This window comes from Oryzias latipes, chromosome 16 (genome assembly GCF_053564925.1).
Source record: "Oryzias latipes strain Hd-rR chromosome 16, Olatipes_Hd-rR_3.1".
NCBI lineage: Eukaryota > Metazoa > Chordata > Actinopteri > Beloniformes > Adrianichthyidae > Oryzias > Oryzias latipes.
The window spans coordinates 12705513-13259317 of NC_136252.1; the positions used below are offsets into that span (position 1 = coordinate 12705513).

Genomic DNA, 553805 nt, shown 5'->3' on the forward strand with positions numbered 1-553805 from the left:
GACCACCGGGGACAGTCTACCAGCTGTCCCTAACTTACCCCCTTCCTCATATAACCTCATATTAGGGTGAGGGGGTGGGGGGCCTAGCCTGCGATGCACCTTAGGGGGGGGGCTACTTGGCAGTGGCCCCCCTCCTATGGTTGCCGTATGGAGTGGGCCCCCCCTCTTTCGGTTTTATTTGCACCTTAGACATGTAGGGTCCTTGGTAGGGGGGGTGCTTGGACATCACTGCAAGCAAGCAGCTGATGTCCTCCTGGCACCCTACCCGCCAATTTTAACCGCACCTTAGACATTTAGGGCCCCTTGGTGTGAAGGGTGAGGGGACATCACTGTGAGTAATCAGGAGATGTCCCTTTAGTGCCCTACTCGCCAATTTTAACTGCACCCCCTTTAGTACACACACCCCTCCCCCTTCAATATATACACTCAAACATAAACACACACACATGCACACAAACACCCTCTCAAACACCCATACACGCACACACATTTTACAAGGAAGGTGGGACCTGGGTCCATCTGTCCCCTACCCCTTCCCTGGTGGGGGGTGTGGGCCCCTTGGCGATGGCGGCCGTGTCCCTTGGGTGCCGGCTCCCTGGGCCCGGCGGTGCTCTCTCCGCGCGGTGGGGGGGTTCATATTACACCTGAGCCGGGGGTGTACGTGTCCCTGGGGGGTGGGTCCTGGTCCTTGCCCCTGGGCGCTGGGCCCCGCCAAACTTCCAACATGGCCGAGCCTGGTCGGGCCATATTTATAACACCCCTTGTGGGCCACCCTTTTTTCCCCGGAGTTCCCCCCTCCTGGGCGGGGGCGGCGGGCCCCTGCTTTGCTCCTACCTGGACCAACCGTGGGCCGGGTGGGTGGCTGCCTGGGGTGCGGAGCGGGTCTCCCTTGGGGGGTCCTGGCTCGTACCTGGGGTCGGGGCGGGGGGATGCCCGGAACTCCTGGGTGGTGGTGGGGTGCTCGTCTGGGGCTGTGGGCGTCCCTCTCCGGTGGGGCCCTGCGTTGGGCTCTTCCGGCGCGGCGGGGGGGCTGCTTTCCTGGCTGGGCTGGGGCGGCGCTCTCTTTCCCTCCGCGCCTCCCTGCTCTCTGGCTCTGGGGGCCTCGCGGCGGTCCTGCTGGCCCTGGCCTGGGTGGCGGTCTTGGTCGCCCGGGGGGCGGTTGTTCCCTGCCTGTTCCCGTGTGACGTTGGGGGAATTCCGGCTGCCGCTGCTGCTGCGGCGGGGGTCTGGGTGTGGGGGTGGCTGGGCGCTCCTCCTCCTTCTTTTCACATTCCACCATCCATTTCAGAAGAACATAAACACTCACTTGAGCACAGGTGTTAGCTCACCTTTGCACTAATAGTTTGCATGATTGAATGAATGAAAGATTTCACACTAGTTGGTTTTAAGGCATAGGTATGCGTTCGTGAACACTATCTGTTTTGTGTACATGTTGACATGTGGACATTTTTGCAGCTAGCAGGTGTGTTGATAATATTTGAGTGTGTGTGAACAGGCCCCGCCCTTTTTGTACTACATTTGAACCGTACCGTAATGATAAACAACCAGTAAACCTGTCTGCTCTATGCTGCTTCATGGTCTTACCCCCCTTCCCCTCCTATTATCACCCTCCTACCCCCCCCTCCCTCTAACGTCCCTCTCTCTTCTTCCCCTCTTTCCTTTTCCGTCCGGTCCAACACCAAAGATTTTCAAACATGATTGAAATTAATAAAGTTTGGCCTCAATTACAAAAGGGGTTTATTCAGACATACCTTTGGTTTGTCTGAAGATTAATAACCCCCCTTGTTAAAATAAAATATGTCCAACACAAGAGGCCCTCAGCTCTCATCTGTTTGCCCAGCTGTTGGACAGGACAAGTTTAAAAAAAAAAAAAAAGAAGAAGTACCATGGGCCAAATCCCGACTAGCCGTCAGCTGGGGGGGAGGTCTATGTAGCATTGCCACATATTTATTAGGATGGTTATTCTACTGTGGGAAAAACAGAAAATAAGGTATACCTTCTGTATGATAGCCCTTTAGTTTAATGGTCCAGTGTTTTGTGTTTGTTTACTTGATTGATTTAATGTTTGTGGGCGTGTGGAGGACTGCAGCATGTAAAGCTCATGGACTACAAATATGGTGGTCCCGTCACCTAGGTGACGGTTGATTGGGCTATCACAAAAGTTGTGGAATGATGGGAAAACGTGACTCGGCAAAAAAACACCAGACCGGGCAGGAGCTCGAGAGGAGGGCATGCTCAGAGCGAGTCAGCATCAGCCGCAACACGAGGATTTCGAGCCACACAACCGCGACTTCAGCCCAGCACGTCAACTTTCCATATCGGATTGTGTATCTTTGCTGTGGGAGTATTTCCGCCTTGGGGGTGAGGCCCAAGACATTCCGATTTACGGGGGACGATCGTGGGTCAACGGAGCCGGTAGGCGTATGATTTCTGACTTGCAGACGGAACATTCAAAAACCCCGCGCTAGTTGAGACTGCTTCCGCAGGTACGGGTGGAAGACGCCAACAGGAGGAGCGGAGGGAAATACGGAACACTCAGACTGGGGTGTATGTGTGTAGGGTGGTGAAGGGTTGGTGATCTTTGTATATATATATATATATAATTGTGAATAAGGCGAGTGGAATCCCATTCGGTCTGCCTGGATTCGTTTCTTTCATATACACTTAAAGAATCCACTATAATCAGCATTTAAGGAACTAACGGACCTGTGGGTTGTAAGGCTTTCAAATTTTGTTTGTAGAGTGTTACAAGCTACATGTTCACAACTATCCAATGTTCTTGGGATGAATGTCATTCAGAAGTCCTACAAGGGAATTAAGGATGGTACTCTTCTGATGTGCATAGACTACCACCCAATAAATGCCAAGTACAGAAAGGATGAATTCCCATTGCCCGTATTGAGGAATCCTTGGATTTGTTAATGGGGACCCATGGTGTTGTGATTACGATTCTGTTTACCTCAGTTCTGCTTCCTGTTTTATTTTGAAGGTTTCTTCCTGCCTGTCTTAGTTTGAGTTTGACTTCCCTTGTCCCAATCTCCCCTGATCGTTTTCAGCTGTGTCTCGTCGGTATATACTTATCACTGCCTTCCTCAGTGCTGGTCCACACTGTCTGCTTCCCCGTTTGTCTGTGTACCCCGTCAGTTGGTTTTCTGGTTACCCTGTACGGCAGCACATTTTGTATCTCATTAAACCCCTTGTTTATGGAACTACCTGCCTCCCGTCTCTGCAGTTGGGTCCTTCACCTAATGGTTGTGAACACGCTGGTTCACAACCATGGACTTGGCTAGTGACTAGAACCAGGTCCCAGTGGCAGAAGCTGACTGACACAAAATGGCCTTCTGCACCCCTTTTAGATTGTTTGAATGGAACTGAAAGCCATTTGGGCCATGTAATGTTTCCAGCACCTTTCAAAGACTAATGCAAATCATTTTTGTTGACCAACAGGGCCAGTCTTTGCTCCTCTACCTCGACGATATAATGTTATTTACTTCAACCATACCTCAACATCTGGGGAGGGTTGAAGGTTTGAAGGTGAAGCTATCAACATGTGCATTCTTCCAGTGAGAAGGGTGTCTGTACTGATCTAAGTTGGAAGCTTTAGCTAACTGGAAACCCCTAAGACAGCATTGGAGCTGCGTTCATTCTTGGGGTTTGCCAGTTACTATCAACAGTTTGTGGAGGGGTTTGCCAAGCTGGCTGCATCTACCTATTGGCTGGCAGCTGGACGGGGTGGAAGTTGCCCACTGGTGTCAAGCCTGGAAGAGATGTCAATTGGCAAAAGATACACGTCATGGTGCTCAAAGCCACATTGGACATTTATTGGCCTCATGGCATGATGAAATATTGGCAATTGACATCACCCTGCTGGAACCAGCTCATAATGGACTGAAAATTGTTTTTAGTAATGACAGATGTATTCAGTAACTACACTGTAGCAGTCCTAACCAGCAGGAGGCGTCCACTGTGGCACAGCTTTTGGTGTAAGAGTGGTTCTTTAAGTTTGGGTTTGCCGCTCGGATCCACTCAGATCAGGATCGCAGTTTTGAGGGTTTACTCATTGCCCATCTCTGTGGCCTTTATGGCATATAGACGTCCCGTACCATTCTCTACAACCCAGTTGTAATGGGCAGGTGGAGCAGCTTACCAGAACACTCCAATTATTTGCTGCTGACCCTGTGTGTGTCTAGATAAAGGGACTGGTATAATTGTTTCCCTCAGGTGCTGTATTACTATAACACCACTCCACATCAGTCCAAGGGTAAGTCTCCTTTTCTTCTCATGTTTGGACAGGCGCAGAGGCTCCCAGTTGAGTTCCTGGTAGGCAGAGTGGATGACTACTTTGGTAAGGGTGGCACCCATGAATGGGTCCAGGAGCACCCCGCCCAGTTACAAGTAGCGCATGAGGGGGCCCAGAAACATCTTCAAGCTTCTTCAGATCGCATAATCATGAACAGCATGTTTGGAACTCTTCCCTAAGCCATGGTCAACTGGTGTTAGTACAGGATTTTAGTGTGAGAGGGCGTCACAAAGCGTCACCATTGTCCCTGTGGATGAATCAACCTTAGCAAGATATTTTGTTGAGATCTACCCACATATTATTAATTTCAAATATGGGTTACTGATGCTAAGATGAGTTAAAGGAACAACACCATTTATATTGTGGCAATTTGTGCAATTGGGACAACAAGGTCACCGCACAGATTTCATTTGAGTGATTGAACACCAAGATAAGAAATTAATCCACAGGTCATGTCAGGCAGATTAACTTCTGAACCTTTTTTCACTCAGCATAGATTGAGTCCAGCTTCCCCGTGCAGGCAGGGTCCACGAATCAAATGTAGGTGCCTTGCTCAAAAGCTCCATGCAAGTGATGCAAAGAAGAACAGCTGTCATGGAAAAGATTTGTCCCATCAGTTACTATTTCCTAAATGGATTACACGGGTCTGTAAAAATGTGTGCCTTTAAATGTCAATCTTTGTTGATCCAAAGTGTTGTTGTTTTTTTTTTACCAAATCAAAGTGTTTGGATTGAGGCTATGGTGTCACAGTTTCACACAGATCTTTCTCTAGTTGCAGAAGGCCACATTTCACAAAGTGCTTCCAAATAAAAGGCCGCCAGTCATCAGCTTTGTTCTTCAGTCATTCACTGCTTTTAGAAGACTTGTTACTATAGTTACCTGCAGTAGAATGGCATGATGAAGGGGAATGGACTAAGATAATGCTTTCACGTTCTTTAACCCCCCACAAAAAATTAGACTTGGGTTAAATTTTTCTTTTTCAGGATTCTGTCCGACTTTTATGAGCACCAACCAAAAAATCTACAGTTTATATGTTTTTTTTTTTGTCAGAGGTGAACCCAGTGGTTCCTAATCTCCGTATTTGTGTGTTCATCTGCTTTCTGTGAGTTGTCTGCACGTGCGACCGTATTGTGCAGTGAGGTCCATCAATAAACATGTAGCCCTGCTGTGCAGCAGCACCACTGTTTATTACCTGGCTGCCCTATCCGGAGCTGAGGAGGACAAATCCCCCCTCCACCGAGTTGTGGAAAACAGCTTTTGTGTTTGGCTTCAGCATTTATTCAGACAATAAATCTGATTACAGTTACAGCTGGGTACACAGCTGCAGCGGGGCTAAGCTGAGCTCTAATAATCATTTTAATATTAGGACTTGTGAGCGAACACACAACCTGTTTTTGTATTTTGTTACCAGGGGCTAAGAGCTTTAGATGGTAAAAAAACATCCACAAACCACACTGAGTCATATTTTTAACCTTAAAAGTCAAATGAATATTTATGGTTTTCCTGCACTTTAAAACATTTCTACTGCTTTTTCCCCACCAAATCCCAAAAAGTTGCTTTTGTTTCTTAAAACCAAATGGACTCCAAAGTTTTAAAGTTTAGCCACATACTTCCATCCTCTGCATAAGAAGGGATTTCACTATTTCTATCCTGCAATAAACAGTTACAACAAGATGGCAAAGCCAGGTTCAACCCAGTTTAGATGATCGGTTTGGATTTGTCTAAAACTTTATACATCTGTGGGAGCTCTTTTAAACACACAGGTACATATAGGCATTGACCTTTCCCTGTATCCGCTCCCACTCCTCATAATATTGATAAAATATGATTCTGTCATGGCTAACAGAACTAAACAGACCCAGACGCTGGAACCCAGAGGAAGACGCAGGTGAATACTGTAATGGTTTGGAAAGGTTTAATATTCAGGACTTGATTAGAGGGTTTTCTTTAGTGAAGCGGCTGACTCCGGGGAGGACCCACGACGAAGATGGAGGGTTTACGTCCGCTCGTGACGTCACTGGTGGTTGTGACCGCCGCTCATGATGGGCTGAAGGCTCGGCAGAGGCTCGTGGTGGATTGAAGGAATGGCAGAGGCTCGAGGCTTGACAGGAGGCAATGACAAGGCTGTGTTCCGGAAAGGCTGCTGACGCAGGCGACCACTCGTGGCAATGAATTCCTGGAGACAGGTAAGAGTATGATCTTAGACACAGGCTTAAAACAAGGGCAAAGAACGTGACGATATTGTTAACCACCATCAGGGGCAACGGACTGGCGATGAATACTGGTCCAGGAGCTCCTTAAATAGGCAGGTGGAGAAGATGAGTAGAGTGGTCGCAGCTGGGCTGAATCAGGGAACCAAGCAGAGAGGGGAGGGGGAGGAGTCTGACAGAGGCACCATGACAGTACCCCCCCCTCAACGACCGCCTCCAGGCGGTCAAGGGCGGCGATCTGGGTGGCCGTGGTAGAAATCCTCAATGAGCGAGGGGTCCAAAATGAACGAGCGGGGAATCCAGGAGCGCTCCTCCGGACCGTAGCCCACCCAGTCAACCAGGAACTGGAATCCACGACCCCTACGACGGACATCCAGAATGCGGCTGACGTCATAGGCCGGAGCGCCGTCGATGACCCGGGCGGGTGGCGGGGAAGCGGACGGCGGGCACAGAGGACTGTCCTGAACTGGCTTGACCTGTGAGACATGGAAAGATGGATGTACCTTGAGAGCCTTGGGCAGACGGAGACGAACGCAGGAGGGGTTGATGACTTTCTCAATGACGTAAGGTCCAATGAATCGAGGAGCCAGTTTCTTGGAGGATGCTTGGATGGGGATGTTACGAGTAGAGAGCCAGACCCTTTGACCAGGTTGATAATCGGGTCCCACCACCCTGCGGCGATTGGCGAGGCGACAGTTGCTCTCCTTGGTGCGGAGGAGAGCAGCCTTAGTCTGATTCCACACGCGTTGACAACGCTGGAGATGATGTTGGACTGAAGGCACTGCCAAATCCAGTTCCTGCGACGGAAACAGAGGTGGTGAGTACCCGAGGGCGGCTTCAAAAGGAGAGATTCCGGTAGCTGAGGAGGGATGAGTATTATGAGCATACTCGATCCAGACTAGGAAGAGGGACCAGTCCTGTTGGTTCTGTGCCGCCAGACAGCGAAGAGCTGCCTCCAGTTCCTGGTTCGCTCTCTCTGCTTGGCCGTTGGACTGTGGATGATAACCGGAGGTGAGGCTGACCGTGGCCCCCAAGGCCGTACAAAACGCCTTCCAGACCTGGGAAATGAACTGGGGGCCACGGTCAGAAACAATGTCAGCAGGGATACCATGGTGACGGAAAACATGGTCAACCATGATGTTAGCAGTCTGAGTGGCTGTGGGTAGTTGAGGTAGTGGGATGAAGTGAGCCATCTTAGAGAAGCGGTCGATAACGGTGAGGATAACGGTATTACCTCTGGAGGGAGGCAAACCCGTGACGAAGTCTATGGCCAGGTGGGACCAAGGGCGATTGGGGGTAGAGAGCGGATGGAGCAAACCAGCAGGAGCAGAAGACGAAGTCTTGGAGCGGGCACAGGTAGTGCAGGCCGAGATGTATTCTCGGACATCTTTGTCCATGGATGGCCAGAAAAACCTCCTCCGGATGAGACTAAGAGTCCGGTGCACCCCACCATGGCACGCCACACGGGAGGAGTGTCCCCAGGAGATAACGTCGGAACGGAGGGAAGATGGGACGAACAGAGTACCCCTGGGAACTGGGGGATGGTCAGGCTCCTCACCTTGAGCTTGAAGAACTTTGGTTTCCACATCCCAAGTGAGGTTCCCTATGATGCAGGTGGACGGCAGAATGGTGGAGGTGGTTTGTTCAGTGGGACTGTATTTCCGAGAGAGAGCGTCTGGCTTGACATTACGAGAACCGGGTCTGTAGGTGATAGTGAACTGAAATCGATCAAAAAAGAGACACCAACGAGCTTGCCTGGAATTGAGTCTCTTGGCGGATCTGAGATATGCCAGGTTTTTATGGTCGGTCCAAACGATGAATGGCAGTTCGGCTCCCTCCAACCAGTGACGCCACTCCTCCAGAGCTAGTTTGATGGCAAGGAGCTCACGGTTGCCGACGTCATAATTCTGTTCCGCGGGTGAGAGCTTGCGGGAAAAGAAGGCACAGGGTTTTAATTTGCCAGTACTTTCCTCCTTCTGAGACAACACCGCTCCCACCCCTGAGTCTGAGGCGTCCACTTCAACAATGAATTGTCTTGATGGGTCCGGTTGGATCAGAATGGGTGCTGACACAAAAAGTCCCTTGAGTTTATCAAAAGCCTGTTGTGCTTCAGTGGTCCACGTAAAAGGATGATTGACGGATGTGAGACGTGTGAGTGGGGCGGCTATACTGCTGTAGTTTCGGATGAACCGTCTGTAGAAATTCGCAAAACCGAGAAATTGCTGAAGTTTCTTACGGTTTTCAGGCGGCTCCCAGTTGGTGACGGCCTCTATTTTGGAGGGATCAGGACGAATGCAACCAGCCTCTATGATATAACCTAGGAACTGCACAGTGGGGACGTGGAATTCACACTTTTCGTGTTTAACGTAGAGTTGGTTTTCTAACAGTCTTTCCAGGACTAAACGGACGTGGTGTTCGTGTTGGGCTTGGCTGTGAGAATAGATAAGAATGTCATCCAGATATACGAAGACAAAACGGTTTAAGAAATCTCGCAAAATGTCATTAACCATTCTCTGGAAAACCGCCGGGGCATTGGTTAGGCCGAACGGCATGACTAAATACTCGTAGTGACCCAAAGGAGTGTTAAACGCAGTTTTCCATTCATCGCCATCCTTTATGCGGACGAGATGATACGCGTTCCTAAGGTCAAGCTTAGTAAATATTCGGGCTTCCTGTACTGAGTCAAAAACAGATGAAATGAGAGGCAAAGAGTACTTATCTTTTATGGTAATTTGATTAAGTTCCCGGTAATCAATACAAGGCCGTAATGTTTTATCTTTCTTTTCAACAAAAAAGAATCCGGCTCCCACTGGGGAGGAGGATGGTCTGATATGACCCAGAGACAGGGCTTCTTGGACATAATTTTCCATGGCGACCTTCTCTGGACCAGATAAATTAAACAGTCGGCCTTTGGGCAGAGAGGCACCAGGTAATAAGTTGATAGCGCAGTCGTAGGGGCGATGAGATGGAAGTGCGCTGGCCTTGACTTTACTGAAAACTGATTTCAGATCATGGTAACATGAAGGTATCTTGGATAGATCAACATCACTAGTGTTGTCTGGGTTAGGAGCAGATACAGCGGGAATGGCAGATAATAAACAGTTGGCTAAGCAGTAGGGACTCCAGTTCGTGATAGTGCACTGAGACCAGTTGAACTGGGGGTTATGTTGTTTTAACCAAGAGAATCCCAAAACAACAGGGGTATGAGAGGACTGAGTGATGAGGAGTTGAATGGATTCTCTATGATTACCTGAAGAGATGAGCAGGATGGGTTTGGTTCGATGGGTTATGCGTGACAGATGTTGGCCACCCAGGCCCGAAGCTTCTATGGGGATTTCCAGAGGTTCTGTGGGTATGGAGAGTTTGTCAACTAACTGTTGGTCAATGAGGCTTTGTTCGGCACCAGAGTCTATAAGAGCACGTAATTCAAAAACTTGAGTCTTTAAACAGAGCTTTATAGGAATGAACAGAAACTCTTTAGAGTTCGCAGTAGATTGTTTCCCCCGCTGCCTGTCTTTTAGCGGGGGGTTCCTGGAGTTCAAACGGAGAGGGCATGTGGAGACTAGGTGGCCTTTGTCCCCACAATAAAAACAGGAACCTTCCTCTCTACGTTTGCGACGTTCATCTTCAGTTAATTTTGAATGCCCGATTTGCATCGGTTCCTTCAGAGATTTATTCGTGGCGGGACATCCAGTTCGGGGAGTAGTTCTACCGTAGAGATACTGGAGGAGTTAAACGTGGGCCGCTGGGGAGTCTGTTTACGTTCTTTTTGACGTTCCCGTAAACGTGTGTCGGAGCGGAGAGCTGCTGTAACTAGCTCTTCAAAGGAACGTGCTTCTGGTTGTGAGCAGAGGTGGTCTTTTATTTCTTCGTTTAATGATTGGTAGAAAATGCCTTTGAGCGCTAGGTCGGGCCAACCAGTTTCAACAGCCAAAATACGAAAATCTATGACATGGTCTTTGACTGAGCGGGTGCATTGTTTAAGACTGAGCAGACGCCGCGTAGCCTCCTCTTGTTTGCAAGGTTGATCAAAAATTAAGCGGAATTCGCTGATGAAACGGTCATAGGGAAGATGTGAAATGGGGTTTGCAGATACAAAAGCCTGGGCCCAATGAAGAGCTTTATTTCTTAGTGAATTTATGACCAGCGTGATTTTGCTAAGGTCTGTCTGGTAGTACCTGGGGGCTTGCTGGAAGATCAGCTGGCATTGTAATAGGAACCCACCGCAGGCTATGACGTCACCATGAAACGGTTCCGGTTGAAGTCGGAAGTTTTCCGGTGGTTCGGCTGAACCGGAAACGGAAGTAGCGATGTTGCCGGAAAATTGAGTGGATGATCCTGTAGCGGATTTAGCATGTAGTCCAGTTAGCTCAGTAATAGTTTGTGTGATACCTTTGATTCGTGATATCAGGTCCTCTTGAACGGCAGTGACACGAGTGATGGTACTGTAGAGAAGTTCCAGAAATAATCCTTGTTGGGAGACTGTCTGATGAAGATCCTCCGGGTCAGCTGGGTCGGTGTTTTGGCCAGTCCGTTCTGTCATGGCTAACAGAACTAAACAGACCCAGACGCTGGAACCCAGAGGAAGACGCAGGTGAATACTGTAATGGTTTGGAAAGGTTTAATATTCAGGACTTGATTAGAGGGTTTTCTTTAGTGAAGCGGCTGACTCCGGGGAGGACCCACGACGAAGATGGAGGGTTTACGTCCGCTCGTGACGTCACTGGTGGTTGTGACCGCCGCTCATGATGGGCTGAAGGCTCGGCAGAGGCTCGTGGTGGATTGAAGGAATGGCAGAGGCTCGAGGCTTGACAGGAGGCAATGACAAGGCTGTGTTCCGGAAAGGCTGCTGACGCAGGCGACCACTCGTGGCAATGAATTCCTGGAGACAGGTAAGAGTATGATCTTAGACACAGGCTTAAAACAAGGGCAAAGAACGTGACGATATTGTTAACCACCATCAGGGGCAACGGACTGGCGATGAATACTGGTCCAGGAGCTCCTTAAATAGGCAGGTGGAGAAGATGAGTAGAGTGGTCGCAGCTGGGCTGAATCAGGGAACCAAGCAGAGAGGGGAGGGGGAGGAGTCTGACAGAGGCACCATGACAGATTCAACAATGATATTGATGATGTTTTATTAAAAAGCAATCCAACAGTTTTCTTTGTGTTTGTTTGCATGGGGTGAAATAATACAAATGATGACAGTGAGCATTTTTTGCTGTAACAGAATCTATGCCTTCCCCCTGTTCTTTACCATTGAAGTTGGAAAAAAAAATGCAAACAACTATGACAAACATGAAAGATAAACTCTCAACAGCCAAAGAAGAGAACACACCGGAACTTGTGTGCGCTCCCACGACCAGGACACAAAGTCTGGTATCAGAGTGTTCCGAGTGAGGCTGGCTCTGAGCTTCGTCTGTCCTGTTTCCACCAGACACTACATAATGGGAACGGCTAAATGCGTTAGAAGTTGGAAGAGGCTTGGTGCAAAATGTCGAACCTATGCAAATGTTGCAAATCTTGCGCAAGGCTTTTTCTTTCACAGCTCCATTCCAATGAATGAAAGACTTGGTGTGATATAATTCCAGCCGGACAATTATTTATTTCTTCTTCTTGATCAATTTTCAAACGGTTGGCACTTCTGACAATTAAAAAGCACGCTATCCATAGGTCGCTACCAAACCCAAGTCCCTGATTAGTCCATGGTCAACTGGTTTAAATTTAAACAAGCGTTCAATGGCCATGTTTTGTAGGTTGAGCTTCCCAAACATCCTCTGTTTGGGAAGCGAAACTCAAGGGAGATCATCCCCCTGCAAAAACTAAATGAGATTTTAAGCAGCTTCCTCTTAGCGTGTGCATTAACAATCCCACTAAACTATTGACAGAATTAGATCATTGACCAGAAGCTAAATTGTGATGAATAATGCTGTTTCATCTTTGCAGGCTGGAAAACACGAATGCCACTTGGGTGAATCGTTTTCTTCTATTTCAATGGTATAATTTGCGCCAACAGACTGCCTCTTTATGTGTGATGTGAGTGGCAGCTGAAGGTAAGGGTGCCTTGGCCTCAATTTGCACCTGAAAGGCTTCTTCGTTTTGTCTCTGTTTAATTGTGACCGTGTATTTAACTGGAGCTTTTTGCATTAAAACAATTCCCCAGTTGTTTGGTTTTGTCTTTGCACATCTCTCTCGTGCTCAGGAGGACTCCCACACAGATATGCTCCGAATGGCGTTCTGGTGAACAGAAAAAGAAAATGTAAATGACTTTTGTGTTCATTAATTATGCTATAAAAATGTAAATTGCTTCGGTGACAAAAATGCAAATGGACTGAGATAAAAGTCTCTCCTCTGTTGAAAGAAAATGTATAAAAGATTCATTTTCTAAAAATGTCTCTTTATGCAGGAAACTGAAAGTAGAATCTGCAGCAGCCTTCATCACCTCTGCGCTGACGAATAAACCTGAAGCCTGACCCATCAACTCTTATACACAGCGCACTTAATTAGAAGTTGAGGATTCATGCATCCTCAGAGCTTCAGCATATATCTCCTTATTAGATCTGAACCATGTGAACTCGCCGTCTCCAAAGATCCTGGCTGAAGGCAATGAGGTGCCCCTCACTCCAAAGAGAAAGAAGGAACAAGCGGATCAAGTAGAAACCAGTCAATCAATGTTATTTTTTCATCACAGCATCCGCAGATATTCCTGGTCAGACTTTGCATTTATAGGAAAAATTTGGAAGCAGTGAAGAAATCTATGAAAAATGGAAAAAAAAAAAACAGCGATGACCCCAAAAAAAGTAGAGGGGGGAGGGTTATATTTACTTAAAGACCCACTCCAAAAAAATCGTGTTTTTGGTTTTAAACATGTTCTTGTGTCGTTTTACCACGATGAAGGACACATGGAAATTATGATTTAATTTCGACTGCTTCTGAGTATTTCTTTATTGAAATTGATGTGTATCAGAAACAGACAAAAAATGCCGTTGGAAAAAGCGTGTAGCAATGATGTAGCATAAGCTCCCTGCTCCGCTCCATTCTGATGCATCCACCTGCAAAAGACTAGAAGATCCATGAAAGTCTTTATTTTCCTCATCTGAGTTGGCATCTGGCTCAAAACTGTACGGCTGGATAGCTCTGATATTGTTCGCAATTCTTGATAAACTGCTAATGTTATCTTTCAGTTTTTAAGGGCTGTAAGATAGCAGGAAAGGGTGTAAACAAAGGGATGATGGGTAATGAGGACAGGCTTACTCTGCACCAAAGTCCCGCTCACAATTCAGAGGTGAATTTCTTTTTTTTTTATTTCTTTTTTTAACTTGTCCTGTCCAACAGCTGGGCAAACAGATGAGAGCTGAAGGCCTCTTGTGTTGGACATATTTTACTTCAACAACAGGGGTTATGAATCTTCAGACAAACCAGAGGTATGTCTGAATAAACCCCTTTTGTACTTGAGGCCAAACTTTATTCATTTTAATCATATTTGAAACTCTTTTGTGTTGAACTGAACGGAAAAGGAAAGGAGGGAAGAAGAGAAAGGGATGTTAGAGAGAGGGGATAGGAGGGTGATTATAGAGGGGGGGGGGTAAAACCATGAAGCAGCACAAAGCAACAAGTTGCTGGATGCTTATAATCATTACAGTGAGGTTCAAATGTACTACAAATTTAGAAGGGCCTGTCCACACACGCACACTCAAGCGTTATAAACATACCTGTTGGTTCCAAAAATGTTCACGTCAACATGTACAACACAAATATTGTTCACACACACACACCTACAACTCCACTGTGGGCAGCAGTGGCTCAGGCGGTTGAGCAGGTCGTCCAATGATCGAAGGGTCGGCGGTTTGATCCCCACTCCCCCCAGCCAACTGTCGCTGTGTCCTTGGGCAAAACACTTCACCCTCCTTGCCTCCAGTGTGGCTCCACTGGTGTGTGAATGTGTATGAATTCCCCCAGTGATGGTCAGAGGGGCCGTAGGCGCGAACTGGCAACCACGCCTCTGTCAGTCTGCCCCAGGGCAGCTGTGGCTACAACAGTAGTTTACCATCACCAACTATGAATGAAGAGTGAATGAATAATGGACACAATGTAAGCGCTTTGAGCGTCCGGAAAAGCGCAGATAAATCCAATCCATTAATATTATTATTAAACCAACTTGCGTGAAATATTTCATTCAATCACGCAGAATATTAGTGCAAAGGTGAGCTAACACCTGTGCTCCTGTGAGGGTCTATGTTATTCTAAAATGCATGATGGAATGTAAAAAGAAGGAGGGAGAGTGTCCAGTCATCCCCACACCAAGACCCCCGCCGTAGCAGTAGTAGCAGCTAGAACCCCCCCCAACACCCGCACGGTTGCAGATAGAGAACAACCGCCCCCCGGGTGATCACATCCGCCCACCCAGGCCAGGGCCAGCAGGACCGTCACGGGGGACCCAAAAGCCAGAGAGCAGGGAGGCACGGGGGGGCCGAGAGTGCAGCTCCAGCCCAACCAGGGGAGCAGGGAGGGCAATACGCGGGGCCACGCCCCAGAAGACGCCCATAGCCCCAGACGAGCACCTCACCACCACCCAGGAATTCTGGACATCCCCCCGCCCCAATCCCAGGTGCTAGCCTGGACCCCCCAAGGGAGACCCGCCCTTACATGTTGTCATATACTAAACACAGAGTTTAAAGATTATATTTGGTTTTCAGTATTTTGAAAAAAAAATGTTTTGCTCATTGGCAAAAATCCCCTCTGGCCACGAGCGGGAACTATCTCCAGAGGACTAGCACTTCCTGGTTCTCCATACTCCACTTCCCATCAGCCCCAGCTGTCCCTCCCAAGAGTCCCACAGCTGTTTGCCATCAGTTATCACTCCCAGCAGTATTTAGACTGGCCTGAAAACACAGTAAGTCAAAGGGCGTCAGTGGCTGTGGTGAACTCGTGGAGCTGATGCAACCAGCATGACGGCAAACCCTGCCAGGTTGGAGGAGCTATGCACTCCTACTGCTGGATCCATATCTTGGATCCAAGTCTTATCTAACAAGACTATGAGCCGGAGTCAGGAGGATCCATGTGCAGTACTTTATTCAGGACACATGGAGAGGTAGGCAGCTGACAGACGTGGGTCAAAGACAGATGAGAGTCGGGGATCAGCAGAGGCAGATGGTGGAAGAATGCTCGGAATTGTTGGGCAGAGACACAAACAAGACTTCGCACTGAGTGGAGTCTTGTTTGTGTCTTCCCATTGAGCTGAGCTCAGAAGAGCTGCAGAAGGAGCTGGTATGACATGACAAGAGCCTGGATATGGAATCACCCATCGCGTTAGCCATTTACGGTAATTGGATCACTTGATGTGTTCCCGGTCCCCGCGCTCCACTGCCTATAGTTACCCTCAATACACTCCACACCAATCCAGCCCTCCCAAACTGCACACCCTGAACCGATGCAACCTTCTTCACCAGGTCTTGCGGTACTATGGATTTCCTGAGAAACATTGTGTTGGACTTGGGTCCTCTATTCACGTTCCAAGTATGGAGAGCAATGTGCGAAGGCCTGAGCATCACCATCAGCCTAACGTCAGGTCAAAACCTAGAGTCCAACGGCCAAGCGGAACGTCTGAATCAGGAGGTCAAAAAAAAATTAGTAAGTAACAGCACTAAAAGATTAACTGACTTTTAACAGTTGATCTTTTTATACCCCCTCCCCGGACTTGCTAACTTAAATTGGTCATTTTTAGCTAGATTCAATTAACATATTGCTACCTAGGATGACTAAAAAAGTATATTTTGTGAATTAAATTATCTTTCTGTAACTTATTTAGGTTTGATGTAATTTTTGATTTAGAACTCAGACATTTCTGACATATTTTTGAAGAGAAACTGGAAACAAGTCATTTTTGCTTTTGGGATTTGTCACCAGTTGAAGCTAAAAGTTTTCTATCTAGAATAGACAACACAAATGAATTCACTGTTTCTCTAAAAGGGAATTCAATTTATTTATGAATTAAAGTCAGAAATGATTATTTATATAGCACCTCTCACTGATTTAAAAAAAAAAGAAAATCTGCAGCTCATCCAAAACTAATTGGAGATGCATTTTTACTAAAAAATTGACAAATCTCATTTGCAAATGCTATCCAAGTGTAATAGCGAGTAAGAGTTGTCATCACCCCCTTAGATCAGTTGTGAACAAACACAATGACCCTTCAGAAGACTGAGGAAAATGGCTGGTTGGGGGGGGTTGAATTCATGAAATTTAACAAAAACTTTACAATGGAAAAGACTTTCCATAGACCTTTTACTTTACTATGGAAAAGATCTAAAGAATATAAAGATGAAAGCACCAATATAAATAAATTATTAGTCAAATGGATTGAGAGGAAAGCTTTTTTCCATAATTGAGTTCTGAAGAGAAACTGTTGTTTTTTTGTGTGGATGAAACACAAATGAGAACAATTAAATCACTTCTCAGCACCTGTTGTGTAATATTTGAAGTAATGGTATTGAAAGGACAGTTTGAAATCTCAGTGTTCTTGTTTGACTCTCAGTTCTGCTTTATTCCTTGCATCAATATCAATCCTGCAGAAGGACTCACATCTTTACATCTGATGGTTTATGTATTATTAGTTGGTGGGGAGCCAGACATAAAGAAAACGGAAATGCATCATAGTTTGTGTGCAACAGAGGCATTTTATTTATCCCGCAGTTTGTATATCTAGATCCTAGTGGACTTGTCTGGTTCCTGCTGCAAAGTTCCTCGGCTTTACTAAAACAAAATGTTTTTCTAAATGGAGCCTCGCATGAGGCTGTCAATCTGAAATCAGTTCAGGATTCAAAATCACACTTATCAGGATTGCAGGAGCATGTTCATTCCTGCACAGAGAGCTGCCAGCGTCACAGACCTCCATCCACTGGAGCTGAGATGGTGTGAGATTGTGTTTCTGTGGATCTGCTGGCCACCTCTCATTAGGGCTGACTGTGAAACACTGTGGTAATAAAACATCAGCCTGGATAGGATGATACAAGTCAAGACAAAAAGCATTGCTGCTCCGGCATCTCTGTGATGTCATTTGTCATGTTTTTCTGCAGGTCAAATTCAATTGTTCTTGGAATCGAGGACAGACGAGGTGATTAACATGACATGTTTGTCATGACGGAAGAAAGAAGGTGGGGCAGGTGCGTGATGCAGAAGTGATTTGTGCAATAAAACAACACACGGCCTCCTCATATCCAAAATAAAAAGACATTTAAGTTTGCTGTTTAATTTCAAAACAAAGAATAAAATGAAACAGAAGTGCCAAAGTGATTGAACATTTTATATCAAATCAAAAAGGCTGAGGACAGATTGTATAGTCTCCACCTGCTCCCAGTGTAAGATACAAATACATTCCCTTTAAATGTAAAGTGGTCAGAAAATTATGTAATTTAGGAAAATAAGTTTCTAAAAAGCCTAATCTTAACAGCAGACAACTCAGTAATATTTTATTTATAACCAATTAAAGCCCATGAAACATTTAATCTGAAAAATAGGCAAATACTTAAAATATATAATCTATATAAATCTGAGTTGTGTCAATGTCTAAAACTATTGATTTTGGTGCTGCAGACTTTTTCTTGAAAGGATATAAATTAAAATGGTTTTTTTCATATCTGACCTATATTCTGACTTTTACTGTGACTTTTGATGTAATATTTGTTTAAATTTATAAAAAAAAACGGGATCTGCACATTGGTTTTTTGGTACTGTTGAGTGTTTTAGGAGAAAAAAAAACAGGTTTCACCTGTCTAGTTTGTGCATTTTTAAATGTTAGAAATGTTAGATTTACTAACTGAATGTTCAATTTAAAGTTGAACGTTATTTTTTTATAATCATACAAGCTAGCGTAGCAAAGCTAGCCTTTATAACTCGTAAACTGGGTCCAGCTACCTCTGGCTGAAACATCATGGCGGGGTTAGAACAAAAAAGTGACATATTTTTGGTTCCAAATCGACACGCTTCTAACAATGTGTGGAATGACAAAATAAATGTGTGTACCAGACCCTGCTATTTAGTAAAATTACACACAAAAACCCCAAACTTCGATAAGTCCATGAAAAATGCTTTGAATCACATCATAATTTAGGCTACATCACAGCAGCAAGCAGCACTGGCTGTGGCTCAGAACTGATTTGATGCATATGCAACTTACCTGAACAACTTATAAAATGAAATGTCATAAATAAAAGTGCCGTAAAGAAAGTGACGATTCACACGTTTTTTGAAATACTTTTCAATCATATTAAAAATATTTTTTAAATATTTGCTGCTAATAACAAAATCCAGCCCTGGATGGACTTAAAATACGTGCAGTAGTGCAGCAATGCATCTTCTCTTCTCCCACCTGAACTTTTGCTTGCTGGGCGGGGGCTGATCAGGGATCTTGTACAATGTGCATGTGCTCCTGGGTCCTTGTGACATTAGATCAGCTCATTAATTCAAACTGAGCCTCAGTTTAATTGACAGCGATTGGAAAAGGAGAAATACTCAGAAATGCAAAAATGAAAAAGTTTTTTTATTACATTTGTTCTCTTTCATAAGAAAAATGCCACAAGTACATGTCAAAAACTCAAGAAACGTGATTGTCATTGGAGGGGGACTTTAACGATAGTGATTAATGAACCAGACAGAAGCCTGTGGACCAAATCGGCACGGTTGTAGACTTTACAAAAGTGAACAGATCTCCAGAAATATTTTAAAAAGAAAAGTTCCATTCGAGGCGAGGGTGTCACGGGTGTTCCAGCAGAGAGGGGTGTACCAACAGGTCTCCAAATTGAAGCAATGCCCTAAGAAGACACCTATTTACAACAACAACAACAAAAAAATAGTTAAAATGGTTCGTCCGATGTTTTTTGCCAGCAGGTTGGACTTATTGTGAATCGGTATAGCACAAATACATGCACTGGCCACAAGATTTGCATATTAACTAAATATTTAGGTTGGAACTAAATATTTAGTTAAAAGCTAAATATTAAAATCTGTTCTTAATATCTAATTTCGACTTATATATTTATGTAACAAATAAATATTTAGCTATCGAACTTAAATGTTTAGATTGGAAAATAAATTTCTAAGTTAGATCTAAATATTTAATTCACAAACTAAATGTTTAATTTTATAAAAATGTAATTATACAAATTTATTTTAAATGTTTAGTCTGTAAACTAAACGTATGAATAAAAACAACATTTAACCTAACATTAAATATTTAGCTTGCTAACTAAATACTTAGTCTGGTTTCATCTTTGCAACCAAAAGAGCTGGAAAACAGACAGGTTTTTGCCTGTGGAGCAGTGAGAGCTGCTCTGATATTGCAGCCAGCTCAGAAACGAGACAAAAGGAGTAGACTTCCATGTTTGTTTGTGTCATTTTTGCTGTCATTGTGAGAGATGCTTCTTTTAGCAACCTCTGAAAAAAGTTCTTCATGTGATTCTGTGCTTCTGGTCTTCCTGTCAGATCAAAAGATGGAGTGGGACTTTCAGTGCTTGATTTTCAGTTCAGCCTCATCAGGTTATCTGCTTTTGTCACCTCTTTTGTTGCTCTTTTTGTACATGGTTTAGTCACAATTTAAATTTAATTATCAAAGTTTTAAGCTCAGTTTTTTATCCCAGTCTTATTTATTTTCGGATCCATCCATCTATCCATTTTTTGACCTGCTTAATCCGTTTCAGGGTCATGGGGTTGCTGGAGCCTGTCCCAGCTACTGTTGGATAAAGGTGGGGTACACCCTGGATAAGTTGCCAGTATGTTACTGGGCCTACTTTAAAATTTACTAAGAAATTGGAAAATATTTGATTTTGTTGAACCTGGCACAAACTAGGACCAAAAACCTAAACAAAATCTGCAAAATTACAAGAAATCCCTTCAACACAGAAAAAGAGGTTCACTTAGGAAAAATGTACAAGACATTTTTAAAAATAACCCAGAAAACAACAGATCTAAATAAAAAATTTTAAGATGCACAGAAAAGTTCACAAGCACGATGGAAATCATTGCAGTCATCTATCAGCTGACTCATAAAACGATTGAAGTGGAACACCATGATCAGCCGAGTCCAGCACAGCAGGGGAGAATGTACGAAGGCAAAATCCATTTCTGCATGAACCACTGCTGATCTTGAAGTGAATGACTATGATTTAAAGATTTTAGTATAAATCAGTTCTGGAACCATGCTGGCACACTGACTGTCAAACAACAGTTTTTAAATCAATGTTCAAGTATGCAATTGTGGCAGTTTTAGATTTTCACATGGTAAATGGTGTATACTTTACATGGTGTATGCTTTATGGCTGAAGGTATGGTCTCTTCCATCTCCTGGGGTCCAAACAAAGGCGGCTGATAACCATAAACCACCTGAAAGGGTCACAACCCTGTGGCAGAGGAAGGAAGGCTACCCAGACCACATTTCTGGCCCAAGATGATGGCCACAGAGCGGCTGCAAGGACATCTCCAGCTGCTGGTTAAGTCTCTCCGTCTGTTCATTAGTACCTGGCAGAATTTTTACCAGAGACAAGCCTTGAATTGCTGGCGGAGTCCATGGCAGAAGGGAGTTTGGGTAATGGAATAAAATGGACCATTTTGGAGAAGTTTGACAGTTAGTTCACAGTCCCCAATGTTGTAATTACTTTCTGCCGTAGAGACGTCGGGAGAAGAAGGCACTTGGATGGACCTTGTTGCCTATTTGGCAGCGTTGTGAGAGGATAGCCCCAACCCCTGACTCTGAGGCATCAACTTCAACAATAAATTGCCTAACGGGGTCTGGCACGACAACAGGGGAGGAGGTGAGTAACGTCTTGAAGCTAATCTATGCTTGGTCAGCAGCATCAGACCAACTGAACCTCACTTTACTAGACGTAAACACATGCAGAGGGGAGGCGACCTGACTGTAGTTTCTAATGAAACAACAATAAAAGTTAGCAAACCCTGAGAGTCTCCGCTGTGGGCCACTCTAATACCGCCTCAACTTTAACAGCATCCATGTGGATCTTACCTGCAGAAACCACCAACCCCAGAAATGTAGTGGACTTAACATGAAACTCACACTTCTTTGCTTTTCAATAAATAAGTTTTGCAACAGTCGTGTCGCAATACCTTAGACAAAATCTTTTTTATCATGGAAATAACTTAACAAGGAGATGCCCAACACATTCTACTGGGCTTTGATTTGTTTTTTGTCAAGTCATGAAAGAAAGTATTATTTAATGAGGATTTTAAAGAATTAACATTACTTTTGTATTTAAATATACTTTCCACTATGTTGTAGTGTGTTTTCCTCTACTGTCTGAAAATTAAAAGGATGAACAAATAGTGTTTTAAATAAACAGATTAAACGCACCACACGCTTGAGAGTGAAGGTCTTTTGTTTTTTTTAAACCTTAAACATTTGTGCTGACTCTAAAAAATGTAGATGTTCAGTGACAGTTGGAGAAGTAATCTTCATGTTCAGATGTGAATAAATATGCAGCTCACCAACCAACCAAACAACAACCAAATCCAAGCATACTCAGAAAATTGTAAGAGGTCCAAAAAAAAAAAATTCAAACAGAATATCAGGTTTTTAATGTTCAGCTGCAAGGACAAATTTCCACAGCATTCTATTTATTGAAAGGCTGGATTTGAAATACAGAGAAGTCACACAGACGTCAGCAGAGTCGGCAGCTGAAGAGGAAACAGTTCAGTGGTGCACAAGTCAGTATCACATTCGTCTGTGTGCCTGCAGGCTACTGATTGACTGTAAATGGAAAGTTAGCATCCGAACTGTGTCAGAAACCAGAAATCAGAACCCTTTTTCCCTCTCATTTCTTCTCAGAGGCAGCGTTCTGTTTAGCCCTGGGCACAGACGCCTGCTTCATTTTGATATATGGCAGCAAGTTTGAGCCCCATGTTTAGCTCACTGACGTCACAAGGTCCAACTTCCTTTATTCGTCGTGCTATTGATATCCCACCGTTCCTCTTCTCATCAGTAATCGTCTGACTTCGGGGCTTCTGCCTGCATGGCAGATCAAAGGTGAAAGCCAAAGGGACCATTTTAAGGAGACCGACTGATGAGATGCTCACTCCTCCTGTCCTCACACTCAGTGCCTTTTGATTTTTGCTTATGCCTGACCAATTAACTTTTACACACGGGTTACTTAAACAAAAGTTGAGGACTGGATTTCAACATCCATGTGAAAAAAAATTGTAATTTGTAATTACAAGAACATCAAAACTTTGTCCTCTACAAAAAGAATACGGGACTCTGGGTCAAAGGCACAAAACCAAAATAAGAAGAGCAAATTAGACCAATGAGGCAAGAAATAATCAAGTTACCACTTTATTTTTTCTGTGACAATCAAAAGAACAAGCAAATCTGCCATGGAAAACGCCTAGAAAAATCACATGATCTTAAACGCAACATATATATTATATATTGGACCATTTAAACTATATGCATGTTAAAGAAAAGAAAATGGCTGATCATCATTGATCATGCAGATAAAAACTGTAAATGAAGTGGATGATTTGTGATATGCTTCTGTCAGGCTGTGTCTGGACGCTCCTCTCACATTATCAGTCATTTGTTGTAAAATCAATCCACTGTTCTTATCATAATCAATTACAATTAAGAAAACAAAACAGTAATAATTACATAAAAGAAACGATTAAAGATTTTGCAATAAACTCTGTTGCATGAATTTATGTAACAGTAGCTTTAATTTATATGTAGGACTATCAAGGAACTCAAATTAAAACCGGGATGGTTGGTTCCAGTAGATCCTCATACTTTTTAACATGATCACTTTTAAAGACAGTTTGCACTATTATATTGTTTTTAACACAATTACCAACATGAATACATGAAATTCCACAGAAAGCATAGAACCAGCTTTGGTTGTTAAACTATTTCCTCATTAGGGGGTTAAATTTTAGCCCTTAACAACAAATGACAAAGTTGCCAACTTTGAAGATTTCAGGTTACAGACGTTACTGTGAGGGAGCAGCCCCATCCCTCTGTCTGAGCGAGCACACATGCACCTACATGGTGGTGCACGCATCAACATCATGAACAAACCCTTCTGCTGTGAATCAACAATTTTTTACAAATTACTCTTCATTTCTCAAAGTCAAGACCTTGGGTGCACACTTGGTCATCACTAGCTTTCAGCACACACACACATACAAAAGTTTACCAGCAGCAGGGCGTCTTAGCCACGCCCCCTCTCCTTCATGGACAGCCAACCTGAGGGATTTGTTTATCCTGTTTATACAATGTTGATGTCAGTCTTTGAGACTGCTGTTTCTAATTTAACTTGTTTGCTTTTTTATCTTTACTTTTCGCTGTATAGTTTAAGTGAATTAATTGTGTTTGAATTTAAATGTAAAATTAAATGAAGGGCTGAGGTGAAATGTTTTGATAAATGACATATTTCTGAGAATAATTGTTTCTTTTGAGTAAAATGTCTAATTAGGTGGTAGTGGCCAGAAGAGGTGGTACCTCACTCTGAGTGAGTAGAGTAGAGTAGAGTAGAGTAGAGTAGAGTAGAGTAGAGTAGAGTAGAGTAGAGTAGAGTAGAGTAGAGTAGAGTAGAGTAGAGTAGAGTAGAGTAGAGTAGGAACCCAAAACACAAAGGAGTTGATTTGTTCTAAAGTCAGACAAATATTCACATAAGAAACCTGTTGGACTTTCCTTTTTGGTGTGTTGTCGTCATTTTTCCCCTCATCCCTGCTTTATTTTTTTTTGTATGCCCCAAAGACTTTATTAAAAGAAAAAAAGCCCTATGAAATCTCTTATGGCTTGCTCACTTTGGATGTTTTTCCTGGACTTCCTTAGAGAACCCCACAACAGTTACAAAATGTTCCCTTTTCAGCAAATCCCTTCAGGGGTTGCCACAGGCGGTTTGACAGAAATCTATACACTGAATGCCCTTCCTGACCCAACCCTGTATTCAATCTGTGCTGGGGACCGGCACAGGGTGACTAGGCAGTTGTGTGAAGGGTCTTCCTTATGGACCTACACTGGATGAAGCTCATTGCACCCCCTGGGAAACAAACTCTGATTTCCCATGTGTCAGTTCTGCACAGGGCCAACTGAGCCATCCAGCTGTCAACAAATGTTACAAAAACTGGTGAAAAACAAAACGAAACACATTCAATGCTCAAAATTTGGTTACTTTGGAAACAAGCAGAGCTGCTTCTCATAGAAAATATACATTTTTATAGTAATTTCAAAAATAATATTTTTAGACTTTGTTTTTACCACAAGTTGTATGAAAAAGAAAAGTCATTACAGAAGTGAGCATGAGAGAAAAAGGTAATTTATAAAATATACCTGTAAGACAATTTACTTATTGAATTATATCCCATGTTCTGAAAAGAATAAGACACAGAAAGCAAACGACAACACTAAATACTCAGATAAATGGTTCCTAAAAGGCACCCCTGAGGGAACAGGATGGCAGAACAAGAAGAACAAGGAGAGATTATTTGACCCTTTAAAAATACATTTCAGTAGTTCCACAGCAACAACCCAAAAATGTATTTTGAATGAGTTTAAATATTGACATCGATATGATTATGTTTTTTTTATGTTTGACTGATTTTTTTTAACCACAATGGTCTTGTGCTATAACACGTGATGTTCCTATTTTACTGTTTTAAGATTAATTATTGCCGACATTTTTTTTATTACATCTTTTCACCTTTTTATTGTTGTTGTTTTGTCAGAATCTGTCACTCGTTACAGCATTGATTTTCTGGTTGTGTGACAGCTGCCTTGGGAGTTGACTAAAAACTTTAGTGAGGTTCTATAATAAAAAGAAGATAAGAAAGGCTTGTTTTAGTTGTAGCATTAACGTTGAAACCTGTTGCTTGTCCCTAAAGCTGCGCCCAGACAACGAACATGATTCGTGCGGCACAGGCGGCCAGTTTCAATGTGAAGGTGCGTTCATATCAGCCGCGTGTGGTGCGTTCAAAAACACGCTACACGCGTGTTTTTGAACTTCATGAACGCTCATTCAGCCGATGGTGTTCACACGCAGGGAGCGGCTGTTTACTAGCCCTCGTCCGCTACCAACAGTGGGATCAAACCTAATGAGAAAAGTCAAAGCGATGCAAATCTTGCTCCAGCCCTTTCGTTTACACAGCTCTGATCCTATAAATGTCCATCTTAGTGTCATATTAATCCAACCAAACAAAAAAAGTCTAAAATTAATTTGTCCTTCATGATTTTTTTGACAAAATTTAAAATTACACATTTTTTTCCATTTGGAACATTAAAATCTAAAACATAACGCAGTATAGCATCTTACAAATAGAAAACTAGAACAAATTTCAAGCAGCAAATGAAAAAAAAACATATCTATAGATTGTGCATGTCACAATGACAATAAAGCCAGTTCCTGTTCTAAATTAATCCTGAAATGCTCTCCATTTTTGTTAATAGAATTCTACCAAAATGTTTCCTTGTAACCAACAGTACAAAAATCTTTTTGTCTTTATCTATTATGGACTGAATATTAGTATGATATTCACTCTTATTATTCTTTTTAATCATTATTCCTAAATATGTAATTTGTTTTTTTAGGGGAATATTGAGAATTATTGTTTTGTACTTTGTGATCATGTTTACAACGGTTGGTACTCACGTTTTTTGAATAGGATGCTACATTCACATCACTATCAAATCTGAGACCTCAACTGGTGACAGTCCCATGTTGCCACGATTAAGAGTGAAAAAGTTAAACCGGTTGAACTTTCAGCACACGATCAATGAATGCCTGATTTGTGGAGGGCGGGTAATCGGACTTAAAAAGTTGTATAGCAACATGCGATCACGAGCGTTCTGGACCTGAAAACTCAAAATTCTGGTAAATTTACGCGTGTTTGCATAGACTTTACATTGAAAGTGGCCGCTTAAATGCAAGTCGCCGCTTCTGGTTTGTATGCACCTTCAGACCCGGGATTTTTGGAGACAGAACACAACTGAAAGATACAGTACGATATACTGTATATAATCTACTGTATGCTACTCTGCATTTAAAGTAAAAGCGTAGCACCATCAGCTCCACGGAGGAAGTGTGTGTTAGCTTAGGGGGTGGTGGCAGCGCAGACTCTTCCTGGAAGGGGCTGTTCTCAGCTGTTTATGTCCCCTCCGTGAGGACCTGCATGTTTTCGTGGGTTGGGAGGGGCTGGTGCTCAGAGTGTGGGTTTTTAGAGGAATACTCAGAAATGCATGAACGGATTAAAAATACAGCTTTTGGGTTGTTTATAGTGAGGAATGACCAAAAAAAAGTTGATTTTGCATGACATGATACATGCCCTTAAATACAGTTTTTGTTTGTTGAGTTACTTAAATGACTAGGTTAGTGTAGAAAAAAACAGTATTATAAACATGTACAAAAGCAGGTCTCTGGTTACTTTATTTTTATTTGTGGATTTGATATTTTACCATTGTGATCAACATTTCTTTTCTGAAATAAGAATCTTTCTTTATTGCTTTCTAAAGAAACAAAATAAATCATTTATTTTTTTCCTTTTAAAGATCCTAATGAAGACGATCAATAACACATCTACTACAGTCTTTCCAAAAAGTCCTGTAATGTGAGCAGATCCTGTAAGATAATGAACTTTCTCTGTTTGGTCTCCACAAAGGGAACAATTGGCATTCATGTCTCTTTTAAATTAAGTTATGTAGTGACTAGCAGAATAACACTTGTGTCTACTTTTAAATCAAACGTCCCCAACTTGTTTTGTTACTAGCAACCTTTAAGAAATTATGCAAATGCTTCGCCAATCTTTGTTTTTGACTTTAAACTCACATCAAATCAAGCCCCTAGTGACGTCACGCCCCCAAAAAAAAACATCCTACGAGAAATTTATTTTTGTTGTCATTGTTTTTTTATATGGAGGAAAAAAGTTAAAAGTTATTCAACGATAAGCGTAGATTTAATTTTTTTTAATAGCCTTAAGTTTTTGTTTATGTTTCTGTACTGTTTTCTAATAAAGGTTATTGAATTCAAACATGGCGGCGCCCTAGGAGAAGTTGCGATGCAGAAAGTGAGGTGGTTAAAACTGTTTTAATGCTAGCGTGTACGTCAGACAACATGTCTTTAATGTCATTTTATACTCGATGGAACTCAGCGTGGAAACGGAGAGGCTTTCCAACAACTCGTAAGTGGCTTTTCCAGCTTTGTTGTCTTATTTCCTTCGTTGAGTTCAGAAACGAGCGAAAAAGGTTCAAGTGATAAATAAAAAACGCCGTCTCGGTTTGTCGTCTTGTTGTGTTGGCTAATTGATAGATAATAGTTCAATTTCTTTTAGACTGCAGAGCAGAAAATCCACGCGAGAACCGGAACAGTTTTTCTGCAAACCAGGACAGCTGCTAGTCTAAAAACGGTTTTAGAACTGGAATAAGTGGAGGAAAGATGGGTTAATAATAATAATAATAATAATAATAATAATAATAAGCTCTGATGTCTGTCTCTGTCTGTGTTTCATGGCTTTTTTAAAAAATACAATCAATGTGTGTACGTAAGTTCCAGTCTTTTAAAAAAACACTCAAAACGGCAATTAAAACTCATTTCAGAATAAAATAATCAAAGATTATTTTAGAATTGGTTGCATAACATAATCAAACTAATAAATGTTTGTGTCATGATGAAAGATTGTTAATGATCTGGTTTAGCTCCAAAGGTCCGTTCGTTTTTCTTATGGTCTGTGTGTCTCTTTCAAGTGGACAGTTTGTTAAAAATAAAAGCACCCACGGGGGAATATTTTTAGTGGGGGAGATTTCCTCAACTGTCCAATATTTTGCTATCATGAGATTTTCACGCTTTAGGGACAAAAAACTTTCTTAAACCAAAAGATTTCCATAATAAATAGCTAGTACGATGGTATTAAATGCTACATATTTTGGCTTCTGTGCTTCTTTTTGGCAGAAGTAGTTAATACTGCTTGCCCTGACGTAATCTAACCAAATTAAATGCTGGAACGTTTTCAGCCGATTGTGTTCTGGTTGAGTGTTTCCAGAAGGAGTTCCTTATTGCATCAGATACATCTCTAAAGCACCTAAACATTTGTTCCATTTGAAATAACTTCACTGTTTGTGTGTGTTTGATTTTTTTTTTCCTCACAAAAATATCTTAAAGGATACAGTTTGGCCCCCGTCTTTCACCTTTATATTTCTGTGATGCCAGGCCTCCATTAATCAGTAGAGAATTCTAATTACATTGCCTCCAGCTCAATTTTGGAAGTGTAAAAAAAAGGCTAAGAAGCCTTGAAGACATTGTTGCCCCTACTGCCATGGTTTTGTGTGTGTGTGTGTGTTTGTGTTCTTGCTCATGTAATTTATTGAGCAAATGTTCGTCAGATCATGTGAGCACATTATGGGGAAAAGAGTTGTTCTGTAGCATCCATGTGTAGACGAATAAAAATAAAAGGAGACACGGCGGCAATGATTTAAGGGAAACCATTTTTTTTATGCCGTAAAGAGTTTAGTCTTTAATGAATTCCTGAAAATCTTTTTAGTTTGTTCACCATAATCCAGTAGTGACCAAAAAAAAAAAACCTCTGGAAGGTGTGCAGCCTTTTTAAGATGAGGCGGTTTTTATTTCCTGTTCAAATTTTTTGTGCCTCAGTAAAGTTTTTAAATGGTTGAAATTCTGGTTAATACACTAAAATAGCAACAGAAGCAAGGATTTGATCCAGCACTGATGGTACCTTTTGGTCCAAAGCAGAACTCCATTTGTGATATTAAATTTTACTAAAGCATCACTTTATCCCTGGACTACGGTGGCCTAGAGGTACCAGACACGCTTACATTTAAAATACAGCAACAACAACAATATTAAGGGTATTCCCTTTATGTTAAGCAGCCGGCCGGCAAGTGCAAAACACGACAGCAAAGAGCAAGGAAAAATGAACGTAGCTACCCAAAGGACGCTAACCTTACCTTGCTAAACATTTTTGTAATTTTATTGTAGTAATATAATTTAAAAAATGCTTTTGGGCTGTCTCATGTATTTTTAACGTTCACATAAAGAAAACAGTAAAAAATAACTTTAAAAAAATCATACAAACTTGGTTTTATATTATGTTCCTTTCTGTTAGAAGTCGTGTCTCGGCTTTCGTTGTTGTGTTTCAGTATTTGTTCATTTGTACCGAGATTGGTTGTTGTTGTCATCGTTGTCGTCTCTTAAATGTAAGCTCGTCTTGCACCTCTCGGCCACCGTACTGTGGACCATGAAACAGACATGCCAGAGCCAGAGGCTGCTTGCAGAAGTTTTTAGTCACTCATCGTGGAAAACTCCCAAATGGATGAAGCCAGTCGCCATAGAAACATTGCTCCATCTCGCCTCTGCCCACTCACTCACACTGTCAGAGAAGCAGCCAGGCTGGAGTGCTCGGCGCTCCCCGTCGCAGCCGGAGGGAGCGGCTCTGTCTGCTGCGATGCTCGGCTGTTACTCCAGAGAATCGGGTGGAAGCGAGTTAAAAAATAAATAAAAATAAAAATACAAGTCCCAATAGCAGGTGGGCGGAGGATGATAGCCAGGGCGAACTTTTGTTATACTCATCTGGTTGACAAAGCCACCCCCCCCCAGGCAGATCATACTTTCACTGTAAGATGAAGAAGCTGATTTTGCATCTAATTAAAGCTACAAGTCTTTAGAATCTTGATTTGCAAAGTTGATAGAAATCTGTTGTCAGCATGGATGAAGAGGTTTAGATGATGGATGTTGATTCATTTTCTTCCTATTTGTTCCTGTGCTTATCTTTACTGCTGTCAGTGTCTCGCTGTCTGAGACCAGCATGCATCACTGCTGCGATATTATTGTCTTGACAGCTCAGGTTAACAGCAGTTTTCCTCCTCTGCCGTGGATGCAGTGTACAGATTTATCAGGTTACCTTGGAAACCAGGGTTATGCACATCTTCAAGTGTTTTTGTAGTTGTTAAAAAGGTAATATTAGGTGAAATGTGTTTAGTGTTCTTGCAGTTGACTTTCTGACCAGATCCCTTCATTAATTCTTTCTCTATTGATTGTTTTTCTTTAGCTTTTTTTGTGGTTTGTGTCAAGTTGACTGAATTTACTACCAAATACTTTCTCTTGCCTCACAGTATCAGACAGAGACCGGGATGGTTAGAAAGTCTGTTTTTTGTTGGAGAAGTAGGTGATTTTTTTTTTTTTTTTGGCTGAAGCTCACTGGGCCGGGCCAGCTCCGTTCTGGCACCTCCATGCGTTCTGGGTTCTGTAAAGACGTGGACAGCCTCGTCTCAGAGAAATGAAGATAATTTATTTTAAAGATCTTGCTGTGTAAAGAATTGTGGGTAAATGTGACTATTGATATTTGCTTACATCCTTAAAAAAAACCTACTTAATGTGAGCTTTGTAATCCTGCTTGTAGTTAGATCTGCAGTCAGAACGCCGTGACTGTCCACCTGTACCTCCCACCTCACGCCGCTCTATTATTTTGCAGGAGACGCCATCATGCAGGCGCTACAGGCCAAGCTGCCACGGCCCATGCTGTGTGCAGCCCGGTTCAGCCACTGCACAACTCTTCAGTTGGGTCCGGTTCGGCGCCTGCGGACCCCCCACACCCGCACCTTATTCAGCGAGACAGGAGTGTGGGACACAGATTACCGAAGCGAGACCAGGTGCAGAGTGGAACGGTGGTGGCATCCACGTGTTATGGCGCAGTGGCAGAAGGATGCACTGGAAGAGGTAGGAGGGCTTTATGTTGAATCAGGAGGGGAGGGGCTGCATGGGAGCCCCCCCCCCCTCCCCTTTTTATACTATAAACCTTAATCTCAACATTTTTGAGTCATAAAAAAACCTAGAATGCATTCACTGAGGACTCTTATAAACTCACAACATGAGCTTGATGCTTCCTTCAGTTTTTTGTTTTGGTTTTGTTTTTTTGCTACCAAACCGACAAGAATAACGACAACTTTATTTGAACAGTTTGGCTTTTTTGTAGATTATTAAAAGCAATTTTTGTGCAGATGTAAAACTTGAAGACCCTTTGGTTCAGAAGTGAAAACCAACAACTTGAATTCAGATTCAAATAGGGAATTCAGTTTTTATCAAGCTGCTTGAGAGCTTTTTGTTGTAAAAATTCCAGATAGATCAAATTTAAGATATTAAAGTGAATCCATATCAATAAATGAGTGGCCGAAGTGACTGGTGTGCTATTAACAAAAACTAGATTTTACCCAAATTCTGACTCCCGCAGGTTGTCCTGCTCTCAGACTGTGACCTGTAGGCAGGCATGCTTTCGTACTAAGAAGCTACAGACCTAACATGAGAGAGAATCCTGTTAAGAGGCTTTAATCCTAAACTTTAAAAGCAAATCTTGTCCAGTACTGCCTGACTACTTTAATTTATTGATATGAAATGTCAAATGTTTGGATGCTTGTCTTTGTTTTCAAAGAGGTCACAAACAGGTAGGAGGTGGTGTAAACCATACAGCTAAGACCAAAGCTTAGAGTTCTTCTTTAGTTTGTTTGTAGATGGTTTGCATCGGATTTCATGTAATGGAATAAAAATGGTCAAAAAGACAAAGGACAAGGTCCATGTGGAGCAACAGTAACAATGTGGTCCTCCAGTACGAGTGAAGATGCTGGAGGACTCGGAAATACGACTTTAGACAGGCATGCACGCAAAACGTCCAGCCGAGATCGTTTTCTTCTCACAGTTTTGCTATGATGGAATGTTAGAATATAAGCCACAGCAAAAAAAAAAAAAAAAAAAGACAAACAGCAAAATTAGTAACACAGAGCCCAACACAGTAGGAAAGTGAAACCCTAGATCCAAGATGCACACAAGCCCAAAATACTTCACAAAAGTGGACCCACTTTGCTGATTTCTGACTGGTTTGTGACTTCATTTTTAGGCTTTTAGTCAGTGTTTTTATGAACAAAAACTTTGGTAAGATGGAATCCAGAATTTGGTCACTAAAGTCCAACCAGAACATTGGTGACCCCAGTGGAAGTCCAGGACAATTCAAATGTTTAAAAGACAACACTATTGCTTTTGGCTCTGTACCCCGGTCATATGGAGTCCTATACTGTTCATAATTAAATAAATAAATATTTAATTAAATAAATAAATATGACGTCATGCAAATACACAATAAACCAATAAATCTCTCATAAACATATAAAAAGATCATGAAATTGTGAAAAACCTGCACACTGATTTTAAATTAGCCATTTTATTATTCAATATATTTCATTTTGCTTTAAAAACCTGTTCATTATTTTAAAACAGCATTTTAAAATATTCATTTTTAATCATGTTGAATATTATTATAATTCTGTCTTTTTTCAGAAGCTCGTATTTCAAAATCAATATTTTCCAGAGTAGCTTTGTTTTTATTTCATGTTGCTGTTTTTTCACAATGGCGTATTTATTTCATGAAGAGCTTTTTCAGCAGAATGGGTCTTTCTGTCAATCAGTGAAAGTGGGCGGGATCTAAACGCTCATTGGCTCATCCATGGAAATCGACCTCGATACCCGCTCAGCGGTGTGCCAGTCAGAGAGATTATATGTTTCAGCGATATCCGCGCGGCTTTGGTTACATTAGAGATCAAATAGAGTCAAACAATCTGTCTGCTGCAGAAGATGCAAACATGTACGACTCTGTTTTTGTAGTTTGAGGGTTTGTGTGGACCAAACCACAGAGGAGCTCCGGTCATCCACGTCTCGAAGTCCCCGGTTGAAACACTCCTCATTCTTACGCCATTCACTTATAGCTCACATCGTGCCTGATGTCGGCTCGCGGGAGGTGAGCTGGCGGACCGACAGTCAGACCAAGCAGCTACGCAAAGCGGGACAAGCCTGCTCTGGCCTCCTGAACCTTATGATATTTTTCTATTTTCAATGAGACAATGATGATTATAATCAGGTCCTCTGATTTTATTTTTCCCTCTCAGGGAAAATGTTGAACCTTTCCTGTGATGACGTTTCTGACATCTTAACACTCTCCATGTACATTGTGCATCCATGCATTGTGACTGATATAAGCACAATCAACCGCTCCATGTGGCTATCAGGCTAAAAACATTAGCTTGTTGCCCCTCCCACACGCGGCATGGTGCATTCATGGCAACTCCAGTTCATAGAAGCTTAGTGGAACTCCAACAACCACCCAGCCTAACTTAGACCACTACTATACGTTCATGAGAAGATGAAAATTTCCGAACCGACCACAAAATCACCTGAATTATGCACACTCGCCCAAAGCCACTTTTATCCGCAAATTTAGAACCAAAACTGCCCAATTTCTGGTAACACTGTGGATGTGTTGAGGTGCATACTCCCCCTAGTGTTGAGGGGTGGGCATTGCGCCGTCACGTTTGCTGAAGCGTCTTCGATCGATGTAGTCAGGGTGCTGCTGCTCATGTCTGAGTAAAGGAGTAGCCAATCACAAAAGTGTCTCCACCTTGTCTAGTTTGATTGACAGATAGACCCATTCTCCTGAAAAAGCTCTTCATGAAATAAATACGCCATTGTGAAAACAGCCACATGAAATAAAAACAAAGCTACTTTGGAAAATATTGGTTTTGAAATCCGAGGTTCTGAAAAAAGACGTAAAATTATAATATATTCCACATGATTAAAATGAATATTTTTAAAATGCTGTTTTAAAATAATGAACAGGTTTTTAAAGCAAAATGAAATATATTGAATAATAAAATGGCTAATTTAAAATCGGTGTGCAGGTTTTTCACAATTTCATGATCTTTTTATATATTTATGAGAGATTTATTGGTTGATTGTGTTTTTGCATGAGGTCATATTTATTTATTTAATTAAATATTTATTTATTTAATTATGAACAGTATAGGACTCCATACGGTCAGGCTGAAACCAGAACACACCATGCTCCCCTTTGTCACAGATTCTGTGAACTGTTTGTTTCTGCAGATATTCCTGTTAAACTGAGTTCACAAACTGAGCTTTGCAGATCACTGGATAATGTCTAAGCTGCAGGAAAAGCTGTTGTAAACCGGCTGCATCCTTGCAGTGAGGACTCCTGCAGCTGAGGGATTGTGGGATTTTCCAGTATTTCTACCGGAGTGATAAAGCAGAAAAAAAAGGCCAAAGATTTTAGTGTCCTTAGTATTTTCGTCTCGGGCCACGCCGGACCTTTGTCTGTGATTTTTGGTGGTGTGTGTGTGTTTTCAGTCTGGGAGGGGGGGACAGTGATGAAGCGCGTTCATGACAGGACCGAGGTCCTAATTAATGTCCTGAAAAATTCATGACTCAGGTTTCCTGTTATCATCTGTCGCCGAGTGGAACTGGAACTTGCAGCGTTGCTGCGGCAACCGTATAGTGACTGTAAAACCCGTCATTATCTGTGCCACTGCCGCTTGTGTTTTGACATTCAGATAAGCCAACCGTGGAGCTTGAAATACTGATACACTGGATGTGAGTGAGCAGCGTTATCGCTCCTGACCTCACCAGTTAACCCTTTCCGCTCCATGATAGATCTTTCCAGCAGCTACGCTGCCTGTCTGGTCTCTGTCAGGTTCAAGCTTTCGGATCTTTACCTAACATTCTGTTAAAGCTGAACAGATGCTTTTATTTCATTATTGTGTGTTTTTTTTTTTTTAGAATTCCCAAAAGAAGAAGTTTTATGTCCTCTCCATGTTTCCGTACCCGTCGGGCCGGCTCCACATGGGCCATGTTCGAGTGTACACCATCAGTGACGCCATCGGGCACTTCCAGAGGATGAGAGGTCATGAGGTATGTTTATGTAAACTGAAGCATCGTAGCCTTCCAAAATAAAAGCTCGAGCAGATCACCAGGTCGGTGCTTCTGTTGCTCTCGGGATGCTCTGTGTTGCAGCCAGTAAGACCTCTCTAACTGAAAACATTGCTTCAACCTCATTTTCAGGGAGTGCTGCTTCTTGTACACTGGTTTCAACATTCAACTTTTCAGCAGAAATAAACATGTTTAGATTAGTCAGATTGTTCCTCGTAACTTTATAGCTGGAGAGATATTAGGATTTTGTCTGATCCTTAAAAGGAAAGCATGGGCTGCACGGTGGAGCAGTGGTTAGTGCTCTTGCGTCACAGCAAGAAGGCCCCGGTTCAAGTCCCGGCTGCGGGACCTGAAACAGAACGTCAATGGGGGACCTTTTTGTGTGGAGTTTGCATGTGTGTGTGGGTTTTCTCCGGCTTCCTCCCACCATCCAAAAACATGCTTTATAGGTCAATTGGTCAATCTAAATTGTCCCTAGGTGTGAGTGTGAGAGTGCATGGGTGTGTGATTGTGGACATTCTACCCTGTGACAGACTGGCGACCTGTCCAGGGTGTCCCCTGCCTTCGCCCACAAGTGGCCGGGACAGGCTCCAGCAGCCCCGTGACCCCAAAAGTGATAAAACGGATAAGATGAACTTAACAAGAAAGCAACCAAAGCAGGGGTCTGCAGCCTCCAATCATTTGGTTTGATTTCTTACCGACTACCACCCAACAGGAGCCTCAAAGTCTGACTTCACCTTTCAAAAAATAGAACACTGAGTTGTATTTCTGTTATACTTTGACATTTGTCAGCCAGATATTACCGGTAACTAAAATTACCGTAATTTCCGGACTACAAGCCGCTACTTTTTTCCTGCGCTTACAGCCCTGCGGCTTTTTCAGTGACGCGGCTAATTTATGGATTTAATTAGCGGCCGCCATGTACGTATTTTCGAACTCAGTGAATAGTTTGAATTCTTTATCTAACACCAAGCTCAAGGCATTTTTATTCAACACACCTCTTAGCAGCCAAACAGCATGCACTTGACTTCAGGTCTTAGACACTTCAGTCATGGTTCAACAAAACGAAACACGCATGCCCGGCCGCATCCCAGAATCCTTTGGGGCCATTAGACCCAACGTGCACGTGATCGCCGCTACAATATGATGAAGCTTTCAAGTTAAAAGCAATCGTTAAAAGCAGCGTAAAAAAGTCCACCGTCACCAACGGGTTTGGAAAAGCCGGTTTGCTGCGTGACGGAGAGAACAGCGCATGGAGTGAATTTACACTCCATTTACGGTTTCTAAGGAAACCATAAATGGAGACATCTTCTCCTGCTGCTCTTATAGAGCTGCGGGGCCGATGGCAGTCTGAAGGCTCCCACACGTAACAACGCATCCGCCCCTCATACACAAAACGTACAGTATTAAGTCCGATTGCTTTGCACAGAAACGATTTGCTCCATCCACCGGCGCAACGGGGACGAAGTGCTCCTCCTTGAAGCCGCCCTGGCCAGAACTGTCGGAGTAGATAGGAAGGGGAGACAAGGAGCACGCGGGGCGGGAGCGGAGCGCAGAGGCGTCCGCGGAGTGCAGAGGCTTCTGAATTCTGACGCACGCGCCGCACTGAGGCGCGCGTATCGCGCTGAGGCGCGCGCTTTTCAGTCGCCGCTGCTTTATTTTACCGTTGTGTTTTCTAACCAGTCCTGTTACTCCCATAACGCTGCTGCGACACAAGCGGAAGGAGAGCTTTACCCGTTCACCCCTCCATGCACTGCTGCTACTTGCTCATTCTTAAAGACGTACAACAGAATGGCGAGCCGGGCATTGGCCCCGCCTTTAGCCCCTAAGACTCATGGGAAATGTGGAATCGCGGAGGTAAATTTCCTCATCATAACTGAGGGATGTAATGTTGATTATATGGTTACTGTTTGTAATTTTATGTTAGATACCTAGATTGTCAATAAGTAAAAAAAAAAATGAAATAAAAACACCATAACTGAGGGACTTGTGAACAGAATAGAGGTCCATGCTGTTTGTCAGATGTCGATACACTCAAATACGTGAACCCGAGGCAAAATTGGCACCACCCACAATGTGCTAATGTATTGCACTCACTCTGGGATGCTGGGCGTGATCTGTCAGGATGACAATATCGGCTATCACGTGTGCGGCTTGTACTCTGACGCGGCTTGTATATGTATAAAAGCAGTCAAACACGTGAATATGGGTGGGTGCGGCTTGTAATCGGGTGCGCTTTGTAGTCCGGAATTTACGGTAATTCAGAGCTAAGTGACTTTTACAGGATTTTTTGAACCATAAGCTACACTTAAAATTTGGAGCCAATTTATACATTTGAATTGTAAATTTATTGTTATCGCGATATCAGGCTGTGCAATATGCATAGGACGGCAAAAATTGTGACAAATGGTAACCTTAAACGTGCCAAAAAACAGCTGCTTATCTCAGCTTGACGTGTGATTTAGTTTTGTGACGATACCTTTTAATTTAACATTTGAGTCCAAATACTATTTTTTGCAGTGATTTTTAAGGTTTAAAAAGTATTTGGATTTCATTGAACGGCGATTAAAAAGCAAAAATATTACACAATCACACAATTCACCAACCACTGAGTGTTACAGGAAGAAATTGTTTTTTCTAGTCATAAGTTCCCTTCCATCTGATAATATTTTCTTACCTTTCTTTTTATTCTGATTCAAATTTAATTTGAATTAATTCATAAATAACAGAAGTTGCAGTAGACTGCTGGAAAGTTTGAAAAAACCACATTCAAAGAGTTTGACCAACACTGAAACCTGTAGTTTCACTTTCTCTACTTCTTCATAAGATAAAACATTTGAATGTGTTTTTTCTGTCCAAATGACGACTGAATTTACTTTTAAAGAGCAACAAGGTGCAGTCAGAGGAATAAAACAAGCTTCAGGAACAATGCAAAGCCTTTACAAAGAGATGGAACATTATAAGAAGCCCAATTATCTGTTCCTAATGGAGGGGGGAAAAAAGAAGCGGGCGATTGAGTTAAGCAACATAAAAAGCTTGAAGAAGACGAGCAGAGCATATTTTCCTGGTGGAGAGAAATCCTTTATAGCATCCAGACAAATTAAAAACTCTCTCCTGGAAGAAAACATATCGTTATCCATCTGGATGGGGGCTACGAGGTGCGAGAGACCACTCTTCTGTTGTTCCTGCCAGGTGGGAAAAATGTGGGCCAGGGCTGCAGCTCCAGCAGCCAGCGGGAGTGTAGTTGAGCAGGGCATGCGAGCAGTCCCAGGGGCTCTCTGGGGTCTGCACCTGCAGCTGAGCGTGTCATCCTTCTGCCTTTGCTGTGTCTCTGATTAACTGCCTGCAAGTTCCATTTTAAATAAAGCATGGTTAGGAAAGTATGGCTCTTTTTTTCCTTCGGCAGAACAAATAGACTCGACCTAAGCAAACAAATCATTTGCCTGCGCAACACGAGAGCCAGATTTAACACCCACTTCTTCAAAGAATTGAATAAAAACCAGGTAGAGCAACTCAGAAACAGCAATCTATGGAAAGTTGAAAGTAAGACACACTTGGAATAGAAGCAGGAAACAGGAAAACATGTTGGTTTGAAGGAGGCCATCTGCCTGCTTCCTTCTGAAAGTTTCCTGAAGCCAACATTGCTCTGTCATCAATAAAATGCAACAGTCCTGTATTTAAAAAAATCTCTTATTTTTGTTTAAACAGCTCCTTCTGTGAGTGAGATTTTTTTTTTGGTGCTACCTTTACCCTATTGACTGCTTTTTAATATAAAACTGGGGTTGTGAGAAGTTAAACCTGTGATGGTAAATTTAAAAAAAAAAATCCCTACTCCTGATCTGAAGAGCTCTCCAGTCTCATAGATCAGTGTCGTTTCAAATCAAAGTGTTTTAATCTATACCACTCTGACACACCGTTTGATTCCACTATTGCTGTTGTTCACGCGGCTCCATCTCCAGCCTCTGAAACGTCCCACTTCTTTCCTCACTTCTGCTTTTGACCAGACAACAGCTCACTGGACGATCTTTGCTTTTCTCGTAGTTTTCCGTGTGGATTTGGCCCGTTTTAACTCTTTTTCTGTCGCGAGTCTCCCCAAACAAAAACTGGGTTTCACATGAACGCTTAAAGCGTTCTGCCTTAGACTTCATGTTCTCCTGGCATCTGTCGGAAAAGGAAGCTGTTCTGCCGTGTGCACACAGTGGAATGAAAAAGCTCTGCTTCTATTACCGCTTTGCCGTTTTACTTATTTCTCACAAGACAGGTTGTCCTCAAATCAGTTGGCTCTGACTCCCACGCCCATGGTCCTGTGCTGCATGTCGCTCATCATCAGAAAAACACTGTCATCACCAGAACAGTAACAAGACCATACGGGCTCTTTGGCGGACAGCAGGAATTTAGCCCCTTCACTCTTGTCTATTCAAACTAACGTGACAAACCTGCTGCCATTTCCGAATGGCTTTGTGTTTTCCTGATCTTTTTTTAATGTTATTTACACAGGCTATCCTAAGCAGAAGCGTTTTCCGTTTGTGTGCCTGAATTCCCCCTGAGCAGCAAGCTGAGCCTCTGTCAGCATAGTGCCATCCCTGCACTCGGCTTTACAAATGAGGCCCATGCAGTTACCAAGGATACCAATTTGTCTGAAACATCAGCCCCGTTAAATTCCACGCAATGATCCTCTCCAGTTCTCGCTTCATTGTCACTGTGCTGCTCCTCCACTTTACTCAGCCTGAGCTTTCATCTCATTTGTCCCTCAGGAGAGAAAACTCGGCCAAGGAGCTGGAGACCGGATAAAAGGGCTGTCTGGGGCGCAGTTGAGGAAGGAGGGGGGGTAAAATAGATGATCTAAAGCAGAGAGGCGCAGGGACAAACAAAACGAGAGTGTGTCGTTGTGTAATTTTGTTTGGGAAGATGATGCTAGTCAACACATTATGTTTAATGCCTTCCATTCCAACATTTTACCTGAGTTCTACCTGTTGTTAGCCTTTTCATAGCAACATTTGGCCCTATGCAGCAGCAGGCATCCTTTGTGCTTCTAGCCTGGAGTAACCTGCACACATGAAGCCAAACTTTGATCTTCTTCTTATCCTCTTAAAAAGTACTTTAGTAGGGATGTAAAAGATACAGATAAAAGAAAAGATCAGTCTAGTACTAGGAGTAGCAGCAGTATCAGTTAAAAAAGCACAGCTATGAACAAAAATATGTTTTTAAAAAGATCTCAAATTTATCAGGAAGTAAATAATTTTTTGTTGTTGTCAGTGTCTGTTTCTCTTGTGTCTTTACTGTCTTTGACTTTTTATGTACATGTGATGTAAGTAAAAAGACATCCGATCACAAACCTGTTTCTACCTATTCAGGTTCATAACAATTGGCTGAAGGTCTCTTGTGTTTGCTAGTCTTATGATAACATCCAGCTGGGCGGTACGGCCTAAAAGAAATTTTTTTTTCACACCAAAGTCAGATTTTAATAGATTTTTTTCTTCCTCCATTTACTTTTTAAACAAAAAATGATAAATGACAGAATATATTTAGCAAAAAACATCTCCTTTGGGAGTTGACCTGAATTCAAAGTGCAATAATAATCTATAAAAATATTTGTAAAACATTAAAAAAACATGTAAAAAATGCTGCGGCTAGCTTGCGCGGAGAGAGCAGCACTTTTCCTGCTCAACAGAGTGCCTCTGTTTTAGTCGTTTAAACTGATTTGTCGAATTCCCAATTGTGCTAACACCAGCTTTTAGACTAATTTTGCAGCGTGCAGTTTTTCTCAAAAAGAAATGTTAATAAATGGCAATTTGAATCAATCGATCAACTCGATTTATCACCCAGTCCACGATAACCCTTCCCCCCCCCACAGCACTGCAAACAATACCTGAATATAATAAAACAACGCTTTAACTACAAAGAACAAAACAGTCTAAAAAACCCTAAAGGCCAGGTTTTGACATTCAAAGCTGTCATGTCTTTTAGATAGTTAGTTTGTTTTTGCGGCCTAAAATAAAAAGTGTCAGTAATAAAAAAAAAAACTTTTATTTATAGTTTTCATTTATAGTTTTAAATGCCATTTATAAATTAAAATCTAGATTATAATGATTTAGGTAACAGGACTGAATCGTATCCACACAAAGTTAGTTGAATCTTCGATGTATTGATTTGTGGATCATGTATAAAGATGCATGTCCAGTCATGTGAGAGGAAAAGATACACATCCCTATACTTTAGCTATCAGAGAAGTATTAGTATTTTTACTTAATAGTGGCTGTTGATGATGAGTTGGATAACTGTTGATCTGTTGTGCTCATCGTCACCTCAGGTGTTAAATCCGATGGGTTGGGATGCGTTTGGGCTTCCCGCTGAGAATGCCGCCATAGAGAGAAATTTGGATCCAGAGGACTGGACTAAAAGGTAATAATAAAAAACAAAAACAGACTGAATCATGTGATTAGTTCCTGTTGTTGGCATGTACTGAGGCCTTGGGTCTTCACTTCAGTAATATCCAGTCCATGAGGGGGCAGCTGGACGACCTGGGGCTGTGCTTCAACTGGGACCGGGTGAGTGAGAACTGGAGCCCCGACCGTTGTTTGAAAAAGAAAAAGTCTTATTTTATTTATTATCTAAATAAATTATTTCAATTACGATTTTTTTCTACTTCATAAAATAAGAATCCTCGGTAAGACTATCATGAGGCCCCATCTCCCTCCAGTCTCAAAGGCAAAACACTTAAAGCAGGTTAAGTGATTTTATTTTGATTGAAACCATAAGAGCTAGAGTATTTACTTCAGAGTGAACCCAGGCCAAACAAAAATTGGCCTACCTACCAAGAATCCAAATCTTACCTGGGAAAACGACATAGACCAAAAGACAATAACTTACCTCCCTTACATAACAAAAACAAGAGAAAACATGTTTCAAAATGAATGGCAGTCCACTCCTACATCTCTAAACTCTATATAGCTGGTTTTGGAAGAGGTGGGAGATGTCAAACGAGCCTCCTTGGGTCTTCCTCCTGGTTCCTTTTACAGCAGGTGTGATTCCAGGTGGGACTTCCGGCAGCCAATCCACTCCTGGTGCTGGAGCACTGCGCCAATCGCAGCCCGGCACACTGGAACTAAAAAAAGAACCTGATTGGGGAATGGATTGAATTATTTAAAGACTTTTTTTTTTTTTTTAAGAATTTTTGTGTTATTTCTAGGGGGCTGTTTTTGCAGTGTGAGGACCAAAAGCATCAACTACTTTGTCGGACTGCTACTTGGAGTGTTCGTAACACTTTGTACTGCAGACTTGACTCTGGCTTTCTTGTGCAGGAAGTGACCACTTGTCTCCCAGACTACTACAAGTGGACACAGTATCTATTTATCAAGCTCTTTGAATCGGGGCTGGCATATCAGAAAGAGGTAGGAATGGCCCTCAGCTTTTCATGGTTGTCATGGTTTTTCTTTTAGAAGAACTGATGTGATTGCATGTGAGTTTTCTGGCAGTCACACAAAATGATGAAAGCTCTTCATCCTTTACTCTTTAAGGCAAATGAATGCGCTGAAAGAGCTGGTGGAAGTCTTTCTGTGGGCTTTAATAAAATGGAGCAGTTCTTGAAAATCAGCTTTTGGTTTGTTTGTTGAATTCAAACGTTTCCTTTTCCTCCTAAACTGTGCAAGTTTTGTGTTCCAGGCTGTTGTTAACTGGGACCCTGTTGACCGGACGGTGCTGGCAGACGAGCAGGTGGATGAAAGCGGCCGGTCCTGGAGGTCTGGTGCTCTGGTGGAGCAGAAGCTACTGACACAGTGGTTCATAAAGACGACCAACTATGCCAAGGTACGGCTGCAATCTATGTGGGAAGGGGAAGTTTCTCCAAACCACTAAAATTGGTTCATATTTTCCGATTTGACACAAATTAACCAAATGTTTCTCTAGATGGTCACTTTATCGTTTGGTGAATGTAACTTATGCTGCTGTATTTCTGAATTTTCCTTTTTGCTGCCGCAGATGAGTGAATTTCCCCATCGTGAGATAAATAAAGTTATCTAATCTAATCTAATTTTAACTACAACATGAGTTGTGTTTAGTTGTGACAACTATTTTCATGTAGTGATTTAAAACATGTAAAAAATGTAAATGCATTCATTAAAAACAAAAAGCTGTGGAAATATACAAGATATTGCTCCAAAACAGGATCAATTTAAGGATTTGATTAATTAATAGTGTATTTTATAAACAAAAATGCATTTTTTTAACTCTACCAGGCAGTGGAGTACCTGTTTATCTATGTGTGAATGTATGTGCACGTTTGATTTACAAAAAATAAGAAAGCAACTTTTTTCATAACAATCAGAGCTGACACTTGGATAGGAGCAGCTGCAGCCCTGCATCTGGTCCTGTAATCAGACCCCTGCAGACCGTCAGCTGTAGGCTGGCCTCTGTGTTCAGAAGGAAAGTATGCAGCAGACCTGAAATTAGTCTGACTGAGCTCGCTGATGAGCCTCAACCTTTTCCAGATAGGGTGACCATTGTTGCCCTGGGGTGAAGTTAACCCCTTCATACTGACACAAACACTGGAAGGATTATTTCTGCCGTACAACATCCAAACCATATTTTAGTGTTGAATTTAAATGTGTATGGAAAAAAAAATCCCTGCATTGTAATAACTGTTTAATGTAAAGGTGGGGACATTTCACCTGATTTATAATTGTTTAACCCTCTGTTGCAGTACAAACAAAAGATCATCAGAATGAAATCCAATAAGGTTGCAGCTTTATCTGACATTGTAGCCATTTTAGGCCCAAATCAACATCTGTAGGACACAAAGACAAACGTGAAATATTTAAAATGTTAAACATGAAAGCAGAATGAAATAAGTTCAAAGTGAGTTCAAAGAGTGTCCTATCAAGTGACTTTTTTCATTTCTTTTAGTATAATAAATGCAACAAATGAATTATGCAGGTTTGTCTAAAACCCTTACGATAATCATTATTATTCTTATTATCATTATTATTATTATTATTATTATTATTATTATTATCAGCAGTGTTATTAGAGGGTGCTGTGGTATAGACCTCTGTTTGGAGCATCGCAGGTTTGGTGCCCCCCCCCCCCCCCCCCCACCCCATGTATTGAAGTGTTCTTGGGCAAGACACTGATGTTGGCACCAACCAGTGTGCTTTGAGGCTTCAGACAAGGAAGACAACTGCTTAATATTTACCATTATGTTTCCTTGGACAGCGTTACATTTTTTCTTCTTTGAAAGATTTTTTCTAGAATACTATCCTAAACATTCTTGAGTCTTCAATGGCCTTGCTGATGAACGGGGGTTTTACTTAAAATCTGATGATACATGGCCCCATTCATTCTTTCCTTTAAACAAATTAGTCTTCCTGGTCCCTTTGGTGAAAAACAGCCCCAAAGCATGATGGTTCCACCCCCGTGCTTTACAGTAGGTAAATGTAGGGAGATTATCAGTGGTCTTGTTTGTCTTCTATTTCCTAATAATTGCTCCAACAGTTAATTTCTTCACACCAAGCTGCTTACTTATTGCAGATTCAGTCTTTTCAGTCTGGTGCAGGTCAACAATTGTGTTTCTGGTGTCCTTAGACAGCTCTTTGGTCTTGGACACAGTGGAGTTTGGAGTGTGACTGTTTGAGGTTGTGGACAGGTGTCATTTATATAGATAACCAGTTCAAACAGGAGCCATTAATACAGGTAACCAATGGAGGACAGAGGATCCTCTTACAGAGGAAGTTACAGGTTGCTTGTTACTTGCTTTTTTGTAGGTGACCAAATACTTGTTTTCTACCATAATTTACAAATACATTCTTTAAAAATCAGACAATGTGATTTTCTGGGTTTCTTTTCTCATCTTGTCACTAATAGTTGAGGTTTATCTATGATGAAAATGACAGGCCTCTCATCTTTTTAAGTGGGAGAACTTGTACAGTTGGTGACTGAATGAATACTTCTTTGCCCCTCTTTAGGACATCTTAATTGCCATTTTGGTTCTTTAAATATCACAGTAATACATAGTTAAAATTGTTGCTGATTACTGTGTTTTTCTTTCTGTTTGTGTCTCTTAATTTGGTGCATGCTCACCGTTGAGATTAAATTCTTGGTGATATCCAAATCAATCTCAGGCTAAGAAACCGTTTTTAGCAAAACGTATCATTTCAAGAAAGTACCGGTAAATCTAATGAATTCAATTGTTTATCATTCATTCATTCATTCATTTATTCATTCATTCATTCATTCATTCATTCATTCATTCATTCATTCATTCATTCATTCATTCATTCATTCATTCATTCATTCATTCATTCATTCATTCATTCATTCATTCATTCATCTTCTTGACCGTTTATTCCCTTTCGGGGTCACGGGGTTGCTGGAGCCTATCCCGGCCACTTGGGCGTAGGCAAGGGATACCCTGGACTGGTCGCCAGTCTGTCGCAGGGTAGAATATCCTCAATCACACATCCATTCACTCTCACTCTCACACCTATGGACAATTTAGAGTTGCCAATTAACCTATAAAGCATGTTTTTTGGACAGTGGGAGGAAGCCGGAGATCCCGGAGAAAACCCACGCATGCACGGGGAGAACATGCAAACTCCACACAGAAAGGTCCCCCCATTGATGTTGTGTTTTTCATGTCCCCCAGCCGGGACTTGAACCGGGGGCCTTCTTGCTGTGAGGCAAGAGCGCTAATTGCTGCGCCACCGTGCTGTTTATCATTTTTTTTTAAAATGTTTAAACTTTTTTAAACATGAACTGAAACTTATTACAAACTACAACGTGAGAGACACTAAAAATAAAGCAAAAAAAAATCAGTTTAATATGCAGTATTATTAAAAAAGTGGTTCAAATATATATTTTTCCTGCTTTTATAGTAATTAATGATTAACTGTGCTCCTAAAATCACGTCCATCCATTTCAGTGAATGTTGCCTGCTGTGACCATGTTTTTCTACATTTCTGATTTTTCCCTGATCAACAGATATTTTGGAGGGAAGCAAGAAGGTGTTAAGTGGAAACAGTGCGATGCACAGACGGAGGGAAAAAGAGAAAAGTGTCAAGCGGTGTGTCTGGGCTGTGATATCCTGCACGTGCGTGCTTCTCTGCTCGCCTCTGCACATGTTCCAGCCTGCTGTATAAAATTACCTCCGGAGAATATTTATTAAATTCGTCACACTGTTCAACTTTGCACAATGAGTGCGGATTAATCATCAAATTTTAATGCACAATCTTCAGGAGGCTGACTTGTGCCGTAAATGTTTTTAATTCCATGCATAATCATAATAATAGTCTCTAGATTTAAAGGATGTTTTATATCTTCTCACTACCTTGTAACCCTTGTGCTATCCTAGGCACTTTAACGTTGGGAGTTGGGTCAACTAGACCCACTAGACAGTGCTCTGAACCTTTTTTCTTCAATGATTTGTGATCTTCACTGGTGTCCATGGATTACATGAAATCTTTCCACCTTTATCCACCTTTGTCATGGTAGGGAGAACACGTCAATGTAAGGGTGGGGTCATCTAAGATAGCACAAGGGTTAAAGTGAGAAGTTCTGCAATGCTCAACAGGGTAATAATTTAGTCAGAGTTTTATTGGACATCTTGTTGGTTCTCACCAACAAAGGGACAATTTTCTTTGGTAATCAATTGTACTATAATTCCCCTCACCCCAGAAGTTTCTCCCAGTTGCCATGGAGACTCCTGTCCTTGCTGTACATGTTTCAGTTTCCTTTTTTCCTTCGGTGCCCATTCTCTGATTTGTAGACCTGCGAAGTCATTGTTATTTTTTTCTGAAAGTTGACTTGTCATTGTTCTGCTGGCAGACGCCTTCAGTCACACTGACACACATTCACTGCATTTATGGAACCAGACCCCCCCCCACACACACACACACACACACACACACACAAACACAGAGTCTTGGTTGAAGTGACGACTCCAGCCAGTGTTTATGTTTGTATCAAAAAGTCGTGGATGTGCTGCTGCGTGCTGAGCGGCGCTGTTAAAGGGATTGTGACGGACTGAATGGAAAGGGAGACTTGGAACAACTCTCTCCACAGACAGTGGTGACTTTTCGGCACTTCCCCTCAATAATCGTAGCCCTCTTTAATCATACTGAATGCGTTTTGTTGTGCTGGTGAACAAAAGGAAAGAGCAGACGCTCTGTATAGGTGATTTCTTTAGGATATTAAAAGTCTTAACGTGAGCAGAGGTCAGAATTTTTCGAAATCCCGTCTTTGTCTGTGTGTTTTGGATAAATTCCACACTCACTTGAGACCTGCCCTGTTATCCAAACACATACTCGAGAGTACGTTGACTGTTTGGTACAAGAATGAGGTCTTTCAAGGCGGTTTACGTCTTTCTCCTCTCACCAGCCTCTCTTGGATGCCCTGGAGGAGCTTCCAGAGTGGTACGGGGTCAAAGCCATGCAGGCAAACTGGATAGGAGAATGCACCGGCTGCTATTTTGATTACAGACTCAAGGTAAATCTCTACTTTGTCCTCTGTTCACTTTTGATCTTTCTTTTTTTTTTTTTCAGTTGTCGATAGTGTTTTCTAAATGCCCCATCTTTTTGTCCTGCTTTTGTTTACCCTTGTTTTTCTGAGACCGATTTCAACAACGCTCCAAAATCTCCCCTTTCTCTTTTGCTCTAAGTGCTTGAATCATCTACTCATAACAGTTCCTCCAAATGAATGATGTCACATTCAGTGCGATTGACTTCTCCGTACTTTGGGGGTCTCACTGGCAGCAAAAGGTCCACTGAGAATTTTGAATTTGAAGAATGAACCTTGAACCACAATATTTTAGGTTTTTGATTTTAAGGGGAAGTTAGATTGTTTTTTTCTAAATAATTCAAGTTAAATTTGTTGGTTGACTTCTAATTTTTACTCAATAGGCTCCATGTTGATGGATCCAATGAGCAGAGAAAATCTTTTTAAATTATTCATTTATAATATTTACAACTAATGATTAAATTTCTTACATTCAGATCTTAAATAATAAAAATGAGAATTGTGGATTTAGTGTTTAAAACTAACATGTAATGTGAATGATGCCCTGCTTTATGGTGTTGACTAAACTCAGGGTCTTGGTCTGTGTTTATAATTTAGACCAGTTCTTAAAATCACTTTGCACGTTCTAATGTACCAAACTTTACTCTGTTTTCACAATTTGCCATTTAAGAAGATAAATCGTTGTAAGTTGGGAGAGAATAAGTTTCAAAAATAAGTTGTACACTGTTTTTCTTTGTTTTTGTTGATAACTTTTAACGTGTTCTGCAGTATTTTGCAGAACCCTAGCAGGCACATTACACTAACCCTGCAATGGTGCTACCCCAGAGGTCTAGAGTAGGGGGGGTTTAATAAGGTTAAATGCAAATGAACAGTTTAATGAGCATGTTTATTGCAGTGGTATGTTCATTATAGAACACAAACGCATCTAAATACATTTGAAGCAAACTGACTGAATTCCACATTTGATGACTAGAAAAAAAAAATTAAGACCAGGGGGAAAAGAAGAGGAGGGAAGAAGAGAGAAGGGTTGGAAGGGGGGGGGGTTGAGGAAGTAAAAGGATTATTATAGAAAGGGGGGATAAAATTATAAAGCAATAAGAAACAAGTTGCAGGAAGTTTAAAATCATCACTGTCAGGTGTAAGTGTTAGTCTAAAAGGGGCGGGGCCAGTCCACACACAATCACATGATACCAGCATCCCTGTTGGCTCCAAAAACCATTAAAATCAGTGTTGCTCACTTGTAGCTCGCTTTTGTGGCGTCTTCATTTGACTTTGGTTCTTGTGAAAAACGCTGAGGAGCCGTAAAACACTTTCCAGTTGCTTCACGTTTTCGCCTTTGTCAAAGTTAGCGTGTCTCGTCTGGTAATGCCTCTTGATATTAAATTCCTTGAAAACAGCCACGATCTCTTGACATATTAGACAGACGGTTGTTTCCTGTTTCAATAAAAAAAGCCAATTTCCATTTGTCCTGGAAGTGCTGGCTCTCGTTTTCAGCCAATCACAATCAAGCAATTGTATACACTGTTGTTAGAAATCACTGGGGGATGTAAACTTTAGATGTTTATGACATGAGCTTGAGGGCCAATGAAAATAATTTTGTCCAGAGGTTCCAACATTTATGTAGATTTCTTCTAGGTGAATGGCAAAGAGACGGGGGAGACCTTGTCAGCTTACAGCTCTTCTCCAGAAGTGGTGTTCGGAGCAGCTTATGTGGCCATCCTGCCCTCCCACAGACTGCTGCACGGGAGCAGCTCCGTCCGGTTTGCTCTGCTGAAAAGCTTTCAGTCCGGCACAGGTAAACTTCTCTCCACTCTCTACCCAAGTCCCCCTCCGGTCATCTTTTGATCTTTTTTTGAAGCGTTCCCAGTGGTCTTTTAAATTATGCTTATGCCGTTGGTAGCCAAAATCAAAAGCTTTTACTGTTTTTTAGTACCCAGTTTCTGCTGAGCCCCAGCAGTGCAACAGAAATTTGTCTCTGAGTTGGGAGGACCGTTGGCACGGAGCAACCCCGCCTCCCCTTCCTGTCACCCATCACTGAGAGCTCTCTGTTTACACGCTTTCCTGCTAGCTTACTGGACTGAGTAACCTCGCATAGGAAGTACCCACTGGCTCCAAGAAGCCAACATCCCATAAACTTCTATAGAGAAATGAACAGCTATTACTCAGGCATTACATTTGTCAGAATGACCATTCTTGCTCTGCTACTTTTTTTTTTTACATGGTCTTACTAATCTACTTTATTTCATGATATTTTTTTCTTTATTGAAAGTTATTCAAGTTACAAACTGTCCAATCAGATGCCTCAGTAAAAGCATGTGGTGCCCGCTGGCCCCCAGCTCGAACATTTGAAATGTTTGATTGACAGATTCTCCTGATCCCGCCTTTAGTGGAAGTGATGTGGACTTCCAACAACTTCACTCCTAATTGGAGATAGTAGTTGCCATAGAAACGTCGATTCAGACCGACTCGGAGCAATCAGCGCTATCTAACCTCGTTCGGCTCGTAATGGCAACGTTTGTATCGCGGAAAAATGGCATAGTTAGTCATTTTCCACGGGTGACGCCACTCTCACTCAGTCCTGTTCTCATATACAGTCAGCTGACCATTTGCAATTTTTTTCAAGCTGCATTTTTTGTCTGCTCCTGATTCACAGCAATTTGAATAATGAAAGTCTGAGAAATGCAATTTTAAGCATAATTTTCTTTATATTTATCCTCCATCATGAGGAAAAATGCCACAAAAACATGTTTTAAAAAACACCAAAAACACAATTTTCTTCGGAGTGGGTCTTTAAAAAGATTTTTTTTTTAAATCTTCAATCTTATATAATGAATGAATATGTAATTATATTGTTTGTGTTTAAATAGAGTTCTATATTAACATGATTCTAAAGAACAGTTTTACAGGAACCCATCTGCTGATGTCAGCTGCAGATGTTTTCTCGAGTTGATGACAGAAATTAATGGATGTTGAAATTGTGTCTCCTCCGGGGGTGGCAGAGCTGTTGTTCTCCCATGTCACCCCCCACTGTCCTGCTTTGTTTCCCAGACTGTCTAACAGAGGTCACAGCTCTCAACCTGTTCACCGGCCGTGAGGTCCCTCTGCTCATCTCTCGAAAGAATATGTTTGATGGTTATCTGGACACTGTCATTGGTGAGTGCAGTATTGTGGATGTGATGTGAACCAGAGGACAAAGCAAAGGGGTGGGGGGGTCAAAGACATCACGTCGGGGTTTGGGGCGGGGCCTTTTCTTCCCCTGGGATCAGCTGTGTTTGTTGATGTGGTTTTTTTGTGTCACAGGTGTTCCTGAATGCAGCGAGGAGGATCTCTCTGTGGCAAAAGCACTGAATCTAAGTTGGACCACAGTGCTGGAAACTCATGAAAATGGAGCACAGACTCTGATCAACTCCGATAAGGTTCACACTGAGGATGATAGTATTTTTTATTTAACTCATGACTTTTATTTGCTCAACCTAAATTTAGGTGTAAATCCAGTTCCATGAGTTTAGTTAAACAACTTTTATCTTCCTTTTTGTGTCTTTATATAGTTTTCTGGTCTGACTAGAGAGCAAGCATTTGACTCCATTACCCAGAAGGCCAGAGAGCAGAAGGTTGGAGGCCACCTCACTAGTTCCAAGCTGAGGGACTGGTTAATTTCCAGGCAGAGATACTGGGGGACGCCCATCCCAGTGGTGCATTGTGAGTCTTGTGGTGCGGTTACGGTGCCGGAGGAGGAGTTACCGGTCGCACTGCCCAAAGTGCCATCTCTCACAGGAAAAGGGGCGTCGCCTTTGGAAGCCGCTCATGACTGGGTCAACTGCAAATGCCCCAAGTACGGAAATAGATATTCTGTTATCTCCTCTTTAGAACATTCACTTTTTATTATCTAATGATATTGCTAACACTTCTCCCCCCCTCGCATTCCAACTCTGTATGGGATCTTCAGACAGGTTTATAGATTAATCCCAGTCTAGACCATATTCATTTTAAACTCACATCATCATAAAAAATCTGAGCTCTAGGGAGAGAAATCACTGGCTCTCATTTAAACGCAGTTAGTCCGTCATTTAATCCGCTGGATTTTTTATTCATTTAAATCAAATCTGCGTAAATCAACAGGAGAATTGAGGAAATGATACTGTGTACGTGGATTAAAAAAACATAATCATGTTAATCCTCTGCAGCACTGGCCTATCTTCTGCATTTCCCGTGTTTTTTCAGAAGAACCGGCTTGAAAGAATCACACGAACCCAGACGTGCTCTCTGCTTTTCAGGAACCCAGAGCATTTAGAGGGCGCCTGCAAATGGTGTAATGATTAATTTTGTTAAGGCCAGGTTATGTAATGAGTGGCATCTGCAACAGAGGCAGCATAAGAAGGATGATGGAGTGGAGTTACATAAGGCAGCTGTGCCTGGAGAGAGACACAGACAGATGCATTCACCTTTGTACACAACTGTAATCACACACAAACACTCTACTTACTTAACATTTCCTCTCAGTAGATGTTTAAAAACGCAGGAGGACTACTCAGCCTGCGTCTCTGGAGGCCCATGCTGACATGGGAATTCCTCTCTGAATAAGACTAATCACCGTCATGGCTCCATGTTGATAAAAACAAAGGCCTACTCAGCCACAGATGGCACAAGTCATCAGATTATGTTCCCCCGCTTCCAACGCGCTACTATTGTTCAATCAGCAGCAGTGATTGACAGCAATCATCGGCAAAAACACAGTTTTCCGTCCTCTGCTCCAGACTCGCATGTCCATCAGGATTTGTTGAGCAAGTCCAATTAAAACTTCACAAGAACGCGAGACGTGCAAGGCCGTAAGAGGTGGGCTGCAGAAGTGGAGTTCTTATCAGCGCTGGACGGAGTCATTTCCTGTGTGCTCACCCCGTCTCCGGTCCTGCGCGGCGCAGCAAATTGGCCTGCCGACTGAACCCTGCTTGGCTTAGTTTGATTAGAAGGCTGTGCATGCAAGCGTGCGCTCCGTGTGTTCACTGGTACGTGAAGGGGGACGACAGTCGCGCCGGCGCACAGCAGATGGAGGGCTGCTTTCTTCTTGAAGACGACTTTACAGAGCAGGTGCTGACCTCCTTGTTGCGTCTGTTTGGGAGCCTTTCTCACTTTCTAGCTCACCCTCAGAAGACTCCAAAGCCTGGCGCTCTCAAGCATAAAAGTATCCTCAGATTTACTTGTTTGGCTTTGTAGGTGAGCTTCTTTCATGACCTAGATAATCTCCAGACGGAACACCTGTACGCTGGCTCTTCTTGAAATCTCAGCGGGATGTACCACTTCCTCTTGTCTGAACGGAGAACTTCCAGTTCTTTCTCAAGAGCCTTTTCTTTTGCACCAAACTATTCTTTCTTTTTTTTTGATTGACAGACTTAGTTACGTGGCTGAATTTTCAAATGTAACACCTGGCTTCCAAACATTAATCTTGCTAAACCTTAGCCTTGTTGCTAGGCAACCCCTCACATCTTACCTCATCACCACATTCTTATTACAGTCTTTTATGGTAGGTGGTCGAAGCTTCTCGGTGCGTTTGTTGATGAGTACATGATTAAAACATTCAACTGTGAGACGGAAAGACGGACAGATTCTCCCCATGAGGGCCAGGAAGTGATGCTGCCGCCGCTGCCGCCGTGTGCACTGGCTGAGCGGCTTCCATGCTTATCTTTCTGGAACACTGCTTTTAAATCTGCAGAGACTCATTATAGACTGTAAGGCAGATGCTGACACTGTTCCATTAAAATGCCTCAAACCTTGAAGAAAAGAAACCTTTTTTGAAAAAGTCACTTTGCCTCTCTATTTATTTATTCATTTATTTTGGAATTCCTCTTCCCCACTGTGAAAATGAGATTCCCATCATGCACCGGGAGGCTGTTTGGCTTGGATACAAAGGGCCAGAAGGTGGCATTTCCAATACAAACACTCACTCCAGGATTGAAGCCTGCCAGTTCGTCGTGTGTTAACACAGCCTGTGAGCCAGGACAGGAGAACACAGCTCCGGTATCAGTCTGCTTTCAGCTGTGCTTCTCCGTGGGGACGTGACCCACCTCACAACCAGATGGAGCCGCTTTTACTCCCGAACACGCTGGGATAAAATTGCTTTTTAAAAAAAAAATTCAAAAAATGTTTTACTGTCTTTTATCATGTTTGATTGTGAAGCACTTTGTGATTTTTATCTTGATAGGTGCCATACAAATAAAGTTTATTATTATTATTAATAATATTATTTATAATTATTATTAATATTATCATCTTTGGTCTGACGTGTCCTCAAAATAACTGTTGCATTTTGCTTTCTTTCTGTCTGTCAGGTGTAAAGGCCCAGCTAGAAGGGAGACGGACACCATGGATACATTTGTAGACTCAGCCTGGTATTACTTTAGATACACAGACCCCCATAACCCAGACAGGTAAAAGCCAGTAAATATAGATATTTTATGTGTTTTGCTTCTGTGTTGTATTTTTTTTTTCAGTGCAAATCTGATTTAAAAAAAAAAAGACTAAACAAAGTTTTCCAAGCATCTGTAGTGTCAGATTATTAAATGTTTTGTTTAAATATATCACTCTTTGTAAATATCTTGATTTTCTTCTCGTTTTCCCACAAAGACCTCATTCTAAAGGTTCCATTATGTTAGTCCTGCACTCGAACATGTAATTCAACCTCCTGTGTTTCAGCCACTCCTCCTCTGACTTCAGTGATTTAAAGATGGATGCTGTTGGTGCGCGCAGAAGTTCCTCAAAGTTTCCTTTTGTTTTGGCTCCTGCTGGGAAAGAGCGATACCCTGAGCTGTACAAAAGGGATTAATTTCTCAGTGCCCAGACCCAGCATTAAAGCTGATTTCAAAAAGTGGGGTGGGGGTGGGGGGGCTCTTTCTTTGCTGCTTTTAGAGTCGGACAGCCTATGGCACAACAGAAAAAGCAATTACACTATTTGTACATTTGGACTGGCCTGCTGAGCCTCATGTGCACTGGAGGAAAGGATGAAAATAACAAGTGGGAGATGTTGAAAGTGGCGAGGATGAGTGTATGTGTGTGTGTGTGGGGGGGGGGACGAGAAGCCACTGGGATTTGGGAGAACCTCTCCATAATGGCTCCGTATCAGCTAACAGGCTAAATGATTTTCCGCACTGAAAGGTAACAACTTGTCTGGTTTGATCATCGTGTAGAGATCCTAAAAGCGCCAGAAATGACGGACTTAATGTGAAAACTTGCAATCTATGTGTAGCTGTGTGGCATAAAAAAAAAGAAACCCTCTTAATGGATAAGACGTAAATCTATATTTTTCTTTCTCTGATGAAATAGAGGCTGCACTCTGCTTCTGTTCCTTATCCTTGGAATTTTGTGTGTCAGAATCAGCCTGCCCCCTACAGGAAAAGTGCATGCATGTCTATCAGGACGCATGACACAACCCAAAAATTATGTAATACCATCTTCTGAAATTGAAAATGGTTTAAATATGTATTTTGGACAATTTTTAAAAATAATATTTAACAGAATAAAAGCATGAAAAAAGATGTGCTGTAAAATTAGAAGGCTTATGGAGGGGACTAAACAGCAAGAAAACTTGCAACCTTTAATTCTCCTTTTCTAAGAACGACAGAAAGCTGATATGAAGTCTAGGCTTTGTTTGGCATAAAGCGAAGATGGATACAGAGTAAAGTACTGGCATTGATGGTTTAAAAAACAAATCAGGCAAGAACCTAATCGATAAAAAAGCCTCAAGAGGGAAGATAAATAAATGTTACACCTAAGCTCTTTTTACTGGCGCTGCATTTGATCAATGTTTGCTTTACTGAGGCTTTGAAGAGCTCCATATTTACCCAACTCATGAGAGTTTCTTCTGTTCAGGCCTTTCCGGCGTCACCTGGCAGATCACTGGCTGCCCGTAGATGTGTACATTGGAGGGAAGGAGCACGCCGTGATGCACTTGTACTACGCCCGCTTCCTCTCTCACTTCTGCAGGGACCAGGGTCTGGTAGCTCACAGGTGGGGTGCTCAGAGGTCTGTCATCTCCTGGCATGTTTGGTGTGTTCAGGTAAAAAAGAACCTCTTCTGCTTTCCAGGGAACCTTTTCGAAAACTTCTAGTGCAGGGCCTGATTAAGGGTCAGACATTTAAACTGGCTGACGGTGGGCAGTACTTGAGGAAAGAGGAGATAGACTTCACAGGTGAATCTCTTTCTGAATGTTGTTACTTTTTAGTTTTTTTTTTTTTTACTATTTCAAAACCAAAGACACCTTCACTTTTCTGCAAAACAATTATTACAGACCTTAAAGTCCCACTCCGATCATCTTTTGATCTATTGTAAAAAACTATCCCAGTGGCTTCTGCGTAAACAAATACGATCTTTTTCCAACAGCATTTCACCTGATTCACAAGGCTTGGAATAAAGAAATACTCAGGCAGGCAATTTTGAGGCACATTTTTTTAATATTTGTCCTCCGTGATCAGAAAAATGCTAGAAGAACATGTTAAAAACACTAAAAAGATCATTTTCATCTGAGTGGGTCTTTAATTAAGAAGTGATACAAGTATCTTTTGCATGAAGCTTCCTCAAGTGGATCATCTGCTCCCTCAGGTAAAGAGCCAGTGGCGCTGAGCGGTGGTCCCGTTGAAGTGACGTGGGAGAAGATGAGCAAATCGAAGCACAACGGTCTGGACCCTCAGGAAGTGGTGCAGCAGTATGGCGTGGACACAGTTCGGCTCTACATCCTTTACGCTGCTCCTCCTGAACAAGACATCCTCTGGAATGTGAAGAGTGAGTCTCACTGCAGCTGCATAGCGACTTTAAGTACAAACTCAGACTTGCTCTCCCCCCTAATAATTGATAGCAAGATCTAGATAACTGTTAATGTATGTACCCTCTCCAGCGGATGCTCTTCCTGGTGTTCTGCGATGGCAATCTCGCCTTTGGCAACTGGTGACAAAGCTAAGAGGAGCCCGAGAGCTTGGAGACGTCCCCAACCCGTCGCTGCTGAAGACAAAAGAGCTGGCAGAGGCTAAGAAGATCTGGGAAAACAAGAACTATGCAATACAGGAGGTAGCTGCTCTGAAGGACCTGCTGTCATCCTCTAATAACTGCTGAAGAGGTTTCATGGTGATCCTATTAAAAAAAAAAAAAAAAATCATCATCATAGTTCTTACCAGCAGGGGGCAAGTATGAGCCCTTCTTTACAAAAAAAAATACTAAAGACTTCTGTTCATTTTCAGTCATTTTAGGCTACTTTTATCCTAATTCATTTAGTTAAAATTGTCGATTTGATTTTTAAAATTTTTCTTTAATTTTGTTAGTGTTTGAAAGTGACAGGAAGCTGTTCTGTTTCTGAGGTGGAATATGAGGGTGCAAGTAATTTATCACACATTTCAAGGTTCAATGCGATCCATCCAGGCTGCTGTCCGGACATTTGTTGCAAACCGACACCCCCAGGGTAAAGAGCAACAGCAGAAGGGGAAAGAAATTGATTTTAAATCCACTTTGTGTCCTTTCACACTTTAAAAATAACCCCTATGGCTGCCAGGCTGGATGTTCATCCCCCTCTGCTCATCCGTCAGAGCTTTTAAAAGACCCGGGGCTGTTTGCTTTAAGGCTCCATGCCGACGCTGTCCTTTGATGTGTCTCACAGAAGAGCCACTCTGATCAACCTCCTCGTAAAGCCCGTCCCAAACCAATCTGTCCTCCCGTTCAGCTTAGCATGGGGATGCTGGCATTCTCAGCACTTATAGATGCTGGATCATAACAGCCTTCTTCTAAGTCTACAATTGTTTTTAATGGGAGATTCCATTCTGAGTCAGCAATTTCTTCCATTTCACAGTCAAAGGGTTTTAAATTGGATTAATGTCATTTGTTAATCATTTTTTGCTGGAGGAAGTGGCAGACGTTAGAGAAGTCTGGGCATCTTTGCTTAGACTTCTGCCCCCGCGACCCAAATGAGTGAATGAAGATGGAAGGATGGATAATCTTTTTTGTGTGTTTTATTGATGAATTTTGATTCCTTTGTGCTTCAGGGATGTAAAGCCTTTAATTTTCTTATATAAGCAATGATGTTTAAAGTGTGCTATTAATACAGAGGGGTGCTGAAAACCCACTCCAATCATCTTTTGATCAATGGTAAAAGCGTTCTTGGTGGTCTATTAGTTCATCCATCCATCCATCAATCTTCCTTATCCGGGAGCGGGTCGTGGGGACAGCAGATGCCCAAGGTTTTCCTCACCCGAGCGCTTCCTCCAGCTCCACTGGGGGGGGACCCCCGAAGAGTTCCCAGGCCAGCCGAGAGACGTAGTCTCTCCAGCGTGTTCTGGGTCTTCCCCAGGGCCTCCGTCCCCAGGGAGGCATCCAGGAGGGATCCGGACTAGATGCCGCGGTTCAACTCTCACCCTGTCTCTATGGGAGGGCCCAGCCACCCTGCGGAGGAAGCTCCTGTCAGTCGCTTGCATCTGGGACCTCGTTCTTTCGGTCATGACCCATAGCTCATGACCATAGATGAGTATTGGAACGAAGCTCGACCGGTAAATTGAGAGCTTTGCTTTTTGCCTCAGCTCCCCTACAGCCTCTAGATCCCAAGATATTTAAACTCCTCCACCTGGGGCAGGGACACTCCACCCACCCAGAGATGGCAAACTACCTTTCTCCAACAGGACAACATCATCTGCAAAGAGCAGAGAGGAAAACCTGTGATCCGCAAACGAGACCCCCTATGGCCCCTGGTAGCGCATAGAAATTCTGTCCATAAAAACTGAAGAGAACCGCTGATAAAAGGCAGGCGTGCTGGAGTCCAACGTGCACCGGGAACAGGTCTGACTTACTGCTAGCTATGCGAACAAAGCTCTTACCCTGGTCATACAGAGACCGGACAGCCCTCAGTAAGCCTCCCCAAACCCCATACTTCCAGAGCACCCTCCACAGGACACCACGGGGGACGCGGTATCCTGTGGATTAGTTTGAATATGCCATATATATTTGAGCCAAAACCAAAAAACTTATGTGGTTTTCTAGGACATAGTTTCGTAACAGCAGTTCATTAGAAATTCACCTCGGAGTTGTAGATAGAACTGTTAGCGCAGAGCAACCCCTCCCTCTCCCCTCCCCCTTACTGAGAGCTCTCTGTTTTTACATGCTTTCCCACCAGCTTACAACCTTTCACACCCCCAACTTAACATTACTGGTTCAAAAAAAATGGCGAACAACACTGGAGCGATCCAGCCGTACGGTTTTGAGCCAAATGGCAGCTCGGACGAGGAAAGCAAAGACGTTCATGGGTCTAGTCCTCTACAAGTGGATGCATCGGAATGGGGCGGAGCAGAAAACCTGTGGCCTGCCCGGTGTACTTTCAACATTACATTACAAATGCAATGTTTTTTGTCTTCTGCTCCTGATTCCAAACAATTAGAATTTGTTTCATACATGTCTTCCATCTTCAGAAAAATGCTACAAGAACACGTTAAAAACACCAAAAACATCATTTCCATCAGAGTGGGTCTTCAAAAATTTACATCTTTAACCTTTATTAATATTTTTCAGGTAACAGCTCATTTCACAGAGGATTTTCTATTTAACGCCGCCATCTCTCGTCTGATGGGACTCACCAACACGCTGACTGTAAGCTTTCCCTGCATCGCCTTTAAAGAAATATCCACCTACTTCAGTTGAAAACATATTTTTTCAACCCTCTGTGTTCAGAGCGCCCAGGTTGGAGTTTTGCAGCACAGCGTTGAGTTTGAGGAAGCTCTGGCTGCCCTGGTTTTGATGACTGCACCGATGGCTCCTCACCTGGCCTCTGAACTTTGGGCAGGTTGGTGGCTTTTTCTGGACCCCAGAAAACCGTCTAAAATCACAAAAGTTAAAGATCTTTTTTGAATTTGTGTAAATATTTAATATCTTATCTATTTAGATATCCACTTATTTATCAACAGTGAATCTAACGGGCAGTCTAACGCATTTCACACCAAACAGTATCTGTCCACCAACCTTTTGCAATCAAAAATGGGAGATGAAGTTCTAGTGTGACTGTTTATTCTGGTTTTCTGCTTTGGGAACTTCCCCTCACATTTCACTTGGAGGACTTCCCATTATTGTTGTGGACACATGAACTAAAAAACACAGAGCTGAGAGGAGAGGAACTCCAGACAAACGGTGCACCTTTGACACTCAGAGACAGGAAACCCTGACAGATGAAGGCAGTGAGGAAGTGTGTGTGCATGTGTTTATTTATTTCTTTTGTATTTAAAAACTGTATGCTAATTCATGAGTGCCCTACCCACCAATTTTAACTGTGACCCCACACAAGACAATTTTTTTTTCCCATTCGCCACAGTAGAACATAAACACTTACCTAAGCACAGGTGTCAGCGTGACAGAATGAAATGCTTTACATGTGTGTGTTTGTATGCATAAGCATCTGTATGTGAGCTGTAGTTTTATTGTGCATGTGTTGACATGTTTGTATGTGACATTTTTTGGAGCCAACATGTATGTTTGTACTATTTGTCTGTGTGTGGACAGGCCCCGCCCCTTTTGAGTAACATATACATCTGACAGTAATGATGATAAACCTACAGCAACTTGTTGCTTTCTGATACAACCCCCACCCCCCCACACTTCTTTAATTACCCTCCAACCTGTTTTCCTATTGTTTTATCCCCTTTTTATGGACAATTATCCCTGGTCTCTAAAATCACCCTCTTTTCTTCTTTTCTACGACAGTTTCAGGGCCAGTTTACAAACAAAAAAGTTTTTTTTTTTAATTACGACTGCTAAGTCGTAAATTTACGAGAATAAAATCAGAAATAAATAAGGAAAAACACTCAAGTTTTCTGTTTATCGAAGCCTAGCTTGAAGTTGAAAGATGTGAAGCATTTTGTGAAGCTTTATTTCCAGATACGTTTTAAAAACAGAGAAATTCTGAACCTTTTGGCGACTCAAAATCAACTTATTGTTAGTGTAGCCGGCTTTCCGGGGTTCGGTATCTGTAAAGCTGAGTTTTATACGTGTCATGTGACTGTCATGCGCACAAGAAACACCAAAGGGGAATGAAAATAGTGTTACATACGTCCCCTCCTCTAGATGAAACGTCCCGTTTCAACATAAAACAACAAAGATGAGAAAATTCTGTTATATTAGCATAAGAACGTTGAAAATGCTGAAAACTGGGCCTCCTCAGACGGAAGCATCACACAGACTTAGACATCTTGTCTTTGGTAGAGGAAGAAATGGATTGAAGCGGACATCTGTAGGGATACTGACGGCTTCATCAACGGGCTGCAGAGATCGTGCAAGCCGCCCAACAATAAATAAAACACGAATTAATCGTAAATCAAACAAATGAGCTTCCAAACATTTGTACCGGTAAAAATAAACATTTAGCGTATCCATTCAGGTAAATTTAGTCGGTCTGCACTGTTGCGGCGCGGCTTTCACGTTCTGCACTGAAAGCTCACTTCGACTTTAATCTCGTAAATTTACAAAAAAAAGTCGTAGGTTTACAAAAAGATGTTTTATTACATTTGTTGTCTTGCATAAGAAAATAGCGACACGTACACGTCAAAAACTCAAGAAACAGGATTTTCATTGAAGGGGGACTTTAACTGTTGCATCAGAGTTCATCTCACAAGAGGCAAAAGGGAAGGATGCCAACTTCCTCATCTCTGAGGTGTGTCTGCATACAGTGGCTTTGAGAGCAAAGGTCACATGTTCCCCATTTGTCCATTTTTCTTAGCATACAGTTTGTTTTAACCTGTCCTGTCCAACAGCTGAGCAAACAGATGACAGCTGAAGGCCTCTTGTGTTGGACAAATCTTACTGTTACAATAGGCGGTTATGAATCTGTTGACACACAGGTTGTATATTTGGATAAACCCCCTCTTGTATTTGAGGCTAAACTTTATTGTGTGAATGCTGTGGAGCGTTCAGACTATAGTGTTCCCGTTTTACTTCCGTACACTTTTTGGACGGTCGTAGCTCTTCAATCCCTTCATCTATTCAACTCATTCAACTATCAAATTGTACAGCTACATTCAGGAGATGAGCGTTCTAAGGTTTTAACTACATACCTCTTTAACTTTTTAACTATTCAACTAACTACCACTTTTTTTTAGTCATTATTATTACGGAATCTTCAGATGCCCCTTTTTCAACAAAAAACTTTTGGCTCTACTAAACAATAGAACTCATGAAGATTTTAAACTACAGAAACCATTCAACTTGTAAACTATTCAGCAGACTTTAGGTTCTTGAACCGGCATGGTGATCAGGATGGGTGTGCCCGCATTCGCTGTTGGGCGATTTGGTTCAGACGAGTACCAAATTGTGCGGCGCCGCAGAAATCTCTCTGCTGTCATACGTTTGTGCCGCACCTGACTCATATCGCACCTCTGACCTCAGATTATGTCTGTACCATCAACTCAACTTTGAAACTGGCCGCGTCTGCCGCAAATGTGGTCCGCAGCTTAACCCTAACCCGTAATCTTAAACATTACCTGTCCTCTGGGTCAGTGTGGCCAAGAAAAAGGGTTAGCGCTGGCCACACATATTTGTAAAATTACGTGTAATAGTCACTTTCTTTCTGGCATTTCATTTTATTTGGTGTTCAGTGTAATTCCACAATCTGCATCAGTTCTGAGCCTCAGCCAGTGCTGTTCGCTGCTGCAATTTAGCCTAAATTATAATGTCATTCAAATAATTTTCCATGGATTTATCAATGTTCTTTTTGGTGTGTGATTATACTAAACGGCAGGGTGTGGTTCACACATTTGTCTAGTCAGTCCGCACAATGTCAAATGTGTGTATTTACAACCCAAAATATGTCACTTTTCACTGTTTCTTAATCGCTAAAGAGAAACTTTTGAAAATTGAGACCATCAGTCGATGTTGTTTGTGCCCCCCCCCCCCATTGTGTCAAGCTCATCACGCATGCAAGACACAGCTATCATCAACAGACAAGGGGTCAAGGGCGGGGCTACTCAGCTTGGCACCAATGGCCACGCTCATATAGAGGAGACTTTGGAAACAGCTTCAGATAAACATGAAATATGGCTTTTGAAGACATTTAGGTTGTGGGTTTTTGGTTAAAATCTTCACAATCATAATTAAAGTACCACTGGGATTGTTTTTATAAAAAATAAAAGAAATAATCTTAAGTGGACTTTAAGACAAGAGCTAGAATGGTTCTTTGGTTGCGTTAAGAATTTTCAAATATTTCCTGTTTTCCAAACACTTTTCTTTTTAAAAACATTGTTTCAGACCTAATAACAGTTACTTTAAAGTGCTTACATTTATATGTGTTCACTCTAAACTGCACTTTATTAATGGAATGCCTATTTGTTGGAATGTGATTCTTCTTCAGGTCTGTGCCAGATCAAAAACCCCCTCAGTTCTGTACTCCTGCGGGGAGGCGAGGTCCTCCAGCAGTCCTGGCCCATTGTGGACCCCCAGTATCTGGAAGTTCCTGACTTTGTGGAGGTGTCTGTGCTGGTATGATGCAGTTAACACTTAAATACCTGTTGCAGGAATCTTCTCAGAAAAGAAAAAGGATCAATAATGATTGACACAAATGTTTTTTTTTCTTTCTAATGATAGTTTATGTTCTGGAGCAGCATTTCACTCTTTATTAGGAGGGATTAGTGTATGTTTTTCCCTCCATCTTGCAGCATTTTCACTCAGACTCCACTCTAATGATTACATTCATACCCTGTAATTTTCAGGAAAGCCTGTTATTACCCAGTGTATTCCATCCATATTTCCACTTGTATCCGTGTTTATGTGTCAGCACATAAAACAGTCTTTGAAAAACTGGATGGATACGTTGGGAAAATATTAAATCACGTTAACACTTTTACATTTAAAGTGTTCATACATAACAGTACATAATGGAAAAAGAGTTTAAAGTTATAGATTTCTTTTGTTTAAATCGCATTCAAGAACATTAATACAAGGAACAGAAACATTTCATTGGGTCAGAGGAAGTAAAAACAATTTATTTGCCCCTTTTCCTTTAATATTTATAGAATAAAAACATGCATTTACAATTTGAGTTAAATTGTAAAACAAGAATAGATTGAACGTCCATAAAAAGATTATCCGCACAAAAGTGTGTGTCTGTGTGTTCTTTTGTTTCAAAAACACAATTTCAAGAGAGTCTAAGGTAGCATCCAGGTGGGGGAAAGAGAAAACAAGCTTGGATGAAATCCATTTCTTCTTTGGCCATCTTGAAAAGTAATGCTCTTACATTAAGTAAAGAAATAATACATTAAAGAAATCTAAGTTAATGTGAAAATGCTACTCAATACTACTTTGTCTAGTCCTTTTTAAGGATACAAACGTTTTTTTTTTGACGGAAATATGTTTGCATTTTGGGGACTCATGTTATTTATTAATTGGATTTATATATATTTTTTTCATTCAATGACTGTTCCAAAATAATCATTAGATTTCACATTTCACTGATCATCTGGCTGCTGTGACCAGTGACCTTCTCACCTTGGAAGGATATGTCAAGACCTTGTTCTGTTCAGCAGAACATCTCGCTGTTTGTGTGCATTTGCTGTTTTATTTTAAACCCTTTGTTGTATGCATTGGTTAGAATATTTGGGCACAAGCCCTAAAAACAACTGCTGGTTATGTGATAAACAGGTCTTGTTGTTTAAAAGTAATGCTGACATTTTACCAAGAAGTCAATAGAGACGGACTTCACCAAGTAGCAAGTTTTTGCTTTTTTTGTTCCAAAAACTCGTGAAGCTAAGGTTCCCCTATTAATGACACCTGAACAAAAGAGACCATTTCTTAATAACCAACATCATCTAGTTTGTAAATCCTTTTTCCTCGCACCTCTCTGAACAATGACCCCTGACCCAGACTGGATTTGGACTTTGTCAGCTAGAAACCCAAACCCACCAGTTTGATCTTCTGTGAGAAGTCAATTCTTAACAAATACTCACCTCTGGATTTGGTCACATCTAAGATTTCATATGTTTTTCTTCAACACAAATGTTGATTTCATGGTATCACCTTAGCACCCATGCAAGGAAACATTTGCCGTCAAGGATGATGGGCCTCACTCCACCATTCACAGGCAGAATGCTGCCTAGCAGAACACAGAACATTTCATCCATGTGGGCTCAACAGAACTTAATGAAGTCAAGAAGAAAACCACTAGAAAGTAGTAAAATGATCTGTCCAGGCAACAAGTAATTTTTACTAAACAAGCCTTATATTATTATATCAAAATCTAGAAATAAGGAGTTCCACACAAGCATTCTAAAAAGGTCAAATAAGCTATAAAAGCTAACTGTTAGAATTCCTTCAAATTGAATGTTATACAGCCTAATAAATGTTCTTTTTTTGCTAGTTCTCAACAAATAGTTTTTATTTTTTAGTTTTCATGAACCTAATTGTAGTTCTCATGATTCCAGTGACATCATTTTAGTGTGTAATAAGTGAAAATGATTAGTTTTGGCACAAAATGGGAACAAAATGAGAATAAAATCTTATTACAAGTTGGCCCATCTTAATAAATCCTCATAAACTGCAAACACGGGCCCCTTACAAATAAGTCAAAAATTCTTAGCCCATTGGCAGATTTTCTTACAACATCGGCCAATGAGGTGAGGAAAATGGTCGTACAAAGAGCTCCTATTTTAACAAAAACATTCTAGTCACTACGACTTGACTCAAAATGAAATATTTTCCCTTTGAAAAACTTGCTTGATAAGATTATTTTTTCTTGCAAGACAGAAAATAAGACATTTTTTCTTAAAACAAGGGTCTTTTTAAATTAAGATTTGATTTTTGCATTGTAATATCTAAAAGTAGCACTTAGAACATAAATCTCTATTTCCGCCCCCCCAAAATAATGACAATGAATTCCAATCTAACTTGTCAACATTTATGAACTTTAAAATAACATCCTCAAAAATGTAACTGAATATTACAGAAAAATAAGAGGTTTTTTTTAGGTCTTCATTTAAGTTTTTCTATTATCAAGAGTATGGAGCAAATGGATTATGATTCATTTGAAAAATAATTTCCTTATTTTTAGATCCTGGCTCTCATTGAGACAAAAAAACTTAATAGATTAATTTTGAGAAAAGATTGGAAAGGTGTAGAGGAAAAAGAGGTTAAAACAACCTAAAACCTGGTCAAATATCTAGAATATCTAACAGTTTGCAGTGTTCTCCAGAGAATGGTTACAGGCTGCATTGTTGTTGTTATAGGAATGATAAAATAGTGCAGCTGCATATGAATCCCGCTCACTTATAACATAGCTCTGCTTATCGTCATTTGGTTCTGATAAATCCAAATGAGCCCTTTGGTTTTCAGTCAAGAAATGACTGGAAAAGAGCTTGATGTTGACCGTGGCCCAGGTCTTTACCATCAAATGTGCCTCTTAATGAGCGTGAGAAAGTCAACAAATGTCCTCACCTTCCTAGACTTTGCTCAAGTGTCTAGACTTCCAAGTGGTTTCCACAAAGGTAGTTGTACGAGGAAAATCACACAAAATACAGATGCTGGATGCTCAGTGATGATCACTTTGGTTTTCCTCTAGCCTGAGATTTGGTTTCTGGCCCTCATTGTGTCTAATCACATAGTTGGGTTTGCCCCAAAAAAGAAGGCTGGGGTTGAGTGGCCTCAGACATGGATACAAACCCGCACACCATTAATTTGCAACCACATCCACAGACCTGGGATCTCATTCAATGTGTGCACTTGCTTCTAAACATACAGGCCTGAGCGCTCTTCCAATAGCCACCACTAACTATGTGTTTTAAAGGGTGCAATTTATAAGTAGACAAAGAAGTGGAGTCATTTATTTATGGACTTGTGTGTAAAAATAAAAAAGGGTTTAGACTGAACTTGGTTTATTAGACGCAAAGAAGCAGCGTAAAACACATTTTCCACATTTGTCTTTCTCTGGAACATTTCAGATTAACAATAAGCCCTGCGGGAAAGTGGCGGTCCCTCTGCAAGTGTCCAAAGATGTCAGTCGGGTCCAGCACCTTGTGTTGGAGAGCGCCGTCGGGCAGAAACATCTGAGCGAGCGCAGCATCAAGCGAGCCATTCTGTCTCCAAGAACTGCCCTCATCAACTTCCTTGTTGAAGAATGACCTCTATGCTTCATTCCTTTCCCAGGACTGAAAACAAACACATAGCACACACTCAAGAGGTGGAATTTGTATTTTTTTTAGTGTCCTCAATTGTCATTCTGTTTGTGATGTTGTATTTATTTGCCTCAGATTTTATTAAAAACATCAAAAATGAACAGTTTCCAGTTTCTCTAAGTGTTGCTGTGAGCTTCAGCACGTCCAGATCCCGTCAAACGCAAACCCAAAGATGCTTAACGTTCATTCTCACACTCTCCTCTCACCTGTAGCACTATTTTGGCACAGCTGTCACGACACACACATTCCCAGCTCTTCCTCTGCTCTAATCCTCTTAGCATCTCCGAGTTTCATAATGATCTGCCTCAAATGATCTGCCTCATCAGTTTTTTCCCTCATCTGCTATTAGCAACAGGAGGAAAAGCTAAAAGGTGCATTTAAAAAAAAAAAAAATATCACACCTACCCACCATTCTCCATTAGTGCCTCTGCCTCACACCTCTGCCAGCCGGTCCACACTGGACCAGCATGACTCAGCTAGAAGAAGACCTTGTAACGTAACTGGCTATAAAGCCTGTCTGAGTACGCAGTCATCTGATTTGTGAACATGTTCGTCCTCTTTGACTTGACATAAAAGGTTTTTATTTTAGAGTCATATCTCAGGCGTCACCCTTGTGTCAGAATGTAAATGAGCTTGAAATCAGCTTCTGATTTGAAATCTCAAGAGCCATAGAAGTTTGTTTTTGGTGCGTCCGTGCTTAGTCAACATAAAAAGTGCATGTAGAAGGAAAACACAATGTTTTTTGTTTTGTTTTTTTTGCTGATCCCGATAGCCTTCCTTCCATATTTCTGTGATTTATCTCTTACAATCAGGTAACAGGAAAAGGCCCCTCACTAGAGACGGAATAACAGGATGCAAACCCAGGAATAGTGAGCTGAGGCCAAAACTCTGTTAGTCCTTTATGGTTTGAACTTGTATATTATAAACTTGTTACTGTCATAGCAAAATGGAAACTACACAGAGATGCCGAAGCATTTTCTACACACATGCACCTTTTGTGCTTTCAGCTCGACTGTGAATCCTCAGAAGTGAGCTTTTGCCCTTGACCTCTTGCTTTCCTGTTATTGCTTCAGTACTTTACACCTCCCTTTGATCCCCCAGCAGCAGCAGCAGCAGCAGCTACCATGCATGAATCTGAATTTGAACAGTAACATTAAGCTGCTGCTGCAAGAAGAAAGGTGCAATTGTTTGGAGACATCTCCAAGTTTGCAGGAGATGTTTCCTTGACTGACAGAAAGGCCTTAAGAAGAAGGTTTTTGTGGAGATGAGGTCTAAGCTGTCCTCCTGCATTTCCTCTGACAATTAATTTAGTCCCTGTCAGCCTCTGCCACCATTTATCATTTAACACATTTTCATCATCAGCTCTGTAGTTTCCATGACGACTATATTGCAGTTCAGATTTCCCTTTTGTGGTTGCGTGTCTTACGCAGCGGTTGTGCCACATGAAGTTTGCTTGTTGGGTTTAAGAAAACCAAACTGCCTTTTCCTCTTGAGAAACAACTGATGGGTGGAAAACTGTCGAGAACAACTGCACCACAGCTCCAGTCATGCCCCGAATTACACAGCTGTGATCCCCAAACTGCTTTGAACACTTTCACTGGATGGAGGCTGATTAAATCCCATGAGGTTGATCATTTCTGCGGATGCTCTGTGAGCTAAATGTGGGATCCGATTTACCCTGGTAAGTTAAAGATGCGGAGAGGAGAAAAAAAAATAATTTACTGAACACTTTAGCATTTGAAGTTAATTATTAATTAAAATTATTATTTTCTACAATCATTGTAAACCAGAATGTTTTTACATGTCTAAAACTGTCTACTCCCCGCCTTTACAATGCCAAAGGTAAATATTTTTAATGGGAGTAAACTTTGCTTTTGAACTTTGAACACATCTTGCATTAAAAAGACTTTATTGTTCATGTCTGGTGGATTTGATTTCCTTCTTGTTCCATTCACCTGCAGGCTGGGAACATTCTTCATTGCCCTGTAAGCAGCTGCTTGGGTTTGCAGCATAATAGTCCCACTGTTTTATATAAATATGTGTTTAAAGAAAAGAGGCTGATGGGCTTAGTGCAAGGGGAGCTGAACAAATGTCCCTGGGCCTAAATTCACAGATCGCAATTTCATTACACATGCTGATTCAATTGCATCGGTCATGGGAGCCAGAAACTCTTAAAATAATGTCTTTGTAGGATGTAAACATTTTACATACAAGAGGTTTCAAAATCTTATGGTTATGAGCCTTAACTGCATATATAGTGCACTTTATTTTGCAAATGATGAAGGCAATAAAGAGCAGTTTTAGACAAGAGGCAAAAAAACAAAAGCAGTGTGGATGTATTTCATTAGCAAAAGAGGAAAGTTACTTGTATTTAAGTATAATTTTGACATAGCCTTAGCTAAAAATGGTACACCCAAAATTAGTTTTATTAGGTATTCTTGAATATAAGTATAGCAAGTACTATAGACCTGGGATGTCCAAACTTGTTGACAAGAGGGCCAGATTTGGTGAGGTAGACATAAAAAAAAGAAAACAGCCTCAACAGGGCACAAACCAGTGTTTCCTCTTTGTGCCTGTCCCAAGCCCGGTAAATGCATAGGGTAGTGTCAGGAAGAACATAAAACATATAAGACATATTAAATTGTTCAAAGGAGAGGATAGATATATAGACAGATGAACGGATGTGATGATAGCATGGTTTTCTATACATTTTAGGGGCTTGAAGGGATATGACATCCCAAGCTCTCAGCACACCCAGATTTACCTCCCCCTCATATTCTATCTCCACCCCATAGTGGGGGCTGGCTAAATCTGGGACTGATGTGGGCTTCATTTGGTCCAGGGACCGGACTTTGGACATGCCAGCTCAGAACATGAAAGTGTAGTGGAGGAAGTACTGAGTACTTCTTCAGACTAACATTTTAGGTTTACAATATATAGATAGTATATAATAAGTAAACTTCCAAGTGTATCCCATCACTTTTAAGATAGATTAAGTATACTTGTAGTACACTGAAATGTAACTTGGCAAGTTACTTTTTATGGGGCCTATTTTCCACTTAATAGATTTTCTCCCCCAAAAATACTTTAGTAATGAAAATTAACAAGATGAAACTGTCGAACATTTAAGTATCCTGAGATAATTTAGAATTCATAATAATATTGGAGTAGTATTTGATGGCGGGCTTTCTCCTGCGTGTTGTATTTTATTGAGACTCTGTGCCTTTAACAAACTGGTCCCGGTCCGCAGTCCAAACCGTCCGCCGGTGGCCACGTATCGCCCCTCGGTCCTCCGGATGTTTTCCCACGACGCCGGACGCCTTTTATCGGGCTGTTTTCACGAAACTAACCGTAACACGTTAATTTCCACCAACTTGACGGACTTTTAGCTTGTTTGTTGAGCGGAGGAGAAAGTTTTGAATGAGCATTTCCCGCTGGGACGGCGGCGGGAGGAGGAGGGGTCGTCCCGGGGATCTGATCTGGGATCTGCCTCTGCTCTAAGATAGACTCTGGCTTCTCCGCCTCTGAGCTGCTCGGAAGGACAACTTTGACCGATTCAAACTTTAAATTGGTCTCCGAGGAGAGTTTACAAAAGGAGGGAAAAGGCGCCGCAGAGGTCGAAAGGAGCCTGAAAAAGTTCAGGACTGCTGTTGTCGGACAAAACCTTCTCTGAAAAAAAAACCTCTCTAATTCCGTTAAATTAATTTCTTCCGACCGGACGCGTTGAAGACGATTCTAAAATGGATAAATACGAAGATTTAGGGCTGGAAGCGAGTAAATTCATCGAGGATTTGAACATGTACGAGGCGTCCAGAGACGGGCTGTTCCGAATGAAGAGGGATGCTGGGAATAATCCCGACTTCGAGGAGACCCGGAGAGTGTTTGCCTCCAAGATGACGAAAATCCACATCCAGAAGCAGCAGGAGGAGATAGCCAAGAACAACCAGGCCATAAGGATGAACGGGGGCCACAATATGGCCCATTACACCAAAGACAGGCCCCCCATCAACAGCTCCAGACAGCCGGGGGAAGCGGCGGCCAAGCCGCCCATGCTGTCCGGCCCCGCTCCGGGGAGCCAGCAGCCTGACCCCCCACCCTCCACGACATGCGGCTACGAGCCAAATTCGTACCCGCACCCCAGCCCCCCTTCTCCTCCGCCCGCTGCACCCGTGCGTGCCCGACACCCCGGCAGCTCCGCGTGGACCCCTCCCGGAGAGCCCACGTCTTCGTTTCAGCGTCCACATCCCCCCTCCCCTGTCAGCAGCCCCCCAGCTCAGCACAACCAGGCTGGCACCTCTGGGCCTCCTGAGAAGTCTACAAGCTGGTCTGAAGGATCCCCGGATTCTGCTAGACTAGACCTGATCTCTCCTTTGCCCTTGAGTGCTTTCACAGGTGGAGATGACCTCCATCTGCAGCCACCCTCCACCGGGGGCCCCTTCAGGTCCTCCCCCCACAATGGCCCTGAAGCTGCTTCTGCACCCCCTGAAACACCTCAACCCAAAGGCCTGGTGTCATACGAATCCTTAAGTCCTGGCAGCGTCTCCAAAAGTACCAGTCACGGTGCAGGTCGAAGCCCGGTGCCCCCCACCGGACAGGCCAGCAGCTCCAAAGCTGAAGGCCTGTGCCCCCCTAAGCTGCCCGCTGAGACCCCCGATCAGGGGCTTTCAGCTGCTGAGATGAAGCTGGAAGCCATCACTAAGAGGCTGGAAAAAGAGATGGATGCCCAGCCCAAGGCGGACTACTTTGGTAAGACTTTGGATTACATCCACTGGCAAGGAGGACTTCTGTCAATGCTTTGAATGAGCTTAAATGATGGAAGCGCTCATCCACATTACAGAAGAAAGAAAAAATATACATAATGGTTTAGGTTCTTTAATACTTGTTCCAATTCCCGTCTTTTGCCTTGCGGGTTTATTTTTTCTCAGAAATGTGACTTTCAGATGTTCTAAGCTGGATAAGATTGTATATCTTTGGTAGCATTTACAACTGATAAAAAACCTTATTAGATAGAAACAAGGGGTGTAACTATGAATCGAGGAATTGATTTCTATTCCTACTATCCAACCAGAATTGAATTGACCAATACAGTTAAAAAAATCATTTCAAAATTAGATCCATCGACAATTGAATTGATATTGGAAAATACCATATAGATTGAGACATGGTAGGTTTATTTCACTGTAACATAAAAATAACCAAGTGCATCACAGCGGACAACACACGTGATGACAGCAGAAAATGATCAACCATCATTCCAGCCCAATGTGTGGAAACACTTAAAATTTAGCAAAGACATGTGACCATACAGTGTGCTAGAATGTTCTAATAATGTTCACTTTTGTATGTGGAAAAACAACAGTGGGCTCAACTTTATGAAACTGAAATGTGAAGGGATTAGACATTCATTCTTATTTACTTGTTTGTTTGTTGAATCTTTCGCTAAAAATGTCCTGGATCGATTTTAGGTCAGTGGGTCGGATCAAAATGAACCAACATCGAAAGTGAATCAAATATTCAACCACAAACATCAAATCAAAAGACCCAATCCGATGAAAATCCTGTTTTAATTTTTCTAAAATGCTCTTGTGGCATTTTTCTGATGATGGAGGACATGCAGAGACAATTAAGCTCCAATTTGAATTTCTGAGTACTTCTTTACTCAAAATGCTGTGAATTAGGGTCAGACGAAAATCACCATTTGAAATGATTGGATTTGTCACAGAAAATACAGTTGGTGGGCCACGAGCTCCCTGCTCTGCTCCATGCCGATGCATCCACTTGTAGATGACTACATCCATGTACGTCTTTATTTTCCTTGTCCGTGCTGGCTTCTGGATCAAAAGTGTAGGTTGGGGTTGGGAGGGGCTGTATGCTAGTGGGAGAGCATGTAAACAGAGAGCTTTCAGTAAGTGTTCCCTGTAACTGAAGGGAGAGGGGTTTGCTCTGCCCCAACAGTCCCGCCCACAACCAGGGAGGTGAATTTCTAAGGAAATCCTGCCGCTCTGCAGACATTATGTCCTAGAAAATGACATGAGATTTTGGATTTTGGAGAAAAAAACCCCGGCATAATCATAATGATAAGACCACCGGGAACGCTTTTAACCCTTGTGCTATCTTAGATGACCCCACCCTTACATTGACGTGTTCTCCCTACCATGACAAAGGTGGATAAAGTTGGAGAGATAATCCATGGACACCAGTGAAGATCACAAATCATTGAAGAAAAAAGGTTCAGCGCACTGTCTATTGGGTCTAGATGACCCCACTCCCAATGTTAAAGTGTCTAGGATAGCACAAGGGTTACAGCAGATCGAAATATGATCGGAATGGGTCTTTAATGTTTAAGGAATAATAAATTGTTGGAATTTTGTGTAAAAAGTGTTGAGAGGGAAAAATAGTTTTAGTGTTCAACCGGGCAGATCCACGGAACAAAACGTGCTTCACCTGTGACAGTGTTGTCGTCCCGTCCTGTCATGAACCCAACTGTTGGTTTCACACAGCTGTGGACAGAACTATGGAGACTTTAGTCATTTCTCTGAAAGGCGTTTTGCCGCACGTTATGCTGAGCGCTGTTATAAGTGGGGGGAAATAAGCAGTAACACCTGTGTAGCCACATGGGTAAGGCCTTTTGGGGGCATTTAAGGGAGTAGCAAGAATAACTTGCAGATGTGGGCAAGAGTGGAAAAAGAATGTCCATCATCAGCAGAAAATTCTGGTATCTGTTCCTCATATCATTCTGTTAAATATGAGGGCTCTGTTTTCACACATGTGAAAGTTGAAGGTCCTGTTTTTTTTGTTGTTGATTTTAACGTGTTCGCCATAAAGGATAGAAATTGGTGATGTTTTCGAAGATACCAGCTGTCTATCGCAAGTGTCACTTTGCTCGGAGAAGGATTTTCCCGCCAGGAATGGAGCCATTGTGATTCACGGCCTTCCTCGTCCTGGTGTGTAACGGAGATGTTCTGGCATGCATCACTGTCACGACTCATAAATAGCCTTGCCGTGTGAATATAATGGGCGGCAGACTGGCGTGTTCAGCCAGCAGCCCGTGTAATCCCCTCGCAGCAGTTTCCACTGATCGTTGGTCATTCTGAATCATGGCTTCAGGACAAGAAAACGTCATCTTTGGAAGTTGGAACTTTACACTAAAACCTGATCTAAATTTGTTTCAGTTCAGATTTAAAGACCCACTCAAATGAAAATGGTGTTTTTGGTAGTTTGTCTCATTTTCTTGTAGCATTTCTTTTCTGATGATGGAGGACATATGCAAAGAAAATTAAGCTTTCTGAGTATTTCTTTATTCAAATCATTGTGAATCAGGAGCAGGAGAAAAAAAGGCTGTTTGGAAAAGTGTGTATTTGTGACGTTTGAAAATACTTTGGGCGCGCCACAAGCTCCTCTCTCTGCTCCATTCTGATGCATCCACTTTTAGATAACTAGATCCATGTACGTCCTTGTTTATGCTGTCATGCAATTATTTTTTTCTGTGAGGAATTGATCATAACTTGAAATTGATTAATCTAATTAGTCAATTTTTAAAAAAACCTAATAATTGCTGTGAAAAGCCTTATTTTGAGGTATTTTTATTTAAATTTAGAACATTGTGGCGCAGTAAAAGATCAAAATGCAATTTAAAAAGTGGATGTATGACGTCTTTACTATTGTATCAGACCTCCGATCTTTACTTTTACACTACCAAGGAGTTCTATTTTCAATTTCAAACTTTCAGGAAAATAATCTGGTCCAGAGTACTTTAATTTAATACTTTTTATTAATCAAAGAATATTTTACGACAACCTTCTTAGTAATACCATGGTTCATATGTTAACATACTTTATTCCACAGTTTACCATCCAATGCAATCGGCACTCCGTGTACCCCATTAGTTTCGGATGACGAACACCTCATCGGGCTTCATGTCTCGCATAAAAGATGTGGCGTTAAGGCATTGTTTTGGATTAATTCTGTTACGAACTACAAAGTCGCACATTGATGATGTCACAGCAGTAATGAGTGGTTGCTGCGTACAGTGACACCACTGACAGCAAGAATGATGGACGGTGTGTTTTCAGCCAAGTTAAAAAACAAACAAACATTAACACGATTTAAAAAAAAACATGCTAATTTGTCTGTAGTTATTTAATTCTGCTTAATGCGATAATTTGACATTCCTAGCCTTTGTTAGTTAGCAGCTGAAACAAAAAGCCCCGATTATTGCTCGCCATTGTTGTTGCACTAGTAATGTATTGTTGGGGGAGTGAGGGGCTGTAAGCTAGCAGGAGAGTGTGCAAACAGAGGGCTCTCTGCAACGGGGAGGGGAAGGGGGGGGGGGTTGCCCCATGAGAGTACTACCACCCACAACTAAGAGGCAAATTTCTAATGAACTACTGCAGAAACAATGTCCTAGAAATTTACAGTTTTTTTTTTTTAAATTTTGGCTAAAAATGGCGTAATCATAGTCAAAACACCACTGGGAACGGTTTTAAAATGGATCATTGTTGTTGTCCTGTTTGTCAGTTTTCCATCTGTATGTTTAGGGTTTATGGTCTGGAGTTCTGGGAAACGTAGTTCATTGGCGAGTGGCTGCACCAGGGGAACACAGAGGAATGTCCTGAGGAATTTCAGAATCGGGGTGTTCAGATTTAAAAGGGATCTTGGAGGGGGGTGCTTGTTTATTTGGGGGGTGGGGGTGGCTGTGGGGAAGCTGAAGTGGACAGTCACAGAGGCTGTTTTTGCTGCCTTGCTTTTTGGCTGCACAAACCCTAGAAGATTCAGGATTTATGGACAAGTTCATCGTAGATGAGAGGACTGGCGGGACGTCCCGTCGTAGTAACCGAGTCTCATTCCTTTCACACAGACAAACCCGCTGGAGCGTTTATTTGTGTTCTCTCATGGTGGATAGCTTTTGTTGGTCATCTAGTTGAAAGCCTCGTGTCAACATTTCCTGCCTCCTGTTCTGATTTGCTTCGAGTCTGGTGTAAATTCGATGTCCCTTCTCATCGTATCTCATAACTTTGCCTTTTGAATAGAAAATCCAATTGAAGGAGACACAAAGAGGGTGTTTCTGGAGATGACAGGTCAGGGCTTTAAAGCAAAATGTGTTCAAAAGTCAAGTACAATTGCCGGTTAACTTGTTTGATGAGGCATTTTATTCAATAGAAAAATTCCATCTGATTGTCAGCTAATGCCCAACCAGATCAGAGAGATCTAGCCTTCTGATCGTGCCGTTTCTGCTGGATGTCAGATGTGGGAGCTTGAATAGAGGCGTCTTCTGCGGGAGACTGAGGAGGAGCAGAGTGACTCACCTCCTATAAAGTAGCTGCTGTGGCCATAACCATAAAGGCCTGAATGGAAACATTTGTCTTTTTGTTCTGAGTTGTTTTGGTATTTCCCTCAAAGTCGAATAAATGTTTTAATTGGATCATTAGGAAGTTGTTGAAAAGAAAAAAAAACAGTTGTTTCCCTGTCACTTCTGGACAAAAAAAAGCTAAATCCAGCTTTCAAAAAGGAAAAATCTAATGTGTAAAAATTTGATTCAACAGAACAATCATTACCTTGAATTTGTCCTTCGAGTTTCCTGACAAAGTTTGAAAAAAAAAGTTTGAAAAGCCCTGCTGGGAGACTGGCAGATTGAGCTGAAAAAGCAGAAATAGGATATACCGGTACCTTTCTTATGCAACACAAATGAGAGGGCTACTTTTTTGGACGTGAAAGCGAACAGAGCGGACGGAAATGTTGGCATTCTAAATTTGAGAACGCGGCTTGTTGGCCTTCGTGACATTATCAGCCGTGCAGAGAATTTTTACAGCTGGGAAAGGTGAAAGTGGAGAAGGATGGAGGTCTTCTGGGCTGAATGTTTTGTTTTCCTTCCTAAACCTGAAGCCAGTCAATTCTTTAAAATCGCTCTCCAATCATCTTGTGATGATTCCCATAATCAAAATTGTGATTATGCCATTTCTAGCGTAATGAAAAATGCCTGGTGTTGTTTTCTAGGACGGAGTTTTTGCAGAGGAGCAGAAGTTTGTTCGAAATTTGTGGGTGGAACTGTTTGTGCGGAATTAGCCCCAACCTCATTTCCCATCATTCCTTTTGTTTACACCAGTGTTTTTCAACCTTGTTTGAGCCACGGCACACTTTAACCTTGTCAAAAATCCAGCGGCACACCAGCATCTAAAAAAAATAAAAATAAATAAAGGAGAAACTCATAGTCTGTATTGATCTACAGCCCCTCCTCAATCTCACATGCATTTTAGTGATAATTGTGGCAGAAAAAGCTGGAAGCTGCAGCTGTTTTTTCTAAAAGATGTAACAAAAGTTAAGTTAGAAGATTTAAAAACTGTTTGATGTGTGTTCGTTGTGGTTTTAAGACGTTTAACAACGAAGACTCATTGTGCGCTGAGACGCTATCACTTTAACACAATGCATCATGGGAGATGTAGTGCAAAAAGCCGCAGAACGCAGACAGACTTGTTTCTCTGAGCTTCATGGTTTTGTTCACTTGTTCCATGGTCTGATACCGGATCCCGCAGAAAGCTACTCCGCTAAAGATGAGCTTTAGCTGGTATTTTTGTTAGACTTAAGCTACTTTATGAGCAGAATTGGAACAAGGAAGTGAAGACTTTAACCACTTCTGATTTGTCAGACTGATGACGTATGATTAAGCCTCCAAGAAGGATTGGTGGAGACAGTTAAAGGGGCAGGACTTTTCCAAAAACAGCTGAAGCTACGGCTAAATCGCGGTACCATCATTCTTATCAAAATGTCTTTAAAAGAATCAAATAAGAAGCAACAAAAATTTAGAGCAATATTTGAGCTATCCAGCCGTTCAGTTTTGAGCCAGATGGCAGTTCAGCGAGGAAAACGAAGACATGCATGGCTCTAGTAATCTACAACGCATCAGAATGGAGCAGAGCAGGAAGCTTGTGGCCGGCCGATTGCACCACCTACGCCACAGCTACAAGCTTTTTCCAACAGCAGTTTTTTGTCTGCTCCCGATTCACAACAGTTTGACTGATGAAACACTCAGAAATGGTATTTTAAGCACTAAAATTTTCATTTTCTAGGTCCTGCATCATGAGAAAAATGCCACAAGAACATGTTAAAAAAACACCATTTTCATTGGAGTGGATCTTTAAAGTATTTTTAGAAGAAAAAAAAGTGGAATTAAAAGGGATTTTTGCTGTTTCAGCAAAACAGATGTTTTATTTATTTATTATTCATACATAACAAAATCCAACAGTGTTAAATTTGAAAATACTTTTGTTGGTATTTAGCTGAGAAGTTTTTTTTTTTTACGACCACTAATTTAGTGTGTTTGTTTTTCTGCTTAAACTTGAAAGACCTAAATCATAAAAAAGCATGTGAAGGTTTAAAATGTAAACACACGTGTGCTTTTGAGAGAGCCCGGTGTGTGACGTGTGTTGGTTACAGTGGAAACAGGAGCTTCTTTGTTGAGCAGGTGAAGCAAATTTGTCCGTCTCCCATGAGTCGAGCTCCGATTCAGAGTCTCCAGATAGTTTTTCCATGAAAACACACCACTAACCTTGTGTCCATGCTCTCCGACTCTCACACTAAAAAGGAAACTTGATTTCTAGCATCTGTCCTCCATCATGTCTCTGTGTTTGGACTCCAGGCCAAGTGGGTGGATGGGCATAACATCTGCTTAAAAATGAGAACAAAAATGCCCTCCCCAAACACGCGCAAATATAAAACTCATGAATAGAAAAACAAACTTTATAAAGATTTTCTTTAATGTCTACCTTCAGAACTAACTAAATCCCTCTCAGGGTCTCAAGGTTGCTGGGGCCTATCCTGGCTACTGCCGGGTAGGGTACACCCAGAACAGGTTTCCATTCTGGTGCGGTATCACACACTCACAAATACACACACTTATAGGGGAACCTAGAAGTATAAATTGAGTTATGAAGCAGGCTTTTGTGCTGTGGGAAGAAGTGGGAGTGCCCAGAAAAACCCCACACATGTTTGAGGAGAACATGCAGACTCCACACAGAAACGTCCCAGCTGGGATTCAAACCGGGCCATTCTTGCTGTGAGACAAGAACACTAACCACCGCGCCGCTGTGCAACAAACACTGTGTTTTGATGTAAGATCAGATATTTTTCACGGGGAAGTCGATGAAAAATTGCTCCATTTTTGCAACAAGCTCCTAGTGGTCTTTTGAGGAGCTGCAGTATATATTTTTTTTGGAGGTTGTGAGATTCTAAATTTAAATTTGGATCGTTAAAAAAGAAATTCTTTTCATGTAGCTGCCGTCCAGCAAAGTCTGATGGCTTTTCACATGATTGTCTTGGCACTTTATCTGGCATGTAGAACCAGAAAGAAACAGTTTGGCTTATTTTTCCTCATCATGCACACTTTGGTCAAGTACACAGCGGTGCACCTATTAACAAACAACACAACCTGGTTGTGCTGTAAGAGGAGGCACGCTGTGATTTGTATCTAGCTCTTTATGAATGGAGCCCTGGCTCTCACAGCCAAGTCAAATAAGCAGACGGAGTTATATTTCCTCCTTCAGCCATGGAGCTTAATAAAGCAGCTTCCTGACTTTAGGCAAGTTATTTTTCTCCATCTAAATAAAGTAGCGATGGAATCTGAAATGTGGGGATGGCAGAGAAATGCTTTGTATTGTTGACTGGAACTGGCGTATGATAAGTTGTACATGTTGTCTAATTCCTCATGTGTCTGTTGTGCTTTAGGAGTCTGCGTCAGGTGTAACACGGCCGTTTATGGAGCCAGCCAGGCTTGCCAGGCCATGGGCAGCCTCTACCATGACAGCTGCTTCACCTGCACTGCTTGCAGTAAGTAAACCTTCAACCCCCCCCAGAAGCTGCTCTGCAGTTTCAGCTCCTCTTCTTGTCCTAAAGCTCATCGTCTTTATCAAGTCCACGTCCTGTAGCTCAAAGTGGCAACTTCCTAACCATTTCCTTCCTACACCAAAACACAGATTATTAGGGGATCAGTTGTCATGTATTCCTGGTGTTTGGTTTCTGGGTGTGAATCTCCTTCGCCGCCCACACAAAGCCAACCTTTTCAACTGCCTCTCAATGGAACGCTGAAGCAAGCAGGAGCTGTGAATTACCTGCTAGGAAGGTGATAATTACGTTGTGGCTCTTAAACGGGGAAAAAAACTGGCTTTCTTTCTTTTTTCTGTCTTAATTTAGTGGCTCACTGAGGTCCATCTATGTTGACCCCCTTCTTTAAAGTCCCACTCCGATTATTTTTCTTCCTCTATTGTCAAAGCGTTCCCAGTGGTCTTTTAATTTGGATTATGCCGCTTTTAGACAAAATCCAGAAAACCTGTGTGGACAAAGTTTCTGCAGAGCAGCAGGAGTTCAGTAGAAATTCACCTCTGAGTTGTGGGCGGGGCTTCTCCACAACCGCAACTTTTCCATGATCACTTCTCAAACGGTTGGCATCCATACATCACAACAAAAGTTCAACTGGTTTAACTTTCAACATGTGCGCTTTGTACGTAGAGCCCGAAACGGACCTTTAAAACTGCATAGTGATGCATGAAGGTGAAAGTTTTGAACACAGAAGCCTGAAAAATGCATATAAGTGTGTTTAAATAGACTTCTCATTGAAAGGGACAACACTTGCACATGCATTGCTGATGCTGTTATGAACATAGCCTTGCATTGCCGGTGCAACAAAAAGTGGCGAGCAGTTAGGGCTATCCGGACGTACAGTTTTAAGCCAAATGCCAGGAAAACTCGTCTGCCGACTCAGACGAGGTAAACAAAAGACGTAGATGGTTCTATTGTCTGTAAGTGGATCCATCATGATGGAGCGGAGCACGGAGCTTGTGGCCCCGCCCAGTGTAATTTTCACATCACACATGCAATCTTTTTCTAACGGCATTTTTTCCCTTTGTTCCTGATTTAAATAAATAAAGATTCAGAAATCCAATTTTAGTCCTTCATCAGAAAAATGCTACAAGAAGATGTTAAAAACTCCATTTTCATTGGAGTGGGTCTCTAAAAAGTGTCCACTGGTCCAGTGTGAACCCTCAGATTCACACTTCTGTCTTGTTGATGCACTCTTGAGTGGCACCTCTGTAAGGCATGCATTTATTTCAGTTTATACACTTATTGAAACGTTTTCCTGAGCATTCCTTGACGTTTGCTGTGTTTTTTAGCATCTGATGGCACAAACTGTAACCTGCCTCCTCTGTGCAACCAATTAAGAAATCTCTGCCCTAGTTGTCTGATTATGCGTGTTTGGTGGGTCTGTAGCGTCCCATTGTGCTGTGACACCCCCCCCCCCCCCCCACTGGCTGTCATTATTATCGTTGTCTCGCATATTTTGACTGTTTGAGAGACAATAAAGGGGCTCTGTTTTCCCCTCATCCTCTGTCCCGCATGTGTAAGAATAGAGGGGGCATTGCAGTCCAGAATAAAGCTGATGTCTGTTGAGGGTGGGTGGGGTGGGTGGGGTTTACCCGCGGCGTGCCTCTCATAGTTTACCCCGTGTGGCGCTTTGGGATGGAGGTCGCTGGGTAGCCACTGGCAAAACCACCTCATTTTGGAAGGAATGCATCAACAGGGGCCCTCGGAGGTGGAGCTGCAGGAGGACAGTAGGTGCCGTTATGCCCGCCGCGCGCTGCACGAGAATGTGAGAGACCCCTTCAATGGTTCCACGCCAACAACCGAACTTCATGCACACGTGTTTGTGTTTGTAGGAGGCAAACTTCAGTTGTATCTTTAGTTCTTTAGTATCTTTAGTAACGCATTCCTGCTTCGTCTGCACTGGAGCGGCACAGCGAGGATTCATGTGGGACTTCACTGCCATTCAAAGCATTACCTGGTTTAGGTTGAAGGTAAACTGGTCTAAGATAAGCTAAACATCTGAAATGTTGCAAAAAAGAATTATACAGACAGTAAGTGTCATTCCAAATAAAATGACAAGTTTTTGGAACCCCTTTTTCTTCCCTAAACTGTAGATTTTAGATGTAAAGATGAGTTTTCTGAGTTGGTTTCCTTTCTTCGTCTTTGTTGGTGCGTGTGTTTGAGGTTGACAGTCAGTATAACGAGGGTGGAAAAGCTTCTTTCAAAACAGCCTCTATAATGCTGGCGTGTTCATTTGGGTCTTTACAGCACATTCAAAATAAAATCTGGATTTTTTTTTTAGCATCCCAATACTTACGGTACATTTCAGAAAGAGTCAAATGTTAAACAACAACTCTGATCATCGCTTGATCTATTTTCAAAGCGTTCCCAATGGCCTTTTAATTATCATGAGGCTGTGTTTTTTTTTGCATAATCCATGTTAGGCCGGCACAATAAATCACAAATTTATCGTTATCGCAATATCAAGCAGTGCAATATGCACACCGCAAAAGACGGTGAAAATTGCAATGAATGGTAACCTTAAATGTGCTAAAAAAACTTTATGGTAGCTAATCAAATAAATCAAAGAATGCATTGGACCAGTCAGATGAAACCCCTTTTAGATGCTGGCCGCCCACGTAGACTAGTTTCATTTGGAGTTTAATTAAAGGTATGATGACTTCTATTTAAATTAAACTGCAGTGAAATGGAAATGATTTTTTTGGTTGTTTTGCTATTTGTTTATATATCGCAAGTTATATTGATCCCTAATATCGCATGTCGCGGGTTTTCCTCATATCGTGCAGCCCTAATCCATGTGGTTTTCTAGGACAGACTTTCTGCAGAGTAGCAGAAGTTCATTAGCCAATTAGCCAGCATTGGTGCTCATCAACACCCCAGGGAGCTTGTGGCCGCCCAGCATACTTTCTACGGCAATAATACCATCTTTTTTCAACTGCATTTTCACATCTGCTTCTGATTTACAACAATTGAAATACAGAAATAGTCAAGAAATGCAATTTGACGTTTAATTTTCTTTATATATGTCCTCTATCATAAGAACGTTTCATTGGAGTGGGTCTTTAAACTCAGAAGGAATAAATCAGAACAAAAGTGGTCACCTTTAAAAAAAAAAATAGTAATGTTGGGCTTTTTTTTTAAAAAAAAAAGAGAGCATTGTTGCATAAAAAGGTTTTCTGTTCTGCAGACTTGTGTAGTTCACCAGAGGTGAAGAGCAGGTAAAGGTCGAGGCCTGATAAGGAGGACATGGCCGGGTCGTCCTGAATTGCCTAGTTTTCTGAAAAGAATTGCACAATGGGGCTTCATGGACTGCTTTAATTAAAAAAGAGCTTTATGTTTCGTTCTGTCCCTTAGGTGTTTTACGTTTTTATGAAAGCCCAACAGTCACGCCCCCCCCCCCCCTCCCCCCCTCTGCTTTTTTAAGCCATCAGCCCCGACTCGTGACTTCAATTAAGCTCCCATCTTCTCACAAAGCTCCAAGCCTTTCTTCCCTGACTCCTTGGAAGGAAGACAAGAATGTGAGGAAAAGGAATGGCTCTTAACTCACTTTCATCTGCCTCTGCTCCTCCTGGGCTCTGGGTTCCAGGGGTGTCATCCTGTAATTGGCTAATGCCATTTTACAGTTTGGCGGTGACCAAAAATGACTCCTCTTTTCTTCTAACAGTGGCCAGACTTTGGCTACCACATGATCGTGGTTATTTCGTTAGAGGATGATCATGTTACCACTTCTAATCTGTATAAACCATTGCCTTTTGATTTGAATGGGTGATCTGTATTCATATAACACTTCACAACTCATTCCAAGTACTAACAGGCTTCACAATAAAAAAAAAAAAGACAGAAGAAAACAAAATCAAATATAAATTTATGTGTTCGATGAAGCTTAAAAGGGCTTTTATTTTGTAAACGCTTGTGGTGGGCTTTGTGGCCGGTCGACCTGATTCATAAATTCTAAACGTTGTGTACAAATAATCAGGTTAACGGAGGGTGGCTGATGTTTGGTGAGGTTGACCCCCTGCCCCCCCCTCCTCTAAAGTCTACACTTAGAAAATGTGAGGAATGTTCCCTCTTCCTGTGAGACCGTGTGTGTGTGTGTGTGTGTGTGGGTGTGTGTGGGGCCAGATCCAGACCAAGCACAGACAGACAGGAAGTGTAGTGAGTCTGTGCAAAGTAACAGCAGAACAGCAGCTTGTGGCCTGTTGTCACATGAAATCGAACCGGGTTTCATCCGTTCCACCTTTTCGGTTATTGGACGTAATCTGCATTTGACTGGGATGCTAAGACAGCAGCATGTCATCAATCATCCGTTTGGTACAATTTCCCAGGATTCAGCAGGATATGATGAATATTGCAAGAGAGCCCATTACCTTCTAATGGCTGCAATTCATCTGTAGAGCCATCATGTCGTCGAGCCGGGACTATTTTCTGAGACTGAGCTCATGACTCCTGGAGGAGTTTCCACCGTTACACTTCAACATTTAGTCACTGGTTTATTATTATTTCTTTATTTTTCTAAGCTGCTCATTTTTCAGTTTCTTTATTTGTTAAAAGTTTGTTTTCATCTGACAAGTTTCTGATTCTTTTTTTTTTTAGCCAAATACTTACCGATGTTTCATTTCTGCAGGTAGGCGGCTGAGGGGAAAGGCTTTCTATTATGTCGGAGGGAAGGTCTTCTGTGAGGAGGACTTCCTGGTGAGTGCCCCATGCATGATCAACACACAATCCAGCTCTAGGTTTAGGTTGGGACAGCATGAAGGCAAACTTCGGCTGTGACTCGTTTTCTGCATCACCACAGACAAAACAAACAGTTCATCCTGGTCAATAGAACTGCATCCAACGCTTTGCTCTGTAATGTTTGTGGACAAAATCAGCAGGAAGAACAAAACAGACTGGTGATATGGTGACGAGCACGTAAACTAAACGGATCATGTTTATGACACGGACACATTGGCTTTGTCAGAATTCCCACCCTAAGCCCTAGCCACTATAAATCTATATAGTGCGGGACTATCTAGTGCCCTGGATTTTAAAGGCAATTCTGACACCATGCTCACTATGCTCACGGCTGATATGTGACGTCATCAATGTCACAAAGTTCAAATCTAATTGATACGAGCGTTTTGCGACGCCAATTTATGAATCTACTGTGTTCTGAAGATGTAAATGTTGTTGGTTTATTAAAGAAATACATATAAATACATGTTTTGGCAAAAATTGTTTTGACGCAATGCATTTTGGTTTATATTCGCCGATCTGGTGAGCATCGATGCACTTTTTTGCATAGAATTCTGGGAGATTTCTAGGGCACTCAATTTTGAAATTGTAACTTCAGACAGCACTACAAAATGGCAAACGCACCAAGTAGTAAGTTGGGAAGGAATTCGGACACAACCATTGTGACTTTTCTACTTTAATTTGCAGATGATCTTCTAGTTTTCATGAGCGGATGAGGTTAGTCATTTGGTATTTCACTGGTTTATGAGAGTCGGGACAAAACATGTCCCACATGAAAAGGTCTTTTTATGGATAAAAATCATGAATTTAAAATGGATTGACTTACTCTACATGTTAGATGTAAAGGAATTGTGAATACTGGTGTTATGTTTTAGCATAGAAAATTATTTTTTTAAAGACTCTTTTGCTGAAATGTATGAGTAGTGATGAGGCGTCCTCTGGTATTTCTCTTGTCTTCAGCATGAGGTCACAAAAGTCACCAGCATTGAAAAATATTAAGTCCTTAACATTTATATCAAATTAAAGATGAGGGTTAAAAAATGTATTAAACAATAAATATCATGAAAATGAAACATTTTTGGAAGAGAAGATAGAACAAATTTCGTTTTTCTGAAGTTCTTTTGTCCCGACTCTCAAGAATCAGTAAGTTCCTACAAAAATTAGAACAAAAACCACGAAAAAAAATTACAAACAAAGATCATCTGTGTTTTTTTGTTAGTATTTTGTTTTAGTTTATTGAATGCGGTCCGCTTCCAGACGTCACTGCCGTTTCCTCCACACCAACAGAAACTGACGTTGATGCGGCCGCTGCATTTTAACTGTTTGGTTCCGGCAGACAAACTTGGATGCATCAATGTGTGTCTTGGTTTGATTTAGCGACATCACCTGCAAATGTGTTTATTTTGGAAATTCAGTAAAAGATTATGTAAAAAGCATTGCTTAAAAAAAGTGTACAAACCCTGAAAGGTGCTAATTCTGCACATATGACCCCTTTTCTGTTTAGTACTCTGGTTTCCAGCAATCAGCTGACAAGTGCAACGCATGCGGACATCTCATCATGGATATGGTACGTGCTGATGGAGCTCCAGAGGATCTCAGTAGACGCTTGGAATGGCTGTAGCCACACTAAGCTTTCTGCAAACTCAGAGATTGAGGTCTGGTTCCTCATTACTCACGTGTGATGAGGTGTTATAAGTGGAATGGAATGGAAACAAGTTTATTTCGAATATATGTTAAAAAAAACAAAACAAAACAAAAAGAAAGAACAGACATAAATAAAAAAAGAGAATATAAAGAAAACGTTCACGCTCAAGAACCGTTATAAACACAAACAGAATTTTTTTCTTTTTCTTTTTTCTTCCATATATGAACACAAATACTACAAACAATTAAACAATTATACATATTCGAAAAGGAGTGAGAAAAAGTATAAACTTATATAAACTCACCCCCTATTCCTCATCAATATTAATTACATTAGTAAGCAGCTTCTTTATTTATACACAATGTTTCATAAGGTATAATAATTTTCACAGAGTACTGTCCTAAATACTTAGCATGAATTATTATTGAAGAATACTATGCGCATATTAAGATAAGAATAATATACACATATATATTTTTACATATGTATACTTACATACATATATACATCTAATATCCATCCGATATATTTGAATATCGTTTTAAAATCATATTTTTATATCTTATTTTAAAGAGTTTTATGTTGGGACATTGCTTTATTTCATCTTCTCTACTGTTCCACAGTTTTGCTCCACAAATAGAAACACTGAAACATCTTCTATTTGTGCGTGCTTTGTGTATGTAAAAATTTTGTTTTCTTCCCAAACTGTACTCTCCCTCTCTTTTCATGAATAATTTTTGTATATTTGCTGGTAGTAAGCTGTATGTGGCTTTGAACATGAGTAATGCTGTGCGCAGCTCCACCAGATCTTTAAGTTTCAATAATTTTGATTGTAAGAATAATGCATGTGTATGATCCAGATAACCCACGTTATGTATGATTCGTATCGCCCTCTTTTGAAGAATTAACAGTGAATGTAATGATGTTTTATAATTGTTTCCCCATGAGTGCAGTACCATATTGTAGAAAACACGTCTCGTGCTCCTAAAATCCAGGTGGGATTACAAAATCAAGTCAAAAGATCAGACAATAACGTTTGTTGTTGTTTTCTATTTGTTGGCTAACCCAGATTAACAGATTATTTCCCATCTTCGTAGATCCTGCAGGCTCTTGGGAAGTCCTACCACCCCGGTTGCTTCCGCTGTGTCATCTGTAATGAGAGCCTGGATGGGGTGCCCTTCACCGTGGACACCGAGAACAAGATCTACTGCGTCAGAGACTACCACCGGTAACCCTCCACGGCTGAGTGTCGGTCTGCCACGTGCAGCGGACACACAAGAGGTTTATTTTGTCGTGGAAGTGCTGGGAGGGGAGGGGGGTCTAGTTGGAGGTGTGAGGAGGCACGTGTCTGCCTGCAGGAGCAAACATCTCTCTGGTTCTGTGTGGTTTGGTTCATGAGCCGCTCACAGGAACTGCTGACACCGGATTGATTTCCTCTCTGCTGCAGCTGCTGCTGCTGCTGCCTCAGCTGGGTCGACATGTACTTGCTCTCCTCTCACTGCCTGGCAGGCCCCCGCATGTTCCGATTCAATCAGACAAAGCTCACTGTGCATAGTCTGGATTTGACTGGTGCTCTGCACAATGTAATTCTTCCCAGACATCAAGGTGCCTGCCATGTGCTTAGAAACTCAGACTTTTGTTTATGGTTCCTTTTTCCTCAGCGCATGTATGATCGTATGTATGAAGGAACTAGAAAGCCTTTATTTTAATCCAGACAACTTACTTTGTGTTTTTTTTAGGGTCCTTGCCCCTAAATGTGCTGCCTGCAACCAGCCTATTTTACCTTCAGAGGTATGCTTTTCTTTACTTCTGTTCTTATTTACATTTCAAATCCAAAAAACAGAGAAATGGGAGTAAAATGTGTTGTTTTACTGTTTGTTGGTATTATTCCCAGCTTTTTTTTTGCAATACTTCTTAATACCTGTGCTTCAGAGCGTTCATTTCACCCTCGCCACATACTCCAAACTCACCCAAATTTGCACATACCGAGTTAAAATAATGAATTTTGGGCAGAGTGAACTATTCTTTCATAGCACTCATATTTGGCTCCAAAAAAGGTAAAAAAAAATAATTAAAAAAACGGTGGATGTTTATGATTTCAACTGGGGCTTGTGGGAGTTCATTGTCGTATTTGAAAAGGGGCACAGATTCTGTCTGGCTGCTGATCCAGCCTCTTTACAACACCGGCCTGTCGGCTTCCTTGCCGGCTGCTAAAGAATATTTTACAGCTGGTTCCACCGGTTCCTGAATCGCTGTAACCAAAGTTTGTGCCCCTGCATGGAGAAACGGCATCAGCTGAGTCAGAAGCAGACGGACAAAAAGTCCTGAAACGCTGAGGAAGATGATGGCGGAGAATAAATATCATCCGGATGAATGAGTGATGGATGAAACCAGCCTCCTCTGGAAGAAGTGACCCTCAAACACGCTGCAGGACCTTTGGCACGTAACTGATGAAGGATGAGGCACGGGTTCCAGGTTTTAAGGCACAGAGAGACACTCCTAATGTGTGTTATAAAGTACGCTACAAAACAGTCTATTGCCCTGAATATATATTTAAAAAAAACTGGATGCTGAGCAATGTTTTTTAATAAATGTTTTACAAAGCATCAAAAATGTTTCAGAAGGGTTTTTGATGAGTAGGGATCAGTGACGGACGTTCTCCGGCTGCGGGGGTGGAGGTGGTTCTCCGTAATCGCAGATTCTACGTATTCACGGGTGTCTCTGCTCCCTGAACCCCGCGAATAAAAAGGGCAATGCTGTACTCACTTGAGTTAAACAGGATTCCTTTAAATACGAATCGTAGGAGCTGACATCTGTGGATCTTATCCGTGGATCTGCTTTCAAAGCAGCTCACACCCTGAGGCTTCTGTGTGTGTTTTTCAGGACAACTCACCGTCTGCTTTCCTTTGCAGGGGTCTGACGAAACCATCCGCGTGGTTTCCATGGAGAAGGACTACCATGTGGAATGCTATCACTGCGAGGTGAGCAACGATGCACTAAGTCCTACATGCAAAAGTTCAAATCGAGCTGTGTGTGTGTGTGTGTGTGTTCTCATTAAGGGAAGTTCTAATGAGCAGATCCCTGATCTTAATTACAGCCTTGATAATTATGCAGAGCTGAGTGAAGCGGCTATAAAACTGCTCATTTATTTATTTATTTGTCTTTGTCAAATGTTGATTGGCAGCTTAACTGCTGAGACAAACTGACCTGTTGTTTCAGTCCTGTGCTTCTGTCTCAGCAACACAAAAAACCAAACAAACTGCTGACCAACCAGCAGATGAGTGAGTCTCCTTCCCGTCTGAATGAGTCAGCAGTCGCTCTCTCTCATCTTTGCTTCTTCACGTTCAGGACTGCAAGATGGAGCTAAACGACGAAGAGGGTCACCGCTGCTACCCTCTGAATGGCCATCTCCTCTGCCACTCCTGCCACTTGAAGCACATCCAGACAGGCGTCCCCGCTCCTCCTGCTGCTGCTGCTGCCTCCTCCTTCTAGCTGCAGCCGCAGGGAGACGACTGCTGGTCGCAAGGAGGAACTGTCAAACATGGCGCCTGTTCAATTCTTGTTGTAAAGGATTGATTACGGCATCACACCCTTCAGGAATGAACTCTGAAGACCGGCTATGACTCAGATATAAAGTATTGTGATTAACCAAAGTTGAATGCATATGATTATCCTATGAAGTTTTTCTCTTGTGTTTGTAAACGGAGTGCCTTCTCTTTCGTATTTGCACTTCAACAGCGATTCTTCACGTTCAGCTGGAGACACAGTCATCCTCCTTTCCGAGGCGTTAACTCGCACGTTACTGACATGAACCTCTGGAGCCTAACGGTTCAGGCTGAGATCAATCTGCTGGCCGTTGGATCTGAACCGTAAAAAGTACCGGTCACAACACAACAGGTTTTCAGACGGACAGATTGCAGTGCTGAGTGGTGAAAGGATAAACTCACACACGCTGATAAAAGCACTTAGACTGAAGTAATGGACTTTCCTATGCACATATATTCAGGGCCATCTATTAAATAGTTTTAAATATATATATATTTGTGGGTTTGCAGGTAAATATTTTTAAAGTATAGATGCAAGTACAGAGCGGATTTAGGGAACTTTGATCAAATGCTAACCATGGTTGCAGTGTGAGATGTTTTTCCCGCCAAACCTTTAATTACTCGAGTCTTCAGTTCATTATTTAAGCTTCACTCATTTGTGAAGGCCATTTCTCTGTTTATTAGAAAATGTAAAGCTAATGCTGTATTATTATTGCAAAGAAAGTGTTTCAATAAACATCAGCTGCTTTGAATTTATCCATTTTATTTTTATTAAAACTGGGATTTTAATACCAATCTGTAATGATGGAACCTTTACTTCACGTTTGTTCAGGAACTTTTTGTCACCTTTCAAAAAAACAAACAAAATCTAACTAACTTTATTTATTTTTTGATTTTTATTGGTGTTCTTATTTTACACGGTTTACTAATAAGCCTCACATCACTAAAAAACTCAAATGAATTGAAGCCGGGGGGAAAATGAGTCACCTGACTGCTCCATGCAAAATGTGACTTTTGGCGGGGAAGGATCATGGTATGCGGTTCTTCAGTAGAACTTTTGACTATGCAATACATACTTGGTAATGAAGCTCTGTTAAGTACATGCAAAAATTCAAAAATTGATTTTGTGCCAGTAGGAGGAATAAACTGACATACAGTGGGGCAAAAAAGTATTTAGTCAGCCACCATTTGCGCAATTCTCTCACTTGAAAAGATGAGAGAGGCCTGTCATTTTCATCATAGGTAGACCTTAACTATGAGAGACAAAATGAGGAATGTAATCCAGAAAATCACATTGTCTGATTTTATAGAATTTATTTGAAAAATAAGTATTTGATCATCTACAAACAAGCAATATTTCTGGCTCTCACAGACCTGTAACTTCTTCTGTAATATGATCTTCTGTCCTCCACTGGTTACCTGTATTAATGGCACCTGTTTGAACTGGTTATCTACCGTATTTTCCAGACTATAAGTCGCCCTTTTTTTCATAGTTTGGCAAGGGGTGCGACTTATACTCCGCAGCGACTTATATTAGAAATAAATTGAAATAAATACATTGTTAACCCTCCTGTTATGTTCATTTGTGAGGAACAGAGATGATGTTCCTGGGTCAATTTGATGTATGAGGTATGTTAAGTGTTAGGAGTATGTTAAGTGACTCAGAGAATCAGCAAACTTTTTTTTACAGTAAGATCTTGAAGGCTAAAAACATAATATTCTATTTTCCAATGATTTCATAGATTCAGAAATGCAATAAAAACGACAACTGTTTCTACAAATACAGGATGAAAACAGAGTATTAGTTGGCCAATGATGCTTCATGAAAGGAATAAATAAATAAGTTTGAGAAATAATTACTGTGAAATTATGAGATAAACAGTCTGCTATGATTGTGTCATATGAGGTTATGAAAGTTATTAGTTCTTGGTCCCAGATTTTGTCAAATAAATTTCCCGTCAAAATGCGACTTATAGTCCAGTGCGACTTATCTGTGCTTTTTTTCTACTTTATAATGCATTTTGGGCTGGTGCGACTTATACTCCGGAGCGACTTATAGTCCGGAAAATACGGGTATATAAAAGACACCTGTCCACAACCTCAAACAGTCACACTCCAAACTCCACTATGTCCAAGACCAAAGAGCTGTCTAAGGACACCAGAAACACAATTGTTGACCTGCACCAGGCTTTGAAAACAGTATCTGCAATAGGTAAGCAGCTTGCTGTGAAGAAATTAACTGTTGGACCAATGATTAGGAAATGGAAGACAAACAAGACCACTGATAATCTCCCTCCATCTGGGGCTCCCCGCAAGATTTCACCCCGATGGAGTCAAAATAAACAAAAGAACGGTGAGCAAACATCCCAGAACCACATGGGGGATCTAGTGAATGACCTGCAGAGAGCTGGGACCAAAGTAACAAAGGCTACCATCAGTAACAAAGTACATCTTCAGGACCATCTAAAGTTTGCTAGAGAGCATTTGGATGATCCAGAAGAGGATTGGGAGAATGTCCTATGGTCAGATGAAACCAAAATAGAACTTTTTGGTAAGAACTCTCCTCGTGTTTGGAGGAGAAAGAAAGCTGCATTTCATCCAAAGAACACCATGTTCTCTGTAAAGCACGGGGGTGGAAACATCATGGTTTGGGGCTGTTTTTCAGCAAAGGGACCAGAACGACTGATATAAAGTGTAAAGGAAAGAATGAATGGGGCCATGTTTTGTCAGATCTTGAGTGAAAACCGTGGTTTCAGCATGACAACGATCCCAAACTCACTGCCCGGGTAATGAAAGGGTAGTTTCATAAGACGCATTTCAAGGTCCTGGAGTGGACTAGCTAGTCTCCAGATCTCAACTCCATTGAAGATCTTAGGTGGGAGTTACAGTTTTTCTCAGTCGCTTTTGTACAATTCTCAGATCAGAATTGAAGTTTGCAAATACGTGTGTGCATTTCTCAAAACAATTTGTACAAACAGCAAAACACTATGGATTTCTTGCAAAAGCCTGTAACTTGCTCAAAATCTTTAGTTCATCTCTCAAAACTAAGTCTTTATGTCATTGAACATGTCAGTGCCATCAGAATGTCAAGTCCTTGTGTCATTGTCTACGAACAAGACAGTCAAATTACTTAGTCATGTTGTCAATATAACTGTGTACTTTAGAGGGAGGTTCTGATGTAAACTATGGCTAAAGTTTTGTTGACAATTATTGTAAAATGGAAGTTACACCTTTTTTGTTTGATTGCAAGAGACTGGACAAGATTCACATTTACACTTTTATTGTTCATATTGTAATTTGTTGACAGACCATGTCATACCAACATAGAAAAAACCCACTGAGAACAGTAACACAAAGGGGAAAAAAAGATAGGACAATATTCTGTCCAACAGTACAGGCAGTGCAGTAGGAATTGGTGTGGTCTTCCTACACCTCTTCTTGTATGTTAGTCCACAAATTCTCATCCACATCACAGCAAATATCCTCTCTTGCAATGCAGCAAAATATGTTTGTCACATTATGACAACTTGGTCAACCATTTTGCAGTTAATGACTTATACGATGAACTAATGACTAGGTGTTTTGAGGAGTAAGACTATTGCACAGTGAACTATATAATACATTTTGATCAACATGACATAAACAGTTGATAATGTAGCAAAGAGCAGAGAATTCTATATTATCATTTGCATGGATGTACCAAAGCAATTGCAACTTGTTCAAAGAAGTGAGAAACTGCTAATATGATGTGCACAAGTGACATCATGATGTGAAGATTGAACAAATAGTTTTGGGAATTTCATTCTGATCTGAGAATTGTACTAAAGTGACTGAGAAAAACTGTAAAAGTCTCTGTGTTTTAAGTGGGAGAATTTTCACAATTGGTGGCTGACTAAATGCTTTTTTGCCCCTCTGTAATCTCATGAAATGATTTTGACATTTTGTGTTTTAATAAGCAACATTTTAATTTTTGCTATTAGGATTAATGCTGCAATGACTCACCTAAAGCCCAATTAATTTTTTTTTTTTAATTTAGTTATAGTTTCTTGCAGAGGTTTCTTAGATCCACATGCAAAAAAGCAGAAATGAGCATTCTGAATTTTTGTCACATTTTTGCATCCAAGAAATGTTGCTTTTTAAATTTGAGTAATCCTGATGCTACTTGCAGATGTGCAGACCTGATATACTCCTATTGTTTAGTTACAAGTGTATGCAGGCTGAGGTGTCCGTCTTTGTTAAACAGACAGAAACATACCATGGTTTAAAAGGATTAGGATGAAAGCACATTGGAAACAAAAGACACTTGAATTCAGGAAGTTGGAAAAAGGGAACATTTATGTTATTTAATATTTTGGCTTTAAAATATAGTCTAAACATGAAATCAAAAGGCGAGTTAATGATTTCTACAATTTAATATTGGTGGGTGATCTTGTTTCAGATAAAATAGAAACAAAACTAAAAAGTTCAAATAGTGACAAGAGAGAAGAACCCCCAACCTCACATGAAGTTCCTGCATAATTCCTACAGGTTTGTGTGGAGATGATCATGACAGACAGAATCATGGAGCGATCATGAAAGGATCCGTTCATGGTCATATGTTACTAAAGTTCAGTGATCCATGAGTGCCTGTTGTCTGAAAAGCCTTTTTGTTCCAAACAAGCAGATCCTCTACCATAACAAGCTGCTGCAGTTACATGAAAACCAAAAAAAAATGCATTTTCTATTAACAAAAAAAGCATTTTCAGAAATGTCTTCCACCCAGAAAACACATTTTTTATTCAAAAGATTTTGATGAATTCTTTTTTTTTTATTGTTTGTCTCATTGTTTTTAGACTGCATGTTCATTAAGTGTGAAACCAAGTTATTATCAATGAAATGACATGCTTTCCAACATGTTGTGCCAAAAACTCTCAAAATAAATTCATTTTTGTCAAATAAAGCTTAAATTGCTTCTATCATGCAGATAGAATGTCAGACCTCCTTTTTCAATGACAGTAAAGTCTAATTTGTTCTTAAAGTCCTCACGCATTTTAAATGGTCAACATAAAGGAAGCTTGTTCCAAAAAACAAAGAAAAGTGCAAAGGATCTGGTTGCACAAGGTGTCCAGTTGGCTGCTTCTTTGGTCCACTAGGTGTCGCTCTAAACCAGATGCTTGTCTCTTCCAATGGACAATGGATGTGAACTGTTACGAAACCTAGTTTGTCTGAGCTTCCAATGCACTACCATGGCTCAGGATTTTAAGGTGGTGATTTCTTTTTTTTATAGCCAACCTCACATCCTAGAATAGACTGTGAGCTGCTACATTTTCCTTAGGAAAGAGCTGCAGGAAAATAATCCTGCTCTGACTCACCAAACAAGGAGAGGTTTGTTACCAGGGACGTGTTTGCATGTTGCAATGGAGAGGTCTTTCTTCGCTGCATTTTCATTACATTTGTGGAAATGTTGATGCTTTCTGCAAAGAAAAAAAGCGTCAGTAGCTTATGAAACAAATGATTTTTTTCAGCAAACATGAAAAAGATAAAATCCATTCTCTGAAATGTTGCTGTTCCTGACACAGCACAGACTACAGCTTCACACCTTTGACTTCAAATGTTCAGGAAATCCTGTTTGAAGACGAACATTGAAAATAATCAATAAAACTGACTGCAAAAGTGATATTATGAACGTGAAAAAAGGTGAGACAGAAACAAATCTAGATGCAGGCAAACAGGTCTGCACAGTGGTGTTGTGGTAGTGCCTCTTGTCTCACAGTGAGAATGCCATGGTTCGAATCCCAGCAGGATTCTTTCTGTGTGGAGTTTGCATCTTCTCCTTGTGCATGTGTGGGTTTTTCTTCTGGGCACTCTGGTCCAAAAACATGCTTCATAGGTTTGTTGTTGATTGGTAAATTACCCCTAAGTGTGTGACCAAGCTACAGACTGGCAACCTGTAGCTGCCAGTCTGTAGCTGGGTTGACTCCAGCCAGCATCCTCACCACCCCAAAAGGTATTCAGTGTGTTCAGAAAATGGATGGATAAAACACCTTACAAGGTAACTTTTTTTTTATTTTACTTTTTAGATTGAACACAATTTGAGCTAGAATGAAGCATCTCAACATCCTCCATGGAGGATGAAAAAGAGGGAATCTCAATTAAAAAGTAGTTCGAGCCATTTTAGCTCTACACACATTGGCCAACCATTCTCGTGGAACGAGTCTATTGACATTCCGGGTCTGGCTGCTCGGCTTGATCCGGAGGTATCACACGGTGACGTCCTCTGTGATCATGATTGGGTTGGTCTCTGACGTGGACATCGTCCTAAAATATTATTTCCCTTACATCAGCATCAAGCCAGATTTCTATTTCTATTTTGAGTTTTATTCATGTGTCATTTTTGTTGGGTGTGAGGGATCAGGAAATTCTTTTGTGTATTGTATAATTGTATTTTCACTTGTTTTAAACTATTTGTGTTACTGCTGTTTGTAAAGTGCTTTATAAGTACACTTTGAATTGAATTTTCTTGTATTCTCCAGAGGGTCTTTGCGGGCAGGAAGGTTCTGTGCGACATCAGACATAAAAGGCTTCTGGTCCATAAAGCATGCTCTGGGTTTTCAGGAAGAATCCATGTTTGGATTGTGTGAACAGAACCCGGAACAGAACTGTCCTGCTTGATCAATAAGCCTTCAAGCTCTATGTTTTTCTTTAAAACTATCATATTTGAATGTTTGTATTTTTCAGTGAGATTGTTTATTCCGTTCATGCCTGATCACCATTTTTTCTGCTTCCTGATTGGGCAACAGTAAGCATGCAGGATTATTTATAGGTTCTTGTTTGTGTGCTCTCCACAAACACACACAGACACACACACACACCCACCCACACATTATGCGGTGTTTTGTGATATTATTTTTCCACAGACTGACTCGTGCACATTCAATAAGTGGCCTGGAAACAGTCCATCTGCAGTTTTTCCATCTTTTTTAACCTTAACCTCCTCTCCTGTTCTGCACGCAGAGCCATTGTGGCCCCGCCCCGCGTCAACTCCCCCCGTGACGTCATCCGAGGCTGGCTGGCTCGCGCCCCGTCCGTCCGCAGCATGGAGGGGGAAACGTGAGCTCTCAGTGTCGGCTGACTGACTGCGGCGTCAACAAACAAAAGCGGGTCAGCGCCGGTCGTCAGTCACGGGAGCCCGCGGATATGTGCGGGAATGTCACGCATTCCGAAGCTTTTGATGACGGACATCTGCTGATGATGGAGCTCCAGGTCTGACCCACGCGGTCCCCCGATCTAGTTATTATTCCCCAACATCTCTAACGAACGTCTCGATGGTGCTGGAGAGGTGAGTGAAGGTCTGAGCTCATGCCTCATCGCCCTGCAGAGGCGGTCGCCGTCGGTTTTTCTGATGTCTGAGCTGCTGGTGTCTCTGCAGGGACGTGATGGACAGAATCGGGTCCACCATGCAGAAGAAGGCGGCCGAGCTGGAGAGGCTGGCTGAGGTTCTAGTCACCGGAGAACAGCTGAGGTGGGTTCGTCTTGTCCCTCCCTGCAGTGTAGTCCATCCATCTCCATCCAGCCAGAGGTCAAAGAAACGACTGCATGCTGAGTCCTGCATGTCCCTGATCTGTGAATCAGGAAGGTGGTGGAGGACATGACGGGACACGACACTCCACAGCTCCCACACCAGGGCTGAAAACTCACCTTTCCTGATCTGATCAGTCACTTGAACCTCAGCTGCAGTAGGCACAGACTCCTCCCCATCTACATTTTTGTGGTCATTTATCCCCATATTGGTGCGATTGTGTAACTTTTAGAACTAAGCCCAGCATTTGTTGTTGTGTTGATCCTACAGTGTGTGCCCTTTGAGCAGAACAAGATGAACCCACTAACCACTGTGGCTTTGTCACGCCCTGCCCACTCGTACTGTAGTAGGGAACTGTACCAATATCTTTGGCGGAGTTGTTGACACGTTGCACCCTTTGACCTGAGCTAGTGCATCGAAAGAGAAGCTCCAAAACTGTGGGGCTTCCTGACCTCCATGGGGAATAGAGCCTCAGGGAGGAAGCCGAGCTCCACGGCCTGACATTTCAGGAGGAGAAAGCGTGTTTCTCAACGACGTTCTGAGGAAAGTGTGGCTGAGATCATGCTAAGATGATGAAGAACCTGCGTGCAGATGCTGCCCTCGCTGAGATTCAAAGTGCAGCTCTTTGCTAATCATTCTTAGATGTGGGAGTCACAGCCACAGGCATTCTCGCTCCCCAGTCTCCTGTTTAAGGATACAAGTGAGAAGGAACAAAGCTCTGCTCCCTGGAGGTGTTTCTGTACTGTGTTGTATCATCATTCTTGTTGTTGGAGCGAGTGTGAACAAATGCTGACGTTAGCTTTAAAAAAACCCACGGCTCTGCTTCAACACAAGCTCGCATAGTTTGGCTGTTGTCCTAGTTTTGTTACAGAGCACACAGCAGGACAAGTGCAGAGCCGAGGACGTGAAATTAAATGAAAAAATATCATAAACTCTCACCTCAAATTAATCATTTGTGGCCACAAAGGTCTATTTTGTGCACACAAAGTTTTGACTGGTCACAAATTAGTATTTGAGGGCAAAAGTTTGCATTTTGTTGACACAAACTGGCATTTTGCTGACGGAGTTTAGCATTTTGTAGGCGCAATTTAGTATTTTGTTAACACAATTTAGCATTTTGTTGACAAAATTGACCATTTTGTAGGCACAAGAAAGTATTTTGTTGGCACAAATTGGCATTTTGTTGACGTAGTTTAGCTTTTTGTAGGCACAATTTAGTATTTTGTGGGCACAATTTAGTATTTTGTGGGCACAATTTAGCATTTTGTTGACAAAATTGACCATTTTGTAGGCTCAAATAAGTATTTTGTTGGCACAAATTGGCATTTTGTTGTCGTAGTTTAGCTTTTTGTAGGCGCAATTTAGTATTTTGTTAACACAATTTAGCATTTCGTTGACAAAATTGACCATTTTGTAGGCACAAAAAAGTGTTTTGTTGGCAAAAATTGGCATTTTGTTGACGTAGTTTAGCTTTTTGTAGGCACAATTTAGTATTTTGTTAACACAATTTAGCATTTTGTTAACAAAATTGACCATTTTGTAGGCACAAATAAGTATTTTGTTGACACAAACTGGCATTTTGTTGACGGAGTTTAGCTTTTGGTAGGCGCAATTTAGTATTTTGTTACCACAATTTAGCATTTTGTTGACAAAATTGACCGTTTAGTAGGCACAAAAAAGTATTTTGTTGGCACAAATTGGCATTTTGTTGACGGAGTTTAGCTTTTTGTAGGCACAATTTAGTATTTTGTGGGCACAATTGAGTATTTTGTGGGCACAATTGAGTATTTTGTGGGCACAATTTAGCATTTTGTTGACAAAATTGACCATTTTGTAGGCTCAAATAAGTATTTTGTTGGCACAAATTGGCATTTTGTTGACGTAGTTTAGCTTTTTGTAGGCGCAATTTAGTATTTTGTTAACACAATTTAGCATTTCGTTGACAAAATTGACCATTTTGTAGGCACAAAAAAGTATTTTGTTGGCACAAATCGGCATTTTGTTGACGTAGTTTAGCTTTTTGTAGGCACAATTTAGTATTTTGTTAACACAATTTAGCATTTTGTTGACAAAATTGACCATTTTGTAGGCACAAATAAGTATTTTGTTGACACAAACTGGCATTTTGTTGACGTAGTTTAGCTTTTGGTAGGCGCAATTTAGTATTTTGTTAACATAATTTAGCATTTTGTTGACAAAAATTGACCATTTTGTAGGCACAAACAAGCATTTCATAGGCACAATTTAATATTTTGTTGGCACAAATTGGCATTTTGTTGGCACAAACTGGCATTTTGTTGACAAATTTAACATTTTATAGTCAGAATTCAGCATTTTGTAGGCGGAAATAAGTATTTTGTGAGCACAAATGAGTGTTTTCAGGACACGAATCACCATTTTTTAGGTACAAATTAGAATTTTGTTAGCAGACATGAGCTTTTTATTACTTCCTACCACTAATCTGTGTGCAGGGTTCTGTAGGTTTGATAGCTAAACTATTTTAAAACGGAAGACAAAACTATCAAGTGTTTACACTTGGTACATGTTGCTACACCCTTGTTTGCTCATTTTATCAGGTGCTGTGAGCTCCTGACTGACAGCGGCACGCCTGGCTGTGCTGGAGCGGCTGAGTGTCATGGTGCTGGCTACTCCTATCCCTCTCAGAGAAAGGGCTGAGCGGACAGCTAACCGTCACGGCACACAGACACACACAGCTGTTGTTGTGGGTCTTGTGACCATTGTAGTTGTGAATGGACAGTTTGTTGTGTCAGACCAAAATGTGATGGGGGAAAAAACTGCGAGAAGCCTCAAGGATTTTTGTTTGATCTTGGTTCCTGCTTCTGTGCAGATGACGGATCAAGGAAAACAATCTTGGTTTAGTCTCAGGTTTGTTTGTCCGTTGAGAGAAGGCGACAGCAGAGCGAGGCTGTCTTGCCTAATAGGAATGAGGCCTGCCAGCTGCACAGATTGCACAGAGGGGAACTGGCTTTCTGCAGGGAGCCTGGCTGAAGCTGTTTCACAACACTTAGGTTCAGGTACAGGACACAGTGGGAGAATCAAAACAGCATCTTGTTCAAGTATGACACATTATTTCCCATATTGTACACCATATAAAGCACAGTGAAGGTCAGAAATAGTTTCCTAGTTCATCCAATTGTTTTTTTTTTGCCAGAATTATTCAAAATTGTCTATTAATCAGATGTTCTTTGACACTGCCTTGTTTACAGGCTGCGTCTGCATGAAGCAAAGGTGATCAAAGATCGAAGGCACCACCTCCGCACTTACCCAAACTGCTTTGTGGCCAAGGAGCTCATTGATTGGCTGCTTGAACATAAGGAGGCCTCTGACCGGGCCACTGCCATCAAGATCGTGCAGAAGCTTATGGACCAGAGCATCATTCACCACGGTAAGGCAGACCTGAATGCGTCTGTTTTGTGAGTGCGAGGGTTTCGTCTGACATCTTCTGGGATTAATGGATGATCCTCCGTAAATTGTTGCCAGTACGGCTCCAGCTCAGGATCTGACTATAATCTGCCTCACATGAGATCAGAGGAAGACTGAGGAAAGCTTCAGTGTTTGTCTGACACTGTATATGAGAACTGGACCAAGTGAGTGTGACATCACCCGTAGGAAATGACTTACTTCTGGTTCCAGCATAATTAAGTCAATTCAGTCGCCAAGTTTCCACGATATGGACGTCGCCATGTTGGAGCCGGACGTCAGTAAGCAGTGATTGGTCTGTGTCAACGTTTCTATAGCAACATCTCTCGCCAAACAGGAGAACCAACTTGATAGCAGGCTTGGGAGAATCTGTCAAACGTTTAACGTAGTTTTATTTAGCCAGTTTATAACTTGAATAACTTTCACTACTGAAAACATTTAGGATTAATAAGAACGTGTTAAAAAGGTAACAGAGCAAGAATGGTTATTCTGACAAATAGAACGACTAAGTAATATCTGTTTATTTCTCAATAAGTCTATAGGATTTTGGCTTTTTGGGACCAGCGGGTACTTCCTGTATAGAATGCAAGGGGGGGGGGGGGGGGGTTACTCAGTCCAGTTCTAATATACGGTCAATGGTTTAAATAGATTGCTTAACAAAAAAAAAACTGATTTCTGCCAAATTGAGAAGGTTTCGTAGTTTTATTTAGTTTTGCAAATTTCATACAACATGAACTGCGAGAGTCTACTTTCTGGAAACGCAGCGTCCCAGAGTTTTTTCTAAACGTTGTACTTTGTTTTTGTTCTGCATCGTTAAATGTTTTAACACTTGTGGATTTTTGTGCGAGCCATCTTAAGGAAATGTGTCAAGCTTCTAGTTCTGCATTTCTGGAACTGGTGTGCACCTCTTTCCACGCCATTTTTTGTATTTGCAGTGTGTGATGAGCACCGGGAGTTCAAAGACTTGAAGCTGTTTTACCGCTTCAGAAAGGATGATGGCACCTTCCCGCTGGACTGCGAGTCTAAGGTCTTCATGAGGGGTCAGCGGCTCTATGAAAAGTAGGAATGCTCAAACGCAAGTTGTTTTGTATCTAAACATGTAGATGAGATTCTTTTAGTGGATGCTATTCCATCATGTGCTGCTTTGCTTGAAAAAAGAAAAATCAAGTCAAAATAATTCAGCATCCGTTCTCCAGCTTTTTATATTTTTTTTAGAGTTTTGGCAAACCTTCCTGCTTCACCCAGCAACTCACTCCGACAATCACAAACCTGTTTTATTCTATGCTCCCTCCTCCACCATGCACACAGACACACTCGGAGCATTGTTGCATAATAGAAAGAAATGGTGCAGGAGATGTCCGTCATGTCAACGCTCAGACCTCTGATTATGTAATCACTATGGAGCAGCTGAGCGCTTGGTAACCACTCAGACACCCTAAGTATGTGTTTGCCAGCTTGTAAAGTAATTTTATTAACAGCTATATTTAGTGATGTGACACAAATATCCTGCACGTGGAACCCTCTCTTAGTGTCTTGTGTCCAGCTGTAAGTACTAAACTTTCCCACTCATGGAAAAGTTTTTTTCTTTCTTTCGTTTGTTTTTATGAAGTTAACAAAAAATGATTTATTTTTGGAGAAAGCAATTTGTGTGAAAGGGAAGCTAGTTATACCAGTTACAACTTTTATTTTGAATAAAAAATTTAAATTTCTGAAGCAGACAAATAAAATGCAAGAGATCACACCGTGCATTCCTTTGCCTAAATCTGTCTGTGACTCTGCTTAGTTACCATTTTGTGTTAAACTTCATATTTGTATAATTTGATTGTCACGGTAATAAAGAAAAGAGTCTAAGTCTAATAAAGAGTCTAATAATTATAAGTCTAAGCGACCTGCGGCCCGGACTGTTGCGGAGGCAAAAACTCGGTCTTGGAAGGAGTTTGGTGAGGCCAAAGGACTATTGGTTGGCCTACAAGAGATTCTGGCAAACCATCCAGCGCCTCAGAGGGGAAAGCAGTTCTCTACATGCACCGTTTTCAGTGCAGGTGTAGGGCTGTTGACTTTGACTGTGGACATTGTCGGGCGGTGGAAGGAACACTTCGAGGATCTCCTCAATCCCACTGACATGCCTCCTTTTGAAGAAGCAGAGAATGAGGACTTTGGGGTGAGGCTGTCTATCACCCAAGCTGAAGTGAGGTATTCAATGAGCTCCTCAAGGGCAAGTCTGCCCTGAGTACCTCAAGTCTCTGGATGCTGTGGGAGTGTCTTGGATAACACGTCTCTGCAGCATCGTGTGGCAGTCGGGAACTGTACCACTGGACTGGCAGACAGGGGTGGTGGTTCCCCTCTTTAAGAACGGGGACCGGAGTGTGTGTTTCAACTAGCGGGGAATCACACTCCTCAGCCTCCCTGGGAAAGTCTATGCCAGGTTACTGGAGAGGAGAGTCCATCTGACAGTCGAACCTCGGATCCAGGAACAACAGTGCGGTTTCCTCCCTAGTCATGAAACAGCGGACCAGCTCTACAGCCTCTTCAGGGTGCTGGAGGGTTCGTGGGAGTTCGCTCATCCAGTCCACGTGTGTTTCCTGGATTTGGAGAAGGCGTTTGATCGCGTTCCCATGGTATCTTACGGAGGGTGCTCTGGGAGTATGGTGTCCGTGGAGCTCTACAGACGACTGTCTGGAGCAAGAGCTTGGTTGGCATATCCAGCAGTAAGTCAGACCTGTTCCCGGTGCATGTTGGACTTCAGCAGGGCTGCCCTTTATCACTGGTTCTGTTCATAGTTTTTATGGACAGAATTTATATGCGCAGCCAGGGACCGGAGGGGGTCTGGTTTGGGGACCACAGGATTTCCTCTCAGCTCTTTGCGGATGATGTTGGCTTCATTGAGCCAGGAACTCGTGAATTGGGGTGGTTTGCGGCTGACTTGGAAGCAGCTGGGATGAGGGTCAGCACCGCTAAATCTGAGGCCATGGTTTTGACCGGAAAAAGGTGGTTTGCCATCTCTCGGTGGGTGGAATGTCCCTGCCCCAGGTGGAGGAGTTTAAATATCTTAGTACAGTAATAGCTGCAAAAAGTGGACCGACACCCTATTGAACTGTGAGGGTTTGAGTGAATCAGACGTAGCACTACTGAATGCCCAAGTGTGTAACGCACGGTCCGCCACCGGCATATGGATTGGTATGAGAACCATACAGACAAACGTCCAGAGCACGTCAAGAAATCAGCCACCCAGACGTATGTGTAGTGTGCGCTGTAGAATGTGTCCGTTTTGATAAATGGTATGCTGCTTGTATAGTAGAGGATTTTGCTTAGCTTCGGGAGTTGGTGCTGCTGGAGGACTTTAAATCTATCCTTCCCGAATAAATTGTTGTTTCTTTGAATGAGGAGAAAGTCGCATCTTTAACCAGTGTTACTGTACTTGCAGATGAGTTTGTGCTGACTCATCGCTGTGTGTTTTCCCCAACACATGCCGACAGTTCTCCAGCTGGACTTAAAAAAACAAAATCCTTCCCCAAAGGTATGCCACACACTGGAGCTGTGCTTCCTGACAGTCAGGAGTGTTTTTCTTGTCATGGAAAAGGACGTATTGTCTCTACCTGTCCCATACTTGCCAGGAAGGAACATAATAAAAGCCTAAAGACGCCAAAAAGCGTTGTGTTCAAGTTTTGTCCAGACCGATCCTGTGCTCTCATCAAACTTAACTGATCCCAAAGAAAAGACAGATTGGGGTTTGCAAGTTTTTATATTCTAAGGTACAGATTCCCTCACTGAATCAGAAAAGGATGTGGTTCCACTCACAATTTTGCGTGACACTAGAGCCAATCAGATGTTTCTACTTAGCAGTCTCGTTCTGTTTTCTACTGATTTTCTTGTGATTTTGACTCTTCGAGCACCTATGCACACAGCTTTTTTACGTCCTCCGCTGGTGTCGGGGCTAGCCAAGGTTGTGGTCTGTGACCGTTTCAATTGCAATTACATTTTGCTGATATGATTCTTGGGAAGGATTTGGCTTGTAAAAAAAGTTTTTCCTACTCTAGAAGTTTTTGATTCACTCATGATTTGTGCTCTTGATCCCACTCTTGTTACTGTCAGTAAGCCCTCTGTGTTTTTTAGCATGTGCTGTCATACGCGCACAGAAGCAAAAAATGAGCGATGTCATTAGCTCCTGTTACATGGACAAAAGTAATCAGAAAAGACACCTGATCAGAATAAAAAAACAAAATCCCTTCCAATTGAGATAGGTGGGTTATGCCGATTGTTCATGCATCTAAACAATTTATTCCGATTGTGGGTCATTACTGCTCTGGCTTTTACGTCATGTGTAGACGGTGTGGCGCTCCAGAAATGGCTTTGGAACGCAACAGGACCGGCTGCTCCGCACGAGCGAACCATGTCTCTGAGCAGAGCAGCTGGACTTGTAGCTTCGTGTTTGAGGGCGTAGGAGGGGGCTTTGTTACGCAGTTCGTCCGGCTGCTCTGCAGGAGTGAGCTGCTGGACTCAGGAGAGTCGTGTCTCCTGGTAGAACCCTGTCTCCCGGGAGAACCGTGTCTCCTAGCAGAGGACTGGCTTTGGGATGGTGTGTGAGCTGGCAGAGGCGCCATTTGAATGCAGAAATGCTGCTCCGCACAGTCCTGAGAAACCGTGTAAACAATCATGTGAATTTGTGTTACCAATCGTGTCCAGACAAAATGAAGGCTGACGTTATTGCAGCATATTTACGGTCAGCACTTTCAGACAAGACACACATTGCGGCATTGCCCGCACGGATTTTGAGTACATCCAAAGGTAAATGTTGTTAGCACGTATTAGCCTAATCCTAACCCTTCTTTCCAGTCCGTTCGGCCAAGAATAAAGCACTGGCCGCACAGATTAAAAACATTACGGGCGAACAGGCACTTAATAAAAATCCTACCAATAATAAACTCACGTTTAGAAGATCATCTCGCTCTATTCCGCAGCTTTGGTTGTTTACAACGGAACTCGTTTTTCGTCTTCTACGGCCGTTTCGGTATTTTAGATAGTTCTGCGCTTGTCAAAATGATATATTCCAATCGAAAGTGTAAACGTTTCTTATAATTGGATGAAGTTTTTCTGGGCCAATGTACACTGTTTAATTCTAATGCGTTCTTTGATCTGATCGAAGACGCTTTGCTCATGTAACCGCAGTTATTGATTTGTCTGAAACATTTCTGCGCAATGGTACTCCTTTTGACACTAGTAAAGCTGTAAAAATCCACCTAAGGAAAATGTTCTAGCATGTCTTTTTCTGGTGCTCTGCTCCACTTCGCTGTAGACATCTTAGCTCCCATTTTTCTCAGAATGACAATAGAAATTAAGGACAACAATTATCTACCTCCAAATATGAATTCTGCTAATATAATCTTACTTCTGAAACCTGGGAAAGATCCCACATCACCATCCAGCTATCGACCCATATCGCTGATTAATGCAGATCTTAAAATAATATGCAAAGCTTTGCTGGGAAGGCTGGAGAAGGTAGTTCCCTCTCTAATACATCCTGACCAAACTGGTTTTATAAAGGGTAGACATTCATCTACCAACATGCGCAGATTAATCAACCTCATAGATTATACAACCATCAACAACCGAGAAGCAACCATTTTGTCACTGGACGCAGAAAAGGCATTTGATCGGGTCAACTGGAAATTTTTAATAGCCACCCTGAACATATTTGGCTTTGGAAAATCATTTATTAACTGGATTAAAATATTATATGCCTCTCCTAATGCTCGTATCAGAACAAATGATCAAACATCTCCAAGCTTTAATTTACAAAGAGGAACCAGACAAGGCTGTCCACTATCTCTGTCTTTATTTGCACTACTTATTGAACCTCTAGCTGCTGCTATTAGGCAAAGTCGAGACATTGAAGGCATTCAAACCAAAAATTTAGAACACAAAATAAGTCTTTATGCAGATGATGTTTTACTATTTACTCCAAATTCACAATCTTCCATCTGCCAAATCATCTCCCTAATTAATAGATTTTCCTCAGTTTCAGAATACTCCATAAACTGGTCTAAAAGCACAATTCTACCAATTAATTGCAATTATCTAAATCCGTCATTTATTAAAATACAAACAGGCAACATAAAGTACTTAGGTATAAATATCTCCTCTAGGCTTTCTGATCTACTCAAGCTAAACCACACCCAACTACTTAAAACAACCGAGGCTGATCTCACTAGATGGAAAACTCTACCCATTTCTCTAATCGGGAGAGTTGCAGCCATAAAAATGATGATTCTCCCAAAAATTAACTACCTATTTTCAATGATTCCTTCCAAACCTCCAACTACTTGGTTCAAATCATTAGACTCATTCATTTCCCAATACCTCTGGGAAGGTAAACCCCCACGGATCACTTTAAAAACTATTAAAAAACCTAAAGATAGAGGAGGACTAGGCCTTCCAGACTTCCAGGACTACTACTCCGCGAACAGATTGTGTTATTTACAAAAATGGCTGAATCCTGGTGTGCTAGATGAATCCTGGCTAGACATTGAACAAAATCTCTGTGATAACCTAGATATTTCTAATTTACCTTTCTTCAGTTCTAAAATTAAACAACACAAATGCTTCAGAAGTTTAAACATCAGCTCATCCTTAACAGCCTGGTGGGATTTTCTTAAAAAAAACAACCTCACATTATTTCCATGTAAACTTACCCCCATTTGGAATAACCCTGACATTTTGATTAACAAAAACATGATTCATTTTGCTTCATGGAAGAACAAAGGAATCCAGCAGTTCAGGCATATAATTCAGAATAGAAAATTTATGTCCCTCTCAACGTTATCCTCAACCTATGGAATTAATATAAACAAATCTCTAGAATATCAGCAGCTTAAATCAGCTATAAGCACTAAATACTGCCTGACCCAAATAGACCTAGACCCTCCCCTTACAGTAACACATTTCATGGACCTTAAAAATCCCAAACTCACCTCCAAAATTTATAAGATGTTATCAGACATAGATGAAACCATTTACTTACCCATGACAAAATGGGAATCTGAGCTATCATTGAATTTTAGTGATCAATTTTGGCTACAGATCTGTTTGAATGCCTTTAATATGACCAAAAGCCCTAATCTGCAACTTATTCAATACAAGATTCTCCACAGAACTCACTTCACCGGACAGAGGTTATTTAAAATGGGTCTCAATCAGTCTGCTATATGCACACAGTGCATAGGTAACAACATAGACGACTATTTGCATGCCCTGTGGGTCTGTCCACCTGTCCAATCATTTTGGCGTAAGGTTTGTGAGGATTTATCAATCTGGTTTAATCACAAGATTCCTGCTTGCCCCAAATTCTGCTTATTAGGTGACCTGAATAACATCAACATGGAATCTAACAAGGCTTATATGGTTCTCACCGCTGTATGTATCGCAAAGAAAACTATCCTCCTAAAGTGGAAATCTAAAAATAATCTTAGCATCAACCACTACAGAAACCTCATGTCAGAGCATATTAGTTTAGAGATAATGTCCTCCACAAAAAACCTGTCGGCTTCAGACTCTCCCTGGCTCCAGCTGGTTAGTCACATCACCTAGTAGGGGTGGGATGGTGATAGGTTGAGCCGGGTCCTGGCTGGTTGGGTGGGCCGGGGTGGGTTTGGGGGGATGGGCTCTGCCGGGCCTGTCGTTCTCCCGGCTCGGGGCTCTGGTTGCCTGGGTGGGGTGGTGGTGGGGGCGCACACTCTGCCGGCAACTTGGCAGGGGTTCCTGGGCGGGTGCCTTCTGGGCGCAGGGTAGGCAGTGCGGCTGACCGGGAACGGCGGCCGGGTGCCGTGCTGGGTGGCTGGTCGCCGTGGCGGGGGCTGGGTGGGGGGCTTGGGGCTCTGGGGCCTGGGGTCGTCTGCCCATGGCCGGTGTTTCGCCCGTGGCCGGTAGTTGGCGCGTGGCCTGGCCCCCCGGGGGTCGACGCCGCAGTCACAGCAGGGGTTAATGGGTTCACTTGGGTGGGTTTATTTCATTATTATTATTATTATTATTATTATTATTATTGTTATTGTTATTGTTATTGTTATCGTTATTATTATTTTATTAATTATTATTATTTTATAAATTATTTTATTATTATTATTATTATTATTATTTTATTATTTATTTATTTCTTTGGGGGGGGGGCCTGGGGGGGCGGTGTGCTAGTCCTTAGGGAGGCCAGGGTATGAATGGTGGGGCTGGACCCCCTGCCCCTCCGTTCTGGCACCGGGACCCTTCCTTGCTGGCTGTTTCTCGGCGCCACGAGGCTCTGGCCTCCAACTGCGGCTGGCTTGCCGTTTCTGGCTGCCCGGCCGCTCTGGGAGGGGGGGCGTCTACCGCGGCCGGCTGGGGGGCCGGTCGCTCGGGGGAGCCTTCTCCCCCGGTTGTGCCCATCCGCCCGCTTCTCCCCGCTCTCACCCAAACAAATATTGCACACAGGCACATAGGGCCCCGGGATCTGGATGGGAGGGGTATGCTGGCGGGGCTCACTGGGGATGCCCCTCTCTGGGTTCTCGTTGGCACCCGCCCTCCTCCCCACTTTTTACTTGCATATTAGACACTCTGATTCATCTGGGGCCTTGTGGAGAGGGTCTGGTGGAGGGGGGCACGGTGAAACATCCGTGCTCACCTTTCGCTGGCCCCCCCCACAATTTTAACTTCCTCTGTAGACACACACACTGCATGCTAGCAGCACACACACAGCAAATACACACCACTCACAGAGGGACTCCGGAGTGGGGGGCTTTGCGGCTTGGCAGCGGTGGAGCCCCCCACACTGGTGACCTCCTATTTTACCTGCAGCACACACACAGCACTCCCACACCTCCATACATGGGTGGGGTCGGGGGGGGGCGGCCGGTCTTCACCCGCCTGGTCCTCTCAGGGCGGCCGGGCTTATGGGTATCCTGGCGGCTGCGGGAAGGGTCGGGCATACGGCGCTGGGGGTCGGCCGGCTGGGGGGGGGGTTACTGCGTGGCGGCGGGGGTAGGGAGGGTAACCAGATGATTGTGAGTATGTGTGTGTGAGTGCATGGGTAGGACGGACCTGGGGGCTGGCTCGCTGGGACCCTCTGGGGCTTTCCCTCCCCATCACAGAGAGGGGAGGGCACTGAGAGGGTTTGGGAGGGGGCTCAGATATTATGGCGGGGGGGGGGGGGGGGCGTTGTAGTGCGTAGGGTTTTAGGGTTATGGGGGGTGGGTGTGGGTGCGTGGCGATCCCTGGGTTGCTAAGGTCGCGTGCCTGGGCTGGCTTGCGGAGACGGGGCGCCGGTCGGGTGGTGGCCGGCTCATGGGTTCCGGGGGCCCTGGCTACGTCCCTGGCCTTTGTCTCGGTGTCCGGCGCCCGGTGGCCCCCATGGCTGCCGCCTGGTACGGCTAAGCGCTCCTGTCTTGTGGCCTGGGGGCCGGACACTGGGTTCGCTTGTGCCTCTGGGCATTGGGGGGGCCCCTTTAGGGGGGCCCTCTCTGTGCCTGGCTGGTGGGGTGGGCGGTCCCCTCCTCCTCCCCTCCCGGGCTGCCTGGGTCCGGATGCTGGGGGGGCTTCTGGCCTGGGGGGACTCCTCCCCTCTCCTGGTCTGGCTGGTCTGGCTGGGTAGGATCTGGCTCCCCTTATGAACACACGGTTCACGTCGGCAGCATGCATGTATCTCCACCCCCACGTGCACGTGCACACTGCCACACTGCTCCCTCATCCTTACCTACAGTGTATTGATGGACAGATTTTTTTCACTCATCTTAGTGTCAGATTTTCACCTTTTATGTAACATTCGTCTTTCCAGCAGATCTGGTATAATTGTTACAGCTTAAAATAATAACTTATTCAAATCAGTGCTTGTATCCCCCACCTTTTCACCTTTCTTCCTTTTACTCTCTTCCACCCTCCCCTCACATTCTTCCCCTCTCCCTCCCCACACACAATAAATGTAACAAATAAATAAAAAATAATACGACAAAAAGGGGTTTGTACAAATCTACACTCTAGTTTCTTGAAGCTATATAACCTCTTTTTGTGATAGTAAAACCTGTCCAACACAAAAAGCCTTCAGCTCTAATCTGTTTGCTCAGCTGTTGGACAGAACAAGTTAAAAAAAGGAAGAAAAAAAAAAAAAGAAGAAAAAAATGAGTTTATACAAGCACAAAAATCTGCGGGTTTCCTCAAAACCTGTGTATTTGCTGCAAACTCCTGTGGAGATAATTCGCCTTTTGACCTTGGTAATAGTGTTGTGGTGGTTCCCTTTAACACAGGGTGATTCAGAGTGGAATGTTGTTCAGCAAGTTGTGATCACATATTCTTAGTCTGGCATATGATGGCTCATCTGAATACTTAGAAAACAGCAAAAAATATAACCTTATCTTATCTTACGTCATTTCTTTTGTCCTGGTCGGAAATCTGATGTTACAGCTTTCTGTCATTCTTTTGGTCAAGTGAGTGGAAAATCGAATCAGGTTATCCCTCCTGCTCCATTGCATTCAATCCCAGTGATGGAGAACCATTTGAGAACCTGATAATTGATTGTGTTGGACCATTGCCTAGAGCTAAGTGTTCAACGGATCAAAAAAACACACGGTTCAGACCGTGTCATGGTTTTAGAGTCAGAGTTCGGATCATTTTTTGGATCAGTAAAATGAGAAAAAAAAAGCTTCAAAACATACATAGAAAAGATGCCCATAGAAACAAACATGCTTTGAGAAATTGCCCCTGGTTCCAGAGGAGCGGCGGCGTTCTCCTGCCACAGTGCAGGACGGCTGCCGCTCCTCACTGGGAGAGTCTCTGACTGATTTCTGAAGGATTTCATAGAGCAACGTTTTTTTACAGTTCTTCAAAAGAAATAAACCTAAACTCTCACCATCCACTTCGTCCGTGTTGATGTCGACAAAAGCTTTTGATGGAAGCTCCTCCCACACGTGAGCGTCCCGTTAACAATATTTTGGACAAACGTCAAGCAGTAACTTGGATGCATGTTAAAACAAAGATGGAGGACAGGAATTTGACGCACGATCCGCGGGACATGTATGTGCCGAACCGTGGCTAGTGATCCGTACAGATTGCACCCCTTACTTGGAACCGAATCAGGCTATCAGTATTTCTTGACATTGATGTGTGCAGCAGTACGCTATCCTTGGGCACCCTTGCGCACACTCAGAACTAAGGGTATCATTAAAGCCCTTGTTACTTTTTTCCCCCCTTCATTTGGGTTACCAAAGACCATTCAGTCAGACCAAGGTTGTAATTTTACATCCCAGTTGTTCCGTCAGCATGTTGTTTATGAAATTCCAATAGAACTGAAGGACACAGTTTGGAGAAGACGCACTTCTTATCCTGACTTGTAGAATTCTACTTTTTTCTACTTGAATGAGGCGCGTCAGAGGGACAATCGAAAAGGATCAAGTGGCCTTATTCAGGATGCTGTTTGAACCCCCGAACACTCCGGGCATTTGTTTAGCTCATGGTGTTTACACAGGACAAACAGGGAGAGGCTTTTCCTTTTTCCTTTTCCACTGTTTGCTGACACATGTCTGCCACCTACAGTTGGAAGAGGCTTGGTGCAAAATGTCGCAAATCTTGCTCCAGGCTTTTTCTTTCACAGATCTATTCCGATATCTTGGCGTTTATAATTCTGCCCGGGCACCAACCGCATTTTTTAATTTCTCCTCCATGATCAATTTCTAAACAGTTGGCACTGCCGTGAATTAAAAATGGATGTCATCCATACATCCCTACCAAGATCAATTCATGATTGATCAAAGTTCGACCTGGTTTAGTTTTTAACATGCGTTCAGTGGCTGCTCGTTAGTATATAGAGCCCGAAAAGAGTCGTAGCAACTTGTGTAGCTGAACACGCGAGTTTTAAACAGTAAGCCTGAAGCGCGTTATATAGACTTATCATTGGAAGTGGCTGCTTGAATGTGCATCACCGAGTGTGGTGTAAACATAGCTTTAGTTCGATCTGATTCCGGTTTATTTAACTAAACTATGATATACTTAGCTATAACAATCCGAAGCTTGATTCTCATCTGTTTGAAATGATCATTTAAAAATGCAGTGCATTTAAAAGTGATTGGTAGTTAAAAAAAAAAGGTTGGTAGATATATAAAAGAAAAGACCAGATATGGTAACTTTAGGGCTGTTTTACTGCCGTTCTCTTCTTGGTTAGAAAAATAACTTGCAAAAGATTTTCCTCTTTTCTGGTGTCAGAAAGCTTGGCCTTAGTTATAGATTATGGGATTGCTTAAAGGATTATGAGCCAGAACATAAATGGCTAAAACAATCTGAGACGGATTAGGAAAAAAAAACTCTTTTGTGAAGTGGAGGGAGTGAAGTGAAGTTTGGAAAAAGACGCCTGGAGGACGGATCCTTTGGAACCTGAGACAGTTGGAGAAGTTTGCAAGAAGTGAGCCAAGTTTAGTTTTTAAAAATAAACAATTCAGCATCAAACATTCATATAAATTATTATTTATATGAATTTGTCAATTTTTTTGTTTGTCCATTTTGAGGTTTTTGAGTTTACTTTGTAGGTTTTTCTTTTGTTAACAGAGAATTACCAACAATTTTATCCCTGTCTGTGTATTTTAGAAGCAATGTCATCAAAAACTAGGTCCCATTCTTTGATTTTATGTCAGGCCATCTGTTACCTTCGCATTTTTTCCACATTTGTAGAATATTTTGTTGAAGGTAGCCTCTTTTATACCCAGTTTTTATCGTTTTTAACTGTCTTGTGTGTGTTTTTTTTGGATGGTAGGAGTTAGATGGATCAAGTTCATGTTTTGTTTTAAATTTGATCTATTTTATCCAGTGTTTTCTTTTCATAGCTTTGAAACCTTATCAGCAACTAAAACAATGTTGATGCATTTTCGTTTGAGCTGTTTAAGGTTCTAGGTGGATATTTTGGATTTTATGCGATTCTAGTCGAGTATCCCTACTTTTCAAAAGTAGTGATAGGAAAAAACAAAACATTATTTTGAAGGAATTATGGTGAAACTGGAAGGCTCTGTTCTGTCTGTGGTTGGTGTGTCCATCTGGGAAAAAATGGAGTCCAATTGACAAAACAGAGAAATAAGTAGGGATTTGTTTTTTTGGAGGAGTTCTTATTTTACCTATTTCGCCATGTTTCTTCTGCAAAATGTATACGCAAATATAAAATTGATTATGCTTTCATTATTAGTTATGAATGTAACTCCCTGAAAACCTCATTTGTTTTCTAGCAAAGCTGCTGCATTAACTCTATGCCTTCTGACTCCAATGGGAATGAAATTAGCTGCAGAGTGCAGCAACAACAGTGCTTGGTTCTAACATCCCACTCTTCCTGGTCCAACAGAAAATGTAAACAAACAAATAGGGTTTAGCCTCAAATACAAATATACACCTTGTGTGTCAGAAGATTTTCTTAACCCCCTGTTGTAACAGAAACATTTGTCCAGTATAAGAGGCCTTCCGCTCTGATCTGTTTGCTCAGCTGTTGGACAGGACAAATTGGAAAAAAAAACATGTTTGCTAATAAAAACATCTATTTTGAAATTGATGTAGAATTTGTTCCCATTAGGTTTTGCTTTTAACCTTAGAACATTATTAAATTTGACTTTTTTTCCTCTCAACAGACTAATGAACACAGAGAACACTTTGATTCAGAGCAGACAGGAGGAAGGCTCGCTGTTCGAGCGATCCCTGGTCGCCTCAGAGTTCATCGACTGGCTGCTGCAGGAAGGAGAGACTCCAACCAGGGAGGAGGCGGAGCAGCTGGGCCGGCGGCTTCTGGAGCATGGCATCATTCAGCACGGTGAGGAAGAGGAAGACAGAAAAAATGGATTTCTGTGTACTTCCCAGTTGTCTACCTGTCACAAGAATTGGTAGACGGCTGGTTCCAACTGCAGCAGGTTCACCTGGAAGAAAAAGGAGAAGAAGAAAAAAAAAAACTTCCTTGTTGAATGAACATCAAAATGAAAACAATAAAAAAAACAGCTGCTACTTTTATTTTATTTTTAAGAAGACACAAATATTTAATACGTTAGAGAAAAGTGCAGCTGAAACCTTAGCTAAAAGTCCGCTTTTCCTAATAATTGCCGTAATAATCGATAAAATCAGTTATTCGCCCGCAGCAGGTGTCTTTTTTTCCTGAATAATCAAGTTATTCTCTCAGAATATTTTAGATTATTAGATTATTTAAATAAGAATACATTTAAATTATTTTTATCTCATAAAATCAGCTAGGACAGGAGAACAGAATAAATAAAAAAGGGGTTTCTCTTCTTCCGTCGCAGTAGGTTCCATCTGTTCTCCTTTCTTTTCAGTCGGCCTCTGGCCTCAGGCTGAGCATCTTCAAGTCAGGACTGCTGTGATGCATTATTTAGCCATTTCACACAAAAATGAACAAAAAATGCAGAATTTTATGTACCACTATAGAATGTCAGGGAATGACTGATTTGTAAAATATTTTATAAAATAGATTTTTGCCCCCCCTCCATCCACCCACTTAAATTGGGAGAGTGATTCCCTCCATCCCTCCCCTTTTTCTCTACACACCTTTCTGGTGTCTTCTCTTCCTTCTCGGCGCTCCTGTCTGCGCTGGTTTCAGGCCGTTCTGAACACAGTGATATAAGAGATAATAGGAAACCATAGCGCCGCAGATTTGTCCCCCCCCCCGCTGAGCCAATGCCCCCTTTGAATTGGCGCCTCCATCAGCAGCCCGTAACCGCCTGTACTTTCACTTCACCTTGTTGATGTGTGATGCAGATCCTTGCCTCACATAGACTATGTCTGAATTCCCAAACTACTAAAAAACTACCGGTAGATAGTGAGGAACTATCTAGTGCCCTGGATTTTAAAAGCAATTTGTACTCCATGTTCACTGCTTTTCTTTTTAAACAGTGAATATGACTGTAATCATGAAAGTAATCATAGATTAGGCATCTCTAAACATTAATATTTTATTTATTTTTGATTACAAAAGATTAAATTCATCTCATTGAATGTATCTATTTTTAAAGCCTCTCCTGACTGCACGTCACTGCTGAAGGGCTTAAGAAAAGCATGATATAGGCCTTTTAAATGATTTTTAAACTTGGTTTTATCAGCCAAGTTAAACTTTGTGTGTTTCTTTAGCACAGATGATGTGCAGATTGAGTGCTGTGTGTAATGATTAACTTAATTGCGACACAAGTGGAATCAAGTTTAAAGGCTCAGAAGTAGCCGGTGTTTATTTAAATATGAAAAAAACCTGCAGGCACTCTGGGTTGTACTGATCTTTTCCGATTTTGGTTTTCATTTTGAGTTATTTTCCTACTCTTGTCTGAGTAGTTTCTTTGACTTTCTCAGTCACCAACAAACATCATTTTGTGGACGGACCTCTCCTCTACCAGTTTCGCATGAACTTCCGGCGACGGCGGCGGTTGCTTGAGCTGCTTCACGAGCGCAGCCGCAGCATCCCGGAGAACCACGACAGCCCCTTCTGTCTCCGGAAGCAACAGTCGGACGGAGGCAACAGCAGCTTCCTCTCAGGTAGAATCCCCAGGGGGCAGCGAGCTCTTTAAACGCTGCCTCATCTCACTAAACCATGTTTACATCCTGATTTTAGAGAATAAGTCTGCAGGACTTCAATCAGCACAGGAGCAATCTTTGGAAAGTTACTGTCAAAAAGCAGAAGGATGTCATTAATGTAGGACAGTTCTTAAGAGCTTCTTTATATTTCCTGTTTGGTAATGTCCTAAAGGAATGCAGGATTTTTTAAAAGGTTTTGGGTTAGATAAGCAGAATGTTTTTACTTAAAAGTAGATTTATCAAGCAGCAAAGATTACACAACTTAAAAAAGATGAGAAGATTTGTTTTAGTTTGAGTTATTTCCTCAGTAGATGGAGAGAATACACACTCCATACATACATACATACATACATACTCCAGGCTGAAGGTTCGTCTCATTCACAAAAACCTTTAGCACATGAATGGGCAAAAGACCTAAAATACACATATTAAAAAGTTTTATTCCTAATAAAACTTTTTTTTTTTTTTTACTTTTTTTGTAATTTAAAATCTTTACCTAACATTTTTGACACTTACTGTATGTCCAATCTCCTCTTATTCCTATGTACGACACTTGTGCATCTAATTAATACACATTACCTGCTTAGCGGTCCTGTGGCGGAGTGTCCCTCCTGAGACTGTGAAACTAATAGGTTTGAAAGCACATTCAGGTCAAACCCAAGACAACATGAACAAGGACAGTTTTCATACAAGGTTTCTCCTCGTGATTGAGAAACGTAAAGGCTTTGTCCCTTTAATGTGTTCTTACTTCTAACATTTGGGTTTGCGTGTTTTGGTCTCAGTGAGTCCCACCAAAGCTGTGGTGGGCGTTCGGCGCAGCAGCATGAGCAACAGCTGTGGCAGCAGTGGTTACTACAGCAGCAGCCCCACTCTCAGCAGCAGTCCACCTGTTCTCTGCAACCCCAAATCTGGTAGGATGCCATACATGCAGACTGTCTTTACACTACTCTTTAGATACTGTTTGTCAGCTTGTACTTATCAGTCAGGAGCTGCTCCAAATATAAAACTGACAGAAGGCTTCACCAAAGAAAAAAACAGCAATGGAAAATGATCCCATTTCACTGGAGTTTAAATATTCTAAATGGGTTTTATTTTATTTTTTAAAAACTTCTTTAACCACATAAAGATGAAATATGATGTTAAACTTTATGGTAGTTCATGGGTTGCTGATTAAAAAAAAGACTTCATAGTTTATGATTCAATCATTTTACAGCTTCTGCTGGCCAGCAGTAGAAACGAATATTTGCCACATTGAGCAGCTTTTATTTGCATTTTTATTAACGTTGAAGTACTACAAATGGCACCAAACAGTAAATGCATAATAGATAATGGGCGTCATAGGCTGAAGGAATCAGATGTGGAGACAAATAGAACAGTTGGGGTGTATTCAGACAAAGACAAAGTTCGTTTCCCCCTGATAATCTGGAACAAATTTTCAGTTTGAATAAACCCAAACAGACCCTGGTCCGGGACCAGGAACCGCCCTTGGACCCATCTTTCAGGGGGATCTTGGTTCAATTCCAATCTGGCTGAGCTTCAGTTCGCTCTTAGTTTTTTTCAGTCTGAATAGAATCAGAATCAGAATCAGCTGTATTGGCCAAGTACAGCGCATGTACAGGGAATTTGTCTTCAGTTACAGTTAGGTTCTGTGCTCGGAGCGGCACAATGAACCAAAACGGCCACGGTAGCCGGCATTATGGGATGTAAACAGAGTAGGAACCATTAGCAATGGAGCAACGGTAAGACACAGCAACTCACTGAAATTTGGTCAGATAAATGCACGCTCATTAAAGCAACTTTTAACGTGATGCACATTGTTTTTCACACTGTTTTCCCTGACAATCTATATGTCACAAACACTCATCAGCGTACCTTCTCAGCCGTCATCTTCTCAGTAACCGCCTTGCAGCAGGCCTCCGCCGTACTAAAGTAGCTAGCAAAAGGTGTTGTACGTGACGTTGAGACAGATTTTCAAAAGTGGTCAGCAAAATATAAAGTTTGAATGAGTGAACAATCCTGACGTTAGCCATTCTCTCGTTTCTCTGCCCCGCCCTCTTAAGTCATGGCCAATGACTGAAGAGCTTTTTAGTTATGTGCTTCTGTTTACAAGCTTTGCTTCAAAACAGAAATGTCCGGTTAAAAGGCAGTCTAAATACAGACCAATTTTAGGACTCAAGCCAGACTAAATTAAGCAGACTCTGTCCGGACCAACAGACTTTTAGGGTCTGAATACACCCTTAATGACAGGTGGAATATTGGTTGTTGGAAACTAAGACTGGACTCTGACACTGTGGCTCTGAGAAGCTGAAAATGTACAGACCACTGATTTAAATCGCCAATGATTAAAAAAAAGTGTTCATCACCTTTGGTATTCCTGGCAAAATGTATTAAGAACCTGTTTTTTAAATTGTGGCCTGGGAAAAGGCCAGACTTTTTGAGAAAAGGAAAAAAAGAGGTGACAGGAGACAAACAAAAAACATCAGCAATAACGCAAGAAAGTCTAAAAGAATAAAAACCACAAATGAAATGTAATAAAGAGAAAAGAGAGCAAAAAGAATATGTGTGCACTGCTGCACATGGCGTTGTCTTTCTACCAGCATGCATGTCTTTCAGTGTCTGTTTAAAATGTTGAAGCCAGGAAACTTCCTCACAATTTAAAAGCGATTTTTCAGGCAAATCCACTCTGACTCTGACAGACATTAATGCACAAAAACCTTTAGCAGGAGGCTAATTCCATTTCTGGGAAGCTAATGAACAAACACCCAAAAGAGAAAGTCTTGTGAGAAATATGGGACTGTCTTGGATATCAGTTTCTGGTCCTGTTTTTTTTCCTCCTGCTTTTATTTTGGCTGCATAACTTCCTGCTCTGTTAGTTTTGTTGAGCTGGTAATCATTTCCACCTGGTGTTCACGTGTCACCACAGCTGCCCATGGTTTTCTCTGTTTCCATCGCTGTAGCTTCTTGTCACTTCGTCACACCTTCAGACACGGGGCTTCTGGCTTATCAGGCAGTTTTCAGTTCGCCCTGCTCGACCTGCTTTTTCAGATAAAGACGTAATTTTTTTGTCTGTCTGCTGTCAGCACCAGGTCCCAAACTGTGTCTCCAACTGCGATCATATCAAGCTACGCCTAAAGACCGTGTTAAAGTCAACAATTTGGCCTTGAACTTAGCTGAGTTTGTTTTCTAAGGAACCTGAAACTACAGGAGCCACAGAAATAGAGATGAAAATAATAATGATAGTAAATTATTGGATTGATCTGCACTTTTCCAGACGCTCAAAGCGCTTACAATGTGGCCATTATTGATTCATACCTGGTGATGGTAAGCTACTGACAGAGGTGTGACTGCCAGCCTACGGCCCCTCTGACCGTCACCGGGACATTCATGCTCATTCACACACTAGTGGACCAGGCAGGGAGGGTGAAGTGTCTTGCCAAAAGACTTGAACTGCCGATCCTTCGATCATTGGCTGACCTGATCAACCACTTGAACTTAATAACCAAAATAAGCAGACTTGGTCTGGACCAAAAGACGTTTCCAGGCTGAATACACCACTAGAAAAAAACACTGTTTTTTAATATTGGTTAAAAATTGTATAATCGTGATTAAGAGTCCACTGGGAACACTGAAAATAGATAAAAAGATAATCTGAGTGGGTCTTTGAAACTAAAGTTTGTTAGGCTTCTTTGTTTTATGTCTCTAAATTAATCTTACCTTAAAAACCCTTTATCTACATCTTGATGTTTGTTGTTTTTATTCAGTACAAATTCTACAAAGTGATAGAAGGACAAAGTTGTCCTACAATTTTTATCTGATTAAGGTTTCACAGAAGATCGAACATCGTGAAGATAAAACACACTTTTCTCTGAAACTTATTTATCTTAAAAGATAATCGTTGGATTCACAGAGGAGCACCCATTTGTATCCAGAGCAGTACACAGAAAGAAAGCACACCCTTTTAAAAGAATGTGCTCAAAAGTTTACAGTCAAACCTAGGTTTCACGATTTATCATTGTTTTTTCAAATTGTGAACAAGTTTGTTTACAACTTCATGAAATATTTTAATGGTCCTGAGCTTCTTCGATTGAGCTGTTTTTGTTTTACAACGCACAGCCATTTCCCCCAAAAACATGAGAATGTTTATACTGAAAAGTCCACCATGGTTATGCTGAACCCTGTAATAGTTTTTTTGGGAAGTTGAAAAAAGAGAAGCTGGTGTTTCAGGAAACAGAGGGCCTCCAGTCTCTGTCAGCATGTGAGCGGCATCTACATTTACCATCACACTGACACGTGTGTGCATGTGACCTAATGCTTGCCCACATGTGTTTTTTTTATTTTTTTTACTGTTCTACTATTCAGATGTATAGAAAAGAAAGGCATTCTGTGTTTCTCTTACAGTCGTTAAGAGACACGTGACTCCAGAGGAGCTGCAGAAACCAGGAGGATCTTTTGCCAAGAAAACATTCACTGTAGGACACAAACACAGAATGTGCACACACACAAACTGCATCCCGTATTACACAAATGTTTGTGGTCATGAAAAGTTACTTAGACCTCATATCTTGATGTTCTCTCTTGATGTTTAGAAAAAATATTTGTTGCAAAAGGAGTTATATAAAAATAAAGAAACACTCCTGTTGTGTCTCAGATCATCGGCGATGCTGTCGGTTGGGGCTTTGTGGTGCGAGGCAGCAAACCGTGTCACATTCAAGCTGTGGATCCCAGTGGACCGGCAGCTGCTGCTGGCATGAAGGTACGGATGAAAGAAGCATCAGAAAGTCCCAGATACTTTTTCGTGCGCACCAGTTTGCTGCTCATTGCTCTTATGCGCAAAAGCAAAGTATGTGGTGCGGACGAGAAACAAACTGGTGCGCATGTAAGTCCACTCGATTTCTCAGGCACTGGCTTTCACTCAAGTTTGGAGATATGGATCTAAACTTATTAATTCTGCAAGTGTACCAATCTCCAGCTAAATGAGTCTGGAAGGATTGATTGTGGAAGTGAAATGTTTTGCAATGTTTGTGTGTTTTCGTGACGTATTTACAATATTCAGGCATGTTTTTTGAGTGTGACCTACTGCATAAAATGTTATCTATCAAAGTTTGGGCAATAGAAGACTTTGGACAAACTCTTAAGCTTACTCAAATGCTTTAGGTCGGTTTTGTTTCCTACAATCAAAGGAAAGTGAAAAAAAATAAAGATTTTTGTGACGCCCTGACTTGGTTTGTAGAGCAATAGTTAGTATTTTTGGATCTGAGAGGGTTTTTGCCAAACACAGCTAGCTTCACGGTTAAATCAGGGTGTGTGTTTGCCTGGGGGCGGAGCTGGCAGCGCAGACTCTTCTTGGAAGGGGCTGTTCTCACTTGCCTATGTTTCAATGTGAGGACCCGCTCGTTTTTGTGGATTGTGAGGGGCTGGTGCTCAGCTTTTGTACTTTGTTGTACTTTCTTTTTGATGACCTGACTTCTTTCTCATTCGCTTTAAATCTGTCAGTTTAATTTGTTTTTTTGCATCACCATAACCATTATTGAACATCATTATATAATCATATTACTACATATGGCTTTTAGGCTGTAGATGGCAAATTAACTGATCTTGTTTTATGACAAAATTGTAAAAATATTTCTTTCAACTGCTGAAGCAGAAGAGATTTGCAAGGAGAAATAAATAATTATGTGCATACCAGTTCTTTTTGCAGCCAGGTAGCAGCTGTGAGTTCACAATCAAGCTGAATAAATGTTGAGGAAAAACAAAAGGAATATAATTGTAGCCTTGCGGCCTCATAAAGATCTGTGGATAAGAACGACAGCAAGGAATCATTGTAAAGAGGGGGGAAAGTGGACTCATTAAAGCTGCTAAAACCAAGAGAAAAAAGTTTCAGATCAAAGTGGAAATCAAAGACTGGACGAATAGAATGACTGTTATCCTATTAACATCCAAAGAGATCAGCTAAGATTAAAACGTCCCGTACTTTATCCAAGACAGAAAAACAAATCTTCTGGAAAACTGTGACGGATTATCTCTGTTTGCTCCAGAAGAAAGAGGCCACAGGCTCCACAGTGGCTTTAATGATTGACTGAGGGACAGGAGGCGTAGTTGTGGAAGATGAGGAAATACAGAGATGTGGCGGAGGGTAAACACGCCGCTTCGAAAGAGGAAACGAGGAAAGAAATGATATCAGTTCTTCTCTGCTTTACATGTTTATATTTGCGATCGGTTCTGTTGAGCTGTTTTCACGGCTCTGCAGCGGGCTGTGCCTGAAACGGAGTTGTGCGCTCATCCTCGCAGCCAGCTCTGGTTTCACGTCCGCCGGGCACTTTGGCTGAGGAATCCTGCACACAGAGGGATCGTGGAGATTGTAAAGTGTTGGCTCAGAAGCCTCAGCATGGGGACAAAGGGGAAACACACACCCATAGAAATTCGATTGCAGACCATAAAAAAAAATTTAAACCACTTTCATACCCACTCAGACTTCGAAAGTCGCTTAATATGGTCTGATTTATTCTACTTTCAACACAACATGAATAATATTGTTTTTGTACAACAACATAACATAAGATATAAGAGTAATTTTGAACTAAAAACAAAGTTTATGCATAGATTTCAAATCAACATAAGCTGAAAAACATCACAGTCTTAAAGGAACAGTTTGACATTTTGGCAAACTTTGTTCAATGCTCTCTGGGAGTTTCTTCACCTCACGGTTGCCTGGCAACTCATCTACAAATCCCAGTTTTTGGCTGCAGTCCAGGAGGATAATTTCTGTGTTCCCAGCATATGAGCCTCATGTACTAATTTAAAAAACACAAAAATGTGTATACATGGACAAATACTGACCAGCCATGGCAGACATCGCTGCTTTTGTTTGTTTTCTGTCTTTGTGTAGAAGAGACATTAAAGGAAACATTTCCTTTTATTTGGTTGAACACCATCCAAAAGCAGGAACTCTAGGAAAATGAGAGTAGCAGAAGGAGAGGCTGAGGAGGAGGTGGAGGAGATGCTTCAACAGATTGAAGCAGTTAGAACTAACAGACTTTTGACAGCTTTTTTCTTGGAAGAGGAACCAGACTCTCCCCCTCTCTTTTTGCTATATTTACTAAAATGGTTCAAAGCATTCGACTCATCCATATCAAGCTTCTTATGGTACAACAAACCAGCAATAATTGGTCTAAAACATTCAAATCTGCAAAAAGCTTTGGAGGCTTAGAGTTACCTAATTTCCACAGCGTCTTTCTTGTAAATAGATTACAATACATCTTAAAATGGTTGAAAACCAATCCAGAAACCAACTCATGGATGGACTTGGAACAGGGGTTATGTGGAAAGATCAACCTGTTAGATCTACCGTTTATCAGCCAAATAACATCAGATTGACCGCGTCGACTCGCATTTATGCGGCCACTTTCAATGAAAATTCCATGCAAACGTGCATAGACCCGAATTTCCGTCTCCCACGTCTGGAACGCCCGTGATCATTTTACGTTTTAAGGCAAGTCGCGGGCTGTATGTGAAAGTTAGGCGTTCATTGATCGCGTGCTGAAAGTTCAATCGGCTGAACTTTATCATGCCTGAACGCTGCAACGCAGCACTGTGACCAATCAGGGACTCGGACTCGAGAGTGACTGGTGGGTAGCGTCTTTTTCAAAACACAGAAGTTCCAACACTTGGAGACATGATCCCGAAGGAGAAATGAATAATTGCCGTTTGTGTCCGGGTGGATTATTATGACACCAAGACGGACATTTACAGTATAGAAACCGAGCTGTGAAAACAAAAGCCCTGAAGTTGGGCTGGGCGGTCAATCGATTAATTGGAATTTCTCAATCAACTACACGTAATCACTGAACTGCTTGACTTTAGACTACTTTTATAGACATAATAAGAGTCACTTTGTATGGAACTTTATTTGTAGTGCCTTTAGAACATTAGAAAGCCGGTGTAGAGCTAAGTTTAGTCGGTCTGCTCTGCTGCTGCGCGGCGTTCACTTGCTGCTCACTTCCAATTTAATCTCGCAAAATTACGAGTTTTTTTCCGTACACCTGCTTACAGAAGAGGATTAGGGCCATGGAGAAAGAAAGAAAAAAAAGGGCATAGAAAATTCTTTCTCAAAATTCTAAAACTCCGTCGCACCGAATAGTTTGAAATTGATTTTTTTTCCGCTGGTAGGAAAAAAAAGTCCTAATTTCCGTTGTGCTGAGGTTAATGCTATTGCTGCGTTTACGTCGTTGTGTTGCGGGTAATTTCGTTGTGCTTTGGGTAATGCCATTGCGTTTTTTCTTTTGTATGTAGTGTGAGCCCTGTCAGCCACCGTACTGCACAGATCAAAGCTTCTGGCCAAAAATTTGTCTTTAAACTGACAAAAAGTCCAAATTTGCAACTAATCCAATTCAAAACTTTTCACAGAATTTACTACACTGGACAGAGGATGTTCAACACGGTTCTCAGTAACTCAGACATTTATAAGCACTGTGACAGGAATCTACCCGACAGTTACATGCATGCACTCTGGTTCTGCACACCTGTTCAGGCTCTCTGGCAGCAGGTATGTGCTGATCTATCAGTCTGGCTTAATGTTTGAGTGCCTTAAAACCAGGAGAACGTGCTTCCTACTTCATCAGTTAAGTGCCAAAGGTCCTGCAGCGTGTTTGAGGGTCACTGCTTCCAGAAGAGGCCGGTTTCATCCATCACTCATTCATCTGGATGATATTTATTCTCCGCCATTATCTTCCTCAGCGTTTCAGGACTTTTTGTCCGTCTGCTTCTGACTCAGCTGATGCCATTTCTCCATGCAGGGGCACAAACTTTGGTTACAGCGAACCGGTGGAACCAGCTGTTGCTCGGGAAAAGTGCCGCATGGACATGTTTAAAACCACTTTCATTGGAGTGGGTCTTTAAAAGTAGTAAAACTACTTTGAATCTGCAACGTCGTGACTTTATGAAAGCTTTGGACAGTTGAACAATAAAATCTGGATATTATAGCAAAAAAAAGCTGAAAGTCCATTAAAGAGTTTTCTGATTCATTGTTTTTTTTTTTTTTTTGCTCTGTATTTCTTCAGGTGTGTCAGTTTGTGGTGTCTGTGAACGGACTGAACGTCCTCAGTCACGACTACCGGACGGTCAGTAATCTGATCCTGACGGGACCCAGGACAATCGTCATGGAGGTCATGGAGGAGGTTCAAGACAACCTGCACCCATGAAAATACAAGGGGCAGTATAGAGACAAGAAAGTCCTGCTATTGACTTTAAAAGCACATTAACCAAGAAAATGGAGGCCTTTGAAAGAACTCACTTTCATGCTTGCTTGAGGTGGGTGGTTGAAACGCAAAGGAGTAGAAAAAGTATTTGTTGGTTGTGTTTTGGGTGATAAAAACCTGTCGCTGACTATAACGGAGTGTGAGAGGATGTGACGCAAAGTGGAGAGAAACAAGTCTGAACCCAAAGTGTAAAAAACGGGAAAAAATATTTCATGGATATATGCAGTGACCTTTGCCCCAGTAAGAGTGTGGAGAAGGTTTCCTGATGTGCCATACTGCCCTCTGCTGGTCAACACAGGAAGATACATAGAGCATCCAGATAACCCTGTATCTTTTACTCGTTTTTTTTTTAGTTGGGAAAAACATAACAAAGTACGCCAGTTAAGTGAATGTGAAGGTACCGAACAGTCTTTTACTGAAATGCCTTCTGATATATTTTAAAAATCACAATAATCATAGAAAACAGATTGGATGCAAACCACAGTTACAGGTAAAATCATAAACAGACCTTTTACTATAGATAGGACTGTTGATGTTTTAAAAATATAGAGCTTTAGATCAAATATTTTTTAAGAGAAGAGTAGATTTTTATCATAGAAGATGTAGGATGTTTATTTTTAATCTCTATAAAAACTGTGCTTATGTGCTTATAAAGCACATTCTGAATCAAATCCAGTGATGGTTTTAACTATTTTGCCAAAATTATGTTGACATTTTATATTTCATTAAAATAGGGCCCTTTGCTTCTCAATGCCAACAGTTAGCTTCATGTTTGGTTTTCGTTTGTTCAGTTAAAAACATATATATAAATGTGTGTATGTGTGTAGTAAAATAAAAAAAACTCATTTAGTTTTCTGGGTTCTTTTCTGTGAAAAAGAACTGTGATTTGGGATATTTGGGTTTTCAGATGTTGGCCAGTACAAAAAGAGAATATTTTTTTTGTTTAAGGCCCCCTCCAATCATTTTTTGATCTATTTTCAAAGCTTTCCCAATGACCTTGTAATTATTATTTTGCCGTTTTTAGCCAAAATAAAAGAAGAACTTTCGTTTTCTTGGACATAGTTTCCGCAGAGCGGCAGGAGTTAAAAAAAATATCCACCTTATAGTTATTTCATCTGCTACTGATTCACTTTGATTTAAGTAAAACAAAAACTCAGAAATGCAATTTTAAGCCTGATTCTCTTTATATTGGCTCTCCATCTTTAGAAAAATGCTCAATGAACTTCAAAAATGCAATTTTCATCGGAGTTGGTAGTTAAAGTGAGAAACTCTTAGACAAAACGTGCAGAAGTTTGTTCAGGCTTAATCAAACATTCACTAAAACATTAGTTTTACCGCATTTGTTTCTTCACCATGTCAGTCTGGGAAAATAAAAGTTAGAAATATGGATATTTAGGAGCTGTGATTAACACTTTTTTCTGTGTAAATCTTCTACTCGTCGTGACTTTTGTTTAAATTCCAAATTGTTGGGTTTTAGAATTAAATAAATGTACTAAGATGAGGGTTCCTTTTTCTTGTTGTGAACATCCAGTGTTTTAAGTGGGTCTGGTTTAGTCTAGTTGTCACAGTGAACTGCATGTAGCTTTACCTCCTAACCCAAAGCACTTCGCGGGTCACAAGCTTCACGCAGAGTTCATCTGGGAGATCATTTTAAAGTGAAGAGGGCGTGAAGCGGCACTGCACAAACGATGCACAAAGATAATGTACTTTCCTGCACACATTCTGACTGTGGTGATAAAGGGAGATTCTGCACAGAGAACAGTTTTACCTCAAGTAATCTCCAGATCAGCACAGGAAGTTATTCATCTCGTTCCGAGAACTTTCCACACAACTTTACTATTTTTCCTAAAAAATGTAACAGCCTTTAGATCACAAAAAATGAAAAATAATTATCCTTTCCCTTGCTTAGCCAGCCATTTGTGCTCAAATAAAAATTATGTTGTTTGATAAATATAAAATTCATTTGAACTTTATGCGAAATAAAATAGCTTCCTCGTGTGAATGTTTAGGTTTGGTGACCAGGATGAAAAACGGGCAAACTGACTGTTTAACTGAAAGCTTCCGCCTTAACATATCATTTAGCTGCTAATTCCTATCAGCGCTTTTTCACTAAATTCTTGGCGTTTCTCTACATACGAGACTGCCTTGAGATGACACACAAAGCAGGGATCACAGAGATTTACCCTGCCATCATCGCCATTGTATGTTTTATAGATGCAAAAAGGAGACTGTTCTTTGTTTTCTCATGTTGACGCTGAGGTTCAGCAGGTACTAATGTTGATTGAATGTTGGATTTGGAGATGATACCAGCTCACAGTCAGTTTCATTACTGTAATCTAATAAAATAAAGTGTTTATTGAACGGAATTTGACTCTGATATCCTGAGTTTATCCTCATGACCTCCTTACACATTCCTGTTAATCTCCTATTTAAAAAAAAACAAAAACAGAGCTATTGTTTACCCAGATTTCCCAGTTTCTGAAAAGAAATGCCAAACTATTTATCCAGAGTTAACCTGCTATTGTTAATTATTGAGAGGTGAGTTTACATTACATTTTACTATGTTATACAAATGAATATATATATATATATATATATTAATACAATAAATATAAAAAAACAAGGCTACTTAAGATCAAGGATGTTACAGTTGAGTACAACGCTTCTTCTTTTGATTCCAGTTTCATCTCAAATAGAGCCAACCAACTTACAAATTAAAATGATTAAAATTAGGAGACTTGATTGATTTTGAAATATATATATTATATTGATACAGTATCACAAAATTCCTCGTTAAGAACCTTCCATTTAAGAGATCATGAATGCAGTCTGAGAGGATCACATGTTTAGGAAACCAGAACAAATGCAAAACTTCAATGAAAAGGTGTTCAGGTATGGAATAGCTGCAGGGAAGGCATAAAAATTTTAAATCTAGAAAATAAATTCCAAGAATTTATAAAAGGTGACATAATAAATAAATATAAGTGATTCACTGATGTGCTTGGGTTCAATAAGTTGTTAAATTTGATCCCCTTTTAGACCTTGCAAATCGTCATTCTTTATGTTTATAAAGTTTTGTTTCACTTCAAAATTAATAAATAAACATATTTTAAGCCCTCACATACTATTGAAGCTTCTACCTGTGCTTTTGGAGATACATTACTGTAATAATTTAGGATGCATACCTATTTGGAGATATCTTTTTTTTGTACTGATTTTTGTGAATGTTCCACTTTTCTACCTGTGTGAGCAGGTCTTGTTTATACAATCTATTGGGCTTATATATATATATATATTTTTATCTTCCTTGTATGATCTTTGAAGTGCATGATTTGCACAAAGGAAAACTTTGTGTCACATTTTACTTTGCGTTTTCGTTACACTTGATTTCATCATCAGCAGTTTTTGCTGATGAATTGCTGATTAACTTAATTCCCAATGATTGTAAACAAGAAAAATAATGCAATGTAAGATTGGAAAACCTTCCAGCTGGGTTGTACACAGATATTCAACCTCATCCATGATGTAGTTGCTCCACATCTCCATTGCGGCACCTTCTCTGGTGCAATGCCATCCTGTGTCCAAAAGGGGGTGTTGTCCTTCCATCCAAAACAGAACAAGATTTTATTTTTACACCTTCTTTTCAATCTGTTTATGAATACCCTGACATTGAAATGCTCTCCCTCCCATGACAAAGGTGGATAAAGGTGGAAAGATTTCATGTAATCCACGGACACCAGTGAGGTTCACAAATCATTGAAGAAAAAAGGTTCAGCGCACTGTCTAGTGGGTCTAAATGACCCAACTCCAAATGGTAAAGTGCCTAGGATAGCATAAGGGTTACGAAGGACGATCCCTGAGCCTTTTTAGGCTGGTTTTGCACTTCAAGCCTATCTGCGTGTGAATGCATTTGGATGTTTCTGTTATTATTTAACGGCTGCCCTCACTCAGTCTCTTTGTTTAATCTTGGTCTTCTCATTATGCCATACGTGCCCCTTTATCTTGATGACTTTTGGTGCTGCACACACAGAGCTGTCTCTCTGCTCTGCAGGATTTTCTCCGCACTGACATTTTTGATCTCTCTGTTGTACAACTCACATATCTGATGTTCTCCAAGGCAAGATTACGCATTTATCTGCGGTAAATGTGATGAATAATAAACCAAATGCTGCATTTTACATCTGCGCACATGCCGTCCCGCTCAAGGTTGCACAGGGCATGGAACCCACTGTAGATGTTGATGTATGAGACCAACGATGCAGCTTTCTCTTTGACGCACACATGATGGAGAACAGCAGGTTGTTTTCAGATGAGGCTTTAGTTTATGACATGAACTCAAGTTGCATTTGTCCTAGAAACATGACCAAAACTATTTTGATATCTTGAGATTTTATTTACTTATAATCTTCTTCTTTCTCTTTCGGCTTTTCCCATCAGGGGTCGCCACAGCGAATCATGGTTTTCCACCTCACTCTATCATGGACATCTTCTACCCTAACATTAGCCAACTTCATGTCCTCTGTTAAGACATCCATGTATCTCCTCTTTGGCCGTCCTCTTGCCCTCCTGCCAGGCAGCTACATCTCCAACATCCTTCTACCAATATATCCACTATCCCTCCTCTGAACATGTCCAAACCATCTCAGTCTGGCTTCTCTGACTTTGTAGCTAACACAGGCAACATGAGCCGTCCCTCTGATGTACTCGTTCCTTATCCTGTCTAACCTGGTCCTGAACTACTCTGACATACTTCTCTGCCACTCCAGACGACCTCATACAGTACCACAGCTCCTCCCTCGGCACCCTGTCATACGCCTTCTCTAAATCTACGAACACACAATGCAGCTCCTTCTGACCTTCTCTGTACTTTTCCATCAACATTCTCAAAGCAAAAATGGCATCAGTGGCGCTCTTACGGGGCATGAAACCATACTGCTGCTCACAGATCTCCACCTTCTTCCTAAGCCTGGCTTCCACTACTCTTTCCCACAGCTTCATTGTGTGGCTCATCAACTTTATTCCTCTATAGTTGCTGCAGTTCTGCGTGTCACCCTTGTTCTTAAAGATCGGAACCAGAACGCTTCTCCTCCATTCCTCAGGCATCTTCTCACTCTCTAGAATCCTATTGAACAACCTCGTTAGAAATTCCACTGCTGTCTCTCCTAAGCACTTCCATACCTCCACAGGTACGTCATCAGGACCAACGGCCTTTCCGCTCTTCATCCTTTTCAGAGCCTTCCTAACCTCATCCTTTCCAATCTCTGCTACTTCCTGCTCAACAACAACCACATCTTCCTCCCTTCTTTCCCTGTCATTTTCCACGTTCATCAGCTCCTCAAAATACTCCTTCCATCTTTTCTGTACACTCTCTTGGGTTGTTAGCACCTTTCCATCTCTGTCCTTAATCACCCTTATCTGTTGCACGTCCTTCCCATCTCTGTCTCTCTGTCTGGCTAGACTGTACAAGTCCTTCTCTCCTTCCTTTGTGTCTAACCTGTCATATAGCTCATTGTAAGCTTTCTGTTTGGCCTTTGCCACCTCTCTCTTCACTCTACGCTGCGCTTCCTTGTACTCCTGTCTACCTTCCTCAGTCCTTTCTACATCCCACTTCCTTTTAGCCAACCTCTTCCTCTGGACGCATTCCTGTACTTCCTCATTCTACCACCAAGTGTCTTTACCGTCTTTCCTCTTTCCAGATGACACACCTAGCACCTTCCTACCTGTTTCCCTGATAATCTCTGCTGTAGTTTCCCAGTCCTCTGGGAGCTCATCCTGACCACCCAGACCCTGTCTCAACTTCTGCCTAAATTCCTCACAAGTTTCTTCATTCTGTAGCTTCCACCACTTGGTCTTCTTTTCTGTTTTCCCTCTCTTCTTCTTCCTGACCTCCAAAATCATCTTACACACCACCATGCGGTGCTGTCTGGCTACACTCTCTCCTACCACCACTTTGCAGTCATTAACCTCTCTCAAATGACCTCGTCTACATAGGATGTAGTCCACCTGAGTACTCCTACCTCCACTTCTGTATGTCACTCTATGTTCCTCTCTCTTCTGGAAGTAAGTGTTGACTACAGCCATTTCCATCCTCTTCGCAAAGTCCACCACCATCTGTCCCTCCAGATTCCTTTCCTTCACACCAAACCTGCCCATCACCTCCTCATCACCTCTGTTGCCCTCACCAACATGCCCATTAAAGTCTGCTCCAATAACAACTCTCTCTCCTCTGGGAAAACTCTCTATGACCTCATCCAACTCACTCCAGAATCTCACCTTCACTTCTAACTCACAGCCAACCTGTGGCGCATACCCACTGACTACATTCACCATCACCCCTTCGATTTCTAACTTTAAGCTCATCATCCTGTCTGAGACTCTTTTCACCTCTAGAACACTGTTTACAAACTCCCTCTTCAGAATCACTCCTACCCCGTTTCTCTTCCTATCAACACCATGATAGAACAGTTTGTATCCTCCTCCAATACTACGTGCCTTGCTGCCCTTCCACCTCGTCTCCTGCACACACAGTACATCTACCTTCCTTCTCTCCATCATGTCTGCCAGCTCTCTGCCTTTCCCTGTCATTGTGCCAACGTTAAGAGTCCCTATTCTCAAACCTATCTTCCTGCCTTTTCCCTTCTCTCTCTGGCCACGGACCCTTCTGCCTCCCCTCCTTCTTCGACCAACAGTAGTCCAATTTCCACCGACACCCTGTAGGTTAACAGCATCGGTGGCAGTCGTTGTTAACCCGGGCCTCGACCGATCCGGTATGTCTAAAGTGTTGTGGATGATTCGCATGGTTATTTTGGCAATTTTTACGCCGGATGCCCTTCCTGACGCAACCCTCTCTATTTATCCGGGCTTGGGACCGGCACAGAAGTAACTGGCTTGCAACCCCTGTGGCTTGCAACCCCTGTGGCTAGATTATATTACTTATAATGTTTATTTTAATTCCCAATGATTTATTTGATTATATTTTCACAGTGAAATTGAAACATATTTCCTTTTTTCTGTACAACCTTTTTTTTAATTACTCTGAGCAGTATAAAAAAATCGAATTTAGACTCACAACTCTAAAACTACAGACAGGTCTATAACTCGCTTTAAAATCTTAGGAAAAATGTAGAATAGGAGTGTGCATGTTATTAAAATCCATCTACTTTATTCCTTTTAGTGGGACTTACACTATTAAAAAAAGACTTTTCTGTTTTAAATGTGTGACTATGGCAGCTGAGGTATCCTTCCTATGCCATTACCAGAAGCTTTAGTCTTTGCAGATGATCTTGAAATAGCACAGGGATACCACAGGGCTCAGTTTTAGGGTCCATCCTACTTTTGTTATACATCCTTTCTTTAGTGCAGTTGTTTTTGTCAGTCTAAATTGGAAAAAAATATTTTTCCCAAAATATTTAAAAAAATTGTAGAATCCAAGGTGTGACAAATGTTTTTGAAATGAGCTATTAACAGTTAAATTTAGGTATAGGGTTCTGGTAAATGCAGATGTGTGACTTGAAATACTTCTGTGTTGCTGAAAAACGTTTATATATTTGAAATGGGTAAATTTATACATCACTCCCTCCCCAATGTCTTATTTTTAAATGCCAAAAAAGTCCAAATATCCTTATTTCTAGACCATATAATCTTAAAATCAGACTAGAATTACATGTTTTAAAATTTATTTGTCTGAAAAATCTTTTGTGTTATGAGTCAAATAAACCTTTTTAGTTTTTCCAGATCAAGCCAGTCTGTTTCTTGAAATAAGACCACTCATCATTCACAAAACTTCTGCTTAAAACTGTAAAGTAAAAAAAAAGTTTTATTAAAAAAGATGTTTTTTAGATCAATTGACTCAACAAGATATTCAAGATTTTCTTTAGTAAAACAAAAGTTACTAAAAACAATGTCATACTGCCACTAGGGCTTATTGCACGGATGAAGAATGGTCATACATGAATATATGTGGAAAAAGTAAGACATTTTTACAGAGGAATCATTAATGAACAGCATTAAAACCATTGAAGAAGTACGTATAAACCATGCAAGAAATACGAACAAATCACGGAAGAAGTACAAATAAATCACAGAAGAAGTACGAATAAACCACGGAAGAAGTACGAATAAACCACGGAAGAAATAAGAATAAACCATGAAAGAAATACGAATAAACTATGGAAGAAATATGAATAAATCCCGGAAAAAGTACGAATAAACTACGGAAGAAATACGAATAAACCACGAAAGAAATACGAATAAACCACGGAAGAAATACGAATAAACCGTGGAAGAAATATGAATAAATCCCGGAAAAAGTACGAATAAACTACGGAAGAAATACGAATAAACCACGGAAGATTTACGAATAAACCACGGAAGAAATACGAATAAACCAAGGAAGAAATACGAATAAACCACGAAAGAAATACAAATAAACCATGAAAGAAATAAGAATAAACCATGAAAGAAATACGAATAAACCAGGCAAAGAAGATGTAAACCCACCCCTCATTGAATTTCTTCACTTTGACCTTCAGAGAAATGGGCAGAAGTTAAATTGCACCGGCTGAAGGCCCTGTCAATGCTTTCTTGTAACCCTTGTGCTATCCTATGGGGTCAAGATGACCATTGACGTGTTATCCTTACCATGACAAAGGTGGATAAAGGTGAAGTGGATTTCATGTAATTCATAGACACCAGTGAAGATCAAGAATCATTGTAGAAAAAGGTTCAGTGCACTGTCTAGTGGGTCTAGATGACCCAACTCCCAATGTCAAAGTGCCTAGGATAGGCACTAAGTTATTACGTATTAATGCTAAATAATTGATTGTTTTACCAAACTTTTTACATTCCTGTTTCGGCACATTGAGATGACCTTGGTTTTGATTTTGTGTATACAAACAACTTTTTTAAAGTAAAATGTTTATCACAACCAAATGACCTTAAACTTGGAATTTTTTACAAACTGATTTTCTTATTCCAGACTGTATAAAATTGTGTTAATAAAGACGAGCCTTCGTTGTCTCAGGAATCCTCTCAGTGGCTTCAAATTATGTCTGAAAAGTCCTCAAAGGCATCAGCTATATTTAAACATAACAACAAAATCCCACAGAAAAGCTCTGGCTCATAATTCAGACTTTTCCCTGAAGCAGAACTTCCTTTTCTGTTCCTTTGATGCTGCAGGGAAAAAAAAAACTTTTTTTAGGTAGATCATTTAATTTAAAAGTATTTTTTTGTTAATCTTGAGTTTATTTTTATTTATTTTGTTTTGCAATTTTAATTGTAACTAAAAATAAAGTTGTCCAAAAAAACTGAAATAGAACATTATATCATCTTTAACATTTAAAATGAAATCTATTTTTGTCTCTTTTTTTCGGGACATGTGAGTAACCATGGCAATATTAGCTGGAAGAAAAAGAACCATCACTTCAACACAAACAAACTGACTTGCATATAAAAATAAACTGTTGTCACACATTTATGTGCAACCCCGAAATTTAACCAATATTTTCAGGCGTTTCTTCACTTTGTAGAAAATGAAATGCAAGGAATGTGGAAAAGTTCACCTGAACAGTTCAGGACCCAGCTGTTTATCTCTGAGTCACACTGGCTGAAGTTTTTGGCTAAAAATGTCCTGAATCGATTTTAGCTCAGTGAATCGGATCGTCAACCACAAATTATGATATGAATCACATAATTAAACTGAATCATTACACATCTGGTTATAAATGTTTCAAAAAGAGTGAGGTGAAAAAACACAATTACTTTTTCATTTTAAGTTACAAAACCTTTGGATTTCCATTGTGGAATTTTTTCAAAATCTGTTTTTCTTTTTTTGTTGTAGTACAAATTTACAGTGAATGCACCATTACTCCAAGAGGTTTGGAGTCAGAGAAAAACAGCTCAGGTACCTGATAAAATGCCGGCTAATAACAGACCGGCTGGACTAATCAGTAGGCTGTGGTCATCTGTGTCTGCTGCCGCCCTGATATTAACCTGCTGCTTGTTATTAACACAGAGCTCAAGAGCAGAGAGTCTGTGTCTGTGCCCAGAGGGAAAAACCCTTTTTGTGTGTGGTACACTCAATTCCCCATCATTTAAATGACAAATTTCAACTCCTATCTTTATGATCATTAAAAAATGATCTTCTTTTTAACCTTAACAAGCCTCAAATCCATTTTTTATTTTTCCATTTAATGTCAAGCTTTATTAGGTGTTTTAATTAAAAAAATAAAAATAAAACCTTGCTGCTTTCTGCTTCTTTGGACAAATTCTCTGCCGTTTTCTGCTGCTCCAGACGACGGGGGTTTGTTTCATACAGAGAACAGCATGAAAGAAAAATATGAAGGGACTGTCAAATTGTTTTATTAGGATTATCCCAAAATGCTACTTAAGTATAAACAGGAAGTGGTGGTTACTAGTAAAACTACTGTTTATGTCCACACAGGCAAAAAACACTAAGGCCGAATCGGAATTCCTCCCCTACCCCTCCAACTTCTCCCTATCCCTGTAACCCTCGTGCTATCTTATGGGGTCAAGATGACCTCACCCTTACATTGACGTGTTATCCTTACCATGACAAAGGTGGGTAAAGGTGGAAATGATTTCATGTAATCCATGGACACCAGTGAAGATCACAAATCATTGAAAAAAAAGGTTCAGCGCACTGTCTAGTGGGTCTAGATGACCCAACTCCCAATGTTAACATGCCTTGGAAAGCACAAGGGCTAATTGTAGGGGCATTTGGATGGGTAGGGGTGTCTGAGATAGTTTTTGGAAGGGGAAACCCTCGCGGCGGAGGGCTCTGTATCCCACTGCTGTGAGAGTAATCCGCATTGGCGTGGAGGAAAAACGGATTTCTTCACGTTGGTGTGCTCAGAAGCACAGAAGTTTGCATGTAAATGAAAGTACTGACTTTTTGTTTTAGCGTAACTTTTTAAAGTCATGAAACTGATGTTATACATTTTCCGAGCACAGGCAGTTACGCACTAACATGGATGACCAGCGACGATAGATGACCTCATCAAGTGGGTGTGTCGTCTGAATTAGAAGACACTATTTTTCAATAACTCTCCATGTCTGAAAAAAAGCACTCTGCATTTGCAGGGCTAAATGTAGGGGTAGTGAGAAGATGTAGGGGAAGAACTTGGATTCAGTCTAAGACTAAACGGAGGTTTGTGTTTATTGCCTAAAAATATATATTTTCAAAACTCTAAATCCCTCTACTTTCATAGCATTCTCTGCTTTATAAAACAATACACACAAAAAGTGTGGGGAATGCCACTCATTTTTCATGTATTCATTTATGTCTTTTCTCGTCGTCTTTCCCCATCAGTTAGGGGGTGGGAGGTGTGAAAGGAGTGGGGGGCTAGGTACAGGGAAGGGGGCCCTGTTTTTTATTTTTGTGTTTATTTATTTTAATCGTCATCGTTTTTGTATTTTGTTGTGTTTTAATGTAATGTAAATGTGTTATATTTTTATATGAAAAGTGCTTTATAAATAAAGTTGTGATTGATTTGATTGATTGATTTCTGGTATGAAAAGTTTGGACTAGGGGGTAAAGTCAGCCCACTCCATATAAGGTGGCTGAGAGGTGCAAGACACATTGACATTTAAGATACAACAACACCTGTCCCCAACTTACCCCCTTCCTCATATAACCTCATATTAGGGTGAAGGGGTGGGGGGTTTAGCCTGCGATGCGCCTTGGGGGGGAGCTACTTGGCAGTGTTACCCCTCCCATGGTTGCCGTATGGAGTCGGCCCCCCCTCTTTCGGTTTTATTTGCACCTCAGACATGTAGGGCCCTTGGTAGGGGGGGGGGTGCTTGGACATCACTGCCAGCAAGCAGCGGATGTCCTCCTAGCACCCTACCTGCCAATTTTAACCGCACCTTAGACATTTAGGGCCCCTTGGTGGGGAGGGTGAGGGGACATCACTGTGAGGAATCAGGAGATGTCCCCTCAGTGCCCTACTCGCCAATTTTAACTGCGCCCCCATTAATCCACACACCCCTTCCCCCTCAAAATATACACTCCAACACATAACACACACACATGCACACACACACACCCCCACAAACACACATATACGCACACATTTTGCAAGGAAGGTGGGACCTAGGACCATCTGTCCCTTACCCCTTCTCTGGTGGGGGGTACGGGTCCCTTGGTGGCGGCTGCAGTGTCCCCTGGGTGCCGGTCACCTGGGCCCGGCGGTGCTCTCTCTGCTCGAGGGGGGGGGGGGGGTGTTTCACATTACACCTGGGGGTGGGTTCTGGTCCTTGCCCCTGGGCGCTGGGCCCCGCCAAACTTCCAACTGTGGCCGAGCCTGGTCAGGCCATGTCTACAACACCCCTTGTGGGCCCCCCTTTTTCCCCGGGGTTCCCCCCTCCTGTACGGGGGCGGCTGGCCCCTGCCTCGCTCCTCCCTGGACCAACCATCGGCCGGGTGGGTGGCTGCCTGGAGCGCGGAGCAGGTCTCCCTTGGGGGGTCCTGACTCGTACCTGGGGTTGGGGCGGGAGGATGCCCGGAACTCCTGGGTGGTGATGGGGTGCTCGTCTGGGGCTGTGGGTGCCCTTCTCGGGTGGGGCCCTGCATTGGGCTCTTCCGGTGCGGCGGGGGGCTGCTCTCCTGGTTGGGCTGGGGCGGCGCTCTCTTTCCCCCGTGCTTGCCTGCTCTCTGGCCCTGGGGGCCTCGCGGCGGTCCTGCTGGTCCTGGCCTGGGTGGCGGATTTGGTCGCCCGGGGGGCGGTTGTCCCCTGCCTGCTGCCGTGTGGCGTTGGGGGGTTCCGGCTGCCGGCTGCCGCTGCTGCTGCCGCGGGGGTCTGGGTGTGGGGGTGGCTGGACACTCCTCATCTTTTCACATTCCACCATCCATTTTAGAAGAACATAAACACTCACCTGAGCACAGGTGTTAGCTCACCTTTGCACTAATAGTTTGCATGATTGAATGAATGAAAGGTCTCACACTAGTTGGTTTAAAGGCATAGGTATGCGTTCGTGAACACTATCTGTTTTGTGTACATGTTGACATGTGGACATTTTTACAGCTAGCAGGTGTGTTCATAACATTTCAGTGTGTGTGGACAGGCCCCGCCCTTTTTGTACTACATTTGAGCCTTGCCGTAATGATAAACAACCAGTAAACTTGTCCGCTCTATCCTGCTTCATGGTCTTATCCCCCTTCCCCTCCTATGATCACCCTCCTACCCCCCCTCTCTAACGTCCCTCTCTCTTCTTCCCTCCTTTCCTTTTCCGTCCGGTCCAACACCAAAGATTTTCAGACATGGTTGAAATTAATAAAGTTTGGCCTCAATTGCAAAAGCGGTTTATTCAGTCATGCCTTTGGTTTGTCTGAAGATTAATAACCCCTCTTGTTAAAGTAAAATATGTCCAACACAAGAGGCCCCTTAGCTCTCATCTGTCTGCCCAGCTGTTGGACAGGACAAGTTTAAAAAAAAAAAAAATACAACAACAACAAATCCCAGTACAAATGAACAAAAACAGAAACACAACAGCAAATCACAAAACACAAGAAATCTCGGAACAAATTACCGAGTCCTGAAACACATCATCGAAAGCTGAGACACGGCTTCTAACAGAAGGGGACGCAATATAAAACAAATTGTTTATGATTCTTTAAAGTTATTTATGACTGTTTTCTTTATGTGGACATTATACATTCATGAAACGTTCCAAAAGCATTTTTTAAAATTGTATCACTGTAGTAAAAGTTACCACAATGTTTAGCAAGGTAAAGTTTCTGCCTCACTTCCGGTATTAAGGGTATTGTTTTTCCGTTAAGCTTGCACTTGCCGGCCAGTGCAAACCAAGACAGCAGAAGATTGAGAAAAAACGAGCGAAGGCGGGCAGCTGTTGTAACAGTAAAATGTTTCCAACACAAGAGGCCTGGAGGTCTTTTCTGTTTGCTCAGCTGCTGGATAGGACAGGTTAAAAAAGAAATAGAAAAAACTGATTTTACAGTCCATTTCTTCATCCATTTAAATGAGCTTGAAACTTAATCAGATTATTTTCTGCTTAAATCCAGTATAATCAGATGTCAATTCTTATCAGTCTTCTGAAGAGAGTCATCCCATATAGTAAAAATACAGATTTTATGTACATTTAAGCTAGTCCTTTGATCATAGTTTTGGTAGTTTATGTAAGATATGAGGAAAGTTAACCATCAAGAACATCTGCAGATACAGATATGTGTTGCTTTGCATAATAGTTATATCGCACTGAGCTAAATAATATGTGGTTATTCAAAGCTGTCAGTTAGAAGTTCTTTGTATTTTAAAAGAAGCAAAAGTTAAAAAATAATAATAACCCAACTGGATTTGGTTAACTTTTTATTATTGAAGAGGCTTTCTGATAGAAATGAAAATGTCTTCACAACACTTTAGTGGACTTCAAACAATTTTCTGTGTTTGCATGAATTCTTTTTATTTAGTTATTTTTTTCATTTACCAAGGGATAATGTGGGCTCACCAGCTTATCTCAGTTCAAAAATAACTCAAAATCTAGTTGATGAATTTCATTTGATTGTCAAATAAAGTCAGTCAGTCAGACAAAAACTCTCGCAGTAGAATACATTTATTTTCACATACTTAATTTACATCTTAGTTGGCATTAACAAACTTTGATTGGCATAAGGCTCCGTACAATTCCATGAGATAATTTCCATAAACTTTAGGGTAAAAAACCCAGAACGGAGCCCACAGGTGGAAGCCGGGGAGGAGGGTGGGGCGACGAATGCAGCGCTGCGGTAAGAAAGAGAATGAACGGCTGCACACCTGGACTTAAATAGAACGCTGAACAGGTGAGTTAATTACTACCGCCCTAGGGGGGGGAAGAGACTGCAGAGTTTTTGGCTGCCTGAAAGGCGAACTCGTTCGCTGTTTCTATCAAAAGACATAAAAAAGGGGCTCAAAAATCTTTTGTGGGTATTTATTGCTAGGTCAAAATTTTACACAGAAGATATAGCTTTGTCCAACTTATTTTAAGATAATTATGTTTTAGTAAATATATTTTTGCTGTGTTAAGATTTCTGTTTTTAGTTCGGTTTTCTTGTTCTAATTGTTTTTGCAGTTGTGTGTTTTTTGAAGTATAGTTACATTTCGGTATTTTGAGCAATATTTACATTTAAAGATTAAGATCCTTTTCAAAAAAGAAAAAAGAAAACACATTTAGTTTTTGTAATTCTTCTGAACTGCAATTCCTTATAATCATAAACCCGGGTCACTTAAATGCTAACCCTCTGTGCAGTCAGAAATGTTTGCAAGATAAGAATGTGACATAGCTGCAAACAAATGATGAGCCTTTTCTTCTGCACTGCAGGTTCATAAAGGCCCTTTTCACACTGAAATCTGTATGATTAGTCCTTTTTTAGTTAAGACTTGAGACATTTTTAATTTTTTATGTACAGTACTTACTATTTTTCAGTGGGTGATAAATCCTTTCTCAGGCCACAGATCTGGTACAGAATCATGTTCAGGATTGTTTCTTAATGATTTGCAACATTCAATCTCATCATAAACCTCTGTCAATTCTTGCTTTGAGCCACTAAAAGTACTTTGTTTTAGTGTACGGTACATGCAATCATTAGAAATCAAGGTTTTCTGCTGACATCTACACAGATAATTTCTTTTAATAATAAACCAGACAAAAAATGCATGAGTGAACCTGGTTGTGGACTCTTTCGTTTGTACATGGCAGCTTGTTGGTTTAAAATTCTGTAATTCCTTAGTTGGGTTTAGAGTTGTCTGAACCTACTTCCTCTGGTTGATACGGTCATGTCAATAATCTCTTAGTATCATCAAATATCCCATTTCACATCTTAAAAGCTTTGTGACTTTTTCTCAGGGTATCCTCTACCATTTAAAGACCCACTCCTATGAAAATTGTGTTTTTGGCAGTTTTAACATGTTTTGTGGCATTTCTATGATTATGGAGACTATTTGAAATAAAAATTATGCTCAAAATTGCATTTCTGAGTATGTCTTTATTGAAAAAGTTGTCAATCTGGCTAATGACCGTATGGATAGCTCCAAGTTGCCACAGATGCCACTTTTACTGCAACTGTAATGTTTGGTTGGGGGTGTGAATGTCACGGTTCGGGTTTCTTTGCCTTTGTTTCTATTTTTGTTCTGTCATGTTTCGAGTTTTGGTTTCCTGTTTTATTTTGAAGGGTTCTCGTATTTGTGTTAGTTCTAGTTTTACTTCCTGACGCCAATCCGTCCTGATTGTTCTCACCTGAGTCTTGTCTGTTCTGTGTGTATTTAAGTCCTGTCTATGCCTTCCTGCTGTGCTGGTCCAAACACTTTGATTCCCTGTTTGTATCGCTAGTTGTGGTTTGTTAGTATGGCTTGCCTGCTCAGCAGTGTTTTTTTGGTTTTCGAGAATTAAAGACTTTTTTTTGGAACCTCCTGCCTCTTCGTCTCTGTGTTTGGGTCATTCAGCCCCCCTTTGTGACAGTGCAGTGCTGTAAGCCAGCGGGAGAGAATGCAAACAGATGGATGATGGGAAATGGGAGACGGCGTACTCACCAACCGTCCCACCCACAACTCAGAGGTGAATTTTTAATGACCTATGTCCGACGAAACAATATGTTTTTAGATTTTGGCTAAAAATGGCATAATCATGATACCACTGGGAACACTGAGAAAATAGAGTAGAACTTTAACCTTTTTTAAGTGTGATCACTAATGCATGCGTTGGTTTACAAAACAGTAAATCTGCAAAAACATGTTAAGAAGTTGGAAAATGTATTTGGGGAGTAAGTGACCTTCTTTAGTCAGACTTGCAAGGTTCAGGCAGGATTGCCATTATAATCAATTCAATTCAATTTTATTTATATAGCCCAATATTACAACACAGTTGTCTCAACTGGCTTCATAATCCCGGTCGGTGACAAAACGGGTGCAGAGTTAAATGTGCAAAATGTGCAACCAATTCCAGTACCTACTGCATTTGTTGTTTTGTGTGTGGTCTGTTGGACACAAGCAGGCGATGGCGGAGGGGAAGCAGACACCAGGAGGACAGGAAGGGAGGATGACGAAGTGTGAGGGACAGAGAATCCTTCCCCCACCTGATTATAGTGCTGGTGGCAGCTGCACAGTGGTTTGGATCAGGTGCTAACAAGTGTGTGTTAAGAGCATGTTGGTGTGTTTGCTCAAGGGACACACCTGGAGCAAAGGTATTTTCTAAAAGCCGCTAGTATACTTAACCAGCGTCTCCTTCCTTTGACTCCCATTTCTCTCCCCTCAGGGAAAGTTGCAGTCTGTCTTGCTTTTACTCTCAGTAATTTCAATGGTTTTTGTTCATTTGTTTAATAAATATCTTTATCTAATGCTTCGTTTTAATTGTAATTAGTTGAATAGAGCAGGAGAGTTGAGTTGAAGATAAAAGTCTTTTTCATGTGGGGCTGGAGCCAACAAGAACCTGGACCCACAATGTAGATTCATGAAAATCTGCATTATTAGAACAAAAACATCAATGGAGTTTGGAGGTGTTAGCAGGTCTTTATCAGACCATGTCTGCATTTTTTTTTTCCTGATTTCCCGTCTTAACGTCAACTACTGTGTTGAAGCAAATCTTGAGATTTGCCTTCAAATCTTAGGCAGTTGACTTTTTTTCTGCACTACCCCTGTTGCTATCATATGGGGTCTAGATAACCCAACCTTACATTGACGTGTTCTCCCTACCATGACAAAGGTGGATAAAAGTGGAAAGATTTCATGTAATCCATGGACACCAGTGAAGATCACAAATCATTGAAGTAAAAAGGTTCAGCGCACTCTCTATTGGGTCTAAATGACCCAACTCCCAATGTTAACGTGCCTAGGATAGCACAAGGGTTACTGCAGGATATGCTATTCACCACTGGCCATTTTAGGGTTGGAAAACAGCATATGAAAAATAAAAACATAAAAATCACAATAACCCTTGTGCTATCCTAGGCACTTTAACATTGGGAGTGGCGTCATCTGGACCCCACAAGACCTTTTTTCTTCAATGATTTGTGATCTTCAATGGTGTCCATGAATTACATGAAATCCTCTTCACTTTTATCCACCTCTGTCATGGTAGGGAGAACACATCAATGTAAGGATTGGGTCATCTGGACCCCATTGGATAGCACAAGGGTTAAGTATGAAAAATTGAATGCACTTTAATTAAAGAAACTTCAGGTAATGGCATTTTGAGATTCATTACAGTTGAAATCAAGTAGCCAGTCTGCATGGATACCACTAAACTGCTGCAGGTAAATGTCATTTGTTTTCTGTCCTTTGAATCCAGACAACTTGAAGGCTGAACTGTTTGGTGGTTATTACTCTTGCTTCACGGTAATAAGGCTGGTAGTGGCTGGATGTCTTAGTTGGCTGCGTGTAGAACTGGCGCATGTTACAATTCCCAGGGGGCGCGATGAGCTTTATCCAGTTTTGACACACTGTTACAGTTAGTTAGGCTACTGCCTAACTAGACACAAGAGGGCCCAAGTCTGGGTCCCACTGTACCGGTCCCCAGCTTGGATTCAATAAAGGGTTGTGTCAGGAAGGGCATCCGGTGTAAAACATTCTCTGCCAAACCACCTGTCTGAATCAGTGAAGGCGGATTCACTGTGGCGACCCCTGAAGGGGGATGGGCAACTTTACAATGAGAGGGCTGTGTTTCAAATCCCAGCTGCGACCTGTGTTACTGTGCAAGCAAAATAACAAATATATAAAACATTCATCATCAACGGTTGCAAAGGAAAGTAGTGTGTCTGATGTTGGTATGTCAGTGCCACATTTTGGTAGATATTTGGTCTCCTCATATCACATGGCTTGGAAGCTATTGGAAAATAAGAGATTATCAACTTGAAACCATTTTTCTTATAAAACTATTCCTCATCCTTTAAGCAAAACATGAGGAAATGTTCTATTTTAATTCATTTTGCAAAAGCATTTAGATGACCGTATTTTAGATTTGAATATCTTCACTATATCTTGCACTTCTTAGTCTGTTGACGGTTTCTAAGACAAACCACTGGACATCCATGCTGAATGTCTGTCAATATCCAGCCTAAAACTCACTTTGGCAACTGTGTGACGCTGACCAGGAATAAGCAGGTATTCAGCGGGATGGGTGGATGGAACCTCGCTGGATGCTGTTTTTGAACACTTGTGGATGGAGACCTCGTGGCAGACTGAGAGGCACTAGGGCTCTTATGACTGTAATCTCCAAACCTGTCTAAGTTAAAAAAAAAAGCCTTCCTTTGAGTCAGGAAAGTTCTATGAATGCATAATAAACTTTAACACCCATTGGCTTAGGGGGTTTTATAAAGGTAAAAAAATGTGTAATTGCGCTTTAAAAATAAAAGCCTGGAGCACCTGTTCCGCGCACGCATTCCCACGCAGACTTTTCCTGTAGGTCCAGAGCGCGCGAGCGACTTTCAGCAGGAGAGGTCCCGCTGTGAGCGCATGCAGGAGCCACGCAAAATGCCCCGGGGGGCTGAGGCTTAAACAGATTCTACACTTGCAACCGACGGAGAAAGGGGGTTGGTGGTGGGGTACCGCGTCGCGCTTCGTCCCCCTCCCTTGGATGTCTCCGGACAAGGAGGGAGGAACAGCCGGAGGGAGGGATGGCTGAAAATCAAGGAGACGCACACACGCGCTCCGGACACCGACCTGCATCCAGAGAGCAACGGGAGGAGGAGTGACGGGAGCGCTTCTGGAGGAGGCAGCGCGGAGCGTCCCTGCAGCCACAGGACTGGATTGTTTTTAGTTTAATTTTATTATTATTATTAATTTATTTTTTGGGATAAAAGCGCGCTTCAAATCGATGATTGGAGAGGTGAGGAAACCGGATGCTGCCTGTGCTCGATGCTGGTCTCAAGTGTGCAACATGTAATTCTGCTTTACCTGAAGTACTGCGTAAAAACTTCAAATTAAATCTTTGCAAATGGACTATCAGGGGATAAAAACTCGCTAAAGAGTAAAGTTTTACGACGAAAATTAGATCTTCAGATGTTTTTAATTGACAAAAAATATATTTTAATTCGAAAGATCTGATGTAATTGTCAGTGCCACGGGATTAATTTGTTGCGTGCGATTGTCATCCAGGACTCCTTTACGCATATGAGTATAAATATGAACGAGGGACCGGAAAAGGGTCATGGGTGGTAAAACACCACTCAGAACAAAACGTGATGAGGGTGAAAGGATTATTTGGAGAGGTGATGCTGTGTCTGATTTGTATTTTTATTTTATTGTTTTTGGGACAATGGCCGTCATAAAGGCTTTCCAAATGGCAAATCCATCCCCTGTCCCTTTTTTCTTCTCCTCTCTGTGGATGGCTGACTTGGCCACTCTGTGACTCCAGGCTGCATTTTAAAACTCAATTCCTGCAACTCTTTAAAGCTGAAGCAACTGTCAGCCTCAGTCTTTGGATTTTTTTTTTCTCTTGCCCATTTTATATTTGTCCATTTCTTCCTGTTCAGGTTTAGTTTGTTGGTTGTGAGGATGGGACAGCTTTGGTGGCGTTTGTGGGCTCCACTGATGCTGCTAGCCAGCATTTCCTATGACTCCAGTAAAGCACAAAGTCAAGGTGAGTCCCCTCAACCACCAGACACACCTTTGTGTTCTCACCTGTCCTTATCGACTCCATCCAAATCCTTGGAAGTAACCCCATATTGTCCTCCTAAGTTTTGTGCCATCACTTCTGTGATTCTCTGTCTCCTCGTCTGCTGTGTCTTCCCCTCTCTGCGGGATGCAAAAATTCAGGTCCGATCAGATCAGATCACGCTCCTGTCGCCTTCATCCCATAATGCCATTTCACTCCTGAAGCATCATAGCATGTGCAACCCCTGCTGCCCATGCCGCTACGCTAGACAGGGGGTTGAGGCGTTGAAGGCATGAGCTTCATGCTGCGGTGATTTTTCTGCACAACCTGCTGCATAATGTATTCAACTCAAGTGCGTTTTTTAGTTAAATTCAAAGCCTGATTTCATAAACTTGAGTCTGATTCAATAAGCATTCCTGCTGTTTTTCATTTTTTGTTCTGGAATATCTGGTTTCTGTGACAGAAAAGAATCACTGACTTTTCACATTATGTTGTTTTACAACTGGGATCCTAAAATAATAAGGTGTTTTTAGTGTAGTGCAGTTCAGCATTTGGTTTGATTGTTGCTTTAAAAACAATTAAACAATATAGTTACTTTGAAGAGCTCATGTCATGCAAAATCAACTTTTATAGCTTTTAAGTGAATTATAATGTTAATTCCTCACAAAAACAATCCCAAAATGGTATTTTGTTCCATTCAAGTGTAACCGGTCGCTTTCTGCGTTGTGCTGGTTAATATATGGTGTGACACAGTGTTACCTCTTGGAGAGAAGCCTCCCTTTATTCTGGTAATAAAACAAACAGAAAACAATACACTGTGTGATCCTGCCCACTCCAGTTCCTATACAAACAAAACAAATCGACATTTAAGCTTTAACAGTGAATCCCCAAAATATCTCTCCTGAACCATCAATCCCTTTTAATCATCACATCACAAGTTAGAAACAAACATTGCTGTAGTTATACAAATAAAAATTAAACCCAAAAGGGCAATAAACAATAGGATGTATTGGGATTATAAAATGATTTTAGGATGATGGCACCCACCTCTCTGACAGGAGGTCATACAAAAGGGGGTGGGGAACAGTAGCCTTTGGAATATATAGGGGAGTCAAAAGAAGTAGAAGAAGAAGAAGAAGAAAGGAAGGAGGGGCTATGACTAGTAGTGTAATGCAGTAGTTTGTTGGAGATCCCTCAGGTATGGTAACCCTTGAACAGATTTTGTGCTATTATAAAATAAGATAAAGGCTGTCCCGGTTACACAAGCATTTCTGAACATTCCTCTAAAAACCTGCGGTCGAAGCACCAGCCCCTCCCAATTCACGAAAACAACCAGGTTCTTACATTCATATGTATGGAAGTAAGAAAGAGCCCCTTCCAGGAAGAGTCTACACTGCAAGCCCCGCCCCCCACTTTCTCTTTGGAACTAGCGGTGATCGGCTAAACACTTTCTTTTTCTATGTACAATATGCACATGTATCTTTGCAAAAGCTGGGATTTTGTTAGTTTTCCTGGCTTTTGAGGCCGGCTCTAGGTTGACGTCATGAAATGGGCGGCACCCACAAAGAGCGGAAGGTGGAGCCTCAGAGATCGAGTCGTCTTACTTCAGCGTAGGAAAATGAGCTTGTGAAAATAACTCAACATTTCAAAAAACTTTTTCTTTAGTATATGGATATGAAAATATCAATATATATAATCTGAAAAGTTTAAGAAAGGCATGATATTGGCTAGGCCTGCACAATGTATCGCAAATTTAATGTTATAGAAATGTCAAGCTGTGCAATACACATATTGCAAAAGTTGGCGAAAATTGCAAAAAACTGGTAACCTTAAATGTGCTAAAACACTCTTATGGCAGCTTTAAGTATTTAACGAATCAAATAAATCCATTTATGCATCTGACCAATCAGATGGTTGCCTTCTGGTTGTTAACCAATCGGATGGAGCCCTTTCTATGTTAGAAGTTGGCCTTTTACGTGGACTAAGGCCATTTGGAGTATTTAAGTTATGTTGACTCTTATTTAAATTAAACTGTTGCAGTGAAATAGTTTTTGGTTTTTTAGCTGTTTGTTCATGTATCGCAAGTTATATTGCTATTTTGATCACTAATATCGCGAATCGCAGGTTTTCCTCACATCGTGCAGCCTTAATATAGGCCCTTTGAGTCTCCATGTCCCGGACTTGGATGCTTCACGAACCCTTTTTGGTCATTTTCATACCAATTGAAATGATTCTGGATGGTGGAGGCGGAAATACATGCGTGTGTTTTTGTAGCTCACATTCCTTCCATTATGCAGCACTAGAGCAGCAAGACAAAACAGATCTGGAGTAAAGGATGTCCACAAAGAATTACCTCCTAAACTCCTAGAATGGTTGCACTCTAGTAACATTTCTTGGCTAATGTTTGAAATAGAGATCTGGAAAGAAACCAGTCACGTTTGCTTTTAGCAGATCAAACGTTTAATAAGCAGTAGGTATTATTTTGCTTTGTATCTCAGCTTTCGCTGCTTCCTCTCGTCCTCCTTCACTGCTCCTGCTCTGTTAATCTCTTTTAAATTTTGTGTTCCATGCACCCCCCCCCCCCCATCCCGTTTGTCCAAGTGTTTTGTTGTTTCCGCTCTAATCAGCGCTTCCGTCGTGTTCCTCATTGCAGCTAAACAGAAATGAGAAATCAGGCAGAAGTGTGACAGCATAAATTAGGTCAGGATTTAATCCCAGTGAATCACGGCAGATGATGAACAACCTCCCAGACGCTATGGCAGTGTGCTATCGTTCAATCCCCTCATTAGAGAGCGTGCAACAGCAATTCATTTTGGCTGGCCTGTTGCTGCAAGATGCCACATCTGTCTGTGGAGGGTTTGAGTTTAGGATTAAACAGTCTTTTAAGCATGAAGGATGCTTGTTTTTTCCACAACTAAGATGTCTGGATACAGTCAGGAACACTTCGGTCGAAGCAGGAAGATTTATTTCACTTAAAACTGTAGCAGATTATCTGTCATTAGTCCAGAAATGATCTTGTTTAATAGGCTTTTACTTGGCTGGTGGGTAACCTGCCTTTCCAAATGTCCAGCAAGCTTGAATTATCTGACATTTATCAAACAACTGAAGACAGAGGGCTGGACATTACTGATCAAAACATCCATGTTTCCTAAAGAATTAATCATTAAATAATTAATTTGTCCACTACAGGTAGCAGTTATAGGGGACTTCTGCGTTCCTGCTGCTTTGAATTAGTCCTTGTCAAGTGGCTAGATTGCTATATTTATTATTTATCAGATTAATCATGGCTAGAGACATAAGGATCCACTGAGGCAAACATGCATGTTCAGCCTTTCTGTAAATTGTGTGCTTTATTTCTGGGGTGTACATTTACTGCTGCAGTATTCGCTAGAACCCCGTCTTCTCGGATCTAAATATTTATGCAGACGTTTTACAGCTTGCTTGCAAACTCGCCTTGCATTCTGTGTACAGTTCACTGATGAGCCTCACGTTGGACTAAAGGTCACGGTGCAACTGTCTGATTTAAAGAAACTTCTTTATCATAGGTGACTGAGCCTGGTCTTAATGGAGCTTTAAGCACTGAAAATGTCAAACGTTACCATGCCTACTATTAGAGCTGGATGATATGGCAAAAAATTAAAATATCTGATCTTTTTCCTTATTCTGCCTCCAGTTAATTCATTTTTTTACACGAAATTAAAACAAAAACAGCCTAAAATCATGATCATGTTCTGGATTCGTGCCATTGACAGTAAAAATGCAGAGCTCTAAAGAGGGGGGGCTTTTTCAGCTCAGTGCTGTGTAATGTTACAAAGGCACTACTTATAAAGTTCCATACAAAGTGCCTCTTGTTATGTTTATAAAATACAGTTTTATAATTGTTCTATGAATGAATTTAGTTGCATTTATCTGCAACGACTTTAAGTCCACTCTGTGAAAATATAGTCTGACTTGAAATCACTCTGTGAGCATTTAGCATGATAGAATTGTAGAATCAGTGTCTAACAACACCGCTGTCTCCAAATCTACAGTTCTTGTTAAACTTTCTGTTCCTGCTGTAAGTCCAGCAGGTTTACCCTCCAGTTCTTTCTGGATCCTGGTAAAAATCCTCACATGTTCTGCTGCTCCAGCAGCTTAAACTAAAGCTACATGGAAGCAGATAGCAGAAATTACGGGGGTGGGGGGCGCTTCTTGTGGCGCGTGCGCTACTGTTTTTTGTGATGATGGTACGAGGACCAGAGGCTGAGTATAGAGGTTGAATATCCAACGGCGTGGTGATTCTGGTGAAGCGGCTGGGAGCAGTGGCTTGGCGTGGAGTTGAGTCAAGGCGTGGATCGGAGTCGTGGCGTGGCTGGAGGCTTTGGATCTTTGATGACGTTTAGTCTGCTCGTGTGTAAATAGGACCCAGGTCGGCACTTGTGGAAACTGTTCTGTAGACGAGGTGGAGAATTTTAAATGAATACAAAGCACTGAAAGCATGAACCAGAAAACAAGACTAGAGACCAATATTCATTCACTCCTCATTCATACTTGGTGATGGTAACTACTGATGTAGCCTCAGCTGCCCTGGGGCAGACTCACAGAGGCGTGGCTGCCAGTACGTGCCTACGGCCCCTCTGACCATCAGCAGGACATTCATGCACATTCACACATCAGTGGAGCCACACTGGAGGCAAGGAGGGTGATGTGTCTTCCCCAAGGACATAACGACAGTTGGCTGGAGGGAGCGGAGATCGAAAGGCTAACTCTTGGATCATTGAACGACCTGCTCAACCATCTGAGCCACTGCCGCCCAATATGGCCTGGGGTCTCAGGGCGGACTTCATCCACTCCTGGGGCCTTGCCACTGAGGAGCTTGTTGACTACCTCAGTGAATTCAGCCTGGGTAATAGACAAACTCACCCCAAAGTCCTCATTCTCTGCTTCTTCAAAGGGAAGCGTCTCAGTGGGATTGAGGAGATCCTCGAAGTATTCCTTCCGCCGCTCGACAATATCCCCAGTCGAAGTCAACAGCCCCCCACCTGCACTGAAAACGGTGCCTGTGGAGAACTGCTTTCGCCTCCTGAGGCGCCAGATGGTTTGCCAGAATTTCTTCGAGGCCAACCTCGAACTCCTCCCAGGACCGAGTTTTTGCCTCCGCAACAGTCCGGGCCGCAGCTTGCTTAGACTGCTGATACCCGTCAGCTGCCTCTGGAGTCCCGCAAACCAGCCAGGCCTGGTAGGACTCAGCTACCTTCAGCTACTTCAGCTTGACGGCATCCCTTACTTCCGGTGTCCACCACCGGGCTTGGGGGTTACAGCCGCGACAGGAACCAGAGACCCTGCCACCACAGCTCAGAGCAGCAGCAGAGACAATGGAAGTGGAAAACATGGTCCACTCTGACTCAATGTCCCCAACCTCCCTCGGTACCTGTTTGACGTTCTCCCGGATTCGGGAGTTAAAGACTTCTGTCAGATAAATGCATCTAGACATTAAAGAAAAACACAATTATAAACAACAAACCACAACAAGAATCAAGTTTCTCATGCACGAGGGAGAGGAGCAAGAGTGACAGAAAACGTCTACCACGCTTCTCTTCTCAAAGGTCTGTCTCTCCTCATGCTGCTTTTATTAAGAACACAAGAAGGAGGTAACATTTTCAAGACAAAGAGAAAAAGTTCAATAGGGGGTGTCGTATAATGACCCATTTGGTGGATTCTAACTTCAAACAGTATCCCTTATCAGCTCAGGACAGTGTCGTAAACCCCTCATCCTGGGTGGGGGATGAGAAGCAGATGAACAAACACACAACTGTTTTCAGAAAAGGTCAATCTGAGTTAACATTTAAAGACACGTTTAAACAAATACATTTAAACAATGATAATAATAAAACAATTTCCTTCACAACTTCCCTAACGGACGGCTCAGCCAGACGTTCCCAGCTGACCCCTCACAGTAAGTTTGGGTCTTCCAAGTCTTTCCGGCCTCCTTCTCCACCAACGAATCCAACTCACCACCAGGTAGTGTTCGGTGGACAGCTCTGCCCCTCTCCCGAGTGTCCAAGACACAGGGCCGAAGGTCGCCTGAAACAACTACAAAGTCGATCATTGTCCTCCTGCCTAGGTTGTCCTGATGCCAGGTGTATTGATGGACACCCTTGTGCTTTATCATGGTGTTCGTTATGGACAAACTACGATGAGTGAGAAGTCCAATAGCAAAATACCACTCGGGTTCAGATCGGGGGCGGGGGCATTCCTACCAATCACACCCCTCCAGGTGGCACTGTCATTGCCCACGTGGGCATTGAAGTCCCCCAGGAGGACAATGGAGTCCCCCATTGGGGCACTTTCCAGTACCCCCTCGAGAGCCACCAAGGAGGTCTGGTACTCCAAACTGCTGTTTGGCCCGTAAGCCGAAACCGCCTGGAGGCGGAGGGACATGACCCTCTCGTCCACCGGGGTGAACTCCAAGACTTGGCGGCTGAGCTGGGGGCTCACGAGTAAGCCCACACCAGCCCACCCCCTCTCACCTTGAGCAACTCCAGAGTAGTAGAGAGTCCCACCCCTCCAACCAGCTCAGGCTCCTTCCCTCCCAGAGAGGTGACATTCCATGTCCCAAAGGCCAAGTTCCATGACTGGGGATTGGGCTGCCGAGGCACCCGCCCTCGACTGCCACCCAAACCATGGTGCACCGGCCCTTTTTGAAGTCTCCTACGGGGGGTGGGCCCATGGGAGAGTGGTCTCACATCGCTCCTTCAGGCTGTGCCCGACCGGGGCCTGTGGCCGGTCACCAGGCCAACCCTGGGCCTGGCTCCAGAGTGGGCCCCGGTGACGCCAATCCGGGCGACATAATCGGGTCCTTGTTGTTCCCTTTCATCAGGGATTCTGAACATAAATTGTGCAACTAAATATGTCTTAAAATAATTAATCTATTAACCATGACATGATTTTAATGTTTAATATTTAACTACAAGATTTGAGTAAGCATTACTCAGTTTGATTGTGTGTCTAAGTATCTTTAATTTGTTGAAATCAATATGTTTTAAATTATTCGATAGAGGAACACACATCCATCTGTAAGGTCTAATGTTTGGCTGAAAGTGCCTCATAAATTGTGAATTATAAAAAGTATATATGTAAATACATGTAACCTTTTTAGCAGGATAAGTTTATGTCAATGGAATCCCTCATATATATTTACAATGTGTGCCGGTTGGCTAAAACGGCTTTTTTCTTGAATGATGTTAATTAGCCAACAGTAATGCTTGTAACATTTGAGTGTGTGCGGACAGGCCCCGCCCCTTCTATTATACATCTACACCTGACAGTAATGATTTCAACTTTCAGCAAGTTGTTTCTTGTGGCTTTATGAGGCTTTATGATGTTACCCCCCCTCCTCTTCTATAATCACCCTCCTACCTCCCCCCTCTCTAACGCCCCTCTCTCTTCTTCCCTCCTCTTCTTTTCCGTCCAGTCCCATCTTTTTCATCTTCTGCTGTTTTAACCCTTTCGGGGTCACAGGGCTGCCGGAACCTATTCTGGCCACTTGTGGGCGAAGGCAGGGGACCTTAGACAGTTTGCCAGTCTGTAGCAGGCAGTGGCGGTTCTACCCTGAATTACTCCCCGGGCGAGACCCTCCTCCGGCGCCCCCCCCCAATAGAGTCACTTTGTCCATTTACTGTAACTGAAACTAAGAAATTGATATAAAAAAAGATGTTTATCAGAATTCTGCACTGTATTATAACAGTTATCGGAACATAAAAATTAAAAGACTATCAGCATGGCAAAAATACAGTTAGGAAATATTTAATCAAACACAAATAAATAATCTAAAATAAATCTTATAAACTACAAATCACACTAATAACACACTAGAATAAATGTAACTGCAGCACTAAGAACAGAAAACACTAACTAAAACCTAACCTTTGTAGCCTTCCTTGATGCAAGCTTGTTAATAACGTCATCATATGAAATCTGCTCCCCCCCTGAATGATTGATACTAACAACAGCAGGTTAGTGAGTTGCTCCTGAGACTTTGGTGACCTCAGGTATGACTTGATCAACTGGAGTTTTGAAAAGGTAACAGCAGCAGCAGCAGCAGCAGCAGCAGCAGTAGTAAAACACAACAAAAACTACAGCAGAGCAGACACACACGAATCATAACTAATGTTACAAGTTAAGGCAGAGCAAACGTTTAAGAAGAAAATCTTAAAAAATACGTTATTTACAATATTTGGGCCTCCTTCAGTTTTGGTCATGATAGACCAAACAAGAGATTTTTCCTCTGCAACGTTGTTGTTGTTGGAGGGCAGGTAGCATTCGAATTTAGAAAACGTGCATCTAGCTATGCAATATTAACCTTTTCTTTGTCTCTTTTCTCCTCTTCTTCTTTTCTTTTCTTTCTAAATTGGGCACCAGCTTTGACCTTTTTTCTCCATATTTCAGATGTTTTTTGCATTTAGCATAAATGTCCTCACAAAGGCATCAAGTCTGTCGACTAAACCAACTGTCACCTTAGTGAGAACATTGTTTTGTTTTCCCATCTTTTATTTGGGCATTTCACACAAAGAAAACCCAAAAAGCATGATTTTTTATACCTTTTTTATACCCGCAGCCCCCCCCCCCCCCCCCCCCCCCCCTTCGTCACACATTTCCAGAAGGAGCGCGTGCAGCTGCACCCAGGGGCGCCAATTCGCTACATGGCGGCGCAGTTTTTATTTTTTTCATCAAGCACTGAGCCCTAACCTGTGACCGTCGCCCCCCTGGAAGAAGATCCAGCCAGGTTTTGCGCATGCGTTTTGCGCTCCGTGCTCACCTCTCAACCTGCACCCTTCACCCCGCGCCCCCTCCCTTCTCCTTCTCAAACACATTTGCGTCTACTTCTCAAAGACAGGAGGGAGCGCAGCTGCGGGGCGGGGGCGCCGCCAGGTTTCAGGCTGTTACAAACTCCGTGATATAAAAAAAACAATAGTGGTGCATAAAGTATTTTACAAGGGCTGAGCCGCTGGCGCCGCCCCTCCGTCATTTTTCCGCCCCGGGCGATCGCCCGTATGGCCCGTGCCTAAAACCGCTACTGGTAGCAGGGCTGCAATCATACACCCATTCACACTCGCACCTAGGGACAATTTAGAGTTAGTAGTGTAAAGTACGGTGAATGTTCATTACACCTGCAACAATTATAAAATTGATTAGGATTTATCCTCAATATCCTCAGATTAATATTTCACTAAACAAACGTGGATGATCAGAACCCGTGTGCTCATATTCAAGTCAATTTTTCCTTATTTCCTTTTTAACAGGCTGGAAGTGGGCTGTGCTGCAGTGCTCCTCCATCTGACCCATAAGAAGGAACCAGAGCATACTTTTAGCTGAAATGGAGCGCTCTGCTGCAGGGTGGATTACAGGTTTCTCTTTTTCTCTTCACCGAAAAAGCACTAAAAATATCAAAAAGAGAAACATCATTTTTTCCCCTCACTCTGTGCAAGTTAGAAGCATACAAGAAAGGCAGAGGACAGAGCACGTCTTTAGGTTTTTTTTTCATTTTGTACTTTTGTTTTCGCGTTAGCTGTGAATCGAAGCTGCAGGTCAAGACTCATCAGCAGACCATGTGGTCTAGCGTATACCAAAGATATTACGCCTGTTTTTGATGCTGAGATGGATCTGGTTAATCGACAGCTGTAGGGATTTGTTTTTTTTCAAATTTGCATTGTTCAAAGAAATCTCTTGATACTGATCCGTCCTGTCACAGTCATCAGCCTCTTCAGAATGAGTGGAACTCTAAACCCTTATAAATCGTAGTCAGAAAATGAAATAAACATTCCTGCATCATGAACAAACAGACAAAGGAAACTTCGAGGGAAAAATGTAATTATGTATAAAGCTAACATTAAATGGTGAAACTTTTTCAGTCATCTAATATGACTGAAAATGCTGTGTAACTGGCAACTAACTGCACTCTCCACCATATCCAGTGGATTCTGCATCCCCATGCATGTTTTATAGCACTGCAGCTACAAATTGTTGCTGTGTGGCGAACATTAAACAGAACTGCAAAGCATTTTAGATTATAGATGTGCCCTACTCTGTGAAATTATGTATAAGTTTGTAGAGAGCAATAAAAGATCTGTATTAATATTGCGGTAATAAATTTAAAATCCAGATTATTTGAAAAGGACAAAAAAAGCTGTGGTAGTGGTTTCTTACTGAGTTACTTGAAATAATCTTAAAAATATAATTTAGGTAAAATTGCACTTTTGATTATACATTTTGTTGTTTATTCACTAATATGTGATCACTGATTATAATTACAAGGGTTTTTACATGCTTCACTGCACAGGAAACAGATCTTTTTCCAGTGTGGATTTTTCAACTCAGATTTATCTGGTTTAAAGAGTAAACAAATGAATAAAACCTGGAAATGGTGAGTTTAGTGCAGTTCAGAGGCAGTAGGTACAGTTAGCTTATACAAAGGGTTCTAAATGATACAAAGCCTAAGTTTGTTTGCAGCAGCCGCAGCAGAAAGCTTGTTAAATTTCCTGAGATGGAAGAAAAGTAGCTGCAATTCTTTGGTAACTCAAGATTACTTAAAAAACTGCTTATAAGACATTAACAAGCATTAGTGAGGTGCTATTAAGTTGCTTATAAAGACATTTACTAGCATTCATAGATGTCTTACAAGTTTAAATAAGCTAAAGATCACAGCACTTTGCTCTTTTAAGTTTGCTGACCTGGAAATCTGGATGTATTCTCATAGTTGAAGAAATATCTATCTTGACGGCAACAGGATTGATGATGTTAGAAGATAGGAAAGGGGCTTATGTAACAGGGTTACAGCTTATTAGGCACATCGGTGGTAGAAAGCTCTCTCACTTTGTTGTGAGGAGCAGCACAGGGGTTAGCCTTTCTTGGTTCCGTGGCAATTGTTCTTGAAATGTTCTCCAGGTTCTCCGGCAGCGCCTTTCAAAAGGTGCTGGACTAGAAGTGGAGGCCAACTGCTCTTGGAGCGGAAAGAGGGGTGCTTGGGAAACAGAATAACCTGTAGAGTTGACCAGTGAGTTATGGGACTACTCTGCCCACAAGAGCGGCAAAGACCGTATATTGGGGTTCTTGGAGCACATGGCTCGCAGAGTTGTCTCCAAATCTTGGTTGTGGGGCTACCTGGCCATTAGTCTGAGGATGGAACCCTAAGCTCAGACTGACCCTGACGCCTAGCAGTTTGCAGAATACCTTCCAGGCTCAGACTGACCCTGACGCCTAGCAGTTTGCAGAATACCTTCCAGAAGGCTGCCACAAACTGGCTTCCTCGGTCAGAGGTGATGTTTTCAGGGAGGCTATGTAGGCGAAACATATGCTGAGTGACAACTTCAGCTAGTCCTTTGGAAGATGAAAGGTTTGGCAAGGGTACATCATGTACCAACTTTGAAAATCTGTCCACAATTGTCAATATAAGAGTTTTACTCCTGGATCGGGAAAGTCTGGGCAATGAAGTCCATATCAATATGAAACCAAGGTCTGGAAGGCACAGGTAGAGGTTGTAGAAGCACGGCTTGATGGGTTATGGGGACGTTAACACTCACACAGGACAGGAAGTTGCAAAAGCAAAACATAACATAACAAAACATAGTTGGCCTGTCTCTATGAGACCACCTGAAATGGGTGTCCATGGACTGCCACCTCATCGTTGGGGGCTTGTGTGTCTCGATGACACAGACGGCTATGGTGGTTGGAGCTTCGTGCTCCTGGTAGGGATGCCAGACAGATTGAAGGGTAGAGGCCATACTAAGAGCAGTCCACTGGTCCTCCAGGTTGGGGGTTTGGCACAGGGCTAACTATCTGGATCTAGAAAACTAAGATGATATGGAAACAGCGACTAAATCAAAAACCACTCTAACGTGCAATGGGCCTCCAAAGTCTGGACATGAGGCTTGTATGAATGACATTGGTGAAAGCCAGACCTTGGAACCCACAGACAGGAAGATAGAAGTATTGAGCACTAAAACCAAGACCAAGAAATAAAATATTTCACACTAGTTGGTTTGAAGGCATAGGTGTGCATGTGTGAACACTATCTGTATTGTGTACATGTTGACATGTGGACATTTTTGCAGCTAGCAGGTGTGTTTATAACATTTGAGTGTGTGTGTGGACAGGCCCCGCCCTTTAAGATTTGTATTACATCTGAAACTTACCGTAATGATAAACATCCAGTAGCTTGTTGCTTTATGCTGCTTCATGGTTTTATTCCCCTCCCCCTCCTATGATCACCCTCCTATCCCCCCCCTAACATCCCTCTCTCTTCTTCCCCCTTTTCCTTTTCCGTCCAGTCAACGCAAAATATTTTCAAAAACGATTAAAATGAATAAAGCTTGGCATTGATTACAAAAGGGGTTTATTCAGACATACCTCTAGTTTGTCAGGAGATTCATAACCCCTTTTGTTAAAGTAAAATATGTCAAGTAAAATATATACACAAGAGACCTTCAGCTCTCATCTGTCTGCCCAGCTGTTGGACAGGACAAGTTAAAGAAAAAAAAAACTAAGAAAAAAAAAAGAAGTATTGAGCACTAAAACCAAGACCAGAATAGTTTTCTGAAATGTGCAAACATTATACTAAACAGGAAAATTGGCACAAGTGACATCAGAGATGCTAGGATGAAAGGGAAACATACAATTATGACCACAATTCAGTGCTTCAGCGACGAAGAAGCTAAGGAACTTTTCTATGAACAGCTGGATGCAGAAGTTAATTTTACACCAAGATATGACGTTCTGATAATCGTGGGGGATTTGACTGCAATACTTGGAAAAGAGAACAGCAACAACGAGAGAGCAATGGGCAAGTATGGCTGTGGGACAATGAAGGAAAACAGAGAGAGAGATGGATCAACTTCTGCAATACCAACAATCTTGTGGTGGGGGACAACTTGTTCCCACATTGTGATATCCAAAAGCTGACATGGTACTCACGAAATAAAAGAGACAGAAACCAAATCAACCAGCTGCTGATCAACGGGATGTGGAGAAGGTCACTGACAGACATTCGGGTCAAGTGGGGAGTTGATGTTGGAAGCGACCATCAACTTGTTATGGCCATGATACAATTGAAACTGAAGAAAGCACAGAACACAGATGGTGACGGCAGTGTGACACGGCCTTGATGTAGAACTGGTGCGAATCAGGGGAATCCAGCTGTTAAACTAAAACAAAGCACTGGCAGGGCCCATGGCGGGCGCTGACCATGGTACTGCTGCAATGGGATTTCTGCTCAGTGCTCTGAATATCAAAATAAAGAAATTCAATGAGGCCCGGGTTTACATGTTTTTTTTGCGTGGTTTATTCATACTTCTTCCGTGGTTTCAACGCGGTTCATTCTTGATACATCTGTCAAAATTTCATGTAAATATTGACAACTTTTCTTGCGTTTTTCCACGTTTATTCACGTATGACCAATTGTCATCCGTGGCATAGTTTTACATGGCCTTTGGCAAACAGTAGTCTATTTAAGTGTAGTACTAGTTGAATTAGTCTGTACTAAAAATGAGGCAGTACATTTGAAGTTTACTTTTCATATACTATCTATATAGTGTTATGTTATACTGTTCTAACTTAATCTAAAGATGGATTCAGTTAGCATACTTCCTATACTTCATGTAGGTGGTATACTTGCTATACTTGTACTCAGTTATACTTAATAAAATAAACTTGACTACTTTTTGCTTAGAGCAGTTTCCTCAACTTTATGGATCTTACTTGTGGTGAAGTAAAAACTGCTTTGATACTAAATGGATTATTGACTCACATTATGTTGAAAAGGTCTCTTGAATTTATGAATTTGTGGCCATTTAGTTTTTTTCTGATTTTATTTATTTATTTATTTTTTTTTGCCTATACTGTGGAAGCATATTACATCGGCTTCGAAAAATGAAATGCTGGAATATAGAGTCCGTGTGCTCAAACGTCACCTGTCAATATGTTTTGACTTAATTAATTCTGTCAGACAAAATCGGTGTGTGTGTATATAAAAAAGTCTATGATTTTGTTTAATAGTTGAACTTTTTACCTTATATTGAAAAGTTAAAGCTTGTTTATGGACACAGACTTCCGGTGACGGCCTTTCAAATGCATCATCTTTATTGTAATGTTTTATCTGCTGAATTTTTTTCCCAAGCATGGGGCAACAATAGCCTCCTCGAGGGTTGCATATGGGGCGTAGCAAACTGATTTCCCGTGAGCATGCTCAAAGAGACACGCCTAATGCAGCGGGGAGACCAACCATGGGGACTTGAAGGAATGACATAAAGGGATGCAAAGAAGCTTTAAGGCACTGAAGCAGGAGAGAAAAAAGATAATAAAATGAAATGATAGAGGAGCAGGAAGCACATGAGAGGTAATAGCCAAAGATTAGAGAAGTTGGTGACAAAAGAGAAATGTTCCTGAGCTCAGCAGAAGTGATTAAAAATGGAGGGAGCTGGAGAGAAGCAGCCAGCATGGATTTATGTTTGGAGCTGTCTTGGTAACCAGGGTGTTTTGTGTACAAACGGGTTGTCGATTAAATTTTAAAAATGTGTAGTGCATGCACGAACACCCCCCACTCCCCCACCTTCATCTCTCTGGTGTATGGTACAGTATGGTTATCGTGTAGTGACAGCAAAAACCAACAGCTGTCATCCATAAATCCTGAGTATTATCCGAGCCACCGTAGACTGAACGCTCGCAGAGGAGTCAGGATTATCTGAGGAGAGAAGGGGAGGGAAACTAGGACTTAGAGGAGGCTGCAGGGAGAGAAGGGGGAGAGGGCAGGAAGTCAGATAAAGGGGGAAAAATTCAAAGTATGGCTGACTGGCAAAGAATGTAAAAAAGGAAATAAGACAAATGAGGAGAAGGATGGACAAACGGGGAAAAAGATGGAGGAAAACACTTTAGAAAAATCTCAGAAAAGACTGGAAGAAGTGTAAACAATAAAAAATATAATAAACGAAAACGTCTTGTTTAGGAAAAGGGAGGAAAGTGGGGAAGTGAGATCAGGAAGGGAAGCACAGAAGACAGGCTGAAAAAAAAATAGCCACCGGAGAGTCAAATCAGTGGATTGGAAAAGAAAGCTTACAGCTGAAGTTGAGCGTTTACTCACTGGAGAGGAAGCTCTGGCAGCCGTCACGCTCTTACCCGCGGGAGGAGTGGTCCCTTCTCAGACTGAGGGTGTCAAGCTGTGCTTCAATTGGCAGATTATTTCAGATCATAGTGGGCCTCCAGCAAAAAAAAAAAAAAAAAAAAAAACTTCTTCAGTTTTCTTTAGAGGGAATCAAAAACAGGTTCGGGTTTGTAATGGGGAAAGTTAACAACAAGGCTTAGAGACAGGAGGAAAGGAGCTGTCAGTTTGTGAATGCAAATGTTTTTGTTTTTAACACCTAAGAGATTTTAAAAAAGTTGATGTATTTGATGTGTTTATTTATTTATTTTTTGCTTTTACACGCATGAACAGGTCTGAGCTGAGAGTAATGCTTTATACCCAAGTTATTTTATTGTGAAGGAGCATTTTTACTAGTGTTGCAGCACGTGGATTCATGTGGAGAGTGTGAAATGTGAAGCTCTGAGAGGATCTTTTTTTATTTTTTGTGATCGAATGGTGAAAAACAGGGACAGACGTGTCGAAGTGTGACAAGTCATTTGTATCAGACACCCTCATGTTCTGTCGGCACCCACAGCTATAAATCCATATTCATTACCCCTCATTGCCTTTTCAGCTGTTTTATCCATCTCATAGATTTCCACATACACTGATAAAATTGCCAAAACCTTTTTTTTTCTTTTTCCAGAAAAATACCAGATTTGTTTGTCTGTGCAATGAGGGAAGTTTTTGCATTTTCTGTTTATTCTTGGTTGTAGCACTTTAATAGAATTGAAAAAAGAAGTATCTTTACGTCACAAAATTGAACAAATGAAAAATGAATAAAATATAATTTTAAATATAATTTAAATATAATTCTTTCTGTTTTGTGGTAGCTGACAGAGCTTTTTCTTTTCAGCTTTTCTACTCAAAAAACTATAATTCTGATGAAACTTGGCCTTCTCGTCTGGATCTAAATTAGTTTTCCACAAAGAGATTAAAGTCTGTGAGAAAAACGGTGGAGGAACAGCAACAGCGTAAAATGTATGCTCCTTTTTTTCTCTGTCAGACCTGATCTGACATTAAATTTCTTTTGCACTAGTGTCCAGTCGGTGAACCATCAGTCTCTAGTGGGATTGTACTTAATCTGTGGTCTAGATCTACATTTTATACTTTTGTTAAACCTTACCGCCTTGCACGCCCATGTGTCGAAGTGTAGGGCAAGATACCAAACCCCACCTTGCCTCTGGTGGGAGGTTGGTGCCAGTGTTCAGCAGCGGAGCCGCCATCAGTGTGTGGATGTGTGTGTGTGAATGTGTGTGTAACTGGGTGAATGGGACTGTGACTGTAAAGTGCCTTGGGCCTTCGAAAGGGGGTAGAAAGCGCTATATAAGTATACGCCATTTACCATAAACAAAGACAGAAAACTAAAATGTATTTTTCTTCTGCTGATTTCTTGATTCTTGCTGTTTTCCAAGTGTTCTTTGTTTTCTGATTGCTTTCTTTTTGTGCTTCAGTTTTACCCAGAGATCTTAAAAACAGGCTTTAAACTCATGTGATTGCAGAAAAAAGGGGTTTATGTACCAGTAATTATTTTCTTCATTTTTCTTCTACGTTTGTATCCTGAATTAATTATTATTGGGTTTTTGTTTTACTTTGCGGTTATTGTTATAAAAATAATAGTGCTGTCAGGTAAAGATGCTTTTATTTGTCATCAGATTTTCACTTGACAGAGTTCATTTAAAGAAGCTTTGATAAATATATTACGGTATAAAATCAAATGTTGGATAATAAAGCTATATGTTTTCTCAATGCACAGTGAACCTTTCGCCAACAATTTTTAATCTGAGGGAATTTATTCTTAATATTTAGTGACGTCCCACCTGTTCATCTACAGTTTGTGTCTACTCTCCTGTGTTCTGCACCCATAGAGTAGAAACAGTTAATATCTCCTCTCTTTCTGACTCAGTTTGAATTCATAAAATGTTCTGTCTGTGACTGCAAGAAACCCAGCCTGTGCAGTCTGAAGTTCAGAGTAGCTGCTGTTTCCATTTTCATGCGTCAAATGCAGCTGACAGCAGGCTCAAGAGTGAATGATAAGGATATTACACCTGTCATTTCTTCATTTTACATATGCAATATTAGAAATCTGCACAAAACCATGTTGGTGCAGGTACATGATTTCAATGTCTATATGTTTGGAGCATTAAAAATATGAAATATTCTGCAGGTTGTTCGCTGCAACATACGACTTACCATTTTTATACAACATAGAGAGCCTATGAAATAATGAAACATATTGATTGCATTAAATAACATCAAGTTGGATAATCTTTTGACATTTTTTTACCTCAACTTCCTAAGGAAAGGTTTTTTTTTTGTTGGGGAAATCAACATCTGAAAGACACTAATTTATTTATCAGTTATTTTACTTTCAAAACTTTATTATTTTACTATTTTTTGTATCAGTAACACAATGACACTTTTTTGTATTTCAAGTAATGCCAATGAGATGAAAACTGACTCTTTTGAATCATAAATAGCTGTTTTTTTTCTTTACATAATTCACAAACTGTTGCTGTTAAACACACAGTGATGCAAACAAAGTCAGCCACAAGTATTGAAGTTGGCTTCTGATGAGCGAGAATCTCAATCTACTTTAGAAATGTCCCAGTTTTTACTGTAAATAACCAAAAACCAGAATTCAAAGGCATTCTGAAAAATTCCTGTTTTATTTCTACCCACATTACTGAACTAACAGAAGAAGAGCATTGATGTTTGTATCCTTTCATGTTCCATGTGGTTTCACAGATAACAGTAGCATCATACAGCCTTTAAATGCTTCAATTAATAAACAAAACTTCACTTCCTTTAAAAAGTGGAATATTTGTCCCTAATTGCAATCCTGTTTTGGAGAACTTTAGAATCCAGTCCAGTCAAATCTCCTCCTCTCCTGCTAATCCAAATTGTTTTCATCATATTTTGCTTTATTATTATTATTATTGTATTTTCTTTCTGGTTACAAACGGACCAGTTGGACGCCTTAATAAAAGTATTTAGTCTCACATCAAATGTTTAGTACGTTTGACTGGGGGGTGTGCTCCAACAAGCTCAATCCTGATTGGCTTGTGTTTGCCAAAGAAATGTTGAGTCTGACTGACTTGGACCAATCACTGCTAACTGGTTCAGGTTTGAACCAGCTTTGAACTAGACATTGTCTAGTCCTAAAATGGTGAAGTCCATATTGCGAAAAAATGGCGTCTGTGCCGACTCCATTTGATTGGCGCCAGTAAAGCTTTTTCTATGGGTGACGTCCCACTCGCTCGTTTTTAATTCACCAGATGCAATTTTAACAAAGATTCTGACCTTTTATGTACACATCTATTATGTTTAGGGTCGATTCGATGGTTTTAATTTGTGATGTTCTTCAGTTCCAGCTCCGAGGCGTCTGCGCTTCAGACTGCTGAGCTCAAGCAAACTGCTCGTTTCATGGAGAGAGCCCAAAGGAGACATTGAGGGCTATCTCCTTCTTTACCACAGTAAGCCAGGTGAGATCATGCAAAAAACACGCACTCTCTCTTACGCACACACATATAGATGAAAGGCTTTGGGAACGAGACATCTATTAGACATTGGTTTTGACATTTTACATGAAAGGAAAAATCTTCAAGTGGAAATATTTCATTTTCATTTTGTACAAGTTCCTTTGGAAGAATTAATACACTTCAATGATGTTCAGTCAGGGGAGGCAAACAACCTCAACTGCAAAATATAGCTTAATGAATACATCAATGAAATAAATAAGTTGAATGTACCTTTTTTTTTTATAACTACGACAGAGTTTTAGGGCCAGTTAAAATTTTTTTTTTTAAATTACGAATTTTAAGTTGTAAAGTTTTTCTCATAAATTTACGAGTTTTTTTCTCGGAGATTTACGACTTAACATCTTGTAAATTTACGATAAAAAAAGTCATAGATTAACGAGGAAAAAACACCAATCTTGAAGGCTTTTGTGAAGCTTTACTTCCAGATAGGTTTAAAAAAAAACAAAGAGATTCTGAACTTTTTGATGACTCAAAATCAGATTATTTTCAGTGGAGCCGGCTTTCCGGGGTTTGGTGTCGATAAAGCGGAGTTTCATATGTAAAATAAGGAGCTAGGAGACACCGTTTGGGTGTAGAGGACCGCTGCAGCCTTTATTTTCCTTTTCATTCACACAACCTGAAGTTCATTCGTCACATTACGTCATCCCAAAACCAATGCGGAAGTAAACAGATGAAACGTCCCGTTTCAACATAAAACAATAAAGAGGAATTAAAATAGTCTCATTTATTAGCATTAGAACTTTGAAAAAGGCAAAAAGTGCTCCTCCTCCTCAGACTGAAGCGTCACACAAACATAGAGATCTGGGGCCTCATTTATAAAACTTTGCGTAGGATTTGCGTCAGAAGTGGCGTACGGATTTATAAAACCGTGCGCACGCACATCCAACGCATCTTTCCCTTAATAAATCACAACCAATTCTAAATGCTGCGCAGCTTTTGCCGCTTCATGACACGCCTATAGTTGCCCATAAATAGTCCGTGAAACGCCCACAAATTAATATTCATGTCTTGCGTGATCATGGCAAACACAGAGAGGAAATCAAAAAAACGTAACTTCACTCAATGTGAAGTAGAAGTTATCGTTGGCGAGGTGGAAAAGAGGAGAAAAGTGTTGTTTGGAGGGCACAGTGTGGGCATTACTAATGCCAAAAAGGCACTTGAGTGGCGAACGGTGGCAGACGCCGTAAATGCTGTAGCCTCACAACCTCGGACCGTGGCCGAAATAAAAAAGAAATTGTCGAAAATCAAAGTCGAGGCATAAAAAACGTCTAGCGCTCCATCGCCAGAGTGTGTCTGCCACGGGGGGGGCACCGGAGCGCCAGATGCACCGCGTGACACGCATGGTTCCTCCGAGTGCTCCTCTGTAACGCCGGGCCCAAAAGCCCGCAGAGGTCCAACAGGACGGCTCGAGGAAGTCGGAACCGGCTCATAAGCCACTCGTCCTCGTTTGCCAGCAAGTCTTCTTGCTGTCTAAAGATGCGTTCACTCCGAATTCTTCCATTTGCCACATCTTCTAAGAGCGCAAGATCAGCCATTGTGCGTCATTACGCATTGTGATGGGGCATTTTATTTCCATCCATTTAATTGCATCTGACAAGCTGCAGATGTCGGTAATAATCGACGTGGAAATGGGAAATTGTTCAGTGCAGATGTAATTTCTTGTTGCTTTCTGAATGGTTGAGACATACGCCATACATGGTTTTATCAGAAATAAAACAAACTAAAGGCATGAATACATGCATGAATACCATAATTCCATAGCTTATGAAGAAATGTTTTACTATGAAAACAACTTTCCCCAGTGGACAATTAATATGTCCGTCTGTCCGTCTGTCTGTCTAATTGCACCGATATCTGCTCCGCCAGACGGACACATTAACGAGAATATCAGTTTTGTACATTATTTCGTTCTGTTAACTATATTATTTATGAGGATGAATTGCACTACATGGCAATATTGCAGAACATATTTCACTTTTCTTTTTGCAAATAAGTGTTCATTTGAATTTCTGTTGTAATTTTCGTTTGATTTTTTTTGGTTTGTTTCACTGCTGATCCATCAAACGGGTGTTCGTGTAGGCTGTTAATTGTAAGACTTGCTTTGTGAAGTCTTCATGTTATTTCTGAGAGGCAGTATTGTCATTTTCACTTTCACGTGTTTCTTCCATCTGCCGACGGTGTCGCCGTTCCTCATTTCCCCCGTTTTTGTGCGTACGCCTGGGTCAGAGCTTGCGTGAAGGACCGCACATTTTCCCGTCAAGTTTGCTTTTTATAAATCTCAACTATTGCGTAGAGAGTGGCGTACGCCTTCTTTTGTGCGTACGCAACGTTTATAAATGAGGCCCCTGGTCTTTGGTGGAGGAAGAAAGGATTGAAGTGGAAAGCTGCAGGGATACCGATGGCTTCATCAAGGGGCTGCAGAGATCCTGCAAAACACCCATCAGTAAACATTAATAAATCGTAAATCAAACAAATGAGCTTCCAAACATTTGAAACGTTATCAATAAACATTCAGCTCACCTGTTCAATTGAGTTTAGTCGGTTTGCTCTGCTACATGCTGCACGGCGTTCACTAGCTGCTCCGATTCTCACTTCCACTTTAATCTCGGAAAATTAGTTTTTTTCGTAAATCTACGCCTTAAAATCCCCAAATTAAATTTTTTTTTGGTGGCCCTAAAACTCCGTCGTATATAACAAATAAGGATCAAATATTATTTTTTATGAATCTATTCTATGATTTTTTTTTTCTGTGTGGGTTTTCAACGTTTCTTTGGTTAAAAAAAAAAAAAAAGTAGCAAAGATAGGAATTTGCTGTTCAAGTACGAGGAAGCAGAAGGTGAGGCACCAGCAGCTCATGCCGCCCCAGCACCCAGACTGTGCCTCACACACTGACTGGAGCTGCAGCTGACACATGAGCTTTACTGTTTCAGTCTTTCTGTCATCATGAAGACGCTTTATTTTTACTTCATTTGCTTATTTCTCACCAACTGTCTGATTACATTGATGCCAGTTTGTGAGAAAGTTAGTCTTTTTTTTATCCGCTAAAAATGTTAACTAGATATACAGTTGATGAGGCCCGTAGTACACCTGCCTCAAGGCAGAGGGCGTTGGTGATCCCAGAGAATGTGACAGCTCGGCTACAGAATAATAGAAATAGTGGTAGCAAATCAAATGCAACCATCCAGTTATTCTTACATATTGTTTAGCATTATTTTCTAAACAGAGGATTGTCACTGGCATGGAGACAGAAAGATTTTTATAACTGAAGAAAGACAAGAAACTGTTCTATTAACAGGTTATCCATGCGTTTCATCAGAAGAAGCGGCACACAGACTTCATTTATAATAGAAAACAAGTTTATAATACCAATTTTGGTGTTTTTTTTCTATTCTACTGTTTGTAAAGGGAAAAAAGTGTTGAAATTAAATATTAAACAACACACTTTAATCAAATGGTGAATAATGTGCTCTGTAGGGTTCATGAGTTTGTAAATCTGACTGATGTCAGCGTCTCACCAACTGTAAGCCTCACCACACGTCACTGCAACACTTAGACATGTGGAAGCCTGAACGTTTGCTTTCATGGCTGCCAAGTTTGGAACAAGGGAATAATTCTGCTTTAAATGTGTCATTTGTCAAGAAACATTAAACACTGGAACCTTTAGCGGATTCACAGAGCAAGATCTTTAAAGCCTAATGGTAGACGGATGAAGGGATTTGAATAAAACAGACACCATTATTCTGCTTTTGTTTCACTTGTGTGCAGCATTTGTCACAAATCTGTTCTTTTAGAAAGCTTTATTGATAATTGCTGGCATATTTACTCTGTCACCATACACCACAGTGTGCCATAACAAGTGAAAGAATATTTTCAGAGTTCCACCAAAAGATGTGTAAGATCTTACTTTACCTTATTTGTGATGACAATCCTTGATAGTACCTGTATTTCTATAAATGCTTAAAACAAAGCCGATTTAATGGCCTTAAATAAGCTGTGACATTCTTCTGCAGGAGGGTCACTTCAGCTCAAACCTGAATCTGACATGAATCCCTTTGAATAGAATTTGTGGATTAAGAGCTGCACTTTCCAGTCAGCATTTTCCCCATACTTCTTACTGACCTAGCAGGTCATCCGGCTGGTCACCAGGGGAGAATCAGCATTGTCCATGAAGCCGCTTTAAGGCAGCTACATCAGCAGGACTCATTGTGGAAATGGTTGATTTCAAGCAATCAAAGTAAAAAAAGCAAAAACAAGACATCATATATTTATATCTATGCAAGAAAATATCAGATATTCGATAACTATTTATAAAAATGTATTGGAAAAAATTCACATGTTCACAAACAGTAGTAAATAATTCAATTATTACTCTTAATCATAAATAAACCTATTTGCTATTTTGCATATAGTTCACGACACAATGAAACTATTAAATATTGAGATTGTCAAAAGGGTTCTAGATTTTACTTGAAAGGGAGTGAGACAAAGCGAACTTATTTGCTAAATTGTTCATTTAGCATTGTTCAGCATCATCACTATGATGATGATGGCTCAGTGACATTGCCTTTAGTCTGTATTCGTCATCAACACTGACATCTACTTCATTATGTAGTCACAGTACAGGACCTGTATTCACAGCCAGGGATCCGGTCTGTCACTGCTGCTTGCATTGAATGCCGTGCTGACGGCCACAGACAGCATTTCCACACTTGGTGTAACCACAAATGTGAAAACTGTAAAGTATAGCTTTTAACATGATTCAGGAGGTATAAAACCTTTTCCAAGTCAGTAAGGACAAGCGCTTTTTGGAAAGGTTCTTTCACTTTAATAGCCCTTTTGTATTCAGTGTGTGATTATAGAACACTCCTTCTGATGGGAAAGATTGCTCTGGTTTAACGTCTTCTGTCCTCATTTTTTTTCTAAACTCAACTTAATGACAGTAAAAGCATGTGATTTGTTGTTGTTGTTAAAATGAAATACTTCAGAACAGTGGTCCCCAACCCCCGGGACACGGACAGGGATCGGACAGAAAAAAAACCATACGCTAACTTTGATTAATTCCCTTTAGTTTATTTTCTGATATTTTGATTTGATTTGAAATGGTTTATTTCAAGCAATTAAATAGAAATAATACAACAGCAATATAATCATCAGTTATACATTCATACAGTAACTAATCAAACTTAGCATAATTAGACATATTAATAAATATTGCTTGAAAGGGAGTGGAAGGCAGCGAACTTATATGATCCCACCCCGTTATACTATAACCATTTTATTACATGATTTATCAATATCCGGTTCCTAGCTTTTATCAGACAGAATTAAGAATCATAAGATATCGATAAAGCACATGACAAAGAGGCAATTGATGACAATTACTTAAGTATTACGTCAAAATTAACTATTTTAGAAATCAACATGGCAAATGCAGATCAGTCATCTGAAATATATGCAGATTATGTTACTTATAAAAGCCATTCATATGAATAAAACATAATACTATATCAGTAAAGTAGACAACACTGTTTCAGGAATTTTCATAGCAAAATCTCATCAAGTATCAAAAGTTAAAAACATGTGCAAAACTAGAAGGAGCTGCATTTCCAGAAGAAAATGCAGGGTTGAATGCTGTACTGCTGAATGAAAGCTAAATTTGCTGAAGAAATGTCTGAACTGTAATGGAAAAACCTTGAAAAGTTAAATGATCAAAAGTCCTAGTAGGAATAAGCTGAAAAAGGTGAACATTGTTATAGTAGAATGTCTAAAGTAGGTCAAAATTTGTAGAAGGAGTTAAGCAAAAAAAATTGTTGAAAAAATGGCTGAACTGTTGAAAATTTGAAGATGTTGCTAAAATGGCTAAAAGTGCTAGCATTGGAATCAGCATCATCAACCGACTCAAAAAAACACATTGTTTGAGAGTATCATATTGGTAAAAGCTACATGTCTAAGTTGATAGAAAATCCACTTTTTTCAAAATGGCGGCTTTTCTATTAATTCTATCTCCATAGCAACCATTTTATGTTTGGGTCGCCTGGGGATGACGAACCAATCGACGTCAGTTTCAGACAAATCAGAAAAAGTAAACCTTTGAACGTCCATAGCAACGAAGTTTGTTTGCTAACCACGCCCACATTCCTTATATGTCCAGATCCAGTGAATTTCAATATGTTCAGTTCCAGCCATGGATGAAGTTAAATGCAATATTTGCTTCAGATTTGGTCAAAAAATGGCCACCAAACAGTAGGTTGTGTCGACATCCCATAATGATTTCTAAACCTATTTTATAGTCCAAAGCCTTGTGATCAATTTAACGTTTGAACGGTATCTCTAGCTAAAGGCATGTTGAAGTTACAATGGTTGAAAGAACCAAAGGTTTTCAAGGATTCTCAATGTATTTAAATGGAGCGAAAATCTTGGAAAATCCTGGAATATCTTGAAAAGTTCAAAGATTTGAAGGACCAAAAGTAATAGCTGAAAGGAATAAGCTGAAGGAGTTGAACATTGAAATAGTAGAATGATTGAAATAGGTGAAAGTTTGAAGAAGTTTAAAATTGCCTCACATTTTGGCAAAAAATGGCCGCCAAACTGTAGGTGGTGTTGCCATCCCATAATAATTTTGAGCCTTATATTGAAGTCCAAAACCTTGTGAACATTTCAATGTTTGAACGGTGTCTCTAGCCAAAAGAATGTTAAAGTTACAATTGTTTAAAGAAGCAAAGGTGTGGCCAATGGAGCAAAAATATTGGAAAATCCGTGAATAACCGGGACTATCTGGAAAAGTTCAAGGATTTGAAGGACAAAATGTCATAGCTGGAATAAGATGAAAGAGCTGAACATTTTAATAGTTGAATGGTTAAAATAGGTGAAAAATTGTAGAAGAAGTTTAACTGTGAACTTCTGCACGAAAAATTCTCCATGTATTTCAATGGAGAAAAAATCATGGAAAATCCTGGAATATCTTAAAAAGTTCAAGGATTTGAAAAACCAAAAGTCATAGCAGTAATAAGCTGAAAGAGCTGAACAGTTTAATAGTTGAATGGTTAAAATAGGTTGAAAATTGTAGAAGGAGTTAAGTGCCGAAAAACGGCGGAAGATAGCGTAAGAGGAAAACAAAGGGTTGAATGCTATACAGCATTCAACCAACTAGAAGGAGCTGCATTTCCAGAAGAAAATGCAGGGTTGAATGCTGTACTGCTGAATGAAAGCAGAATTAGCTGAATAAATGGCTGAACTGTACTGGAAGAACCATGAAAAGTTAAAGGTGCAAAAGTCCTAGCAGGAATAAGCTGAAAAAGTTGAACATTGTAATAGTAGAATGGCTAAAATAGGTGAAAGTTTGAAGAAGTTTAAAATTGCCTCACATTTTGGCACAAAATGGCCGCCAAACTGTAGGTGGTGTTGCCATCCCATAATAATTTTTAAACCTTATGTTGAAGTCCAAAACCTTGTGAACATTTCAATATTTGAACGGTGTCTCTAGCCAAAAGAATGTTAAAGTTACAATTGTTTAAAGAAGCAAAGGTGTGGCCAATGGAGCAAAAACATTGGAAAATCTGGGAATATCCGGGAATATCTGGAAAAGTTCAAGGATTTGAAGGACCAAAAGTCATAGCTGAAAGGAATAAGATGAAAGGGTTGAACATTGTAATAGTAGAATGGTTAAAATAGGTGAAAGTTTGAAGAAGTTTAAAATTGCCTCACATTTTGGCACAAAATGGCCGCCAAACTGTAGGTGGTGTTGCCATCCCATAATAATTTTGAGCCTTATGTTGAAGTCCAAAACCTTGTGAACATTTCAATATTAGAACGGTGTCTCTAGCCAAAAGAATGTTAAAGTTACAATTGTTTAAAGAAGCAAAGGTGTGGCCAATGGAGCAAAAAGATTGGAAAATTCAGGAATATCCGGGAATAAATGGAAAAGTTCAGGGATTTGAAGGACCAAAATGTCATAGCTTGAATAAGATGAAAGAGCTGAACATTTTCATAGTCGAACGGTTAAAATAGGTGAAAAATTGTAGAAGGAGTTTAACTGTGAACTTCTGAACGAAAAATTCTCCATGTATTTCAATGGAGCAAAAATTCCCGGAAAACCTGGAATATCTTAAAAAGTAAAAGGATTTGAAAAACCAAAAGTCATAGCAGAAATAAGATGAAAGAGATGAACATTTTAAAAGTAGAATGGTTAAAATAGGTTAAAAATTGTAGAAGTAGTTAAACGCCAAAAAACGGCGGAAGATACTATAATAATAATAATAATAAACTAGAAGGAGCTGCATTTCCAGAAGAAAATGCAGGGTTGAATGCTGTACTGCTGAATGAAAGCTGAATTAGCTGAAGAAATGGCTTAACTGTACTGGGAAAACCTTGAAAAGTTAAATGTGCAAAAGTCCTAGCAGGAATAAGATGAAAAAGTTGAACATTGTAATAGTAGAATGGCTGAAATAGGTCAAAGTTTGTAGGAGTTAAGCATTAAAGCTGAAATTGTTGAAAAAATGGCTGAAGTGTTGAAAATTTGAAGAAGTTGCTAAAATGGCTAAAAGTACTAGCATTGGAATCAGCATCATCAACTGACTCCAAAAAACACGTTGTTTGAGAGTGTTATATTGGTAAAAGCTACATGTTCTAAGTTGATAAAAAATCCACTCTATTCAAAATGGCGGCTTTTCTATTGATTTTATCTCCATAGCAACCATTTTATGTTTGGGTCGCCTGGAGATGAGGAACAAATCAACGTCGGTTTCAGATGAATCGGAAAAAGTAAATTTTTGGACGTCCTTAACAACGAGCTTTGTTTGCTAACCACGCCCACATTCCTTATATGTCCAGATCCAGTGAATTTCAATATGTTCAGTTCCAGCCATGGATGAAGTTTATTGCAACATTTGCTTCAGATTTTGTCAAAAAATGCCCACCAAACAGTAGGTTGTGTTGCCATCCCATAATAATTTCAAAACTTATGTTGAAGTCCAAAGCCTTGTGAGCATTTCAATGTTTGAACGGTGCCTCTAGCTGAAAGCTTGTTAAAGTTATAATGCTTGAAAGCAACAAAGGTTTTCAAGGATTCTCCATGTATTTAAATGAAGCAAAAATCTTGGAAAATCCTGGAAAATCTTGGAATATCTCGAAAAGTTCAAAGATTTGAAAGACTAAAAGTCGTAGCTGAAAGGAATAAGCTGAAAGGGTTGAACATTGTAATAGTAGAATGGTAAAAATAGGTGAAAGTTTGAAGAAGTTTAAAATTGCCTCACATTTTGGCACAAAATGGCCGCCAAACTGTAGGTGGTGTTGCCATCCCATAATAATTTTTAATCCTTATGTTGAAGTCCAAAACCTTGTGAAAATTTCAATATTTGAACGGTGTCTCTAGCCAAAAGAATGTTAAAGTTACAATTGTTTAAAGAAGCAAAGGTGTGGCCAATGGAGCAAAAACATTGGAAAATCTGGGAATATCCGGGAATATCTGGAAAAGTTCAAGGATTTGAAGGACCAAAAGTCATAGCTGAAAGGAATAAGATGAAAGGGTTGAACATTGTAATAGTAGAATGGTAAAAATAGGTGAAAGTTTGAAGAAGTTTAAAATTGCCTCACATTTTGGCACAAAATGGCCGCCAAACTGTAGGTGGTGTTGCCATCCCATAATAATTTTTAAACCTTATGTTGAAGTCCAAAACCTTGTGAACATTTCAATATTTGAACGGTGTCTCTAGCCAAAAGAATGTTAAAGTTACAATTGTTTAAAGAAGCAAAGGTGTGGCCAATGGAGCAAAAAGATTGGAAAATTCAGGAATATCCGGGAATAAATGGAAAAGTTCAAAGATTTGAACGACCAAAATGTCATAGCTTGAATAAGATGAAAGAGCTGAACATTTTCATAGTCGAACGGTTAAAATAGGTGAAAAATTGTAGAAGGAGTTTAACTGTGAACTTCTGAACGAAAAATTCTCCATGTATTTCAATGGAGCAAAAATTCCCGGAAAAACTGGAATATCTTAAAAAGTAAAAGGATTTGAAAAACCAAAAGTCATAGCAGGAATAAGCTGAAAGAGCTGAACATTTTAAAAGTTGAATGGTTAAAATGGGTTAAAAATTGTAGAAGTAGTTAAACGCCAAAAAACGGCGGAAGATACTATAAGATACGATAATAATAAATAAAGAGAAACAGGAAAACAAAGGGTTGAATGCTTTACAGCATTCAACCAATAAAGAGAAACAGGAAAACAAAGGGTTGAATGCTTTACAGCATTCAACCAATTATGCTACATTAGGAAAGGTTTTTGAATCAATTTATCAATTTTTGGAGAAAGTGAAGTAATATCATTAAAAGTCAATCAATTTAACAATTTTCAATAAGTGATTAATCATTCGTTTTACTTTTTTTTAAATATTTTTTTTGTATTTATATTTTTTTTATTTTTTTATAATAAAGTAATGCTGTAGGGGAAAAATAAAAAGGGTCCATAACTGTCGATTGTCCAAAGTTGGTATTTCTTTTACTGATAACAGCCGTTCTTCTGGGTTCAAACAGTTAATAGTTCTCGATATTGACGGAAGTTTTACTTCGGAAAACTACCGGATTCCGTTCACCACATCCGTCTGTCTTGACGCATCAAGGTCTTTGAACATCCTGGCTGACATTACTGTAAATTGGTCCATGGCCTGAAAAAGGTTGGAGACCACTGCTTTAGATGATTAAGAGTGGCAACATTCCTTTTAGACTTAGGATGATAATCGCGGAGACTAAACATCATCTGGATGAATAAATGATGGATGAACCCAGCACCTCTTTATGTTGAGTAATATTTCAATGTTCTTTAATACATTTTTACAAAGCATCAGAAATGCTTCAGAAGGGTTTTTTACGAGTATGGATTTGTGACGGTGAAGGCAGTTCTCTGAATTCATGGATTCTGTCACGGTTTTAGGTTCTTTGCCTTTATGTTCTAGTTGTTTTATGTTCGGGCCTGTTTGAGTTACTTCCTGTTTTATTTTGTAGCATTTCCTGTTTTGTTGTTGTTGTCTCAAGTTTTACCTTTCCCCATCAGTCCTGAGTGTTTCCACCTGTGTCTTGTTCCCTTGTATGTATTTAAGTCTTGTCTTTCCCTTCCTCCTGTGCTGGTCCATATTGTGCTGTTCTCTGGTTTCGAGCGTTGTGTATTTTCAAGTTTCGAGTTTCTAGCCTGCTAAGCAGTGGATTTTGGTTTGTAGTCATTTGTTATTATTAAAGCCCCGTTCCCCTGCAACCTCCTGCCTCCTCTCCTCTCTGCGCCTGGGTACTCCCTCTTCCTCTCCCCGTAACAGATTCTTCCTCTGTGTCTCACTAGGCATCTGTTTTTCATGTTTACTCTGATATGATGCTGCATTAAATGACAAGAAGGAAATATAAAATGCAATCTCCTCATTTGGATGTAGATTACATCCAATGATTTGCTGACTTGACATATTTTGATCAGAACACATTACAGTTGTTTGATCCAGAAAAGAATGTGCACAAAGTAGGAGATGCCCTAGAAAGGATGGCCTTGTCCTTAGCTCTAGGGGTAATCTTGTAGAAGAGCTGTGCTCTGCTGTGGAACAGACACAGGACAGTCAATCAGATATACACAAGAAGCAATACCACTAAAAAATGATAAATGTAGCCCAATGACCACCCACTGTCTTTTCAAAATTAGATCTTCTTTAAAAATACATGTTGAATTTTTGTGTATAAATGAATGGATGGGCACTGGATGGAGAAGTGTTGCTAAAGCTTTGATCATAGTGGGTCTTCATATGTATTTTGAGCATTTTAAGCATGAGAGTCTCTGGTTAACCCTGTTTAAGAATTCATAGCATAGTTGATCCAGCCATTTCTGAGTTCACTATTTTATTACCATGATCCAAACTTTCCTTAAAAACCTATTGAAAATAACTTGGTTCATGTTTTCTGCCCTGTAGTGCTTTATCATTCCACTAGAGGCAGTGGAAGAGCTTTTCCTGCTCATTCCAAAATGACTGCTTTCATGAAATCATAAGAACACTTCTGACAGGTGGCTGGTCATGACAACTTGGGGGGCTCGTCTTCTCTAATGGTATGTCTGGTTGGTTTTTCATTGTGAATGAGTTGGCGCCAGTGGTTTTTCTTTTGCCTTGGTTTTGTTGGATTTTTGGTTTTGCGGGGACTGTGGCTTTCTTTTTTCCTTTTTTTATTAGTGCTGCAGTCAGACTGCTGTGTGTTGACTCAGGGTGAGTTAGCTACAGGTAAGCTGTGCTTGGGGTTACGGGGACTGTGTGATCTTCGCGGACATTGCATCTTTTTTGGCTTCCCCTTCAACAGACTTTTAAGTGCGCCTTATAGTCGTGAAAACACGGTAATTCTGTTAATCAACAACTCAAAAGTGATGGATGATTTTGATTATTTAATTTTCAATACATTTTTATTTATTTTTACTTTTGAACGTTTCAAGTCATTTCAGTGAGCATTGTGTACTTTCTTTCTTTAACTGAGGGGTACCAACAATTTTGTCCACCAATGTGTATATGTATACATATATATATATATATATATGTATATATATATATATATATATATATATATATATATATATATATATATGTGTATGTATATATATATATGTGTATGTATATATATATATATATATATGTGTATGTATATATATATATGTGTATGTATATATATATATATATATATATATATATATATATATATATATATATATATATATATATATATACATGTGTGTGTGTATATATATATATATATATATATATATATATATATATATATATATATATATATATATATATATATATATATATATATATGTGTGTGTATACATGTGTATATATATATGTGTGTATACATGTGTATATATATATGTGTGTATACATGTGTATATATATATGTGTGTATACATGTGTATATATATATGTGTGTATACATGTGTATATATATATGTGTGTATACATGTGTATATATATATGTATATATACATGTATATATATATGTATACATATATATGTGTATATACATGTGTATATATATATATGTATACATATATATGTGTATGTATGTAGGTATGTATGTATGTATGTATGTTGTTTCCCGTCTTTCTTCAAAAGAACTTAGCTGGGAACATAAGTCAACTCCCGTTTTCCATGATAACATACAGGTTGGCTGTAAAAACACGAAATAAAAACAATGAAAAGAACAGTGTGAATAAGTCTCATCTGTCTCATCTTTTCTCGTTCAAGGTGGTGAGCAGAAGGAGGTCTCAGTTCCCAAATCAGAAACACAGGTGTTCCTGACAGACTACAATCCTTCCAAAGACTACACCATCAGTGTGATCGCTGTCCGTGGCAGTGAGCAGAGCAGACCTCTTCAGGGCACATTTAAAGGTTCGTCATCTTTTTGATGGTCTTTGTGTCTGCAGTCAGACTGTCCGCTTCAGTCTCTGCTGTTCTTTGTCATTTTTTTTTCTTAAGGTCCAAGCAACTCACACACTTGCTAGAAACCTTTTCTGCATTCGGGACATCAGTTTATCTGCTGCTAAAAGACTAAGAATTTAGAGAGTTGGAACAGAATTCGAATTTGTAGAAATGAGTTGACAATACAGTACAGCTAAACAAAACAGGAGTTTGTGCCAGACTAATGCAACATTCACAACAGGCTCAGACACATTTATTCAAGCATCCACTTTCAATAAATAGTCAAAGTAAATGCGCATTCTGGAGCAGATTTTATGTCTGTTTTTGGGCTCTCCACACAAAACACACCACCACTGAACACACGCTAAAAGTTAAATAACTTGAACTTAGTAGTGACGAAAGGATGGCGTCCTTCTTAATTGGATTCAAACGTTTGTAAATTGATCACGAAGGAATAATTAATAATTGAATTTTTATTTTTAAAGCTGTGAAACTGAAAAAAACACAAACACTCTCACACACACTCAATAAAAAGTTTTTTTTTCTAAACTTTGTTCTTATTGAGTGTTTTCCAGTTGTCAGTGTTTACAGACATGGGTCAGCAAGTACAACTAATAACAAAAATAAACATAATGCACAGTAAATTGGGCTGTTTTTTATTTATTTCTTTTTTTGGTGAAAATCCTCTGAGAATTTTAGTGATTTTCCACATTTTGGCACAATTTTATCAATTTCTTGTGTGAAAAATGTATAACTTTAATCTTAGTAGAAATGTCAATTTTTCCATTGGTCCATATGATCTTCACCCATTCCTCCTTTCCAGGGGGGGTCCACCTTGTGCCATTCTACAAAAATAATAAATGTGCATGAACTAACACTCCTAAGCAATAACCACTGGGTAACAGTGTAAAACTTATGAACATGTAAAGCAATAACCAATGAATTATGTGTCTGAACAAATGAAAAGTAGGACTATGTTTTTAATGAGAAATGATATGAAATGTGTTTTGGCCTTTAGGTCTTCTTAAGTCAAAGTCTTGTGTTTGGCTGCGCCTGTTATGGCCCCGATAGGCAAACCTGTCACCGACTAGGGGAAAATTACAAAAGGACTCATAGCATATGAAAACTTTTTTTGCTCAGACTTAATATTTTTCTGTTCTCCTGACTGAACTGAATTAAGTTCAGCTATATTTCTGTTTCTTTTCTTCCTAATTAGTCTTTGCTCTTCCTTTGGTTTAGATTTAGATTTAGATTTATTTATTTATTAATCCCAAGAATGGAAAATTTCCTTGTCACAGTAGCATGGAGTTCTTCTAAAAACTTTAGATTTATTTTTCTTTTATCGTTTTTTCTTTTCTCTGTTGTTCACTTTTATTATGAACTTAGTGTCTGAAATTCCAGGTGTGGTGCAGAAAAATGAACTGAACCTGCTTAGGACTTGGCTAACAGTTTATCATTTATTTCTATCTCATTCAGGTGAAGGAGAAGGGACTGATGGAAGAGGCAGAACGGAGGCTCAGAGGCTGACTGATTTGGTTGCAAGCCCTGAGGACGGCAACAAAATCTCTGCAGGTGGGAACAACTTTTGTAAACACTTAGTAATGATAACATGCTCAAAAAACACTAAAACAAAATAAATAGAGCGTAAGTTAGGCCTACTCAGCGCCTAGAACATTTATTTTAGAGGGAGATATCTGGTGTGGGATAAAGCACACATGTTTTTGCAAAAACTAACATTTAGAGATGGCAATGTTTTCAGCCGACAACTAATAGCAGAAGCCATTTCTGTCATTCTGTAAGTGTGTATACTGCGTGATTTGCTTTGTCCTCATCTTGTTATCATATCACCTTCTTCAACGTGAGAGCTGAAGGGCTCGGTCACGACCCACTGATGTGGCCAACATGGAGACTCAACCCCTCACTGAGGGAAGAGTCTTAGCTCAAAGGTCTGTGACCTGCAGAGATGCCGGCCGTGAGGAGAGACTTAGTGCTTCGTGAGGCGTGAAGCCAAAGCCGGCCCAGTGGCAACGCTCATTCCAAATCACTTGCTTAGACTCATGCACTGCCTGTATGTTTGAAAGTTAAACACGCCATACAGTCTTGTGTTATCAGTTTTTACATTATTCTCAAAATACAGAAAAGTCTTTAAATTATGATTATGCCATTTTTTTGCCAAAATCATATCGAAGCATCTACTGTTTCTCCTGCAGAAAGGTGTCTGCATACTGTTTACATCTTGAACTACTGAGTGGCAGTCAAAGTCCAATTGATGCTGAACAGAAAGGACAACGTAGAGCTGAAAAGTGTGCATCCTCTGAACAAACAGTGAGACACATTTAAGACACGTGTACAGCTGTAGACGCTCTATAGCTGCTGTTAACAAATTCCCAATAAACGACTCTGTTGGATGTTTATTTCAACAACTCATTTTTGTTTCGGGGCTCCACGGTGGTGTAGTGGTTAGCACTCTAACCTAACAGCGAAAAGGTTCAAAACCTGGCTGGGTTCTTTTTTTCTGAGGAGTTTGCATGTGCTCTTCTTTTATGTGTGGGTTTTCTCAAGGCACTCCGACTTCCTTCCACAGTCCAAAAAAAAAATGCTTCAAAAGTTAACTGTCGACTCCAAAATTGTCCCTGTACTGTAGTAAAACGTGTAGTTTGTTTGGGCCTGTAATGGAGTAGCAACCTGTTTGGGGTGCACCCCGCCTTCACCCAACAGTATCTGTGATAGGCTCCAGCAACCTCCTGACCCTGAAAGGGATCAGTGGGTTCAGAAAATGAATGGTTGATTTGTTTTCTTTTTTTGTATAGCCCTGTCCAGACACAGAAGCACACTGTTTTGTAATTCATCTTTTGCCATCTTCCTGTAGTTTTAGAGAAATTACTGCAAGGAACTTATGATATGATGTAAATGTGTAACTGCAGACCGGCAGACGCGCTGTTATACAGTTATCTTCTGCTTGTTTTCTTGTAATATTTGTGGGCACAAATATAAATGCCTCACTGATGGCAAAGCTGCTCTGGAAAGTCAATTTTTGCTTTTTTTTGTTTTTTTTACATGCACTGGTGTTTACGTGTTTTCTCTAAAAGTGAATTAGTGACACATTTTTAACACACTGATTATTCCTTTTTTCAAAGACAGCAATCGGCTTGGCTTTATTTCTATGTGGGTTGCTTACGAATCTTTTCACAAAATCTAACCCTCTTCTCTAACAGGACGATTTTACCGACTTGGTAGGCAGTGCTCACAAATGTCACACTTTTTTGTTTTTTGGTTTACTTTTCTTTTAGATTACTCTTTGAGAAATAAAAAAATGTCTGTACAGTTGCCTGTCTTGTGTGTGGCACAGGGAGCAAAAGAAAGCCTTAGTATGTAGTACTCCAATCTTATGTCGATAGGCTCTTGCTCCACCTTTTTCCTTGAGGCGTTTTATAGAATTTAATTGGACTAGAGTTTGCTTGTTCTGCTCCAGAGTTCAGGTGAGCTGTGAAGCAGCTGTTTATTGGATAACTGAAAACCAGGAATAAACAGATTTTCACACAAAGGCTCAATAAACTCTTAACGAATGAACCTGCTTGTTTCAACGGTTTTTACACATTTAGTTTGCATTGGAGTATTCTGGTGTTGCACGTTGGATGTGCTATGTTGGAGTTTTTATGGTGGCTTTAAAGTCTATAGACTCTTGTTCCTTTTTAGATGTCTTTTTCCTATCAGTGTAGCTGATATAGATGCAAGAAACCTTTTTTCATTTGGCGATCCGCATTCTTCCTCAAAGTTATCACCTGTCAGGCATTTCCTCTTTAGGCCTAATGCTCCCATCACCCCAAAGTGTGAAGCGCTACACTCGGTAAGGAAGATGCATTTGTCCCAGTGTAAAGAAACACGACAGCAGTGCAGAGCTCAGCAAAAGCAACAACAGACGGCATGCCACTGAAATTGATGGGTTTGAAAATGCAGGGGTTGTTGCTGTTAGGATGAAAGGGCCATCAATACTAAGAGGAGATCAAAGCTGCCAGCTGCTCCGGAGAACAGGAAACTTTTATGCATTTGAGTCAAACTTCACAAAGGTCATAGCAGTTTGAGGGAAGGATTTTTAGTGCATTTTAAAGCCCATCAGTTTTGCATCATGCACTTACCTGCACAGACGTTATTTACCTAACAGGCTGGTTTGTACAGAATTGTGCGTCACTGGCAGCAGATTACATTTTCTTCTCTTGTCAGTGAGCCATTGAAGAATGACATTACCCACTTGTTTGCATGTCATTTGTGTTTTTCATTTCAAGTTTCTATTTAGCACCCTATAAGTCTTATTTTGAAAGTATTAGAACATGTTGCGCTATTATCCGCACTCTAGGGCACCGGATTATGTAGGCTGACGATGAATGCTTTATTTTCAAACTTTTGTCATATAGAAGGCGCGCTGAACTACAAGGTGTGTTCGATGAGAAGACAAAAAAGAGTCGGCGATAAATCTGTCAGTCAGTCAGACTTTAGTTACTGTGTTCACAATATTTCTAGAACTTGTAACACGCAATGTTACCGCCGTTAGCTGTGTTACCGGGGTTAGGGTAATCACAATCTACTAAATCCCAGCCTTATTTTCAACATGTAAGCAAAAGGAGTGACATCTGTGACCTCTGGGGTGTCATTTGAGAATTGACAGGGACAAGTATCAACAGCATTCTTTTAGGTTATTTTGCCTGATTTAAGAGGAAAAAACACTCCACAGGTTTAATTTTTCAAATGCATATTTTTACCTTTTAATTTATGTATACAAAAATGCTACATTTTCCAATCAAATATTTAGTTAGTAAAATAAACATTTAATTTAAAGTTAAATATTTTCTTAAATAATTATATATTTAGTTTACAAACTAAATGTGTAGTTTGTAAACCAAATATTTAATTTTATAAAATCTAACATTTAGTTTACTAATAAATACTTAGATCTGACCTAAAATGTTTGATTTCAAAACTAAACATTTAAGTCTCTTAACTAAATATTTAATTGTTTAATAAATATTTAAGTCCAAAGTAAAAATTTAGCTTAACATATAATTACTAAGTTTGGAGCTAAATGTTTAACTCTAAAGTAAATCTTTAGCTAACATGCAATCCAATGAGTTAGATCACTAGAGGAGACATCACGTGGTTCCTCATGGGAGGAGAGCACCGCCATCTTGGTGAGGTCAAGTTACTGCTGCAGTGAATGCATGTGAACACATTTTTTGCATAATACCAGTTCATTGTGCGGGTTTCAACTGCCAAAATCAGATAAATGAGTCCGTGAAGGAGGTAGGTGTATCATTTCACAGGTAAGTATTTTAATTTTTTTTCTTTTAAGGCTGCAGGGGCTTCATTAATCATACACATGTTGACATGCATGATGATGCAGGGCTGTTATCAACATGCTGCATGATGTACATTTATTTTGCTGTCAATATAAATGTACATTTTATTTTGCTAAACCTGTATACAGCATACTAGGCTATTATAGTAATATAGATTTATACATTTCTGACTCAGTGACTGAACTTTTCTTGCAGGTATCCAATGGATTCAGACTTAGGGAAAAAGTGGGCCTTATCAATCAAAAGAGTTAACCCAGATGAATCACTGTGGTACCAACTAGCAATACAGTCTGGCTGTTCAAAACATTTGTGGAAACAGATTTTGATGAGAGGCCAGACTGTTTTTTTTAGGGTAAATCTGTTGTTCACTTTTGGACTTCTTTTGATTATTATTATTACTATTATTATTATTATTATTATTATTATTATTAGTATTACTATTACTATTACTATTATTAGGGCCCGAGCACGGAGTGCAAGGACCCTATTGTATCTGTTAGGTTTATTATTAGGGCCCGAGCACGGAGTGCAAGGACCCTATTGTAATTCGAATGTTTATTATTATTATTATTATTATTATTATTCTACCGGAAGAGTCGCCTTTTTGAGGCCTTTAACATACCCCAAAACTCACCAAATTTGGCACACACATCAGGAGTCGCGAAAAATTTCGTATTTTATAGGAGATTGGCATGGGCGCACAAAAACGGCTCGATAGCGCCACCTACAGTGACTTTTGTCCCGACGCCCCGCATACGCTTTAACGTACAAGCTTGATTTTTACAGGGCATGTTCTTCAGATGGAGACTTACAAAAAAGTCTGAAAGGACCCACCTGTCACTCGCACAGGAAGTTTGATATATTGAGGTCAATATGTCATTTTTGCTTCATTTTGGACATTTGCAGGCCTCGCTCTAGAACGAACTCCTCCTAGAGATTTTGGAGTAATGACTTCAAACTTTGGTTGTGTAAACTAGACACATGTCCGATGTTAAATTGCGAAGCTTTTAAGTTTTTATGGATGTTTGTGACCATGGCGGCGCGTCAAAATTGGAGGTCGTTTCGAAAACACGCCATGAAAAGAAAAATGGCCATTACTCAGCCATGCAAAATCCAATCTGATCCAAAATTGATATGCATGATTGTAGTCTGACTCTGAACACATCTGCAGTGAAAAAATCTGGAAAAAGTGTAGCGCCACCTGCTGGCAAGAGGAAATGACATGTTTTACTTGGAGCATCACTACTCCGAGTAGGATGAGCCGACACACCTGAAAATGACGTCCACCTGTTGAAAAGCCATTGAAGTTTACTCTGACAAAAAACCATAACTTTCAATGCGGGGGTGTGGTCGTGACAGAGCGGCAAAGTTGGGCATCTCGCTATGCACACAAAAGTTGCTCTCACGTGCACATTCCTTGTCCAATCTCACTGAAATTCAATGGATATGATGAAGCTTCTATTCTGAACCCATGGATATGACAATCTTGGACGAGCTCTATAGCGCCACCTAGTTATTGCATGGGGCACATTCTGCCCTGTATTTTCTCTTTGCTTTGTCCGATGTGCATGAAATTAAAACTGGAGATACTCAGAAGGGTCCTCTCTCATCATGTAAAGTTTCATGGGTGTACACCTGACGGTGCCTGCGTAACAGGAAGTGGTCGATTATGTGCACCCAAATAATAGAAATTTATTATAAATCAGCCGTTTGTCTCAGGAAGCTGAGATTTCAGAATTAGATGCCTTTAATAACCTCCAGCTTTGATATGTAACACTATAGGGTCTACGAGAAACTTCATCACTTGATTTTTTTAATGAAATTTTGGACTGAACAAAGATTTTTAGCATAAATTCTGTTTAGGTTATCAGCACCAGGAATTCAACTTTCATAGGCATTTATGTGCTACTGCTTCCTAAAAAAATTCAGAATTATTGAAGTTACCGGTGAACTTTTATTCAACATTTCATCCAAAAAGGTCCGAAAACGTCTTTTTAGGCAAAACTGCAAACACCTATTTTTTTGCATAACTTATCTTTCAAATATCAGCACAAAAAAATTAAAAACGGTAGGGATCTGTGTTTGCTGCCTTCCATATTTTTTTCAGACTTAAAAGTGTAACAGATGATTTATAAAAAATCCTTTTTCATCCAAAAACCTGTGTTAAATCTGTCTAGACTCCAAACAAACATTTTTTTATGGTAACTTATGTTTCAACAATCGACACCAATTTTCACAGACCTATAGCTAAACATGTCCCATAGCTACCTGAATATTTTCATAGATATAAAATGAACTGGTCATTCTAACATCTGGCATTCTAACATCTAACATCTTACATGTCAAAGCCTCTCTCAGCCTGGCTCTGCTGAAGGAGTCGTGTTACAACCCCGCCCCCTCCTGCTGGGACCCCTGCTATGTAAATTAGCAAGCAGTGAACAGAGAGATGAGAAGTAAGAATGGCCATTACTCAGGCATGCATAATCCAAAGACAGCCAGTTAAACACTGAAAGACATATTTTTTCGGTATGTCTTTCATACATCTTTAGTATTAAAAACTCTCCAAGATGAATGTGCCTGACTCCACCTGCAGGTGGATCACAGACTTCCTGACGGACAGACAGCAGTATGTGAGGCTGGGGAAGCTCGTCTCAGATACTCGGACCACAAGCACCGGATCCCCCCAGGGCTGTGTCCTTTCACCCCTGTTACTCTCCCTGTACACAAACAGCTGCACAGCTGGTCACCTGTCTGTCAAACTCCTGAAGTTTGCTGACGACACCACACTCATCGGCCTCATCTCTGACGGAGATGAGTCGGCCTACAGGAGTTAAATAGCCAGGCTGGTGTCATAGTGCAGCGCTAACAACCTGGAGCTTAATGCTCTGAAGACAGTGGAGATGACAGTGGACTTCAGGAAGGCCCCAGCCCCCCTCCCCCCTGTCATCCTCTGTGACTCCCCGGTGACCTCTGTGGAGTCCTTCTGCTTCCTGGGAACCATCATCAGCCAAGACCTCAAGTGGGAGCAGAACATCAGCTCCATCACTAAGAAGGTCCAGCAGAGGATGTACTTCCTGAGGCAGCTGAAGAAGTTTCACCTCCCTGAAAAGATGCTGGTAGACTTTTACACCGCCATCATCGAATCCACCCTCACGTCCTCCATCACAGTCTGGTTCGCTGCGGCCACGGCCAGAGACAAGGCCAAGCTGCAACGCGTCATCCACTCAGCAGAGAAGGTGATCGGCTGCCACCTCCCGTCTCTCCAGGAGCTGCACATCTCCAGGACCTGGAGGCGGGCAGCCAGGATTGTAGCCAACCCCTCTCATCCAGGACATAATCTCTTTCGGCCCCTCCCTTCTGGCAAGAGGCTCCGGTCCATCAGGACCAGGACCTCGCGCCACAAGAACAGCTTCTTCCCCACTGCAGCCAGCCTGCTGAACAGAACCCCAACTCCCCCAGGTGACCCCCCCTCCACCCCCCGCCCACCAAAGGACTGTCGGTGCCACTTACAGGCCCCACCATCCCAGCCCATCTGTGCTCCCACTTTAATTCACCTTACTCTACTGTATATAGTGTGTTGTTGTTGTTAACTTAATTTTTAACTTATTCTTAATTGCACTATACACCAAGTCAAATTCCTCGTTTTGTAAAGTGCGCTCTACTGAACCTGGCAATAAAACTTTTTCTGATTCCTGATTCTGATTCTATTAATCATTGTTTTTTATTCATTCAAAATGCAATTAAATCAATATTTTATCTTTTTTCTTTTCCTTTTTCTTTTTTTTTTATCTCTTATATCCTTTTTTATAATCAATGTTTGAACTTCTTTTCCTTTCTATTGTCATGGTTTCAGTTTGTTGTCTTTTTTTTCGCTTTAGTTCTTGTTCTGTCTTGTTTGGTTCTGTTTCCTGTTTTATTTTGAAAGGTTTCCTGTCTTGTCATGTTTCTTGAGTTTTACTTCCTTTGGTCCCCATCTGCCCTAATCGTGTTCACCTGTGTCTTGTCTGCCCTGTCTGTATATAAGTCTTGTCTCTGCCTTCCTCCTGTGCTGGTCCATTAACTTCTGCTCATGTTGATCACGTCTTCTTGTCTAGCGTCCATGTCCCTTGCCATGCCACAGTAAGTTTTTGTTTTTAGTTTTGTCATCCTGCTCTGCAGCGCTTTTTGTTAGTTAAATAAACCCACTTGCCCTGAACCCGTTTGCCTCCCGTCTCTGCGCCTGGGTCCTACCTGCTCTCGAGCCTCCCCCCCACACGACATCTATACATCCAATGAAATTAAACTACAAATCAACAAACACAACTGATAACAAATGTCTCTAAAAAATGATGTGTATATTTGCAGAACCTTAAAAACACCAAACAAATAACAAATGCTTCCCAATTAAAGCACAAAAAATGGAACACAAAATGTAAAACCCAAGTTAGAAATTGCAATTTGAAAAAGATACTTTTTTCAGCAGCTTTTCAAAATCAATCACCAATTCTACACTTCTGTGGATGAAACAAAGAACTCCAGAACAATGAAGCCATTTCTCTAAGTCTCTCTCACCTTCAGTTTTAAACAAGGTCTGTGAAAATCCACCATACATTGGTCACATGAACTCAGAGACCTGCTAAAAGTGCACAATTGTAAAAGCTCTTTTATATAGACAACTGTTTGTTTGCTTAGAGCTCTAAATATAAAAAAAAAAATGCTTTTCTATCACCTAGACACAGATGGAGAACCATATCAACTGGATTAATAACAGGGTGGCATGTTTAGACAACATGAAGCTGTCCATCACATTTTTGACCTAAACATGTAAACACATCCTTGGCTCTGCGGTTAGGAAATGGTATTTGGGAATCTCTTTATACCAGGAGCCAGCCTGGCCATTGGAACATCGCCACAGTGCCCATCCAGACTGGGACAGCAACGGGGTCCACTTCAGAGCCGTGAGCTGCTGTGTTTAACTCCAGCTGTCCCAGTAAGGTAGACAACTGCAGCAACATCCACTGACCAAGCTGACAAGCCCTGGCAGAAAAGATCCCCACAAGAAAAACACTGGCTCAGGCAGGCTGGTCAAAAAAAAATAGTTTTGCCATTGTCTTGCAGCTCGCAGATCAAGTGGTTTAGTTTTCCAGTAATGTCAGTCAAGAATGCAAGTTCAGATTCACAATGTTCATATTCACCATATTCAACAGACATCTCCTCCAATAGCACCTTAAAAATCCTGTGCTGTTTTGCTTTGCAGCTGAGGTTGTTTACGATTTTCAGAATAAGAGTCATTATATGTCCAGAGCCAATCACTTCTGCACATAAGGCCTGCTGGTGAATGACGCAGCAGTAATGCAGACATTTTGGAAAGTCTGGGTCAGCTTTACAGTGAGTGATGAAACCTGTTTGTCTATTGATCATAGCAGGAGTCCCATCTGCAGTCACTGCTACCAGCTTTTCTAATTGTACCTTTTTCTGCACAAAAACTCCTTCACCGTGTTATACATTTCAACTCCTCTTGTAGTTGTCTGTTAGGGCAGATGTGTCAGGAGTTCTTCTCTTGTGGAAACCAAAAGCTATGCTGTACTGTTGCCGTCCACAGACTCATCACACTGGACGTTAACCACCTGCACTTTGCAAGATCCCGGTCCAGCTAATTGGCCAAGTTATCAGACATAGCTGACACTCATCTAGACATTGTAGTGGAAATTGAATGAGTTCTATTGTTCTCATCCTTAGGGACAGTGATAGCAATTATCATCATTGCTTGAATTTTTTTCATGCTATATGCAAAAGTCTTTGTCCCTTAAGGCAACAGATTACAGCCCCCCCCCCCCCCCCCCCCCAGGCTGCTGTCGTATTAACAATAGCTTGGAGCTCCAGAATGGACAAGAAAAAACGACGAGAATGGCTCGAGCAGGGCGTTGCTCACGGGGCGGTCGCTCGTGCCAGGCGGTCGCACGTGCTCGGGCCCGCTAAATGCTACTTGTAGCTTTAATTATTATTATTATTTTTCTTCTGCCGGAAGAATCGCATTTTTGAGGCCTTTAACATACCCCAAAACTCACCAAATTTGGCACACACATCAGGGGTCGCGAAAAATTTCGTATTTTATGAGAAATTGGCATGGGTGCGCAAAAATGGCTCGACAGCGCCACCTACACTGACTTTTGTCCCGACGCCCCGCATACGCTTTAACGTACAAGCTTGATTTTTTCAGGGCATGTTCATCAGATGGAAACCTACAAAAAAGTCTGTAGGTACCAAGCTGTCAGTCGCACAGGAAGTCTGCTATATTGATGTCAATATGTCATTTTTGCTCTATTTTGGACATTTGCAGGCCTCCTTCTAGAACGAACTCCTCCTAGAGATTTGTGAATAATGACTCCAAACTTTGGTTTTGTAAACTAGACACATGTCCGATGTTAAATTGCAAAGCTTTTAAGTTTTTACAGAAGTTTGTGACCGTGGCGGCGCGTAGAAATTCGACGTTGTTTCGAAAACACGCCATGAAAAGAAAAATGGCCATAACTCAGCCATGCATAATCCAATCTGATCAAAAATTGATATGCATGATTGTAGTCTGACTCTGAACACATCTGCAGTGAAAGAATCTGGAAAAAGTGTAGCGCCACCTGCTGGCAAGAGGAAATGACATGTTTGACTTGGAGCATCACTGCTCCGAGTAGGATGAGCCGACACACCTGAAAATGACGTCCACCTGTTGAAAAGCCATTGAAGTTTACTCTGACAAAAAACCATAACTTTCAATGCGGGGGTGTGGTCGTGACAGAGCGGCAAAGTTGGGCATCTCGCTATGCACACAAAAGTTGCTCTCACGTGCACATTCCTTGTCCAATCTCACTGAAATTCAATGGATATGATGAAGCTTCTATTCTGAACCCATGGATATGACAATCTTGGACGAGCTCTATAGCGCCACCTAGTTATTGCATTGGGCACATTCTGCCCTGTATTTTCTCTTTGCTTTGTCCGATGTGCATGAAATTAAAACTGGAGATACTCAGAAGGGTCCTCTCTCATCATGTAAAGTTTCATGGGTGTACACCTGACGGTGCCTGCGTAACAGGAAGTGGTCGATTATGTGCACCCAAATAATAGAAATTTATTATAAATCAGCCGTTTGTCTCAGGAAGCTGAGATTTCAGAATTAGATGCCTTTAATAACCTCCAGCTTTGATATGTAACACTATAGGGTCTACGAGAAACTTCATCACTTGATTTTTTTAATGAAATTTTGGACTGAACAAAGATTTTTAGCATAAATTCTGTTTAGGTTATCAGCACCAAGAATTCAACTTTCATAGGCATTTATGTGCTACTGCTTCCTAAAAAAATTCAGAATGATTGAAGTTACAGGTGACATCTTAGAGAGCATTACATCCAAAAAGGTCCGAAAACGTCTTTTTAGGCAAAACTACAAACACCTATTTTTTTTCATAACTTAATCATCATATATCAACACCATTTATTTTTTCAAATGTAGGGATCTGTGTTTGCTGCCTTCCATATTTTTTTCAGAAGTCCAGGTGAAACAGATGATTTTAAAAAAATCCTGATTCATCCCAAAACCTGTGCTTTTTCCGTCTGGACTCCAAACAAGTGTGTTTTAAAATTACTTATGCTTCAAATATCCACACCAAGTTTCACACGCATATAGCTGAACATGTCTAAATGCTTCTTGAATATTCTTTACAGATATAAAATGAACTGGTCAACTGTAGGATGTCATTTCCTCTTACATGCTTAAGTCTTTTCCTCATGCTGCAGCCTGCTCCTCAATCATCCCTGTTGCTGGAGTCAAATTTCACCCCCCCCCCCCCCACACACACACACACACACCAGCTGCCAGTTCATATGCTAACTAACCCAGAAGTGAGGTGACAAGAGTTTAGACACAAGAGGGAGGGCAGACTGCTTTTTCATTTGTTTTGTATGTCTTTCATAGATTTTTATGAATAATCATTGCTTTTCTAGTCATGTAAAATGCAATTAACCTAATATTTTATCTTTTTTTTTTACAAACAAAACATATGAATGTGCTCCAAAACAAAACCCAACTCTCAGTACAGTTCTACAGATGTAACATAAGACTTAGACAGTAAATGTCTCTTTTATCCTTTTTTAATCAATGCTGCAACTTCTTTTCCTTAATATAAATCCAATGAAATTAAACTACAAAACCAAAAAACACAACGTATAGCAAATTTCTCTAAATAAATTATGTGTATATACAATATGTAGCACTTTTAAACAAAATAATAACAAATCCTTCCAATACAAGCACAGAAAAATGGAACACAAAATTTAAAACCCAAATTTGAAATGGCAATTTTAAAAAGATAATTTTTTCAGCCTGCTAAAAGTGCACAATTGTAAAAGCTCTTTTATATAGACAACTGTTTGGTTGCTTAGAGCTCTAAATATAAAAACAATGCCTTTATGGACGTGGCACGGATGGCACGGATGTTCAGCAGGGTAAACCCCAGGAAAGCGGCGGGACCTGATGGAGTTCCCGGAAAGGTTCTGCGGGCCTGCGCCGATCAACTCTCCCAGGTCTTCACAAAAATCTTCAACCTGTCGCTAGCTCAGGCTTTCATCCCTGCTTGCCTGAAGTCATCCACTATCATCCCGATACCCAAAAAGTCCTCATCCACAGCCTTCCTCACGGACTTCCGCCCAGTTGCACTCACTGCTGTCATCACAAAGTGTCTGGAGCGGCTGCTCCTGGGACACATCAAAGACTCCCTCCCTCCAATCTTCGTCCCCCACCAGTTTGCTTACAAAGCAAACAGATCAACGGATGATGCCATTTCCATCACCCTCCACACTGCGCTGAGCCACCTGGAACACAGAGACACCTACGCCAGGATGCTCTTTGTGGACTATAGCTCAGCCTTTAACACAATCATTCCTGACATTCTGGTCAACAAACTGTCTGAACTAGGACTCCACCCACTCACCTGCTCGTGGATCAAGGACTTCCTGACAAACAGACCACAGACAGTCAAACTTGACCCCCACCTCTCCTCCACCCGGACGCTGAGCACAGGCTCCACACAGGGATGTGTGCTGAGTCCTCTGCTGTATACACTGTACACAGCAGACTGCAGACCAGCCCACACCAGCAACACCGTGGTGAAGTTTGCAGACGACACTACTGTGGTGGGGCTGATCTCTGGGGACGACGAGACGGCCTACAGAGACGAAGTCCTGAAACTCTCAAGGTGGTGTCAGGCTAATAACCTCATCCTGAACACCACCAAGACCAAGGAGATCATCCTGGACTTCAGAAAAAACAGAACAGATCCACCCCCACTCTACATCGATGGAAACTGTGTGGAGAGGGTCCACAGCTTCACCCTCCTGGGCACCACCATCTCTGCTGACCTCACATGGTCTAACAACACCATGACTGTCATCAGGAAGGCCCAGCAACGCCTGCACTTCCTGAGAAAACTTAGGAGGAACGACGTCAGCCAGGAGCTGCTGGTAACGTTCTACCGCTCAACCATTGAGAGCATTCTGTCCTATGGCATCACAGTGTGGTTTTCCCACTGCACTGAAGCAGAACGGCAGAGTCTCCAGAGAGTGGTAAAGACAGCGCAGAGGATCATCGGCTGCCCCCTCCCCTCACTGAAGGACATTTACCAGTCTCGCTGCCTCAGCAGAGTGACTAGCATCACCACTAACTCCACCCATTCTGCTTTCCCTCTGTTTGAACTGCTGCCCTCTGGAAGGAGGTACAGGTCCATCAGAACCAGGACAAACAGACTAAGAAACAGCTTTTTTCCACAGGCAATTATCATACGGAATGCACATACGTCCACCAACCACACCTCACTCTAATTTTACTACAATGCGTGCAATATCCTGACTGTCTAACCGGGTCACTGTGCAATAACTTGATATTTATTAAGCTGTGCTCACAGCAACTCATGTAATTCCATTCTATTTTATTCACAAATATTTAATATTTAACAGTTTCTGTCCATATTGTTCATTTTTTGTTAAGAGTTGTAAATACAGTATTTCTTTTTCTATTCTATTTTTATTTTTATTTTATGTAACTCCTTCACTCCAAGGCTGCTGCAATTTCATTGTATCCCCATGTACAATGACAATAAACGATTCTGATTCTGATTATATCACTTAGACACAGATGGAGAACCATATCAACTGGATTGGTAACAGCAACAACCACCGACCAAGCCGGCAAGCCCTGGCAGAAAAGATCCCCACAAGAAACACTGCAGGCTGTTCCATAAAAAATATAGTTTTACCATTGCCTTGCAGATCACAGTTGAAGTGGTTTAGTTTTCCTAAAAAAATTCAGAATGATTGAAGTTACAGGTGAACTTTTAGACAACATTTGATCCAAAAAGGTCCGAAAACGTCTTTTTAGGCAAAACTGCAAACACCTATTTTTTTGCATAACTTATCTTTCAAATATCAGCACAAAAAAATTAAAAACGGTAGGGATCTGTGTTTGCTGCCTTCCATATTTTTTTCAGACTTAAAAGTGTAACAGATGATTTATAAAAAATCCTTTTTCATCCAAAAACCTGTGTTAAATCTGTCTAGACTTAGTATTAAAAACTCTCCAAGATGAATGTGCCTGACTCCACCTGCAGGTGGATCACAGACTTCCTGACGGACAGACAGCAGTATGTGAGGCTGGGGAAGCTCGTCTCAGATACTCGGACCACAAGCACCGGATCCCCCCAGGGCTGTGTCCTTTCACCCCTGTTACTCTCCCTGTACACAAACAGCTGCACAGCTGGTCACCTGTCTGTCAAACTCCTGAAGTTTGCTGACGACACCACACTCATCGGCCTCATCTCTGACGGAGATGAGTCGGCCTACAGGAGTGAAATAGCCAGGCTGGTGTCATAGTGCAGCGCTAACAACCTGGAGCTTAATGCTCTGAAGACAGTGGAAATGACAGTGGACTTCAGGAAGGCCCCAGCCCCCCTCCCCCCTGTCATCCTCTGTGACTCCCCGGTGACCTCTGTGGAGTCCTTCTGCTTCCTGGGAACCATCATCAGCCAGGACCTCAAGTGGGAGCAGAACATCAGCTCCATCACTAAGAAGGTCCAGCAGAGGATGTACTTCCTGAGGCAGCTGAAGAAGTTTCACCTCCCTGAAAAGATGCTGGTAGACTTTTACACCGCCATCATCGAATCCACCCTCACGTCCTCCATCACAGTCTGGTTCGCTGCGGCCACGGCCAGAGACAAGGCCAAGCTGCAACGCGTCATCCACTCAGCAGAGAAGGTGATCGGCTGCCACCTCCCGTCTCTCCAGGAGCTGCACATCTCCAGGACCTGGAGGCGGGCAGCCAGGATTGTAGCCAACCCCTCTCATCCAGGACATAATCTCTTTCGGCCCCTCCCTTCTGGCAAGAGGCTCCGGTCCATCAGGACCAGGACCTCGCGCCACAAGAACAGCTTCTTCCCCACTGCAGTCAGCCTGCTGAACAGTACCCCAACTCCCCCAGGTGACCCCCCCCCCCCCCCCGCCCACCAAAGGACTGTCGGTGCCACTTACAGGCCCCACCATCCCAGCCCATCTGTGCTCCCACTTTAATTCACCTTACTCTACTGTATATAGTGTGTTGTTGTTGTTAACTTAATTTTTAACTTATTCTTAATTGCACTATACACCAAGTCAAATTCCTCGTTTTGTAAAGTGCGCTCTACTGAACCTGGCAATAAAACTTTTTCTGATTTCTGATTCTATTAATCATTGTTTTTTATTCATTCAAAATGCAATTAAATCAATATTTTATCTTTTTTCTTTTCCTTTTTCTTTTTTTTTATCTCTTATATCCTTTTTTATAATCAATGTTTGAACTTCTTTTCCTTTCTATTGTCATGGTTTCAGTTTGTTGTCTTTTTTTTCGCTTTAGTTCTTGTTCTGTCTTGTTTGGTTCTGTTTCCTGTTTTATTTTGAAAGGTTTCCTGTCTTGTCATGTTTTTGAGTTTTACTTCCTTTGGTCCCCATCTGCCCTAATCGTGTTCACCTGTGTCTTGTCTGCCCTGTCTGTATATAAGTCTTGTCTCTGCCTTCCTCCTGTGCTGGTCCATTAACTTCTGCTCATGTTGATCACGTCTTCTTGTCTGGCGTCCATGTCCCTTGCCATGCCACAGTAAGTTTTTGTTTTTAGTTTTGTCATCCTGCTCTGCAGCGCTTTTTGTTAGTTAAATAAACCCACTTGCCCTGAACCCGTTTGCCTCCCGTCTCTGCGCCTGGGTCCTACCTGCTGTCGAGCCTCCCCCCCACACGACATCTATACATCCAATGAAATTAAACTACAAATCAACAAACACAACTGATAACAAATGTCTCTAAAAAATGATGTGTATATTTGCAGAACCTTAAAAACACCAAACAAATAACAAATGCTTCCCAAATAAAGCACAAAAAATGGAACACAAAATGTAAAACCCAAGTTAGAAATTGCAATTTGAAAAGATACTTTTTTCAGCAGCTTTTCAAAATCAATCACCAATTCTACTCTTCTGTGGATGAAACAAAGAACTCCAGAACAATGAAGCCATTTCTCTAAGTCTCTCTCACCTTCAGTTTTAAACAAGGTCTGTGAAAATCCACCATACATTGGTCACATGAACTCAGAGACCTGCTAAAAGTGCACAATTGTAAAAGCTCTTTTATATAGACAACTGTTTGTTTGCTTAGAGCTGTAAATATAAAAAATAATGCTTTTCTATCACCTAGACACAGATGGAGAACCATATCAACTGGATTAATAACAGGGTGGCATGTTTAGACAACATGAAGCTGTCCATCACATTTTTGACCTAAACATGTAAACACATCCTTGGCTCTGCGGTTAGGAAATGGTATTTGGGAATCTCTTTATACCAGGAGCCAGCCTGGCCATTGGAACATCGCCACAGTGCCCATCCAGACTGGGACAGCAACGGGGTCCACTTCAGAGCCGTGAGCTGCTGTGTTTAACTCCAGCTGTCCCAGCAAGGGAGACAACTGTAGCAACATCCACTGACCAAGCTGACAAGCCCTGGCAGAAAAGATCTCCACAAGAAAAACACTGGCTCAGGCAGGCTGGTCAAAAAAAAATAGTTTTGCCATTGTCTTGCAGCTCGCAGATCAAGTGGTTTAGTTTTCCAGTAATGTCAGTCAAGAATGCAAGTTCAGATTCACAATGTTCATATTCACCATATTCAACAGACATCTCCTCCAATAGCACCTTAAAAATCCTGTGCTGTTTTGCTTTGCAGCTGAGGTTGTTTACGATTTTCAGAATAAGAGTCATTATATGTCCAGAGCCAATCACTTCTGCACATAAGGCCTGCTGGTGAATGACGCAGCAGTAATGCAGACATTTTGGAAAGTCTGGGTCAGCTTTACAGTGAGTGATGAAACCTGTTTGTCTATTGATCATAGCAGGAGTCCCATCTGCAGTCACTGCTACCAGCTTTTCTAATTGTACCTTTTTCTGCACAAAAACTCCTTCACCGTGTTATACATTTCAACTCCTCTTGTAGTTGTCTGTTAGGGCAGATGTGTCAGGAGTTCTTCTCTTGTGGAAACCAAAAGCTATGCTGTACTGTTGCCGTCCACAGACTCATTACACTGGACGTTAACCACCTGCACTTTGCAAGATCCCGGTCCAGCTAATTGGCCAAGTTATCAGACATAGCTGACACTCATCTAGACATTGTAGTGGAAATTGAATGAGTTCTATTGTTCTCATCCTTAGGGACAGTGATAGCAATTATCATCATTGCTTGAATTTTTTTCATGCTATATGCAAAAGTCTTTGTCCCTTAAGGCAACAGATTACAGCCCCCCCCCCCCCCCCCCCCCCCCCAGGCTGCTGTCGTATTAACAATAGCTTGGAGCTCCAGAATGGACAAGAAAAAACGACGAGAATGGCTCGAGCAGGGCGTTGCTCACGGGGCGGTCGCTCGTGCCATGCGGTCGCACGTGCTCGGGCCCGCTAAATGCTACTTGTAGCTTTAATTATTATTATTATTATTATTATTATTATTATTATTATTATTATTATTATTATTATTATTATAATTTTTATTAATATTAATATTAATAATAATAATGGCGTGTCTCCTCTAGTGATATAACTCATTGATGCAATCAAACTCGCTGATAAGCGGAAGTGGAATATCAAAATAAAAGCTCAATTTAGCGCCATCTCTAAACTGATTCTGGCCAGAGATGTCCTCCAAGCATGAACTTGTGTTATACGGATTCAAGACATGTCCAACCTGCTGGCTGAAGACATTGGACTAACCATTTTAGCGGCTATTCTTTTGTAAATATGTTTCATTTACATGTTGGCTAAATATTTAGCTTGGAGCTAAACATTTAGCACCAAGCTAAATATTAAGTTAAAAAGCTCAATTTTTAATTTGGACTTAAATATTTATTTAACAAATAAATAGTTAAGTAACAAAGCCTAAATGTTTCGCTTGGAAAATAAATATTTAGTTACAAAACCTAATATATATGAACTAAATATTGATTTTGTTCAGAAATATATATTTAAGTTGAAAACTATCCTTCGTTTTAGTTTACAAACTAAACTTTTAGTCTGATGGCCAAATATATTAACACAAAAAAATATTTAACTTTAAATTAAATATTTGGCTTGTTAACTAAATATTTAGTTAGTAAATGTAACATTTATAAATACATTAATTAAAAGATGAAAATATGCATTTGAAAAATGAAACCTGTTTTTCTCTCTCCTAAAACAGGCTAAATAACCAAAAAGAATGCTGTTAATATTTTACTTTCTCACTTTTAAAAACGGCAATAGTGACTACTAACTTGTAACCTTGTAAGCAACACAATAAAAACAAACGCACCCCAACACTGCTACATGTTAGCTGCATTAGTCTATTCGCAATCCCCAACCTTGTTTGCAACATGTAAAAAAAAAAAACAGACTACAAACGATAAAACAAACGTTATTGTGACTGTGCTATCTCCCAACCATGTTAGTAACACGTAAGACAACAGTATGACGCCGCAACAAGTGAGCCGAATTAGCAGATTTACTGTAATGCAAACTTGTTTTCCACTTAAAATAAAATACAGACTACATTTTTGATTTTTGAGTGTTGTGTACCTCTCAAAAATGTAAACACAACTAAAATGAATCCATATGTCGTTTAAGGCTTTGAAGTGTGTTTTATAGTGCGGAAATTACAGAATGCTAAATGGAAAGCGGCAGATGTACGTCAAATATCTTACCCTCCACACTTAAGAAAAAAGTCGTGATTGGTACATATACTGTTGTTCCAAGTTAAAAGATTAAGTCAGATTTGACAATATCTTCTGCAACAACAACCCAGAGTTTTGGTTTAAATATAGCCCCGTCTTAAAACTGTCTCAGGACTTATAATCTTTTATTCTTTGTGTTTTTGAAAAAATGTATACCTTTTTATATTTTCTTCACACATTCTTTCAATCTTCATTCAATGGGGATATATCAGAAATAATTTAAGAAGTCGTTACTAATGATTCTATTTTGGTTTGGAGAGGTGTTATCTGCATGCTCACTGTTTTTGTCCTGTTTTTTAACAGCATTATAAGCAGAATTGTATTACAGAAATAGCTGTAGATTTGTTAAAGCAGCTTTGTTGTCTGCAGTGAGGAGAAATGAGCTCTGCAACTTCCTCATCAGCAGCTCAGGGGAACAGCCGCAGCAGTTGCCCCTTTATGTTTTCTGGATGTTCTGCAGACACATTAGTCTCAGTGAAAGAGTCTATCAGTGCGTAATCTGGCAATCCTGAGGCAATTCTGTTTAATTTGTGTAGCGCCTCTTTTGCACCGAGGTAATTCAAAGTTATTCACTGAGATCAAAGAGCTCTGCAGTGTACGGGGAGTTTTAATGAAAGCAACATTTTAGAAAAAGCGCATAACGGAAAGTGTGAGAGTGCAGAATTTTAAACAAAGGCAGCAGAGAAGACTAATTTTTTAAGTTGAGACGTAAACACAGAAACACTTGTTGAATATCTGAGGTTATAAGACAGCTGGTTCCATCTTTGCGCCACATAATAGCTGAAATCTGGTTCATCCTCTTTGGTTCGGGCCCCACCCACTCTTCCATCTTGTCTAGAAGGATTGTCCTTGGTATCAAATGATCAGACAGCACTAAAGCTGATGTTCTTACTGAGTCAGTAATGACAGGGTATGACATTTAGTACTAAAAGAAGTGCAGTTTCAGTGCATAAACCTTGACTGAAATGTGTGTAAGATGCTGCATGTGTTTGTGCAGTGTTCATCTTGAGCCAAACCTATTTTACAGTCATGTTTTTAATGAAAGGTAAAGGTAAACTTGGAGGGATCTAGGTTTCCTTTCTTTAGAATGAATTTAACTGTTCTTTTGAGTGATTGTGGAAAGTACCAACTAAGCGCAAGCTTAGCTTATGGACCTATCCTAAATTTGATCCGTCTTTGTATGAATGTATAACTGCTGATTGTATTGTTTTGTGCATTATTCTTAATTGATTGCTTGAAATAAACAATTTAAAAAAAAATCAAATTTGAAAAATCAAACCTGAATGTGAAAAACACCATTTTTCTTAACTCATTTCATAATTATTTTAGTATTAAATATTTTTACCTGAAGTTTACTAGAGAAATGACTAAGTTATGGTATTGATTTTGGAGTTTTAGGTACCCTTACAATTCGACCGTTCAGGGTCCTTTCGACTGAGGATAACGCCACACTACGGTAGCCCCACTTGGACAAACTACATAGCGTCGAGATCTGCTAGGGCTCTACATATTTTCATTTCATGTTTCCTTTTGTAATATAAAGTTCTTTTCCCTCACAAGTTGTGTCTGACATTATTCTTTATAGTGTTTATAGAGAGATTTTGCCACAACCCACGTTGTAAAAAGATCTGTGGCTGTTAGAATGAACCTGCTGCTCCACACAAGAGAACCGTGTCTCTGAGCAGAGCAGCTGGAGTCTCTTAGCTTCTTGTTCGCAGGCAGGGAAGGTGCTTTGTTATAGTGTGTGGTCCGGAGAAGGGTTTGGAACGCAGTCCGTTCGGCTGCAATGCACTTAATAATAATAATCTAAATAAAAGCACGTTTAGAAGATAATCTGGCTCTGTGTCGGAGCTCTGTTTACATGGAGCGCATAATATCTTCTTCTATGGTAGTATAGTAATTTGTCCAGATTAATCACTATCTGACACGTCATCAGACCAACAGCCAATCACATTATGTGACGTCAGCACTAGTCGAAAGACCCCGAACGGTTGGTGCAGGCCGAATGGTTATAGTACCTACAGGGGCAAGCGGTATTTGTCAGACACTGATTTACCAATAATGTAAAAAAAGATCTGCATTGTTTGATTTTTTTAAAAGAATTTTATTTGTTTAAATGGGGCAGAAAATAAGTATTTGGTCAATAAAAAAGTTCACTTCAATGCTTTGTAATGTAACCCTGATTGGTAATGACAGAGATCAAAGGTTTTCTGCAGGTCTTTAGCAGGTTAACACTGTAGCTGCTATTTTGGTCCATTCATTAATTTGTAGCGTTCATTTTTCTACTAATATAAAAAATGTGTTTCTATAATCCATTATCTTCACTTTGAATAACAAGACATTTGGACAAATGTGGCCATCAATATCCTCAGTCTAATGCATAGTTTTAATCTGGGCCATGATACCACCACTGTGTTATGAATGGAAAAATAGTGTTTTTAGTGTTTTTAACATGTTCTTGTGGCATTTTTCTGATGACACAGGACATATATAAAGAAAATTAGGCCTAAAATTGTATTTCTGAGTATTTATTCAAATTCCTGTGAATCAGGAGCAGAAGAAAAAAAGACAATATAAGAACTTGAAGCTGTGACGTAGAGGCTACAATTGGATAAGCCCACTTCTCCACTTTATTCTAGTGCATCCACTTGTAGACGACTAGATCCATGTACGTCTTCGTTTTGCTTGTCCGAGCTGGAATCTGACTCAAAAGTGGACAGCTGGATTGCTCCACTATTGATCGCCATTTTTGTTGTACAATGGGGAGCAATTTTCGGAGCTATCCAGCTGTACATGGATCTAGTGGAGTACTAGAGGATGCATCAGAATGGAGTGGAGGAGGAGGCTTGTAGCCCTGCTTTAGCTTCTAGGTCACAGCTACAAGCTTTTTCAAACACCATTTTTCTGTCTGCTCCTGATTCACAACAATTTGAATAAAGAAATACTCAGAAAAGCAATTTTAATCTTTTTTTATATATGTTTTCCATCATGAGAAAAATGTCTCAAGAACATGTTAAAAACACCAAAAACATGATTTTCATCAGAGTGGGTCTTTAGTCTATCTGAATATCTTTTGTGTCTCTTGTCTTTTTGAAAATTACACTTCTGGACACTTCATGCTTTTTCTAGTATGACAGATAAAAACGTCTTGAAAAGTTCTTAATAAAGATGGCCCGATCCAATCGCATGATGGGAAATGGGGTCGATCACGTGGCTGTTGACTTGATCGGAAAGTGGATGTTGTCTCCCGATCAGTATAGGATATTAAATATATTCACATCATGATCAGCGCTTTATATTTTAAGCTTAATATTTCAGACAAATACTCTTCTAGAAGTCTGCATACCATGAACGGATCGCCACAACCTATTGTAGCGCTAGTTTGAGCAGGAGGTGCACAAAAACAGTTCGGCTAAGCTAAGATAGTGAGATCTTTACAGGTTCAGACTTCCGGAATCAATAACTCTTTTAAAAAAAATTAAACTGACAGCAAGTGTCTCTATTGGGTTGTCTTACCGCAAACAACAACCTACAAATGCATTTTAACAGAAAAAAAGATCAGGTTTTTGTTTCTTTTAACTCATCATAGAGTTGGACGCTGCAGCGGGAGGAGATTTAACCCCTTAAGACCTGATCCTTTTTTGTTTCTCTTCTCTGGTCCCCCGTTAAGCAGAGTTAAGTACTGTGGTAATAAAACCCAAGATGTGATGTCCAAACAGCTTACAGCACAGAATCCCATATTCTCCAAAAATCAACGAAAACTAATAAATGGTTCCATTGACATGAGCCAGTCATAGTTAAGCTACAACAATGATTTGAATAAAAAATCATCATTTATTTGTCAGAGTGGAGAAATGAATCACATCTGATGTTCCATAGTTGTTAAGATACTAAAGCTGAAGTCACCAAACTTTCTCCACATGACTAATTATCACCAATTCCTACTGGTTAATAGTCAAGTGTTTGTACTAGTCAATATAGTTGCAATATTTTTACTTGATTGTCAAAGTTACTTCAAAGACGTGCTCTATTTGAGTGTTAAAGAATTAAAGAAGCTTAATAAAAGAAAAATAGAGAAAAAAATCATTTAATTTTTTAAATGTCCTACAAAAGCATAGATACTCAAATCTTTTTTTTTTATTTGATTTTAAATGGATTATTTCCAGCAATCAAAACAAGAATAATGCACAAAACAATACAATCAGCAGTTATACATTCAAACAAAGACATATCACACTTATCACACTTGTGATAATTAGACATTAACTCAAAAATTGACTTCTTCAAAGAAGACTTCTGGTTTTATTAAGACATATCTTCGACACTTAACAAAACAAGCGCTCTAACAAGACTTAGATTTATTAACAGCAGCAGGGTTAGACATATATCTGCACTATTCCTTCTTAAATAAAACACTATAACATTTAATTGATTTTACTGTGAAACTGAAATCTCATTTCATTTTTCGTTAATTCTCCAAAGCTTATGTAATTGAGTTGAAATGTCAAAACTGGATGTGCTTGCTTGTTTTACACTTTTGGGATTAGTGCCGACTTACCTCTGCAACAAGTCATCCTGGTTCTGCAGGCGAAATGTCTTCCTCAAAGAAGGCTCAGGCGATAATGGAAGGCTTTCACTGCAGGGAGAGTCTCTGCTTCTGTGCATCTATCTGTTCCCGTTCCCAGATGCTGAAACACAATCATAGAGGGGGCAGAAATAAAAGGTAACCGGAGAGAGATTGAAATGACAGCCGGATCTGTCTAATCTCTAGCTAAACAGAGGTCAGGGGTAAATTAAAACCAACTGGGAAGATTTACTGTTAATGAAAACAGAGACAGGTAAAGAGATTGGGAGGACTGGAACATTTTCTAAACTAGAAAACTGTGATTGGCTGTGCAGCCCTGGATTTATATATTAGCGGATAGTGCATTTATAGCTCTCTCAGCATTGGAAGTCGCCTGGAGTGAATGTCACTCCCCAGGAGGAAATTACGAAGCAGTCCTCCAGTCCTCTTTTAGAGATAACACATTGCCTGCAGTGCCAGTATGCTTTTACATCTACAGTAGCATTAGTTGTATGTTAAAAAGCCTTTTGTGCCTCTGCCTACAGCAAACTGACTCCTTCAGTTCTCTCCAGTCTGTCCCTGCTCCAGACGCTGCAGTTAACAATGGCTCCCATTTTTGTCACATTTTGAACAACCTATTACTTAACTACCCCATAAGTTAATTCGATCGTCTGAGTCAAGTACCTTTCCACACAGCTCTGCAGACTCAACTGAAGGTTGAGAGCTGTGAAATCCAGCCAGTTGCTTTCCCATGGATACCAGGTGGATCGTCTCTTAAGTCACCTGCTTGCATGCCACCTAATCTTGGTGTACATCCAACTGTGCTCACAGCTTTGCATTTCTTTAATTCATGTGTTGCCATCTAAACAGTTCAGACGTAGTTCAGCCAACGTCGTGGTACACAGTTGGATGAGCTGGACTCATCTACAAACATTATAAGGCCTTCTCACAGCACAACGATCGAGCCGTGCCAGTCCATCTGGCTCCAGATTACAGCTCTGTTGGTAGCTGTGACCACTCTGGTGCCATCCCTGGGCACTGGCTAGTGGTGCTGTGAGCGTGAGCCGTGACGGATCTTGCTAGGAATAAAGGGACCCCCCCCTGCTGTATCAGTGTAAGCCAGGGGTACCCACACTTTTTCGGCATGTGAGATACTTTTAAAACCACCAGCTGCCATAAGATCTATCTATATAAGTTATACAATAAAATCTTAAATTAAAGAATCATATTTTGACATTTTTAGATAGTTTTACTTATCAGACAAACATTTTGAATTAAATTGATACATTTAGATGATTATGTGAGATTATACCAAGATAAAAAGTTCCTCTTCTATTTCTCCCTCAACAGCTTGCTGAATTGGACCCATGTGTTTGTAGATGTCATGTCATTGGCACTGCAGCGCACAGTGTGCCAACAACAGAACCGTTTGTCTGCTTTCTGTTGAGATTTTTTTTTTTTAGTGTCTGACCTCGGGCCAGATAAGAAAAAATAACATTAACAGGAGTCTGATAATGAACGCTTACACTCTATTTGTCACAGACAGCATTTAATATATATATATATAGAGAGAGAGAGAGTTATATATCTCTCTCTATTTCTCTCTCTCTATTTATGTCTTTTACTTTTGATGGCCCCCAATCTACTTCACTTCTTTTACGATCATAGGGGGTAATGGCATGCGACGTGTTGGTATAAGCACAAACCATGTTTAGGCAACGACGTTGAAAAGAGTTTGATTAGAGTAAAGGCCCGTACACACCGGGACGAATATTCGCCAGCGTTTTTCGCCACGTTTTTTGTGTTCACACCCAGGCGATTTTCGCTGACGATGAGTGGAGTGAACATGCAATTTCATTCCCTGACATTAGATGGCGCTTAATGTAAAACAGAAATACTCCTGTACACAAGGTGGCGCTGCGCAACTTTACGCTTCTGAAAGTCGCTTTTCACTCAGAAGAAGAGAGCAAGTATTTACACGCTTGTCAGAATCAAACAAAGAAAACATGAATATTTCAAGCACCAGTAGCTCCAACTGGTGCTTGGTTCAGGGATATTTTAGAATGTCCGTCATTATTGCTTCGCGGCTGTGTGTAGACGCTACTTGGCGTCTATCTTCTTCGCTGGTATGTGTGCTCAGCAAGGCAGTTTTGTGTTTGAGCGCCCCCAAGTTGTGTTTTACTGTAACTTCAGAAGCTCCAGACACGTGAGCAAAAGCGCCATTCTCATTGGTCGAGTAGATTTCGACGCGACGCTTTAACGCCTGGCGTTTTTTCGCGTCGGTGTGCACACTCTCGTTGGTGCCCTTTGTTTAGTCACGAGGCGTTAAACGTCGGCGAAAATCGCCGGCGAAATTCGTCCCGGTGTGAACAGGCCTTAAGGGACAACAATCAACCCACTGTGAGGCAAACAGCATGGCATGCCTGAACTGTTTTAGTCTTCACTGAATGTCATCAGTTGGCACACATTATGTCCCTGCAATTTCTAGCTGTGTTACATTGTGGTTTCAATCAGCATCTCAGCAAAGCAGGCAGGGAAGACCTTAGGCTACGTTCACACTGCAGGGCTTAATGCTCAATTCGGATTTTTTTAAAAAATCCGAATTGTTTGCTAGACCGTTCACATTTCCAAGTAAATCCGAACTTTTGTGATCTCCAGTGTGACCGTGACACGACCCAAACGAGACCCGCATGCGCAGAAGCCAGAAGAATACTCAACGGTGAACGATGTCACTTGTTTGCGGAGCAGATGTCAACAACAGTGTTGTCAAAAGCGGAGCTCTTTTTGTAATATTAAATTTATTTTCACGAAGGAGCAGCACAATTACAATCTTCTCATTTTAAGAAGGCAATGGAGTCGGGATCGTCTGTACCCACTGTTGTGGAATGGAAATGTGTATGTGTTGGAGCCGCTCGCCCGCGTGTGTGCAAGCGAGTGCCGCGATAGAGAATAGGGGGGGGGGGGGGGGGGGGCAGTGTGTGCGCGCATTCATGTTGTGTGTTACGGAGGACGGTAATAAAAGAAGGTTTCCCCCAAAATAAATGCTATGGACTCTTTATTAACCCGTTCTGGAGAATCTAAGGATCAGAACAGGGAGGAGGAGGAGGATCGCCTCGGGTCCCCCGCGCTTGAGCACGGTCAAAGGGGAGAAAGAAAAAAAAGTAATCGCGGGAAAGGTTCAACACCACGCTCTGCCATTTATCTGGAAATTTTTTCAAAAACCGCCCAGTTGCAATAAGAGCCCTGGAGTTTGGCCTGAAAAGAGCGATCAGCCCAAATATTAATCCAATCGGGGATCTCGCTTCCCTTCCACTGACTGATCTCAGCAGCATCGTCCACCATGGTTGATGTTTACGTTCTCGTTCCTGCCTACTTTAACGCAAAATGATGACGTTTGTTGCGTGTCGATGACGTACAGTTCGGAATCAAGTCGCCTGGCCGGTCAGACGGCGGTCGCAATTGAAAAGAACGGCTACAATTCGGAATCAGGCCGGCAAACCCACGGGGCCTGGGTCACAATTGAAAAGATCGGATCTGTGTCATTCAGACTGTCATGAAAAGATCGGAATTGGGCCGCTTAGGGGCAAAAAATTCGGAATTGGGTCGTTTCAGCCTGCAGTGTGAACGTAGCCTTAGTCCCATTTTGGCATGACTCAGCTGTGGATTTGAACCCTCAGGCTGCCAGTGTTGGGGTAGACAAAGCCATAGGCCTCTGAGCTGAAGACATGGTTGACAGAGTGGTGGTTTGTCAATGTCAATTTTTAAACATTTAGCCAGCCTGCAGTGTCTGTAAACCAGTCCAAGTGACCCAGTGCCAAATCAAGTCAGCAACCGTGTTTGGATTCAAAGTCTTTCCATGAGTTTCCAGCAGTCTTGATGTGATTAGTTTTGTGTTTTTGGCACAACACACTTCAACATGGCCTGTAAGTGAAGTTAAATCCACAGAGGAACCTTTGGTTAAGCGGGAAGTGGTATTAAGTTACAAAGGTTGTCAAAGCAACTGGAAATGATACAACAATTTCTTTTTAAACCTCAATGGGCTTGAATTTAAATACCTCTTGTCCTAAATAACACAAGCTCTTTGACATAACCTAAATCTTCAACGATTTACACCATCAAATAAATCATCTGATTCTGACGTAGAGAAAAGCGGCTTTTTGTATTGACTTTGCACTGAAATGCAACGCATTACTGACTTTTAGTGTTGCAAACCAGAGCAAAGTTGCTTTTCTCCACAGAGAGTGCTGACCAGACTGTTTACAGATGTCACCAGGGGTAATAGTAAAGACAAACAGTACAGACCAAAAGTTTGGACACACCTTCTCATTCAAATGCATGGGAAGGTGTGTCCAAACTTTTGGTCTGTACTGTAAGAGAGGTTGATTACTGGTTCAGATGTGAAGTACTAGAATTATGTTTAAATGACATTCTGACAACCAGTGAACAATAAAGCTGGGAATGGCCAGGAAGCTGTAATTTGCTACAATAACTCACCCTCTAGTCCTCTGTTTAGCACCTGGATCATCAATCACTGTGGCTTTAGCCATTTAACTGTCTCCATTCCACCCTCTGTTGTTTTTTGTAATTTTTTCTCCCAGTTTAGTCCCAGCTTTACATGTTATTTGTCTACCATGTCCCATAAGATAAGAACATTTGTTTTCATTCGAACATTTCTTTGTGTTCATATTTTTTTTAATTTCTTTTTTATAGAAAGATTTCCTTAACCAAAAACGTATTTAAAGACATTAACATTTAAAGACATTTAACACGTTTTTGTTCACTTGTGTTAAAAATAACCAGTTTTTGCTGTATGCCTTATGCTTGTTAACTATTCCTGTTTAAAGGGTTAAAGCATAAGCAAAGTCAGTCAAATATATCCATCTATTTGTCACTGAACAGGCAGACGGCTGGATCCAAATGCAGCAGGTTTTGTAGCTCAGCTAAAAGTCCACAAAGCTAAATCAGGGTCAGGCAGGCAGGGGTTAATCAATCAAATCAAATCAATCAAATCTTTATTTATATAGCACTTTCACATCTTCCAGAAATCCAAAGTGCTGCACACGTATAACTACACTAAAACCATAGGTAAAATTCAAAGAAGCACAGTAAAACGATAATAAAATCATCAATAAAAGAAAACACTAAAAAACCTGTCTAATTATCATTCTCTCTGGTGTTAAAAGCCATTGTAAAAAGATGCGTTTTTAGCAGAGATTTAAAATCATTTAAGGATCTGGCAGATCTCACTGACAGGGGGAGACGATTCCAGAGTTTAGGAGCAACCACTGAAAACGCTCTGTCTCCCTTGGTCACGAGTTGAGTCCTTGGAACCGCTAAGAGCATCTGGTCTACAGATCGCAGAGCTCTACGAGGACGATGGCTCTGCAGTAGCTCAGAAAGATAAGGAGGTGCCAGACCATGTAAACATTTAAAAACCAAGAGTAAGATTTTAAAATCAATTCTAAAAGAAACAGGCAGCCAGTGCAGTGAGCGCAGTATTGGTGTGATATGATCACACCGTCTGGTCCCCGTTAGAAGTCGGGATTTCTGGACCAGCTGAAGACGATGGAGGAGAGACTGGTCGATCCCGGAATAAAGGGAGTTACAATAGTCCAGTCTGGAAAAGATGAATGCATGAACAACCCTTTCCAGGGTGTCATTTGGGAGATATGGCTTCACTTTACTGATTAATCTCAGATGATAAAAGCTGGACTGGACCACTGCACTAACTTGTTTGTCAAATTTAAAACGACAATCTAAAATGACTCCAAGATTCCTGATAAAAGACTGGTTAGAGTCTAATGACCCAATGGCACTGCTGCATCCTGTCAGGAGGTCCGTTTTCCCAAACCGAAGGACCTCGGTTTTACTTTCATTTAAGCAAAGGAAATGTATGTTCATCCAGGCTTTGACCTCCTCTAAACACCTTTGTAAGTTCTCTACACACTGGACTCCCCCAGATTTTAAGGGTAGATAAATCTGGATACCATCTGCATAACAGTGATAAGACACATGATGTTTTTCAAAGATGGAGCTCAGTGGAAGCAGGTATAAAGAAAATAAAATAAATAAAAAATTTAGCCTTGTGGATGAGAAAGGTCCCAGTTGGACAGAAAAACTCCTGTTGAATAAATAGGACTTAAACCATTGAAGCACTGTACCTTTCACACCAACAGAGTGTTCTAATCGTAAGAGTAAAATATCATGATTCACTGTATCAAAAGCAGCGGTAAGGTCAAGAAGGATTAAAACAGCAGAAACTCCAGGTCGATAACAGGCATAAGATCAACAGAGGAGAGACAGGGTAGTCGGACACAACCTATGTTTGAGTTCCTACCCTAATCCCCAACTACTCAAAAACTATATAGTGCATCACTATGCAGTGCCCTGAATATGAAAAGCAATGACGTCATAGTAGTTTCCCCCCCTTGTTGTGTTGTAAACTGAGGAACTTGTGGATTGCCGGATGTCATTTGAAAGCATAAAATTTTTCTTTGAAAAAAGGGTTCCTATAACAGAACAAAAGGAAAGTAGTTGTAAGACGTTGAATTAGTTTTGAATTGGTTAATTAGCAATAATAAAAAAGATGATTACTATCTGTTACAAACTCATAGCCCTATAATATTTTCAGAGATCTCAGACATTAAGATGAAGCACTCTTGGAAAATCTACCTCCAAAGTGAGCCAAAGATTGAAAATATCAGTGTTAATAAGAAGTGCATGTGCTCTCAGGGAGAGGCTGGATTTGTTGAGCTGATAGAAACTGAACCTTCTGTTAAAAAGATTGTTATGTGGAATACAAAGAGGATCTCCTCCTATAGCTCGGGTATCCAAAGTTTTTGCAAAGAGTGTCAGATTTGGTAAGGTGAAAATGTTCGAAGACCAGCCAATCGGCCTGCACTCTTTAAACTATTTAAATATCATCAAATGCAAATTAACTATTTAATTAACATTTCATGGCAATATCATACTTTTGTATTTCTTCACATAGAAAATATCACATTGTGAATGTTTGGTGATAACTCATGATGTAAAAGTAGCATAACTGGCCTGCACAAAACACTGACAGCAGGAAAAACAGATTGTAAAAAAGTTACACAAATATGGAAATTCGGCAATATAACAGCATCATGTCATCAACACAAAAGTGATCCTTACTGTTTGACAGGTTATTACACACATTGAGATCTGATGAAAAATTGGTTTTAAAACAGAATCCTGCAGCAATCAAAGCCTCAAGAGAGGAAATCCATTCGTACACACTGATCAATATGACAAGTATTCAAACTGCTACCAGTCTGGGAAGAATCAAACTAAGAGTAAATCAATATCAAGTGGCTTAGACAAGTTAATTAAAAAATGCCGCACATTTAAAAAAAAGAAATATTACCTGGATATTATTACTTAAAGTCTTTCAAAATGGCAGTTCCATTACTATAATTCTTTCTGAAATCAGACTGAAAGATAAAAAAAAATATTTAAAAATTCCACACAATTCATAAATGAGCATATAGTTATTTCACCTCTCTTTAACAATGTAACTAATGAGTAATGATGGCCAACTGAACAGAGGGTGCAATGGAGAGGGAGCAGCTTGTTTCTTTTAATGAGTCTCATAAACAGAGAAACTGTTAAAACAGTCAGTTCTCAGTGGAATTTACCAGACTTCAGTCTCTTTCGTCTGCAACCTGAAGCAGATGGATGGTTAAAACTGTCAAACAGCAGACAGACGGATCTGTCTGGACTTCTTTCATGCTGTCCATAGTTATACAATGACTGGATTTTTCATTTTTATTGTGAGGGAAGTCATAGTTTAACTTGTCTTACAGAGGATTTGGAAAGACTAAACTTAACTGACTATATCTTAACAATTATGAGGGCCTTATGCAGGATAGGAATGAGTAAAGATATAGAAGACATTGGCTGCATGGTGGTGTAGTGGTTTGCACTCTTGCTTCACAGCAAGTGAGGCCCTGGTTTCAAATCCCAGCTGGGACCTTTTTTGTGTGGAGTTTGCAGGTCCTTTCCATGCTTGCGTGGGTTTTCTCAGGTAACTCTGGCTTCCTCCCAAGACATGAATTGTAGGTCAGTTGATGACTAAAAGGTACCTAGGTTTGGGTGTAAGTGCATGTGTGCTTGTATGTCTCTGTGTAGCTCTGGAAATGACTGGCAAACCATGAAGGTTCCCCTTTAACAACCCCCCAAAAAGGGAATAAGCAGGTATGGGAAAACTGATCGATGAACAGAAGACATAGAAAACTCGTTCAGAAGTGTTAGGAGAGAAATGATTGGCCTGGTCTTCCAGAACATAAAAAAACAAAAACAAATTTTATGCTCGCCATATTCTATTCACAATTTAACTCAAATCTTTTCTTTCTTAGTAAGTTACTTGCGATAAGCAAGAATGATAAGTATGACTGTGGTGCAGAGGTAGAGCGTTCGACCTGTATCGGAGGACCGCAGGTTAAAAATCCACCTTGCCTGCTCATGTGTACAGTGCTTTCCAAAATATTATGCAAACAATGCATTTAAATGTTTTTATTTAAAAAAAAGCTTTATCTTTAGGAGGCTTGTTCATTTAACATCTATTATATACTCTAAGGGTTAGTGATTTGAAAATTTTACTGACTGCCATTTGCATTGAGTATTTAAAAAAATCACAGAAAAATATAATTTGCTTAATAATTCAGAGCACACTGTAGAAGTGTCCTCGAGTGCATTGATGGACAGACTGTGACTGTAAAGAACTCTGGGCCTTACACAAAGTAGAAAGGCGTTACATAAGTATACGTCATTTGCCATATTTAAGCAACTATGCAAACGGCGATTGTATAAAAAAGAACTTGATCAATTCTATTAGGCTTGATATCATTAGAAAGTTTTCCTGGTGCATTTAGTAATTTATAGAGACATTTTTTGTTTAGTGTGAGTTCTAACATTTTCTTTATAGAAAAGAAACCACATTTCACTCAAATCCATCAAAACAATGGAGGCACTTCTGGCCAGTTTTTCAGCTCATGATGAGTTTCCTGTTTTAATGCACCTTTAATATACTGCATTTTCCACACTATAGGAAAATTAATTCCTATTAATTACTATTAACTGCTTTTTACACTCAATTTTTTGAAAAAACATTAAGGCTTCTAAGTGTGCCGTATATTGTGGAAAATACAGTCTGCCTGACACATGGCTCTATTTGTAAGCGGAACGTCTACTTATCACTGATCAGGACAAATGGGGTGAAAAGACCGGACGGGGGGCAAAAAAAGCTGCTGGAGTGCATTGCACCTACAATTGTTTTCTCTAGTTTTGTGCTAAGCTCTGCAAACATCAGGTGAGGTGAGTTATCACAAGAGGATTTTGTCTGCAGTTTGATGACACAAAACACTCAAATGGTTGCACTTTTCAGCAGAAACATCAACAGTATGACAGCCTGATTCATTGCTGTCATTTTTGTCTGCTGCTTTGTTGACTCATAACAGGCCCAGCTGTAGCATTCTATCAATGAGACAGGCCTATATAGAAATCCTAAAGTGCCGCTGATATAAAGCTTTCAGTCACGTTTCAGAGTTTAATGGGCGGATTTAGGAAAGTTGTTTTCAGATTTTTATTTTGGAGCTACATGTCTAACCTAAAAGTGATTAAAGAAAAAAGGAATTCAACAATTAACTTTTTTGATGCCAGCATTTACTGTAACCTCTTAGCTGATATTTTAGACATTTTGGGATGTCTGCTGACATATCTAATCTTATAGAAGTGTGTTTACAGTTAGCTCATTATTATTCCTCGATGCATAATTTTTTCTGCTTTCCTAGCCTTTTTTCTTTTTCTTTAAAAGAGACAATGTTTAGTTTGTTGGCTGGGAGTTCTGTTGTTTTGTAAAGTAGCATTGACGCATGCATGAGTTTAGTTTTCAGTGTTTTTACATACTTGAACTATCGCTTAGAGTTTCTTATGATTGGGTAGGAATGCTTACAATAGCCTTTAAGATGATTTTCTTCCTGTCATGTAGGCATTCTTGATGATAGGGTTAGACTTGGGAAAGTTGTTAAAAAAAATTAATCACCTCAGGACACCCTCCTGTTCATGGGCCACTCATGAAGAAGGTATAGTAGCACAAAAGGTTGTGTCTGAGACAAAGAGATTAAAACATTAAGCACGCTGAATATAAAGTCACTGAACACATTGAATACTGAAAACGTGTAATGCAGTCTTCTTGCAAAAAAAACAAAATGAACCTTAACCCGCTGATGTTGCATCATGCACTCAAATGTGTGTTAGGAAAGAAAAAAAAACACAAAATGTATATCCTCTTTATCTTATATTGATGGATTACTCTTCTCCACATTCTGTTTTGTAATGTTTTAAATGTAAAGCTCTGAAGAAAATAAGCCAAGTGAGATTTTCTGTTGCCTGCAGTCAGCATTCTCTTGCATGGCCTTTGATCATCAAGACACAAATCTACAGCCTCATTAGCATGTCCTTGGTTGTTCTCCACTTACACTTCTGGAACAGGTTTGGATCTATGAGGCAACTTTAAGTAGATGCCTTCACTTTCAGGATATTGCACTTGCAGAGATGCACAGCTCTAACGTGTACCACTTTTTTATGTGTTCCTCATTTAGTCCGAACAGAATTGAAAAAACTCAGTGATTCGGAAACAAACCCACAAAGTTCAGTTTTTGATTTTCTATTTTATATCTAGTTAGGAGAACATGCAGGTTGTGAGCAAATGAAGAAGAAAGTGACTAATTGTAACGAAGACGTGGAGGCATTGGGATCCATCTGCAACCGTTTTTATGAGCAATATTAATCAGGGTTCAAGATAATGATCAACGAGCTAAATAGTAAGATGACAAACTAGGTGAGACAGCGAAGCCAAGACAGGCAAAGGAGACAAATACGCAACGGGATAAACAGTGATGGACCGCTCAGACTGGTAGCAATGGCCAAACAAGACTTCACACCGAGCAAAGCTCTGTGCCAGATTAAATACACTGGCGGTGATTACAAAATGCAGAACAGCTGAGGTGAAAGGTCCAAGAATAGTGGCAGATGGGAGATGTAGTGCATCTTGAGTCCTGACACTAATTCTTGTTTGTTTGCATTTTATGCCTTTTGTATTCATGGAAAACAAACTGGACATTTTTTTTAACCTTTGTGCTATCTTGTGGGGTCCAGATGACCCCACCCTTACATTGACGTGTTATCCCTGCCATGACAAAGGTGGAGAGGGTTTCATGTAATCCATGGACACCAGTGAAGCGTCCAGCTGACCCCACTCCCAACGTGCCTTAAGGCACGTTGGGAGTGGGGTCAGCTGGACCCCACAAGATAGCACAAGTGTTAAATAATGTTTTACTGTTTTGATTTTGTGTTATTAAAAAATAAATCTAAACTCAATTTTATTAACACATTCATTCTTGTGTTTTAACAGAACCCAAAAGAATAGAATTTTCATTTATGTTGTCTGTTTTGTGAACTTTCCTTCTTTTGTCTCCTCTCTGTCTGTGAGTAGAACAGTTTGTGTGCCGCTCAGAAGCCGTTGCAGACGTCGTGATCCTGGTTGACGGATCGTGGAGCATTGGCCGGGTCAACTTCCGGCTGGTCCGTATGTTTTTGGAAAATTTGGTCGATGCCTTTGATGTTGGCATTGATAAGACAAGAATAGGTGAGCCCCAGCTGCTTTCCCTTTCAAACAGAACACACTGTAGGATCACTATGGTTATCAGATGTATCCTTGAGACATTGCTCCTGTCCACAAACTGTGTCTGGACAGTTTTTATGCAAAAAAATAAAGAAAATAAAAATGTTTATGTATATGTTCCCTTTTCAGGCCTGGCACAGTATAGTGGGGATCCCAGGATAGAGTGGCACCTAAATACATACCACACTAAGGATGCGGTCATTGATGCCATCAAAAACATGCCCTACAAGGGTGGAAACACCCTTACAGGTTGTGAAAATAGGTTATATTTTGTCTTGTCATAAGTTACTCTGAGAGTTTAGTTTTTATTCAGTATGTTTTGTAAAAAAGGCTTTTTTTTTGTGATATCAATATATATATTTTTTTACTTTTATTGCTTTTCAATGTCCTCTTTTCTGTGTATCGTCCCTCTTAATCTTCCTCTGTCTGCCCTTCCAATGCTTGCCACAGGACTTGCACTGACTTTTATCTTGGAGAATTGTTTCAAGCCTGAATTTGGCGCTCGGGAAGACGTACCAAAGATTGGGATCCTCATCACAGATGGGAAGTCCCAGGACAATGTCATTCCACCAGCAGAGAGACTGCAGGAGGCTGGAGTGGAGCTGTTTGCTATTGGTGAGGGCACGCTAATCCCCATCTCGGTCACCTTGCACTAGACTCAGTGCACTGATGTATTTTGCTTGTGTATTTGTTGCTGATTCCTGATTCATGTGGTGTGTTTTTCAGTCAACAGTTAGCCTTCATGATTATCTTTGCAGGTGTGAAGAATGCGGATGAAAATGAACTGCGCTCCATCGCTTCAGAACCAGACGCCACTCATGTCTACAATGTGGCTGACTTCAACATTATGAGCTCAATAGTGGAGGGACTCACTAAAGTCGTGTGTGAACAAGTCGAGCAGCAAGAAAAAGACATCAAGCTGAGTAAGGAAACGAAAGAGATGAAACAGGAAACCTCATATACCTCTGAATGGAATTTCTGTGTGCTCTCATGAAAGTTGTCCACACTGCAAATCCATTTATTTTAAATGAAAAAGACAAAACACATCTGAATTTAGTAGACAGTGCAATGAATGGTGCACATTCTAATGAGTTTAACTGTTTTGATTAAGGAAAACCACAATAATAAAGCTGTTTAGTTTATTGCTCTTTACACTTTATGTATTTCAATACAAATGTAAAGTTTTTGTTTCAATTTGTAAAATTAATGTGAAAATATCTGTTCAAAATGGAAGTTTCATGGAAAAACTTTTCCCGTTTTTTTCTTAACCCTAATCTCGAGCACATATTCATTACCGGGAGCATAAAAATGCAAGATGGAAAATCAATAAAGAAAAGTTGGCTTTGAAGAGGTGCAATAACTCCAGTTTAATGTCTGATCATATTTGCTCGGGTCTTGAATGCGGAACTGTTCCTTTCTTGGAGTTGGGGTGAAGGATGGGATCCGTTCCGTCTGCATAACTTTCTCTTGTCCTTTTTTCATCTTAGAAGTGCTCCCAAACAAAACGGGAACGCCCCTAAACTTGGTGACATCGGACGTCACCGCCCACAGCTTTCGGGCGTCGTGGAGTCCTGCGCCTGGAAATGTTCACAGATATCGTGTGGTTTATGCTCCAGCTCAAGGAGGAGAGCCACAAGAGGTAAACGCTGGGAAAACAGAAACATGCAAAAATAAAATATATATTTCTTCCTTTGATGGAACAGGAAATACAAACCTTTGGATGAATAAGTTAATAATGATTAACAGTGATGAAAGTCTTCCGGGAATTCCCGGAAATCCGGGTTTTTGAGCAAACCGAACGTACTTTCCGGGAAATAAAGACCTGATCTCTACGGACAAATCGCTTTCCGGATTAAAAAATGGTGTGAAATCAGCTAATTTTAGCTTTATTTTCTATATTTCTCCGCAGATCGCTTCCTCTATGGTCGTGGCCATCTCTCGTCTTCCCGGCCTAATTGACCAATGACGGGACGTTTTAGTTGCTTTCGGATGCGTCGACGGGTCTGATTGGCTCTGTCTGCACCACGTGGTTAGCGTGACTCGCTTCCCTAGAGACCAAAACTGGCGGACCCACGCTAAACTTTCACAAACACATCTGAAGAGTTTGCGATCAAATTTGTGTTAAAATAATGGCAGGCATCGTCATTATTGAGCGTGGTCACGACCTCAGTTGTGAGAAGACGATAAAAAACAAATTGAAGTGGTCTTGGCTGGAAAAAAAAGATTTTTAAGGTAGTGTAGGTCAAATACTTTTTTGTGTAAAATAATCTCAAAACCACATTTTGAAATAATTTCAATTTTAGTTTTGAGTTTCAGTTTTTATTTTGAATACATTTCTTTATCTAATTTATTTGTATTTCCTAATTACCATGATTTAGTTCAGTATAGTTGACATTAATTATAAGTATTTGATGGTTTGGACCCGCACTCCCTTAAAAAATAATGTTTACAATGTTTAGTTTAGTTTGTATGTTTGTTTTGATATTTCCCAGATTACTTAGTATTGGTGTTAAAGAATTGATGTATTATGTTATAGAATTATAGTTTAAAGCAGATCCCATATTTTGATGTAATTATAGTTTGAGAAAACAGTGCAAGTGGATGTTGTACATCAGTCATTTCTAAAGCAGAAATAATGTATAAATAACTGAGGTATTTTCATAGAATATCATAGTTAGTGGTGTTCTTTTTGCCATTTAGGGCTTTGATGTTACTATATTTTAGCAATTGTATGTTTTGCAGCTTTAAGGAAAAGCGTAGATTGTAGGATTGTGTTACTTTGAGCAATTTTCCAAATTCTTTTTTGGGACCAGCAAGTCCTTAATGGAGAGTCAAACTAGGGGTTTGAATGACAAATCATGATGCTCCAATTAGTCTTAGTTTCTTGATAAAGAAGTGAATAACTAGCTGCCAGAATGCATCTAAGACCACGTATTTTTCCAAAATTTCGCTCTGTGCCCGCCATATCGCTCAAAGAAAAGTTCAGGGAATTTTTCCTTAACCAACTTTCATCACTGGATTAAAAAACAAACAAAAAAAAACCCGTTGGTTTGGTAAGGTTGTTATTATTGCTATTATATTATAATAGATTGTATAATATTATTAATACCTGCTCAATTGCAATTAAAGCATCAGTTAGCAGGGGGACATGTTCATGAGATTATGTGTTTAGGCCTTTACAGTTTTTGACTTTTTATCAAAACTGTCAACCTTCTGTATCAGAACATTTTTTTAGATTGTGATAAAAAAGAAAATTGTTTGATCCCATTTTTTGATTTTGGCGTCTTTTCTCTCTAATCTCTTTTCTTTTCCCTCTAATCTGATTTACTCTCTTACTTATTACATTTCTGTTATTTTTGTACATTTTTTTAGTTGCACGTTTTTTAAAAATGTTCCACTTCCAACATATCCTCCACCCCAGACTGTAGTGGCTGGCAGTGAGACGTCGGTGGTGTTACAGCATCTCCGCTCCTCCACCGAGTACCAGCTTGCTGTGTTTGCTGTGTACTCAAACACGGCGAGCGAAGCTCTGAGAGGATTGGAAAAGACCCGTAAGTGCAGAAGTGTTCTTGTCTCTTCCACCTGAAGGCTTGATTTACGCATTAAGAGAACTGAAAAGAATAGCTTCAACTTTTTATTTCTGAACATGAAATAAACATTGTTAGAGAGATGTCTAACTCTAATGTATCCTTGAAATATGTTTGTAAATCTGCATTGTGCGTCTGTCTGTGTAGTCGCCCTACCGTCGGTCACCGGCCTTCAGCTGTTTGATGTGACTCACAGCACCATAGAAGTTGGGTGGGACAGCATTGACGGAGTCACGGGTTACATGCTGCTTTATGCTCCTATTGCAGCTGACGTAGGCTTGGATGAGAAGGAGGTATTTCCATGCAATATTTCAGTGGTCATATTCTAAAGTCAGTAAAGTCAGACTGCAAATGTTCCCTTTTTGCTTTAAGATCAAGGTGTCGGATGCTGTGACAATGCTGGAGTTGGACGGGCTGATCCCCGACACGGAATACGTTGTCACTGTCTATGCCATGTATGGAGATGAGGCCAGTGAGCCCGCAACAGCCCAGGGAACCACATGTAAGCAACTTTAATTCAGAATAAAAAATTAGATTTGAACGACTTTACTCTTAAAATAAATGTCAAAGCTCGATGAAAATGTAAAACATACATCACGATCCACTTGTCACGACCTTCAGCGCCACTGAAACCTCCCAGGAACCTCCAGTTTGCTGACATCACTCACAACTCTGCCCACATCAGCTGGGACCCGGCACCCAGCGGAGTCAGGGGCTACCGCATTATTCTGGTCAAAACAGAAGGACTAACCACAAATGAAGTCAGTACAACAACAAGTTTTGAATAATTTTTATTTTCCCCTTTAAGGTATATTTGCTGAAGTGAAAGGACATCTGAAATGAAGATTAGCAAAAAGAAAAAGTTACATTGACCATAGAAAAACAATATTCAAATGACCTCCAAACTAAACGGTTTTTAGTTATACAATTAGAAACAGAAAAAAAGTGTTTCCTGCTTCTTTTCTATCATATTGTTGTGGGTTCTGCAGGTAGACCTGGGTCCGGTGACCTCGTATGACCTGCAGGAGCTGGCATCTCTCACAGAGTATTCTGTGGCCGTCTTTGCTCTGTACGATGAAGGGCAGTCCATGGCGCTCACCGACAGCTTCACCACCAGTAAAACTATAACCATAACTGTCTTAAACATAAATACACAAATATGTTTATTTGACAAATTTGCTTCACACTTCCAGCCATTTTCTTTACTACCATTTTAGTTTGTTTAAAATTAATATATGTTTACTCCTGAGGTGAATCTGTAATCTAATGTGCTAGAATTGTTGTTTTTATCAATATTACTATGTAATAATCTCAAATTTCTGTTTAGTGATAGTTACGTTTTTGATAGTTAATACTGTAAACCGATGTATTTTCCAGTTTTCTTGTTGATTATAAGGATTTTGAAGTCCTAAATTCAGAACTGTTAACATTCAGATATATTTCATTTTCAATATAAACAGAATGTTATTTTATGGATTATTCAAGGGTCAAAGGTAACTAGAAAATCTAAAGATTCTTTTGACAAACTGAAGTACATGTTCATTATAAACAAAACAAATGCATATTCACGAATCACTAAAAGGAAACAGTTCTGAACAGTAAATGCTGTCATATTATAGCAAATTATAGCATTGTGTAGCAAGTTTTTTTTTTTTTTTTTTTTTTACAAATCAGAAACAACTTCTACAAATCAAATTTTTTTCTTCACCGAATCTTCATCATCTACAAAAAAAAACAATTTTTTTATTTTTAAACACAATTTCTTGTAGTGTCATTTTTAATGTGAAAAATAGGTTTTCAGAAAACGGGAAACTAAAAAAGATTGCACCCCAACTTCAGCACCGTTCGGACCGGTCCAAGATAATATTTCCTGACATAAAACCTGAAAAGGTTTGAAAAGGTTTGGGGACCACTATAGTCAGTTAGTCAGTCACAGTATTATTCTCCATAATTCTTAAGGGTTTTATTGTTTCTCAACAGCTGACTGACTTTTCTAAATGAACCTTTTTCTATAGTTTGTAGTTTTGAACTCTTGGTGTCAAGACAGCTTTAAAATGTCAAATTTGCAAAAACACAAAATACTTTCAGATATGTCTTCATAGTCTGTTAGTGTGCTCAAACTTGGATTCAAGACAATTAAATATTTCAACCACCAACTTCCCTGTGAATAATTTTCTTGAAGTTTACCAAAAATCCCAGCATTATCTGAAGACATTTCTTTGAGAGCCCAGTGGTGGTTTTTCCACCTATGTCTCCTTCAGCAGTGGAAGTTTTTGGCAATCCGCCATCCTCATTTGCAGCACAGGATAAAAGCCCGTCACATCAGAACGTGATAGTACTCTGTCACACTAACAGATATTGATCCCAAAAAAATGTTTTTTTCTTTGAACAGTCCAGCATGGTTATGAGTCGATACTAAAAGCTATGTCTGTAGGAGGGCAATAATAATAACAATAAACCATGTTGATTATTTTTCACATCCTAACAATTCTGTTAAATTGTATGCCTTGTATATTTATGAAATCAATGCTAGGTTTTCCTAAAAACACAAATAAAATACATATTTATTAGCTTATGTAAAAATTATGCTGTAAGTATTGAATCACCCATAATAAAAATAACTATAAAAACAGGCTTAGAGAAGTGTTTCCGTGTCTTTCAGCTCCAGTGCCTGGTCCTCTTAATCTGCGCTCCAGTGATGTTCACGCTGACAGCTTCAAGGTCAGCTGGGGTCATTCAGCCGATGACATTGTTCTCTACAGACTCTCCTGGGCTCCCATCACAGGTGCCGACACAAAGGAGGTCAGTGCAGCTGACAGATGTTAGAAAACCACGGTCTTACTTCCCCACAGATACAAAAACCGTCAACTTTTGAAAAAAATCCATGTTTTGAAAGCAGAGGAGTCCATTTAGACCTAAACGTGCATGATTTCAGTAATGTTACTAGCAAACTTGGATCCTAAAACCTAAGTAGTCTTTGATGAATGTATCATAGGTTACAAAAAGGTTTACATAAAAAGCCAGTAAGACCCAACTTTAAAGAGCCACTGGTAAAATCCCTGGTTTGGCAGAGTTTGGAAAATATGGAATAAATCCAGAAATGAACAGCTTAGGTGCTCTATTGTTATGATTTTAAGGTGCCAGTAAGCTGCAAATGTGTAGGGTGGGGGCTTGAGCCTGTTTATGCAGTTTTCTCATTGGTCTGAGCAGGGGAAAAAAACACTGGGGGTTTTGAGGGGAACTACATGTGATGAATGAGAGAATGACACATGTATGTGCGTGCACACCCTTGTATAATTTAAACTTTATTTATAAAGAAATGATGCATAGCAAGTGAAATATTCTGATTAAAATTAGCTGAAAAATAAAAAGGTGACAATGGCTCACTGAAGACACGCCCGATTTAGGGCAAACAAATGGTCTCATTGATCAAATGTATGTGGGCTGTAGCTATAGAGCCCATAAAAGAAACAAATGTCACCACATATTCTGGTTATTGAATCTTCTAAAATCCATTTAGAAAATAGATTGCCCTCTGTGGAAGTCGTACTTTTGATGACCTCTTTGCATTTACTCTGTGGTTTGATTTTTTTTTTTACACATGAAAAAAAAAGTATAACTATTAAACTGATGCTTGAAACCAGATATATTCAACAGGAATCTCACTTTTAGCTCAGCAGCTCAACCTATATAGTGATTTATATTACTATTGAGTCCTAAAATTACTGGATTTTATTATTTTCTCTCACATATTTAAATAGTTTCTTGTAAAAAGTACTTTTTTTTATTATTTACAACATTTTCTGCTATAAATTTATGAATGGTAATCATATTTATTGTTTTTGCAACATTCCATCTGTTATGATTTGTGAAATTTGTAAGGTTTGGTTTGGTTTGTAGAACTGGTTCATATTTTAACAACAAAACACAGGATATCAGACTGAAAGAAATCTGAGCTAAAAGAAAAGATATGAAACTTTTTATTTGGTTTGAGTCCAGATCCATTAGTAAAGCTTTTGTTTCCATCCACTATAATAGAGTTTTTTAAATCCAGAAAACCATATTTTAGCCAAAATGCATTGTATTTATTGAACTGTATGGTTTAACTGTATTTAAAAGCAGAACATTGCAAAATAATCTTTTGGGAGTAAAAATCATACTATTGTTGCTTTCTCTCTTCTAGAGAGATTGTACAGATGCAAAGAGAACATATCCAGAGTTTTCTGCATCAGTTTTTTCTCTGTGCTTCAGGTTTTTTTGAGTGGAAGCGAAAACAGATACATCTTGACTGGTCTTAGTCACTCTACTGAGTATGAAGTCATGCTGACCGCAATATTAAAAGATGAAACTGAGAGTGACACCGTCTCTGTCACAGAGACCACATGTAGGTAACAACCCGACTGGATACTTTGGTGAATATATTTTGTTACCCATGTTGGTGAATTTTAAAGGGCCTATATCATGTAAAATTATTTTTTTGAGCTTTTAAGTGTAATGTCAATTCCTCACGAAAAGAAACCCTAAAGCAGTATTTTGATCCCTTCATGCATTTCTGAGTATTCCACTAAAAACTGCTCCCTGAGCACCAGCCCCTCCCAATCTACGAAAACAGTTGGGTTCTCATATTGTGACATCACAAAGTGAGGAACAGCCCCTTCCATGTAGAGTCTGTGCTGCCAGCCCCGCCCTCAGGCTAACACACACACACAGACACACACACACACACACACACACACACACACACACAAACACACTTCCTCCATGGAGCTTTCATATGCACAATATGCACATCCGACTTTACAAAAGTTCAGATGTTGTTTGTTTTTGTGGGCGAAACACAAACACTCTGTCAAGGCCGGCTCTAGGGTGACCTCATGTATATATATGTATGTATGTGTATATATATATATATATATATATATATATATATATATATATATATATATATATATATATATAGTTTACTCTGAAATGATTAGGAAAAGCATGATATAAGCCCTTTAAGATAATTATATGTATCTTTTTGTCATGACCTTTATCACAAGCTATGCATTTTATTAACAAAGACCGTTCCCATACTTCTCTCTAATTGGCTTGCTTTATTGGATTGTTTAGCCAAGGTTGTGTCTGATAATCTGATTTATGTTCTCTGTATTTCCCCAGCGGCCAAGACAACAATTGCTCCCACAACTACAGGTGAAAAGTGCCTTATTGTTACCCTGTAAAACTGCAAAATTTCAGATCACATGTTAAAAAAAACTGCATTCACCTGACCTCAAGGGTGTTCTCGGGGCGTCATAAAAACGCCCCGAAAATGCGTTAAACGTTAAAAAAAAAAAAACACAACTTTTCTATTAGAGGGGGTCTTTAAAAAGTTTCAAGGTTTGTCTTCATGTTGTGAAAATATAGAAGACAGTAGATTATAGCTGGTGTTGTCAAACAGAACTGAATTGTAGCTATCGTAACCACTGTCTTCTGTGTCCCAGCGGTTCGTCATTCTGTCAAAACCTTTTATCTGTCTGAGGAAACCACCCAGAGCCTAACAGCGACATGGGAGCCAGGAGACGTAAACGTGGAGAGCTACAGGATTTCCTATGCCAGCCTTAGCAGTGAGCACGGAGAGGACTTGGTAAGCCCGGGTAGGATCAATTAAGAGCACATGTGCAGATTCAAATGCAGTTCATCGTTTAGTATTTGATTAATGAAGGCCCTTGAAGTGTAGTCTTATATTCTTGAAACAGGTCTTCTTCTCTCAAGCCTATGGATATTGTAGTTCTCAAAACACAATTTTTTTCTGAAGAATTTCATTAATATTTGATACCCCCAGCTACTTGGATGACACAGTCAGAAAACTGATTACACTTTTAGTGGCAGTCCTCTCAGCTTCCGCCTCTCAATTCCTCTCGGCCTCCTCGGAGCCCTTTGGCTCAGTGCCACACACTGACCCTGATAACTAATTTACACTGAACACAGACACACATGGGCATAATCGGCCTCGCCACCCTTCCCCTGCTGTCACTCTCTCTGTTTCTCCCTTGGATCCTCTCTGCAGCTCCAGTTTTTTTTTTCCTCTCACCGTGTTTTAATTTCCCAATCTGTTGACGGGGCCACAGAAAATGGAGAGGCCAGGCTTACCCAGAAGACATTCCATTATCTTTTCAGTAGCCATTTACCTCACTGGGTGCAGAGATGCAGGGTGGCAAAAAAATGAGTAGACAAAAAAAGAAAAAATAAGTGGTACAAGAAACTAATGCTAAACCACATAATAATTTTAAAAAAGTTAGTCCTTTACTGGTTCTTTTGTTCCTCGCTGTCATGTTTGTAAAAGTTTAGAAATTAAAAAGCTGGACTAGGAAGAAAATATCTTTAAATTTGTAGTTTGACAATGTGAGAATCCAATGTGTAATCATATGATTCAAATACTCTCATTTAAAATTCCTTAGCATGTCACAATGCTTCCCATGACCATTTATTCATATCCCTTTACCATATTTTCTTCATAGGGTACATCAGATTATGATCAATGGTCTGTTTTCAAACTTACAGTATGTCATGACAAAGGCAGCGGCTGGACGGCTCGTTTGTTTAGGGGCAGGACTGGCGCAAAGGAAATCAGGGTTCAGTTCCACGGGACAGCGATGAGCTCCATCCAGTGTGGGTCCTTCAGCCCCTTCGCGCATTTACCTTACTATGTACCCGTTGCAAAATGTGTCAATTTTAAAAATCGCCTCCTCCAAGCACTAAAACTTTTTTTCAATAAATCCATGTGGCAAATTTATTATTGTAAATCCAATTAAGAAATTTCATAGTCAATGGAAAAGCAGCTACTGGAAGCTGATTTGCTGTGGTGACCATTGGTGGGATGCACCAAATGGTGAACAACATGTCATGTCTAAGGCCGACAAATTACAAGTGAAGCTCATGAAGCTAAACCAGGGGTGGGCAACCTTCTCCACTCGTGGGCCACAAAGGGATCTAAAATTTCGATGGAAGGGCTGAACCAGGAGCAGATGCTAAGTGTTTGGGTAATCCACCTTATGAGAGACAGAAATAACATGGAAACCGGACAAAAACTTGCTTTAATTTTGATTGAAAATGAATATATATATTTTCAAACCGAACATTTTTGAGTTTTTATTTCAGAACTTGTTTAAAATCTGAGAGTTCAAAACTTCATGGAGGAAATCATCCATGATCTTAGAATGAAAACAAAGATCTGATCGCCATCAAAGATTTCTGTAGATACGAAGAACTGTGCGTTTCTGTACAGCAGACACGAGACAGAGGAGATTGAAAAGTAGCATAGACGCAAGAAAAAAAATCAGTGAGACGGCAAACGATGAGCAGCGATGAAGAAAGGGAAGACTGTCTTCTCATCTATCTGACAGGGACTTTTAAGAGGGTTCAGATTGGGGCACAGACTACAGAAGGGTGCAATAAAATGTCACCCTCTATGCGGGTCTCGACCCCAACGGCAGATTAAAAGAAAAGAGAATAATGCATCTCTGATGTCATTCAGCAGGCCAGACCCAACATGGAACATGGTCAGCCCTCTCAGCCCACAGTCAGATATTTTGACAGATCGCCGTTCACCTCTCAAAATCGCATCAACATTAGTAAGAACAACCAGAGTTAATCCACATATAACGGGCTGCATTTTAATGAAAATGCAGAAAATATGAAAGGTTACATAATTTGTAGCCTATTGCCTCTTTCATGCCAATACTTAATTTTTCCTTGAAGTAACAAATGTATTTTATTGTCAGGACCCCATTTGATGTAATTATCCGTTACTAAGGGAGAGTAAGTCTTATAGTGACTTTGAATTGGTCATAGTTAGAAATGCAATTTTTAGTTTTGGACTATGAAGTACAAGAGAATGGTATGGGTTGGGCAGTTCAAATTTCAAATCTGGATATTATTAAAAACAAATCTGTAATGGAATTACAGCTGTCCAAAGACTTGTTTTTTGTGTGTTTTCAGGTGTTGGTTGATGGCAGTGAGACGGCTGTGAAGCTGGAATCTTTACAACCAGACACGCAGTACAGAGTAACACTCACACCGGTGTACAGGGATGGAGACAGCAGCATTAGTGTCTCTGCACTGGGATCCACATGTGAGTCCCATGATGCACACATGCACACAAAACAAAAACAAAAGCTTTTTACTGTATTAAACGATGGCAGCTCCAGAGACGTGACACAAGCAGAAGCAATTCAGCCTCATTGAATTGAGCAGAATGCTAATTTACATCACTTTAATGTCATGCAAATTTATGTTTAGGATTTATTAAAGTAATGAGAAATACTGATGTTATTCTAGTTGTGGTAATGAGGGCTGCTCATCGTAAAAAGGGCTCCTTGATTACTAAAATGATTCAACTATGGTGTTGTGCGGCAATTCCTTTTTCTGAACTAATTTCTTGATTGCCTCTTATGAGCAGGCGTGTTTCTTTCCTATTTGCAAATAGATGTCAGATTAGATGCGTCATAGTTTCAGAGGAGATCATTTCCGCTAAATATAGTGCAAATTATGATGAAGTCCGCCCTGAGCACCTCAAGTCTCTGGATGCTGTGGGAGTGTCTTGGCTGACACGTCTCTGCAGCATCGCGTGGCGGTTGGGAACCGTACCACTGGACTGGCAGACAGGGGTGGTGGTTCCCCTCTTTAAGAAGGGGGACCGGAGGGTGTGTTCCAACCATAGGGGAATTACACTCCTCAGCCTCCCTGGGAAAGTCTATGCCAGGGTACTGGAGAGGAGAGTCCGTCCGATAGTCGAACCTCGGATTCAGGAACAACAGTGCGGTTTCCGTCCTGGTCGTGGAACAGTGGACCAGCTCTACACCCTATCTAGGGTGCTGGAGGGTTTGTGGGAGTTCGCTCATCCAGTCCATATGTGTTTTGTGGATTTGGAGAAGGCGTTCGACCGCGTCCCCCGTGGCATCCTGTGGGGGGTGCTCTGGGAGTATGGGGTCCGGGGAGCCTTACTGAGGGCTGTCCGGTCTCTGTATGACCGGAGTAGGAGCTTGGTCCGCATAGCCGGCAGTAAGTCAGACCTGTTCCCGGTCCACGTTGGACTCCGGCAGGGCTGCCCTCTATCACCGGTTCTGTTCATAGTTTTTATGGACAGAATTTCTAGGCGCAGCCAGGGGCCGGAAGGGATCTGGTTTGGGGACCACAGGATTTCCTCTCTGCTTTTTGCAGATGATGTTGTCCTGTTGGCTTCATCGAACCGGGACCTCCAGCGTGCATTGGGGCGGTTTGCGGCCGAGTGTGAAGCGGCTGGGATGAGGGTCAGCACCGCTAAATCTGAGGCCATGGTCCTTGACCGGAGAAAGGTAGTTTGCCATCTCTCGGTCGGTGGAGTGTCCCTGCCCCAGGTGGAGGAGTTTAAATACCTTGGGGTCTTGTTCACGAGTGAGGGAAGATCGGAGCGTGAGATTGACAGGCGGATCGGAGCAGCGTCCGTAGTTATGCGGTCGCTCTATCGGTCCGTCGTGGTGAAGAGAGAGCTGAGCCGAAAAGCAAAGCTCTCAATTTACCGGTCGATCTACGTTCCAGTACTCACCTATGGTCATGAGCTATGGGTCATGACCGAAAGAACAAGGTCCAGAATACAAGCGGCTGAAATGAGCTTCCTCCGCAGGGTGGCTGGGCGCTCCCTTAGAGATAGGGTGAGTAGCTCGGTCACCCGCGGAGAGCTCGGAGTAGAACCGCTTCTCCTCCACATCGAAAGGAGCCAGTTGAGGTGGCTCGGGCATCTAGTTCGGATGCCTCCTGGACGCCTCCCTGGAGAGGTGTTCCGGGCATGTCCCACTGGGCGGAGGCCCCGGGGAAGACCTAGGACACGCTGGAGAGACTACGTCTCTCGGCTGGCCTGGGAACGTCTCGGGGTCCCCCCAGAGGAGCTGGAGGAAGTGGCTGGGGTGAGGGAAGTCTGGGCATCTCTGCTCAGTCTGCTGCCCCCGCGACCCGGTCCCGGATAAGCGGAGGAAGATGGATGGATGGATGGATAGTGCAAATTAAATTGTCTACTTACTGTGAACAGTGCAAAAAATGGGGGTCCAGGCATAAAACACAAGTTCAATTATTGTTTGATTTAAGTTTTGAGTAATTTTATGAGGCACTAAAATTACTTGTTTTTTTTAGTGTAAGTGATACTACTTTGCATTCAAAGTGATACACTTTGAAAGTGCATCCAAATGTAAGAAAGCCAAAGAGGAAAAGAGCTTCAACATCCTCAGTTGTGGTTGGAAAGGATTGTTCACGCTTGTGAAAAACTGGGGGGGGGGGGGGGGGGGGGGGGGGGGGGGGGCACTGGCCAGTGTCAGTCCATGGGTCACTTGGTACCGGGTCGCAGAGAAAAAAAAACAATACGTTACTTAATATCCTTTTTGTTTTATTCCTCTGATTCAGAATTATTCAAGACTAAGACCTTTCAAATTCACAACAGACATGTTAAACATGTCCTTATGAATGTGTTCAATTCAATTTTATTTGTATAGCCCAAATTCACAACAACAGTCGTCTCGATGGGCTTCGTATTGGTAATTGAAATAGTGAAACATAAACTCAAAAGGATCATGAATACAGAGTTCAATAGGAAAATACTAAAATGAACTAACAAACTGACTAAGCTAAACTGGCATCCCTGCCCTTAGACCCCCTTTGCGGTAAAGAAAAACCTACCTATGTTGACAGATTCCTTACCACATATGAGTCCTGCTTATGGAACAGTTCTGAAACCCTTTGTTTCTAAAACCTGTCTGATGAGAAAATAAGAGAGCAAAATAATCTCTCTGTGTTATACGTCCTGCACAGTCAGAGCTTTATTATTTTTGTCATGACCCTACTGAGGTTTGAAAAATAGATTTTCTCTTCGTCTGTGCTCACTGCGCTCACACTTAGTTACAATTGTTAAACCCAGTGAAACCAACAAACAAAACCACAACATCTGCATAAAAACTAGTTCTTTTTGGTTCTGACCAAGCTGAGAAAAAAAACCTACAAAAACAGATCCCTTATAAAATAAGTAAAATAATTCTTACCTCATTAGCAGATTTCCTTTAAGTAAGCGGGAAAAATAAAAATGCTAATGGGGTAAGAAAATGATCTTACCAAGCATTCTTATTTTAAGAAAACAATTCTAGTCACTAAGATATATTTGCTCAAGCTAAGAGTATTTTGTGTTTTACAGTCGCTGAAAATCTTACAACAGTCTATGGCGCAAGATTTCCTTAACAGGGTCTATATTTACTAATTCTGATAAACTAACAATTGATTCAATTGGAGTTATGTGAATGGGTACATAGAACACTGCATGCTCATTAAATCTAATTGTCTCCTTTTTTTGGCACAATCTACATGTTTTAATTACAATCTGCTTAGCAGGAGGCTTTATTTCATAAAAAATGAAGGTTACTATTGAACATGTCATTATGTCCTGTGCAGCGCAGAACTAAATTTCTTTTCTAAAGCAATCATGCACTAATCTGCCTCCTTTATTGTTACGTTAAACTGCTGAAAGCTCGTATGTTGTCTGATTCGTATCCTCTCTGGCAGTGCCGCTCTCATCTCCTAAATATCTTCGTGTGACAGAGGAGTGGTATAATCAATTCAGGGTATCCTGGGATTCACCCCGCTCTCCCACCGTGGGCTACCGGATTGCCTACCAGCCCATCCATGGTAAATACACGCAGACATAAAACAAATGCTGGCATTAGCAGTATGACATGACAACAACCTCTGGTTAATTTTTTTTACAAGTGATTATAAGTGGTTCAAAACACAATTGTCAAACATTTTTAGATTTCTAAAATCCTGCTTGTTGTTGTAAAGAAAGTTAGATGTAGGGGGAATTTTGAAGTCTGGCTTTCCATTGAGGTCTGTGTCAAGGATTCTTTGCAACATGTTCCAAACACTTTTTACTTCCCGGTTCAATATTTTCAGATGGCTTTCTGACTGAATGTCCATCTCACCGGCCTATTCACTTAGCTATAGGTTCCTATGGGTGAGCCTAGCCACCACGAAGAAGTTCTTTGTTATCCAAGTCTTAACTTCTAGAGCAGTGGTCTCCAGCCACTGGGCCACTGGCCAGTGTCAGTCCATGGGTCACTTGGTACCGGGTCGCAGAGAAAAAAAAACAATACGTTACTTAATATCCTTTTTGTTTTATTCCTCTGATTCAGAATTATTCAAGACTAAGACCTTTCAAATTCACAACAGACATGTTAAACATGTCCTTATGAATGTGTTCAATTCAATTTTATTTGTATAGCCCAAATTCACAACAACAGTCGTCTCGATGGGCTTCGTATTGGTAATTGAAATAGTGAAACATAAACTCAAAAGGATCATGAATACAGAGTTCAATAGGAAAATACTAAAATGAACTAACAAACTGACTAAGCTAAACTGGCATCCCTGCCCTTAGACCCCCTTTGCGGTAAAGAAAAACCTACCTATGTTGACAGATTCCTTACCACATATGAGTCCTGCTTATGGAACAGTTCTGAAACCCTTTGTTTCTAAAACCTGTCTGATGAGAAAATAAGAGAGCAAAATAATCTCTCTGTGTTATACGTCCTGCACAGTCAGAGCTTTATTATTTTTGTCATGACCCTACTGAGGTTTGAAAAATAGATTTTCTCTTCGTCTGTGCTCACTGCGCTCACACTTAGTTACAATTGTTAAACCCAGTGAAACCAACAAACAAAACCACAACATCTGCATAAAAACTAGTTCTTTTTGGTTCTGACCAAGCTGAGAAAAAAAACCTACAAAAACAGATCCCTTATAAAATAAGTAAAATAATTCTTACCTCATTAGCAGATTTCCTTTAAGTAAGCGGGAAAAATAAAAATGCTAATGGGGTAAGAAAATGATCTTACCAAGCATTCTTATTTTAAGAAAACAATTCTAGTCACTAAGATATATTTGCTCAAGCTAAGAGTATTTTGTGTTTAAAAACTTTCTTTATGAAAATATTTTTCTTGCAAGACAAAAAATAAAGCGCTTTTTTTTTCTTTTTTTTTTTTACTTCCTCCAGATTCTTTTTTTGCAGTGTACAAGCTCTGGAAGCACCCCGAACCTTTGGACTTATTAGTTATGAATACAATAGCTGATAAAATATCAACTTTGACTAATTTGATAATCTAAATTACCTTAAACACACATCTCTCACACAATGCTAATATGGAGAAGTTTATGTCGAACATCAACTAGCAGCAGTCTTGGAAAGAAAAGTAGGAAATAATCTAATACAATTTATTTATATATTGGGAACGTCCACATTTCACACAAAGTCTCCTCCTACTGTCCAACAGTGACACAGTAACCAGTAGAAAAAGGAAGAAGCCCCTCCCTGCTTGTCAGGTGTGAACACCTTGAGCGTTTAAGAGCCTGCGTTTAACCCATTCTTGAACATCCCCGGTCTGTACGTCTTATAACTGCTATGAGTAATGCCATGCACATTGCAAAGTCATCTTCTAGAAGCCTGCAGATTTGTATTCAACTATACACTTCAGTGTAAATGTTGCTGACACCGCTGACGGTGAACAATGTTCATCTGCATTAGACAAAAATGCTGCTTTATCATTTCATTTCTAGTGGTATTGCACTTAGCTAAACAGGAAGTAGCCACCGCTTCTTCTAAAATACTTTCACATTCCTGAAAGGATTTACAAGATGGACATCTTTGACAGAATCGTAAAAAGTGATGGGGGCATTTAAAGAGGTTTGTGTTTTTCCTTTAGTGCAAGGTATGAGGAACAGATCCATCTGATATTATTCCCTGTTAGAAACTTTTTGAATGAAAAATTGTGTAATTTTTCAAAAGTTACCTGTTACAGAGTGGAGGCTAACTTTCTGTTGTCTTTCTTTGCATGTGTGTTGTAGTTCAAGGTCCGCTTTTGGAGACTACAGCTGCAGGGGACAAGAACTCCGTGCTCCTCGTCAATCTGCTCAGTGGTACCGAGTACAGAGTTCAAGTGTCTGCGTTGTACCCTTCAGGAGAAAGTGAACCTCTTCTAGCTAACGCAAAGACATGTGAGCATTTTTAAATTTGACTTATAAAACACAACCAATTTCTCAAAGCAGAAAAAAAAATCACATTGTAATTTTAGAAGAAACATGACTATGAAGACTCTCATTCATCCAGGTTGGTTCCATTGTAGTAGGTTTAGGGGATGTCATCTGGACTTGGTTTTAAAGTTAGAAGACGTTTCACCTCTTATCCAAGAATTGACAAAGCCTCTTGGATAAGAGGTGAAACGTCTTCTAACTTTAAAACCAAGTACAAATGACATCCCCTAAACCTACTACAATTGTAATTTTTAGATAATCTCTGCTACAGTGATGGAAAAACAAAATGGGTGAAGGGCTGGTTGAGTCTAACCTTCTAATGTGTAATTGTAAACAGGAATCCGTTGAAATGTATAAAAAGCATCCTAAACTAAAGTTTGAAGTTATTGTGAACGTTGGGAGGAAGCTGTAGATGTAGCAATTCAAAAATCTGAAAATCAAAAAGGGACGTCTGCAGGGGCAGAATGCATGGGAAGTGCAGGCTCAATCTATGTGCTCTTACTTCCATTGACAGTCAGTTAATCACAGATTGACGGGGAGAAATTAATTTTCCTTTGTGGGGACCTTTCCCATTCCATATTAACTTGGTATTGTGCTTTATGTAAACTGCAGTTCCTGTCTGTTTTAGACATATTGACAAACTGAGAAATAGAAAGACAAAGACGAAAAATAGCTCAAGTTTGTGTACCTTAGATTTATGAATGTTTGAATTTAATTCACTTACATAAGTGTGTATTCTGGTTAGGAATCCTGCCTGCAAAATATAGTATCATGTAAAATCTACTGACTTAGTATTTCTTATTGGATAATAAAAAGTACACATGTCCTACACATGTCCTTAATATAGGACATGTGTAAAGAAAAGAATGTTTAAAATTGCTTTTCTGAGTATTTCTTGATTCAAATTGTGGTAAATCAGGAGCAGATGAAAAATGCAGAAAAAGCCTGTAGGTGTGATGTAGAAGCAACTACGGCAAGCCACAAGCTCCCCTTCTCTTGTCCGTGTGTAGGCGTCTGCTTATAGACGACTAGATACACGAACATCTTTGTTTTCCTCTTTGTCTCTTATTGTTGTTGGTAATGTCTCATTGCGCCGGTCCCAGGCCAAGACAAACACAGACACAGCGTTGTGTCAGGAAGGCTTCTGCGGTAAAATGTTAGTTTATTTTCTGATACTGACGGAAGTATTATTTTGGAAAACTATTGGATTCTGTTCAACACATCCGTCTGTCTTAATGCATCAAGTGACTTTTAGCAACTATTTAAGTTAAGTTAACTGTTAGGTTAGTAGCACAAAGCTAAAAAGCTAATAAAAACCAAACAATTAAACATGTTTGGAAAGTTTCTTTGGGGAGACAAGAGCCAGGGGAGCAAACGTTAGAAAAGCCTTTGACTTCACAGAAACATAAAGCTGCTGTTTACAGACAAAAGGAGGAGTCTTCCTCAAAATAAGGATTTGTTGAGACAATTGTGACTGACTTTCAAATGTTTCACACACACAGATAATGACGAGGCAGACACGGTGGATTCATATTTATAAATATATTTAGAAAATTTCAGTTTTACGATGACTGTGTCATTTTAATTTGCTCTATTTATCCGTCACATCTTAAAAGTTGGTCGCAGCTGAAGTTGGCGTCCGGTTGTTAGCATCCACTTTGACGTTAAAGCGAAAATCTTCATCGCAAAGTCAAAATTTTTAACCAGCTGCAAATATTTTACACAGAATGAAGATTCAATTAAACAAAGTTGCTGATTTATGTAAACTTGTAAAAGTCACATTTATGAACTTATCAACAGCAAGGGTGAATTCAGCCGACATTTGGTAAGAAACTTTAGCACAGAAAATGTCTCTCTGTGTAAAAAAAAAAAATAGACAGTTAATTATGATTTATGCAAGAACAAAATATGACCAATCTTTTTGCCCTGAAAGATAAACTGAGGCTGAGTTGAGTTCTCTGTAGTTTTTCGCTTTTGTTGAACTTTTTACAAATCAGAAACAACTTCTACAAATCAACAACTTTTCTTCATTGAATCTTTGTCAGTTTTTTAAACTTTTTTTTTTTTGTAGTATTATTTGAATATGAAAAATAGGTTTTTCAGATAGCGGAAATTAAACAATCTTAAACCCCAACTTTGTCCCTATTTGGACCGGTTCATGAAAATATTGTCTTACATTAACCTGGTCTCTGGCCTAAAAAAGGTTGGGGACCACTGCTTTATGTTACCACCTCTCTATGTTCACAGTACGCTTATCAGTCATACGAAAAAAAACAAGTACGTCTTTGTTGCAAAAAAATATGACCAAACCTTTCATTCATTTTAGTGAAAAATGTGGGCTGTATTCTAAACTCCACACTGCGTGAAACCTTTAATCCAATTACAATTTGAAATGTATCAAATCCACCAATGTTTCATGTGAAATTGTGTCCATATCCGTGTGATCCTGGAGGACGGGATTTATATTTAACTCATGTCAATTTAATAATGTGTAGTAACATATTTCCCATGGGTACTGTGCTTTCACTGCAGCATAGAGTTAAATAGGCACCTCTGCACTGATGTATTAAAAACACCATGTACCAGCGCCTTGTTATTGATAGCTCAGGGGCCATTGAATCAAAGTAATAAATTTACCCAGATAAAATCAATATGGTCTGGAATCATGATCTTGGTTTCAACCTTACAGGCACCTGGAAAACAATTGTTTGACTTCCTTGAAAATGCTATGAATTTTTAAGGTTCTGATTTTTCTATCGAAATTTTTTTACAAAAAAAATGTATTTATCTAAAAAAAAATATGTTTTTGTAAGCCTATATGCTTGTTTTCTGACACATTAAGTGTAAAATTCAGTTTTGCAATTTTTAAACATCTCCGTTTGTTGCCATACGTAATAATACTTGTGTATTTATAATGATAACACTCGCTTATATTGGCACAAAATAAGTACACAGATTGAGTATTTGTATTTATGATGAAACTTAAAACATATAAGGTGCTGAAAAACTTCAACGTTTATTCAGATACATTCCAATCATCTTTGGATTTATTTTCAAAGTGTTCCCAGTGGTCATTCAATTATGATCATGCCGTTTTTGGCCGAAATGAAAAAAGAATTGTCATTTTTGTGGCAGTGGTTCATTAGATTATTTGCCTCTCAGTTGTGGTCGGGACTGTTGGCGTGGAAGTAACCCTCCCCCGATATCCAGTTATGCCTTTGTTTAGACTCTTGCCAGCTTTCAGCCCTCACAACCCCAAGCTAACATTACCGGTGAAACAAAAATAGCGAGCAATATCGGAGCTAACCAGTCACATAAATTTGGAGACAGATGGCAGCTCAGACAAGGAAAATGAAGATGTTAATGTATCTATTTGTCTGCAAGTGGATGCATCAGAATGGAGATGAGACTTTGGCAAGCTCAGTTCAGTTGTTGCATCACAAATAATGGGTGGGACCAGAGCCACCCCTCCCGCTTTAGGTACCATAACCATTCGGCCTGCACCAACCGTTCGGGGTACTTCGACTAGTGCTGACGTCACATTATGTGATTGGCTGTTGGTCTGATGTAGGTCAGATAGTGATTAGTCTGGACAAATTACTATATACTATGTACTATATATTCCGTTGTAAACAAACAGAGCTCCGACATGGAGCGAGATTATCTTCTAAACGTGCTTTTGTTATGGTTATTATTATTAAGTGCATTGCAGCCGAACGGACTGCGGTCCAAACCCTTCTCCAGACCACACACTATAACAAAGCACCTTCCCTGCCTGCGAACACGAAGCTAAGAGACTCCAGCTGCTCTGCTCAGAGACACGGTTCTCTTGTGTGGAGCAGCAGGTTCATTCTAACAGCCACAGATCTTTTTACAACGTGGGTTGTGGCAAAATCTCTCCATAAACACTATAAAGAATAATGTCAGACACAACTTATGAGGGAAAAGAACTTTAGGTTACAAAGGAAACGTGAAATGAAAATATGTAGCAGACCTCGATGCTATGTAGTTTGTCCAAGTGGGGCTACCGTAGTGTGGCGTTGTCCTCAGTCGAAAGAACCCTGTACGGTTATTGCAGGCCGAATGGTTACGGTACCTACACCGCCCCTCCCTCCCTGCCACCGAGAGCTAGGAGCAGGGAGCCTGTGAACCCCCAAATGTCACAATTGAGCTCTTTTTCAAACTGCATTTTTTTTGTCTGCGCCTGATTCACAACAAATTGAATAAAGAAATAGTCAGCATTGGAATTTTCAGGTTCATTTTCTGCGAATTTTTCCATCATCCAAAAAAAAAAAAAAAAAAAAAAAGCCACATGAATATTTTGAAAAACAACAAAATACCATCAGAAGTGGTTTTTTTTTAAAATTAGACCTGAATTGAATTGATCCAATAAAAAGATCCCTGGAGGGCCGAAATTCTCTTGTATATGCAGATCTCAAGGGATAAAATTATAGATTTTTATGCAAAATTATGAAACTTTGAACTAAACTTTAGACCCAAGAATTACCTAAGTTAACGCATTTGTGATCATCTAAGTTAAAATAATTTTTTTATAGTGATCATAGAAACTTTTGTGTGTTACGCATCTGTTAAAAAATTAACAAAATGATCACAATTTCTATTTTTACATCAACTTAAGTGTGTTCTCGACATTACGTCGGAAATACTCCATGCCCTGTCTGCACTTTCTCTACCACAAAGCACCTAATACAAAGCACCTGCAAAGCATGTTAGCATAAATATCAATGAAATTTGCTAAAATCTGCTGGATAAAAAAGACAAGAAAAAAATCCTAAAGTATGAACAACACTGTATCTTTTTGTGAGTTTAGTGCAACATGCAGTCTCTCTGCATCACAATTTTACCAAGTTAAAAGACACAAATCGATTAAAAGAAATAGGTGGATTTATTATTATTAAAACATTAAACATGAAGGGAGCTAACATTATATAAAATAAATAAATACAATTAAAAAAAAAAAAATCAGATGTCCCACATTGAGCTCCAACTTTATTTTGGTACGATCCTTGGTGGCATCATGTTCACTTAAACTATGCAGACTATCACTGTCTTTAATTTAAATGATGGTGGATCTAATGTCAGGTTGTGGCATGAATGAATTTCTAAATTAAAAATGCAAAAGTGTATGACAGCTTTTATCATATTAGCATAAAATGTGCTTGTCAACTAGAGCCGTGGGAACCAGATGGTGCCACTGATTGCTCCACAACATCATGCATCTTTTTAAGTATATAATGACAAAGTTTCTGACAGGTGCAGATGTTATACAGTAATGAATCACATATAGTTTGTGTTTTGCCAGGATTATAAAAGTGCTGCTTTGCTCTTGTCCTCAGTGTCCCTCAGCGTCTCTGGCTTGTCCGCCTACCAGGTTCGTCCGGACAGCCTGTGTGTTCAGTGGCAGCCTCTTCTCACTGCGACAAAGTACAGAGTCTCCATACTGTCCACACTCAGTAAGTATGTTTTGTTGACTGGATGCTGCTGCAGCTGACTCAGACTGTAAACTTCTAAAAATGATTTTTTTTCTACAGAAACAGTGGGATAACAGAGACATTTAAAAACAGGATTTTAGACATCTCTGGAAAAAAAAATAAAAAAATCCATCTGGTCAATTCTTAGTTTCTCCAGAGCAGTGTTTTCCAACCCTGGTCCTCGGGGAACACTGTCCTGCTTGTTTTCCACGTTGCCTTGCTGATGGACACCTGATTCAGCTTTTCACGCTCTGCAGAAACCTGAGAATGACGGTCGTCGAAGGTAGGTGTGTTCGAGCAGGCTTGGATTGAAAAAAAGCAGGACAGTGTGGCCCAAGGACTGGGGTTGGGAATCACTGCTCTAGACAGTGTTTTCCAACCTTTTTTGAGTCTAGGCACACTTTATCCTTGACAAAAATCCTGCGGGACACCATCATCCAAAAATTGAAAAAAGGAGAAACTCTACAGTCTGTATTGATGTACCATCCCTCCACAATCTCACATGCATTTTGTGATTATTGTGGCAGAAAAAGCTGGAAGTTGCAGCTTGTTTTTCTAAAAGTTATGATAAAAGTTAAGTTAGTGGTGGAGACAGTTAAAGGGGCAGAACTTTTCCAAAAACAGAGCGGAAGCTGCGGCTAAATCGCAGTACCGTCATTCTTATCGAAATGTCTTTAATAGAATCAAATAAACACAAAGAAAAAGTCTTTTACGATCTTTCATATTCCTAACTACTCAGTGTTTTTATCATGGCCTGTTTGGATGAACACAGAGCTGATATACTGGAGATGGTAAATGTTTTTAGATCAGTAAAAAAGGGTAATTTCCCACGGCGCACCTGACCATATCTCACGGCACATTGAAAAACACTGCACTAGAAGACCCCAGTGTGAGGAGGATGTTTCTGCTTGTTGAAATGAAAGAGCTTTATTTATTTGTTATATTACCTTGTAAAACTTTAAATTTTGGTCTATACATTGTCTGGGTTTTTGTAACATTCTATCCATCAATCATCCTTTCACTGGATCATCCATCCATCCAATTTGTGTTTTGTCCTTGCTGTTTTTTTTTTGTACCGATGCTACACTTTGGTTTTTCATTTATTGGGTATTTCTTTGGTGAATAGTTTTTAAATTTTAAATAATTGGGATTATTATTGATGCTCCAAACGCAATTTTGTTGTTCATTAATGACAATGACAAAATAAATTAATTTTGAATCCGTCCGACCGTCCATCCATCCATCCATCCATCCATCCATCCATCCATCCATCCATCCATCCATCCATCTATCCATCAATCCATCCATCCATCCATCCATCTGTCCATCCGTCCATCCATCCATCCATCCATCCATCCATCCATCCATCCATCCGTCCATCTGTCCATCCATCTATCCATCCATCCATCCATCCATCTATCCATCTATCCATCCATCCATCCATCCATCCGTCCATCTGTCCATCCATCCATCCATCCATCCATCCATCCGTCTGTCCCTCTATCAAACTTCCATCCAATCATCCATTCATCATCTTTCCATCTATCATCTTTTCATCTAACATCCATCTATCGTTCTTCCATCCAACATTCATTCATTACCCTTTCATTGAACCATCCATCCATCTATCATCCTTCCATCTAACCCTTCATGGTAAATGGCATATACTTATATAGTGGTTTTCTACCTTCCTCAAAAGCCCAAAGTGTTTACAGTCACAGATCCTTTCACACACTGATGGTGGCTCTGCTGATGAACACTGGCGCCAACCTTCCACCAGAGGCAAGGTGGGGTTTGGTGTCTTGCCCAAGGACACTTCAACACATGGTCGGGCAAGGTGGGAATTGAACATGCAATTTTCCAATGAGGGGTCGACCTCATTCCATTCCTCATCCTCATCCTCATCCTCTTTCCATCCAACCCTCCATCTATCATCCTTCTTTCCATTCATTATCCATCATCCATCCATTCAGTCATCCATCCATCATTCATTCACTATTCTTTAACCAACCATCTTTACATAGATCAATTCCACAAAATACTGGACTGGTTTGGAAAACTCCCAAGAAACCCTCAAGGTTCCTTCAGAGGTTAAAAAATTTGGCCCCATCCCACACTGTTTTTCCTGAATCAAAAGTCTGTTTAATTACCAGACTCTTTTCTGCAGTGCTCCTAGGAGCCTGTGGAGGCTTACATTATAATGTATATAAAGATGAACCACTTTGAGGTACAATATTCGAAAACACAATATAATTTAAGATACCTCTTAAAAGTTCAAAAAAATTCTTATTCTGAAAGGACCAAAGAAATAATTTTCAGTTCCACTCTTACTTTACAAAGACAATAAAAATAAAATAAAGAAAATAATATCCCATATATGTACTTGTGAATGAATATGCGTGCATTTCTTCATCTTTCTGTTTTTATTTTCAATCTATGACAAAGTATCCTATCTAAGTTTGATATATCTATGCATTTTTGTCTTATTTTGTTTTTGAAATAAACTAATTCCAATTTTGTGTTTTTTTCAAAATATTTTACTATAATGTCAAATGTAATACATACATTTGCTTAGACCATAAGCAGTTTTGAGCTTTTTTTGTTCGAATATAGTTTTTATTTCCCTTTTAAAAGAGAACTTTTTTTAAATAAGAATTGGGGTGTTCCATGGAAATATAAAGCACAGGTAGCGAAGCGTATTTTTTTAACAAAAACAGATTACTTCACATACCTCCATATTTTCCTTGATCCTTCTTTTTTGTTAACCCAAAGAGATTTTCAGCATTTAAATCAGATTACAGTTTTGTGCTAGTCAACACAACCAACAATTTTTTTTTTTGAAAGGAAAATGTAAAATGTATCAACCAAGGTTGATGCAAAGCTTCAAAAAAATGTTTCACTTCTTGGTACTGGTGCAGGGTATTTGTTACTAAATGAAATTGTACTCAAAAGGACAAAAAAAAACAAAAAAACAACACATTTGGAATTTCAGAGCTACATGTAGAAAAGAAACCCACATGTTTAAATTATTCTATTTTTCTTAAGACATATCGGGAAAAACAGTATAAGGATGTTTCATGTAAATAAATACAGTTTCTGCTAAGCATTAGGCAAAAAATCAAAAGCAAAACATTTATAGATCTTTGTATTAAGGTAATCTGAATTAGTTATCGCGTTAATAATTTTGTAATTAAGTCATTTCAGGGTTAAAAAAACGTTGAAAAACATTTAATTTGATAAAAGCAGGTAACTTTTGACTGGCTTTGAGAAGTTTTGTGTTTGTATTTTTACCTGGTTCCGTTTAAAATGCTGGGATCTAGTATGTTCTGGTTTTGGCAGCAACATTCACATCTTTACTTGTCTCTTTGATTACACAATTAAAGTCAGAGAATAATGGGTTTGCTTCCCCAAAGTCAACGGGGCAGTTTTGACAACAGCCTCAGGAGGCATGTCTTTAAAGACAGTGTCCTTCTCTATATCCAAACCTTTGTTTGTTTCCAGTCATCTCTGCTGCAGCTGTTTGTCAATCTGTTCAGTTGGAGACATTACTTTTGTGCTATTGTGCTTTAAGTGTTGCAAACTTGTGAATGTTGGACATTTAAGTGACTGATTTTTCTTCTTTACAGTCTTACTTTGGTATACTGCTTTACGAATACTGTGATAGCTTGATCAAATGGTTTTTTAGTTAATGTTGTTAAAGAAATATATTTATGCTTTTTCTTGCATTTGTGTTGAAGTAAACCCCTTTGAGGGTGTCTGGCTTTATTTCCCAAAGTGGCTGACTGGGTGGTTCAATGCAGAAGCACTTTGTTTTATTTGTATAAATAAAGTATATGGACTTAAATTATTGTTCAACCCTTCCCCCAGGTGATCCTGCCACAACTCTTGGACTTTAAATCGATGCTGAGCATTGCTGCTTTAATAAAGTTTGTTCTCTAAACAATTCGTTTTTCACTCTGATTTTTTACAGATGGTCAAAGGCAGGAAGTTAACCTGGAAGGCGGAGCTTCTCGTCACTGTTTCTATGACCTCACCCCCAGTAGCCAATACCAGATCAGTATTTACACGCAAGTACAGGACATGGAGGGACCACCAGTCTCCATCACAGAAATGACATGTAGGCATGTTCTTTAACAAACACTTGAATAATTAAGCCAAAACTGATAAGTGGGACCAAAGAACTCCTGATTTACTTTTAATTTTAACTTTCAGCCACATTTATGGAAATACTTTTTATACCTTGCTCCAAAACATATCCATCCATCTTCCAGACCTGCTTAATATCTTTGGGTGCCACGGGGTTGCTGGAGCCTATTCCAGTTATTGTTGGGGAAAGGCAGGGCACACCCTAGACAGGTTGCTAATCTGTCACAAGGTGTACCAAAGGGTTTTTAATTGAAAAATTTATATTATAATGAGCTGTAGTTTGTTCCTCTCTATTGTGAGTGACCATCAAGCTGTTTTGGTGTTGTCTAATCTAAATTTTTGCACTAGTATTCAATATGTCACTAGCTCAGATGGCTTAAAATAATGTCAACAAGTTTCCTTTGCCACTGTTGTATCTTCATTAGTCTGAAACAGAACCCTTTGTTCAATCTTGCTCTTTGAAAAGGCTAGGAGCCTTTTAATGGTTACCTTCTCAGGATATTACATGAACCTCTTTAATTTGAACAGGAAGCTGCAAGAACCCTTGCACAAAGAAATTCATTTTTCAAGCTAAGGATTGTTCTTGCAGCATCTGATAAAAACACCTGTACTGGAGAAGATTGGTCCAGCAAAAATAGATTTCAAAAGAAGCAGTGTTGATGATGCAGTGTTTTGTTTAGAGAGGTACATTGAAGATAGATGGAAGATTAGACCATTTATGTTTTTCAGTTTGTGTCTTCTTGCTACCACCATCTTGTCCTTTTATATTTTTGTGACAAACATAGTGTCAGCACCCACTCAGCATCCAACTGAGCCGCCCACCACAGAGCAACCCCCCACCATTCCACCTGCCAAAGAAGGTAAAGGGTAACATCAATATTATTGTCTTCATTATTTGAGGATTTTCATAAACATGGGGTCAAATAAATGTTAGACTTGACAGAAAACTAGTTTTCACCATAAAACACACAAAAGATTTGGTAGTGTTAAGAGGATGTGAGTGGAAGCATCCACTCACAAAATTAATATATTGTTGGGGTTTAATTAATTGTTGTGTTTTATTTATCTTGACTTTTTTTCTTGTCCTAAATTCTTGCTTTAATTTTGAGATGACAGCAACGGTAGCACTTTGAAAACTAAAAGTGGATGATAAACAATATTTATTAATATTATTATCATCAACCTACAATTAAACTCTGTGATCCAAGATCCATTAAAAAACACTAACAGGACAAGTTAATAGTTTTTTTTAACACAAATGTAGCAGAAATGTGGATGCTTTTATTTTGTTAGCAGCTGGAGTTTAAAGATTCAGAGACCATATGGAGCCCGGCAGTGGCTTTATGTTTGTAGAGATGGCCCTATTGTCATCTGCCCCTAGCCAGCTTCATTCATGAAGCAGTCGCTTATCTCCATAATGAGTTTTGACGTCATAATTATTAAAAAGAAAAGAGAGACAATGGTATAGCTGAAACACATCTGTGCTGTGTGTGGATGTTTTTTTTTTTGATTGCATCACAGAAAAACATATTTTAGGTTTATTAAAAGTAACTCATTGTCTTATGTCAACAGGTTAATCCTAAAATAACAGTCTACTAATAGCTATCATAATAACAAAAGCAAGAATCTTAGACTTATTATATAATACTGGTATTTCACTTCGGAGTTTCACAGACGGACACAGACACACCTGCTGAGTCTGTCTCAAGTACTATTCTTCATATTTCTGACCTTTGTTTGACCAGTGGCTCCATTGGCAGCTTAACTTCTATAGGAGAGAAAAACCAAAAGGCATCAACCCTTAACCTTAAAATATTTAGCTAAATGTGACATGAAAAAGACAAGTCCTCTCGTTCTTTCTGTCTAGTGTGTAAAGAGGCCAAGGCTGACCTGGTGTTCCTTGTTGATGGTTCCTGGTCTATTGGAGATGACAACTTCATGAAGATTACACATTTTCTGTACAGCACTATGGGATCCTTAGATCTGATTGGACCAGATGGCACTCAGGTTTGTTGGGAAGCTAACTCACACTTACATCACTTTACATTCATCTTTTAACTGACTTCTTAGGTTCTTATCAGACACGGTTGTGTTTTTATCTCACACACCTTACATGTTTCAAAGGACGTCTTCCGTCTTTGTCAGAGTTTAAATTTAGTCATTCTTCTCAAAGCCCCCCCCCACACACACACACAAACATACACACACAAAAGTGAATACAAAGTGTCCATACTTAACAAATGTAAATAATGTGTCTGGACAAAGGGAAACAGAACTGATTGTTCATTTTTAATATCTATCAATGACGGGTCACAAAGCTTGTTTGCAGCAACACATATTGTCTAGTTAATTTTTTAGCCCAACTAGTTTAACTCCTCTGTGAAATCAGTGTCACGGTTTTGTACCTTTTAAAGAATTGCCAAAGTGAAAATGAATTTTAAAGCCGTAGAGAATCTTTTTTTTTTTTGCTTAGCTGTTTTTTATTTATTTAGAACCCCCTTATGACTTGGCAGATGTCAGGTCCTGGCAGAGGTCTTAATTGGTGGCTGGGACTTTCCCCATGGACACAAGGCAGCAGGTCTGTGAATGGCTTTGTAGACATTTCAGGCAACCTTTGGCTATTTATATTGGAAACTTGAGGGTTGAGAGTTGAGAGGGGGTGTAGCCAGAAAGACTTTGTATCGCTAAGCCCAGTGAGGGTTTGCTTGGAACATCTGGCTGAGCCCTCCATCAGAGAGGTCTTTAACTCCCTCATCCAGGAAAACTTCAAAGAAGAATCAGATGAGGCCAAGTACATTGAGTCCAAGTGGACCATGTTCTCAATCTCTGTTAGCAATCCCCAAACCTGGTGGTGGACACCAAGTACAGAATGCCATCAAGCTGAAGAAGGAATCCTGCTGAGCCTGACTGACTTGCGGAACTGCTGAAGTAGCTGACATGTAGTAGCAATCTATACAATCTGCGAGCTGGACAGTTGTGAAGACAAAAACTTGATCCTGGGATAAGTTTGTTGAGGCCATGGAGAAGGGACCATCAATCAGGAGATTCTCGAAGAGATTCTGGCAGTGCCTTAGAAGGGGAAAACAGCTTTCTGCCAGCACAATTTTCTGATGGAATGGAGAACTTTTGACTTGAACTATGATACTGTTGGGCAGTGTAAGGATTAATTTGAAGATCCTCTCAACCCTTTAGACAACCTTCTGTTGAGGAAGCAGAGGCTAGGGACTCAGGGATGGTCATTATCTGAGCTAAAGTCACTGAGCTATTTGAGGGTCTCTTTAGTGACAAGGGGCTGGAGTTGGATGAAGTAAACTCTGATTACCTTAAGTCTCTGGATGGCATAAGTCTGTCTTGGTTGATATCTCTTTGCAGCATTGCAAGATTGTCAGGGGCAGTGACAATGGTGATTCCACTTTTTATAGAGGGTATCTGAGAGTGTGCTCTAACTACCAGGGGATCAAACTCTTTACCCTCCTTGAAAAAGTCTATTCAGAATATCGGAGAGAAAGAGTTAACCCAGTACTCAAACCTCGAATTCAGGAACAGCAGTGCCATTTCCAGGATTTTATCTCTGCTTCTTGCAGATGGAGTTGTCCTGTAGGCTTCATCAGGCCAAGACCTCCAGTGTGGGTTGTGACAGTTTGCAGCTTAGTGTGAAGCGACTGGAATATGGGTCAGTACTGCCAAATCTGACAGGAGAAAGATAGTTTGTTTTCTCTAGATTGGTGGAGAAGTCCTAAGGGGGAAAATCTTGTGGTCTTGTTCGTAAGTGGGGAAAAATTGTAGCATGAGACCCAGTGGTGGATTGGTGCGGTTTCCAGTCATGCAAATGTTGTACTGATGTGTCGTGGTGAAGAGAGAGGTGAGTCAGATAGCAAATCTGGGGTGGCTCTGGCATCTAATTTGGATACCTCCCGGAGGTTGGGAGATGTTATGGGCATGTCATAGTGAAGAAACTTTGGAACACCCTGGAAGTTTAAGTCTATCAGCTATCCTGGGAATTTGTCATTTGTCTCACTGTACAGTACAGTTGTTTGCTAAACCTTTTTGTTTCATTTGTGTAGTGTCTGCAGTTAAGCACTCTGCTATCCTCACTGTCCCTCTAAAACTATCTGGCAGCAGAAAGCTAACAGCAAAGCAGGGACTGTAATGCAAGAAATGTTCCTGCAGTGAGGAGAGAGCTGGCAAAGGCAGGGCAGCCTGAGCCAGCAGTGTAGATAAATGACAGTTGTTCACCTCTCTAAGACTAAGGCAATTAGAAATCTCAATTTTAGGAATATACACACATCCACATAATGCCAGAAATCGAGTGAACGACCACAAAAAGCTCCCAAATCTGTCCCATTACCAACATAAATAACTGAAGAACTTTGTGACAGCTGGTGAAAGAAATTCTTTGGGGATCGCATTAAACTAGGTAGATGTATTTTAATTTGCTGTCCATTATTCTGTGAATGTCTAATTTAAAGGAGCTCAAACATTAACTTTCTTCCAAACACAAAGCTTAAAACAAGACTAAGGTTTACTTGCACTTATTTTACACAGAGGCCATTTAAAGTGTTTTCAGAGATGTAAAAAGCTTTTGCATTATTAAAGTAAAATACATTATAATTAATATAAGAAGTTATAATTAAAGCTAAATAAAAAAAATAAATTAAAAGAAACAGAAAGAGTTTTAAACAGCAGAGAAGGAAAAATTTAAGTCTGGACTTACATAGATACAGTTGGTGAATATCACCAGATGACCCATGTTTCAAAGTTAAAAGTGGCTCTTTGTATCCAAATACGGGGAAAAAATGTTTTTGTTGTTTTCCAAAAGTGACTAGCACCGCTTTAAATATTATGTGTAAAACACCAACACAAGTTTAATGATATAAATAATAGAGATACTGATGACTTTAGCTAAAGCGGTTAGCGTCAGCAGGGAGGGACCGAGGGAACCATGGGTGTGGACAAAAAACAAAAGGGGGAAATCAACTTCATTCCGTCATGCCTCTTCTCCCCTTATTTGGAATGTCCAAGTTAGGTGGAGTTCATGAGTTAATGAATGGGTGACGTCAGAGATGCTCCGTTCAGTAGTATATATGTCAGCCATGTCCAATCTGCTGGCCAAAAACACTGGATGAGCGTGTTAATGGCTCGTCCAGGAAGGACCGAATTTCTGATAAATATTTATTTAAGAAATACATTTTTTGTTATGAAGCTAAATGGTTCATTTGTAAACTAAATGTTTAATTTTATAAAGTTAAATCTTTGGTTTAGAAATTCAACTTTTCATTTGTTAACTAAATATATAATTATAAGAAAATATTGAACTTTAAATTTAATAGCCTGCTAACTAAATATTTAGTTTGAAATGTAACATTTCTAAATACATGAATTAAAAGGTAAAAATATGCATTTCAAAAACACTTTTTCTCTCTCCTGAAACGGGCTAGATAACCAAAATTATTGCTGTTAATATTTGATTTTGTGGCTTTGCAAACTGCACCCCGTAACCCTCTCTCAACAAATTTACTGAAGAACTGGCAACTTAAAGTCTTATTTTAGAGACCCCTTCCGATCGTCTTTTAAACTATTGTAAAGGTATTCTCAATGGTCTTTTAATTTTGATTATGCAGTTTTTAGTCAAAATAAAAAAAAACTTTTTATTTTCTATTATATAGTTTCTACAGAGTAGTAAGAGTTCATCAGAAATTTGTCTCTGAGTTGTGGGCAAAATTGTTGCCATGGAGGGAAGCCTGCCTGAATGTCCCATCATGCCACAGGCTTTTATTTTTCAAACAGATCTTTTTGTCTGCTCCTGATTCACAACAATTTGAATAAAGAAATACTTAAAAATGTCATTTTAAGCTTCATTTTCTTTACGTGTGTCCTCCATCACCAGAAAAAACTTACAAGAGCATGTTAAAAACACAATTTTCATTGGAGAGTGTCTTTCTAGCTCTGGTGGCCCTGGCGTCCTGGTGGCTTCATAAATAATGAACTTTTTGGTCGTGTCTTGGTTTAATATATGGTCTACTGAGCAGATGACAATATGGATTGCCCTGTCCAATTGCAGAAAACCAAAGGTTAGATAAACAAGCGGAGAGTAACCCAAGCTAAAACAAAGCCCTTACTATATAATTAAAAAAATCCATCTGATCGTATGACTTCATGATTCGTCTTCCTCCGTGTCATCTATAAAGCAGGACTGCTCAACCCAGGTCCTCAAGATGTACCATCCTTCCTGCTTTTAGCTCCATCTGCACCGCTTGCTGCTAATTAAAGGACGCGGGTTATTCAACACTGGTTGAACAAATACACCTGACCAGGCAAATCCCGGCTGGTAGATCTGAAGTATACGGATTGAGGAGCCCCGACATAGTCTATGGTTGCCATTGGTTCACAAGACCTGAAATGCACTGAAAGGGAAACTAACCGCTTTATATTTTCTAGCAGCGTAAAGGAGAATAAGCACCTCAATGCCTGTGAAAAAGCACCCATTGAGTACAGCATGCACTCAGGCAGAGTAATGAAAGCACGATGGTTTAATTTCTACATTAAGCCCATTGCAGAAAACCAAAGTAAAACATTAGACACATTAATGCTTTTATCTTTCTTCCCTACCCACAAACCATTAATACCCTTTATTTAAGCTCCTTGTGTCTTGTAGTTTTATCCAGTCAGGACTGTTTTTGTACAACAAATGCATAAAACAGAATTTTAGCAGACATAACATGTGTTTAATGTTTTGTGTGTTTTTTTTTCAAAAGGATGTTTTTGCAATGGTGATAATTAGGTGGACATTAGACTGTAGTTCTCACCGCACAGCCATTTGGCTTCAGAATTCCGAAATAATTCCCCTTTAGCCATGATTTATGACTGACACATGATAACAGAGGATTTATTTGGGGCAAACTCTTTTAAATAAAAGAAAGTTTGATTTGATATGTGTTTTTCAGAACTTATTTTCCTCCCTCTCCTCCAGGTGGCCATTGCTCAGTTCAGTGATGATGCGAGGACCGAATTTCAGCTGAGTTCCCATGGCGACAAAGAAGCTCTGCTGGAAGCAATTCACAAGATCAAATATAAGGGCGGCAACACCAAGACAGGTTAGGAACTGGTTATAATTGTTGTGCTGTCCTTAATGCAAAAATTAGAGTAAATGCCTTTCACATCTTAATTTGTGACACATTCACCACATCGCTACACATTTTGCTTGAGGCGCTGTAAGAGGTTTGGCTAATCAACAGAGCGATTACTTTTGAAATTTTTAATTTTAAAGTAATGAGTGTTTTACAAGCATTTATTGAGATTTTTTTGTCTTTTAAACATTAATTATCTGGGCATATGTTTTTAATAAAGTGGAACAAAAGTCATTTTTTTAACTAGATATTCATAATCTAAGATCAAAGTGGCTGATGAGAAAACTTTGATGACTCGGCAGCATTTAAACGCATCATCTACACACAAATCTGACATGAAAGGAGTCTCACAACTCCTAGTGAACTTGTAACTTCGACCTCTGCGTGAATGCGGTTTAGTCTTTGTGTATCAACCAATCGGTGCGTACTTTTTAAAGATTTGAAAGAGCCGTTTGAATTCATATAAAGCTTTTAAGCTGCTGTAATTTCAAGTTTTGCGTGTGTAAATTGTTTTTGGTTTTCATACCTTTCTGACATTCAAGTGTACATCTGAATACACAATTGCAAGTACACTTAGTCACGCACACATCCAATATTACACACAAACAGGCAGACACAAGTTACAAATCAAGAATTATGGACACACAGATCGTTTCATCTTTAAACCAAAAGGTTTAACATAAAGACAGAAGCCAGTGCTTTGCTGATGCTACAACAATTAGCTCGGTGTTGCTCTACTTTGCATTTTTTTATGCTCAGCCTTGCTTTTGTTGTGCCTCTGTTACTGTTTGCAGGCAAAGGTGTTGTTCAAATTGAAATTTTGCACAAGACTTTCCCAATTTGAGTGAAATTGTTATATACTGGGGCAGCACGGTAGCGCAGCGGTTAGCGCCCTTGCCTCACAGCAAGTAGGCCCTCGGTACAAGTCCCGGTTGGGGGACCAGAACATCAATGGGGGGACCCTTCTGTGTGGAGTTTGCATGTTCTCCCCGTGCATGCGTGGCTTTTCTCTGGGGTCTCCGACTTCCTCCCACCGTCCATAGGTTAATTGGTTACTCTAAATTGTCCCTGGGTGTGAATGTGAGTGTGTGGACACTCTACCCTCCACTCTACTGGCGACCTGTCCAGGGTGGCCCCTGCCTTCGCCAAATCTGCAAATATGGGGTGGCTCTGGCATCTAATTTGGATGACTCCCGGAGGTTGGGAGATGTTCTGGACATGCCGGCAGCCCCACGACCCTGAAAGGGAATAAACGGAAGAAGATGATTGAATGTATATTCATATTCTGAAATTATACAATCTGTCACTATTCATTAAGGCACAACAATTGTAAAATTTACAATTTTAAAGTAAAATATGACCCTGCGACCGGAAGTAACACAGGTTTTCTATTTGAGTTTAATTTTTTTGCAGTTTGTGTCACAGCTCAGTGATTTAATTGTGTCCTTGAGCAGCACAAATCTGCACCTCTGAAGCTAAACTTCTATCCTTCTTTTGTCTTTTTGTTTTGCTTTAAAGTGTTTACATTTCCTTATTATTTTTTTTCTCTTTTAACAAAGCAAGTCTTCCAGAATCAAAGAATATCCTGCAACAGAAAATCCAGATGCACATTTATCAAAACATAGGTACTAATGTCTGTCCCTGTCTTTTTCATACACATTTTGACAAACACTTTAAATCAAATTTATTGTTTTGATGTGTGTTTCACATGACACTCCAGAAAAGTGCAGTACTTAGTCTTTCTTAGTCTTTTTTTTTCCCCATCTCTGGTGTTTATCCTATTTTCTATATTTAATGTAGCCCCAAATATAACTTCTTCAGTTGTGAAAGGACAACATTGTTGTCCCCCAAAACCTCAATCATTAATTTAAGCTGCCTTTGTGAACCAGTTTGTTCCAATGTCCACAGAGCTTTTGATCGCTGAGTATAGGTATTTATTACTATCTTAAAACACAATGAGGCTTTAATACTTTGATAATTACTATAAACTGTGTGCTGTGATTTTGATGTCTCTCCAGAGAGGAAACCGTTACCTTTAAAACTTCAATAATTGGTCCTTTTCCTTCTTCCTTTTCCTCTGGGATGTTTTGTGTTTTTTATGACATTTCAGAGATTCTTTTCCTTTTTTATTTTTTGCTACCTTCAACTTTTGCAGCACGATTGTTTGTTCAGCATCTTTTTTTCTTTTTGTTTCACTAATAACTTGGAAAAGAAACTACTATTTTAAAAGACTGTTAGCTCCTCTGTTCAAGTGTCAATACCTTCTGATAGAAATATGCCAGAAAAGCATTTTAAGGATTTGAGTTATTGAATGGGATCATCTGGGTTTTGCTTTCTCGCTGCAAATGGAGTCATTAAGGTTTTCTAAAGATGCAGCACAATGAGATGTAGTTTGTAGTCTTTGTTCTTTCTTTGCATAAGGATGTACTCATGGAGATATTTCCATAGTAAAATAGCAATTGAGATCAGTTTCTGACTATGTTTTATAGATATTTTTGTCTTATAGAACCGACTTTAACACTTTCGTTATAAAAGGTTACACCATCACTTTTCCTTTTTTTTTTTTTTTACACCATCACTTTTCTGGATAATTTTTCCCAATATAATATACCCACAAAAAGTACTTATAAAAAATAGATCAATACATGATAAATTCGAGTGGTTTTATTTTATTTTCAACTGTGGTTTGTTACTAAAAAATTAAGATTTTAAAAAACAAAAAATCCTAAAAATAAATAAATAAATAAAATGATACTAGAAACCTGGTCTTTGGTCCACCCATTCCTTGGACATGTGAGACTTCCCTGGTGAAGGCACAGACTCCTTGAAACAGCTAGTCCAGAACTCTGCTGCACGCTTTTTAACGAGAACCAGGAAGAGGGAGCACATTACACCGATCTTAAAATCTTTGCACTGGCTCCCTATCGGCTTCAGAATTGATTTTAAGATTCTTTTAATAGTTTTTAAGACTGTCCATGGCCTTGGTCCTTCATTTATATCAGACTTGCTTTTAGCTTATGAACCTCCCAGAGCCCTTAGATCCTCAGGCGCGGGCCTGCTGATGGTCCCTAAGACAAAAATCCATGGCGAGGCCTCGTTTAGACACTACGGACCTTGTCTGTGGAACAGCCTGCCTCAGGATGTGAGGGCCTCATCCTCTGTTGAGGTTTTTAAAAAGAAACTATAGACTCATCTATTTAACTTAGCTTTTAATTAGATCTTATATGTGGTATCTTTACTCTTATATTTTATATGCCATTTTATCAAATATTAATCTGTTTAATGTCTTTTAGTCCTTTTATATCTTAACTTATTCTAATTTATATTTTACTTTTTTAGGCACTAAATCATCTAATCTTATTTTATTTTAATTAATATTTGCATATTTTACCTGTTTTTATATTTTAACTTTCTTATTTTATTACTTTTACATTTTAGACTGTTTACGAGTGTTTTCTCACCCTTGGCCGGGGAGTTAATGTTTGGGCTCCAAGAGATTCTGGCCATGCTTGTCCTCTGGCATCTCTTGTTCCGACTACCCGGGCTGCCGGGCCTGGTGCGCTAATGTTTGGTGCTCTGGGCCTGGGGGTTGGGCTGAGTTGTGCTTGTGTTGCATAGATGCTGACACCCCGGCCAACAGGAGGACAGGGCGGACAGCGCTTTCTGGGTTCTCTTTTCTTAAGCTCTGTCTTTTCTCTTTTACTTGTCTTTGTTTTTGTGTGTTTTATTATGAGGGGCTTATTTAATGATTTTATTTCATATGTGGGGTTTGTTTTTATTGTATTCGTGTTTGTTTTTTATGGAAAGCACCTTGAGCTGTCTGTTTGACATGAAAGGTGCTTTATAAATAAAATTAATTTGAATTTGAAACCAGACATATTAAAATTCGTGTAAATAGTTTTGCTCGGGTGAAAATCACCCGGCGACAGTGCTTAAACGGTTAAATGGTTAAATTTAATGGTTAAATGGTTAAACTATCCACATCACAAATGTAAACGCATACTATTCAGAATATGCTGAATCCCCTTCAGGGTCTTGGGGTTTCTAGAGCCAACCACAAAGGCAGGATACACCTTAAAAAGGTCACCATTTTGTTTGCAGGGCCACACACTAACACACACCAAGGGGCAATTTGGAGACACTTAAACCTATGAAGCATGTTCTTGGACAGGGGGAAGAAACTGTGAGCCTGAAGAAAACCCACACATACACAAGGAGAACATCCAAACTCCACTCAGAAAAGTATTAGCTGAGATTTGAACCAGGGCCTTCCAGCTGTGAGACGAGAGCAGTAACCATCATGCCACAGGTGTATATAAGACCTTTAGCCCTTGTGCTATCCTAGGCTTGACATTGGGAGTGGGGTCATCTAGACCCCACAAGACAGTGCAATAAACCTTTTTTCTTCAATCATTTGTGATCTTAACTGGTATCCATGGATGACATGAAATCCTCTTCACCTTTATCCACCTGTGTCACGCTAGGGATAACACGTCAATGTAAGGATCGGGTCATCTGGACCCCATAGGATGGCTCAAGGGTTATAGTGAAGTTTGGGTGAATGCCATTTAAACTCTGATGGCCAAGAAGGTGCATAAATGATGGAAGCAGAACACCTTCAGAAAGATATTTAAATTATAAAACATGTTTGCATAACACAGCTGATTCTGTAATATTACATGAACACACATGCTCTCATATTTCTGCAAGATAACATGAAAAATATAATATCTTGGATAAAATAAGCAAAAAAAAATTGTTCATTACAAAACTATGTTGCTAACTTTTAAATCTGTTTTATGAATTATTTTCCCTCATGCAAAACCAAAAGTAACACTGCAGAACTCTAGTGTTTGCTACATCAAGCTGTCAAGTGGTTTCATGTTGGCGGAGTCTCTGGAGTTCTTCTTTTATGAATGTCATCTCATAGTTGTCTATCTAAAAAATACCACAAATAAAACGTGATCCTAAAATAAATAGAGTAACAGACACTTGCATCTCATCCTCCTTGCAGAATTGTGTTGGGTTTTTTGAGTTTGTTTTTTCCTCCACAGAAAAATGTCAAGTGGGTTGCCAAAGTCTTTTTGGTGGTCAATGGGTAACTGATCTTAATCAAATGACTATCAAAGGGATAGTTTTTTCAACCTTGAAGTGGTTTGCATGGATTCGTAACTGATCATAAACAAGACTCTCTTTTTTTTTTCATTTATTCTGTCTTGTTTTTTTTTTTTTTACTGCCATTCATCGAGCTTCTTTTCTTGGAGCTTCCTGCTTGGTATGGCAGGAAAAATAAATGAGTCACAGATGCTCAACCACTGGTAACTCATCCAATTAGAGCAAACCCTCCTGTTTGGTTGTTGAACGTACGAACAATTTTCTCTTTAATCAGAGCAACACACCCTAATGAGTCTGAATAACTTTGACACACTCCTGAGAAAACAAGACTAGTGAGAGAAGAAAGTGTGAAAGGACAGCAGACTGTGGAGGATCAGTGGTTGAGTCTTTAATTAGGAAAAGGTCAGGTGGAGATGAGCAGAGGAGCTATATGAAAAAATGCAAAAGATGATGGACAGTATGCTAATCCTGGCATTAAATAGTGACTTGTACTCGATAAAAAGGCTCACCTACTGGTTTGCATTAACATAATGAAATTGTAAAGTTTAGATCAGTTTAAATACCCTCTGCAGGACGTGTTTTTTATACTTTTTAAAATGATAAAAAAAACACCATAGCATGGTAAGAAGTTATATTTACATTTACTGGATATTCTATTTAGGGTCATTTTAGCACCATAAAATAGAGAAACCGCATTTCTTTTCAGAGAAATGTTGATTGTCTAGTATGTGGCGATCTACTTGCAAGACAAAACAAAATACCTGACTGTTAAACCCCCTAGAAAATAAATGAATCGCTTGATTTCCACTGCCAATCAGTTAAAACTTTCTCTTTCCTCAAATCTCTTTTTGAAGTCTTCCTCTTCTATCTGTGTCCAATGTAGGCTTTATTTTTCCCATTTATCTCTTGGAGACATTTGTAAAGCTAAATATTTTTTGTTGGTATCCTTGATTTATAAAAGTCCTATTTTATAAATATTTTAATAGCTGCTGAGTTGTTAGGTTTCAAACAAATGTTATCTTTTCCACTCTGTCCAGCTCTTAAGGCAGTGTTAAAACCCAGCTCTTCACATTGGGATCTACTTAATTTGAGGGAAATTTATGATCTAAAGCCACACAGTGATGCTTACCTGGTCACAAACATTTTACTACTGTAACCCTTGTGCTATCCTAGGCACTTTAACATTGGGAGTTGGGTCATCTAGACCCACTAGACAGTGCGCTTAATCTTTTTTCTTCAATGATTTGTGATCTTCACTGGTGTCCATGGATTACATGAAATCTTTCCACCTTTATCCACCTTTGTCATGGTAGGGAGAACACGTCAATGTAAGGGTGGGGTCATCTAAGATAGCACAAGGGTTATCAAAGTGTTAACAAAGCCATACGGACATGGATCAATCCTCTTTTTCCAGATGCCTCTTAAGTTAAAGGTCTCCAGCAATGGCCTGGTAGTTCAAATGTAATTATTTCCATGTTGCTCTGTAATGTTGAATACATATATTTATTAAGAGTCTGATCAAGGTTTCTTGGTTGTAGATTTTAAAGAGGAGATAATGAGTCTTTTACCCCCACTCTTTTTCTGCCACAGAAACCTTTCCATCATAGTCAGAGAATGTTTTGTATTGTTTGAGAAATCTGCTGGAAGTGATTGAAATAAGTGTAGCGTCCTTGGAAGAATGTTTATTTGAAAATTTTCAATACGCTGGATGAGTTCAGAAAAGGTTATTCAGTTAGCCTTTGCAAATAGGTTGTCATAAAACCTCAATTGGTCATTTTTCTTACTCTCAGGTACTTTATGTTGCTCAATTCACAAAAATTGTATTTCTCTGCAAGTTGTGAGCTAACGGTGTAGTTAAAGGTCAAGAGCTGGAATGTATTATTTCAGGGAAGATCCATTCAACCATTTTTGCTTGTATGAAGACAGATACTTAGGTCTATCAGATTGATTGGTTTATAACTGGAGAAGTCCCCCCCCCCCCTTCCAAACAAGAGGGGGAGTGTCTCCTTTTTGAAGAACTCAATATTCTAAGTAGATTAGGTGTTTATAATTCTCTAAAAATAGATATCATTACCCTCTGGGTAGCCTTCTGGGGCCAGGATTTGTATTTGCTCTGAGCCCAGAAACAGCTTTGTTTAGGTCATTACTTGTAATTTCTCCTTTCAGCCCACTACTGGGAGGTAGGTATGTTGAGAACTGGGAAGTTCCAAATGTTGGAAAAATGTTTCACCTAAACTTTGTTTTGAAATAGAAAAAAGAAAGACGCGCACTATTGAAGTTTGCAAAGTTTTACTTGCAAAAAAGGACCATTAAAATGTATCCACACCAGATGGGGAAAAGAACTGAACTCCCCCACAAAGCCAGACAGAGACCTTTTAAACCGTCCTTGCTGCTGAAACGTGATTGTTTTTAACCTTTGTAGTCTGGGTTCTGTACTTGAACTAAACATTAAGGCCAAAAATATAAAAACAAGACATGACAAAGATTTAAAGGCTTCATAATATCTAAAACCCCAATTTCGAAACATAAAGGGTTACATAATTATGGTGCAGAGGAAGAGCAGTTGATCTTTAATTGGAAGATCGCATGTCCAGTTCCTGCTCTTTATTCTCATGTGCCAAAGTGTCTTGGGCAAGACACTCAACCCCTCATTGCTGCTGGTGGTTAAAGTTTGCTAGCACTGCTGCCATACATGGCTAGCAAACTTTAGAGGGGCCTGCACATGTACTGTCTTTAGCAGGGGAAACGTCTGACACTGCAGGGTTTGAGTCCGTGGTGGCGTAGTGTGTTACTGATGGTAGCCTTTGTTACTTTGGTCCCAGCTCTCTGCAGGTCATTCACTAGATCGCCCATGTGGTTCTGGGATGTTTGCTCACCGTTCTTGTGATCATTTTGACCCCACAGGGTGAGATCTTGCAGGGAGCCCCAGATGGAGGGAGATTATCAGTGGTCTTGTTTGTTTTCCAATTCCTAATCATTGCTCCCACAGTTGATTTCTTCACACCAAGCTGCTTATTTACTGCAGATTCAGTTTTCCTAGCCTGGTGCAGGTCAACAGTTGTGTTTCTGGTGTCCTTAGACAGCTCTTTGGTCTTGGACATAGTGGAGTTTGGAGTGTGACTGAGGTTGTGGACAGGTGTCTTTTATATAGAGAACCAGTTCAAACAGGAGCCATTAATACAGGTAAGAAGGGGAGGACAGAAGATCATATTACTCACGTCAAGTAGGTTGCCAAAGTTTACAGGTGACCAAATACTTATTTTTCACCATCATTTACAAATAAATTCTTTATAAATCAGAAAATGTGATTTTTCTGATTTTTTTTTTCTCATTTTGTCTCTCATAGTTAAGGTATACAGCACAGACCAAAAGTTTGGACACACCTTCTCATTCAAATGAATAGGAAGGTGTGTCCAAACATTTTGTCTGTACTGTACCTATGATGGAAAATTTCAGGGCGCTCTCATCTTTTTAAGTGGGAGAACTTGCACAATGGATTTGAGTGGTTGACGTGGCTTTGATGGATTTTCAAAATAATGAATAATCACTTTAACACCTGTTAGGGATGAGTGTTTTATGTAAAACAGCAGGTTTGTCTTTCTTCTTCTTCAGGACGTGCCATCAAACATGTGAAAGAATCAATTTTCATCCCAGAGGCGGGAGGCAGGAGGGGAGTTCCTAAGGTCCTTGTTGTCCTGACTGATGGGCGTTCACAAGATGATGTCAACAAAGTGTCAAAAGAAATGCAAATGGAGGGTGGGTAATACTAATCAGTTCCAGATATAAAATAACTGTTCAAATACAAAAAAAAACACCACAACCTGGGTATAGGTCCAAAGTCTAGGAAAAGGCTGATGGTTTTGTCCGGAAGCTCATCCAATGTGACAGTGAAAGCTAAATCAATCTTGTGAATCAAGAACAGAAATTTCACATCAGATGAGTCGTGGTTAGGATTAAAAACAACTGCCACTGGAGCTGGTAACCAAAAGAGTTAGAGATTGGACCCCATTTGGTCAAAGAAGGACAGGAGGAAGGTGTGTTTGTTGGCAGAGAAAGAAAAGGAAAAACCAGAGGGAAGAACCAACTTTGAATTTGCCTTGAAAGGAAAAACTAGAGAATTGGCCAACATGATGACAAGAAATAAGGTGTTTTTCTTTGTCCAAGAGGAACAGATGGAAATGGAGCCAGTCTTATAGGTTGGGAGCAGCTTTAAGCTATTTTATCAAGGTGTGGATGGTAAGAGGAACAGATAATAAGTGATCCTGAAGGAGGAGTTTGCTACAAAAGGTTTTGGAGGGGAAGAGAGTAAGTTAAAGGTGTTTTGTTGAATGTTGTCAGTGGTTACAGGTAAGTTTACGTGTTTAAAAGAAGAATACAGAAAGACAAATGACTGTGGACTTTGCCAGACGAGTAAATGAATGGAAATAGTAGAGGTGAAGACATTTTTCCAGAAAAGAGAGGAAGCATAGAAGGACATATAGGAGATGAGGGAGAAACACACATGTTGATTACATTGTGTGTAGATGTTGTAGTCTGAAAAGCAACTACAAAGTCGTAATGAGCAAAGTATAAATAGACAGTACTGGACGGTGGTGTCTAGAATGACTCTGGTGGTGAGCAAGATGAAAAGGTCAAACAGGGCTAAGTGCTGGAAGTTTTAAAGGAAGAGAGCAGAGTGTTTTAAAGGGGGGAAGTTAAAAAAGGTTTTGGGAGATCATGAAATTCTCCCACATGACTGGACAGCTTCAGATAAAAAAATCATGGAGATTGGGATCAGCTTTGAGCCCCTTCGTGTTTGCTGTGGTGATAGACAGACTGAGGTTAGACAGGAATCTCCATGGACCATGATGTCTGCAGAGGACATTATTATAGGCAAATAATGCAACAGAGGCAGTTTTGTTGTTAATATTTGGAATAGTCAAGACTAATTATTTTCTAAATCTCATCCTCCTGTAATCCGTAATTATTTATTATTTCACACTGTATATTTTAAAAAGTGAGTGTGGTATTTGAAGAGTTAAATTCATAAAAATTATGAAATGTTGGTGGTTATGAGAGAAGGGAGAAGTTGTTTAAGAGATTTATGTTAATCTAATGAAAGTTTTGTTATGCGAGTACATTTAAGCCACATCCAAGGAAACCTGGTTGGAAGTGGGTGTATAGTTTACATCGTAAAAGGTTATTTTGTTTTTAACAAGTTTAAACGTTGGAACAATTTAAGAAGTAAATGAAGACTTAATTTCTCATGAAATGTAAAAAACGTAACATTTTCTGTACCTTGTGTAGTTATTAGGATAATGAATTTATACTTTTACCTGTAATTTTATTTGTTAAAATCAGTTAAAATATTTGTTAAAATCAGTTCTATGGTCCAATTGCACATTTATTCACTAAATTATGTTCCTAGAATTCTAAGACTGTGCCTGAGTTCCCACCCTAAACCCTAACTACTAAAAAACTATATATAGTGGGGCCCTATGTAGTGCCCTGAATTTTAAAAGCAATCCAACACCATGCTCACTACTTTCTTTTTTTTTTTAACGGCGGATATGACGTCATCAATTTCAAGTTATAATCTAATTAATATAAGCATTTTGTGACAGTATTTTATGAGTCCACTGTCTTCTTAAGATAAAAACGTTGATGATTTATTAAAAAATACATTTAAATGCATTTGTTTTGGCAAACATTGTTCCAACGCAATGCATTGTGGTCTGTATTCGCCAATCTAGTGAGTATTGATGCACACTGGTTTTGCAGAGAATTCTGTGAAATTTCTAGGGCAATCAATTTGGGAATTGTAGAATCGGACAGCACTACAAAATGGCAATCTCACTAAGTAGTGCACTATATAGGGGTTACTGGTAACCCCTATATAGTTACTGGTAACCCCCCATATAGTGCACTACTTAGTGCACTATATAGGGGGTTACCAGTAAGTTACTGGTAAGTCTTAGAAACCTGTCAGTGTGTGAATATTGTTTCTAAAACATCCTTTCTAATCTCAACCCAGGTTATATCATATTTGCAATCGGCTTTGCGGATGCAGACTACGGTGAACTGGTGAACATTGCCAGTAAACCCAGTGACAGACACGTTTTTTTTGTTGACGACCTGGATGCTGTGAAGAAAATAGAGGAGCAGCTCATCACCTTTGTCTGTGAGGCCGCCACAGCCAGTGAGTAACACATCACATCTGAAGGCAAAAAAGGCCTGGAAAAAAAAATAAGTCAAATACTGAAGATATGAAGGAAAATGTTGTGTTTACTGTTGTGTTTTTTTCCGTTTGTGTGAATTTTGAAAATTAACCAAAAATTCTGTTTTGCAGCTTGTCCATCTGTTTTGATGAACAGTAACACAATGGCAGGTGAGAGCATTAAACAACTACAAGAAGATGCTGCAAGACGTTTTCATCCATCTGTAAAATAAGAATAATGACAGCAGAAGCATAATTGCAGTGGAGTTGCTGGGAGTAATTATGATGGCGCTGACCACGCAGAGCGGCTGCTGCTGATCATAATGATGTTGGTGATAATTGCACTGTTTCAGGCTTCAAAATGATGGAGAAGTTTGGGCTGGTGGAGAAGGCGTACAGCTCCATACCCGGAGTTTCTCTGGAGCCCGGTTCATTCAACAGCTACTCCTGTTACAGGTTACACCGCGATGCCCTGGTCCTGCAGCCCACCAAGTAAGTTTGGACACCCGCTGTCTGAAGAGAGGGAACCAAACAGCCTGAACATCAATTATGTTGATTAAATGTACATTTTGAATAAACAAATAAAGCTACGTTCACTCCGGCCTCGGCAACATGTGTTGAAGTGACTATTTCCAATTTAAGGTCTAAATAAATTGACGTTTTGGGCGTCTACATTCAAAATTCTCATGTTCACACGTTGTCACGCAGGTTTCTGAGCGATTTTGGGCGCTACATACAAAGCGCATAGTCACTGAACACGTGTTGAATGTTATTTGAGGTTGAAGTTTAACCAATCATGGGCTTTGGTAGTGATGTTTAGATGGCGTCCTTTCTATCTCTTGGAAGAGCCAACTGCGGTTTACATGACACAAACTCTTTCGTGTATCGGAATAGAGCGGAGAAAGAAAGAGCTTTCTTTGGAGACGTAGTTACCCAGAAAATCCTGACTAAGGAGTTTGTCGCAGTTTGAGGCAGAGAAATCAGCAGCTGAAGGAAAATGATGACATAAAAAACATTCCTGGCCTAAAGCCACATCTGCAACTCTGTGTGAAGATGTTTTGTTTTTTTAATTGCCTGAGTCTTCATTTGTTCCACAGATACCTTCATCCTGAAGGTTTACCCTCTGACTATACTATCTCCATGATGTTCCGCTTGCTGCCCGAGACCCCCCAGGAACCTTTTGCACTGTGGGAAATCCTCAACAGGGAAAATGATCCTCTGGTCGGATTAATGCTCAACAGTGAGTCGTAACATCCTTTATTTTATTTTCTCTTTTGTGCCCCCACACTTTCTTGGATAAGTTAAGGGGTTGTCAATGCAGTTAATCAAAAAAGTACATTTGGACAAACCTAAACAATTATAAGAATAAAAGCTTAAGAAATTTTTTTTTTTTTTTCTCTAACTACAGACAGTTGTGAATATTTAATTGCCATTTGTACCACTTTTTTATTTTGAACCCCTCACTTTGTGGAGTTAAGCAAGTTAACATCAAAATAAAAGCACATTTTTTGACCTATGGTGTTCTATTTGTTCCTTTCAGGTAATAAAAAACCGTGGAAATGAAAGCTCAAATATGTAATACCCTATAGGAATACATTCAGTTATTAAATCTTACATGTAAATAAAAAGATTTTTATGGATCATGAGAAACGTTGGAATTTTTAAAAATTAACATTTATCTATGTTTTATTTTTTATTTATTTTTTTCCATTTTAATCCTTCATAGTAACTTTATCTCAGTCTGAGTTTTATATAAAACAAAACTTGTTTTTTTTCTTTCATATTTCTCAAACCATCAGTTTACTTGAACAAACAACAGGATGCGAATTCAACTTTTTATTTTCAATCTTAGGATGTCATTTTCTATTGTTACAAAATTGTGATCTTACATATTAACAAGCCAAAAAAAACTTTCACATTTTAATTTCTATTAAAATAAATTCTATTTAAAGGCCCCATATCATGCTTTTCTTCCCCCTTTCAGAGTAAACTATATCCATATATAAGATGATATGTTACTTTTGGCACACTAAAGAATTTTTTTTTTAATTAAATTAGTTACTTTTGCGGCCCTTTTTCTTACCTGGAAGTAAGGCCAGGCTCCGCCTTTCGCTCCTTGTGGGTGCTGCCCATTTCAACACATCAACTTAGAGTCGGCCTCGGCAGCGTGTCTGCGTTTTACCTACAAGAACAAAAAACATCCAAACTTTTGCAAAGATGGATGTGCATATTGAGGAGCCTTACAAAAGCTTTTGCTGATTACCTTTAGCTTTTTGGAGAAAGTGGGGGTTTGAGTTAACCTGGGGGCGGGGCTGGTAGTGAAGACTCTCCCTGAAAGGGGGCAGGGCTGTTCATCACTTATCTATGTGAGAACAATGTGAGCACAATGTGAGAACCCACTCGCTTCCTTCGTTTGGGAGGGGCTGGTGCTCAGACCACAGGTTTTTAGTGGAATAATCAGAAATGGGTGAATGGATCAAAATACCGCTTTGGGTGGGGATTTTGTGGGGAATGTACATTATAACACTAAAAAAGTTGAATTTGATATGGGCCCTTTAACCCTTTAAATCCAAATAAGTTGTTGTGAGTTAATATCTTTGTAAAAAGTGACATCAGCAACCAAAAACAAATGATAAAGATTTATTTGTGTCACTTCCTAAATCCATTACATTTGCTGTTTTATTTGGTACAACCTATAAATATAGATCTATAGGTTGAAGAAGCTGTGACCTCAAGGAAATGTCATATTTTCCCATTTTCTGTCTGTCGAACACTTTTTTTTTTTGTTCTATTAGGAATATGCAGAGTTGCATATTTTTGTTATAATTGTGTCGAAGACTTATCATTTTCGCTAGCAACTCTCGTAATTCTACACGTGTATAACAATAATTACAACGTAAGCATCCTCAGTAGGATTGCTGCCTGATTACAGTAATTATATCAAATACATGCTGGAATATAATTAACTATTTTTTTAAACTCTTTCCAAACCCAAAACACTATTACTAAAATAACACACTAGCTCCACTAGCATCCCAATTTACTGTATAAATGAGGAGTATTACAGGAGCTGTATCAATTTCTGATTCATTGTGTTGAAGGATTTGAGGATCCGTTTTGATCTGCATGGCATGTCACAGCGTTCTAGATCAGTGATCCCCAACCTCCGGGCCGCGGACGAGGCCCCTTGGTACCAGGCCACAGACAGAAAAAAAAGCCATACGCCGCCTTTGATTATCTCCGTTTTGTTTATTTTCTCAAATGTTATTTTGGAAAACTACCAGATTCTGTTCACCACATCCATCTGTCTTGACACATCATGTACTTTAAGCAGCTGCTCGGACCGCAAAGTTAGTAGCGCAGTGCTTAAAAGCAAAATCAAGTAAATAAACTTATTTGGAAAATTTCTATTGGGAGAAAAGAGTCAGTCAAGAGTGAAAGAAACATAAAGCTGCTATTTACAGACAAAACATGGAGTCTTCCTCCAAATACGGATGGTTTCCACGTACCAGAAGCCTCTCGCTATTTTTGCCCTGAAAGATGATCTGAGTTTTGCTAGAGTTCTCAGTGTCATAATGGTATTCTGTGAAAAAACGACTGTAATGTTGCTTTTATTGAATTATTTACAAATCAGAAACTACTTCTACAAATAAACAACTTTGTTTCATTGAATATTTGTTATCCAAATCTATCCAAAATCTATAATGATTTTTTTAAATAACCAAAAATAATCTAAAAAAAATCCATCCAGTCTAAGCAGAGATGCCCAGACTTCCCTCGCCCCAGCTACTTCCTCCAGCTCCTCTGGGGGAAACCCGAGGCGTTCCCAGGCCAGCCGAGAGACGTAGTCTCTCCAGCGTGTCCTGGGTCTTCCCCGGGGCCTCCGCCCAGTGGGACATGCCCGTAACACCTCTCCAGGGAGGCGTCCCGGAGGCATCCGGACTAGATGCCCGAGCCATCTCAACTGGCTCCTTTATATGTGGAGGAGAAGCGGTTGTACTCCGAGCTCTCCGCGGGTGACCGAGCTTCTCACCCTGTCTCTAAGGGAGCGCCCAGCCACCCTACAGAGGAAGCTCATTTCAGCCACTTGTATCTAAAAAAAAACTATAATGATTTTTTTTAAACAAAATTTCTTGTAGTAGCATTTTAATTTGAAAATTTGTTTTTCTCCAGAACCCTAAGCTTAAAAATATTAGAAGCATAATTCGGCCCCGGTCTGCAAAAATATTGTCAAACATTAAGGCGGTCCGTGGCTATAACAAGGTTTGAGACCACTGTTCTAGATGACAATACATGTTCAATCTTTCTCTTTGCTTGCAGACTCTGGAAAGACATTGACGTTCTTCAATAACGACTACAAAGGAGACTTCCAGACTGTCACCTTTGAAGGACCAGAGATAAACAAGCTCTTCCATGGTAGCTTCCACAAGGTTTGTTTTTAAAATCTACTATCAAAAAATAGCGTCATTGCTTTTTCCATCAAAGGAAGACATTGTTGCATGAATGGAGCTACCTGGGTGGCTTTTTAAAAGTGCTTGGGTTTTTTATAATGTCATCATCATGACATGATTGTTTTGAAGGTGACATTTCCCGTTCTGATAGTTAAAGCCCTTGTTGACTTTCGCCCAAATCACATGGTACAAACCTTATATGAACAGAGCTGAGTGCATGGTTGCCAGGTGAGACGAGACCTGGTTACCAGACTTGTGAGCCTCAACTCGGATCTGGTTATTGGATGGGACACCAGTAAAGTCAGTCAGGCAACCCAGTGGACCCTGTTTTAAATGTTCCTTCCGGACATTTGAACTGCTTTTAACTCTGGCTTCTCACTAAAGACCTACCTCAGGAGGCCTTACAAGGGGCATGACTGTGAGGACAATTGAACCTTTCAACACCCCCCTACTCACATACATGCACCACCGCCACCACCATAATATGGTAGGGGTTCATGGGTGTAACCGAAAAGCTCTTTGGTTGGTATAAAAAATGTGGACGGATGAGGTCCACCCGGAGTATCTCAAGTCTTTGGATGTTGGCGGAGTTTTCTTGCAACATCGCATTGCGGTCGAGGACAGTACCTCTGGAGTGGAGAACCAGGTTTGTGGGGGATCTGAGTGCGTGCTCCAACTACAGACTACAGGGGGATCACACTACTTGGCCTCCCGGGAAAGTAGAGGAAAGCACAGGAGTACATTTTCACTCCTGTCCCATCCAACTCCCTGACCAAAATTTAAAACAAAAATCCTGTCCTGGTCTTGGTAATGTGACCTCCACTTCTGTTAAAATGACTTCCGCTCCTGTGCTGCTCCCTTTTATTTTTTTCTTAATGTGGTCATTATGTAATAGGATGCATGTCATGCCAATAAATCGAAACATAAAGCTTCATGTTACTAATTTGTTAAGCAGTTGTTTTATTGACTTGTCAATTGTTTTTATCCTATATACATTTTAATAATAATAATTCCAGTTCATAACATCTACTGTTCATGTTTTCTAGAGCGATCGAGAAAAAATCTGCTGAGATTTTAAATCTGACATCCATGTCCATTTGATGAACAAAGATATGCTTGGTTGACTCTTTCCCAAATTTCCAAGTGTGTCTCTTCAGACCGCACAGCCTGGACTCACTGGAAAACTTCACTATGATAACACATAACACATAAAGTTGTATCACCGAATTCTCATGAGCTCCTTGAATACATCCGACTTTCTTATAAGCTCTTTGTACTCAGTAGACATGTCTACTGTTTAAGTTGTCAATTTTCCCTGCATCAACCTTGTGGTGGACTACAGCTCCCTCAGTCGCTGCAGTTTAAATTCTAGTAAGAGAAACCGTGAATAGAAGCGCACCAATGGCTTCTGGGTAATGTAGTTTGTATTTATTTGTGTTATATTATAGGCGCATTACCAGATAACCACGAAACAGCTCCACTTTTACTCCTTTGTTAGCCTTACTATTGGTTGGTTCCCACTCCTGTTAGCTATCGTTAGTATTTAATCCCAATCCCGTGATCAATAGAATAGATGACTTCCCACAGAAATCCCGTGACCCATGGGATTCCCAGAAAAATGTGAGCCGCTACTGGAAAGGTCTTGACATAGAAGGGGGCGTAACAGGTCTATCCAAGAGTATCATGAGGAGAATTTGTCTGATGGTCGAACCTCTGATTCTGGAGGAACAGTGGGGGTTTTGTCCTTGGATTTTTGTGTTTTTCTGCCATGTGACCACAGAAAAGTTTTTACCAATTTAAAAATGGTTAGTGCAGTTCCATACACAAAACTGAGAAAATCTTTCAAATTTCAGATCTATTGTAGTCATTTCTCTGATTGTATTGTACTTGAAGTCATTTGTCTGGACCATCAAACACAGTTTCCTTTACATTCACTTCAGTTTTTTTCTCAAATATAGGTAAATAACATATCAGACTAAGGGTGAAAGGCAGGCTCTATCCCTCCACAATTTATTTTCTCCTACGGGACAGGAAAAAGTTTGAACATGCACTAAACAGTTTTTTACATACCTCTGCAGAATAAATGATAGTGTGGATTTGGCCTCAGCAGGCACAATAAATAGCGTACACCGAAAAGGTTATTTGCATATAACAACCTTAAATTATCTCAGGGACAAATCAGTTGTTGATGGCTAAACCTTTATCCTCAGAGTGGTTTGAATAAGCTTTACTGATTTGGAGCTGTAGTTAGCATTTATGTACTAGTATTAAAAGTCTAGTTTGCCTTTGTATGACAGATGAACTTCTATAATAAAACGTGTGCTGAAGATTGTGTTCGTCAATGTCCTTTCTGTTTTTTCCATTTGCTCTTGCAGAGTTGACTTTCTTTGTATGAGTTCTGAAAATGTACTGGAGCCGCTGTCCATCACTCTGTCTTTTCTCATTGTCTTTGTCTTTGCTGGAGAAGACAACAATGTTCAGAAAGGCAACAGATGCAGAAGACCACAGGAAGCATTTGTCTTTGTGTAGACAGGATGACAAGTAAAGAAGAGAAGCACTCGCGAGCGCTGTCTGGTTTTTGGTGCTAAGGGGATTACCATAAGAACATGCCTCGTGTGAAAACAAGAGTACCCAGCAGGATGTCTTAGTGCTCAGTGAAGCACATGGAGATTTATTTAAAAAATAAAATAAAATAAGAACTAAGGAAGAAAAACAGGAACAGGTGAAGTGGGGTGCTGGGAAAGAAACAGATGGCACTGTTTGATGAGATGACAAATAAACACGTGTGGATGCTGCATAAAAGGACTCAAATCTCTCTTTGCTGGAATTTGCATCAATTCTCATAGTAAAAATGGATCTTCAGCTCTATAGTCATAGATAAATCAACTTTGCGCCAACATTTTCGGAGCTTTTGAGCTTAAAGTAAATTCCTCGACCAATTCTTCTCAAAAGTGTTTTTGCTCCCCCGATCAGTATTGGTTTCTGCCTAAATTTGACAATCCTCATTTCCTCCCAATAACACACACACAAGCAAAGTCGACTGTTGTGCATGGCAAAAAAACAGAGCTAGATGTTGCACCATTAGAGAGCTTCCACGTTTCAGAAAGGGCAGAACTGGTGCAATGTTATCAAAGAGAGCACACATGCAGCTACTGTAGTAATGTAAGCTTTTTTAAGTATTATTTTAATGTGTTTTATTTTGCACTTAAGAACATTTGTTGTTGAGGTTTGGTAGCTCAGAGAACCTGCATGTGTGTTTGCCAAAAACACATTACTAATTGTATTAAAAACTTATACATATGAATAACAAAACCAAAGACAAAGTGAGACTCCGCATGATAAAGTTGTAGCTACTTAAATATTAGCTGTAGCCTATGGCTATAAAAAATTCACATTTTGCTAGATGTTGAGGAAAAATACCAATAAACAACAAAGTTTGTTTATTTTTTGCTCCCACTCATTTACCATCCAACACTGAAGTGCCTGCCACAAAACAAACACACCAAGAGCTCGTTTTAGGACCGAGACTTGCAGGAAGTTGCATTCACACCAAACGTGATACACGCATCAAATGCACGTCAGTCGCCTCTCTTTTGACACGTGTCAAATTTGCTGCTCGACACTGGTCCAAAAATCTGTTCATAAGCTTGATGCCCTAGACGTGTGTGGGAGGAGCTACTGCCAGATGTTTTTAGCCTGATTGCTACATGGAGCGGTGTCTGTCTGTGCTTATCTCATTTACAGTGCACAGAAGACTTGGGGGATGTTTGAATATCGGATTTACTTATTTTAAAAAGTTCCACAAAAGCATCGGTAATCATGTTTTCATGTCTGGGTAATGAGATAATTCAGAGACTCTGCCGGTACGGTGACGTTCACTCCTGCTGCAAGAACCGCGTCTGAATGACAGCCGGCTTTTGTGGTGTTTCTGTGTCTCTATGACCCAGTTTGAAGACTTGCTGTCCTGCATTAGTCATAGAGGGGAAACATAAAAATAGAGAATAAAATAGGACGATCTTTTTATCATTGTCTGGATTAAAATAACAAAATTATCATAAGGTTCAGGAGGCCCTAGCAGGCTACAGAGCTCCAAACTTGATGTGACCGTCAGATTAGCTCAACTACAGCACACAGAGAGCTTGATGGAATGAGTTTTTATGGCTGAGCAGCTGCATCCAAGCCACACATCACCAAGTGCAATGCAAAGTGTCGGATGCAGTGGTGGAAAGCTTGCCACTACTGGACTCTAGAGCAGTGGAGACACCTTCTCTGGAGTGATAAGTCACGTTTTTCCATCTGGAAATCTGAGGGTTGAGTCTGGGTTTGAAGGTTACCATGAGAGCGATACATTTCAGACCGCATTGTGCCGAGTGTGAAATTCGATGGAGGAGGATTTATGGTGTGGGTTTGTATTTCAGGACTCTGAAGGAACTCTGAATGCTTCAGGATACCAAAACATTTTGCTCAATTCCATGCTCTCAACCTTGTGGGAACAGTTTGGAGTGGGCCCCCTCCTCTTCCAACATGACTGTGCACCATTGCACAAAGCAAGGTCCATAAAGACATGGATGACAGTCTGGTGTGAATGAACATGACTGGTCTGCACAGAGTCCTGACCTGAACCCAGTAGAACACCATTGGGATGAATTACAGCAGAGACTGGGAGCCAGGCCTTCTCCACCAACATCAGTGTGTGACCTCACCAGTGCACTTTTGGAAGAATGGTCTGAAATTCCTATGAAGAAACTCCTCAACCTTGTGGACAGCCTTCCTAAAAGAGCTGAAGCTGTAATAGCTGCAAAAGGTGGAAAGACATCATATTGAACTCTATAGGTCAGGAATGGGATGGCACTTCAGTTCACATGTCAGTCAAGGCAGGTGAGCGTATACTTGTGGTAATGTAGTGTATACAGTAATATGAAGTACATAAGCTTTACTACAGTATGTTTACAGCTGTAATAAAAAGTACAACTAAACTTCAAAACCTGCATATTTTTGAACCCAGATCAAGAAATCAGTGTGAGTTTGTTGGTTTCTGTTGTGAGAAGAGCCCAGTTTAAATAGGAGTTTATGGAGGTTGTTGTGTTTGGGTCCAGCCCCCACCTCTGATTATTTGTGTGACATATCTCAAAACTAATTCAAAAGCTTTCACTCTTGTTTACATGTCTCTGAATATTATATCACTGTTGTTTTAAAGATACAAATGTTTTTTTTTCTGTAAATTAATCTTCTCAGTGCCTCAAACTCCAGATAAATGTATTTAGCTTTAAGGATTTTTGGCAGCTTTTCATTCGTAACACAGAACACCTGAGGCCAGTGAAGTGTGGAGAGACGAGGATGTGATCGGAAAGTCATTAAAGAGCAGATGTTCAGACATCAAGCGGAGACACTCTAAAATGAACTTTGTCCGTTTCTGCATTAGCTGCACCTTGTTTGTGAGCTTGTACCGTGTTGCACCTGTTGCACACAAGCAATCATGCTGACATGACGTGAACCTAATTTCTGCTTATTTGGATGAAATTGGAATTTTCTTTCCAGCAGATGAAATGAATGCAAGCTGTAAGTTTTAAATAAAATACTTACTAAAATCCTTTTGACAGCCCATTCATATCCCTTTAAACAATTTTGCTAGGATTGCATCCAAAGCTAAATAACAGCAGCCTTCTTTTTCTTTTTTTAATGACGGTCTTTATTTTGGCTTAGATGCTTCTGTGGTTCTATATCTCAACTTGTAATGCTCCATGTTCCGTCTATGCCTTATAGCTCCATGTAACCATCAGCAAGACCTCAGTGAAGGTGGTGTTGGACTGTTCTGTGGTGGGGGAAAAGGCAATCAGTGCATCAGGGAACATCACCACAGATGGAGTCGAGATTCTGGGAAGGATGATCCAGCCCAGAGGCAAAAGAACCAGCTCTGCTCCTGTGAGTATCACACTCGCTAAACATTCAGATGTCAAAAAACAGAGAAATATGCAGTTTCATGCGGCCAAACGTACCCTTTTATATGGTTAATGGGTTTTCTTGGGTGATCTATCATTGTTTTATTTAGGTGATCCGCATTAACATACAGTATTTATCCCTCCTGCGCGTTGAAATTAAACTGATTTGAGAAAACAAACATGAATCCATAAGAAAAAAGAGGGCAGCTGTACGCTGATGCAACATATCCTTCACATCTAAGAAAGCTGCTCGTGTGTTTGTTCTGGATCAAAACCGGCATGATTTTTCCACACATGTTCTACTTAATTAAAATCTCCAAAGAAACAAACATGCAAAAGGGCACAAATTATACCAGTAGAAAATGAAGGCAATTAATCAGTTTGCATTCAATTAGAAGAGACTTGTGACTCAAATGACTGTTTTTAATGTCAGTATCACCAGACACAAAGTGTCAAATAGCTTTCATATGTCAAAGAAAGTAGGATGGAGGCTGCGTCCTCCTCTCTGTGTACAGCCCTTCTATTTGGGACAAAATGTGCACCACAGAGAAACTGCATTATCCATTAAGTCATAAAAAACCCAACTCAGGATCTGGATTGTCTATTCTGGTTCAGTCTGACCAATGTTGCCATGTGGAGCTTCTGTTTACTGAGAAGCACATATGTGTGTGTGGACCCTTAGATGCCTTTTTTAAATCCCAGAAGACAAAAATCTGCTTTTAAACTATAATGCTCTTAAAGTGTGAACCCAAGTTAAGACCTTACATCTTCTTTATATCCTTTAAATAAGTCTTCTACTCCAGTAAGAATGTTGAGATACAGCAAATGCCTGATAAAACACACTTTAATGTAAAAGACAGTAACATTGAACTGCAGCGAAAAAGGCATAAAATAAAATGGCACGGTTTGCTTTGTACTTAGGGAGGGGCCATATAGAATCTTTATATCGCAATATAGTTTTTTTCACATCAGACGATGACGATACATTTTACAATATAATCCAAATGACTATATCTGTCAAATTTAAACACTCTGCTCATAAGAGAAATGTGTAACCATCAGCAAGTTGTTTAGATTTCAATATTTTTTCCTATTATACTTTAAACGTAACAGAAGCACTGAAAGAACATGATGGAACAGTTTGTTTTTTTGCAGGTAACTAAGAAAAGGCCTTTTCTTTTTCGTCCAGTCCAACACAAAGATGACAAATATAAGTAAAATGAATAAAGTTTACCCTAAATTACAAAAGGGGTCAATTCAAATATACACCTCGTGTGTCAAAAGATTCATAACCCCTATTGTAACAATAAAATATGTCCAACACAAGAGGCTTTCAGCTCTCGTCTGCTTGCTCAGCTATTGGACAGGACAAATTAAAAAAAAGAAAGAAAGAAAAGGCATATATATATATTACTAAACTAAATATTAAAGCAAAAAGCTTTCAAGTTTCAAAAGAGAACATAAATAAATCCAAATGCTAAACTGTTTGATCAGTTTCACTCAAAAACAAAACATTATTTCTACAAATAAATTCTACTTTTTTGTCGACATCCTTTGAATAAAACTAAAACCTCATTCTCATGAATGAATGAATGAATGAATGAATGAATGAATGAATGAATGAATGAATGAATGAAATGAATAGTTAAGACTGTTGCTGCTGTGCAGTTCTTACCTTTGTTGTTTTTTACTAGAGAATCATTGTTTATTTCAGTCTAAGATTGAACATGCTTGATGGCTCTGCTTCAGGTGGTGGAAAAAGGTTGGTGGTATTTCCAGGTTTAGAGGGAACATGCCTTCTGCATAATTTGCAGTGTATGTTACTCTGTTTTTAGTCGGATTTTAAATAACTGAAATACCTCCACACAGGGGCCAAAATGTAATGTTCGAGTCACCGGACAGGTTGCTAAAAAAAATCTATTGGCCAAACTATGACACTATTTCACATAGAAATCCCTTTCACCTTCAAAGAAAATGAAATTGCATGAAAGTAATTTATAGATGGTATGAACACGTCTTTATTTTCATCGAACTGCAAACTTCAATTCAAACAGGCTGAGAAAACAACAACAGGTTTAATGCTGCTTCCAGGTGATTACATTTTATATTCAATCATAACAAAAGACAGCCTGAAAACAGTATAAAGTTTTTGATTATTGTAATTATAGATTATTGACATTAAAGTTGCTGCTCTCACGAGGGGCGAGGGGGTTCAATACTGGCAGGTTGTACTTTTTTGTGTAACACTGGCTTTAAAGACACTGTATACACAGTGGATTCAAGTTTTAAAATATATTCAAAAAACAAAAACGTTTATATTAATTTCCTATGAATTGATTTTGTTGTATTTATCAACCACGTCTTAAAGTCCGGTCCATGTTTACATTTGGGTGACAGACGGAACAGCTCATCACTATAGCATCATTAGCATTGTAGCATAAGCGTCTTATAAGTAAATTTTTAATGAATCTTATTCTAAAGCATTACAAATAATTGTGTACATTTGTCTTCCCAGTTCCAGCTCCAGATGTTTGACATCATCTGCAGCACGTCTTGGGCCAGCAGAGATAAATGCTGCGAGCTCCCAGCATTGGTAAGTCGACCCGGGTTCCCAAACCCACACACCTTCAACATAAGTGTTTGTAGCTCTGCGGTCTATTCTTTTAAAGTGTCAAACACATGCTGTGTAAAATCAAAGTTGGTTGCTTCATTTATTTCTTTAGATTCACTGTATGTTATTCACCTAATGAGCTTGTTTTTTTTCCTCGTATTAAAGAGGGCTGTGTTTCTTTAACCCATTAGACCCCAGAGACATTTTTCCTTAAAAATAAAACTACCGTATGTGGAAAATGCCACAAACCAAGTGGATCACAGAACACATTTCTGATGTTTTTCTGTTAAACTGGTGTCACCATGGGTTCTTATGGGTTAAGAGAACAGCCATTACTAATCAAGACCTCCATCCAGGAATAACAGCAAAAAGATGACTTGAGTACTTATTTGTTCAGTGGGGTTAAACAACTACATACCTGTGTACAGCTGTATAAGTTTCATGTTTTTGGCCTACGTTTTAAGGATAGAGTTAAACTCCATCCCCAACTCTGAGCTTTTTTAGCTAATTGTAAATTTTGCTTTGTTTGGGGAGGGTTTGAACCACTTTTTTGTTGTCTAAAGAATGTAACCTGTGTGTGTTTTCAGAGAGTTGAGGATCAATGCTCGTCTCTACCACACGCTTGTACATGTTCCCAGGACAGCAAAGGACCTCCAGGACCTTCAGGACCGCCTGTAAGAACATTTTTACTAATTTATTGGACTATGTGAAGTGGTTGCTTGTTTTGTCATTGTTTATGCCGTTGCTTGTTGTGCCACAGCACGAATCAGGTCATATTGTTACTAGTTTCTGTGTTTTTCTAAAAGAAATAAAAATAAAAAACACAGCTTACTGAGACTTACTGGTTTAATTAACTTTAATTTTATTTTTGAATCAATTGATGCAGTTATATTGTGAAAAAGAATAATCATTTCTGTTAATACATTTTAATTGTCAAATTAGATATATAAGGGTTAATGGCCAACGAAGTATGCATTATCACTTTTTAATGCACGCCGTGGAAGCCTGAACCATCCAACACGAAGTGGAGGACGGTTGCTTCCGCAACGGTTGCTTCATACTTCGAAATCAATGGTCACTTACAAAAGAAATAAATATTAACCAGTTTTTACGTTATCACTTTTTAATGCACAGCCAATCAGAATCGAGTATTTACCCGGACCATGGTATAATTCTAATTGAGTTTTGCTACACATTTACTAAAGGACATTTTGAAAATGAAATGTCAAATACCATTTTCTTTATTGTTTTAATTAAGGAGCGGTGTTGAACAAAAAATAAAAAACGCAGTTTGGCGAATTATTTTTTCAGTTGAATTTTGAGTCAACTAATGCAGCTTCATTTTGAAAATAAAAAACATTTCTGGTATTCACTTTTATTTTTAATTATGCTACAGAAAAACTTCAATAATAAAATTGTAAGAGGAGATGCATTTCAAAAACTGTGTTCAAAAATGTTTTTTATTTGCAAAAAATGTTGATAACTTGAATGGAAATTGGAAATAGTTGCAGAAGATATGCGCAGACAAAAAACATACGGAGGAAAGAAAATAATAATAAGAAGAAGTAAACCTAGAAAAGTTGCATTTCCTGCAAAGATACAATTGACTGCATAACTGCTGAATGTAGTTGCTTTTAATTGCTTAATTACATAACTTTTAGCTGTAAAAGCTGAAGGTTCTTCAAAGGAAATATTTTGAGTAAATTGCTGAAGCTGTTTGCATAAAGCTTGCAGAAGGTTTCTTAGCTTTAAGTGAAAAGCTTTTTTTTTATTGTCATGCTGCAATTAGACATAAGTGGAAGAAAAACCACAAGTTCATAAATGCCAGAAAAAGGATACTGAGGGGGAAATGCATGGATATACTGTACATAAAAAGTTGCTCAGCGATTTGAACGTTTCTTAAGAACCATGTAAAATATTAGTTAAATGCCTAAAAAACCTTAGTAGATGGCAAATTAAACAAATGAGCTAGCATATTGCGCAAATATTTGCCAAATTAGCTAGTATGTTCTCACAATCGCCAGTTAAAACTAACTTTAAGAATCAGCCAAAAGATTTAGGAAAATTGAGGTATCTTAGTGTCCGTCTAGGGCAGGGGTCGGGAACCTTTTTGGCCAAGAGAGCCATAAATGCCACATATTTTGAAATGTAATTTCGAAAGAGCCATACAATAATGTAGTGTCCCTTCCCCACACTGAGGCACGGAGACTTAACCTCTTTTAAAGTTCTTTATTCCGATTACTGCAGACCGCAACAAACGCGTTCAATGAACTCCAGAACTTTTAACGCGGCCCAACAGCCATCCAACTCAGTCCGCGACAATTTGTTTAAAACTAAATATACAAATGAATGTGTGCATTTGATTTAATTTCAACATTTTTAAAGTACAATAAGTCTGTGGATTCTTTTTAATATTGTTATTCTGTTGCTAATAAATGATGAGTATTTCTCGTGGTAGTTTTGTTGATGGTCTAGTCTTGTTGATACGTGGTGAGTTTCTGCTTCGTTCAGGCGTTGAGACTTTAAACGTGATCTTAGGTCTGAATGTTCTGTAGATGTGACAAAGACTGCTCACATGCAGACGGGGAGCCAAACACACACTCACACGCTGCAGTGAGTGACGGGAAGCGGGTTTTACGTTTTTACAATCCCTGCGCGATTCACCTGCTGCCTGTCCCCACAACACCTCAGCCCCACCCCCTGCTTTCTCCCTCACACATCCCGTCCCCGCATCTGCGCGCTCTTTCTCAGAGACGGGAGCGCGTAGTTTTATGCACGTCAATTCACAGGTTTCCAGCTGGTACAAACTCTGTGAAATAATAGATAATAGTAACTGATAGCGCTGGCGCAGATTTCTCTCTCTAAGCACTGCTACTACTGCGCGCCTCTGGCATCGCATCGCGCCCGAGAAGGACTGGTCTAATGAAAAAAAAAAAACTATAATTAAAGATTTGTCTGCGAGCCACATGTGACCATCAAAAGAGCCATATATGGCTCGCGAGCCATAGGTTCCCGACCCCTGGTCTAGGGGCTGTAGAAGCAAAAATGTTTGGCCCACAGGTCAAAGGGTCACAACTAGAGGCAGTTTCCTACATTTTGATGTAAAAATCATGACTCTGTGACAATTGGTGGTTAAGTTAGAGTGGTTTATTCTGCTGAGGGCCTCTTGTGTTGGACATATTTTACTTTTACAATAGGGGTTATTAATCTTCAGACAAACCAAAGGTATGACTGAATAAACCCCTTTTGTAATTGAGGCCAAACTTTATTAATTTCAACCATGTTTGGAAATCTTTGGTGTTGGACCGGACGGAAAAGGAAAGAAGGGAAGAAGAGAGAGGGATGTTAGAGAGGGGGGGGGGGTGATAGTGAGAGGCGGGGTAAGACCATGAAGCAGCATAGAGCAGACAGGTTTGCTGGTTGTTTATCATTACGGTACGGTTCAAATGTAGTACAAAAAGGGCGGGGCCTGTTCACACACACTCAAATATTATCAACACACCTGCTAGCTGCAAAAATGTTCACATGTCAACATGTACACAAAACAGATAGTGTTCACAAACGCATACCTATGCCTTTAAACCAACAAGTGTGAAATCTTTCGTTCATTCAATCATGCAAACTATTAGTGCAAAGGTGAGCTAACACCTGTGTTCAGGTGAGTGTTTATGTTCTTCTAAAATGGATGGTGGAATGTGCAAAGAAGGAGAAGGAGCGCCCAGCCACACCCACACCCAGACCCCCGCCGCCCTTGCCAAAAAACACCCCTAACTGCATCGGAGCAGCTGACTTCTTTGACGGTTTGTTTTGATCTGTTTGACATTTAGCTGTACACTAGCAATATGCTAGCTCAGTTGGCTAATTTAGTATCTACTGTGGATTTCTATGCTAATCAGATGCTAATGCTAATTTGACCTTTACAGGGCTGCCAACTTTTCATAAAAGATTGTAGTGACTGTATAAGAGAACTGGAAGTGTGACGTCACCCATAGAAAACCAAATTAAGTCACTTCAGTTGCCATTTTTCCTTTGAAGTGGATCTCTAAGGATTTTAGTTTACTTATTTTGTCTTTCAAATAATAGTAGAGGGTAATGCAGAGTTTTATCCAGGCACAAGACTCACTGCCCTCGTTTTTTAATCTCTGCATTTTAGAAATCATAACTGGTTTAGCTGACTATGAATCTCTATTTTATTAGGACTTGGTTAGGTCATATTAACCAAGTAATTAAATAGGGAGACTACAGAATACCTCCCTATTTCTTACTACCACACAATCATCCTCCCAAAGCTGTGTTGACACACACCTGACTTTGTATGTATGGTATGACAAAATCAGGCCATTCATTAACCTGCTCAGTTATCGTTCTAGAGTTAGTCATAACCTTTTGAGTTTTTCTGTTTGTTAAAAATGATCTTGTGTTAAAATGTTTCACCAGAACCTTTATTATGGAGCTCCAAAGTAACCAGATTTTTTTTATTTTTATCATGTATCAACAATGGGTTTGATAGTTACATTTTGTCATTTAAGTTTATTTCTTTTAAATGATACAATCTTAAAATAGTGAAATAAACTTGTTTTGAGCCACTCCTGACATGACACTAAATTAAGAGGCCTCGTGTGCTTTTTCTATCCTCTCAAATGCACACATCAGATGACTAAGTAACATAATGATTACATTAATGTTCAGAACGGTTTTGTATTAAAAATAGGTTTAAAACAAGTTTTTATCTTCTCCTGCACAGCAGTACGTATAGTTTCTGTTCAGAAACAAAGTTAGTAAATTACAGAATAGCTTTATTAGGGTAATTGCAAGAATATCTGCTGAATCAGAAGGATATTTTTTAAGAATTGTATTTTTAAAAGAAACATGCACATGCTGCTGTCAGATTAAAAGAAAACCAAATTTTTATATACCCTATTTAGTTTTGGTTTATTTCAAACACCAATGAAAAGTCAACAGACACAGTGGTTTAAAAGACATAAAATAATACAGTGTGCTTGAAAAGGAGTGGGTTGAAGATAAATCTTGTCTGCTCCCACCCCTTTTTACAAAACATGATGATGTGCGTATTTAATATGCGTATTGCTATTTACAGATAGTTACAAAACATTCACAATATAATTCTGCATTGCAACTGTGCTAAAGTGACATTTTTTGTTTAATCGTTTCTGGCCTTATACAGTTCAATTAGTGACTTCTTGTAGGTTTTTTTTAATACATTGTTTTAAACCTTCATCCAATCCATTCCATAAATCCACACCACAATTAGATAGACACATTTTCTTTTTTGTTGTTTGAATGCACTGCTTTTAAAAATTCAGTTTTTTTCTTAGATTGTAACTCCTGTCTCTTTTCTTTGAACATTTGCTGTAAATTTATTGGAAGTAAGTTGTATCTGGCTTTGTACATGACGAGTGCTGTTTTCAGTTTCACTAGATCCCGTATTTTCAATAAACCCGACTTTAAAAACAGAGCGTTTGTATGTGACTCTTAGTCCACTCCATGTACAATTCGAAGTATTTCCCCAAACTTCTGCACTGTACTGTAAATATGGTAGTATGATGGATGAATATATTAGTAAACGTGCTTTTTGAGTGAGAGTATGGCATGTTTTTCCCAACACTGTTATGTTTTTAGCAATTTTAGGTCTGACCTGCTTTATTTGTGGTTTCCAGCTTATTTTGTCATCCAGAATTACTCCAAAGAACTTGATTTCTGTCACTCTTTCCAGAACATTATTATCAATCGCCACTTTTATTTCTAAATCTGAAGGAATGTGGCGATTTCCGAAAATCATGAATTTAGTTTTGTTAACACTGAATGAGAGTTTATTATTGTCAAACCATTGTTTTAGTTTCCCTAATTCTGTATTTACTGTTTTTACAATTTCCCTGAGATTCTCCCCTATACAGACTATACTTGTGTCGTCTGCATATAAAAAGTATTTGAGTGTATTTGATACCAAGTGTATGTCATTGATGTAAAGGATGAACAGTATGGGACCTAACATTGACCCTTGTGGAACTCCATAGCTTAAATTTAGCAGGGATGATTTACAACCTTCCAGTTGGACAAACTGCTGCCTGTTATTAATGTAACTGTTTAACCATTTTAATGCTGGTCCTCATATTCCATACTTTTCCAGTTTGTTTACTAAAATGTTATGATCAATAGTGTCATAAGCCTTTTTTCAGATCAATGAACACTCCTACTGCGAACTCTTTATTGTCAGTGCCGTTTATAATTTCTTCGGTTAGTTGCGTAATCGCCATGGACGTTGATCTGTTTTTTCTGAAACCATATTGGTCGTCAGATAATTTGTTATTTGGTGTTTGTCCCCTGATTTGTGTAGTGGGATTACTTTGGCTATTTTCATTTTTTGTGGAAATGTTCCTGTTTGAAAGGATAAATTGCAAATATAGGTTAGCGGGTCAACAATGGAATCAATCACCTTTTTTATCACCATCATATTAATTCCGTTACAGTCTGTAGATGTTTTGTATTTGAATTCGTTGACGCTTTTAAGAACTTTTGCTTCCACGGGTCTGAAATAGATCGAGTTTGGATTTCTTTTTATGCAGTGTTCGACAGTTTCTTTTTCTGATATTTTTGAACACTTTATTTCGTTGGCTAGCTTTGGCCCTATTTTTTATAAAATATTCATTAAACTCCTTTGTCATGTCCTGAATATCATTGCACATCTCATTTTTATCAACTACAGAGTCTGGGTAATTTGTTTTCTCTTTGTGTTTCCTGATGACACTGTTCAGTACTTTCCAAATTTCTTTAGTGTTTGATTTAATTTTTTCCAATATTTTTGTGTAATTGTCTTTTTTGCATGTTCTCATGATACTGGTTAGTTTGTTTTTATATTTTTTGTATCGCTGATCCGCTTCAACAGTTTTGTTTTTTAAGAATTGCTTATTTTTCCTGTTCACATAGTGAAAGTCATAGCTCTCAAGCTGGAAGTGTCAGCTTTTTTTCTGAAATTGCAATTATTTTGAAAGGTTTGTTAAATTGCTGTAAGTATTTTTCAATGGTTTGGTGATTCGCGTATAGGCTTCTGCTGTTGAAATGTATGATTGAGAGTTTGTGATTAGGATTTGTGTTTCTATTGTATTCTTCTTCTGTGTAATAACTGCATTGGTTATTTACAAAGTCAAAGAAATTGGTATCTGGGTCAATGTCTACGTCCATAGTTGTGTATTATTATCTTATTTTTTTGTGTTAAAGAGGACTGTACTTTTGCCGTCTTCTTTCAAAATTGATCCAGTTCTTCCATCTCTCTGATTGCGATTACTTTTGCCTGTTCAGGTGGGCCATTTAGTTTAATGAAAAGTACAACAGTTATAATTTAACTATTATTAATAAATAAATACATAATATATTAATTTATTTATTATTTTATATTTAATATTTAAAGGCTACATGTAATGAATAAACGGGGCTATTGGCTGCAAAAGCATAAAGTGTGTTTTTATAAACAGTGGGAGACTTTCAGCTCTCACTCAATTTTGTCATTATGAAAATGGAGCAATGCGGCGCTCTCTTTCCCTCCGTGCTTCCCTGGCCTCTGGCTCTGGGGGCCTTGCGGCGGCCCTGCTGGCCCTGGCCTGGGTGGCGGGCTTGGTCGCCCGGGCGGCGGTTGTTCCCTGCCGGTTCCCGTGTGGCGTTGGGGGGATTCCGGCTGCCGCTGCTGCTGCGGTGGGGGTCTTGGGGTGGGGATGGCTGGGCACTCTCCCTCCTTCTTTTCTCATTCCACCATCCATTTTAGAAGAACATAAACACTCACCTGAGCACTGGTGTTAGCTCACCTTTGCACTAATAGCTTGCATGACTGAATGACTGAAATATTTCACAATAGTTGGTTTTAAGGCATAAGTATGCGTGTGTGAACACTATCTGTTTTGTGTACATGTCGACAGGTGGACATTTTTGCAGCTAGCAGGTGTGTTTATAACATTTGAGTGTGTGTGTGGACGGGCCCCGCCCTTTTTGTACTGCATTTGAACCTTAACATAATGATTAACAACCAGTAAACCTGTTGCTGTATGCTGCTTCATGGTCTTATCCCCCTTCCCCTCCTATTATCACCCCCTACCCCCCCTCTCTCTAGCGTTCCTCTCTCTTCTTCCCCTCTTTCCTTTTCCGTCCGGTCCAACACCAAAGATTTTCAGACGTGATTGAAATTAATAAAGTTTGGCCTCAATTACAAAAGGGGTTTATTCAGACATACCTCTGGTTTGTCAGAAGATTAATAACCCCTCTTGTTAAAGCAAAATATGTCCAACACAAGAGGCCCTCAGCTCTCATCTGTCTGCCCAGCTTTTGGACAGGACAAGTTAAAAAAAAAAAAAAAAAAAATGAAAATGGAGCAAATGGTTCCTTTAGAGGTTTCAGACCCCTTGTTTAGCTGTTGCATTAATAACATAATTCAAGGTACACATAAACACTGTTTATACAAAATGTAGATGTAACTATCAGGTCAGACATTTCATTTTTTTCCACTCTTCTTTGTTGTCTCTCTTTGTTTGTAGTTTGGAATTCTGAACAAATGAAGTCCCATCAATCAAACCCTATTGTTTTTAAGAAAAATAGCACAGCAATTAGAATTCCTCTGACATTTTTTTACTGTATGATAGGAGGAAGGTTCTTATGAATCTCTGTATCAGCCGGCTCAAGCCCTTCCTTTCAGCTTTCTAGATTTTACTTTTGTTTATGTGTTTTTATGTATCTTTTAGCAGCTTTCCTCCTGGTGCAAGAAGTCAGGAGAACATATAAATTCAATTCAATTCAATTCAATTTTATTTGTACAGCCCAAATTCACAATAACAGTCGTCTCGATGGCCTTCGTGTCGGTAAACTATCTGTCCCATGCAGGTTAATTTTAATTAGAGAGTTTTGAACACAGGAACTCAAAACGTGCATTTACACACATTTTGTATAGACTTTTTATTGGAAGTGGTGGCTTAAATGCATGATGCAGAACCGTATGTGAACGTAGCTTAACACTAAAGGAATAACAGAGAAAAATAGAGGTCTCATTTGAGATATTTATTCCTAAAACTTGTTTTTATTTGAAAAAAAAAAGATGGATTCAGACTATGTTTTGCACTCACTTTTCCCTCAAAATCTAAAAAAAAATCTTTAAAGTAATTACATTAAGAAAAAAAATAATTGTGATGCTCTTGTGGAGAAACTGCTTGAAAATAAACACACAAAGGGCTAAAACGAGAATAAAACCTTTTTAAGAGTTTAAGAAACATGTCTGCTCTCAGAGCTGTAGATCAAAACCTTCCCACCAAAAAATGTGTCCCCATTGAGTGAATATGTACTTTGGTCTGTTGTTTGTCACACAAAACCTAGTCTCACAGTGGCAAAACCTATTCATTTCTTTTGGTTTCATTGTATTGATCGGCTTTGCTGACCTGCAATCTGTACCGCCTCATTTGAAACTGAAGCAGCTCAATACTTCGCATCTGTCAAAAAAAATTCTATCTGGCCTTTAAAGGTGAGACATGCTCCCATGTGAATGTGTTAAAAATGAATAGAACTCATGATGTTCCTGATACCAGGCCTGTTTCTAAAAGACTCAATTTATCTGTCTAATTGCTTGGTTTGGGGACTTTTAAAGTCGTCATTGAGGGTTTTTGTACTAATAGCTAATCAAAATATAAATATATAAGATGTTGCAGTTGAAAGCTGGTTTCAGGTTTTAAATTTAAAAAGTCATAAAACAACAGTTTGGAGAAAAACTCCTGAAAATTAAACTGTCAGTGCTGTCACTGAGATAAAGTCATCTTATTGTGCATTTCTCATTTCTTTTCTGATGCGTTTCTTCCAGTCATCTGGGTATTACAGGTATTTTAAAAATGTAGTCACTGTTGATTTTGGGTGATTAAACCCTATAAACCCTTTTTTTTAGTATCCCTTAGCGTTTTTGCTTAATAAAAATGTTTGATTAATGACCAAAACAAGACTAAACTATCATTAACTAATTAGAGGCTTGACCTTCTTGTCCCAGGAATGACAAGGAGCAATTTGAGCAGAAATACACCCTAATTAGTCCCCCTTTCAGCTTTTGATGAATTATATCTGTGATATTGTAAATATAATCATTTTTAATCTGATTGAAACCACAAAGTTACTTAATTAACTGAAGAATAGTTACCCAAGTGATTGTGTTGATCTAAACAAACTGGTTAGTCACTAGATCTTACAGTTTTTCTCAGTGGCTTTAGTACAATTCTCAGATCAGAATTGAAGTTTGCAAATACGTGTGTGCATTTCTCAAAACAATTTGTACAAACAGCAAAACACTATGGATTTCTTGCAAAAGCCTGTAACTTGCTCAAAATCTTTAGTTCATCTCTCAAAACTAAGTCTTTATGTCATTGAACATGTCAGTGCCATCAGAATGTCAAGTCCTTGTGTCACTGTCTACGAACAAGACAGTCAAATGACTTAGTCATGTTGTCAATATAACTGTGTACTTTAGAGGGAGGTTCTGATGTAAACTATGGCTAAAGTTTTGATGACAATTGTTGTAAAATGGAAGTTACACCTTTTTTGTTTGATTGCAAGAGACTGGACAAGATTCACATTTACACTTTTATTGTTCATATTGTAATTTGTTGACAGACCATGTCATACCAACATAGAAAAAACCCACTGCAAACAGTTACACAAAGGGAAAAAAAGATAGGACAATATTCTGTCCAACAGTACAGGCAGTGCAGTAGGAATTGGTGTGGTCTTCCTACACCTCTTGTCGTTCCTGTGTGTTAGGCCACAAATTCTCATCCACATCACAGCGAATATCCTCTCTTGCAATGCAGCGAAATATGTTTGTCACATTATGACAACTTGGTCAACCATTTTGCAGTTAATGACTTATACGAGGAACTAATGACTAGGTGTTTTGAAGAGTAAGACTATTGCACAGTGAACTATATAATACATTTTGATCAACATGACATAAACAATTGGTAATGTAGCAAAGAGCAGAGAATTGTACATAATCATTTGCATGGATGTACCAAAGCAATTGCAACTTGTTCAAAGAAGTGAGAAACTGCTTAAATGATGTGCACAAGTGACATCATGATGTGAGGATTGAACAAATAGTTTTGGGAATTTCATTCTGATCTGAGAATTGTACTAAAGCGACTGAGAAAAACTGTAAACTGGGCTTCATGTTTGATGTACAACTTCCCTTTCTTGTAATACACCTACGCAAGTCAAATAAGTATTTGGTCTCTCTGTTTGGTGATGTATCTCTTATCCAACCCTTTCAGTGTCTTTGGTTTGATCCAAATGTGGATTTGAACTCACAACTTCCCAGTTACAGAGGTGACACAGCCACTCAGCTGCAGAGATTTTTCAAACATTTCCAAAACTTTCATTTTTATCTAGTGAGATGATGCAACATAATCACACCTATAAAAGGTATATAATTGTTATGAACCTCTTATATCTGAGACTTTGCTCCCACTGCACCTTAATGTGCTCAAATCTGGTTGTTAATAGCTTATCCCTTTAGACAAAATAGGTGTTTAGGAGCTTTTTTTATGCACTTTTATACACCACATAACTCCTATGCTACACTTTATCTGAATGGTTTTAGACCAATATGGCAGAAAAATGGTTTATTTGTTTGAAAATAAACCTAATTTGTATTTATTTTTCATATGATGCTCATTTTTCTGTAAAAGTCACCATACCTGGACCCAACAGAACCAAACTATTTCCTCTGCCTTGTTTGACTGTTGATGTTGCACCTATTTCTTGAAACTCTCTTTTATATTTAAAATATTTAGCGCAAATTCAACACTTTCCTTTGTTCAAACTGAATTTAAAATGTGACCAGAAATTCAATGAAAAAGTAACAAAAAAAAAAGAGGAGTTCTCTCAACCTGGTATCACAAACTAAAATGCCAAAAACATCTTAAGGTTTTGCGTCTCCTGCACAGCATGTCTTAGATTTATGTGCAAAGTGGATGAAATGCTTCTTGATTACAAGGCAGTGGACTGTATAGAACATAAAAATAGGTCTTGCACCAGTGGGAAATTAAGAAAAATATTTACTCCACCTCCCCTTTCACCAACACCAATAGCAAGAGAAGTCTTTTTTTTTTCTACAACCTTTTTTTTTTTCTTCTAAAAACTATTTAGAAACAAGATGGTCCATAGTAGACATATGCTTCTATAGGGGAGGGATAGATCAAAAATGAGTTAAGGCTGTGTTTGACAGTCTTAAGCTTTGGCTGCAAACTCAAACAGCTGCTGCTTGACACAATACACAACATAAAGGTAAATCCCTTTTGTGTAAAATCCTTTTAAACATATTGTTGTCAAATAAAGTAGTTAAATGAAACAGTTTGATAATAATAAAGCACAGACCATACTGAATAAATTAAAAGTTTTTTTTGTTTGTAATTATGACTTTATTTATGTTGTTTTTTTCTTTCATTTGTGTGTTTAGGATTATTCACAAGCTGTCTGCTTTTGCTGTGTTTTTGTTTCAGGGTGGTCCAGGCATGAGAGGGACCAGAGGAGACCGAGGAGAGCCAGGCATGACGGTTTGTGACACATACTCAGACGCTGTAGAAATGTGTTTTTGGACATCACCCAAACAGTTTCCCCGCCTAAAGATGTGGATGCTGCTGAGTTAAGAAGGGAACAAACTTTATTTCATTGGATGAGCTGTTTTATCTGCTTAACATTAATGGAAAGATAATCCTAAATGTGACAAAGTTGTTAGTTTTTATTTTTATTTTTTTCTGCCTGACTTCAGTTTATGAATTCTCTGGCAGATATTACTTAAAACTGAGGACAACCCAAAAATAAAGGAATCTTTTTAATGTTTAATGTTTTTACCTTTTTAATTTTAAGTTCACATTTACTTCTTTTCATATCCATAAACAGAAGCAATCATCCTATTTGTGAATAATGACGATGAGGCAGACATTACATTTTTGTTGTGTAGCAATCAAAAAGCGTTTTCCTTCAGCAGCTGCTCACTGCAGTCTCCAAGATGCAAAATATACTTGAGCTAAAAGAAATGAACGTCTGGAAAATCCACTTCTCATCTTTTGTCATCTTATTTTTGGCCACAGACTACAGACTTTGACAGCCCCCATCACTACCCGGCAAGCTTCTCTTTTTTTTTGCTGAATTTTGCTTAAAATTTGTCATGCTCCACTCTTTTTACTATGCTTTTTTATTTAGACTTTGAGTGACAGTATGAACAGTGCAGCACATAGAGGAGCCCGTCCAGAATGAACAACTAACACATTTGATGGGACATTTTCAAAAATGACTTTTATAAAGACAGGTGATGGAAGGTTTTGAAAGTAACCGGAATTTTAGGCACTACAACATTACTACACATCTACACAATTACAACTACACAACTACACAATTACTGCACTACACAACTGACTTCCTGATCATCACATCATAGTCTGTTTACATTTATCTGATCACATAGTTTTGTTGTCTTGTCGACAATGTCGCGCAAACGTTTCCACTGCAGAGTGCGCGTAACATGTCTGATGAGTGGATTTATGGATTCTGACAGGGGTGTGGTTTTCCTGTTTTGGTCTGAATATTCTGCATGTTGAAGAACATTAATGCTCAGCTGCAGCGTCACAGTTGCTGCGCTTCAGCAGCTTCTTCCACATTTAATTCAGTTGTTGGATTATTCTGTTTTGAGAGACACGTTTCTTTCTTAAATTATATTTTTTCAACCGAATTAGCTAACAAATGTGTTCAGTAACTTGAATTTTTGAAATATCTTAAACTTTTCTGCAAGTTTGGAGCTAAATTTGAGTGATTTTTATTTTTCATTTAAACAAGATGTATCTTTGACCCATCTTTGTTTTTTGTTCTCTGTTCATTCATGTATATCTGTGATTATTTTTGGTCGTTTACATGAACAGGAACACATGAACCCAGAATATGAGCATTTGAAAAGTAAAATAATAAATGCAGCTGGAGGAAGATGGTTTTGGCAACTTCTGCTTCTAATCCAAAAAGGTCAGAACGTTGCAGATCAGTTATGGTTTGCAGGAATGTCATTTTTGTTGCTCCTGTGTCAGTGCTTTCTTATGGAAAATGACATACTGAGCTCTCACTGTGCAAGAAGTGATAGAAAACCACTCCAGCATGTAGCAATAAGGCTGATTAGATGTTGTAAATTTAATTTTGTAGGTGTTTTGTGAGAAAGTGTGGCCCTCGAGTGGAAAAAAGGACTCCTCCATTACCTTGTAAATAGGTGATGCTGTCAAACAAATAACAATCCCACCCTGATCCTTCTTAGAATTGGAGGAATTATAAGAAGATCAGGTATTGTCATGGAAATTAGGTGTGTTTGGATATGGAATTTGAGAACCCAAAGGAGTCCTAAGGTCCTGATGCAAAACAATATTAATGACTTTTTGCCCCCGTGGCTGTCTCTGCTGAGGCCATCATCCCTCTTTTCTCTATGCTCGAACTGTTCAATTACACAACCAGCAAGAGGAGTGACTCCATCTTCAAGTAATTTATCAAACTTGCGTTAGACGGGCGGATCAGAAACCGCCGACATCTTCTTTACAGCCACCTTTTCTCCACTGAACATGTATGTCATGGATGTTTACCAAAGGCAGCATGCTGTGCAGCATGTTTGAAAGAAAGGTTGTAGAATTGTGTTAATTTTGTGCAATTTCTGTTAAAGGGACCTCAGGGGCCAACGGGGGAAACTGGCCCTCCTGGACCTACAGGACCAACTGGTCCTCAGGGGCCCAGTGGGGTTACCATTCAGGGACCCCCAGTAAGTCTGTTTTCAATAATATCACAGGAATTAGCACTCTGCGTGTTTCACTGAAATTAACAGTGATTAGTTGTTTCTGAATTCATACTACACTAAAAGAAAGTAAAGTATGAATAACATTTTAAAGGAATGGGCATTTTTCTGCCATCTAGACAAATATGACTTTTTTTTGTTGGTTCCTGGTTGGTAAAATATAAAATTTTATTTATTTAAACAATATACTCACTGAAAATCTGCAGTTTTCCCCCATTTTCCCCCCAATAATTCTGTCCTGTAAATGTGCACAAAGCAACCAACAGATCTTTGCTTGTGCTGCCAGTATGACAAAAGCTGACATTTTACACAAAAGCTATTTGTAGTTTTTCTGTCCAAATGTGGGGTCTGCAGGGCCAATTCTGGCTGTAGCTTTTAAGAAAGCCGATGTCGATTCACAGAAACTTTTCCTGTTTTTAGGGTGTTCGTGGGGAGAAGGGAGACAAAGGAGAGATCGGACCAGCTGGACCAATGGTAAGAGAGGATCTATTATAAAATACATTAGATGAAAGTTGGGTGAGAAAATAAAATCAATGAATTAGGACCAAAAATATTAAATAAAGCTCTTCCAACATGTTATGTTGGTATAAACCTACATTGTTCTGTTAAAATTATTTATTCTAAAAATATTAAATTAATTAACCCTGGAAGGCCCACTACGTCAAAGAATAGACAGATAATTCAAATATTTCAGATTCAATATGTCTTTTAACCCTTTGATGAATCCACAGAAAAACATTTGCGATATAACTTTTCTATGAGATATAGATAGTATAATTTATGATGCATTGGGTGATTAAGTACATTTTTGCTCACAACAATGTTTAAGATGCAAAAATATTCACATAAGTGGTCAGCAAAAAATCAATCTTATTTACCCGCTGGTTTAAATCTGTTTCACACTTTTTTTAACATAGTGCATAAAGAGTTGGTCAACACATTTTGCTTTGTTTAAATACAGCAAGTAGTCATTTAAAAAATGAGTAACAATAGAGTTATTCTCACCATAAAGATTAGAACATTAGAACGTTTCCTGCCAGTTTGAAAGGAGAAAAAAAAACCCTTTCTGCTGCCCCTGTTGGAATGATGATGCACTACAGGGTAAAAAAAAAACATGGACTATTTTATGTTCAGTGGGTTTTTTGGGGAAAGTTAAACTATGCAAATAAGTGGGGCCACTGAAATGTGTGAATCAAATATGATACAAATGGTTGTAAAAGGTTAAATTGAATGGAAGTACTACCAGTAAACAGTAACATAACGAACTGTAAAAACTAGGGGTGTTTGAAAAAATCGTTTCAAGGATATATCACGATATTTCGTTTGGTGATATTTTTATCGATTCGAAATGCTGTCAGGACGAAATCTATTAATTATTTGAGCGTCCTTCAGCGTCTGACCCCTACCTGCTGGTTGGCAGCATAGCCCACTCAGTGAGCCTCTTTGAGCAGCTCTACAACAGATAAAACAACTACAAGATCTCATCAAGAAGCAGTTTGTTTTTTTGTTATGAGACATGCGCTATACTTAGTTTTTACTTAGGATGGGTACCGAACCAAAACGCTGTGCCATGTTGCTGCCAGTATAATAGCAAAACGCGGATTGCTGTGCTTTTTCCTTTAAGAACCAATATATGTTAGATTACCAAAATCAAAGCACTATGAATTTGCCTGGGTAAAAGCAACTTATATATGACATACAGTTGCAGGGCTTAACATTATGATAAATTTTACCATTCTATTACAATCAAAGGCGTATTATGCTCAGGTAGTATTTTTGCTTTTAAAGTAGACTCTTTAAAAAAAGAGAAGAAACTGTGCTGCAGTACAATATCGCGATATGTATCGTATTGTGGGACGCGTATTGGAATATGTGTCGTATCTCCAGACTCTTGCCTCTACATTCCCCTTGTAAAAACTATGAAACAATTATTTTTCTACTAATATTTGATCATTTTAAAAATCTATCAAATCAAACCTGCATTTTATTTGCACCCTTGTAAATAAATTGACAAACCAAATCAAGGGAAAAATTTTCATGAAAAGCATGATTCTGTGCCAGTCATCTGTCAAATTTGCTGGGTTTTCCTCACACCCTTCTGTCATTCTCTGTTCGAAGGTGTTATTCTTCTAAGAAGTAATTTTAGAGTGCTCATGTGCAGTGCTTTTGTTCATTTCCTTTGAATCTTTTGCTCAGAAAAACCTATTATTAAAGGGAGGTTGTGGCACAAAGTTCCACTCGGAAGTTGGAGAAAGAAAGGAAGTGTCAGTGGGGATCCCAAAGACACAGGCACAGAGCAATCTAATGAAATCGTTGAGATGTGAATAATTATTAGCAGCTTCTTCAATATTGGGCAGTGAACCAGTGGAAGTAATGGTGAATTAATTTGATGGTTCCCTCCTAAGGAGTCTTGTACATAAGCAACAAGAAATCAAAGTTCTAATGTTCCAAAAGAAAATACTGTCTTCAATACCTAAAAGATAGAAAAGGTGGCCAAAGTTTTTGCTGGTTAACGCTCAAGTTCAATTTTTATCTTTGTGTTTTGGGGATTTTCTACTTTCAAGTGAGAAAATTTGAGAGATGAATTTATTTGAAATGAGTCCCTGCATGGCATCTAAAGTCTAATGCTAGGTTCACACCGGGCATGTGTTGCTCATTCAAGAACCGGTTAAAAGCGGTTTCTTGAATGCAATGTTAACATGTGGTGTTCACACTGGACTGTAGCTAACCAATACTTGCACATGTCGACCTCCTACAGCTAGGAGAGGCTTAGTGCAAAATGTTGAAGCGGTGCACATGTTGCAAATCTTGCTCCAGGCTTTTTCTTTCTCAACTCTGTTCCAATATATGGAAGACTGTGTTAAATAATACTGGATGGGCACAAAACACAATTATTAATTTCTCCTCCATGATCACTTTTCAAACAGTTGCCACTTCCATGAATTAAAAAGGATGCCATCCATATATCACTACCAAATGTATGTTCCTGATTAGTCAAAGTTCAACCTAGTTTAACTATCAACATTCGATCATAGGCTACGCACTATTAACGTACAGGTGATGGCGTCAGACGGTGTCCTCACGCCACGCTTCAGTCGTTAGTGAGGTGTGTGTTCTGGCCCCTTTCTGACCATGCATAAATTCTGCCTATGCTTAGGTGATACATGAGTGCTCGTAGGACACTCATAGATGCTCACGCAAACTACACTCTTACTGTCTAATTTCCTCATTTCAAATAATGTGTATTTATCAAGTGGACAGCATTCATGGGCCTCCTGCTCAGTGCACGGGGTTTGGGGGAGTAGAAAAACATACCTGCATCTCACCTGCTTCCCTCTTACTTAGCCATATGTCTTTTATAGGGAGGGGTTTGCTATGAGCCTGGAGCAGCCCTGTAGAAAAGATGTGCATGAACATTTTCATTCTAGACGCTTACGGAGCAATCTACGACCTTGATAATTTGTGCAGGAATTTTGGTTCACAATTTTTTTCCTGAAGATAGCCAGTATCCACCTGTAAGGGCAGTTGTGACTAAGGAAGTTGTGTGTTTTCTTTTGTATAGTCCACAATTAATGCTAGAAATAAACCAATTAATCAAATCAAATTAAGAAACATCAAATCATGTCTATTAAATGACTGTTAAACATGACGTTCATCACAGGTGTAACATTTATGTTTTTTCCCCTCCATTTACCAACGAAAGACATTTTGGGAACCAAACAAATGTCCAGCCAGTTATTTCTGAACTGACTGGACTGGGGGACTGAATGCCCTCATTTTAAATAAACAGGTTTGGGGTGACATGTGGGGAATTCTGGTGCAGAGCCAAAAGGCAAACGAGGATATGCAGTTCCAGACAGTGCTTCCAGACAATGTCAGGCACATCAGTCTACTTTTAACACACAGAGTTCTAACAGAAAAGGCAATTTACTACAGTTTAACTTTGAAGTTGTAGAACAAAAGTTATTTCTAGTATAAAAAGCAAATTCTATTAAAAAAGTAAAATGGTGTCACTTACTCATCTAGTCTGTCAGACGACTTAAAGCGATGGGTTAACCTGCCGATGTCACTCACGGGCAGCACAGCTTCAGTTAAAATGAAAATCTGTTTTCTATTATCTCCATACAACCATCCACTAAATGGTTGAAATCCATTTCCATATCCATACCCATGTTTTTGAGCAAAACTAAACCACCCAGAATTTATTTAAAAACTTGGAAAACCACTAAATCTCTCGGTGGCTTAGAGTTTCCAAACTTCCACAACTACTTCCTTGCTCATATACTGCAGCAGTGGTCCCCAACACCCAGGCTGCGGACCGGTACTGGGCCGCAGACAGAAAAATAGAATACGTACACTTACTTCCATTATTTCTGTTGTGTTTTACTTTGGAAAACTGCCAGACTCTGTCTTGACGCATCACCTGACTTTAAGCAGCTGCTTGGACCACTAAGTTAATAGCCTAAAGTTTCTTTGGAGAGAAAAGGAGGGAGGAAACCGAATAATTCAATTCAATTCCATTTTATTTTATATTGCCCGATATTACAACAGTATTCGTCTCAATGGGCTTCATACTATAACCATGCATAAGTAACATGAAGTCATGGAATTCAATAGGTATTGGCTAAACTAAACAGAAAAGGCTAAACTGAGCATCCCTGCCCTGTGGACCCTCATTCTTGCTAAGGAAAAACTCCTAAAAAAAAACGGATTCTAGAAATAAGAAGAAACTTTAGGGGTGTCCACATGAAGGAGGAATCCTCCCCCAGGATGGATTGGCAATGTACGAGAACTCTTAGAAAAGATTTAGCTTTACATGGTGACATGGTGGATTGACGTTTCTTATTATATTTAGAAAATACCAGTTGTATGATGATTGGGTTGTTGTATTTTTCTTTATTTTTTCATCATTAAAAGTCGAATACTAAAGTTAGTAAAGTTAAAAACTTTTTTCCTTTTTTGAAAATTTGAAGGAAATACATGGAATAAGTAATACCAACCTATTTAAATGAAAATAACTGAAGTCAGTAATAAGCACAGCGTTTAAATTGAATCAGAGGAATTTGACTCCATCGGAATCAGTGAATCAATTTTTGATCTTTTCATCATATAAACCTCTGTCCAAAGTATAAATATTTCCAAGTAACATTGCAAACGAGATGACAATGCCAACTGGTAAATGGGAATCAGGTGGGGGTCTTCTGGTGGGGTTGGGGGTCCGGCATGTTAGGATCAGGGTTCTCATTGAGGTCCTGGTTACTCAGGGTGGGGGTCCTGCTCTGCGCCTTGAGGGGCGTGTTTAAGCCAGTCTTCTTCTTTCACTAAGAAGCCATTTGCTGGACAGGAAAAAAAAGGCTAATGAAAACAAATCAACTAAATTTTAAAGAACACTTTTCATTTATCAGTCTGTAAATAAACAAATACAGCAAGTAGAAAAAAAAGGAAGACATTGTTTGTTCTGCTTTTGGTGTTCTTAATGACTGATATTTTTCATATTTATTCTTTACAACTGATGTTCTATAGACATAAATCTGTGCATTCAAGTCTGTTTGTTTCTCTAGTTTTGTTAGGAGGGGCATGGCAGCCCCTCCCACGAGACAAAGGGAGAAACTACAGAGAGAGATGCAACAAATCTCAGCGCAGTGCTATCTTGTTCTCTTTGCCTGCACACTCCCATTAATAAAAACTGGCAGTTCTGGCTTGTGCTGCATCGTGTAATAACATGCTTTGTCAGAAACAGAATTATGAATAGCTGTGTGTGGTGCAGAGAGGAAATATAGGCCCTTTGTTTTATATGAGAGACCACAGGGTGTGGAGTAACTGGAAAGCATCACTTTTATGAACTCACACTTTATTTCAAGGAATAAAATGTTTAAATGATGAATTGTCGACAAATGATCTGCCTCTTTAAAAGATTGCAGAATGTATATTTCACCAACTCTAGACTTTTTGTTATTTGTCTGTGTTATTAATATGCACATTAATATGCAACATCAGCAGCACAAGCCACTTGATGTGTGCATGATCTGCACATTTCCAAAGCTTTATTTGTTCTTATCACTTTTCTTTCTTCCCACGAAGCTCTGTCAACTAGTGGCAAACTGTTTGCTGTACTGGCAGAAGTTCTTGTCCACCAGCAGCATCTGTCTTTTGCGCAGGCTTTTTCTACAGCTCTCAGAGTGAAATCAGCAAAGGAGATTTTACTCCAGATGTCGAGCAAGAATGAATATTAGCCGACATCTAAGCCATGGCTCGTCATTAATCAACTGAAGTCTTGTCCTCTGTGACCCTGATCTGTAATTTGGACAACCTTTACCAGTGTTAACTGTCCTGTTTTATGAGCCTTTCACCGAAGTGCGGAGATGAATCACGTTAGCACTTAATCTATCACCTTTTGGATCTGACAGTGTGCACTGACCTGCAGGGAGAGCAATCAAAGGGAAATGAGATACAGTAGCAGGTTCAATCGCTGAAATATTGTTTCCCATAGATCCATTTTATGTGTTTGGCTGCAACTTTAAAGCTCTTGTTTTGACCTTTGATTACCTGTATTCATAGATTTTTATTTAGAAAAAGTTAGACTGATAGTTTAGGGCAGGGGTGTCCAAATCCAGGCCTCAAGGGCCGGTGTCTAGCATGTTTTCCAACCAACCTGCCATGGAAGCTCCTCATTGGTCAAACCCACCTCATCTAGGTAATCTGTAGCAGATGAGGCAGGGTTTCTGGAAAACCAGCAGGAGGCCAGCCCTCGATGGCTGGAGTTTGACACCCCTGGTTTAGGGGCTCCCACCTTAGAAAAATAAAGTACAGGACAGCCAGAGACAGGTTCAGAATGCAAAAGTTACATTTAGCTGCTTTACCTTGAAAAGAAAATTGCTCATATAATTATAAAATACAAACAGGGACTTAAAAAGTAACAGGACTAAAAAAAGCATTTAAACATTATGCCTGTTTCATAATTTAAAACCTTTTAAATGAGGCTAATAGAGAACAAAAATGAGAATTCTTACCTTTCCAAAAGTTTAAAATTGAAATCTAACAACAACAACAAAAGATTTTGTTTGTTATTGATTTTGTTTGTCTTGTAAGCAAGAGTGATGGTGAAAAGAAAAGCAAAACTGGTTAAGGAAGCCTTACACATAAGATCTTTTCATACTTTGTACTTCGTTCTTTATTATTCCAGCTGACAGGCAAACAAAAATACATGTACCAAAAAAAAGAAAAATCGGAGCCATCGGGCATTTCTAAAATTTCCTCATTTCATGACTAAAATAGCAGATTTAAACACAATGGAAAGGTTTTTATAGGGATATAAATGATAAAAGAAACAAAATAAAAATATCTAGTACTGAGACTAACAGCAGTATTGCTTCAAAACCACAGAAACTAACAGATTGAAAAGACCTAAAATACCATTTTTTTGGTGAAGCTGTTATGTGCCTTAGATATTTAGTTTTTGCTGGATTGGACTGTACCATAACAGCATGAAGTTAGTTGAATCTTTTATGTATCAGTTTGTGGACTCCAGATGCATATTGAATCATGTGAGAGGAAAAGATAAACAACCCTAGTTTGTGCCATATTTAAAAGATGCTTTTGGCATTTTTGATTGATCTTGCTGTCCAACAACCTTTACTCTGTTTTCATGTTTAGTAAGTTAAAGTTTTTTAAATGCAGACATGTTTGTGTTTTTCTTCAGGGCGTTCCTGGAGGTCCTGGATCGGCGGGGAGAGACGGCCCTCTGGGACCCAGAGTGAGATGCAATCCTTTACCATTAATGTCCTCTTTACTTTCCTAAATTCTATTTTATACCATAATAAATTCAAATGTGTTGTTAATTAGAAACCAGATGTTATAAATGACTTTAAAATGATATGATTTGATTCTGTTTATAATGAAAATGCACTTTAAAGAAAAAAAAAGGTCAACGCGGTCGCCCCAGCTTAGACGCAGTTTAATATTTGGATAAAAGGCAGGAAGAAGGTTTAGAACTTACACTTTTTTTCCTTAATGAGTTTTTTCAGCCCCTGAAGAAAAAAAACCAAAGGGGCAAATTACAGAAACACTTCAAGATTCTATTATATTAAAATGTACTCTGTTCTTTTTTTTAAAATAAGTTTTGAAAAAGTGTTCCTTTTGTTTTCAGCTAATATGACTTCAAATATGTCACATTGCCATGGCAGAATGTTGATCATTTCTGCATTTGAGTTGGTATCCATCTGTATTTTGGAAAAGCATCCATTCAATTCAAACATTTGTCTGAATTTGAGCCGACCAGACAGATTCGAGCTTCTGTCAGGTCATCAATAGCTGGTCCAGTGTCTTTGGTTGCGACTTATGGTCGTGCCATCAGACTACCTCCATGTGTTTAACATGACATACAGCTTTTTCATGGCATTTGATTGGGAACATGAGATACTCCAGGCCTCTTTGTACCATTTTTTTGCCTGATCTCTTCGGAACACGCTTTAACAGAAGTGTTTGGATTCCTCGAGATTTATTTTTGGTTTTGTTATCTCAGTCATTTGACAGTTTGCACCTTGTGGTGAGTTTTGTTCATTGGTTCTGGTGTTGTTTATAGTCTGCAGAGTTCTCCATCAGCTACTTGCGTTTATTCCAGATTTTTTCTTAGTATCCCTCATCAATTTGTCCACTTCTCCTGTCCGTGGCATCTATGATGGATTTGCTCTGCAGCTGCAGCCTGCAATATAGTTGAACTCTGCCGGTCGAGGCTTCATACTTTCAGCTTCTAGTTTCATATTCCAGGTTTGCAGACGCCTGCATGTCAAGAAGCTGCACTTCCTAAATCATTTACATAAACTCTGTGTCATTAGATGAAGGCTTAGGCAAATTCAAGAAACATAAGAAAGTAAGCCTTCACATTATCTTCATGCACAGCTGGGATTGTCCGTATGAATTATTCCTCATCATAAAACTGCAGGCTCCCTCCTTTGGCTGCTGTTAGCCGAGCTCTGCATAGGGTTTGAAAACAACATACACAGTTGATGAGATTCCATTTGTGAAAGCTCCGTAATGCCAGATGGCTGCAGTTGGTGCTGACAGTAGTGAAGCTGGGCCTCACAATACAATGCCCAGCTGAGCTCTAAACACTCCACCACAAAGGCAGCCAAAGGGTAGCGTCAGCAGGCGGCTACAGAAGGTTCTGAACATGTGTGTAACACAATACCAGAAAAGTTCCCTGGTGGACTTGAGACCCTGAGTGAAGTAAGTCTCTGCAGATGAGGCATCTGCTGTCTCTTTGGCTCGTAGCAGCTCCAGCGGTCATCATCAACGCTGGTGCTCACTTTCACGCCTGTCATGTGGTTTCGTTCAAGAAGACGGCTGCTGGCTGAAGCTTCCTCTTAGTGTGTGGAGCAGGTGTGGTCTTCTCTAGCTTTTCATAAGGAAAGAACAATTCTAGAGTAATATTTGTCTGCTTCTGGGAACAAAAAAGGCTTTTTTTTATATAATGGTCAAGCAGATGTAGTAGTACTGATGATTTGTACTTTGTTAAATACACTGATACACTGTTTTAAAAATTAAAAATTACCCACAAAAAGTGACCTGTTCTGTTCATTTACTGTACAGTTTCAGTTTGACAAATTTGCAAATTTGGAGTTGTTTTTTTTTAAAAACCCACGTTCCCCAGCTATGATGTACTTCAATTTCTTGTATTTTTTTGACGGTTCTGGAAGAATAAAACAATGTTTTTGTCTAAAACCTCCTAAACGTCATTCTGATCCCCATTACAAAAAAAAAAAATGAAAACAGCCTTTTGCCTTTATGATATGTACATGATATGCTGGATGTTTTATATTCTCACTTCTTCAGGGTCCACCGGGTAACACCGGACCACAAGGGCGTCAGGGACCTCCAGGACCTGTTGTAAGTCAGTTTTTGGTCTGTAACCCCCTTTTTTCCCCCCTCCCTTTTTTAGAAACAGTTTGCTAAAGTTGTCCTTCTTCCAGGGAGCCCCTGGGGCTCCTGGAGCTCCAGGGCCAGGTGGATCAACAGGACCTCAAGGAGATCAAGGACTTCCAGTGGGTGAAAAACACTTAGCTTTTCATTTTGAACTCATTTAAAAGCCCTGCTTTGAAGCAATTTTACTTATTATAGGGCTACATGGTAAGGGTTACAGGAAACACTGAACGATGACTTCTGACTCTGAGTATGTGATCAATATTAGGACAGACTGTACTGTTTGATTTTCATACTGCCAGATGCATTACTGACCAAAAAACTCTTTTAATCAAAATCATTCAAGAAAGCTAAATTTTCTTCTTCTTTTATTTTTTTATTTTTTTCGCTCCAGCTCAGACACTGGTAAATTGAGCAAAATGTAGAGATTGTCCGGATTATAAAGCCTTTTAGATATTTTCAAAATATTTGTTTCTGTAAAGTTTTAGATTCTGAGCATTTACTGCAGATAAATCTCTGACTGGATGATGACGTTTTTCCATTCACTTTATAAACACTGATTCACAAATCAGATCGTCTCAAAGAACTACACAAAAAGAAACAATAACTCAAGCAATTCCATTCAGTTATTCCAAATCTTTATAATACCATGAAGTCCAGATCATCGCAGTGAAGACAGATTGTTATACATATTTTATAATACCAGCCTGTATAATGGCTTAGTCACAACTGCCCTCGCGGGTAGATAAGAAATCCCCCTTTCAAAACTAGACCTAGACAGAGGTTGAGGTCTGACAGGGCAGAAGAGAGAGGGGTAGACCTGCACATAAACCGCAAATTTATTGTTATCGTGATATCAAGCTGTGCAATGCGCATATCGCAAAAGACAGCGAAAAATGCAATAAATGGTAACCTTAAATGTGCTAAAATAATCTTATGGCAGCTTAAGGTATTTAAAAAATCAAAGAAATCCCTTTATGCATTTGACCAATCAGATGGAGCCCTTTTATGTTAGATGTTACATGTTCTTTTGTAGATGAGGGTCATTTGGAGTTTAATTCAAGTTATGTTGACTCTTATTTAAATTAAACTGCTGCAGTGAAATAGAAATGTTGTTTTTGTTTGTTTTGCTATTTGTTCATGTATCACAAGTTATATCGCCATTGCAATATTGATCACTAATGTCGCAAATCGGGAGTTTTCTACATCATGCACCCTAGAGAGGGGCAAACACAAAAACACTGGACCACTGCGGTAAGATGAGAGATTTGTTAGTTACTGAAGAAATGAGATGACAGCAAGCAGACAAACAGAATAATTCCCTTATTTATGACAAATGGCTACTGAAAAAACTAAAATGCGTAAATACTTTTAACGTTTGACTTTAAATGGTAATTATTAATAAATAACAGTATTGGAAGAGGCTTTACTTCTACCGCAAATGCTCAGTGAGTCAGATTTAGTTTATCTCTTCATAAGAGGAACTGGTGCAGAAAAAAAAAGACAAGGATGCTGAAGAAAAGATGCTGAGGTTGAAACTCCAACGCTAACAGGAAGAGATGATGCGGCGGAGTTGGTGACAGCTAATCTATTCTTGGATCATCTCTGCAGGCCAGAGGCGAGTTAAGCTCAGAGACAAATCACCAACTCCCTCCCCAGTGCACGCACAAACATACACACACACACAAAGGATAGCACTGGAAACCACACCTGCCTCTGAGACAAAGAAAACAGCATCCGTCTGAACGTGTGCACATGCAGCTCATTCATAAAGACACACAGGCAGCTACAGATTGCAAATTCACTTCTTGTTTGGCTCCCAGCACTTCAAATAAACAATTCCCTCCTAAAATATCTGTTTTCGTCTGAAGTCTGTTTTTGGTGCATTTTTGACCTTCGTCCTTGTTTGGTGTGGCGTTCATCCTGGACCAGGAGGGGTTTGAACGTAGCTTACCATTTCATCATCCTCCAGGGAGATTTTTACAATGTATGAGTCTTGATAGCGAACCGTTAAATGCTTGCCAGTTATAAAAGGGGAAAAAAAGCAACAATCCTCCTGGGACTGCTTCATCTGTCCGCACTTGAATTTCCAGGGTGAAATCATTGTGAGAGTTCTTCCCTCTGTAGATGAGGTGGAACATTTGGAGTCAAAAAGTAGATAGTCTGCACTTTTTGATCATGATGGGAAGATAGTTTTATCTGAATTCTGTCTTCGGTAAACCTTGATTTCAGGTTATCTGTAGACATTTACACAGCCAGGAAGACTTGTGCACATAGCAGATGTCCAAGTCATGACTTCTTTTTTGAGACTTGAACTTGAGCTTGATGGCTGTGCTGAATGTTGGCCGGCCTTTTATCCCCTGTATGAAGTCTATGGCCTTATCCTCATGTGGATCCCTCTCCGCTCATTAATCCACTCTCACATGGAGGCTCAGCCAGTCTTTTGGTGGTCAAGGACATGTCTTCCCAAGATAAACAAGTCCTTGTTTCAAAGTCTTTTGAATAAAGTAATAACAGAGGATATTTATTATGTCAGCGCATATTCTGTGGCTGTGACATGTTTGTCTTTGGATTACAGTGTGTTACTCTCTGATATGCACAGGGTTGGCATGTTTTTGAAAGTGTGTGTCTGTGTTGTGAGCAGTTATGAATCCCTTTGGTTGATCTGGTTGACAAAACCAAGGGGGGAAAAAAGGAATTTCATCCAAAACCAAAGATGTTCCTCTATCTGTTAGCTTTGGGGCTCAGTTGAGCATTAAATTCGGGATGCAAAAGAAAAGAATGACGGGTAGCGTGTGGCTGTTTCAGAAGGGGATAGCTCTCCCTCACCATATATTCTCCTTTTTCTATTTTCCAGGGTTCTGCTGGAACCAAAGGCAGTAAGGGGGAGAGGGTAAGACATTCCACAAGCTCACCAAGCTGCTTTTGGTGAAAATCACATTTCACTGCCCTGTTTTGCAGCTAAAACGGTCGTTTTTGCAAAAGCAGAACACCAGCATTACTTACCTTTACTTTATACCCTTGCTTTGAATAAATTACATTTTCCTCCACAGAAATTAATCCAGTCTGTTTGTTTTTTTGAACAAAAGCTCCCTTGCCTGTTTCACAATTTGTTGCTGTATCTCTCCACTTTACTTTACTGAATTGAATTTTTCCTCACTGTGTTGTGACAGTAGTTCCTGACCGTGTTTTTCATCCCAGTTTTTACCATGATCGTTGCAGCCATCAGATTCTCTTCTACATAATTTAAAACAGACTTTTCTTTGGAGAATTTATCATTGCTAAATTAAAAATGAGTTATCTGGCCTAAACGAGAGTAATACAAATACATTAAAGACTTATGGTCTGCAGTGTCCAGTTACTGTGACCTGCTGTCTTCATGTCATATTTCTGTCCTCTATTTTTAAACCACTGGCTTTGTTTCTGCTTTGCCCAGAAAAAGACTTTCTGTAAGTTGGAAGGAAGTTAGAAGTGTAAGTCTCATTAACTCTCACTTCACCTTACTTTGTCTCAAAGCCAACAATCAGCAACACTTACAAGAAATCAGGAGAAAAGGTTTAACTGCAAACATTTCATGATACTTTTATACACAAAAGTGGATTTACAAAGACTTGTATCTAGACTTGCTTAGTTTTTATTTTTTAACCCCTATTTTCCCAGGACTGTATTAAAAACGTGTGTTGAGCAACAACTGATATTGTAGACAAAAATAAAAACCTTACAGGTCTTCTGCAGGACTTTTTAAAAACCAACTTCAATGAAAATTGTGTTTTTTTGGTGTTTTTATCAGGTTCTTTTAGCATTTTTCTGATGGTGGAGGACATACATGATTTTTTTTTACTTTTTTCTATAAATTGTTGACAATCTGGAGCAGATGAAAAGTGCAGTTAGAAAAAGCATGTTGGTGTGACGTAGAACCTGCATTAGCAGGCCACAGACTCTGGCTCTGCTCCATTCCGATGCATCCACTTGTAGACCACTAGATCCATGTACGTCTTTGTTTTCCTCACCTGACCTGGCATCTGGGTCAAACTGTTGGGCTGGATAGCTTCAATATTGTTCGCCATTTTTGTTGCACAGGTACTGTTAGGTTGGGGTGTGAGAGGCTGTAAGCTAGCAGGAGATGTAAACAAGGATGATGGGAAATGTGGGCGGGATTTCAAGCAAATTTCTAATTACTTACTGCCGCTCTCCAGAACCTATGTCCTAGAAAACGAGACGTTTTTTTATAATGGCTAAAAAAATTATACTCATAATGAAAAGACCACTGGGAATGCTTTCACAACAGATCAAAAGATATTTGGAGTGGGTCTTAAAGGGAATTTTTGAAAGAAAAAAACAGCGAATGTAAAGTTGATGTAAACAAAATAAAAAACAATCTAAAGTACTCGTCTGCTTCCTCAGCGCTTATCTGGAGAAGTTTACAGCGGCCCAAACAGGAAACCATTTTCGTCTGTTATTGTGAAATCTTAAGAGCTTTGTGTTTGCTCTGCAGGGTGATGTTCAGTCCCAAGCTGCAGTGAGAGCAATAGCACAGCAAGTGTGTGAACAGCTCATCCAGAGTGAGTAATCAATAGGTTTTTGCATAGGTGTTCTTGAACTGCACCTCCTTTGTCTCAAATATCGGTGGTACTCTTTTCCCCATCTGTTCTAAATTTAGGCTACAGACCAAAAACAAGTTTTTAAAGATTTTTTTTTTACTTTTACAGGCTCTCCTTAGACACCTCTCCCCTTCTTTAATGAGCTTGTAGGATATTTTATTGCTAATTTTTCAAAAGTAAACACTTTAATGTGCCCACTGGCAAGAAAGATCCTCCACAACGCCACTGTGTACTGAGAAGTGGGTCTTGTAAAGATGAAGGTTGACTGGAAATCAAAGCATGACTTCTTTTCAAAGCATCTCATCTATAGACAGATAAACACAGCCATAGCTTTGTTTTGGTTCATTCATAGACATAATTCTGAACATAGATAAACAATTAACTTCTTTATTACACTGACTGGAAATAGACTCGCAGCCTCCGTCGGCAAGAAATTAATTTAAATATATTGATGAAATATAATCCAATCAACCGTTTGACCTTGACTATATTTGGCAGCATCTCATCTTGTTTGTTTGCAGTTCATTTTTTTTTCATTCCCATCATAAATTGGCTTGCAGACCTCGTGTATGTTGTCGGCTAAATCCTTATGTCAGGCGCATAAAACTGCAGTCGTTTCACCACTGAAACATTAAAGACCTATTTCAGGTCTTTTTTCTTTTTTCATTAAATAAACCTTTAGTTTTTATTTGACTGAAGCAAACAGATCCACATACGTCACGAGACTGATGTGACTTCACTTCTTTCTGCATCATTATTTGTGAATACTTGGAACATCAGTTGTGAGCTAACTTTCCTTTTGTGGGGACGGCTCCATGTTGATACCTGGGGAGCTGACCACCAGGACCCCAGACCAGCCTCAAAAGAGCTATTGAGGTCAAAGGCCTTGCTCAAGGGCACCACAGCTGACATAGACTCTCCATTCAGAAACTTGAACTAGCAACTTTTTAGCACGAGGTCTATTTTGTCTGGATTTAACTGCCTTTGATTTATTTATTTTAAATAAAAAACCCAGAAACGTTAGCTATAAGGGTGTAGCGACTAATTAATTATTCAATAAATCAATTTTTCCAAACGGATCAATTTGTCTGAAACAAGTCGTTTATTGAATCAAATCTACTTATACCATTAAACATATCATTTCAAAATGACAGAAATTGATTTTATGGAGATTGGAAAATATCACATCACATCATTCCAGTCCAATGTGTGAAAACTCTTTAACGTTTGCAGTCATGTGACCGTACAGTGTGGTTTAATGTTCTAACAATGTTAGATTTGGATGATTTTTATGTTAAAACAACAGTGGGCGGAACTTTAATGAAACAATAAGTGAATGGATTAGACATTCATTCTTGTTTAAATGTTTGTTTGGACACATATTTAATTTACACTTAATCATCTTGAAGAAATACAAGGAATCTGGAAAACTTTACCTGCTCTGTTCAGCACCAGGTATTTATCTCTGAGTCTCACTAGTTGAAGTTTTGGCTAAAGATGTCTTGGATCCATTTTAGGTCAGTGAATCGGATCGTTCAAAACCAACCAATATCGACTATGAATCATATCGTCAACCACAAATTATGATGTTTATCAAATTATCGTTAAAATAAATTGTCATATCCCTAGTTAACAACTTGTAAATGTGTTAACTAAGTAATTTAATAAACCTTATTAGACTTATTGTACTAATAAATGTCTTACTAACACCCTATAAATTCATTTATAATGTTGTTAATGTGTTAACAAAGCTTGTTAAGGAATCTTAATATAAAGTGTTACCAAAGAAGGTTTAGTATTTTTTACTGTCATGTTGTTACTTTTAGTTAACCTGTTTAAAGACATTTTATGTTTTCATAATTCAGTTGTATTATTATTTTTATTTAAATATTAAACATACACTCTGCCTCCCTCTCTCCTTGCAGGTCATTTGTCTCGCTATAATTCAATCTTGAACCAGATCCCGCTTCATTCATCAACGTCAGTCCGAACAATACCAGGTCCGCCCGGAGAGCCGGGGAACAGGGGCCCCCCAGGTCCTCAAGGAGAGCAAGGTCCTCCTGGTAGACCTGGCTTCCCTGGCACCAATGGGCAGAATGGTCGACCAGGGGACAGAGGTAAGATAGGATCATCACTGAAGGCATGTTCAAAAGTAGTTTACAAGTTGTTATCAAGAGTCTTAAAAAATAAATCAGGCCTAGCACGTTGACCCCTGTTAGTATCTGTGTTGAATTGAAGACAAATCACCAACAATTCACCCCAAATCCTGCCGAAGTAACTGAGTCCAAATCTGTGTTAAGATATTGTTGAACCAAATAAACAGTGTGATCTCACTTATAACATTTACTACCTGCTCATCATTGCACCTTTAACCCCCCTTTAGGACCATCTACATTTGTGAGCATTACATTTTAGGTTGTCTAGACCCCTATTCCCCAACCCCCCGATCTGTGGACCGGTAAAGATCTGTGCGACAGTTGGTACTGACTGAGAAAAAAACATAACCTGCATTTTTTTTTTTTTTTTATAATCAGATTCTGAAGTAATTTTTATTTTGGAAAACTGCTAGATTTTCTTCCCCACATCCAGCTCATTCTTGGACAGTTGCTTGGTTATGTGTCGAAAAGCCATCTGCTGTTTTCTTAAAGCAGCTCCACCGACAACTTCATTACAACCCTCAAGCTAGCAAAATTAACAAGACAAAAACGTATTTGGAAAGTTTCTTTTGGCAGAAAAGAGCCAATAAAGAAACAGAAGAATCTTTGACTTTAAAGAAATAAAAAATCTTTATTTAACAGGTAAAAACCTGGATTTTTTTACTCAGAATGTGGATTTACTGTGACATCTGAGCCCACACACTATAATACTGGTAATAATGCAAAACATTCAGCAAACAGCTGTCTAATGTTACAAGGATACTGCTCATAAAGTTGCTCAAACAGTGGATTCACATTTATTATTAGAAAATACCAGTTTTTGCGACTGTTTTTTGGGGGGCGTTTTGTATTTTTTTTGCATTTGTCTGCGAACTTCAGCCGCTTACAGGCCGGTCCGTGAAAATATTCTCTGACCTTAAACCGGTCCGTGTCCGGAAAATTGTTGGAGACCACTGGTCTAGACAAGTGTTTTTCAACCAGTGTGCGTGCCGTGGGAAATTCCCCTCATTAATTATTTACTGATCTCAAAACATTTTCCATCTCCAGGATATCAGCTCTTTGTTCATCCAAACAGGCCCTGAAAAACACTGAGAAGTTAGGAATATGAAAGATCGTAAAATACTTTTTTCTTTGTGTTTATTTGATTCTATTAAAGACATTTTGATAAGAATGACGGTACAGCGATTTAGCCGTAGCTTCAGCTGTTTTAGGAAAAGTCCCGCCCCCTTAACTGTCTCCACCAATCATTCTTGGAGGCTTAATCACACGTCATCAGTCAGACCAATCAGAAGTGGTTAAAGTCTTCACTTCCTTGTTCCAATTCTGCTCATAAAGGTGCTTAGTTCCAACAAAACCACCATCTAAAGCTCGTCTTCAGCGGTGTAGCTTTCCACAGAATCCGGTGTCAGACTGTGGAACAAGTGAACAAAACAATGAAGCTCAGAGACGCTAGTCTGTCTGTGTTCGTCGGCTGTTGCACTGCATCTCCCATGATGCATTGGGTTAAAGTGACAGCGTCTTAGCGCACAATGAGTGTTTGTTGTTAAACATCTTGAATCCACAAAGAACAAACATAAACAGTTTTTAAATCTTTTAACTTTACTTTTATTACATCTTTTAGAAAAAACAGCTGCAGCTTCCAGCTTTTTCTGCCACAATTATCAATACAGACTGTAGATCAATACAGACTATGAGTTTCTCCTTTTTTTTAATTTTTGGATGCTGGTGTGCCGCGGGATTTTTGACAAGGTTAAAGTGTGCCTTGGCTCAAAAAAGGTTGAAAAACACTGGTCTAGACTACAATTCTAGATTTTCCTCTAAACACACGAGTTCAGTTATGTTGAATACAGTAGGCACCAATTGATCAAAATGCAAAAAACCATGTTCTCATATATAGACAGCATTATTTATTTATTAAAAAAAAAGTTTTCCAATCAGCTCAAATACCTCATAAAATTTAGATAAGTGAGACTTGTGCCTGTAGGTCCCTGAGAGATAAGTGCTAACAATAAACAAACGGAAACCCACATATATGTCTCCATGAATTAGAAAAATCTTTGCTTTACCCAGTTTCTGATTTTCACCTTTCTGCCTGTTTGCTGCATTTTGTGGTCCTGTTCCCAGACTGCTTCACCAAAGCCACAGTTTAGGCCAGGCAACAGCAGCCTTTGGAAGACAGAACAGGCTTCATGGGGCTCTGTCTTTATCGCCAAGACATGCAGCCCACACTAAAGAAGCTCATACTGAATGAGCTGCACAAACCCAGAGGCCAGAGCGAGCCAAAGACAGCACGGTGTCTGTTAGGACGTGTCCAGCACCGAGCCTCCACCTCGGTGGTGTCATCCGAAGCTCCAACACAAATACACACATGCAAACACCCTTTTACAGTTGTAAAGATTGGAATGAACCAAATGGTGTTTGGTTTAATATATTTGGCTTAATATTTTTAGAATACCAGCAGCAGAAGAAAAAAAAAGCCCCCAGAACATAAAAATAAACTTGTAGATTCCTTATTAATTAGCTTTAGAATTTTTCTGTTTTCTATTTCTTTTATTTATTTTTTTAATTTTGGTGATAGTCAAGAACAGCCAGATATCAAATCCACCTATTGGTTTTACGTGTTTATCTCATGCTAAAATGCATGGAAAACATGTCATGACATCATTTAAACAGCTGAACGGCAGTTCCGCTGTCTAAATGCTGTTTAGTAGCACGCAATCTCACAGTGAACTGTGAGACTGTAGGATTTTAGAGGTACTTAAATGTTTATCCTGTAATAAAATTGTCAATAAATGGCTGTCTAAAGCTTGGAAAAATGAACATTTGCAAGTGTGAGGATCCCTAAACTGACCTCACAACACTTGAGACTTGTGAATATTCAGTCAGCTGTTTTGTTCCAAAGACGAATTCATGTCCAGAGCCTGTCCCATCTTCACAATAAAGCAAACCAAAATATTGTTTCAATAATATGATACTGTTTTTCTGTTGAGGTACAGCATTTTAAATTTCCCTGGAGGTCAAAGGTTGCAAAAATTATTATAAATGTAATGCTGAATGAGAATAAAACTATAACATTGTAAAAAAGAAAAAAAAAAAAAAGTCTATTTAAATGAACCCTAGAGCAATTTTGCTATAAAAAGTTAAACCATCACTTTTGCCGGGTGTTTTTTACCAAATATAATATACCCAACAAAAGGTATGTGTCATAAAAAATAGATCAAAACATAACAACACATGAGAAATCAGAGTGATTTTCTTTTATTTTCTGGGTTCTCTTTTCTTAAGCTCTGTCATTTCTCTTTTACTTGTGCTTGTTTTTGTGTGTTTTATTATGAGTGGCTTATTTAATGATTTTATTTCATATGTGGGGTTTGTTTTTTCAAAAACAAAAATTCCTAAAAATAATAATAAAATGATACTAGAAACTGGATCTTTGGTCCACCCATTCCTGGAACACGAGAGGCACAGACTGCTTGACATGCGACATATTGGAATTCATGTAAATAGTTTTGCTCGGGCGAAAATCACCCGGCGACAGTGCTCTAGGGTTAAACCTAGAAGATGAAAACTAGGCTGATCCAATCTTTAAATACCTTTTATTTTTAAAGGATTATATCTTAAATCCCCTAAAGAACTAATCAAGCAACTTTTAAAACAGGCTATAATGGTTTAGAATCATTACTCACTATGCATACATGTATTTTAATACATGTTTGTGCAGCCAGAAAGCAGTTAGCTATAACTCAATTGGGGACATGTAAATCAGGGTTTAATTTCCAGGCTGGACAATGAGCTTTCTTCATTGTCTTTGCGCTACTGCCCAACTTTGTCGGTCCCCAGCCTGGAAAAATCACAGCGTTGTGTCAGGAAGGGCATCTCTGCCAGACCACCTGGGCAAATCCGTGAAAGCAGTTTCACTGCGGTGGCCCTGAAAGGGAAATGTCCAAATGGTGAACAACAACTTTGTTATAAAGTGAATTCTTCTTTTTTAGGACTTCCAGGCTCAAAGGGGGAGAGGGGCAGCGCTGGCATTGGGAGTTCTGGACCCAGAGGACCACCAGGTCCTCCTGGTAAGAGGCATCAGAGTGCTGAGGGCGCTTCAGAATCTGAACTTCATTCAAAATTCATTGTAGGGAAGCCAAAAATGCAATTTTCTTTAGTTCTGGAGCTCCTGTTGCATCTGAATATTTATTTTTATGGTTTGCAGTTCACTTACTACCTTACTTAACCTACCTTGTGTGGATTGATTTTTATCAGTTTGAATACAAAAGTGTTTAAATAATTGCTTTGGTGAAATGAAATGGCACAGAAGCTTCATACATTGTGGGTGGAGTAGGAGTTCTTCATTCTGACTGCCATCAGTTTCCTCAAAACATGCAAACAGAACCTGAACATTTAAAGGTCAGCCACTGCTTTTGGAGGAAAAACTTTAGAAAGGAAGTCTTTGTTCTTATTTATATATATATTATGGCATGATCGTTTTTGCTCTTGGCAAAGGGAGCTAACCTCAGAATATTGATTTCATATTTTTATTGAGGTGAGCCCTGCTGGAGCCGTTAATCCTGTAAAAACATTCAACAGGGTTTTTAGCTAAAAGCGGCGTCACTGCTGCTCCTGCCAGTGGAGCTTTGCTATCAACTCACTCACCAAGGACAAGCAAAGCACATGTCTGATGCCCCCAGTGGAAAAAAAGATTATGAAAGATATAAGGGGTGATCATTCAACAACGTTTCTGCTTTTTCGCTCTTTTATAACTCTTTTCACCTTGTGTCCAACTGCTGGAGTCGTCTTTGTAACATTTACCGTGACTTCAGGTCCGCCAGGTGAGGGTCGGACTGGTAGTCAAGGTCCACCTGGTCGGCCAGGTAACCCGGGAACAGCAGGGAGACCGGGAACTCCTGGAGCCGCAGGACCAACCGGTCCACCAGGATACTGTGACCAGAACTCTTGTCTCGGATACAACGTGGGAGGTAAGCATCAACTTTAAAAAAAACCTGTTCATTTTATTTAGCTTTCACAAGCAAACTATGCTCAAATATAATGTGCCCTTTTAGAAATTGTCATTTTCTTTTAGGAATAACAAATTCTTTTTTCAAATTATTATCATTACAGATGCACAGTGGTCAAAATTAATCAAATTATTTTACAGTTTTGGGAGAAAAGGGAAATGCTTTGATTGGAGTCTAATGGCAAAGGAGGTCAATTAAATCTGGTGGAGATCCTTAGATCTTTTTTTCTTTAAAGGATGTTCTTCCTAATTTCATTTCAGCGACTACGAGGTTAATAGATGCTACATGCTTTTTCTGTTCCACGTCTTACCAAGAAGACATTAAACAGCGACTAAACGGAAAGAAGCCGATAAACCCTAATAAAACCTTATGTCATTCTGCTTTTATTAGGTCATAAATGTATTATTTTAAGATAGGAGGAATTGGTACAGACACTCCGCAACAGTTTGGGATCTGACAGCTGGATAACAGCTAGAATTTAACTATTTTATCTTTTTTTTTTAAATAAATCTAAGTTAAGCAGGACTCACACAATTAATATAGAGAGCAAATGACAACCTGCAACTACTGTTATTTTTTGTTTCCTTGTCTAAAAACAAAATATATAAATGTGAAAGCAAGCTGAGAGGTGTTGTCCTCTTGTTTAAAATGCATATAAAACAGTTGAGTTGTACTTTTACAGCCGTGGCCAATTCTCAGACGGTTATTGTCCTCATAAAGCTCTCAGGGAAAGGCAAAACAATTTAACTTTTATCGTCACTCCACTCTGAAGTTGGAAGAATTTCATTGCAACAGTCAGTTGGTGAAGATAAAAGTCAAATCCGACCTTTTGTCTGTCTTTTCCATACATTAAGGCGTGCACAGTAAATCTGTTTGAGTATTGATACTGACACACAGCAGAGGCTTTTGTCTTGGACAGTCTGAGCTGGTGTTTGTCACAGCATTGTTGATAGATTATCTCCCAAAGGAAGCTGATGGGTGAGACATGACTTCATCCCCAAAGAGTCCACATTTATTGTTTGTTTTTTTCCTCTGTGGGACTTTGGAACCTTTTTTTTGCAATTTTAGTCATTTTTTATGTGGCTTTTGGGGACTTTCTGACCACTTGAAAGAAAATCCTCACTTTTAAAGAACTGGGTGTGTCTTTTCCGTCTTTTAGTTCGTCCATAAATGTTTCCTTTTGCCCCAAAATATATTTTCAGTTTGGATTCAATAGAATCCCTGCTTTTTTCTTGTACTGATTACACCAGAACATCACATCTCCTTTTTTCCCCCTCAAATGATTATAGTGAAATGAGCATCAAACATTATTCTCTACCCGATTTCTGCAGGCTGTACAAACAGATAACCCTGCTGAACAAACGCCCTGTTTGCTTGTTCTTCATTCCAATGAGCTGCAGCAGAGAGTTGCTGTTTTTTGCAGCGTGTGAGTCAAAAGAACAACAGGAAAGAGTTTGAAGTGCCTTAAGCTGCAACTGAAGTTTCTGCTGTGTTTGACAACATTTCATGTTTTTGGGAAAACTTCCCTTCATAGGGGACTTTTCATGATGCCGCTTTTAATTTGACAATAAAGATAGTTTTCAGGTAAAATGGACCATTTAACAAACTTTAATAATAAAGTAACCAAAATGGGATTCAATACATCAGTTAGCAACCAATTTTGTATAATTGTGATTAAAATCTATTAAAGGTGATTAAAGACATCAGCTATTCAGTATCATTTCTTTAACACCTCAGTTGAGGTTTCTAGTATACAGAGTAGGAACATAAATGATTGATCTAGTCTTGTATTCAGATTGGACACATTTGGTTTGCTTGAACTGAATCAGAATTTGTTTCTCCCGATAATCCGGAACACATTTTCAGTCTCAAAACACCTAAGCGGACCCTGGTGCAGGACCTGGAACCGCTCTAGGACCATCTTTTGAGGTGGTTTCGGTTCTTTTCCTATTGGACTGAGCTCCGGTTCGCTCTGAGATCCCTCAGTCTGAATAAAATCCGTCTCCTTAGCAGAACAACTGAACCAAAACGGCCACCGTTGGCAGTCGTCAGGTAATGTAGAAACAGTATGAATGTTGTCAGCAACAGACAAATAAAAAGCAACGATTGTCTTCTTATCAAAGAGGAAAACAGGGTCCAACTTTTTACTTGCTAAAACGTTTATTTTACCCCTTTTCATGCTTTTCTGCCTCTCGCTATGCAGAACGTACCCGACAGATGCTGCTGTGACGTCATCCTAAAAACTTCCTTATGGTTCCTCAACAGAATTCTCTTAAAATAACGCCACAACCAGGACACAGTACCTCACTGAAATGTCATTGGATGAAAATCAGACTCATCAAATCCATTTTTATGTGACCCACATGCTTCTCACTGTTTTCCCGACAAAATTTATGTCATAAACACTCATCAGTTTACCTCCTTAGCCGTCTTCTTGACCTAAAAGATTTTATTTTCAGGTGGTTTTGTTTATGAGCTTTGGTTCGAATCAGGAAAGGCTGCTTGACGGAAGTCTGAAAACAGACCAAACCCAAGGTTCAGGACTCGATACGCACCATATTAAGCGGACTGGGTCCAGACCAAACAGTTTTCCCGGTCTGAATACACCTTTAGTGAAAGATGCAAAGATCCAGGTGGACAGCAGAATGTTTTAGGGAAGTCGTGTTTGGAAACCATGAGGACAAAAAAAGACCTATTAGATGCAGAGAATTTTGAGACATGTTTTTAAGTAAAAAGGCTCAGTTCTTCAATCTTAAACACCAGATATGTTCACATTGGACAGAATTACCCTCTTTTTCTGTTATTTCCAAATAAAAAGTAACCAGTTTACATTAAGAGTCCAGTTTTTTTCGATACGGCTCACACTGACATTATAGTTTGCCCAAACTTTTGACTCCCGCTGCTCTTTCCCTTTTCACTACATGATTCAAAAACATTAGTAAGGTCTTTTAAGTTCAGAGCCAGTTCCAGCAGTTGTTTGGCACAAAACAGACAGGCCTGTCTGAGGATGACTAGCTAAGAGAGAGTCTGGCGTATTCCCCCATTTTACCCAGTTTCTAGCAAATAAGAGATGGCAGGCTGACAGACGGAATACAATCGTTTCCCACATTTGTAGTTTAGTATGGTATCTGCAATGTTACAGCAGCAGAAATGTATTATTGTTAGTATAAAGGAGCATAGAGCCCCTGCATCATACACAAAAGAGCGATGTGATTGTATTTATGAGATAAAGACGTCATTTTCTTTCTTATTAATTTCTTTTATTGATATTGTGTGATGTATGAATTCAGATGATTTTACATCAAGCTGCAGCAAGTCTCTCACTCAGTTCAAAAATGTCTCATAAATATTATCTTTGACTCATTTTGGGTTCACTAAAGGTGATGGAATCTTCTTCCTGGCATTTTTGCAGTTCTGTTTACGGCTGTTTTTGAGGGGTAAATCTTTGGTGTCTTGGTTTTCCTCCTGACATGAGCTAACATCTCTCTTGATTTTGTTTTCCCCCCCTTCTTTCCTCTCTTCCCCTCCCTTCTTCTGCTTTGAAGTTCAACAGGACTATGGGAATGATTACTGAGCAGCATTCTGCTCCTCCTCATTTCTGCCAGGCTGTCATCTTTTCTGGGATTTTCGAGCGCGGTTTAAGCTCGAAACCTGGCAGCAGTGGATTTAAAACTGCATTCCTCTAATCTTTGCATATTTTAAAAACATTAACCGTACCAGATTTTCCGCTTTTACCTGCGTTGGGTCATGTGACATACATTGCAGGACAATTCTTCTTCCAGCATCCGGCTTGAATCTTTGCTGCTGATTGGCTGCTTTAGTTCACAGAGAATCTTTTCCCTGAGATGTAGAGAAAATCTCCATCACACCATGTAATAATTTATCAGCATAGCTTCAAATGATGCTGTAAGGCCACACCTTATGCCCCACAGCCTGCTGCACTTCTCCAGCTTCTTCTAACAGCACACTGCCTGTTTGTGGCTTTGAAGAGGTGGTGGTGTCTAACATGCTTTCAGTGCCAAGCTATCCTTACCTGCACTCTCCCCTAGAGGCAGACCCCTATTGACCTCAAATATTCCCACCCCTCCAGTCCAGCCGCTGCCTCACGCCGGCTACCAAGCCTACAACCCTCCCTACAGACCCCCGTACAACCCTGCTGCAGTGCTGCACAACGACAACAACCAGCAGGAGGAGAGGCCAGAGGAGCAGGACCCCTACTACCACGGCGATCCCTACCCCCAACCACCTTCTCACATGGCACGTGGTTACCCCCCCAGCCACTCTGAGGATGTGGAGCTGCGGTCGCCGGGTGTTGTCAGGAGGTACACGCGTGAGGAGGGAAGGAGGAGGAGCGGACTCGCCTTTGGCGCTTGAGCCACGCAACCAGTCAGTGACACTGGCATCGTCACGCCCATCTAGAAATGGCGGCGACAGCCCGCCCTCCCTGCACGTCCAGCAGGTGAAAGGATGTACATCACCGTGCAGACTCTGCGGTTTCTCCATGAAAGGGAGGTTCAAAAAGTGCCTGATCTCTGTTTGCTGAAAATGTAAGACCTGTTCCGTCCCATCTTCACTTGTTCTGTGGTTCTGCATGTCTCCTTTGAAGGTGTAAGTGAACACACACAGAATGTGCTTCAGTGTTTAGTAACTCCACTCTTTTATTGATCAAAAGATGCTGTTTTTATACCAATGAATCCTGACCCTCCTTCACTTGTAAATGAACAAGCATCACAGACATGGAGTTGAAGTTATTGTAAGATTCCTTACTGGCCTTTTTTATTGGAATATTAATCATCTTTCCTTTTCATTTTCTGTGATTTTCCCTTCAGATGTGTTTACTAAACTAATCTGTTCATTTTCTGATGTAAATTTCAGCGTCTTTGGCGTGGAAGCAGCTCTGCAGCTGAGCTCTGACCTTTTCCTGAAATTACACCTAAAGCAGCAACTCTAAAAACAAATCAACAGAGATGGATGTTGGGTTTTTTTTTCTTGCCCTGCACTTAAAGTTTATTTAGGTGTCATTTTGCTGAAGGTTCATTTGTAGAAACTGCTGAAGAGAAACATTTGACTCTCAGTTGGAGTCTCATACCCCTTTGAATAAAAGACACGTATTTATTTTTTGTTTTTTTATAACCAATAAATCTGTAATGAGTCAAAGGAAAAACTGTTTTGGTCATTTATTCCACACAGACTAAAATGAACCCTTATGCTATCTTAGATGACCCAACTCCCAACGTTTAAGTGCCTAGGATAGCACAAGGGTTACAAACCCACTCTCATGAAAATTGCATTTTTATGTGTTTTTAACATGTTCTTGTAGCATTTCTGATGGACACACGTAACCCTTGTGCACTTTAACATCAGGAGTTGGGTCATCTAGACCCTACAAGCGTCCCCATATGTGTAAACAGAGAGCTCTCGGTTATGGGTGGGGGGCAGGGTTGCTCCGTGCCAACAATCCCACCCACAACTCAAAGGTGAGTTTCTACTAAAATAATGTCGCTCTGCAGAAACGATATCCTAGAAAACGGCTAAAAATGACAATCACAATGAAAAGACCACTGGGAACGCTTTGACAATGGATCAAAAGATGATCGGAGAGGGGCTGTAACCCTTGTGCTATCTTAGATGACCCCACCCTTACATTGACGTGTTCTCCCTACCATGACAAAGGTGGATAAAGGTGGAAAGATTTCATGTAATCCATGGACACCAGTGAAGATCACAAATCATTGAAGAATAAAGGTTCAGAGCACTGTCTAGTGGGTCTGGATGACCCAACTCCCAATGTTAAAGTGCCTAGGATAGCACAAGGGTTAAAGCAGGAACTGCAGCAGGTTCATTCAACTGTCCTGATAAAGGTGTTACTTTAATGAAAACACAAAGACATGTCTGACCACAGTTAACATTTGCAGCACGTCAACGTTGTCATAGCAACACATTATCCGGTTGCCCCTGTGAGGCGTTTACAAAAGCGGGACCAGTTGTAACAGCTGTCCCTCTCACAAGCCAGAATAGATCACTTAATGGAGGTATGATCATGAAGCATAAACAGAATTGTGTCTGATTGGAGCTGCATGTTGAAGGTCCAGGTCAGCTGTGCTCCAACAGCCTCTTCAAGCATCAGGGATGCAGATCCTCTGACCCCTCTGACGGAGGAGGATGGTGTCCGTGTTAGAGTTAAATCCCAATTGGAAAACAGTCTGATGGCAGAGAAATTAACTGTTGGCCGAAGACGCACAGCAGCAAAAGAAGCAGATGGTTTTGTGTGACCGGAGAGAATCAGCTGATGTTGTTTTCAGTCCCAGAATGCTCCTCTGGCCACAGAAAAACCAAGTTAAAGTGGAGGATGCTTTGGAGACTCTCTGGTTTCACTTCATCTTGTAATCTTCTGGTCTGTGGAGGAAAGAGCAGAACACATTATTACTATCTGATGGCATAAAGGAAGATGATAGATGAGAAACTGGGAAAATCTTATACGCTTTCTAGCTTTTGTCTCCTTTTTCAACCCCGTTCTGTCATTATTTTTTTGTTCATTTCAAGTTGTGGCCTGAACCGACAAATCTGTATCAAAAGACGCTGTAGTGGAGTTGAAATGAAGAAAAAAAAAGAAGTGATGAACTGTGAAAGCCCTGCCATCGTGTACAGCAGTGTTGTTAGTGTTCTGCATCTGGCTGTGTGGCTCATATCTAATAACGTCCTGCTGTTCTTCAAGAGACAGCGATGGACAACGATTAGCTGATGGTGATGATCTCACAGCTTCAGCACAGTCCTGAGCACAGGTGAGCTTCCATGAGCAAATCTGTCTAAAAACGGGATTAGTTTGACCTCGATGGTCATCACATCAGAGCACACCCCCAAACTCAGCCAGGAAACGGTTCATCATTTTGAACACACACTGACAGCGGTGCTGAACGCAGCAGACATGCTGTAGTAATGATTCCATTCTTATTCATTATACGATGCTCACAGTCATAAACAGTGTTTTTGTTTCCCTTCAATGATTTTCAGGATAGGGAGACAACTGTGCTGGAGGGATCGCCACACCTCACATAATGGCCCCACTGTGTGTGTGTGCATTGCGTCTTGCTTATTGGGGCCACAACCAAACAAATTCTAAAAATGCACAAGGTTTAACTTGTACATTGATGACCTGTGGAAGGACCTGAATGCATGTAATACCGGGTGCATGCTCTGTGGTTTTAAGGTAAATCATCTGATGTATGCAGATGATTTAGTGGTCTTCAGCCCCAGCAGCTCCGGATTACAAAAACTTTTAAATGTCTGATCTGAATTTGCTTTTAATAATGATATTTTATATAATTCCAGTAAAAGTGCTGTCATAATTTGTCGTACAAAGGATGATGTTGCATTTAATTTTCCTGCTTTTATCCCTTGTGCTATCTTAGATGACCCCACCCTTACATTGACGTGTTCTCCCTACCATGACAAAGGTGGATAAAGGTGGAAAGATTTCATTGTGTGTTTTCTGTTTTTAATGTTAAAGCGCTTCGAGCTGCACAAAATGCATGAGAAGCGCTATTTTATAAATAAAGTTTGATTTCATGTAATCCATGGACACCAGTGAAGATCAGAAATCATTGAAGAAAAAAGGTTTAACGCACTGTCTAGTGGGTCTAGATGACCCCACTCCCAATCTTAAAGTGCCTAGGATAGCACAAGGGTTACACTTTCTGATTCTGAGCTTGCTGTCTGTCACAAAGTCAAATATCTTGGTCATATCATCAACAATAAGCTTACAGATGACAATGACATCCAGAGATGCTCAGGCAAACACGCTCACATGCAGGTTTTATTCATGCTCGGACAATCTTAAAATTATTTTATTCAAAACCTACTGCACACCTTTGTATACTGCCCACCTGTGGACCAATTATAGGGCATCCAGCATGAGGAAGCTACAAGTAGCCTATAATGATGCCCTAAGGATTTTAGTAAAAAAGCCTCGGTGGTGCAGCGCAAGCAGTTTGTTTGTTGGTGTTAGAGTTAATACTCTCCAAGCTTTATTAAGACATTTTTTCTATGGTTTTATTCTTAGTCTTAACTCTTGTGCTATCCTAGGCACTTTAACGTTGGGAGTTGGGTCATCTAGACCCACTAGACAGTGCTCTGAACCTTTTTTCTTCAATGATTTCTGATCTTCACTGGTGTCCATGGATTACATGAAATCTTTCCACCTTTATCCACCTTTGTCATGGAAGGGAGAACACGTCAATGTAAGGGTGGGGTCATAGGATAGCACAAGGGTTAATGCTTCAAATAATGAAATCATTTTAACTCACAGCACTTTTAGATACCAATCCCCTATTTGGAGGTTTTGGTACAGTCGCCTTTTTTAAACTTTTGTGTTTTTTTTTTTTTTAAAGTCAGCAGTTTTAGTCTTTTTATTAAGTTCATGATACTCGGATATTTATACTTTTATGTCATTTGTTTTATACTTTAATGACACTGTTCTTTTTATACTTTTTATGTCATTGTTCTTATACTTGTTTGAGTGTTTTATTTTTATCCTCAAGTCTTTTATATGTTTTGTATATTTTGTGGCAAATGGACCTTCAGTCTGTAATAAAGAAAATATTATTATCCCCCTAACGGAGCTCACAGGTGGAAGCCGGGGAGGAGGGTGGGGTGACAAACGCGGCGCTCCACAGAAGGCGTGGAGCACGCACCTGGTTCTTTAGGCCAGACGCAGAACAGGTGAGTTCGTTGGGCTGAACCGCCCCTGCGGGGAGGTGTAGACAGGTAAACGCACTGCTTTGAGCTGCCTGCCGGAAATTCTCCCAAAGTTGCTCATTTTGTGGGTTTAAAAAGCAGATTTTGCCAGCAAGCCATTCCATGTTCATCATTCAAAAACAGACATTGGTGCTTAACAGACGAGCTACCTGGCCATAGCACCTTCGGGGTTTTTCAAATAAATAAAACAATTCTGATGCTGCTGTAATTCCAGCTTGCTGCTGTTTTCACATCTGCACTTTGGGAGAGACGGGCGGACTGACTTTACTCCCAACAACGGAAGCTCAAGAAAGCGAAAATTAAATCCAGATTTCCCCAGAAATAAATCGTCTAAAACATCAAATTAATCAATTTATCACCCAGCCCTAATAGTGTATCTGGTAGTATGGAGTATTGATTCACAAGCTGATATTCATGACTTCATCACTCGAAATGAAAGACATCAAAAGAGTTGGCTACAATAGAAAAAAATAGATCACAAATAAACATCTTTCAATCAGACAAAACGTTCCTTCTGTTGTTGCTTCCAAAGAATCACATGAAAGCAGAAGGTCGATTCTCATCTGAACATGCACGAAGGAAAATCTAGAAGAACCAGCTCTATGATGAATAAAAAGAAGGTGTATTGAGTAAATGTTACTTCCCTGATGTCATGGCATTTACCGTTTGGGGGGAAAAAATCCATAGCATTCAGCATTAAGAGCTAATGCTGAGGAAATAATACTCCTAAAGTTAATTAACTTCAGTTTGTATGGGAAATATTTACACCCACCTGACATTTTCTAATCTTTTGAGGACGAAGAGCCGCAGCTCTGACCTGAACGCAACGCCGGACGCTTAGCAGACAAACGGATGAACGGCTAGGTTTGGGGAAAGGGAAATACTTTCAACCTGAGGAAAACGAGGTTTTCTGCGGGTGAGAGTGGAGAAATGCATGCATGACATTATGCCAGCAAACGGGGGGAGGGAGGGGGGGGGGGGGGGGTCACAATGTCATTTTAATCCCATCCTGAAAATACTTGAGTCAGAAAAGCCATGAATATGATTATGCTGAGAAACAGATGTGCTCTCAGTCACTCTTTAGCAGGAAAACACGCAGCTGCAAAGGATGAGGAGGAGGAGGCTGGACTCTCCTTGTAGGTTTGTGACATGTTTGATGTTTGGGGCCTCGGCGTGGACACCAGCCACAAAGGAGGCTTAGTAACGTTTGGACAGTAGCCTTCTTTTCTTTTATAGCGGCCCGGCAAAGTTCACATGGAACCAAAAAACAACTTCCATTTGGAAAAGTGCTCATGTCTGCGGATCAGTGGACAGTACAGTCGTTCCCATGAAGAAACCTGGGGTCGCTCTGCAGCTGCCTTTCTGCTCAGTACGTCATAAACGCCGACGGCAGGCACAGCTGTGTGCGAGTGTTTGTGGAGCTGCAGCACAGAGAGGAAGGAGCCCAAACCCAGCAGAGCCAGAAACTAACCGCTCGGATTTTTGATGAAGATGCTTTCAGTCGTCTGTTGCTTGGGGAAAAACACACCAACCCCGAAACCAAAGTGTAACTCAGAGCTGCTGTGACCCAAACAATTCCCAACGACTGATCACAGAGCAGCTTTGGCGGCCGCACACCAGCTGTGAGAGCCCAGCCGGCGCAACATCTCCCTCTTCTGGCGCATCGTCATCAATACAAGACGCAACCAATTGCAGATGTTCGCCGGTGGTAGGAAAGCCCCCAACAAACGACAACTTGCAGATGTTTGCGGCAAACCAAGGATGTGTCTGGGAGCGTTTACATACGGCGTCCACAGCCTGGGGAACGCCTCCACCTCCTCCGGGGTGTACTCGCTGAGCTTCCTGGGGATCGCTCTCGGCTGCTGGAGCTCCTCTGTCAAGTTGGCTCGGATGTCGTCTGGCAGCGCCTAGAAAGGGAAGGACAAACATTTAAGGAAACACCGAACGGCTTTGGGGAAATGAGCAATAAGAAAGGAAACAAGAGGTCTGAACGTGTAACGCACACAAAAACAAAAAGCATCTGAAAAACACGGATCCTTCTGGTGCATCTGCACACATTCATAACACTTCAGGATCCATCTGCTCGTAATTTAAGGTGCACAGCTAATCCGTTCTGATGGTTCCATCAAACCAAAATAATTCATCTGGCTTACTGACAAATTTAAATCTTTTGAAAACCTGATAAAGACCCAAATTGTTTTTATTTGTCAATAAAACCTTGTAATTAAACGTGAAAGCCCCTCCACATCAGTTTTATAGAAAAACATCAAAGATGAGAGCTCTGAGGTGCCTCAGTGTAATCTAAAGGCATATTGCGTGCAGTCTGAAGCTATCATGAAATAAAGATTAGAAAACATTAAAATAGAAATTAATAGAAAACTAGAAATGAGATTAGATTAGAAAATAACATCTGTGCCAGCATCTTGGTAAAACCCAAACGGTTATAGCTTGATAACAATAACAATATTGTTATCAATCCATCACTTCCTGGAGGTCAAAAAAATGGAAATAGGAGTTGACGTACATCATCAGAGAAGATGTGCAATCGTTGCATCATTGTGCGTCGGTGCAGGTTTCGGGGTAACATGCCGTAAACCGCCAACTTCACAATCTAGAGGGCAAAAGTGAAGAGAGTGACAGCAGTGAACAACAAACACATCAAATAAAGATCCTTTCTTCATGCTCCTAAATGCACCTTTAAACTGGAACAGGGTTTTTTTTTTTTTGGTTAAAGCGTGAACACAACCTGGAAAGCCTCTGAAATACGACTAGAGATTTTGGACAGAATCCGGCTTTTCCCACTGTTGCCTCGACGCTCGCCAAGCTTACAAGTTAAATTTTATGCTGTGCTGTCACATTTGCATGTAGAAATACAAAACCACCTGGAAAAATACACATGAATCCCAGAATATTCCTATGACTGTATATTTTTGCTTTTAATGAAAATGATGGATTTTGTTTGACAATTCCCTAAAACATTGATTTTACAGAGAGATGACAAATCTTACAGTACAAGACGGTAAAACTGTTGTTTACATTATTGTACAGTTCGTTGATTGATTTCATTTTATTGAATAGTCAAACATAATAAACATTGTAGTGGGTAGAAGAAAATCTAATTAATTCACACCCCCATTCTTATTATATTTCATGCACATATTTAACACCTTAAACATATAATCATTATTGACATCGATACAAAATAATTAAAAAGACAAAAAAAAGATACCAAAACAACTTCACAAGTTATGATTATTTGTGAATTTTCCCATCAAGATTTTCAGTTCTTATTTTTGAATTGTGTAACATTTTGATTCTTTCCTCCGTGTTAAACGTCCTGAAGCTTTTACTGTGGAAGTAGTTGTTTTTTAGCTTTATAAAGCATTGCAGTTTATTTTATTATACCTGTACCATTTAATCATTTTGATTTATAGAATGAAATGCGTGTGTTCATAATATCCTACGTCATGAATTAAACTTATAGGCAACGCAAATGTGCAAGTGGAACACTTTGACCTCTCGTAACCCTTGTGCTATCCTAGGCACTTTACCATTGGGAGTTGGGTCATCTAGACCAGTGTTTTTAAACCTTTTCTGAGCCACACTTTACCACACTTTATCGCACACTTTATCCTTAAAAAAATCCCGCGGCACACCAGCATCCAAAAATTAAAAAAAAAAACAAGGAGAAACTCATAGTCTGTATTGATCTACAGCCCCTCTGCAATCTCACATGCATTTTTGAGATAATTGTTACAGAAAAAGCTGGAAACTGCTGCTGTTTTTTTCTAAAAGATGCAATAAAAGTTAAGTTAGACGATTTAAAAACAGTTTGATGTGTGTTCGTTGGTTTCAAGACGTTTAACAACAGATCTCATTGTGCGCTGAGACGCTGTCACTTTAACAAAATGCATCATGGGAGATGCAGTGCAATCAGCCGCGTCTCTGAGCTGCATTATTTTGTCCACTTGTTCCACGGTCTGACACCAGATTCTGTGGAAAGCTACACCGCTAAAGACGAGCTTTAGCTGGTATTTTTGTTAAACTGAGCGACTTTACGAGCTAAATCGGGACAAGGAAGTGAAGACTTTAACCACTTCTGATTGGTCAGACTGATGACATGTGATTAAGCTCCCCAAGAATGATTGGTGGAGACAGTTAAAGCGACGGGACTTTTCCAAAATACAGCCGGAGCTGCAGCTGAATCGTGGTAACGTCATTCTTATCAAAATGTCTTTAATAAAATAAAATAAACGCAAAGAAAAAGTATTTTATGATCTTTTATATTCCTAACTCCTCAGTGTTTTATCAGGGCCTGTTTGGATGAACACAGAGCTGAAATCATGGAGATGGAAAATGTTTTTAGATCAGTTAATGAGGGCAATTTCCCACGGCACACTTGACCATCTCCCACGGCACACTAGTGTGCTGCGGCACACTGGTTGAAAAACACTGATCTAGACCCACTAAACAGTGCTCTGAACCTTTTTTCTTCAGTGATTTGTGATCCTCACTGGTGTCTAAGGATTACATGAAATCTTTCCACCTTTATCCACCTTTGTCATGGTAGGGAGAACACGTCAATGTAAGGATGGGGTCATCTAAGATAGCACAAGGGTTAAGACTCACGCACCAATTTTAAGAAAATAAATCAAAATCCGCTGCCATCTCATATGAAAAACTCTAAAACGAAATGTGAAATTCTCATTTTACAGTTTATGCAGGATAGAAGAAAAAGGAGAGGGAAAAGTTTCTGCAGGTCTTACAGCTTTTGGATCCTTGTGGTGAAGCTGTGCAGCTGTGACCTGCTTGAATCCACCCGGATACCTTCAAGAGGAAAAAAAAACAACTTTAAAAACTATTTTAACTAGAGCATGTTAGGCATCCCCAAAAATAAAAAGGACAAAGTTGAAACAGAAAAATGCATTCATCAACTATTCCATCTCCATTTACACTGTTGGCAGAGAGAACTTGCATCACTTTGAAGATACAATCAGATCTAAAGCAGAGCACTAAGGCAACATCTTTAGTTTGTTATCCATCAACAGTCTTCCAAACAGAGTAATAAGGTGTTTGTAACCGATGAAAGTACAACAAAAAAGCAAATTGAGACGCTGCAAATCCTGCTCAAGAAAAAACAGTAAGTTTCTCTTTATTTTAATGTCAAAAATCCTCAAAGGTTGAATAGAACCTAAAAGCAAACACACTTTTCCTGAGCTGAGGTGTCACACTTACCCAGTGTGTGACGAGTAAACCTTCTGCTCCCACTTGTTCCCGGAGAAAGCGATTTGTCTGGAGTTGATCACAACCACGTGGTCTCCACAGTCACCTGTGAACAACGCAAAGGTGTCAGGTTTATTCACCATACTGTCTTTTAAATGATGAAACCTCTGCTGATCAGAGTCCAAAACCGTGGAGTTTTTCTTCCTGCCGTTTTATTGCACTTGTGACAACAGAAATGTCATTTCTATAAAATGACCAGAAACGCTTTTTCTTGAAAAATAGTTTATGCAATTTCTAAACAAAATGTTTTACGTGCAGAAAAGGACTAGCAAATATTTGTAATATTTGTAAAATTAAAAAAAGGATTAATTTAACAATATTTCTCATGATAAAATTAAACTATGAGCTTTTCAATGTAATTTTCCCAAATTATCTGGATTACTGTTTCCACAATGAGCAATTAGAAAGAATTGTGACTTGTGCTAGACTGTGAGTTGAAGTGGAGCCTAGTTTATAAAATCATAAAGAATAAAGAGCACATCTATATCCTGAAATGATTCCTTAACTTCTACAAATGCTGTATTTCCTTTTGCAGTTGTCATTTAACAGTAAAGTGGGAACTTTCCATCAAAGTAAGACGTTTTCGTAAAGGCTCTACTGACACCCGTCACTCACTCAGTGCGTGGTAGATGGGTTTGTGTTTGCCCTGCAACCGAACCGAACACATGGAGGCGATTTTGCCAGGAGGCTGCATCCGGGCATCGATGAGGAACCAGGACCGAGCGAAGGTCGCCCATTGCTGAGAAGAAGAAGAAGATCCAAGACTGGTTACGAACGTCCTGTCGTCATCATATAATCATGCACTCTAGATAACAAGTAACAACGTTTGGGGTGGAAGAAATCACGCTTAATCATTATACTGGGCATAAATTGGAGATTGGTTAACAATAGGGTGTTAGTTAGATGCTTCGTTGGCATTGGCACAGGCAGCACTAGTATTTTCGTTTAACCTCAAAAAGTCATTGTTGAAGCTAAAGCGTAGCATTCAAATGTTCAAATTAAATTATACGATTATATAAATACAAATAATAAGGCTACCTGAGCAGATCTAGAGAAACTCGACATTTTGATGAAACTATTATTTCATCTCAACGTTTGACCCTCGATGCGCAATCCAGTCCGTTCGGTGCTTTCGTCCGGGTAAAACATCACGTGAGGCTTTAATGTTCCGCTTTGAGCCACATTCACTTTAATACCTTTACTAATTCCTGTTGATGAGACGGCTAGACAGAACTAAAGATCCAGCAATACCCATTTTACAGCCTTTATTGTTACTTAGGGCATAATCTATAAATGGAGAATCCCTGGAATACAAAAAGAAAGAAAATTTACTAAATTGTGTGGCAAATGAGTTATATTTCATAATCAATTCACAGTAGACAATAAAAAACAAAAAAAAATGATCATATACTGAGTTTTCGAAAATTCTAAGTTCAGAGGTAACACATTTATTCAAATGTAACAAAGACACTATTTTTTCTAACTTGGAGAATTGGTTGTGTAGTATTATCCGTTGGTTAAACAACGACTTTTCATAATTCAACAAGTTTCTTTAAAAATAACAAAGAAAAAAATTATATTGAGAATTTTAGAAGAAGATATTTATTTATTTTTTCTTTCTTCTTTTATCAACGAACGGATTTGTGGGGGGAAAGCCCCCCCCCCCCAGCTTTATTGATCATAACATTAAAGTACATTACACAACATCAAGGGATCAAACAGATCATCAGCTGCAACACCAATGCCAGCATTCCAAACTTTCTGCAACATAAATATAGAAACACTTGATCATCTGTTTTTTGAATGTATATATGTTAACAGTTTTTGGGAGGATTTTTTTCTTTCTTGGTGATCCTCAAAGTTTCCCTTTCCTATTTCTATTCAATTACAAAAGCACATCATATTATTTGGAGTAGTTTCTGGTGAAAATCTATTTGATTTGACATTCAATACTTTATTAATATCTGGGACATTTTTCATTCATAAGAGCAGATTTTCAGAAACCAAACCATTATTCAATACATTAGTTTATATTTTAAATCTCTGAAATTAATAAAAAACAAAAATGCAATAAAACTGTCTATTTTCACTGAAGATTACATGTTGTACGACAATCCCTAGTATTGTAAACTAAAATTCTAATGTTATTTATTTATTTGTATTTTTATTCTTTTTTATTTCTTTCTGTTGTAGCCATGTGTTTGCGTTTGTTTGAAGTTCATTTAAAAAAAAAAGTTATTTGCTGGCTGTGGATGGGATGTAGTTACGTCACTTCCTGTGAGTGTGAGTGCGGGAAACTCCGACAAGAAAACATTGACAGCCAGGCGTCTAAGCTGCTATATTCATTTTTGAATCTGTTCTTTTGCTGTGTTTGGCTTTACAGTTCAACACATTGACCGGAAATGAGAACGCTAGAAGAGGTGAAGGCAACGTTGCAGATCGCTAAGCTAAAGGAGGAAGATCTGCAACCAACAATCCAGTGTTTGTCCTTTGGAGAGAATGTTTCTTCTGCAGATTACTGCCTGATGGAGCTGGACGACACGCTGTGCAAACACATCGAAGCGGGTCAAAGGTAAGACGTCTGTGAATAATCCATCTGCTAAACCTTTAGTTTTCAAGCTGTCAACTTCAAATGGACAATAAAGTTTTTACAAACAAAAAGTTATTTTTTATAGAAACTACCTTTAATGAGATCAAAGTTGTCGTTTAGACCTAAAACTGTCCAAAATATACTATTTGGTTTATTGTTATTACCACTATGAACCCATAATGGTATCGATTTAAAGAAGAAAATCCTGCTATTCGGGTAAATTAGTGGATATTTGGACTCTGAAGGTCATTAATATGTCTGTTTATGTGATACATCATTGAAACAACCAGATTATTAAATAAATTAGAATAAATTCAAGAACTTGTCACCCATAAACAGGAGTGCACTGAGATCAGTTGTGAATGTTCTTCAGGACAACAACAGTCGGCTAATCCTCATGTTGGGTTCTTCTGCAGTCTGGTCATTCGAGGGGATAAAGACGAGCGAGCAGTTCTTTGCAGCGGCGACAAGACCTACGATCTGAAAATAGCAGACACGTCCAACATGCTGCTGTTTGCACCTGATTGCAGAACGCCAGAGCAGCTGGGCGGCAGTGAAGACTCCCCCCCGCAGGTGGTGCATGCCCAGGTACGGGAAAACCAGAGCAGCAAAGCTGTGACACACATGCAAGTGTGAACAGTCCCGTCATCCTCCATCCGCTCCATAGGTCTGGGGATTTTGCAACAGCTACTGGGAGTTGAGGAAACAGCGGCCAAAGTTGAAGAAGCTGAAGAAGCTGTTGATGGAAAATCCATATGAGGGGCCGACTTTAAGGGGACAAGAGGAGAAAACAGAAAATAGGGTGAGTGGGTTTGACCTCACCGTAAACAGTAAAGTTACTTGAGTTCGATAGACTGAAAATGAGCTACAGGTCAAATACAAACACTTTATTTTTGCAGTACACAATGCAAGATCTGTTGGAAAGAATTCAGGCCAGCGAGGAGGAGATAAAAAGCCACTTGGAGATCATCCATGCCTCTCAGATCGATGGTATATTTATTTTTTTTCAGTAACCACTTCTGTTTCCATCAGATCCCTGTTTGGTGTGTCAGTGCTGTGTCTTTTTTATCCCCCCTCCAGGCTACTGGAGAGTCCTGGACTTTGACTATGAAATGAAACTGCTAGGTCATGTGACTCAGCTTGTGGATTCAGAGTCATGGTCCTTCAACAAGGTCCCCCTCCAAACCAGTCTGGATGAACTGGCTCCACTGGAGCCAAGGTACGTTGAAGACCTACTCCAGTGACGGGTGTTTGTGGTGTTTTTAACCACATGACATCAGGAAAATTCAGTTTATTACTTATAGAAACTGATGGAAAATAGGCAGTTGGACCGGTAATGCTAGGTTGGGGGTTGTGAGGGGCTGTGAGCATGTAGACGAAGGGATGATGGGAAATAAGTGTTATTGGGAATAACATCTCAATGAGTTTTTGGTCATGTTCAATGGTCTCTGTGTTTTTCCATTTCTCTCTAGACAGATGATAGAACACTGCTTGAACTGTTACGGGAAACGCTACACTGAAAATGGTACAGTCTGATCCGTGACGCTTGCACACGTGATTCATTTGGGAAAAGTGGCGCCAAAGTCTCACGCCGCTGTCATCCTCCCCACAGATGAGGTGTTTTATGCTCTGAACGAGACAAAGGTGTGTCGAGGCCTGGCTCTTCTGCTGCTTCAGAACGCCATCAAGTTCAACCTGAAGGAGTTTCAGGAAGTCTGGCAGCAGAGCGTCCCAGAGGGCATGAGCACCCGACTGGACCAGCTGAAGGTGACGCTCCAAACTCTGGTTCTGTGAAGACTACTTTCAAAGTTGATCTGACATGAATCTGACATGCTTTCACACAAAATAAAGTAGGGGTGTAGCGGTACACATAGTTTAACCGAACCGTTTCGGTACGGCAGTTTCAGTTCAGTTCCCTTCTGTAACGTTTCGGTACGTTTATTCTTTTTTTTCCCCGCACATGCACTGTAACGACCCAACTGCTAGCTGAGTTAGCCGTTATTGCTCTGCTGTGTGGGAACACTGCGGCTTTGTTCAGCATCCATGAAGGAAAAAGTCAATTGGATAAGTCGAATGCTTTGTGTTGACATTGTTACACAAAGAAAGCGTATGCCACAGTAACACATCTTATCTGTTAACGAACTTAAAACGGCATCACCGACTGTAACAATCCAGTCTACAAGAAAAAAAATGTGCAAGTTCAAATGTTTGTTTGTTTTTTCAGGCCAGTGTTAATTATCCAAAGTGTTTGGGTCCTGGCAGCGAATAGTTTTTCTAATTTTATTAAGCAGATCACCTACAGCAGCATTTTTATTTATTGTTATGTAAAACCAATAAATGCATTTTTTAAGGAATTTTTTTCTGCTTTTTTGGACAGAAAAAAACAAAACAAAAATAGATGAAAACTTTATTAATCTCCCAAGAGAGAAATTCAGGTGTCCGCCAGCAAAACACACACAATAAATAACAATAAATAATACTAATAATTCAAATCAGGCAGATTTGTTAAACAGCCGACCGAACCGAATCTTATGAAATTCTGAATCGAACCGAGCAACACTAATGGAAACCTTGGGATGTTAGGTATTTTTGGACAAGTGTATATAATGGGAAGATGGTGTTAAACCAGCAACCGCTTTCCTTCCTTAGTGACTTTGTTTGCTGAATAAAATCCCCAGGGAGTCGCTTTGGTGGACCGCACTTCCCACCCAGAAACCATCGGCCTGCTGAGAGTGGAAGATCTCCCCGAAGACACCCAGGAGCGCTTCAGCCACCTCTTCACCCTCCGAGAGAAATGGACGGAAGAGGACATAACACCGTACATACGGTGAGGGCTCTTTTTGTGTGGAAGCAGCTGTAATACCCTTAGCTAGTTGCTCCATGATTTATTTGTGTTTTGCTTCTGTTTCAGAGACCTGTGCGGGGAGAAGCAGAGCACCGGAGCCCTCCTGACCAAATATGCTCGATCTTCAATGCAAAACGGAATGAAGGTCTTTAATTCCAGAAGACCTGTAGCCACATGAACACGCTCAAAGCTTTCTAGTTATTGTCCTTAAGAGGTTATCAAATAAATGTTGAAATCAGCTAAGGGAAAAATGGTGTCATTCACTTCTTCAAAGCTGTTTTTGCTGTTAATTTGTACAGATATAAAAATATGTTTATGCCTAAAAGAATAGAATAGCATTGAAGTGAACCAGAGTCCATTGAGTTTGGTTTCTTTTTTTTGTTTTTTGTTTTTAAGAATGAGTGCTTAGAAAGAGACCGGGAGACCTCTTAGAATAGACAGCAGTAGAAACACGTCATGATTTCGGGATTTCTTTTGGTTTGGTCCTTTTCAAAGTGAGGTCAGCAGAATCAGGACTTGTTTGTCCACAAGGAGGCGATCTGCACTCAAACAGAATGTTAGAAACCTATTTTAAAGTCTGTCCAATTTACAGAGCTGTTTAACACAACCAACATAAATCACAAGATGACTGCTGATTTATTTAAAAATTATTTACATTTGCTTGTATTCTGTTCTTGATTATCAGTGGGTTTCCACCCAAATAAATGTTTGATTTTGTTTCTTTACTAAAATAAATGAAAGGAACTTTTGTCTAAAGTTAACTGGGTTCTGTATTTCTTATATGTCGGCTTAACTACAGCAAAAGTTTGACCGTTTAGCTCACTTTTAACCCTGGTGCTATCTTAGATGACCCCACCCTTACATTGACGTGTTCTCCCTACCATGACAAAGGTGGACAAAGGTGGAAAGATTTCATGTCATCCATGGACACCAGTGAAGATCACAAATCATTGAAGAAGGATCTAAACATAAAAATATAGTGAAACGTGAACACAGACACAGCAGTGCAGCTGGAAGGTGTTGATCAGATCACCTGAGAAAACCAGACGTGAACAGAAACAGTCCAGTGAAGCGGATGTTCAGGTGAGAGTGTGCATGCTCATCAAGTCACTTCCCTGTGACTCAGATTTTTACAGATGTTTCTTCACAAGCATAAATCAGTAAGACTGACACAGAGGGAGAAGTTCACCAGACAGACAAAAATGCCCCCGTTAGCATGTTTCAACACCACAGAATGACTGACTGCAGCTGCTGCTTGACTAACCATGACTTCAGCCACACGTCAGTGTGTTGGGATGTCTGCAGTTTCCATAGTTACTGGGACCTGCTGTCTTTGTCCTTTATTCCTAAACCACTTACTTTGTTTCTCACTTACTCAGAAAAATAACCATTTAAAAATAAGTTATGTCTTGTTAACTCTCACTTCCTCTTCCTATTTTCTTAAAGCCAACAATCAGCAATGGTTACAGGAAGATTGGCTTACCTGTGCAAATATTTCTTGATACATGTAACCCAAGGGTAACATGCATCAAGGCTTAACCCTTGTGCTATCTTAGGCACTTTAACATTGGGAGTTGGGTCATCTAGACCCACTAGACAGTGCTCTGAACCTTTTTTCTTCAATGATTTGTGATCTTCACTGGTGTCCATGGATTACATGAAATCTTTCCACCTTTATCCACCTTTGTCATGGAAGGGAGAACACGTCAATGTAAGGGTGGGGTCATCTAAGATAGCACAAGGGTTAAAGACTTGTCTCATTCATTCATTTTTTTAACTCCCAATGTCACAGTATTTTATTTAACGAGTGTTGAACAACAACTAATAATATAGACAAAAAGAAAAAAACCCTACAGGTCTTGTGGAGGACTTTTGAAAAGAACATCCCCAATGAAAAATGTTTTTTTTAACATGTTCTTGTGCCATTTTCTGATGATGGAGGACATATAAAAAAGAAAATCAAGCCTAAAATAGCATTTTCAGTATTTCTTTATTCAAATTGTTGTGAATCAGGAGCGGATGAAAAAAATGCAGTTATGAAAGAGCAAATTTGCGATGTAGAAAATAAACTTAACAGGCAACAAGCTCCCTGTTCTGCTCCATTCTGATGTATCCATGAATAGATCCATGTACGTCTTTGTTTTCCTCGTCTGAGCTGCTCAAAAACTGTGTGGCAGGATGGCGCTGAGATTGCTCACCGTTTTTGTTGCACCCACAATGTTAGGTCGGAGTTTGGAGAGGCTGTAAGCTAGCGGAAGAGCGTGTAAACAGATGGATAATGGGAAGTGGGGGCAGGCTTATCCTGCACTAACAGTCCTGCCCACAACTCGGAGGCGAATTTCTAATGAACTACTGCCGCTCTGCAGAAACTATGTCCTAGAAATCGACAAGTTTTTTTATTTTGGCTATTAAAAAACGGCCTAATCATAAATAAAAGGACCACTGAGAACGCTTTTCCAATAGTTCGAAAGTTGATTGGAGTGGGACTCTCCCTCTGTCATTTAACAATTTTCATAAGTTTGTCAGCAGAAATTAAAATGAAAAACTATATAATTGCATTAAATCCAGATCTGATCAACATTCCTTTGCTTCTCCAAGCTCAGTTAGCAATAAAATAAGTTAGGTTGAAAGAAAATTCAGAAAAAAATGGCACAACCCCCATTTTAACCTTTTATTCATAAAGTCACTTCACTTCGGTTTGTTCATCCCGTGATGCCAGGATTTCCGTCGGTCTGCTACCTCGGCAGCATGTCCTGCAGGTCTGCCACAACATAGGCCACCACAGCCCATGCAGCGGAGCAGAGGTCCATATCTCCGGGGTCCTGAACAGACATGGTGTCCCCCTCGCTGTGGTGGAACCAAAAGTAACGGCTGTCTGCCGTGTGGAGGCTGGCACCTGGATGGAACACGGTGCATGCTCAAGCCAATGACGAGGTCAGACACTGTAGAAGGGCAAGTTTCAAACAGATCTACACTCCTAAAGCGGAGTTTGTGGTCGACTCCATCTGAGTTCCAGTTCAAGCACAGACTGTTGCAGGGAAACATTTGATGTAAAACAGAGCGTGTTTACTCGGTAAAACCTTATTTTATGCTGGAAAATGGAGGCCAAGTTTCACCACAGATGCAAATAATACTGTAGACAAACATGGGAACTGTTGAAACTGTCCAACACAGTCGTGAGGCCGACATGAGCAAATCCAGGGAGCTCCAGCAAAGTTATTCAGAACAGAATGTTGTGACATATGGTGAAAAAAAAGAACTAGTGATTCTAGATGAATTTCTAGGGTGCCAGACACAGTTGGTCTCTTTGTCTGTCCATAAACAAAATAGATTTGGTTGAGAATTTTAAAAGCTTATGTTAATTTTTTTTAACTAATTCTAAAATATTTTTTAGGTTTATTTTGTGACTGCCTCCTTATATTAACTCACCAAACAAAATGAAAGGCACTTTGTGGTTTTAATCTGTGAAAAAAAGGGAAAATTCACTGACATTGACTGAAATATTTATACAATGCCAGTTTATTCTTTACTATCCACCTTATATTCAACTCTTACTCTTACTCAACACTTTGAATTTAGCAGTCATGTGACCATACAGTGTGCTAGAATGTTCTAATAATGTTCCCTTTGGATTATTTGGATATGGAAAAACAACAGTGGGCTGAACTTTAGAAAACTAAAATGTGAATGGATTAGACATTCATTCTTGTTTACTCGTTCGTACACATATTTAATTTACACTTGATCATCTTGCACTGGTTGAATTTTTGGCTAAAGATGTCCTGGATCCATTTTAAGTCAGTGAATCGGATTGAACCGGATAGTTCAAAATGAACAGAATGACTATAAATCCGATCAGCGACCATAAGACATAATTTGAATCATTGCTAAGAGGAATTGTTACACCTAGCTCTTTTTTTCTGTCATCCCCCTGAATGTTTCCTCCAATAGTCTCTCTTGATGTGAAATATGATGATTTGTTTTGGTGTTTTGTTTGTAGAGGACGAAAAAAATCTTTTTTCTTTCCTTTTCCAGTCTTACTAATTGCGGTTTTCAGTGATAAAATGCAGAAACATTTAACTTGAACCAAGTAAAACAGAAACATCTGTTCAACAAGATGAGTTTTTGATCCAGTCTTCAGTGCACCTGTGCTGCAGGCTCCTGGTGGAACGTTGAAACTAGCTGGTCCAACCACTGGTTAACATCAGCAGTCAGGTCAGCAGTCTATTACAACAGGAGAATTCTGTTCACGTGGTGATTAAAGTGAGCTCTTGGTTTTGTTCTTGGATGAGAGGTTAGTTGTGTTTGATGACACGTGCTCACCGGGAGCTTTCTGAACTCGCCTCATGTTTACTTTCTGTCTCCAGATGACTACTGTGCTGCTGTTAGCAGAGGTCATTTCATGCTAATTACTGGGCTGCAGTGGTTTCAGTGGATTTACCTTCACTTTGTCCTGATCAGAAGCAAAAGCCTTTGATACCAACCTCTTGTCAGATAGTAAAAGAACAGTCAGGAAAATACTGTCTATAGTCTATAAGCTTTACAGATTTGGTGATGCAGTGTTGAAATAAATTGGACATTTAGTTTTACTCTATATAGCTTCTATTTCTTTTTTATACTCTATGTATTATTTCTGACTATCCTCTATATAAAATATATCTTCCAAATCCATTAGCCAGATTTTTTTAAACCATCGATGACTCCAAAAGCGATCACTTTCAGAGCATTTAACTATCTTCAGTTAATCTTGTTTTTTGGTAAATGATCTTTCCTCTATATTTAAAAAAAAGTGATAACATACTTAAAGTAGAGGAGATAGATTATATTACCGGCATTTTTATTTTCTATTCTAATGTTCTTGTTTATGTGAAATAACCGGTTTGTTTGAATGAATTTAGAAAAGTCATTTTAACTTTTATTTGCAGCTGCATTCCTTCAAAAAGAGTCACTCATGGTAACAGCAGGACGCTTGAATTTGAGGTTTGATCTGATAAACTTCACTTAAGAAAATGTCTCTGTTTGGCTGCTTATGGCTATACAGAGATTCTTTGGTTTTGGGTTCTGGAGTTTCTAAAGAAATTCTAACTTAAGCAATATTCTACTCTCACTTCACCATTTTGTCTCATTTCCAGAAGAAAGGATGAAATCATCTGAAACCAGAACTTTGACTTCAGGAAACCAGAACCGCAGACGTACAGTGGAGGAAATAAGTATTTGATCCGTTGCTGCTTTTGTAAGTTTGCCCACTAAAAAAAGGAAATTGACAGTCTGTCATCCTAATGCTAGGTTCATTTGAACCATGAGAAATAGAAAATCACAAAGAAAATCAAGAGCTTGACTTTAAAGACTCACTTAAAGATTTAAAGATTATACTTTTTTCCATTTCATTGAGGGAAAAAAATATTTAAAACCTCTTCTTGGAAAGACTTAACACATTGTGGCAAAATCCTGTTTAGCAGCACAGAGGTCAGAGGTCTCTTCTAGTTGATGGGCAGGTTTCTGCACAGATCAGGAGGAATTCTGCTCCACTTTTCTTTACAAATGATTTCTAAATCATTAAGATTTAGCGTCTGTTGATTGGCAACTCTGAGCTTCAGCTCTCTTCATAGCTTTTCTATAGGATTAGCCATTCCCTGGTTGCCTTTGCTTTCTGCTTTGGGTCCATATGTTGCTGGAAGACCCATTCACAAACCACTTTAAGCCCCCTGGTGGAGGGAACTGCTCATTTAGGATTTGATGGAATGTGGATCTGTCCATCCTGCCATCCATACGGTCCAGTAGCCATGTGCAGACACCACCACCCATCACACAACCTGTTTCCACCTCCATGCAGGACAGTGCAGATGGTGTTTTCGGGGTCATAGGCAGCATTTTTCTCTTCCCCCAAACACGGCGGGATGCCAAAGAGCTCAGTTTTGGTCACAGCCATGGCAGCTTCTTCCAATCCTTTTCTAAATCATGAAAGTGCTTATTGGCAAACTTCGAGTGGGCCTGCAAGTGTGCCTTCTTAAGCACGGTTAAGATCTGGTTTGGAGCCTCAGACCTAAAGGTGGACTGATGGTCATGTTCTTGTATCTTGTGACATTTGCACCAACAGTTGTCATCTTAACCTCAAGCTTCTTGCTGATGGTTTTGTGGTCCATTCCGGTCTGGTGCAGGTCTACAGTCTCCTCCCTTAAATCCACTGAAAGGTCTTTAGTCTTTCTCATGTTGGACAGTTTGGACTCTTGTCTGATTCTGTGGACAGGTGTCTTTTCTACAGGCGATTAGTTCAAACAGGTGTCTTCAGTTCAGGTGACAGGTTGATTAGGTCCCTGTGAAACAGAACTAAATGGTTGCTAGGAGACCAAATACATATTCCCCTCATTGAAATGCAGATACATTTATATTATTCTTTAAAGTCAATTTCTTGATTTTCTATCTCTCACTGTTTAAATGAACCTACCATTAGGCCGCGTGCAAAGTGGGCAAACTTTTAAAATCCGCAAAGGATCAAATACTTTAGAATGAAACGTTAACTTCCTCATGCTTTTGAACACAGTCAGATGCAAATTTTGCCTTGTTTTTCTGTAAACAGTGTTTATCAATATGAACACTCCCTGCTGTGTATGTGCGCCCAGCCGTGTGGATTAAACTGACCTGGCACTCCCACCTTCATCCACGGTGAGATGTCTGTCCCCTCACCGTTGTCCTCCAGTTTAGTTACGTTAATTGGAGCCAGAAGTTTGACCACTTCTTCCATAACCTGTTGAAAAAAGAAAACGGCAACGATGAGCATCAGCCTGTTGAGCTTCCAGCACTATGCGTCCAGCATCAGAAACGAAATTAGCCTAAACTAAAGCTGGTAAAAACACTGACTTACATAATAGCACATTAACCCCCGAAAGACAAAATCTGATAAGTACTCAGCTTTATTTTTTTGTAATTGTCATGTTTTAAGGCCGTAAAAAAAACCTCACTTCACACTTTATACACTTTTCTCAGACAGATATCCACATTTTCACATTTGTCTTTCTTGCTTAAACTCTTAAAGTTAAACCTTGATAGAAAAATAAGTCCAGTATTATAGAATGAAAACAAAGATCTGCTCACGATCAAAGATTATGTAAATTTGGCAAACTGAATGCATTCTGTACAGGAGAAACAGCACAGAGGACATCGATTGACAATAGTCTACAGCCAATCGAGATGCAGAATACAATGTACATTAATAATAAATAAATCAATTGTACAACATATCCGCAAAACAGTGATAGCAAGGGGACCACTATACTTGGTTTTTGCTTTGTGGACAAGAAAGATTCAATATTTTGACTTGTCATTTTAGTCTCAGCAGATAATCATTTTTAATCCTCAAACTTTGGTCTGTAATCTCACCTTTCGGGCTGCATCACTGCCAGTAAACTGGAGAGCAACCGGGGTGAATGTCCCCAAGTCAGATTCCATAACAAGGTCAAAGTTGGACATGTTCCCCTGAGCGGATAGAGGAGGTGGAGGGAAAACGGATCAGATGAACAAAAACATAAAAGGACGCAAACGCACAGATATTCACAGTGGAAATTTTATATTTTGAATGAGTAAACTTCTAAACTTTCAGAGAGTGTACAAACGTAAACAGCCACTAGGAGCTGCAAAAGGAACTGCCTTCAGAAGACGATTCTTTCAAATGTGTATTTTAAATCTGAGAACTAGATCAGATCTCAGGGGAGCGGTGGTGAAAAACGGAGCTTTGGTTTTGAGTCTGTCGTGTATTATAGGTTAGAGTCTGGTGGCCAGCCAAGAACTTTAAAAAAAAAAAAAAAAAGGGGAAACAGAGTTTTTGCATGGATCCATTACTCAGAGAAAACTCTGGGAAGCAGCCAAGATCTCTGGTCTGCTGAAAACACACTTCCACACTCCTACACTTTGTCCTCGCAAAGCGCTAAACCCTTCCTGCTTCTTATTAACAGGAACAATATTTCCCTTACCATTCTGACCATGGTGTTTTCTATTAAGGGCCGCAGAGAAAGCCTGTAACAGTACCTTGTGCAGACTAAAGTACTGCTGGGCTCCAACCCCGCCCTGCTCCTCAGCCGTCCACAAAATTGTTCTGAGAGTTCTTCGTGGATGCAAGCCTGCAATCAGCGGATGACACGAATAAGCAATGCAAACGAAAATATTTAAAGTAAACCGTAAGCTGCAAATAATGTTTCATTATAATAATTAGCTATAATTAAATATTTATTTAGAATAGCTACAAAAAACAATTTTCATCAGTGGACTGTTTTTTTCAAGTGCTTCTATTTGTGAATGTAGATAAACAACTCTTCACTTTAAACATCTGATGAGATTGGAATGATAATATATCTTCTATTTAAATAAATGAAAAAGAAATGATGACAACAAATGTTTCTTAAATAAACAGAGGGTTGAGTTCAGTTTTGTCATCTAAGAGAAAAAAAGCTTTCTCCATAGAGATGAACGCTCTTCCTTCCTGCTAAGATCTCCTAAAGCTGCTCGTTTTGTGAAAAACTGAGATGGTGAGCAGCAAGTATGAGCAGTCCCAGCAATCTGGCAGATAAAGTCATCATACACAGAAGCTCAGGCTCCATCTGCCACGATAAAGTGGCTACAAGATAAACAGTAACAAAGCAAAAGTGGTTGGACTTAAATATATTCTATTATTGGGTTGCTTTAGCTTATATAAATGGGATTTTGGATCTGTGATATGAGGAAATGACCACTATTTTTTTTATAACGTATTATGACTTGAAATTTTTTCCCCTTTCTTTAAACAACTGAAACTTGGGAGGCTCCCACAATCCAGATAGCGCCGATTGTAAAGCAAGGTCAAAACAACCTAAAACGAGCCACAACAATTTGTTCCGGAGTGATCCTTCTGGAGGTTATCCGTGAGCAGAGACGGAGCGTGACGTCAACATCTCTGAACAAACCGTCTCCACAAATGCGTGGGGCTTTGGAGGACTGCGGTAAAACAGGAGACATAAGCTTTGGTTACAAGCTCATGAGAATTTCAACAGTTTGTTTCTGTGTCACCTAGATCTTTGATTAGTGACAGGGCCTCCCAGGAAATCATGGCTCCACCTCCATCGTCCATGGCGCCTTGGCCCACATCCCAGCTGTCCAAATGACCACTCAGTACAACGACCTGGGAGAACACCCCCCCACACACACACACACAAAAAAAAGAAAGTGGAGGAAAAACTGTAAATACATAATAAAAGGTTAAAGAGACATGCTGGGATATTTTAAGAAGCACACAAGGGGTTAACTGAAAAGGTAATGGATATTTCCTTTTGGGGTTTTTTCTAACCCACTTAATGCAAAAAAAACTCATAGTTCTGCTTAGATAAGAGTTTTACCAGGAAATATCCCTAAAATTAAAAATATTTTTAAAAAAAAGTGACTAAGAGGAAAAAGCAGAGTTCTGAATGTTGTGCTCTTCTAGGAATTTGGTAGAAGGGGAAGATTCCTGTCAACGGGACGATCCCAATTGCCTTCCCAAAGGAAACAAACCTTTTCTAAGCCATACAAAATGTCCTAAAAACAAGCTAGAAGCCAGACTCTTTTTTTTTTTTTTCCCCCGTGAAAGTGTTTTTCTTCTTATGCAATACAAAAGCTTCTACACATTTTAGTGGCATGGCTCTGCAACAGACAAAGCCAGTTTCTATGCTGGTTCGTCACTTTTACCCAGACTTGAATGTTTCAGTTACCCTGGAATTATGTACAGATGTTAATCTTTGTCTCACCAGGAATTTAAATGGGTTTTTCTAACGTCTCATTTGGCGGCACCAAAGCTGTTATTATGGGAAAGCTGCAGTTTGTCTGCATTTTTAATTTATGACCTGCTAAAGAACATTTTATCAGCCTTATCTGGACCCTGTGTTCAGTACTAGGATGCAAATTGTGGGACAGCCCAGTAAAGTCTGCTAAAAGCAAAGAAAATTCCCAGTCTCCGTATCCAAGTTTGCTCCAGCAGATAGTCTGTGGGTTTTATGGGAAAAAGTGCAACCAAACTCTTTATGTCTATCATTTTTCATTATTTGCTTCCTTTCATTAGACAATCTTTCTTGGGAATCTCTGCAGGCTGCTGTGCAAACCCTTGAAAGTAAATACTACTACTATTATCTGCTGATACACAATACTATAAAGTTTTGATTTCCACACGAGTGAAAAAAAACTGCTTGGATATCGAAGTTTTCTAAAACGTAGCGGAAAAAAAAACTGTTTTTTCTCCACCATTTTTTGAAAAGTGTTCCTAGTGGTCTTTTAACTATAATTATGCCCTTTTTAGCCCAAATTAAATAACCGGTGTCATTTTCTAGGACATAGTTTCTGCAGAGCAGCAAGAGTTCATTAGAAATTCACCTCCGAGTTGGGGGCGGGACCGTTGATACAGTGCAACCCCGCTCCCCCTTCCCCTCCCTATTGCTGAGAACTCTCTGTTTACACACTCTTCCACTAGCTTACAGCCCCTCACACCCCCCATCTAACATTAACAGTGGAACAAAAACGGAGAGCAATGTTGGAGCTTTCCATCCGTACAATTTAGATCCAGATTCCAGCTCAGACGAGGAAAACAAAGACGTACACGGATCTATTTGTCTGCAAGTGGATGCATCAGAATGGAGCGGAGCGGGGAGACTGTGACCCGCCCAGCATTTTGTCTACATCACAGATAAGCTTTTTTCAAAATTTTTGAATAAAAATTCAATTTTAAGCTTCATTTTCTTGATTTATGTCCTCCAACATAAATCAAGTAATGGAATTTTCGTGTTTAAAGTAGAAAAAAACAACAATGTGTACCTGCCAAAATACTGAGTTTGTTAGAAATTAAAGTTAATATTTATGATTTTGGGGGTAAAGATAAGTTTAAAAACAAAGTGGTCAGAACTAATGCAATAAAGAATAGTATTTTGTTCAGGGGGTCAACATGTGGAATTTATTATCCGATGATCTGAAGAATGCAAACTCCATATATCAGTTAAATTAAAAAAATGTATACATTTAAATGATGTCAAAAATACCTTCTGGACTGAGAGACTCTTGTGGTTGTGAAGTGATTTTGAGAAGTGTTTTTGTTTTTTCTTCTTTTTTTTTTAGGTTCTATGAATTTGTAGACAGGTGTGATGTTCGTAATCAAGGTCGGGGAAATAGGCCTTGGTTTCACCTGACACCTTTTACGGTTAATTTTGCTCAGCGTTTATGTTCATGTTGATGTTTTTTAAGTTTGTGCGTCTAACATAACCCAAATGAATGTCTCTCTCACAACATCAGAAAAAAAGCCATAAGAGCTTATTAAAAACATCCAAAACAGCATTTTCATTGAGTGGGTCTGTAAACTGTCATCAACACACAAAGGAGGCCCTGTAGATATGCAGTTGTAGGTAAAACTCACATGAACTCTAAAGTTTTTTAATCTGTTTTCTCATTTCCATTGTTCAGTCACCAGTGATGTGTCAGACGGGCAGCTGAGCCATTGGTGAAGTGCTGGGACTTGCACACAAGTCTAGTTTCTAAAAGACAGAAGATATCTGGTGAGGATACGCTTTTATTCTGTAAGACAAAATGTCTTGTTGCAGATAAATGTGCAGCGTCTACGCCTGAAGCAGAGGAGCACAAACCCATCAGCTAAGACTAGGAAACGGAGGCGAAATCAAAACTCAACAAAGACAATAAAACATTTCCTGGTTTAGGAAAACCTCTGGGCAGCAGTTTTCCTATCAGAGGAGTGGAATTAAGCCCAAGACGCCTCACATCAATAAAATAATCTCTATTGATGTAATGTCTATTTAAAAACAGAGCAGGTCAGCTTGACCATGTTTACAAGATGCACTGATGTTTTTCCCATATTCTGCTGTTAACGGGGAATTTTCATTCAAATGTTCAGCAGCCACTTCGTGTCTCTATATGAACACAAAGCTTAGATTGACTTTACCTTTTCCCTAAACTTTATGTCACATCTTTATTTTAATGTTATGAGAAATTGTTTTCAATTGACTAAAATAAAATAAAAATAAAAAAGACAGGGTTAGAAAAAGAAAAAAAAGAAAAACTGATCTTCCAATGCAGATCCCCTAGAATATATAAAAACATTTAAAATGCCTGCTTTATACCTAAATTAAAGCTCATCCAACCTATAGTTTCAATGCATTGATTTACATTATGTACAACAAAGTACATTTTACAGTACGGTACTTATTTCCACAGTCTACATCTAGTTGCAAAATTCTAAAATAAAGACACACAAATAAGCTTTTTTTACAAGCAGATTTGATTCTGAGCGACAGAAAAGAAATAAAAGCAATCAGAAGTGATTGATCGTTGTCATTTTGTTTAAAATTGACCTTTTTTTGGTCTAAAAAGGCGCATTATTGTTTTAGTGAGCACCATTTGAAATTAACAATGACTTCCAGAGTTCTTTTTCTCATCAGAATATTTGAAATTCAAAAAGTACTAATTTTGAAAGTCTGCCTGTATCATTTCAAATGTAAAGTTGTGTGTGTGTGTGTGGGGGGGGGGAGAGATAGTTATTTTTCTTGATTCTGTAATGATTTGTTTGGAGCCTGCTCCAAGCCTCAACAATCACTTTTCTGGTAAAGTGATTTACCAAAAAATATGGGATAAATTTAGCTCGTGGTGTTGAAATAATACAGGGCTCAAAGGCCTCCTGGCAGTTTAGATAGTTTTTCAACGGGAAAACTATCACCTGTTGTTAGGCAACTTTGCATTTTTTTAAATAAAAAAACGGCATTACCTATTAGAAAAACAAATTATGCAAAAAAATGATCTTGAAATTGAATTTCAGGGATGGGATGAGGTTAGAAAGAAAACGTGGCGGGCCTCCAGTTGTTCTGAAATTTGGAATGAGGAACTGCATCTCAGAGAGGAATGTTTTCTCCATGACGGAATATGAACACTACTTCTGAGTCACCATTGCTTCACTGGCAGATGATGAGCCTGGAGGCTCAAGAGCTGACGTCATCCAAGCACCCGTGGCCATCACCAGCAAGCACACACTAAAACAGTTAAAGCTATTTTTTTAAGTCTACCTTTGATTATTACATTAGATTTTCGGGCCAGAGATTTCTAAATAGAACAAAAAAAGACATTAACTTAAAGCCCTTTAAATGAATTCAGAGATGCTAGGTATAAGGTCTTTTTAAATTAATGATTTAACAAAACTAACTTCTGCTTTTTTTGAAGTTGCACAGACAAACTTAATAGTCAACCTACTGGGAAATTCCCATTGCAAAAAATCCTAAACTTAGCAGTAAATGTAACAAACTTCCTTAACAACGAGAAAAACTGGTGTGCAGCAGACCATCAGCAGTTGGAACCATTTTTGGAGTTTACGCTGATAAAAAGTTACTCTGATTTTTTTTCTGCTACAATTACGTTTCTGTAAACGGTTCCTTCTACATCTGCTGTTGTTCCCGTCTGGATTAGGAATGTCTTGTACGTGAACCATTTAAAGCCCTAAAGAACAGAGAATCCTGTTTCTTTAAAGGGATTGCACGAAGACATGAAGGTAGCTGGTGCCAGAGTAAAGAATGCAGAAAACAGGGTTAGATGGGTTAAGCATTGCATAGAAAACGTCCACAAAACCGAGCAGCAGAAACCACAGCAGAGACTAAGCTGCACTTTTTTTCTTTCATGCCCACCAGAGCTGCTGTCAGTTATGAGACGAGACTTAAGTCTCTGCACGAGTCCACAGACGTCTGACTGTGCTCCTCACGGGGAAAAAAAAGAGGCAGAAAAAATGAACAATTAAAACATCAAGTCCAAAGGAGTCACAATACCTTTTAGACATGAAAGAAAAGAGTATGGATATTAACCTCCGTCTATATTTAAGGTAGCTTCTGCTTTTCCAAAACTAAAGCAGTTTAAGGAAGTACATGGTGGTCACTTTTTAAAGTGTCAGCATCTCTTACAACAAAAAATGTCCTCAGCCTGTTGCTAAGAAACCACCGAGCTGCACACGTAAGCGTTTGGTTCTGTTATTTCCAAAATAAGACGATGTCACATTTAAATATTCTTAACCTTTAGCTCTACTTTCCTTTGCTTACATAAAACATGCTCTTTTGGCGCCTTTGCTCCATTGAGATTGAAAGCTATTTTCAGCCGTGTGGTGCACAGACACGCTGGTGTCATCCAGCCGGAAGGGTGGAGGGGCTGAGAAAAAGGAGGTTAGAGCCTCTTTGCCTACGTTCTTCCACTGGGATCCAAAGACCAACAAGCAGAACTTCACAAATGGAAGATGTTTACTTTAATTACTTAGAGTTGCATTATTGCAAACAACTAAAATTGTACATTTTGTCTTTCAGCAGCAGCAGCAGCAGCAGCAGCAGCATCCCATCTGTTCATCAGGTTCTACCTGCCACCAGCATGTTCTTTCACTCTTGATTCAAATATGGAGAGAGGATCGTTTTTTTATGAAGACTGTAAGGGCCAAATGTTATAAACGTTTTTTTGCCCCTATGTGGCTAAATATGTTGACAATTTACCTTAAAAAAATAAATAAATAAAAACAGGGGGCAGGCCTGAGATGTGACTTTATAATCCTAAACTCTTTACCAATTTTACTGTGTTTCATCATCTGCTAAGCCCCTCTGCCCTGCCTTTTTCCCTCATTTTGGGAGGTGTCTAGCTCCAAATGTTGTCAGATCCTGACAGGATAACAAAAGCCACAGAGATGACAATCACCCAAATACAAACCAATAGCAGTCAAACTCACAGATCTTCAGTCATTGCATTAAACCTTGGAGATGGATATGAGTAATCCCAGATTACAGTATTGTTGAAACCTCTTCTGTCAAACCCCCCCCCCCCCAAATATCAATATTTCTGTACTTAATTCTGGGTGAAAGCTTCTACATGTGGACATAAATATCCCTGAAGCTCTACTGGCTGTTGGAGAACCTAGAGTAGTTGTACAAGTGATAAAAATTTGGTTTCAGAAACCCAAAACTTATTCTTTGTGACTGAGACACTAGAACAATTAAGCGGTTCTGGACGTTTTTTTAGCACAAAGTCCAATAAGGTCGTTCTTAGATTCTTGTTTCGCTCTCCAGGCAGGTTCAGGTGTCAAAAGACTAAAAAAAAAAAACAAGAAAAAACAATGTGGTTACAATATAAAAGGATTCTTGAACCACTGGAGAAAAAATTATGCAGAAGTATAAGTATGTCTTAGTGCAAGTTAACACTAATTTAACAGGGTGACGCAAAAAATAGTGTCCTAACAACCCGTCTATGGCAAATACAGCAGGCAGAGCCTGGGGTCATTGACACTGAATTACAAAACAAGGACCAAAGGACGATACCGATGACTTTACTGACTGATGACGTTTTTTCCCCAAAGCCATAACCACCCTGAACTCCCACATGCACTGACACTGACAGCTCCACCCCCATGTCTCTCTCTCTCACTATGCGCATCCCATCATGTCAACACCATCTCAATATGTGCAATATCATCTCATCATGTGCAATACATTAAGTGCAATATATCTCTGCCATTATGGACACAGCAGGTTTTTTTGTGTTTGTTATAACTACCTCTCTGCAGAAATTTCTATTGTAGATTTTGTTCTTTTGTAGATTGTACTTCGTAAATTGTGCTCTTCATTTTGTGAAATTATTTTATTTTATTATCATATTATTTTGCGAGATTACTTCTCTCTTGCATGTTTGCACTGAATAGTGAGCGGCTTTAATTACATTGCATGTGTGTGTGATGCGAATTGTACATGTGTACAGTGACAATAAAGGCATTCTATTCTATTTAAGAGAATAATATTACAACATGCAATAGTCTTATTTTAATAATAATAAATAATAATAAATTTTATTTGTATAGCGCTTTAAATGGCACACAAAGATGCTTTACAACACATGAGCAAAAACAGTTAATAAGAACAGAACTAATATAATAAAATAATTAATAAAAACATCGAAGACAGATTAAAGATTAAAAGCTATTTTAAAGAGATGAGTTTTAAGTGATTTTTTTAAAAACTGGGAGGTCAGTGCAGTCTCTGAGATGTTGGGGCAGAGTGTTCCATAGGGTTGGAGCAGCAATGGAGAAGGCTCTGTCTCCCCAATTTCGACGCTTGGTATATTTTGAAATAGAAAGTCATCATTTTTCTCCTGCGGGTCATAATATCATATTTATGTGTAATTTGTGAGCTGAAATGATTCACGGATAAATATGATGCGACAGATAAATATTTTGCTCTGTCAGCATCATCAATAAACATATAATGTTTATAGAATTTCATAACCAGGCCAGAACATTAGAAACGTAAAAATCTAAGAAGAAAAATAAGTAAATACAGCCGAACCATCACATGTCGGAACAGCTAATATAAGAAAAATGCGGTTACAAAAACTTTGTCTAACCGAAAGCACGACCCGGCCAACACAGACGGGAAAGAAAACTTGTGTTGCCTTTTTTTTAAAGAGTCAAGATTTACAACCTTACTGGGTAGTTGAGAATGACTGCTATGCTGGCATGACCGTGTGCAACAGGGACATTGTTAAATATACCAACTAGTTGTTATTTCCCAACCAAACAACAGAACAAGTCCATCAGTAACTGGAAGAAAGACAAGAAAAGAGAGATAAACGCATGTTTTCCCACACTACTTAAACACTAAGGATCCCAGATTTCTTGATGCTGCATCTTTCATAGCGATTTTGAAAATAATCATCAATGATGCTTGATTATGAAGTAATAGTTTTCAGTGTGAAAAACTTAACATGAATGCAAAAATTGACATTAAACTAAAGTGTCACAAAATAAAAACAATGTCTTTCAAGGAGAATGCAGAGGCTTCTCCATTTCATTGGCGTTCACCGGAGCTCCTGGTTCCATCCGATTGCGTTACTGGGACAGGTGTATAAAGGGCCACAGGTGCCTCCTAATGATTGAGGCTTTGCCGTGGCGATGAACGCGCAGATTCTGCAGGCGAGCTTGGATCGCTGGTCAGGCGTCTTTGTAAGCGGACAGACTGTGTTCCACACGTCTGGTAGAAGGGGAATCCTAAGCAGTGACGTAATCCTGACTTATTCTTCCTAAAGCACTGGTGCTGCCGGGCCACGTCACGCATACCAGCAACACATTGGCGTCTCCGCGCCCCCCTCCTCCCCCCGTCTGGTTGCTGCTGAGTGGAGCGGCGGGTCTTCTCTGGCTGCTGCCGCTGTCTGCAGTCTCTCCTGGGTTTCATCTCCAGATCACCAGCTTTGTGGGTGTGAAACCTCTGGCTTAGCCATAAATGTACTTAACCTGGTTTTTCTCGGCTAACCACGACGACCCTTTTTTCTCAAGTGCTGTATTTTAGCACGCCTGGCCACCTGCAGGACTCAACTCATCAGTGACTTTGCTTGAACTGTTCTTCTGGTGTCATTTTGGCAAATGTCTTCTACCGAGGACTTCAACTGATGTTGTTTCATCAACGCATTTGTAATTGACTTATAATTTCTTCTTGTTCGTTTGTCGTTGTCCTTGGACTAGTTTTTTTGTGTCGTGGAGCAGAGTCTCCCCCTGTTATCACTACAACATAATCATCTGTTTGGATTCTCCAGGGGCTCAACAACAACAATTGGAATCAACTAACTTTTTTTTTTTTGCTTCATAATCATTTGTAGTGGGTTTTTTTTTTTGCAACACAAGCCAGAAGGTGGCAGACTCAGTGGCGGTAGTTCCTTGTTGCTGAGTATTCTGGCTTGGCCATCACGCACGTTAACACTTGATGTGTTTTTAGCTGACTAATTTATTTATTTGGTCTGGCTACTATTGAGCCCCAACTCCCAACTTTTTAACACATTTTTGTGGATTTTATGACAGTTTAGCCACTTTTTGAAACTGAACTTTGTCAAATTTGTGCGCACTTTGAATTCTGTCTCCGACTCCAACATTGCAAGAACTGTGCCCTGGTGTTGTGTCTCTTTGGGCTAGGGTCCCAAGATAGGATAAGGGTTATTCTGAACGCACTCGGATGAGTCCCACTTACAACACATACTGTTGAAAGTCTGTGTTGCCCGGCAACAGCCCCAAAATATTATGGCTCTAGAGGAGATCTGCATGGAATAATGGGCCAAAATACCAGCCACAGTTTGTGAAAAGTTACAGAAAACGTTTGACTGCTGTCATTGCCAACAAAGAGTATCTAACAAAATATTGAGTTGAACTTTTGTTTTTCATCAAATACTTATTTTCCACCATAAAAGAAATAACTTAAATTATTAAAAAATCAGACAATGTGATTTTCTGGATTTTATTTTTCTCATTTAGTCTCTCATAGTTGAGGTTTATCAATGGTGAAAATTACAGGCCTCTCTCATCTTTTTAAGGGGCAGAACATGCACTGAACTGCACTGACGGAATACTTTTTGCCCAAATGTATATGGGAAATGAAGCTTAGAATTGCATTTCTGGTTAATTCTTTATTTAGATGATTGTGAATAAGGAGCAGACGAAAAAAAATCATATTTGTGACGTAGAAAATACGCTGGGTAAGCCATAAGCTCCCTGCTCCGACCTCTCAGCGACAGGGAGGTGAAGAGGGTGGGCTTACGCCACGCCAGTCGTCCCATGCATCCACAACTATAGCTGAATTTCTACTGAACTCCGCTCTGCAGAAACTATGTCCTACCTAAGAAAATGATTATTTTTTTTTTGCAAAATAAAACCTCGTCATACTTATCAAAAGATGATCAGATTGGGACTTAAAGTGAGTTTGTGAGGGGGAGTGCATGTGCATGCATGTTTTGTGTGTGTGTGGGGGGGTTACTTGATAAAAAATTAAGGGCTTTAAAATGTATGAACATTACTGAGTTTGTTTATGGCGTAAAAAATGGTTTTGGTTCCTGTCAAGACCAAATTAATTGTAACAGCAACATAGAGGCAGACAAAACTGTTGAACCACATCTCAACAGCTAACCCTAGTCTCTGGGGTCAGAAAAAGCTCAGTCAAAAAGACAGAAAAAAGGTGTGTAGACAAAAAGAAAAGAAGGTGAAAAAAAGTTTGAAACTAAATATTCCTTTTCTCCCTCCCAGAAGAACCCATTTAGGTTTTGATAGCTTCAGCATTCATGCCTGTGAGATTAGCCTGCAGGGGTTACCTGGTTAGGGTGCTGCCAGCCTCTAATTTCAGCCACCGTGTTGAAAGAGCCAACATCTGGCAAAGTCTTAGCTTCCATGTTGAGTTGAACCACAATCTGCTGACCCCTCTGGGCTATGCGCCACATCAGCTCAGCATCCTCCACGGTAATGCAGGCTGTAGGGATGCGCCTCACTCCATCCTGGTAGTTCTGCCAACCTGTGTGAGGACTAAAGACAAGGATGTGGAAGTCTCACATGCACCAGAAATCGATTGATCTACTACGGGGTGGGCAATTATTTTAACTCGAGGGCCACATTGGGTTCTAAAATTTGATAGAAGGGCCGGACCACGAGCAGATGTGTGGAGTGGGAAAGAAATAACATGGAATCTGGATGAAAACTTTGGATTGAAAATTATATTCTAAAACAGAATATTCTAGAGTTTTTAGTTTAAAACTTTTGTTCCCATTTTAGGTCTCTTTTTTATTGTGAAGCCCTTTGGTAGCTTCAAGGAGTTGTAAAGTGCTGTATGAATAAAGTTTCATTCATTCATGATCCTTTTAATAAAATAAATAACAATATTTATGAAATAAAACAATTACCAAAAAACACAATTCCGGAAAAATATACTGATACATTTAAAAGAAAAAACACACTAAAAAAACAATGAATTGTTGATCCTCTCCCGTCATAATCCTAATAAAGACTCAGAGAGCTGCAGCTCCTCACACGTCTAACAGTTTGCACTAAAACTGAGCAGCTGTGTCCTGCACGTCTGTTTCTCATCTAGTAATAATGAAAAAGCACATTTCTATGTTTTCTGCTGCAGTTACGCATATTTCTGCATTTCCTTTTCACCAGCAAAGTGTTCCCTCATTTATTGCAGGAGTTACGTTCTAAAAATAACCGTGATCGGTGAAATCCACGGAGTCTGAATACAGACATTTATGGCAGTAAAACTCCTCACTGCCTAAATACACCTTTCTCACACAAACATGAACATTTTCACCCTTTTCTGTTGTTTAAATTGTCAAACCTTCATAGAAATTAGGTCCAGAATCTTAGAATGAACACAAATATCTGATCGATCAAAGTTTTCTGTAGATCTGAAGAGCTCCGCGTTTCTGTCCAGGAGACATGGAGGAGATTGATTGACAAGGTCTCCAGCCAATCAGGACACAGAACAGGGTGTGCGGTTTAAGAATGGCAGCATAATCGCTCTAAAAGAATGAGCTAAACCGCGAAAGATGAACTGGGACGTAGAAAGGGGTGATTGCCTTCTATTTTGTTTGACAGAGATTTGAAAGGGTTTCAGGTTGGAGCACAGACTGCAGAAGGAGGAAATAAAATGTCACGTCTTGATCGTGTGGCCAGATTAAAAAAAAAAAACAGAAACATGGGTCTCTGATATTGTTCAGTGGGCTGGACCAAACGTGGAGGCGGGCCGGAACCAGCCGTAGTTTGCCCACCCCTGATCTACTATATACAACAATACCTGTTGATAGAGAATGGAGTAATGGAGCGAATGAGTGTGGCCACAGCCCCCACTTTGGCTGCCTCAGACGCACCAAAAGCGCGGTAAGCCACAGTCTTTCCATAGCTGACAAACGGCTGGTTAAAAACTACAATCTTTCCTGTGGCCTCACTGGCTCTCTGCTTCAGTTCCTCAAACGACTGAACCACCAGCACCTCTGCTTTGATACCTAAAGAGATTCAAGTGGGTTTATGGGCAGTACAAGAAATGTGGAAGACACTCTTTAGGATTAATAAGTCGCTGTGGATACCCTCAGGTGGGGTTCCTACACTGCTGCCCAGTCCCAGTACAGCCAGGCTCTTCGTCCTGGGCAGCAGCATCTGTGCGCTCTCCTTTCCTCTTACCCAGTGTGGGATTTTGACTGGTTCTAAACAAGAAATACCCAAGAGGAGAAGACAAAGCAGAGACCACTGGTGTTTATAAAATATCCCCTTTAAGTCGATCACTCTCTGCAAACCTCAAGCCCACTCACCTAGATGCACATCCAAGCCATCCTTCACCATGGCATTGTACATGTATTTAATCCCCATATCCAGATTGTTTGAGCCGCTGACACGGGTCCCGATGGTGTCAGTAAAGTCAGCCAGTCTGGTGTAAGAGCGATTCCGGGCCGCACCGAACACGGCCAGGTCTATGATCCGTTTGGCCACATCAGTATAACCTGCAACCTCTGCAGCGATGCCTGAGCAGACAAAGACAAAAACAAATATCAGGGACGAGCAACACCTGTACAAGAAGTCTGTGTTTCTTGAGTAAAGGAGCTACAGAAGTGAAAATACCCCTAAAATACTAGAATATGTGAAGCATCCTAGTAAAGGCAGGAAAAAAAAAGGGCTGTGTGGGATTCCAATCACATAACCTTTTTAATAATTAAAGTCTGATTAAATACTATTTTTTGGTTGTTGTTGTGTTTATCCACAATTCAAATTCTATACAATATTTTAGGATTACCAAAGAGTGTGGTTTACCTGTTTTTACAGTTTTATTAGATGCTGCTGCTGCTGCAGATGTTTCTCTGCTGGATGGAGCAAAGTGAAGATGGCTTTGACAAACCGTCCACAGCATCATGAAAATGAAAAGCAACCTCCAAACCCAGGCCATCTACGGACGGAGATATAATGGAGATTATTTCCCTGAAACCAGACATTTATTATTAAAAGGATAACTTCCTGCAACCAGGATAATTCTACTGACAACAGACACAAAACAATGGATTATATCACTGCACTTTCGGCATTAACAGTTTTTTATGGTGATAAATAATCTAAACTAGAGTGTAACACTTTATTTTTGCATAAAAAGATCTACGTTTTTATCTTTGCATTTATATTGTTTGCATCCAAACGCGTCAGCAGAGATTCCGCATTCAAAACAGTTTACTTTCTCCGATTTACTGTTCCCAAAGAACCGAAATTGATCGATTCCAAGAGTTTTGAGTCGAAATGAGAGTAAAATAAATGCAGGCCAAACCCCTTAAGGTCACGTCCATTTCTCAGTTGAGGTTAGTTCCCAAAAAAGCCTTAAGCATCACCTTACATCGCTGGAGCAGAGGAGTTATTGAGTTTTGCTTCCGTGATTTTCATAATATTCCGGAACTTCCGGTATATTTTTTTTTCAACAATAAAAGCTATTCCAAACATTAACAGTTTATTTAAATTCCCACTCCAACTCCTTTTAATTTAGTGCAGAAGTGTTCCCCGTGGTCTTTAGGTATGATTGTGCTGATTTTAGGCAAAAATCGCCTTTGATTTGTGGGCGGGACTGATAGCGCGGGGTGACCCCGCCCCCATTTCCCATCATACCTCTGCTTACACATCTTTTAGCCAATATGTTGGGCAAGATGACATGTAAAATTACAAAAAAAATTACAAAAGTTAATTAAAAGCTTTATTAAATATGATACAAAATATAGAATAAAGAAAAATGTCATACAGATGAAATAAAGAATCACAAAATGTATATTTGTTTTTAAAGTTCTCTTGAAAATAACACTTTAAACAAGTAACAAACTAACCCGTCTTTAGTTTTGATAAATATAAAAAAAAGAGAGAGAATGTGTCACAAGATCAGATTGATTTGCAATCCTTGATAATAAAACACTTGATTTGAAGCTGCTTGTTTCTTCAGTTTTTTTAATGTACACTTTTTACCCCCTCTTTTCTTTTAATTTCAAAGTACATGTTTAATGTGTAGGGATACTTCTAAAATAACCCACTTTGATAACAGTTTATAAGCTTATTAAAAAAAACGTGACTTTTTCTTCTGTATTTTAGAGGCCAGCGTTTTGTCCAATCACAGGACATGCATTATAAAATGTGTTTAAAAAACCCCACCACCATATCTAAATTTCTGCCTTTTCTATTTGTTCCTCTTTTGTCATTTTTCTGCATATCAAATCTAATAAAAATAAATGTTTAAATGTACACACATTTTCTTTGGTTTTGTCTTCACGTTCGTTGGTGTCCTTCTCATCATCATTGTGGCACTTTAAAACATTTATTCTTTCTTTCTGTAAACATGTGTAAACAGGGTAGGAGGGAATGTTTTTCTTCAGTCCCCATGCAAGCATTCAACTCTAAAGCTACAAGTACGCTCTACCCACAGCCGATGTTTCCCTTTTCACAATCACTAACCACTAAGGACATATTCCACAGTACTAAATAGTTCCACAACAATGCACTCCAACAAACAAACACAGATCATGCTCCAGATTGAGAAAGAGTGACAGAAAGTTGAGATGTGGTTCCAAAAGGAAATCAGTCATCATGGGGAGACAAAGATGTTTGCACACAATTCACAATATATTGAGTCATTTAATCAAATAAAAACAGCAACAGTCACATTCACATGAAAGTCAGATTCTTTATTCAGCAGCAAACCTCACAAGATTTCCCACTGACATGCAAGAATTGTCCAAATCTGAGTCCCATCGTAAGGTCACGCTCGCCTTTGAGCGGCAAGTCCGTGCAGGCCGACCTGCACTTCTGTCACTCTCCACTCTGGCAAGGACAAAGTTTGATTTCTTAAAACAAGGAATGGTAACTTACTTCTGATCATAAATTCAGTCATAAAAGGGGGCCTTTATATTGTCTTATATTAAAATAGAATATAACTAACACTTGTAAAATGTAGAAAAAACTATGAATAAAGGATGATATATCACCAGAAAAGGTAGCAGGATGCAAAGATATATTTCTGTACAACACTGCACAATCCTAGGTTTAGATCTAGAGTGTGTAAGGATAACGTGTATTTGTATAAATTACTGCAAATAAAACAATAAAAAGGTACTTTCTCAAACCAGTTGAATTGCAAACAAGTGCTGTTTATCTTCACCCTCTGTGGGTTTAGGGAGAACTTTGAAAAGTTTCCTAAAACTCAGTGTAGCAGAAAAGTGGAGTCTAGAACCAACACTTGTGATCTTCTACAGCTCAAAGCCAAGAGCCAAAAGCATGGCACCGATAGAATGATAGTACAGACAAAAGAAAACACTGTGAGGCACTGAAGACTGAAACAGTCATTAAATATCTACAGTGAGTCACAGTGAGATGATGACCACATCTTTGGTCCCAGCACAGCCAATGGGGAAGTTAGCACTTCTACTGTGGTACCAATGCTACAGGAAGGATTGTTTTTCACAGAGACAAAGTATCAATAATACTGCAAAAAAAGGAATGCCATTTCAAACTTAATGTAAATATTTTCTAGAGAAAAACATAAATAATTACTGAAGAAAATTGATCTGAAGTAATAAGGTGTAATTAAAACTATTTTTGGTACGATACTTCAATAAAAAATTAAAATACAGTCACCTTCTGTAATGCAGTCTCATGACATTACAGAAGGTGGGAAGTTCCAACTTTCAGACACGTAGAAAACACCAGTCTAAGTATTTCTGCGTTTGTCATCGCGCTTTTCCTGTTTCTCCCTTCACACGCTTTTGGCTGCTTGAGGTAAAGTCTGAAAATCAGGGAATAATAAAATTAAAAAAAAAAAAACTGCTTTTCAGTAGGTTAGTTGATAAAATTGAATGATCCTATTGAAGCCGAAGGTTAAACATATCGAAAAGCAACTGGACTTCTACCTCTGACCCTGCTCTGTAAACTCAAACATTTGACTTGAAACCCGCTTCTACAGCCACATGCAACGGACCATCAGAAAGGAATGTGCTCCAGCTGCCATCAGAAAGAGCAGTGGTCATTTCTTTGGGTTCTGAATTATAGACATTAGGATCAGCTTAACCTGCGCCGCATGCCTGCAGGGCTCTGTCCCCAAACAAAATGATCCTGAAAATGCTCCAAAGATTTAAGCCTGAGAGACTTGAGCTGAAGCATCTGAAAGATAACAAACCCAAAATCTCTGCAAAGCTGAAAGATCATCTCTACACATCTTTAAAAAGTTACAAACATTACTGACAAAAGACAAATCAAATACAATTATATTTGGCCAGTTGTGTAAGTGACACATTTCGGAGAAGTACCTGCAGAGTAGCAGCAATACTTGACTGCATATGAAAAGACACTTATTATTTATAGGACACAAAAATATTCATTTGAGCAAAGAAGCATTTAGAAAATGAAATGTAACAAGTGATAACACGCAGTGACCTTAAAGGTAGTAGAGAACCCTCCGTTATTGTAGTCCCAAATAAAGTACCATTTCAGGAAGAAGCTTTCAAACCCTCAAAAAAGGGACAACAAACTTCAGTGTGGTCCAGCTTAAGAGCGGTACAGTGGGTCTGACAGCACAGTGTTATCAGATGTTTAACGTTAACAACTTTCCAGAGTAGAATTGAACAAGTCCACTGTGTTACCGAGGAAAATCTCATAACAGCACTTCATGAATTAATGGTTTCGCCAAAGTCCTTCTCTGGTAAAGAAAAGAAAAGACAAAAAAGCTTTTGTTGTAATTAGACTTATGACCCTGACAGGACAAACGCTGATAATCATGTAGGGCAACAGAATGAGGAAAGCAGGAACGCCAAAGACACAACTGTTTGGTGAAGTTGAGAAAAGCAAAGGTGTTTGACTTCAGTCTTCATAAAGGGAATCACTGTAGCTGCTCCTCTACACTGCTGTTGCGGGTCGGTTCAGGCGTAGAACTCTTTGGTAGGCGCTTTGTGATAGCCAGTGGCAGAGAGCTTCGTGTCTCCCAGGTCGTAGCTTCCTTCGTCTTTCTTCTTCATGCGATAAGCCAGGAGGAGGAGGAGGAAGACCGCACAGAGGAATCCAACCACACCACATGCTATCACAGCTGAGGAGAAAACAAGGAAATATTCTTTGCTTGACTCACATTAGGAAATGTTCCTAAATAGTTCACCAACTTTGCTTTTTGATTAAAATGATAGTGAAACCTTTACAAGGCTTGGTTTTGTCAAACCCGTTTTAAAAGGTTGAATTGAAGCTTACATCAAGTTTATTCAACTGTGTGTGAATGAGTGTAATATTCATCATAAATACACTTCAAGTGTGAGAGACAGAAAAATGTACAAAACGTTATTCAGAAAATCACACTGTCTGATATTTAAAGGGCCTATAACATGCTATTCTAAAGACTATATCCATGTATATAATATATATATTTATATAGTACAGCACCTTGATCCCTGAGGCACTGGCGTTCACTCCGTGTGGGTGCCGCCTATTTCATGACATCATCCTAGAGTCGGCCTCGGCAGCGTGTCTGCGTTTGGCCCACGGTAACAAACAACATCCAAACTTTAGCACAGATGGATGTGCATATTGTGGAGCCTTATAAAAGTGTTCTTTCCGATCACCACCAGCAAAAAGTCTGTGTTTGCCGGGGGGGGGGGGGGGGGGGGGGGGGGGGGGTGCTGACAGCACAGCCCTTCTTCCTGGAAGGGGCTGTTCCTCACTTACCCACATCACAATGCCAGAACTCGCTCGGTTTGTGGGAGGGGAGTGCAGGTTTTTAAGAGCAATACTCAAATGCATAATTGGCTCAAAAAAGCTGATTTTTGCATGGTATGGGCCCCTTAAAAGAATTTACTTGTATAATGGAGCAGAAAATAAGTATTTAGTTTCAACAAAAAAGCAGTGATTCTGTCTGTAGACCTGAACAATAACTGGGATGAATTAAACTACCATAAGGAAGCTGCTTAATGAGAAGAGATCAACTTTGATTAGAAAATTGAAAAATACAAGATCACTGACAATCTCCCTCCACCTGGAGATCTATGTAAGATGCAGTGATCTTGAGATGAAGAAAAAGCCCAGAACCACACAGGGGAACTGGACAATGACTTCTGCAGTGCTTCAGTTCAAAGGTCCCCCTGCTTCATCCAGCACATGTCCAGGTCCATCTGAAGTTCTCCAGATGACCCAGACGAGGACTGGGAGAATGTCATGTGGTCAGATGAAACCAAAATGGAACTCTTTAGCATAAATGCCATTTGCCATGTTTGGAGGGGAAACATGTGGAGTTGCATCAAAAGAACACCAAACCCACTGTGAAGCATGGAGGTGGAAACAACATGGTTGGTGATTCCTTTCTACAAAAGGGACAGTGTGACTGATATGTATTAGAACCAGGATGAATGGGGCCATGAATGGATAGATTCTGGTTAAAAACCTCCTTCCATCAGTGAGAGCAGTAAGGATTAAACACGTCTGGATCTTCTGCAATGACAATGATCCCAAACGCATCACCCAGACAACCAGGGAGTGGCTACGTAAAAAGCATTCCAAGGTTCTGGAGCGGTCCAGCCAGTCTCTGGAGCGGTCCAGCCAGTCTCTAGTTTGTTGGAGTGCATTGTAGTCTCATCCAAAAAAAGAATCTGTGGATGAAGTTGAAAGTCTGTGTTTTCCAGCAACAACACCAAGACATCACAGCTCTCAGAAGATCTGTATGGAAGAATGGACCGAAATAGCAACTACCGTACTTTCTATCATTGAAACTCAGTATTGAGGTGAACTTTTGATTTTAACCAAATACTTATTTTCTGCACCATTATACAAATGAATTCTTTAAAAAAAAAAACACCAAACAATGTGATTTCCTGGATTCCTTATTGGTCTTTTTTAGTGGAACAACACACACAATGTTAAATATGTGAGCCCAAAGAAAACATTAAAAACTAGCTGTCCTTACCTGCCAGGACCTCTGTCCTCTCCCACAAGTTCTCAGAGGTTACTTCCATGTTGTTAAATTGACCCTTTTCGGCTGAAACGTCATTTTCAATTTCCTTGGCTGAGATTTTGTTGTCCAGATTTCTGTTGCTGTTGTCATTACTGTTGACTTTATTTGTGTCAGCAGCAGACGTTTCGCTGGCAGGTGTGCGTCTCGGAGCAGGACTGGTGGGGTCAAATGAGTATGTATCTGGCGTCTGGAATAAAGTATTTTTACACAATTAGACAGTGCATCTAACAGGACAGAAAAAGGCTGCAGTGAGTTTCAACACTAACAAAGCAACTTAAAACGCAAGGTCAAACACTGCATTTCCAATCTCTCGGAAAGTTTCAAGAACAGACTAAGATCGTCTTTGCTCAAAGTGTTAACAATGATTAGACTTTACGTAGGGTTTTGAATAAAATGTGCTTTTGTACCATCAATTCCTCAGCAGGCTTAAGGAAAACACTGTTATCCCTGCTTGTTGTTTGGAATACTTTGTCCTGGCTGGTTGTTTCTGTAGTTGGGGAGGTGTTGGGGGAGCCTGTCGTTGGCTGTGGCATTTCTTTGGAAAGTGTGGTCTGTGGGAAGTTCCAGACTCTCGTGAAGACTTTCTCATTCTCTGAGAGGTGCACGAAAGCTGAGGGGATGAGACCAACATCATCAATGATCAGAGGGACAACTGCTTATTTCTTTTTGACTTGGGTTAATAAATGAAATCAGAACATAAATGATTAAGAATGATGATTAGATGATTTAGATGACTAACAACTTTTGACTTGGAGGATATTGTTTCACGGATTTCAGAAACAACAAAGAGTGAGACACAGTTGTCTTCTTACCATAATCTCCTGATCCAGAGCCTGATCCATCGTCTTCCCCATCTTCATCATCAACAGGGAGGTCACCTGATGGTTGACCTTCTATATACAAGTCATCTACTGTGGAAAATGACTGGCAAAAGACACTGCTCTGAAAGACAGAAATAACAACAACAATAAGAATAAAAACCTACCAACAATAAAAATCTTAGTAACTCTAAGATAGTCTCAAATTTACGAAGTAAAACTGGAAAAATTAATGAATAAATAAAGCTATGAGGAGAAAGAAAGAGACATAAATGTACACTTGTAAAATTCCACCCTCTAATTGAGACCATGTGACCGTCCCAGTTCTAGAGTAATGCAATACCTCGCACAACTAATGATGTAAGCTGCCCAAATATGCCGGAGTGTGTAACACTGCTGCTGCTGCAGTGACTGGATCTGCAATGTGTGTTACAAACATGCCAACAACAAACGTGTCCATATTAGACCAGAACTGGATCCACTCCATGTGTTACGGCCGTAATCTGTGACACCACAGATTCAAATGGATCCATGTCAGTGTGAGAACAAGTGGAGAAAAGAGAAAGGGTTGTTTAGAGACAACACAGAATAGTCAAAAGGAGAAAACCGCCGACTTCATCTCTAACAAACTCCGACATGCTCCAGCAAACAGGAAAACAACCATCAAAGTGAAATCCTGACTGACAGTCTAGAGAGAAAAGATGAAGATCACTCATAAGGTGGTGTTAACACAGAGGAAGAGAGACGCACACCCTCTGCTATGAGTGAATATGGCCCATTGAGACTTGAAGTATGTCTGGTATGTATACTATGCTTCCACTAACACAGGTGCTGAGAGAAAGAAGACTGGAGAAAACAGGGGAAGACAAAGAGAAAGAGACCAGCACTGCTGTGTTAAACAAGTGAAAAAGGTTTCAATCTGAAGAGGTGGCTCAGATGGGCTTTGTTCCACTCAATGTTCACCATCAGAGGACTGAAAAAAGTTCTAAAATCGTACAGCATTGAACCTCTATGTTAATTGTAACTTCTTTATTTTAAACTCAAATGTGACCTTTTGATATTTTTGCAGATTTGGTACACAGATGTAGAGAGGACTGACTGCTTAAAGACTTGAGCTGTTTAAAGGAAACATTTAATTAAAAACCAATTGAGTGGCAAGCACTTCTTTTTTTAGCTTTAAGAAACAAAAAACCCTGTAATGTTTAAAAATGACAAGAGAGAACCTAAACTTATTCTCACAGTGTGATATAAGAGGCCAAAAATAATTTTTTTAAAAATAAATATCAGCATTTATTTCTAAAAACTCAAGGAAGACATCATGTCAACTCTGACAGAAACACAAAAGCATCTTTTATTTAGTTTTCAGGCTAGAATTGCAAAGCAGATGTTGCTTTTGTGTCAAAACAAAAATCATGAGCTTTTACCGTCCCTGAGACAAAACCAGAGTCACAGCATATCAGATATTGGATGTGCAGAGTTGGCTGCAGCAAGTTTGAAGACTGAACTTTTAAAACTGTTTAAATGTCCAGATTCTGCAGAGGAAGTAGGTCTTACTTAGGTTTCTAACCCAACTTCCACAAAAGGACAGATTAGATGACCTCATAAAGGACAAAACAAAAGACTGTGATGGATCTAACACACACATGATCAAACGTACAACATTGTGTATAGATTGAAAACAAAATCCCCTCTACACAAACACTGGATTCAGATCTTAAGACTAAAGGATTTTCTTGAACAAACACATGAGCAAAAGGTTATACAAAACATCTTTAATCTTTTCACTTACTTGGTTTAAAAGAATATCTCATCATGACTGTAATAGAGAGCTTAATACATGTAATTACTGTACTTCAAACTAATGATCCCATCGTTCTTAAAAACCTAACTATACTATGCTTCAGTATACTTCACCTTATGTTGTTCTATTGTAAATAAATGCACAAAAAATGGTGCAGATTTTCCCACATTCCTAAAAATATATCACATAAAAAAAGTTAGTAAAGTACACAGATGAGTTGAAGGTAAAGAAAAGTATTTCTTCAACAACAACAACAACAACAACAAATCACATTGCTTTATAATTAAAAAAGGGTTTTAATTATTTAATTATGAATTTATTTATTTATTTTTTCCCTAACTGAGGATATTTTTAAGAAGGTTTCTTAAGGAAACGCAAGTGGTTAGTAAACACCACACAGGTTTGAAGTTTTCCCCGTCAGCGGCAAACATCTCCAGTCAGTGGTGTCAAGAACGGCAGCCTTCCAAGTCTTTCCAAGACTAAAAACTCTTTTTTTTGTTGTTGTTGACCTTTTTGCCCCTTTTCCTGTGATAAATGAACTAACTACAGGGGTCAACGAGCAAAGTCCATTTTACATTAATAGTCACTCCAACCATCGTTCAGCAGCAGGCATACTATCACTAAGACTCCTCTCATCTCAGCACTGATTCCCACAGTCTCTTAAGACAAAATGGGTTAAGGTTTATTAAACTGAACAAATACTTTAAAGAAAAACAAGTTTTACACCAGAATTTCAACTGCATCACAAACAAACGTTCTGGGATTAGTAATCACCTAAAGTAAAAATAATATTAGTGTTTTCTGTCTACGTTGCAGCGCATCTGAGCTTACAACTGTTACAAAACCCAGAGAAAAACCACAGCCATAAGTTTGTTGGCATTAAAAGGCAGCTGGTGCACAGACAACATAGACTAGCAATCGTGCAGGGAAGTTTACATTTCAGCTCATGTCTTGAGCCTTGTTTTTACCCCTTAAGCCCAAATTAAGGCAGAAGTTGTGATTATCTCTCTGCAAAGTCTAGATAGCAGGTCTTCAGGCCAGAACACATCAATACTCGTAAGTGCACCAAAGTTAATGCAAGTCAGTCATTTTAGATGGGAAGAAGTCTTTGAACAATCCAACAATGACTGTGGATTTCGGTTAAGAAATTCCAACTAAGAACCTTTATTAATGTCGATAAACACTACCTTCAATCGCATAAGGTTGAAATTTCTTTGTTAAAAGTGTGGCGCAAAATCAAGGTTCTTTGAGTGTGATTGAGACCATTTCGGGCCACAGAGTTTACTGAAAGATGTGACGCAAAGCTTGCAAACATCTGGAAAATGTATGCAACATAAACACACCGTCTTATATTACAGTCTGCTTTGTGGATGCTTGGTCACAAAGGAGATTGTTGGCTCGGAACAGCTGGTTCATATATTTTCCAACTCTTTATAAAAGTAAAAAAAATAAAAATAAAGTGCATTGAGAATGAGTAATACTTAATCTGGGGATCGACTTTTGACATTCTTGTCAGCTGAGCTGACCGACAAAAATGTCTTAAACAAGCAACAGTGCAGTCAAAAGTGAGGTTGAGCAACAGCCAATAAAAACAGAGGGCCACTCATCATCACTGAGATAACTGTCCCATCAGTACACAATGATGTTTGGACAAAGGCTGAAAGTTACTAAACTTCTGACCCTTTAATGTCAAAATGTGTTTTTGTTGCTTCACAGCTGCAGAGATGCAGAAAGCAACAGGCTGAAAGCAACAGAGGCCCAGCTTATCTAAAATACACGGGATCCAAATCTGCTTTGGTTTCACGCGTTGATAATGTTAGGAAGACCTGCCTGCACAGAGATGGATAATGCTCCTTTTAAACTGCTGACACACAACGGAAAGGTCTCAACATTTGTGTTGCATCGGAAAAATTGTATCCTGAAAGAAATCTACCAGACTGCAAGGGAAAAAACAAAAGCATCCGCTGGCACGACGGCAGGCTCATTTCTGCGGGCTCAGATGGAAATAGTTCACATATTTTCCTCTTGTGTAGATTGAGATTGGAAGTCTAATGCACCACTAACAAAGTCAGAAAGGCAACACAGATGTGCGGCCTTCCATTAAACTGGTAACAAAGTCGTGACTAACACTGATAACTTAGTAATAAGTAGTGTTAGTATTCAGAGGCAGGTCAAACTGTTTGCAGGAAACGTCCGTCTTGATTTATAGTACGCCAACATGTGATGAAATAGCAGGATTTCTTATATTTACTGTATGACTTTAACAAAGTGCCTGAGGACATTTAAAAAAATGTATATTTGAAAAGTGTCACTCTCCTCTTGCTGTTGTTTGGTTAGAAGGGAAACTGCATGTGCTCCATGCAGTTTACATGCTTGCCTGGACTGGCCTGTGGGACTCGGGTGAGTCATGGATCCGGCAAATGACAACAACCAGCCCACATACTGTCAAAACCCCAGCGCCTGTTTCAACATACGTCTTTTAAGGCGTGAGTAACCACAGCAGAAACTGTACGGCTACATCAGCCAATCAGACAAGGCTGGTTTCAGCACAAGAAGATACCAGCAATTTAGGTTTGGAGCGGATTTTTTTTTTTTATTTGATAAAAACAAAATAATATTAATCAAATGGATAAGGGTAATAATTAATCTAAACCTTTGATACTGTTAAATGTGAGCATTTCTTGGCCCAATCCTAAATCTGAAAGCATGTCATTTTGGGCAACTGAACTCAAAACAGAGATGAATTTATACAGTTAAAAATGTAATTACCAACAGCACCACCCTGTCAGATTGCATCTATATTTTACAGGAAACACCTCATAAATCTACAATAATCTTTTGTAGAAGACCACCAGCCCTCTTCTGGGGTTTTTACAGCAAATAAATCAAGTAAGCAGGATATTGTTTTTCACCTTGATGACAACAGACAGGGCAGAGCTCCAGGCTGTCATTTCCAGGTGTTTGAGTGCGCTACCATGAACGCAGGCAACGTGAGACTTTATCTGGGTTTTAATAATGTCCATATAAAACCTGTCAGTCCATTCTCTGGCTTTTTATTTTTTCCATTTCTCAAAATATATTAATCCACAACAAAGGAGGACAAAAGCAGCCTGGACATGTCATGATGGAGGCTTTGGTTTAAATGTCAAGGCTGTGAACAGTGAAGAACAGCGAGAAAAGAACCAGACCTCCGAACACGACACCAAATGGAGCCAACAGATTTAACTTAGAAAAAAAAATACACAAAAAACACTCGGATTTACTTGAAGCTAACATTTGTTTGTGCTTTATTTTAAATAACTTTTTCACTTAGCGAAATCTTTCTTGTCACTAAACGGTCATTTGAAGTTGGCAAGAAAAAAAACGTATTTGTTATTTAACTTTGTTAATTGAGAATATTAACCAACATAGCTGCTAGCTAAACAAAAACGTTAACCGTTAAGCCGTCGTTTTTTTTCCTTAACGACTTTCAACGGCTTTAAATAAATATAACTCATCTTCAGAGAACAAAAAAATAAATATTTTTTTAATCGAGGGCTTCTAATAAGTGTTTAAAATATACATAAAAAAAGAAATTCAAATATACTTACTTTGGTGCTAAAAAATCCCATCGAAAGCGCGACGAGAAACAGCAGCCACAGATTTCTCATCTTCACGACCAGAAAAAGAAAAAAAGGGGAAAAAAGAACAGCGGCAAAGTAAAAAAGTCGAGTGTAAATGTATATAAAATAGTAATAAAACGTCCAAGTAGACAAATAAAATGGCTTGAAGCTTTGCTGAAGCTCTGGCGCTGATGTATTTGTCTAACGCGGTTCCGAAAAGATTCCCAAAACTCGAAGTTGTTTAGACTCTGGAGCAGTGCGTGGCTCAGCGATGACGTCAACACGGCGTGACGTTCATTCAAGAGGTAGGATGGACGGGAAGGGGCGGGGCGGGGATTAGTAAAAATAACAATGGACTGAATCAAGCCAGCACGTCCACTTTTTCATCATGTTGGCACATTTTTATAAAGTTTGTGCATTTCAGCTGTAACAGCCGAACTATATTGTGGACTGCCTTAAGCTAAAAGTTTGTATTTGTTTTTTTTTACCCTTTTAAAGTGACTTTTTCTGGATTTTAATTATGAAAATCTGGGATTGGTGCAAATAAATCAATGACATTAAACACAATTTTCTAATTTTGTTTTGTCACTGTGGATGACTTGATAGAGTTTTTTTATGCAGATAAGTCTCCCTCTGGTGATAAAAAACAATAGCAACAGAAAAAAGATAAAAAAAAACAATTTTTTTCGATTGCACAAAATAAATGCCTTTATTTTTTTCTAAATTAAATTACAAATATATTCAAAATCCACAGTTAAAAGTTATCAACTGCAATACATGATCAAAGAAATTCTGACAAAGTAACGGAAATTCAAAAAAGCAGTTTGAAAGGACACGAAACACGAGCTCTTCCAGAAATTTGATGTAACCATAACAGCTGTGTTAAACAAATCTATGTTTCTTGTTTTAAACACCTTTACTATTGTTATTATTTCCAGGCTTCCTTAACTGCTACAAGAAGCAGTTGTCCTTTGAGACAGTGGATGCAAGGACTCAGGAAGGATTGTACTCAAAAAACAAGAAAGATGTGTTTTAAACCACATAGATTAATAATAATTTATATAGACCATGTAATTAACAGTTGTTTTCCAAAGCAGCATGCTGCACTTGTAAATGCAGAAAAGCAGAAGACACCAAACACACATCCAGAGGGTTCTTAAATATTTCCTCTCCAGCTCTTATTCCTAGAACTGAAAACAACAGAGAGAACAAACAGTATTTCTCTCTTATAACGTCCGCATTTCAACAACAATTCAAAATTGTAATCATTATCCTAATGGTGTAAAAGCAATTATGTTAACATGAAATAAATCCCAATACAGTGGTTGTTGGACGGGTTTGGTTCCTCTTGTGAGCCTGAAACAACCTGGTGTGTAAAGATAAGAGGCGAAGAGCACAAGAGGAACAGGGAACAAGCTCATTTAAAGTCCTTTCTTTCCTACAATGTGCAGTCTTTGGCATTTTACAGAGGAGTCATCTGACTCCAGGTTTCATGTCTGAAGGTTTCAAATTTCTCTTCCAAACTGGAGGAATCTGTTAAACAGAAAAAAAGCCTTTAAACATTCATAGCACTGGCAAAATAAAACAATGATTTGATGACCTGTTTCTTTTTCCATTTACAGTGCATATGAAATGACTGCATCACTACAGAACTCCCAGTTATCTGTGTTGTTGATGTTTATTTGGACATACCATTTACTGTAGGTATTAATTAATAAGCCTACTCCAGATTTCTTTTAGACAGGCATAGCAGATGTTTAGGTTTACCAGAGGGGGAACCGAAGGCTCCAGATGGCGTCCCAGAAACGACAGAAGTCGCCTCCATATCAACCCGCTGCCCAAGAACATGAAGCCTGTCACCAGCCAAAATGCACGCGGGTCCTGGTGTAAACAAATGCAAACATGGATGAAAAGGCATTTTTAACTGCAGTTATGATATGCAGTCATGGCCGAACATGTAGACACTCCTATAATTCAGTCAGAAATTGCAACACTTCTCCCAAAAATGGTTTGCTATATACTTGTTCATTGTTTTGGTTTGCACTGAAACAACACAGACACACTTATTTGGTAGCACCACCTGGGAAGAAGATACATGAAAACAATCATTTCCTGTAGCCATAAATGAGTTTTGTTTTTTTACATCTACTGGAATGTTGGTCTCCTTTGTCAAAAGGCTGTAGGTCAGTCAGACATGAAGGAGACCTGCTTCCAAATGCTGTTTGGAGTTCTCCAGATTCAGACTCTTCTGGACTCTTTGCTGCCATTTCAGAACTCCCCAGCGTTTCGTTTGTAACCATCTTTGAGAATGCTTCCAAGTTAATTTTAGGTTATTGTCCTGCTGGAAGACCCATGACCTCTAGTGGTGAGGCAGCATTGACACATTGTCATCAGGTTTCATAAGACCATGTATATAAACTCAAGCATCCAGAGCCAGATGCAGCAACACTGAAGCATCTTTCAACCTCCACCATATTTGACCTCACTTCATTTCTTTCACTGTGTTCTTTATCAAAAACCTCTACTTTTGTCAGACGTGTCCACAGCACATCCTCCCTGAAGGGTTGTGGTTTTGCCACATAGGTTTTGGCAAACTCCATTCTCACTTTTTTACCAGATTGTTCATGTTTTTCTCACATTTTCTTCTCTCAAACCCCCCAGACACATTTTCATACTTCTGTTGTTCATGCTCAAGAGTTACACAACACAATGGTTGAGTTGTATGTTTCTCCATTTTACTGGTTGCAGGTATGCTTACTATATATAGCCTACGCCTGTCACCTGCCACAGGTGTGTCTAAATACAAATTACAGGAGCATCACATGATTGACAAGCAATTATTCGTTACGATTTTAACAAAGTGCTGATCATTTTGTCCAGTTGTGTGTGAATTTTTGTGAAGCTTGACTTAACTTCTTGATTTTTTTGCTTTATCAGTGAAAACAAAAATAGAATAGCGAAACATCTGCAACTGGAACAGCTTTTTCTTAAAGCAAACAGTGAACTTTTCTAACAATTGTAAGGGTGTTGACATTTTCAGCCATGTGTGCAATTATTCAGCAGCAGCAAAACGTCTCACATCCTCAAACGCTGTGGTCAGATTCATTCCAAAGGCCACGCCGATGAGGCCAAACAGAGTCAAGGAGAAGGAACCCATGGTCAGCTGCAGGTTTAGGCGCATCATTATGTTCCGATGGCTAGAAATGAAGAGACAGCATTTGAAACCAGTTTGAAATGTACAGAAATAACAGCTTGTAATCTGATCGAAATACAATTATTCAAATAAAATGTTTATTTATAATAAAAATATATATATATTTAAAATGTTGAATTAAAAAAAAAACTCCTGTCACCTCATTGGTTGTAACATTATTGTGACACAACACTGAAAAAAGGTCATGGATCAACAAAAACTTAACCGAAAAGAACAGACTTTGGATCAGATAACTGAACCCAAATGGCTCTTCCTCAAAGCTCGGCTCTTGGGTTGCATTTCACATCCACCACTGCTAGTGTGAACTTCACATATCTTCAGTAGCGTGATGAAACTCCTGTGCATAAACAAGTGCATGCAGACCTCAAAGAAGTGAAACGACGTGACTTAAAGTCCCAGAGGCCAGATTCATGTCCCAGTTTCTCTGAAATTCTGTGGGTGGAGGGCTGAGCAAAAACAAAAGCTGCAGAGCCTCAATAAAGAGGACGCCAAGAATTAATAAATAAATTCATACACAATTGTGTAAAGCTAAAAACAAACACTTTAGGTTGTAGTAGCCAAAGATGACCTTTGAGTCATGAGGTGTTTTTTTTAAATTAATGTTAAGATCTTTAACTAAAATGTTTATGCAAGAAACGAGACTACCTACCTTTAAATCTAATGTTTTAGTGTTTGATGGTTACATTGCTTTTATCAGACACATTTATTATCTTCATTTGTAGCATTAAAGTCCAAACCTGTCCAGGTTGATGAAAATGACGCTCTCCGAGTCGTCTATCAGTCCTTTCAGCTCTCGGGCTTTATTCCCCAGCTCCTCGGCCTGCAGGAGCCACAACACTCACTGTATTAACACGGCTTGCTGACCTTTAGTCAAACCTACAGAAGGTGGAGTGACACATCTCAGCCGCTCTGCTTTTAGTAGAACGATTGTCCCGCATGAGTTTTTTAAGCCAATCACCTTTATGAAACTAGGATACACTCATGTTCAAGTGGGCTTTAATTTATCCTTACATTTGTATCACCGCCTTATGTTTATTTTCTAGAATACTATAAAGGTATTTGGGAGATTATAAGAGCTCACTACATCCTCTCTTTTTACTTCAAAAAATGAGCCGTCAGAATTGTACATAAAGCTATCTTGATTGTACAAACAGTTTATTTGATCAATCCAGACTTTTAAAACTTTATGACCTTGTTGATTTTTTACACCACACAACTTCTATACAGAGCTAGTGGGAAATCATTGCCATGAAATATCCAGAAACATTTCTTAGAAGATGAAGGCGGCTACAAACTGAGAGGATGTAGGACAGGGGTCGGGAACCTTTTTGGCCAAGAGAGCCATAAACGCCACATATTTTTAAATGTAATTTCGAAAGAGCCATACAATAATGTAGTGTCCTTTTCCCACACTGAGACTTAACCTCTTTTAAGGTTATTTATTCTGGTTACTGCAGGCTGTAACAAATGCCGTAAATTAATTCAACAGCTCCTGAATCTCTCCCGCCGAGACGAGAGCACTTCTCCCAACTTCATATTCCCCCCTCCCGCTCCAGCCCTCCCATTTCCCTTATTCGGCCCATAGCTGAACCCCATTGGTCCAAACTACCTAACAACAGGCTGAGCGACAGAACTAAGAGCCAATCAGATCTCTGCTTGATGCATTCAAGGAACTCCAGAACTTTTAACGCGGCCCAACAGCCAAGTTAAACTCAGTCCGCGACAATATGTTTAAAACTAAATATTCAAGTGAATGTTTGCATTTGATATAATTTCAACACTTTTAAAGTACAATAAGTCTGTGGATTATTTTTAATAACATTGTTATGCTGTTGCTAATAAATGATGAGTATTTCTCATGTTGGTTTTGCTGATGGTCTAGTCTGGTTGATACGTGGTGAGTTTCTGCTTCACGCAGGCGTTGAGACTTTAAACGTGATCTTAGGTCTGAATGTTCTGTAGATGTGACAAAGACTGCTCACATGCAGACGGGGAGACAAACACACACTCACACGCTGCAGTGAGTGACGGGCAGCGGGTTTTACGTTTTTACAATCCCTGCGCGGTTCACCTTACTGACCGAGCCCACAACTCCACCCTCACCCTCTGCTTTCTCCCTCTCACATCCCGTCCCCGCATCTGCGCGCTCTTTCTCAGAGACGGGGGCGCGCAGTTTTAGGCACGGCAATTCACAGGTTTCCGGCTGGTATAAACTCTGTGAAATAATAGATAATAGTAAAGTGATAATGCTGGCGCAGATCCTTCTCTCCAAGCACCGCTACTACTGTGCGCCTCTGGCATCGCATCGCGCCCGAGAAGGACTGGTCTAATGAAAAAGAAAAAATTAAAAATGTGTCTGCGAGCCACATGTGACCATCAAAAGAGCCATATATGGCTCGCGAGCCATAGGTTCCCGACCCCTGATGTAGGAACTTCAAGAACCACAAAGGAAAGTTTCTGTGTGTCGGTGTGTGGCACTAAACTCTGGAACGGGTTAAGAAATGAATGTTGTTCAAATATCCAAATATTCAAGAAAATGTATAAAGAAACTCTGATTTCATGATATAAAGATCAGAGGATTAAGGATCAACAGGTGTTTGAATAATTCCACATACATGTGTGAACTTGATTGTGGTGAAATAATCAAAGCTCTTTTAATTACAACCAATGAGTTTTACATTGTAATGTGTAATAATGATTACTGAAAGGTTTGAATTACTATCAATAAGCTATTGATTTTCTTTACTTGGTCTGCAATGTGTAGCAATAATTACTGGTTTACTGTGATAATATGCTCCAATGATAATCAATGATTTTACATATCGGTTAACCGTTACTGTTTACTGAATCATGACTGAATGTTTTCTCAAGATAATCAATCATTACTAGTCACTGGATTTTGTTAATCAAAAGAATCTATCTGATCAGAACTGGATTACAAAAACCATGTAAAACTATAAAATGAACTAAGTACGGGTGGGATTATAATAACTCGCTTCTTCCCACTCCTTTTCAATCAATAAATCAAGCTCCACTTGACTTTAGATGATGATCACTATGTTTAATTAAGCAAATGGGATTTAAGTGTGTCTTTTGTTTTTTTTAATCCATGCATTTCATCATTTCTGTGATGAGTTTGATAAATCTGTGTGAATTCTTCATTGCTTTGACTATAATGCTTGAAATTAATCTATCAAGAACGTTGTCCAAAAGTTGACATACTTAAGAATTTTTAGTAACATTTTCCAGTATAAATGAATGTTACTAAATTAAGAATAGATGCAGATACATCCAAACAATGATCATAAGGGGAAAAAGGGGTTGATAATCATTAATATATCTTTGTGGTGGGGTAACAGTTCATGTATCACACCCCATGTACCTGCATGAAGAAATTCTCCAGCAAAAGTTCCATCTCCTCCGCGTGGTCAATACCCAGACTGCTTTCTTCACTACAACACACACGCAGAGGCAACATCTGTCAGAGTAATACAAAAACCCACAGGTGTGTTGAGTACCATCTTTTTCTTTACGTTACAAAAAAAATATAGATCATGTTTAGTGCAAAAATAAACCATATGTATATAAACCAACTGGGTAATGCATCTTAATCATAGGAAAAAGTTACCATCTTAAAGAGTCTGTGCTTCACATTTAATCATAAAAATTGATCTGCTTGGTTTGTTTCAAATTGATGCCTGAATTTATTTCCAGCTGTGAAAATAAACATTTTACTTAAGTTCTGGCTTTCAAATAAAAGCTAAATTAAGGTAAGTTTGGAGAACAGGTGATCAGATACACACAGTATTTGCATCAAAGGGGTTAAAGAAGGAACGTCATTTCAGTTGAACGATTTTAGGAAATCTTACATATTCAATGACCTAAAAGGGTCAGTTAGAAAAGCAAAAGCAAAGCTTGAAAGTCCATTAAAAAACATTTTCTATAAGAGTATGGTAGCAGCATCTTGTCTTTATCTCATGCAGCAACTGCAGCGGACGAAAAAGCTTTTCATACTCTCTTAACCCTTTGACACCTGAATTTATTTCCAGCTATGTGCTTTACTTGTGTTTTTGCTTTTAGGTAGATGCTAAATTAAGGCGAGTTGGCAGCAGAAGTGGTTTGATGCAATAATTGCATCAAGGGGATAAAGGTTACATATGTGTGTTTGAGGGCAGAATTCACATACAAAACCCTTGGATCTGTCCACTTTGTGAGACAAAGCTCTTCAATGATCTCATCTTCATCCAAGATCTTCAGCAACGAGTCCTTAAACACTTTGATTTCAGTTTCCAACTCTGATAAGCTGCAGGTTCCAACAGAGACACAGATTTAGGCAAACAGACACTGGAATATATTTCTCAAACGCATAAAGACGTGGCATTTCATTTACCTCTTGCTGTTTTGCAGCAATATATGCAGTTTACTTCTGTCAGCAGAAAGGAGTTTAGGATCCACGAGGGACTCCAAGATATCCAATATAACTGGTTCCACATCATTGAGCCGGCTATGTAAAGTGTTGACCTATTGACAAGATGAAGAAATTGAACGAACCTTCACACATTCAGCAAACATGCACAGAAAAAACAACAACACTTTTTTTTCACCCTCTTATCTGTCTGACCTTGTGCTGCAACATGGCCTCCAGAGCTCTGAACTCAAATGGCAGTGTGTGTGTTAGTGATGCCAGCTGGGGGGCCAGCTCCATGATCAACCAGCGCTCCAGCCCCTGGCCACGAAAATCCAACACCATCAGGGACTGTGGGGTTAGGATGGCTTTCAAAGACTGTGAAGAAACACAACAGAAAGAAAGGCTGCTTAGGGGAAAAAACGACAAAACCACTTCAGTTGTTTAAGATCTCCCAGACACGACAAATAGTCGGAATGTTCGGTGCATCAAATCACGTGTGTGCTTCGTTGCAAACATATATGTTTGGAGGGTTCCTATCGCTACAACAGACCCTGAACTGTCAATGTTTACAGTGACAGACCCGATCAATGAAACCGTGAAACATCTGACAAGCACACTTGTGCTTGTCAGAAAGGAGGAGACCAAAAGCAGACCAATCAGGATCCAGTTCAGCAGACCCAAGCCCAGCAGCCTCCAGACACAGACCTGTTTGACATCAGACGCACTCTACAGGGGAGATTCGGAAACATCGTAGCTCTAAAGTCCAGGTGAGTCCTTTGTGTCATCTCAAAACCAAAAGAAGTAGTAACAATCTAACTGGACAGTTAAAGCTTCAGACAACTAGACTAAACGAAGCTAGTCTGTCTTCCTAATGAAAATCCCTGCTGATCTCTGAGTTTGCCACCCTTCCTCTCCTCATCCATGATGATCAAAGGCTTTGCTGTGATTTGCAGGATGACGGCGGTGAAGCTGCTCTGCCTTCTCCCACTGCTGCTTCTGTTGTGCCAGAGAGCAGCTGGAACGGGCGTGAGGGCCAAACCGAAAATGTGCGTCTCAAGCGCGTCCAGCTGTGAGGAGTGCATCCAGGCCGACCCGCAGTGCGCTTGGTGCCTGGCCCCAAATTTTTGGTTCAACTGCCATACCTTGGAGACACTCCGGAAAGGAGGCTGCCCTGAAAGACACATTTATAACCCTCAAAGCAGCATGCAGGTCGCTAAGAATGAAAGCAGGTGAGGGAGTTGTTTTAAAGATTCCTAAATAAATTAAATAAGGTTTCAAATTTCCTCCTGGACCCTGAGGTCCACCAGCTTTATCTTTCTAAAGCGTTTCAACAGAAAATTCCAGCATCTTTTTAACCTTAAAGCTCACGTTTGCATAACGGGCTACTGGTAGACTTGAGGGACATAGAGAACGTAAACTTAGCTTTTCACTAGTATGTTTATCGCTTATTTGATTCATTTTATTATTATACAGCATGCCAAAGAAAAGGCATGTTTTGTCGATTCAAATTCTACATTTTAGATTGGGATTTTTTTTCCCATTTACCTTAACTTAACTTTAGGTATTTGTTAAATATTTGTTAAAATATTTCATTGTGCTCTGCAGAATGATAATAAAAGATTCTGATTCTGAAAATGTTTATATGTATGTATGTATGTAAGTATGTATGTATGTATGTATGTATGTATGTATGTATGTATGTATGTATGTATGTATGTATGTATGTATGTATGTATGTATGTATGTATGTATGTATGTATGTATGTATGTATGTATGTATGTATGTATATATGTATGCATGTATGTATATATGTATGTATGTATGTATATATGTATGCATGTATGTATATATGTATGTGTGTATGTATGTATGTATATATATATATATATAGAGAGAGAGAGAGAGAGAGAGAGAGAGAGAGAGAGAGAATTTCTTTTGTGTATTTCTAATGTTTCATCAGTGGGAAAGGCAGGCAGCTCTGCAGAAGGCCTCTCAGTGGTTGAATCTGGATTCTGTTTCAGGTTTCCAGGCTGGCAGATGCCTCCAGACGAGCAGGATCATTTGTTTCCACTTCACTGACTCACTTTTCTATACCCAGCCTTATTTTTATCTTTATGTTAAGCTGAAGGGTTTGAGGGGTAAAAGTTTGGACTGTTTTTTCTTTATTTTTCAACACATTGTGTTGCCTGCTATGAAAAGTGACCTAAAAATTCTGATTCATTCTTCTTTTCTTGCTTGTGATGTGTCAATGCCTGCAGGAAAGACTCAGCAGATTCCACGCCACTGTTCCTGCAGCCTCAGGAATTTTCCATCCAGCTAAGACCAGGAGTGCCTCAGTCCTTTCCTCTCAACATCTTCATGCCAACAGATCAGCCAACAGATCTCACTCTGGACATCAGCGATGTTCCAGATGGAGTCAACATCACACTCAACAGCGCAGCCAAAGGAAACCCCAGGCTGGTGCAGGTCAGAACAACCCTGTAGATTGCAGAGTTCCCATTTAAATCATGGCAGCAGCTCATCTTGTCCTCACAGGTGCATGTGGAAGCTGCTCAGTGTGGTATTTCACCGCACAACAGGACTGGGCCGTGGTCTGTCCTCATTACACCTCGAGGCTCTTCATTGAGCGTAAAACTGGAGATTTCTTTGCTGTGTAAGCCAACAAAAGCCAAATTAATGTCTCCAAAATCTGGAATTGAAATAAAAAATAATATACTAATTTTGCCTTTTTTTAAAGACAGACTTAAAAAAAAAACCTGCTTTCCTTAGGTACCTGCAGTTGCACCGAAAATCCTGAAGAAAACAGCCGTTTCTGCAGCAATGCAGGAGCATTGATATGTGGCCGGTGCCACTGCTATGACTCTTATTCCGGAGAGGTCTGTAACATGCAGGAAGACCCTGATTTCTCAGAAGAAGCTTTGTGCCGCTCAGCCGCAGATGCCCCAGTGTGCAGCGGCAGAGGCACCTGCATCAGTGGCTACTGTGAGTGCAACAGGCGGGAAAATCCCAAAGAAAGATACAGCGGAAGGTTCTGCGAATGCGACAACTTTAACTGTCCGTATCACAATGGCAGGTACAGTGATGTGGATGAGGACGAGTGCCCCATTATCAGGGTGACATGTTCATAAGACGCTGCGCTTCTTGTCAAACAGAATTTGCGGCGGGCATGGGAAATGCGTGTGTGGACAGTGCCAATGTGAGGTCAACTGGCTCGGTGACGACTGCAGCTGCAGCTCTGAAATGACTTCCTGCATGGGAGAAAACCAGGATATCTGCAGTGGAAAAGGGTTGTGTCAGTGTGGAACATGTGAATGTAACCCCCCATTCAGAGGCCCGACCTGTGAGGGCATCGCTCATTAGAGCCGGATGCAAAGACAACCGGTAAATGCTTTAAAAAAAACATACAGCGTCTTCCAAACTATTCTGCTGATGACATTTTCTAAATAATGCAAATGGCAGTAAAATTTTCATGTCTCATTAGAATCATGTTTCATTGGGAGGTCATATTTACTAAAATCAAAAGTTATTCCAATTAAAAACATCTTAATAGGTCAAATTCGATTTGAACATAGGACCCCAATTTTCACAATTTTTGCATCCGATGAACTTGAAAGGTTTTTTTTTTGTTTTTTTTTGGTGGTGGTGGGGGGGGGGGGGGGGGTGATGGGCGGGGTCTTTCCAGGATGTCAGAATATCCTCCCAGAGCTGCTGTATGGATGTCAGCTGCCTCCCACCCTCAGACATATTTTGCTCCAAAAGTTCTCCATTGAGACCTTGAGGTCGGGGGAGGAGGAGGGCCACGCCGTCACGTTCACAAAATCATCGGTGAATTTAGAATTGCAATTTTTTTTCACCCCTTAAATTCATTTTCCATAATCATTTGGAACGCATTGTATGAAATAGCTAAAATGTGTGGACTGTAAGTGGTTATCCTTCAAAACTAACAAATCGAGCGTTTGCACAAAGTCAGAAAGAGGCGGCCAGGAATCGAACTTCTATCTAAATTCGGGAAAATCTATGTTATTCGTTCAAAAACTAATTTTTCCGTGTTTTCAATCATTGTGTCTTTTTTGCAGCGTGACAGGCTACCTCACTTTGACCATGTTGGAAACCAAGGCTGATAACCCAGGAGAACCTGAGAATGTCGGTGAAATGAGCTCACTCCTCTGCTCCATCCTCAGCCTCCTGGTGGAACGACGACTGACAGTTCGGCTAGAAAGGCCAAAATCTCTACCTGTGTTTATGCACTGAGTTGCACTGGTCTGATTCATACATACTAGTTGTAATTTAAATATAAGAATTACCACCAAAGAACCATTGCAATGCATTCTTGGAGCTTTCCGGGTTTTAGAATCTTATAAAAACAAAGCCATGTTTCAAACTGACTGTGGAATAGAGCTGTGCAAACTGCATTTAGAATGTGTGCAGGACAACAGGCTTTGGACAGGAGAAACTGGAACATGAATGTCAGAATGGGAAAAAGGCCAAGGGGGCGTACCGCCATCCGTAGGATAATACAGTTGTTTCTGGCAAAAAGGCAGGTGCTGTGCTGGAAGCGAAGGTCTCTTGCCTGAAGACCCAATTCCTGGCAGAGTTCTGTCTTTTTCTTTTCTGGAAAAGATAAACAAACAAACCTCAGGAGGACTGTGTGTTTTACTTATTCCTGGCTTTAAATTCAAACCTGCATTGTTACCACTTTGTAATTTTTTTTATTCAATTTATTTACGGTAAGTTTACTGACAAAAAGCATATTTTTTATTTCAATCTTTCACGGTGGAAAGATGTGGCCGTGGTGTAGAGGTAGAGTGGTCGACCTATGAGGTGAAGATCGCAGGTTTGGTTCCAGCCTCCACTGCCCATGTGTCAAAGTGTCCTGGAGCAAGGCACTAAACCCCTTGTTGCTCCTGGTGGTTACAGGTTGACACCAGTGCTTGGCAGCAGAGTGTGAAAGTGTGCATTTATGGGGGAACTGGACTGTAAAGCGCTTTGGGCCTTTTATGAAGGTAGTAAAGCGCGATATAATTATGCAGCATTTACCACTGAAACTAAAGAAACTAAACTAATAGCGTTCCATAACTTTTATTGGCTCTTAAAAAAATAAAAAACTACATCTAATATAACAAATATTATTTTTTGAGTTATTAAAAGCCTAAGTTAGACCTTGCACCCCGTTGTTTAACCCACATAAACATCAAAATGCTAAATTAGTGTCAAATCCAAACCGTCTAAATTCAAGGAGGTTTTCAGGCTTTTAGTTTTGCAAAGACTTCTTAGAATCAGCATCGAATAAATCTGACAACGGTTAAAGTTTGGCAGAGAGACTTAAAAACTTTGTCTTTAAGCCATGTTAGGATTTGCTTTGAAGAAGAACATATGTGAGTCAGGTTTAAGTATTCACACAAAGGCTCCCACAAAAGTCTGTAAAACAAAGGAGACTTTAATCATCTTTCCCAGCTCAACAGTTTGGGTAATGAGTTGGATTTCTAATAGATATTAAAAGGATTTGTACATCAAAGCCATGAAAAGGAACAGTATTCCTGACGTTTTGCTTTGATGCAAAATGTAAAACAGCTTCTTATCCCTTTTTAGACGTGCAAAATGTTACTGCAGCTTTGGGCTTTTGTTTTGTTAATTCCTGCAAATTTTCATTTTGCTTTTCTTCATTTCTTTTGATGGAGGCTTTGACATTTTTTGTCAATTTAAAAAAAAATCTTTCCTTTTTAATTTATGATACACAGATAACAAAAAAAAAAAAACTATTTATGCCAACTTCTCTTTAGGGCTGGACTTATTCTGTACCGGGAACTAAAGTTTAACGTCCTCGTTCAAAATCCTTTGTGGTTTTTTCCTCAAAAGGTTGCTGTTCTAAATGAATAAAATAAAACAACTTGTTTCAAGAGAGCCTGACATAAGCAGAAATGATGCTTTTCAAGTTTCTAAAAAAAAAAAACACCAAAAAACTTGTGGTTCAGTAATATTTTGATACATAAAACCTAGAAAAAGAATTTCCTGACACGCTGGTGGCTAATGTGTTTGTTATAAAATAAAAGAGAGAAGCAGCCATTATTAATATTATTATATGTATTAGTCATGTTTGATTAAATTAATGAGAAAAAATATCTAAAATTTGTAAAATGCAAAAGCTGATAAAAAAAACAAAAACAAATAAACGTAATAATAATATTAACTTTTTAAATCAGACAAAACAAAAGTCTAAAGGAAGTTTCCATCAGACACTTACCAAATGATGCAACATTCCCATCTTGGTCAAACTTCATCTGTTAAATAAAAAACAACAACTGATAACTAACATTATAATTATCAACTTTAAGCCTTTTTTATTGCTTCTTTATTTGCAAAATCTTTTAAACCCAACAAATCCTAAAAAAAAACGCTCCTTAAATGTCTCTTAATTCCATAAATACAGTATTTTCCAAATTATTGTGCAAATTGTATTTAAGTGTGAAAAAGATGAAATTGTTTGGCTTTCATTGAAACTCATAAATGATTTTGTGTCTCAGGATGTTTTGGATCACATGACATTAATCTCAGACACCTGTGATCATTATTCTGCCAGTTGAGTTTGATTAAAGGAAAAACTACCAAAGAAGGACGTTTCACATCGTTAAGCAGATGAACTTTTTCAAGCAATATGGGAAAGAAAAAGGATTTCTGAGTTGGTGAGTTATGGCCACCATCTCCCAACGAGGCTGCAACGTCAGCAAGGAAGTACCTGAGTCATGTTTTGGGCCAGAGTCATGCAGAGAGAGCTGGCCGGCCCCTTTAGGGTCCCTAAAGGTGTGAAAATGACCTTTTGGAAAAGCATGTGGAGTTTCTGACTGAACATTTTCTTCTGTGGTGCAAAAAGAAGAACCAAGCTTTCAGTAACAAAATCCTCTTCATGCGTGACAATGCACCATGACATGCTACAAGGAATACAGCTCATAGCATCATTAGCTGCTGTAAGCAGAGGAGGAGAAACTGATGGTGTGGCCCCCATCCTCCCCTGACCTCGACCCCATTGAGAACCTTTTGTAGCCTCCTGAAGTAAAATATCTAAATTGAAGCAGAAACTCTCCAAAAACTCACACCTTCAATGGATGCAAGAATTGTGAAGCTGCTGCAAAATAGAGCCCTATATTAAAATGATACGTGATCTATGAAGATGTTTGGGTTTGGAATAGCTTTTGATTTCAGTAAATATGTTCTCCTAATGCAGCAAATTCAACAAATAACCATTTTCAGTTCTTTAGAATCTATCAAATGTTGTGGAACTCTGTGTGTAACAGTGACGTGCAGTCAGGAGAGGCAGGTGAGGCTGTGCCTCACCTGTCATTATGGGATGAAAAGAGAAAAAATAAATTCAATGATTATATTTAATTAATTTGTTAAGTAATTTGTGCCTTGCAGTCATTTTCCATTTAAATTTACCATTTTGGGGGTTTTTTTCTTTTCAAAATCGCTGAATTTCCGCATTTGCCGTTCAGATACTAAGTGACGTGCGGGGAGGCACCAGCCCGCTGAGCCTCACTTTGGATTGCGCAATACCTATGCAGTCAGACGGTACTGCTGTCTCTCTATATGTCGGTTCAATCACTTGTACTATATGAGCTGAGTTTACATAATTTAGGAGATGTATATGATGTACAGTGTTTGTTTTTATAAATAACTGTATGTGAGAGACGTGTTTCTTGTGCTGAGCGCTAAACGCCGGCGAAAAAGCCGCTGGGTGAGGCCAGACATTCTTGTGCCTCATGTTAGGGGGCGCCAGTGAGCCCTGAGATTATGACGCTAAAAAATACTAGAAGAAGTGATAGCAAGCGGCAAGTCACTTTCTTCAGAAGGAGCGGCGTATGGACTTTATTTACAAGTAAAGGTAAGACGATAATAACATTTGTGCTTTTTTCTATGCTGCAGTTTGCATATGAAAAAAAAAAACACGTTGAAATGATATTTTAAACAAAACACGTTAACTGTTGTCAATTAAATGGTGAATAAGTTACTCAGTATGGTTCATATGTTTGTAAATCTGACTGATGACGTCAGTGCCTCACCAGCCATTAACCTCACCGCACGTCACTGGTGTGTAATAATGTGGAACAGTGACTTTGAAGGTTTTTAGTTTTTGAAAAATATATATTTTCCTTTAGGTTTGTTCATCAGCATTTAATATAAAGCTAATGGTTAGTGACTTGAAAATTATGCTGACTGTCATTTGCATTGAGTTTTTTTTTATTAACAAATGTCCAACTAAAAGCTTTTTATTCTAACAATCAAACAGAAAAAAGAGTAACATGATTTTTAATATTAATTTATCAAATAATACTTATTAGTTATTTAGAGGCGTCGAATGAGAAAATGTAATAATAGGACACAATAAAAGAAATGATAAACTTTAAATTTTGAAAATGCATAAATTAGAAAATGAGAAGCCTAATGGAGCAGTGTATGACAATCATGACTTTGTGACAATGTTTTAGTATTTTGATGGTTTTGGTTCTTATTTCTTTAATTCTTTTGTCTTTATGTGAACAATTATGTTTAATGTGTAAAAATGTATGCATAAAATATAATAAGATTGGTGGTGGTAATTAATACGATTTTTCTTCTACCTATTTTAAGCACTTTTTCACACTAACATGTTATTAACCATTTTATTGTGTGTTTGAAATAGAAGGAAAGGGATCATATTTCCCCAAGTTGACTGTCAGACTATTGTTAAAACATTGTGTGCCTCTATGGTAAATGGAATGTAAACATTGAACTTGTTTCTACCATAACTTCATAAGTACAGCCATCCAAACCACAACAGCATCTTGATCATCTTACCACAATAAAAGTTGGAGAGACACTAGAGTGGTGAGCGTCTGTCACTCTTCTGCGAACAAAAGAGACTGTGGAAGAAAAATAAATAGTTACATTTAAAAGAGAATAGTCTGAAACATACAAATGAAGTGCTTTCTATGTTTTTTCTAAACCTACCAGGCCAGGCTGTGTCTCCTCTCAGGTTATCTTCTGCCAACGCTGCAGACTGAGGTCTCAAGGGCAGAAAACTTGATGCATAGTGGGCTTGACCCCACAGTGAATTTGGGCCCAAACTATTAAATCTCCCACTTAACAAACTAACTTTCCTACCTCCAGACCTAAATCCTGTCCACTTCAGCGGGCAGATCTCTGTATGAACACTCCTGAAAATGAGAGCTGGACTTCCTTTTAGTCTTGAAGGAGACGAGCAGAGAAGACTGAAAAGATGCTTTGAACATTTGAACGTGTCAAATGGCATCCCTGAGGATTTAAAGCAACCAAATGAGTGTAACCTGTGCAGGACAGCCTCCATGCAGAGTGCCATTCTGGTTGGAGGAGTTCACAGTAAGGAGGAGGTGATGGGAAAAGGACTGAATTATGAGAAAATGAAGGATTCAGCCTCCATTCACACGAAAGGGGAGGTGCTGTAGGATGGAAGTCCTGGAGTCATCCTGCTGCTTGTAGCCTCTAAGGAGTCAAGGATTAAAAACTAAAGGGAAACTGCTATCTATTTAAAACAGAAATACCATGAAATGTTAAAGTCGTCTAATGCCAATACTTCTTAAACTCTTAATCGAGAAAGCCCCGAAACTATATCTTCGTGCTAAATAACTTTGATACAAGTTATAACTTAAGTATTTTTTTTCTTTTAAAACGCAAAAATCTCTGTGACATTGGCGTAAATAAAACTAGTAACTTGAATCGGTTACTTCCTGCTTTGCTGCTGTCCCCAAATCAACACGTGAAGGTGAGTTTAGTCTCAAAACAAACGAGTTCGCGTTTAGCTAGCTTTAAGCTAACCGGGGTCATTAGCGGACCACAATGCACCGCGGCACAAGAGTAGACCGGCAAAGATCGTCTCCGCATTAGAAGATCACTTTAACCAACAAAGGTCACGAGTCACAACTAAGATGCAATGTACTTGTTATTGTTCATCGGACATACATCGATCAGAGAAACAGCTCATCGGATGATTTGGAGATAAATGCAGGGAAGCAGACTGAGATGTTTGGACGTGTTGAGAGGAGAGACAGCGATGATGTTGGTGAAAGGATGCTGAGGTTGGAGTTACAGGATGACCAATAAGAAGGTTTCTGGATCTAGAGGAGGATGTAAGGATGGTTGGTGGTGCGAGCGAGAAAATGACAGTGCAGAGGAGAGGCTCAGCTGGAGGCAAGTGGTTCACTGTGGCGACCCCTACAAGACGTGACCTTTATTCTATGAAACAACCATGAATATCATTTATGAGAAAGACCAACTATATGCATGTTTTTTTCTATGCATGACATAAAAAAAACTTTGAAAAAAGTTGACATTGAAAAAATTTGTTATTTGTAAAAAGTTGTATAAAAAATGTCAGGTTTTAAATAAAGGACCATGACAAGAAATAAACATTAGGGCCTTGATGAAAAGTCGAGGCATTAGAGAGGTGTTCATAATAAGGATTAGAGATCAGAAATGGCTTTCATTAAAATAACATTACATTTGTGTTATTTGATTTACTGTTACAAACTTGGCATTAGACTACAGTTTCAATTATTATTAGTGTTTTTTTTTGACAGGAGAATAATCATCAACTGAAACTTTATAAAGAATAAATGTTTAAATAACGTAAATTATTTTTATAGAGAAATGTTTGGCAAGTAGAAACCTAATTTGGCTGGTAGACTTTAGATGTTACCAGCCACCTGGCTAGTTAACTAAAAAGTAAATTTAAAGCCCTGAGTATAGGTATTCAAACCAATAGTGTCTATTTTTTCCCTTGTTTTGATTTATTGTGTGTTTTTCTTTATTTTTTCATATATTTTAGATATGAAATCTAAAAGGAGAAAGGAATTAATTTCAGGGTTGTAGAGTGCAATAAGAGAAAGAAAAAGACAAGAGAAAATACACACAAAAAACTACTGTAAAATATGTATTTGTGATCATTATTTTTCATGGTTGTCTGTTGTTTTCAGAGCATTGTGAAAAAAAATGAGGAGGTTCTAATTTCGATTATAATATATACAATTTTAATAAATTAAAAACAAAAAAAAGTTACAATAAAGGTACAATAAAGTTGTGTCTTCCTAAAGTGTGTGTTGAGGATTATATTCCCTTTTGTGTTTATTATTAATAATTAGTATTTTTTAAAGAATGCAACATGTTTGTTCTGTATTCAGAATTCTATTGTACATTATATGTGCATAATTGTTGTATTTTCTTGTTTTGTAAGTTGCAATTGTTCAATAAAAAAAAAAAAAGATTACCTTAGTAATTAGAGCGCATGCGCAGAGATTGGCCACCAGCATCAGCTGCAGATTCTGGAAACCGGAAGGATGCTGCAGAATCCAGAAAGCCCGATGGTGTGACTGAAGCTAAACACTCCAGCCTCTTCGTGTGTTGAGCTCGCCCACATTCCAAGACGGAAACATGTTCCCCTCATGTTATCTGAAACCGGCGGACAGCGGCGGAAAGACGAGCGCGCTCGCGAAGCTGCTGCTGGGGGTGTTCGTGGTGTACGCGCTCCACACCGCCTGGCTGCTGTACGGCTTCCTCAACAGCAAACCCTGCGACAGAAGCAGAGGGGAGCTCTGCATGGCCTCCTACCTGCACAACAGACCACGACTGCAGGTACACACCAGCTCGGTTTGGATGCTCGTTTTTGTTTGGCAACACACACATGATGGGCGGGAAAAACGAACCACAAACCCACTGTGTGTGTGTCATGACAGACCGAGATTTCTGAACACAGACGTGGCTGACATTTCTTCATAGCAACACATGATGTTTTTAATGCCCTGGTCTAAATATTTTCATTAAATATATTAATACTGATGCTGCACAATATTTGATCCTAATTCTCTACAGTAGCTCTTAGAAGTCCAGAGCCTTTTGGAGCATTATTTACAACTTTACAACCAGCTGTAGTTGTTGTCTGGGACAGCTGGGGTCCAACATTGCAGCCTCAGGTTGTGGAATGGACCCGTTGCTGTCCTGGTCTGGATGGGCATCATGGCGATCTTCCTGTGGCTGGCTCCTGGTATGAATAGATGTTTCCTCACAGCAGAGCCAAGCCCTACATTTCTTTTCCCACAACAACAGGTTCATTATTTTTTTAATTAAAATTATTTTTTAATTTCTGTGTTCTTTTTTTAAATTGTAAAGCGATTCGAGCCACACAAGTATCAGAAGTGCGTTTTATCACAAAGTTTGATTTGATCATTTACAGCTGAAATAGTTTTTTGTTCATTGTGACAATGTTTGATATTCATCTTTTTAGTGCAGCCCCAGCTTTGTATGTATTTATTTGTTTGACATCTTTTTGGTTATATTTTACAATAACTCTCCAATGAACCAAAGAATGTTTACAAACTCAATTTCTGAGTGATATGTCTAGTCTTTTTATACTGCAAAAATCACAAAACTTGACACAAGTTGTTTTAAGGTTCATAGCAACAGATCAAACATGTAGAGACAAAATAAAAATGTATAAATCCACAGACAAAGCAAAGATAAAACTAGACAAAAGGCCACTCAAAGTTACAAGGATTATAGGTGATATTCTGTCATAAATCTGATGATGTGATTAACAACTGAGGGTTAAGGTTATTTTTTAATAATGATTTATAATATAGGAATATAACAGTTGATTTAGCTTGGCTATTGTAAGCTGAACTGGAATTGAAGTTGAATTTCCCTAGATAAAATACATAGTTTCATTCTATTCTATTCTATTCTATTCTATTCTATTCTATTCTATTCTATTCTATTCTATTCTATTCTATTCTATTCTTTTCTGCTCTGCAAGATTCCCTAAAATAGTAAAGGTTCTTGTTTATTTATAACTTTGCAAATACAGAATCCTTTATAACATTACTAGTTATAAAACTGCAATAGTTTATCTATCAGCTTTTGTCCGCAGGTTTAATAAGTTCACTAAATGATTTGTTTCTAATCTTGTGAGATGCATTTCAGCAACATTTTTAATTCATGGCACAACAAACAATGCAACATAACCTGGAAAATTGCATAAAAATAAGGTCACGAGTTATAAAAACAAAATGAAGATTTCAGATCATGACGTGTTTGAGTGATTATTGGTAGAAAAAGAAGGCTGTTAGTGATATTCTGTTTCAGTATTAGCATTATGTTCTGATCTGAATTCTTCTCTCTTACTGAACTCAGCTGAGTGTCTTTACCTGCCTCGTGCCAGAAGACAGCCAACTCCATCCCATTTTGAGGGTGGAGGCCTTTGATCCTCTCTCCACATTTGAACGGCGAGTTTTTAACACGTATCACACCGCCACAAGTCCAAATGCGTGGCGATGAAAAGCAAAAACACGAATTCTGTGCGCTCCTTTGCAGACAGGTGAACGTTTCTCTGCCAGAGGAGACTCGAGCTAACGGCACTCTGTATGCAGTTGTGTATCTTCACAAAGTGGGAGTTTCTCCCTTGGAAGACAGAAAGGAAGTTCACTATGCTGCTCAGCTCACCACCTACATGAATCCTGCAAACAAAGAGGACCAGAAGGACCCACAGAAGGTAATATGAGGGGGTCACAAAAGTCTGCTTTTCATCCACAAGTCTCCTCTGTAGAAGATTCAGACCTGCAGCACAAATTTGACTTTTGTTTTTTTTCCTCCAAAAGGTTGGATCTGTTAGACCTGTGTCCCACTGGACACCGCTCCTGTCAATCACCATGATGTCGGAGGACTTCAGCTTCAGCAAGGCGGGGCTTCCCAGTGATGTGCGCCGCTACATGAGAGTGTAAGTGAAGGTCAGAACCAGGAGAGCATTAAAGGTCCTGCTGGCGTCACAGAAAATATTTGCAGGTGTTGTAATTGTCTAATTGCAAATAAAGATAGGTACTTGAAAAGGAAGAAACAGATCATTTCCAAGTTTCAATTATTTTTTTATGTGAGGGTTACCAGGACAGAGTTATTCCACTATCATTAAAATATATTGCATTTTGCATAACATTTTATTTAAAAATATTACAAATCTTTGGGGTATGGTGGTGCAGTGGTTGGCGCTCTTGCCTCTTGCAAGAAGGCCCGAGTTCAAGTCCCAGTTGGGACTTGATTTTTGTGGAGTTTGCACGTTCTCCCCATGCATGGGTTTTCTCCAGGGACTCCATCTTCCTCTCACTGTCCAAAAAAAAAGGTGTTTCCTGGTTGAAGTGTTGACTCTAAATTGTCCCAAGGTGTGAATGTGTGTGTGCTTGGGTGCATGATTGTGGCCCTGCCACAGACTGGCCACCTGTCCAGGGTGTACTTCGCCTTCACCCAACAGTAGGTGAGTCAGGCTCTGGCCACCCCGTGACCCTGTCAGGGATAAAACAGGTTCAAAAAATGGATGTTAGGAAACTGTCCAAAAAAAAAAGGATTGAAAAAATGGTTGCATTTTTGTGAAATGAGAGGTTAAACCAAGTTGCTTAAGATGCTTTCTTTTTCATAAACTTCACTGGGAAAGTGAGATTTTGCTCCATGTGTTTGTGTGTTGCTAACTTTAAACCTTTCAGGCTTTGCTTGTGTACATTTGAAGAACTTAAATGCTCAACTTCAATCTTCTGTCTGTGCAGCTTTCAGGAGGGCAGACAGATGATCTACCTGCCCCTTCTGCTGGTCAATGAGCTGAGCTCCAGAGTCAAAGACCTCAAAGTAGGACGTCCTTTTCTGTGTGACATACGCCATTGTTTAAGGGGCCTCAGTAATCTCGCCTCTCCTGCTCAAACAGGAGATCGGCAGCAGCAGTGTGCAGCTCCCCCTCACAATTTCCTATGAGGGAATCTCTCTGAGGAAATTTCGCTTTTGGATCCATTTACACGACATCGTTTACTCCCTGCGACAGTTTGGTGAGAATATGAGGGATGAAATGGGTCATTTCTGAGGGTGTGGGGTTTTTGTGCATGAGAATTTTTACAAACGTTGTGTGCCTAAAGGCTTCAGTGAGGAGAACATCGATGAGATTAAAGAAACTCTGGTTGGATCCAACCTCTACCTGTTGGTGCTGACTGCCCTGGTTACAGCTCTGCAGGTGGGAGCACACTGTCAAAGCATTCCTGCTGGAATTGACTCACGTCTGAGAGCAACAGGGTATATTTATGTTTTTGTGCAGCTCATCTGTGAATTTCTCGCACTTAAAAACGACATCTGTTCGTGGAGGGAAAAGAAGAGCATGGCAGGAATATCCAGGAAGTCGGGTAATTATGATAATAAAGTCCCACTCCGATCATCTTTTGATTTACTGTAAAAGTATCCCCGGTAGTTTAATTACAATGATGCAGTTTTTAGCCAAAAAAAAAAAAAAACTGTGTCGTTTTTCTAGGACATAGTTTCTGCAGAGCACCAGGAGTTAATCAGAAATTCCTTTCTGAGTTGTGGGCAGGACTGTTGGCAGGGAGTAAGCCCGCACTCATTTCCCATCAGGCCTTGGTTCACACGCTCTCCCGCTAGCTTACTGCTGTTTAGAACCCCAAGCTAACTTTAACGGTGCCAGAAAAATGGAGAGCAATGTTGGGGCTTTCCAGCCGTACAGTTTGGAGCCAGATGCCAACTTTGTCCAGGAGGACAAAGACGCACGTGGATCTACGGGTGGGTGCATCAGCATGGAGCGCAGCAGGGAGCTTGTGGCCCGCCCAGCGTATTTTCTACATCACAAATGCAATGAAATACTCAGAAATGCAATTTTAATCAGAATTTTCTTAATATTTGTCCTCCATCCTCAGAAAAATCATCTAGAATGTGTTAAAAAACCAATTTTCATCAGAGTGGGTATTTAAAAGGAGTGGTATTATTATCTGTACGCAATATAGAGCCGTTTGAAACCATTTAAAAAATGGCTGTTCCTCCTAATTGCAGTTTTGTGGCGATGTCTCTGCACGTTGCTGATCTTCCTTCATCTGCTGGAGGAGACCAGTCTTCTGGTGCTCCTTCCTGTCGGACTGGGAGCATGTGTGGAGGTAGTCCATGTTTGACACCCGTTTAAAACACCCCCACAGGTCAAGAGAAAACCTCAGACTCCCTATTTCTTGTCAGGTGTGGAAAGTGTTTAAAGTCTTTAAGATCCAGCTGAACAAAGAGTTTCACGTGAGTAAAAGATCGTCCATGTTCTCCGCTGTTCAATGAGAACAGAGGAAGTCTGAACCTGTTCCCATCTGCAGGTAAAAAAGCTGGATGAGGACGAGCAAAGGACTGTGGAGTACGATGTGCAGGTATCTGTCTCATTCACCTGTGCTTTGTTTTGTTATAATCTGTGTCCGATTTTAGGATTTTGTCTTTTCCCCTTCAGGCGTCCAGATACTTGTCCTACTTGGTGTACCCCCTGTGCATCAGCGGAGCCGTTTTCTCCCTGGTCTACTTACGCAAACGAAAGTGAGCAGATTCCATTATAATCTCACTCTAATTTGTTTTCGGCTGCTCCTTCGAAGCTCAAACTCTTTCCTTTTTTCTTCTTCTCATCTTTGGTCTCAAGTTCAAGCTAGAACTGAATTAAGCCTAATAAAAAGGGAGATTTTATCTTTGTTTATGCAAAATTGGCAATGAGTTGTGTTCACAAACCCACCAGTCTAATCCTGTCAGATGTTAATCCCACTTTGTGTCATGTTGACAGCTACTATTCCTGGTTGATCAACAGTCTTGTCACAGGTGAGCCTTCTCACGTTCACTCCTGCCTTCAAATGAAGTGTTATATTTTACATCCTAATTTGGTTTGTCTTCAGGGGTTTATGCGTTTGGTTTTCTGTCCATGGCTCCTCAGCTCTTCATCAACCACAAGGTGAGACCAACCCGACGGCAGAACAAAGTCCTTACATCGGGAAAAATCTGGAAATGTATCACGTGCAGTGGTAAACCTGTTAACCTTTTTTTGTGGATCAGTTCAAGTCCGTGAATCACCTGCAGGGGGCAGCATTGATGTACAGAGTGAGTGCGGAAAAAGATTGAAGCTATTTAAATTCTGTTTGCAAATCCAACACTAAACAATTACAAGTATAAATGCAGCTCTGAGAACAATGTTGAGGTTGTTTTTTTAAAAAGCTATAATCCGTTTGCTTCCAGGCTTTGAACACGCTGGTTTCAGATGCGTGTTCTTTCGCCTTCTTCTTCTCCTCCACCGCATCTTTCTCCTCCTCCCACCAACTTTCCTGCTTCAGAGACGAAGTCCTCTTCTTCCTCTACCTTTACCAGCGAAGGTATTGACACACAGTGTACAAGCAAAAAAATCCTTCACAATAATACCCATGTCTTAAGTACAACTTTATTGATTCTATCAGCTTCCAAACTTAAGTGTGATTTTGATGGAAAAATATGAACAGCATCCTTCTGTTGTTTCACTTCTTAGACACTACGCTCCCAAATCCAGAAGACGAGAGTCTGCCACAAAGAAAGTCAAGACTCAGTGAACGACGAGACAAAAACATCCATTCAAGACTGAAAGCACAAAACCACCAAAGGCCAGCTTTTTAAGAAAAACAACAACACTCAAACAGAGCCAGAAAAAAGGCATCCAATCACTGGACGATTGATTAGAGAGCTGCGGCTCCGCGTTTAGCTGCTCTGACGTTCAACACATTCAAGGACAATCTGCGTTTCGGAATTTCTATCTTCACTTTTTGGAAATCACTGGATCAAATCATCTTATACTTGCATGATTCTGCTTTTTAGTCGTATGAAGTGAATGAAAGTTTCTTCTTAACTAAACCATGTTTCAACCATAAGTCTTGATAAATTCGTTTTTGTTGAAAGCACAGATTCTCCATAAAAGATTCATTGCAAGAGGCTGCAGTAGAAGAAAGAATTTTATGAGACACTAACTGCATAGTTTATACATATGTACAGATAATTATTGATGCCTGAGCTATAATTTTACAGAGGGAACTTGTAAAGTCAGACTTTTTTTGATTAGTGCAGTGATGCATGAAATCAAATAATGTACACATTTCATCTGAAGGAACCACAACGGCATTATTGGAATATGCAACCTTATTTCTTAATGTCATGATGTATTTATGTGGTTTCCTGCAAACCTTAGACCAGCAATGATGCCAGTTTCAATGTTAAGTCAATGGTACAGATGCGATCTGAGGTACTGCGGCGCGATTTAGGCGACAGCCCAATGCCCTACTGGGCTGTTTTTAAATGTTTTTTAGATATATTTTAACATTCCTTGGATAGTCTTTTGATCAGCACATTTTATGTAATTACAGTATCACTTACTTTTTCCATTTCAACAAAAAGTTACATTTTTGTGTTGCATTGGTGTTAGTTGCATATTTGTTTATTAATAAATCAAATGAAAATCAATGTTGTAATTGTACTCCCATTTAAAATAATTTCATGTCCACAGTCAATGTATAACAAAATGTATTGATGGACTTGACCTGTGCTCCCTCCTTATTGGTTGAATGCTATAACCAATAAGAAGGAGGGAGCATTCAACCCATTGTTTTCCTGTTTCTCTTTCCTTATTACATTATCTTTCGCCTCTTTTTGCCGCTTTACTTCTTCTACAATTTTTCAGCTATTTTAACCATTCAACTATTGGAACGTTCAGCTCTTTCAGTTTTTTCCAGCTGGGACTTTTGGTCCTTCAAATCCTTGAACTTTTCATTATTGCAGAACTTTTGCCTCTATTGAAATACATGGAGAATTCTTGGTGCAGAAGCTCGCTGTTTCGAGAGCCGGCGCTGGCATTTTTCACAAAATGATCTTTTTTGCTATTATGCTGTTTTCACTTTATTTAAGGTCAACTTTGATCATTTCTTTATTTCATTTTGCCAATTATTACCCTTCAAGTTTCATTTTCATTCAGCAATAAAGCATTCAACCCATAGAAAACAGGACTTCTTTGTATTGATTGATATTTACATTCAAATTTCTCTGCATTTCATGTCTCAACTTCCATGAAAGAGAGAACCGCCACTTCTTGTCGTCCAGTTAAAGCTCTGGCCAAAGGTAACATATGATCACATATAGGGATACTCTGAAAGGCTAAAGAAAAGCATGATAAAGGCCCTTAAGGCACTTTAAAAACGGTTTGAAACATTTATTTAATTTTTGATTTAATAATATGAGGATTTTTCCATCGTGGAATGTAAGGACACGTGGAAAGATGAAGACCTGTATGACTTCATGCAATTCCTGCTGATTCCAAACAAACGGACAGAAGCGTAGAGTGGATGCTGCTTCACTCTCTGCTGCTCTTTCCTCTGGATTTGTCTGTTTACCATCTTACACCTGTCGCTTACATTTGGGGGATTTTATTCACATTTCAGGTTTGACTATGCTGTACCTTTCAGGTATTTAGATCCACAATTTTAAATAAAGTAGGAAGCTTAAAAACAAAGTAAATTTTAATGCATCAAAATATTTGAAGCCTGTAAAGGTCCATTCCAAAGTGTTTTAAACATTCTTTGTTTGAGCCTTTCCCATGAGATATTTACATCATGCAGAGGCCTAATTTATGCATAATAAAGGAAGAAAAGAGTTTGGACAGTCTTTAATGCTTTCACTGTTATGTGATCATGAACCACTTCATGCTAATCAAACTTCTCTGTTCCCTTGAATGTCTTAAACTTGTCAAATATCTCATTAAAAATGCAAACATTTCATCTAATTCTGGAGTTTTATTGAAACCCCTCGTCGCTCCATCATACCATAAAGTTGCTGTCAATAATTTGACATGATAAAATGCTAATTTCTCTTAGAAAAATGGGCTGCAAAACAACTTGTAAAATAAATAGTTTTTTTAAGCTTAACAGCTCAGAGAATTCTGAACGGAAACTAAAAAAAAAACGAAAGAGAACATGAAGCAGATATGAAGGCACAACATCAATGTGGAGCTTTGTTCCCCAGCCTTTAAAAAGCATTTTCTTACAACTAAATATTTATAGATGTAACTCATCAAGACGTTGATCGTACAGATGCAAAAACTCATATTTTAGCTTACTTCTGTCTTTTAAAACTTCGATGCACTAAACTTGCACGGACAGGAGTTTTAATCAGGAAACTCACTTTTGTCCCTCAGGAATGAGAACACATGCGTTTCTGTTTGACAATGACTTTATTTCATTGCGTTCTTCCTATTTGACAACATGGTTGATTTAGCCAAGAAGACAAAATAAAAACCAGTGTTTACTAGAACGAGTTCTGTACAGGTCATCACCAGTGATACACACCAGTATAGCTTTACGCAACAGGAGCAGATTTACACAACATCACTAAGATAAAATAGATTGTTTTCATGTGTGTTTTAAATATTTCACTTAGCACCCAGATGTTTGATAGTTTGTAATTTTTTGCTGGTCAAACATGGATATCACATCTGGGTAAATGTGATAGAACAAAAAACAACAGAAATTGTGTTTTAGTTTTTTGGTGCTGTGCAAATATGCTTTTCTATACACTGGTACATCATGCTTTACCAGTTGAATTACCAGTACGTTTTATTCAGCAACAGGTGACACTCCGTGTGTGCTTTTGTAGCTTCGGGACGGGTTCCAGTTGCTCCATGTTTGATTCTTTTTAGTGTTTTATTTCTTTTCCTGGAGACTGATGACAGGAAAACTCACAAAGGTTCCAGATGTGAAGAGTGTTTGTGACACCAAGGGGTTGTTTTTTTCCCCCCCCCACCGCTGGGTGTTTGGACACGTAGAGGTGGGACACTGGTCTTCTATGCCGACATTATGAGCGGTTTGGGGAACAAGGAAGTCCGACGAAAGCAGACTTGAGAGTCTTTGCTGAGTTGTCTGCTTTTCAAGTTGCAGTTTGTGTTTCGGAGGAAGAAGGCTGTGATTGCTTTAAGAACACAACGGACAGTCGGTGAGGAAAGCGGATGCGGAGCTGAGAAGTCTGTGGTGCGTACCTGGACAGATCTGGATTCTTCACATTTAAACCTGTTCAGAGAGTCGCTGAGGAAGACTGCGGAGAGCGATGAGTGGAGGACGAAGAAAAAGTAATAAAATGCCACAAAAAAAATGCATCTTACGTGTCATGACGTTCCACCCTCTTCCTGTTTCTTCCCTCTGTCTCCACCTCTCCAACTTGTGTTAATAAATAAAGGCTTCAGAGATGGAGGGAAGACTATGTGGGGGTTTGGGGACAACCGAGGACAGAAGGCAGTTTCTGTGTTCACTGAGAATCGTGTCCACATATAGAATGCTAAAGCAGAACAGAAAACACAGCCTCGCCTGCCTGTTAGGTGTCAGCAGCGACGTGAATCCACAAGCACAGATCAATGTCCACAAATGCACAGAAATGGCTGCTGGCTCAAATTCCTCCCCGCCGTGAAATTTCCATTCACAGTTCTGTCGGGAGCTGACGGACTCCTCTGACTGAGATCCCTCCCATCACATTGTGAGATTGGGTCAAACACTGGAGCTGGCTCTTAAAGCTGCAGACCCAGAGTTTCCCATGATCCTCCCTGCTCCTCCTCCTCTTGTACATGCAGTCTAAAGACGGCACAGCTGGCGAGCCTCCGAGTCAGGAGGGGTTTTTCTCTGTTTGTGTAGTAGGAAAGTCACAGTGGTTGAGAAGGTAATCTTAGGCTGACGAAGGATTAAATAAAAAAATAGTTTTCCCAGGGTTTGAGCAGAGCAGAGGAGCGAAGGTTCGCCTTCGACCAGCTGTAACGCATCGGAAAGGACGTCACTTCTCCAGGCGCCTTGCATTTTCCAACAGAAACCAGACAGGTACACTATCCGATCGGCTGGCGTGGAGCTAATGCGGCCGGGAGTGAGTCATCATTTTGAGGCGGGATTGGTCGATGACGTCCAGGAGGTTCTTGGCGTCGACTGCTAGAGCGTGTGCAGCGGTCAGCATCTGCTTCTTGTAGTCCTGCTGGAGACTGAAAGCACAAACATTGAGTAGGAGTTAAGGGGCTGATATATAATGTAGATCAAATAGATTTATGAGTGTATATCACGGTTCGTCTGTTGCAGTCTCTATAATGCAGTTTTTTTTTTGGTGCAATTGTGCATGCTTTTGTTCTCTGCGTCCTGATTGGCTGATGACCTTGTCAATCAAATATCAGTGCCGCATCTCATGTACAAAATGCCTTTAATTTGACACATTTCCAAAACTCGAGCAGATTTTTGTTTTAGTCGTTTTCTTCATTTTTCGTTTTTTTCTATGAAGGTTTGAACAGTGAGAAATTTAAACAAGAGAGAAAAGAGGGAAATGTCATACAAACAAAAGTGGACAAAGTGTGTAGTGAGGGGACCACTGTATACTATATACTAATTATGGTGGTTATCTAAAAAAACTCCTCTGGATAAATTGAGTTTCACTGAAGGGACCTTGCAGGAACACAGTTGAAGTGGAGATCTACCTGGTCATCACATACTGTTGGGCTAACTTCATCTTCCCGATCAGCTCTGCCAGGTCAGAGTTTAGCAGCTTTTGTGCCATCTCAATCTAATGAGGAAAACAGGAAGCCACACGTCAGCTGAAGGGTTACAAAGAAAACGTAAATCTTCTGGTGTGTGTTGGTGTGACGAGTGCGGTTTCCACCTCTCTGTGTGTGCTGGCTGGAAGCTGAGGTAGAGTCTCATCCACTGTGGCCAATAGTGTCCTCAGTGCCAGACCCACATCCTGAACCACACAAAGAGACAAAGAGACATCAGAGACATGCATTGACTCACATCACCCCCAACAAACAAACAAAAATCCTGCTTCTGTGGATGACGCAGTCAGAGCAAAAACTAGAACCTCAAAGATGCGTTCGGTCTGACTTGTTTTTGTCTGCTTCTCCTGCTCCAGATTGAGTTTCAGAAAGACAATCACAGCAAGTTCATGACAAATGATGAGAAGTCTTCAGCCATGAGCCAGTCTGTTAAAACTGAGTTCACACCGAACACCACTCGCACAGCAGAGGCGGCGGGTTTCAATGCTCAGTCAATGGTACAGACGCCCTCTGAGGTCCTGTGGTGCGATTTGAGCGGTGGCTGCGGCACGATTTGGGCAGCGTGGTCAGGGTTCAAATAGGGTTTTTTGGACAGGCGGCCAGCAGAGAATTTGGCACTCGGGGGAGGAGAGGCGGCAGATGCAAATTTGCTGCACAAATCGCATTCGGTGTAAACGCAGTTTAAGAGTAAAGGTCACATCCGAAAACCTCTCGCTACCAAAATAAATAACATGGAGAACAAATCACAAAGATCGTCCTAATAAAGTGCAAAGAGGAAGATGAAACTGTGCCAGCAGGACTCTCTGGGTCCGTAAACAGCAACAAGCACAAAAATCTGCACCGGGTATTGTAGAGAGCTAGTGAGGAGAGATTCCATTACTTTGACCATGGGGACGTATTCCTCTGGGGGCGCTGGCTGAATCTTGCTGGACATCTCAATAACAGCTTTTACTAATCCCGTCACGTTCTCGTACACTTTATCGTTGGAGCGGTCCAGGTTGGCGGTGGGAGGCGGGCTTATCTCTTGAGGCTGCAGCTGTACAGTTGGAAAATGAAAAAAATAAAAAACAAGTTCCTGCTTGAAGGAAAAGACAGCAGCAGCTAAGAAGACAACAAAATATTTATTAAAAAATGCTTTGTTAATTGCAAACGCAGCAGGCGAATTTCCCCTTCAGATTAACCAGGGACCATCCAGAAAGAGGAAGATGGTCATCTTTGTTTGACTCAAATTTTTTCACATAATATAAAGTCATCCAAGCAGGCAAACAGATGAGCAGATTAATGCACAGAGAATAAATGAACATAGATTATTCCGATTTCAGATGAATATGGAAATGTCATAAAACACAACAGTTCTCTATTCTGGCCAGCAGATGGCAGTGCCACACATTTTTTGATATGAACACATTCGTTTTCTTCTCAACAGTTTGCATCTAACTACCCTTTACCCCTGACTGAATAAACACAACTTCTTGGGACATGCATTTGTGCATATGTTATCTAGTGTTCCAATGATAGTATTTTTTCTTTTATTGTGAAGCTTAGGATGATCGGGATAGTCTTTAAATATAGAAAAGTAACTTGCAAAAAACATTTTAAAATAGTTTCTCTCATCATTAAACATTACAATTGAAAACTGTTAAAGTCAAAAATGGTTTTATTTACTTTGTTTAATAGTTATGGGTATTAATTTAAAGAGAAAGATGATGAAAATCAGTGATTGACTGTTAATAATCACATAAACAGTGATTAGTTGGACACACAGGTGGACAGAGTGGGGGACACACAGTGAACACACAGCGACTGTGTGCTGCTTACCCGCCAGGGCTATGGGTAATGCAGAGGGCAGGAGACGAAGAAGGGAAGGGGGAGAAGGAGCAGCCAAACGGCAGAAGATAAAAAAGGCAAAAATGAATGCAGTCAGTATTAAAAACATGCAATCGGTATAACTGTAAAATGCTGCCATCTTGTGGGTGTGTTCTGTTGTGTTTCAGTAGAGTGAAGCGTTTCGAGTTTGTGTGGATGATGGACTTCCTTGTAGTCGGCGTGTGTACCTTGACTCCGTCATTGTAGCCATCACCAGTATTTAAACACGCCAGACTGCCCACTTGGCTCTGAGCTCCTGGTCGAGGGGGTTTCTTTGGCGGCGCTGCGTGCTCTGGAGGAAAACGGCATCAAAGGCAGAAGTTAAACACCCCCTCCAATGAAAAACCTCTTGTTCTTGTAGCATTTCTCTCATCATGGAGGACATATATAAAATGATTGAAGATTAAAACTGTATTTCTGAAAGTTTCCTAGTAATCACGATGAATCAGAAGCAGATGAAGACCCGGAGTTTGTGACGCAGCACCTGCCATGGGCGGGCCAAAGTCTCCGTTCTCCACTACATTCTGAAGTATCCACTTGCAGACGACAAGATCCATGTACGTCTTTGTGTTCCACGTCTGAGCTGCCATTTGGATCAAAGCTGTACGGCTGGTTAGCTGTAATATTGCTCGATTTTTTTGTTTTCTTTTGCAACACTAATGTTAGCTTGGGTTTGTGAGGTGCTATAAGCTAGAGGGAGAGAGTGCAAACAAAGGGTTGATGGGAAATTAGCTGGAAGCCGACAGTCCCCCCCCCCCCCACACACACACACACAACTAGGAAATTAATTTCTTATGAGCTCCTGCTGCTCTGCAGTAAATATATCTCAAAAAGCAACACAGGTTTTGGGATTTTGGCTGAAAACTGCATAATCATAAACAAAAGAGCACTTGCAACAATTTCACTAAAGAAAAAAATATAGTTGGACTTCAAGATAGAAAATTAACAATTGATCAAACAATCTCGTGATTATTTTACACCCTAAATTAAACTGTACATGTTTCATTTCCGCTGAGCTAACATGTTGATCCTCACTTGTCATGTGATTCCTTAGGTTGCCTATTCCCGAAAATGCTGAACAGATCAGTTGAACCTGTTATGTTGAACTTAAAGCAACAGAAGCTACACAAACGATGCAGATCTGCTAAAACCAGAATTTTCTCTGAAATCAAAGGAAAGAAAAATAAAAGTGCATTAAAAGTGAAAGTTGTCAATAAAGATTTGCACTAGTGCACAAAAAAACCAGGGCGTCTGAAAAGGCAAAATATTGGAAGTTCTTTTTAATATCCCCTTAATAAATCTTTAAGTGCATTTCTACAAAGGAAACAAACAGGCAGTCAGTTTAGCAAAGTCAATCCCTTTATGCACACAAACACAAATAAGTGTTAAATAACTCATCAGAAAAAAGTATAACCCCATTACTTTATGTTATACCATGGTCCGGGTAAATACTCAATTCTGATTGGATGCTGGGTGTGCATTAATAAGTAAGGGTCATCATATTATTAATGACTTGATAATCATTAAAGTAACAACAACCTTGTTGGGCTTTAACCCTTACATGATAGAAAATATCCGTGGCTTTTTGCTAAGGATTGCAAAGTCGCACATTGACGAAGTCACAGCAGCACCGCGGCGCTCCCACGTGCACGGCGGTACACAGACACCAAGGCGTGCACTGGGAGCAATGCAACAGGCTCCTTCAGCTGAGTTCAAACAGTTGGACCGTTGTTTTATATATTTCAGAACACGACAACAGTTATATTTGAAAAATGAGATTAACGTCATCAAAAAATAACTCGCTATTTTGTTTAATCGCGATTACTGTTATAATTTGACACCCCTAGTTAAAACTATAATTAGAACAAGAACGTTCAAAGTCACAATTTGCTTTTTTTCTATTTCAATGAACTTCTCATATTCCTGTTCTTCAAGCCATTTCTCATGTAATTGCATTATCATATTTTCATGCGCTGAAAAACATTGACTAAGAAGTACAATCAAAAAATGTTTCTTTGATGGCAAATTTTAGATTTCATGTGGCCTAATTAAGTCTGTTTTTCCCAGTCCCTCAGTGTTTAAGATCATTTCCTGCTTTTTAAGGTCTTTTTTGGTGTAAACTGTAAATAAGACATTTAAAAACATCTTTGGCATTTTTAGCAAAAGTAGGAAGAAAAGCCTTAATAGACTGAAGATGGACTTTAAATTGAATGCAGTTAAAATATCTGAAGATAAAAATGTAAAAAAGTCCCCATTGCAGTGCTAAAAAAGCTTAATCTGATGTGGAAATGAGGAAAAAAGCTGCAAAGGCAAATAGAAAACGAGCTCCACAACACAGATGTCATATATTTAGGGGATTTAGGATAAAGTAAGACAGCAAAAACAATGGTAGTTATGTGAAGAAATCATGCGGTTCATGTTTTATTACCTGCTTTGCCAACCGGCTGATATATGTGCTGGTTTCCTGTCTGCACAAACACAAAAATACAAAAGAAAACAAAACACGGGGTTAGCAAGTACACAGCCGCAGACATAATCAGAAGCTGCACAGGAAATTAACAAAAACCAGAGCTGAATGAAGGGAGGCTTCACTTATTTTGTCACAAGGCAGCCAGTTTGAATGTGTTCAAAAAGAAATTACAGTTCTCCTCAATTAGAAGTTCCCTAAAGTTTCTAATTACTGTAGTGTTTGTCATCTTTTTACAAACGATCACATTTGTTGTTTATTCTCCATGAAAGTGATTGTGTTGTCTGTTTTTATGACTTGATGTCTTTTTTCTCAACATTGTGAAATTTAAAAGTCTTGGTGCCATCTGAGCACTGTGATGAACCACCATTACCAAAAAAAAAATGAAAATTAAAAAAAGAAAAGACTCTCCCATGGCAGTTTACATGCATGCCTGCACACTCAGTGGAGATTTTCCCACCACAAGCCACAACCATCCAATGGGAGGAGGACGAGCTGAGACGGAAATATCTGGCCTGTGGCAGCGTCGAGCTGCTTCAACGACTTCTGCTGGCATCCAGGAAATAACAGACACTGATGTGCAGCTCAGAGTTTGACTCGCAAACTCCAGACAAATTCATACAAAAACTTCTGGTTAACAAGACAAATACTAATTCTACAGGATGAACAAAGAAGAAGTAAAAGATATTATCACATTTTTATTTTGGTTACCTTTTTATTTTAGCTTACAGAGCACAAATGTGTCGTAAATTGGCTGTTTTATTATAGGCACATTTTAAAATGTCATTTACTCCCACTTTTGAATGTTAAAAAATGTATAAAATCTAACACAACTTGATGGTTTGAGCTGCAAACAAATGGCTTTATACTCCAGAGGGACTCCTAACAGTTCTCTTTTTTTCCAATTTAAATGAAGCCTTTAAATGCATCAATAATGGTTCTCTTCACACTCTCGTAATGGACGTACAGACAGACAGACAGAGGCCATGTGCGAATTCCCACCCAACTCCCTAACTACTATAAAACTATGAAGTGGCCTGGAGTTTAAAAGAAATTCAGACTTTTCTTTTTTTTCTTTTAAACGGCGAATATGACGTCATCGATTTCACAAAGTAAAATTCTCATAGATAGGAGCTTTGTGCGACGATTTATGAATCCAATGTGTTCTGAAGATGAAACGTTGATATTTTATTTAAAAAAATACATTTAAATACATTTTCTTTGCAAAAATTGTTCAAATGCAATGCATTGTGGTCTATATTCATCAATCTAGTGAGCATCAATGCACGCTGGTTTTTCGCAGTGACTTCTGGGAAATTTCGAGGGCACTCAATTTTGAAATTGTAGATTTGGACACCACTACAAAATGGCAAACGCACTATGTAGAGCACAATGTAGTGAGTAGGGAAGGAATTCGGACATAGAAGAAGCAGAAGATAATTAAAGATGGCGTCTATTTTTCCCAGGACTCCTATGAATATGTCCTAAAGCTGTGAGAACCCCTCGACCCCGCGCTGCTCACCCCATCCTTCAGAAGCTCACTTCCGTTCACTAGATGATACCCCCTCCCTCAGCTCAAGTCAAAACAAACACATGCTGCTGCTGATTACAGAGTTTGACCACAGATACAACTTCCTTAAAAGATTAGTCTAAAAAAACACCCTCCTGACTAAAAATACAAACAAACACTGTACTGTGAACATTCATGACTTAGAAAGAGAGTCATGGTCATGGGATAAGGCTAAAGTTTGAAAAGATGGAGATGGTCAAGGCTAAATGTGTGGAATGAGCTGCTTACTGGCTGCTGTGGTCCACTTTCTTCTCTGTCCAGACTCCCTCTTGAACTCCTTGTGTCGGGTTTCTAAACAAGCACAAAAAGCACTATGAGCACTTTAAACAAGTACACTTCAAAAACACAAAATATCACATAGTATTTTTGTTGAGTTTCTAGTTTAAATGTCATTTACACTTAATAAAAGACAAATCTAACCGACAAGTAACTTTTCAAAAGACGGAGCAGTCTGCTAAGACAATTGAACATTTTTTTGAATCATTTGATCTTGAAAATGTCTCATTTTAAGTAATAACTCTGATAAAATTACTTTTTTGACTGTCATCATTCTGACACATTGATATTAATGTGTGTAGTCATGGCCTTACTTTAATTGGTCTGGAAATAAGGATAATTGGACTGTTGTAGCACTTAGGATATGGAGGGGGGAGTCTAAGCCCATACACGTCTATAAATATACCTACTTTATAGATATACAACTTGTATTTAACAGTGCATGCTCATTTTAATGCAATATTACAAATTATTAAAGCAATACACCTAAACATGAAAGTTTATAGCTAATCTGAATTTTCAATTCTGTCTTAAAAAAGGACATCCCAACTTATTTTAGGAAACGTTAACAAAACAAAATTTGCTAGTGGTTTTTTTCACTTATAACAAGCGGAAAACATGTTATGTTCTATATGTTTTAACTTGCTTTGAGAAGTACATTTTTTCCAGTGTACAGTCACATTTACTACAATAAGCATATAGAAATGCATACATTTGCTTACAAACCTTTACTTCAGTATCTCCTATTCTTAGAAAACCATTGCAGTTTTTTGCACAAACTCTATGAAGCCTTTGATCTCACTTAAAGGCTGCTGATCTAAATTCCAACATCATTTTAAAAATGTCTAAATGTAAAGGTAGAAACTCACCTACGACAAACAAATGCCTTCATGGCTGGTCTTTGGCCAAAAAACCCCACAAAAGACTAACTTTTGTGCCACACATAAGAAACGTCAAAACCTTAGTACAAATAAGTCTCCTCACCAGCTGCTCTTTAACACACCCGTCTTCGCAAACCAGTTTTCCAAGACAAGACTTGAAGACCAGCATCGTTTTGGAGTTCATTAAAGTTCTTGATGGGTCTTTCAGGTGTTTTTTGTCTGATCTCACAGAATCTGTGGAAGCCAACGGGCCGGCCTGTGGAAGCGCTCTCATCAAGAAAGGAGTTCAGGTTCAACTCCAGCTTGCTGCCTCCGCTACACTTATATCTGGCACACACACACATAGGGAGGGAAGGAGGTGGAGTACGGCCGGAGCGCGTTGTCAACAAGCTGGAAGTAAGCGAGCATGTCTTCCCGTCTTTTCCCAAACCCTTCCTCCTCCCCCTCCTAGTGAAGGAGCCGTGTTACTCTTCCTCACACACACTTCTTCAGCTTTTCAGTGATCTTGCGTGTTGTCGGTCTGCGGTTATGGGTCAAAGGCAGACTGTTGACGGCGCTGTCAGGCTCTGCAGCCTATCATTAAGCCTGGAATTCACACAGGCCACACCTGCTTGCAAGATCTCTCTGACATGCACTGTACATCTCTTCAGCAGAAACTCCTCACAGACTTCAATCAGAGCTTAGAGGGGGAAAAAAGCCTTATCTTTCTGGCAAAGGCTCTATCAAAAAAAGAAAAGAAAAAAAAACAATTTCAAACTCTCTCAGACAAAACTAAGGCAGTTTAAAAAAGAATAGCAGCTCACTCTTCTTATGAAAAGCATTATGGTTTTTCAGAGAAAAGAGGGAGATTTTCTGTTTTCAAAGAGCATGCTTCAATCAGAAAGCACTGACATACTGGACTTAGTCAAAATGAAGGTGCTGAATTTTGCACAACAAGGACTCACAGGACATGTGGGAATATAAAGCAGAATTTGTTTCACTGGAATCTCTGCAAGTCATGAAAGAGTTGCTACAAGAAACTACAAGCAGCTTTAAAGACCCCCTCTAATAAAAATGTTGTTTTTGGTATTTCTGAACATGTTCTTGTGGCTTTTTTCTGATGATGGAGGACATACATTAAGAAAATTAAGCTCAAAACTGCTTTTTATGTTTTTTTTTTTTTTTCAAATTTATTCTGAATAGGTAGCAGACAAAAAAACTGTGTTTGAAAAAGTATTTGTGACGCAGAAAGCTATGAGGCCAGAACAGTCTCATAATTCAGAAATCCACACAGTCTGTGTCACAAATGCACACACTCCAATTCACAACTGTGTGTATTTCTGAATTATGAGACTGTTCTGGCCTCATAGAAAGCTGGGCTGCTCCGGTCCTTTCTCAGACAGAGACATTCTGATGCAGATTTCCTCGTCTGAGCTGGCATCTGGCTTAAAACTGTACGGCTGGATAGCTCCAATATCGCTCAGCATTTTTGTTGGACCCGTAATGTTAGGTTGGGGGTGTGAGGGGCTGTAAGCTAGCGGGAGAAGGTTTAAAGAGAGATCTTTCAGTAACGGGGAGGGGAAGGGAGGTGGGGTTGCTCTGTGCCAATGGTCTGGCCCATAACTCATATAAGAATTTCTGAACTACTGCTGCTCTACAGAAACTATGTCCTAGACAGTAACACTATTTTTTTACTATGGCTAAAAATTGCATAATCCTAATTTAAAGACCACTAGGAATGTTTTATCAATATATCAAAAGATGATTAGAGTGGGACTTCAAGCCAACTTAAAATATCATATTAGTGAGTGGCAGAGAAGTATGTCACAGTAGTTCAGGACATGTATGAGAGAAGTATGACGGTGGTGAGATGTGCTGTAGGTCAGACAGAGGAGTTCAAGGTGGAAGTGGGACTACACCAAGGATCAGCTTTGAGTCCTTTTTTGTTTGCTATGCTGATGGACAGGCTGACAGACGAGGTAAGACAGGAATCTCCCTGGACAATGATGTTTGCGGATGACATTGTAATTTGCAGTGAGAGTAGAGAGCAGGTGGAGGAACAGCTAGAGAGGTGGAGGTTTGCTCTGGAAAGAAGAGGCATGAAGGTCAGTCGTAGTAAGACAGAATACATGTGTCTGAACGAGAGGGATCAAGGTAGAAGCGTTAGGTTACAGGGGGCTGAGGTGAAGAAGGTGCAGGAGTTTAAGTACTTGGGGTCAACAGTTCAGTGTGATGGGGAGTGTGGAAAAGAGGTGAAGAGGCGAGTGCAGGCAGGTTGGAGCGGGTGGAGGAAAGTGTCAGGAGTGTTGTGTGACAGAAGAGTGCCAGCAAGACTCAAAGGAAAGGTGTACAAGACAGTGGTGAGACCAGCTCTGCTCTATGGGTTAGAGACGGTAGCAGTGAGACAGAGACAAGAGGCTGAGATGGAGGTAGCAGAGATGAAGATGTTGAGGTTCTCCTTGGGAGTGACCAGGTTAGACAGGATAAGGAACAAGTACATCAGAGGGACGGCTCATGTTGCCTGTGTTAGCGACAAAGTCAGAGAAGCCAGACTGAGATGGTTTGGACATGTTCAGAGGAGGGATAGTGGATATATTGGTAGAAGGATGTTGGAGATGGAGCTGCCTGGCAGGAGGGCAAGAGGACGGCCAAAGAGGAGATACATGGATGTCTTAACAGAGGACATGAAGTTGGCTAATGTTAGGGTAGAAGATGTCCATGATAGAGTGAGGTGGAAAAGGATGATTCGCTGTGGCGACCCCTGATGGGAAAAGCCGAAAGAGAAAGAAGTCCAAGATGGCTGCACAGTTGCATCCATCTCTTCTTTTACGTTACGGGACAGGTATGTCTTTAGGCTGTAAGGACTCAGAACTGACAAACAAAAGAAAATTCTCGCAAATGGTAGGTGTAATCATCTAGGAGGTCATCTGAGTATTTTGAAACATTTGTGAAAGTTTTAAGTCACATTTCCCCAAAAATGTGAAATTTATAGCTAGTTCTAAAATAAGAAATCACAGAGCAAATATTTCTAAATTTTTACAGAGATTATTTGGATGTTTCAAACCCTTTTTTTAACTAATTTTAATGTTTGGAATCAGAAGGAGCAGGAGACACCAGTTAGGGGCTGGTAAACTATGAAACTAATTAATGACTAAATTATCTGATGCGGTCTTGGTGTTCATCATGGTTGAGCTCCATCTGAAGAACTTCTGCTGAACAGCGTTTCTACCCACTGAGGAGAGCTGAAGCTGACTGTGAGCCTTTAACTACTTTAAGAGAGAATCATTTGCCGAAATATTTCAGCAACACAAGACTGAGACACTTCGGCCCGCATCAAGGAACTAAGAACCCCTGTAAATGTGAAGGCATTTTGGGAAATCTCAGTTATGTGCTGCTCTCTGGTATTTTTCACAAATTTGACAAAAAAAGTCTTCTGCAGGTAGTTAAATCATTGGCTTACATGACGATAACCAAAAAGAAACGAAAATAATGGATGATAAATGTGTAAAACTAAACAATCACAAAGAAGCATGCCCGCAAACAAACATGATGCACATCACATTTAAGGCTGTGGCAAACAGCCACTATGTACAATTGTCCACAGATATACAAATGTATCACGAATGAAACATGGTAAAACCACAGAAGAATGAATAAACTACAGCATGAACACTTAAACCGGCGCCTTACTGAATTTCTTCACCTTGACATTCAGAGCACTGACCAGAAATTACACCGCGTCAGCACCATGGTCAGCACCATGGTCAGCACCCGCGGCGGGTCCTCGCAATGCTTTGCTTTAACTAAACAGTCCGATTCTCCTGGTCCGCACCAGTTCTTGGTTTATAAGTCAACTGCCACTACTTACAATCTGCGCAATGTCCATGGATTTAATTTCGGGATTCCGTTATACATGTCTGATATACGTAATTCATAAGTGTTTATTTCACGACCGTTACCCGTATGTCCACGTAAGTCTTACGGACTTTTCACGCATGTATCAACGATGTATAGTTTTTATATCGTGTACGTTAAAAGTATGTAATTGAGGCACGAATCATGATTACTTTCACATAGACAGCGCAATAATCACGCACAGTTCAGGCACGATTGGCATATTGTGTGATGGGAATATAAATCTGCCGGGTCCCAGAAGGTGGCCGGTACGTCAAGCGAGGATCTAACTCCGAACACGTGCCGGGCCCTTCTCGCGGATCTCCTCAGCTGCGGCTCCTGCCAGTGGTCCCCCGTCTCATGATATAATTTCTGCTCAGTGAAGAAAGTGAAGTGAAGTAAAGTGAAGAAGTTCAATTTGCATGTTCTTTGCAAGATTTATTTGTACTTCTTCTGCGGTTTAAACAAGGTTAATTCGTGATACATCTGTGATCACGTAAAGAATAACCCATTTTTTCACTTTTTCCACGTATATTCACATATGACTTTGTTTCTCCTAGTGGGAGCCGCAGCTGGGGAGATCTGCGTGTCCAGATTCACATCCGTGCCCGCCGTACCCAGCCCACCTTCTGCACAGTGCCGGACACCGCCCCGCGAGAAATCTATGCATGAACTGCGTAATTCTAAATCGACCTACATTTTGAACAGCTCAAAACCAAATTCGCGTAAGGACCCGTCGGCCAAAACCCTCAATGGGCATCGGCGCATAGAGACAAATGACGACTGCAAGAAACACTTATGAATTACTTATATCACGCAAGCATCACGGAAGACCGAAATGTCATTTGAGGGAGAAGCGCAGATTGTATGTAGCGGCAGTGTGACACAGCCTTTAATGAACGAAGAAACACACATCACGGCGGATCTGTTTCTTGCAGATAAACACATTCACAATTACTCTTATAAATCTGAAGTGGCTGAAGGCCTTTTCCACTAATGTGTGTGCAGTGTGTGTTACCAGCAGCCTTTCCTCCTCCTCCAGCCACCTCTGATCCTCTTCCATCTGCAGCTGTTGTATCTTTAGCTGCTCCTCCATTAACAGGCACTGAGGGTCTGTACAGAGCTGCATGTCTAATGCCCTGTCCTGCACAGGTAAACACACACAAACACACACACATGCCAACAAAAGCGAAACGAAAAAAAGACAAGCGAGGCAAGACAGACATGCAGACCCAAACACAGACGTAAACACGTGAGGAGAAGCATGCAGATACAAACACCAGACTGATGAGAGATGACTCAAAAAATGTCTGTCATGAGGTGATTACTTCTATTTTTTTTTAAAATCAAGAGATCTAGAGCAAAAATCCTTAAAAAATAGTTCAAAAAGAACACTTTGCGATAAATTTAGAATACATTTGTAAAAAAACAAAGCCATGTAGGCCTTCTGCCTCTTTTTTTTTTGACTTGGCCCTTTTATAAAGATTCTGTAAACAAAACTTTGACTCAATTGACTTAATTTACCTTCCAAAAATTTATGAAGGTAAAAAAAAGCTGCATGAGTTCACAGTGAATAAAATAGCAAACTGGCAGTCCTTTCTTTTTCAGAACTTTTAAGATAAAGCTATAAAAATTAAAATGGATGATTTACCAGGACGGATTGTAAAAAAAAAATTAAAAACACTCTTAGCAGTGTGAGTGTGTGTGCATGGATGTTGAACTGGTCTCCTACCTCCAGTGCAGAGCTCCATAGCGCCATGTCTGCCCCATAAGGCTGTGGAAGGTGCTGCGCGTGTGAGTGTGTGTGGACGTGGTGGCGTGGATGGGTGTGTGCGTGGTGTGTGTCCAGCAGAGCCGCTTGCGGGGGGTACATGGCACTGGGCACAGAGGGGAGGGTATGAGGTCCTGGATACCCAGCCATCTAACATTGGAGGGAAAAAGTTCCAACAAAATATGCAGTTACTCAATTCTCTCCACTTTGAATTATAGCAGAGTTTTGCATTCTGACTCTAAAGACAGAGTAGAAGGTAAATCGTGTTTGTCTGAATACCTGGTAATGTCCAGGGTGCTGGGGACTGGGATAGAAGCCTTCACTGGAGCGAGGACTGGGGTAACCCGGTCTACTTGGCTGCAGATAGAGACAGGAGGAAATTAAGAGTAGAAGGAAAGAAAAAATTAAGACAATGAGGGTCAACACAATATCCACCCTGGTTTTCCTGGTTTAAATGTTAGAAGACAGCTCATTCAGGCATTCAACACACAAACCCCCAGCAGGAGTTGTTTGTGTGGCTGGGTTAGCTGTCAATCAAAACAGGGAACACCCACTAGGCCGCAACTCCAGCAAGCTGTTAGTTGAAATGGCACAAAATACAATTCCTGCACTGTGAAGAAGCAATTTTGATTGTTGGTTAGATATGTACACAGTGACCTGCACGTTCACCAAAGGCCTCTTTTTGAGTACTCATTCAGAATTTGCTGGCTGGGATGCTCCTGACTTTGCTGGGTGAGAGCATCGCTTTTATGAGTCAATGTTTGATTGTTTTATAGCATTTAAAACAGTTTGGTGTAAGCCTCAGCTTTGTTTGTGCTCCTCTGGTGCCTTCAGGATATAGAAGAGTTTGGTGAACCCACAGCGTCGACTCTTCTGTTGGCTGGTTGAGATGAAGCTGCTGAAAAGTTGGATGAAGGGTTTTCCTCACAGATCAACTGGAGGCTTTCTCGCACAATGATGCAACACAGAAGTCATTTCTGGCACAGCGCTTCCAGCTTCTACCTTCCACAGTCTCTCATAGCAGCTTTCTCTGGACCACACCTCCGACAGCAAAGCCACAGGGGGGATGAGACCAAACAAAGAAATGGAAACAACAAGGGGACAAAGGTAGGATTGGGGCAAAGGCAGACAAGACAAAAACGCTGAGGTTGAGACACACACTACACTACACACTCTATCCGAATCCCAATTCTTCCCCTACCCCTATGGCTTCCTCCTATTCCTCCAATTGTAGGGGGATTTGGAGGGGTAGGGTTGACTGAAAGACTTTTTATAAGGGCTAACTCTCCTGGCAGAGGGATGCCGGGCCCTTCGCCACGAGGGTGTTACATGTTGCTCTGCCATGGAGGAGAAGTGCTTTTGTTCACATGGGTGTGCTCTGATGCACAGAAGTTTACATGTAAATATGAGAAATTACTTTTTATTTTAACATGAAATTTTTTAAGTTATAAAACCAATGTTGTTAGGTATTTTCCAAGTGCTAGCAGCTCAGCGATAACGTAGATGACCACTCATTACGTCCTTTCGAAGACACAATTTTTCCATAATTCCCCGTTTGGAGGGCTAAATGTAGGGGTAGGGAGAACCTGTAGGGGTAGGGGAAGAATTTAGATTCGGCCTCTGAGTTTGGACTCAGTTCAGACAGGGACCAAATGCATGTTTGGTAAGAAGTTCACACACAGACGGACTGAAGGTTACGCTGCTGGGGAGTTACTACACTTTTGTACTCAGCTGTTGGAAAATTCTCGTTTAAAAGCATGAAAACAGCACACTGATCAGTGTTGAGGGTAAATATGTTTTTAGCTCCACAGCTACTATTTTATGTTTTGGTGGCATGGTGGTGACAAACAGATCTATGTAATTTTTACGGAATAGGCAAAACGTTTGGATTTCCTTGGCAACAGAGGTTTTTTGTTAACCACGCCCACATTCCTAATATAGTCATATCAGATGTTATTTTGTTTCGTTTAGCTTGAGCAAATTTATCACATGAATCATGAAGCCAATTCATGTAACAAATTTTCACAAAATGTTCGAGCAACAGGAAGGCTTAACTTTTGCGAGCTCGCAACGTTATAGCTATAGCTTCCCAATGATGCTTGAGGAGTTAGGAGATGATAAACTGAAATCCCTAAGAGGAGTTTGAAGTTATAGAAGGTACTAAAGCTGATTTTTTGGGAATATTCAAGATGGCGGCCTCTTCTCAAGGTTACAGGTCAAAGAAACTTCAGTTGTGATTGTAGACTTAACCTGGCGGTGAGTTAAATTTCATAAATATTGCTCAAACTAAGGTGTTCTTTTCTCATATTGTGGAAAAATTCCCAATATTCCCACTTTGCTACAAAATGGTTGCCAAGCCGTAGGTTCTGTAGCGATCCCACAATATCCCAAAAACTTCCATTGGATATTCTCGACGTGTGTTTGATTTGGGTTTGTTAGAGGATATGGAATAACTTTTTTGAGCCTCATTAGAGATTTTGGCCTCATTCCATTTTTGTTGGTTTGAAAACAATATGGTCCTTACAAACTGCTGCGGCTGTAAAAATACATAAAAACTTTCTCTGCTGCTTTTTAAAAACATTTAACATCCTTTAAAAATCAACTTCATGCCTGAGACAGATGAACGTCTAAGGCAGTGTTTTCAACCTTTTCTGAGCCACGGCACACTTTAACCTTAAAAAAAATCCCGCGGCACACCAGCATCCAAAAATTTAAAAAAAGAAGGAGAAACTCATAGTATGTATTGATCTACAGCCCCTTCCTCCACAATCTCACATGCATTTTTGAGATAATTGTTGCAGAAAAAGCTGGAAGCTGCAGCTGTTTTTTTCTCTAAAAGATTCAATAAAAGTTAAGTTAGAAGATTTAAAAATAGTTTGATGTGTGTTCGTTGGTTTCAAGACGTTTAACGACAGATCTCCTTGTGCCCTGTCACTCTCACAACCCAATGCATCATGGGAGATGTAGTGCATAAAACGGCCGGAGATCGCTTTTCGGAGCTTCATTGTTTTGTTCACTTGTTCCACGGTCTGATACCGGATTCTGTGGAAAGCTACAGCGCAAAAGACGAGCTTTAGCTGGTATTTTTGTTAGAACTGAGCGACTTTACGAGCTAAATCGGGACAAGGAAGTGAAGACTTTAAGCACTTCTGATTGGTCAGACTGATGACATGTGATTAAGCCCCTCAAGAATGATTGGTGGAGACAGTTAAAGGGACGGGACTTTTCCCAAATACAGCCGGAGCTGCAGCTGAATCGCGGTACGGTCATTCTTATCAAAATGTCTTTAATAAAATAAAATAAACGCAAAGAAAAAGTATTTTACGATCTTTTATATTCCTAACTCCTCAGTGTTTTATCAGGGCCTGTTTGGATGAACACAGAGCTGAAATCCTGGAGATGGGAAATGTTTTTAGATCAGTTAATGAGGGCAATTTTCCACAGCACACTTGACCATCTCCCACGGCACACTAGTGTGCCGCGGCACACTGGTTGAAAAACACTGGTCTAAGGAATGCTGTGCAGTGTTCTGGAGTTAGTATCACTCACTGAACAAGGGCACATCTCATCAACTCCCACAGGTTACATCCAGCACCCCCAAGGGCAACAATGTGGGGGACGCATACAGAACATGAAGGTATTGCATTAACCCCTTCATGTCCTACATAACTACCACACACATAGTAAAACCTTACAATAATAGTTTACACGGCTACTCAGTTGGCCGGGTGTAGGACTGTTACGCAGGAAACCTGGGTTTGCTTCCTAGGGTATACAATGAGCTGCTACTTACCTATCTGTGTCTTTAACAGATTCCTTTTTTCAAAACCCATTGCAAAACTCACAGTTCTAGGCATTAGCTCCCCCATGTTCAACTGGTTACTGGACTTTCTGACCAGCCGCCCCCAGTACGTCTGGCTGGATAACCAGTACTCATCCACCATCACCATAAACACCGGCGTACCATAAGCCTGTATGACGATCCCCTTCCTCTACTCTCTCCTCACCCTTGACTGCAAACCTGTCAACAGTTCCAACACCATCATTAAGTTTGCAGATGACACCACAGTGATTGGCCTCATCAAAGACAGTGATGAGGCTGCCTGCAGGGAGAAGGTGGATTGTCTGGCAGAGTGGTGCAACACCAAGAACCTGCTACTCAATACGGAGAAAACCAAGGACCTTATCGTGTACTCCAGGAGGAATGCTGATCCACACACACCCATCCACATCAAGGGGGATGGCGGTGGAAGCTTTGACAATTTTAAGTTCCCGGGAGTCTATATATTCAAGAATCTCCCCCGGACATCTGGTAAAGAAGGCTCACCAACACCTCTTCTTCTTCAAGGACTCCGAGTAAGAAGCACCTGTCCTCAAACATCCTGGTGAACTTTTACCACTGCAATCTCAAGAGTATCCTGACCAACTGTATCAACGTTTGGTGCAGGAGCTGCTATGCTGCAGACCAGAAGCCACTGCAGAGTGTGGTATCACTGGAGCACCATTTCCTGACATAAAGGGCATCTACAGTAAGCAATGTTTGAAAGGACAGGGAAAATCATCAAAGACTCCAATCACCCAACACACAGACTCTTGCCCCCCCTGGAAGGCATTAAAGGAGACTCAGAGCAGCATTTTTATCAACAGCCGTCACCTTTTGGAACTCTGTCTCCTAACATCTGAACCACACAACACCCTAGACTGACCACCCAAACAACAGTCAACGTCAATAATGGATTGTATTCTCATACACGTACAACAATAACACATGGACTGAAAAACCATTTACACTACCTGCACTTCATCTGTTGAATTTCAAACTCAATTATTCACACTGTACATACTTGTTAACACCTGCCATTGCTATTAATCCGACAGTGTCCATTTGTATATTTATTTATATTGCTAATGCACTCTGGCTGGATGCAAACTGCATTTTGTTGCTGTGTACATTTTACTTTGTACATGTGCAAAGACAATAAAGTTAAATTGTATTCTATTCTAATATTGCTAATATTTATTCTTAAGTGACATCAGGCTCAACACTCAAAATCACCACAACTCTATGGCGTACTGCTGAGTATACTTGTAGCACCAGGAACAAAGCCCAGTGCATGTCTGCGCAGACATCATTCTGCAGTTATCAAATGAGCTGCAGGAGTGTGAATATTACCCTAGTGGGTTTATAGGCCATCCCTGCAATCCTGAAGAGGATTAGAGGCCTCAAACTACACTTCCTTACTGAATAGACGTGCAAAAACTTTACTGACATACAAGAGTGTTAGGATAACCCATTCTTATCATTTCCTGTCTGACAAGGGACATAACTAAAAATCTGTTTCATGTCTAAAATTATATTTGAAAGATTTTTGTTCTGATAACAGCATTAATTCTACAGGTGGGAAGGTTTGTGGAATTGGTACTTAACTGGTTAAAACACATGCTTAACAGTTAGTATTTCCACTCTCCAAAACTGGCAACTAAAGCTTGATTTTCTGTACTTTCATGACAGTTTCCTCTTTTAAGTATTAATAAATGTTTGTTAATAAAAGTGTGTATTCAGATGAGGAAGAAGAGATTCTTTATAAATATTGAAGAATGTTTTCTTTAAAAAATGTTTTTTCAGCAATTCAAATATTTGTCATCTTTTGTGCTGCAGATATATTTGCGTTTCTTATAGACAGTTGTCGTGCAGTTTTCTCTCAAGAGAATAGAGACGACATGGGGAGTGAGGGGCTGGGTGGGTGATGGTTGGTGCAGAACAGAAGAGTGGGTGTGGTGACAAGACTTTCTCTTTGTGTGGGGGCCTCCCACATGATTGCACAGGAGGGTACTTGGTCAGGGGCTCAGAGCTGGGTTGGAGGTGATGATTCTGGCTGTCATGGTGAAATGTGGGGGGCAGCAGGGATTTAGGATTGAAGTTTGGCTTTGACTGGACATTCTGGGGTATTTTTTGGGGGAGTATGAGACAAGCTGCGGGGCAACATGTCAAACCTCAGATTAGACTGGGAATGTGAGAAGTAGCGTTAGTGAGAGTGAGAGTTATTTGCCTTAAATGGGTAAAGGACGTGGTCATTCGTTGGGAGATTTGTCCTGTGGGGGCTGCAGCCACAGGACAGGCTGTAAGGAGGAGAGCCGACATCATTTTCAGCCCAAAGAAAGGAGGGATAAAGTTTGGATTCAGGATTTAACTGATTTTGCAGAGACAGACTGTAGGAGGTGCTGCTTTGAGGAGAAGGCTGAAGACCAGCAGAGGAGCACAGATGGAGGGGAAATGTCAGAGGTGAGGAGTAGAGTGGAGGAGTGAATGAGTGACAGGAGGCGCAGAGAGAAACGGTGTGAGCGTTTCCGAGGCAGAGGGGAAGCTGTGAGGCAAAGTGCAGGTTTTCATCCCGACTGAGGGTGGGCTGCAGGGAGGAGTGACAGCTGGGCTGCAAACAGAAAGACAACGCCGGACAGGAAAGGAAAACAGAAAGAGACTGTCAAAGAAAAAGATGTGTGGAAGAGACAGAGACAAAAACAGAAAGCAAAGAAGCCTGGAGGAGGAATCCAATTTACAATGCTCCGAATTATAATGGTATTTCTGAGCAACTGACCCTGAGGATCAGGTTTTGTGTCTTGGTAAATTCTGATAAAAATTTGAACTAAGCTATTTAAAGAGACTTTTATTTCCCTTTTTTGTTTTTGTGGCTGTTTAGGATCAAAATGTACTTCCTGTTTAGAGCTTTTAAAATCACAATAAAGACATTTTGAAAAAAAAAAAGGAAAATCCAAACTCTGACTATACTGATTCATAATGCACACTTATGCACACTGAACTTATAAGTTCAGGAAAATAGTTCAAGTTCAATGTGTCAACATGCACACTTTTATTCAGATGACAAAATTGAAAGATTTTATATTTGCTTGTCCTGCATGATTACCTCATGATAAATGATTCCATCTAACCAACATAAACAGATTTTTTGCTTTATACTTTTTAAACAATAGGTGAGCTAAAGAAAAGCAACTACTGTACATTCTTCTGAAAACAAAGGAAAAGAACAAACCTTTAATTTATTTTAATTGGTCTCAATCCAAATTTCTTTGAATCCCATCAGAACAAATGAGGTTTCGTCAGAGAGGTCAGAACATCAGGATTTCATCGGGATATATTACTTTGAATATCTACCCGTTAAGAAGATAGTTTAGCATCTTAAGAACCTTTTTGTTTTCAGACCTAAAGCTGGATGGAAGTGCAGAAATCATTAAATCTGTTTGCCTTGGATTTGTGCAGTCAAAGTGGCACAAAAATTCCTCTTCAGAAAGAACGGTAATGTCTTTTAAACTGTTAGAAATATATGTATCACAAATACTTTAGTGTCTCTTTGAAAGTTTGTGTTTTAACTATAAAGGAGCACTGGATTATAAGGTACAACATCTAACAAACGGTAAATAAACTGTCTATTTTATATATATAAGGCACAATAGATTTAAGGGCACATTAAGCTAAACATAAAAATCAACTAGATTGTTATGACTACACTACCCAGAATACCTAGAAGGTCCAAGAGGCAGCAGTATGTAGTCAGTACGTATCACTCGGCCAGGCTCCTGACTACAGTAGCCTAAACGTTCCAACAAACCATCAAAAGTCGTACTAAGACAGCTTTTTGAGTCCTGTTTGCATCAACAACCTCTTCAGAACCGATCTCTAGTTTAATATGCTTTTTTTATTTTATTTCGTAGTCACAGGGTGATCCCAGGTAATAAGAATTAACCACAGAGAAAATAAAACCCACAATGCGACTTCCTCGGATGTGGACGCCAGGTCTCAGGAGGTTAAACCACTTCAAAGTCTGTAAGCGCAACCAGAATTCCCAATAGTTCGACTTATCTGTCGCACTCTCCACTAGGAAAACAGAACTTCCACTCAACTGCTGTGACCAATCACCTACTTCCTGGCTCCTCTAGGCATTCTGAGTAGTGTAGTCGCACACGTCACATCACTATTTTGATGCTTAAAGCGCCTTATAATCTGTCACTTGAGACTTGTGGTTAATAAAAAACCATCTCTAGATGCCATTAGTGAATCATGAAACCTTTTTAGATCCATCAAAGATATCCATAGATGGGTGCAGACAGATGTGATGACATTTCATTCACAAAACTGGTCTGTCAAGTGCACAACTCCAAACTAATAAAGCAAGAAGGAAAACATTTAATGAATGAAATGTTTTAGAACCAGTTAAAAACTGGAACTTGTTAAACCCATTTTTTCTTACAAATAGGAGCAAAGCTTGTACAGAGCTCTTTTTTATTAAAATAACTTTTTGAGCCGGTCATTTGTTTGACTTATTCGTTGCTGTGATGCATGCAGATCCTTTTATATTACAGCAGGCTTGTGTTTTATGGAAATTTGATGTTGCAGAAGTCTAGAAACTCGATCAGAATTCCCAGAGCCGTTCCTTACCAGTGAAACCAACACTTCTAGTCCAGGAGTTTTGGCTTTATGTCCCAAAGCTCTAAAGAAGTATGCATAACTATAAAGTGAAGAGATTTCAGCTTTCTAAACAAAAATAGAACACAAGCACACAGCGAACAGTGATGCACAAGTGTCTTACTTTAGGTGGAGCTTCGTCAGACCCTCCAGAGTCCCACGACACAGTGACCTGCCTCCTCATCTCCATTCTGCTCCTTTCTTCCTGCTGGATTTTTTCCTCCTCTAAAATTGTGCTGCAAAATAAGCAAAACACAAGACAAAAATTACATTTGTATGCACAAATGGTTTTATACCCTATGAGTGTATGAGGACAAACTCTAGTCTGTTATCCCTCCCTTTACTAGTTTTAATGAGGCAATGCCAAATGCTGTTGTGGAAGTTTTTTTTTTTTTAACTCTCGCCAGAGCGCATCACAAGGAACACATTGTTCTCTTTCAGAGCTACATTACAGCCCGCTGCACGGCCATTAAAACTCCTGCATGCAGAGCACCCCCCTCACGCTAAGCCACCTGACAATCTGGATCAACAAAATGCAAACGACTACAGTTTGAAGAAAGTCCAACTCAATTACATTAGCAAAAGAGTTATGGCTGCGCCCCACCGCTGATGCTCATACCCCAACACCCAAATTACACCAAATAACATACACTAACTCACCTCTGATAGAAAACAGCTTTTAGCTGGTAGAACAACAACAACAAATATTCTCCACATTCCCCCATTACAGCCATTCTGGAAGGTTTGTTTTAAGGTAAAGCCTCATCTTAGGCTGAAACTATGTTTTGTACCTAGAATTACTATAGTTTGTTGAAATTTTAGTTTTACTTTTTACACCTTAACACAATTTAAAGCAACCTATTTATAAAAGATTCATGTTCAATTTCACATAAGCAGGTACAGGCTCAATAAAGTGATAACCAGTTTTGATCAAATTCTAACTGAAGCATTTACAAACAGCCAGTAGCTCGACATTTTAGGTCATGAGAAGCTAGAGATATGGAACTGAAGTTAAACAAGTAAACTCACACTGTTTCCATGGAAAATGAGGTTGAAGCAAAAACAAAAAAAACCTGATTAAAATCCAAGCGACATACAAATCAGAGAAGCTGTGAGTTTAATCCGGCAGACAGCTGGACTGTCAAACAATCGAGTAATCCCTCTCTCATTCTAGTGTTGTCCCCTCATCAAGGGTAAGAGCTATTTGTAGCGACATGGTCGCCCTCCTGTTCTGCTGTCTCCTGCTGAGTTTCCACGAGTCCTTACACATGTCCAAGTCAATCTCCCTTCTCAGCCATTTTTCAGCCACACTTATGAAAGGCTGTACAGATCTTTTTCTTTATTAACCACTCACATACATTTATTCTCATTCATACATACATCTATACTCAGTCTCACAGACACAGAAATATACTCACATGCATACATTCTCACTTCAATGTAAAATAAGTATGTATGTATGTAAGAAAAGTATATATATGAGGAAAAGTATAGTAGAAACGGAAGGCAGAAAATTTGTCATCGAATCGAGGGGATTCGATTAGGTTCCATTTCGAATTGACATCTTCAGACATATTTGTATAGAAATACAATAATAATCAATATATGTTTAGAAGATATTCCTATTATTCTGAAACAGTTCACATACTGTACAATTTAATGGTGAAATAATAATAAAAATGAGATTGTTTACATCATACAGTGCTACACGATTTCTCAAAAGGAGAAGCTCCAACAAAAATGTGCAGATCGTTCTATTCTGTTTCTCCTGCAGGGCGTTTCAGTTTGGCCACTAGGTGGAGTTGCACTATAGTATTACACTTTATTCAAAAAGATTTGAGCTAAAAACAGTGTTATAGACCACAAATGGTTTCTTTTAAAAAATATTTCTTTAAAAGACTTTGAAAAATTCATGCCTGTGAGTTCATAAAGCTGTTCATTTAGTCAGAAATGTACCGAATGTTTAGGTGGAATGAGCGTTAGCATCAGCCGTCAAATGGGAAATTCCATTACATGTAAGCATTAAGCTAGTGGACTTAGGCTTTTGCTGCTGTTATGCGTTAAGTCACCAGAAAAGGAAAGACATAAAAGATCGATCTCTACTTTTGTGCATCGATTATTGATTTATTAAGCTTGGATTGATTCAGATCGATTAATTGATTTTATCAACCCAGCCCTACTATTTAATAAAAAAATTAGTTCTTTTGTGTGCCAAAGGTACGGTAATATACTATCATACATGGATATTGTTTACTATAAAAGGCCATTCTTCTTTTTTTTTTTTTTTTAAGTATTTAATACTAAACCAACTCCTTCACCTCATTACAAAGTCAGCACAGCCTGCTTGACAGCATAGGCAGTAACTGGCATCATGAATGGGAGGGATGGCGATAGCATCAGCACCTGGCAACACTGACACACATGGTTTCCTACCCAACCAGCAGCTGGAGCAACAAGCCTCCCTGCAGTTTATTTTTACACTATGGTCTGGTTGCACATTTTAGTGCTGTTGAACAGCTCTGAGTCCACTAAACTGACTGGACTATGTGCAGGTTCACAAGAAGAAAAACTGTGCAGCAATCATTAATAAGATCCTAATACAAAGAGCTTCAAATGTCTACAAAAACATAAGATAATACTTCCTAAGAAAATACACAGTTGTGGTGCATTTTAAACAGAACTGCATGAAGAAACTTCTACTAAATTGTCCACTTTGCAGAAAATGAATCTGAGTGGAAGTCTAGCTACCCACAGTGAAAATAACCTTTGAAATATCCACATTTATCAAATATGGTGTCCTTGGCAAGACATGAAATAAAATCTAGACTAAAAATGAGTAATGATCAACTGACTTAGAAGATAAAAGCTGTTCAAACACCAATTTCCTAACTTTATGATGAGAAAAATATATTCAGATAGCCTATGAAAAAGCCAAGAAAATTCAATACATTTCCTTTGAGACTTTAACAGGTTCAAATCCTTTTCAGCGTCCACAAGTTTCCTCAAATAACAAAAGGATTTTCCCTACACCCACATCTTCATGCTATATGAATGGGAAAGTAAAATTCTGTCACACTCTCTTTTCTCTTTTTACAACCAAAAGCAAATTCTGTTCAACATTTTCTTGTTATCAACCCCTTTTTTAGTGTTCGGATCAGATCAAGAGTAGGTTAAAGAATAACTTCTATTTAATCTGCAGAATAATATGTTAACTCAGTCTATTGTCTTTAAAAGTGGACAGGGGTGATGGATAACTTTGATACATTTTTACGATTTTCTTGGATTCAGATCGGAATTTTTTATATTAGTAATGAATATTGACACTAAACAAGATCTCTCTATTAACCCTTGTGCTATTTTAGATGACCCCACCCTTACATTGACGTGTTCTCCCTACCATGACAAAGGTGGATAAAAGGGGGAAATATTACATGTAATTCATGGACACCAGTGAAGATCACAAATCATTGAAGAAAAAAGGTTCAGAGCACTGTCTAGTGGGTCTAGATGACCCAACTCCCAACGTTTAAGTGCCTAGGATAGTACAAGGGTTAAAAATAGCAACAAAACAAAAGCTACATTAGTTGCAGCTACTTGAATCCAGCTCCCAATAGATCCAAAACTCCCACTATGACAGCTGCTAATGTTACTGTCTACATATAGTTCCACAATACAACAACAACACATAATTATTTTAACACTGAACAATCTCCTTTATTAGAAAACACTAGCAGGCTGATGTACAGAAAGAGTGGAAAAGTAGACTCACCGATCCATTCAAAGTTCTGACAAAACTTTAAATTACACCTATTAATTCGAACAAAAAATTACTTCATGTTTAATTTTTCAAACCTCTAAAAGTATTTCAGCAACATCTGTAGAAAAACTTGTTAATTTAAGCACAAGTTTATAGATCTAACAAAAGTTTACCATTCAAAATCATATTTCTGTTGCCAAAAAAAATCAAAAAACCTGCTCATATATTCATGAGGCAGGGGAAATATCACAAGTTGCAACAACTCATCATTACAAATACTACAAAAATTGCAATTTGAAGCAATTTAGAAAGTCAATTATAAAATACATATATATATTCTGAACCCAATACTTTACCTGTGAGAATAATTAAAGCCCAGTAGCACAAAAGTACATCCTTAAAAGCATTTTTAGAAGAAAATACAGGATGATAACAGACCAGCAGCCTTTAGCTACTGCGATGAACTGTAAAAGAGACGGGGGCCCCAGCCACACTTCAGTTTCAGAACAACTTTATGTGAATATTAGAACAGCACAGCCCAATAGCTCCAATGGGCTTTTTCCTTCATTTCTGATCATTGGAAACTCATAGCTCCTGGCTGCTGTCCACTGTGTAAACATCACCACAAACACCCATTCAAGTACCAACTAAACAAGCTGGGAAAAATGCTAGAGAAGCAGAGACGTGCATATTTGGTAGCAAAGACCTATAATTGGTATTAGGATATAAAACCAGCCAGACCAAAAGTAAAACAAACTCGATAGCCTTTTAAGGCAAGAATAACGCCACAGACCACTATGAAAATAGTCAACATTGACTCTGTTTCCATGAAACTTTGTGAGGTTTAAGAAGTTATTCCACTTCAATCAAGATGTAACTAACTTTTGTCAGTTTAGCAAATAACTGTTTTTCAGCCACAAGAATGAAAGTTAGGTCAAATAAAGAGGTGGTTAAAAGAGCTTTAAGAGTTTAAATGGAGAGGAGAACAAAGGAAGCTGTAAAAGAAGGAACAAGCCAAGAAATAACAAAGGTGCATGAAGGGGACGTGGAATTTATGGTATTTGTCATGCTAGTTAAGACTAACTCATAAAGCCACAGGAGGTAAATGATGCATCAGAAGATGTTTTATACTGCAACAATGCTTTGAAAAGTACCTCATAGGAGGGTACACTGCTACTTTTTAACAGAATAAATTTCCTTTAAGGAAAGTATTCTTTAAACCATGGCCTGTAGGCACATGGGTTCATTGTTTTTACAGATAACCCATTGACACAGCAAGCGTACAAAGTTAAAAGATAAGAGATAATATAATTATTCATCCCACAGTGGGGAAATTTCCCCAACAAAAATGACTTTTAAGATTTTTTTATTCCAAGGCAATGCATTTATCTTTACAGACAGCGGAATTTTTAACGGCAGAACTTTTTTATTTTTGTTGGCAGATGTGCTGATCATGCTTTTCAGTATCAGCTTAACCATTTCCCAGCAGAGGCAGTGCAGAAATGTTACTTCCAAAAAACTGCAGGTTCGATCATGTCTCAGGTATGACATGCGGCTGAGTAACAGCAGCGAGGAAAAGCTTTACCCACGCCACAAGTGTGCACCCTCTAAGAAAAAAAAACTGAAAAGAAAATCTCTGCAGGAAGAAAACTGAGAGGAATCATTGAATTTCCACAATGTCAACCCTTTTTTTCTTCCCTCTGTTCTATTTCAGAAAAAACAGAAAAGGTAGTCTGAACAATCACCTTTTCAATTAAGTTATTTAAAAATAACTTACACATAATAAATCCTTTTTTGATGGTGACTTGTCTAAAGAACAGTGGGATTTTGCTTATTTTACATGATGACATTTTTTACAGAATGTTCTATGGTTCATTAACAGGTTGGGCCGTTCCCAGTAGATGTGAGGGGACTCATCCTGTGTTTTCAGTTCTAATCCAAGCAAGCATCAAGTCCTTGATGGATCATTTATAAACACAACTCAGCGTGACCGAGCCTTCCCCTCTATTCTATCTGTTCTATTATATTAGTCAGCGCCATAACTCTGTTACCATGGCAACTGCAGGTGTCAAAAACCTGGACAGGAAGCTCAGGGTACTCACTAAAAAAAACATCCTCAGAGAAGAGTGATGTAATCACAATGAAGTAAAAATGAATGAAAGCCAGTGAGAAAACGTCTCACATCTATACTCGACGTTGTAGGTGAAGAACGATAAACAGGAACCCAATAAATGTCCGTCCATCCATTTTCAGAACCTGCTAAATCCCTTTCGGGTCACAGGGTTGCTGGAGTCAACCCAGCTACTGTTGGGTGAAGGCGGGTTGCAACCTGAACAGATCACCAATCTGTCACACCTAGGGGGAATTTAAAGCCATCAATTAACCTATGAAGCATATTCTTGAACAGTGGAAGGATGCTGGAGGGCCCAGAGAAAATCAACCCATGCACAAGGAGAACATGCAAACGCCACACAGAAAGATGGGAGTTGAACCAGGACCTTTTCCCTATGAGGAAAGAACGCTAACCACTACACCATGCAGCCTTTACTGAGCATTTTAATTCCAGCAACATACTTTTAATATCTATGAGATCAGATAAAGGACAAAATCTTTTTTTAAACTTCACTTTGGCTGTGAACTCAACTTAACAAATAAGGTGGAAACAGTCCAGCCAAGGACAAACATCTCCAACAGAAACACACGGCATCCCCTGAAAATTCTGTTGTTCCAAACTCTGTGTAATTTCACATATAATAACTTTGATTAATTTTTCTGTCTTGTTTATTTTTACAATATATAACTCTAGCTTTGCAGAGTCTGAAGATAAAACGCACATTTTCTCCTCAAATGTGTCTGCAAATTCAGACAAAATCAATTAAAAAGTTTAGCAGTAGGATGTACAATTTTGCCCTTCTTCTCCCACAGTGGAGCTCTTATCTACTGACTGCAAATATTTGGCCCTGCAGCACCGATGCTGGAACCTGGACGAGCAGAACCAAGCTGCTCCCTGCAGTGTAGGAGTGAGAGCAATCAGGTTTAAGCTGGTGAATAACTCATGCATACAATCAGAACACTTCATCACTGGTTCTGCACAGCTGGTCACCACAGTGATGGGCAGTTACACCAAGTTACTCACCTCATTTAAGCAGAAACATTTTTAACAGGTGGTCAGCTAACGCTTATGTAACTCAGGACTACTATTACTGACCATCTCATTGAGTGACTGACTATCGCCAACAGGATTTCAGATGCAGACAGTGACACCTGCTGTTGGGAAACTGAAAGACTCTGGTGTGACGCTAAAATCTTCAATATTTTTATGGGAGATTTAGGTCGGGGGAACCTGACACCACTTGCAAAATCAAACTGAGTTCAAAGGCAACTGTCAACTGAAATTACTCAGGGGGGAAAACAGGACAAAACATTAAATAATAGTAAATAATGATTAGCACAGATGTGCAGTAGGCGTTGACATTGACTTCTAGAGTTAGAAAACTCAATGTTGAATCCTTTCCTTCTTGAAAGATACTAACTCTCTTGTTTCAAAACATCCGAGAATTGCTAGGTTAAGGTTTTGCAAATGCGAATTTAAATGCTGTGATTTGAGACTTTACATAACTCACTACAGTCAAACACACAAATTTACTCTCCAACAACACTGAAGCTTTAGTCGCATGCAACTGTATGGGTTTGACCCGTATGCTGTGGGTTTTTGGGTTGTCCAGGTATGGAGGGTTATAGACAGGAGCAACTGCATCTTAAAGGGAGTTCTTGCTGTTCCCTTGAGGCTCAGACGGCCACCTTAAGGGACATAATGAATTGGAACGTGCCTTTGTCATGTGCATGGTAAGTTCAATTCAATTCAATTTTATCTGTATAGCACAAATTCACAACAACAGTCTTCTCGATGGGCTTCGTATAGGTAATTGAAAAAGTTAAACATAAAATAAAAAGGACCATGAATACATAGAATTCAATAGGAAATACTAAATTGAACCAACAAACTGACTAAGCTAAACTGGACATCCCTGCCCTTAGACCCCCCTTCGCTGTAAGGAAAATATCCTAAAAAAACGGATTCCGCAAAAAACAAGAAACCTCAGGGGTGCCGACATGAAGGAGGGATCCTCCCCCAGGACGGACAGGCAATTTACCAGAACTCATGGAGAAGAATTAACTTATCTAACCCTACAACTACATATATAAAGTCCAGCAGACAAGCTTCATCCAGCTCGTGAAGTAAGTGCATCATAAAGTATTTGTAAGGTTAATGGAAGTTGCTCGCATTTATGACGAATGAGTAATGCTGACGTCCAGTGCCCTTACTAGTCGCCAGTAAGGGCATACCCAGTAAGGTATGAGTACTGGCCCCTTAAATGCCTCACCCACGGTGTGCACGTGATACGTAGGTGAGATGTCCATAGGAGGGTCACACAAACTATGCTCCGATTGTCTAACTTCTTAATTTTTTAATAGTCAGGCTGCACACAAGGAGCTCGCACTGAATACCTGAACAGCACCAAAGGGACCCTTGCATACTCCGCAGGAGAAAAAAAAACTGTATTACCCACCTGTGTACTTAGCTTTGCGTGTTGTATAAGTGTATAAGTAAAAATGTGCATGAACATTTACTTTATGGGGTCACAGAGCTGTCAACGACCTTGATATGACCTGTGTGGTCTGTAAAGCTTTGCCCATCTTTTGCCTGCAGGCAGCCCATATCCATCCGTAAGGCCAGTTGTGACTAAGGCTTAAGACAAGAATGGCTGCACAGTGGAGTAGAGGGCAACCATGAATAAGTGCCTTGCCCATGTACTGTTTTAGCACTTGGAATAGAACAACTGAGAAATGTACTGCAACACAACTACTCATGTTTAACAGAAACAGCAAGCACATGGTGTCTTTGTCCATCGAGACACATTCACACAGGTGCTTGAAAGCACCCAAAATCTCTGTTGTGTTTCTTTTAGTACCTGAGTTGGGTTTTCAGTTCGTTAAAGCGTGGCCTCTTGCTGGGGTCGTATGACCAACACTTTGTCATCAGGCTGTAGAGGGTTGGGGGGCACTGAGGAGGCATAGCCAATCGCTCGCCGTTCTCTATCCTACCAATGACGTCGTTGTTCTTCACACCCTGGAAAGGCTTGATGCCATACATCAGAATCTCCCACATGCAGACACCTTCAACCAGACAGAGACACATGTTGTTCTAGACACAGAATGAAGGCTTAGCTCTGATTGAGCGCTAAACTTACCAAACATCCACACATCACTGGCTGTGGTAAATCGCCTGAAGTTGATTGATTCCGGAGCCATCCATTTAATAGGTAATTTACCTTTAGATGCTGGAATCAGGAGTAAAGATACGTTACACTTCACTGATCATGTAAGATCAATAGACAAGGCAGAACTACAAAAAGTTGTCTTAGTACTTTTATACCTTTATAGTATGAACTATCTTCCATGTATCGTGACAAACCAAAGTCTCCCAGCTTTACACAGTCGACTGTGGAAACCAACACATTCCTCGCTGCAATGTCCCTGAGGAATTCAGAGCACAGTTGGGTCGATTTTAAAAAGAAATTCTGTTCTGTGAGAGCAAATTGTGAGTTTTTGACATTTTTTTTCTTCTCATGAGAATGCCATGCTGCGTTCACATAGAGCACGATTTGAATTGGCATCCGGCACTTTTCTTTTGCTGGTGTCAAAACAAGTTTGTCCAAAATTGTGTTCATAAACGTGACGTTCCGGACGCATGTGGGAGGAGCTACTGTCCACATTTCTCAGACTCGTTGTTACATTGAAGCATCGTAAGAGATCAGGTTTATCTATTTAAAAGAGATGTACGAAAGCATTGGTAAACATGTCTCCATGTCTGGGTTCACGAGATCATTAAAAGACTTTCCTTGGACGGTGAGGTTCACCATGTACTGCTGTGTCTGAATGATGGCTGCTTTCCCACATTAGTCAGAGGAAGCAAAAAAAATAAAATTAGAGGACCTATTTATTACTGTCTTGATCCAAATGAGAATAAATATAAAGTTGATGAGGACTATGATCAGATTGTCCTCCATGTTGGTTTTGTACTTCACCCTCTGATCATGTCAGCAACATGTCACTGGTGCTAAGTCTTTGATTGGTTGACGTGACGCATCTTCTTCACCAAATTTTAGAAAATTGAACTGTGACTCCCAAAAAGCTGTCAGACCTTCCTAGTCTGTACATTGACTTAACATTGAAACTAAACGTCGCTGAGGCACGACTCGAGTTTTCGCTGTAAACGCAGCATTAGAATGACGTCATGTCATTCTGGCTTCAGGTCTTTCTCACACCTGTGGACAAAGCGTTTGCTCTCCAGATATGCCAGTGCTGTGCTGAGCTGGTATGAGTACAGGATGAGCGTGGCCAGGTCCAAGCTGTACTTTCTCACCTGGAGAAACGACCGCAACTACAGAAAGAAGAAGAGTGCAAAGAAAAACATATGATGCAGTTTTTTAGACTGAGTTTTAAAACATGGGGGAAAAAGTACTTCAGTGAAATGTTTTTAGAAAAAGGCATTGCGAATGTTAAAAGAAAATAAAGGTAAGAAAGGCAATAAAAGAGAATGACAGCATAAACATTAAGCTTTAATAACAAATGACATAAGAACAACAGATTCATCTTATCCAGTGCTTCTAAAATAGTGGGGCGCGATCCCAAGGGAGGTGCACAGTAGTAGCAGTTTTGGGCACAGGTAATACGGGCAATTGCCCAAGGCAATTTTAATGGGGGGCGTGCTTGGAAAAAAATCTGCTCCACTATTGGTTTCCTTTTATCTGTTTATATCAGTTTGTAATAAAAACCTGTAAATTTCCGTCCCTGCAGCTGCGCGCTCCTGCCTGCTGACACACACGAGCCATAGAAGGAAAGTGGAAGGGTAGTCGGCTCAGGCAGCACAGCCTCTATTGTGCAACACCAGGATCATGGCCTGCCTTTAGATTACTCGGCTCATTACAATAATGTCATTCTTTATCAACTATTGTAGACATTTCTATGACGTGTCTTTGTTTTACATATTAATGTATTCTTTGTCTGCCTGTCGTTTAGTTGGTGTCAGTATTTGACATAAAGACAGCAGGTAATGCAGGAAAAAAGCTGCACTTTATGACATCATAAATAAACAATCCATCATTTAGAAAAAAAATCAGCACTTCTTCAGACTAAAAACGTTAAGTATATTGGTGCTGCTGTGTTAATGTTTCAGATCAATTTATGTTTAATATTATTTATAGATTGAATTATTTTTCTCAACATCAAATAGTTCAGTTGGTCCAAAATGTTTGTAGTTTAAATAAGGACTGACAGATTTTTTTATTTTAGGCACTTTAGGCTTCTTTTCTGTTTTAAATAACAGGGTTTCTGTGTGGCAAAATAAAGTTATTATCTGTTGAAAGTGGATTTATATTGATTTTTTTCTTTTGTTACTGTTAAAAGATACAATTTTAGGTACACTTACACAATTTTTACAAGCCTAATATATTCTCCCTGCGGCAAGTCTGTGGGGGGGGGGCGCGAAACATTTTCTTTTTCCTGGGGGGGCTTGCAAAAAATAATTGAGAAGCACTGATCTAATCTAACCAAAGTAATGGCTTGAGTTGAAAATCTTTAAATCATTTGATAAAATAAAAGAAAATTGCACAGTTCCATAATTTCCCTACAAAAGCGTTGTTTGCTGTTTGAATTAATTAAATAAAACGTGTTGTTCAATCCTTAGTTTCAGTTAATAACTTATCTCGTCTTTCAATGAAATGTTTAATCATTTCATAAAAAATGAAAAAAAAAAAACTTTTCATTTTTAAGTACCTCTCCAAGTGTGCAGAGCTCCATGATGATCCACACAGGATTCTCTGTGATTACTCCCATCAGCTTTACAATGTGAGGATGGTCGAACTGACGCATAGTTACTGCAAGAAGAAAAATCCCACAGAACACACCGATCAAACACGGTCGCTCTCCTGCTAAAGAGCGAGTGACTTTGGTTGGTGCAGATCTGCACACGCAGGCTTTTACATGCTTCTTGGAGGAACTTTTCCCTGACGCTGTCAGACGTGGAGTTCTTGCACGTCTTCACTGCCACAGACAGAGGTGGGTTCTCCTGCAAGAAACAAACACACCGGAGAAGAATAAGCACAAGTGCTAATATATTAGAATGTACAGTTGAAATGTGCTTTTAGATAAAGAAAATTAACCACTTGTTTCCAGGTTTTTGGGAAACTCTTCTATCAAATTTCTTGCATTGCCAGTTAGCTTTAGGCCTTCATTTTAAATGGCAGGCTGACTAAACAAGGGCATGAAAACTTGAATTGCACTGCTATTAGCATTATTGTTATCATACATATATTTAAGTTTTTTTGCTTTGCAGGAAAGAAAATTGCAAAGATCAGCAGATGACGGGTGACACTTACCGTTCTAATGTAGACTCCTTGGTGAACATCTCCAAACTGACCCTCCCCGATGCAGCGGCCCAACTCGATACGATCGCGCTGAATCTCATAGTCCCGCGCTAGACTCACAACACACATTTACAAGAAAGCACACACAAATAAAGACACACACATAAGAAGAGAGCAGTTGTTGAGATAAACATATATCTACACAAAAACTTTGCATTGATTCAAGCTTGTTAGAGCATTCTCTGTTGAAACTTTTGTAATTTAAGCATAGAAAACTAAACTTTGGTGCCAACACAGTGCCAAGATTATTACTTAAAAATAAACCTTAAAACAGTTAATGCAAGATGCAAAGGATCTACACAATGTGCAAAATATGAAAAAGTATGTTATATTATGAACATCTGACTCTAACAAGCTTGGATTTATTGCAGGTTGTACATGTTTTATCATGCAGTAATGGCATCAGCAAACCACAGGGAAACATGCTATGTATCAAATACCACCAACAACTGAATAAACTTCATGAGTACACCAATGCATAAACATGAACAATTCTGACACATAGAATGGATGAAGTCAGGTACCAGCCGATTGCATAATGTGGAAGATGAATGCCAGAAAATGAAACGACTATTATGAAGCTTGGTAAAAAAAAGAAAACATACAAATCTGGTAATAAACTGTTAACCTGACTTAATCCATTAAATACTATTAAAGCAACAAACGTATCTTCTATTATATCACTGCTATGTAAAAGTGAGTTACACGTGGAACTTTTAGAGACTATGATGTGAGGCAGAAAAAGGCCTGCAAGGCTGTTCTAAAAGAGGAAATGGCCTGAAACATAAAGACAGAAAAATGCACACTTGGCCATAATTGGTGAGTTCTTCTTTATGCTCTGCCTCCAAATGCCGTTCATGCAGTTTTAGCTTTCAAAAGATCCAGTGCTATGGATAAATGATGAAGTGGGACTACCGTGTTTGCTGGTGGCTTTTAAAGCCTTTCCTTTCACTGCTCATAAGAATGAAATATCCTGTGTTCTATTTCCACGATCAAGTTAAATAAAACGTTACTTTTACGTACTGTTGCTTGTAGGTTACCATTTAAGTCACAAACGTAATCAGGAACACATTTTCAGCACTGAATCTATCACCCATTTAGCAAAAACTGACAGCACACAACGGAGGAGCGGGAGGTCAAACCAACAGAGTACAGATGTATGAGAAAATTTACAGTTTCATTGTACAACAGCAGGCAAACATTAAAGTCACAACAACTACCAAATCAAATTTTATATTAGTGGTACGATCCAATTTTTACCTTGATCTAATCCATAGTATTCTGGGAAAATGAGTTTGCGACAGGAGACAGAAATGACTAGCTGTGAGTACAGAAAGCCATTTTAGCATTTTAATTATTAGGCAACACAAGGACACAAATGAGTAATGAAGACGGTTTGTAACGAACAAGGTTTGAACAAATACGAGGAGCCTTTTATCAAAAGAAGACATTTTTTCTCTCCAAAAAAATAGGCAAAAACTTGTATTTTTACAGTAAAAAGTTCAACTTTGTGCAGAATGAAGCTCTCAAAATGTTTTTATTACCAAACAAGACTGGTTTTGTCCAATGTTTAATTGAATTGAATAAACTTTGTAAAAAAAACTGAACAGATTAACTGGTTCCCAGTCCTTAAAACACATTATTTTAAAGAAGATACTTAAAACACTGAACGTAAACCGCAGCACACTTTTGTTTGCAGATGGAAAGGTCATAAAGCAGAGTGCAACTTTGGCTTGTTTGGAACAACACAATGATCTAAGCAGGTTGAATAAGCAATTCCATTCAAAAAATATACTCTTCAGCTTTCCTTCTCAATTTAGTCATCAGCCGTGAAATTCACCTTTTGTGGACTATGTTTACATTCAAAGCCATATTCCAAGTAAAGAGCACATTCTGCGTAATTTTATAAATCCTATGTTTACATATGTTGCAGCAACAGGAACATTTCTTTTAACATGTTTCCCAGCATATTCTAAAAAGAATCACCTTCAGCAGTAACGGCATCCGTTCCCTTCACACAGTTTTAGAGAAAAACCTTTCAGACGGGCAAATAAGTTAATAAAGAAATGTCTTAGTATAAAAAGTTGCACTGTTGCTGCTTCACACAGATTATATTCCATGATATTTTATAAGTTAAAGCAAAAAATTAATATTTCTGCAAGTCTTGTCTTGCAGCTTAATGCTATACACATTCCGATCACCCAGGAGAGTTTGGATAAAAAATGACCCAAAAAAAAAAGATCTAATTAATCCAGTTATGTGCACTTCAGGTTCTTGGTAGATGTCAGAATTTTCAAAATAAATTCTTATGGTTGGAATATGACCTTATTTAGACTAGGATTAAAGATTAAACCCACTCAGTGACATGGCTGCGTCTCCTTTTAGACACGAGCGCATTGAGTGAAAGACCGTCACAAACAACTGGTGAACAGCCACACCTCTGGAGCCACAGCAGTCCCTCTTCATCTACCGTTTCAAATGCTTCTAATGTTCAACATAAACACACTGAACACTTTGATAAGAGTGAACAGGAGGCTGTGAGGTGATCTGAAAGACCAACTACAACTAAGACAATGAGTAGATCATGTGTCAAAGATTTATTAGTGAGCGGCAAATGTCTCCTAATACTGTCCCACCCACTAAAGTACCAATTGATGACATCATAGGTGGCGGCCCCTCTACATATAAGTGCTACATGTCATTGTGAAATAGGTAGGTTTAGCCAAATATTAATGAAAGGAAATAGACTGATGTTGTTATAATAACCAGCAGAAGAAACCCATTTCCCATTTCTAACCAGGGTTGATTTCAGAAAAATGGACACATAATCTACAGAACCACAAAGCACATACGATGATGCATTTGTTTGTCTAGTTGAAACACAACAGTCGCTTTCCTATTAGTACGCACAAATGCGACTATGTACACACAAAATGCAACCCTAATGCACTCACTGGAAAAGACGAACATAGCTGTCACACTCTCTACCTAAACGTTGTGCATCTCATTGTGTACTCACTTGAAGGCATGGTGTAGGTGTCCTCCTCGTCTATGATTTCTGCATAGTCATCTGTTTCTGCAGAGGTAAAGTCAGGAGAGGAGACAAAACAAATACGGTTATCAAACACAGAGAGGAGGCAAAAGTGACAAGGACAAGCCTAAGATAACATACAGCAAAGGTTTAGCAACTCTATGTTTGAAACCAACACCTCCTACACACATAACTGACTCCTACAGCGACAAAGGGCTCAAAATACAATAGAAACGCACCACCCAGCAAACCAACAGGCCGTCACTATTACTGATTCCAAACACAGCAATTAAAGTGTGCATGAAAAGTGGAACAAAGGTTCACGAGACACAAGCCAGAGCAGTGGAAGAGTGGAGAAACGGGCAGGCAAGAGGAAAGGGGAGGGATGGAAATGTTCTGACTTTCCAAAGAAACAAGCTGAAGGAAAACAGCCTGAGTCATGGGTCACACTGAAATATTTCCAGACAGATACAGAAGTGCAGACACACAGCTAGTCCACACACATGCTGTACAGAAACTACACATGTAGTTACAGATGTTAAAATGAGATAGAAAAAGGTTTACCATCGCCACTTATGTGACCTGCAGACGAACAGCATGAATGATTGAGAAAAGGAACAGGAGAGGAGTATTAGTTTGACTCTTTTTGGGATGAAATCCTTAATTAACTGGATTACCATGAAATTCAGGGTGTTTTGGGGTCAAACAATAACTGTGAGTCAGTCAGAGGTCAGCTGGCAGTAAAGGCAAAGACAGAGTGACTAAAAAGTGACTAAAATTCTCCACAAGGACATCTGGAGAGACAAGGACTCTTCACTGAACGCACAAATGATGCTTTATAAGGGAAGTGGAAATGAACACTTATCTATGAACCCTTTATCCAACAGCAGGCTTTTTCTGTCTGTTGTGGCATGCACAGACAGTGAAGCGAAACACATCCAAACCAGCTACAAGTGAGAGAAAACAAGATTTGTACGTACCTGAAACACAAACGGCTCGGGTTCGCACTCCGTCCATCCGTTTCTCCATCCGCTTCTCATGATTTGTAACTCTGTAACAGTGACAGAATGCTTTTAGGAACACGGGAATCTAACCAGCCATTAGCAGCTATGGGGACAGCAGTTGGAAAAGCAAAAACTTGGATGCGTCCACATCCTGTCGTGTGCAAAGCTTTTCAGTCTTTAAATTTGGGGAAAAAGAACAGATGAATGGGTTTTTGAGAGTCACCAAAAAATGTTGACTGAATGGATGAAGAAGAAAAAATCCTTTTGATGCTATCACTTATTTGACTGAAACTTAAAATGGGAAAAGGGAAACAGGAAAACAAAAGAGAAAATAATCACCTTAACTTTTTTTAATAAACATGTAAAACGTAAAAAAAAAAAATGATTCAATTAAATTTTCTAAATGATTAATAAAAGGTTCGCACTAAGGCAGCATGATTGTAACTACTCTACATTTAAAAATACATTTGACTGCACTGTTTTTTAAATGTATGTGATTCATTTACTCACTTTGGTAAAGAGGGAAGGGCTCGATCACCCTCTGCCGACACAGGAGGAAGACATAATCAGACAAAGAAAAACTAACGTTAGAGCCAAATGTTAACTGTTACTTTTCCTTCACAGACGTGGCAATTTTTATAGATTAGTCACACACAGGATGGCTATTATTCTAAATGACAAGCACAAAGCCTCTCTAACTACAATCAGATCCAATTGCAGTTTAACACTAAAGTTAGTTAAGTATACTACACGTTTTTTTTCTTTCTCCTGCTCTCAAAGTAAGACAATTTGGCATGCTTTAGTGTGAACAACAATCTGAAACAGGAAAACCTCCCTGAAAGCATGATGTGATATATGAGCATGTGGGCACCTTACCTTTCTGAACTCTGACGATGAAGGAGTGAGACACCGAGGAGACGAGCCGACAGTAACCGTCAATCAAGTCAGCCATGTTTTCTGCTGTGGTCAGAGATGATGTAGTGACAGTAAGGGGCTACAAGCACACACACACACACAGACACACACAAAAAAGGATTGGGTTAAGGATGGAACAGAGAGTTGCTTCACTGTTGCACAATATGAGCTTTGTATAGAAACGTCTACTAGTAATCATGCAAACGCACACCGGTTGCTATGCACCGCACACACACGCACGCACACACACAGACACGCACACACAAATCTGTACTACTGCCCAGAAGAACACATGTTTTTCTGGAAGAGGAAGTTTCTTTATAACGCATCTTCAGGATGATACCTAACTATTTCTTCACACTCTCAAATGTTCAGGTTTTACTAAGCAACAAATACTCCAGAAGGATTTTTGTGTGTTTTTTTATGGAATAAAAATTATGGTTTTTGGTTTGGTCAATTAAAAAAAGTTCAACTCAGTACTTTGTTGTATACCCTTTTTTAGCATTGACAGCAGTTTAACACTTTCTGTAAATTTTCACAAGGTTTTCACAAACTGTTAATGATATTTTGGCCCATTCTTCCATGCAGATCTCCTCTAGAGCAGTGATGTTTTGGGGCTGTCTAAATACTGACTTAAATTCTTTTTTGCCCCACTGTATGTGCTAAATATTATTACAAGTCAGTAAGAGCAAAAACAATGAAACTTTTTTTTAAATAATTTGGATGAAATTGAAACATAAAAACAGCACTAGCTGTGTGTGCTTTGAACTCAACTGTGAGCCCCATTTTTGGTAGAATGAGCACCAGGTAAGCATCCAAGGTGTGTGTACTTTACCTCTGGAGCTCCAGCAACATTTAACTGCAACATGCCTTTCCTGTCCTTCTCCTCCAGCGCAGAGTACTGAATGGACTGGACTTGATTGAAGTTAGCTAAGTGTGTGGGCTGCTTGAAGACAGAAAGATAAAATAAAAGATTACATTTAATGTTTAACATATAACCAAAATAATAATAATAAAAAAGTGTTTCTGCAGTTAGGCCCTTTAAAAACAAAACTATAAAACACTTCCAGATTGGACAGCTTGACAGAAACATTTCTGCCAAATAAAGTTGAACAAAACACACTCCAGAACTGAACAAGTCAAGGAACAAAAGGTCCGGTGGCATATTGTTGATCAGGCTGTCAGCCTGTCAGTAGAAGATGCTCATTTAGGCAAATGTTCATGTTTACGCCATAAACACAACATTTGGAAGTGGAAAATTCAGATTCTGTTTATGTGTAATCATCTGAAGCTCAGAGGTCTTGATTCAAGTAATCATGTTCAGCCAGGATTCAAATAAAGGAAATTTTGTACTTTAAAAACAAAACCGTACAGATCTGCTTGGAGGAATCACTTAAGCTTAACCGAGTGAAGCCCATAAATGAATCCACCTACAACCTGCAACTACCGGATGTTCTCAAAGGAGTTGTTAACTCTAAATTACAGGCAGCGGAAGACAGAAGGAAAGAGCAACATGAAAAAAAGAGCTTTTGTCGCTTCAAATCACAGGAAAAGAAAGCCTTGGCGGGGTTATGGAAGTAATTAACAGTCTTCACAAAAAGAGGGACTACTTTTATCCAAAGCTCGGCCAACAGAAACACCACTTCACGCCCCCTTTTTCTCACATGAAATAAAAAGTCATCACTAATGCGAAACACGTAAAATAAAGAACTAAACACTCGAGTGGGCTGACGTCAAGAGACAACGGCCTCTTTCTGATCTCAGAAAATGAGAAGTGGCCTCCAGACTAATGCTTAGGAAACACAACACAGACAGCAGAGCATGACTGAAGCAGTCTGAATCACTGATGAGTCCATGCTTGGCAATACAGAGTTTAAGGAAACAAAGAGGAGGAATATATGTACAAAATGGTTCAACAACAGACGTCTGGCTTATCATGGTAAAACAAAACTAAAGCCAAAATGACTTTTTTTTTCATTTGAAACAAAAAATCTACAAAAAGGTTTAATTTTTACAATAAACATGAAATAAATTCATAAAAGACTGAAGATTCAGGCTTAACATGCAATAACCATGATTTCTGCAGGGTGTAGACAAGTTTGTGTTGACATTAATTAGGCAAAAGATCAAAACACAAAAAATAACCACACCATAGCAACAATGGGAATACAGCTGAAAATCTATAAAGTTGTGTAAAATTTGACATGTTTTCCTGTTAACAACTGTATGTTTCATTTTCCAAAATCAAACAAAAATAACAAATATTAACTTGATGAAAAAAGATCACAATGCAACCAAATCTACTGTTAATTGGTTTTGTTTGTCATGAAATTATGATTTTTGTAAATTAAAATTTTGCTTATGAAAGTAAAAATCTAACTGATTGGTCCATAAGTTGATACCACAACATATTGACCGTAATCTAATGCAGGGCTCGACATAGCCATTTGTCCGCTGGCCCGGTCCTGTTTTTCGAGCAGTGCGGACCACAAGACTTTACTTTTCACTTGTCCGCTCGGGCCACTAAAATATTTAACGGTTTATACATTCTTCACCTTTTTCAATAAAGTAAATTTTGCGAAAACGTGTAGATTTACCTCGTCTTCATAATTTAGTTTTTCTGCTAGTCCTGTGTTCAGACTTCAAGGGTTTCTATGGGAAACCTTTGATCACTTCTCCTTCTCTCCCGCCTGCGCGCGCGCGGCTTTCACTGCCGAGCACCACGCGGCACGCGCTCACTACTTTTTTTTTCCAAACTTTATTGAATGTAACAATTCAATACAAAACAATGTTAAACAGCAACAACGAAGGCACAAGCCAGTGGGTTATCATTACATTTGATTATAAATCCGACACCGTCACTGAAGAGAGACTGAAGCATGTCAGAGATGTGGAAGACATGGCAGGAATAGATAGGAATATGTTGGATGGAGTAGTGGGTATAATTAGTAGTTTGGACAGCAAGATATCTAATGAATGCATTGAAGATGAAACTGTATGCACTAAGCTTTAAGCTGAATGTCAAAGACTTAAAGGGAACTCCAAATACCTGAATCTCAGACTCAAATGCAGTAGAATGTTAAACTACTTAATTTTGTTTTTCTTTACAACACTGTAAGCAGTAAGTATTTCTAGTTAGCTGAATGATCTCAGTAGACCTGCACAATATGAGGAAAACTTGCGATATGCGATATCAGAGATTAAAATTGCGATAACGATATAATTTGCGGTATATAAACAAACAGCAAAATAACCAAATAACCATTCCCAGTTTAAAAATTATACTCCAAATGACCCACGTTGACATAGGTTACAAACATCTAACATAACAGGGCTCCATCTGATTGGTCAACAATGTGAAGGCGTCCATCCGATTGGTCAAATGCATTAAGGGATTTATTTGATTCGTTAAATGGTTCAAGCTGCCATTAGATTGTTTTAACACATTTAAGGTTTATGATTTATTGCGATATTTGCCATTAGAAGCACCATGAAAACTTCTGAACTAGTGTTACCTACTACACTGCAGTGCTCTCTTCAAAACATCTGAAACAGACTAGAGCAGATTTAAGTTTGATATGGTCTATTTTCAGTCATTGAAAAGTGTAGTAATAAGTGATGTCACCAGAATGCACCAAATTGCACCATATTAAAAGTTTCCGGGGGGGCATGCCCCCGGACCCCCCTAAAGTTGCAAGCACCTGCGGAGCGGCGTATCCCGCTATGCGCGGTGTCGGGCCAGTAACTTTCAGGCAGGGCCAGTAAGTTTCAAAAACTACTGGCCCTGTGGGCCAGTGCAAATTTCTGGGCTATGTCAACCCCTGTAATGTCTGCAGACATAACATCAAAGAGAACTATAAACTCTGTTTAAACCCAGAAGAACAGCTGTTAATCAGCAGAAGAAATGCCAACCTTGGTCATTCGACAGATTATGGACCCTTTTTATTTTCCCTTTCAGCATTACTTTATTATAATAAAAAAAATAAAAATTAATAATAATAAAACAAATGATTAACCAATTATTGAAAATGGTTAAATTGATTGACTTTTAATGACACTACTTCACTTGCTCCAAAATTTGATAAATTGATTTATGATTTTTCCTAATGTAACATCATTTTGCACATATTTTTAACTTTTGCTATGAAAATTTCTGAAATAGTTTTTTTTCTATTTTACTGATATAGTATTGTTTGTTAATCATATAAATGACTTTTATAAGTAACATAATTTGCATATATTTTGGATACTTCATTGCCATGTTGATTTCTAAAAGTTATTTAAAAAATAATAATAACAATAATAATAATTTAAGTAATTTTCTTTGTCATGTTCTTTATTGATACTTCAAGATTCTTAATCTTTACTGATAAAAGCTATGAAGCGGATATTGATAAATCATGTAATAAAATGGTAACGGTATAACGGGGTGGGATTATATAAGTTTGCTTCCTTCCACTCCCTCTAATGCAATATTTATTGATATGTCTAATTATCCTAAGTTTGATTAGTTATTGTATGAATGTATAACTGATGATTCTATTGTTTTTGTGTATTATTTCTATTTGATTGCTTGAAATAAACCATTTCAAATCAAATAAAAAAATTGAAATGCAACCAATGAAAATATTGAGATACAAAGACAAAAACGATGAGTTTTTACAAGTAAAATGTTTACTTTTAAATTTTTAAATGTTTACAATTAACATGAATAACACATCCACTCTGCACGCAATCTAAAGTAAGCAGTCCCTGCACAGTTGGGGTAGAAAACCTCCCAAAATGTATTTCATTTTTAAAAACTCAACGCTAACTGTTAAAAATACTATTTTTTTGGTTAGTTTCAAGCTAATGTTGTGTTACTTCTCCCTGAGAAAAGGGCGTTTTGTGAAAGTCAACGCCAGTTTTGGCAGCAAAAACAGAAGCAGTGCAGAAGTCTGGAAGAAAGATCAATTTCGAAGCACAGAAACTGACAGCTGATGTTCTTTGATTTAAACCTTTCCCCACCTTTCATTTTCATAGACGCTCAAAATAAATAGCCACTTTAACAGACTGTTCTACTTTACCAAAACAGGATTACTCTCCATAGACTCATACTGATGCTTCTTCTCTTGCATGTCAAATTTTTCTTGCAGCTTCAGTTTTGACATTTACATCATTATCAGGTGTTCAAATATTCTTCTCTGTTGGAAAACTCACCGTCAAGCCCTTATCTGTGAGGTAGCTGATTCCCTCCTCTGGTCCAATCGCCAAGTCTACTGATATAACCCAACTGGACTGGAGGGCAGGGAGAGAAGCAAAAAAAAAACATCAGCTTATATCAAACTTATCTTACAGCATTTTAGCCAATAAAAGTTGACATCTAAACATTTAGCCTAATGTGTTTGATTACAAACAAATTTTATAATACATGTAGAATATATTTTATTTAAACACTGAAGGTACTAAGGCTATATAGATAAGAAAAATCAACAAACCATCTATTACTACTGCTAACGCATGATGTCCAAAACTGAGAATGCTAAACTGCATTAATGTACTATTGATTAACTAATGCAACATCATCTCTCAGAGCTGACAGCCTTCCTACCCCTAAAGCACATTTAAAGCACTCCTTATCGAAGCGGTAGATGGGCGTGATTATTTCAAAGAACTTGAGGATGCTCTGCTCATCGTTGAGGTTAGCAAACTGCTTGAAGGTCTGCTGGATCTGCTTCCGGAGACTCTTTGCCTAATGGAGAGTGGGAAAAGGTAGAGAAAAACATTACAAAGTGATGGAGAAAGCTGGAAACAGAGGCTTAAACTCGATTCCAGGTGAGCAGATAAGACATTTACCCAGAAATCTATTCAGGAATCCAGTTTGTTCTATCAACAATCAATCAAACCTCTCAGTTAGAGAAAGCATTTCTAGTTTGCCAAATACTGAACACATATACATACATATATATATATATATATATATATATATATATATATATATATATATATATATATATATGTATTAGGGCTGCACGATATGAGGAAAACTTGCGATATGCGATATTAGTGATCAATATTGCGATAACGATATAATTTGCGGTAAAAATAAACAAAAACATCATTCCCATTTCATTGCAACAGTTTAAAAAATATACTCCAAATGACCCTCATCAACATGGGGGACAAACATCTAACATAATAGGCCTCCATCTGATTGGTCAAAGCATAAAGGGATTTATTTGATTCGTTAAATGCTTCAAGCTGCTAGAAGATTGTTTTAACACATTTTGGGTTTGCGATTTATTGCGATATTTGCCGTCTTATGCGATATGCATATTGCAGATCTGGATATTGCGATAACGATAAATTTGCGGTATATTGTGCAGGCCTAATATATATATATATATATATATATATATATATATATATATATATATATATATATATATATATATATATATATATATATATATATATATATATATATATATATATATATATATATATATATATATATATATATATCTACACACACACACATATAATACACTGTTTAACAAACCTTCAAGGAGTCCAACAGGCTTTTGGGGAAAAATCTTCTCAAACCCACATCTTTCCTAGGAAGAAGCAAAAATGCAGACCTTTACTTTTAAGGTATCAGGCACTCTCCAGCTAGTGTTTAACATATATTTACACTTTGTTGTCACAACAATTAAAATGAAGAAACCAGTCTTACTCTAGAAGTTCATAGTTGGACTTCTTATCCAGCGCATTGCCTGGCATCTCTCTGAAGAACCTTCTGCAAAATTCACATGGAAAAGAAATACATTTATAATCAATAGTAAAAATAAAAACATTTATCACATAGAAGAATTTTAGAAAAAAAATTAGGTTTGAACTAATTCCTAATAATCTTTTCTACAAAACTTATGCTATAGATTTAACACTTTGTTTCAAATTTACCATAAATCTCTTACAGCCCACTTGTGTCTTTTCTCACCTTATTTCCAAACAACCTATTTTAAGTGCAATATCTTGATCCACCTGGTCGGCTATATACTGCATATAGTCGCTTTTCACCTACAAATACAGAGTTGTCACAGTTGAAATGCTGTCGAACAATAAACCTCACATTTCTTTTTCAGCTGTTATATTTGTGTAGCTAGGATTTGGAGAAATTAGTAAATTTTTGTAAGGAAATTCAACTTTTCGGACCCTGTTTTTGCTGGATCCAGATGGATGCCCTCACCTGATGATAAAGGTAGTTGAGCGAGGGTTTGTCCTCAGAGAAATGGCTGATATAACCTTTTGGAAAGTACCGTATCCGCAATTCATACCTGAAAACGATAGGAATGATCTGAGTTTGAAACATTTCCATCTTCACAAAAGTTGGCAGCCTCAGAAAACACTTTTGAGTCATTCTTTTATACAGAAAAAACTATCAGAGACTAAAGATCGACTCTTAAAGTTCAGCAAAAAAGAAGCTCCTGCTGCCTATTCCAGCTCAGCAACAAGGTGATATGGTTGTTTTCATGCTTGAATCAACTGAGAATTGTAAAATTAATGTACTGTAAACCCTAGTAATATGCTGCACCTGCGTCACCAAAGTCCCTAAATGGGCCCACTGCTGTTTAAAGTGGCTTTTGTTTGGGAGTGACAGCTATTGGGGAAATAGGTCAGGAGAAGTGTGAGCTCCAAGCTGCCGTGATGCTTGCCTGTAGTTAGATAACAACACCAATGAAGGCAGAAGACGAGATAAATAAAACATTCTGCTTCATTATGAATAGAAGTAAATTGATGTGGTGGATAGCAACATTTGCAAGGAATTTTACGGCAAAACAGAGGGATCAAAGTAGGAAGAGAGAGTGTAAATGCAGAAGAAAAGAACGAAAAATAAGCAGGGAGCAAGAATGGGATGAGACGGAGGCAGTCCATCCCATGGGCTACTCCTGCTGTTCTAACAATAGCTTGGCAGCAGCAGAAACTCCTGTGGGCTTGCAACAACTGGCAGAGCTGTTTTGCTCCATCCTACTGATTCCTGTTGAATTCATTACAATATTAATAACCACTGGTGTGACATCAAGCACCGAACAAGGGACAGAATCTTGAGGAGAGCTCGCAGAGATCAGATGTGGAAGAAGCTGGATTCAAATATCGATCAGATAGAAATGGGGGAAAAAAACAAACAGAAGGGTTTCTCCAAAAAATAAAAAAATCAGAAGATTTACCATGAAATAGGGCGGGGCGATATACAATTTTTTATATCACAATATAGTCTTTTTCATATCAGGCAATAACACTATATACTACTGCTTTATTCTCTGGGTTCACCAGGCGTACTGTGTGCCTCACCTAGTGTTTTTCTAATGAAAATTTTTAGCAAACAAAAAGGACTAAATGGGTAACAAACTGGCACCAATGTAATGAGACAGTAGGTGGGAAATAATCTAATTAAGTAATTAAAAATAAATGTCTTTTATGATGATAGAAAGACCGAAATAGCAAAGTGCATGTGTCAGCTGCTGCTCATTCAGTGTGTAAGGCACAGGTCGGGTGCAGGAGAGGCAAAGGCTGCCGGGCCTCACCTGCCGCTTCCTCGTGTATCGACAGGAAATTTGCTACTTTCTTTACCAAATAAATGTTGAAAACCTACATAAAAAAAGTAATCATAGAATAAACATGTCTAAAAAATTTACATTTTATTTTTTATTTACAATAAAAAGAAAATTATATACATTTTATTTAATCGATTTATTTTTTGCAGGTGAGGCACTGACTGCACATCACTGGGTTTCATTGAAAAGCCCCAAATGTCCTCTGTAGATACCAAAAAGAGTTCAGTCAGTAGTATTCAGTGGTTGGGAGGTATTCAGGTTTAGAGAAGTCCTCTACAGAGGACAAATATGCATTGCTTATTGTCAGGAGGATATCCCATTATTTCAAAAAAAAAATTTTTTAAGCTATAAATAATTGAATTTTTCTCATTTTTTTTTCCAGAAGTTTTAGACTTTAAATAAAGGTTGTTTGAACTGTTACTCTAAAGTTTTTGAGTAGTTTTATTCATCAAGTACCCTTTTAAACATTCTGACACCATTTAATACCTCAGCACTAATCCTTTAAAGTACAACAATTTTTCTACCCTTTTCTGTCATTCGGTGTTTAACTCTGAAGAACTTTGCAAAAAACAGTTGAACAACGGCACAATGAGAGAGATCAGAAGATCCGAGGATGCATCAGTTTTACCTCCACTCCTCCTGGGGATGCTTTTTCTCATATTTTTCTCGCACATGGGACACCCCCAAATCAGGATGTAACCAGTGAAGAGCATCAGAGTGCAAATGAGTCAGACGAAGGCCCAGAGAAGACACGCAACGCATTTTGTGGATCTCTGCTATCTTCTGTATTACACCCTGTTGAAACAAAAGGATCCACATGTTCAAAAACCTGAAGCAGAGACAGTCGATGAAGATAAATGTTCCTGCATCTTACCCTGACATCTGTCGCATCTCCGTGCCTGATATTACTGGCCCAGGTGCTCGGTTCGCTGTTTGTCTCAAAGTAATGGAAGATCTTAAGAACCCTGTCCATGGAGCCCAGGGGGCGCTCCAAACCCCCAGCAGAGCCACTAGTGCCAGGACCACCAGGCATGCCAGCCCGGGATTTAACCCCACAACCACCCGATGTGGAGTGATTAAGGCTGGGTTCCAGGTAGGAAGACGATGCCATACCTGATTCAGACGGGGTTGCTGGGGCTAACTGGCCATCATATTCTGAAAATAAAGACAAACAAGTTTTATTCACAACATAATACTTACAATACGCAAAAGTCTAATTTTAACAGATTTAAGTGAAGTTGTACCTTTGTGAGAAAAAGCAGTGCATGGTTAATATGATAACAGAATGTAAAATACAAATGAACGGTCTCTTAAAAAAAAAAGAAATGAATAAAAAAAAAACAGAAACATAAAGACTGAACATTTATCAAAGGGAAAACACAGTCAAAGTAAAATCGATCAATATAAACAAAACAGTGACGTTGGATCCTTTAAAAAAGCTCAGATGGACCCATTAAGTCTCCAGTGAAGATCAGGAGTTCAAATACATGCACATTTATCATTAATGAATGGAAAACACTGCAGTAAAATGGGATGATTATGGAGTGAGACAGTTGTGTTAAACGTTGTAAAAACTCTTATCACACTAGTCTTAAGTTAACCTCCATGTTTCTGCCCTCTAAAATTTACCAACAAACTTCATTTGTCATTAGGCTTTCTGCTAATTTCTGCCCTGCCTATTATAATCAGAAAGCTGTAGAAAGGTAGTTTATGAAAAGTCACAAAAGATTATTGAAGTAAAATGTAGCCTTTCTCTTGGAAAAGGAGAACATAATCTTTCACATTCACCATCACTAAACTATAAAACTATAATAAGAATAAATCATCAGGTTTAAGTAAATAAAAGCATATTTATGGACCAAGGTTGGGCACAAAATGATCCTTCCTCTTAGCTATTTTAAAAAAGTATGCCGACTCATCAAAAGAGGGTTCTTCCATTAAAAAAATCCTGAACTGTCAGCAGGAGTTAGCATATCTCTGTAACTGTATGCCATTGTGTGAAAACAAACACAACATCTTTCTTCAGATTATTTTCTTGGATTATCAAGATTTCTAAATATAAACTGCAAATTTGTACCAATTTTTCCCTATCGATGACAATGTAAAGCTTGATTAAGGCCTCAGTGCTGCAGGTGAAACGGAACAGTCAGTCTGACAGGAGAAAGCGAGGTGCTTGCAATCCACCAGTATATTCAGCATGTTTGAAGTTCAGGTCACGGTCAGGGTGCTTCTGACTGAAACGGAGACCGGGGCAAAACAGGCTGACTCAGCACTTTTGAGAGAACGATTAGCTATGTATCCTCTGTTAAACAGAATTGCATTCAAACCATGACACAACCTGTGAGCATGGTTGTATGAACGCTATCTCGCGCTGCATTTCCAGTCATTCTCACAACAACACTTGCATTGTTCTTGTCTTGTTTCGTGTGGCCCAGATTTTACCATCAGCAACAGCCAGCAACGCCAACTCTGTACAATTCAACATGTGCAAATCTATGCATGTACAACAAACAATGCAGTCAGCTTTACCAAAGCCTCTTAGGCAGCGTTGCTGTCTCTATGTGTGCAGACAACTTTTTCTTTGCATTACATCTTTAGAAAATGCAGTGAGTATTTTTGCTTGTCTTCAAATATATTTAACAAAGTTTTTAAAATAAAAATTACTTACAGTGTTTATTTCCCTGTTTACTTGCTACTAACTAAACCTCTGCTTTGCAGCATCTTTGTCATCTAAATCACTGGTTGCAAAAGCTTTAATAACCAAAACAATGGGGTAAGATAGGAAGCTGCTTCTCATATAAACCAGTTTCTAGGTAAACTGACTGAACTAAATACAGTCACAAGGACACATACAGTATCAAGTCAAGTAGGGCATTCAGGCAGCTGGCTGAGCTCTCAGTGGGGCTCCACAGGCTCACAGTCAGCCTGAGAAACCGCAGCAGACTGAGAATGAGCCCATCCCTTTCTGCAGCAGCAGAATGATGCTTTACCTTCATTCTAGCCACTATCTCACCGACTAATGTTAGTTTAATCATGTGGGAATTAAGACCTCTCCATCTTTTTATCCCCCTTTCTCATTCTCTCCTCACAAAGTCATTCCCTGTTTTTCTTAGCCAACAGTTCCTGTTTTTTGTTGGTTTTTTTCTTTTTGCTGTCACACTCTTCACTGTCCTCCTGCCCTTCTCTTCTGGTTACAGGCTTTTCCTCTGCGGATGTCCATCTCCATTTGATCCCTTGTTGAACCACAGCTCTCCCTTCCAGCCTCTCAGCTTTCCCTAATCCTCAGACCCCCCTCCACATTACTTAACTACACCCGGCAAGGGACGGGCAAGAATTGTTTCAGTCAGTCACCTGTAGTCGGAACCAACTATAAAGTCAAAATAAAAGCTGCTGAGAAAACAAGGACAGATTTACTAAAGGGGAGCAGATTAACAGAACTGACAACGAACTGACTTTACTCTGAACAACAGTAGCCCAAGAAAGCAGAGCTGAGAAAATAAAATCCTGTTTTCCCCAAAAATAAATCATCTAAAACAACAAGTTCCAATTAATTGATAAAATCGATTTATCATTTGTTACATATGTGACAGAAAAAATAGTTACCAACAGAATAAAAAATATTGCTTTTCAACTCTCCACTATACAGATGATATGCTGCTTTCTACTTGCTGAGTACATACTTGGTAAGGGGTGCTGGGCATAGATGCAGACCCCTTTGGTCCAGCACAGAGGGATGCAGCCACTGCTCTCCATCTTTTTCCTTCAGGGAGTAGCTTAGTGCTGGGCCAAGATGCCTTAAGAAGCCTTCTGGGCCTCAAAAACACCATAGACATTTATGTTATAACCACATTCTATTACTAATTTTATTTATGAGGTTACTAATAAAAAATAATAGAAAATTCAGTGTAATAGCAAGGAAAAAATGTCCTCATAAGGCGTTGAGTCATAAGGTAAAGGCTTTTCCACACAAAAAAATGCCAACGTCACAAAATCGAGATCCCAAATCTGTAGCAAACTTCCTTAAGGTCCGTAAAAAAAGCAAGAACCGATATCAAATATTGCCCTAAACATGTTGGGATGCAGAATTTGGGACACATAAGTCTGTGGATTTCATTGCAGATCCAATAAAAAGGTATACAAGTCCAGCTGACGGGAAAGTTGAAAAAAATACTCATTAAATCAGGTGCCCATTACAAGTAAAAGTCCTGAGTCTTTGTCATAACAAAGTTAGCCAACACTTCATGAAAAGAAGCTGATAGAAAAGAAAGTTAGAGCCTGAATATAAAAAAGAAACTCGGTCCCCCCAAGAGTTTTGTGAAATAGCTTGGCAAAAATATGTGCAATTATTTCATAATTCTCAGTCAGGAAGTTCTCCTTTCTATCATCCAATCATAGGGCAGTCTCAAAGATAAAGATAATCCAGTAATTTGCTGAAGGATGCTTCAGCACAGAGGAACCTTTCCGATGAGTACTCTGATTTCCCTACTCTGACTGGCAGATGAGTACTTTGCCAGTGCAGTAATCCAGTATTCATTCCTTCTAAATCTGATATTAGAGTTACTGCAGAGTTAATTTTGAAAACATTAATGGTGTAAAACTTAAAAAGGGTTGTTTTGCATTGTTTTACAATGATTAGGTCCTTGGGTTTAGCATGGAAAGCCTAATGTTTGTTCGTAGAATGGAGAACACAGCCTTTCAGAAAATCCATAATACTGTCCATACGGGAAAGACCAGACAAATCAAAGAAAAGAGGATGAAATAAATGGGTTTGAGTAAAAACACAGAAGAAGAAAAAATGTAGGGCAGAGAGGGGCGCAGAGAAATGGAGCAGAGAGAGGGAGAGAAGGATGCAAATGGCCAAGGCAAGAAGGAAAAAGGAGAGCAAAGACAGATGTAGAGAGCTTTATGAACAAAGACGCAAAGATGGACTTCAAAGAGAGTTAGAAAAAAATATCATGAACAAAATATGAATCAAAAAAAAGAGGAGAGATAATCAAATTGAACGGGATGAAGGGAGAAAGCAGAGAAGCCCAAGGGACACGCTGAGCATCGCAGTATCCAAAGCTTTCTAACAGCCCTCAAAGACTGCAGCAGGTAAACGGGTCAAAGCAGGTATCTGATGTTCAAGAGGGATTCGACATGACAGGGGCCTGAATAAAAAAAACTGCAGAAAAGAAAAAGCTGGAGCCGATGGGACATGATGCAAAAAGAAAGGAGGATGAGGGGCAGGCTCCGCACAGAAAAATGAGCTTTCAGGAGTGGGTGTGATGCAGTAAATCCATTTCAAAGTCAGTCAGCTGTGTGCTGTCCGGGCTGGCTCCTGACGCCTTTCCTTCTGTAGCCCGAAAAGAGAAGCTGGATCACAACATTCTTTCCAATCTTTCATGCAGGTTGCAGAAAAACTGAGTATTTAATCCTTGAGACTGCAGAACAAGAGCCGTGGAGAGTCCATGCAGGGATCAGGTGTGCGCTTCACCGTTAGACAAAAAAAAAAAAAAAAGAAGAAGTAGAAAAGTATGTCAATCAGTGAGCATTTATGATAAGAGAAACCAAAAAGAAACAATGCAGAAAGTAAGTACTAGAAGCCAGTGTTTGTCCTCTGCTGTGACCAGGACATGAAAAAGCTGCTCCGAACACTAGTAGGCAAAAACTGTGGTGGGAGGGGGGTGATGGGTGTGTGTGTGTGTGTGTGTTTGCATGCAGCCGTTTGTGTGTAGGGCAGAAGAAGGGAGAAACAGGAGGAGGTCGAGGAAAGAGGGAGTAATTGAGACCGGAAGGAGAGGGATAGATAGCCTGATGACGAAAACCACAGTTTTCATCAACACAGTAATAAACAGCCTCTTATCCATTCAGTGTTTACTGCAATTAGTTCTCTGCCATTTAAAAGCAACACTCCACCCTGCAGGCGCTTGCAACACTCAGATTTTTGTTTTTGTCTTTTTATCCTGTATCTCTTCCTTGCGTCTATACATTGTTCTCTCAGCAGATCTCTGCTGCCCTCTGTCCACCTCTTCACATGTGTTTCACCTCCTCCTGCAGCATACCAGCCCCTTAACTGGTTTTTTGTCACACTGACCGATCACAACAAGATTGCAGCACAAATTCCAGTTGCAAAGCTTCACTAATAACTACAATCTTCAAAAACACGCCATTGTTCCTGTAAGAATGGCTCCAGTTATCGCCATTAAAAAATTTTCAGGGCCAACAGGACAGTTACAACCAATTAATGATGTAATTTTACCCAGAATTAATCACAGCTATGAATTTAGTTAGCCAAGGCCTGGGCAGTAAAACGATAATTATATGTATTACACGCCATAGAACGATAGAACTTTTTCTCGTTAAGAATGAGTCTATCGCATTACTTTTATTTAACACTTTATTTAATTAACACTCGCCAACTGCGAGCATTTTCTCCTGTTTGGTGCGTAAAAGTTAGACGGTTAGTCGCCACATGGCGAGTAAACGTTGGAAACGTTGGAAAACTTGTAACTATGTTAATTTACTCTCTTTTTGGTGATTTTTATTTCCCTAACTTTATTTATGAACAATGACAAAAATTATAAAACAATACATTCAAATTCATTTAGGACCAATTTTAGACCCATGATTTGAATCTCCATTCTCAGCATTTCTTTTCTTTTTCCAGTAACATAACTAAGTATCTAACAAGAAAACAAAACAGGGACCAGCAGATGCATTATCGGGGGGGTCAGGGGTACATTCAGCTTGATTATAATTACAGGTCAGACATGTTCATTACTTCCATTTGTTGCAAGTGATTAACATAGAATATCCATCGTGACCACATCTTCAAGTGAACAGGTGAGTCTTTCCATCTGGCAGATTTCCTTTACAATGTCTATCTAATTGTCCAAGCTGTCCTCTACCATCTGCACGTGAGATGAACAAACGCTCTTCACCCCTCGGTGACTTCACCTGTTTAGCCTTACTTTAAGCTGATGAAACAGTGGAAGATGCGTCGATTTTCAACAGCATCCAGTCAGAACAGGAGGATAAAGCTGCACTTCACTTACAGCAGCATGACAGATGAATAACAAGTGTTGATTTGGAGACAGCGCTGTTGTCAGACGCTGATGTTTTGATGCTATGTTAATGAGCTGTGTCGTCTGTCACCTGAATGTAAACACGGACCGGTTAAAGTCGGACAGTATTTTCACAGACCTGCCTTTAAGACGTGGCGGATAAATACAGCAAAATGAATTCATAGAACAGTCAGAAACTGGTGGTGGAGGACCCAAAATGCAGGAGACCAGGCTTGGCGACAGAAAAGAAATCATTTAATAAACAAACTGAAAAAGACAAACCCCATGGAGGAGCAAAAAAGGTGACAAGGAGCAGATGACCTGACAAGGAGGAACTCAAAACCAGGCACTTAAATAGGCTGAGGGCAATTAACTAAAATGACAACAGCTGTGGATCATGATGGACCAGGAACCGGTGTGACTGAGGGCAACTTAGAACCAAAAATCACCAAAAAAAACACAGAACCCTTACAGGAACATTAATAGAAACGATATTTTCTAAATTGTTACATAACTCAATCCACTGTGTTTTAGCAGCATCTTTGTAGCATTACAGAGCTTTTTCCTTCTTGCCTTTGTAGAGAGAACCAAAAACTGTGACCTGTCAGATGTGCTGAATCCTCCCACCCCCTCCCTCGTGAGAGCTGCTGCTCTCATGTCAACGATCTACAACTGGGGTCTTCAGATAAAATTTAAAGAGGTCAAGTTAGAAAAGATTTCGTGAAGTTAAGGCAGGAAAACATTTTTTTCTAAATATTTAGTGTGATATACTTTTAAGTAGCAGAGGATTGGTGGCACACCTGCATGTAATTAATATCTAACTCTCCCTTCAAATTAATTCAGTACAATTTAAAACTTTCTGACAGTTTTTAATGTCACGTAACATAAAACACATGGAATTGTGCGCCCTACACACACAACAGGAACACCACCAGGACAACTCCCGGTGCAGGTACCGTAACCGTTACCTGCAATGACCGTTCAGGGTCCTTTCGACTGAGGATAACGCCACACTACGGTAGCCCCACTTGGACAAACAACGTAGCGTGGAGGTCTGCTCGGGCTCTACATATTTTCCTTTCACGTTTCCTTTTGTCACCTAAAGTTCTTTTTCCTCACAAGTTGTGTCTGACGTTATTCTTTGTAGTGTTTATAGAGAGATTTCGCCACAACCCACGTTGTAAAAAGATCTGTGGCTGTTAGAATGAACCTGCTGCTCCACACAAGAGAACCGTGTCTCTGAGCAGAGCAGCTGGAGTCTCTTAGCTTCGTGTTTGCAGGCAGGGAAGGTGCTTTGTTATAGTGTGTGGTCTGGAGAAGGGTTTGGACCGCAGTCCGTTCGGCTGCAATGCACTTAATAATAATAACCATAACAAAAGCACGTTTAGAAGATAATCTCGCTCTGTGTCGGAGCTCTGTTTGTTTACAACGGAATATATAGTATATAGTATATAGTAATTTGTCCAGACTAATCACTATCTGACACGTCATCAGACCAACAGCCAATCACATAATGTGATGTCAGCACTAGTCGAAGTACCCCGAACGGTTGGTGCAGGCCGAATGGTTAAGGTACCTACACCGACACCACCAAGAAAACTAGGTGAAGGGAGGATCCACCACCTCATTAGCTTCTTCCACAAATCACCCCCCCCCCCCCCCCCCCCCCAGGAAGAATGTACATTTAAACAAACGTTTGAAGTTTTTCAGTCTATCGGGTTGCATTTTAAAACTGGAAAGTTCCTGCTTAATTCAGTCTTTCTATAGGAAAAATTCCCAAATCTCCCTTTTATCAAATTTTCCTCAGTTCAGGAACATCTTCAGAATTGAATCCTCGTTCTCTGTCAAATGCTTGCGGCTGGTTTAAACTTAGACTTTGTGATGAAGGTTTTCCCTTAATGTCAAAGTGGAGGCTAAAAACTGGATGGTAACTTTAGCCACGTCCAACTTTTAAGGTGTTATGCACAGGGTGTCTTATTTTTAAAGAAGATTAGTTTGCCTTTGTCAGAAGTAAAACACAAAATAAAAATGAAATGCTTTGGTACTTGAAGCAGAACTTATTTACATAAGTAGACATCATGTTACAACCACAAAATATAAATGAAAGGAAAATAAGTCCACTTAATATCCATGCTGCACACTGTATTTGCCCAGCTGATCCAAAACACTAATATGTTCTAGAGTTCCAAGTGATCCATTATTCTGACAAGGTTCTGAGAAGCCTATGCATACTGGGCAAACTTAGAAAATGTAATCAAAATGATATTAACAACTAGTATTTTCTAATGTCTAAGTTCAACATAAAACAAAAGCGTTGCATTGCTAAAGGATAGCTTATGGCTTCCTCGATGCATTTTTTCTCCCCCTAATTGACGCTTTTCTCATAAAACAGTTTTATTTGAATTATTAGAAGAGCGTCCTATTTTTTTTGTAGAAAACACAGGTGTTTATGTATATATATTTTTTATATTTTCTTTTGTGATGGGTTTTTATCTGCCTTGTATAATGAAAAAAGTGGTAAACATTAAAATTTTTAATTTTCTCATACAGTTTTTTTGCAGAATAAGAACTTGTCAGCTTCAAACATCCTGTTTAAATAATGTAGGACCAACGGTTGCCTAGCAACACTCAAAGACAGGGCTGGAGCGGTGGGCAATAAACACGTCATCCTCACCTCGACAAGCATCCCGATCGGACACACTTCACTTTCTGACAAAATAAAGTTTGTCTCTTAAAGACAAAAAAATACGATGATGTGTGATCATCATTTTTACAGCACAACACCCTCCTGTAATAAAAACATATAAACATATTTTTACTCACCAGCATAGTAAGATATTCTTGAAATATCTGCAACAAGAGAAAACAAAAAAGTGTTTAATTTAATAAAGTTGTAAGGAAGAATTAATTCATTTTAATGTAAATATTGTACTTGAAGGGCTTATATATATGCTTTTTCTTGTGTGTTTGTGTGTGCATGCGTGTGTGTGTGTTAGCCTGGGGGCGGGGCTGGCAGCACAGACTCTTCCTAGAAGGGGCTTATGAATGTGAGGACCGACTCGTTTTTGTGAATTGGGAGGGGCTGGTGCTCAGATTTTTAGAGAAAAACTCAGAAATGCATAAATGGATCAAAATACCATTTTGGGGTTTTTTTTTCTGTGAGGAATTAACATTATAATACACTTAAAAGCTCAAAAAGTTGATTTTGCATGACATAGGCCCCTTCATATAACCAGAAAGCCAGCACACTACGTAACAGCCGTAATGCAAAAAGATCCCTGAATCTTCAAGACAGCAAATGCAGCAAACTGATGGTCAGCTGTCAATAACACAACTAACAGGAACATCCAGAGGGTTTGATCTTTCACAGCAGCTTTAGTGACAGAGCTCAGAAAGCAAGAGATGCCAACCACATCCACAACCCATCATGCAGCAGCTCAAATGAAACTGGAGGCTTTCAGTTCTGCTGCATCCAGAATAAGAGGTGTGAATCCTGACTTGGCAGAATTTATGTGAAAATTGGCCGGACGAGTTCAGGATCTGTATTTAGAACCGCTTGATCCCATAGTTCCATTCGTGCTTTGCTGTTTTCACAGACAGAAAAAACACCCAAAAGAGCAACCTGGCGAAATGACAACACCATGCTAACCTCTGTTTCCAAGCAACGGCCACAATGCAAGACTTAGAACGTGAATAAGGATGCCAGGCCATTGTTTCCCAGAGCAAGCCGTGTCCCAAATCTATGAAGCCTACTGTAGTGCGATAAAAAGCCTTAAAAGACTTTTGGAGTTCCAAATGTGATTTAAGCAAAGCATGCTCCTATTCTACTATTTTTAATCATGCAAAATGTAGATAAAACATAATCATAAATGTAAACATTTTTCTGCAGATTTTTTTTGTTTTTACATTTACTGGAGAATAAAATCTTGGTGTTTCCAGGAGCCGTGATGTTTAAAGACTTGATTGTTTGTCCATTTTTTGCAAAGGTATTGTCAGAAACTCTTCCTTACTTTTCTGTACATGACTTTAGTCCACCTGTTAAGGGTCCTCAGTGTTTTTCCACTCACACAATTTGCTGTAATCAGCTGTAATTGCTGTAATCTGCTTTGTTTCAGGCAGTGTTGTGTCCAAAACGGCGTCTTAGATTAACTACGAACCGAAGCAACAAGAGCCTTGGAACGGCTCAGTAAAATAGTCAGCAGTGGCAGACTTTTTTGCTCAAATATTGAGTACAATCATAAAAGGAAAGTGAAAAAAACACACAAATATTTAAACACTATAGGACTTGTAGTTTAACTTAACAGCCAATCGTGAACAAAAGTGCAAATTGTTCTTGTATTTTCACTTTTCATGATTTTAGGTGAAATAAAATATAAGAAAATGTCCTGTGAAACATAACAAAGAGGGGTTTGATTTTTAAAAGCTGTTCTGGTGAATATAAAATTTCCATGTATTAAATTAAACATTAAGAACTAAATCAAATTTCACCTGAAATGACTTTATAGAGTATTGTTGTTTTTCTAACTGTGTATTGAAAGGAATTTTGTGCAAAACCAACTGTAAAAATCCTCCCAGAAACTAATATATGCATTCATAACTATCTATAAACTATCTATTGTTCATATTAATCTAACAAAATGTCTTTTGTTTTTCTGCCTCATTCTGTCTTTTTAACACAGCTTCACGTTAGATCTGAAGTGAAATAATTGACCTATCAAATAGAAAGGAAGGACATGGAATAAAAATGTCTAGATTGTAAAAAAATATATATATATAATACAATTTACATTATTAGCATACGCTGAGTAAAGGAATATGGAGGCGAGTCTGTAGCATAATTAAAAATAAAAGTCAAAACCAGAAATGCTTTTTCATTTTCAAAATGAAGCTGCATTTTTGGACTCAAAATTAAAATCGCCCCGCCTCCCCCCTGGAAATGCTAAGTCGAATTGAATAATACGACAGTTTTGGCAGGGTGGATGTCAAAATGAAAATGCAATCCCCTCTTTGCATTTTTGTTTTAATTATGACAAACAATAAGCGGTTTTTAAGTAGAAGATGAAAAAGCATTTTGAAGTATTGATTTTTCATTTTAATTTTGAGTTATGCAGTTACATTTTGAAAATGAAAAGGCATTTCTGTTAAACCATTTTAATATTGCTACACATTTACCATTTTGAAAATGAAATGTCAAATCCCATTTTCTTTATCATTTTAATTAAGTGACGGAAGAAGCAGCGTTGAAGAAGAAAATGAAAAAGCCAGGGCTCCAGACTAACTTTTTTCACTAGGAGCACTGTGGCCCCTAACTGAAATTTTAGGGGCGCAACCAGAAAATTTAGGGGCGCATACCGTAAATCAACATGGTAACCAAATGTACTAATTTCCACTGTATTACTAATAAATAGTTTAATAATAGATGCAGAAATTACAATGTGCTGTTTTTAATTCAGTGTCGCATTTTATTCTTCACTTTTGAAGATGCAACAACAGGTAAACTGACAGCACCATCGCTGTCATGACAGTACAAATAGTAAACAAAACGGATGGAAATTTATCTTTGTGACACCAAATAGGTGCAGCCAAGATGCACAATAAGCGTGTTTGAGATCACCCAGGTGGACGCAACGCTGCGCAGATCACCTGGTGAGACATATATTTTTGGTTTTGCTCCAACATCAACTGTCAATCATCACAAAAATATCGCGAGAAAGGGGCGGGAGCAAGGGGCAAACCTACCCGGACACAGCTGAAAACTGAACTGACTGAAAGCTGCCCTACAGACTACAAAACAATGCATTATGGGACATGTGTCCTGATGGTCTTTGTAGTTGAGTGATTAATTAAAATAATTTAAAATACCAATTCATTTAAAAAGGCTACATGCATTACAAAACATTAAAATAATCATAAAATAAATATATAATAACACAGATCATACTAAGGGGGAGAAGAATATTGAAACTAAATTGAATGTTAAGGACAACTCCAACATCCTGTTCTCCTTCAGTCTTGCTGCAGATTCGCCTTCATCTCACACGCAGTGGCCGCCTCACACACAGGCATCACGCGAGTGTCTGTGCTCGCGTTTCATGAATATGTGCGCGAGTGTGTGTCTGCCTGCGTGTGTGCGCGCTCGCGTCTCATTGATTATTTCATTGACCATTGACGTGCCCCTTCCACATTTAATGTATAAAAAAATACGTAGGGTGGACGAGGCAAATTTACTGGTCGCACATGTGCGACTGGATGTAAAATTCAGTCGCACACTCTCAAATTTTGGTCGCAAAATGCGACCAATTGCTCGCAGTCTGGAGCCCTGAAAGCATTTTGGCGGATTGCTTTTTCATTTTAATTTTGAGTCAAAAAATGCAGCTTCATTTTGAAAATGAAAAAGCATTTCTGGTTTTGACTTTTATTTTTAATTATGCTACAGAATCGCTTCCATAAAGGAACACAAAGCTGACTTAATTCAGGATTGCGTAATCTCTCGTGTGGCAGAGCTTGCAGCCTTGAGCTGATATTAAACAGGATATACACAAAATAGTGATATGGAGGATAAAAATGAATCAAATAATTAGAATTAAACTTATAAATTACATTTATGGAACAGGTCAGTGTGAACACAAATCTATGTTATTATCAGTAGGCTTTACATCTCATGACTGCAGGTGAAGCGTCTGTTAGCTGCCTCTCCCCAGACCGCAGTTCCTGCTCAAAACGTGTTCAACCAGGAACTAACAGCTCCCGAACCGATCATAAATGCGCCAAAATTATGTCCATCCACCTAAGGAAATGTTTGCCCGCAAAGTCAGAATAAAAGCCGGCCTATTGCTGCCTTTGCTCGCTAACTTGCCAGTCTCTTGACTTGTTGTGGACTGGAATATACCATTGCTGCAGAAGGACGGGGGAACAACAAACACTTTTAAATGATCAATCTAATGCCAGTTCAGTGATTTGGGTTTTTATTTCATGACAGAGTAAAATTCTTATGGACGTAAAATTTATTTTAGACATTTCGACATATTAAGTGTTCAGCTCGGGGCCCCTAGAAAGTTGGGAGCCCCAGGCGATCGCCGACCATTGCTTAGGTAAGTCTGCCTCTGATAGTCTGATGTTACTATTACAGTATTGAGAAGATGAGAAGAGGTTTTTTTTTAATTGGAAAAAAAAATTAAACAAATATCTAAAAAGCTTCTGAGTGTTCTAAATTCTGACACTCTTGCATAAAAAAATAAGTTTTTATATGTGCTTTCTGTATAAGCAAATACAAATGCAGGTACAACATGGCTACAAACATTTATTTTTCATTGGACCAACTGTTTTTTTCAGTTTTAAACTTTTTTTTCAGTTTTAAACTATTTTTCAGTTTCAAACAAATATCAAAGCAGGCATACTTCATGTCATCACATCACCTGACTTTAATATTTTCATTTATCAAAAAAGTAAGAGCAGAAGTCTGTCCAGAAAAATGAAACTGCCTAAGACATCTTCCCGTGTCTGAAAAGACATGTTTATTTTTACTGAACAGTTTACAGAGAAGTAAAAGAAGCTAACATTAAGAAGAGTTCCTCAAAGGGAAGACTATTTTGGGTTTCAGACCCTGACTTGAACTTTGTTTGGACTTCTCTCACTTCATCAGGAAGATTCTTCTTTTGCACACATCTCTGAACAATGATGCCCCTGGCGGTAAACCCCCCAAAGTCTACGTCACTTTACTCCACACTGACAGCATTGCACAATTTCATTCTCCTCGGAAAACCAACACGAGCCTTTTTACAACTCTGCCAACTGCTAAGTGTGTCGGAGGGGAAGCACATCAGAGAAAGGGAAAGGGGCAAACAGCTAGTGCAGTCCTAACCATAGCCTTTAGGAGGTCGCTGTAGCCTGCAAGGACAAATATATAAACTAAAACTGATGAAAACTATAGCTTCTCTAATATACACCAGCACTGTATTTCCCTTTGTTACGTTTCCTTGTACAGATAAAACTTTTTTTCTTTTTTTTTTTTTACTTATACTTTAAGCCGCTTTCAAACAGAACTTAGTTTGTTGATTAAGAAAAAAAAAATTTTCACACACTCTGCTGCCGAACACTGGCGCCAACCTAACCCCAGAGGCAAGGTGGGGTTCAGTGTCTTGCCCAAGGACACCTCGACTTCGACACTTCGGGTGTGCAAGGCGGGAATCGAACCTGCAACCTTCCAATCATGGGTCGACCGCCCCACCACGGCCACCCACATTGATCTGTGGACAAAGTAATTTCTCTTTTATCTGCTTTTGCATTCATTTTTTTTTTTAAATAAGCCTCATAGACTCTGCATTAGAACCAAACAACAACTATACAGATGCTTACATTTTTCTTACAGAGGCACTTATCAGTCGGAAATGCTCAGGACAGGGCAAAACGGATCACCATAAGCAAAACAGTGAGCAATGGATGCAAATAAGAGCAGAACGAGTACTTGGATCTCTTTCCCCATAAAAAATAAACGCAATAAACTGATTAAATGATCGTGGTCCTAAAGTTTCTCAACAAGATAGGATCATATAATATTAAGCAGTACTTTAAATGTAAAAGATCCTCTGTTATTTGACAGGTGGATGCTTAATGACTCCAAGTAATTCTTCTCTTAGTTTGTGGGGATAAGTAAAGCGTAGAAAGCAAAGTGTTCAGCATGAGAAAACATGGCCCAGGGCACAGGGTGAGTGTTACACCAGAAATGTCCTGGAATCCAGAAGAGCACAACAAAGTAACCACAATGGAGGCGAGACATGAGACAACACATCATAACCCACATTATAAGGTTTAGATTGAGCTAACTAATGGACTAAAAGGGTGGGTGCATTTTTTCCCACTTAGTGCATACAAAAAAAAAAACCTAACTATACATTTAAGGCTGTATGTGTCATTGTCAAGTCAAAACACGCTCAAAAGAAGCGCTTAACTTTAAAGCATGTGCTTTTCATTGTTTAGTTTTTGATTTATTTACCAATTTAACCCTAAACAATAATTGGCTTTGTCATTGCGTTAAAGCAAAAGTATTCATTATCTCATTATCACGCATTACCCTTTAATATTCTTCCAAGCTCAATTCAGAACAGCTCGTTAAAGAAGCATGAAGAGCAAAGGAACTCCTGATAATTACCACTCAAATGAGAATTGCCATCTCTTTGTTTTCTCACAACAAACTCCAAAATGAAATTGTGTGCCCAGACAGCCACGCTTGTGAAAACTGTTGCCAATCAAATGGTGAATAAGCTACTCTGTAAGGTTCGAGTGTTTGTAAAGCTCACGCTAGCGCCTCACCAGCCACGAACCTCGCCGCACGTCACTGTGTCTGATACCGAGAGATGCTATGTGGAGTAATATTACAGTGTAACGATCACGGTGATATCACATGGAAAAGAAATTCCCAGCATTCCTCCTGAAACTTCTTTTTGAAGCCTCAAAGTTTCAGTCAAACATAGAAGCGCCAGAATTGAAGTGGTGCAAATGTTTTGTTAGTTCAGTTTAAATAACAATTTTTAAACAATAACAAAGTAGTAGCGGGGTAAAAAAAACAATTACTCTAAATGAATTACTTTCACTTAAAAAATGCAAACAAGATTATTTTCTTTTAGAGAATTTTTAACATTTTTTTTCAAGCTATTAAAACTGCTTTTGATTTTTTTTCTGTAAACATTTGCCATTTTAACAATGACAGTTTCCTAAATTTCTCGGTTTTAGGCCATTAGCTTTGTGAAAATTCTTTTTCATTAATTAAATAACTGATTGAATTTAACAGCATTGAATCATATAACCAGCCTACTAACAAGTTTGGAGAATCTTAGTCAAGCTTTTTCTTTTAACATTATGTCTTTTTCTTGGCACACACTTTATGCATAAACAAAAATTCATGAATAGTATAAATATTTTTGCAGAACATAGTGCATGCACACGTCTAGCACTTTCTAAATCTTTGGAGGAAATAGCTAGAGGTCGAGGCCTTTGGTTTAACTAACCAAAAAGAGGAATTTGAAAGCTAAATATATGAGTCTGTGCACGGCTAATGACATAAGACTGATCAAGGAAGACTTGTGCTTGACTGTGAGCCAGCTTAGTAGGAAAACACAACATGAGAAAGGGAAAACGTGCACTGCTCAAGGTTAAATGATCACGCACAAACCGCCTCCTTGAAGTTAAGCAGATCTTATGAATGAGCAGACTGTTTGCAGATATTAACCTGTGGCTCTTATTGTGATGACAGCCAAGTTGCTATAAGAGTGACAGGTACTTTTAGGGATTTGAATTCTGGTAGCAGAGGAAATGAAATGTCCTTCCCTTTCAGAAAAATACATCTGCTCTCTGTGTTGACAACACCACCACCATGCTATGCATCAAAAAGTCCACCTGGCAACCTGCAATTAAAGAGTCATCAGAGCAGCAAGTAAAAACAAATATTTTCTGTCACTTATCCTCTTTGTCAAATAGACGCTAGTAGCGACCAGTCGGCCTAATTAAAAGAACACAGAGTAAGCTGTCACCCTTTCAGACATCCATCTTTATGTGTTTGAGCTCCCACTCTCAGCCTGTGAGGCTTGCGCATGCAACTGCTTGCCGATTGGAGAGCGCCACAAGTTCCATTCCAGCCTTCCAGATCTTCCATACCTGCCTGTGTTTCACAGAGCACCCACACACATCAACCCAACTCAAAAGCTACGCTATCTGTAGAAAGAAAAAAAACAAAAAACACACTCCTACATACCTCCACTTGTGCAGCCCATAAAATTCCAGAATTGCATTTTGGCAAATTTCGTGCAGAGAGGAAAACCTCTGGGAAAAATATCTCTAACATCCGTGTAGGTTTGTTTCCTGTTTTTCCACTTCCTAGTTGCAGGGTATGCTGTCACTTATAGGAGAGGGGAAATAGCCGCCCACTGATTGTTTTGGACTGACACACCTGGGGGTTGAGTTTCACTTCCAAACAGCTGTCTCCTCCTCTTCTCGAGTACGACTATTTCCTTACTACTTCTGTTCTAATCCAACTTCTAAAATCTGGACTTTTCCTTAAAGAGCAGAAAGAAGGATCCAACATCCTAATTTCTGTTTCTTTACATAACAAAAGATGTTGAAATGAGTTAAATCAGACAGCAGACACTCCCTATTAAAAATCTGCAATAATATCAGCCTCAGAATGTATGGTAGTCTAAAGAAATAGCTTGATTTAAACGGAGTTTTGTGCAACACAGAGGTAATACAAGCAGGGGAAAAGGCAATGAGTGGCTCCACTTACTGGATGTCTGATGTAACAAACATTAACCAGAGTTTCACTAACATGGACACAGAAGCCTTTCAGTGGAGAGAAATTAATGTAAATGCCAGGAAGGGACATTCCTGCCTAAATCAATTACAAAAATATGTAGGTTTTTTTTTTTAGGTCAAAGGCAGACACAAATAAAAACCTTTGACTTAAATTCACTTAGCAAGGTAAAACATGTCATACCTGATGGATTAGTCAAGACTATGTGTTATAAATGAGTTAACGTTCCCCACAGTATTTTCTGACTGTTCATTTTGACTCTCCTATGTCAGATAAATATATTTCTAATAAGGCTAAGAGTTGCAAAGACTTTACCAACAAACGAATACACATCAGCATACAGCTGGTGGACACCAATCTGTGTAATATCAGACTGCATACCTTTCTTAATCTAATGGATGTAGTAATCCGTCCAAGAAAACATGGCGTGTCTAATTAAACATTAGATGTCCATCATGAGGCCAATAATACCATCAACAGAAAGTGTGCAATGTTGTGATTGACAGGCGTCATACATACAAACTGAAACATTTGATATATCCTTGAGTTAAAAAAAATCTGGGGCCGTTTTCGTAAAACAACGATTTACAAAGGTGTATTTTTTTAGGGAGTCGTTTCTCTTCGTCAAACTGCTTAATTCGGGCGAAGGCGGACATATCTCGCCCTTCCTCGGTTTGAACCTTTGCACCTATGAGACACACCGTTGGGTGGCTTCGGTCACTGCACCACTGTCTATCTGTTAGGAATACAAATGACTCGGTGGAGTCCAAATTCGCCGCTTTTCCAACCCAGAACTGTTTCTAAAATCCTCACACCAACCCCCGAAAACCCACGCGCACGAACGGCATTCATGTTAACCCCATTGTCTGCGCGCGCTCCCCCCTTTAATGCTAAGCTAACCCGGCTAACAGTGGGGCTGTTTCTATTCAGTCCGCCCCCCAAGAGGGATCAATACTCACCCGCGTGAGACCCGAAGACCGACCGCACCTTCCGCCGGGGTGGTTGGGTTTATGCGTTCAAAATGTCCACTCGCTTGGGGTGAATATGTAGCGGCTGACATCAGAACCAGCTCGGTGGCTGGCTCCCTCCCCTCTGCCTGCGCTTTCTGTCCACGACAGCCCGGCTGAGTGTCCACTGACGTTAGCTGTTAGCACCGCTGCTGCTGAGGCTGCCGCCGCCTGAGGAGACGGATTCTTTCCAACATGGCTGCAGCTGGCAGGACTCCCTGACAGGAGGGGTGGCAGAGGAGCCCGGAGTGTGCGGGAGCACAGATGTCCCACACGATTATTTCACAGCAGTCAGAGATGCTAAATCATCTGATGCATATATATCAACGTGTTTACATGTTGCTTCTTCTGTGGAATCAGATATTAAAATGTTCAATAAAATAGTATTATTATTGAAGTGACAAATTATCACGTGGAAGCGCATATAAATAAATATTTTCAAAATCATCCATTAGATTACACACAATCTATTGACGTTTATTTTTTGGCACCATTTTTGGCATGTTTTTTTTATTTGTTTTATGTTTTTGTGTTGAATTTAAAAGAAATACTAAATATGTTTTTATTGGATTATTAATACAAACTTTTTCCGTTGGTACTCATTTTATTCAATATCATGTGGTGCGACAACAAAAAAATACAAATTTTGGGGGCTTTTATTGTTTGTTTGTTTTTTACAAAACTATTACCTTTAACTGCTGTCCAAATATGAAAATTGCATATCTCACTACCTCAGAATTATTTTTTAGAAATATGGACTCTATTTAAAATGTCCAATAGTATTTTGAATTTGGCTGGCTTAGCAGGCTAACACCAAAACCTTTAACTTAAATTAAACATAATATTGTCATGTGGAGCAACTATCGCAACAATCTTTTCACATTAAATCAAATCCCATAATTAGCGTTTTTTTCTTTTACATTTTTACCATTCATATTTTTACAGGTAATTTATAATAATGCAAAAAGTACAAATATTTTGTTTGTCAAGATTTAAAACTACAAAAGCTGACTAAAATTAGAATTTTATATGAAAAGAAGATTTGTTCATTTGATCCAATCGTCGTTTACACCTGATGATTTATTTTCAATGCCACCGTAGCAGTGAGTTGAATGAAGATGAGTGTCTACTGGTGGTTTAAATTGGTTTATTCAGTAAAATCCTTTGACACCACTCTAAACCAACGCAAGAGCTTTAACAGAATAGACAGAAGAGAACAAAATTACAACTAACTCAAAAGCTCTTTGAATTTTTTCTACATTGAACGATTTCTTTAAAACTGCCAAAATAAACATGCAAAAATGTGTCAATAGTGAATTGAATTTGGATTTTAAATAAACTATGACAGCATATCTGAAAGAAAGTATACCATACCTTGTTGGAAAATGAACAAAGAATTGACCAAAGAAATTCAAAACTTTTGGCATGTTTTTTTATTTTTTGGAAGGGTTTTATTCATCACTTTTATGTTGTCCTTTTTTAGTTGGTGTGTTGTTATTAGTTCTTTCTTAATTTTTTTATGTTTTGCCATATTTATTTGCTCATGTATTTGTTGTTAGACTCACATTTATCGCTGAACCTTTGACTAAATAAGATACAAAGTATAAATAAGTTTAGTGCCATAATTGATCATCCAATAATGAAGCATGACTGGCAACACAACAAATTTACCTGAAATGTTAGTGTTTGTATTTCTATTTACAACCTGATAGTTTGAGCAAATGTACAAATTGAGATATTATTATTGTTATTGTTTTTAAATAAAAAAAATAATTCAGCCAACAGAATACAACTTTATATTCCAAGATGTCATCAACATACACTGACCAGTGGCCACTTTATTAGGGCACCTTCACAGTCCCAGGTTGGACCCCTTTTGCCTTTAGAACTGCCTTAATCCTTTGTGGCAGAGATTCAACAAGGTACTGGAAACATTCTTCAGAGAGTCTACATCGACATGAGAGCACCACACAGTTGCTGCAGATTTGTCAGTTGCACATCCATGATGCCAATCTCCCATTCCACCACATCTCAAAGGTGCTCTATTGGGTTGATATCTGGTGAATGGAGACCATTTGAGGACAGTGAAGACATTGTCATGTTCAAGAAACCATTATGAGATGATTCCAGCTTTATGACATTGCACGTTATCCTGCTGGAGGTAGCCATGAGAATATGTGTCATAAAGGGCAACAACAATACTCAAGAAGATTGAGGCACGGTAACCACGCTCAATAGCTACCAAGGGGCTCAAAGTGTGCCAAAAATATCCCCCACACCATCACACCACCACCACCAGCTGGCATCGTTGATAAAAGGCAGGATGGATTCATGCTTTTTGGCAGATGGAGCAGATATGATAGAAAATGCTGAAAAGCGCTTCTACAATAAAAAGGCGTGTAGATTGTTTTCCAAAATGAAGGCAAGAGGTGGTTACAGTTTTAAATATTTTCGTACAGCTAAAATTGATTTAAAACAAACAAAACCACACTCGGGAGGGAAGATTGGAGATGAGGCCCTCCCGGGCCAGTGCTTACCCACAAAGCACTGGGATGCACACATGGAGGAGATCTGCAAACAAAGATTAAAAAGGAAACAAGCCCCATTCTGTGGCATGCACACACGTGCAGAAACGGGGTCTACACCAGAACACACACACACCCCAAATGAGCCTTCAATGTTGTCCCCTGACATGAAAAGGAGGGGAAAGAGAAACATAAGAGAGGAGTGGGTAATACGTTTTTAGGGCAGCTAAAAGCAGTAGATGGTGCTAGCCCTTATGTTCACTCATACACCCACCTACACACCCAATAAAAGTCTAAAAACCAAAATAAGACCCAGCAGGTCCATAGTGGGTCCCTGTGGAGGGCATGGCACCTCTTAGCAGGTCCTAAGTCCAAACAAACCCCAAGCAGAGAAGGGGTGATGCTGCTCTTTGGTCGGCCACAACAGAGACCTCCAGAGGCAAAGAGGAAGGGTGTCCAAGAGCACCAACAGAAGCCCCAAGCCCACAGGCAGGAGCTGGAGTAGCCGGCCCGGATGTAGCAGCTATAGGAGCTGCACCCAGGATCTCCAGACGCTCCTTGCCCTGCTGCAGAGAGCAGTGTGTTTGAGGGGGCAGACGAATGACGCTGGTAGTCCACTGGCTGGAGTTAGTGGCCACAAGCCACAACTGCTAAGCAGCAAAATCCAGAGGAAAGCTAAAAAATAAATAAATAAATAAATCAGTAGTCGGGCCTCTGATCACCTGAGAAGTGAGGAGAAAGTGATCCACACCTTAAACTCGCTTGAGCATAATGGGGGGCTCCGGATTCCAGAGTTTTCTCTCAGCAGGAAGATTAGAGGGTTAGCCACCAGGAAATGGGTGGGGTATGAGCCCATAGAAGTCCCACAGAGGTGCCAAATGGCACCTCTACCTAACGTGCCCGCCACGGTGCCAAATGACACCGATAGCATCCTAATCACCTGTGAACTGCTGCTATTGGCACGTAAAAGGGGCACATAGTTATGCACCGCAGGTGGGCCCAGGCTGAGCCATCTCACCATAACCTGTTTTGTCACTTTGCTTTCTTAGGAAGAGATAACACAGACACACACTTTGTAAGCCCTAGAAGTGGCCCAGGGCCAGCGTTGGTCTCCCGGGGGCCCTAAGCAAAATTTAATATGTGGGCCCTCTAACTGATCAGCAGCACCAACAAAACGCAACTGTTGTCATATAAATGAGATCTCTCTATTAATACATTTTGTGAATGTATTATTGTTGCTGCTGAAGAAGTGAATACAGTATATTGGCTGCATGTTGGATGCACATTTAGTGGTGCCAAACTACGGTATTTTAAAAGTGCACAGAAAAAAATATGAATGACAAATGTATATATGTATATATTTTTAACATAATATTGGGCACTCAACAAATGACATTCACAAAACTCCAACGTATTAAAAACAGCAACTTAATAGCCTGTCAAATAACAATAAAACAATCCAAAATATAGAACACAACAGCTCAATGAGGGTGGTTTTGAGGGTGGAAAGTCAAAGTCTTTATCAGTAGGAAAAGGACCTCTTTGCACCAAATCCATTCTTACTGGATCAGAGAGTGTGGTCGGTTATTCAGCTGGACCAATTGGATTTGAGGTAGGTGGAATCTTGGGTCCAGTAGGCTCCTCTTCCATACACACCTCTCTTGGAGCCTCTGGAACATAAGATACATAACTTCAACAAAAGCAAACAGTGAAAAGTCAAACAGTCTAATCAAATCTACATAACAGTTGCTGTGACGGTGGAAGCAGAATGTTGGAAAGAAGTGCCTTCACTTTTGTGTGTGCAAATGTATGACTATTTTTCAGTCAAGTCAAAATAAAACAACTTCAGTCAAGTTTCATGTTGGTTCCATTTTGGCAAGATTTAAACTTACCAGCTGTCACGGTGCCTGGCGGTCTCCTCCCCCCTCCAGCTCTGCCCTAATGTTCCTGATTGCCACCAGCTGCCATCACTCTCCTGATCATCTTCTGTGGATTCAAAAGGAGATCAACGCCACTACTCGACGCCAGTTTGTTACCCCTTATGGTGACTGCTCTGGTTCTAGCCTCGTTACAGCTTTGTTCCAAGTCTCTGGCTCTAACTAATTCTTTGCTCCCTGTCTCAGGATCCTACCGCTCACGAGTGACGGCAGCACGGACCTTCCATTCTACGCCTCAGGAGCACGGAAACTCTCGGCAGCCGCTAACCGCTTCAAGACCCTCCAGCCACGCCACAGCCACGTCTAACCTGGACACTCCTCAAACCAGCCATCTTCACATCTGGAGCAAACAATAAATCCATTCTCATCCTCCACTTACCTGTCTTCCTTCTGGGTTGCAGCATCTGGGTTCCTCATCCTTGTGAAATCATGACAACCAGCAGCAGCATCAAGGTTTTCCCTTTCAACAGAAGATGTGGTGACAGGAGTTTCTTCTGCAGCCAAAAAAAAACAAGAATTATTATTATACAACAATCAATGATAAAGTTAATAAAATAGCTATAGAAAAATACTACTAATAATATAATGGCTCATTTAAAATCTGTGTGCAGGTTTTTCACAATTTTATGATCTTTTTATATATTTATGAGAGATTTATTGGTTGTGTATTTGCGCAAGGTCACATTTATTTATTTAATTATGAACAATTTGGGACTCCATACTCTTCAGCTGCTGTTTATGAAAAAAATGGGGTTATGCAGACACTGTTTTTTTAATTACTTCACAAGCTATAAAATTAGGTATTAACTGAGATGACATCTTAATTGATGTCAGGAACATCTTGGGATGTGGATGCTGCACCACCTCCAATACTTTTTGATTGCTCCTGCACAGCTGAAAAGGAATGCGTTACATTATTATCAATAGAAGCTTGAAGAGCCTATTTTATGCCAATAGACTTAACTTACTATTTCTTTATAATTACAATTTATTACAATTTACTGTGCAGCAGTTGATCTTTCACTGTTTGTTTTCACTGCAGGTGTTGTTACTCCTGATCATAAAGGAATGTTGTTAAACGTGTGACGTGAGGAGAGCAGAAGAAACTGTGGGCTGAGGAAGAACTGTGCAAAACATCATCATTATGTAGAACCAAAACTGCCAAATTGTCATGGTGCCTCTGGCAGTCTACTGTCCCCCTCCCCTCTCTGCTCTGCTCTGCTGATTGGAACCAGCTGTGGATGCTCACCTCATCACGCTCCAGTCTTCTTAAGGAGATCCAGCCCCAGCATTCATCGCCAGTTCGTTACTCCTAATCGGTGCATAGGTCTGGTCACCTTAAGCTAAGTCTTATGGTTCAAGTTTGTTCTCGTACTTACCTCGCCTTGTCTATCAGGTCTTCATCATCACGAGCATCCACCTTGTCCAGCCTCTACGCAAGCAGCTCAGTCCATCCAGTTTCCGTCATGCCACGCCACGTTCCTGTCTCACGCAGTCCTGTCCGTCAAGTCTCCAGTCAGAAAACCTCTTCGGGATCGGAGATCATTCGCCCAGCACCGGATCCTGCTCCAACGCCCCTCAGTATCGGCAAGAATACTGACATCATCGTTCCTGCCTACGAACTATACTACGCCACTGAGAAAAAGATTAAATCTATTGGAACTATTATTTGCATTGAGTCTTCTTCCGAGTTCCAGCATCTGGGTCTGCCACATCATACGTATCATGACACTGTCAAGGAAAGCCTCCTGCTGCTCAGCTGCACTCCTCCTGGAGGCCCCTCCTCCCCTCCCTGCTCTCAGGTGTTCACAGCTGGTTCTCATATGCTCCTGATTTGTGCCCTTCTTAAGTTGCTCTGAACCCTCTGTCATTGTCGCAGCGTGTGGTTTGCTGGCTTCTCTAGCTTTGCTCTTGGCATTAAAAGCCCTTTCGAGTTATTTAGTTGTGTGTCTTTCCTGCACCTGGGTTCCTCCTTGGTTCCTCGTCACATTACGCTGCGACCATGTCCAACCCAGCAGGAGATTCGTCTCGACGAGACTTACCTGGATCCACCGCCGTTGGTGGTTCCGTCACGGGTACGGAGCGGGCAGACCTGGCTCAGGAGATGCGGGGCTTCATGTCGGGTATGCAGCAGCTTCACGAACGCCTCTCCAACCTGGAGCATGCTTCCTCGCCTTCTCCTCGGCAGACCAGACTGGGTCACCCTGAACCGTTTGATGGGACTGCTGCTGACTTCCGGGCGTTTCTCACTTCCTGCAGGCTGCAGTTTGACTTTAATCCTGATGATTTCCCCTCTGAGCAGAGCAAGGTGGCGTTTGCTCTGAGCTACCTAACCGGAAGAGCCAAACGATGGGGACTGGCGGAGTGGGAGTGCGGATCAGAGCTGTGTCGCTCCTTTCGGGTCTTCTCCGCTCGGCTTCTCACGGTATTCGATCCCACCACGCCTCATCGTGCTGCTGCGTCTGAGCTTCTTCGCCTTCAGCAGGGATCCCGCTGTGTCTCGGACTACGCGGTGGAGTTCCGGACCTTGGCTGCCAGCACCCGCTGGCCAGATGAAGCACTGCTCGACGTCTTCCTGCGGGGTCTGTCCGACGCTCTAAAAGACGAGCTGGCAGCGAGAGAACTTCCAGACGACCTCGAGGAGCTAATCGACCTGGCAGTTCGTATCGACCGGAGGATGAGGGAACGGGGTAACGAGCAACGCAGCCTTCCAGGTTACCGCCCACCGCGCCCCGCGGAGGTTCCTCCGCCTCCTTCCAACTCCCCTCCGGAGCCCATGCAGCTCGGAGCTGGCCGTCTCTCTCCAGCTGAACGGCAGCGCCGCATGCGGGAGGGACTTTGCCTTTATTGTGGACGTACGGGACACGTTGTGCGCAACTGTCCGGGAAACGCCTGGGCTCCCCAGCAGTGAGGAAACTGGTGAGCTGCAACCATTCTTTTTCCTCTCCTTCTCGTACCTCCACCAAGGTTTTGGTGGCTTATGCTGGAGCCCAGGTGGAATTTGACACTCTTATCGACTCGGGGTCTGATGGGGATCTGATCTCCCAGGAGGTGGTGGATAGACTGAAGATCCCCACCGAACCTCTGTCTCCAGCATTAGACATTCATGCCATTAATGGGTCCCTCTTACACAAGGTATCTGTTCGTACTGTTAATATTTCTGTGTCAATCTCTGGAAACCACTCTGAGACCATGTCATTTTATGTTGTTGAGTCCCTTAAACCTCCTGTTATTTTAGGGTTTCCCTGGTTGAGCAGACACAAACCTCACATCGACTGGGCTTCGGGGCTGTTTTTGTCTTGGAGTCCCTTTTGTTTGCTTAATTGCCTCTCCTCTGCCTCAGTTCGTAAAGCTGTTGAAGTTCAACAGTCTCCAGACCCTCCAGATCTCTGTAAGGTTCCGTCTGTTTATCACGATTTAAGTTCTGTGTTTTGTAAGGTACGGGCCAAATCTCTACCCCCCCATCGCCCTTATGACTGTGCCATCAATCTTCTGCCGGGGACCCAACCCCCTAAGGGGCATATATACCCCCTATCACCGCCTGAACGAGAGGCTATGGACTCGTACCTGCGGGAGAGTTTACAGGCGGGGCTCATTCGACCTTCTTCCTCGCCTGCTGGGGCGGGTTTTTTCTTTGTGGGGAAGCGAGACGGGGGTCTGCGACCCTGTATTGACTACAGGGGTTTGAATAAGATCACCGTACGTAACACCTACCCCTTACCCCTGCTGCACACTGCATTTGACCTGCTGAGTGGGGCACGTATGTTTTCTAGGTTGGACCTCAGGAACGCCTATCACCTGGTCCGGGTGAGAGAGGGTGATGAGTGGAAGACGGCGTTTAACACTCCTAGTGGACACTTTGAATATTTAGTTATGCCTTTTGGACTTACTAATGCTCCTGCAGTATTTCAATCTTTGATCAATGATGTTTTGAAGGACATGTTGAACAAATTTGTGTTCGTTTATCTGGATGATATTTTGGTTTTTTCACCTGACCTAGATTCTCATGTGCAGCACGTCAGAGCCGTCCTCCAGCGCCTCCTAAAGAACCACCTCTACTGCAAGGCCGAAAAATGCGAATTCCACACTACGCGGACTCGGTTCTTGGGGTATGTGGTCTCTCCTGGGCAGGTCCAGATGGACGACTCTAAGGTTCAGGCCGTCCTGGAGTGGCCGGTTCCCTCTGGTAAGAAGCAACTTCAGCGCTTCTTGGGGTTCGCCAATTTTTACAGGCGTTTTATCAGAGGTTTCAGTGGCATTGCTGCACCCCTTCATAGGATTACGTCTGATAAGGTGCGTTTTGTTTGGAACGAAGAAGCTGAGAGGGCTTTTAGTGAACTGAAGAGACGCTTCTCTACGGCCCCTATACTGACTCAGCCTGATCCCTCCAAGCAATTCATTGTGGAGGTGGATGCTTCTGAGTCTGGTGTGGGGGCTGTGTTGTCACAGAGAGCGTCCGATAACAAAGTTCATCCCTGTGCGTATTTCTCCCGCAAGCTCACTCCTCCGGAGAGAAACTACGATATAGGGAACAGAGAACTTCTAGCTGTGAAAGTGGCCCTGGAGGAGTGGCGCCACTGGCTGGAGGGGGCTGAGCAGCCGTTTCTAGTTTGGACTGACCACAAAAATCCGGTCTGCCAAGCGCCTCACTCCCCGCCAGGCTAGGTGGACTCTGTTCTTCGACAGGTTTGATTTCACCCTCTCCTATCGACCGGGAAGTAAGAATACCAAACCGGACGCACTCTCCAGTCAGTACCAACTGGAGGAGAAGGAGAGACCTGCTGAAGACACGCCTGTGCTCCCATCCCGCATGGTGCTCGGAGCCACCCGCTGGTCTCTGGAGCGACAGGTACAGGCTTCCCTTCCAGATCCTGCCACTATCCCCGCCGGCTGCCCGGGAGGCCAACTCTTTGTGCCATCGTCTCTTCGAACCATGGTATTGAAGTGGGGGCACTCTTCCAGACTGGCCTGCCATCCAGGGGTTACAAGGACTGGTTTCCTCATTGCCCAGCGGTTCTGGTGGCCCTCGATGTCTTCTGACATACGTGCTTTTGTGTCAGCCTGTCGTGTTTGTGCTAGTGTCAAGACCCCCAGGACTCCCCCTGCCGGTCTACTCCACCCTCTACCTGTGCCGTCTAGACCTTGGTCCCATGTTGCTATGGACTTCATCACCGGATTACCAGTTTCTCGAGGTAAAGCGGTTATCCTCACTATAATTGACCGTTTTTCTAAGTTAGCCCATGCCATACCCCTACAGAGACTTCCTTCAGCCAAAGAACTAGCCACCCTGGTTTCACAGCACTTGTTTCGCCTTCATGGCCTTCCTCTGAGCATCATGTCGGACCGGGACCCACAATTCATTGCAGCCTTCTGGAAGGAGTTTTGCAACCTCCTCCGGATCAAGGTCAGTCTGAGTTCTGGTTTCCATCCTCAGACTAACGGCCAGGTAGAGAGGTATAATCAGGATCTGGAGACATCGCTGCGAGCCATGTGTGGAAAGAACCCCAAGACCTGGTCTTCGCAGCTCCCATGGATTGAGTACGCCCATAACTCCCTGGTCAACTCTACTGGGTACTCTCCCTTTCAGGCAGCCTATGGCTTTCAGCCTCCCTTGTTCCCACACCAGGAGCAATTGGCGACCTCCTCGGGGCCAGCGGCGTTTGTGAGACGATGTCGTCGCACCTGGAGCAGGTTCCGGCTGGAGCTCCTACGGAACCAGGAACGTCTCGCTATGGTGGCTAACCGGCGACGGTCTTTTGCTCCAGACTACAGGGTGGGAGACAAGGTGCGGCTGTCCACGTCGGATATCCCGCTGAAGGGTGGTTCCAGGAAGATGCAGCCCAGATTCATCTGTCCTTTTACCATCTCTCGTATCATCAACCCTGTGGCCGTGAGACTGGACCTGCCTCGCTCCATGAAGGTGCATCCGGTGTTCCACGTTAGTAAGCTAAAACCTGTTCGGGACTCTCCCCTGCAGCCAGATCCCACTCCCCCTCCTGCTCCACGGATGGTAGGCGGTGGTCCGGTCTACACTGTCCAGGAGATCCTCGCCTCCAGGAGGGTAGGACGTGGCATCCAGTATCTGATCGACTGGAAGGGCTACGGTCCGGCAGATCGCCAGTGGGTGCCTGCACGCCACATCTGCGACCCCACGATGATCGCTCGCTTCCATCGCCTCCATCCAGATCAGCCTCGTCGGGGTCCGTCTGGTAGCCGGACTTAGGGACGGGGGTTCTGTCAAGGAAAGCCTCCTGCTGCTCAGCTGCACTCCTCCTGGAGGCCCCTCCTCCCCTCCCTGCTCTCAGGTGTTCACAGCTGGTTCTCATATGCTCCTGATTTGTGCCCTTCTTAAGTTGCTCTGAACCCTCTGTCATTGTCGCAGCGTGTGGTTTGCTGGCTTCTCTAGCTTTGCTCTTGGCATTAAAAGCCCTTTCGAGTTATTTAGTTGTGTGTCTTTCCTGCACCTGGGTTCCTCCTTGGTTCCTCGTCACAGACACAAATACAAATAAATAAATAAATGTACCCATTTATAAATAATAAATGTGAACAATAATTTGAGTATAAGTGGAAATATAAGCATTTATACACGTCTTTATCTATTATTTTGTATGTTCATAATTTTAAAATCACTACATTATTTTGTTTTTCATTTATAAATGAGAATGTTTATTTCCTACTTGTATTTGGCAGTTTTGATTCTCCATATTTCATGCTAATGCAAGATTTTAAGGCACATTCATTGTTGAACAAGACTACCTGACCTGGCATGCTTATAAATGAGATTGTGTTATTCATTTTGGTGTTTTTGGAAATGACAATTACATGTGTGTACATATACAACTGTAACCGAATATACTTTTAGTTAGGGCACTGAGCTTTGATGGTGGGAGTAGTGGGTTTAGGAATATAATGAGATAAGGTACGGGGTGAGAGTTTATACGATTTTTCTTCTTCTCACTCCCTTTTGGATTTTTGGATTTTATATAGTTTTGTCTTGTCTTACTTTTGTTATTCTACAATTGTTTTCACTTGTCCGAAATAAATATTTTTGAAGTTGAACTACAATCGGCGGGCCACAAACTCCCTCTCCTTTCTGATGCATCCAATTATAGAAGACTAGAACCATGTCTGGCGCAAAACCTTACAGCTTAGCTCAGACATCCAACCTGTGATAACCTAAATAGGTTATTACACTTGACAGGGAATAGTCTAGGTGAAGATGACCCCATTTTTTGCGATCAGCGGGGATGCTTCTGAAACAAAAAAGATGCTGTGGGCTAGTTATAGCTCAAATGTTGTTTCACTGCTGAGACATGTTGTTGTGTAGCACAAAATAAGTAACTCTGCCTTAGTGATTCTTTTGATCACTTTGCCAGTCCCAAGCCTGGATAAAAGAGGAGGGAACAATTATTGTGTTTATATTATGTTGTTTGGCTTCAAATTTTTTCTGAAAAGATCATGCAAATAATACAGTAATTGTACTACATTGGCACTTTACGTACAACGGTTTGGAGCTCAAGAACCCAGATGCAGAGCAAGACTTTGTCTTGCTAGTGAACAGTATCATTTCAGTCATTTTTAAAGTTTTCACCCGTTATTCACTTCTCATTCAACCTCAATTAACATATACTGTATTCAGACACAAAACAAAATATCATTTATTTTACTTTATTATTAAACATAAATAAAACATACTCGTAATGTTTAATTTACAATCAATTGCCCAGGTACTGGGCCAAACCATTTTCTTTTTTACCCCTCCCAGGTAATCAGGGTGATTGGAGGATTAACTGCAACTGTGCAGCATCATCCTGCTACACTTTCATGTTGTGGAAGCTTAATTCTGACCCTACTATCTAAATGTTGCAGCAGAAACCCGCCATCAGACCAGAAAACGTTTTTCAAGTCTTTCAACGTCCTATTTTGGTGAGTCTTTGTGAATTGTAGCCTCAGTTTCCTGTTCTTAGTTGACAGGAGTGGCACCCGGTGGGGTCTTCTGCTGCTGTAGCCCATCTACCTCAAGGCATTTCTGCCTCACTAGATATTTTCTCTTTTTTGGACAATGCTCTGTAAATCCTAGAAATGTTTTTTAGTGAAAATCCCACTAGATCGGCAGTTTCTGAAATACTCAGACCAACCCGTCTGCCACCAACAACCATGCCATGTTCAAAATCACTCACATTACATTTCTTCCCCATTCTGATGCTGGGTTTGAACAGCAGCAGATGAGCTTAAACCATGTCTACGTGCCTAAATGCATTGAATTGGTGTTACATGATTGGCTGATTAGAAACCGGTATTAATGAGCAGCTGTACAGGTGTGCCTATTTAAGTGGCCAGTGAGTGTATAGTAATGTTATTTTAAGGTTAAATATGAATTGTGGAACATAACACTTTCTACTTGCATTTTAACAGTCAGAATGGACGAGACCAGACCAGAGATACCCAAGACTTTTGTTGCCAGATGCTCCAAAATATTTTTTCTTTGCCCCTCAGCTGCTCGTCCTCATGTCCTCCTCCACTACATCCATGAACCTCCTCTTTGGTCTTCCTCAAGGAGCATAATTTTACAAACATCATCAATGTCCCTCCTCTCAAAGCATTCAAACTATCTCAATCTCCTTCCCTGCATTTATCTCCAAAACATCTAACATGAGCTATTCCTCTGATGGATTCATTTCTGATTGCTGCTTTTAAAATATTCAAACCATATCTCTGAGGCTTCAGGCGTTTTTATAACAGGCTTTAAGTGTTGACCTTAGCGTTCTGAAATGTTTCCTTCCCAAACACACTTTACTTTAGATAATATTAAAAGCAACAATTCTTGGGTGGAGGGAAAACATTTTTTACCCTTTTTAGTGGATTCCTTTCCACAGAGGAGATGCTCCAGATGCTCCTATCTCACCCATAGGATGTTTTAAAGTTTTCTTCTTTGTCATTTTTTTTAGAACAATCCAAATCACAGAAGCACTGTAAAATCAAAGAACACAAAACATATTCAATCAAGGCTGTGGCCTTTTGTTTAAATGGGAGATTTTGCTCATACATTATTTATCATTGTGTTCAAATTCAAACAATAAAAAAGCTAATGCAAAATGTTGATGCACTCCAAAATGCACAAAAGCAAAAAAGAAATACAATTGTGACATTGATGGTAAATGTCAACATGTCATAGATTTGTATCTTTGCTGTTTCAGAGTCAAGGTCTGAAACAATCCATCTACTAAACAGCCACAATTCTTCCACCTACACATACATCACCCACGCTCATACATGCAGCTTCTTTCTCTACAAACACAAATTCATGCAGGCACTGCATGAACAAAGAGATGCTTTCATGTAATATAGAGGGGCAACTTTTTTTAGATTAAGGCTTACTATATTTTAATTAAATATTCTCACTGGCATATTTACAGTAACACAGCTGCTGGGGATGTAAACATAAAGAAAAGCAAACAGCTTTTAAGGAGTGTTTCCGGTATCAGGCCAAAGAACTGTACTAATGCTGCAGAATAAAAAGGCTTTTTTATTTGAAGTGTGTGGAGCAAGAACTCTTCAACATCATATTTTTTTCCCTGTTTACATATATGTGAATAAAATAATAGCAAAAAAGTTGATTTGCCAGGGGTTTTACGTGGTTCATTGGGGTTATCGCCACCACTTCACAGCATAATGGCCTTGGTTCAAATTTCTGTGAAATTTCTGTGAAGAGATTTCTGTGAAGACCATGTAATCCCTGTACATGTCATGATCTGCTTGGCGGGAGAGACCCAGACGCTGGAACCCAGAAAGAAATACAGGAGAGTTAAATGGCGAATTAAGGATTTTAATTTCCTGGACGAGGATCCGATGGTGAGTAAATTGAGAAGTATCCGATGGCGAGATGATACTGGCGTGGAGACCGGGAGTAATGGCTTGGAGTTCTGACGTGGCTTGAGATCTTGCTGTGGCTGAACGATCTTGATTTGGCTGGAGTCGTGGCATGACTGGAGGCTAGGATAGCAGGTGAGGATAAGACTCAGGTGGACACTCATGGTTATTTGTTCTGTAGACAAGGCATACTGTAGAAGCGAGGTTAACATTGACCTTGAGTACGTGATCATAGACTCAAACAAAAGATCTAGGCTGAGCACCATAAGAAGCAATGAACTGGTGATGAATGCTGGAACTGGATGTCCTTATAAAGGCAGGTAAATGATGAGGTGAGCATCCACAGCTGGGTCCAATCAGGAAGGTAGAGCAGAGAGGGGAGGGGGAGGAGAGACTGCCAGAGGCACCATGACAGTACAGTCACACATTTTTTTCACATACTGTAATATTTATTAGTGAAATAACAAACCAATGAGTTTGTTAACACCATACAGGGTTACATGGTTTTAAAAATGGTTAAGCTCCAACAAAAATGTGCAGATCATTAACATTGGTAAGACTCTAAACTGGATCATATTTTACTAAATAAATGTTCTGCGTCTCTTAGAGGGCGTTTCAGTTTTGCCACTAGGTGGAGTTGAGCTAAAGCATTACACTTCATGCAAGAAGTTTGAGCAAAAACGGTTACTTTAAAAAATGCTTCTTTGAAAGACTTTGAAAAATTCATGCCTGTGAGTACATAAAGCTGTTCATTTAGTCAGAAATGTATGTTTAGGTCGAATGAGCATTAGCATCAGGCAACCTATGAAATATTCCATTATACAGGGCTGTCAACTCTTCATAAAAGCTTGGTGTGAGACTTAGAAAAAAGGAGTCACTCTTTATGTCGGCAAGAGTCTATACCGACAGCAGGGATAAAATGATGATTGGAAGATAATTTTTAAAAAGTGCCAAATAAAGCGTATCTGTAAAGATAAAAAGGCAAAAAGAAATGCAGAAATGTGTTGCCATATCTCCAAAAATGCTGGAGAAAGACAAGATAGGAAAAGAACAGAATCAGAGCAAAGCTGACCACCCCCTTCCTTATACTGCGCACTGCTCAGAAAGTCAGTTAGTGCTGCTTAAGCGACAGTTATGTACTCTTTGTGCACAATGTCGCTGTTCCAAATGAGAAAATTAGACAGTCAAAGGATAGTTTGTTTATTTTAATTTTAATTTTTACCAGTTTTAGCTTACTGAATGCTCTCTCACAACAGAAACAGGAATCGTCCAAAAGATTCACAACGTGATGCACACTTCTCCAAAGATGCTTTGCAGCTGCAGCTTACAAATCACATTCAGGAGTTCAAGGGATATGAGATTGTTGTGTACATGACATACAGTGAATACATAGTATTTCCTACAATATATCTTTCGTAATGGCATAGTCATCCACTTGTAAACGTCTCTGACTGGACCAAGAGCAGTCATCCCTGTTTGCTGCACACACCAGATTTTTTCTACCGTTCTCATTGCCCAATTTCTATTTCTTCGTTTTAAAGGGCACATTTTTCAACGTGTTCAAACGGTTAAAAATGATTTATTTAATTCATTTTAATTAATCATTCTTTGTTCACCTTTGTTTTGTAATTGTGGTAAAATGTATTACCATTATTACTCACAGTTGCTCACCTCCTTCCTCATGTGTGAGCTCTGAGGCTGATTCTGGTTCAGTTGGAGGCTGACAGACTGATGCTGCCGCTGCTGTTTCTGCTGATGCAGTTGACTCTGTTCAGAATTTTTAGAAACGTTTGGACAGAGGGGATGTCAACTACTATTGAATAAGAACAGTTTAATAAATGTTTGAATGGATTTATTATTTAACTAATATAATGGTGAAATGTAAAACATTTTTTTTTCGGAGCTACCATGGTGAGAAAAGTGAGGTAAATTATAGAGACAAAGTTAATACTGTCATGGTGCCTCTGGCAGCTCTCCTCCCCCTCCCCTCTCTGCTCTGCTTCCTGACTCAAACCAGCTGTGACCACTCACCTCATCAACCTCCAGACCTACTTTAGGAGATTCAGTTCCAGCATTCAACACCAGTTTGTTGCCCCTGATGGTGCATAGTCTGGGCACTAAGAAACTTCTTTGCGCATATGTTTTTTGCTCCTTGCCAGGCCTGCACAATATATAGCAAATTTATCGTTATCTCAACATCAAGCTGTGCAATATGCATATCGCAAAAGATGGTGAAAATTGCAAAAAATGGTTGCCTTAAATATGCTAAAACAATCTTATGGCAGCTTGAAGTATTTGACGAAACAAAGAAATTCCTGTATGTATTTGACCAATCGAATAGACTCCTATACATCATAGACCAATCGGATGGAGCCCTTTTATGTTAGATGTTCATTTCCTATGTAGATGTGGGTCATTTGGAATATAATTTTTAAACTGTTGCAGTGAAATGGAAATTATGTTTTTGTTTTTTTTGCTATTTGTTCATTTACCGCAAGTTATATCGCCATCCCAGTATTGATCACTAATATTGCGTATCGCAAGTTTTCCTCATATCGTGCAGCCCTACTCCTTGCTAATACTTGTTTATGCCTTGCCTACAGGACTACAAAACCACGAGTGGTCATCTGAGTCACATTGCTCCCAGAGCAAAAGTTTCCTCACGGAATTTCCTGGAAACACCAAGCCAAGCCTGGACCTCCAGCCACGACTTGAGCCACAATTAAGCCTCCAGTCCCGCCATGACTCCTCAACACAAGACCTCCAGCCTCGCCATGACTTCAAGCCACGCCTGAAAATAAACATTATTACTTACCTCCTTACTCACCTGTGTTTTCCTTCGGGGTTCCAGCGCCTGGGTCTGTCCTGCCTAGCAAGTCATGACGATATTCATCTTATTTTCTACCACAAACCTACCTTTTTTCTGAAATATAGGTGACGTATTTTTGACCCCTCAAACCCTTTTCCTCTCTTGATTTCTTTTCCCTCCTTTTTTGGCATCCTGATTTTGAAGTCATGTCTTCTCTACCTCACACACTGCACTGTGGCTCTGTCTATTACAAACTGCTGCCTGTGCTTGAGGCAGAAGTTTAAGCCACAATCACACACAAACCTACGGGCAAAATAGACTGATGGTGGGAGGAAGCCAGAGTCCCTGGAGAAAACCCATGCGAGCACAGGGAGAACATGCGAACTCCACGCAGAAAGGTTCCCCCATTGATGTTCTGTTTCAGGTTCCCCAGCTGGGACTTGAAAAAGGAGCCTTGTTGTGAGGCAAGAGCGCTAACCACTGCGCCACCGTGCAGCCAAGTTTTTCCCATCATTAGGGGCCCTTTTCCCAGGACCCGCTTAACAGGTGCCTGTGACTAAGGCTATAGTGGTCAGTGTTTGGTGCGCTGCTCACTCACATTATCTGCGCCTTTACATTATGGTAAGATAAAAAAAAAAAACGTTATTAAATGTTAAAGCGTTATTAAAATGCGTTCTTAAAGTCAGCAAATACTATTTACAACTTTTTGCCACTTGACTCAAATACTTACCTGGAAAATGTGATTTCAAACTAGATGGACTCTTGACGTTTAACTTGAGGATGAAGCGAGTGCAACTCAGTAGTGGATAAACAAGTCCTTATGACAGTGTGCATTCATTATTTATTGTGAAACACACTACACAATAAGTTTGAATCCACACTAGGAACTACAGTGTTAGGTCATAACATATTCCTGCTTTTAGTAACACACAGTTGTTATAGTTGCATCATCGTATACAGTTCTTACAGTTATAAGTGTGCATTTTCTTTTCCCACTGAGTTATTCTATAAATTAGATAATTATGCACCTTCACATGGAAAAACAAATACTTTTACATAAACACATAATGGATTTGATTTTAAAGTGTTAAAACATCTAATATGTCTTTATCTGCCTTATATAATGATGGACATGAGCATGTGAGGAAACTTTACATAGAATCTTTTAAATAATTCAGTGATAAAAGGAGGAATAAAAGTCAAGAGTGGATGAGAAAAGAAAAGAAATTTGAGGAAAGGATTTCAAATCATCTAGTTTTCAGAGGTGAGTGAAAATACAACCACAGAGTGATTGCAAGTGGAAATTAGAAGAAGGAAGGGAGGATTCAGGTAGGAGTAAAGAATGAGGCATCGTTTGAATAAAGTGCAAGGGGTGTTCGTTGTGTGCACTCTAGCATGCTACTTCAGCGGCCTTTGAGGTGTTCTGGTTTAGAGTGGAGACACTTTCCATGGAGACATCAGTGTTTGTGCGCCCACGCTTCTCCTCCGTGCTTTGAGAGTGCACCCGACCCCGCTGCAGCTCGTTGGTATGTGAGCGGCTGCGGGGCGCTTCAAAAGACACGGAGCTGGTGCTGGACGTAGTTCTTGAGCGCAGTCTGGTCATGCTGGCACTGGACACTGTAAACAAAACAGAGGCAGCTTTTTACCATGAAGTCAGATTGCAATGAGTTGTTAATTCAAAAACTCTCTTTTTGTTTTGTTGAGTGAGCCTTTTTTTTTCAAGTAAATTCAAACAAAAACAAAACTGAAAAGTGGGCCAATAAATAAAAAATAACTAAAATACAACCGTTAAATCACCTTTCCAGTCAGATTCTATTGGAATAAGGAAATGTATTCCACAAGGTTCTTCTCTTGGGCCACTACTATTTTATATTTTTTACTAATGACCTGTCAAAGTACAAAATGTAGCATCCATCTTTAAGCTGATGATACAATTGTCTACTGTTCCAAACCAAGCATCTCGGACATTAATAACTCTTTGCAGCAGGATTTTGATTCCATACAACGATGACTTATCTATAAGCTCATTCTGAATATTAGTAAATCATACCACATTCTCTTTCAGACACACAATTAATAAATCTTACTTTTTGGATTTCTCTCCCTGAGTGTCTTTTAAATGACCCAGTGTCTGGTTAAAACTGAATTTATCTTTCAAACTCACATTCATTCCATCTCTAACAAGTTAATCCATGTCTAAAACCTTTTTACCAACCAGTGAATTGCTTCAATTTTCACATAAGGAAAAGATTAGTTTCTCAATTATTACCTCCTGTTTTAGATTTTGCCAAATGTCTTTATTTTAATTTAACTTCTGCTTGTTTTATCTGCACCAACTTATGTTGTTTTGTTCTTTGCTGCCCTTATGACTCACCACTGCTCGTTAGGAGAATGTGATGGTGAGGGGTTGGCTCTCTCTGTCAAATATAAGACAAGGCTAACTGGCAACAATATATTTTTAAATGTATACTTTAACCTTCCATTTTCCTTCACATAGTACTTCCTATAGATCACAACATAACTTACGGCATCTTGACCAAATGTATTCTTTTTTATTCCTAGATATAAAAAGCATTGGGGGAAAAGCTTTCTGTGTTAAGACACCTAGCAATAGGAACATCTTCCTCTCTCTTTACACTCTATCTTAAAGCTCTCATCATTTAAGAAAGCTCTCTTAACTCATTTTAATTGTAACATAATTTAATTTTTTTATTTTAAATTTGGACAACCCAATGTATATGTTACTTTTCTTGTATACTTTGAATCATATTTATTTTGTGCAATGTCATTCAAGGCATTGGTGAATACGGAGAGCGGGTGTGTTTGTGTGTGAGAATATGCCTGTGTGTGAGGGCGCTCAAGTGCTATTGCGAGCTAAATTGTATTATTTGTTTGCTCTGTCCTTTTTTTGTCCTTTTCAACAGTTTATTGTTTTTCATTTACTCTTGTAACCGTTCGATACTAAGGACCCTCTTGAAAAAGTGATGTTGCACCTAAAGGGGCTTATTCTCATGTTTTATTGATTAAGTTAAATAAAATATCTAAAAATTTTATATACACAGAAGTTTAAGATTCACAAAAGTTTGAGATTATAAACAGACTCACAGTATCCCAGGCCTTGGATGAAATATTTGAGGGCTTCAGTCACTTTAGCAGGCTGTGAGGGAATAGTAAAAAGTGTATTCAATTTAATTTAAAATATATATTATTGTGAGATTTGAGTTGTCTGTCATACCTGATCCACTTGAGGAAGACCTCCACAATCCGCCATCTACAAGAGAACATGACAATAGTGAGGGATTGCTTGGATAAAGTGATAAGTCAATTAAAGAGTGAATGCCCAAAAGACTTTCGGTCAGCAAAACATAATTATAAAAGCATCAAATGTACAGTATGTGACATCCTGCAGTACTTTTGCATCCATTAAACATGCAAATACCTTAAGCAGTGTGGTCTTGTTGGGGTTAAGTTTAGAGTTGCAGTCAACCACAGCTTCCACAGCTGGAGAGTTGTCTCCCACAACCAGGAGAGTGGAGCACCTACAGCAGAAACCAGCAGACAGGTACGTTCAGATGAAGCATTTTTAGAAGAGATCTGCGCAAGCCTGTGAGAATCACATGACTCACTTTAGGGTCCTGACATTGATGTTTCCTCCAGAAACCGGCCTCTGCACATCCAAAGTGGTCCGGTTGTTGTAGGAGCGGAAGAACTGACTCACGTTGGACTGGTTCATGGTTGCTGTGATGTAGTGGCGATATGTAGCCACAAGGTCATAATTTTTCTGGATCTCTTCCTGTTATCAGAACACAGATTTTATACATGCTGCATATCTCCTTAAAAGTATAAGAAAATAAAACGTAAAATAGCCTTATTTTTGTTTTTTTACATTACCTGTCCAAACAAGTGTGCAATGAGTTTGTCTGGGAGAGTTTGGGTCCAATCTGTAATCTATAACATACACAGCGTCACCGGGTTGATGGATGATTCTCTTTTCCTCATACTCCTCATATTTTGTAATGTGAAGAAAATATAAACTGCACAAAAATTATGTTGATTAACTATGACAGAAACTTTTGGTTTTTAATTTTCTCATTTACAAAAGTCACTGCTGAACATCTTCACGGCAAGCATGTGAAACACCCTCAACTATGTCAATCCATTTCTGTCACCAGCTTAAGCAAGCTAAATTCCAAAGTTTAAGCCAGATGTTGATTAATTCATTGATTGGAATATAATAATAAAGCATGGTCTGGACAGGGAAAATTTCTCAGGCATAGTTCCCACCTTGTTTGCAACAGAATCCATCAGGCCCTCAGCATTGGGGTTGACATTAATCAGAACCAGCCCGTCCACTAAATCAGGGTGATTCAACTGTATGGGCAGAAAACAAAAAAAGTCAAAGTCTCTAGATAAAGGCATGTCAAGATTTTTTTAATAAATTTGATTATTTTAATGCTTTTATCTTTACAATTTAAATGGAATTGTGAGGGGAAAGATTTAAACTCACAGCAAATCTGGCCAGGATGTATGCTCCTGCTCCAACTCCCAGGCCAATCACACTACGCAACCTGCAATACACCACCACAGACTAAGTAACTCAAGTGTGACTAGAAGAAAAGCTTGACTCAAAGGTTTACATGCTAGTTTATATATAAAACAAACTTAACTCTTAAATTTGACTCACCCAAAATTTTTGAGGACAGCAGGTAATGCTTCAGAGAGCTGGTCCACGGTGGGGTAGGTATACCTGATGGGCCAGAGTTTAGTAACTCTTTTTTACAGAACAAAAAAAAGACATGAGTGATGGAGTGATAAAAAATGAGGGATAACTCACAATGTAGGCAGAGATTTGGCTGCTTCTTGTTGTCCTGGAGCCTCAACATGACAAACAGGCAAATGTTTGACAATCTCCTGCATGTCTTCATGGTTGAAAAGAGTCTCAAAACACGATTTATCTACAAGACACAACAAATACATTCATTTAGTTTTTGTTGATGATAGAGAACATACAGAAAGAAACATCTCAATCTGGCAGATTTTGTCAGCATATGAAGGGAGTTTACAATAAACCATGAGTAGGCATTTGAGTTAAAAAAAAGGTCCTTACTGTCATTCGTTTGTGATATATAATATATTATCAGAACAATGTCATTTATTAATTTAAAATAACAGAAAGTACATTTTGTGTTTCGCTTAAATTGTCTGTGCTGGATGAATTTGACAGGACATGATGTCTCTTTCTGGACCCTGCATCTGTGACTTACGGTTCAGTCCAACATCGTGAAAGGTCAGGATGACGGGGCGGTTTGCCTTTGGAGTTCCTGTCATGATGCAGTGGAGATCTCCGTAAGGAGTCTCCACGTACTCTTCCTAAAATGTAAACACACAAAGTTTCTGCCACACTTCTCTACATTATCCTCATGCAGGCACAGAATGTAACAACAAACACAACTAAAACCAGAATAAAAAGTAAGCAAAACCTGAGGTTCATCTTTTCCCCCACATTTACAATGTTATTCAGTCTTAAATGTAAATTAAAGTCTTAGCCCACATAATACCATACATTTTTAGCCATACTCACAGTCGCATGAGGCTCAAAGACAGAGTCACAGTCATTCTCCTCCAGAACCATGGCTGTTATGTCGGATTTAATATGTGGATATTTGAAGCGCTGTATATCCTGGCAGACCAGCGAACACACTCCGCTTGAGAACAACAGTCCAGTTTTCAGTGTGTCAGGCTACACGTTTGAGCTGGTTTTTATATCTTCAGACGCTGATCTTTTTCTAAGCCTTAACTCCATCCTGGGTCAGGCCTGGCCAACTGGCCTTGTCTTCTTTAATCTGACCTCAGGCTGCTGCGTTCCCACGGAAACAACACAAGATTTTCTTTAAGAATTAATGACTGCTCTACAAAAAAAAATGAAATCCCGCAAAAGAAAATTATCTTAGATAAATGTATTTACAAAGTAAATATTTTGAGCATGTATTTTGTTGTTTTCATTTAATTTAATAAAGTTTTTTTTGTTTGACTTCTTTGAATATTATTCGAGTCTGTTAAATACAGTATCATCAATATACCTAACAAATAACAATCATGGATCAACGGAAAGTTCAACTTGCTAAAAATGTTGATGTATGATTTTTTTCCTGTGAGACATAAGTAGAATCACTACATGGCCTGCTGGGTAATGAGTGGGTCAGCTGTTTAATCCCCAAGGTCCATCTGTTCTAAGGTGTGCAGCTCCTTGCAGTTAACTGAACTTTCTCACTACATGCAGTTTATCTCAATAATATTTAGCGTACATACACAAGTCAAGTCAAATAAAATTTAAAAGGACTTATGATTAGCTGTTCTTACAAAGTCCTCTACTCAAAAGCTTAAAGAATTCCTTTTTTTATATCCTTTATCAGATAATTTTTTTTTCTTTTAAGTGTGATTACGTTTTATAATTTGTCTAGTAGCTTTTATATCATTTTATACCATGTTTTACGTCTTTGTTTAATTACTTTTTTAATGGATAGCATAAATCAAAATTTTGGTTACTCACTCTTACTGATCCAGATGATTCAATGGAAGTTTTAAATGGGTGTTAAACCCAATGTTCACTACTTCAGAAGAGTGTGATTATTTGCTCTCATTTATACATTAATTGTTTAGCTGTTTGGAAGACACTTTCTTTGACAAAGCCTTGAGCCTCAAAGCGAGGCAAAACCTTCTTATTCTTGAGATTCCATCGCTTAACTGCACAGATTCAAGAGACATTTTTTTGCACAGTAGGAGTGTTTATTCACTTGTCCTAAACACATCATATATCCTATTTTTGTGTCCATGAACATTGAGCAGATGTCCATCCATCCATCCATCCATCCATCCATCCATCCATCCATCCATCCATCCATCCATCCATCCATCCATCCATCCATCCATCCATCCATCCATCCATCCATCCATCCATCCATCCATCCATTCATCCATTCATCCATCCATCCCTCTTCCTCCGCTTATCCGGGACCGGGTCGCGGGGGGAGCAGTCTAAGCAAAGTCTTTGAAGCAAAGATGCTCCGACTTCCCTCGCCCCGGCCACTTCCTCCAGCTCCTCTGGGGGGACCACAGCTTCCTCCAGCTCCTCTAGGGGGTATCCGGACTAGATGCCCGAGCAATCTCAACTGGCTCCTTTCTATGTGGAGGAGAAGCGGTTCTACTCCGAGCACTCCGCGGGTGACCGAGCTTCTCACCCTACCTCTAAGTGAGAGCAGATGTGTGTTGTCAAAAACCTCCAGTATTGTCTTTTTTTGCCCAAACAGACACTGATGTATCTTGACCTTGAAGTCCATCTTAAATGTCTGAGGTTGTACTGGGCTCTTTGCCACATCCAGAAAGGTTGGCTGCAGTGCTGTGGGCCATGAATTTGTGCTGTTGTACTCACAAGGACAACAAGCTGCTTGGAGATGGACTTATGTCCTATGCCTTTGACACTTTTGTGTATGTTTTGTCTTACCCTCCCAAATCCCTTTCTGTGGTCCACAGTCAGTCCAATACACTCTTGTAACTAACAATACAGAGACCGATTTGCTGATTTCAAATTTAAAAACACAAATAATGCTATTCAAAGGACACACTTTAGATTAACATGCCCCAGTGGTCAGAGTACCATCTTGCTTTGCCAGGACTGTTTCATTAAATTCTTTTTAAATAATTCAGTCAAAAACAACAAATAATAGCTGATTTTTTTTTATTTCTAAAGTTGTTTTTTTGGTCAAATTCTAATTATTACTTTGGCATCGTGCTTTTTTTAATGAACAAGAGAGAGGGTACCATCATATTTGTTCGTATGTTTAAGTTGTAAAGAAAATCCTTGTTTACAGGACTGCTTTGGCCATTTGCAGTGGGATTGCAGTGACAATTCCTAATAAATATCAACACAATTGTAAAAATCCATTACAAAACCATACCCGCCTCTCTGACAGTTACGTTTTGCAGTTGTCTAAACGTGTTTGTGATACAGTTTTTGAATCAAAGCACACTCCAGACTGTGAAAAAGGCAACTTTTGAATTCTTTATTCCTCATTCTTTCTGTCATGTGATTTCCACAAAAAGAAATGAAACACATCATCAAAATCAAGAATTTCTGACATCCAAATCTCCTCATAACTAAAAGATTTTATAATTAGTCAATGTTTTTCTAAAACACTACCAGATCTTGACTAAAAACACTCTGAGCTTAATCTTTTCTAAACTTGCAAAGATAGTGCTGACAAAAAACAGTGAGGTCACGTACAGCTGGCTGAGCGGAAACATGACAGACTGCACTGTGACCAACTTAAGGCCGAAATGATGCCACCACTGCTTGGACTATACACCAAGAGCAGTGTGTGCAGCAGACCTAATCCCTTTAGCTGTGCCTTAAGAGCAGCAGGCGGCAGATGGGTTTTATTCGGCTCCACGTCACTTCAAGGCCAATATAAGATCATATGAATCCTGACTTAGCGCTGGCCTGCAAACCTATTTTGCTAACAGCTATTGGCCCATTTTCCAGGGATCATGTCATGCAGGGGACAAGCTGATTCAGCTTTTTATCCAAGGATATCGTTAAAGTTTTACATTTATCAAGAACAAGTATCAATAAATGTTTTTTAGTTTTTGTTGATAAAGTTGTGTAAGAATTCTAGTCCACCACAGTTTGATTTTTTATGTTCAAAAAGTACCATACTTTCTGTAGATAATATATCCACGAAGAGTTAATTAGATCTTGGATCACAAAATCCTGTCTCCGTCTTACACGGCTTGAAGCTTCCATCAGTTGCTCAAATTTAAAACTAACCACGATGCAACTAAGCACTAAAGTTCAAGAGAAAAATGTTATTTTCTAGTGCAGTTTTGGGAGGGATATTGATAAACCTTGTAGAATTTTATGTCATGAATAGACGTATCTGTTTCTGTAGTGGTTTGTGAAGCCAATTTTACTTTTCTTTCTTCAAAAGCCACTAGATGGAGCTATTAAACAGACATGATGTGGACAGTCCAGCAGAAAGCTTTTGTCCAACTGTTTGGATCCTGCTTGATGCCACCAAATTTTGTCATTTTACTTTACAGGACATCTCTCACAATTTATGTCAGTGTTTTTGTAATATGCAAAAACTTAGAGGATGAAAAGTGAGAATGATTTTATCGGATTGTATGTAGGATCAATATGAATTGCCAGCCTGGCATTTTATTAAACTATTTGATAAATAATTTTAATTTGATTTTTAACCACAAATCACAATATTCAAAGTTACAGGAGAGAAATAATTTTTATCTGACAGAATAAGTCTTCAGATGAAAGTCCTGTCAAGCTCTGAATCTTCAAAACATTCTAAATATAAACCCAGCAGCAGCAGCTGCTGCTGCTTTCCATACACGCATGGACACCAGGGGGTTTGTTTTTTCCCCCTCTGGGTCACTTGTTTGTGCAGCGGCTTTACGACTGTGTTTTCATAGAAACATCGTAACCTAAAACAATAAATCTTTGGACCTTAGACTAATTCATTGTCTCTGGTTTGATTTTACAAATTAATATCAAAGGGGGGGTTTGTAATGCTATAGTTAATTTCCTAAGTTTATACTCATTGACATCATATAAATATTTGTGCTTTTCTTGAAATGAGCACTGATAAAATAAAATAAAGTACACCGTAAAATAGAACAAAGAATATATTCCAACTCAGTTAAAATAGAGAAATACTTTCTTGTATTTATCTGTTTGTATTATTACTTATTAATGTATGACAAAGGTTTAAATGTTTAATTCTACTGAATACACTTTGTAATTTATTTTTTTTAGTTATCCTTAATTGATTCACATTCAAGATCAATTTATTTCATTTGTGCAACTTTACTATTATTTTTGTAGATCTCCAAATACACACATTGGCCATCGAATGCAGGTTACTGGCAGCAAACATGGGTGGTAACATCTTTAATTCACTCAGTCACATTTACTTAATTAACTTTTTGTAAGTATTGTACTCCTTAGAGATTTTAATCACCATACTTTTTGTTTTTATCTCAGAAGGTTAAAGATAAATAAAAACAGTTATCTTACCCAGATACAACAGGCTGTAAACATTTAGTTTTTTTTTCTTTGTGAAAAATGTATTACATTTATTCTAGGGATCCACAATCATCTGTCTCTTTAGGGGTAGCCATGACAAACCACCCGCCTCAATCTAATCCTCTCCTCTGCATCCTCCTCATTCACTCCATCCACCCTCATGTCCTCCTTTATGACATCCATGAACTTCCTCTTTGGTCGTCCTCTAGGCTTCTTTCCAGGTAGCCCAAACCTCTGCATCCATTTCCAGCACAATCACTTTTATTTCAATGTGTCCAAACCATCTCAATCTGCTTCCCTGCAGTTTCCCCAAAATGTCTAGTACAAGCTGTCCCTCTGACGGACTCATTTCTGATCCTATACGTCTTCCTCAGTCCCAAAGAGAATTTCAACAACTTCAACTCAGCTGCCTTCAGCTCTGCCTTCCGTCTCTTTCTCAAAGCTTCTGTCTCTAAGCCAACAACATCTCCTCTCACCAATCACTCCTGAAATGTTCCTCTATCCATTCCAACCAGTTGGCAAGCGCCTATCTTCTACTTTCCTACTCTTTCTGTTATTCTGGACCACTGACCCTAAGTACTTAAAGTCCTCCACCTTCTTCTCCTCTCCTTGTAGCCTCACCAATCCACTCATTTACACACAGGTACTGCCTCGCTGTGGCTGACCTTTATTCATCTCCTTTTCAGAGCAAACCTCCACCTCTCTAGATGTTCCTCCACCTGCCCCATGCTTTCATAGCTAATCATAATGACATCTGCAAACATCATGCACCACAGAGATTCTTGTCTAACCTCATCTGTCAGTCTATCCATCTCCACAGCAATAAAGAAAGGTCGGTACAGTACATTTCATATAGTTTAGGACTGAAAATCCGTGCTTCCAACAAATGTTGTTTGCTAAACCATCAGTGATTAATGAAGGGGATAAAACAGCTTATATTTAACATTTAAATTAATCTTAATTGAAAAAAAAGATCAGAAGCGATACTTTAATTTTTTTACATAAAAAAGGTAGAAGTTTGAATGTTGGTGCTGATTTTTTCTGAGTTTTTTAAAATAACAGCATGTTGAATTAGTATGGAGCCTGTGACCTGACATGGGTAAAAGAAATCGACATATTTTGCAGAACTGCAATGGAAACACTTTTTTTTATTATTATTAAATGAGTAACGTGACCAACAACTCTGCACAGGTAGATAGTTGCATCCATTTTCTTAACCTGCTGGGGCCGCAAGAGTTGCCGGAGACAATCATCATTGAAGGAAGGAATGATGATCTCTCAACATCCTCTGTGTCTTCCGTGAATTGCAATAAGATAAACCCAGACAGAAATTTGAAGGCATCAGCTGTAAATCTAAGTATGGCTCACATCCGAGGTTTTGAATGACTTATCACATGAGTTGTTTTTCTTTTGTTTGTTCGCATAAATGATGTAATGGAAACAGTTGTCTACACATTTTGCATAAGTGAAACTTGGCAAACCTAACAAAGCAGTTGAGAAAATTAGCTTCCTGTTCCACAAAATCGGGGCTAGACAGAAAAGAGACTGCCCGACAAGTAACTATTTCTGGGTAATGCTAATAAGTCTGCTTTTAAGATTTTCTTCATTTTCAAATATTTCTTTGTTTTAACTAATTAATAATTTAAGGGAACAAGGGCGGCAATTTAGCTCAGGCGGTAGAGCAGGTCGAAAACAACTGAAGTGTTGGCGGATCAATTCCCGCTCTCCCCAGCCAGCTGTCGCCCCCCCAAGCATGGCTAGTCTGCGTCTCACTGCTCCCCCCAGGGAATGGGTCAAAATGCAGAGAAGAATGTCCCCATTGTGAGATAAATAAGGTACCAATCATTATTTAATTATTCCGAGGGGATGAAATACTATTGTGTGGGAACAAATTATTATTTCGTGGGAATGAAATCCTAATTATTTTTTTAGCCATGTCAGGTCATGGGCTCCGTAATTTAGAAGCATCTCAAATTTATTCTAGACAACACCAAAGAAACTGTGAACAAGGTAATGTCAGCGGACATATAAAAAGGTCATTTTTGTTAAAACAATTTAAATGTTTATTTTAGTATCTGAAAATATTAAATATGATTGTAGTACACAGTATTTAAATAAATATCATTTAATTATGTAAGTAATAATTTGGATTTTTTGCTTTTATTTAAGAAATACTGTCTTAAAGTGAAACTACTCTTACATGAGTGCAAAAATACACAGCAAAAGTTATTTTTGTCAATATTATCAGTATTACAATTTTAATTCTTTAAAAATGACTAACTGTGTTTGGGCTTGGAGTTGCTGCCTCATCCTTAACATTTTCTTGCTGTTACCGCAGCAATGTTTTGCTTTTCATCAAAGTCCGTGTGACCAGAAGCTCCTGAACCAGATTAGAGATATACTGGTTAAAATAGAAAGGACTCAGCACACAATGCTAAGAATAGCTTACCAGGCAGGATCTATGCAGCAAAATTTAACCAAGACTATGAAGACCATTTCCAAGAATCAACAGTGCTTGAATTAATTTAAAAGCCTTTGTGCATTTTACAAAAAACAAGCCTTTAACAATTAATGAACATTTCATTACTGGATTAGCTCCTAAACTCTTTGCAGGTCAACCTGTTGCTTTACTACGGTAACTAAAACTGCGACAAAAATCAAAGCAAAAAAAATGATGAACTGTTCTTTGCTCACATTTCCTAAAATTATTGCAACTACCTGGCTTCACAATACATGAGAGCAATAAAGATCAAACAGAGGAGAAGTACAACGTAGGGTTTAATAGAAAATCACAGTTCTATTTTGTTTATTTGAATCTTCCTTCAACTGCTTTAAATTGAATATTCTTTGTTTAGAAAGGAATCAGAAGACAATAGTAAACTTGGTTTCCTAAAGTTCAGTTACAGCAAAAGTAAATTCAAAAGTTAATGTTAATGAAAGAGCCACTAAAGTTATAAAAAGGGTCTGCACCAGAAATAATCCTTTCATTTTATAACATTTTGGGGAAACATGTTGGAAATTAAAGTTTTTTGACACCACAAAAAAAAAAGTCATGTTTATTGGAGGTAAGTGGTAATTGCTGTATTTTGACCTCGGTTTACAAAGAAAAATTTTAAAACATTAAACGGAAAGTTTTCTTCAATAAAATATAGCAAAATTCACTTTTAAAAGAAGACATGCAAACACTGAAAACTAAAGTTTGACAAAAGAATACTACGGTAATCTGACAAACACTGTCAAGTCCAAAGTGAAATTCGGTTCAAACTCCAGTTAAAGACATTCTCTGATGGAAATCTTGTTCTTTTTGTTTTTAACATGTTCTTGTAGCATTTTTCAGATGACAGAGGACAAATATTCAGAAAATTAATATTAAAACTGTATTTCTGAGTATTTCTTTATTCAAATCTTAGTGAAGCAGGAGCAGACGAAAGAATGCTGTTTGAATAAGATTGTATTTGTGACGTAGAAACTACAAGGGCAGGTCACAATTTTCCTGCTCTGCTCCATTCTGATGCGTTCATTTGCAGACAAATACATCCATGAATGTCTTTTCTCGTCTGAGCTGGCATCTGGCTCAAAACTGTTCGGCTGGATAGCTCCAATGTCGCTCGCTGTTTTTGTTGCACCAGTGGTGTTAGGTTGGGGATGTGAGGGGCTGTAAGCTAGTTGGAGAGACTGTAGACAAGGGGATGATGGGAATGAGGGAAAGGCTTATTTTATACTAACAGTCTCACCCTCAACTCAGAGGCGAATTCCTGATGAACTACTGCTGCTCTGCAGAAACTATGTCCTAGAAAACAACACAGGTTTTTTTTAATTTAGGCTAAAAATCATAATTAAAAGACCACTGGGAACGTTTTTATAATTGATCAAAAGGTGACAGGAGTGGGGACTTTAAATTTTTACATCTGTGGAAAGCCTGTTTGATTGTGTTAAAGTGTTAAAAGCTTTGACTAAATGTGTTAAAAATGTTTTGTTTTTAGTTTTTGTGAGTATTTTGCATCACTTATAAGAACTTTGCCTTCCATGTTAATGTTCCCACACCTTTTTTTAGTCACCAGACAAGTTTTTTTAACTCATGATAATTAATTTTCCCAGAACCTCTTAGTACTCTTTGTTCGTTGCGGAACTAGTGTTCATGTAACTGCTTTAAATATAAAAAATATTCATCTCAAAATGTTATACATAATGCAGTTTAATAATAATTAGTCGAAAACAAAAATATATGTTGCATTTTAAACGTGAGGGAATCAATGATTAAGAACACAAAGGTTTTCTTTGCTTATATTACGCAGTTAACAAATTTCTCCAAAAAGGTTTTTTTTTTAAACTTTAAAACAGATTTTTATATATTTATAAACCTTAATTTATAGAGCTAACAGTTCAGTTTGCTTTTTATAACAGAACTCCTCTTATAAACAGTTTGTCCCTTGCTGCCCCAGTCAGCATGATGACATCACCAATAAAACGTTCCTTCATTAGAGATAATTACCTGCATAAGGTGCAGCTGGTAAAGAAACTTTTATTTTATTTTACTATGAAGCATTTTGTTTCAAAGACATCAAAAATATAAAAACAAAAAAACTGCCCCGAAAGTGGTTCTGATTTGGGTTCAAAGGACAATGAAAAAGCTGGAAGCACATCCATAGTTACAAGGAGGACTGTAGAAGAAGCAGCTGTTGTGATTGGTTAATAATATTAAGTATGGACACACATAGAGCAGAGTCAAGCATGAAACGGAGCAGAATAATATAAAAGAGGAATGACTGATATCATTCTCATCAAGGCTGCACAGTCGGGGCGGCCGTGGTGCAGTGTTTGGCGCCAGTGTTTGGCAGCAGAGGCGCCACCTGTGTGTGTGAATGTGTGAGTGGGTCTGTGACTGTAAAACGCTTTGGGCCTTGTAGGTAAAAAAGCACTATATAAGTATACACCAAATGCCACAGTGGTGTAGTGGTTCACACTATCCCTTACAGTTGGCTCAATTTCCACCTGGGACCTTTCTGTGTGGAGCTCACATGTTCTCCCCATTCATGTGTGGGTGTTATACTCTGGGAACTCCAGCTTCCTCCCACTGGAGTCCATACTTTATACTATAAAGCAGTTAGATCAGTGCTTTGATACTGTACACTGACCAAGTCTTTATACTATAAAGCATGCTATAAAGTTCATAGGTAGATTGGTGATTGTAAAAGTTAGTGTTTGTCTATTTGTTGTTCTATAATGGACTGGCAAGTTGTCCAGGTGGGAATAAATAAAGTAAGTTTAGAAAATGGATGGATAGAATCATTCTAAAGAACAATAACAAAAAAATGAAGTACATAGACTCTTTAGATTTTAAATAGGAATGTAACAATTCATTTTAACGATTCAATTCAAAATTTGTGGTTGCTGATTCGTTTCACTTTCGATTGCAGTTCATTTTAAACAATCCGATTCAATCAGATTTACTGACCTAAGATCAATCTAGGACAGTCATTCATTCATTCATTCATTCATTCATTCATTCATTCATTCATTCATTCATTCATTCATTCATTCATTCATTCATTCATTCATTCATTCATTCATCTTCTGCCGTTTTATCCCTTTCGGGGTAACGGGGCTGCCGGAGCCTGTCCCGACCACATGTCGGCGAAGGCAGAGGACACCCTGGACAGTTCGCCAGTCCATCGCAGGCCGATCCAGTACATCTTTAGCAAAATATTCAACCAGTGTGACTCAGAGATACCTGTATACTGATCAGTGCAGGTGAAGTTTTCCAGATTCTACGTATTTCTTTCAAGATAATCAAGTGTAAATTAAATATGTTCAAACAAACAAGGAAACAAGAATGAATGTCAAATCACATTCACATTTTAGTTTCGTAAAGTTCAGCCCACTGTTGCTTTTGAACATCCAAATAATCCAAAGGGAACATTATTAGAACATTAAACCCCACTGTATGGTCGCGTGTTGTCCACTGTCATAGAACTTTGAAGTTTTATGTTATAGTAAAATAAACGTACCATGTCTTGATCCATATGGAATTTTCCAATTTCGATCAGTCCTGTGATTATTGATTTATCTCATTTTGAAAGGTTTTTTTCAAATGGTATTGATTGATTCGATTCAATTCTGCCTCAGACAGATTGGTATAGTTTGATCCTAGGGATAGAAATGGATTCAGAATCAGAATCAGTATTGTTGACCAAGTACAGTGCATATACAAGGAATTTAGCTTCCGTGTCTTCTGCACTCATGCAAACCAAGCAAGGTATAGATTGGTGTAAAACGGTAAAGACAAAAAAAGAAAAAAAAGAAATACATGAAGACATATAAAGATAAATAAAAATCAATAAAAATACAACAGTAGTTCCGGTGCGACAGTTCTTGTGTTACTGTTCCATACTTTGTGAGTGGTCAAGATCTCATCAGAGTGACGGCTCGGAGGAAGAAGCTGACTTTGTGGCAAGTGGTTTTGGCGCACATCGTTCTGGAACGCCGCCTTGACTGGAGTATTAACTGATTAAAAGTTACACCCCTAATTTTCAATCTTTCAATCTTAGTTCTGTTGTTCTGTGTTGTTGGTGCTAAACACATCTTGGGATTATAATATATTTATATGTTATCAGAGCTACAAAGCTGACTGTCAACAGAAAAGTGAAAAGTGGGGCAAGAGGGCACCATCACACAGCATCGAGACACTTCCCTCCATAATATGTGTGTGTGTGTGTGTTTAGTGTTCTTCACTTAGACAGTAATATGACAAACTGGAAACACCTTCAGCACAGCTTCAGCTAATTTTAGCCAGTAAGAGATGGTTTTCAAGCCTTGAGAGTCATGTTAACCTCCACTCAAAGTGATTGATAGTGACCTGAGGCCCCAGCTAGATCTGCTTTTAAAATACCTGTGCTTGCAGTGAACACTGTGTGATTCTCTCCACATACCCAAGACTTCACTGAAAAACACGATGACTGAGGCACAGTCGTAACATTTCAGTAACTTTAGATGGTAAACAAACAAACAAGCTTTGGACTATTGTGTCTTGGAGAGAAGGTTAAGTCCATTAACCGAGGCTCAGTGATTTCACTCGTACAATCTGTCTGGTAACTCAAAGAAGCATCTATTTTTAGATTTAGGAAGGGGAAGGACCAAAGCAAGGTGAAACAAACAAGAGAAAGTGACAAGGCAGAACACAGGACTGGACTCAGATGCAGAGCTTAAGGATTTAATTTCTTGAATCAAGAGAAGAGCTAGCTTTGGCAGGTGAAAGCACATGACAAACAGGCACAGGACAAAGGGAAACACAGGCTATAAATACATGAGGAGGGGAGGCACAGGTGGGAATGATCAGGGATGATGAGGCAGACACAGGTGTGGGGAGCAGACACAGCAGGAAGGGGAAGGTCTGGAACGAGAGGTAGGTTAGACTTTCAAAACAAAACAGGAAACCCCACACGAGACAACAGGAAACTTGACGAGACATGACAGAAAGTCCAGTCAAAGTAACAATTTTTTGAGTGATGTTTGACACCTGTGGGATACAAAAGCATCGTTCTTTGTTAGATTTTTGTTTTATGCGGCGGATGTGCTGCATGTAGGCTTATAATGTGGTATCATTAGTTTATTTGGGAGTGAGAAGTAATTAAAAAAAGGGGGAAGTGTAAGACTTCTTTCTTTAAGGCAGAAAAGAAAAGCATTACTGGAAAAGATATGAGAAGGGAGGGAGCGTCGCGGCTACCCGCCTCTCTTTCTAAGAGCATTAACTCTGGGGTGTTCTGATGGTGACGGGGCTTGTCAGGGTCAGATGGCTGCTCAGCCTGATTAAACCAGCTCAGTCAATCCTCAGCTCGCCACTCGGCTCTGCTGCAGCAGAGAGGACCTGGATACAGGCACATGCCACATTAGTGACCACCAAACTGGACTGAAGTGACTGGGAAAGGTGAATAGTTTAATATTCTAATGGAGAAAGCTGCCTCCAAAAGGCTCCACATTCTGTTTTTTAGACTGCTATTTTCGCTGCTTTACAGAGGAGAACTCTAAAATTAGATTTAGTTTTAATGTGGCAGAGCTGAACTTAATTTTGAGTTTGGAGAGGACACCAAAGAGCTAAGTGGTAAGGAGAAGCACTTTTGTTTGTTTAGTAACTGGTTCCCGTTCCCCCATATTAGTATGCCTATCAGATTCTGCAATTTAAAAAAAATAATTTGATGGATAAATACCTGCGGTAAACATTTAAAGAACTGCAAGAGATTGCTGTTACTCTAATCACTGGACTTGTCTGGAGCAGGCAGACGACAGGAAGATAGGAGTGTGCTTGCACTGGAGACAGTTGTTCCCTCAAAAAAACAAACAAAAAAAAAAAAAACTGATGTGTCACAGAATCAGCTGCTAGTATGGATGGAGCTATAAATACCGGTAGGGATTTAGTGTCTATGGCGGTTTACTATAACAGGCAGTCAGCTGGTTGCATATCAGCACTTACACTGTTGTGGGGCTGCTGCTTCTGCAGGACTTTGGTGTAACTGCTTGTCGGTGTTTTTGATTTCCCTTTTCAACAGCCGAGGGGTAAGAGAGAAACTTGATTTAATTAGATTTTTAATATTAAACATCTTCTTTGAGCTTGATGTCAGTATAGGTTTTGGCTGGTGTGCAATTTATCCAATCAGAACTTTTGATCGGTAGAGTTTGTTGTCATTCACCCTTTAGTTTGAAAATATTATAGATTTCGTAAGACCATTTGAAAACATGCACTTAGATCAATGCTTTTATGTCATTGTGTGCTGACCAGGCCTGGATGTGGCCAACTTATTTTACTCAGATTCAAAGTTTGGAAGGACATCTGAACATCTTTTCTTTCTATGCAGACTTTGTCTGATTCAAGTGTCTTCCATAAACATAATTTGACAGAAAAACAGAATTATTTGTTCTTTTGATTTTCACAGATCGGTGAAATTTGTTGCTTCAAAGTTACTTGCTCAGTTTTTTTTTTAAAAGAAGTAGGAAATGACCAAACTTGTTACTTCTGTCTTGATTACTGGCAGCACATTTAGCTAATTATAGATTGTCAACAAGCCGGTTCAGACCACAGTCCTCTTGAAAGGAGAAGGAGTGAGTCTGTGTGTCAGGGGTGACCACAGATTATCTCCTGGCTTTTTACTGCTTGATTTTCTGAGGATTTGAACACATTAGTGAGTAGAGGGTGAAATCTTTGACTGAGATCATAAATCCTTGGTGTCCTAATCTCAAAGAGTCATAAATCTCAATCCTGTGTCCCTAAACTAGATAAATTTAGGGTTAAAAGCCCAATATTGATGTTTATGGGGATGAAATTCTTTCATCTTGATCATTTAAAAAGTTGCATGACAACATGTCCAAAACATCTACAAAAAATGTTTTAATAACATGCAAATACAATTCTGTGTTGTATTTTTTTGGGTTCTTCAATACATATTAAGTAAACACAAAAGGGTTTTTGAGATTAGATGTTTTACTTTGCCCTAGGATTAACCAAATGTGTTATTTGTATACCTATTCCTTTTTTACAGTTGATCACCTATTCGCTTGTTTTTATGTATTCAAGCATTAATTGGAAATATTGGATAAAATAAGTCATGGTCCTGGAACATACAGATTAATCATGTCAATAATGTCTGAACAGCTTCTTCATTTTGCAAGTCTTGTCATTTGAACATTTTATGTGCGAGTCACACATTTATTTACTTGTAAATATAGGCTGACAACATTCCTCTGAGGAAAACAATTGAAATATTTTTTAAATCAACATAACCTTGTTTAAAATGCTGGAGGTCACTATGTTTGTGTTTTTTCAGCTATTTCTGCCACTGAAGTAGAGGCCTTGTTTAAAATATCGCACTTCTAAATCACTATTAATTTGTTCATGTGTGTTTTGTGTTGCAGAACCGCTGGTTGATGGAGTTTGTGCGGCAGAGTGGTGACTATTGCCATGCTCAACACATTTAGACCCTGTCTGGAATGATGCAGCGCCATACAGTCCTGGGGTCATGAGCCCTGGAAGACCACTGAGCCTTACCATCTAAAACTGACTGCTCATGGGTTAACAAGTGGAGCCTTATCACAGACAACGTACTGGAAAGAAGAGGAAAGAGTGTGACTGGGAGAATTTAAGAAAGTAAATAAAAAACACTGACAATTGCAGAGCTTAAAATTCAGCTGATGCACAGTAGTGTTCTAGATCACAGGATACAGTCAACGGATGGGAGAACGAGCCGAATAAAAGGGCTACAACTCTGGGAAATTACATAATTTTATTATCAAAATCCTACGCCAGGCTCACCCGGAAGACAATTCTGAAGATACAGCAGTCAACTGCGACAGCTGGAACTAAAGGTGAGGAAAGACAGTCACAAGATCTGCTATTCCACTTGCTCGTGGTACTCTTGAAAGGTCAGAGCTTACTTTTAGAATGTACATTTGTAAGGCCCCAAACCAGAAAGAACAGTCTCTCTAAACTTCTTAATGGAAGAAAAATTTACAAAATAAAAGGCAATCTTGGAAAAAAAATCCCTGTCAGAATAGAATAAAAATATTAAAAAGATTTCAATCAAATAGAATTTATAAAGAAGGCGCAGCAGCAGTTAGTTAGTTCATTTAATTCTGTATGCAGCCCTGTGATCTGGCGATCTGCCCAGGATAAAATCAGCCAGTAGTCCAATTACTGTCCACCCCTCCAGCAACCCTCAACACGTCTGGATTTAAAAAGGTGGATGGCTGCAGATCAAGGAGTCTGTCCCTATGGACAGAAAAAAATACTCTGACATTTGTAAATACAAAACCTACAACTAAATAGATACAGTTCTGCTGCTACAAATTCAAATACAGTAAAACAAATAAGTCGTATTTCAAGCACCCACATTTAGACGTCTGCCTGCAGTTTACAAATAATCTTGCTTCTTTAATTGCTAAATTTAATCAACAAAGATTTGTATCTCGAGATTTACATCTTTATTTTAAATGTTGTATAAAGCAAAAGCAAACATCATTATGAGAGTTGTTGTTTAATAATTTCTCTCTTTTTTTTTTTTTTACTATATTTGGTCAGTTGTCACCTTCATATTAGCTTCAGGGCTAAAAGAAATTAAAAAAAATCCTTGATAACATCTTTGTGGTTTGGATAATATGTCTTTTTACAAACATGACAAACCCATAGACCAACAAAAGAATGACAAAGCAGAGCAGATGACCTGACAATGAGGGACTAAAAATCAGATATTTGAAAGCACTGAGGGTAATTAACTAAATGAAGAAAGCTGGGGTTGATTAACTTAAACCTGGAGTGACTGAATTGAGGATAACTCAAAACTTGACCAAAAACACAACTTAAAAAAACAAACTAAATCACAAAATCCCTACAATGTCTGCTTTTAATTTGAAAAGTTTGGAAAGAAATGGATTCACAAGCACAATTATATGAGTATCCTATGTTTCTTGAATAAAAGCGTAAGTTTTTCTTTCAAATTTGTCCTGTAACTACTACTTCTTTGGCTGACTGACTTTGCAAGTGGAATGTGGTAACTCCTGCATTGGTACTTTGTTATAATACGTTTATTCGTCTCTATCATTAACAAATGTAAAACTCAAAAACAGACTACATGTAGTTTTACATGCTGTGTCTATCGTTGGCATGTTCTCCAGTTTTCTCTGCAGTTTTGGCCTGAAGTTCCTCACTACCCATTACTCAGTGCACTAAATAGTCTATTTGCCAATTTGTAAGAGTGTTAGAAACTGCAATTCCTAAACCCAGTGCCCTAAAAATTTCCCAGAAGTCTTTGCAAAAACCTAGTGACCATGGATGGTCACTAAATTGGCAAATATAGACCACAATGCAATGTGTTATAATTATTTTTTTCTTTAGAAAAACAAACCATTGAAGCTTTCATTATCAGAACACAGTAGATTTCAAAAATAGTGTTTGTAAATAGGTCATAATTCATTTTGGGAAGTCGGTCATATCTGCCGTTTAAAAAAAAAAGTACTGAGCCAGGCGCCTGAATTGTTGTTAAAGTCCAGAGCAAGATAGTCCCGTACTACATAGTTTTTAAGTAGCTAGGAAAGGAATTGTGACATTGCCTTAATTTGCTAACCTTAACAAACTGCCTTGTTGATCAGTTGTATTGATTAAAACTTGCATATGCAATGAAGATTTGAAAAAGTTGGGAGGGCAACATCAGTCTATGTATTTGTTGCTGCTTATCATGGTGACATGGTGATGTATGGACAGCTCTCACAACCTATGTGACTTCATTTTGGTCTGACAACTTTATGTTGACTTGTAAAAGTCACAGGTCCTCCAGCAGTGTCAAAGGTTATGCAAGCCACCATGAACCGACCCGCTCCAGTTGAACTGTGCCACAAGAACATGAGATTCCTCATCACACACAACCCCACAGACAGCACACTGAGCTCCTTCGTGGAGGTAAGACATGGAGAGGGACCAGAGTGAGCAAATAACACACTTGGTAATGAATACTTCTATTTAAGAATGAGGAAGAATGATAACACAAAAATACAGCTCACAAATGTTGATTTTATGCATAAAATTCATTAAAATTACCAAATGTCATTTTATTGTTAAAATATATATTATTTTTAACAATAACATGACATTATTAGATGTATTTTAGTTATATTTTTAGATTTGTGGTTTGATGACGATGCATATTTGTTTTTAGAAATATGAAATACCAGCCCCTACTGATTGGAAAGTAAATCCTATAAAAGGTGTTTATGATCATCCAGACAGCACAAAATGTTTTTAAATAGGAAAGAGCCTTACCAGCAGTAAGCCAAAATTGGCGGTTCCTTTCAGAATTAAAGAAAAATTCACTAAAATTTGTATTTATGAATGACAATTTAAATAAGAATAAATCTAAAATTAAGAAACTCTACATTATGTAGATTATAAATTTCAGACTTTTTCTCAGAATTATGTTTTCTTGATAGAATATGGTAAAAGGGCTGATCACTTTTAATCCAGTTACATGTTACTATGTTTGAAAACAAACACACTATTTAGTCCTTCTGATGTAAAGAGGATTAATCACAAAGCTGTAATGTGGACTCTCTGCTCTAACTCTAAGTCCGTGTCCAGAAGGACAAAGCTAGGAATATCCTGTTGTTATAAAATGCAGAAGATTCTTGACTACTGATTTGAAAGCATTTACAGCTCATATAATGATAAAAAAAAGAAATAAAAGCATGTTCATTTGTTTCAAACTCCTAACTTCTCCTGTCCAGGACCTGAAGCGGTATGGCGTGACACTGTTAGTGCGAGTTTGTGACATCACATACGACAAAACCACCCTGGAGAAAGACGGAATAACTGTTTTTGTGAGGAAATAATCGCACAACACGCTTCAAAAATTCTGCAACCGTTCAAAAGACTGCAACAGTTTACTGTTTCCGATAGGACTGGCCCTTTGATGACGGTGCCGCTCCGCCTAATAAACTTGTTGATGACTGGTTGAGTCTCCTGAAGAAGAAGTTTCAGGAAGATCCAGGAAGCTGTGTGGCAGTTCATTGTGTGGCTGGACTAGGAAGGTGAGAGACATGAAGAAAAAACACACTGACACCGACAGGTTCATAGAATAAAACAGCAGAGTTCACACACACACACAACAGCTGATTGTAGAATGTTTGATTAGAGGGAAAAGAGACTAAAAGATAATGTTTCTAAACACATATAAAATGCATGAATGCATGCATTTTATATGCATGCAGGGCTCCTGTGCTGGTCGCTTTGGCTTTGATAGAAAGTGGGATGAAGTATGAAGATGCTATTCAACTCATCAGACAGTAAGTACATCTTAATGCAATAAAGCGGCTTACAAAGTATTTAGAATAAGCTATAGTATTTCATCCTTGAGTATAATCCATGTATGTATTTTAGAGGATTTGTTTTATTATTAAACACACCACAAAACGTTAATTCGAATCAGAACAGAAGGAATCTTACTTTTTTAGAAGGCTGGCTGCTAACCCGATCCCTATAACATCCTCTCTTGGTGCCTGAGTAGACTCTGGTAATAACTTTGGTTTATGTGACAAAATATTCTGTGAGGCAAACATCCTAAATGTGAGATTTTTCCCATATAAAATCACACATTACTTTATAAGGTGCATCATGATGACAAAGAGGTCAGAAAAGCTCATTTAAATGGCATAATCTCCCATTTATGTATCTGTAAACAAAAACCACGATTATGCATGACATCAATTTGAAGATAGAGCATAGAAATCATAAATAGCAAAGCATTAGACAAAATTTGACATCAGCAACACGATAAAAACGAGTAAGTAAATTGATTACTCAATGCAATGCAACTTTTTCTGTGACCGTGCCATAGATGGAGAAGCATGAAAGCATGAAACTGTTCTAAACTTTTGAGACCAAACCCAGCAAAGGCCTCCTGCAACAGGTTATTTACATCAACAAGCTGCAAAAGCCTTCCAGGGAATATGTGGGCTGAACTACAAACATCTAAAATATATATAGATATTTAAAAAAATTGTCACTGCACAATACTGGAAAAAAACACAACAAATGGGTGTTTTAATGTGACATTTAAAGAGAGTTGGTAAAGAGCATATCTGCCATTTACTCAAGATGTTACATTAAGACCATAATGCATTGAAAGAGTCACATTGCTTTCTTCCTAAATGTCTGTTTGCTTTTATTTCTTTCTTCTTTTGTTTCAGGAAACGGCGTGGGGCCATAAACAGTAAACAACTTACATACCTGGAGAAATATCGATCAAAACACAGACTCCGTTTCAAAGACTCTCACACTCCCAAGAACAAATGCTGCACAATGTGAAAACGCTTTCAGAGGTTCATCTGTACACCCCATGTAAACATTCAAAACATTTACACTCACAGTAAAAAAAAAAAAAGATTCACAAATGGCTTTTGTCTTTCTTTCAGTTTCATCAGTGTCCTGGATAAATTTGTTATTTAACTTTCTCAAATCTGTTTCAAAGAAGCATGGGTGGAAATCTTTGTCATGGTCTGTGGATTTTTTATAGATAATTCAAGAATGCATACATCTGGAGTTGAGAACTGCGTCAATGTGTAGGACAAGGTTTACAGCAGAACACCAGTTCGGATGTACAGATATCTTATATAGTTTAAATCTCATCTGCACATCATTTTTAAACTCCCCAGGCCTGATTAACTCAAATTTTAAACTGAAAAAAGTAGGGTTTATTTAAGGATTTAGGGATTAATATAGTAATAAAAGCACAAAATTTCTCAAATAAAAATTTTGGTTATTTTACTTGGAAGTGTTGTGTTAATTTATTTGCTTTTCTTTATTTTAACACACACTTCACGATGGAATTTACTTTATGCTTCATGAATGGCACATGTGCACAAGTAATGCCTCTGACCATATATATATATATATATATATATATATATATATATATATATATATATATATATATATATATATATATATATATATATATATATATATATATATATATATATATATATATATATATATATATATATATATATATATATATATATACATACATATACATATACATATGGTACATCTATACTCAAGCAGTTTTACTGTCATGTCCTGAACAGTTTGAAATTATGCGATGAGAACAGAAGAACACAACGATTAGTATATGCATGGATTTGCTTGTGTGACTGCCAATTTTGGAGCAGCATTGGACAAAGAAATTCAACTGAGCTGTCACGTTTTTATGTAAGGACAACTGTAAATGTCTGCATATAATGTTTGCATTGTTCAATAAAGGTTTTATCAACATGCCTGAAACTATTCTCTTTTATGTTTTTAACTTATAATACATTTATTTATTTTTGAATGGTTGTTTCCCTGAAGTGTGGTCTATTTTAGAAGAAGAACAAGTGTATTTATGTAGCAAAGTACTTTACATGGTATAATAAAAGGGAAACACATGTTTAACAAAATAGTTAAAGAAAGAAATTACATTTAAAAATATCTTAATAGAGTAGACACCGTTATCATTAATTTTTTTTATTACACTGATTTCAATTGTGCGAGAACCCCACATATTTCTCGCACATTTTAACATGTAGCTGTAGTACTGACTTCCGCTCACTAGGAGGCAGTCTTTCGGGTTTTAACAGTTTTTTTCCAATCAACTTCCGGTATAATTATTGGTTGACTGGTTGACTTGTGTCGCAGATTCGACACGAAAGTATGCAATCATAAACCAAAATGTGTGCGTAAACTATTGAAGTTGTGACTTTATTTAGCTATACAGGGATGCATTTTTCTTTGGAATATCAAATATAATTTGCCTCTTCATATACGTGGACCAGTATGGATGGACAACAAAGTGGTAAGGTTTGAGCTAGTTTTACGCCTATCTCGCGCGAATATGTTGTTGGTGAGATCCTTTGGATTTCAGGGAAAATATGTCTAGAATGTAAACATTTGTACCGCGCGTCTGTGCTGTTTAGAGTTTAGGTATTTATTTGTATGATTTTGCTCTGGAATCTTACTTTACAGTTTTTCTCAGTTGCCTTGGTGCATTTCACACAACAGAATTAAACTGTACAACAATAGTGCAACCAGACTACACAACATTATTTAATTATTGGGCACAAACTAGTGGAAGTTATTTTATGTTTATTTAATCTATTACTAATTATTACCGTCTGCTTTTGGGCACAAATCAATTGTTTAAGTACAAATCTCTGCAGAATGATTGTATTTGACTTGTTTGTGACCATCATTAATTTGTTTTTATCATGTCTGTCATAATAATCTATACTTGTACAGGCTAAATAGTAAATGCTTACAACTAATACTTGCATCATCCCACCCAAAATTGAACACGTCAAACATTTTGTGCATCCACAAAAAAAAAAAAAAACATTTTTATGGTGTTTACATGAAAATGTCCCTAAATAATTTTTTAAAGGTGAATCTCATAGACTGAAATGTCGTGTGAGAACTATTACCGGTAGGTAGTTGCAACCAATGATCAGCTTCTCCTATGTAATCTATTATCATTCTACATGTCAAAGGTTACCAGGTCATGTCCTTAAGCAAACCTCTTGTATGACTTTGATAGTACAGAGCGAACTGCACTGACCAAAAATATAAACGCAACACTTTTGTTATTGCTCCCATTTTTTATGGTATGAACTCAAAGATGTGAAACATTTTCCACATACACAAAATAACTCTAATAATTCTTGGCTCACAGCAAGAAGGCCCCAACCGGCCTCACAATGGCAGACCACATGTAACCACACCAGCCCAAGACCTCCACTCCTTTCAGCATATCCACCTCCAAGATCGTCTGAGACCAGCCACTCGGACAGCTGCTGAAACAATCGGTTTGCATAACCACAGAATGTCTGCACAAACTGTCAGAAACCGTCTCAGGGAAGCTCATCTGCATGCTCGTCGTCCTCATCGAGGTCTCGACCTCACTCCAGTTTGTCGTCGTAACCGACTTGAGTGAGCAAATGCTCACATGCGATGGCGTCTGGCACGTTGGAGAGGTGTTCTCTTCACGGATGAATCACGGTTTACACTGTTCAGGGCAGATGGCAGACAGCGTGTGTGGCGTTGTGTGGGTGAGCGGTTTTCTGATGTCAATGTTGTGGATGGAGTAGCCCATGGTGGTGGTGGGGTTATGGTATGGACAGGCATATGTTATGGGCGAAGAACACAGGTGCATTTCATTGATGGCATTCTGAATGCACAGAGATACCGTGACGAGATCCTGGGGCCCATTGTTGTGCTGTACATCCAACAACATCACCTCATGTTGCAGCATGATAATGCACGGCCCCATGTTGCAAGGATCTGTACACAATTCTTGGAAGCTGAAAACATCCCAGTTCTTGCATGGCCAGCATTCTCACTGGACATGTCACCCATTGAGCATGTTTGGGATGCTCTGGATCGGCGTATACGACAACGTGTTCCAGTTCCTGCCAATATCCAGCAACTTCGCACAGCCATTGAAGAAGAGTGGACCAACATTCCACAGGCCACAATAGACAACCTGATCAACTCTATGCGAAGGAGATGTGTCGCACTTCATGAGGCAAATGGTGGTCACACCAGTCACTGACTGGTTGTCTGAGTCCCCTGACCCCCTCAATAAAACAAAACTGAAGATTTCAGAGTGGCCTTTTCTTGAGGCCAGTCTAAGGCACACCTGTGCAATAATCATGCTGTCTAATCAGCATCTTGATATGGCACACCTGCGAGGTGGGATGGATTGTCTTGGCAAAGGAGAGCTGCTCACTATCACAGACTTAGACAGATTTGTGAACAATATTTCAGAGAACTGGTTATTTTGTGTATGTGGAAAATGTTTCACATCTTTGAGTTCATACCATAAAAAATGGGAGCAATAACAAAAGTGTTGCGTTTATATTTTTGGTCAGTGTAGTTTGTACTGGATAACCTGCATAGATTACATAGGAAAAGATGATCTGGATCATGTGGGAAATGAAGGCTTCACAATGGCTGTGGTTGGTCATGGGGTGCTGCAAAATGTTGGGAGAACCTCTATCAATCAATTCAGTTATTCAGACATTTTGTCGAGAGAACAGGTGAGCAAACTGTAATGTAGGGTTATCCAGCACAAACTAGTTTGCTCTGTACTGTACCAGGCAACCTTTGGCATTTAGAATTACAATTGACTACAGCTATAGCTCACATATTAGTGGCATAGTATGCTGCAATGTAATAGTAAAGACAACACTAACACTTTCATTGACATAAATACTTGCTTTTGAAGATCAAATTATCTCATCAAATTATAGATCAAATTATCTTTTTCGATTAAAGGATTTGCTTCTGAAGCATAATCTATCAATTTGGAGCATCTGACTTGCTTTCGTGCAACTGAATTCATTTTGAGAAAGTGACTCGCCTTTGCGGCTCATCTAGCATACTTTGCAGTTTGCGCTTGGTGGTGGTGCAAACTTTAATACTGTTGTGGGAAATGCACCAAAGTGACTGAGAAAAACTGTAAACAGCTGTTGAAAACAAGAAGAGGCTCACAGGACACCTAAAAAGGCTTGTTGATAGTGTTAAGCTGAGTGGGATGATAGACACTAACACTTCTCTTTTTTTTTTTTGGACAGAACCCTATTAAAATAGAAAATCGACATAATGGTTTGGTAAAATATGTTTTTATATTAAAAATAAATCACTTTTACATAATGTCAGTGTACTAGTTGTGAAATACAGGATTTCCTCTCAAATAAAGGTTGTCTACCACTGGGAAGATCTTTTAAATTGAGGGAATAACTAAAGTATAAACAGCTCTTCAGTTTTAAAAAGGAACAAGTCGTTTTTTTTCTTTACATTTCTTAAACATTATTATAATTGTTGTTTATGATGTTGTTGAAATGTTTTTTTTTTTTTTACAATTACTATTGTTTTGATTTATTAAAAAAATGTAATTTACACTAAACGTTCTGATGAATAAATGTATTGAATGGATCTTTATTCCTTAAATCCATAATCCATTTACTGTCGAAGTAAATTCCTTTGAACTCTTCCAGAAAAAAGTTATTTCAGTTAGTTTAGAGTGAAAAAAAAATAAATATTGACATTTTTGATCTTTCCATTCTTGTTCAGTTTCTATCACTAGAAATGTAAAAAAAAATTTTTTTTTGACCGAATGAAATTTGTTTTGAGTGGAAACTATATACGTATTCAATATTGAATGGACATGAATCATGAGCTGAAACAAATCATTATGTGAGCTTTGGGATCAAAATTGATCTATTCCCACAGTTTGAAGCTTGTATATTGGATGAGATTGTACAGGGCTGTGGGCTTTTCTTCCACACTACAAAGACAGGCCTCTTAGGAATAAGTCAAAAACTTTCACCCCATTGAAAGATTTTTTTTAAATAAACAAAAAGAAAATCTGCCAGTGGAGTAAAAAAATGGTCCTACCTAGAATGTCGCCAAAGCCCTTTGTCTGTGTTACACACCTTGAATTGTCTCATAGGTTACAAACTTGTGCTGTTTAGGAAACACTTGGCTGAATATTCGACTCCACATGCGGAGGAGCATTTTTGAGAATTTTTGGGGTAACATACAAAGTGGTTGAATCATCATCTTTTGTTTCTCCTCGTCTTTACAGCTGGTTCTGTGTACATGTGTCGTCTGTGCAACCTCTTCTCTTCAAGTCGTTCTCAGCTGCTGGTCCATTGTTCCAAGCTTCACTCTCAGCAGGAGTCTCCAGATGACATTATCATTGCACTTCAACCTCTGGTAGCAGGTGAGAGTCCTAAAGCATCGAGCTAGTTCCCTAAAAATACCGGTAATCGCTCTACAAATGTTATTATGAAGAGTAAAAATTACACTACATTTTAGCTTGATCAAACCCATTAAAAGAAGTTGTTATCGAGACACTTTTGGGATGAAGATGTAAGAAGATAGAACTTTAATTGATCCCACGACAGGGAAATGGCTTAGAAAAACTAGAATGCAGCAGAAAAACTACAAAACTAGAACATGACAGTTTGAAAACTCGTTTTTTTGTGAGACATACTGTTTTCATGAAACTACTTGAAGCAATTTGATCGTATATGGTAAAGACATTTGTCTTTATAGTGTTAGGGTAGTTAACCCCCTATAAAATACCGGTAAATAATCCACAATCTTAGTGTCTATTTTCCTGCAGATGGGGAACTACACATACAGTATTGGCAAAAAAAATAATACTAATAGGATGGCATGTCTTATAATGTCACTCCATTCATCCACGAGACAGTTGTACACAACTGAGCACATTTCCGTAATTATTTTGTTTATTTCCCGGTGTACAAAAGGTCCGGTGAAGCGAAAGCGGGGACGACCAAAAGGCTCCACGAAAAAGAAGCACACTGATTTAACAAAAGGCACAACAGACTCCAAACATTGTGCTGAACATAATTTGAAAGAAAAAACTACCAATACTACAAATCAGGAGGAAGAACAGCCACACCACTTCAATAAAGGTAGTACTGCTGCCATCAACGAGCAAACCAACATTTTTTCCTTTGATGATTTTTTTTTTTCCAAACAGATTAACTTAGATGACGTACACAGGTTTACTGTTGGGTATACTTTATGTTTGTTTATCTGGTGAAAAATGCTTGAAGTTAAAAAGCTCATAAAGCTGATATTGGAATTTCTTGTTTGTCTTTTACTTAATTTACCTAAGCACTTAACCAAGTCACTTTAAAACCAGTGTATTGGCCAGTCTAGATGTTATGCTGGTACTTTTGCACCCGGTATGATTTAATCTTTCAAAAGATGATGTTTTTTTCTCTTTAGTAAACTTTTATCCATGTACAATTGTGTGTACATGTGAATTCTCATTACTGTGTTCTGACTGGGTTTGCTTTCATCTGTCGAGGTGAAAGTCAGGCTGGGATCCTGTCTCTGGAATGCCCAAACTGTCACCGCTCATTCAGCAACAAACGACAGATCTCGAAACATATCTGCATGAAAAATGAGGATGAAGAGGTGGAGAAACCAAGCAAGGGTGAGAAAATGGAAACATCTGAGTATCAGCAACACGAAAGACAATGGCTATGTCCATATTCACTCACTACACCCCAGTAAGCTCACTATAGCCTATAGGGTATTTGCCTTAAGCAGGGGTGTCTGAATCTTCCATTTCAAATCCAGTGTCCTTGAAACTTCTCAAAAGTCTCCGGATTTATGAATATAGAACATGATGCATTGCCTTTTAATGATTTCTCATTTAAAAAATGTATTTCAAATTATTTTTAAAAAATAAATCATGCACGTTTTTACATCAAAATGTAGCTTCTAGATTAACACATTAAACTGAGACATGGCAAAGCCTTGCAGTATGATTAGCTTGATCCAAAAATGTCAGGTTAAATAAACAGATTTTTTATGTCATAACCATTTATACTTGATGGGGTGTCTTTCAGTCTGTTCTAAATAATATTTCTTTGATGTCCATGCAGATACGAGCAGCATAAGAACCAAGAAAAACAACCAAAATTGTGTTTCTGCGGGTGAAAGCCTCAGAAATGGGCCAACAAATTCTGTCATCAGTGTTGTCCTGACTGAAGATGAGATGCTTCCAGGTCAGTTTAGGAGATTTCTAATTAATGCTCATGTTCAAAATAAGATCTATTTTTATTTGTACCACAGATGTTTCTAAAATGGTTCCATTAGAGCGTCCCTCAGCAGAAAAAGAGCCCACAACCGCCAAAACTCCTCACCAGGTGAGCAAAATCTTTAGTTATTTTTTCTTAATTTACAGGAAACACAAATGCACCAGAGATGGTTTTGTTTAGCAGCTGCTTAGCTATTAAAAGCCAAATAAATTGCCTAGATAGATAGATATAAACTTTATTAATCTCCCAAAGGAGAAATTCAGGTGTCCGGTAGCAAAACACACAACCACACACAACAAACAACATTAAAAAGACAGTTCACAAAATAATATCAGTTCATATCAGGCAGGTTCATTAAACAGCCTGATAGCTGTAGGGACAACTGAGTTCTTAAAGCGCTCTGTCCTATTTTAGATTTTAAAGAATCTTTTAAAAAATTAAGCAGACATTTTCAACCTTTTTGCTAAAATTATGTTATATTTAACAACTTTTTCCTTTCATAATTTGGGATTCACATAGAACACAGCACATATTTTCATAAAGAAAAAAATTTGGTCAACACTCCGTGTTTACAATCTAGAGATCCAAAAGCATTTTTAAGAATGCTGTTGGAGAAGTTTATTAAGTTAAACATTTTTAGCATATACAGTAAATAAAACATCTGCGATGAAATGTTGAAAGATTGCTATGATTTATGTCTATTAAACCTTATCATGATATTCTAAGTTTTTCTTTATTTGGTGTTTGGGTTTAGGACCACAACAGAGAGACTACTGTCTGTAAAACTGGAACAGACCAGGAGATACAGATAAGGTAGTATTATATGTTTACTGTAAATTAGGAGTGTAATGGTTCATTTTAAGGATGATTTGATTCGATGATCGTGGTTGCTGTTTTTATTTACTTTCGATTTTGGTTCATTTTGAATGATTACATTCTATCCGATTCACTGACCTAAAATCAATGCACTACATCTTTAGCCAAAACTCCAACCAGTGTGACTCAGATCTAAATACCTGGATACTGAACAGGGCAGGTGAAGTTTTTTCTATATTCCTTGTATTTCTTGCAAGATAATAAAGTGTAAATTAAATATGTGAACAACTAAATAGGTGAACAAGAATTATGTCAAATCCATTTAGTTTCATAAAGTTCAGCCAACTGTTTTTTTTCCCACATCAAAATAATACCAACAAAACATTATTAGAAAGTTTTACTGCTCTATATGGTTACGTCTTTAGAAATTTTTCATTAGACTGTAATGATGGTTTGATCATTTTGTTTGCTGGCCTCACATGTGTGTTGTCCGCTGTGATGCACTTCGTAGTTTTTATGTTATAGTAAAATAAATGTACCATGTCTCAATCCATATGGTATTTTCCAAGATCGATTTGATTATCAATTTATGTCATTTTCAAATGATTTTTAATGGTATACAGTGACCCAAAAATGTATTTAGTCAGCCACCAATTGTGCAAGTTCTCCCACTTAAAAAGATGACAGAGGCCTGTCATTTTCATCATAGGTAAACCTTAACTATGATAGACAAAATGAGACAAAGAATCCAAAAAATCACATGGTCTGATTTTTATAGAATTTATTTGCAATTTATGGTGAAAAATAAGAGATTTCTGTCTCTCACTGACCTGTAACTTCTTCTGTTATAAGATCTGGTTACCTGTATTAATGGCACCTGTTTGAACTGGTTATCTATATAAATGGCTCTCGAGGAGATCTACATGGAGGAATGGGCCAAAATACTAGCAACAGTTTGTATAAAGCTTTTAAAGACTTACGAAAAATGTTTCACAGCTGTCATTACCAACAAAGGGTATATAACAAAGTATTGAGTTAAAATTTTGTTATTGGCTAAATACTTATTTTCCACCATAAAATAAATTCTTTAAAAATCAGACAGTGTTTTTTTTCCTCATAGTTGATGAAAATGACAGGCCTCTCTCATCTTTGTAAGTGGGAGAACGTGCACATTTGATGGCTGACTAAATACTTTTTTGCCCCACCTTAGGTTGATTTAATTCTGCCTCAGAAAGATCATTCTAGTTGGATCATAGGAATAGAAATAGATTAATCATTACACCCCTACTGTAACTACAAAATAAAAGTGCAGTATATGAAACAAAAGAAAGTTAAACAACTTTTCTTTTTGTCGTTGTAGTGATCACCTGACTTCTACTTTGTCAACCAGCAAAGGCTTTCAGGAATATTCCTTAAAGCAAGAAGCTTCCAGGTACTTAATGAATATTTACACATTTATGTGGTATTTTAGCTCTTCTGTATTTTTGAAGGGTTAAAGCTAAGCGGAGTATTTATATGATTGGATAACTTTTCTTATCTCAAGAGTCATCAATCCTGATTTTTTGGTTTTAGTCAGAAGTTTTATTTTCTCCTATCCTGCCTCTCAGTTTACCTCAGAGCGTGTTAAAGATCTTTGCGTGTCAGTTCTGCAATAAGATCTTCAAGTTCCGACATTCGCTGGTCGCCCACCTGAGGACGCACACTCAGGAAAAACCCTTCAAGTGTCCACACTGTGACTATGCATCCGCCATCAAAGGTAAACTCTGGAGAAACATTGCACTTGTAAGCGCATATAAACCAAGGATGTTAGCTGGAAACATGTAAAGACAGCCTTTCATTTTCATCCTTTTGTTTTTTTCAAAGCGAACCTGAACGTTCACCTGAGGAAGCACACAGGAGAGAGGTTCACCTGCCCGCACTGCTCCTTCAGCTGCCTCAGCCCAGGACACCTTAAGGTTCATTCATCACCAAGATTAAGTTAAAATTCAGGAACTGAATTGATCCGTTTATGTAGTTTGGACCATCAAATGTCTCTCTAAAGTTTGATTTGATTTTATAGACTGAATGCACATTTCAAAGACCGCTAGAACTTTAAGTTTCCTTTAACACAGGTCCACATAGAGCGAGTCCACCTGAAAATGAAGCAGCATTGCAGCTTCTGTGACAAGAAATACTCCGACGTGAAGAACTTGCTGAAACACATGGAGAAGCATCACAACCTGAAAGACACAGCTGTGAATCAGAACTACCAACAGCTGAGGTTTGTTTCACAGCAGAGGCTTTTAAGCTGAAAGGGGAAGTGAAGGAAATGAATGTGGATTGGTTTAAGGAACTCGCTTGCCGGTTTTCTTAGATTGTGTCAAACCAGCACATCTGACCTCGACATTTATTATTAATATATTAATATTTTTTATTTATTTTTGTAAAAATTACATTCAAAAGACTTCGGAAATCATAAGTTAGACAACAATTCAAGCTATGAGGACATCAATAAATAAAAAAGTGAAATGATCAGAAAAAACTAAAAGCAGCAAAATATGTTTTAAACTTTTATCCCTTGTGTTATCCTATGGGGTCCAGATGACCCCACCCTTACATTGACGTGTTCTCCCTACCATGACAAAGGTGGATAAAGGTGAAGTGGATTTCATGTAATCCATGGATACCAGTGAAGTTCAGAAATCGTTGAAGAAAAAAGGTTCAGAGCACTGTCTTGTGGGTCTAGATGACCCAACTCCCAATGTTAAAGTGCCTAGGATAGCACAAGGGTTACAAGTTGTGATGTTTTTGGCTGTCCCGTCAAGCCACAGTCTCCAAATCTCACATGAGTAATAGAAAACTGTTTTCCCCCCCAATGAATCCATAAATCCTTGATATTCTCATTGGTTGTCTTCATCTAGGTCAAAAACTCGTCAGGGTCTCAGGCAGCTCCTGTACCGATGTCCCACCTGCAACCGACGCTTCAAAAACCAGCTGGAGCGAGAGCGCCACCTGCTGATCCATGGACCCCAGTGCCCCTTTGCCTGCTTACTCTGTAACCATACTCTAACCAAGTTTGCCGCTCTAGCAGCTCATGTCAGGAAGCACCTCTTCATCTATGTGTGCTGCGTGTGCAAGGAGAATCTGGTCAGCTCTCACAGACTGAAGGATCACCTGGAAAAGTCTCATTCTGAGCTGGACAAAGAGCAAGCTTTTATCAACTCCATCAACATGAGCTACTACCTGGTTCCACCTGACGGAGGTGAAGGGAGTGAGGAGGGCAAAGACTTGAGTGGGGAGACGGTAAAGGAGCACAGTGTGGTTCAACACGATGGAAAACATCCTGCAGAAGAGCAGGAGTGGGAAGCTGGGGAGAAAAATCAGCTCACTCACGAGACAAATGAGGAACAAACTAACACTTTAGAAAGAAACACAGAAGATGCACAGGTAAAGGAAAATGAGAAGAAAAAAGAAGAAGAGGGAAAAGAACTATGCGCTCAAGCATTAACAGCAGAGAAGATCCACAACTCAACACGTACCTCTGCAGCTGACAAACCTGAAGAAAACTGTCCACACGTGGAGGACAAAACTCATGAAAACAGTCATGAGTCTGCAGTGAACACGCGTGCACATGAAAACACGCACACATCTGCGTCACCTGGAGATTCAAACTCCTGCTTGAATCTGGACTCAAACCTTTCCGATCCACAGGTGACTAAAAGCCAAACCGATGGTCCTGTAGATTTGCTTAGTTAGTAATATTGTTTTTTTTAAGTAGGTGCCTTTGTAACAGAAATGTGTTCCTTTCTAATGAAACATTTCTAATGAAACATTTCTAACGATGTTTTACATACATCTGTAGTTTTACTATTGATTTATTTAGTTTATAAACAAAAATTCCTAATGTATGTGGGAATTTTTTTTCTGTTAGACTTATTTGTATTATTTCATTTATGTGGTTTTTCAGTAAATCTCCTATAATTTTACAATAATTTCAGTGCAGGGGCACTTTTATGTGTTCTTTTGTTTTATTTGATTCAATCTTTCTCTTCTCCTGTTGTATTCTTTGTCCATGTTTACTGTGTTGGTGATGCTTTCTTTTATTTTGAAAAGGTTTTGGAGGATTTCCCTCGGAGCGCATTCAAGGAGGTGTTTTCAACCCTTTCAAAGACAAAGCTCGATATGGAAACGTTCCAGAAGCTTCGAAAGGTTTACGGCAACTTGGAATGTCAATACTGCGGTGAGAGGATGTTGCTTTGTGCATCATATGCCCTTCTAAATATTACTATGAACTGTCCCACGTTGTTTGTTTCACAGGTAAACTCTTTTGGTACAAAGTTAACCTGAACGTCCATGTGCGCACACACACCAAGGAGCATCTGCATTACTGTTCAGAGTGCAGCTACTCCTCCATCACTAAAAGCTCTTTGAAGCGTCACCAGATCCAGAAGCACGGTGACCTGCAGCTGCCGTGCCCCAGTCCTGGCTGTAAATATACGACACTTGACAAATACAAACTTCAAGCTCATTTGAGGGCGCTTCACGAACAGGTAACCAAACGTTGCTTCTTATTACTGCTTTGACAGATGCGTATCTGCTTCTACTGCTGATATTAGTCTTAGTTTCGTATTTGTTGGACTTTCTTCTGTTTCCAGGTGAGCAGAGCAACATGTCCTGTCTGTAATCACAGTTATCCGGAGCACAGACTAAAACACCACATGAAATCCTCCCACCCTGGTAAATATAGCAGGAAGGCAGTTGTGCATCTAAAATTTTTGAATTTTTCTTTGAACACATCCTCTCCATGAACCAGTTCTTTTTCTTTCTATAGCTGTGTTATATTTTTGTATCATTTTAACCCTTTTTTTTTTTTTGTGTGTCTGTGTGCATCCATGTTTTTGACAGACAAAGTTCCTGTTCGCGGCTCAATGGTGCAGCGAGCCGTGAAGTGCCCTTACTGTGACTCCTACTTCTTAAGGAACAGCAGTGATTTTCAGCAGCACATCTGGGCCCACCAAGGTGCGACAACAGCCCCGCTCTCAATCCACATCCAAATATGTATGGTGGTGATAGAGTTTGAGTTTTCGCACCTCCTCAATATCGTCCACAAAACAAACAATTAAAATGTGTAACAAGCAACCTCCCAGTCACATTACAGAAAGCAGCGGCTTGTCTGTGAAGTTCTGTGCAGCAGTTTTTCAGAAAACTTTTAGTTTTTTTAACAGTTCTTCTGCATTTGCGTCCTTACCTTACCTCTGTTCATAATAAATATAATGAAGCTACTGCTTTCTATTAGTCCTGCTTCCTTTTTGCAGTATAGTTGCAAACATAAATGGCAAAATAATCCCAAAGGGGATTCACCTCTTCAACCAGAAGCTAATTATTGGAATGTGCCATGATTTAATGGATAGGTATCACATTGAAATGTGAAGTCATTTGAATTCCAGCTGCTTATAAACATTATTTTTCTTGCAGTCTAACACTCACTCATTTATCGTAAAAATATTTGTTCACAAATGTCTCTTAAAAATGACACTTTAATATTAGTAAACTGTTTCTTTTGAGTTTTCAAACACAATATGCCACAAGTAGCTTATTAAACACAGAGCATCCTTAAATGACATCATCTGGTTGGTTGGTTGACCTTTTCCTAAAACCTATTTCTTTAGTCAAAATTTTTTAATCTAAATTTTTGTTTGAGCAACAGGTTTGAAGCCGTACGCCTGCGGCATGTGTGACTACTCGAGCCGCAGCCGCAGCAACCTGAAGACCCACATGAACCGCCACAATGTGGAGAGGCATCACCTCTGCGATCTGTGTGGGAAGAAGTTCAAAACTAAAATCACTTTGAAAGGTCACAGACTGAGCCACACAGATGAAGGTATCCAGCATTGCTGTTGATGCTGTCCTACTCTTGATGAACATTTGACACATCCATCTATATTACACTGAAAGTAATGATTATGTGTTTCCAGGAAAGCAGTTTAAATGTTTGGAGTGCGACTTCACCTCCATCTTGAAAGCATCTTTACTGAGACACATGGAGCAGCATGCAAAATTTAAGGTCTGAAGTAACACTGATATGTATTCTTAATCAATAAACTTATGGGGTTATTCTAACATTTTGTATATAAATGACTAGAAAACCATCTTTCGTGTTAAAATATGTTTTTACTTCACTGACATTCTGTAAGTGCTTGGTAAGTGCTTGGTTAATGATACAGTTTCCAGTTAAAGATGGATATTTTCTTGCAGTTTTCTTGTCTGAAACTCTCTTTGTGGGTCTGTTTTCAGCCTTTTCGTTGTGCGCGTTGCCACTACTCCTGTAACAGCACCGGTGCCCTGAAGCGACACTACAACATGAAACACCCGCATCAGACTTATGAGAACGCTGGACCCGGACTGCCCAACAGTGACATCCTGAAAGAGCAAGGTCCCCACTCCTTCATTATTCCCAAAGTAACTTTTCATTACAAACATTAAAACATTAGTTAGACCAAAGAAGAAGAAAAAAAACTTTCAACACTTCATTGGTAATTCACTTTTGCGTCTCTGTCTTTAGGTGGTATGAAATGTCCTGAGTGTGAGTTTGTCTATGGGACAAAGTGGGAGCTGAACCGTCACCTGAAGAGCAAACACAATCTTAAAGTAGTTGAAGGCCCTTTGGAGGTGAAAGCATTGTGTGCTGCAGGGGGTTTAGCTTTGTTTGTCATGGACAATGTGTCTGATGAAGCTTTTATTGCATGTATGCAAATGCAGGTGGAGACTCAGTACGTATCAGTGGAAGGAGAAGAGCACCTGACAGAAGCACCTGTAGCAGTACTGGAACAAAATGGTAACATCTTTATAACTCAACAAACAGATCCTTGTTAAGCTGTCAGACATGTTACATGGGCCTTTAGTATAATGTATTTTATGGATGTTTTTACTCAGAACTACATTAATGTGTGTGTTTTTATTTCAGTTAACATCCATCAAGTTGCTGAATTCAGCTCAGAGACTCAGGACGCAGTCACATCCATGGTTGCCATGGGTCCAGGCACTGTCACTGTCGTACAACAGGTAAATAACGGGACATTACTTTGGTAAAAACAAATGCTGGGAGAAAGTGTTAATGTTGAGCTGGGTCGGAAGTTGCAGGTGGCTGGAGAGCAGGAGGTCACCGAATGCAGCGACCAGCTGATGGTGGTCAACGCAGACGGGGTTCCGGAGGGTAACCAGGTTATGGTGGTGGAGGACGCTCACGGCCTTGAGGCTCTGACGGTCTTAACTCAGGGAGAAAATACACATCACTATATTGTTTATGTCCAAGAGCAAACTGTAGAGATTAACTAGAAATTATGAAAATTTCAGCAACATGCAGAGATGAGTGTTAAGATCCTGACTGACAACAAAGGTTATCTTGTAAATGTACTTTTCTTTCTATTTGTTGCCATGAATATAAAACATGATTGTGTGTTTTTTTATTAAATTCTTTTTCAGTTTTTGAATATTTTTGTTGAAATATACTGAAATAAAGTATGTGGTTTTTCACTGCTTAGAGTTTTGTTTTTCATCAGACATCTATAACTTCCAGCTGTTTTCAGTGTTGAAAGTTTTTTTTGATTTATTTTAAAATATACTTTAGGTTGTGACACATCTGTAATGTAGAAGTAAATAGGAGAGGTTCAGGAAGACTTCAGTTGTGCTTTTGAGGTACAAAGAAGTTCAGTCAAACCTGACACCAATATACCTCTAAACCAAATCCTTTAGGGAAAAGAAAAACAACTACCAATGTTTGCATTCAGCATTGGATACAGAACAGAGGAAAGCTGTTGTGGTGGATGTGGCAGTGCCAAGCGATGGAAATATCAGGAAGAAGGAACATGAGAAACTGGAGAAATACCAGGGACACAGAGAAGAACTGGAGAAAACCTGGAAAGTGAAGGTGACAGCAGGGCCGAGCACTCGGGGCAGTAAATCCCAAATTGGAGGAGTGGCTACAACAGTCACCTGGAAAGACCTCAGACCTCTCAGTCCAGAAAAGCGCAGTGCTAGGAACAGCTAAGATACTGCACAGGACCCTCAAGCTCCCAGGACTCTGGTAGAGGACCTGAGCTTGGAGGAGAAACCACCCGCGGAGGGTGAGAGGGCCTTTTTTTTTTTACATATATGTTTTACACATATGTTTCCTATTTTTTAGTATTAAGTTATATTCAGTATACTTTTTATTAAAATAATTGTTAGTATAGGAAGCAAATTATGTGTTTCCCATTTAAAACTAGCTAAATTATATTTTAGGTTTCACCAGCGTCACTGTCATTGTGCTGCACTACCCTTTGTCCCCAGTAGATGGCAGTAACGAATATTGTGTTTTTACTCCAGTCAGTATTTTGTCAGAAGAAGAAGTGCGGTCACTGCGAGTGGGAAATTTGACGTTGCGGAAAGGTCGAAAAGTCTTCCTGACCACACAGACAGACAAATACAGGACTTTAGACGATGTTTTGAAACAATGGATCGTTACGTTCTTGTTGTTTCATTTTGCCAAAATGCTGACCACTCAGTAGACGAATGTAAATGTAAGTTTTCTTTGTTTTCTTTAACAAATGCGCAACAAAACAAAACACGATGCTAACTGCTCCAATAATTAGGTTAGCAAACGGTCTTTACACATACTTGGGTACCTTTTTCGATAACTAAGATATTTTCGTTGCTGATAGATGTATTATTCTATTTACCTTCGTTAAAGCTGAAGCTTTAGAACTTTTTCTGTTCTTGTCCCGTTCTTGGCTTGTTATTTTCTGATCTCGTATTGTCGTAAAAATAAGTAATAATTTTTTCTTACTGACAATAAGAACCAATAAGACTTAAAGATGTTTGGTTCACCCTAAAATCCACAAATTTTAACAATTACGTAAAAAAGAGAGTAGTTTGTGTTTTATGTAGCAACACGCCTAAGTTTAGTTAGGAGCAGCAGGTCTTGTGTTGAAGTTGAAGGTTTGTTTTTGTTTCAGGTGTGGAGTCTCTAAAAAGCATCTATGATAACCTTCTGGACATTTCAGCTCGAGATTCAGAGAGAAAGAGCTCTGTGTTTCCAGGTACATAAAAAAAGAAATTTGATCTTGCACCTTTGAAAAGTGTTGCTTTCTCCTGGTGTTATTATTTCCCAGCTCTCCTCACACCTGTCTTTTGCTCTCCCAGCTTGTTCTCTAAGTGGCTGTCCGTCCGCTCCACGATGGTTCTTTGCTGTACAGACTTGCCACTTAGCAACACAGGTGAGAAACAAAATGACAGTTTATACAAAATATCTTATTTTACATGTGTTATGTAATGTATGTTTCCCCAAATAATAAAAAGTCTTAATATTTTCAAAGTTCAAGAAAATGGGGGAGCAGGTATTGAAATTTTTGGATAAAAACTTTTTCTTTTCTTTTATTGTACATAAAATGAATAATAAATGACCGAGTTTTTGTGTAGGAAGCAAATGTTGCATCTGCCGCTTTAGAGAAGTTCAGAATTGGTTTTGTTTTTAATTTACATTGGAATTTTGTACAGAAGTGTCTGTGCTGCAAAAATAACAGAAATCACACATTGCTGTTTTTTACATGGACTCCTATTATTGAAAACGCTTAAATCTGAAAAAACTTTTCATTTTTTTAGCTTAGCTTGATGAAAGAGAACTTTTATACAAGGTTTTAGGATTCAAGCTATTTACACATATAGAAAAATCACTTCCTTTTGTATTAACATCTGTGTCACTTTTTTGTAGTTTTGCATGTCAGCCTGGGAAGAACTTAATTCAAGTCAACAGAAAACTGACAGTGAAGAGGACAAACCTTCCCCTGTGAAAGCATGCCTGAACTCACTGAGTATCCAGACGGCACCAGACCTAAAGGATGAGGAGCCATCACTTACAGAGTGAGTGCTGGAGGGTTTATGCTTTATTTTCCATGTTTGACATCAGTTACACTTTTTAAGATAATAATTATTAATTCATGATCATTTTAATACTCTACATGGATTTGTTAACCATGGTTAATCTTTATATTAAAACAAATTAGTGGACCTGTAGGTCCTTGCCCATTTTTGAGTACAAACTGGGTTGATAATAAAATATTCAATATATTCTCTTATGTGCTCTTTGTTTTTTGTTTTTTTAAAAGGCTCTTGGATGAGGCTGCAGAGGGGCTTCACTTGTTATCAGACAAGTTGCCACCTCCAGGTATGACTGATCAACTCCACAAAACCCCCAGTAACAGAGGTTTCATTTGTGAAAACAACTTTTTTGGTCTTTAAATTGTTTTGTTACAATTCAAGACAATTATTTATTTATATTTTAGTAAATGTAAAGTGTGCAAACAGCTTGAAAGCCTCAAAGCAAGAGAATGCATCAAATGCATCAAACATGGGATGTTTAAAGCAGTGTTTTTCAACCGGTGTGCCGTGGGAAATTACCCATTTTCACTTATCTAAACACATTCACCATCTCCAGTATATCAGCTCTTTGTTCATCCAAACAGGCCCTGATAAAAACACTGATTAGTTAGGAATATGAAAGACCATAAAATACTTTTTTCTTTGTGTTTATTTGATTCTATTAAAAACATTTTAATTAAAAATGACGGCACCGCGATTTAGCTACGGCTTCAGCTCTGTTTTAGGAAAAGTCCCGCCCCTTTAACTGTCTCCACCAATCATTCTTGGAGGCTTAATCATACGTCATCAGTCTGACCAATCAGAAGTGGTTTAAGTCTTTACTTCCTTGTTCCAATTTAGCTCATAAAGTCTCTCAGTTCCAACAAAAATACCAGCTAAAGCTCGTCTTTAGTGGTGTAGCTTCCCACAGAATCTGGTGTCAGACCGTGGAACAAGTGGACAAAATAATGAAACAAGAGAAGCGAGTCTGTCTGCCCTCTGCGGCAGTTTTCGCACTACATCTCCCATGATGCATTGTGTTAAAGTAACAGCATCTCTGCACTGCAATGAGTATTCCCTGTTAAATGTATTAAACCACAAAGAAGACGCATCAAACAGTTTTTAAATCTTCTTGATGAAATCAGAAGTCAACACTTTAGTTCTCCTTCAAGGTTTGTGTTTATTAACAGCCAAACATCCCAGAGTTTGGTCCAAGTCATCTTTCTAACTGAAACACTTTTCTAATACCGTCTGGATTATTTTATATGTTAAATTTAAGAAGAAGTAATAACAACATTTAAGAAACAGGATTAAGGTGAAGTGGCCAACAGACACAATTAAACTAATTAGAAACAATTTAATCATCTAAAAAGAAATAAAACACAGAAAAACTAATAAAACTTTATCATGTTCACTTTTTGTGTAGCTACAGAAAACATAAATAAAATGTTATAATGTTTTTTTTTGTAAAATGTATCAAACATATTGTGATCATTTAATTGTTCAAAACATTATAGTTGCCTTTGCACCTACATTTAAAAAATAAATCACTATTTAAAAACAATCTATTTTTTTTATGTGAGGTTACATAAAATTGTATGTTAATAAATTGAAGGATAAAACAACCACCAGGGTAAAATTTCCAATTACTTAGTTGAAAAATATTACGGAAAACTAACTTAAATTTTACTACATCTTTTAGAAAAAACAGCTGCAACTTCCAGCTTTTTCTGCCACAATTATCACAAAAATGCACGTGAGATTGTGGAGGGACTGTACATCAATACAGACTATAGAGCTTCTCCTTTTACAGTTTCTGGATGCTGGTGTGCCGCAGGATTTTTGTCGAGGATAAAGTGTGCCTTGGCTCAAAAAAGGTTGAAAAACACTGGTTTAAACCATCAAAAACAGTCACTCTGACCGTAAACCTGCTTGTAACAAAGAAGCTGCAGTGTTTTCACACAAGCAAAACTCTTTAATTATGGTGTAATAATCCATTTCAGTTCAATCAATTCGTCTCTGCTCTAACCATCTAGATATGAAGGCTTGTTGTGACAATATTCAAAATTTAGAAAGTAGGGATAATGTCCTTTGAAAAAGACAACGCTGAAAATCTTTAACTGCACGTTCTCCACGGGTTGTCCGTACTCAGAGATATTTACTTGAACAACGACAGCCCTGAGATACTGGAGACAGGGGTGCTTTTTTTCTTTTCTTTAGAAAATCCTGAAGGTTGTCATATGTTTACGTTATTAAAATAAGTAAAATACTTATAAAGGAATCTTATTCTGAAAATGCTGCATTGAGTAATTTGCAATATATTTAAAAAACTTATTTGCTTCTATTTAGGTAAAGCTTTAGTGGACGTTCTGTTTTTGGCCTTTGCTGAGCAGACCCCTCCCCTGAAAGAGCTGCTGCCTCTGCTCGGAGCCCTCAAACACATGTCCTGCTGGCATGCAGCAAAGATCAGTGTGATCACACAGCACACCTCCAGGTCATACATCAACTCCTTTATGATTTTTACAGATTTAGGTATTTTGTTAATGCCTAACTAGCTCTCCCAGCTACAGACTGTATTTTGTTCAACTGAGAGTTAAACCAACTTTTTGTATAATTTCAATACTCTACCACTAGGGGGAGTAAGAGATAAGCGAATGCTTGAAACAGTGGCTGAATCCTATTCACTATTTTTAACAGAATTCCTATGTAAGATATAACAAAAACACATGATCTGCTGAGTTTTCTCAAATGTTTTGGGATTTTTATGTTTACTATTCTTGCAAAACCTTGTAAAAGCCTCCTTTCCAGAACACTCATGAAGCAATTTGCCTCATCCAGGTGGCAGAAGGTGGCATCTTCTCTAGGCGCTGGTCTGCTGGGACCTGCTGACCTATTCACTTGTATTGACCACAGGGAAATGTGGAGAGGAGGCTTGCTTATCAGAGAGAAGAAGGTAAAGTCTGTCTCGTAATATGCTTAAACTCAAGCAAGGGTTTCATTTCACACTACTTGGATTTGATACATTTACATTATTGGAGGATCTTCCCTGCTAAATAATCCAAATAAATATCTTATTTCAAAAATTGAAAATGACTAAAGCTAAATGTAAAATGATCTTTTTTACTTTAAATTTTCAGTTCTTGCCACGGCACTTCATTTATAACGTTCAAATACTCCTTTTCTGCTCTTCCACTTTTCCCGAGCTTTACAGAGTTTGACCCAAACAAGTAAACTGTAGCTCCACAGTACCATCTCTTTTTCAGCCGTTTTAGACTTTTTTGAAAAAAATAAATATAAAAAAAAAGCTCCGTAATTGTTACAAACACAGTAGAGTGGGTTATCACACCACTGAATTCTGTAGGGGTCCAAAAGACCAGCCCATTAAAGAGAAAAAAGAGCCACTTTCAGGGGGTTTGTGTGTGTTTGTGTGTTTGTGTGCAGTGTTATTTAGTCATTTGTCTGCTTCTTGGAAATTAAGACAAAAAACTGCTTGGTTGTTGTGTCACCTTCCAAAGATAATGATAATAATGCAGTACATCCTCCAAGCCTCCATGTGTATAAATATATACATTTTAGCTAATGGTACAGATTTCTTTTGTTGATGTTGCTTTTTTCTCATTTGCTGTTTTTAATTCTGAGGTATGGAGTAGTTTTGCGACTTTTTATGGCTTACTGAACAGAATAATGTCTGTATGTGCCTAAACTCTTTTTGAATTTAGCTGAATCTTGTTAAAGACCTACTCCGATCATCTTCTGATCTATTTTAAAAGCCTTCCCGGGGGTCTTTTAATTATGATTAGTAAGCCAAAATCGAAAAACCTGTGCCGTTTTCTAGGGAACTTAGTTTCTGCAGAGCGACAGTAGTTCCTAAGAAATTCATCTCTGAGTTGTGGGTGTGACCATGGGCGTGGAGCAACCCCCCCTCCTTCCCCTCCCATTGGAGCAGGGAGCTTTTGGCCCGCCCAGTGTATTTTCTACGTCACAAGTAAGCTCTTTTTCAAAGTTCATTTTTTTGTCTGCTCCTAAATCACAACTATTAGAATAAATAAATACTCAGACATACAATTTTGAACCTAAATTTCTTCAAAAATGTCCCTCATCATCAGAAAAATGTTACAAAAACATGTTTAAAAACACCAAAAACACAATTTTCATCAGAGTAGGCCTTTAACTGAAAAGCAAAATAAAGTTCTGGATATGTAGCTGCATCATCTCCAATTGTTTTTGTCTTCAAATGATTTTTTGAAGATTTTTTAGGTTTAAACAAAATCCCTCTTTTTCTTTTAATAAACAACACAAGTGTTAGCACATTTTTTGAGAATGTGGGTATTAAGTGAGACTTTGTGTTCATTTTTGATGTTCACCCAAATTGTTAAACTGCTTCATTATTCCTTTCCGAAGCAGGAACATTAGCAGATGTTTATGTGATCTATTTTTGGCTCAAGTGGCATGTTTTTTTTCAGCAGAACGTTGCAGCATGAAAATATTCTGTCTCATATCAGCCAGACTGAAGTATGCTGCTCTAAGATGAGTTCAGTAGGTGTCACAGACTTATCATTCCTGTCTCCTTCTGCAGCGACATGACCTTTTCGGAGTTGTTGTTTTTGGAAGTGAAGCAGCTGCAGTTGCTAGGCTTTAAAAGATGCACACTTAGGGAGATGTGGAACAGGAAAATTAGCAAAGAAGCACAACTCATGTGTAATAGTATTGAAACGAAAGTGGGAGGCATTGGAACATCTGTAGTGATCTGTGTCTCACTTCATCTGTTTGTTTTGTACAGATGTTCATTTTAACCACAGCAACACGGACCATGAACGTTTGGAAATAATTTGTCATCTTCTCTGTGGTGTTCTCGTTCCAGTGTGGGTCTGAACTCCGCTTTGACGGCTTTTCGGTGCGGCTTCCTGAGCTTCAGAAGGCAGAGTGTAATCTCTTGCCAGCTCCCTGCGCCTCCACTGATCAGAGATTGCACTCGGAGGTAAGATTCTCATTCTCTTGACTTCTTCATCCTTGTTTTGTTTGTAGAAATTACCATTTCTTTCATCTCCTGAAGAGTTTGTTGTAACGCTGGGTTGATTGTGTGCTTCTCCTGCATCAGAGTTTCGCTTCACTTGGCTGTTTGTGAAGTTCTCGTGAGCCCCACAGCCACAGACAGCCTGCTGTCAGACGACTTTAAAGCCTGAAATTTGAACACTCTTATTGTGAAATGCCACATATTTGGGTGGGTTTCCATATCTGTTGCTCTAGAGAAAAAACTAGAAGAATGTGAGGACATTTTTTCTGATGGTTTGGAGAGAAAGCTTGAGTACATAATGACTGAATTATTATACAGCCTAGTACTTTTCCTTTAACCCCATGTGTCTGTCTTAAGCTGCAGTTGAAACAGCCGTTGCAGTCTTATGTGGAATCTAGTAGATCAGATGGATCACATGCTCCCTTTTCTTTTGCTGGTAATATCTAAAACTGGGGTGCTGATTAGATCGCAAAGGATGGGATGGTAGACCGCGGGCCATCAATAATATGTATTTTATAAAAATGCCATGAGCAAATCATCCTCCTCAACGTGAAGTATGTCACTTGATTGACATGCAGAGCAGCCAATTAAATCTCTTCTGAGACATACGTTACTGTACACGTGTGATTGACTACTCTGAGTGCACATTCTGCCTGCCATCCTTTATGTGCCTTTTTGTGTGCCGGGTCCCTAGCGGAGGGTTACTCTGGCCTAAAGGAGCGTTTATCGAAGCCCGGGCCAGGCCGCGTGCCTCTTCAACTGGAAGTTCGGAATCGGAGCCCACTGACTCAGGCAGCAGGGTTGTCCTGAAGCTCGTGCTCTTCAAGCCCTGCCCACGGACCGGGTGCCTGCGCCGCGTGCGTCGCCGCACGGCCCACCCAGGCCCGCCGCTATAGACCATATATAGAGTATTTACAAAGCCTGACTCCCGCACACTCTATCTCCAGAGGATACCTGGTTGATCCTGCCAATAGCGTATGCTTGCTTAGAAGATTAAGCCAAAAAAAGAAAAGGAATAAAAGGAGGCCAGATGTGGAGTTTTTCTTCCTCCTCATCTTCAGAAAGGCATGAGCGTTCAGTGTCAGACTCTTAACCGTGGATCTGCCTGCCTGCCTTATCAGTCAGTCAAACAGAACCTAGAACATAATGTACACGTAACGTCTTTGGTTGTGGGCACACCGTACATGACAACTAGGAACACACGGATATGATTCAACAAGTTGTCGAAAGCAAAATGACAGACATTTTTTATAATGCTGTAATCTTAAATAATAATCTGAATTTACCATTTAATTCAAAATAATTGTCTGATCCTCTTAAAAATCTGGCCTAGAAGTAGAACTGCAGAAGTGTGGCATTTCTCATTCCAACTTGTGGAAAGGATTTTACATGTCTGAACTTTGCATTGCCTACGCTCATCTTAACGTGAAAATACTGGAACGAGTTTAATACTGTAGCAGTTCAAGAGTAGCAAATCTTAGCTCTATATGCAGATCTCTGTAGGTAATTGCATGCTGCATTCACTCATGGGTGTAGGGGTACATTACCTACACTTTCAACCTGCCAGCTTGTATACTGCTCACTGTTGTTGGGTCTGAGTCATTCTGTCTGACAAGCTGATGCACTTTTGTAGCTAATGTCTGGAAAATGTCAATGCTCAGCTCAGACCAACTGCAACTGATGCTATGTGGGATATTTAACTTTAGTGTTCTTAAAGATTTTTTTGTCAATGTAAAGATCATGTTGTTCATATTTGAGACATTGATAACAATTTTATACTTTTTCTGCTATCAAGAAAGCAACAAAAAAAAACCTTGTCCACAGACAAACGGTGAGACGCAATGAAACCTATAAGAAGTCTTTCAACCCAAATCAAACTGCTCAACTACTTGGCTGCAGTGTGCAGACCAAGGTGTGGCTCAATGTGGGCGGGGTTAAACACGCTGTGCTCAGCCCACTCTATGTGATTCTTATTCATCACCCCAATTGCCTTTTAATGTGCAATATTGCCACCTACTGGATTCGGGAGTGTATCCTGAGATGAATAAGGGTCGCAACGTACATTTTTTAAAATTCAGGTAAAAAATAATTATTTTGAATTTAGGATATGAACACTCCTGCTTCAAGAGTTTTTTTTTTAAGAAAATAAAACACGGCCCCTTTTATTTATGGCTGCAGGAACAAGAAAGTCAGACTGAACTAGGCCTGCACAATATACCGCAAATTTATCGTTATCTCAATATCCAGATCTGCAATATGCATATCGCAAAAGACGGCGAGAATCGCAATAAATGGTAAACCTTAAATGTGTTAAAGCAATCTTATGGCAGCTGGAAGTATTTAATGAATCAAATAAATCCCTTTATGCATTTGACCAATCGGAAAGAGGCCTTTAATGTTAGATGTTTGTCACCTATGTCGACGAGGGTCATTTGGAGTATAATTTTTAAACTGTTGCATTGAAATTGGAATGGTAATTTTGGTTTTATTACAATTTGTTTATATACCGCAAATTATATCGTTATCGCAATATTAATCTCTAATATCGCGAGTTTTCCTCATATCGTGCAGCCCTAGACTGAACAAAGATGTGATGTATCGGTCGCAAACAAAACGGCTCCCATCTCATATAAATATATCTCATATTGTACTGGACTAGAGAACAGAATCCGCTTCTTTTTTTCACCTCTGTATTCCCTGCTTCTGCTCAGTGGACGAACACACCACCCTCCTCTTCCTCAGCGCGTTTGCTGATGCAGCAGGTGAATGATCAGGATGTCGTTCATGTAATAAATGAACCCTGGAGACAATCGTGTTGTTTGAAAAGTAGAAATGCCGCTCAGAGGTTCATCGCAGTTCTCATAGAAGGCAAATCCAAACAAAATTGCATTTTCTGCAATTTCTTTGCAAGCCAAGACCAACCTCACATTTCCCAACAATATGGCCTAATTGAAAACAGGCCGACAGCTCCACTGGGTTTCTTTGTGTGTGTGGTATGGTAAGGCTTCATAAAGGTTTAATATAATGGTACCTGCAATAAAAAGAATGTTTAAAACATATCAGAATGCTTAGATCAAAAATTAAGAGAAATGTAGGTGTCCCTTTGGTAAATGGTAAATGGCATATACTTGTATAGCACTGTTCTACCTTCTAAAAAGGCCCAAAGCGCTCTACAGTCACAGTCCCAATGACCCATTTACACACACTGATGGCGATATCGTTGCTGAACACTGGCGCCAACCTATAACCACCAGAGGCGAAGTAGAGTTCAATGTCTTGCTCAAGGACATTTCGACACATGGGTGGGCAAGGCTGGAACAGAAGTTGCAATCTCCTGATCAGAGGTCGACCGCTCTACCTCTGTGCCACGGCTGCACTTTTCACATGCCTGTGTACACCACCATTAATTCGAATTACTTTGAAAGGACAAGTGCATCCAACCTTTTGACTGATACTGCTGTAAAGTCGGTCTAAATAATATAAATAATAAAAATATATTTTCTGAAATTAATCTACATTAATTCATCAATCAAATGTGATTCTTAATTAGTCAGCATTTAGCCATGGATAAAGAATTTTTTTCTCAACTTTTGTTTCTGTTTGTATTGTCACTAATGCCACTATCACAAGGTTGAAATCATATAGCAAAAGGTTTCACACTGAGGTGCAGGATGGGAGTGAAATATCAGTGCCGTTATGAGTGACATTTCCCCCCTTATCCAAATTCTTCTTCTTGATGTTTCATTCTTTCCATCACTTCGTCTGCGCTCACACAACATTCCTTGTTTTTCCAGGTCTTCCATTACTACGCTTCCTCTTTGGACTTGATTCAGATAGTTCATCTGTCAGACCTGCCAAGCTTTCTGATGTCAAGCAAGCACTTGGAACTGTATCCTCATTTAAAGTGTGCCTATCCTTGTGTTGATGTATGCACCCACTCAGAAAGAGATCTTGATCAAAACTTCTTGTTTTTTAAAACAAAAAATGGATTGAAAATCGACTTAAAAATACAGCATTGATTCACCAAATCCAATAATCAGTTGTCTTTAAAGTTCTACCTTTAGTCATCTTAAGTCACTAGTCTGAACTAATCTGCTTTTAAAATCCATGAAAAATCCAACCAAAAATGGTTTTTAGTAGAATATAAAAGCATTTAATGGATATTAAATCAAGCTGTGCTGAATTGTTAATCAAAAAGATTTGGGAACTTGTAAATTCAATCAGTTTAGTATATTTGCAGTGCTACCTGGTCCTATTGATTCTTCAGTTTCTATTCAGTAGTACTACACATAAATACTTCTCTAATGAATTTGGGCCCTAAAATGTATTTAAAACTTTGTTTACCATAGCCTCTCCCTTCTACCATTACACTGCAGTGAAGTAAATAGGCTTGAATATTATGGACAAACTATCCGACTATAACAGCACAAAGATTTAAGGGCGCAATAATCTGAGAATAACTTTATCAATTATAGATTTTCATTTTCAGTTTTGCACATGAATAATAATGACTTTTTCTTATTCTGAATTTAAATCACCTAATTTGTGTGTAAACTAACTTTTGTTATTATCATATTCTTTTCTACCCTGTGGTCTTAAAGCTTTTTGCTGCAAATTTCCCCAATGAGCATAAAGTAAAGCTCTATTTTATGCTATTTAATCTAATCTAAATTAATTTACCGGTAACTACTGCAAATGGCAGGAATTCTTATCTCCAATGTGAAGTAGTTATCCTATTTGAAAACATATTGACAAAAGCAAACAGAAGTCTTGACGTAGGCTGTAGTGGATCTTGAAGGATTTATTTGCTCAGTGATATTCAAACTGCATTCTCTGGATTCAATCCCTTCTGTGCCCAATGACATTTTCTGTATCAAAGTGCCATTTCTGGATACTGTGTTGCTCCTCACAACCCCTAACCAGATGCTTGCTCGGGAGATCAATGAAAGCTAAACTTCTCATGGAGCAGCTGAGGTCACTGCATGGAAAGGTAAACGTCTGACCAATTTCTACACCGTTGAAACTCAATTCAAGCTCTTTTTTCTCTGAGTTTGTTTTGGGGGAAAAAAGACATTCCTGGTTTTTATTTTGCACATAATCTGAGGCACTAAGGCACGTAGGTCTGTTGTGTTTCCAGGTTGGAGCTTTGTTCAGTTTGTCCTGCAGAATCACTCCCATCGCTCAGCCTGCTGCCAGCCAACTCAGTTCTCAGCGCTGGAAAGAGTCTCTCGCTAAAGGACAAAAGTCTTTACTCGGTAAGACTGCACATTTTTAAGCTCCTCTGTGTCTGTTAGATATTTTGACAGGCGGAGGGGAGATGTGGCAGGTCTCATCATGTTGTGTCAGTGAGTCGAATCGGCTGCATCTAATCCACAGAAATAATGAGGTTTTGGCTGGGGATGCAAATCTGGGGGTGTTGTAGAACTGACGTGAAAACAGTGCGTTAAAAATCCAAACACACGATTGAACATGATAGAAACCCATCAGTGTTTTTCAACATTTTTGAGTCAATGTACACTTTTTCAAAAATCACAAGGCATACCAGGTACAAAAAAAGTGGAACTCTGTTGTCTGTATTGGTTTACAGTCCCTCTATGCGTGCATTTAATTTTAATAACTGAGGCACAAAAGGTTGTGATATTTTTCAATAATAATTATCAACTAAATGAATTGAAAATTTGCCTAGGTAGTTGTTTTTCACCTCTGGTTAAAATTGTATGTAACGTCAGAACTAAATAAATAAATTACAAAAAAAACAATAATTGATTTTTTTGTTTTGAACAGTGGTTTCTTTTTTAGTTATTTAAAAAAAAATTGTTCAAGAGCAACTGTAGTTTTTGAACGTATATAATCACAGCCTGCTTAATAAATTTGACACAAAAAAGAACAACATTATATTTATGTTTATAAGCTGTAACTAGACACAAAGTTGAAGTTAGTTATTAGTTTTTCTTTAGTCTAAATCCCAAATGTAACTTATACACCAACCCTTGTTTTTTTTTTTTTTACTTACAAATTGTTTATTCATTATTGGGTGAATTTTTTTTCATTTTAGTTGAGTGGGTCTGTTGTAGGGTTGTGCCAATCTCATCGTCACCATCGACACAATCGTGAGGCCACGCCCCCGCCACGCTGCGAGTCGACACCATAAGCCGCGGTTACATGTGCAAAATATCTTGATCGGCTCAATGATCGGATTAGAATTCAACCGTGTACATGGACCCAGAAAAACTTTTTCAGTTTATAACAAACGTTCACATGGGTCACACTTTGGGTAGGAATAAATCATTCACGCATGCGCAGTAGTGTTTGAAATACCCGAAGAGGAAATGAGTTCTGCTGTAAACAAGCCTAGCTGCAGCATACATAGATATCTGGCAGCTCAGTAATATACGAGATGATCTTCTTAACATGCTTTAATTAATGTTACGGTTATTATGAAGCCCCTTTTCCCCTTATCATTTTAATTTTAATCCGTGTGGTCAGTGCTTTTTTATGTGGAAGAATGGAGCCGGAAGAAGCCAAGGTTAGGAAAGGCTAACACGCTAACAACAACATTTAGCCTTTGATGAACATAAAATCCATGCAGGAAATACCGCAATCTGCATCTTGGCTGCAGGTAAATATGTGGGAATAACATCAGCCTTTATTTTGTCGGGACACGACTGGAAACACAAATCCACATGATTGTTTGAACGGTTTCTAAGGACTGAGCGACATTTCTGCTTTGAAAAGCTCACACACTGCCCCAAAGCCGGAGTGTGAGCTGACGGTCCGAGCTCTGCCTGGACACACACTTTTACCGTGAGACCCGGTTCTCCTGAGTTTGGTAGCTCCTTCACCTAGAGCTGCGGGACGGATCGCAGTCCGAAGTCTCCCACACAGCGCACATGTAACAAAGCATCCTCCCTTCCCCTCAAACACAAAGTCAGTCTGCTCTGCTCAGAGACACGGTCGCTCCGTCCACTTGACTAATCAAGTGGACGGAGCGGACTACTTCTTATCTATTTTTTTTTTTGTTAAAGTTACTTTCTTTAGTTTATACTGGACATTATTTTTGCATCGCGGATGAGTCATTAGTTGGGAAATAAAATAAATAAAGTAAAATAACGAACAATATTTATAAAATAAGGAAAAATTAAAAATGATGCCTGTTCTGCAGTTATGTCCGTTAGGAGTTCAAGATCCTCTGAATTTCCACTCACAGCCTCACAATCCAGAGCAAGGAGCCCAGCATTAACATCATTAAAAACTCACCCCATCACTATTATGTGAGCTTATTGTGTTTTAGCTTTGCTCATCCAACGTCACCTTAAAAAAAAAAAAAAACACCTTTCATTTTGGAGAACACCAACTACCGTTTCTGGTATGTTGTTGAATACCGCCCGCCATTTTGTCTGCACCTAGTTACTCTTGCATATTTGGAAAGTCCAAGGCAGAGTGAACTCCAGCCAATATGGCGGCGCCTGTGAGCTGACTTCAAGGCTTCAAGTAGGGGAGTGTAGAAGTCAATGGCTGACGTCAGAGATAATCTGTCCATTTATATATATGTCTATGAGACAGACTCATGTCTAAAAACTTTAATGTTTTATCCACTTTTTGCACGGCCTGACACTGGATCCCAGCTACTAGGTGTAAAGATGATCCGTACTGATCACTAACCACGGTTCGAGGCACACATGTGCCGACTGAGAGTCAGGCCTTCTTGACCAACATCAGAATGTGACCTCATCAATGCGCTTTTGGAGGAATAGTCAAACATTCCTTTAAACTCACTCCTCAAAATTGTGGAAAGCCTTCCCAGAAGAGTGGAAGCTGTAAAACTGCAAAAGGTGAACCAATATCATATCGATGTTGTTTAGGACTGGGATGGCCCTTCAGTTACTATGTGAGTCAAGGCAGGCGAGTGGATACTTTTGGTAATATAGTGTACCAGTACTTCAAAGCAAGTTTAACACATTTCATCAAAATAAGTTATAGTCCAGATAAAGAATAAAGTTTGTATTTCCCCTCCATCATCTCCAAATGGAAGCATCCAGGAAGTCCCCCCCCCCCCCCTTCTTCTGTCACAGCGTCAGTCCTCAAAGAGGACTCAAAAGAATAGAGATATATATTAACTAAATGTGTGCACAAATCATTGGGTAATATGTAAAGTAAAATGAGCTTGTATAAAAGTATAAATTATTTATCCTGCAAGAAATGTAAAAAATATAACAAATGAACTTAAATCTGCCCTCACACTCCTTATGAAAGACACAGATGTTGAGAGATCCAGTGTCATTGTATTGAAGAGCTTCACAAACTACTCTGTGTCAAACCTGGACCTTTTTTTGATGAGCATTGACATGATATTCTGGTGATGGTAAATGTTTTTTTTAGGTGTGTGCCGCGACACACTGATTGAAAACACTGGAACTCATAACTGTTCTTGATTGGTGCAGCGCATACATGACACAAGTCAAGCAGATTTTATGCAGTTCTCAATTCAGTCAGAAAAAAAGCTTCTAAAAAAGTACAATTATAGTCAAATGAAAACCATTCTGAGGACAGAAGTAGCACCATTATAGAATTCTTTCAGAGTTTAGCCTTGACATTTATTTCTGTCCTTTTTTGCTTTATTCCCTAGTTCCTGACACAGAGACAAAAGGTGAAAGTGCTGCCTACTTCCTGCTGGTCCAGGGTCCCGATGATGACGAGTCTGGAGTCTGCAGGGTCAGGATGATGCACTCAACGAGTCAGATAAATGGAGCTGCTGTTATGACAACCATCTCTAGCCTTCTAAGGGAGAAACCTCCATCGGCAGGTAAATCATGCAGTAATTGTCGTGTTCTTCTTTTTTGTGTGTTGTTGTTTTTTTTTCATTGTGAGGAAAACATGCTGAAGAATTGTGTTGCAGAAATCATCATAGCCTGCACCAAACCTATGCATAACTTTTCAGATTAGCATTTACATAAGAGAGCGAGATGTTATTTAAGCTTTGTTGACTGTGGGACATGCAAAAATAATAGAGACTGTACGCCATTTCAAATAAAAAAACATTATTAATCAAGGATCTCACACTGAATACACTAAGCTCCATTAATCGTCGCCTGTTTCTATATGGAGGATTTGCTAAAGATTTATTTCCACTTTACTCCAAATTAGTGAGCATTTATCAGTGTTTTAAAATTTTGTAACCATTTAATGGTAATATATTGTCATTCCTAATTTTGTAAAAGGCCCTTAAGTGCCTGTCTGCTTTGTGTGATGGGTGCATAGCAGTTTTTGCTTAAGTGAAAGGTTGTATAAGAGCCTGTTGCCCCATGTTTTTAAACCTGGAAGTATTTAGGGCCACCCTAACCTTCTAAAAGTTCCGCAGTTAAATCCCTCCTTTCTCTTTTTCTTCTCTCTCATCTTTCTTGTTGGTCTCGCTCAGAACTGGAACTTTTTGGTTCTCTCTTAATATTTGTCCTCATCTGTTACACTATAAAATGAAAAATACAGGTATTTAAAGGAGAACTAAAGAAGAGGGGTTTTATAAATATGCAGTGGAACTGTGGGTTGGGAATGGTTTTTTGGGTTAGAATTGACTAGTTGGATGGACTTGAAAGAATTTTTCTACCCTTGACTGAAAGTATCTTTGCTGATAAAAGTCTTTCATTGTTCTTTGGCTTTTTTTTAGATTCAAGGGATTTAGTGATGTTTCCTCCTGAGAGTTTCTCTTTAACATGTCATACAACCTTCAGGAGACATTTTTCTTTGCCTGGAATATGTTTTAAAGTGCAGATTTAGACTATAAAAGGTGTCCTCAGTGCCTCAATGACACACCAGGGTGTTGGTCAAAATCATTTTCATAACACACACGCACACACACACAAACACACACACACACGAGCATTACCAATTCACATTTATTATTTATTTGTGGAGGTTTGAGAAAGCAAAGCTGCAATGACTTTTTTAGGAACATTTTTTCCTGTGTTTTCATAAACTTAACAGATTCTTTAAATATGTTTTTATTTATTTTTTTATACAAAAAGGAAAAAAAACTTCTAACCTTAATTGCTTTCTTTTTAAGGACAGGAGAAGACTCTTCCATTGACAAAGCACGACCCCACTATGTCATTCACTTTTGTCTCTCTTTGATTAGAAGTAAATGTTGGTGCCGTCCTTCATCGTCTGCCATGCCTTCAAGGGGACGGGCTCGTCCAGAGGGAAAGGAAGCTGGCCCAAGTTCAGATGCTGGCACTCAAAGAGTATTTTAGTAAGTGAAACATTCCAAAGATTGAAATTCTTAAATGCTGAGCATCCCCATAAAAGGGAGAACCAACGCAGAGATCAGACCAGTAAACTTTCAATCAGAAACTACTGCCTGCATTTATCTGGCAACCTCATGGGAAACGTTGGTTTTTCTTTTAAAATATGGCTTTTTGGAAATGAGAAGTTTCTGAAGAAACATTCAAAAATTAAATCAAGCTACATTGAAAGTTTTTCAGTTTCTACCCAGAAACACAACTGACTTGTTTTTTTAATCTTTAAAGGATGTTTATTGTACACAAACATAAGAAAAAACACTGTGGCAAAACACTAAAAACAGTATGGGGTCCTTAGGTAGTTTTTTTCTCTCCTTTTTTGTTAACCAAATATTTAGTTTCTTTTTCTTTTTCTTTTAAATAAAGTGCCAGTTTACAATGTCATACAAATACAACTGGGAATTATGTTCATGAATAACCATTACTGGATATTGAAATTTAGAATTGTGGTTGTAATAGATCATTTTTACATGATGTTAACACTACCTTAAACCGGAAGTATGTTAGTAGCACCAGCTCCTGCTTGCCTGCTTGCAAAAGACTCACTCTGATGAAATACGTGTTTTTAGTGTTTTCGACATGTTCTTGTGGTATTTTTCTGATTGAGGACATATATTAAGGAAATTAAGCTCAAAATTGCATGTGTGAGTATTTTCTTTATTCAAATTGTTGCCAATCAGGAGCATAGTGTTTGAAAAGAGCTTATTTGTAAGGTAGAAAATATACTGGGCTCAAGCTCTGAGCTTTTGCCAGTGGAGGGGGGGTGGGGGTGTTTGCTCAGTGCTCTGCAGAAACTATTTCTTAGATGATACAGGTTTATAGATTTTGGCTAAAATTGCATAATCAGAGTTAAAAGACCACAGGGAATGCTTTTAAAAGATGTTCAAATGGAGTCTTTAACATCAGTCACTAAAATGTTACTAAACTATTGTCCCATCATGCACTGCTGCACAGCAGTTACTTTGAATAAAGCGACTACCATGTGTAAGGAAGACACAGTGGTATCTTCCAGAGTCTGTAACTGTTGGCGGATCTCACGGCTCTCATTCTTCAGATAGAAAAACAAATATGGCACAATAAAGGAAGTGGAGATGATTTCTTCAGTGGAATCGCTCTTTGAAAGGTCAAAACAAGAGTCTCTTACTCTGACAGACAACAACCTTTAATGGGTTTCAACACAGTTTACTCAGACTTGGCCTTTTACTGTGGAGCTGACATGACTACACACGTAAAAGTTTCAGTGGAAGTTTGTGCAAAGATCATGAAGTGTGTGAGGTGTTGGTGTGAACGCACATAATCCCTGGTCTGTCTTTTCATCTCTTGCTCGGCCGTCGCTGCACGTGTGTGATAAGTGTGGCAGCAGAAGCACAAGCGTGTCTAGAACTTCATTTAACATTCTCTTTCTGTTTCAGTGGATCTGAAACCCCCTGCTATGAAACCTCAAAAGAGCTCAGTTATACTCTAATGCTGGAGTCTCTTATACCATGGATGTTTGATTTAGGAAAAATACAATTCCTGGCAGTGGATTTGTACCTAATTTTGCATCAAGCCACCAGATAAAAAAAAGACAAATTAAAGGGAATTTTTTGTTTTTTTGAGAAAAACCCAGATAAAAAATGTTCACGTCCTCCAACACAAACCTGACTGAAATCGTGACAATTTCAAGAGACGGGCTTTTAAGAAATAGTTGAACACTGCTAAAATAAAGATGATTCTGTCTGTGTTTGCATCTAGAAGGGAAGAAGGAATCTTTGGCCTCCAGTTCAGTGTCTGTCAGTGACTTGAAGACCTTTCTGAACCTGATCAGGGAGCAGTATCTGAACTCTGCTCCGCTGGACTCCGCTCCGTCTATGGCTGCCAGCTGTCTTACAAAGGAGCTTGCTGCAGAACAACCAGGTATGCAACAACATGTCTGACAAGCTTTTATTTTGTAGCAAATAGACAAGCATTTATTTATCCAAATAGATTGACAGTTTTGGAGAACAATAGCATCTTAATATTTGCAAATAAATCAACACTTAAACAAAAGACAGCCTGCAGCAACATGAGCACAGTGGGGACAGTCATGGTTCTAAAAATGAAAGATAAAAGACCCAAATAGTGAGGAAATTTCATAGCAGAACTGCTGAGACATTATTGGTGAGTTATGAGTTAGTGGCTGTACAACACTGTTCATTATTACGGCTATTTTCCAATTATCTGTTCTTGGAGACAGAGGCACTGACTCAGCATGAGCTGTAGCATTAGCATAAAGTGCAACAGACATAGCTTGAGCCACTGAAATACAGCCTGAAGCAAGCTGCTTTATGTTTGTGTATCTTTTCATTGTTGCATTAAAAAAATAATACATTGACTCAGCCCTCCAAAGCTTCAACAAAGAGCTGTGTTGCATAAGAAGCATGGGTGGTGAACACGTGTACAGACAAACGGGCTAATTAGGTAATCCCTCCTTGCTTTGCTGTAAAGATGTCTATCCATTAAATTATGAGTTTTTGCTGCCTGAAGGTGCGACCATTCCTGTCGCTAATTCAGAGGGTTAGTCTCCCCATCCGGATCAGCATGCAGAACCCTCCCCGCAAGTCTGCTTTATCCAGATGCATCACATTTCTGTCACCCTTCAGATAAAATATGATCATTCTGTCAGAGCACGAGAAAAGTCTCAAAATTCATGTCTGCAAAGGTCTGAATGAGACAAGCTACGCCAGGTGAGCGTTCACATCACTCCTGCAGTCTGTCACGCCGAGGCTTGTGCTAGCATTACACAGCAGAGTGATGAAGATGTGATGCCAAAGCCTCCACGGTTGAAAGGAGCTCATGATCCAAGGGGCTCCTCTCTGACTGTAATACGTTATGCCACCTGTGTAATGTTTTAGAAATTTCTCCCAGCAGCAGCAACTTTATTTCCTCTAAGGAGTTGTGATTCTTCATCTGTCAAAAAATCTGATGATGGATACACAATCTGCTGCCTCCTCTCCCGACTCATCAACTACAGTGTGCTTTAGCTCTTGGGCTGAAAGCAAACATTACAGAAGCAGTGCAGGTCAAACTATTTTTCTTTGAACCCTCTTTAGATTTAATCAAACTTTTTGTGTTTTTCAGTGATTTAGGTTGAAAATAAAGTCAATATTTTTTTCCTTCTTCTCAAGAATGACTCATAGTTAGTTTTTAACTACATACACATTGGGGTGAACAGTGTTAAGTGTTCTGGTTTGCCTCCCTTCATTTAAAATGAAAAAATAAAAATTGGACAGATATAACACAATATTCCCTTTTTTTAGGGCAGAAAAATGTCCAAACCTCTTATCCAAAGAAGTGAAATCTCCTAAACCAAATAATGGTTTGAGCCACTTTCATGAGCAACCACAGCAGTCAAGCATTTCCAATAGCTGATAATAGATCTATTACAGCTCAGTAGAAGAGCTTTGACCTCTTACCTTTGCAGAATCGTTGTTATCCAGACACATCTGAGGGTTTTTGAGCATGAGGTGTTTTTTTTGTTCTTTTTAAAGAATGTCACGCCACGTTGTCTCTGTAAGTATCAGGTAAGGACTTTGACTAGATGACTTCCTAATTTCTTCTTCTTTAATTATTTAGAGGTGGATTTTTTTCTGCAGAACTCAATTGCATTTTAGCTTCAGGTCACCAACAGATGGAGGACATTCTCATTTAAGGTTTTCCTGGTTAGACCACAGAACTTTTTGTTCCATTTACCACAAGTAGCTCCTGAAGTGCAACATAGGCCCAAACCATTACGCTACCCCCACAATACTGGGTTTGTTGTTGTTATATTATGTTTTTGGGAATGCAGTTACTTCTAGACTAGATGGAACGGCAAACTCACCTTCAAAAAACATTTTACTTTTGCCTCGCTGTTCCTCTATATTTTTTAAAAGGTCTCTGGGATTATTTTGAAGTTTCCTTTAAAGTTAAATCTATATGTCCATTTTGCTCAGGAGTTGATTTGGTCCGGGGTCATAAACTCTGACTTTAACCGAGGCAGGCTAGAACTTTAGTTCTTTAGGTGACGTTGTGAGGTTTTGTGTCCTCCTGATAGAGTTGTAGCTGTGCTTTTGTATGATTTTTGGTCAACTGAGCGCTTCTGGGAAGAATCAACACCAGTCCATATCTTTGCAATTTGTGGATAATGGCTTTTACTGAGGTACTTTGAAATCTCAAAGCTTTAGAAATGGCTTTGTAGCCTATTCCAGACTGATGGATACCAATTACATTACTTCTCATTGGTTCTTGAAGGCTTTAGAAGATCTTTTACTCAATATTGTTGGGCAGGTCCTGTCTAAGTGATTTCATGGGGTATTGTTTTTCACACAGTCTCATGGGTTTGAACGTTTGCTCACTAATAAACAAAAAAACGACATTTTTGTTTATATGTGTTCTCTTTGACTTGAAATTGTTTGATTTGAGACATAAAATGTGGAAAAACATTTTTACAAGTCCAAAATCAGAGAGGTAGGAAACACTTTTTCAGACCACTGTAACTGCAGAGGATGCTTCTATCTTTTTGTTTAGGTTGTCAGACTCTTACCCATCAGCTCACTGACTGGCCTGAGAGGAGCGTCCTGCAGAACATGGAAAACCTGCAGAAGAGAAGACAGAAGAGAAAGTAAACCAGATGGATTTGATATATTTTCCAACCTAAAAAAATGTCTATAATGTCTTAAACTATCATAGCTCAATAACTCAAACTAACTGTCATTTCCCTGTCTTTCTCTAATACGGGTTTGTCTGTCTTAGGTTGGGCATGCTTGGCTCTGGCTCTAGTGACAGCCTGCTGGGCCCTAAAGACAGTCAGAGAAGCTCTTCTGCTTTATTGGATGCTAAAGAACTTTTGAAATACTTCACAGTGGATGGCCTGCCCTGTGGAGATTTACAGCCTTTGACTATCAATAGAGGGTAAGTTCAGTCATCAATTTTCAGAAAGTCTCCCTCTGACTTGTTAGGATTTATTTTCTGGAATAAATGCCATCCAAAAAGTTTCCATCAACCTTTTTCTCAGACAGTCTGGTCCTTGATTTACAAAACAAATAAAGGGAACTTTGAGATATTTGATATATTTATACGATTTGTATATACTTTTTCTTTGTGAGACGTGTTTGAAAAATGCAATAAAAAGGTAAAATAAAATCATAATTTGATGCTCTTGCTCTTTTTTTCTGACCCCGCCCCTTTGCTCCTTTTTTTCAGTAATAACTTTTTTCAGCTCTCACCAGACCTCTCGCCTGGAAGAGTCAGCCAGATGCCCTTTAGCAAAGCCTCAGGCTCTCATTACCACGGCTTAGAGTATGTTTTCTGGAATTCGTCTTTTTGTTAATCTCTCTAAATCCGTCGGTATGGCCGACCTTTAAAAGTTATCTTACCTGAGATAATAAATTGTGCCATAACTGTTTGTGTAGGTTCTGCCTGGATAACCAGCGCTCTCTTGACCGGGATCAGGTGTTTGCCCGGCTGCAGTCCCGCCTGATACGCTATGAGACTCAGACAACCTGCTCCAAGGAGCCCTGCGCCCTCCCATTCGCCCTTAGCCCTGCCCCCTCACCTGCGTTGATCTCAGAACCGGGGAGTGTGCCTGATGGAGAAACCCTGCTGAACTCTGATGTATCCCGGCTCAAATGCAGATCCTGGGAAGCAGAGTTGGCGGGCGGCCCTACCCGAAGAAAGTACGACAACCTATTATCCTCCATCAGATATATAAGAAAATGAACTGCTAAACTTAAAATTGTTTTGTCTGAATATTTGTCTGAAAGATTACGGCTGGTAAAGTCTGGAAGCAGCGACTCCTTCTGCTCACCGAGTAGCAACAGCAGTGGCGTTCATTCCACCGTTAAGACTTTGCAACAACAGCCGAGCCGATCCCAGTCCACCTCATCCTCTGTCTGCACCCCTGCAGGCACAAGACACACCGCAGGTGGGACTAAATATCTAACTTTTTTTGTTCACCAACATTTAATCATGTCTGTTGGGTCTGAATAGGACTTGTGTGGACTAATTTTGCCCTACTGATCTGGTTGGTAGTTCATTAACATGACATCACTGGTACGTTTAGTGTCTGTCTCTGCTCCTGATGGACTGAAAGTGCAACAGCAGAGGACGAGTCAAAGAAACTTTGAGGACAAACGAGCCAAAGAGTCACGCTCCCAGAAACACAACAGGGTAAGTGATGCGCAGATTACAGGCTCAGTTATACATTTCCAACCTTATAACATGGTTATACATGATGCCCAATAATTCTCTGATTACCTTAAGTGTGACAGGAAGAGGAAGTGTCATTGGTTCTTTAGGAATAAAGTACTGAGAGTTACATGATATTAAGTTAAGAAACAGAAAAGTTAATCTTCTGTTTATTTCAGCAGATGCTCTAATCGTGTTACATCAGTTGGGATGCTGCATTTGTTCATCTCAAATTTAAATCAAAAAAGCTTAATGTGAAAAATACAGTTTGACATATTGCTTTTATGTTGAGATATTCTGCATGATTGTTGATCTGAGCTTACGAAATTGACTGGTAAATGTTTCAGTACATTTTGACAACAAATGTCTTTTCTGCTTTTTGTTGCACTTTTTAAAGTTCCCTAAGGACGATTATTTAAACAAAGGTGTTGAGAAAAAACAGAAATCCGGACTTTTTGTTGATGTAACATTGGATATTGATCTGTTGGATTTGTCTGTGAAGGTTCTGATTTATCCAGGTTCTTCCATTGTCTTGAAGTTGAGTCAGAGCAACCGGACCCAAAAATCGTATTCCTTAAAGCTTTTCACCAATCATCCAAGTGGCTTCATCAGTCTGACCATCGGATTGTTAATATATGAGACATTAAATACAATTAAATCAGAAACAAAGTCCTTATTTAGAGAAAATGAGATATTCTAAACACCCTATTTTCTTCTCATTTACAGTGGTGGACAAAATTGTTGGTACCCCTCAGTTACAGAAAGAAAGTCCACAATGCTCACTGAAATGACTTGAAATGTTCAAAAGTAACAATAAATTAAAATGTATTGAAAATTAAAAAATCAAAATCAGCGATTACTTTTGAGTTGTTGATTAACAGAATTATTTAAAAAAAAAACAACTAATGAAATAAGCCTGGACAACTAAATAGTCAGGTTGACTGATTATGGGTTTGAAAACAGCTGTGATGTCAATTAAAGGACATCCCTGAGTTCATCATGACCCCCTGGGCAAATAGTTCTGTCTTTAATGGAGGTACCATCATTTTTGTCCAGTCTTATTTCATTAGTTTTTTTTTTTATAATTCTGTTAATCAACAACTCAAAAGTAATGGCTGATTTTGATTTTTTAATTTTCAATAAATTTTTATTTCTTTTTACTTTTGAACGTTTCAAGTCATTTCAGTGAGCATTGTGGACTTTCTTTCTTTAACTGTGGGGTACCAACAGTTTTGTCCACCACTGTAAGCATATTTAAGCCGAAGGCCTTGCTTATCCATTACATATTTTTCTTTCTGCAGTGAGTGAGTGAATTTTTGGTTTTCTATCAGAATACTATCAACATGCCCGCATAAATACAATGGAAAAAGTTTTACAACCAATTCCATTTGTTTGCAGTAATCAGGACTATAACCTTAAATTCTCTGTTTCCTGACATAATAATACTCAGTCATTATCTTATATTTGTTATTTTTGTAACTTAGTCAGTTAATGCACATTATGAAAAAAATGGTCAATTGCACCTGAATATCTACTCTTGCACATCATTTAGCCTCTTCCTGCTTTATTATTTAATCAACATCCAGCTTTGTCTAATCAGCTGCAGATGTTCTGCACCATGACTGCAGAGATGGATTTTAACCAAAGCCACCATCTTCAGGCTGCCCCTGTCCAACTGTGTCTTTATGTCTAAATGCTGCCTGTAGCGTTTAGACCAGGTGAGGGCAAACTTTTTGACTCACGGGCCACATTGGGTTCTGAAATTTGATAGAAGGGCCGGACCAGGAGCAGATGCGTGGAGTGAGAAAGAAATGACGTGGAATCTGGATGAAAACATTTGGATTGAAAATTATATTTTAAAACGCAACATTTTGGAGTTTTTAGTTTAAAACTTTTGTTCTGAGTTTAGAGCCAACTGCACCAACGGCTTGCTGTACCTCGCGTAAAACTTGGAGAAATGCTGCGTTCGTGTGGAGTTTGAATGATCGGAAGAATGAAAAACAACAAATCTTCCAACACCACATGGCTGCTAGAGCAGAGTCCCCAAACTTTTTCTTGTGAGGGCTACAATAACTCTTTTCCTTTAAAACTTTAAACTTCTTTTGTCTTTTATTGTGAAGCCCTTAGGTACCCTTAGGGAGTTTTAAAGTGCGATATGAATAACGTTTCATTCATTCATTTCATGATCTTTTTAATAAAATAATATTCATGAAATAAAAAAGTAACTCTCTCAGTGATTTTCAATGACAAAAAGTCAGGGAAAAAAACACTGATACATTAAAAAAAAACAACCTACGGGCATAGTTTGTCCACCCTTGGTTTAGACATAAACGGCTTCCACCTCCTTCCTGCAGAAACTTTAGGAGCTGTTCTCAACACAACTGCATTCCTGGATTGGGATACGGTCATTTTTATGTACAGCACCATGAGCTCCATTCTTGCCTTAGCACATTTAAACCCTTTTTTCATTTGTAAGGTGAAATACACACACAAACACCCCTCTGCACGCCTCTCCTGTCTCTTCCACAGCCCACTCTTTGCCTCTTGACCTTGGTTTCTTCTGATTTACTGTGCCTTTTACAAACACTCATTTCATCCAAACTGAAGTGAAAGAATCGTTGTTACAATTCAGAAATAATGATAGCACTTTATTCAGGTTGGAGATTAAAAGCTCCTGTTTTCCTTCAGAGACTGAATGGTGCTGATGATTCCTCATGATAATTTATGGTGTTTTTCTTAGAACCGTTGCCTTGGCGAGATTAAAGGAGACTCTGTTTATTTCAGGAATGTGTTTCTCCCCGTTGATGCCACCAGTAAAATATTTGTATGTTTTTACCTGCAAGCTCCCGCTGTGAATATAAAGGCATGCATTTATGCTCCCACATCTCCTAAAGAAACGACTCTTTGACATTTGCTCCTTGACTAAAAAGTAGACTGTAAAGATGATTTGCATTAGCTGTTTAGGGAGTACACTGCACTGCAGTTCCTGTTTTCATACTTGTGGTAATGCAAACGTGTGTTTTTTTTTGCTTTGTTTTTTGTTCTCAGATGTTGGAGGAGGTTGTAGGTAAAACGCTCAAACACCATGGGATCAGTGTCGAGCATAAATGCTATGAGGCCTGCAGTAAAAGGTTGTTTGATATCTCCAAGTTCTATCTAAAGGTTGGTTACTTTGCTGCTACTTTCTCCGTGTTTCCTTTTCATGCACCCTTCACTATGTTTGGATGCCTTTCACTGTGTCATGGCCTTGATAGTCTGCATTCATACTGTAGTGAATCACTTCCAGGTTTACTTGCAAGCGAACTAAAGCAGAAATTCAAATGAAAGTTTTGAACACAAAACCAAGAAGACGTCTAAGAAGGAAATATTACTTTTTTTTGTTTGTTTTTTTACTAAAGCCAGGTATCCCTGCTAAAGTACTGAATCAGTTCAACACAATTAAATTTAATATCTTTGTTAAATTTATATTTTATTAAAAATAAATTTGGTTATAAAAAACTGTCTTGACACAATTCCAAAGTGGAGTTTTCATTATAAGAAAATATTCCTAAAACTAACTGTTAAAGTGTTATATTATTGTGTAAATTATTACTATTGTATTATTTTTATCATGATATTATTGAAATATTAAATTACATTAAAGTTTAAATTGATTTATGGATTTAAATCATTAATATTGCATACATGGTAATCCATGTTTTAAACAAAAAAGTTTTTTTGTGTTTTCTTTTTTTTTTTTTTTTGATTAAAACTTTTTAAAAAGCTGTTAAATGGACGTGGCAGCCCCTCAGCTCTGTGACTAAACAGAAAACACATACTTTTGCATGTGTCTTTAATTGGTAGTAGTTTTCATTATTCCTGTTCACAGAGTTGCTTTGTTCTTGTAATGTGAGTTTTCATGAAGACTGATGTTCCCTCAGAGGGCGGATCGGCTCTCAATAATTCAGCTTCTATTTTTCTCTGCGTCTAAGGATCTGAAGACGTCTCGGGGCCTTTACGATGAGATGAAGAAGGCCGCCAGCAGCAATGTCAAACAGGTAACGGCTGCAAAGCCTGGCTCAGTGGCTCAGCCTTAAGATTCCGTTTTAATAGCTTCCAGCTTATCTTTTGAATGGTTGCAGGTCATTGGCTGGGTGCTTGAGAAGACCTCAGAGAATGGGAGATGATCAGGAGTGAAGCATGAGCGGGATGCATTCGTGTTTTACCTCTTTTGATGTTTTTGTAGAGGTTCTGCCTCAAAGAGCATCTTCTATTACGTTTACTTTGATTAGCGTTTGATGTTTTAAGCCTCTCCGATTGGTTTTAAATTCACGATTAAGCCTATTTTAATTAACTTAATCCTTCATTTGATTTGTTTCTCTTAATTTTTGCAGAAGATTACATAGAAACAGATCTTTTTTAAGCTTGTGCGAGGTTGTGTGTTCACTCCTGCGGGTGTGAACACACACCAGCTTGGCTGTAGAGCCTTGAAACAAAGACTGCAGCACATCTCCACACAGAACTACAGGGTGACCACAGGGGATTCAATTTTATTTCGAAGTTTCCTTTATTTGCAGCAGTTTCCCACCAGGATTTTTTTATTTATTTATTCAAATAACATCTATTCTATGTCTGCACATATTATCTGTCTTCTCATTTTACCAGAATAAATACACTTGATTTCATTTGTTCAGTTTCTGCTGGTGCAAAGATTCCACATGCTCTGTGTGTGTTGTATAAAAATGTGTTACATCATTACTGCTGACAGACCAACCACCCAGTGCGGATGGAAGTTGTTATTCTGAGAATGAAAACAAGATCCTGGAGCTGAACAGTGAATCCCGAACCGCTGATCAGTCCTGACATTCACTTTTCTATTTTCTTCCTCTCTTGTCTTTTTTTGTTTTCCTCTGTGGGATGCGTTGACAAAATTCTTCTTTCCAATTTCTTGATTTGAATGATAAAATAGTATTGACAGACCCCTGACTGGGGGGGGGCTGGAAAGAAAACCACCTCTTCCCTGCAAAGTTAATAAAAGAGTCAATCTTTTCAAAGGCTGAACTACAGAATTCGTGAAGTAGAAAAGATCGTTGGGTTTCTGTTTCACAAGTTCTATACTCTGCCTTGTTAAGCAAATGTGAGGAAAGTTTTTGGATAGTTTAAAAAGTCACCTTTCAATTTGTATTTTTCTGGTTTTGATTGTTCAGGTTCTTTTTCCCTTTAAATGTCTGTTTTTGGAAGTTTTTAATGATGTCCCACAGCAGTCCTGGTCTGCAAGAACCGTAATGTTGTCACAATCTTCCAACTGCCCCTTTGAGCAAACATTTTGCCCCCGCCACATACTCAAAAACTCCCCGACATTTCCACAACCCTTGTAAACTTCACAAATGACTTTTGTGAGTAAATGACGTCTTCCTTTTCCTCATCTGAGCTGGCACCTGGCTCCAAACTGTACATTTCATCATTCGTCATTTTTGTTGCACTGGTAATGTTGGGTAGGGGGTGTGAGGGGCTGTAAACTAGCGGTAGAGAGTGTAAACAAAGGGATGATGGGAAATGACTTCCTCCACGCTAACTACCCTTCCCACAACTGAGGGGGGAATTTCTAATGAACACCTGCTGCTCTGCAGAAACTTTGAAAAAAAGTTTTTTGAGTTTGACTAAAAAATAATTATAATTAAAAATTGTGAAGACTTTGAAAAAAGATCAAAATGATGATCTGTGGGACTTGAGTGCTTGTAGAGGGCTCCATGGATGAGTGGATGTTTCACAGTGCTGTAGATTATGTTCTGTAAAGTTTGCATTGTTTGTGTGTCACCCTGTACAGACTGGGGGCCCGTCCACCCTGCCACTGCTCATGTATAAACAATACTAAGTATAGAATGTGGATAAAAGGCCGGACGTCAAACTTCTATAGATCCGTTGGTGATTCTGAACATCTTTAAGAGAAATTTAACAAGCGAGGAGCTGATGGGGACAAATCTCATGAGAGAAGCTGCTGGAAGAACGTTGCATTGGTTTGTGTTTTTATAAAACCGTAATTGGAGTGAAAGCTGAGAAGCCGCTCTCACAGCTGCTGTGTGCACTAAGTGTTGTGTGTGTGTGCTCCTCATTTGTGTAATTATGATTGGGAGGCTGATTTGGAGCCAGTTCATCAGCGCGTGACGATGGTTATTTTGGAAAGAAAAGACTGAAATTTTTATGAAATATATAAAAACGTGTGCTGGGGTATTTATGTAAGATTACAGACTTAATGGCTGCATCCAGCCTGCATGACAACAATCTGAGCCAAAGGCTTCAGACAAACAACACATAAGCATTTAGACAAGTCCCACATGAAATGACTTTAACTTTTATTTCTTTAAATATTTGTAAAGAATTTTTCTCATATTTTAATTCAATAGTACTACAATATAATCTTTTAACTACAAATGTGTTTCATTTATTTTGTTCTTTTAATGTCAACTAATCGTTTGTTAACCCTTGTTCTATCCTAGCCACTTTAACATTGGGAGTTGGGTCATCTAGACCCACTAGACAGTGCTCTGAACCTTTTTTCTTCAATGATTTGTGATCTTCACTGGTTTCCAGGGATTACATGAAATCTTTCCACCTTTATCCACCTTTGTCATGGTAGGGAGAACACGTCAATGCAAGGGTGGGGTCATCTAAGATGGCACAAGGGCTAAGATAGCACAAGGGTTACTTACACAAAAACAATGTGTTTGTTGTTTCAATTATACAAAGTAAACATTTTGTCACAAAGAGCTTAAAAAAATAGGCGTTTTGGGCTAAAATATTAGGACGCTCATGTAGAACACCTCTGTCTTTCACACATATTTTTTCCTTATGGAAAAAATGATGAAACAAAACATTTATTCTTACAATAAGAACAAAATTACAACACAGGTTATGAAACAATGTTCACTTTTTCAGCAGATCAGCATTTACTTATCTGAACAGGTGGTTTAGTCCTTCCTGACGCAACCCTACAGCACTGGATTATTATTTTTTGTATTTTTTCTTTTTCTTAGCTCACTGCACACCCTGGGAAGCAAACCCAGGTAACCTGTATGACAGTCCAACACTCAGCCACTCGCAAGTTATAATCAGAATCAGAATTACTTTATTGATCCCACATGTGGGAAATTTGAAATAAAACAAGAGTAGTAAAATATTGCATAGAACATGACCTAAATTAAAGTTATAAACTGTAGTCAGTTTCAATAGGAATAGTTTTATTTGTATTCAAATGCCTTACTACTTGCGTTTTATTTTTTTTAACTAACCACTGATAATGAAGAAGGTTTAAATTGGGATTTAAAAAACAGTATTACAGCCAGTCATGTCAAAATGTAGCAAAACTAGGATGGCAACATAAATGGATCTTTTGATCTAAAATTAAAATGTTAACTTTTCTTTGTGTCTTTTTTGTTTCAGAAGTGTTACTTCACAGATAAAAGAATAAACAAGAAAGTAAAAAAAAGAAAAAACTGACTTCTGAGCAAACGTGAAGCTCATGGTTTGTTTAAAAACAGTCCAACAGATTCCTGCTAAAAATCCTAAGTGGTATTATCGTCGTAACCCTTGTGCTATCCTAGGCACTTTAACTTTGGGAGTTGGGTCATCTAAACCCAGTGCTCTTCACTGGTGTCCAAAGATTACATGAAATCTTTCCATCTTTATCCTTTGTCATGGTAGGAATAACACGGCAATGCAAGGGTGGGGTCATCTGAGATAGCACAAGGGTTAACGGGATCCAGTAAAAAGGCTCACCTCTGTGGGTCAGCAGCACAGGAGCAAGTGTGTTTCTGTGTGGGAGGGGCTCTCAGAGGCCCTGTGGGGGACTGTGGCAGCAACATTTGAAATATTCTTTTGTTTTGCACGCATCAGTACTTCATCAGCCCACTTCTCCTTTATCACAACTTTCCCACAAACAGACTTTGTTTCTCATTTGCGGGGGCGGATGCAAGGTCTCTCTCCTTTTGCAGTCTGAGACAAGTGGAGCCGTGTACATTGACAGGGAGAACACGGTTGTAGAGGGAACGTATGGGAGATTGTGTTTGAGTGTAACAGAGCTTGAAGTAAAGTCTTGTTTGGAGAAGAACATGGCAATGACAACAGCATGCCTGAGTTTACACGGCTGAGATGCTGTATGTGTCTGTTGCAATAGCAATCCAAAAAAACAACAACCAATCAGCTGAGTCAAGCTGGATGTTTTTCTGAAACCTCGCTAAAAGTCATATTTGCAACATGGGGGGATAGGAGAAGTAGTAGTATATTTTGTACTCGTAGACCTTAAAAATTACATGTCTTGTTGGTTATATATTTTGGGTTTACTTGAACATGAATTTTGCACACAAAAACATCACGCACATGACTGCTGGTGCACATGCATGCAGATTGGGGAACTAAGAATCACGTTGCTCACTTTGCTGCAGGTTACTTGGTTACAGACGAGAGATCTTTTGCAAAAAGGACTGCAGAGTGCAACACACACAAACACGCAACTTTCAACAGTCCTATTGCAGGTTGGATCCAAGAAGTTAATCAAAATTTGAATAAAGAAAACTTCAGACTTTTGTCAGGGTTTTGACTATTTCTTACCACAGAGAAGAACCACACCGGAAAGGAGACTTTTTGTTAGACTTCTGCAGAAGGAGAAGCCTGTCTGTCACAGTGCAAGCTCCCACAGAGGAGCTCTGTTTTCCCAGTCCATTTTATTGTTGGCATGGGTTGATTACATGAAAGTGGGTTATTCAATCAGGCAGAACAGAAACATATTTTGTATAATCAGGACTTTGAGCGTCAATGTTTTCTCACTGAAAGACAGAACTTAGACACAATCATATTAGGGTGATAACTGCCTGTGTGAGCACTTGATAACAAAATACACTCCATCAATGCATTCCAAATTGTTATGCAAATTGTGTGTAACCCTAGTGCTATCCTAAGCAATTTAACGTTGGGAGTTGGGTCATCTAGACCCACTAGACAGTGCTCTGAACATTTTTCTTCAATGATTTGTGATCTTCACTGGTGTCCATGGATTACATGAAATCTTTCCACCTTTATCCACCTTTGTCATGGTAGGGAGAACACGTCAATGCAAGGGTGGGGTCATCTAAGATGGCACAAGGGCTAAGATAGCACAAGGGTTACTTACACAAAAACAATGTGTTTGTTGTTTCAATTATACAAAGTAAACATTTTGTCACAAAGAGCTTAAAAAAATAGGCGTTTTGGGCTAAAATATTAGGACGCTCATGTAGAACACCTCTGTTTTTCACACATATTTTTTCCTTATGGAAAAAATGATGAAACAAAACATTTATTCTTACAATAAGAACAAAATTACAACACAGGTTATGAAACAATGTTCACTTTTTCAGCAGATCAGCATTTACTTATCTGAACAGGTGGTTTAGTCCTTCCTGACGCAACCCTACAGCACTGGATTATTATTTTTTGTATTTTTTCTTTTTCTTAGCTCACTGCACACCCTGGGAAGCAAACCCAGGTAACCTGTATGACAGTCCAACACTCAGCCACTCGCAAGTTATAATCAGAATCAGAATTACTTTATTGATCCCACATGTGGGAAATTTGAAATAAAACAAGAGTAGTAAAATATTGCATAGAACATGACCTAAATTAAAGTTATAAACTGTAGTCAGTTTCAATAGGAATAGTTTTATTTGTATTCAAATGCCTTACTACTTGCGTTTTATTTTTTTTAACTAACCACTGATAATGAAAAAGGTTTAAATTGGGATTTAAGGGTGGTTATGTAAGGGTGGGGTCATCTAAGATAGCACAAGGGTTAAAGGGCTTATGTCATGCAAAATCAACTTTAGTACAACTTAAACTTTTAAGTGCATTATGATGTTCATTCCTCATATAAACAACCCCAAAGGGGTGTTTTGATCCATTCATGCACTCTGACCACCAGCCCCTCTCAATCCACAAACACGAGCGGGTTCTCATATTGTGACGTAGATATGTGAGAACAGGCCCTTCCAGGAAGAGTCTGCGCTGCCAGCCCCGCCCCCAGGCTAACACACACACATGCTGTATCCGTGGAGGTAGTGGTGATCGGAAAAACACTTTTATTTTCTATGCACAATATGCACATCCATAATTGCAAAAGTGTGGATGTTGTTTGTTTTTGCAGGAGAGCCAGACACTCTGCCGAGGCTGGCTCTAGGTTGATGTCATGAAATGGGCGGCACCCACACAGAGCGAAAGGCGGAGCCTCAGAGATTGAGTCGTCTTCCTTCAGGAAATGAGCTCGCGAAACTAACTAAAATTTAATTAAAAAAAAATGTTCTTCAGTGTGCTTAACCATTGTGCCATCTTAGATGACCCCACCCTTACATTGACGTGTTCTCCCTACCATGACAAAGGTGGATAAAGATGGAAAGATTTCATGTAATCCATGGACACCAGTGAAGATCACAAATCATTGAAGAAAAAAGGTTCAGCGCACTGTCTAGTGGGTCTAGATGACCCAACTCCCAATGTTAAAGTGCCTAGGATAGTACAAGGGTTATAGACTGTAGTTCCACAATATTGAGCAGATGAATATTTTCAAGCAATATGTGAAAGAAAAAGGATCTTACTGCTACTGAAAAGCATGAAATAGTTGAACGCATCTGACAAGGTTTGAAAACCTTGATCAATTTATGAAAAGTTAAGCGTGATCATCGAACAATAAAGAGATTTGTGGCTGATTCAGACCAAACACACATTCGTGCAGATAAAGGCAGAATGAGGAATGTTTCTGCCAAAGACACTGAATTAGGAGAGCAGCTGAATCTTTTGACACACTACATGTATATTTGAACAAACCCCTAATGTAATTTCGGCTAAACTTTATTCATCTTCATTATCTTTGCATCAGTTCTTTTGATGGACCGGACGGAAAAGAAAAAGGGGGGGGAGAAGAGAGAGGAATGCTGGGGGGGGGGTTTATTCCTGAAATATTATAAATATTTTGCACAGCTGGCTTTAACACATGCCATTTGACAGAACCCCCTCAATTATGACAACAGGTGACCTTTTAAATTCAGAAACGCTTCCAGGGAGCTTACTTAAGTCCAGCTCAGACTTTTTCCTTGGTCCTGTTCAATATATTAAGCCACATTCAGGCATGTTACACACAAAATACAGAATGGGAAATCACCATTAGGGCTGGGTATGAATGCCAATCTTCTGAAACAAATTGGTTTAGGATTTGATTCAGTAATAATTCCTATTCTAAAGTTAAAAACAAAAAAAATCATACAATTTCCTGTAACCCTTGTGCTACACTAGGCATTTTAACATTGGGAGTTGGGTCATCTAGACCCACTAGACAGTGCGCTGAACCTTTTTTCTTCAGTGATTTGTGATCTTCACTGGTGTCCAAGGATTACATGAAATCTTTCCACCTTTATCCACCTTTGTCATGGTAGGGAGAACACGTCAATGTAAGGGTGGGGTCATCTAAGATAGCACAAGGGTTAAGACATAATTCGAAATAACTATTAGATCTAATGATAACAAGACAAGCAACAGTTCTACACTGCAGACGTAGGAAAACCACATTCTGGATTTATAAATCAGTGTTGCAACTTGTACGACATATTGATTTGAATCAATAAAATCGATTTTTCTTTTAAACCCGGTATTAATTTGTAGTTTGCCTTCTCAGGGCAGATGCACTGGAACTCACAACGAGCAAGAAAATGGGTCAGTGGACACAGGAATGCAGAACAGAGTGCAGGGAGTTGATAATCATGGTTACTATTTGATTGTAGCTTCAGTTATTAGGTTACTAATCTTAAATGTGTGATGAAAAATGAAGGCAAGACAGAAACGTCTGTGTTTTGTTTAAACCTGTAAGAACAGCGTTTCTTTACCCCAGAATGCTGCATTAGACCTTTACTTGATCAGCCTGTGTTTCTGGATCTAGAG

The 553805-nt window shown here is 39.6% G+C and overlaps 16 protein-coding genes and 4 long non-coding RNA genes across 92 annotated transcripts; 14 read left to right on the forward strand and 6 right to left on the reverse strand.

Moving 5' to 3' along the window:
• The first annotated feature begins 15956 nt into the window (after positions 1-15956).
• LOC110016761 (uncharacterized) lies at positions 15957-20960 on the forward strand. Its single transcript, XR_002874881.2, has 5 exons — positions 15957-16137; positions 17583-17669; positions 19987-20040; positions 20202-20246; positions 20826-20960. It is a non-coding gene; the product is annotated as an uncharacterized LOC110016761 (long non-coding RNA).
• A 223-nt stretch (positions 20961-21183) lies between these two features.
• Positions 21184-67041, forward strand: lars2 (leucyl-tRNA synthetase 2, mitochondrial). 2 transcript variants are annotated; one of them, XM_023963894.2, is made up of 21 exons: positions 21184-21311; positions 30982-31226; positions 35124-35255; positions 41584-41675; positions 41761-41821; positions 42575-42664; positions 42936-43079; positions 47643-47750; positions 49416-49575; positions 50829-50933; positions 51081-51196; positions 51329-51612; positions 54104-54202; positions 55641-55778; positions 55856-55959; positions 56370-56549; positions 56662-56831; positions 59310-59387; positions 59469-59580; positions 63130-63257; positions 66707-67041. In XM_023963894.2, the coding sequence occupies exons 2-21, from the start codon at positions 30993-30995 to the stop codon at positions 66884-66886; spliced, it is 2715 nt and encodes a 904-aa protein (XP_023819662.1). In that variant the 5' UTR covers positions 21184-21311; positions 30982-30992; the 3' UTR covers positions 66887-67041. The 2 variants fall into 2 exon arrangements, with proteins under 2 accessions (XP_023819662.1, XP_023819661.1); XM_023963893.2 differs by lacking the exon at positions 21184-21311 and adding an exon at positions 27471-27678.
• A 3133-nt stretch (positions 67042-70174) lies between these two features.
• On the forward strand, positions 70175-153900 carry limd1a (LIM domains containing 1a). Of its 2 annotated transcripts, none has more exons than XM_004077742.5 (8): positions 70175-71686; positions 79658-79759; positions 84435-84502; positions 86049-86111; positions 87287-87417; positions 87929-87980; positions 89102-89170; positions 89538-90490. In XM_004077742.5, exons 1-8 carry the CDS (start codon positions 70681-70683, stop codon positions 89679-89681), a joined length of 1635 nt encoding a protein of 544 aa, XP_004077790.1. In that variant the 5' UTR covers positions 70175-70680; the 3' UTR covers positions 89682-90490. The 2 variants fall into 2 exon arrangements, with proteins under 2 accessions (XP_004077790.1, XP_078789594.1); XM_078933468.1 differs by lacking the exon at positions 89538-90490 and adding an exon at positions 153705-153900 and having other exon boundaries at positions 70180-71686; positions 89102-89174.
• On the forward strand, positions 89686-90490 carry LOC144984568 (uncharacterized). The gene is made up of 2 exons (XR_013648363.1): positions 89686-89824; positions 89928-90490. It is a non-coding gene; the product is annotated as an uncharacterized LOC144984568 (long non-coding RNA).
• Positions 96722-127899, forward strand: deptor (DEP domain containing MTOR-interacting protein). Its single transcript, XM_004077743.5, has 10 exons — positions 96722-97052; positions 97143-97235; positions 100520-100698; positions 101669-101792; positions 114344-114522; positions 116058-116240; positions 117062-117190; positions 120678-120748; positions 120928-121032; positions 125336-127899. Exons 1-10 carry the CDS (start codon positions 97039-97041, stop codon positions 125474-125476), a joined length of 1218 nt encoding a protein of 405 aa, XP_004077791.1. The 5' UTR covers positions 96722-97038; the 3' UTR covers positions 125477-127899.
• On the forward strand, positions 141836-315610 carry col14a1a (collagen, type XIV, alpha 1a). 2 transcript variants are annotated; one of them, XM_078933438.1, is made up of 48 exons: positions 141836-142099; positions 146010-146116; positions 164648-164764; positions 178076-178219; positions 179726-179821; positions 214977-215129; positions 215295-215414; positions 215616-215780; positions 215924-216088; positions 216653-216804; positions 218587-218716; positions 218900-219045; positions 219125-219254; positions 219374-219513; positions 219742-219868; positions 221415-221554; positions 223004-223136; positions 223916-223948; positions 224239-224381; positions 226736-226868; positions 230315-230437; positions 232649-232798; positions 238192-238308; positions 242297-242443; positions 243258-243332; positions 244340-244479; positions 249443-249566; positions 258327-258470; positions 260728-260892; positions 261043-261081; positions 261264-261402; positions 262008-262150; positions 265231-265340; positions 271125-271283; positions 273816-273893; positions 274499-274585; positions 286442-286495; positions 288634-288729; positions 289183-289236; positions 296462-296515; positions 298594-298647; positions 298731-298802; positions 301538-301573; positions 303176-303242; positions 305207-305398; positions 309430-309507; positions 310252-310407; positions 314537-315610. In XM_078933438.1, the coding sequence occupies exons 1-48, from the start codon at positions 142041-142043 to the stop codon at positions 314818-314820; spliced, it is 5670 nt and encodes a 1889-aa protein (XP_078789564.1). In that variant the 5' UTR covers positions 141836-142040; the 3' UTR covers positions 314821-315610. The 2 variants fall into 2 exon arrangements, with proteins under 2 accessions (XP_078789564.1, XP_078789565.1); XM_078933439.1 differs by lacking the exon at positions 141836-142099 and adding an exon at positions 145165-145363.
• Positions 315611-316284: 674 nt separating this feature from the next.
• mrpl13 (mitochondrial ribosomal protein L13) lies at positions 316285-325647 on the reverse strand. The gene is made up of 7 exons (XM_004077668.4): positions 325522-325647; positions 325099-325222; positions 324436-324529; positions 323967-324027; positions 321725-321811; positions 320986-321107; positions 316285-316842 (listed from the first exon to the last, which is right to left on the reverse strand). The coding sequence occupies exons 1-7, from the start codon at positions 325546-325548 to the stop codon at positions 316818-316820; spliced, it is 540 nt and encodes a 179-aa protein (XP_004077716.1). The 5' UTR covers positions 325549-325647; the 3' UTR covers positions 316285-316817.
• On the forward strand, positions 325123-330679 carry dscc1 (DNA replication and sister chromatid cohesion 1). Of its 4 annotated transcripts, none has more exons than XM_078933472.1 (10): positions 325123-325250; positions 326867-327055; positions 327490-327661; positions 327741-327875; positions 327973-328063; positions 328154-328292; positions 328546-328598; positions 328686-328840; positions 329752-329900; positions 329985-330679. In XM_078933472.1, the coding sequence occupies exons 2-10, from the start codon at positions 326886-326888 to the stop codon at positions 330094-330096; spliced, it is 1176 nt and encodes a 391-aa protein (XP_078789598.1). In that variant the 5' UTR covers positions 325123-325250; positions 326867-326885; the 3' UTR covers positions 330097-330679. The 4 variants fall into 4 exon arrangements, with proteins under 4 accessions (XP_078789598.1, XP_078789596.1, XP_078789597.1 ...); XM_078933470.1 differs by lacking the exon at positions 325123-325250 and adding an exon at positions 326697-326766; XM_078933471.1 differs by lacking the exon at positions 325123-325250 and adding an exon at positions 326743-326760.
• A 1896-nt stretch (positions 330680-332575) lies between these two features.
• LOC101156039 (carboxypeptidase Q) lies at positions 332576-352271 on the reverse strand. 3 transcript variants are annotated; one of them, XM_011484967.4, is made up of 11 exons: positions 352089-352271; positions 351526-351658; positions 351030-351239; positions 350808-350924; positions 350519-350726; positions 349044-349251; positions 338955-339066; positions 337941-338032; positions 337296-337391; positions 336558-336663; positions 332576-332814 (listed from the first exon to the last, which is right to left on the reverse strand). In XM_011484967.4, exons 2-11 carry the CDS (start codon positions 351656-351658, stop codon positions 332654-332656), a joined length of 1443 nt encoding a protein of 480 aa, XP_011483269.1. In that variant the 5' UTR covers positions 352089-352271; the 3' UTR covers positions 332576-332653. The 3 variants fall into 3 exon arrangements, with proteins under 3 accessions (XP_011483269.1, XP_004077718.1, XP_020565666.1); XM_004077670.5 differs by having other exon boundaries at positions 352028-352147; XM_020710007.3 differs by lacking the exon at positions 332576-332814 and adding an exon at positions 336095-336232 and having other exon boundaries at positions 352028-352147.
• Positions 352272-353399: 1128 nt separating this feature from the next.
• Positions 353400-364248, reverse strand: LOC101156278 (uncharacterized). Its single transcript, XM_004077671.5, has 5 exons — positions 363925-364248; positions 358528-358657; positions 358123-358325; positions 357668-357902; positions 353400-355810 (listed from the first exon to the last, which is right to left on the reverse strand). The coding sequence occupies exons 1-5, from the start codon at positions 363982-363984 to the stop codon at positions 355647-355649; spliced, it is 792 nt and encodes a 263-aa protein (XP_004077719.2). The 5' UTR covers positions 363985-364248; the 3' UTR covers positions 353400-355646.
• A 368-nt stretch (positions 364249-364616) lies between these two features.
• mrs2 (magnesium transporter MRS2) lies at positions 364617-381395 on the reverse strand. Its single transcript, XM_011484968.4, has 12 exons — positions 380542-381395; positions 380389-380453; positions 377801-377837; positions 376058-376170; positions 371772-371933; positions 371541-371671; positions 371337-371453; positions 370533-370602; positions 367888-367970; positions 367016-367133; positions 365704-365817; positions 364617-365469 (listed from the first exon to the last, which is right to left on the reverse strand). Exons 1-12 carry the CDS (start codon positions 380906-380908, stop codon positions 365410-365412), a joined length of 1437 nt encoding a protein of 478 aa, XP_011483270.1. The 5' UTR covers positions 380909-381395; the 3' UTR covers positions 364617-365409.
• Positions 372158-375873, forward strand: LOC144984567 (putative integrin beta-like protein C05D9.3). The gene is made up of 7 exons (XM_078933473.1): positions 372158-372325; positions 372512-372787; positions 373818-374025; positions 374095-374212; positions 374329-374632; positions 374712-374940; positions 375636-375873. The coding sequence occupies exons 2-6, from the start codon at positions 372513-372515 to the stop codon at positions 374917-374919; spliced, it is 1113 nt and encodes a 370-aa protein (XP_078789599.1). The 5' UTR covers positions 372158-372325; position 372512; the 3' UTR covers positions 374920-374940; positions 375636-375873.
• A 1447-nt stretch (positions 381396-382842) lies between the features above and the next one.
• LOC101155458 (lipid scramblase CLPTM1L) lies at positions 382843-390402 on the forward strand. Its single transcript, XM_078933469.1, has 16 exons — positions 382843-383196; positions 384751-385108; positions 385215-385333; positions 386148-386226; positions 386303-386420; positions 386508-386602; positions 386684-386768; positions 387427-387527; positions 387604-387654; positions 387729-387779; positions 387857-387939; positions 388178-388212; positions 388287-388342; positions 388444-388488; positions 388624-388757; positions 388907-390402. Exons 2-16 carry the CDS (start codon positions 384881-384883, stop codon positions 388965-388967), a joined length of 1341 nt encoding a protein of 446 aa, XP_078789595.1. The 5' UTR covers positions 382843-383196; positions 384751-384880; the 3' UTR covers positions 388968-390402.
• A 1206-nt stretch (positions 390403-391608) lies between these two features.
• On the reverse strand, positions 391609-460593 carry LOC101155713 (focal adhesion kinase 1). Of its 50 annotated transcripts, none has more exons than XM_023964515.2 (37): positions 460248-460589; positions 450810-450836; positions 441815-442095; positions 441569-441735; positions 439575-439662; positions 439326-439405; positions 439062-439124; positions 438888-438942; positions 437937-438077; positions 437546-437623; positions 433182-433292; positions 432308-432425; positions 431942-431972; positions 431408-431478; positions 430992-431009; positions 430416-430472; positions 428657-428677; positions 427349-427446; positions 426954-427038; positions 426747-426847; positions 425237-425352; positions 424345-424445; positions 424160-424249; positions 423881-424085; positions 415275-415386; positions 412722-413102; positions 406951-407028; positions 406633-406821; positions 405919-406044; positions 400099-400161; positions 398262-398301; positions 396022-396125; positions 395786-395794; positions 394848-395003; positions 394075-394155; positions 393893-393978; positions 391609-393409 (listed from the first exon to the last, which is right to left on the reverse strand). In XM_023964515.2, the coding sequence occupies exons 3-37, from the start codon at positions 442049-442051 to the stop codon at positions 393283-393285; spliced, it is 3684 nt and encodes a 1227-aa protein (XP_023820283.1). In that variant the 5' UTR covers positions 442052-442095; positions 450810-450836; positions 460248-460589; the 3' UTR covers positions 391609-393282. The 50 variants fall into 50 exon arrangements, with proteins under 50 accessions (XP_023820283.1, XP_078789568.1, XP_023820275.1 ...); XM_078933442.1 differs by having other exon boundaries at positions 433182-433289; positions 460248-460557; XM_023964507.2 differs by lacking the exon at positions 460248-460589 and adding an exon at positions 458734-458847.
• A 4147-nt stretch (positions 460594-464740) lies between these two features.
• Positions 464741-465131, forward strand: LOC144984412 (uncharacterized). Its single transcript, XR_013648063.1, has 2 exons — positions 464741-464864; positions 464944-465131. It is a non-coding gene; the product is annotated as an uncharacterized LOC144984412 (long non-coding RNA).
• Positions 465132-465799: 668 nt separating this feature from the next.
• LOC144984411 (uncharacterized) lies at positions 465800-466425 on the forward strand. The gene is made up of 2 exons (XR_013648062.1): positions 465800-466084; positions 466154-466425. It is a non-coding gene; the product is annotated as an uncharacterized LOC144984411 (long non-coding RNA).
• An 11832-nt stretch (positions 466426-478257) lies between these two features.
• Positions 478258-483203, reverse strand: LOC101156766 (protein NDRG1). Its single transcript, XM_004077673.5, has 12 exons — positions 483018-483203; positions 482701-482806; positions 482271-482391; positions 482121-482183; positions 481944-482004; positions 481721-481807; positions 481328-481384; positions 481063-481229; positions 480876-480975; positions 480672-480707; positions 480542-480593; positions 478258-479053 (listed from the first exon to the last, which is right to left on the reverse strand). Exons 1-12 carry the CDS (start codon positions 483066-483068, stop codon positions 478827-478829), a joined length of 1128 nt encoding a protein of 375 aa, XP_004077721.1. The 5' UTR covers positions 483069-483203; the 3' UTR covers positions 478258-478826.
• Positions 483204-495283: 12080 nt separating this feature from the next.
• Positions 495284-503349, forward strand: LOC101157004 (protein tyrosine phosphatase type IVA 3). 12 transcript variants are annotated; one of them, XM_011484971.4, is made up of 7 exons: positions 495284-495456; positions 497436-497885; positions 499841-499971; positions 500793-500885; positions 500965-501095; positions 501276-501350; positions 502254-503349. In XM_011484971.4, exons 3-7 carry the CDS (start codon positions 499864-499866, stop codon positions 502369-502371), a joined length of 525 nt encoding a protein of 174 aa, XP_011483273.1. In that variant the 5' UTR covers positions 495284-495456; positions 497436-497885; positions 499841-499863; the 3' UTR covers positions 502372-503349. The 12 variants fall into 12 exon arrangements, with proteins under 12 accessions (XP_011483273.1, XP_004077722.1, XP_078789603.1 ...); XM_004077674.5 differs by having other exon boundaries at positions 495293-495456; positions 499835-499971; XM_011484969.4 differs by having other exon boundaries at positions 495295-495630; positions 499835-499971.
• Positions 503350-503693: 344 nt separating this feature from the next.
• zfat (zinc finger and AT hook domain containing) lies at positions 503694-518015 on the forward strand. Of its 5 annotated transcripts, none has more exons than XR_013648366.1 (23): positions 503694-503899; positions 507689-507826; positions 508380-508547; positions 508949-509077; positions 509532-509654; positions 509722-509795; positions 510442-510500; positions 511864-511935; positions 512111-512259; positions 512367-512458; positions 512615-512763; positions 513404-514193; positions 514596-514722; positions 514800-515032; positions 515138-515219; positions 515388-515501; positions 516190-516363; positions 516458-516546; positions 516777-516941; positions 517045-517151; positions 517242-517317; positions 517447-517544; positions 517617-518015. XR_013648366.1 is itself a non-coding variant. In XM_011484976.4 (23 exons), the coding sequence occupies exons 1-23, from the start codon at positions 503881-503883 to the stop codon at positions 517815-517817; spliced, it is 3402 nt and encodes a 1133-aa protein (XP_011483278.1). In that variant the 5' UTR covers positions 503694-503880; the 3' UTR covers positions 517818-518015. The 5 variants fall into 5 exon arrangements, 3 of the variants coding, with proteins under 3 accessions (XP_011483278.1, XP_011483279.1, XP_078789606.1); XR_013648367.1 differs by having other exon boundaries at positions 517623-518015; XM_011484976.4 differs by having other exon boundaries at positions 516777-516915.
• Positions 518016-518847: 832 nt separating this feature from the next.
• On the forward strand, positions 518848-546532 carry mtbp (MDM2 binding protein). Its single transcript, XM_004077750.5, has 23 exons — positions 518848-519040; positions 519476-519559; positions 519663-519736; positions 520231-520379; positions 520625-520683; positions 522726-522870; positions 523215-523329; positions 525238-525354; positions 529185-529279; positions 530314-530380; positions 530528-530645; positions 534017-534193; positions 535520-535633; positions 537417-537578; positions 540210-540303; positions 540435-540593; positions 540885-540980; positions 541094-541357; positions 541445-541605; positions 541744-541850; positions 544917-545030; positions 545840-545905; positions 545990-546532. Exons 1-23 carry the CDS (start codon positions 518974-518976, stop codon positions 546032-546034), a joined length of 2649 nt encoding a protein of 882 aa, XP_004077798.1. The 5' UTR covers positions 518848-518973; the 3' UTR covers positions 546035-546532.
• The last annotated feature ends 7273 nt before the right edge of the window (positions 546533-553805 follow it).

Coding starts and splice junctions, on each gene's coding strand:
- lars2 (XM_023963893.2), top strand. CDS start 27,588: ATGCTAGCGTGTACGTCAGACAACATGTCTTTAATGTCATTTTATACT. Junction 50,934..51,080: donor TTATCTGGACACTGTCATTG/GTGAGTGCAGTA, acceptor TTTGTGTCACAG/GTGTTCCTGAATGCAGCGAG. Junction 59,581..63,129: donor GGCCTCTGAACTTTGGGCAG/GTTGGTGGCTTT, acceptor ATTCTTCTTCAG/GTCTGTGCCAGATCAAAAAC.
- limd1a (XM_004077742.5), top strand. CDS start 70,681: ATGGATAAATACGAAGATTTAGGGCTGGAAGCGAGTAAATTCATCGAG. Junction 84,503..86,048: donor TCTGTGAGGAGGACTTCCTG/GTGAGTGCCCCA, acceptor TTTTCTGTTTAG/TACTCTGGTTTCCAGCAATC. Junction 89,171..89,537: donor TGGAATGCTATCACTGCGAG/GTGAGCAACGAT, acceptor CTTCACGTTCAG/GACTGCAAGATGGAGCTAAA.
- deptor (XM_004077743.5), top strand. Junction 100,699..101,668: donor CCAGAGCATCATTCACCACG/GTAAGGCAGACC, acceptor TTGTATTTGCAG/TGTGTGATGAGCACCGGGAG. Junction 101,793..114,343: donor GGTCAGCGGCTCTATGAAAA/GTAGGAATGCTC, acceptor TCCTCTCAACAG/ACTAATGAACACAGAGAACA.
- col14a1a (XM_078933438.1), top strand. CDS start 142,041: ATGGATGATGGGAAATGGGAGACGGCGTACTCACCAACCGTCCCACCC. Junction 230,438..232,648: donor TGCCTACCAGCCCATCCATG/GTAAATACACGC, acceptor TGTGTGTTGTAG/TTCAAGGTCCGCTTTTGGAG. Junction 273,894..274,498: donor GCTGCGAGCTCCCAGCATTG/GTAAGTCGACCC, acceptor GTGTGTTTTCAG/AGAGTTGAGGATCAATGCTC.
- mrpl13 (XM_004077668.4), bottom strand. CDS start 325,548: ATGTCGAGTTTCTCTAGATCTGCTCAG. Junction 324,028..324,435: donor GTTTACTCGTCACACACTGG/GTAAGTGTGACA, acceptor TTCCTCTTGAAG/GTATCCGGGTGGATTCAAGC. Junction 321,812..323,966: donor ACCACAAGGATCCAAAAGCT/GTAAGACCTGCA, acceptor TTTGCCCTCTAG/ATTGTGAAGTTGGCGGTTTA.
- dscc1 (XM_078933472.1), top strand. CDS start 326,886: ATGAGAACGCTAGAAGAGGTGAAGGCAACGTTGCAGATCGCTAAGCTA. Junction 328,064..328,153: donor CCATGCCTCTCAGATCGATG/GTATATTTATTT, acceptor TCCCCCCTCCAG/GCTACTGGAGAGTCCTGGAC. Junction 329,901..329,984: donor GACATAACACCGTACATACG/GTGAGGGCTCTT, acceptor CTTCTGTTTCAG/AGACCTGTGCGGGGAGAAGC.
- LOC101156039 (XM_011484967.4), bottom strand. CDS start 351,658: ATGGCCTGGGTTTGGAGGTTGCTTTTCATTTTCATGATGCTGTGGACG. Junction 339,067..349,043: donor GCTGGCAGCACCCTAACCAG/GTAACCCCTGCA, acceptor GTGTTCTCCCAG/GTCGTTGTACTGAGTGGTCA. Junction 337,392..337,940: donor AGTACTTTAGTCTGCACAAG/GTACTGTTACAG, acceptor CTATCCGCTCAG/GGGAACATGTCCAACTTTGA.
- LOC101156278 (XM_004077671.5), bottom strand. CDS start 363,984: ATGAGAAATCTGTGGCTGCTGTTTCTCGTCGCGCTTTCGATGGGATTT. Junction 358,326..358,527: donor CTCTGGATCAGGAGATTATG/GTAAGAAGACAA, acceptor TCATCCCCTCAG/CTTTCGTGCACCTCTCAGAG. Junction 357,903..358,122: donor AGCCTGCTGAGGAATTGATG/GTACAAAAGCAC, acceptor ACTTTATTCCAG/ACGCCAGATACATACTCATT.
- LOC144984567 (XM_078933473.1), top strand. CDS start 372,513: ATGACGGCGGTGAAGCTGCTCTGCCTTCTCCCACTGCTGCTTCTGTTG. Junction 372,788..373,817: donor GTCGCTAAGAATGAAAGCAG/GTGAGGGAGTTG, acceptor CAATGCCTGCAG/GAAAGACTCAGCAGATTCCA. Junction 374,633..374,711: donor TGTCCGTATCACAATGGCAG/GTACAGTGATGT, acceptor CTTGTCAAACAG/AATTTGCGGCGGGCATGGGA.
- mrs2 (XM_011484968.4), bottom strand. CDS start 380,908: ATGGCACTCTGCATGGAGGCTGTCCTGCACAGGTTACACTCATTTGGT. Junction 367,134..367,887: donor ATTTTCATCAACCTGGACAG/GTTTGGACTTTA, acceptor CTTCATTTCTAG/CCATCGGAACATAATGATGC. Junction 365,470..365,703: donor AGCCTTCGGTTCCCCCTCTG/GTAAACCTAAAC, acceptor TCTGTTTAACAG/ATTCCTCCAGTTTGGAAGAG.
- LOC101155458 (XM_078933469.1), top strand. CDS start 384,881: ATGCGTGGCGATGAAAAGCAAAAACACGAATTCTGTGCGCTCCTTTGC. Junction 387,940..388,177: donor GTCTACTTACGCAAACGAAA/GTGAGCAGATTC, acceptor TCATGTTGACAG/CTACTATTCCTGGTTGATCA. Junction 388,343..388,443: donor AGCTCTTCATCAACCACAAG/GTGAGACCAACC, acceptor TTTGTGGATCAG/TTCAAGTCCGTGAATCACCT.
- LOC101155713 (XM_023964505.2), bottom strand. CDS start 444,693: ATGGAGAGCAGTGGCTGCATCCCTCTGTGCTGGACCAAAGGGGTCTGC. Junction 439,406..439,574: donor TCAACTACCTTTATCATCAG/GTGAGGGCATCC, acceptor CTGTATTTGTAG/GTGAAAAGCGACTATATGCA. Junction 398,302..400,098: donor AAAGTGGACCACAGCAGCCA/GTAAGCAGCTCA, acceptor GTGTTTGTGCAG/ACAGGAAACCAGCACATATA.
- LOC101156766 (XM_004077673.5), bottom strand. CDS start 483,068: ATGGTTCTGGAGGAGAATGACTGTGACTCTGTCTTTGAGCCTCATGCG. Junction 482,005..482,120: donor GCTGTCCTCAAAAATTTTGG/GTGAGTCAAATT, acceptor GGTGTATTGCAG/GTTGCGTAGTGTGATTGGCC. Junction 480,708..480,875: donor ACAAGACCACACTGCTTAAG/GTATTTGCATGT, acceptor GTTCTCTTGTAG/ATGGCGGATTGTGGAGGTCT.
- LOC101157004 (XM_011484971.4), top strand. CDS start 499,864: ATGCAAGCCACCATGAACCGACCCGCTCCAGTTGAACTGTGCCACAAG. Junction 499,972..500,792: donor CACTGAGCTCCTTCGTGGAG/GTAAGACATGGA, acceptor TCTCCTGTCCAG/GACCTGAAGCGGTATGGCGT. Junction 500,886..500,964: donor AAGACGGAATAACTGTTTTT/GTGAGGAAATAA, acceptor TGTTTCCGATAG/GACTGGCCCTTTGATGACGG.
- zfat (XM_011484976.4), top strand. Junction 512,260..512,366: donor CTATGCATCCGCCATCAAAG/GTAAACTCTGGA, acceptor TTTTTTTCAAAG/CGAACCTGAACGTTCACCTG. Junction 512,764..513,403: donor CAGAACTACCAACAGCTGAG/GTTTGTTTCACA, acceptor GTCTTCATCTAG/GTCAAAAACTCGTCAGGGTC.
- mtbp (XM_004077750.5), top strand. CDS start 518,974: ATGGATCGTTACGTTCTTGTTGTTTCATTTTGCCAAAATGCTGACCAC. Junction 525,355..529,184: donor ATCAGAGATTGCACTCGGAG/GTAAGATTCTCA, acceptor TTGTTTTTCCAG/GTCTTCCATTACTACGCTTC. Junction 541,606..541,743: donor AGGCACAAGACACACCGCAG/GTGGGACTAAAT, acceptor TGGTACGTTTAG/TGTCTGTCTCTGCTCCTGAT.